A 574,776-nucleotide genomic window follows, 5' to 3' on the forward strand; every position below is an offset into this window, starting at 1 on the left:
GCACTGGAAGCAGCCTGGAGGGGCACAGATGAGAGAACAAGGAGCAATACTGCAGCCCGAAGCCCAAAGTGTGGTGCCCAGAAGCTGGTTGTCACCAGGGTGAAATGGTTATGCAAGCTGCGAGGTGTGCGTTTTGGGGTACAACCCCACAGTCTGCCCCCAAACCCTTCTATTCCCCCATCCCCAGAGGAACTAAGACTCACTGGTAAGGAGCCTCCTTGCTCAGAAAACCCCGCTTTTTGTGTTGGAAGGCGGAGGTGCCCCTCCATACTTTGGTGATGATCTCCCTGGCTCACTGTGTGATGTATACTCTTAATATTTGGAAATGATCCCAAGCACTCAGAAGACTTCTAAGTAACTCCAAACTGAGCACTGCTTACTAGCAGTTCTTTGCCCTCCAAGGCACAGTTATCATCAGGACGTTCTTATAGGGACCACGGTATTGACTGTAGTTTATTTCACACAAAGGGCTGCTGCTCAGCTTTCCCAGCACAAATGCCATTTGCCCTGACTCAGCCGAGAGCTGTGTCTGCCCACAGACCTCCAGGTCACGACTGCACAGAGGTGACCAACCCTTGGACACGTCCACAAGCACCGAGCCCTTCTCAAAGCCTGGCTTTGGGGTGTGAGTGGAGGCACCGTCCTGCCTGACCCAGCAGAGTCTTAAATTGGATTAAAAATCTATTTGCTGAACTGCCTTGCTTTCCGACTTCTGTGCTGCACCTGAAAACCTTTCCTTTTGAAAGCAAACACAGGCTCTCCCCAGGGGCTGCCTGGGGAAGTCTTTCCACTATAAACATTACCTACCAGTAGTGGAGTCAGCCCCAGGCAAGCCAAAATTCCTTCTCCGACCAAAGAACACTTTCCAATCAAACCAGACATTATTTTTTCCATTAATGAGTGTTGATACCTACTGGAAAACTCCGCAAAGAAATCTACTCCAAAGTAATTCTTCTGATACAACATCTACATTTTACGAGTTTCTTTTGTTTTTCTCTTCTTTTTTTTTTTTTTTTTTCTTCTGAATTTATTTTATTTTCCTGTGCCGTATCGAACACACAATTTTTGCTGCTCAGGAATGCATCTGTTCCTGCAATCTGGGCTTTAGCTGAAATCAGAGGTCCAAATCCGAATGTGCCTCCACAGAAGCAAGTGGAGTTTTCCCACATTTTCCCCGGTGTGCTGGAGAGAAAAAATAGATCTTCATCTTCTGTTCGATGCATCAGAAAGACAGACACCCCCTCTCACTCCCCCCCAAACCCCGCCATGATGTATATACCCTGGATGCCACAATTTCAGCTGTGGGGTAGGCTGTAGGAAAAGATGTCCTCTGAGATTCTGCAGCGCTCGCTTCCCAAAAAGGGCTACGAGTAGAGGAATGGGGAAAAATGTGGGGAGAACCATGGCAGGAGGGCGGCTGCCTGTCCAGAGCATGCGATGCAGGGCGTTCCACAAGCCAATGCCTGCTTCTTGATGACCCACGTACGGTGCAGAATGGTCTTCCCATGTCCCTCAAAGCACAGACATTGCACCCAACCCCCTCTCCTCCCAGTGTCCCCCTGGTGTCACCCATGGGGCACACGGACAGATCCCCCCATATGTTGGGGCATAAAGGATGTCCCCAGAGCACAGGGAGCAAAACTGGGGGTCCTTGCTCTGTGTGGGAATCTGGGGAGCTCACAGGGAAGGGGGCAGAGGAACTTGAACAAAGCACGGTGCAGTGGGACTGGGGATCCTCCCCAAATCCCCGTATTTGTGGGGTGCTCCCCAACCCTGCGGCACAGTGAGTACCTCCCGGGGCAGGGGTGGGGGGTGGTCGCGAGTTATCTTTTATTCGAGGTGCTTTCCCAAGATTTTAGTTAAGTGTAACATAAAACTGTGAAAGTTTAGCAGGGGAAAAGCTTTCCTCCCACTGACCTGGCCGGCCAATCAGAAGGGAGCCCCGCACCTCCCTCACTTCTGACAACTATTTAGCAACTGAGCTCAGCTAAAGTTTCCAAAAAGTTAGAATAACTTCCTCTCTCCAAGACCTCAATTTTTTGCACAACTCCGTCCTTGAAATAAGAGCCCTTCAAGCAACCTGGAAAACGTTTGGTCAGCAAAAAAAAAAAAAAAATCCTCCTGTTTTTCCAAAGGATCTGTCTCAGGAATTTAAAGCACATTTAAGACACACACACTCACATAACATAAGGAGGGGGGGAAAGGCTCTTCCCCTCCCCTTCTTGCAGAAAGCATGGAAGAAAGCTCCAGTTCTCCTGTTTCCCCTGTGGATAGCTTGGGGACCAGTGAAGAGGAGCTGGAAAGGCAGCCAAAGAGATTTGGCAGGAAGAGAAGATACAGTAAGAAGTCCAGCGAAGATGGCAGCCCCAACCCAGGGAAGAGGGGAAAAAAGTCCAGTCCCAGCTCCCAGTCTTATGAAGAACTGCAGAGCCAGAGGATCCTGGCCAATGTCAGAGAGAGGCAGAGGACTCAGTCGCTCAACGAAGCTTTTGCCGCCCTGAGGAAAATCATCCCCACGTTGCCCTCTGACAAACTCAGTAAAATCCAGACCCTCAAGCTCGCGGCGCGGTATATAGACTTCCTCTACCAGGTGCTACAGAGCGACGAGATGGACAGTAAGATGACGAGCTGCAGTTACGTGGCTCACGAGAGGCTGAGTTATGCCTTCTCAGTCTGGAGGATGGAGGGTGCGTGGTCCATGTCGGCCTCACACTAGCCACCGCCGGAGAGAGGCCAGCACAGCCGCCAAAGGGTAAGGAACCGCGGGGCCGGCAGGCGAGGGGATACCGGGATGGGAAACGTGAGGATGGAGGGGCCAAACCTGTGGGAATTTAAGAAGAGAAAAGTCCCGTGTGGGCAAACTATCAAATACACGGCAAGTTGTCGTTGGGAAAATCGTTTGTCTCGCTGCTCCGTGAGGATGGGGGGCAAGGAAAGGGGGAAGCATCGCTGCATGAGGTTTGCCGGAATGCGGCTGCTTTGGGGAAGGGTTGGAAGACAGGCTGACAAGGGGATCCGAACCAGCTGCTGCAGCACACCGAGGGCGGCTGCGCCCCAGGCACCCTGGGTTGGTTGCATCCTCCCCGCGTTGGGGGCACGAGGTGTTCCGCAGAACCCTGCTGGGGCTGGGCGACGAGTTCGTCTCGCTGCACCCCAGGTTGGGTTTTACTTAAGAGAAACGAGCTGCAGATGTCGGCTGCCCCCCGGGCCCCTTCCCCCTCCCTCAATAAAGGCAAACAAAGATAGAGGAGTCCTGGGGAAATTTTCATCTGGTTCAGTTTCCCTTCCTCAAAGTGCCGGTCAAACAGAGGTTGGTGTTGGGCTTTTGTTGGCTGGAGCGTAGTTTCTGATTTACTCTCGGAACTAAACTCTTCCTCATCGTTTTCCATGACGAGAAAACCGCTTCCTCTTTATGTCGCCTTTGTAATATTTGGGGAGGAATGAACAGAAAGGAAAGCAAAACCAAACAGCTCTTAATTACGCTCTCATCCCAAGCTAATTAAAGTGAGCAGCTCTGCGTTGTGTCAGCCGCTCCGCGCGGGGCCGACGCTGCCCAGGGCTCGGTACATAAAGCAGAGCTGCTATCCCACTCTGCCCAGCACACACTGCTTGCTGCTGCAGGATGCAGGCAGATCCAAAGGGAAATTTACCCCCTGCAACGTGGTGATGCAAAATACAATAATTTCACCCTTTGGAGAAGCAGCTCCTCGAAGACGGGAGGAAAGCTTTACCCTACCAGCCCACTGGGCAAGGTTTTCAAGGCAAACCCATTTTGTTTTAGAGGTGATCAGTGGCTGATTTAAAATCCTGACGCAGCCATGGGATGTTATTTGAAAAAGTGCTCAAGCAGGGCTTACGGGTGGTGCAAAAGGGTTGAAACCATTTTAAAAACCACTTCAAGCAGGCGCTTCCCTCGCGCCCCGACGCAGCCTGTGTTTTGGGGCTGTAATTAAAGTTCCTCCTCGCTCACATAGAGACCTCCAAAATGTCAGGCTGAAAATGAGTTGCTCTGCCCATCGCACATTTTGCCCTGCCTGTTGTTTGGCTTTGCTTAAGCAGGTAACGCTGCTGTCGTGGTTGTATTCCAAGTGTTTGTATTTTTGCATTGCTGTGCCCCGATTTCAGCTGCAAGAAGCCTAAGCCGAGTCACTTTTAAGAAGTGCAAGCTCTCTGTTTGTAAAACTGAGTGTCTTTTCCCATGCTAATCTGGCTAAAAGGGCTTCAGCAAATAGATTAACAAAACATACGCAAAACCCAGGCTCCTTGTCAAAAACAGATGTAAAATGTCCCGAACACATATTTCTTCAGCAGTTTAGATTGGCTGAATACTAAAGTGCTGTGATGGAACAATGCATTAATTCTGTTGTTTCCTAAACGATGTGCTGCCATTAGCCAATGGCTTTTTCTAAACCTATTATCTAATATATATCCATTCCCCTCCATCGTTCCATGCATTAGTGGCAAACCCTGCATTTTTCTACCCCCACTTCAGACTCCTTGTCAGTGGAAATGTTGTTAACAACGCTCCGACAAGGCGGGCTTTGTACGCAGATGCTCAGAGATTGTCCCTGCATAAAAGAAATGGGGAGAGACATTTCTGGGCTGCTTAAAAACCTACGATGTCAACCCAAACCCCACCACGGTTTTGCTTTTTTGGGGGTTGATTCACACTCGATGCCTTCCCCACTCCCACCTTGGTGGTGAGCAGTGGATTTTGCTCAGCACTTGGATGCTTGGGGGGGGGGTCATGGCCACCCCGAGCCCCCCAGCTCCCCGTGAGCCTTCCTCCCTGTGTCTGTGTACGCGTGCACACGCGTGCGGTTGAACTGTTGAAAACACTGTTGACAAATGGCCTGGTGTAGCGCGGTGCGGTGTCAAATTCTGTCCTCTATGGTGACAAAAAATTATGTCCGCCAGCATAAGAAGCCCTGATGAGATCTTCAAGAAATGCTTCAGAAAGCCGGGTGGCGTGGCATAGTCTGTTGCACGTGCCCATCCTGAGCAGAGGTATTTTTAGGGACAAAAGGGGATGGCAGAAAGTGTAAGAAATGACTGTCTGAGTTTGGGACCCGCTCCTGGGGACCGAAGAGTGTGGCATCCATTAGTGAGCCCCGTTCTATCATCCTCCATCTCGGTGGGTTTGAGAGATGTAGGAGAGGAAAGGCTCTGTCCTGGAAGAGGCGGTCATCCGGCTGTAAGGATCAGAGGAGATTTTTGATTAGAAAATCAGAGTCTTGGGAGCTGGTATAATGCCACCTGGCCACTGCCAGTGCCAGTAGGTCCGTGTTGCTCACTGCTGGGCCAGAAGAGGATTTTCTGCTTGCTGGCCCTAATTACAGGCAGCTCACTCCGGTAGTTCCAAGAGAAGCAGGCGCAGCTCTGTGCTTCAATCAGTGCATAGGCAGTGGGATGTTTCAGCAGATGTCCAAAGCTTGGGACTCGGTGAGCCTTCCTTCCCACCTCCCCTCCTCACTGCCAGCACCTGCGTCCCTTCCCTTGCAGCCAACTTCTCCTTTCCCCTTGGAAAGCCCGCAATGCTATAAACCACCAAAAAAAGAAAAAAAGAAAAGGAAAAAAAAAAATAGGAGAAAAGAAAGTAGGTTTCCCATTATTCCACTTGGTAGGAAACATCCAGTCGGATGTTGGGGAGCATCAGCAGAGTGCAGAGTGCACACACTTGTGGGTAAGGGGGCCCTGCCAGCAGCCCTCCCTTCTCCTCAGAGCCTGTGAGCACTTTGCCATCCCTGGGCTGACACTTGCAGCCACAACACCTTTGCCATCAGCCTGCTTTGGGGAATCCACGCATAGCACATGCCTGGTACTGGTGCTCTTGCAGATTTCCACTGCTGTTTATGAAATGTATAAAAGGCGAGCATCCTATTTCATTTCGTCCTTAAAGAAGCAAACAGATGTTATCTCTGCTGGCCTTGGGAACAAGCTCATTCTATGGTTTACGAGAGCAGGACAGTTAGCTGGGGGTGCTGTGACACTGGAACTAAGCCCTTTTTGTCCCAAAAGCCCTATTTTTTTTTTATAAGCATCCTTAGAAAATGTAAATATATTTCCTTGACGGGAAAGATTGTAAAGTTTGGTATTTACATTGATAGGTTTAAAGTGGTCTGGGTCTTTTTTTTTTTTTTTTTTTTTTTTTTATCTCAGTGCATTTAAAAGCTCAGCAAAATGCATTTTGGGTCTTCTGTTTACGTTCGTGTCATTTCTTGGGAAAGAATAAATCTGTCGGGCAGTGAACAGCAAACACACAGCAGTCAGCCAGAAAGCGCTCGAATTCAGAGCCCCAGGAAAGAGAGGATGTGAGGAAAATCCTCCATTGAGCAGACACGCGAAGGCAAACCAGCCACATAAATTAATTATTGATCATAAGGAGTTAGAAACAGGCGTAGCGGAGAGATGCGTTGGATTAAAACCGAAGGATTGCTACGAGGAGCAGTAAAGGCATATTTTAATTTAATCCACTTGAGCCGGTGCGGTGCTGTCTGTCTTATCAGGAGAGATGTGCCTTGAAGGGTCACTGAGGAAGCAGTAAAGGCACGCATTGCTACTAAGCGGTCCTCACGTGTCTCCAAATCAGTTGTCCTCACTCTGTGCAGAGTATCTCTGATGTTAAGAGCAGACAGAGCTTCATCATTAAAACAAAGGGGAAGGGACTGCAATGCTTTCCGAATGCTTTGCGTTCCCCTTTCAGTGTTTGCTGGGCTTGTTTCACAGTGAGAGGTAGTGGTAATGCATCAGACTTGCAGATCGCAGCAGCGATGAGACAGATCCTGTGGCCCCAGATTCAATCTCTTTCGGGGACGTTTCTTGTCACTTCTTCCTGCTAGCAGTGTAATTATTTTTATAGCTTCAGCCTGGGAAACATTTCCACGTCATTCAGTACATCTCCGAGCTTGAAATCTCCCGCATTTATGTCGTGCTGTGAAGCAGTAGGAATAGCCTGGTTGGGGAGCATGTTGGGGAGCACAGCCACAAAGCAGAGCACGGAGCGAGCTCTACACACAGCCAGGAAATTACTGCCGCCGCTCGGGGGGAGCACACAATTTGGGCACTGTTTTTCCAGTCTTTGCAGAAGATTAGGGGGGAAAAAGCTGATCCAAAACCTTTCTGTGCCATGAAAACCATGCTGGGCCAGGTTCTGAGCTGGCTCCGAGCAACCTTGGTGCTGTGCACAGCGGGCGATGCCACCAGACATCTCAGTGTCACTCCAAGGGGCCCTATGCACCAGCACTCATGGCTTAGTTCTTCGGCAGATCTGGAAGTGAGGAAAACCAGCAAGTCCTCCAGCTGGATGCCTGCACCATCATTCTAATTAATGATTAGTTCTTGAGAATTAAAACAGTAGAAATATTTGCTGGGGAAAAAAAGAAAAGAAAAAAAAAATTACCCTAGGCACCCCGGCATTTAATTAGATTTGTAGCTGTAGAAGATGACCACTCAGCAGCGACAAGTAATCATACACAAACAACAAATTAACTCAGCCAGCCAATAAATCACAGCATGGCAGCCCTTACCCCATCCTCGTCTCTGTAACCGCTTCCATGCTAGCTCAACCTGGATAAATTCTTATTCCAGTGCCTCTCTCACACAGCCCTGGCTTTGCTGGGCTCTGCCCAGTCTCCCAGTCACTGCTGGGTCACATTTTCACTGTAAGCAGTGGGTGCTGTGCTGGCTCTCTCTGAGATGTGCTTTCTTCTTGTGCTAAAGTGGGGCTTTCATTGCATGGAGACTGGTTAAAACAGGGAACTCTCAGTGATTTTTTTCCACAGTATGTCACCCTGAGCTGTCACATCATGGGAAGCAGCACCAGGTGAATGGGAGCACTCAGGAGGGTGCGAGTGGAACTCCTTCCCTGCAGGAAGGCAGTACCTCCTACACAGTCTCCTAATAGAAATATTAACAAGCGATGACTCTTGAAGTCCCACTGTTAAACCTGGGTTTCAAAGAGGTTTACAGCCATCGCATAATTTGGGATTACTTTTTGGCTTCTACACTTTGGCATCTTGGAATGCGCTCACATTTTGTTCAGGAAGGCAGCAGCGAGGCAGACCCTGTCCTGCACTGCTTGCAAAGCCATCAGACATCGAAAAGAAAACAACCCCTTTGCAGAATGCCATAGGGTGAGCTGGAAGTGAGCGACCGTCCCTCCTCTCCCTCCCCTTTCCTTCTCCTCCCATCTTCTTCTCCTTTCCATCTTTTAACCACAGCTTGGAAAACAGAAAAAGAGGTGAAAAAAGAGACAGATGTCGGCTGGTTCAGCATGATATATACTTGCTGGAAGAGATCCAGTAAGCCTGTGCTAGCTTTAATTGAATTCCTAATAAGATAGTTTTGCTTTGTTAACTGTCACCCGCAAGAAGCAGCTTTGCCATTTCCTTTAGGAAGATACCAGACACGCCAAGTGCGGGCTTTAGAACATACAAATTAGTTCTGGGTTGAATTCAGCATCAAAAAAAAAAAAAAAAAAAAAAACCACAGGAAGTAATTTATGTGATTATACCTTTGGTTTAAGCTGTGTGGGCTGCCTTAAAAATCACACTTTGGTGCTCAAGCTTAAATAAAGCTCAGAATTCAGGGGGTGGGAGGGAAAGGGGGGAGGTGGTTGTGCAAGAAGCAGGATTCACTGTGGGTCAGGGTTCCCCGGCATCCCTGCTGCCCAGCGTAGCCATTTTCTGCACCTGGCTTGTTTTCTCCCATGCTGATTAGCTCCTTAATCAAATTAATCCAGCAGCAGGATCTGCATCAACCACAAGCACACGCATAGGAGACTGAAGATCAGAAAATGGTAGGAATGCTATTGAAAAGCAAAGGGCCAACTCAAGAGAGTATTGCCACTTCTTGCCAAGGCGCTTGGAGATGCTATGGGAAGAGCAGACATCCTCCGCAACGGCTCCCGACTGAATGCAATCATCGTTGCAACAAAAAACAAAGTATTCATACAATACGTTCATGCATATTTTGACACACTAGATAACAGGAGCATTCTGCCGAGTCCATTTTGCTATCTGTCATTGGGAGTGTGATGCATCAGGCACGAGCCTGCGATCTCCGCGCTCATCCCACTCGGTGGGGTTTTCTGTGCTGAACAAGCAGATGTTTTGCGAGAGGATTTTCATCCTTCACCACTAGAAGGGTTGTCTATTAAGTGCCTGATACTACCAGCACTAAATAACCTCTTTTATATTGTTTATATCCGAAACATTCATTGCTGGAGCACAGCTGAGCATTTGCTTTCTAACCACCTTCCCCATAGAGAAGACACAGGATCATCCCTAAGTTTTGGGGGATAGAGGTGGCTCGGAGCAGCTGGTTTGGAGCCTCAAGAGAAAAGATGCTCAGGATGATCCTATCTAGTGTTCCCCTTGGAAATGCTAAACACAACATTTCTTGTAATAATTTAACACGTGTGCACACTGTGCTGTTTCCCAGCACCATAACTTCACCCATTTGTGTGAGTCGGCTGCGGTGCGTTTGCTCCCCGGCGCAGTTTGACCTTAATCTGTCGTTTAGATGCTGCCATATGACTTCTCACACACACTTTAGCAACACTTGGCTGTTTTGTTTTGTTTTGTTTTAAATAAAAAGCCTCTTTTTTAGAGAGCACGCCCCCTGGAATTACTCTTAGGTTGCACTGACCACTTTGCCCATCAGCTCTTATGTATTTTGGGCACGGTCTTAAAATTATACGCATGGTTAAATGTTTCAGAATGAGGGGTTTTTGGCTGTTTCTCCCATTCCACACCACAGGTTCAGACTGAGGAGACACCCAGAGTCCTTCTCAGGAGCACCTCCACACAACCCTGCCCGCAGTCATCTGGGTCCAGAAGGCATCAGAGGGGGCTGAGAGGCAGATGAGGCTGCCCCCTCTGATTTCCATTTTCTTAGGAAACAGAAAATTAACCAAAAGAAAAGAAAGAAAAAAAAAAAAGAAAAGAAAGAAAAACGATATTTGGCAGCGAGCAGAGGGGTAAGGATCGCTGCCAAGGCCTGGACAGCTGTACCTTCTTCCCTAGCAAGTTGTGCGATCAGCGCGGGCTGTGCTGAAAGCCAAGAGGAGTTACCATAGCTGCCACATTGCATTGCACTGATCCTCCCTTTGGGAGACACCTTAAAGAAACAAACCCACCCTAACAGCTACGCGAGCGCGAGCGCTTCGCCGTGCATCAGAGGAAAACTATGGGTGACCTCTCAGGCGTGCTGCTTTGTTTTCTTCTCTTTTTTCCTTCCCCCAAAACCCAGCATCCAAGGGCGAGTGTCTGCTCCAAAGCAATGGGACAGGGGAGGAGGAGAGACGCTTATGCCAAACCTTTTCCGCTTTCTGCTCATGCACAAAAACTCCGCGTGGCTGCAGCAGTGCTCCCTCACCAGGGCCGTCTTGATGGCTCAAAATAACCCAGGAAATGGAGCAAAAACCCAGAGGGTCCCACCCTGTGCTGCATGGCTCTGTGTTTGGGAGCAGGTGCCCCAGCACAGGTTCTTAGCTGGTGGCTTTGATGCGTTACAAATGTTGAAGTGTTTCCTGGACGGGGTGTTGAAGTTAATGTGATGGAAGGGGACTTGGGAGAGGACACAGAGCATCGTTGTGGGTGAAACCTCTGCACCACTGTAATGTAATGGAGCACTCTCAGATTTCTTTTCAAACAGAAACAAAAAGTTGTTCTTTCTTCAGGGCAAAAGCAAGAGACCTATTTCAAGGTATCCCTGCTCTATCCATTCACAACGTAGCGTTTCAGATTTTTAGGTCATGGTCAAACAACATCCTGGCTTCCAAAGCTGCCTTTCACAGGAGCCTGCCACGTGTGCTTTTGCTGCCTTTAAAAACACATTTTCCTTGAAAACATCTCCAGGATCTGTGCCCAGAGCCCTACCCACACCATGCCATGCCAAGCATCCTCCCTACTGCGTTGGGAGCGGGCAGAGGGACACAGGGTATCCAATTGGTTACACAAATTCGGTGATGCACAAGGAGACCAACCAGCTACCTGCTGCATAGGCAGCAGCTTCCCAGGCTCAGAGGGGTGTGTGATAGCACAGGTGAACAGCACAGCCCCCCCCGGTCCCTTGCTGGCTCAGCATCTGCTGGCACTAGAGGGCAGGATGCACTGCATGAAAGAGCAAGGTAGACCACAGATTGCATTCCAAGGGCACACCTAACAGAGCAAACCAGAGGCATCCTCACTGTGCAAAGCAATGAGGACACTCTGCAGCAGGCATCAGTGCAGTCCTATAGGTTGTTTAGCTCAGGGTCAGGGAACCAAATGGCACCAGAGGCTGTTTGCTGCTTTCCCAGCCGTGCAACTCGGGTTTTGCCTTGCAAGGGGATGCTCTGAGCAGTGTTTGCTGACACTGCATAGAAACTTCTGTTCAAAGGCATTTGGTGGATCAGCGCAGCAGGCACAGACAAGCTGTGCTGCAAATGCTGTAGCTCACACTCTTGGAAGTAACATTTTTGTTGTGTACCAACCAGCTAGCACTCAGGCTCCTTAATGCACTCTTCCTATATAGAAAATCTGCATTTCTGTTGGTATTGTTAAAAAATTCTTTATTTCCATAGCGCCGGTGTGTTTTTCTATGTACGTTATAAAATCTGAACCATCCTCTCATCTCAATAGGAGATTTAAGACCAGCTCCAGACAAAACAACTATGGGTGTACTCCAGTTCTTTATTATAGATATCCGCATCAATAAATAACCAATATTTTGAAAGATCACTCTGGACTGGCTCTGCTATGCAATATTTCCTTTAGTGAAAAACTGTAGCATGCTAGACGTTGCATTTTGTGGTCTGATGCCTCCAGAGCCCTGCAACTGAAGGTTGTGCCTATGCTCAGCTGCAGGTAGAGGGGGTGTCCTACAAGACAGTAGATTATAGAGATGCAAGAGGGTGAAGGAGCCCTCTCACCCATCTGCTCTGGCTCTAGCCCATTTTGTGATGCAGCTTTTGGTGTGAGCTGTGCACATCTGTGCCCTAAGGCTCTGGTCATCAAGGGTGCCAGTCGAACCTACTCTTGGTTCAGATACAATTTGCCTGTGTAATTTTTGTTAATGCTTGATGCCTGCATTTCTCCCTCTGCAAAGCAATGCTAATACTTTTAGTGCCTCTGTTGCCTGCCAGCCTTGTAACCCCACCCTACAAGACAGGAGCTCTGCATGCAGTGCGTAGGCAGGGAAGGGACCTGCACAAAGCAACACTCTGGTTCCATTGGGGCCAAGCCCTGGGTTCAGCACTGCTGCCCACCCCATGCCCCCAGCAGCCCGTCCTCCTCTCTGCATGGATTATCCATCCGCTCCCGTGTATTTTTAGGTGCTTTTTTGCATCCCAGGGGGACCCAACTGCTGCCAAATGGAAAATGGCTCTGCACTGGGGCCGTTCTGAGAAGCCTATCTACAGCAATTTGTATGCATTTCACAGCTCCTCGCTCAGAGATCTAAATTGCAGATGTGCTCCTCAGATTCAGAAAGGGACAAAACGGAAGTAAAGAGGTTAAGCAGTGCTGTGAGTCACTCCAATACGCGACCTACTGTTGATTTAGAAACCTACCTCAGCAGTAAATACAGAACAAAGTTCTCCAAAATGTTTAACCTTTTGCATTGTGGCCAGCCAGACAAATAAACGAGAACAAAAATACCCTCACCAGAGTCAGAAAAGCAACAATCTCTGGTGGGGTTAATAGCAAAAAGAAAGCGACCTGAATGAGTGACCTACAGATGGGGGGGGGGGAAAGAAAGAGGAGCAGACACAGAAGGCAGAGAGACATGCATTACTGAGCTGATAATGAAGAACACAGTGCATGAAGCTGTGCTGCTCCCTGGGAATGGTTCCAGGCCACAGAGAGCAGCGGACACAAGCAGCCGTGTCCCAAATGAGCATAAGGAGACTGCTGGGCTTGGGGTTTAGGGCACAACAGGGAACAAAAGAAAAGGAAATACACTCCAAACTATGCTTCTGCTGAAGACAGTCATAAAACTTGAGTCCAAGAGGCAAGGGCACCCACTCTGTAGGGGAGAGCAGTTCGCACCTGCAGCTGCATGGACTCAAATGAGGAACATCCAGTACAGTCTCAAATTATCTGCCCACTGGCAGTTTAGTTGTTTCTTTCCGGGGGTCTGGAAGCCTAGGTTGAATGTAAAACATGTCTGAGGTGTGTAATTCAGGAAAAAAGCTTGCTGCATAATTGCAAACAGGCGTAGCATGCAGGCTGACCCACCTACCAGAGAATTAGCTGCAGAGCAGAGGTCTGACTGTGCATGCAGGATGTGTGCATTGGTGTCGACGAAGCTCTGCAGAGGGCTGTGTGTTCATTGAGGTGCCCTTACCTCAGCTATGGGAAGCCCTGCAAAAATACCGAAGCTGAACCATGCAAACCCCTGCAATCTTGCTGAATGTCTCTATTTCTGCCTTCAAAGCACAGGGTGTATCAGCGGAAGGAGAGCGTTCCCTGGGATTTGAGGCACTGAGTGGGAGTTTAGAGAAAGGCCAGCATCTGCTGATCTCAGGGTACCATCAGGAGAATTCTACACAAAGATATTGAGGAGTTCATTTGGGCCAAAGCCATCCTGAGGACTCAGTTAAAGCAGAATTGCTGCAAAGCCCATGCAGAGTCACCAGGGGAACTAAGAGGGCTTTATAGTCCCAACGGTTGCAGCGATCTAAATGAAAACTGATGAGCAAGCATTTGTAGCATAAATCAGACTTTCCTGAAATACTGAGATGTGCTGTAAGTCAGAGGATGCTGCGCTGCGGTTTGCAAATCACCTAAGAATGGGTGGAAATGGAGATGCATTCAAAAAGGACATTTTGGTCAGCAGGGGACTTCAAGAAAATGCCAATAAAGAGAAGCTAAGGTTTGATTTGGTAACAAGCAAGAGAGGTTTCTGGTACAGTAAGAAAAGCAGGTTGCATACCAGATGTTATTGAGCCAGGAGCGTTCCTAAATTGTGGGCATTTTCAGAGATGCATTTCTGTACCCTCCCTTCCCTATCTTTTTCCTTTTCTACCTTTTGATGTAGATCCTTAGACACTGGTATTTGTCTCACAAAAACTTGTGAGATTCTCTTTCTTGCTGCAGCCCTTCTGCATGCAATGAATGATCTCAGGAAATGCAATGAGATCTCAAATGCAATGAGATCTCAGGAAAGACCTTCACCTTTTTGCAGTGTAACCAGAACAGTTGACAGTGGTGGTGGGATGGGAGCCATTCCCAGGGCATTAGGTTCCAGTGAGCTGTTGTCAGCCTCCTCTGAAGTGGGACCCACCACACACAAGGGGGAGGATTTCATGCTGGTTTTGGGAGGGAGGATCATTAGGAAGTGCTATCAGTGAGGTTACAGAGAGCTGCTGGAGCCTGTGTGCTCACATATCTGTTGCTGGTATTGAAGCTAAACACCAGCAGCCCAAAACTGGGTAAAGGAACAACACGAAGCAAAGCTGGGGGAACGTGAAATGAGAATGGGGCTCATCTCCTCTGCTCTCATCTTGGCCACAGCAAGTGATGGAGCAAGGAGAGCCGACGGAGCAGCAGGGCAGGAGGAGCCTGGGAGGCCATGAGCAGAGGAAGCAGGGGGCCCTGGGGACCAAGAATGAGCCGAGAGGAAAAAAGAGCAGCTTGGATTGGGCTGTGTCACAGAGGGAGGCTGACACTGAGCAGACAGCAAGATAACATGAAGAGCCTGCTCCCAGAGCAGATTGCTGCCTTGCTCCGAAGGCTGTGGTGTCTTGTCAGCAAAGGAAAGGACTATCATGGCCAAATACGAGCTGGAGCATGAAAAAATTATTTCATCCTCACTGTGTGCAGGTGCCCACTCCACAACAGAGCACCCAATAGAACTCGGCCATCAGATTGCCACTATCACTTTCCTCTGGCCTGTTATTAGAGAAGTAACACGTTCTGATGGACAGACTGGAACTGGAAGGTGAGGTGAAGAAGTGTAGGGCCTCTCCAGAGTTGATGTTTTTTGTTTGAAGAGCACTGCTCACCCTAAGTTCACGCCTGAGATTCTTGATATTTAATAGTTTTTTCAATCCCTTTGAAAAGCTTCTTTAATGTGCAAGACCAAGATGAAGAGGGATTAAGCAACATTTGCATGTTCTTAAGTGTGCAACTGGAAGTCCAGGAAAAGTCACAAGCTGGTGCAAAGCAGACCCTGTGTATGTTCTGTTACTGCAGCATCCCCAGGCCATCTCCACAGCCATCAACCACCACTTTCTTGCACCTGCAACCAAAGAAGACTGCCCACCAGAATAGCTCCCTGTAGTAGGAGGCTCCTTGCCCAAGGAGGCTGTGGATGCCCCATCCCTGGAGGCATTCAAGGTCAGGCTGGATGTGGCTCTGGGCAGCCTGGTCTGATGGTTGACGACCCTGCACATAGCAGGGGGTTGTAAATAGATGAGCATTGTGGTCGTTTTCAACCCAGGCCATTCTGTGATTCTATGATTCTATGAATACTGGAATGCTTTATTGCCTGAACACAAACCTTTGCTCCACATGGGCATGGTAGCATAATTACTCCTGCCCTAGAGAGAGGAACCTAGTACATGGAGATGCTATAGACCAGAAGCACCACCCAAGTACTTCTAGCCTTTTCCCAGATCATCTGAGAGCAAAGCTGCATAATCTACCACCTTTACTGCAGTGAGCAAGCAATCCTCTGGTGCCTAGGCCAGATCATAGCTCCCTTTCCTGGAAAGGCAGCCCACAAGCATCCCCCTTGGCTCTCTCATGCCTAGGAGCAATCCTCAGCCAACAAGACAGCTTACCTGGGCCTCAACCCCACTTTGGTCTCCTAGAAGTGGGATTGTGCTGATTATATCAGAGGTGATCCCCTGGTCACTCAGGGAGTCCCCAAAGCTGAGTGCATGCATGTATTCTCCCCAGACAAATACAGACCACCAGTTGCTACAGTCACAGTCTAGCTCGTGTAACCAGGCACAGCTCCAGTGAAAGCAATAAAGCCAACTCCTCCTTTGGTTAATAAATGCAAGTGGTTCAAGTGGAGAAACCTGACAGCCCCATCTCCTGGACTTAAGCACATCCCACGGCCAGAAACAAAGAAGACAAGTGAAGTGATTGGAGCAGGGAGATACACTGTTGGAAAGAAAAGCAAAGGCAGCAATTCTGTATAGTGCCTGGTTTTGCTGTGATAGTGCTCATTTCAGCTAGTTTTCTTATCTCAGCAGTACCCATTTTGGGGGCAACATGCAAACACGTGAAGAGGAGTATCTTCCTTCACATCCATCAGGATGCTTTTCCAGCACTCCAATGGAACGACTGAGGAGTGTTTGCTAAAGAGGGACCAAGGGGGGGGGGAGGAAGGGAGAAGGAAAGGAAGAAGAAGGTATTTAATAACTCCCAAATCATTTTTAAAAAATCATTAGCTATTATTTCAGCTGTGTGACCTCCTGAAGGGACTTTCTAGAGGGCCAGATTATGCAGTCAACTAAAAATATAAATAAGTAAAGAGAGGGCAGAGATCACTTTGCTCAGCCAATTTGTGTGGGATGTCAGGTTAAGCTTCCTGTAGGGTGCATGCATGCGCTTCCTGGACACGAGTGTGGCCCAACAGCTCCCCTAATCTGAGGACACCTCCCCAGTCAGTAGATATGGCACAAGTAATGAGTTTTTATTTCTGCAGCGCTGGTTTCCAAATACGTCTTGCTAGTCCTGCAGGAAATGGAGCACATCACATTGCTGCAAGATTTCCAGCTGCAGTTCAAGCTGGCTATGGTTTCAGATGCTAGTTCTCAGCCAGGCATGCTTCTCTGGGTAAATGTCTTTATTCTTCCCCACTGAAGCATTCGGTGTGGGTAGGGGAAACTTTTGAACTCCTTCCCATTCTATTTATGGTTATACCAAGGGTCCTGCTGAACACACAGACCTCTGTGATGTCCTTATGGCTGCACTCCACCATAGCTGCAAAAAGCATCTCTAACACATGAGAAGTGCAGAGGAGTGAAGTTACTACAAACACCTTGTGCTCCTCCACATCTACAGTATCACAGATGTGTAGGAGCATGCCTATACATTTCTGTACATACAGATTGACCATTGTTTCCTCATACCATCCCTGCATACAGCCTGATTTCTCACTTCTGCTGCTGGACTGAATGTGCAGCCTGCCCCACCCTTCACAAACCAATCTGTACAAAGCTAAAGGAAACATTTTCCTGCACTGAAAACACAAGCTGCGTGTAAAACTTGATTGTATAGAGTGGAAAAGCTGTTCAGCACCAGTTGCAAACGCAGGCAAGTCAGATGAGAAACATGTGAGCAGCATTTTCAGGGAAAGTCCCTGATTTAGGAGAGAACAGGCTTAGCTCAGGTCTGCATGCCCTAGAACTCACAGTCTGCACATCCTAGGGCAGCTTGTGAAATACAGAGAGGAACAACATTGCCAAAGTCAAAGCACAAAGCCTTTGTTTTGAACAGATGCAGAGAGCTCCTCTCCCTCCCCCAGAAAGGAGACTGCATCAGTACCACTGTAATATGGGTTATTAGCTCAGTAGGAAACTAGCAGGGTTCAGATTCAAAGGCTCAGACATGTCCAGCTTGCAGCTGGCAAACCTAAACAAGACCAGCCAGCTGGCGTTGAGCTGAGTCATCCACACAGCAATTTGGTAGAAAATGTTGACTTAACCCATTCATATAATTACCCAAATCCAAAAACCCTGGCAAGTAGAGTCAAGGAAATGTACATCTGCCTTCTGCACAACGACAGACTGGAAAAGATCGTGTAAACCAATTTTCCAGGGCTTTTTATAGACTTCTGTGTTCGTGTTACGTACAATTCAAATTCTTGGTAGTCATTTGTTAGGCTGCTCTGATTCAGCAAAGCACATGACACATCCTCAGTGCATGTGCTAAATCCCACTGAAGTCATGGGGGCTAGAGGCACTCGGTTAGAAATCAGGCATGTGATTGAATGCTTTACTAAATGAAGGCAAGCTAAGGACAAGCTGGCTTTCTTTTTTTTTTTTTTTTCTTTTTTTCTTTTTTAACAGTCAAATTGCTTCTTAAGCAGAGAGGTTTCCTCTCTGCATGTTTCTTCCTCCAGAAGTTTGAATTGTTGGAGTGAGAATGTTTGATCGCCTTCTTAAAAAAGCAGTAGGTGAACGATTAGCTTCTTGTTTCTCCTCTCCAAGCCAGAAAGTTTAGATGTGTGGTGGAAAACTCTAAAGAGAGTTTTAAAGTGTCTGCAGGATAGTTTATCTATGCAAACTTGAAACAGCAACATAGAAAGCTGGTAGATGGCAATGAGAATATGCCACCTTTGGTGTTCACTCCCAGCTCACTGATATGTGAGCCTTGAGAAGAGGCTGGCAAGAAGGAAGGGTAGAAGAAAGGAGATGTCAGGCTTGCTTATAAACACCAAGGAGAAAGAAGAGTGACATCTGGGGAAAAGGTTGAAGAATGAGCTCTAGAGGGCTGGTTTTAAGCTTTGACAGTGACAGAGGTGATGGAAAGGGTTCTACATGCAGCAAATGCTGTAAGAACTGATGTAGTAGTGATGCACAACAGATGAGGGCTCTTGCCAGGCTTACGAGCGTGTTAATGTAGCTGCTGGATCCCTGAAGGCAGCAAGAAATAGCCTCTGGCACTAGCAAATCATGAGTGCAAAGCAAGCTGTGCTCTACCAGGACATGCATTCAAAGTCATGACAGTCATTCCCCAAGCATGGGGACAGCCATTTATGGGGTGTCCATAAGAGAGTGTAGCTGACTTGTTCTGCAGTGGGGCTTCTGCCCTGATGGTGGCATTCAGTGAGCTCTGCTCACCCTCACCTTGCACGTGACCTGATGGCTGCCTGAGGCACGTCATGGTTAGCATCACTGCTGGAGTGCCTCATTCGATGTCAAGAACTTTTTACCACGGCAGGATTGTTTGGTATATAAAGTGCAACTCCCTCTGCATGAGGGCAACACCCAGTAACCCCACATATTTTAAAGAGTTGGACTATTCTTGCCATAAAAAAAGATCAGAGTGGCTTTATTGACTGCAGTGGAGTTAAACTGGTTTATTCCAAGTGAGAATTTGGCCCCTTGACTTCAATGAAGCTGCGCTGATTAATCCCAGATGGAGACCTGGCCTGGTACAATCCCGTCCAAAAATCCTGGCAGATTAGTAACACACACACACACTGAATCACCACCGTTACTCAGAGTCTGGGTGGTTATCAAAAACCTGCACCTGCTGCAGTGGGAAACACTGCAACTGTGATTGCTGACTTCAGGGACCAGGGTGTGGTGAGCGAGGGCACATTCTTCAAACACTGCCTCATGCAAGGGAGGAGATGCCAAAGCAGCACGCTTTCCTCTGCAAATATTTGGGAATGTGGTCTGGGATGTAAGTTCTGGCTCTGATAAAACCCAGGTATAGTGGCAGGGAGCTTGCTGGGCAAGGAGATGGGGAAATCCTGCTCCTCCACACTGCGGGTTTTCTGTGATGCTCTGTAAAGATCCTCAGTGTAAAAAATGAGAATGAAATCCCCTCAGCTTCAGGGAATCTGTCCTAGCATCAGATTGAAGCGCCAGTTGTGAATGCAGCTCCAGGCAGCAAAGGAGAGATTTTGCTGCGCTCCAGATCCCCACTTCAAATGCAAAAAAAAATCCACCCAAAAAAGCACATCTTTCTGCAGTAATCATCCCTAAGTTTCCCTCAGGGTAGGCAGCTTTGCTTCCTGGCGTTCCAGGAACAAGTGCTGTCCTAATGAGAAATGGATCCACTGAAAACCAAAAGGACTTTCACAGCAACATGCATACATTCCCATACTGACACGTGTGTGTGGCTATAGGGAGACACTGAAGCTGTGCCTCATGTTACAGAGTGAAGAAACACCAAAATAAACCTCTTCAAAGACAGATACTGATGATTTTTTTTTGTCTCAGGTGGTAGAAACACAGGGTGAGCAATAAGTAACCCACCTTTCCAGCATATTACCCATGCACATGTTACCCATGGCTAAAGGATGACAATATCCCTTCCCATCTGGAAGGAGGTGCCCCTCATTCGCTCTGAGACAATGTCACATAGGTCAAGGTGACAAAAGAGGGCTCAGCATCGCGTGCAGAGAAGGCACGGCATCACAGTCAGGAAGAAGAAATGCCTAAGCTTGCAGTTTGCTCGCTCCAGCTCTGCCTTCCAAGCGTTTCTGAAGTCAGGCATCTGGAACGTGATGTAATCTGAAGATTGATCAGCAACAGCACACGAACAGCTGTGCACATCTGGCATACAGGTGTTTCAGCTGCTATTTGTCAGGAACTGTATCAAATATTAAAAAGCATCTCGAGTTCATAAGGAAATCTTACCTGTCCTGCAGATTGTTCACAGAAGCGCGCAGAATGCCATTGATTTTATGCAAACTCTTTCTGCATTTTAGTGGGTGGCCCAAGTTTTTATTTTTTGTATTTAATAAGGAGTTCGAACCAGAGATGTTCCTGTGAAGCGGGGTTTTCACTGTTGTTAATACCGCTGGCATTAAGCCACCAGTGGAATTAGTTGAGTTAGTTGTAATGGATAGCTGCTGTCATCCACTTGCTGATTTACTCTTAGGAGGCCACGTTGTTAAGTACTCATACATGGCCTCTGTGCTGCACTGATGAATAAAAAGCAGCCAGCAGTACCCTTTCTCCTTGCCTACCTATAGGTATATACCTGAAAGGCTTGCTCCAGTGTCCCTGAGCCACAAAGACATTTCCTCCTCCCCACGGAGATGCTGCCACTGAGGAAGTTTGCAGACTGCAGCGGAATACACGCTGCACACAGGAAAGAGGTGGAGAGCAGGGAAGGTGCTGGCTGAGCCCCGAAAGAGCTCCCTTGGAAGAAGAATAAAGCTGCAGATGTATATATTTATTCTTGGAGTAGGTGTTTTTCCTAGAATTTCTGTTATTTTGGCAGGAGTGGAGAGGGGAGGAGAAAATGCTTCCCTTTGTCCAATATTCTTTGCTTTTCCAAAATGGGATGGAGGCAGGAGGTGTTTTTACAGCCCATGTTGAGTAGAGAGGGAGCAGAGACATTCACTCTGACCACCAGCACTGTCAGAGCACGTTGCATATCATGCTGCATGCAACCCAAGCCGCCCATAGCCACAGCTCTACATATTTCCAAAAGCAAGGAGGACCTTGCAACTACTGATATTTTCCACCTGGATATTCTCAACCAGCCTACCAGAACACAATATATTTTACTTTGCATACAGCTTAGCACATATATGTGGTCAGTCATCATAGCTGAGCCAATAAATGTAACAACAGGTCGTGCAGCTGTGCCCTAAAGCATACTAAGCCCTAGTTTGCAAGCTGGATAGGATAGGCAACACAGGAGTCTGTTGCTGTGAGCATCTCAATAGAAACGTATGGCTCATGCCTGACCACTTCACCTTCCTTATCTGATTTCTGTGCAGTGTATTCCCATTGCTTCAGCACTGATCTGGCTGGCCCAAGCATGCAGTAGGTGTGTGTTTCAGGCAGGGAGAACCAAATGCCTGCCTGGATCCGCTTATGGGCTGGCAGTTGAAACCCATATTGATAGGGGATGACTCGAGGCTGGAGAATCAGAGAGGCTCATAAGGCAGAGGGAACAACAAAAAAAAACTGCACTCATCTGCACAAGCTTCATCAGCTTCAAAGCCATTGTTTAAGGACACGTGTGCATCTATGCTACCTCCCTCCCCATCCCTACTTGTTTGAGTGGAGCTGCCCAAGAAGAAAATCTCATTTCCTGCCTTCTCCCTCTCCCTGTTCCTCTCTCTATTCCACACCTTTCTGATGCAAAGCCAGGCTTGTCTCTGAGTGCCCACAGGGAGGGGAGCAGAGAGGAGCCAGGGAAGCAGCGTGGACACAGGCTTTGCTGCAGCATCCTTCAGGACGGCTGGAGGTGGCCCCTGGCTATCCCTTGCCCCTTGCACCACGGGCCTTTGTGTGAGTCAGGAGATGCTGGTGGTGTCCCCAAGCGCTCGCTCTTCAGAGCCACCCACGAGGCAGCTGGGCAGAGCTGAGGACAGAGCTTACACGGTCCTTTCAAAATTTCGAAACAGCTCTGCTTTTTCCTGCTCCAACTGCTCATTAACAGCTTCCGGCTTTTGGCAATTTCTAGCAGCGCTTTCAGTGATGTACTGCCAAGATTTTAACAAGGGGCTCCCACAAACCTACCTCCTCCTCCAGCTGCGACGAACCCCACTGCCCCGGAGAGGCCAAGGCTTGGACTGTGGAGGAGTGCAGGGCTGGGGGAACTGTTCCTTTGGGGGACTCTTTCCTGTTTAAAGCTTTTATTTTTTTTTTCTGGCAAGGGAGGGATGCAGCACCTTGGAGCAAACACACTGACTGCCAGGAGGTTGCTGCAGAAAGGCAGGACATAATGCAGAAACGCTGAGAGCCCCAGCAGCAAAACACTTTATTGCAGAGCCCTCACTTGTCCTCCCTGTTGAGAGGCCAGCCCCAAGCAATGGGTTTTATCTGAGCTAAAAAAAAAAAAAAAAAAAAAAAAAATCAGCCACTGGCCAAAATGCTGAAGATGTGCCTTTCTCTAAGTGCTCTGAGACCCCAATGGGAAAGATTTTTCTGCTGGAAGTGGTTGAATGCCTGAATTTGTGTGATTTTAAGTGGTAAAGATAGAGTGTACTTAAGTGATAAATGGAAGGGAAGTTTAACAGGAGCTAAGGGAACTTTGAGATCAGAGTATGCAGAGGTGTTATGCTTGTTTGTGAGAGATGGAAATGTTTCTTTTACCCCAGAGAGCTCAGCCTAGCAGCAGTGCACCTGAACACAGAAAAACAGGAAATCTCACTTTAAGGAAGAACTAGGTGCAAGAAGGATAACTGCATGATGGACACCAAAACTATGGGGCATTCAAAAGACAGCCAATTGACTGCTGATGTAACACATTAATAGATAAACCTATAGCTTACACATTAATACACAAGTATTAAATGCCGCTTGTTCTAGTAAAAACTACAGCATGAACTTCACTAGATCTGTGCAAACCAATGGTATCTTGTTAGCTATTAAAGTATTCTCTGTATTTTGTTCAACTCTTTTTTCCTCTTCATCTAATTGAAACTATTCCTCAAACTAGAAAGACAAACACTTTGCAGCACTGTAAAACTGGACTTGGTGTTGGCAGCTCTACAGGGACCACAAGCCCTGGTGTAGATAATGCCTATTGAGGTAGGTAACCACAGGTACAAAAGAGCCATTCTGCAGGAGAGTAAGGAAAAAAAAGAATTAATGAAGGTTATTTAGGAGGGTTGGGGGGCCCAGGGTTGTGGGCTTGCTTTTTGGTGTTGCATCTTCAGTATCTTTCACCATGAACAGCGAGGTGTGAGCAAGCCTTCGGCTTTTCTTAGCAGCGGACAGGCTGGGCTGGTGAGACAGAAGCAGCCTTGGGGAGAGGAGGATGGAAAGGATTAAATCTCCTTCCAGACAGGCCGTATGTTTGCTTTTTCCACCTCCCTGTCAAACAGTTAGTCACACTCCTGATACCAAACCAGGGAGCTGCGGGACGCAGGGAGGATATTTTCTCTTGGACCAGCCATGGGCAGACAAATCCTGCAAGGTCTGGAAAGTCTGGGGTAAATTAGATTAGAGGCTTTCCTCTAGACATTGATAGGCTCTTGAGGTGGGGGTACATTTGGAGAGAGCAAGGGGGGCCCTGCGGCTTGGGAATGAACAACTGCGAAGGATGTGTTTTTAAATGGTTTCCCAGCTGTAAGATGCACATAATTGTGGCTTTCCTTCATCTGGGAGACTTCAAGAGCGGATGGTTGATAAGAGTTCATACCAGCAAAGGCAGAAAAACACAAGCCAAGGTATCTGGTTTCAGTCTGTCCGTACCCGCAGCATTAGATCTGATTTTGTCCTTCTCCCCTCACTGCATGTACACAATTATCTGAATTCCTTTCTCCACTGCTTCCTCTCCTCTGAAGTCTTGCAGGCTGGCCCTTGTGCCTTTTCTCTGAGGGCTGTACTTGCATGCTGCATTAAAGACAGCCATGCAATTGGTCTCTCTCCATTCAGGGTCAACTTTTGCCACCATAGTGCTGCATCTACAAGGACCCCTACAAGGACCCATGCTCCCTGGAGGGCAGAGAGCCACCAGGGCGATGGGAACTTATCCTCCCATCCCCATCTTCTAGTCTTTTTCTGATGGGAAACAGCCTGTCTAATGACCCAACTGCTCAAAAGTGCCATTCCTTTGTGCCTTAGTTTACCCTTTGTTCCTATATTCTGCTATTTGCCTCCAGCTGTGCTCAGAAAGAAGGCCCCAAACCCTTGTACTGCAAATGGAGCATCTCAAGGACTAGTACACCATTTTGGGATGGTTTCCTGGACAACTCTGTGGGCAGTAAAGTAGATATGCTTGAGGACACAGCCTAAACATTGCTTTTCCACCTCAAACAGTTGTCTCATTCTCCACACCCAGCAGCCCTGCGGTCGAGTTGAAGAGGGACCATTCCTGACATTATTCTATGGACAAGTTGGCCTCCCAAAATAAGACTCTCAATCCTTCTGAGATTGCCACATGCTATTTCTCCCCCACAAAGGGCAACACACAATTGCCTGCTCACAAAGTCTCGACTCTGCTGTGATATTTTTCCTGAAAGGTTGCATTTTTGAACCATCTAAATGACAAAAAATGTTTAAAATGTAAACTACTGTCTACTTTGTCTCTGGAGGCTGCTCTGTAAGATGATTGGAGAATATCCCTTTGGTATCTAATGATGTGAGGCATAGGTTTGTGTAGATCCTTTCTTTCTTAGACTTTATACAACAATACTAGTTTGCATATAAACTGTGCATAAATATGGACACTATATGTACAGATATGGGTTTCCAAGCTCTACACAGACTCATGAACACACCTCAAGAACTGAAGAATTCAGTTTAAAAATCCAGCGTGCTTTGATTTTGGTTTTAGCCCATTTCATCCAAGTTACACATAAAATGTCAGCATGGAAATTGCATAGATGAAAATCCTTTTCATAATTGCCTTTGAAAATTCTTCTGATGTCCCTCAAGCCAGCTGTCAGCACCATCAGAACAGCATCTCGTGGTATGGGGTCCCCCTTTACAAAGTTAGGGAACAAACCAAAACCCCCCAGGACTCTCTTTCCAGTCCAGAGGACATAGGTCTGCTGCATATGGTCTTCAGCAGTCAACAGTGGTTAAAACTGTTCTTAGGAATCCTCTGTTTCACCTAGGAGTGACCGTGATGGACAAGATGCACAGGGGAAGGGCTCACTTCAGTGGTGCATGGGCCTTGAGTAACAGGGGTTTGAGCTGGTTACAGGCTTTTCTCCCCTACTTTCACCCTACACAACAGGAAATCAGAGCAGTTTTCATCTGCAAACCACTGCTTGCAGTTCCTTTCCAGCTTTCCTAATCTGCAGGAGTAATAGCAACAAAGAGACAGCTATGTGTTTTGCCTCATCCTGAGAGCATCAGATAACCTGGTTTGCCTGCATATGTCCCAGTGTACTGGCCACGAGGCTCCTGGCAGGCAGCACCTTGCCTCCACTTTAACACCTCTCTCCTGCAAGTTTAACAAATATACAATAAAATCTAAGCCAAAAAATAAAAAAAAAACAAAAAAACCATTCCTTCTGCCTCAGATCCGCTTCATGTGGCACACAAAGACAGTCACACTGTGTGTTTCCTCCAGGTGGGACACTGCTTTGCAAACTGGGTGTATAATCAAAGAATACATTGATGCTATAATTAAGAAATATACAAGAAAGTTAGACTAAACAGGTAATCACATTAAAGACAAATGGTTGGAAAGCTTACCCCTGTCCTGGGCTCACTGAGAAGACTCCAAGAGGAGCAATCTCTAAAAGAGATCCTTCCCCAGTGCTAGTCAGCTCTTAAATGGGGTCTAGGTCCCATTGCCTTCACCTGTGCTCCCAGGGCTGACTCATTGCTCACCTCAGGTGGTCAGAGGTTCAGGATTTAGCAGTTCCCACACACTGGGCAATAGATATGCTGCTTGCTAGCCTCTCACCCATCACCAGCACAGCACTCATGAGGAAGCTCTTAGCATTTTGGAGCACAGCTATTTTCCACTTTCCCTTTGCTGTGAAACAGCTGGGCTATTTTTTTGCCTAGTCTCCAGACAACAAAAACAACAAGAAGAATCACCTTCAGGCATGGAAAAGTTTCAGTTCAAGAAGCACAAGCTTCAGAAAGATATGAAACAGATAAAAAACAGGAGGCTGGAAGGCAAGGCTTACAGACCTGACCATGCTTATGTCACTGATGTTTGCAGTATGCTTTCTTGAAGCTATTATTCCCAAGACAGCTAGAAGTGGTGGCCCATAGTTCACAAAGCCCAGGGATGAGCAAGGTTAAGGGTTAGGATGGGTGTTTGAGATCAGCCTTACTGCACTTGGTGATGGCAATCCCTGCTAGGTTAGGTGATTGCTGTGTCCCCAGCAGGACCCTCCTGGGTATCTCAGACCTCTGCACTTCAAGCTGCCATGCAGGCTTTAATAGCTGTTTTTATGGCCAGAAGTAGTCCAAATTTAGGTTTTCCAGCCTGAAAGTCAAGGCATTGAGATCTGTCTACCCCTCCAGCCCAATTTCTGCAGCAGCTTGCTTTGGCATTTCAAAAATTCAAATCAGCTCATGCTGACCTTTTCTCTCCAAAGGCACGGGCATGGACATGTGCATCCCACATCATGATTTGCATTGTTTGCTGTTGTTCTCCCCATACCCTGTGTCCCTACGGGGCAATGCACACAGTGCTTCTGTAGTGGGTGGGCAAACTGGGACCATGAAATAGTGCAACAACCCATCCAGCCACATTTATTTGTTTTGAAAAATTATTAAGGGCAGCTGCTACTTAGTGCTGATCTTCTAGAGCAAGAGCATCTCCTTTTGTGCTGTAACCAAGCAGTGTTTGAACCCAGTGGTAGTACTTCTCCCGAATAATTTGGCTACATCATATTTTCCCTTCTCTTTATGAATATACAGAGAGTCTCCAACCCTGAAAATTCACACCTGGGTAACAATGACTGGAGAGGTCACTGTCTCAAATGCTTGCCCAGTCTTGCTCAGGTGTTATCTCCAGGCAATCCAGGAGAGGATTTCTTCTTCCCCATTCACCCCACGACATCTTACTGCCAACAGAAGATGGAAAGAAGAAGGAATACATCACCCAGGGGGAAGGGGGCCCTGCAGCCTTTCCTTGGGCAGGTGAACAGGGTTTTGTTGTAGGTTTCCCTATATTTATCTCTTCCATTAACTTTCATGTTGGGAGGATGAGTTTTGAGATTATGGGGAACTCCATCAGGGTTTGTTTGGGCTTGTTCAACATTTGCTTCCTTGGCACATGTTCTATGGAGGAAGACTGGAGATTTCTTTTGTCACTTGTATCCAGCATCACTGCATGCTTTCCTCATGCCCTACCTCATGACTGCAGGCAGCCCTCTTGCTCACCAGTCACCTAGCAGAAAAATCACTTCCTGCTCTAAACCACCAGAGTCTGTCAGAAAACAAACTTTCAAGTTAACATCCCATTAAAAATGAATGATCTGAGGATGCTTGAAGTGCAGGCATACTCTGGGCAAGGAGACTTCAAAGGAGGCAAAAACACAGCAGTGGAGGCTGTGCTGAATAGGCATTGCATCTGGGACACCACATAACCTGGTTAGTCAAGACTTGTGCAGCTGCATGCAGGGCCAGTTCGATGTGTGCCTGCTGATGTAACTTGTAAGAAACCCACAACTGCAATTCAAGCCCTATTCAGCAGCAAAGGATGCTCAGTCAGGAGCTGCATCCCCTCCAGAGGCAGCAACACCGACCCAGGGGCACAGGCAATATATGCCTTGCACCAGCACACTAAACAGTGCTGAGGTCTCAGCTTTGACCCATGTTGCTTTTCACTTTCCTGAGATGAAGAACGGGGAATGAAATAGTCTATAAACTTCTCAATGACTGCCAAAACCAGTACCAGGTGGTGCAGGACAAGCAGCTGGCATTTCCTGCATCATGCCACTATTTGTGCCTCTCATCTGCCTCTTGCTGCCCACTCCCAGCATGGCTAGAAGCACAAAGAGAGGAATAGGGCATACATGGCCCCAGGCTGGGCTGGGACCTTCCTGGTGGAGTTTTGGCTGGCTGAAAGTAACATGGAAAGAGAGAAGGCAGGTCCTGGGTGCAGAGCCATTTTTGGCATTTCCAACTTTAAAACCAGCTCAAAAATCATCCTTTTGATATGTATATATTTATGTACACAAATACTTAGAAGTTTTTTTCAGTGATTTCCTATTGCTTTTGCATTCTTGGCTGTGTTATGGAAATGATTTCAGTCCCTTGTAATCAAACCCAGCCCTAATGCTCTGTAATTGAAGACCTCGGGGACCTGTAGCAAAAATTTCCTCCAGCCAAGGCCCTGTTCATGCTACCTTACATCAAGCCTGCAGCTCTCAGCTGCTGTGGTTTCCATCCTGTATTCCTGAGCTGGGGAATGGTTTAAAGGAAATTTAAAAAAAGAGCAGCAAGTCCTCAGTTGACTGAATGGCAGCCTGTGTCATAACAAAAACTGCACTGGGTCTGCAGTGCACAACAGCTATATTTTGTGTTATATGCTGTGGGATAACTGAATTCTTGGAAATTATATTCAGCAGAGGGCTTCATTGTGTACCATCAGTCCAGACACTGTAACCATGCATAGCTGTTGTGTAATGTTATGCCCTTCAGCTGAAGGATCACAAGCTGCTTTATGAGCACTAGTTAATTCCAACCCACATGCCCACGTGTGAGAGAAGTGGGGATGTACAGCAATTACCCATTCAAAGAAACCAAGGCACATGAAGAGAGAGCAATTACATAGGCAAACTGAGTAAGCTGGGATTAAAACTGGGCTCCGCTAGGTCCAGCTCCCCTAACTCACCATCTTAGTGCCATGCCAGGAAGAAAATCTGCCCCATCCCCATGAAATCTGCTTTGGGAGGCCAGAGCCAGTTGATGGGTACACACAAGGCACTGCCTAGGAGGAGACATGACTCATCTCACTGCTTCTCTACCTGCCATGAATGTTTCCACTCACCCCACCACCAATGCAAGTCCCTCACACTGCAAGTGGATGACCACCCCCCTCCCGTTACCATTCCCATGCTTTCAAACTTGCTTGATCACCTGGTCTTGTGTTTCCCATCATGGGGTCCATGAAGCATTAGTGAGATGTAAGACTTCAGAAAGGGACTCACACATACAAACCCAAATCCAAAACACAAACACACACAAGATGGGGGGGACAGCAAAATAAACAAAGGAACAGGCTGCATTTGACTTGTTACTTGCTTGTGAAAGTGTCCCACAGTAGCACTGCCACATGAGATAGCATGCTATTTTTTTTTTCTAGGCCTAGTCCTGGGATTAAAAAGAAAACAATACGGCCTGTGCTCCTGTCCTTCAGCTGGGTCCACTACAACACCAGATAGCACTTGGCTTGTGTAATGCTACAATGGGATGATAATAGCAGCATGGCAAAATCTTTGGCTACAGCAAACGAGAATGAGCCCAAATACAGCAGCAACAGAAACGAAGGAAAAGAACTGTTTACCTTTGGAAGGCCTCAGATACACAGGGATGTCCAACAATAGATGCTCTCACCTCTACTGCCAACCCTTAAATGAAGGCTGGGAAGGGGTGGATCCTGGCTCCATCCCTTCTGGTCACTCAGGTGCACTGCATGCAGCTGAGCTCCCCTGGGTTGGCCCAGCCTTCCCACCAGGTGCTCAATCACTGCTTCAGGCTGTGACTTAGCATTTGCCACTACAGCTTGTTTGACCCACTCCTATATATCTCAAGTGTTGGAGATTACGCTGTACAGAAGATAAGAGATGGCCTGCTGCTTGGTCTGATCTGCTAACTTTCCACTGCAGAAAAAATAACCCAAAACAACAGCAATGGGAGTGTTGCTCACAAGAGACATGTGGGCTGTGAGTTTCTTTTGGCATTGGCTGTACAGGAATATGTGATCGTGTCCATTCTGTGAATCAGAGCCAAAGGAGACAAGGTGTCCTCCTCCTCCCTTTGTTTTATATCTCTTTCAGAGCCCCTGCATGCCCTCTAGCTGGGGCTGCAGCAGTGAGAGCATTATGAAGGGGCTGGTCTGCCATCCACAGGACATGCACACATGCAAACCACTGCTGCTCACACACCCCAAGCAGTTCAGCTTTCCTAAGTGGTCCTGGAAAGCCTGTCAAGTCTTGAGCTCGGCTGGAGAATGTGGTTGTAATTAGATAATTAATAATTTTGAGAAGGAAAGGAGAGGAAATAAGCTAAATGAAAGCTTTCCTTAGTGAGGAAATAATTATATCTTTTTGATATATGAGCTGAGGAGGCTTTCTGGAGGCAGCGCCAGCAGCTTGCATGAAGAGCCATCCCTCCCCCAGGTTAGATGTTCCATGGGCACAGGCTTTGTCCCACCAGCCTGCAAACGAGCAGCAGCAGGTTGCTGCAGACCACAGCCAGCCCTGAAGGCAATGGGGCTCTGTGACATGCAGCTGCAGCTTGCCACATCTCTGAGAGCAGAGCAGAGCAGTGATAGTAGGTCACTAGGAGCCATGTGGATAAGGGGCTGAGCATCACAGCCCGTGGGGCTGGAGGAGCTGCTGTAAGGTTTTCCACAGAAGCATTTCTCCCGCCTATGGGTTTAGCAGACTGCATACTCATGCATGATAACCAGAAGCTAAAGGAATTGTTAGGTTTATGTTGACTTCTTTCTTTCTGTGGATGTTTCTGGCTCTTACATAAGTGTGTTACCCCAGGATGGAAAGAAAACACATTTGCTTCCAGCCTGGCCCGTCTGATTTTGCAGGAGGAGCTGAGAGTCACCATGGGTGGGATTGCTGAAGCATGCCTCGGGTGGAAGCACAGTGCTAAATGCAGCAACAATTGGAAGCAGCACTCGTGCTGAGCATTCAGTCTCTCTGTTTTGCTTGTCTGAGAGGCCACGAGGGCTATTCCTGGTGCACTGGATCTGCTGACAGATTAACCATGTGCCCTACACTGCCTGCACCAGGCCTGCGTTAGGGTTCTTCAGAAGCACTTCTTTGATTTGCAAAGGAAAAGAACTTAAGCAGCAATGTGCATCTCACATCCTGTATTCAATGCATTTATTTTCCCTTCTTTCCTCCCCCCCCTCTCTCTCTAGACTGTCCGGTGTCTGAGACTGAAGTGGAATTGGGATGTATCCAAGTTTGTAGCTTCTGAAACCTTAACAACCTCAAGTAAACTGGTCCAAAGACCCTTCTTGACCTCCCTCACTCTGAACTCTTGCAGAGCACTTAGACTGAGCAGGAGCCAGCACCAAAGCTATGGGTCTGAACCTTCGCACCATCTCTCCAAGTGACTGATCACAGAGAAGCGAGAAGCAACATTCCTGACTGTTCATCTGTTCATCGTTGGGTTTTGTCTGTGTGTCTGTCTGGGTGTTGGTTTTTTTTTTCCCTTTCTTCTTTGCTGAAAAAAAAAAAAAAAAATCTTAATTCAGGAACACATTTATGAGAAATCTTTGGGTTTGGATTTTACTTCCCCTTAGCTGCATTCTTTTTGTGTGTGCGTCTATTTTTTAAAGCTCAAAACCTGATTTCTTGTACAGTAATGTCAAAACTGGACCAAGGCTCTCAGAAAAAGGAAAAAAAAAAAAAAAAAAAAGAAAAAAAAACAGAAAAAAAAAAAAAAAAAAAAGGAATTAAAAAGGCCACAAGTCCCCCAGCTCCCTGCATGATTTGTTTCAAGTACAGCCTGGACTACAGACTGCCTTCCACACTCTACTGCCTCTTCCTTATTGCTCCATGATTTGCTACCACTCCTGATCCCCCCCCCCCTTTTTTTTTTTTTCATTTTCTGTTCCAGTGTATATGTTGCTTATTTGTTTTATTTATTGAGATATTTTTAACGAGCTAAGAGACTGCAATGTCGCTGTGTATACTGCTTCTCTTGCCAGTAAAAATAAAGATGTCATGCAGCTACTGAGGGTATTTGATTTATGTTCTGACTGCACAGCTCCGAGCAGAAGCCGAGGAGCTGAGCCACTTCCTTGCACCCCACCAATGTTTCAGCACTCACCAGTTCAGCTAATGTCCATTTTCCAGGTAGCAGGCAATGGGCACAGCATGCATCCTGCAACCCCTGGTGCACGGCAGCTGTGGGAGGGGCTCACGCTTTGACACACTTTGCTTGTTGCAAACTGCACCTTTTCAAATAAAACTTTCAGCCCTTCCACAGAACTCTTGGCAATAGATGAGTTGTGGATGCTCCATCCCTGGAGGTGTTCAAGGCCGAGCTGGATGGAGCCCTGGTCAACCCACTGTAGTGTGTGATCTGCTGGTTGGTAACCTTGCCTGTGGCAGGGATTGGAACTAGATGATCTCTGAGGTCCTTTCCAACCCAAGCTATTCCATGATTCTTTGAATTTTATGTAGATGCAGTTCAGCTGCTCAGCCTTGGAACTCCTATTCATTTATGGATTGCATACTGTGTCCAGAAGAGATTCATAATGTGCAAAATATCACAGTTGCACCACAACGGTGGCCACCTGGGATTGCTGCTCTGCTCCTCCTTCCCCCTCACCTTCCACCCTGGGACCACCAATGGGCTCTGCTGGTGCTCATCAGCCTTCATTTTCTGTCTCCCAGAGCCCTGTAAGACTCTTGGGCATACACATGCTGAAGTGACATCTCAGTCTGAGTATTTTGTCCCAGCAGAGCCAAAAGTGCCATTTAAGAAGGTGAATTTAGCAGATGTCATCTGACATTGCATGTCATACAGCAAGCAGTATTTTTTCCTGTGGGTATGTGTTAGTTTTTTGCATTTTTGTGCATCTTTAGTGATGCTGCAAATTGTGCCAAGCTTATTTCACCACAAGGTGAAGCACCATCAAAGTACATCTCGCTTCAGCCCCATTCAGTTTGTCAGAAGAATCTGTTGTGCTGCTTTGCTTTCCCAAGACATGATCAAACCAGGAGAGAGCTGGCAGGTCAAACCTGCTAATCACAGAGCCATAGAATCATTAAGATTAGAAAAGACCTCTAAGATCTCCAGGTCCAACTGTCAGCCCATCACCACCATGCCCACTAACCATGTCCCTAAGCCACTGCCAAGCCACAGATGAGATGTATGCAACCACAGCAGTGCCACTGTGGTTGCCATGTGCCTTCCTTAATGCTTACCAAGGATCAGGGCTGCTGAATTTTGTCCTCCAACATCATGCATGCAAGGACATGTAATGGCAGACCAAAGCATTTGCACTCTCTCTTCACCACTGCACTAGCAGACAATGCTAGGTGAATACTGACAGTAAATGCTCACAAGCACCAGTTGGTTCCCCCTTCAGTGAATTCTGGAGTTAACCAAGATTTCTGCAGCTGAACGACCATGGAGAGGTAAATGTGGAGCCCAGAAATAAATTCAGGGTACTAGGATACAGTATTTTTATTTTTAGGCAGAAAAAAAAGTAGCTATGTAAACTTGTTCTCCCAGGTAACTAGTGGTAAGTTGAGAGGTAATGGCCTTAACTTGCACAAGGGGAGGTTGAGATTGAACATCAGGAAAAATTTCATCTCCAAATGAGGGGTGAAGCATTAGAATGCAATACCCAGGGAAGTGGTGGAGTCCTTTCCCACTGGGTCTTGAGTCAAGATCATAGACTCATACAATCACAGAATCATTAAGGTTGGAAAAGACCTCTAAGATCATCTAGTTCAACCACCAACCCATCTCTACCATGCCCACTGACCACATCCCTCAGTGCCACATCTCCACATTTCTTGAAAACCTCCAGGGATGGTGACTCCACCACGTCCCTGTGCAGCCTGTGCCACTGCACTGCCACTCCTTCTCAGCAGTTTCTCCTAATATCCAACCTCAGCCTCCCCTGGAGATGTGGCACTTAAGGACATGGTTTGGTGGGCATGGTGGTGATGGACAATTGAACTAGATGAACTGGGAGGTCTTTCCCAATATAAATGATTCTATGATTCTTGTCAGGCAAAAAAACAACAGTGCTGTGAGGCTCAGATGAGAGGTTTCAGCACCAAGATATCAAGCTAATTTGAGAGCTGTGAACTCTCTGAATATTGCATTTCAACAAGGAGACATTTGAATTGATGGATAAAGAGACAGAAGTTTCAATCAACTGCTGAAAAGATGAGTTCTCTTTTACAAGCTGCAGCCCATAATCAGCACTGTGGGGCTGTTAGGATGCAGCCAAAGACAAGGTAAAATCCAGATCCTAAAACTGCAGCAGTGTTGTCATGTACAGCACATGAAGACTTATTTAGTTTTTGTTTTGTTTTGTTGTTTGTTTTTTAATATGTAGCAGCTTTTTCAATAGGGCATACCACTCCTCACTGAATTTGTCCTTCACAATCCCATCCATCCCTGAAATCCCATGACTCTGGGAGAGACTGAGGGCAGGGACAGACTCTCCTGTGCAAAAAGGAATGAAACCACAACCCCTGAGGCACCAGGTTCAACCACTCAGAACAGATACTCAAAACAGGGACTCCTCCAAACCTACAGGGCCTGGCTGAATTTGGCACACATGAGGTCCTGATGCAACCAGTGTGGGTCTTTAACTCAGTACCAGATCAGCTAAGAGTTGCCAAAGCTCCCATTTGCAAAAGGGAAAAAGTTTTCATCTGCCATTCACAGCCATTTTACAGCTAGAGCTCCAGGCCAAATGAACAACAACAACAATAAACAAAACAAACAACCCAAAACAAATCCAAGCTCAAAGTTCCCCCTTGGGATCCCTCCTCTCCATGGCCTCCCCCCAGGCCACCTATTTTCAGGCAGCTGCTGACAGCAAGGAGGAGCCAGGGAGGGAAAAGAGCTGGCAATTCTTCCCAGGGATAGTTTGCAAACTTGGGAGTCCTTGCTTGGCTGAGACCACCCAGGCACCATCTATGGGATGAGAATTCAACTCCCCTTAAAGGACGATGGCTTCAAGAGGTAGTCAGTCTGTGATGGTTAGCACCATCTTGGCAGAGACTTCAGCTAGAGCAACACACACCAGAACTGAGAGAAGAGAGAGCCCATGAGGTTTCAGAGGCATCCATATGAAGCCAAGTGTAAGATCAGGATACAAATGTGCTTCTATTCACTTCTGCGAAAGAAAAGAAGGGCTGCTTTGAAGCACAGCAACAGGGCCTTTTTTGGGGTTAAACGAAGATAAAACTTGGATGCAGAAATCACAAGAAATGTGAAGTGCCTGAGAACTTTGCCAGAACTAATACTGCATGTCACCAAGGAGAAACTCGCTGTCTTCCCACTGGGACTTGGCAATGCCTTCTACAGGCACTGAAACTCGCTTTCTAACTTCTGAGAAGCCACACTGCATCCCTGATTAAGAGAAAAACTGAAGTCATCCTCAAGACCTTCAATCCTCAATCTGTGTGCACGCACTGCAATCAAATATTTACCCCAGTGAGACCTGCCCAGCTCATCTCCATCATCCAAACATCTGACCTTCAGAAGATACTCTTCAACCCCCAGGTGGCACAGGCAGGCTGTTGTCCCTTTGGCAGTTTTCATCGACCACATGGAAATGCAGAGGCCACCATGATGCTGATAGTGGTGTGTCCCCATGGGAGAGCATCGTTATTAATGTAGCCCAGCCAGGTATGGGGAGCAATGCATCACAATTGGTCAGCCCATCTTCAAGGCCAGGTTATACAGGGCCCTGGGCAGGCTGATCTGGTGGGGGGCAACCAGCCCAGGGTTGGGGTGGTCTTTAAGGTCCCTTCCAACCCAAGCCATTCTGTGGTTCCATGATTCTATGATTCCATGATCCCTATTCAGTAAAACTCATATTGCAGTATAGACATGATTGGGAGGAAGAAATCCCTCCCTTGGGGAACTTCTTCATCTTCTTCAGGCAGAAAAACCCTTCTAGAAGCTGCTTCTGCATGCATCAGATGGACTGCTGGAAACCATGAAAGGCAAAAGGAGAGGTCAAGCACGGAAGAGGACCTTCTCATAAAACCCATTTCTTCACTTTCATCCTTTAGACATGCTGTCTTCACAATGTGCTGAAATATCATGAGGTTTTGGAGGTGACTTTTAACACTTCCTCCCACTTCTAGCACCAAATCAGTAACCATAGCTGCTCTCCTAAACCCCAATGAGAAGCAAGCACCACCCGCTACCAGCATTTCATCCATGTTTTAATGCAATAACTCAAGCTGATGTAGAGTTTTCAGCTGTATCTTGATGCTTTTTGTGGTTTCGATGCCATTCCACTTGCCTTTGTAGTCTCAAAATTTGTTTTGAGCATGGTGAAGTGCACTCAGCCCTTTTATGATTTCCTGTCTTGTTGCAGAGTCTTGCACTGAGAGACTTTAGTTGCCTCCTAAATCTTTTTCCAGAACTCTCCTGTCACTTTAAATATTGGCCAGCATTTTGTTAGCTTCAAGACTTTGAAACAATATCAAAGTAAACCTCAAAGGAAAAAAAAAAAAAAAAGCAGTAAAGGGTAAGGTTGGAGCTTAATTCATATTTAAATAAAGATCTTTCACTTCAGCTTGGGTTACTGTGTAAAACAACTGGGAGCAAACGGATCTTTTAAAGTCCTTATTCCCCTGTGGGTCTATGGGTCTATTTTAAAATGAGTGGAGTTAGCCTACCAGGCAGGGCAATGAAATTGCCTTCCCATGAAAAATTCTCTGACACTGGGAAGAAAAAGTCTGAGCTTCTCCAGAACCAAGATGGACTTTTTCCTCCCTCCCCTCCTGAACCGCGGTCCCAAAGGACATATTTAAGTTGTGCTCTCTCCCTGCAGGCAGACAGGAACACTGTCAAAGCTTTTGCAGAAGGAAAGGAAGCGCTAACAATTTATTTGCAAGTAAATATGGAGCTTTAATAGCTTCCTTTTTGTTGTTGTTGTTCTGTTGTTGTTTTGTTTTTAAGTAAACCACATTTTTATGAAATGAGACCGGGAGATTGGCCTTGCCACCCCTACCAAAATGCTTTTAGGATAGTAGGGGAGCTGGAAATTGATTTCCTACAAACATCAGCACCTGACAGGAATTTTTACAAGGCCATAAAGGCAGATTTGCAAGCTGAGTGCCCAGCACAGCCAAGCATACAAACTCCCCTTGACTTTACCTGGCGATCTTTGATATTTGCCTTTAAGCTGCACATCCTGCTGCTGCACAGAGAAAAAGTGGTGATGCATTTAGCCTTCCACATACCCTCTGCCTTTATTCCTTAATTCCTATTCAATCCCAGGGAACAGTGGGCGTGAGGGACCGCTTTTGCTAACGCCAGCAGCTCCAGATCTGCCAAAACCCGAAACAAAGCTTGTGAGAAAAATATTTCGGCAGGAAGCATTTGCTGAAACTTGATTCATTTCTTTAAGATAAGTCATATTTCCTACGGCCGACGCTTACCGAAGGGTTAGCCTCCCTCACCCATACTTCAGCCTGGATGATGAATGGGGCTGAAGCACGTGCTTCCAGTTGAGCCTCTGGGATGCTGGCATGCCCACTCAGAGCTCCAAGGCTTGGTGCACCGGTGCAAACTTGCTCTCACGTCAAGGCAGTTTGAAGCTGGGAACTTTGTGGCTTTGCTCTGCTTTTCAGCTTGTTGCCTGAGACACCCCAGCAGGTCATGGGGTGCAAGGGCCTCCCCCCCCCCCCCTTTGCTCACCACCTCTTCAAGCAGCATTGTTTTCAGGCATGGCCTGACAGCCCTGCCTCATTCAGCGTGGCTTTTTCACCAGCTAGTACAAACAATGGGCTCTGTGGGTCATTTGCAGTTCATCACGTCTTTTGAGTTGTCCGGGTAGTTATTTGAAAAACCATTCCTGCTTAGCACATGGCCGCAAGATATATAATGATATTTCCTAATATCCCTTATTTCAAAAACCTCTTTCAATAGCAGCCTGCCAGACTGCAGCTTTCTTTCCCAAATTAGTGATCTGGTGGAAACTCAGCAGGAACTGGGCGACAACCCAACTGGCACAGCCTTGAAGATGTGCGAGGCAGTGGCTTGCAGCACGCCATGGGAGATGGGGACACACACGCCATGGTCCCCCAGCCCACCTGGCTCTCACACCACGACACAACTTTAGCACCTGCATGGCCCATTTTGGACCTTGGCTGCTCATCTTCTGAGATCAGCTTTCTCAGCTGGCAGGAGGAGCTGGCTGAGTTCCCTTCTGTTCTTCCCTGCTCTGGGCTCTCAGCAGAGGCTGTGTGGGACTCTCTCTCCCAGTGGTGCCTATCAGGATAGCAAGTCCTGGTGGGGTGATGGACCCAAAACACTGGGCAGGGAGCACCACAGGTACGACCCTTCTCACTGGTGAGGCTCTCACTAGAGCTGTAGAGCCTATTTATTGAGTTGGCCGCACATCCACTGCATCCAGGCACAAGCCTGAGTCATGGCCCACCCCAGCCATTCTTCAGTCACAACCTTAAGGTCTATACAACTGTTAGAAAATGACCTAAAAATTGGCAACATGTGTGATGAAGGGTTTAGAGAGCAAGACATGAGAGCAATCACCTGTCCTGCTGTACCCACATCCAGGTATCCCCACAAGCCATTACCCAGCAGTGATGGGTTTGCATCAAGCCATCTGCACCCAGTGCTGGTTGGCCACATCTGGCCATTGTGCTGCTGTCCCAATGCAGCTCTGGGCACACTGCCACAGCTGGGAACATGCGGTGGCCAAAAGAACCAACGTGACCCACTTGCATCAGGGTCTGGTCTTGTGCTTTGGTGACCTGCTGTTGCAATGGGGCATCCTTGTCTCATCAGCTGCCCTTTATCCACAGCCTCCTCTGATCCCCTGGGCTAACACAGCCTGGTGCCCATCCGTCACTTCACAGGGTAGAGGCAGCAGCCCCAGGATCCGGGAGGGCTGAGCCTTTCCTCCGTATCCATCTGATCAGGTGCTGGATGAGCACTGCCTTCCTCAGCCACAAGAAAAGGAACTGTGCAAGAACTGTGCAAGAGGAAGAACAGGGTTAGCACGCAGTGCAGAAGGGAAGGGAAGCAAAGACATGCCTGTTTTTATAGACAGCACATGTCTATACACATCATTGAGGAGAGGGACAGGCATTTGCCTCAGATCCATTTTCCATATATCGAGTGCTGCTTTCAGGTTAGACTTTCATTCACACTAAGCTCATTGCTCTTTTACATTGGGACTTCAGCAATGCCCTTGCAAAACTATGATTTTAAACCGCTCATTAAAATCAAAGTAAATCCTGTTTGTTTGTTTTTTTTTTCTTTTTTTTTTTTTCTAAGTTTTTATTTATTTTTCAGAGAGAAAATATCAAATGCCAACAGTTTTGTTGCAAACACCACAGGATCAATGCTTTCCCACTACAGCACTGAGAAGGTATCATATGCTATTAAAAACTGTTCTTTCCTGCCATTCATGGGCTAAGCAAGAAATCCCTAAAATGTCTTCCAGAGCTGCAGAGCTCTCACTCCTCACACCTGAGATCACCAAGAGTGAAATCCTTAGCAGATATGTCCCTGCCCTACCCTCCAGCTTGCAGTGCAGGAGTTTCTGTCCCACACAAGGCAATACTCAGGGCAGGGACTTGGGGAATCCAGCCTCAGTGCAACATCACATAATGGGAACAGCTACTTGTGGTATGGCTCTGCTGGGCTGTAATCAGATCTCACCCCAGTGAACCTCACGCTGTGACATGTTTATACGACCAGGCCCTTTCTCCTTCATTAGTATTGGGGTCAGAAGGAGCCAAAGGTCAGGTTTGAAGCCAGTGGTTTCACTTCTAAACAAAACCATTGCCTTTCTCTACCTTCCTCCTCAAAGAGCTCGGCTCATAAATTTTCATTTAGTACCCCTGAGTGGACTTTTTGCCTTCACATTCCCTTTAACAAGAGGGATATTTCACTCCTCCAAAGCAGAGGGCAGCTCCTTATTACTCCATGTCCCAAGCTATTTGGGGATCTGGCTATTTCTCAGCATCCTGCCCCATGCTTCCACTTACAGAGTACCAGTCAGCATTGCTGGAGGAACGAAGGTGGCAGAGATGTGACACATGGCCCCAGGCCAGCCTTGTAACCTCATGGCCCTCTCTTGCCTGATCAGCAATCCTGCTGCCTGGCTTTAATGGATCTGCCACCGATATTCCCACAGCATCAGCCCCCTGCTTGACACCCTCGGGCCTGGAATGTGCAAAACCAAACCCCAGCAAAACCTACCGCTGTCAGAAATGATCGTGCTTGCTTCACTTTGAAGAGAAAACAGGGGAAAAGCAGAACATGCAGCTGACTTTCAGGTTTGCTACTTGCAGTCATCCCCAAACTCCAGCTAAAGCACAGGTCAAATCGAACCCCCACGTGCTGAGTTCCTCCTTGGGAAATGGCACATCCAGAAGAGGAATAGGGGAAGTTTTCCCTCTGCTGCTGTGAACATCCTTGAGTCTCCCAAAGCATTCAGCCTTCCTACTGCTTTACAAGGATCCCAGCCTCTCTTACTGCATATTTTCAACCATCCCAGCAGAGACGTTTTACGGTGCTCGCTTTTCTAACTGTGTCCTTCCTATTGCAAGGGAAGCTGGATCTGGGGTGAAGAGACCCCCACGGCACCACCCTTGCCAGGACATGGAGCAGTGTTGGAAGAACCAAGGAGATATACTCCAGGCCAAGAAAAACCTGCTGCCCGGACTGCTTCTCCTCACCGCTCCTAGCAGCCACATTAAAACAAATCAACAGAGGGTGATTTCTGAGCCATAGGGTTGTTATCCTCTGAAGTCCCCTGATAGCTTCAAGCAAAGAGCACACGTCTTTCTGCATCAGCCCAGCCAGGGAGCAGATTGCTGTGGATGACTGCTCAGCAGTTCTGCAGTTCCTGCGGAGCCCAAGATTTTTAACTATGCCCTGGTAAGACGTAATCAATGTGAATATTTGCCCGCTGCAACACGTGATGAATTTGCTAATGGTGTTACTTGTAGCTCCCCCTCAACCAGGAATGAATGTGTGCAACTACCAACAAGTGGAAGCAGAGGGAGTGATACCCAGCTCAGCTGGCTCTGCTTTTCCACCCCTTTGGCCTTTGTTCTGCTCAGGGCTGTTGAGGGGACTCTCCTGACTTGCCTATCTTCATCTCCCCAGCCTAGCTCAGCATGGAGGATAGTGCCTGCAGGTTAGTGCCACCGTGTGGATGCAGCTGCAGCAAGAAGTGGGAGGAAGGACACAGAAAAGAATAAATTTTGTATTGTCCAAGTTAGGGTCTCAGCCTATTTCTCTCCTCATGATATTGATGGGCTTAAGGGGGACCATGCTGCTCCCTCCAGCAGGTTGAATAAATATAATAACAGCAAAAGCATATGTCACCTGCACCTTATCTACCCTGCAACATCTCCAGGTGCTGACAGCAGGTCTTCAGAGGGAATTCTCCCATGTGATGCTCTAATAAAAGCAACAGCAGTTGAGATTAAAATCTCTGCTATGCTCAGAAGTCTCAGAAGCCAAAATGAAGCACCGTGGCTTCACTCAAGCCTTTGTGTTTGGAAATGGGGCTGGAGTCCACAGATGAATGTATCAGCCCCTCCAGGATCTTCAGGACTGTCTGGTCTAATGGCACAAACTTACTCGTGAACCTGAAGGAAAATCAAGCTGTGGATTTTGGCTAATGGCACAGGGTGGGTTCTTTGCTCTGAGCTTGCATCCTGTCCTGGAAGTCACACAGTCCCCAGACTCCAACTCTCTTGCAAAACTGAAAAGCAATCTGAGCCTGGATAAAAATAAAGGGTCCATGGGGCCCTGCCACTCTGGGGTCAACTGATGCAGTGGACGTGCAATCGAGCTCCTTCATGTAATCTCTCCTCTGCCTTTTACAGGCTGAATCTGAAACAGAGCCAAATGACGAGCGAGGGGATAACGAATCATGAGGCTGGGGTTTCCTTTGTACAGTCAAAATTCCAAGCCAAGTCCCGCTGGCTGGGACATTCCTGTTATCTTTCGGAATAGAGTGCTGAACTCCAATGGGCTCCTTCCAAAACCCCATCCGCTGTGATGAAGAGAAACGTGCCCCATCTCCTTCCTGGATGAGAAGGGGGATGAACCTGGTTCTCACAGGGAGGGGGAGGAAGGCTGCTAAGGCCCTTTCCAGGCGCTGCTCAGCCTCCCTCTCCTCAGAGGAGGCAGCCATGTCTCCGTGCCGACCTTGCACCTCCCACACACACGCTACGCCTGTCCACCCTTATCATGTTTTTGGCTTCCCGCGAGTTCATGCTGCCAAGGCCTTTGCAAAGCCCTTGTAGCAGTGTGACTTCCCACTCACAGACACTGCCAGGATGGTTCTGGGAGAGCTCTAGATCTTGGACCAGGAAGAGTTGGCCACCAGGGGCCTCTTTGGACATGGTGTGAGGGACACGCAGGTGGCCAGCACTCAGCCCCAGCACATGGATATCCCACGTTTGCATGGTGCTGGTGGTCACAAGTTGGACCACCAGCCTGTGGGTGCAAGTGGGAGCGTATCTGTTGATCAGAGCACACCGGGGTGTGTGGCATCCATCCTGAACTGGTGCTTTGTTTCAGCTGGATTTCACAGCGTGTGGATGACTGCATCCAAGATTCATTAATGACCCAACCCCATGTTGCTGTTTCGTATTAAATTGTTCCCTATGCTATGTGTTGTTATTTGGGAAATGTACGAATTTTTCCCATATGTCTTTGACCTATAAAATGAACATCCCTCAAAACTGAAAGGTTATTGCCAACGACGACGTGTTTTCATTTCTCATCTTTAAGCACATTTCAAGGTTTGCCAAAACTTTTTAGGAGGTTGAAATTGAAGGCCTCAACTCAGGAAAGCACTTCAAACATGTGCCAAATAGGAGTTACGCGCACACTTGCATCTCAGTACAAGCTATGGGCCTGTGCTGAACTATTTTCCCAAATGGGTGCCAAAAAAATCTTCCTCTTCATTAACTCCTAGATTCGCAAATTCAGTTCCCAGCTTCACTGACAGTCACCTACAGGTGAAATTTGGCTTGCAGATGTAGAGCTCCCAGATTACAGCTAGAAGATTCTGGGATTGCTGGCTGGAGCTTGGGGAGGCCATAAAAAGCCAGATTCAGTGGAGCTGGGTGATAGTTTTCTAATGGATATTTAAAAGAAAAGCAGTTTGCAGTGCTTTAGCTGAGTGGTTGGTTTTAACAACAAAATTTGGCAAATAAAGTCAGCAAACTTCAAGCCTTTCTAAACTAAAGCTCTGAAAGGATTTTGGTTACTATTTTTTTTTTTAATTTTACAATACAGAGCATGCAGTGTCCAAGCAAGGTATTTAATTTCAGGCTTACATATCATGCATGACCAAAGCTTATACCTTTTTCTCTTTGGTTGGCCAGAAATTTCCATTTCCTTTTTCAATTCTCCCCAAATCAGTATTTTAACATTTTGAAATTTCACGATCCAGCAAGCCAGCTGTTCTCATATATTTTTACGTATTTATCTTGAGAACTGTAAGCAGAGGTGGGTAAATGAAGACAGAATGCAACAATCCCACACTCCTAGGAAAGGGAAATTTCATGTTTGTCTTTAAGAACTTGCAAGTCACCTGGGAGGAGTTCAAACGATGGCATAGATGGGTATCAAAGGACAAGGGAATCTCTACCCCACTTCCAGGAAGGAAACATTTCTTAGTTTCAAGGAAAGTACTGGATGGAAATCAGCCCACTGTGAGCTCTCAGCTTTCCTACCTGTACTTCTAGAGCCTGATGGTGAACCTCTCACAGAGTGCCTTTTATCCGAGCAGCACGACTCTCGGCATGAAATAAAACACACATTCTGTTTCAACACATTTCTAACATAGTCACTGCCTTAACTCAGAGAGTGCAGTTCTTACAGATGAGGAGTGGGTGATTGGAGCTTCCCTAGCAGCTTTCTGCCTTTTCAAGGTGAGGTCCAAGCCCAAGACAGCAGACAACCATAGTAAGTAATGTTTTGCCTGACCTCTCCAGCTGTAGTGAGCAGGGAGAGAAGAGTGGTTGCTTAAGGTCTATTCATGACTTTCTCCACTGTTAGGAAAGGTCACCAGTGTGTGGTGTCATCTCGCCCACCAAGACCAGCCCAAGAACATGGCTGCAAGATTGGATTAAAGGATGGACCACTTCTGAGCCCATTATCAGCAGGCTGAGGAGTGGACTTCTCAGTCAACACTCACTGCCAGTGCTTTGGAGAAAGTCTTGACCATGCACAAAGCTTACATCAGCAGAGCAATGGAGCTCTTCCACCCATATGACTATTATAGAACAAGATGTCTGAAAAGGACAAAAATCCCAAATCACAGCATTTTTTTGATCCGTAAAAAGTTCAGTCACTCCTGAAATCAATTAGAAATGAAGAGGCTTTAATGAGGATTTGAAAGAAGTGGTAGGGCGGGTCGCTTGTTTTTAGTCCTATTGTCAAATGGCAATATTGTTCTCATATTTAAGATGTCAAAAGCCTGTGAAGCAAACAAACAAAGCCCAAAGCACTGACTTCCCAATGCCCGACCTTAGTGAGATGTTCGTGGACACAAGGAAATGGGCTGCAACAATTGCAAAAAACCAAACTGCCGTGAGAAGGACATTGCTAAAGTTAAGGGGAAAAGAGGTTATAAGCATTTGTGGGAAACAATGCTGAAAGGGAAGGAGAAAGGAGAAAGAAAAAAAGAGGAAAGAGTAGAGTGAGAGAGGACTGGGGTTAGGGGCTGTGTCAGTCAGGAGGGATTTGGCCGGATGATGGTTTTACTGCATTTAAATGTGTAAGATACACTTTGATTAATTCTTGTAGACTACACCAAAGTCATACTTGCAACTCCCAGTGCACTAATTATGGAGAAGAGGCGGACAGTGACTCATGTTGGAAACTACCCAACTTCCAAAGGGAAAAAAAAAATAAAAGAAAAGAGAGAGGAATCTCAGGCAACCAAGACTGTCCCTAGATCTGTGTGCAGTGCTGGGAGAAAGGTCAGGGCTCATGTGGCCATCGGGAAGGAGCTCAGGATGTTCCCAAGGAGGGCTGGCATGGCAGCCACCAAGGACAGGGACGATCAAAGGGACAATGTGGAGAGACTGGGGCTCTCGAGGCTCCATTTGTCAGCCCTTTGTAGTTTCCTTCTGTGTCATACATAAGAAATGGGTGATCTGGATAGGTGCATGGACATTAGACATTGGGACTTGCTTCGGTGGCTGAAATGTGCAAGCATGTGTGGTGAGCACAATTGGGGCTACTTCAGTCCAACCCCATTTCTACTTGTGCTACAGTCTCCTTGTTTGCATGTCTGATTCCCACGGGCACAAAGACTGGTAGCTGAAGAAAGACAGGCAATGGTGAGGCTTTCAGCCTCCCTTCTTGCTTTGTCCTTTCTCCCAGAGCAATGAAACAAGACCACCATGTCCTTGTTGGAGGCTGAGAGGTTCTGACCTGGTCTGGATAAGCAGAAATTTCAAGGACTGGTCTAAAAGGTTACCAATGGGAAAAAAAAGCCACAGACCCCATGTTAAGACCTAGACTGTCCATTCAGATCCTGAATGGCGGGGAGATCCCTCCCTTCTGTTCGTGTGATGGTTGTATCTATAGGCACACACACAGAGATGTTTGCTTAGCAGTGATTTCCATTAACTAAAACATCTCTCTGGGTGACAGGGGAGAAAATAAGGGGGGTAGTGGCCTGATATTTATTATCCCATCTCAGCTCCATTCTCATCCACTCATTTTTAAGTCTGAGCAGTTGACAGCATCTGAGGGATAAAATAGAAGGCAAAGTCTTGGTTTTCAAAAACAAGAAAGGAAGCTGCAGGTTGTGACTCCCCACATCCACTCTGCTGGCTCACAGCTGAGAGTGCAGCTCAGCAATGCTGCGTGTGAGTGCATCCCTCTCGGACAAATCAGGTACCCCACTCCTGGCCTTCAGATGGTATTAATGATGAAATGAGGTATCAGTGAGCCATGTGCTCTTCCACATCTCCTGGACACTACCACAGCCCCACTTGGCTTCATAACCGATTTCCTCTTGTGTGTTCTCCTGGGAACCATGGACATCAGAGCACTGGGGAGAGCACCAGACAGGCCAGGCTCAGGCTAACTGCAGTGCATAATACATCACAGAATTCACATGAGGATTTCCCCATCGCCCACAACATCAGTACAGTGCTGAAGGAGGCAGCAAATGGAGGAGCCATGTGGGCCATCGTGCCTGTTCTCCAGAGAAGAGTGGCATGGTGCTGGCTTTCCAGTTAGATACCACAGTACTATCAACCCCTGCAAAGATCCAGCTGAGCTTTCCTAATTGCCATAGTAGGGAAAGGGTTACTAAGGAGTTATGGGAGACCAGCTCTACCTCCCTATGTCTCCTACCTGGTCTGGTCACACCTAATAGCATCCACAGAACACAGGCATGGGCCAGAGGTCACCACAACAACCCTACAAACAGCTGCTGACACTCATAGGGCATGGTCATATCCAGTTCAACGCTGGCTGGAAGTCACAGTCTGCAGGTCATAGCCCCTCTAGGCTCTTGGAGATACTCTTTGCTCTGCCTCCCTTTTCCCTGCCCAATCCTGGCTTCCCTCCTTGCTATTGCAGCTGTGGTGCAGTGCTGATGAGACAGAACTACATCCAGTCTCAGTCATTTCCCAGCAATTAGTTTGAGTTACCAGAGCAAGGACACCAATGTTTTCTTTGGTGGCTGTTGAGTCAGGTTTGACTCAACCACAAGTATGCTGGACTGAGCTCTGAGCAACCTGGCCTAGCAGTAGGTGTCCCCATTGATTGCAGGGCAGTTGAACTAGATGACCTTTAATGATCCCTTCCAACTCAAACAATTCTATGATTCTATGCTTGTGAATACAGGAGACTCTGGTACGTGTGAGTACTGAGACTTTTGCTCTGAGTGGGAGACCATGCCCTGCTCCCCATGGCATTTCTTTAGCTCCCAGAACACCTTGTTGCAAGAGAGAACACAGGAGCCCATGACTTCATTGTCTGACCCAAACTCTATTAACACTGTCATTGTACATAGAATCCTAGAATCCTAGAATCACCAAGGTTGAAGAAGACCTCCAAGATCATCCAGCCCAACCATCCATCTGTCACAAATATTTCCCACTAAACCATGTCCCTCAGTTCAGCATCTAAACTTGTCTTGAACACCTCCAGGGGCTGTGACTCCACCACCTCCCAGGACAGCCAGTTCCAGTGCTGATCACACTTTTGGAGAAGACTTCCTAATGTTCAATCTGAAAAGAGCTTGCATTCATTCCCTTGTCTTCCTCCTCTCTTCTGGTTCCTTTGGAGCCTAGGTTGTTGCTTCCCACATTCCTGGCCTGAAGTCAGCACAACAGGATTGTGCTCCCAGCTGGGTGCTCTTGTGCTAAATCCATGGAGGACCTTCAAAACTATATCTGCAAACTGGGCATAAGGAAAGCAACTTATGAAGATACATTTGATGGCCCTGACGCGGTCAAATTCTCAGCAGGGATGAGAGACTTAATTCTACGGCAAGCTCTCTCTCATTTGTATGGTACTTTGGTTTCTATATTAATTCCCCTGGTGGGCTCAGAAGCGGTAGTCCAGCAGGCTGCCCAGTTAGTGGCCGACCTAGGAGGAACAGAACGCTGGACATTCAGACATTAGAAGAAGCCGAGGTCCTGCCAGTGACTAAAGCCAAAATGCTGGTTACTTGAGCTCCTCAATCAGGACCCATAAGGGTTTCCCAAAAACAAATGTTTAATGACTTAATTCGGACTGGGGTCCAATTTGCTAAGACTGACTGCCAGCCCAACCATGTCCTTCTCCAGCTCTGGAGACAACTAAAGGACAATAAAAAAATTCAGAATTACCCTAAGAAACCAAGCGTAAGGGTTATACCAACAATATAATAATAATACCAACAATGACATGGAACCTAGAAGATTTCATAAGAAAAAAAAGCCACCTCAGGTGTCTCGGGCCACAATGCCTGAGCCACCGGAAGCAAAAGAACTGGACATAGCTCAATTCATGGTGTGACAAGGGATGCTAGTCCTCCTAGGGCCTCCAGATGGGATCGGAGGCCCTATGTAGAGTTAACGATTTATTGGTCCCCCAAAAAATTCAAGAGTTATGGCATTAGTGGACACTGGAGCAGAAACATCAATTATCTACGGAGATCCGACCAAATTTGATGGAGACAGAGTGACGATTGGTGGCTCTGGGGGACAGACTATTCCTGTCACCCAAACTTGGTTGAAACTGGGTGTTGGGCATCTCCCACCCCAGGAGTATAAGGTGTCTATTGCCCCAGTCCAGGAGTACATCTTGGGCATAGATATTCTATGGGGTCAGGCTCTCCAGACAACTGTGGGAGAGTTCAGACTTCGACAGAGATGTACCAGTAACCGGGTGGAGCAGGCAATATTAAGAAGCCATGCAAAACATGGGCCTATTTGCCTGCCGAAACCATGCCGGATTACTAATTTAAGGCAGTATAGACTCCTGGATGGGCAGGGTGAAATATCGAAAACAATGCAGAAATTAGAAAAAGTGGGCATTATAGACCTGCACACAGCCCATATAATTCCCCCACATGGCCAGTGCGAAAATTGGATGGCACATGGAGAATGACAGTGGATTACAGGGAATTAAATAAGGTCACGCCGCCTATTCATGCGGCCATACCCAATATTGCCTCCCTAATGCACACATTGAGTAGGGAGATAAAAACCTATCATTGTGTTCTAGATTGAGCAAATGCATTCTTCTGTATCCCAATTGCTGAGGAATCACAAGATCAGTTTGCGTTTACGTGGGGAGGCAGGCAGTGGACCTTTCAGGTACTGCATTCACCAACGTATTGTCACAATCTAGTGGCATCTGACCTGGCTGATTGGAAAAACCCTGATGGCATTAACCTATATCATTATATTGATGATCTCCTGCTGACATCCAACTCACTGGAGGTAGTAGGGCAGGCAGATTCATTAACTGCCTATTACAACAGAGGGGATGGGCTATAAATCCCCCAAAGGTGCAAGGTCCGGGCCTGTCTGTAAAATTCCTGGGGGTGGTTTGGTCAGGAAAGACCAAAGTACTACCCAGTGCTGTCATAGATAAGGTTCAGGCATTCCCAGTCCCTACAGCATCAAAGAAGCTGCAAGAGTTTCTAGGTATACTGGGTTACTGGCGTTCCTTTATACCTCACCTAGTGCAGCTGCTAAGGCCACTGTACAGACTCACAAAAAAGGGGCAGCTATGGGACTGGGGGAAAACAGAACAGATGCTTTCCAACAGGCAAAACTGGCAGTTAAACAAGCCCAAGCATTGGGTATATTTGATCATACCCTCCCAGCCGAGTTGGATGTTCACATCATTCAAGACAGCTTTGGTTGGGGCCTTTGGCAACGCCAGAGTTCTGTTCGGACCCCCATTGGTTTCTGGTCTCAGGTCTGGCATGGAGCAGAAGAAAGATACAGTATGATTGAAAAACAGTTATTGGCTGCCTATTTGACATTACAGGCAGTAGAGCCAGTAACTCAAACGGCTGAAGTCTTAGTTAAGACCACTCTGCGGATTCAGGGGTGGGTGAAAGATCTGACCCACCTTCCTAAGACAGGGGTGGCCCAAGCACAAACAGTGGCACGATGGGTCGCCTACCTCAGCCAGAGGAGTAGTTTGTCTTCATTGCCCTTGAAAGAAGAACTTCAGAAGATCCTAGGCCCAGTGATGTATCACAGTGATGCACCAAAAGAAACACTGGTCGCTCCACCTGAGAAGAGCCCCGTTCAGGAGGGGAAATATCCTATCCCCAAAGATGCCTGGTACACATATGGGTCCAGCAAGGGCAACCCGAGCAAGTGGAGAGCGATAGCATACCATCCTTCCACTGAGACAATCTGGTTTGACAAGGGGGATGGTCAGAGCAGCCAATGGGCAGAACTGCGAGCCGTGTGGATGATTATAGTCAAGGAACCTGCTGATGGTATTCTGAATATCTGTACAGACAGTTGGGCTGTGTACCGGGGGCTCACTCTTTGGATTGCACAGTGGGCCACCCAGGAATGGACTATCCACGCCCAGCCAATCTCGGGCAAGGACACGTGGTTAGACATGGAATACGGTCAAACACAGGACTATATGTGTCTGCCATGTTTCTGGTCATCAGCCCCTACATCACCGGGAAACAATGAAGCCGACATGCTGGCCTGAGTTCGATGGATTGAGAATTCACCATCTGAGAACATCACCCGTTGGTTACATCAGAAGCTACGGCATGCGGGACAAAAGACAATGTGGGCAGCTGCTAAAGCATGGGGGCTGCCCGTACAGCTACCTGACATCGTCCAGGCATGCCAGGATTGCGACGCTTGCTCTGAGACCGAGATCCTTACCCAAAACGACAGCCCATCTTGCTAGAGGACACAATCCTCTCCAGCGATGGCAGGTCGATTACATTGGGCTCCTTCCTTGGTCTGAGGGGGTGAGATATGCTCTGACCTGCGTCGACACTGCAAGTGGGCACTGCAGGCTTATCCAGTACCGAAAGCAACCAGGCATATACCATCAAGGCACTGACTAAACTGATGTCTGCCTATGGGACACCTCAAGTCATTGAGAGTGACCAAGGGACTCATTTTAGTGGTGCAACGATACAGTGCTGGGCAGAAGAAAACAACATCGAATGGCGATTCCACCTGCCATATAATCCAACGGGGGCAGGCCTCATTGAACGTTATAACAGCGTTCTTAAGGCTGCCCTGAAGACAGACTCCCAGTCCCTGCAGGGGTGGACGAAAAGACTGTATGAAACCTTGTGGGACCTGAATGAAAGATCCCAAAACGGCAGACATAGTGCCCTGAGAATGCTGCAGACAATGTGGGCCACCCCGCTTAGGATCCAAATTACGGGCACTGATCATCAGGTAAGACCCCAGATTGGTAATGAAAATAATCTTCTGCTCCCTGCCCCTGAGAATTTAGATCCAGGCACCCATAGGATAAAATGGCCTTGGAAGGTGCAGGTAGGACCCAAGTGGTGTGGCCTACTTGCACCTTGGGGGAGATTGTTGGAGGTGGGAGGCTCAGTCGTTCCTCCAGTAATAGGTACATGGCCTACTGACACTGTGGTCAACACTCCGATCTTCATTGCTAAAGGGACCCCCATCATGTCCCTATGGCAGATCAGGACAACATGCATCGCGATGAAATTGTATAAGCGTCACGGCATATCATTCATTAATTATACACACAAGCTTTGAGGAACCACTGGAAAGCAGGAGCAGGACCTCTCACTGAGCTCTGCCCCTGTTCCCCCCTAGCTGCATCCCTGCTCACTGACTCCACCACAGAGGATGGCTTTTATTGGCAGGCACACAAGGAAGCAGAGAGCTCTGCAGCTGAGTAGTTGGTTGCTTGACTTCATCACTAGCAAACTGTTCAATATTTTGCTCATTTGCGTGTATGTACAGTTATCCCTTGGGTCACCGAAACAATTCATTGCGCTCTGAAGAGTGCCAGCCATTCAGCTTGGTTGTGGGAGCTCAAAGCAGCCTCCCCCCAGAAATACTCCATATATCTTCTCAAGGTGATGGGGTGGGGCTCTGGTGTATTCAGAGTTTCCCCTTTTATCTCTCACAGCTCTGGACTCCATCAGCCCCGTGATATCACTTCCTTGGCACGGCTGCTGCCGGCTTTATTTTTGCTAGTTTTAATCCTGTAAACACTCACAAGGAATCACAGCGAGCCCTTGGGGAAATACTTTTTCCTCCTCCCCTCCAGAAGAGCTGCCCATTCATCAGAGCTCACTGAGAGGAAGAGGAGGGACAGGAGGCTGAAGGCAAAGCAGTTGGGGAAGGACCGCGCTGCGGTTCCTCCTGGTATGATGGAGCAGCGAGGACAATCTTGACAGCTATGGAAAATAAACAAGTCCAAAGACAAAGGAGCCAGCTGGGTTCTCTGCCAGCCGGATGGTTTCTAATCTTTTATTTTCTCTGGTTGTTGATGCATTTATTGAAAAGGCTTTTCCTTGATGTGCCAGAAGCATTGCGAAGCTCAGGACAGCCAACACCCAGCTGGGGCCATCCCTCACCCGGCAGTGCTGTGCTGGTTACTTAAGAAAACAAGGCTGACAGGATGGAGATTAGGAACAATTTCTTCTCAGGAAGGGGAGTAAAGCACTGGCACAGCCACCCAGGGAACGGTGGGGTCACTGGAGGTGTTCCAAAACCATGGGGATGTGGCACTAAGGGATGTGGGCAGTGGGCACGGTGGGGTTGGTTGGGGTTGGATTTGGGGGATCTGAGAGGTCTTTTCCAACTGGAATGATGACTCTAGGACAGAGGGAAGGAAAAGAGCCTCTAAGCACCTTAAAGATTTTGGTACAAACAAACCTCCCAGAGCACTCTGGGAGCTGGGATGATTAACATTCCTTAACAAGGAAGGCAGAGGAGGGCCAAAGCAGCACCCTCCTGCGAGTCCCACCTTCCCATGTCATCCCCTGTTGCCATCTGGCAGATTTATTGGACCCAGTAACGTTGCTCCCACTGATACAATGAGGAATTGCAGGCAGGGCTGTATTTCCTCTTGAATGTTGCTTCCATGCCAGAAAAGTTCAGGTCTGGGTCAGATTTTTACATAAATTCATCCATATAAAAATACATACATATATATATATATATATATGCATACACACAAATGTATCTTTCTTTCTTCTTTCCAACTGATTTCTACTTTTCCCCATCTAAGGACTCATTCATCCTCACCTTCCCATGAAACCTCATTGGTTTCAGCAGTAAGAGGTGTCCAAGCCCCAAAAGTTATTCATAGGTGAATTTTGTTAGGAGTATAGGCTCCTAGCACTGCAATTTCTCTATTAATTAGAGGTCTGAAGGCAGCCTGGTGGTGTTGATAATGCTTCTCATGGCTAAAGTCTTTGGGATAATAATTTGGGTCACATCCTTAGGGGAATGCATCACCCCCACTGACTAAGGATTTCTGTTTGTCTTTCATTTGATCCTGGGGCTCAGGGAAATTTTCAGTCATAGTGCTCACAGGTTTTCTGTTGCTCAGAATTAACTACACCTGCCTGGTGGAGGGATGCAGGCTTTACCCAGAGGACTTTCCCAACTGAGAGCCTGTTGTCTGGGCACAATAGGTTTAAATCTGTGTTTCTTCAGCCTCTCTCTTTAGATCTCAAAAAGAAGCACATGGCAGTGACTTCCCATGCATGGCTCTTATTGTCTCACTTTCCCGTGTCCCATCTTACATAAATCCTTTCCTGCTGGTATAATTTAACCCACCCTGCTTATTCCTTCTTACCAGCATTAAACAAGAGGTGATTTTAACACATCTCAGTGTTGTTTCCTGTGACAGGGAGGTGACTCGTGTTCCCTGTGGCTGGAAGGCCTGATGGAGTCAGGACAGAGGGACATTACCTGCATCCCCATTCCCCAACCAGAGATCCCCTGTTCGACTTGATGATCCTTATGGGTCCCTTCCAACTCAGGATGTTCTACAATTCTACGTTCCATCTGCTGCTGGAGACCCCAACCTCCCCCCGCCGATCTGAACAGGGTGAGCACCTTCTTCTTCCTCACAGAACAGGAGATGGAATCAAAGACAGGAGTTCCTGGCTGATTCCTCCTCCAACTCGTGCTGTCCATATTTTCATGAACACGTTCTTGACCGCGGAAACCTGGATCACACCGCCAGGAGGGGAAGGAAAGGACTTGCTGTACTTGGGACACTCCAGCTCCATTGTGAGGAGAGAGTTCTTGTTAAATACGAGGCTGTTCCCTTGAAAGAGCAGCAGGAGCCTTTGCCTCTCCAAACACCATCCCAGACCAAGTCACACACCTCCTCACCGAAGCCTGGCTCTAAGCTGCCTTTTCCCACAATTTCAGAGCTTTACAGTCAGCGTTCCTTATTTTCCATGTCATTAATCTCCACGGGCCTCAGTTCCAAGCAGGCTGGAGGCCAGGTCCTGCCAGACGGATTTCAAGTGAAATCCAAGTTGTCTGGAAAAAAAAAAAAAAAAAAAAAAAAAAATCAACTAAAAATGTGAAAAGCACGTGAACCATCAGCTGCTGCCCAGCAGGGCCAGGGGGAGGCTGCCCAAGCACACAGATGGCTTTAGAGGCAATCAGTGGACCTCTTCTCATTTCACTTGACTTTTCCAGCAAGCAACCAACCACCAACCAACCAAATACTGGTTGGGTTAACATATTTTCATTATTTTGCCTGGGGGAAAAAAAAAAAAAAAAAAAAAAAGACTGGGAGAATATTTTTAAGTTTCTCAATAAAGATTTTCTTGCTTTGAGAACTTCCATGGAGCGTTGCAAGCCAATACATTTTTCAGAGCATATTTTCACAGTGATTTCTTTCTCATCTCCTCCTTTTGGCCTTCGTCTGAGCTGCTCTGCCATGAAGCTCCAGTTCCCCAAGGTCCAAGAGCTGAGGAAGAGGCAGACAAGAATTCTTTCAGATGGGGAAACACAGAAAACCAGTCCTGCAGTGGGATAAGGGGAAAGGAGAAAACTCTCTTTCCCGGACATCTCTAAGAAGTGTCTCACTAAAACCAACACCACAAGCAATTCTGACCCTCACCTCTTGTTCCACAGATGACTCAGAGCTTGCCATCTTTTGGGCATCTGCCATAAATCTGGGATTCTAGGCAAGAAGTTCACCTGCTTCTGGGAGGTCTTTTGTTCTCAGGGACTTCTTTCTGCCACCTCCACCCTAACAAGATGGGCACTCGGGGTTTTGGAGTGGGATTTGTTCAGCCTCTCCATTGACTCTTGAACTCATGCCAGTGCCACTGGGATGCCCCTCTGGCAGGGCTGGCTCCTCGCAGTGCTGTGCGGGCACCTGCTGCCCGCCCTGCATTAGAACTGGGGAAGCAAGCTGCTCTGGATTCTACAATATAATCACAGCTCAGTGTTTTCAGGCTAGTGGGAGGCTGCGAGCCACGAATCTCCGTGGCTGCATGTTATATTTCTCCCTGCAGAAACAACTGCTGACATGGTTCAGCTAGAGGAGTTTCATGGCGCTGCACCAGGAATAAATTGCTAAAAAGAGCAGCAGCACCAGCGTGCTGAGCAGGGATCCTTCAGAACAGGAGCTTTGGCACACTGTGGTGTGATCCATCCTGCCAGCCCTTGGAGCAAGGCTGGGATGCACTTTGGAGGAATCCTAATGGACTCTGCAGACACTTTGCTGCACTGCTGCATTGCTCTTCCTCCCCCCCCGACGTCCTCCCAAGCCCCTTCAAAACAGAGTTTGGAAGCAGCCTGTGATGCTTAAGTCCTTAAGCCCTGCCTTTCTCAACTCATAAAGGGAACCAAAAGGAATTGTTTTGAAATAACAGTGCAAATCAAATTACCCGTCACAGATAAGGGGGAGAGAGGTGAAATATGAAAAGGCTTTAGATGAAAGAAGAATTAGCCTGCAACCCACAAGGAATAACTCAATTCAAGTCTCATTTTCAGCACCCCCAGAATCTGGCGCACCAGAGGTCCCTAATGAAGCCCAGCAGATAAACCTGGCCAAGGCAATTTGTTACAGCACTGAACACAGAGCCATTTCACCAACCACATGCTAAGCATCAACCGTCGCATAAAATGGGAAAAGTATATCAACCTATTAGAAGCCATCATCAATCAGTGCAGAGGAAACCAAACCGCCCTTGTTGGGTTCCAGCCATGGGAAGCCACGCTGTGGTTTGTGCTCACAGACATCCAGCAGCCTTGTGAGCATCCTCCCATGCTGCATCCCCAAGGCGTGGGGTTGGGGACCTGCAGATGTGCCAAACGGAACCTGGGACAGAAAGGGATGGAGCCTGGAAGGCTTCTCCTTTTGGCTGCAGCAATATTAGCCCAGGACTCCTCAGACCTGGCAGGATTACTGGTGGGCTTGGGATGCACCAAGCCCTTTTGGGCAGGGGGACCCTCCTCAGCGCTGGGACCCACCTGGTTTGTAAGCAGCCTCCAGATCCACACGGATTCCTGCTGAGCCTACTGACGGGCAGCTGCTAAGCTGAGCTGGCTGAGTTATTCACGGGGATTGGGAGGATTGCAGAAATTGCTCTGTGCAGTGGGGAAGGAGGGATTTTGTTTTTCTTCTCCATCAAACTAAAACACGTAATTGAAGAGTGAAATTTGGAAAGCTTTCTCAAGGACTCCAGATATTTAATCCGCTTTAAAACACGGGAATTGCTCCCCGTTCTCTGCCTTATTTAATGGGAAACAGGTCTCTTGCTCCCGCAGCCCTTCTGTAACTGCTGACCGTTTGATAATTCTGCCTTGACACAAAGACAAATGCACTGTGCTGTCTGTACATGCATCCCCAGATCCTCCCAAATAAAATAAAAGGTTATTTTTCCTTTAACATATATTGAATTTGCAGATTCTAAACCTTTCCTTTCATGAACAGCAACTTAGCAGAATGGAGACCACAAGGAGCAGAAATTGTGGCTTGAGCACATGCTCTCCTTGCACATATGGAGGATGCCTAGGCAGTGTGCCATCACCCCCAGGTGGCTTCCCAGATTTCTACACAGAGCCATGGAGCCATTTAGGGCGGAGATGTTCTTTAAGATCAGGAAGTCCAACTATCAAATTGACATACCAAGTCCCATTGTTAAACCATGGTCCTTGGTGCCACGCATCTCTCAAATACATCAAAGACTCCCATCACCTCTCTGAGCAGCCCCTTCCAATCCCTGACCACTCTTTCCACGAAGAAAGTCTAACATCCAACCTAAACCTCCCCAGTGCAACTTGAGGCCATTTTTTTCACATCCCATTTCCTGTCACCTGTGAAAAGAGACTCCTCGCCTATCCTTATAACCAAACAGAAATCCCACAGTCAAACCCAGCAAGTTCTTCTGGACTTTCTTCTTCCCTGCTGAAACTTTTCATTAGCACAGCCTGGGAGAGACTTTATTTGCACAGCCACGAAATATGAGTATATTCTTAGCAGGAACTGTTTGTGCAAAGTTTGCTGTTGTAAAACAGGGCAGACAGTGGCTTCCCCACAGCCTATGGAGATTTCCCTTTTATCTCTCACTCAGTTATTAGAACATGTCTAGTGGCTGGCAACCCAGCTTGCAGTGGCGGGTTGGAACCTGATGATCCTTGAGGGGACCTTCGTTTAAAGCACAGTCTTGACTTGTCGCTCAGAGTGAGCAACAGCCTCTTCCTCCTTTAAAGACAATCAGGTACCACTGGTCCCAAAAGGAAGCCCTGTCACAGGCTGTCCTCCAAAACTCCCAACCCGGCCCTTTTAAACATGCTCCCTTCACCATCCCAGGTTGTTGGGTCTCAAGCCCATCACTCAGCAGTGGGTGTTTACTAGAGCCCAAAATGCACATCTGGCTTTGCAGAACGAGACCTGGGGCTTCTTAAAACATTAACAGCTTCTGATGAGCATGCTGCACCCATACTGAAGATGTGAAGAGTGAGCATGCTTCACTCTGCCAACTCCAGCCCTCAGCCCAGGGCCAGATCGCCCCATGGTAGGAATCTGCACCTCCTGAGGCCCTTCCCACCTCACTGTGAACTCTGGAACACTATTCTGATGGCAGATGGCATCAGGCTTGTTCTGCAGCAGTTCACGTATGATGGATCTCTGCACTCTGCAGATGTAAATGAGCCTCAGCTCAAGCAGGAGCCCCAGGGACTTGTTTTCTCCATCCAGGAGAATGAAAATCATCCCAACAAGTATGAAGTGTATAGTCTGAAGTGCAGCTTGCCTTGAAGTCAGATGATGCTTCTGCTGATGGATGGGGAAACATGACTTTGGATAGTTCAGAGAACTCCAGACACAAGAAGAAAAATACAGAGGCTAAAAGAAAGAAAAAAGGGTGAGTCTGCTGAACACACTGAGATCCTCAGCCCTGCTCCTGGGGAAACCTATGGAGAGTCATAACATGGCTTGGGTTGGAAGGGACCTCAAGGATCATCAAGCTCCAACCCCCCTGCTACATGCATCCAGGTCCTCTAAGACAGGATCCTCTTGTGAGTGGAGCCAGTAGCATTCCCAAAAGCCAGCCCTCGTCAGCTCCTCTCTCCCAAGGGACGACACACCTGTGGTTTCATATGCAGTCAGTGAGTGAATGGCACGCGCCATGATCCTGAAAATGTGCTGTGGGACTGCATGGATGCATTGCAGCTTTCACAGAGATCTTTTTTTTTCTTCTTATAGACTCTGCAGGCAGATGGCTGGGAACAGAAAGGAGACTGGGCAGAAGCTCCAGCAATTCTCTTTCCATGGATATCATGCTATACACCTGGATATGGGCGGATCAAACATCACAGAATGGCTTGGGTTAAAGGGTGCCTTAAAGCCCATCAATTTCCAACCCCCCTGCTGTGGGCTGGCTGCCCAGGGCCCCATCCAACCTGGCCCTGAGCACCTCCAAGGATGGGGCACTGGCTCTCTGGGCAGCCTGTTATGATGTCAAATATGACATGAACCCGAAAGCACCAGATGAAAAAAAAAGATCAGGCACAGAAACAAAGGTGTTACTATAATTAACTTTTTCTTTTTATTTACACCACAAGAATAACAAGTTGTCATAATGTGGTACAAAATACTGGACTCCTAATAAAGTTGAAATTGAAGTCGGTACTGTCAGAGAAAGACACCATTGGCCAGTTTAAAAAAAAAAAAAACAACAACAAAACAAAACAAAAAAAAAAAGAGAAACCAACAACAACAACAACAAAAAAAAAAACCCCACAAAACCAAAAAGAGAGAAAAGAAAAAAAGAAAAAAAAAGAATAACAAGCAAAAACAAGAGTGAGAAAAATATTCCAACTCCATCAAGTAAAACAAAGGACCATCAGAAAATTTAGCACAAAGAATGCTACCATCACTTAAAGAAGGGTCCATACAATAAGAGTGAAATTGTGTCTAAATTACAGCGTAAACCGGTAGCTGCTACCAATGGTGACGTCATACTGAGCATGTATAGGTATAAAGTAGAATATAATATAGTTACAACTTTTTGATACTACATATCTGTAATAAGCTCTTGGGTGAATAATGTTTCAACCCCTCCCCCCACTTTTATATATATATTATATATATAAGTTTGTCATCCTCATAAATTGGAAAATAGCGCCTCCACTATGGAGCACAGAAAAGTGTTAATTTATTTTCTTTCAATAGGATACTTTTTTTCATCAATATCAAAGACAAAGTGAAGATGAGCTGAGAACGAGCTCAACTTCGTGACAATGAAGAAACATGATTTTCCTTTCGATGTAAAGTCTTGTTTTAAACCACAGTGTTGCACAGTACACGACTGCTTAAAGTGAAACCTAGCAAGACATCATGTAAAAGTAATTGTAAAAAAAAGTTAACACAGCTGTGCTGCAGAGTTAACTCTTTAAAGTCCTCGTCATTCATCACCTCAGAATTAATGACTACGTGTGTTGACAAAGGGTTGCATCCAACCTCCCCACCCAAGCCAAGAAATCAAAATAAAATACCCAACCAAATTAAAAAAAGAAAAAAGAAAATAATAATGACACAGGCAGTTAACTTTGTGTTTCTGCGTAGCTTCCCTAAAAACACTGTTTCCACATAAATACAATAAACTCTATTATTGGTAAGTCACAAGTGCTAGATAAACGTCTTTTTCTTCTTCTTAAAATGAGAAATGTTTAAGTAGTCCTTTTTCATTTAACTCTTTCTTAACAACAAAAAGCACGATTTCTTAAGTTCAGTAAGACGTGAAAAACGTTTCCCACTCTCCTTCCTTTGCGTGTGTGTGTGTGTTTGTGTGTGTGTGTGTGGGTGTGACAAAAAAACGTCCCAACCTCAGTCTCCGCAAATGCCACGAGAGGAAAAAACCAACAACAAGAAGAACAACAAAAAAAAACCAACAAAAGAAGGAAAAACAAAACAAAACAAAACCAAAAAACCAACGCAACTTTTTTTTTTTTTCTTTCTTTCTTTCTTTCTTCCTTTTCTTTTTTTTAATTTTTTTTTTTTTTTTTTTTTTAAATTTTTTCCCCCCGTTTTCAAAGCTGCCAAGTTTGGCGTGCAAAATCTGTATACAATATAAAGACATGCCAACCTTACAGACCATGCAACCTCAAAGTGTAGGAAACTTAAAAAAATATATTCATATATATTTATATATATATTTATATATATCAATGCCCATAAAAGACCTGGGCCCAAAAAGTTTACAAAAGGAAGAATGGAATGAATACATGACTGAGACTAATAAAAAAGGAATGTTCCGTATCGAAAGTAAAAAACAAATGGTTACTCGTGTACTGCCAGCCATGCCGGCGGGGCCGTGCTGTGACACCGGCACCCGAAAGGAAGAAGCTGTCGGCTCAAAAAGGGAAAAATGCCTCAAAACAAGGGCTCCTCCTCCGCTGTGCTGGCCTGGGCCATGGGCACAGCTTGGAAGCGGATCCACGTGGGCTGGGATGGGGAGGAGACGAGCTCCGGAGCCTCGGGAAGCCCTTCTCTCCTTGGGCAGGCTCAGAGAAATGATGGCAAGAAACGAACGTGGCATCCTGAAAGCCACGGGAGGCTGGTTTTGTAAGAAACCAGCCCGGCACGGCCGGCTCTCAGGAGCTCAAAAAGGTTTGCCCCAACAGAGAGTGGAAATACAAAACCGCCAGGAAGATCTGACAACAGAAATGCTCATGTAAACGTGGTCGCTGCCCACAGCTCAGAAACGGCCAAAGGAAAATGGAAAGTCAAGTCACCAGATCCTGCGGCCAGGTTGACTTTAGATCACAGCAGCAAAGTGGTCATTGGAAAAAAACGGCGTCTGTGGGCACAACCGTGCGTCCACACGGGAAGGCTGCGTGCAGAACGCGCCCAGGATGGTCCTAGTGACCAAAGCTATTCGTGACTTAGAAACGTACTTGGGTCTGCAAAACTCAAATACAGTAGTGTCTGGTTTTTCAACTGCATTATAAACTGAGAAACAAAAAAACAAAAGCCTCTTGCATTTGCTCACACGTATGGTATGCTTCAAATTCCTTCCACAAGCGAGTCTTGAATGGAATGAAAACAGCCCCTTCAAGAACTGGAAAAGAAGTTACGAGAAATGACCCCGTTGGTTCTCCTAAGAACAGAATAAAAGAAAAATCTAGCCTTGGTTGTTCAGACGAGGGATCTGTGCTATCCTACGCTGCTGCAAGAAGGTACACACTCGCCAATCTGGTCTCCTCTGAGCTGCTCGCCTCTTCCTTGAGCCAGGGATGAGGGGCTGCTCCTGGGGCCGCGTTCCAGCTCGGCTTGGAGAAATCTCTCAGGAAACAGTTCTTCAGGCAGCTCGAGTTGCAACTTCTTCAGAAAGAAGAGGAGAGGGGAAGAGTACGTGGGGTGTGCGTGCGTGCGTGTCTGTGTGTCTGCGTGTCCGTGTGCGTGAGAGAGAAGATGCCAGCTGTCCCACGAGTGTCTGACAAGCTTTCTGTATGATAGCTACTTAAAGCCGCGTGGAATCCTCGCTGCAATCCACATGGAGGATAAATACGTCACCCATTGTAATACTACTATGTTGAAGGTAAGAAAACTCCTTATTTTCTTTACAGAGCTACTATAACAGAACTGAGGAAATATACAGTCGGCGGTATTATACAAAAGAGCTCATTGCATTCCCTCCTCCTCGATAAACGCACGCTTTCCAAAAATAAACTCTGACGATCTGCAACAATTCCTTACGCCTGCAGAAAGCTGCTCACTGTACAAAAGACTTAAAGGGGGTGGTGTGGGGGGGGGGGGGGGAGGAGGGAGGAAAGAAAGAAAAAGAAAGAAAATAATGTACAAGCAAGAAAAAAATGGGAGGAGAAAGGTTTGGACACTATTGCCATTCGGAAACAAAACCTGCCAAATAGAAAACAAATGTCAGATTCACACAAACAAGGCTTCTGTAGGGTTTTGTGAAATATCGATATAAAAATCAACAGCAAATTCATAGTCTTTGCTATAAAAAACTCATTCTTTTTTTTTTTTTCTCTTTTTTTTTTTTTTTTTTAGAAAAGGATCATAACTAAAAACCTTAAATTAAAATACAAATGTTTAGGGTAGTTGCCCAGTGGCTAACGTGTTGGCAATCTGAAAACTTTCCAACCTGTCGTCTGAAAGTCCTCAAGTTTCAACCTGGATCCTTTTCCAAAAGCACCTCAAACATTCCAATTCACAAATCTGTCCCTAGGGAACTTTCAATGGCTACTGTTATAGTATGCATTTATTACATATATTTTTCTATAAATGCATTATAAATATTTTATCAATAATTCATAGGAATCCGGTTTCTAAGCTTGGAATACATTTGGAATATACATTATACACATATATATATTTATACCTAACAATTTAAGCAATATCTCATGCTAGTTGCTTTTAATAAAAAGCATTCCAGTCTTAAACCTGCATTTGTGTCTAATACATGCTTCAACAACCAAATTGATAAGTTCAATTACTAGATAATGTAGAAGAGAGAAAACGTTTGAAAATTTGATTTTAAAAATGGTTGAATTTCAAAGACCCAACAGTATTTGCCACTTTCTTGGCAACTACCTTAATTTTTTCTTTTTTTTTTTTTTTTGAAACAGCAATGAAAGAAAACAAAACAAATCCAAACTTGTAGACAGTTTTTGGAGACGCTCTGTTCAGCTGATGCCTGCTTCCCACCATCATGCCAGCACAAGCCAAAGTCTTCCTTCCTGATGGCAGTTCTTGGCTTTCCAACCAGAGGAAAAATATTCACGAACTGCTGTGTTTTCTTTTTTTGTGTGTTTTTTGTTTTTTTTTGTTTTGTTTTGTTTTTTTTGTTTTTTACTTAAGGCATTGTTCCTCAAACTTCAAAAATCCAGCTGCACCATATCCATCAATTAAAAAAAAAGGCACAAACTCATCTTCAGATGGCTTTGGAGACAATAAAGCCGACTCCATCTGGGCTACCGTTTCCTTTTTTTGTGTTTCCCCCCTCTCTTTCCCTTTCCTTTAGATGTAAGACCAGTCCTCTTTCCCTGTCCCTCCCCATTAAAAATACACCATCTCACATTGTTCTGGTTTCGACAAGAGTGTCGTTGACTCACAGGCAGGCAAGAGCCATTTAAAAAATCCAAGAAATGAAACTACAAGATGGGTCACAAGTGGTTCAAGCGGAGATTGCTGAATTGTGGGTAATCAAATTGTAAGCACCAGTTTCACGTTAAGGTTTGTTTCTTTTATTTTCACGTGTGTGTTGTTGAATCTTTGACTTTTTGGCAACTCTGCCAAAGACTTCACGGGCGTCGTTCCCCTTTCCACTCCCGGTGAGGACCAGAGGAAGATTGCCCAGCGTTGTCAGTCCTTTACTGCTCTTCACCAGCATTTTTCATTTTCAGCAAATATATACTGTAGACGCATATAGATATGGAGAGATTTTTCGGTTGCTTTGCTTTACACCTGGTTGTCCTTCTGTATTCTGGAAAAAACCATGACAGGACGCAGGAGTAACAAGAGAAAGCTTCTTGGCAGAGCTTCAAGACGAAGACAAACAAACAGGAGAACTCCAGCTCGAAGATGAATGCTACAGGGGAGGTTCCTCTTCCATGGGTTCATCATCGGGTCTGAACAATTTCACAGCCAGGCAGGGAGGGAAGAGGGAGGAGAGAAAAGATGGTTCAGCATGAGAGCCGGATAATTCGTAGCACTAAATCTCACACCTTATGTTCCTATTACCTTCCCTGTAGGGTAATTTTGCTCAGCTGGCTCACCTAGAATTAAAACTTGCCTCCAAAAAGGCTTTTTTCAGACAACGTGTTTTCACTTGTGCAACTTCAAAATTTTTGCAGCAAAATTTATTTCCTCTCATGGTCCAAAAACACATTCTGCTCTGACTGGAGCAGAGGAATCAGGCACAACACTAAGGTAACATCTGGGGCTCGTGCAAGTGAACTTCTCTTGCAGCCCAGGTCTTTAGAGAATGCATGAAAGGAAGGAGATGGGTGAATGCATGTGCAATGGGTAAAAGGCGAAGATTAACCCAGTAAGCTGCCCCCATGGCCACCTGTGATGACAAAAGCAACTCACCGCTTCTCAGCTGGCTTCACGCCTACCGACAGAGATGCCATGGCTGTCACTGTCTCAGCCTCTTCGTTCTCACACTTCTGTGCCTCAACCAGGGAATAGCCCACTGTGGAGGCATAGCGCTGGAGTGAATGCCAATACTTGCCTGGGGAGAGGTGAGAAAAACAGCAGTTAGGGCACCTGCATCAGGATGGGTCAAGTAACCTGTTCAAAGAATCACAGAATACATGGGTTGGGAGGGACCTTAATGGGATCACCCAGTTCCTCCTGCTGTGGGCAGGGCTGCCATTCACTAGGTCAGGCTGCTTACAGCTCCACCCCACCAACCTTCCTATGCCCAGTAATAGACAGTTGAGAACTGACTGGGGAGGACACACCAGGCTTATGCAAAACACAGTCTTAAGCCATACTTGCTGTCACTTCCAGGCCTGCCTTGAAGCCCCTACATGTGGAGGGTACTTCTGGGTGCACAAGCCAAGGGAAACCCCTTGGAGCCTTCCAGGCTGGGGGAAGTGGTGAGATGGGTTCCTCTCTCCTGCTCACAGCTCTCTGTCACGAGCTCTGATATAGCAGGAGATCACTGCTGACCCTTATGGTCAAGTAGGCTGCTGTGAGAGAGGCTGCTCTGTTCTCTATGTAGAAAAATCCAATCTGCTTTCTACACAATATCAAAAGCAACATCCAAGAACTGCCAAAACTCCTATTCTTGCCACATATGAATAAATGGTGCTGCAATTCTGCTGTGTCTTGAAGATCTACATTTTGAATAAATGTTTGTCTTGTTTTGTTATGTAAGTAAGCATACAATTAGCAGGACATATTTCAGCAGAAAACTGTGCAGCAGGACAACCAAGGTATTACCTGTCTACAAGGGATAAAATCCTTGTTCATAAAAAAGAACTAAAAGTGGAGGAGGGAGGCTAAAGTAACAGATTTCCACAGCTGGAATCACACAGGAAGAATGGAGACGTAACAGCTCTCCTGGGCTAAGAGATGTTTTGTAGGGGAAAACATGCTTTAATAAAGCATCTACAAAAATGAACCAGTTCTCTCCCCCAAAGAAAACTAGGATGTCAAATCAGGGCTGAATCACTGGCTTGCAATGAAAGAAGCTCTTCTCCTTTGGCTATGGAAGAAAGGTGACCTGATGGACTTACTTAAAACCCCTCTTCTGACTTGCTTTGCTCAGTTTAATGGAAAAAAAAGAATAAAAGTCACTAGTTGACTCAAGGTGTCACATCGCTGCTGAGCATTTGAGTCAGCAGAGTGGCTGCTGGAAATGGAATTGAGATTTCTAAAGCTACCGGGCATTTCTGAGGGGGGGAAATCATTTGGCCTTTTTTAAGCTCTACTTTATTCCTATAAAGAGGAGACTAGCCTCCCTCCAGTTCTATACCACAAGTGTTTGAAGTGGGAAGATGTCAAGACCTAGCACAGTGGGATTCCCATGTTATTCAGACTCTTTTCACTCCATTCCTCAAGAATATCCCCAGGAAACCTTTAACCACAGTGATTTTAATCTCAACTAAATAAACCCACAATATTAGCAGCTTCATGCAATGTTCTTTCATCCCCATCCACTCTTCACTAATGAATGCAACAATGCATGATGAGACTCGTGTTAGTCAGAGATACTTGAACTGCTTCTGAAGATATAAGCACCCACGCTGAAGTGTAGGACAGTCTGTCCTCTACAATGATTTTAAAGGTTTTACTGCACTGGCTTTAATACTAATTCCCCCACTGAGACCAGAACAACCTGCTCAATGACCAGGGTGCCTCCCAGCTTGCTCCACCTTCCTGAACACGAACTTCTGCACTTAACAGCTTCAACTTGTGCCAGCCAAGCAGCAGGCTCTGCAGACAAGAGCACTGATACAGTCCTCTCTCAAGAGCCAAACCACCTTCCTGAATTGACTTTTCCCTGTGCACCACTCAATAAATTACTGCGTGTACAGTAAGACCAGTTGGTGGCTGCCTAAATCCAGTCCAGAATGCAGTGACGATCCACAAAGTAGGGTGAGGGTATGCAGTGGTCTGAGGTTGAACACGGAGCTGCCAGGACGATGAAGAATTGGAATGTGCACCCTTGCAGGACAGCCCAGCAGGGAACCAGCTCTGTGAATGGGCTATACTCACTGTGTATCTCAATTACTTTCTCCATTGAATGCACCGCATTAGCGTTTGCTCTCTGCTGGAGAACCTTTTCTGGAAGAGGGTCGAGCTGGAGAGGGAGAGGAAGAATGAAGAAATGTTATCTCAAGCTACAGACCAGGCATTAAGCATGATTTAGCAAACAGCTCTGCCACATCAAGCTTCTACCCCATTCCCCTGATTCCTATTATCTGCCTTTAGTTAAATATCCAAAACAGACAGACTTCCTTAGACAGACTTTCTAAGTGCTCCTGCGATATTCCATGCAGCCTCCCCTGCTCCAACACTCCTCCACAAGCACAAAATGCCACAGCCCTGGATGGAGACTGTTTGCCATGAGCAGAAAAATAAGGCAAGTGCTGCTGTCTGTTTACACACCATGTAAGACTAGGGCTCCGGACTGCCTTGTGCAAATTTTTCACTATTAATAGTGTGAAAGGAAAATAAAAGCAACTGAAAAATACAACAATGACCACACTTCTTTCTTTCCTCTGAAGAAATAAAAGGGGAAGCTTTTTAATTCCTCTGCATTTACTGACTCAGAGAAAACAGCCGGTTTTCTCACTTGGGGTGGCTTCTCTCACTTTAAGAGGACTGTCTTCTGAAAGGCTGACCTGTCCTTTCTGCCCTTCAGGAAATTATTAAACCTTGTGTTGTTGGTATGATGCCTGCCTCAATTCCCATTGGCCAAGAAGCAACAAAAAAAAGCCCCAACAACAGAGCTATTACTAGACATTTTTTTCTCTAAATTGCTGAAGAATATCCTAAGATACACCCATGTGGCTCCTGCCATCCTTTGCAAAGAGCAGCAGCATTTTAACACTGTGCAGGCATGGCTCTAACAGCAGGCAGGAGCTGGGGCTTCCTCCCTCCGCAGGAAAGAAGCCAGATCTGCAGTCCGGATATATCAATTTATATTAAAAAGAAGAGAATATAAATAATTGAAAATTTTAAAAAGGATCTTCCAAAGGAAGGAGACTGGGTGATGTTGTGTAGAGCACCAATTTTCAATGGCGTAGCAGAGATGTCTGCTTGGTAGGTGAGGATGTCCAGCAGGGCAGCTCCATTTGGCTCACATACGTGGCTGATGGCTGGAGCTCTAGACATCTCACAACTCAGTACTCAAGAAAAACATTTTGGCTGAGTTGATTTTCTCCAAACCCTTTTCTCTTTTTTCCCTTTTTTTTTTTTCCTCCCCACAAAGAACACACATTCATCACAAAGCTGGATATCCAAAACAAGAAACGCTCGCAGATGTTGACTGTGTCTGAAAATATGCACCAGTGCTCATCCGAGGGTCCTCCTCAACAAAGAAGCAGTCACAGTTTAATAGTTAATAAAAACTGTGGCAAAGTTTAACTGCAACTTCTGACCAAAGCCAAGACAAGCTCCAGCCAAGAGATCTGCTCTAGAGACCAGATGGCAGCCATTTGATAGGTGCTCCATCAGGACTAGAAACTGCTCCGCTCCAGATTTAATAATTAAGGACTGCACTTCTAATAAATTCTTTACTCTAAAAATAATTCTGGCCAAGGCTAGCTTCTGTATGACATTAAGTGAAGGCGAACGTTATTCCTGGACAAATCTTTAGTAAGAGCTTCCCAGTGCCTTTCGGTTAACGCTGACATAAAGCACACAACACCAGGCAGCTTAGCCGTGTGCTATTTCACAGATGAATCATTTCCACCGTGCAGTACTCCTCCTGAAACAACGCTCACAGACAACAGCCTCACTCATCGCTCACTCGGAAAAGGAAGAAAATACCTCTGGGCATTAGGCAACGTTTTTAAACAACTGCTTATTATCACCTCCCTGTTCATTCAGGACGTCCAGAGTCTGACACTGGACACATCTCTGCTGCTCGTGCATGAAAAATGGCACAGTCTTTGCAGTGCTGTGAGTGCTGCTGAGCACATCTTGCAGCTCCAGCAGCTCCCATTGCACAGGCACTGCTTGGGGCACCGCTTCCTAACCGGCATAATTACCTCTAAGTGATCCTCCCTGCATTCAGCTGCAATCATGCCAGTATGGAACAACTGAATTTGTAACCAAAGCAACTCAAAACATCCTCAAGCCACCTCGCACAGCTCTAACTCATTTCACATTCAAATAATCTGCTGCAAAGCTCGAGCTCCGCTTTAATTTCCTGGGCAGTTGGGAACTGCCTCTGCATAACGCTTTTCCAAAGCGGGAGTTTTGATCTCTGCCGGTGAAGGCAGACGCTGTGTGGACTGGCACTGCTCCCCTCATTTCCTACCATTTCCTCACGTAACACAACCAGCTCTCTGCAGCAAGCACACTTCCCCGCACCCGTCGCCGGCCGCAGCTGGCTGTCCATGTGCACGCATGCAGAGCTGCCTAGCACACTGTATATCAAACCCCATCAAAGGGCCGCGGGACAAAGCAACAGCAGTTCCCTCCAACTTTCTTGCATTAAAAAGGCTTTATAAAAGACCTTGATAAAACGAGTGTTTCCTGCTTTTTGATGTGCGGGTAAGGGAACGTTATCGTGATATCTGCGCAGCCTTACAGCCCACCTAGGAAAAGTGAGAATAGCTCCATCTTTAAATATTTAAAAGCGCTTTATAGATGTCCCGATGCAGTGATTAAAAAAACAAAGATTTTTTTTTTTTTTTTTTACCTTTAAGGATCAATATTCACCCTGCTAAATGGAAACACTCAGCCAGCTGACAACAGCCAAGCTATTGTGAATGCTAAGATCTCCCCAGAGCTATGTGCTCCCAAACACATTTGTGGCTCGGATCAAGCACTCCTTTATTGCACGCAGATCCTCACCCCACATTGCAGCCACCCGCCCGCACCACAGTGCTACATTAAGTGAGAGGAATGACATCTTTCACATGTTATTTCCTCAGTCTCTCCTTCAAAGCGCATCCTGCCATTAGAGCTGGCTGCGTCCTTGTTTGTGTGGAGCTGATGGGGTCATCTGTGCTGACAACAGTGCCACTGCTGCCAGATGAAGAGAACTCTGCTCTTCCTCTGCTTGCTGGCTCCTGAGTTTTCGTCTGTCCCAAGGGTTGGTGTGCTGGACAGGTTACCTATGTTGAGTGTCTTATCAGAGCTGTCTGGCCAAGCGCAAGGAATGGATACTCTCTGGATGGTTGGAGATGGGATGCCGGATGACTGAAGCAGATGCTTTTTATGAATCCCAGCTGTTTCACTGATGATGTATTAGACTGGTTGGTGAGGTTTCTTCAGGCACTGTCATCCTTCACAAAGAGTTTGGATACTGAGAGACAAAGCACTCCTTCAAAAGGCTGGCAGTCAGGGAACACAGGCAATCTGTACCTCCTTGCTCCAGCTTCCCAGACCAGAGGAAGGCCACCATCAGTCCCTGCAGTCAGTTGCCACCACAGGCAGAATGACAGCTGAAATTCTGCTTAGTTTCTCTTCTCTGTGCTACTTACTGCACCTTCCTATGCTGACCACAGGGCTTCCATCAGCTCCTGCACTGGGGCTTCTTCAGCAAAGGGAGCCTGGCTGTGCTCTCCACGGCAGGTGAAAGCTTTGGGAGGAACCTCCTCCCTTCACTGACAGCCTTGCAGAACAGACAAATGCCTTCAGAGGTCTGTTCTGTACGAGGTCACCTCAGCAGTCTCTTCGTGTCCATCTACTGCAGCCTTCTGAAACTTGCCCATTAGCACAGGATACTGGAGGCAAACTAAAAAGGCAGCCTAAAAAAAATTTAAACACACTAGCCAAGCCACCTCCGACTTCAAGTCTGAATGGATTCTCCAACACAAAGCTGAACTTCTTAGGCATACGAAGCCAAAGCCTTGTTCTGCTGTTATGTGTGTCATCAACCCTCAACAATTGCTTTGAGCAGATCCAGAGTCCCAACCATACCAGGACAACTGCAGCAGGTAACAAAAAGGGGCTGTGTCCATGGCTCCAGCTTGTGTTTCTCTGAGAAGAGTACAATTTTCCTAGGTAGAAAATCAATGCAAGGCACTTCTGCAGTCTACTGTACCAGCCCAAGACTCAGCCACTGGGATGACTGTGGTTGTCCTTCGTGTGAAAAACGTGTACAAAAAAGAAAGAGGCCTGACCCAAACAAATAATTTGTTCAAACTCATAACCCACAAATTATAAATATGCTTCTTGAACAGAAGTATATGCAGAGGTAGAGACACAGCAGATGCACACGGTTCCCAATCTGAGCTTTTACTGTTGGCAGCTGACTGCTGTACTTGCTGCAGTATTTCTGTAGTGGATGAGCCTGAACACCTTGAGCCCAAAACATGTCAAATGCCACCACTGGGAACCTTTCAATTACCAGTGATGCTGGAAGAAATGGTGCCAGCTACAGTAGATGCTAAAGCCTGGCTGCATCAAGGGGATGACTGAGAAAAGTCTGAATCATTTTTTCTTTAATCCCACCACAGAAAGAAGAGGCAGAGAAGCCAAAGAATCTGCCTCTGTAGGAAAATATCCCAACATTTCCAGAAACCAGAAACTAGACTTCCTTTGTGTACTTCTCTGCCTTTTTCTTATCTTGCAATCAAACACCCCGGCTTTTCCAGCCAACTTCTATAAGAGTTCTTTCAAAACAGCAATGAGCAGAAGGTAGGAAATAAAACGTTGAGGAAAAAAATAGAAAAGAAAGCAGCATCAAGCATGCTGCGCAACGGAGCAGATATACTGGCAGGGGGACTGCAAAGAGAGGGGAAGGTGTGGACAATAACTTCAGAAGTAAATGAAACTAATCAGTGACTTTCTTAGGAGCACAGTGCAAACCACTTGGATTAAGGTGCGGCACATTCCCTGTTTTGGAGAACGAGAAGCCCACATCTGATGGCACAACTGGAAATTCGGCAGGACGAGGGGGCAGAGGCTGTGGCACCTGGAACGTGCCCCCAGGCACGTGCCACCAGGAGGCCACGGCAGGATTTTTCGTTTCTCTGTACCTCGTTTCCCAGCAAAGCAGAAACACATGCTTCTGAGGCATCGCAAATGGCAGTCAGGTCGTGGCCTCCTTCGAGGGCCAGGACGACGCGGCCTCCGGCCAGGCCCATCAGCTGCTTCGTCAGGTACCCAAAGCCTGCGAGGGGAAAAGAGGAAATGCGAGAGAAGGGCAGAGGTTGTTGCTGGAATCAGGCTCCTGGCGAAGGATCAAAGAGTTATAAAAAGGAATTACATCATATTAAAAAACCACAAGGGATCTGAGCGGACTAAACGCATAATATAAGCCAGGTTTGATTTTCATACGCTCGTTTCAGAATTCCAGCCACGCTTCCCTGCTGGAGCGGTGCGGGATGGATCCACAACCCCTGGGCCGCAGCAAGCATCTCGCTGGAGGTTATCCCAGGCACTGAGGGGCAACGCAGCCCCCCAGCAGCCCCCCAGCAGGCCCCAGGCTCGGGGTGGTGGCAGAGGCCAGGCAGGGAAGGGGAGGAGGAGGACGGAAGGAGGCTGCCTTCGCCCTGCTGTGCGAGAGAAGGAAAAGGCAAAGTCAGAGAAGTTGTGCAGAAGGCATGGGGGGGAGGAGGGCAAGGGGAACTGGTGAAATTGCTGCCGGTGCTCTCGGTTCTGATCACGGCACTGCGGAGCCGCAGAGATATTTGACAACCGGTCTTTGACAGACGTTTCTTCCCGTATATAATATGCTGTAAAAATTCCTGAGGCACCGGGACTTTGATCATATGACACACAATACATTTCTGCCCTTTAAACAAAACAGAACCAAGCTGTGAGGATTTAAAAAACATGTCCTCAAACCAACCCTCCCCCTCAAAAGCAAAAAATAAAAAAATCCAAACGAAAGGGATTTTTTTTCTGCTCTTCATCCATGCTCCCTGCTTTTGTTTTGCAGTGTCTTAGAACTCCTATAAGTGCCTTTGCAAATCAGCAAATTAACAGTGAGATAGAAGATGCACAGCTGTAACGTGCCTATAACATGGTACCCAGCCTTGTGTTTTGGGAGAGTAGCAAAGCATGGGAAATACAACACGCAGGTAAACAAGATCTTTTCATTACAAAGTGTTTCTGGATATCATAAATAAGTTCTCTTGTAAATCTATTCCACTTTATTCTTGTATAAAGTTTATAGGCTCAGCTACCTTACGAAGGTCTGAAGTTCACTGTGCAGAGTAAGTTTCCTGACTGGAACAAACTCTTAAAGAATATCTTTCTGCTTTTGCAAGAAAAACTTGGTTGATCCAAATCATACGGCATCATATAAACCCAGAAGTGCAGAAAAAGGCCAGCCCAGAGCTGAGTGCTTCTCCTATGCAATGCAAAACATGCAAAATGGGCTGATTTAATTGTTACAAGGACAAAGAAAAAATATTTGTAAAAAAAATTTCATAAGGAACCATGGAGAAAGAAATGGATTCATTCTAGCTCTCAGAGCAGGGAATTACCTCTTTACATATGACACTGCCTCCCTTCTGCAATTTTGCATTAAAACAACTATAATTTTTTCAAATGCAGCAGCAGTCTTTTGCATGGATGACATTTGGTCACTGGAAAGTCAAATATGCAATGCTCCAAGACAACAAAGGCTTCAGGCAGACTAAAATAGTAACAAAGCAAATGAAAATGCCAACAGAAAATCCAAAAAGTTTGCTATTGAAATGGAAGGTTCGAACCTAGATCCTCACAGGCTAAAACCTGGAAATATTATAGGAAGCTCATCCTGGAAGTAATGCCTCCTGTTTATTTTCATGGAAACCACAACAACATTATTTGAGGAAATTCTCAGTTATGAAACACTCTTTCAACAGTCACCACTGTTTGCTGATTTGCATGGATGACCTGATTGAGATGTTCCTCACTTCATGACAGCTGTGCACGGCCATCCAGAACGTGGCCCATCTCTCACGTCACAGTCACCACCCAAAGCCTCACATCCACTGTTTGGTTTCCATTAATGTTCAGTAAGTGTCCATGAATGTCAACGGGTGCCATTTTTTCCACGTAGAGGAATTGAATGACACACATTTGCTTCACCCAGATTTCCGTGTCAGACACCAGTCTGTCACAATGCCCCTCTGCTAACATCTGTCATACAGCAACAAAGTGTAATGGAATACTGGTGAGAAGGTTTGACTTCTACTGCCATACCAACACCCGACACTGGTGACGTCCTGGGCCAACATCATAGAATAGGAGGCACTACTTTCGGAGCAACCCTTGCACGTTAATCCCCAGGACAACAAAAATTCACACCGATTTCAGTATTTGCTGTTTTCTAATCCACAAACTTACATTTTGCAGAGAGATTATATCCTCCCAGAGGCGTAGGATGGCCTTCCACCGCGTCAAAACCAGATGACACCAGCACAACATCTGGGGCAAACTCATTGGCAATGGGCATTACGACCGTCCTGCAACAGAAACGAACCATGGCAGACATGTTATTTTGGATCTTGGACAAACGAAGGAACGCTTAACTGATCTTGAACGAGCCCCTTAGAAAGCCTCATGTTGCTTTTCCACAATAGTTTTCCCTTTTTCTTAGATGCTGCACTTCTCATTGCTCACAAGGAAAGGTTGGGACCTCAAGATGCATGCGAGCACTGCTCTGCCTGCTGCCTCGTGCAGCTGTGGAGGGCACTGCCAGGCTTGGGGCTACAAACTTGCTGCTCGACCAGCCCAACAAGGAACAAAAAAACCAGCAGGCAGCACTGAATGGTTATCACAGGCATTGCACAGCTGCAAGGGACAAAAGAAGCTCAACGTGCAAATTATTCCACCTAACTCCAGTCCCCCATCCTCTGATATTTTGTTCTCTAAAACGAGACAGAATTGCTTAGCATCTGCAAACTACTGCTTGTTAGGACCAGTACTTCAGTGAGACAAGAGGTCCAGCTTCTCAGCAAAATGCATTTTCACTCTGGTCTCTCTCTTCAATCTACCAAATTTCTGTTCAAAATCCACGTGAGGTTGCTAACATTCCATTTCCCACATCAAGATGCCAACTAAGCAAAAAGGAAAAGTTCAGAAGAGAACAAGAATTGCTTCTTCACCTAATAGCTCCAGCACAAACGCAGCAGAACTGAAATTACAGCAGTGAAAAACGTCAAAGCAACAGAGCTTCTGAATAAACATGAGAGAGACGCACACAATCTTTTCTGGCAAGGTTAACATTCCGAAACACAGACTTATATACCAGAATGCATCTCTGTAAGCACGACAACTGCACCTTTATTGATGAGAGCTTGACAGAATACTCTGAAAACAAGGTTCTGTTTGCCCCAACGCCAATCTGAGCTCACGCCATTTCACCCTCTGCAGAACATAGTTTTAACAGAGCTTTAGCATCTCCCATGCAATGAGCTACTTGCCGTGTTAATCAAACCCAGCAAGTCATCTCCAATGCAGAGCAGAGCCCTGGTGTGGGCAGGGACACTGGTACCCAGCATACCATGTACCATCCCAGGTCTGGTGGACGTGCTGAGGCAGTATGTGCAGTCCCAAAAAACCCTTCAAGCTTTCATTTTTGTCATCTTCCTGGTTGCCACTCTCCATGCACAGAAACACAGAAATCTGTGCCATCTACAAAAATAAAACAATTCTCTGCTGGTGGTTACAAGTTGCAGAGCTTTTTGGGCAGCATTCACCCTCTCTGTGCTGAGAAAGTTTTTAATTCTGACAGAGTCTGGAAGAGGAATTTTAGTTTTTTCCTCCAATGGCTCGACTGCCATATACTTCTGTCCTCAGGGAGATTATTATGTAAGGAAGACAAAATAGTGCATTTTTCTGCTGATGGCTTTACAGTCGACAAAGCACGCTTAGTGGAACCCACAGACATCTTAAGTGGAAACCACCTCCCTGACAAAGGACTAAAGCAGCACTTTTGTAGCAAGTGCACGTGGCAAAGGGCTTTTTTTTTTTTTTTCTTCCTTTTTTTCCCTGAGCTTTGAAGTACTGCTGAGCTATTTAATTTATAACCGTAGCAGAACTGCTAAAATCATCAGATTTTTTTCCAAAGCTATGGAAATGCCGTGAGAGATGCTACAACCTCAGCTGCCATAACACCATTGGTGGAGCAAACCCAACCCAAAGCCTAAACCCAAACCCGAGCTGTGGAGCTGCATGGGCTGTCAGCACCCAGCCAGCACTGTGCTGTGAGGTGATGGCATCTTTTTGGCTGTGGCACAGCTCTCTATGCCCAGTGCACCTGAGGGAGATGCAGGGCATGATGCTCAGCTGTGAGCAGGTCAGATGCCTTCTAGCAGCACAGGCACCACACAGGCAGTGCCTGAAACCTGCAAAGATTTCAGGAGAGAAAAAGCTCTGCTTGCTGTTTGGAAGTAAATCACATTGGTGATAGTTAGAAGCAGCCACACTGCAGAGGAAAATGCCCTTTTTGCTCAGATCCATCACAGTAAAGCTAAGTCCCCAAGGGAAAACAGCTATTGAACTTCAAACAAGCCTATTTTTTTTGTCCTGATGACCATACTATAAAAAAAATCCACAGATTGGAGTTACTACCAAGGTAAGCAAGGTGAGCAGTTTTCTCCAGGACTTTTAGCTAAGGTGGCTGCAAAGTCATTCATTCAAGAATGAAACATTTCATAACACTGAATCTTCCCTTCAAGCCACACTGATTGGTTTTAAAGTATGAGGGTCAAACATTTAAATTTCCTATATTTTGGAAGATTTTTTTGCTTGTGGAACGTAAATGAAATCCTTTCATTAGACTCTGAATGTGGCTAAGCTGCATAGCTGTGCATTAACAATAACTAATACCGATGGCTGCAAACAGCAAAAACTGCTGATAATGTTCTGCAAACACTTCAGGGGGAAAAAAACACAATTTTCCATCATTTTCCAGAAGACTGAATAATGCTTAGTCTACTACTGGCCAATTCACCAGTCAAATGCTTAATAAATGACAGGCAGATTAAGCAGTTCTACAGAAGATTTCTCCAATGCTCTCTTCCCACTGCTGGCCATACAACACCAGGTACCAACCCCTGCTCAGGGGCTGCTGGGGATGAAACAGGCATCAGAGAGCATGAAATCTACAAGACAGAAGCAACAATTTGAGGCAAAACAGCACCAGGTTCCCCCTCCCAATTTGTTGCTTCTGGGATGTTTTATGGATAGAACCCCTCCAACCTCACCAACTCAGCTCCCAGACTTGCTCAAGGAGGGACTTCTCAGCCCTGGTTTTGCTTTTGCTCTGGGTGTCTGAAATAAAACCAATGTGAAAGCAAGCCCCACACAGAATTATAATGGTGTGAGAGACCAGTGTCGGAGTAGGTAAAATTAAGATGAAAAGACACTTTTCTAGAATTATAAGGGAAAGGTAGGGTGGTGACACACTGGAACAGGTTGCCCAAGGAGGCTGTGGATGCCCCATCCCTGCAGGCATTCAAGGCCAGGCTGGATGTGGCTCTGGGCAGCCTGGTCTGCTGGTTGGTGACCCTGCACATAGCAGGGGGGTTGAAACTAGATGATCATTGTGGTCCTTTTCAACCCAGGCCATTCTATGATTCTATGATTCTATGATCATGTTTAGAGAAAAGCTCCTGCATGTAAGACGAATTGATCTCACTAGTAACTGCTGTTCTCGTGCAATAAGGAGCTAGGCACAGCCTTCGTGTTGCTTCACCAGCTCTCCCAGTGGGGTCTGCACACTATGCTTTTATACAGCCCTTGAAAATGCCACGGGAATTCATAGGAGCAACCACTGTTTCTTGTACAACAAGTCAGGGAACAAAAAACTCCAGTAAAAAATAAAAAAAAAAAAGAGTTTTACAACCGTTTGTTTCTATAACTACGGAATAACAGCAATGAATACGTTTTGATGAGTTAGGGACTTTTTAAATTATATACCCTGCATTTTACGCGTTAGACTTTAATACATTTTCTGCATAATCTGTGAGATCTGTATTGCCCGCATACTTTGGTGGTGACTTCAGCCGTGGAACGTTTGCGCAGTAAATGGTCAGCTAAATTATAACGTAATGCTGCCGAGGGCTGCAGTTAGGACAGTGTGGAGGAGTGCCAAGCTCACAGACAGCTCCCCAATCCCTTCCATGGGCCACTCGGGTACCCCACCCTGCTTCCCCCCCATGCACAGCAGCTGGGATTTCACCCCGACCTTCTGCAGTGATTTGGGAGCTCTGAAGACAACGTGCAGCAAAATGCAAGGCACGGCCGCTCTCTGCTTCAGTGATAAGTTTCATTGGGAGTTATTCATTCATCAGAAGAATAATTCGTGAAGACAATTATCTTGGTTATTATTTCATTAGAGAGCTTGCTTTTATTCAATCCATACACCAGCTTATCCCAAAACAGAAGAATAAATAGAAAGCGTGACACTGGCTTTTTCTTAATGTTTTTACATAGAAAGATGGCTTTCCTCCCTAAAAGTGAACAAGCATGTGAAGGGTTAAGGCTTAAAAAAAAAAAAAGAGAAAAAGTATATCAGTATCTTTGCCTAGCTCAAAGGATTTCCACTGATTCCTCTGCAGACTTCAAAGCCTCACAGTTTGGCATTTGGACTGGTTTGAATTAAAGCTCAGTTCTCCACTGTGAGTTTCCAAGTTCATGGTGAAAATGCCTGCTGCTTCTGGAGTTCATTATGGCCAATTTTCTTATCTTTTCTTCATCTTAGGTTTGATCCCCAGCAAATGCAACGTGGCATTCGATGGGGTGGAATAACAAGGTGCTGCCTTGAAGGCATGCATTGTCTCAAGGGGCTAGCGCAAGAAAAGAAGAAAAAAAGGATATATGACCCATTCCCTTCACTTTCTAACTCTCAGGGGACTATAAATTGCAAACTTCAAAGCATTATTTTACATTAAAATCAATAGAAAGATTCAGGAAAAAAATGTTTTTCAGAGAAGCTGGTTAAGATTTGAAAAGGTCACTTGATAATGTATTATCATGACCGATCTTGGCAGAAGATTAAAAAAGCTTCCAATCTAACTTATTGACTGAAGGTGTGCACATGAGGCAGGCTACGGGAGGTGCTACCTATGAGGATGAGTCACAAAGCACTTCGTTTCCCAGAACCCAAAAATAAGGGCTGGGATTAGGTACAAAATCTGCTTCTCACATAACTGCAGTCTCTGGGCAAAAAGACACCAGCATCTATTAAGGAATGGCTGGCAAAGGTCTTGCGCTGCAGACTGCTCTGAACAATTTTCCAGGAGCCTTGAAACTCAATTAATATTTAATAGCAAGTATGTCACTCAGTTGCCAGCTACAGGTTCTCTTTATAATGCAGATATCAGTCTTGTTGACTGCTGGGATAAACAGACTTCCACTTTGGAAGAAAGTGCTGCTTTCCTGTACCAGGAATAAAACATCAAGACAAATGAGAGTTATTTGACTAGATGTTATTTTAAATTGTATACATTCTTTGAAGGCTTTTTAATGGCATGCTGGAGGGTAAAAGCTCTTTTTGCTCAATATAACGCAATATGAACACAGGCACAGCAAAGGACAGAAATAACGCTCCCAGATTTCACACATGCACTGCTATCCCAGGAAGGCAATATTCCATCTGGCTATTGCCAGAAATTTGCATCTCATGTTTTGGCAATCATGTGTCCCCCTGAATTTATGCAGGGTGTTTGCCAGAAGTGCACTAAATCTGGTCTGAGGACAGAAAACCACTTCAACTGGTAATTGTTAAAAAGGATGCAAGCTGGGGAGGCACGAGGCATGTGGGGGGACAGGGGGTGAGCAGGGCAGTCTCAAGAAAAAATGAAGCCCATGTATCCGCAGGTCAGGGAATTACATTCCTTCTCCTGGAAAGAGTATCAGAAAAGAAAATGTAGTCTCACACAGGACTCTATTCATTACTCTTCTGCTTACCTCTCCACCCAGAAAAACTGTCATTTTATTGTGTTATTCCACTGCTTCCATAGTTCATCTTAATACCTTCCTTTTCCCATTCTCTGTGGGTCTGGGAAGCAAATGCATCACATCCCAGGCTTGCAGCAAGGCCCCAAAACACCAATGTTGTACAATCACCCCATCAGAGCGTTTTGGCCCATTGCTGCCCGGAGCTTTGCTTCACACACCTCTTCTGATGATATTGACATGAGGAAGAAAATAAGGGTCAGATAAACAATTCCCTGCTATCCCCAAGTATCACGTGTGAGTATGACAGTAAGAGCAGTGGGACACAAACAACTAGATCAAGAAACAGCTCCATGCCCTGCTCCATTTGCAGACTCAAACAATGCCAGTTTTCTGGAGCATACTTGAATATGCTTGTACAACCCAACATCATGATTTACATCTGGCATTGCTCTTACTGCTCGTCAAGGAAGACATCCCAGCAACACATTAATTTAACTCCACAGCTTTGCTTACCTCCATTCAGTGAGCATAACACTTATTTGGTAGAAAACCATTAAAACATGCCCACTTCCCTTTGATAGGAATCCTCAGGAGTGAGGTAGGGTGGTAGTCACAAGCAGAGCTCATGTAAGGGAGGCAATGCATGCCAGCATGCCTAGAAGTCATGCACCATCATGTATATCACAGTAATGATGCCTTAAGCCCTGGCACAGCTGCACCCTGAAGTTCCAACTCATGGTAACTCATGAAAATTATTTGGGGTTCCCTTCCCAATCCAAGTGTATTTATGCACAGATACATTCATCCCAAAGATTTTTAGCAACAACAAAAAAGCTCATTCATATCAGTAGACTTTATATAACAGTACATCAGTCAGTGCTAAGCAGTGAGTCCGTCAATCCCCCAATGTCACAGACCCACTTCTTGTGGCTAGAAATATCCTCTTTGCTTAATTCAGCTTTATTCCATGTGGCACTGCAACTAGATGAAAATCCAGAACTCCTTAACTCGTGATTAACTTCACGACTGCACAAGATAAATGAAACCCAATTTAGGTGAAAAATATGATTGCAAGAGCAAAATTTCAATATTACCTGAAAGCAGTTAAGTATTCTGTGTCTCCCATCGGTGGATCAAGGCCACCAGTGAAGGCCATGTTAACATTGAACCCAACTCCTGCTCCTGTGCCAACCTGAAAATGGGAAACGGTTCTCTTAATTATACATGTAGAAACAGCAAACTCTGGCAACACCTTTCTGCTGCATCATGATTCTTCCAGTTGAATAAGGATTTTGATCCAATAGCTGGGTGCTAGCTAAGTTAATTTTTCCTTCTAGAGTGACACAGTCCCCAAAGCAAGGATGAAAACAGAGCTCCTCCATGCTCACAAATGTCTGATGCTTGTGGGAGCTGCAGGCAGGCTGCTCACCCAAAAAACACCTCATCATTAAGTGGATCCTTTTCCTCTTTGCATTACATGTAGTTTCTTCCCTTAATTTGTTTTCAGTTTTATTTAGAAGTATACCTTTGTGTCTTATTATAGTTGTAACTAGGGAATAAAACAATCCAATTTTAATCAGAGCGAGCTCCCCCTCTGCTGGGGAAAAATATGATTCACAGACATTTCCACTGCTAGAGGGACACGAGTGCTAAATGCAGCTGCATCCCCATCCTTGCCCCTACTGCAAACGTGCCTCTCCTTCCATCCACTCCAAATAACGGAGGAAGGTGAGAAGTTAAAAGTAAACCAGAGCCTTCTAGTACCCCATTCACCAGGAAGCAAGGTCATGCTTCCCTTCATCTGGAATCCTAAAAGCCTGTGCTCGGTGCCTACGTTGGGTGGGACCTTGCAGATGTCCCCTTGCAGTGCTGCTGCCAGCTCAGCACAGGGCTCTGCTCTCCTATGCACCACAGTTTTGTTTAGGTCTCAGCATGTGAAAGAAACCTAACAATTAATGGTGTTATACAATACGCAGCCAGGTAGTTCAGCTAGATAAAGCTGCAGAAGTAGGTCTCAGAGCTTTGTGCATTCTGAGGCAGAAATCAAGTGCCTGCTGCAAAGAGCTGCTGTGTATTCACTATACAGTAGTGCACAAGCAGAGTCATGAAGGAACTATCTCACTACATTTCAGTTTCTTTAGAAATCTAAATGGAAACATCAATGCTTGCTGGATGGGAAAACATAAAATGGGAATTCTAGGAGTTTTAAGATGTAATCTAAAATGCCTCAGAGAACACAGAACTACGCATTTGATAGAATTTAACTCTGATAAATCACACATGAAGGATGATAATGGAACATTCCTTAGGCACGACCCATTTTCAGTTTAAATTCATAACAAAACTACAGCTCAAATGAACATACTGTACCTTACAGGCCAGGGAAGGTTTTATCGACTACATACTTCAAACTGTGATTGTTCCTATGCCTCCTATTTGCAGCATGCTACATTTCAGCCTGGAGGGTGAGGAAGGATGTGATGGATGTAGTAGCATCTGTCTGGAGAAGAAAGGGCTGCCACCTTTGCTTGCCCAGCCCTTCTGCAGCAGTGTCTGAGAAACCACCAAGAACTGGTGGACTTGGCCCAGCAGCACTGGTGGCAGCTGGAGATTAGCACTGGTGTCTGCTGGGCCAGGAGGAGGAGCAGACGGGTGTGAGGGTTGTGCCAGGAAAGCTGACCACTGCGCTGGTGGCACAGCCACGGACCAATCTATTCCTCACACCCACATCCTACATCCATTAAGGGAAAGGCAGGAAAAGTACGCAAAGTCCTGTTCTTTGGAGACGAAAGCACTGTCTGGGACAGCTGGCAAAGGGCTCTGGAACAGGTTGTCCCATCGGGACTGGGCAGCCTGACTGCATTCACTCCTTTCAGCTTGTTTGCCAGAGTGAGTGCTCTCCTGCCAGCTTCCATGATGCCCGCAGCTGTGAGGACTTGGACAAGAACACACCGAGCCCACAAATGCGGGCAATGCACTACTAATCAGACACTAACAAGCAGAAGGGGGAAAGCAGTGACAGAAGCTGCCCTCTAGACCCAACTGAGGCAGACGGCCCCAGAATTTTTGGGGGCACCTGAACTGTAACCCTGAGAAGGTCCTGTTGGACGTGGGAGGCTGCAATGCAGATCCATGCTCTTACCTCATCAGGAGCACCACTGCCTGGAAAGAAGTTCCCATCATCATAGCGATGTAGTGAAATATAAAGAACATTAGGATCATTGTAGAAAGCTTGCTGAGTACCGTTCCCATGGTGCACATCCTTTGGGGACAGAGATTGCATTATATGAGGGAGGTTCGTGTCTCATTCTAAATGGAGACTAAAAGCATCAACCTGGGATTCGGAGGGGTTTCCTCTGGTGTTGAGCTTCATTTTCTGTGCTTCTCTGAGCTAACTGAAGCAGTTCATTGCAAAAGAGTAATCTGCTTTGCACAGCCAGTTTGTCTACACTTCTCATTTAACACACAAGATAAATGGGAGTAAGCACAATCGCAAGCACTTACCTGAGAACAGGATCAATGTAGTTGTGTTTAGAGAATCACATTCATAACTAATCCTGAGGAAGGTTGGGCATGGATAGGCTGTATTAGTTGCCCCATATTTGCACCTTTAATCAATCAACAGGGTGACCACTGGCACAAGTACCCTGCGAAACTGTCAGGTCTAGCTCAGTGATGTTAAGGGACACAAACCCATTGCCAAGAACCTCTCCTGCAGTTCTGCTTGGTGCAGAAACGCAGTCCGTAGCAGGATGGGTTTGCAAAACACTCCTTCCTCTGACATTAAAAATAGTTGGTGAGGAAAAGGATGCCCATCCAGTAAGGCAAAAAGACAAATACATCCATTTTAACCTGTGGGTCTTGCCCACAGGAGGTTTGTTGCAATCTACTCAAAACTCTTGGCTGATGCCCAGGGACTCAGATGTCTTCACAGCCAAGAAAAAACAATAAAATGTATCCACCACATTTTTAAATCTACATGTCACCATAGCAAAATCCCAAGCAAGATCTCAGAACATTTCACTGTCCTAATCCAACCTGGAGAACACTTCTGACTGCCTGCCCACATGCACAGAGACTGGCCTGGCCCAGAAGCACTACACTGAAACCAAGAGTAAAGCTGTGCTGGACAGCCCATCCCTCTCAGAAACCAGCCCTCACACCTCAGAAAGAAAGCTGGGATGGATCCTAGCAGTTGAGACCAAAAAGCTTACAAAAAAAAAAACCAACCAAAACAGCACAGATTGCAGTTACCTCTCCTTGAGACTGTGTTATGGACTTGTTTTAGAAAGCAACCACTTATTAATTACAATTCTGTTCGGAAAACTATGGACTCTTTAATAAGCTTTTTGTTTTGTTTTTGTTTTAACTAAAACCTTTTTTTAAAAAGTACCAACCAAACAAATTTTGGCTTACAGACCACAGACAACATTTTTTCACTGACTTACAGAGCCTGGGTTGGCCTCACGTGAAACCCAAAGAAAACCCCATGAAAAATTTCCACCTGCTCTCCTGATGGTTTACTCACCCAGTCCACTATGAGGATTTTGCTAACATTCAGTCTTTGCTGGAGCAGCTTGGCTGCAATTGCCACGGAGTTAAAATAGCAGAAGCCCCTGGAGGTGATGAGAAGGAAGAGAAAAGAGGAAAAGGAGAGGTGTTAGATATAAGTCTCCTTGGTCCCAGTGCATCTATCATCTGAGACATAACACAGTAGGAAGAAATTTCTTCTGCTTTCACTCTGCTTTCCTCCCTGGAAGATGTATGTGTGCTCAATGAGAAACACAAAATAGCCACGCAGCAGCACGTGCCTTGTGATCTGCCAGGAAATGCTTTCCTAAACCCACTGCAGTGAGATGCTGCTGGGGGCCAGCTGCCCACAGGTAACCCTCAGATCCCCAGTGCTCACATGTAAGAGATGGGGCCAGGGAGGACAAGGCAAGGACAGAACCAAGGCCTGGAGTGCTGAGATGCCATCAGCTGGAAGAGAGGAGATACGCTCACGGAGCTCAGAACTTTATAGTGAAGCACAGAAACTCCACGCACGAAAGTTCAGCACAGTACACAAGTTCAGCACAATTCAAGCATGGGACCCTACAGAATGCATGGGATATCTGGTGAAAACCCTAATACAAACCCTGCTGTTTAAAACACACGTCAGCTGCCTGACTTAACTTTGGCTTTGTGAAGCCTTCCTGCTCTGCCCCTTTCCTCAGTCAGTGTTGTGACCTCAGGACACAGCTATGCTTGCTACACTGCTATTAATGGTATTCTTACCTTCCTCACACTGTGTGAGCCATTAACATTGAGCTTAAAACAACTCACAGGAGTAAATAAAGGCAGCAGCGTTATTCCAAGGCCTGATTGTAATGTCAGTTTGTGCTAAGAACTACCCACCCAAAAGCACAAAGAAGGAATTTGCCCTCTTCATGGGAATTACTGAGAGCTTTGAATATGACACCGTTTTGCACAGAAATTCTGCAACAGTAAACTAACAAACAGCCTTTTTCAGGCTGTAGATCACACAACAGACAAACACTGAAGCAAGATCACAAAGCACGTATGCATACTTACATGGGTGTGCTTTCTTCTGCATGGTGACCTGGAGGTCGAACAACAGCAAATCCATTCTACACACGAAAATAAGAAAAGGAAGAAATGAGACAGATAGGAAGGTTCATCTCACAAGGATGGATGCATGCAGCCAGGAGCACTAATTGTGCCTTGCAATTATGTAGTTGTCCTCAATGGTTCCTGCACAGCAGCAGATGATGTACTCCCTTGTTCTGGAGGGGAAGATATCCACATGAATTTTAGGGAAACTGGCTGGTATAGCATTTCCTTCCACTCAGGAAAAAAAAATAAATTCTGCATGAGGTCACTGAGCTGACTGGCCCAGCTGAAGCCAGCAGCAAGACCCTCAGATAACATTGGAACAGGGATTTTGCTTGCTGTTCTGGTTTCTTTCTTCCTTTTAATCAGCACGTAAGAACATTCACCAGGAGTCTGCTGTTCACTTGCTGATATCCTCAAAGATTTTTATGACCAAAGCCAGATGGTGCCATTAAAATGAAGCTTGCTGGATCTCCTGCACAACACAGTCATGATCTGAGCCCTGCTGTTCCCATACACGGCCCTTTTCAAAGCAAAGTGTTGCTTACTGTCATACCAACCTTCAGTTCTCCTGTGGCCACTTTGAAAACAAGCTCAATGACGCAGCCCACAGCCAGGCGAGCAGCACCAGATGAGTGAACTTCATTCCAGATCGTGTCACTGTCGACCTAAGTGAGACACACAGGAACCATGGTTAGCAACAGTGAGGACAGCCAGGAAACAGAGACTCATGTCTGATACGGAGTTACTTGAACGTATTAAATGTGGGAACTGGCAGAACTGATCTCAGCAACACCAAGGCTAGGATCACCGTCACCTAAAGGTAACAGCACCAACGAAGGATACTCATGAGATGCTTTAGGGCCAGTGCATTAACAAGAGGAGGAAATTCAGCACCATATTTTGCAGGTGTCTCCTACCAGCACTTCTACCACCACAACAGTGTTTCCCCTCGACTGCTGGAGGAAACAGAGTTCAGATGAAAAAAGTGGTTTACAAAAGCATTCAATAATCTTGTTAATTAAAGCACCACAAGAGGGATACTTAATAATGAACTTTTTAACGCCCAGGCTTGTCAGTTGGGTAAGGTTATGCTGACACCAACTTCTCTCGTCCCATCAAAGCTAACAGCAGATCTTCAGAATCTAAGAGCTGATTACAGGCATTTACTTCAGCGCTGAATATCTGACAGCACCAGCATCCTCTACAGTTCCCCCCAGAAGATGTGCCAGCAGGCCAAAGGCACGGCATCCTTCAGGCATTCTCCGTGCAGTTATGCTACAAGATCCTGCCCTAACTGAAACCAAAAGCAGAGAGGGCTGGCTTTTACCACATTCACCCCACCAACTGCACAAAGATGGGATGGGTTTGAAGACAGATGCTGAGATGCCTGTGTAGCTTTTGCTGTCATCCAGCTGGAGGCTGCGGGGGGACAAACGGCACAGGGCCTGGATCTCTTCCCCAGCAGCCTGGCCTGTTTGCAGGATGTGATGAGAGCAGAGCTTGTTTTCTTCCTGCCAGCCCCAGCCCTTGTGAAATTCACACTGCTGGGACTATCCCATGTCAGGAAAGCTCTGCTGTACAGTCCTCCTATCCATCACAGGATAAATGCAGCATTTCTCAATGTGAAGGATCACCAGCTATTTTTCACATATTGCTCCGCGTTGAGAGCGTTTATGGAAACAATGGAGAAGGAGAATAGGAGAAATGGATTATTTGCTTTGTCTGGCAGCCAACCTGCTTACTGAGTTGCGAGGAGATACAAGTCACCCCACACAACACTGAGCCACCTCCTTCAGGGCTGTGCTGAAGGCAGTGGAAATCATTCCAGGCCCATTACTGGGGATGCTTTCTGGCACCATTTGCTCCTAGGACAGTTCTGAAGTTACAGTTAGCCAGTAAAAGTGCCAGGGCTCCCCTGAGTTAACAGGGGACAGAAGTACAACGGGTTTGAGCTCTATACAACACTGCTAGGAGTCATGAGCATGCCTGCAGAAGATGTTGTCTGCAGGTGGCAAACACACCTAACTAAGCAACTGAGAATACCAGTTTGACTTTTGCAAAGCAAATTACAGCCTCAGTGCCGGCAGTGTTAATTTCAGTTCTTGGTATCTTGGGGAAGGACGAGGCTGGTAGGACTCTGCTGCCTCACTGCTACCGTGGAAGGGCCACTCTGTGCTGGTTCCATTTTCCTCAATTCGAGGGATACAGCTATGCCATGCAGCCTGGAATGGGCAAATATAACCCATCTGTCTTAGTCTTGAAAGAAAATGCTGCAGGACAGCAATAGAAAGAGGTGTCCTCTCCCTCTTTCCCCTCCAAGTACCAGGTCCCTCACTTGAATGCACAATTTTGCACATTTATTCACCATAAAGTCAGCAAGGAAACAAATAGCTAAAAGCAGAACTCGTACATGACCGGTGCACAGCTTTACATAAGGACCCTCAGATCTCCATTTGTGCCAGCCTTCCCATAAAGCACACCAAAGCCACCAGTGCCCGAGCCAAACACTGCTAAGTTCAGGCAGTACTGCCTGCAGAAACCAGGCTTGTGTTGGCAGCACTCCAACAGGAGTGAGGAGGGCAAGACAGGTTTTAAAGAGATGATTATTGCAGAAATTAAGCACTTAGGAAAAGCATTCTGCCTGCAGCATAGAAGCCAGTCTCTGCCATGCCCAGCTACCCAGTGGGAGAAGGACTGGATCCAGAGAGCCAAGCTTGGCACTGCTTTGTCCCACGCATCTCCACGATAAGGATTTAACACCCAGCCACCTTCCCAGAGAGGATGTCTGGAGACTGCCGGGCCCTAATCCAAGGCAGCACTTCATCACGTTACACTGGAAGTGTCTGAACGGTCCCACTGAAGTCATCAGCACTCTGCAGCAGAGGGGCGTAGGCTCTGCCACGCTGGAAAATCTTATTAATGTGGCCCTGAGCTGAGCTGCACTCCGGCTCTAAAGCTGCTGCTGTTCAGTGCTCGGGCTGCTGTTGACCCCTCCATCATTCCTGAATTCTGAAGTTCATTACAGGGAGATGCTATTTGGCTTTCCCCATCGACGAGCCCTTTGATGTAGCTGCCATCACAGGAGTTGTTGCTGGGACAGCACATCAAGCCTTACCATCTGGAAGGACTTTACAGAGGGAGGAAGCACATTTCTTGCCTTTTGTTGATCTAAGAGTGTGTATTTCTCTTTTTCTCTCCCAAACTGGAGGATTCAACTGCGTCAGAGATACCAAGTCTTCCACATCTGCTGGATGAGGAGTGGATAAGCACGCTTGTTAGCTTGAGAGTAATATCAAAGCCAGAGGGGCTGCTGATTCTGCTTCACGGACTCTCAGGAGAGCTGAGGATCTTCGGACGTGGGAAGAGGGAATTCAGCTCCTGGGACCTGCTGCAGGCTCTAAAGCCTTCACAGCATGCACAATTATTAGAAAATGATGAGGGAAGGTCAGTTTGATGGAGGCTTTGTTTTAAGAGGAATGTCTAAGATGTTTCTGAGCAAAACATGAAAGAACTTTTCCTTCCTTATAAATATGAAATCTTTAAAAATACACACGACGAGCTTCCGACTCACACTGTGCACTAAATTACGTACTGCTAGGCAGCTATTTAAAAAAAAAAAGAGGAGGATCTTAAAAAAAAGTTCCATTAGAACAAGGAAAACAGAGTGACGGACAGGGGCAAGGGACTGCAAAGCGGAGAGAAACAAAGGAGTTCTGCTCTCCTCTCATCACAGCTCATCCTCACATTCAGGAGTCATCAGCACTCAGCATTCACCCAGCCAGGGAGCTGTCTTTACCTTCTCACGTCTCCTAAAGCTCTGGTTAAGTCACTGCTCATTTATTTTTTCTTCTAAGACTCACTATTAAGTTTCTTCTCATTTCCATTTCATAGAATATGGATTTTTTTGGTCTCTGCTCTGCAAGAATGTACTTTGCTGCACGCTGTACACCTGCATGGGTAAAGATTTTTTTACACCCCAAACAAGACCCTGCAATCAAAAATAGGAGAACAAACTCTGGAAGAGATCAAAACCAGTAATAATCGCTAGATTATGGATTCTCAAAGCCTTTAGCTAAATTTTCTTCTCATTATCCCAGATTATCTAACACTCTGTGCATGTAAGCCATAGCTTAAGAAAAGTGTGTGTGCTGCGGAGAAGCGAAGGTAACGGCACTAAATGGAAATACTGCTCTTGCAGATGTTGCTGAAGATCAGTGGGAATAAATGACTGTTGTTTAAATCAGAGCTCACATCTGTTGATATAAGTGGCTCTGTGGTTTCTTCCTTCTCTGCTAGGATCGGGACATGTGCAGGTGGGGAGGTTTGTTAGTGTCAGCCATGACGATGTGAGGGCTTCCTCCTATTAAACAAACCGATGATGAAAAGAACCAAGAGTTTCCAACCACAGGGGAACAAACCTTCCTCGTTGATCTTGCAAAGCTGTGACTTCATTTTAGAAGGGAGATCAAAAGGTGTTAGGTGGTGAACTGATCTGCCCTAAACCTTTTCCTGCTCCTTCAAAAAATTCCTGTTGTAACACTTGTGCTAGCACAAAGACCTCACGAAAATTCACAGCTTCCCTCATCGTTCAAAGCAGAACAAAAAAGGCTGATGTATCTGCTGGCCCCAGAGCACCTGAAAGGCCTGAGCAAGGTTCTGAGCAGCACCACAGCAGCCTAACCCTAACCCACAGCCCTGATGAGGAGATGAGAAGGCAAAGCAACAGTGCCATGTCACTGGGGCACAGCCACTGGAGGTGTAACAGCTTTGGGGGGCTTTCCCACCCCCCCCCCATCATTGTTTCACATCACCTTTCAGGCCCATTTATTCTTTTAACTTACACGACAACCCTGTCTGCAGAAAAAGGACTTGACTTCAAGCTTTCCATCCCATAAATACCATCTGACACCCCCAGCTCCTCTCCTGAATTACAAGAAACAGCAATCACTCAGCTTTCACCCACTCCAGGCCAGGCCTCCCTCATGCCCTCAGGCATTATTTTGCACCCAGCAACACTGCATTTTGTGCACTACCTTACTATTTAGCTTTGTGCTCTCGTGACACCGATATCCCCTGCAGTCAGCTTTTGTCTTCGTGACCCTGAATAAATTCCATCCCATCACCAGCATGTGCTTACAGACCAATCCTTTGCTTTGCAGCATTTCAGAGAACGTGTTGGACTCATTCTGACTGCTGCTCTCTACCTTCTAATCAGTGATGTATCCAAAAGAGGATTGCTCCCAACTTATTCTATGGTAGCCTGATTTTTCAAAACCTTTCTTTTTTTCTTTATGGATCATGTTAGCCCCCTGGCAAGCATTTGCCAGAACAGTATTGAGTGTTCTGGATCTAATCCTCCTTACGAAGCAGTCAGCCAGCTGGAAAGCTGTCTACTGCCTTGGTGAACCATGAATTATTCACTAGGCTGCACTTATTAAGTGACAGAGTCAGAGAAAACTACCCTTCTGCTGAAATAAATCCCTTCTCCTTCAGCTCTGGGCTACAAACCAGATGTCCCACAGGTGCTCAGATCATCCCGTGCTCCTGATGCTCCCTTACCAGTAAAACCAGTGCAGAGCCATTGGAGCTCACACCAACTTCTGTCACCGCCAGGGTTGCCTCCCCACAACCTCCTCAGTTTGTAAGTTAAAGACAAAAGTAAGACTGCTGATTGTCCAGAAGCAAGTCATGTTCTGCCAACCTGGTGTTCCTGAACAAAGGAGAGTCTAAATACAGCTCTGATGCTCCTTGTCCACCAAAGGAGCCATACGGTCACCTTGCAGCCTGCCAACAGCAGCAGGACCCCCAAGCATTCTTGCTAAATCAATTTGAAATTATTCAATTATACCATAACAAGCACTCGATCTCTCAGCATTCTTCACATGCTGGAACTTCTCAGGCTTGCATCATACTTCCTCTCTCACCGAAATTCTTCACAACTGATACTTTACCCTGGGCTCTGATGTTTTTAAATCTTTTTATTTCTTCAGAAAATATTGTACGTGTCTCAAAAACGTCTCGTCATCCTCTTTGATGCAGAAAATAACTTGTTTTTCATCTGCTACCGAGAGGCGTGCTCTGTGGCCCAACTAAAATCCCACTGTAGAGCTCCTTCCAACGTTTTCCCATAGCAAATCAAACCAAGAGCAACTTGTCTGACAGAACTGGCATGCTAACAAAGAGTACAGTTTTCCCTCTATTTCTTCAATAGACACGCAACGTTGCTAAGCCAGCTTTCTTGACAGATCTCACACTTTGAAGGACAGCAGAAAACAGGACTGAAAGGAGCTTGTGCGATCGGTGTGCAGATCTCCTACCCCCAAAGGAGGGGGGAAGCACTTCAACCCACCCAGGTGTGTAATGCTCAATATGTTACAGCCCATCACTGCGTGCCGTGGCCTCATTTTCCCCACAGATGCATAGCTGCAGTGTATATACTGATCAGAAATGCAGCCCAAAAGCAGCGAGGAATCTGTTCTCCTGCAAGTAGAAGCACACAAAGAGCCCGTGCTGCCTTCCAATGGAACTGGGGGGAAAAAAAAAACAAGCAAAACAACCAGAATGCATTTTTTTTTTTTTTTTCCCATGAAAAATCTGACAAGCACGTTGTTGATGACTGGTAAATTACCAGTTCCACAAAGCTCTTCCTCCAAAACATGAAAGCATCGGTCGGGATGACTGAAATGCTGCAGAAAAGTGGAAAACTGTTTTATTTCATATTTAAGGCTGAGTGGAGACCAGCGAGCAGCAAATATTATCTTTATCAGCAGCCTATCAGGAATACCAGCGCCGTGGTGCTTCCTGCCCTGATTCAGGATTTAATGCAAGACTTCTGGGACCGCGTTAGGCTCAGGCACTGTCTCTACTTGTTACCATTCAGTCTTCATTTGCAAATGATAATTTTTTGCTTTGAATGGCATGCCTGACTGCAGGGCAGGGTAAATCCAAACCTTTTAAACTCCAGCCAAAAATTTGTCATGAATTAGGAGGCTGCAGCATATTTACAATACAAAATAAAATATCTCTACGAGTGCTCAGTTGTGGCGGTATGAATAAACGCCGATTATTCTTTTTTTTTTTTTTTTCTTTTTGACGGGATAATTTTCAAAGCAGTGATTTTGCAAAGACTCAGGAAGAAAACAATTTTGTTTCATTTCCATAACAGAATCCAGACCTCCAAATTCAACCTCACGAGCTACAATTATGCATAAGAACTACGACTGTGAATTTTCAAACACAGCGCCTTTTATTGTCTCTTCTCATTCTTTTCCCTTCCTGCTCTATGAGGGTTTCTCTACTGTCACCCTGCACAGAAAGTCTGAGCTGAAAGGAAAACTTTCAAGATTTCAGGCTCCAAACAACAAACCCAAACCTTCAGCACAAGGCACTGGAATGATATTCCTTCTTTTCAGTCTTCAGGGAATAAATGTCTTTTTTTGTTTGTTTGTTTCTTTTCAAACTGTATGAAATCTTGACAGATGAAAACTGATGTTCAGCTGCTCTGTGATGGATGGACGGGTATTTCAGTCACTTTCAGAATTCAGCCTCAAAAAAATGAAAGATGCCAAATACCAATGACTGCAATTTTACCCTTTGTAATCTGTGAGGTTTTTCATTCCAGGACAATAACACAGATGCAAAGAACTCACTATTTACTGAAACTTCCCAACTTTTGTCCTTCAGTATCACTGTTTTATTAATAAATCTTCCACCTGCCCTGTGAGACAGGCAGCTCTGAAGCACAAACACCAAAGATGAAACACTGACGCAGCACAAGCAGCACATCTTGCTTTCTGTGTGGTTGCAGTGCACTTTTGGATTTGAAGGTTGCTTTAAAATTCAGTAACCTCTTAGACATTAAGCATCACTGCCTGGGAAATGAAGTTTCTTGTCCCCAAAGCCAGAGAGAAACATGCCTATGAATGTCACCCACGCTTTTGGTGCTCCAAATAGTTTCAAATCATCACACTGCTTTTGAAGAAAGGCACGTGAGGCTGTCACTGCAAACCCACACCCCAGGCAGACCCTGTTTATGGAGAACATCTGGTAGCAATTACCCACTTGATGGAATGCAAAGCATCGATTTTTGTTACCAATGGGACTCAGAGAACAAACAGGACATTATTTACACATTAAAGAGAGTACTCACCCCGACACCACCACAAGGAAGCCTGACAAACATCGACGTTAGAGAACCTGTAGGAAAAAAAACATACATATCCAGTAAGTCAGAGAGTCAAAGTTCACCAGATTGCGGTCCAATTTTATGGCAATGCTGAAATCTTTCTGAACACAGTCACAGATCACAGTTTTCTTGCAATTTTCAGAAGACACGCAGCCAACCCTGCTATATTACAACATGCACATAAACAATATACACACTTGGACGTGTTCAAAAGCCTCTCTGACATAAAAGCCTTCTATAAATCACCCATTTTTATGCAACAGTTCTGCACTGTTCCACATTTCAGGCAATCATGCTGACTATAAATGATTGAGATGCTACCAATGACTGCTCAGCATGTCTGAGGTGAACATTTTAACCACTTTCAACTGAAAGAGGATGGAAATCATGAAAACCCTCTAATTATCAGTCATCTGCACAGGCACTAGAAGACTTTTGAGTCTTCATAAAAGACAGACAGACAAAAAATAAACCGGTGGCAAGCAAATAAAACATGTTTTTAACTGAAAGAGCAAAACCAATGTTAATAATTCGGGAAAAATGAAGAAAGCCATCTGCAGAAATAATTCTGTAACTATAATGAGTCTAACATCACTTCCTCAGCTTGTGTTGCAGCAATATTATCCATTGAAAATGTTGCATATTTATAAACCATGCACTGAAAACTCTCATGTCTACTGCTACCCTTTGTGCATGACTTGTATACGTATCTACACACAACAGGCAAGTAGGGAGAAGAAAATATGCACGTGCCAGCACCATAAAAGATCTGCAGTACAGTGCCAGAGATTCATTTGCCTGTTACCTCTTTAAAACTAATGGAAGCTAATAGTCAGACACATATGCTGCCCTTTGACTGGGAGTGGAGTTGGTGCATCTGCATTATCAATCCGAGCACATAGCGAGACTCTCTCTGTGATTAGATCCACATGAAAACTCTTAGCTCATCCTGCTTTAGACCTCCTGTCACATCTTTCACTGTTAATCCACCTATTATTTCAATATTTATCTTCTTAACAACAATTTATGATTGCTATCCACAAATTAAAAGCAGTCTTATTTGCCTGCATTTAAGCTTGTTCAACAGGTTCCAAAGCTCCACAGCGTCAAGTGATAAATGGATTCATATTCTTTATCTTGAGACTTTCAATGGCTATAGCAACCTTTCCAGGGGTAGAGTTGTGCAGCCTGCCACCTTCAAACCCTTCTGATATAACACAGCAAAGATCCCCGTAATGCCCAAAGGGGGGTCAGCCTCTTCTCCCATATGACTGGTGACAGAAGAAGAGGTAAGAGCCTTGAGGTACCAGGGAAGGTACAGGTTGTATATTAGGAAAAATTTCTTCTCAGAAAGAGTGGTGAGGTATTGGAACAACTTGCCCAAGGAGGTGGTGGAGTCATCATCCCTCCAGAACCATGGAGATGTGGTGCTTGAGGGAGGTGGTCAGTGGGCATAGTGGGGATGGGTTGGCACTGGACCAGATGACTGTAGATGTCTTTCCTAACCTGAATGATTCTATGATTCTAACTCTATGGAAGTGATCTTCATTATCAGTGGTGGCTGCTGGTAAAGAAGGGCACTTTTTGAGGAAGGAGTGAGACTAACAACTGCAGGACTATTCTGCTGGATACCTTCTAGGAGATCCCTGTCTTTTTTAAACTGAGTAGCCCAGAACTGGATGCACTAGTCTAAATGTGGCCTCACTGTGGAAGAGCAGAGGGGAGGATCACCTCCCTTGACCTGCTGGCCATGCTCTTTAATACACGCCAGGATACCATTGGCCTTTTTGGCCACAAGGTTACATTGCTGGCTCATGGCAAACCTGCTGCCCACCAGGACCCCTAGGTCCTTTCTCACAGAGCTCCTCTCCACCAGGTCATCCCTTAACCTGTAGCAATGCATGTGCTTATTCCAGGTGCAATACTCTATATTTGCCCTTGTTAAACCCCATCAGATTCCCTCCTGCCCAACCGTCCAGTATGTCTAAGTCTTGTTGAATGGTAGCACAGCCTTCAGATGTGTCAGCCACTCCTCTCAGCAAACTTGCTGAGAGTGGTCTCCATCCCTTCAACCAGGTTGCTGATGAAGATGCTGAACAAGACTGGACTGACCCCTGGGGAACAGCACTTGTTAGAGGCCTTTGATCAGGCCTTGTGCTGCTGCTGATCACCCTCTAAGCTCTGCCAGACAGCCAGTTCTCAATTCACCTCACTGTCCACTCATTTATCCCACATTTTCTAAGTTTCATAACAAGGATGCTGTGGGAGATGGTCTCAAACACCTTGCTGAAGTCAAGATACACAACACCCACTGCTCTCCATGCATCTATCCAGCCAGTGACGACATCAATAGAAAGCTATCAGGTTGGTCAAGCATGATTTCTCCTTGGTGAATCTATGTTGACTGCTCCTGATAACCTTCTTCTCTTCCAATTGCTTGGAGATGGTGTCCAGAACAAGTTGTTCCATCACCTTTCCAGGGATGAAGGTGAGGCTGACTGGCTTGTAGTTTACCGGATGCTACTTCTTGCCCTTTTTAAAGATTGGAGTGACAATGCCTAACCTCCAGTCTTCAGGCACCTCTCCCATTTGCCAGGACCTTCCAAAGATGAAAGAAGAAAGTAGTTCAGCAGTCATTTTCCCTAGTCTTCCTTTTACTGTTGACATACTTAAACTTTTCTTTTTACCTTTTACCTTCTTTGCAAGGTTTAATTCCAAGAGGGCTTTATCCTTCTTTGTTGCATCCCGACAGGATTTGACAACATTTCTATATTCTTCCCAGGTGTGCAGGCCCTTTCTCCACATTTCACGGACCTTCTTCTTTCCTTTCAGTTTATCCACCACTTCCTTGTTTATCCACACAGGCCTCTTTGCCACCTTTCCCCAATTTCTTACTCTTAGGGATGCTTGGAAGAAGTGGTGTTTAAGTGCTAACCAGCTGTGATGGGCTTCATACCTTCTAACACTCTAGCCCATGGGGGCTACCTCCAAGTTAAGTCTTTGAAGTCAAGGTTGGCTCTCCTGAAGTTCAGGATAGCAATTCTACTTATGCTTTACCTCTTTCAAACAAGATCTTAAACTCCACCATCATGTAATAGCTGCATCCCAAGCTTCCCTTAGCCATCACACCCCTGACCAGCCTTCTACACTCCTCCTCATCAGCTCTTGCACCACCTGCACCAAAAAGTTATCAACATGCTGCAGGAAACCACCTGCACTCTGTGTGCCTGCCTGTGTTGCTTATCAAACAAGTATCAGGATAGCTGATGTATCCCATGAGAACTAGTGCCAGGAACCATGAGGCTACTTCCAGCTGTTTGTAGAAGGCCTCATCCATTTCCTCCTCCTGACTAGGTGGCCTGCAGTACACACCCACAACAGCATCACCTATGTTAGCCTGTCACTTAATTCTTACCCTCATGCTCTGCCCTTGATCATCATTCCCTCTGAGTGAAGTTTGATACATTCCAGTTGCACTCTCACATAAAGAGCAACTCCATCACCTTGTCTTGCCAAACTGCCTTTCCTAAAGAGGACACAGCAATCCATGACAGCACTGCAGTCAAGTGAGCTGTCCCACCATGTCTTCGTGATCACAGTGAGATCACGGCCCTGAGACACATCACAGATCTCACAGTTCTTCCTGTTTATTTCCAGCGCTGCATGCACTGGTACACAGAGGTACTTCAGGGAAGCAGGTATCTCTTGAGGGATGAAAGAAGGTTTAAACCCTACTGGTGATGTTATCACAAGATCCAACTGGACAACTGAAAGCTTTTCTCCACAGTTACTAAAAAGACAGCATTATCAGGCCCCTCTCTGTCAAAAGTAACTCCAGCCCCTTCCCCCATCAGATCTAGTCCAAAGCTCTGGTAATCAATCCAGCCAGTTTGCACTTCTGCCCCATCTGCTCAGTTGCATTCTGTCTGACACCCACATACCTGGTCTCTCCAAGACCTGCCCAAGATCACAGCACCCAAAATCTTGATCCCAGCTCCATTCCTCCAGCCAGTAATTTTCCTGATCTATTCTCCTTCTTCCTTCCAGGACCCAGCCACCAGCTGGGAGGACAGAGGAGGATACTACTTGTCCTCCTGATCCCTTTAGCATCTTTCCAAGGGATGCAAAGCCCCTTTAATATTCTGTGTTTTCCTCGTTGCAGCCTCCCCTGACCCTACTTGAATGACAACAAGCAGACAGTAGTCATCTTGTTTTATCAGATGTAGTAGAGTCTTCTTACCATCACATGTCCCCAGAAGACAGCAAGTCTCTTTGAAGAGGTTATCTGGCAACAAACGGAGGCCTCAGTGCCTCCCAGCAAGGAGTCCCCAGCTACTAAGACTTTGCCATTTTTTGGTGGTACAAATTTTAATATGATTCTTTGGTTGGACCTGTACTACATGCTTACTGCATCATGGGCTCTGTTTGGTATCTAGGCATTCTTTTGTTTTCAGCCCCACAGCCTCATATCTGTTGCTCAGGAGACTGTATGTAGGAGGAAGACATCTCCTTCTGCTCCAAGCAATCCTTGTTTTCATCTTTCAGCTTCACAAGTTCTTCCTTCTAGACTGAGATTTCTCATGCTTGAACAGAGGAAGTTACCCCATCACAGTCATATATATGTCAAGATACTCAGGTCTTCCAAGCTAACATGAGCCTCATGCGAAGCTTTGGTCTCAGACTTCAAACCTGCCATACATTTAGCCCACAGATGTATTTAAAAGAACCCCACAAAGCTGTTATGTACATTTAAAAGCCTTTTAAACTTTCAAAAAGAGAGCATAGCTAAAGGGAATGCTTACAGGCTTGTTCATCTCTGTGCACAGATACAGATACCGAGGCTTTTTGGGGGGGGGGTTCCCAACACATCAGAAGCTGTGTTCTCTGCTCCAGCCCAGAAGCCAACAAGTTAGGAAACTGTACTGGTTTTCAAGACAGAATTGCTCTGCTGTGAGCTCAGCTAAGCACTATCAAAAATCCCTTGCAACTAACAATCTCAATGAACTTTCTATGTCTTCAAGCCTCAAAACTAATAGAAAAGCTGCTGGGCAATGCTGGGCCATGGCTGAAGCTTCAGCTGCAATCCCAGCCAAACTCTGGTCTCACTCACAAATAGGTTATTCTTGGAATGATTTATCAGAGTACAGCCCCTTGACAACTTAATGTTCTTTGCAAATTACACATACGCATGCAACTCTTTGTACTGGAATGCCCTCAGGTGTTAGAACTATTTTTATTCACTAGAGGAAACTTAATTTCTAGAGATATTTTAAAACGTGCAACTGAAAGACATGTGGGGTGCACAGCACACATACTGAAGTACTCAAGGGTAGAGTTTATCCTCCTGCAGGTTCTCTAAACAGGTTTGTTTCAGTCAAAATGTGGGAATAACAATAAACTTTCTTTCCACAAATACACCTGTGGAACTACTGATATAGGTTGTGCCAAGAGTTGAATGCAAATGACAAAGTATTTTGAGAGGACGTGACATTTGAATGAGAAGGAAACAGTTATAGTGTTACCCCAGTCCACTCTAAAAACGTATATATATCTTGCAAGGGGTATCAAATGCCTGACTTTAAGCTGCTTCTGAAGGAGTGAGTGTAGGGTGATTCACTGCTTCTCCCAGCCCCACACAGGGTATCAACCCCATCTCATCCAGGTTGGTGAAGCCAACAGTGCTGAAGGACTGCCTGCATCCCACCATGAGGAATTCATGGGGACAGGTCATCATCTTCAGCTCTGCATCATCACTACAGATCAGTGAAGTGAGATCAGTCAGAATGAAGGTGGTGCATGTGCAAATGAGGAGCCCTCCTAGATTTACAGGGGAGATTTACACCCTGTTTCTCTGGATTAATGGATATGCCTTATGAAAAGCAAGAATTTTACACAACCAAAGATATAACATCATAAATTTCTTAAACTGTATATACTAATTGTGCTATCATTCAGCCAGAGATGTCTATTTCTCATTTCTCTGCGTTTTAAAGAGATGGCAACTTAGCTATAAATACAGCACTAATTACATGTTTAAACAAGTGGCTAATAGCTTTCCTCTTTGGGGATCTAATGTACATACTGAGTATGTTGCAAAAATCTTTCCAGTTCTTTTGCTATGACTACTGCAATGTGCAGGTCATCAAGTTAATCCTCTTTTTATATCATTCAAAGTGAAGCTAATCCCAAAATAAACATTGTTAACTTCTAGATTCCATAACTGTCTTTTTGCTGATCCCCATAGCAGAACTTCACAAACTGCCCCTCCAGCTTATTACCTCCTGCTGTGAAGAGGAAAAAACAAAGGGTAAAGAAGATGCTCCATGATGGTAAGGTGCCAAAATCAATGTGAACTGGTTGCTCTGGTTGGAAATGGCTATCTGAACAACCATCCTCTAGATAGTCTGCAAGGAAATAGTCTACAGAAGCAGCCCAGTTTCAGAAAGATCCAGTTCCCAGTGAAAGGAATAAACAATCTTGTCCAAAATTAAACAAATGTAGGACTTTCAATAAGAGGCCCCTGCATCTTTCTTGTGGATTATCCATACAGTCCTGACATCTATTTGTTGATGCCTGTGCAGCTGGTTTGTGCTGCAGATCCAGGTCCTCAGCAGGGTATTCTGGTTATTAGCAGGCAAGGAGCACAGAGCAGACTGTGCAAAGATATAATAGACTCTAAATTATCTTTTCTCTTCAGAGAGGTTGGTTTTAGGTTGGTTTTAGATTTTGAGGGCATTCATTCAAGGAAGCTGTAGCTAGCTAGGGTTTAGGGATTGCCCAAAGAAAGGAAGATGTATAACTCAAGACAATGCTGACAGTAGTGGGGGAAGAATCATCTTGGGAACTGCCTACAGCTGGGGCTGGTGGGAGCACCAAGTGCTCACCTTTCACACCAGCAGGACTAAGGGATTGCCAGAACTGGGGCAGTGGGCAGTAGTGTGAATGCAGGGGGTCAGGAAGGGAAGCACACCCCACGGTGAACAATACCTAGAAGTTTCTTGCTGTCCAGTTTCTGTCTGTTCAGAGGGTTTGTGCCGTACAGCAGTGTATGAGCTTCCGAGTGAACTGTCTGCAGCTCTTCTAGAGTTGCTTTTCTTCCACGAATGCACTGAAAGAGGAAAGAAAACGAACGATGAGATCACTGGTTTAATGCTCAGCTCTCATTGCTGAGTACAAATATTTTTTCTTTCTGTAACTTAGCAAGTCATAAAGACAACGACCAAAAAATCTAACACTGGTTCTCACATGAAAAAATCTTCCTAGGACAGATTTTGGTTTAAGCCCAAAAATGCTGGTGAAGATATGAGCTTGACATAAAAAGTCATCTTTGGATTTTTTATTTCTTTATTTTAAAAATATTTACCAGAGAGCACTTGCTGAACTACACAGGGACTGCTAACTACTGATTATTCAGGATTTCAGTTATAAACCATTATGAAATGATTTACTGATGAAAAAAACTGCAAAACTTTTATTGATGTCAACAGAATCCAACTTCACTCTAAATTTAACAAACTAAGGTCTTTACAACTCTTTTCATAGAGTTCCAGTATATCTTTCAGGTCAGACGGAGCCACAGGCAACTGGATCTAGTGGGTGGTAACCCTGCTATAACTGGATGGGCTATAAGGTCCTTTCCAAACCAAGCCATTCTGGGATCTTTGAGGCTTTCCTTTTGTTTCTATTGCCCATTTGTGATATAACATGCTTGTCAGCTTGCCAGAATGTGCTGGGTAGTGCAAGCTGGCCTCTCGCAAGGAGCAAGCACTCTCTGGCAGGCAGATGCTGCCTGGAGGATATCAGGTATTCCAGAGAAGGCAACCAACTCCTGACAGTGGAAAAAACATCTTGTCTTTTGCACTGGGAACTTGCAACTGCCTCCAAAACGGTGGCAAGGGAAATATGCACAGAGTTGCTGAGGCTTGAGGTAATGCAAGAGGTGGGGAAGGAGTTACTTTGAAATAGGGATGGCTTTGCTTCAGAAACTTGCATGCACTCATCTCTCCAGAAAAAAAAAATAGAGTTACTTTATACTTTTTTTTTTTTTCTATGCAATAGTAAAAGATAAGTAGTTGGCAATAAGCATGCTGGAAGCTCTGAAAGCCTCTTGTGGAGATCTCAGGGTCACTCTCATGCAAACATGTCCCTCATCACATAGTGTGCCCTGCAGTCTGTGCAGGAATTCATGTATGCACACGAATGCCCATGCACCAGCCCCTCCATGTACCCAGCACAGTCTGCAAAATAAACTTTAGGGAACTGCATCTCAAAATTTCAGCAGAAGCCCTCATCACGTGTTTCAAAGCATGCAGGAAATCCCTTTGTAAAATCGTTTGAGCCATAAGGCAGCAGAAATCAAAGCACTGCAGGAGTGCTCGTGCGCTCTGGCTCTCGTAATTTTGGCATCTCTGCTCTCCAGTTCCTCTTTCATTTTCTCCGTGCTCTGCTCCACCACCTAGCATTTCCTGGGGTTAATGATGAGGCAAAAATACACCATCCCATTAAAGAGGCAATAATCACAAAAATGCTAGACCCAGAAGGGATGGAAATATCTGGCAAATCCCCCCTGAGCTTTCATCCTGTCTTCCTTTTTTGTTCATGGTAAGCCTCTCTCAGTTACCCTTAGAGGCTTTTACAGCTTCCCTTTTGCCCATATGCCAATTCTTTCCCTTTGAACGAGACGTACTGACCCATTTTCGGCTGCTACATTTAGTGGACAGACAGAAATAGTTTGTTGTATTTCTTGGCATCCCGTGGATGCACGGGAACAGCCACCCACTGCAATAAGGCGCCAGCTCCTCTGTGGATGCTCCTGGTTAACAGAGGTGGCCCTACAAGCCCATCCAAGGTCTGTGCTCAACATCAGGGTGTGGGGACCTCCCTGCCTCATGGCAGCATGAATGGAATGGGATATGAGAGAGAATGGAGAAATTTCTTTTGTGCTTCCAGTGAAATGCATGCAAGGAAACAGCTAATACTTGCTTGTTTCAGTAAGGAGTAACTGACTGCAAAGAACTGTGCCTGAGATGCTTTTGCACCATTCTTATTTCCCAGCTCACACACCAAAATCTTTATCCTCAGTTCTAATGCAAAGATACCCAGAAAATGAACTCAATCCCCACCCAGACTAAAGAAGGAACAAAACATTCCTCGGATGTGGATGACGGGTTTCCAAACCTATCACAGCATGTTACTCAGTGTGCTGTCCATGCTCCAAATTTGAGCAGTTCTTCACTTCAAGAGTTCTTAACCTCTTAAATCACGATGCTTGGTCAGTCCTGAGACTTTGCAGTGCTTAGGATGAGAAGAAATGGTCTCAAGTTTTGCCAGAAGAGTTTTCAATTGGATATTCACGGAGTCAGGGCTCAGGCATTGGAAAGGGCTGCCCAGGGAAATGGTGGAGCTCCCATCCCTGTTTAAGAGATGTGTAGGTGTGGTGCTTAGGGACATGGGTTAGTGGTGGACTTAGCATTTGGGAATGGCTGGACTTGTGATCTTAAGGGTCTTTCCCAACCTAAAAGATTCTATGATTCTATCCATCTTCTCACTCTGTATTACCCCCTTATAGTCTAAGGCACTTCCTGGCTGTCAGAACCACGCTTTACAACTCAGGAGGTGGCTTTTTAACCCTAACTTGACATTCTCAACATCTCTCACGCTGCTCGATACACTTCCTTCTTTTTCTTCATAGCCAGTTTTCCCTCATTTCAAACCACGAAATGCTAGGTTTGCATTTTATCCACCCTTTCACCCCATGATGTTTCAATACGAGAGGACATGAAACTTGAGAAACAGCGAACCAGATCTCATCCCACCTACACCCCTCCCTCTGTGCCACACAGAGCCATGAAACGGCAACAAAGCTTTTTTTTTCCCCAGGCACCAGCACCACCTCAGTGCTTTGCAATGAGAAATTTCTGGTCCACAGCTGATGCCCAGCAGTTCTGCGGTGTCGGAGCAGCGACCGATCGTGCCTTCAAGCCAAACACAAGCACCATGCATTGTCAGGAACTCTGCGTGCATCTCCGCTCCAGCAGATGGCTCAGCCCAAGCTCTATTTTTCACGTCTGTCCTCAGCAGCTCCAATTAACCCGAGGGCTTCAGCCAGCAGTGCTCGTACTCTGAACAGCACAGGATTGCTGCCAAGATGTGCCTGGAGACAGACTCTGACTCAGGAACTAATTCTTCTCAATCCTGGTCGAGCAGTCCAAGGGTTTGATTATATCCAAAACACACAACAAAACCTATTGATTTCCTGATGAAGGCTGGGAGGATTATGCTATACAACAATTGTGGGTTCTCGTTTGGGGGAGAGCCTATTTTATTGCGATTGCTTCAATTAGGATAATTGTTGCTTTTAAATTCTGAACATATACCAAAGCAGTTGCCATGTTTTATAAAGCTAACTTAATTAAACAAGTTATGCTCTAAAACCACAGATGTCGTTAAGCTCAGACAACTGCTTTCATTCCAAAGGGTCATCTTGAAACTCATGCAAACCTGTTGGACTTTTACCTATCACACTGCAAATCTGCTGCACATCTTCCCCTCAGCTGGATGTCAAATGATTTTTTGACAACTTCAGCAAATACGTATCTGTTTCACTGCTGAAAAATGAGGGGAGTGGGTGGGCGGGAAGCGCTGTGCTTTTTCTGTTCTAAAAATATTCATGCCCCTTCTGGATCCCTTCTATTGCCTGCAAGAGAAATGACAGGAACTCGGCGCTTGGCAGGTTGTGCAGGAGCCCCTGGGTTGCTTGATGAAAATGGGCTTTTGCATTTCTGAAATTTCAAAGCGTGCATTTTTTTTGCATGCACAACAAAATATTTATCTGAGAGTCCTTTCCTGGCACGAGGCTTGTGCACAACAGAACCACCAAAAAAAAATTTCCAGGAGACAGACACAGAGAATTGTTTGAGCTGGCATGAAAAAACAGAGCACGCAGTTGTGTGGGGACCAAGTGTTGAACTGCTTCTGGAAGAGAAATGGGGGTCCTGATGGAGCTGCATGATCAATACACAGTATATAGGATTATCTGCTATGCAGGGTGCAGGTTTTAATCCATTTCTATCAAATACTTGCTGCTAACAGAATCAAACTATACCCACAACCAGACCACAGCAAAGGGCTGCTGAGGAAGCAAGAGGCAACACAAAAATAAGGAAACTTCAAATTTCAAACTGTCCTTTTACAGACACGAGTTGTAATAAGTGGATTAACCAAATAATCACAAACAATTTTCACATCAGGCCCTTGGGCTTACTTAACTGGCTCATAACGTCTGCGGCACAAGACCTGCAACAGTGAATATAAAATGAGTGCACACAGAAGTGCCACCAATACCAGCTAAAATATAACATAGAATAAAAGAGGAGCTGAGGGAAAAAAGGCATGTACACACCTGGCAAACTGCTGACTGCCATAACCCTGGTGTTGCTGTTGACTGGCTGCAGTTGCCACAGACCTAATACTAGGACAGGGGATGACGAAATGGCTTTGCAACATGGAAATGAATTACTTTGGTCAAGGACAACAGAAGGTGAATGAGTGTCTGCAGCTGCAGGAAAAACCCTATCAAATACGGAACACTGAAGCAAGGAGGGAGGGAGGAGATGGAGAGAGAGGGAAAGGCTGTGACCACAAAACCTGGATAGAGAAGAAAAGTTGGATGTGGGTAGGAGCAGGAGTAGGGTACAGTAGATGTAAAGGAACAGGGAAGCTAATGAGAGAAAAACAGGACTGGGTATCCAGAAAGGGCAGGTCAGATCAGCAGAGAAGGAAACACGGGATTGCAGGTAGGAAGCTAGCATTACATATCTAATGCTTTCAGAAAAAGGAAGAGTCAAGATGAAGCTGAATTTCACCAGGTCATGAGGGAAACACAGGTAGAAAGCAGGTGAACATCAAATCCAGCTCCTACTGCAAAACCAACCTGAAGTAACTTTAGGAAAACAACAGTTGCTTGGGATGAAGAATTTCACACATTACAGAACTGTAGGAGACAAGGCAACTACCATAGTGTGAATTAAGTAACACTTCTAACCAGAGGAGCTAGACAGCAGTGAGGTGCTTATTTTGTCAGACACCATAATCCCAGAATTCAATTACATGGGTCTCCACAGACTGAAACAGTTCTGAAGTTCTTCCTTACTCTGCTGAGGGATAAATATGCTTATGACAGGGGAGCTTTACCTAATGGCAATGCTGCCACCACGTGGATGTCTTTCCTGACTGCTCAGAAAATCCTTCTAGACGGATGCTGACATAACTCATATTTACAGCGTGATTCAAACCCCTCAGATGCTCAGAGAACTGATGAACAAACACTAGGGTTAATTTATCATCATTACTACTAGCTATGAATAATAATTACTAAACACTAGTCTTTTTATCTTAGCAACTTTCACATAGTTTGCTTTGCTCTTAAAACATGCGCATCCAATGAAATTAATTTAACCACTCTTGAAGGAACAAGATTTAGTTGCATCCACCTACCCTCATTCTTTTCACAGTGCTTTCACTGTAGGCTGATCATTAATTATCAGAGAATATTTATAAAGTTAATAAACCTCTGAGAAATAAACTTTCCACAGCTCCTGTTATGATTGGAGCGATATCAAATGACATGGTCACTTCATGTCGTGCTCTCATAGTTGGCCATTTCAAAATCTAACAGTTGATAAGGATTTCCAGGTTACAGGGAATAGGGCTGAAAATTACAGGAGAAGCTTCAATGCAAACTCTACAGCTCACATCGGGCAAGAGCCTTCTCCAGCATCTCACAAAATTTTAACAGTCACTGCAATGCAATGAAATCAGACTGCTAGAAAAGCACTCCTGACAAGCAAACACACAAGCATTTACAGTTATCTAGGTGTTAAATTTAAGCCACATATGGCCAAACATTGCCAACAGCTGGAGCTATAAAACGATAAAGCTGGAATGCAGTATAAAGTTTGCACATCCAGGTAGCAATCAGCAGTCCAAGCTGCAGGTTTGGTACACACACACTGCTTTCCAAACCAGAACCTGGCCCCAAAAGCTGCTTGTAATCCACCAGTGCAATCCACCATGCAAACCAGATGCTCTCTCCCCCAGGCCCACCACCCTGCCCCCTTGCTGTGCTTGTTTTACCTCACACTTGCCACGGAGACCTGTCTCCTGCAGCCTGGACCAGATGCTCTGGATCCTCCCCGCATGCTCCGGGTGGCTGTTTGTGTTTCCACAGGTACATTGATGTTTCAGCATCAAGGTGTCATAGACAAGGCCTGCAGCAGAAGTTACAAAATTACTCTAATTGAACGAAACTATTTTGCCAGATATATGGAAGAAAAAAAATTATTTTTTTCCCTTTTTGTCTACAGCACTTTGCAACTCAAACTCAACTGAATACTTATGTCTCACCAGGAGCCACAGAGCTCTAAGAAATGACAGTCCAAGGTGCCAAGAAAGGAGATGGGCAGCTGCTTTGAAACAGAACCAAACCTGCAGCGATCCCCTCCTTTAGAAATCTCAGCAGATACAGAAAAGAGTCACCATCATCACTTCAGGCCGAGGTTATGAGAGTGACAGAAGGAGGTGACAAATGACAGTGCTGGTATGAGTGCAGTGCGCCAGAGCTGGAACACGATTTAGAAGGGGGCTGACTTACAACTTTGATAATTGCTGCTAAAATGACTCTAGGGCTTGGGATTAAAAACAAGAAGGAATAAGTCATTAGCAGGCACTATGTTTTATAACACAGTGTGTGCTGAAGTCTTCGCTTCAACATTATTTGACAACACGCTAATTAAGACTATTAGAACGCACTTGGGAATAATTATTCAGCACGATATGAAGGTATTTAGCTAAATCCCCTTGCATTGCAACTATTTATGGCATGACAGCAGCGTAGGAGACTGCTTCGTGCTCTGGAGCTGCCCGGGTGCAGTTTTGGAACAGGAGCTGCAATTTCACTGCCAGTGTTTCACAAAACAAAGCCAGCAGTTCCTCCCTAGCTACGCACTCCTGGTGACACAACATTTTTCTTCCCTTATGCAAAAGGGACACAGTGAAATGTTTCAGTCTACCCCTTCCTTCAGCCAGGCATTGATCCTCCTAAATCCCACTGGAGCGTGCCTCTGCTGGACCTAGCAGCACCAAGGCAGCTTGCAAGGGCTACCTGAGCCAGCCTCAGGTGAGCAGCTGAAGTACTGATAAACAGCACAATCTGCAGCTGCAAGGAGTTCAAAGAGGCCTCTGAGTACACACAGGGCATGAAACCCCAGCTTGCAGGCCTGACCGGAGCTGAAATTGCACCTTCTGACTGAGTGCAGGCATGTTCTGCCACTGCAAAACTTGGCCTTCTCCTTCCAGACAAAATCTGGCACTGACTCTCAGCTATTGTGCCTCAGGGAAGGTACCTGGCAGCCCCTTGCTTGGCTGTAGGTGAGCGCAAAGGAAAAAAAAGCAACACAACCCATTCAGTTCTAGGAAGGGAACGGAGTGCTGGTGAATTGATGGGCTCTGGGTTAGCCAAAGTTCAGTTAAATAAGATTGTGCTGCAGTGCTCTGTAAAGGGCTCCCCTGTTTGATTCATCATCAAATGCCATCAGGAGCTGTTGGGCAAAGCCAAGCACTGCAATGCCATCCGAGGAGAAAGCGAAAACCAACAGTAAGGCTAACTGTCCTTAAAACCCCTCCAGTTTTATTTAGACCAGTGTGAGGTCTGTAACTGCTCGTTTTTCCTCTGAGGTTAATTAATGAAGTCATCTTCAGGGGATGTCAGGCACTTTGACAAAGTATTTGCTATCCAAAAGGTCTCCATATAGGCCTCTTCCAAGATCACGTGAGGCTGCACTGGGTTTGGGTAAAGTGCTGATACTAAACAAAGGAAAGCAGTTCTGGCTTCCAGGCACATCTACAGGGACTTCAACTGCACGTTACACATTTAAAGCAAAAGAATGCAAGTGTATATATTAAACATATATATTCAGACACAATGAACCTTGAGATTAAGCAAAAAGATGCATGAGTAGCAAGCAATTCCCTGCTGACTCGCCTGTGTACACCCCTGACTCAGAGCAGGACCATCCTGCTTTTGGGGTCAGGTTGGCAACTTCTCGAGGCACTGCCATGTGCATTGCATCCCCTTGCCAGAGACAGGCTGTGCTGCAGCACAGTAGGAATACACACGATTCTTGCCAGTGCTCAGTTACTGGTAAATGACAGAACAGCAAGTCCAACTGGAATCCTGCACTGGAGATGTTCTTGCTGGCACTGCTCAAAGCAACTTTCTACAGAGCAAGCAAACGTGGGGATTTACTCACAGCTTGAAAGCTTTAAAGTCAGCTGTTCAGAACTGTTTAGAAAAAATATTGTCATGTGTAATCAAGAGTTTCTACTAATAATGACTAGTTGGAAAAGCAATTAAAAAATACCAAAGCAAATCATCCCAGCAGTGAGGACAGCATACATAGAAGCCTGCAAGCAAATACAAAAAGACAGAACAAGTGAGGTGTCCTGGGGATGGCCAACGAGAAGGGCAAGAGGAAAGCATGCTGCGTGGAGAACTGGTGAGAGAGTGCACCAGGAATTCACTCATAAATTGAGAAAGTATAATACAGCAATATGCAGAATTAGAAGCTGGAAAGGACAATCCATCCTGCAGCTAAGCCTGAGGCTAGTTCAGTATCACACCCTTAGAATCTGAGGAAGAATCAAGCATTTCCAAGCAGTTGTGAGTAGTTTTTAAGCAGTCTTTTGTTTGCTTTTTGGGCTCCCAGACTATTGTTCTGGCAAATCTTTTTGCTTCTTGGGAACTGGTCACAACTTGACAGTGAATTATACTGACTGCACTGCACACATGGAGAGGGGGTCCAACACTATTTAAACATTGAGTATGAGAATCTGTGTTGCAAGTTGTGCTTCTTTTTAAAGGTGTTTTTCCCTATTTCCTAAACTTTGAATTGTAACTCCTGTAATACCATCAGGATGTAACCCAGCTATGCAAGCAAAGCAACGTCTGGCCAGATCAGCAGCTTCTGTCTTGTTCCCTGTTTTGTGCCTGTGTAGCACTGGCAGGGCAGAATGCAACACAGATCAAACCAGTGATAAAAACAAAGGAAAGTTCAGATTTTTGCACTGATCTTACCCTCTTTTGTCACTCACAGCAGAGCTGTGAGTGGCCTCCCAGGTTTTTCTGGAGAAGCCTGGTGTCAGCTCAGAACCAGGCAGAGGCATTTAGCAGCTCACCTTACTTGGTGCCACCCAGGAGGGCCACAAATATTGAGAAGAGCAAACACAAGTACTCGTGGGCTTGATCCCCAGCACCTCTTCACCCACATCTGCAAATGCCAGAAAGCTGCAGGTGTGTTTAAAATGCATGTGTACATCTAAAATGGATTTTACTAACTGAGCCTGTTAAATACTAGATAGAAAGAGGAGTTAAAGGAAAAGGTTTTGGAAAATGTGGTGGTAGGATGCTTACTTGTCCCTGTTTTCTGAAGTTAATGGGAACTGCAGCACTACAGCAGGGTTTATATAGTTTGGATGAGCTATAAAGTTTCTCCAAAGATTCACTGATAAGAGCAGTTAGCCACCTCTCAGTGAAGAGAAGGGAACTGTTCCAAGTTGCTTATTGTGGCTGCGGACACTCAGATGAAGACATATGCACAAAGGAAATCTTGATAATTCAAGCTTAAAATATTTAATTACATTGGCCATTATGAGTTAAAGTAAATGATGTTGGAAGCAATACTCTTTCTGACATGACAATCATTTTTAAAGGTCAGCACTACACTACAACCAACTCGCCTTTCCTGGCAGAACAAACATATGATTTGAGGTTCAGATAATTATATCACTCTGCATAGGAGAGAATAAATGCCTTCATCAGAAAAAAAAAAACAACTTTAAAGCAGAACATCAGAATAATTTGTGGCACTGTTTTTAGAGGAGATCAGAGACTGGATAATTGGAGCTATGCAAATTAATGGCCTAACCTGAGAAGCCCTATTGAAGTGTGTAGAACAGTGCATAAAGAAGTACTCATTAAAGTCAGGGGGCTACGCATGCTAGTGAGGGCAAGTTCAACAACTAACTTTCTTTCATATTCTGCTATGAAGGAAAATTTAATGCCATGCTTCAGGATACAAAATGAACTGCCTGAAGAAGTCAGGGAGGGCACTGTTTTCACTTTCATGTGCAGTAACACACATGATGTTTGAGTAGTAAGTACATCGTGTTGCTGTTTTTCTTTACCTTTGAAGTCTCAGGTACTAGACACTGACAGAGACAGGAAAACGAATTATACATAAAGAACAGAATCACAAGCTATCTGGTCCTACTTCTGCCCAGAGAAAGCGTTAGCCCCTTCTGTACAGTATTCTGAATGCAAAAGTGATGAACTATCCCTTTGTTTGTTGGACAATAACTGATCTGTAGGAGCCACATTCGTGTCTAGAGTAATCATGCTGGCTTCATTAGGGCCACTGAAAGAGGTCCGTTTTTCCACCCCTCTCATCAAATGATCACAAGAATTCAAATCTTAACTTCTCCGAAATCCAAAGCACATATTTGTGTTAGAATCAATCTCCAAAGCAGCCACTTATCAAACAGATGAGTCCGCCTAGTGAAAAAGAAGCCTGATGCTCTTCGGCATCGCCTGCTTTGAAAAATCCCCAAGGGTTTCATTTCCTGCCTTTCAAAGAAAAATTCAATCCCAGCGATTAAGCTTTAGTATCCACCTCCAAAAACACAATCACTGATAGACTACAGGCTGCTTCAGAAAAACAGAACCAGCCTTAGTGTAGTGCACACATGCTCAACATTTGAGATAGCTGCCTTTCCTTTCTGTGCCTGCATGCTCAGAGTAGTAGGCTCTTTTTTCCTGCCACTGTAAGCAAATAGTGCTGGTTAACTAAACAAGTCCTTCGCCTGGGTAAGAATGCATGTGGGGAATACAGTAACTCTGCTTGTCTGAAATATCTCTCCCTGGGAATTAAAAAGGGAAGGAAACAAGAGATTTCCAGCCTGAGTGTGGAGAGGGCTTCAAATTTACTAGTGCCAGCAAATGCCAAGAATCACCTTCTCTCTTGGCAGCAGTTAATTGTGTTTTTCCCTCTTCCATCCATCTACTGTAAATGAAGAGATGTGCATGAGATGCAAGGCAGTGGAAAAATCAAGCCCTTGGAGTCTGGACATGGGTAAATGCCATAAAAAGGAAGTTTAACAGTGAAATACACTGTCATTGCACTGGTTTAAATACATGTACAACACTATATAAAAGCAATGCAGGTTTTTTTTTTTACCTTTTACTGTAGGCTGTTTTTTGTAACCTTTCCTACAAGGAACACAAATCATAACACTCTACCAGTGTCCTTCCAATGCAGCATCGTTCTCCAGACCTGCATTCTTACTGTCACATTCTTACATAATTCTAATGAAATTCAGAAGCATGTATCTCAGTGAAACATACATCCTCTGCTAGGAAATGTTACTCTATATTCAGTCTTGTGCACGATTGACAAGGCAACTTAAGTACTGGAGGAGGAGAAGGGAAGAGAGAGAAGAATGAATAATCTCTTACATTAGGGCCATGCTTCCATTTGTTTTCAAAGCAGCAAGGTTTGGGACTAAGAGTGTTAGATGTTCAAGTTTCATTTGGTTTGACTGTGAGCTGGAGGATTACCCTTCTTTACACTCTTGGCAAAAGCCAAAAGCTAGAATAATCTTGGTGCTGTAACTGACTACACTGGAAACGTAGTTTTGCTAAAATTCAAAGTTTAAATATTAGCAGCAGATGGAGACTTGAAAGGCTGATTTTCAAAAATTAGATACTACCTGGACTTTTAGAGAGCTGATTGCACATGCTTCCCACCCAGCAATTAGCAGCTACAGAACAAAGTCAGCTTTAATGCATCACTATCACTATACCATCAGTATCTAATTCACAGTGCTGATTTTAATGATGAAAAAAAAAAAAAAGAGTGGGTGAAATAAGATTAAATGGATAAATCATGAGTTGCCCTTGCTGCAGCATTTTTTTTTTTCCTTTCCTCAGGGCATATATCACATGGCAAAATGTTCATTCAGAAAATAAGAGCTTGACATCTTGGGAAGAAGGCAGAACCTTCAAAATAAGGTTGCCTAATTACCAAATGTGGGCCCTGACAAGCTGCACATAATTCACTTTTATCTGTAATGAATAGACAAAAAAGATTTTGATGGAAAAAAGGCACTCGTAAGCCCTCCCTGATTTAGGAAGAATAGTTATTCTTGACCTTAAGTCTTTGTGGGGAGACTAACATCTTTTTTAACATCTTTTTTCGTGAGACAAATACAGAACTGCACTCATAATTTTTGTTTTGAGATGAAGACTGAACAGGTATGAAAACGCTCTTCCCTCTGTTTCTCCACACTGACATCTTGGAATGATCAACTCACCTCGCTTTTCCTAACCCACAGGCAACTGACTCCCAGGCAGAGTGCTGTGGAAGGAAGGTTAGTCTGGCACAAAGCCCAAACTGGATAATTTACAGCATGAGATTATGCAGGGACTGGAGAAGGTGCAGAAAATACAGCCGACAGATACTGCATTTGGCATGCTGTCCTTTTTCAATAACATTGCCACTCTCCTCCTCGCACCTAAATCAGCCTTGTCACAGTGTATGACTTGTCCTTTTTTTTTTTTTTTTTTTGGAGATACATAATTAAAGTACCATGCTATGTTTCTATTGATTTTTGCAGACTATTTTCCGTCTGGATTACAGGGTGTCTGTCCCTCAAAGGAATGCAAAAGCAGGACAACAGGGCATAGGATGACCAATCACATTCTCATAGACAACAGGATATTACGGAGCCCACAGCCAGCTGAAACTCAGCCCTTGGACAGACAGCTTTGCATGGACACAGGGCAAAAAAACCCAATGTGAAGCAGAACAGCTACCACAGCCCCACTGATTGGTTTCCAGTGCTCTCCAACATTACCTGTAGTGAACCTTGGCTTAGTGGGTGGCTCCTGTACAGACATAGGGAAGGTGGCTGAGGCGGGTGAGGATTGTGCACGGGACAGGGGCCGATGGCCTCCAAAGGAGACTGGCATGCCAGCTGCCTCCAGCGATGCCTGGTAGTTTCTCAGCTGGTGAATGCGCTGCTGCTCCAACAGGAGGGCTTGCTGTGGGGAAAAGAAGCAGGTAGCTACTGAAGGTAGCCTCACGAAAGGTCCAGCATCAGCAGCACGTCACATCACGTTCATTTATTTATTCTTACTAGAGAAATGAAGCCTACACGTGATTGCATAAATCTAGGAAATTGCTCTGCACAAGCATGGTTGGCAATGGCATCAACCCCTCAAGGCAGCACCGTTATGAAGACAGTGCTTCTCAATTTGGGACTGGAGATGTCTCTGAGCTACAGGCAGTGACATATGGGGCCCACAAGCCGGCCCCGCAGTGCCAGGGAAACAGCAGCAAGTAGCTCAATGCAAACATCTACGCAGAGCAAGCAATTTGCACCTGATTCAGACATTACAACAGCAAGCCTGGCACCAGTCTGCCTTCCCTAGCCAAGGGTTGTGGATTTACTCTGAGAGCTACACCCTGGCAGTGCTTCAGCAATCTGTTCCTGGCTGCAGGGGCTGTGCAGGGGTTCATGAGGCTCAAAGTACAGTCAGGCACTAAGGGCAGCAAAGACAAGCTGAGCACTTCAGGTCCCTCCAGAGAATTGTAACTTTCTCACTCATTACTTCTACCACAGACAGTGTTTTCTGGGAGACTGCCACATAATTGGGAGGTAATGCTATGCTACATGGCTACTGGATTTAATGCTTCTAATCCCAAGCCTCTGGTCTTTCCCATCAAAAGGGAGCGCACCTGTGATCTCTGGGATTTGCAGTGCCAAAGAAGGAATCCCCTCCAAAAAAAACCACTTTGACACTCCAACCCTTATCCAGCCCTTCTCTGCAGTTGTCAATCTGTTTTAGAACGTTAGAATTATAAAACAAAATCCTCTGCTAGGATCCCTCGCGTGAGCAAGTTCTCTGCTAGAATTTAGTGCTCAAAAAATGAGTAGTCACAAAAATCACAGTGACCATTTGGGACTTGGCTAATACAAGGATTTACTTGGTAAAACAATTCCTCTGCTTTCTTGCAAGGCTTTTTCCCATCACCCTCACAAACACCAAGTCTTGTCCTCTCTGCAGGCTGCATGCAGCTATGCTTAGGGATGTATCTGCAAGCACAAGCCAAGTATGTCCAGTTAGTTTAGTACTAACCTTCCCATTCTCTACACAAAAGGGAAGCTTGATGTGATGATTACAATCTGCCATTGAAAAGCTGGGAAAATCTTAAGCTATTTTTTAGGAATTTGGGTCAGTTGTATCAGTAACTAACAGATTTCTGACACCTACTCCTAGCAGCTGTATGTATCTGTGAGGTGAGGGCTGGTTATCTCCTTGACTTTCATCCACAGTAGCATACAGGGATTCAACCTGTCACTCCAGATGCTGCTAAACAACTCAACCCCAGGAGCCCCCAGCGCATTCTGAGCTCACCTGGCGGAAGAGCAGCTCCTGCTCAGCCTGCCTCTGCCCAGATTCCAGCTCCTGCTGTGGCTCAGCTTCCTCCTCATCGCTCTCGATGGGTTCTTGCTTCACCTGCACCATATTGGCCAGCCCTGGGACTTCCTTTTGGCTTGACACTCTGTCACTGTATGGCTCCTCCAAAAGGGCTTGGTGTTCTCGAAGCTCTTCTTCTGTCTCCTCTGGGTGGCTTTCATGCTGGCGAGCTGGCTCGTTGGGTTTTGATATTATCTGCAAACATCCGGGAGGTTAATTGATAGTAAAATGTAACTCACTGCAGGTCAAGTTTACTGTGTTCTCCTGAAAGAGTCAGCTTCGTGAAAAGAGAAATCGTGAACTATAGCTCTTATAAACAAGGTCTGAAACAACAGAGCAACAGAAAGGTCAGTTTAGTCTCAACATTAAGTGCCATCAAAGAAATATTACGTCCTAAGTAATGAAGGCCCCTTAGTTTGCACTTGATTTTCCTCCTAGAGCAATCAGAACCTCTTATGCCTACTCATCTATGGATGCTAGTTGAATTCACAAATAGTGTAGCAACCATCAACACGTCCAGCAATTAAAATCCTGATAAATTAAGAGAGACAAGTGCTCTCAGAGGGCTTCTGCTTCACTGTTTGTTCAACTTCTTCTGGAATCATCCCAGGAATTTTATCAAAAATTACCACAAATTATTGTAAATAACTGTGAGAATTTTCCCTGAAGACTCCTCCAAAACTTATGCTCTTTTGTAGTTAGTTAAGAGGAAACTGAGGACAGTAAACTTACAGCATCTTTACAGAAACCAAGTGCAAGAAGAGCATCATTCTAATCAGACCTTCCTAACAAGAGGCAGTGAGCTTCTCCAGATGTGCCCGCTAAAACAAAGGGAACAATCTAATTTTCACTGTAATTCAACAAGCCCAAACGTTTTGCAAATAGATCAGTGAGGTAAAATTCTCAGCACCTGGTCTCAAACTGCTTATGATTTTTATTTGGAGCAAAAATGTATGTGCACTATTTTTAAACCCAGCAGAGGTAAATAGATTAATGTCCTTTCTTTTAAAGAGTTTAGACTGTACCCGTTTCACAAGCTTATAAAAAAAAATGCTGAACTTTGAAAGCTGTCAGGGCAGAGCTTTAATAGGGATTAGGTCATTGGTATGAAAAGCAATATTGATTTTAAATCTAATAAAGCTAAATCAAAACACGGTTATTGAACACATGCAGGAGTGACTACTTAAAAGTAACTCATTCTTTGAAGACCATTGACTCAAATCTGAAACTAAGCCTTTTTCCCTAAATGTAAGAAGAGAAGCTCTGCCACGTAACTTCAGCAAATCTATTCAAAGAAGATTTAGGCATAAAAAGGCCATATTAAGGATTAATTGCCTGAAAGTATCACACCAAGGACAGCAACAAACTGTTCATAACTACAGCAGAGGGTGTCACAGAAATGGGGTTCAAAACTTCCTTTATCATCAGAGCACTGTAAGGATGAGGATGCAGGGCTAGAGCTTTCTAGCACTTGCAGATTGCTGAGTTTTGTCTATCTCAGCTCCTGAAAGAAGCATAAGATGCAGAAGGGCCTTATCTTGCTTAGCATAAAGCAAAACCTGTGGGGTTCATCTGATCCCCAATGCATATGGTGGGTACAGTCCATCCGTCCTAGTTACAAAGAGCCAATAATCTTGTACTGGTCAGTGACTGGTTGAATGGCTGCTGTTGGCAAGAGTGAGTTTCCATAACCACAGGGTCCTCTCTGAGAGTCAACAGCTGCTTGGAACAGATAGAAGCCACCTACCTACCTAGATAGAGCTTTCTCAATGGGCTAGCCAGCCTGGTAGTCAGCTTAACCTAAAAAAGCCAGGGCAGAGCGATTCTTCAACAAGCATCTAAGACAGCTGTGGACATTGTAGCCAAGCCAAGGGCACAAAGTGGTACGAGAAAATATGAAACAGCAATCCACAAAATAGCTGAAGTGGCACCCATTTGTGTACAGGCATGTGATAAAGGAGGTGGCTGCACTACAGCCTGGTGGGGAAAGCCCTCAGGTCTGTCCTGGGGAATTTGCATACTTGACTCTGAAATGCCTCTGTACATGAAGATCACACAGGAAGATCTGAATTGCGTGTGCAGTTATAGGGCCATGAGCTGCCCTGGAGCATGGAGGTTTGGTGGAATAACTCAAATGACTGGAGTGCTGTTATGGAGGGATGTTGGTCATTTAGGGAGGACAAGTTGGGATGTAGGGAAAAGGCTCTTTACACTGAGAAAAAAGCAGGAATGCACGGAATTCTGCATCTTGGTATGGGTCTGGAGTTAGAGATCAGCAGGCAGACCAAGATGGGTGCTTATGTAATGGGTAGGCTGCTACAGACTTCCTGATCAGACAGAAGTAGGTGAGGGTTACTTTGAAGTGCTGGTGGAATGTGACACCATGGTGGAATTCGAGACCCAAAGAGTAGAAAGCATGGTAAAGAGCAGGACTATAGCCATGGATTTCAGAAGAACAGACTTTAGCTTCTTCAAATATCTGCTTGGAATAGCCCCATGGCTATAGCACAGGTAGCAGAAGGCCAGCATGGATGAGCAGAGATCTCCTACCTGAGCTTGACACAAATGGGCAGTATAAAAGGGGTGCAAGTAGGACAAGTGACCCACAAGAAGAGTGTTGACATATGATCTTGCAGGGATGATGCTAGGAAACCCAAAGTTGACCTGGAATTGAATCTGGCAAGAGATACGATGGAAAACAGACAAAAAGATCAGGGAAAATGTGGGACCACTGCCAAAGAGGGACCTGGTTACATGGACATGGGCACAAAACTCAATGCCTTCTTCACCACTAAGATTGGCTTTCAGGTATCACATGCTCCTGAGTCCAGTGGGGAAGTTAGGAGCAAAGAAGCCAGTGGATGAAGACCAGGTTTAGGCATTATTTAAACTAAACATACCTAGGCCTATCAGGCCTGGGGTGCTTCAGTCACACATGACAGAACAAGAAGCACTGGGCAGAAATTAAAGCATACAAATTGAACATTATATAACTCTTTTTTTTTTTTTTTTTTTTTTTGCTGTGAGTGTGGTCATACACTGGAACAGATTGCCCAAAAAAGTTGTGGAGGTCTCCATCCTTGGAGATACTGCAAACCCAGTTGGATGTGGTCTTGGGCAAGCTGCTCTGACTGACCCTGTTTGGAGCAGACGATCCCAAGAGGAGCCTGCAAATCTAAATTATTCTGTGATAACTTCCTGAGGATTTTTGTGGGTTCTTCCCCACAGAGCCTTCATCTCTCCAGTTTCGTGACTATTTACACACACATACCTGCACAGCTAAACCACGTTAAGCTAAAGGTAGTTCTTCATCAGTTTTCTTTAAGCTTACTGAGGCCTGATGAATATAATCTGCCTTAAAGGTAATTTAATCACCATAAATCACCACTGACTTTTTTCTGCTTGGATCACAGCTCTCAGGCTTTGAACTTGATACCTTTTCAACTTATGAACTATGCAAGGTGAGTGAAATGCTGGTAAAATAACTCACAATGTCATTGTCAAGTTAATGGAAATGAGAAGCAGCGTAATTCCCTAGAAGTTTAAAATTATTCAAATTCCATTAAGACATAGTAATTTAATGAAAAGCACATTGTAAAATGCTACAATGCAGGCTGAAAGATCAAGTGGTCCATGACAAGGTCATTTCAAACATTCTGTTTGCTGTCCTGATATAAACTGAGTCTGTCGGTATGTCACTTGTTCCAGCTGCTGCAACCCAATTCTTCTGCAAAGAAAGTACTGCTATGAACAAATTTCACATAATTCACAATGCTGCACACCTCAGGCCCATAAAATGACTAAAAATGACTTGAAAATCCTCCTTTTTTTTCTAATTCTATGGACACATGCTCAAAACCAAGATGTCAATTGAAGAAAAGCTGTGGTAATCTAAGTGCAGGGGAATGAATATAAAGTTAAGAGAGCATTTTAAATGGTCACAAACGTATCTTAAATAGTAAACAATTACGCAGTGAACCATAAACAACCCTCTCCCTTACTTAGCTCTTCTATATCCTTTTGCAATGAGGTTATTCTCCTATTTTTAAACACTGTCACCCCTGGCAATGACACACTGCCACCATAAAACACAGTGAAAGGCACTGCCGCTCTGGTCTTAGACAACTATTTCAGCACAGAAGTAACAACTCAACTCAATTCACAAGCATTAGTAAGAATCAGGCATCAGATGGCCACATTTCTTATCTTCCTAGAAAGATAAAAAGAAAAAAAACAATATAGCAACTTGAGGTCCCAATACAAGGAAATTCACAGAATTATTCATTTTTCCATGGAATGCTTCATATAGAAAAATTTTTAAAAAGAGGATCTGTTCTTTGTTAGTAAAATTTCAGTTGGCACGTGTTGTATCTACTACATACTTCTGTATCTACTGCTTCTCGTTATCTTTTCTGATGCTAAAAGGCAGATGAAGAGCTCCTTGGGAAGTAGATGCAGAGATGAAGTATTTCAGTGAGGCTCTATGGATTTCCTTTTGGAAATCTCTGATTAAACTGTGCACCTCTGAATCTGTCTCCTAGAAGACAATCAGTTACAGAAGACATTTCTGGTCCTACACAAATAGAAGGCTCTTTCAGAAATGAAAGGCTGACAGAGCAGGGCATGACTGTAGGTAAAACTTGAAAATCTCAAGATCTCTTCCAATTTCTGAGTGCAACAAAGGAACCTGGCGTGACTCCGTTGTTTCTCCTCATTGTAGTTACTGAAAAACATAGAATAACTGAGAATTGCTGACAGGTCTGCTTTCAAAAACCAGATTAGCGACAGTTTTTTTGGAACACAGCATACCTGCTGAAGGGAATACATCCTTCAGAATACTCATGGCTGCTGGACAGACCGGCGTGTAAAGGACATGGGTTGGGGGCTGAAAGCACCACACACAGCTTTGAACTTCAGGATAAACTGTCACAGTTCCATACAACTCATTCAGGGTTATCTACAGGTAGAATGAGCTCAAAGAGATCATGCTTGACAACGTGCCAAAAGCCCATTCCACTCTGCTAGATAAGTAGAGTGGGCCAACTTTGCATAGATAGGAAGATGTTGAAAGGCAGATCAGACAACATTACTGCTGAGAACAAGCCCGTTTCTGTGCTTGGAATGGCAGAGCATATCCAGTGGGATGGAGCAGCCTCCCTGTTTGGGTAATGGGGCCAAACAATGGATGTTACCAGTTGGGACCCCACTCTCCTTCACTGCTAACATCAATCATGCAGAGGAAGAGAGAAGAGGAAACCTCCCTTTCCTTCCTCTGCAGATGAAAGAGGACACTCAGGGAAGAAAGAACAACTCTGGAGAGGCAGCTTTGGTAAAAATGAGAAAAGAGAGAAGATGTGGTGACAATAAGGGCTCAGCTCATAAGCATCCTAAGCAAAAAAAAATGTCGCTCGAATTAAGGATATAGCTAGGAATTGAAAATTGAGAAGCACTGGAGTGACTACTGGCCGGGATGCTCAAGGAAAAGGGAAGGACCAGCAGGGAGGCACAAAGCATCTTGAGAGGAGCAGGCACATGGACAAGATTTTGGAGGAGAAAATTGAGGGCTTGAATGAACCACTCAGAAATGGTAACACAAGCCCTCCTCTTTTGGCTATCAAGGTTGACTCTTATCACTCAAGGCATTCCCTTGAAGAATGGGAAAGTCTAGTTTTTTATTTTCATAGGCTAAAGAGAAGAGATGGTATGGAACAATGGGGAGAGGCAGCACTGGGCACAGGCGACGATGCAGGCAGCTGGCACAATGTTCTGCAGCAGCTGAAGACAAGAAAAATTTCTTTATTTCCTTTTTTTTTTACCCCCTCAAGTGATGAGACAGCAAGAACACTAACGGCTGGAAGCAGCCCACCTGCTGGAAGGACCACCAGCCTGCTCACCTCTGCCTAGGCAAGAGTTGCAACAAGCAACTGAGCTGCAACAAGCCAAAGAACAGGGACTGTCTGGGAGGAGAACAGGAAGGGAAGCAAGAAAAAAAATGCTTTGGCAACAGCAGAAGCTGGTTTTTTTCTTCCCTCTCCCAAATAATTGGAATTATGGACTTGATTATATCAGGTGTGTTGAGCTTTGCAACAACAACACACAGAGCAATGGCTCCTGGCAAAACCCCTTAATAGCATGTATGCAGCAACAGGCACATTTCTTGAAGAAGATGAAAACTCCTTGTTACTTTATCCATCAGCCTGAAAGTAAAGAGAAGAGAGTGCAGGGGGAAATTGTTTGAGTGGTAAGTGAGTAAGGACTACTCCTAAGCAGGTTTTCCTTAGACTTTCAATGGATAACAGCCCCAGCTGAATGTTGTGCAATACAATCTACAGCATATTTTTCCAATCGTACAAATTGAACATTATATATTAAAAAGCACTCCAGAAGTCACTTGAGGCTAAACAGCCAATGTGTTCCAAAAAAGAAAAAATCAGGAAATAGCAAGGTTAAATTCTAGGTGTTAGTAAAACTGTATCCACCCAATGCTGCTGCACTACAGACAAGTCAAGGCACTGTAGTCTGGCATACATACCTGTGCCATATATATGCCACAGCTGGAGAAACACTGCTCTTTCCAGTGTGTTACAAACGGGGTTTACCCAGGAGAACCACAATTTGACCACAGAAGCTCTGTGTTAATCTGCTTAACAGCACAATTCAGGACTAAAAGGGAGATTATCTGATCTATGAAAGCTTCGTGAATTATACATTCAGTGGAGTGATGCCAAAAGACTCATCTTCACTACAGAAAGGTAAGAAGTTGAGTCTTCTGGCACAGGATATATGGAAATCTCACTTGCATATTTCTCTTCAGAAAGGGGATGGCTGCTTCAAGAACCATCATGCTGCAAAGCTATTCTTTTAACTCAAAACACCCAGAGAACACTATCCTGCTTCTCCAGGCTCCAGAAGGCTGGCATGACAAAAATACCCCCTGATGCCAACCTCCAATGACACAGAGATCTGCAAGCAACACACTGCTTCTCTCTCACACATAAGAAAGACTAAAATTGTGTCTTAAAAGAGACTGAGGCCTGCAGAGAAATGATTGTTACAGAAGGTGAAATGCTGCCAGGACTGGCGTATATATATTTATTTCACAGCAAAACAACAATTCCTCACCCCCAGCAAAGCTCCTCCGACCATGAAAAAGCCTCACAAATATTCCCAATGAACGTTTGAATGTTAAACATGCAAAAAAAGGTGGGAAACACAGGCGTGCGTTGCTAGTGCAATTTAAGGTCATTTCTCCAATGCACCTGTGTTAATGTATAGCTTTTTTTATTTTTTTTTCAGGCTTGTTTAGTATTTACTGTTCCAGGGCTCATGCCTCATTCAGATCAAAGGTTGCACAGAGCTCAGTTAACAAGGAGTGATCCAGTATCTCATCCAGAATCTTCTTTACTGAACCAACCCCTGGCTCTGAAGAAGGGACTGTTGAACTTTTGTATGGATTGGGGGCATGATCATCCCTGCAAATGTTACTGCACCCAAACTCACAGCAACTCGACTGAGGGAAAGGAGAGGAGCTGCTCCATGCCACTCAACAAGCAGCTCAGGCAGAGCACAGGGCTGGGCAGCATCAGAGAAAGCCAGTTTTGCAGCCCTTTATCCCTTGTTGCTCCTTGTCTGCCCTCTGCTTGTCTCCATTTTTAAGGGAACGGTGTTTTTGGGGGGCTGTGTGTGCTTTATTTTCCCTCCTCAAAGCAAACACAAACATCACCACCAGGTGACAATACAAACACTGGGTGTGCAGCCCTCATATTCCCCCATTTGTCAAATGTCAGGTTGCAGCTCCATAGCCTCAAGCACCAAGGCTTTAAGGCAGAATCCCCTAGGTGATTATTCTTACTCTTATTATCAGGGAGCAAAAACTACCTGTTTTTCCTTAGCTGCCCCTTTGGAAACAAGACTTGTCTGAGCTAAAATCTAATCCGATCTAGATATTAAACAGGGAAAGTGTAAGGCCAAAATCTTTAAAAATCACAAGCAATTGAAAACAGTCTCACGTTATTTACAGGAACTATAACCCAAACCCGAACAGACAGCGCTGTCAGTTCTGCTAATAATTAAAAGGCAGCAATCTATTACATTATTTTTAGTTGTGCCCTCACGCTCCTGCACACAAGGGTCTTAAAATATCCGTGTGTCTGGGAAAAGTCTTCTTCCGTGTCAGCACTTGGATGCTGTCCCACGGGATAAATTTGCCACACGCATACAGAGCGAGCACCGAAACGCTGTTAACTCCTTGCTTCTATAAATCAAACACACGGAAACTGCCTGTGTGATGGGTTTAACTGCACTCCCCCCGTAGATGTGCTGCATCCCCAGGTTAACAAAGCTGAAATTCAGGCTCCTCCAACGGCACGCTCTGCAGCTTCTGGGAGGTCCGAGTGAAAGGCTGCATGAGCTGGGGAGGTACGTCACAGCGAGCCTTTGGGCACTTCCAAGTGCTGGCAATGGAAATGCTGCAAAACTAAAACAAACAAACCACTGAAATGGACTTCCTAACAAAGAAACCCTACCCAGCGCCCCGAGACCCAACGTCTGCTGCACGGAGTGTGTCGGGGGGGAGGGAAGGGAAACTTCTCTGGCCACAGCAGCTCCCAGCAGCCTGGTGTGTGGGGCCAAGCCGAGCCAGGGCTGGCACATGCACTGCATGATGGCCACCATCCAGAAGTACACGACTGACGTCAGCAGCTTGTGTAATCATCCTGCCTTCGCTCCAGTCCATAAACAGCACTTCGGGGGGCAGGAGGGGGGGGCTTTATTTAAATTGTTGCTTTCTTCTCACTGGAAACTTGTTTTCTGCTGTTTTTTTTTCACCCGGCTCTCTGTAGTTCTGTTTTCTCGTACGACAGAACAGTGGAAATGTTTGAAGAAATCTCCACCATAAATTAAACTGCAGCAACCCCAAAAAGGTGTATGCCTGCTGTCTGACTCGTCTCCCTGAGCCCGAAGCCTATCTGTGGGCTTGTGTTGTAAAGAAAGCCACGACTGGAAATGAACCAGCACCAATAAAAGAGCCAGAAAAATATCGCACTGCTTATGAAGTATTTCCCCCTTCCCTCACAGCTTTTTTACACTGCAAGTCTATCAACAGACTGTGTCTTCTGACAATATCTCAGCTGGGACCAGCTCCATCCGTATCACTGGTGATCAGATCTCACCCTCAGAAAACAAGCTTTACCTCCTGGGCTAAAACACCAGGACAGATGTTGTCTTTTTTACATGCACGCCCGAGCAATCACCCTAGAGCAGCTCTGTTTGAGATTTATCCATAACATCGGGATGCCCAAGCTGCAAAACCTGCACGTTGGCAAAGTGTTCTGCAGTGTTCACCTGATGTTGCCTAAGTGATGTACAGAAAGCGAGATATTAAACGTAGAGCTTTCGTTCTTCAAAGTTAATTTTTGAATCACTTCTAATTAATCTTCAAAACAATCTCTGCAGGATGTGCAGCAATACAGCCCTCGTTTTCAGGAGAAGAAATGGATAGAAACCTGTCATGTTTTACACAGGGACAGAGTTAAGAGGATCTAAACTGGAGATGGGAACAGCTTCTCTCTTTCCAAAGGTAATCTCATTGAAAAACACCTCAGTACGTCTGGAAGTCTTCCCTTTCAGTTATTTTCTAATTTTGTCATGTCTGAAATCTCTCATTTTTTCTCTCAAATTCATATTACCGCTCCTTCTCCTGTTCACACCAAACGTACACACAACAGTTATTTCTCCCATATTACCTGACAGCTTTTTAAGTTCTCTGCTGCAAAACTGACAAAGATCTAGATGTGGATGAACAGCAACAATGACAGCTTTAAAAAGTATTACTGCAAAGTTTGAATCGTACTGCTTCCCACTGCTTGCAAGAGAGGTATCGATCCTCACTGCAATGATGCATGCCCCCATCCTTGTTGATGTATTTCTCCAAATCATGAAAAAGAGGCTCAAGGATGAAAGCCAATCGGTTATGGAGTCAGACACCACATACATTACAACACAAGAAACCATCAAAGCGTTGGCTACTGCTGGAGTCGATGCCACATGAGGAGAGAGCCTTTAAAAGTGTTGTGCCTACCTTGTTGATGTGCAGTTGTTGTTGCTGGAATTGCTGTTTGTGTTTCTCCAAGAACTGCTGGTGCTGCTGCTGGATCACTAACTGCTGGAGGGCTTGGGCGTTCTGGGGAAGGGGAGCAGACTGCGTGCGCCCCAGTGGGCGATGCTGCCGGAGTTTGTGTATTGAAGGGGAGACCCGTTCTCCACCAACCAGAGACTGTGCGTGGAGGGGCAGTCCTGAAAGATACCAGTCTGAAGATAATATGGAGGAAAAAACAGCAGAGAAGAAAAAAAGGAAGAAGAAAGGAAGGGAGAAAACGGCTGTTGAGTAACACTGATGGTGACAACAACATATAACGTTAAAACCAGCCACCTCACCATTTACAGCTGAAGTATCCTTAAAAGAGAACAGATAACCATTAATGACCACTGGATGGAATAACACTTTTAAATTCTTTGCTTGCCTGTTTACTCATAGACCCTAGACAATATTTCATTCTTAAATTCAGCAATATCTTACGGACCCTTCTATCATTCAGTGGATGACATCAATTAGATGCACAGTGATGGCTCTGAGGAGAAGCTGAAGTCTAACAACTTGCCTTGGTAAAGCAAGTCATCCCAGCTTCTTTTCTAGGACAGCACCAACCTTTGCTGCTGCCCTGCAGCACGCAGCAGCTCTGCCTTAGGGGATGCTCTCAGACGTGCTGAAGGATGATGGCTGATGATGGAGCTGGTTCTCTCTCTAGATCATGTAGGGAATTCCTTGGTGGTGCTATAACTGCTCTGTAGAAGTGACTAAGGATGAAGACATTCATGTGATAAACTGCTGACCATGATTGCTTTGGAGAAACATGAATGCATTTCAGGAATTTGAGAGCCAAGAGATATCATTATTTCTTTAGAGATAATTTAGAGGATAAAGCGTTAAAAAGATTTCCATCCCTGTCCTGTATATTGATGCTAGTAACTCAACTAAAACACAAAGCTGTTTTTTGGGATGTCATGGGTTACTCATATGCCCTGGGCAATTTGGATGACTACCATGTGAAACCTATCTGAGCTCTTGTAAGGGCATATCTGCAGGAACTGTCTTCTTTTTTTCTTGGTAAGCCAGTTCTTGCTCTGCTCTCTTAAGACATACCTTTACATGCTTCTTAGAAAGCTGGGATGTGAAGACACACCCGACACAAAACCAAACCCAAGGGTGGAGTTGCTGAGGGTAAGCCTTTGCAAGCTATACTTTGGGAAAGAAAGTCATAACTAGTGTGAATGGTCACCTCCCTAACGTGGATAAGACTGCACGTAGTTTTGGGAAAAAAAGTACCTCATTGTATACAACAGTCAAAACTGCTCAAATAGTAACGTTGAGACCTGGTTCTAGGCTTGGGGAAGTTCAAAAAAAGAGCAAAGCTGCAGCCAGCTGAATGAAGCAGTTCAGAAACACCTGCAAGCTTCTGGCCCAGGACAACGCCTCCTTGTCCCGTTAATTTACAGAACTGCCCTACATGGAGGAAACCAATTAATTTAGAGGCCTCTTTTCTTGGGCCAGTTTGCCCTTTACTTTTCTGAAGAGATTTGTTTAAAAGAGTATCTCATTTTATAACCATGTGTGTGCGTATGTATACATACATACATAAATATACATGCGTGTGAACATATGAATCGTTTGAAAGGACGTGGTCCATCTTCCTTACAGCAATGTCCAAGTTAGACAGTTGAGGAAGGGATCTTACATGACTGTACAGGACATCTTGGAAGACTACTTGTCTCCAAGTGAATGACCAAAGTCCTCCTGCGAAGATTTCGAAGGAAGACACATTGCTCCTGCTCAGTAAATACATGTCAGTGTGACAGACATGATCCAGAGTAGTCTGGTGCAGGAGCAATGCCAGGTCTGCTCTAGTGGGGGACACAATTGTACTGCCTAGATTCTATTACCACTTTCTACTCAAGGTGAATCACTTACCGTGCTCCAGCTAAAATCCAGACATTAGATTTGCAAAACCAGTACCGAGCTCATAAGATCAGCACACCACTGTCCAGCAGAGACTCTTAGCTCCCCCAAATCCCCACGTCTAACTGCATGAAGCCAGCATGCTGTGTGCTGGATAATTTTGCAGTAGTCAGGAGACTATCTCCACAGCTAAAGGCTACCAACAGAATACTAATAACTCCACTTTGCTTCCAGGGAAGCTGTAAGTACTAACTGTAGTCTGGCAGCCAGTCCACTTAGGGCTTTGGAGACCACGTGTTAGCTTGCTCTGTTTCAGTTGCTGCATCTGGAGCGTGTGCTTCTTGTTGCTGCTCTGCTGTATAGTGAACATTTCTCCTTGGTGTCAGTTTGTTACAAGTTGTACTTGCTCTAAAAACACCACACACTGCAGGTGGACTAGAAGGAATACACGTAATACACTGTAAACAGATGGAAGCTTTGAGAGAGGTGGAATAGGAAACAGAACAGCACTCCCTATGAGCTCTTTAATGCAAATACCTGTACAAATGGGGAAAAGTTTTGGTGATATGATAAGAGAAGAAGTCTTTTGCAATGACTCTTCATCAGCAGTCCTCTGTCAAAGAACAACTGGTGAAGAGACACGTCATGACTCTGGGCACAACATCACACCATAACAACTATGACGGAATGCAATAGAAAACTACATTAAGGCTCAGGGAACCTGCACGCACCACTCTCACAGCTCTGAGGGTGCTGCTTTAACACCACACTTTTGTGTCTCAGATTCTCCACATGTACATGCTTATAAGCTTATCACAACCCCATGTATATTCTGGGAATTCAAATTTAAAACCAGACACGGTTCAAACGCAGTGCTGTAATGTTTCAGCAATCAACATCTCCAAATGATTTCAGAGAACCACAGAATCCTTTGTCTGGGAAGGGACCTTCATAGCCCACCCAGCCCCCACCCCTGCTGTGGGCAGGGACACCTTCAAGCAGACCAGGCTGCCCAAAGCCCCATCCACCCTGGCCCTGAGCACTGCCACAGATGGGGCAGCCACAGCTTTTCTGGGCATTCTCTGCCAGGGCCTCACCACCCAAGAAATTTTCCATTCGAAATGGAATGAAAAAAATAAAAATCAACACGTCTGTAACTTAAGCAGAAAATCCTTTGTCCCAGTACTACACACTGTCAAACAGAAATGTGTCCTACTGGGAAATATTGCTTTGAATCAATCCTATTTATAGAAATACGCCTTCCCACAGGTACTTAATTCTGAAAACATGACACAGGGAGTGATTCAAAGCAATTAACATACTGCAAATGTAACATATACAAACAAATACAATCTGTTTGAACGCAGTTGGTTTTGCCACGTTTTTGCCATTTGTAATAATGATAAAAAGCCAGTATTTTAATCTGTGATTTTGCAAATGCGTGCTTCGTTAGACATGGAACAGAAACCATCAGTGATAAACAGGAAGGGTAATCACAAGACACAGCAATTTTGTTGCCTCTTCACAGTGGCTAGAACTGGAACAACATTGTTCAAGTTGTTACATGCATAAGAAAAGCAGAAATAGCAAGTTAATGCTATTTAATTTCATTTTGCCAAACTGACAAGGCATCTTCCTCCTGCCTCTGGATGGTGTGGCTACTCTAGCTGGAAATGTATTCATTGTATACATCGGAGAGCCTACAAATTTGTAAGTTAAACCAACAAAACACACAGATAATGTTCAAGACCCTGCATGTCAGGCTCTGCACATTATCCACCACGTGCTCACCTGTGACTAAGGGGGTTTGTGCAGTTGGCTGTTCCAGTAAGACCATGTGCTGCAGAAGAGGGTTGTGTGCGGTTCCCCCATCTCTTTCCAACGTTGTAGTGCTCAAGTAGGGAGTGAGGTGGGTGCCAGGAAATAAAGAGATCCGCTGCTGCAAGGCTGGGATAGCAAGTCTCTCAGCATCCTGCTGCGCTGATCCTCCCTGCAAACACCCAGGCGACGTCAGGGTGGGTTAAGGGAGAAATCAAGCACCAATTTGAAGCCTGCATTCCCCATCACTTACGCTGGAAGGGCCAGTTGCAGGCAGTCCTAGTGTGATGTTGGGCAAAGAAGGAGATGTGTAGAGTGGAAGCTGTGTTACAGAGCCTTCACGATTCACCAGTCGGTGAGCCAGGCTGGTCTGCAAACAAAATGAAGAACACTGTTCCAGTGAGACTGCACCACCGATGGGAGGGAGGATGCTGCACAGTGGCTGTGAGGGCCCATCAGGAGAGTACAAAGCAGGAAATTTCACTTCTGACACTGAGAATACTGAAAGAGAGAGCTTCAGATCCAGCCTTACTTCTCTTTCTATAGAGTGCTTGCCCTTCTAAAGCTACAACAGATTACTGTAACAATCAGACAGGCATTACTCTGGTGGTTGTTCTCTTTAGCAAATCACAGACAATTTGTTCTATTTACCAGTGTGCTTTAGCTTAAGTCAGACTTCAAAATTTCATCAAAGAGCCTTTTTATGTTGCTATTCCCCGATTTTCAGGATGAAATGTGAGATTTACTGAATTACCTTGCGGCCATTTAAAGCAGGAACACTAAAGTAAAAATACCTAATTACAAAATGAGATTGATTTGAAATACTTGGTAGAAAGCCCATTATAAAAATTACATTATTTTAAACTGCCTGATTTTTCTATTAGGAAACAAGTGTTCTGTTCACTTAAATCAACTACAGTAAAACTTACATAAACAGCTTAAATCAAACAGCCTTTAGATTTCAGGAAGATTTTCTATGGAATTTCTATCGTTTTAACTCAGTTGCTGCTGTGGAAAAAAAAGTACTAATGATTAATCTAGTATGTTACAATGACATACATTATTCCCATAGCATAAGAGATCTGGATAACGGATTTATACATTTCAGACCTAAATAGCTATGTGAGGAAATGGGACTTGGCAGGTTACTTCCTTGATTGCAAGACTGGGCCAGCTCTGGGTAACAAAAACCTGCTTTTCTCCTCAAAAGGTGAAACGTGGTGAGTAACATCACTGCAGCAACCACCAGAGGGGAAAAAAGAGCACTAAAATAAGAAAAAGTATTGAAAAACAAGTAATGCACAGCAACCTTCAGCAGCAATCCTGCCTCCTTGGTTCTGGTGGGCCAGTTGATATCTCTCCCAGGAGAGCCCAACTTTGTGAGCTGGGCTTAGAGGTGCCCATGCAGGAAGAGCAAACCTTCCCATGACTGCATGAGTCACCTTTATGTGATGCTGGGCTGGGCTTGCAGATGCAATCTTTGCTGTGCCACAAACCTGCAGCCCCTTGTCCCAGTGTCCAACCAGGTCTGAATTCCATCCAGCAAAGCTGCTTAACTTTCATACGATACTGTGCGAAATTTCATCTGTAGAGTGAATTTTTTATTTCCCTTTGTCTTACTGTGCCTTCATTAATGTCAGTCAAGCTTATGGGAAATATATTAAAGAGTAAATCTGCTTTTAAGATCTTGGTTACAAATTTGCTGCCACAAAGGAGGAAATTGGAAAAGAGCATTTTGCTGTTGAATGGTACCTGCTAAGGGCGTATGATTGTGCATACCCACACACTTATTTTTTCGAGTAATTCTGAACACTACTGGCAATTTGCCTTTAATTTAAATAACACAAAATGTTAGCACGCCACATTGAGAGCAAGATAGTTATTGCCAGCAGAGTAATGAAATATTTTACTGATACCGTAAACGAAATAAACCAACATCCATTTTCTCTTTGAACAATCGATAAAGTGTAGTTGTGCCTCAAACCATCTCCTGGGGATTTGTTTTAGAAACAAGGATGAGAAAAACAGCAGCTTGACACTATAAGGATAAGATATTTAGCAGCATTATCATCACTTTAAATATACAAATCCCATCTCTGGATTGTACACAAACAATGTTAGAATTGCACAGAAGAGAGCAATTTCAGCATGCACAATTTTCCCCTGTAATCGAGTACTTTTTATAGGCTCCTACCAGCTACAATGGCAATGAATATCACGTACCTTTCCAAGGCAAAAAAAAGCCTTCAGACTTAAAAAACATTATTTAAAAATAGGCATTGTCTTTTTCAAAGGAAGCAGAGAGCTCAAGTCTTTCTATTTGGAAGGCAAGCACTTGAACTTGTAATGAAGTCCCAATACCACATTCCAGCATACCTGGAATGGCTCAAGAGGTGACCTAGCAAACTAACAAGCAGAGGGACACATTTCTCACTTAAAATTAGAAAATATAGGTAAGCATAGAACAGAAAGTTGCCAACACTAATTTTTCAGAGGCATTTCAATAAATATTCTACACAAAAGTGGGAACATAATGCAAGCCTGGTCGACTGGTATCAAATAAATCTTATTCTCCTAGGCTGTTGGGGAATATTTCTTACACCAAAGAGGATTTGAAAGAAACCAAAACCCTGCCACATCCAGTTTTTCCCAAATAAACCTCTCCAGGCAAAGGGATCAGCTAGTTTCACACAACACAAAACGCAGAGCCATTTTCCCCCAGACTGATGCAAGGAACTAGGACGTTTAGCTAAGCCATTCAAGTATGCCTGAAATGCTGGGAGAACAATTTGTGCGATGGGTTATCGACGTCCTGTTTGCCATCACACAGTGATTTATACTTTATTCTGTTCTACGATGGCAGTGATCCAATACACTTTATGTAGTCCTGGATAGCTTTAACATTAAAACTGCACAATCGTTTTTAAGCTATATATTCATTATTTAAAAAAAAAGAAAAGAGGAAAAGGTGAAAACACTCCATTCATTCTCTTCAGAGAGATTAACAACTACATTTTCTTCCTGCTTTTTGTATAAGAAGATGGTACATGACATGTTGTTCTTTTTAAAATGTTAGCTCAAGGTGCTTCCTTCCTCCCATGCAGCGGTATTGATGTGAATTAGCCACTGCAATACAGCTGCAAAAAGAGGTGAAGGGAAGGTGGTGGCCTTTGATGCTCAGAGGCTTGCAGTTTGCTAAGTATAGATAAGATTGACAGCTCCTGCATCAGCAAAGCTGGTAGATGAGCACTCATCCTCCTGGAGCTAACAGCTACATAACTAGAAAGTGCCTGCAGTTCAGCCAGCCTTCAGCTTCACAAACCTAACCAATAACCAATAACCCCTCTCATAACATCTTTTCTCAGATCTGCTCCAAATTACTAAATGGAATGCATCTAAAAAAAACACATTTCTTCAGAACAGCACCAGTTTCCAGGGCCAAGCTAAGACTAACTTAGACTGCTCAGCCTTCACAATACTTGACTTAATCCTTTAAGATCCACAGCAGAGTGGATGAAGACAAGTTTTGGGTAAGTCAGCAGGGGAGAATATAGAGTGGGATGCATATTCCCTACGTAAAATCATAGAATCAGGTTGGAAAAGATCTTAAAGACCATCAAATCCAACCATGACCTAACCACGTTACCCTAACTCTAACAACCCTCCTCTAAATCACGTCCCTGAGCACCACATCCAGGGATGGTGACTCAACCGCCTCCCCACTACATAAGGAATAAAAGGAAAATTTGTAAGACAGATGCTATATTCATTAGGGAGAACAACTGAGGGCAAGCTGCATAAAAAGAAATGCCCCAATGACATGACACAACCACCCTGGTTCTCTAAGGCTTGTAGCGAGGGACAGTTAACACGGCCTACACCCCATAATATGCCTTTAGGAAAAGGTGGGCTTCAGTAACACCAAACACAGTGCTGTGTTGAATCCAGCCCTTCTACCCAGCCCAACACCCTGCCCTGACAGCCACAGCAGGTGCCTCAAGTGAAGGTGGGAGCCTATGGCATTGCAAACCTCAGCACATGTATCTGGCAACACGCTTTCAACCCTAAATGGGGAGGAAAAAGTTCAATCTGTTTAATCCAGTTCTGTTTTGGCCATACTCATAGTAACCTCCTGTGAGCAAGATCACCCTATATACAATGTATGAGAACAGATGCCCGATACATTAAAACCCTTGTGCTTGACCAGGAAATGCTCTTCGTGTTTTACCTTGTCAAATCACTCTATTTTTACTCTCCACTCAGAATAAAACCAGCACAAGTTACCACAAGCAGCTCCTGAGCTGGTTCAAACTGGATTTAATAAACAGGTAATGCATCCTGTCAGCCCAGCCTGAGAGGTAATTCCCCAAGTCTGCTCCAAGTCATGATCTGGGGTTTGCAGCGTTCCACACACCCTGTCTGTGTGCCCCAACACCTAAACCCCTGTGCGATCTGATTAGAAACCCAAGTGCTAAAACCCAGAGAAAGGAAAGGCTCTGTACCTCTGCTTGAATACTGGTGACTGATCCTGTAATTCCGTTCTCAGCGCTGATGTTATTGGAGCTGTTGTTTGGAGAGCTGGGACCAGATCCAGGAGCACTGTTGCACGCCGAGTCTAAAACACATCCAAAACCAACTTTCAGCATGACAAGCAATCTCTGAGATGATATTCAGGCAGATAACAATCCTCCAAGTTTTGTTTTGGAGGAAGGCAACCCTCCTCCCCATCTCCTCCTTTAAATTTTCACAGGGCTCTTAAAACACTGATACGCACTTTCAAACGGCCTCTCCAAGCACCTACTCACCTTATTTATGTATTCTCCTCATGGGGATTTCTCTTTAAAAGAGTATTCATGACCTTAAACACAATTGGAAGATGATAAAAGACACGGAAAGCTTGCAGAGGCCGAACAGCAGTTATGTGGGATTGTTCTGCATCATTTTTCCAGAACGTTTCTTTAAACCTCATCAGCCTCCAAGTCCTACCCCAACTCCGTGTCACCACGAATTGTGCTGGATTTTGCTCTTGCCTCAAAGGGAACCATTTCAGTATGGACGTTTCACAAAAAGCCAGGTGAAACTCCACTGGATTCAAGAGAGACTAAACCCACTTCAAGACACTGCCTTCTTTTTTGGCAAGTCTTCTCCACTCTGAGAGCAAACCACTTTCTCACTGGAAGACCTAAAGCAAAATTAATGCCTCCGGATAGTTCTGTTATCACCAGGACTGGCAGAAAATCCTCTCACCTCGCTATGTTTAATCAACACACTCCCTGTGAACTCGCCAGCCAGAACCACAGAGATGGCCAGCTTGAAATCAAAGCCTCCCCATTAATTATGTAGAACTAACAACAAACAAAACCAGAAGATGGAATTGCAACAGCCAGAAAACTTCCCTCCTCACGTCTCTCAACCTGTGCAAGGCACAGCTTCCAGTGTTTCTCTTTTTTTTTTTTTTTTTGAAAGTAAATAACATTAAAACATTTTTTTTTTTTTTTCCTGAGCTTTCCTCCACCCTCGGGCACAGGATTTGCCCAACATCAGAAGAATCTCCCAGCAGCTGCAAGGGTTCAGGCTGCAGCAGTCTCATAACTGCTCTAGGATGCCCCAGAAGAAATAAAAGCCAACTGTTACAACTCGGAGGATTTCTTAACTACTTGTAGAGGCATTATTCTACATATTGCTATTTTGATCACTGCAAGGACCTCCATCAAATCATCAGAGATGTCTGGTTGGCTTTTTTTTCTCTCTTTGCTTTTAGCAGGCTAAGAGCTTAGCAATGAGTAACACCAAATTGAGCACCTGACATTGAACTTCTCTATGAAAAAACATTCTGACTGCATGCAGAACAGTCTTTTGGTGGGGTTTTTTTGGTACCATGTCACTACCAACAATATAGTAGATTTCATGTATACTACCTAGAAGTAGAAAAACTACTACATTCAAACTTTGACTCTATGAAGATGTATTCTCCAAAGATTAAAAGTGATTTCTTACCCTTGCAGAGGGACTGTTAGAAGTTATGTTACACTCAGAAGTCTGCTCTTACCATAATTGCTCCAACAGACATTCAAACCCTCATCTGTGCACCCAGAGCCAGCACCAAGCACAGCTCTGCTCCTGCTCAGCTTTGCTCAGATATTTCTCCAGGCAGACTCCAGGCTGCCTTCCAGAACCAGGTCTGTGCCCAGAGAGAAGCAGGAGCTTCCACTGCTATCTCTGAGGGCATTATTTGGATCACACAGTCAGACACTGGGGCCTGATTTATCCTAAAAGCTACGTGACATATAACAAGATAGAAGGAGAGAGGTAAATTCACTTTTCAGATCTGATATAAATTATACATAGCTCTTGAAACCCATTTCCTTTCCAAGCTGAGAGGTGCTGACACAGAGCAGCACACAGCTGCCCCAGGACCTCCTGAAACCTAAAGAGAGCTCACTCTGAGTTTGGGTGAGTCATGATAGAGTGTCTCAAAACCTAGATGAAAGAAAAAGCAGTCAGATAGTGGTACTTACACACAGGCATCCCTAGATGGTGCTAAGAATTAACTTTATGGTGATCTATCCAAACCAGTTCACTCAGAGCCCTCCTTACAAATTTCACTCTCAGAAGAATACTATTTTTCAACAAGGAACTGTAAATATGTAGTCAAAAATACCAGCTACATATATACTAAATAAAAAAGCCTTAAATGTTTTAAAACTGGAACATAATTACTTAAGGAAAAATGGCAATCTTCCCAAAGCCAGAAACATCCCAAGGTTGTAAAACATTTACTGCTGGACAAAGACAGCTATGAGTTATGGCCTCCCCATGTATAGTAGGAGAATCACCTTTGAGAAATTTTATTTCTCAACCACCAGTTGCTGAAGATCAGAGAAATGCTCAGGAAAAAAACAGCAGTCCTGTGGCACATCTGTATCTGTCTACATATCTTAAAGGTAGCTCAAAAAAAAGTCATTGTGCTGGCAATGCTGTCTCTGTAGATGGGTACCTGAGGACTTGTGTTGCTGGCACACACCTGCATCACCCACTAGTGAACTATTATAGAATCACAGAATGGTTTGGGTTGGAAGGGACCCCAAAGCCCATCCTGCCACAACCCCTGCTATGGGCAGGGACACCTCCCACTGACCCATAGCCTCATCCAGCCTGGCCTTGAGCACTGCCAGGGATGGGGCACCCATAGCTTCTCTGGACAGCTGCACCAGGGCCTCACCACCTTCACTGTGAAGAATTTCTTCCTAATATCTAATCTAAATCTTCCCTCCTTTCACTTAGAACCATCACCCCTTGCCCTGTCGCTATACTCTTCTCCAACATTAAGACCCACACGAGATCCGGACTGCAAAATCAGCCAGATTCAAGAACTGCTTTTGGAAAGGGCCACCTTCAGTGAGTTTGCAGCTTTTGCTGTTGGCCCAACACACCTGTGACATCCAGCGGGCGCTTCTTCAGAGCGGTGACCACCGGGCCATCCTTCCTGCGCAACAGGGGGCTGCTCCGTCGTTCAGCCACTTTTTGCTTTAGTCTGGATCGTAATTTCAGGTTGGGTTCAGACGCTGAACAAAAGGAGGAAAAGCAAACAGTGTTTTAGTCAGTATTATTTCAGTAGCTGTGTTACTCAGTGCAAAAGCTGGGTTACAGTTCAGCATCGGCAGAGCCTAAACAAAAATAGTTATTTCGTACTGTGTATCTGGAGCGATGACTTCTAAATATAATGAATGGCTTCCCGCCTATGCAGTATCTGAATTCACTGATAATGAAAGTCAATACTGTTTTAATTAAAAATAATAACCATCCTGCAGCATTGTCTCTCCAGCGCCTTACAATCTGCTGTGAACTCATTTGGACCAGACCAGAGAGCATCAATTCACCTCCCCCATTTCCTGCTACTGCTCAACTTTCTCCCAGGCCAGAGGTGGAACCTAACTTAACGAGATCTAAAAATCAACACAGGGATAGGTGGGACAGCTGAGATGTTGCTGCTTGGTCAGCAGGTAGCAACACTGTGGGGCTGGGAGGCTGCCTGCCATGGCTTGGTGCAATGGGCAGCCCCACACCCTTGGAATCATCAGACCGTGATGTGAGCTGGCCCTGGGAGGGACACCTGGAGAGATGGAGGGGAGAAAACACAAATCAAATCCCACAACAAAAAACACAAACATTTTCTCACTGGGTTAGCTCCCCAGAGCACCTCACACTGGGATGCAATGAGCACTGGAGAAAAAGGGCATGGGAGCGTGGCCAGTGGCAAAGCCAAGGGCAGGGAGGAGGAGGTTTATTTATTTGGGGAGATACTTGATTACATCATTTCGGCCACAGAGTTACACCGTATCTAGAAAACACATCAAATACTTTGAAAATTCAGGGCTGCCCAGAGTGGGTGTGCATCTGTTTGCTGAGACCACAGTCTGACTTGCTTTGTGTACATCATGCAGCTGAAATATCCTCTGAAATAAATACTTCTGTACCCAAATCCTGGGATTTCATTTCTCTAAAAGTCAAAGCAGAACTGCTGGGATCCCCTAATACCTCTGGGCTAATGGCAGCTGGCAACACCAAGCACCTTTGTACTGCGCAGCTTATCAGGTTCTTACGAAGGTAATGAAGCCTTAAGTCAAGATTCCTCCTGCGAGATGATTTTCTCTGTAAACTTTGCAATCTCTGGAGCATATACAAAATATCTGCTGTGGTGCTCGAGGGCTCCTGACAGTTATGAGATTTGTGAACTGGCCCAATCTTTTCCATTCCTCAATCTCTTAACAACTCGGCGGCTTAATCCCTTTGAACCAGCAAATCCTGTGCTCTTGCCATTAACTACCAACGCACTCGGCTCCCTGCACTGGGAGGCCAATAATCTGCATTTCTTTAGAAGACTTAAAATGGGGTTTACAAACTGATTTGAATTAACTAAGTCTGGCTGCGGCTGTATTTCCCTACAATTGGCTTTGACCACCAGGTCATGTAAAAGATCAAGACCAACCGTGTTAATTGCAGGGCTCAAAAATCAGAAGCTGATGAATTCAAGATCAAATGCTTTAAGTTAAGCCATCAAAACAGTTCTTTGATGAAACTTTGGGAAGGGGAAAAAAAGAGCTTTTCATGACTGTTTGGGACAGAAAAATGCCAGTAAGAGATAAAGGAAGCACTAAAAAAAAAGTGTCGCTCATCAAGATGATGCTTAAAATGCAATATGAAGTGCATTAGCAAAGGAGAGAATCATCTTACAGGACATTTGCATATAAAATGGCAGGGGGCTGAATGCAAATCTGTCATTTGCTTGGAGGACAAAATTAGAGGAGTGGACTAGATAAAGTACAAGTGAGTGCTCTGACTAGTTCCTGTATGAAATTCTCTTCAAAGCTGAAGTTGGCCTTAATATTTTTAAAGTTGCCTTTGGACACGAGGGAGTTCAGTATCTCAGGCTACATGCTTTAAAGCTGTTGCAGGTATCAGTGATTAGTAACCATCGAGATGCTACTATCAAGATCTTAAAGAATAAATGGGAATGTGTCACAGCTAGATGCTGATCCATTCCATTTTAGACACATCTGCACTGCCAGCTAGTAAATGAAATATAAGCCCGTGCCACAGCTGTTGCAAGGATCTATCTTCTGACAAAGAAAAACATGACAATATAAACTGTACTTTGGTGTAAATTTCATTCACACACGATTTATATCGCGCATGGCATTCATCTGACGTATGTCTTCTGCTGGGAACAGATGAGTAATTGTATGATTCTCAAGCACAGAGAATGAATGGATTGGAAACACCTTAAAAGATGTCTGGAAGGAGAGATGTGGGGGTCGCAGTTTACCTAGCACTACCAGATATGCCCCCTGCATACAGCCACAACAGAAAATCCAGCCGTGCAGAAGGAAGGGAACAAACATACAGCATTACAAACCTAGGAGAGAGAAGTTATGGCATGTGATAATTTGCCAGACAGAAGTATTTTGGGGTTGAAGTATCCTGTGTACTCCTGCTTTGCTCCCCCAGATGGAGGATCAAATTCTGAAACACAAAATGTCTACTTAAAAACCACGCTTGTTTAGTAACACTCCCTGCCTTTGTTCCGTGATAGAACTCTGAGTTTTTCTCCCAAATATAATCCCAAATCTAACATGTCATCGAGACCTCAGAAAGCATAATCCCTACATGCCTTTAATTGGGTGTTATACAACCCAAAGCGGGGGAATTAAGACTCAGCACCAGCAGTGCAGAACAGCCTCTGGTTCAAAGAATGCACCTCTACCACATTTCATAACTAAAGAGTAAGTTTTCAAGAGGCTTTTCCAAAACTCAGAACAGTAATTTCAGCTTATTCACGTGGCTTCTGAACTACTCCAGTTTTTAAACCAAAGAGAGTTGTCCTTCAGAAGTATAAATTCTGAATTTAGGTGACATGAATTTGAGCAATTCTATGATTCTATGCTATTGTTTGTTAGGGTGGTATGCTTATGCTGCGGTTGGACTTGATGATCTTTAAGGTCTTTTCCAACCTGAGCAATTCTATGACACACAACTATCAATACCAGTTCAGTAAATTCAATTTTCAATAACCCCAGTTCCACTGAACACCTCTTGAGGCTCATCCTTCAGGCTTCACATCCAAAGAGTTGCTCCCAGTGACTGCTAACTAGTGCAACATGGAGAACTGTCAATTGAAACCCAAAACATACTGGTCTTTTGCTGCTTAAGGTGGTGAAGTATTTTAAACAAACGTTGTGAACTTATTAAAAAATCAGTTTGATTCCTGTTTAGCAAAGAAATGAAGCACAGGGCCAAGTCTGAGTCAGCTTCAGAGAAGCCAGTGGGATTTCTTAAGCAGTGACATACTTAATTTGGCCCATAATAGGGGTTTATTCAAAGAATATTTTGTTTTTCTCTGAGTAAATTAATAACTAGAACACAGGCCAAAAGCTTCCTCAGTTTTCACAGACTCAAACCCAAGTTACCCCTCTTTTACTTCATTTACTGCAGCAGGACTCATGTAATCCAATTCTCCAACATTTATGTCACTCTCATTGTTTTCTTCCTGGAACTGCATCCACTAAGCTGCTGAACTAATCTGACATTAAGTCTATGCAAGTTAAAAACACAAAATCCTGGGCAGAGTTTGCCCTGTTCCCATTACACATCTATGAAAAAAGCAAACAATGCACCGTGAAAACTCTAATTCCAGTCCTCGCATATCTTAATTTTGGGGGCTGGGGATTGAGAAAGACTATTCTTTTTTTTGTTGTTTTAAACCACATTCCAAGCCACAGCAGTCAGGCAAAGGCCAACACAATTACCTTGTCACTTTTCTAGAGTCCTGGTTACTCCATGGCTAAACAAAGGAGAGGAACACAAAACCTGTCTGAAGCAGGCCTTTTGCACAACACGGAACCTTAATGAAGACAAAAGATCTTTTGTTTAGGAAGGAGGGACCACAGGTTGTGCAATTTAGTGTCTGCCTCTTCTCCCCAAAAATACCGGATCCTCTGCCTCAACTGGTCCTGGTTAAAGCTGGCAATGGCAGAATTCACCAATGGCTGAACAAAAGGCTTTAACAGCCACAGGATTGTTCCACCACCATCCCTCTGGACCACAAGGGTGCTCACATTCTTGATTTCCAATCCCTGCAGACATTGGTATAGAGGAGAAGAATCTGATCCTTGACAAACATACCCGGAGGAGAGAGGTACCACAGGGCACAAACAGCAGCAGCAAATTCCTGAACTAGAAAGGAAAATGGGAACAAGAAGACCTGGATATTCTGCAGAAACAAACTCAATTTTTTGTGTGCTAGGTACCATGCTAGAGAGCATGACCTGAAAGAGTCCATCCTGGAATACTGATGCATTAGAAGGGCTAGATACATTTGCAGAGTTTTCTCTTTTGTGTTGCCACAAGCACTGTTTAAGAGCTTTGTGGGCAGGCTATTTTGTATATTTGTGGCAGGTTGTGTCCTTAACATGAAAACTTATTGAAGGCTAATACTTGGCATTTCTTCATGCTGAAGCTTAGTAGTCTCAGCATACAAGCAGTACAAAGGAAGCTTCATGAAGCTGAGCACACAATGTTCACACTTTTTACAGCTTCACTATCACTTGCCTGACTATGGAACCATGCAGAAAGGCACCGTCACAGAGTGCTGCAAAGGTTTCCACTGTGAATAGACAAAACTGGACTAGAAAAACAAACACATGGAAATGCCAGATCTTGTCTCTGTCTTCCCCTTTCTAAGTCTACATAAAGACAGCAACTTTGCAGCGTTCAAAGCATTATCTGGAAGGAAAGATAAGAGATGTGGAAGGGCATAAGGAAGTGAAAGAAGAAAGAAAATGAAATCCAGCATATGAGTTTCCCCAGTAAGGTGTTTAAAACAGCACTGAGCTCTGCAGGAGGGAAGGAGACAAACATGGAATTTCCATACAGACCCAAAAAGCTGCAGTGCTTGTTCAGAAAGGGCCCCGACTGACTCAGCACAAGGGCAGAGAGCAGCTCCAAGCAGCAGAGATCACAGTGGAGCTAAAACCTGGTTGTTTTAGCAGAGCTCCTGAGCAAGAAAAGGGGGTGGCTTCAAAACAAACCTCAGCACTGCGCAGGAGCCCAGGCAGCACACCTCACAGCTGAATTCTATTATGCCAGTGCGACCCTCAGAAGAGATGGAAGGAATAAAGAAGAGCATTTGCTGGTCCTCCAGCTGCACTTTGGTTTGTTCTGTTCTCCGAAATGTCAACGGTCTGATCTGCAGAACTGTTCTGTAGCATTACAGCAATAAGTGATTTTTTTCGTCATTAAGTTATTTTTTGGATTTGGACTGATGTTCTCCATTTGGAGCAGAGCACGCTGTCTATGACAAGATAGAAGCCTTCACACAGCAGAGCATGGCCAGGGAGGCAGGACCCCCAACCACGCCGGCAGGGAGGACAGGGTGGGTGGAGAGCAACACTGCTTTTCAGTTTGAGCGATGCTCCACACTGTATAAAGCTCAAAGATTTCTCTAAATTACACTCCCACTACACACCAGGATTTCAGCCTACTCTATTTTCCTCTAAACAATCTTTGTCACAAAACAAACCACTCAGAACGTTCCAAAATCAGAACTCACAGAGGTATTGTGCCTTTCTTGACAAACACAGTATTTTAATTATGGACTTACATTTTGCCCTTTATTGTTTCTAAGTACAGGCTCAGAACAATTTCACCTGCTTAGCTGCAAACACCACTCCAACAACCCCGTGCGTCAGCAACACTGCAAGGAAACCAACAGCATCACAGAACCACACAATGTCAGGGTTGGAAGGACCTTAAGCCCATCCAGTTCAACCCCTGCCAAGGGCAGAGTTGCCACCCACTGAATTAGGCTACCCAGGGTGGGATGCTGGATGCCTTCCTCCTTCATACTCCTTACCAGCATCCATCTTGATCCAGCAGCACAACACCTAACTCCCTTTTAGGGAGTGGTTGCTGGGATCAGCATGGGTGATGCATTTCTCAGATTCCCTCTGTGGCATCTCCCAGAAGCTGCTGAAGGACAAGAAAACAAGCAGCCATTGTGGCCCTCCACCCGTGCTACCCACGGGGAAGTCTAAGGAGCAGCTCCCTATTTGCTGCCTTGCTTTGCTCCTGGAAAGAAGTCACTGCAGCAAAGAGGTGCACAAGCTGAGTCAACACCTGACAATGCTGAGCCACAAATTTCTCCTTGGAGAAGAGTGGGCTGTGAAGGTTAAAGACAGCCTGCTTTTACCATAAGCCCCAAGACACAGTACTTGACTTAGAACCAGTTCTCCCTTGTCTGTCAAGAGACACTGCTGGGGAACTGAGTTGTTGTGCAGGATCCCTGTTTTTTTTCTGAATAGTAGCTGAAAAAGGGGCCTGTGACACTTCCCCGTTGTCGTTTCTCCCCAAGTACACACCACACACATGCACATGCTCATTTACTACCTGGCCAGGAAACTGAGAGACAGATATTTGCCAAAGATGTCTTTGTAAGCTCCCAGTCTGGCATTACATTCAGACTGGCTTTGGAAATAGTGGAAATTCACACCCTGCGACGCTACTCCATGGTTCTGCAGTGCAAACACACTTGGGACCACAGGAATCCCTTGCCTCTCTAAGGTCTCCATGCTCATCCTGATCATCACCGCACCAAAGCAGCCAGCAGTCAGGCTGGAAGCAAAGCAGAAAGCAAGAGCCAGAGCCTTGGATTCTCCACAGAACGGGGACAGTGGCTGCAGGGTCTGAGCCAAGCACACCAAGCAGCAGTCCCTTACTCCTTATCAAACAGCAGAAGCAAAACCACGGTGAGACCGAAGCCTGCCTCACAGCCTGCCTGGATGATTCCTGCGGATGCAGGCACATTCATGCTTACAGTTTTGCAGAGCATCTTTTATAAGCTCGTTGAAGAAATGGTTTTTTTCCCCACTTTGGTGTCAGGTTTAAATATAGATCCACAGACAGGGAGATGTTTCCAGTTCATGCATCCCAGAGAGCTGAATGCATGTTGGCCAGGCAAGTCTAGCAGGTGCTGTGCTTGGCAAAACCACTGATTTCAGTGACAGCTAATTGAAATGCTGTGGCTTCCATTAGAAATCCTGATTAGCTGTCAAGTCCCAAAGAATGTGAGGAATCCTCGCCCCTTTGCAAGAGCCAGAAGGAAAGCTAGTGTCTGATAGAACATGGCCAAACCCTGCATGGCATGTTAAAAAACAAGCAAAGAAAAAACCGCACGCAAGCAAAAGAAAAATCATGTCAACAAGTTAAACAATGCTCTTCAGTCTTTCATGAATCCTTGTGATGTAGGTCATTCCAGCTTTCTAATTAATAGCATGTCAAGATCGTGCATACAGCAAAGGAAGCATGCATATACGTAGTTAAGGAAACTACACAAATGGGGAAATAAGAAATCCTTGTCTTAAGTTATTTAAAGCAAAAGGAGAAAAGCATGAATGGCATCAGCCAAACTATTCTTAGTTCGGTTAAGGAGGGGAAAGCCACAAAGGGTTCAGCTAGAGAGAACTCAGTGAAACACACCCTGCAGCCAGGCTAAATGCAAGTTCAGGCCTCTGGTAACTGCACCAGCCAGAGCCTGGCAGCAACAACCTCATGCAGAACCTGAACAGCCAAGAAAGCGGGACATAATTTGGTAAAACAAACCAGAGGGGGTGGGATTTCAGGTGGCAGGATGCATTAGGAGCATGCTGCAAGTGTCTGCTGTTTCACATGCTGATTGTTTCCAAGCACTCTTAGGACACTGCTCATGCACACATGTACTTCTACTCAAGAGAGCGTGGCCAGCTGATCACGTCTCTTATGCAACATTCACACTTGAGTGTTCCACTACCAAGCGATCCCCAGGGGTGCACAGAGGGCTGCTATACATCACTCCACGTCCCAATGCTTTAAGTAATCGGAGCGAAGAAGGGTAGCACTTTTAAACCCACTGCAATTACAGGTTCATTCTTTCTGAACAATTTCTCAACATGCAGAACATGCTGCCAACTCCAGAAATGTACCCGAGCAGAAATCACTGCTCCAAGTGCCTTCCTGCAGCGTCCCGAGTCCCCCCGTCCCTAACAATGACACTGGATTGATGCCAGCCCTGCTAATCACAACTGTGCTGTGATGGACTCTGTTATTTGAACTGCAAATATTTAATCTAATTTAATAAAATTGGACTACATGATATGGCGGTTTTAAATTACAAATACAAAGCCAGAGTTTTGACTGGTGCCAAAAATCTGAAAAGCTCACTTGTAATAAAGAACTTTATTTAGGATGGGCTCCAGCCTTCCCTGCCTTTTGTTTACACCAGGCTGTTCAGGAGTCCAAGCAACTTAACATTCTTGGCAGTGGGGTTTCTGCAGGATATCACTGTGTTAGAGTCTGAACTGCTGTTACATTGAAAAGAAAATAAAAGAAAACAACAAAAAAGGTCTCCGCTGAACCTTGCAAGGGAACTTGCATGCACTGCATACAAATCCCCAGAAGATTAATGCCAGTGCCCACAGAGAATAAGCATCGGTGTTCTGGAAAAACAAAATCAGCTAACTATCCTCCTATTTTAAAACAACAATGATTTTTAATAATGCCATTAGATACGTTTATCTTCTTTAATTCAGTCTGTCTGACAGCAGTTTTATCAGCCAGAGGCTTAATCAGAACTCAGTCTAGGAAACAACAGGAGTATGTTCAGATACTCTTTTCTTCTGCAGAAATCCACTGTTACGGCATTTGCAGTGAGAAGGATGATCTACCTTCAAATTAAAACTGGCAAGAAATGGCCCTAAAGAGAGAGAGGTTTTTGATAAAAGACCATTTCTGCCATGGGGTTGCTAACATGAACTCCCCCAAAGTGGAGGTTCTGGTTTCAAAAGAGCAGAAAGGTCTTTGGATTTGTGCTGTCCACAAGCCCTGTGCAATAGATATGATGGCAAGGGACACTTCCTTGTGAGGACATGCTGTGAATTTCCAGAGGAGACCGACAGCCTTCAGCAGAGAAGAAGTAAATGGCATCAGTGGATGCTAGCAGCCCAGGACCGGTCTTCCTTCTTCCAGGCAGATGTGTATGCAAAGCACATCTTTGTGTGCTGACAGCTCCAGAACTGAAGGAAATCTGCTTTGAGGGCAGCCCTCCAGCAGCACTCATCTCCTCCATGCAAGGACAAGTCCTGAGGCCCAGACAGCGTCACTTTGGCTGTCTCTAACACTGACTAGGCAGCAGCAGATGCTGCACCTAACGCAGTGTTTGGCTTGTCATTATCTAGAAATGGAGATTAGAAGATGCCCTACACTTCAGCAAATTCTGTTTCCCTCTCTGCCTTTGGAGTCCTGCAGAAAGGGCCTGCTTTCTTGTTGTCACTTACCCTGAAGGCACAGGGTGTGTAAAGGAAGAGCCCTCACCCTGGGAAGGACTTCCCCATCTTAAGTTGATTCTTGTGCAGTTGTTGTGTCTGGTACCTGCCACCCAGCCCAGCATGCCTAGTGACTGGGAAAACCATCTACTGAGTGGCAGCCAGGAATTCATCCACAGATCCACCCAGCAGGACAGGTACTATGGTGTGGAAGCAGTTCATAAAATGCCTTCAAAGGCACAGACCTGGGAGGCAGGAGGCACAGGGCAGCAGCAGTGTACAAGCGTTATGTTTTTCTGGTCAGATGACAAAAGAAGAAAAAAAAAAAAACAAATAGAATAATCCACCTTCACATCAATTTACAGAGATAATGAGAATCATGATGAGGACACATAAGACCCACTTGACTTTCAACTATTAGGAGAAGAAATGTTGTGAGAATATCTATGCCTCTCCTAGAAGGAAATGGAGGTGCAGCCAGCTCCTGGAAACTGATTTAGGACAGCCAATTTGACCAAAGGCTGTAGTAAATCCACAGAAAGGTCTGGTTAACATACCACCACCATTCCTGACCACAACGATCACAAAAGCCAGTGCTCATCCCAGTACATTTAAAGGTCCACAAAACACACCTGAGAAACAGCTAGAAGCACCTGTAGGCCACGCAAAGCTCAGTCAAGACAGGATTTTCCTATTCTGAAGCAATTTTCAACATGCACCACCATCTGCATCATCCATGCAAGCAGCAGAGCTCCCCAGATTGGGGTGAGCTTGTTGCAGCTTGGCTCCTTCCTGAAGAGAGCTGGCTGCTGAGGATCACAAGCCTGCAAGGTTAGAAGCTGAGGCTGTGTTGGCCAAGGCATGTGATATCGAGCTGAGGACCACAGCCAAACAAAACAAACTGGTTTACATAATATATAGCTGAGAAATAACTGACTTGCTTAGCCACCATGCAGAGAGAAACCTAACTGAGAAATAACTGTCTAGGTGTGAACCAAAACCTTTGCAGGAAGTCCCTACACTTTGACTGGCAGAAACGTTTTTATTTATTTAAAGTATAAACTTGTATATAAAATGCAAATCCCAGAAGAAATGAACTTTTCTTGGTACTTTTCTCACTCAGCAAAACATACTTTGACTTCAGACATGCAGATCTCTGTATTAGTTTTGACTTTGTGAAAACATCTCACAAGCTTTGACACACAACGAAGCTGTCTTCTGCATGTAGCTCTGCAAACCTGCACAACCAAAGCCTCCCTCTAACACTGCTTGCTCAGTGACAGCTGGAAGGGGGAGAGGAGAGTGGGGTGGTGTGAGCGCTTCTTAAATAAATTGCTCCATGAAATACAGCTTTTTGGCAACATACTCTTCTTCTTTTTTTTTTTTTTTCCTTTTGGAAATGTAAGGACCAAGTGTCACTGCAAAGACAGCAGGTAACATAGAAAATCAATGGGAGCATTACCTGTTTTTCTGAGTGGGAAGTCATCTTTGGAATCGTACATCCCCAGGACAGGGTGATTGTAGGTGCCGGATACGCCACTTTGAGGTGGGGAGCTCTGGTCCAGGGAGCTGTGCTGTGTCTTCCTGCATGGTCAGGGAGAGAAAGAGAAGGGAGAAACTTAACACAAGTGCAGCACAAAGGGAGAGAGTTCAGCTTCACCTTCTCTGCTCCACTGTGAGCAATGAAAAGGAAAATCTTTTGGGACCAGCTTTCTCATTCTAGGTACTAGAAAGAGATTAAAAGATCATCTGAAGGCTAATATACAGGGAGGACACTAAACATATGCTTAATTTTCAGTACTGGAATGACCCTGCTGAGGAAGGCTCCACATATTTAGGTATTTAACCACAGTTTTAAGCACATACTTGAGCTAGGTTTCAATAAGTTCTATCTGTAAAGCTAAGCACAGGTCTCGCTGCTTCCCTCAACTACAGCATGAACAAACAATTCCCCTTCACTGCATAAAACCCTGAGAGAAAGCCTAAGGATGAAATCAAACCGAAGGATGAGCACATGAAGGGCCACATGTTTAGGCAGGCCAACAGCAGCTTTGCTGCTGCACTGCGCCCTGACCCCAGCACTTAGCTTGTATCTGGCCAAAGCACTCAGCACCCTCCAAGGTTAACTTCTGCAGGCTGGTGATTTATAGCTGTGTTTGAGCAGGCTGCTGGAAGGAAAGCACATGCTATTTGCTAAGGATATTAAATAATAAGAGAGTCTTCTAAACCTCCTACCTATGTGTGTTGGCTGCATCTTCCCTACTTAATGCCTCGTGTCCAGCTCTGCCATGAACCCCAGTTGCTAAAGACTTCTGGAAACCTCCACATTTCCATGTTAGCAGAGCAGCTACATCATTGATTGAGCAATACAGGAGGCAACCATACAGCTGTCAAGCAATCTCAGCTTTTAACTCAAGTAAACAGAACCTAAACCTTGTTTTACTTCTTCAAATGATTGAACAATACAGGACAAGTACTTAGCTGAGAGACGCAAAGAGCTGAAATTCTACCCTGCTTAACAATCAGGCATTCACAGAGATTTTGAGTAAAATATTCTGCTCTAAAAGGCTCTTTAAGGAACAAAAATGAGCCATTCCCAATTTGAAAATTACTCTCCAGTCCACGGGATTCCTCGAGCAGTACGTTTTGAAGCTCAAGTCAGGAGGAGGCTGTTGGGTGAGACGCGGCACAGCGATTCTAGTTCTACCCTTCAAGAAAACAGCAGAAAAACACATCGTGCTTTCTAAACGATTGCTACAAACACTTCTGAAAAGTTTGTTCAGTGTCTATATAGAGTCTCGTACCAGCAGTTCTCACCAAGCAGCATGATTCACTGCGTTCTCCTAATCCTCCCCCCTTTATATCCCAGACTTCTCTACACACAGGCTGAATAATTGTGTGTTCTCACACTGCTGCATTTCACATGAGCGTTCACGCACACATCTACACATGTCCTCTGTCACACTGGCAGCAGTAAACGCCCATATGCAGCACAGTTTAATCATCACCTGAAATAAAAACAGAACCACGTTGAAAAATATTTGAATCCCTCCTGAAAACAGACGTCGCTTTCTCTGCCCAGATCTGCTCATACCATAGGAAGGCTGCACAGAGAGATGTTTCACAAACAGGAAGCCCAGGCTAGGCAAGCCAAGAGCCCCTCAAACCCACCATGGCACACAATCGCATTTTTCTCTTGCCTATACAAGCAATACAATTTTTTTCTTTCCTTTTTTTTTTTTTAATCATGACTTAAGCTGAACAATCACGTACATTGAAGCTATTTTCATCACTTTGTTAGGGAATGTGCAGGAACTCAAAGGGCCTGTTTAGATGTGCTCTGGAGCTGCTGAATGACAGACATTTCACTCTGCAAACATGAATACATTGCATTGCTTGAGGACTAGGATCCAACACCCTACACTGCTTAGAGCAAAATGCACTGGTCTGCATGCCCGTTCAGGAATTTCAGAGGTCCTGAAAGAGGTGAAATTGTATACTAAATCGAGTTTGCAGGCATTCCTGGAAGCACATACCTTCACATAACACATTCTCTGTTCTTTGGGCTGCGAGGTCCATCAAAAGCCCGTGCACACAGCAAAGCATGTGTGACACTTCCAACATATTCATGCCATGTAAACTGAATACATATTCGAACGTGTATCTGTGTTGGAATGTTTTGTGCACAGAGAACAACAACTTCTACGTTGTTATTCATGTACATATAACATGTACGTTGGCATAATTTAACGTGTAATTATTTCTCCCTATCTCCTTAGCATGCAAATACTCAGTTCAACTCCCTTTCACGATGGTTACTGTGTTGAATGGCTACTTCCCAAGAGCACTTCTGAAAACTCCCAAGGGAAATAACAGCCCTGTTTGCTGGGCCCGAGGTGCTCCATCTTTGCTCCTGGTAAGTCGCTCTTATTTACGTTAAGTGTCTTCAAGAGCAGGACCTCCTGCAAGGAGGGCTGCCCAGCAGATTCAGAATCCACAGGAGGGCCAGCCTGACAATGGGATTCAAAAGAACCACTTCTTTTGTTGCCTGTCATTAACATAATCTGAAAATTATAGTCCACCACACAATCCTAAACAATTGCATTTAGACTGGAGCTGCATATATTAGAGAGTATACAAAAATGGCTTGAATACCATGGAGTCAAATACTGAGCAGGATCTCCGTGAAAGCCTTTGAGAGATAATATGGAGCAGCTGAAGGAGCTGGGGTTGTTCAGTATGGAGAAGAGGAGGCTCAAGGGGAACCTCATTGCTCTACAACTGCCTGAAAGGAGGTTGTGGTGAGGTGGGGGTTGGCCTCTTCTCCCGGATGACAGCAATAGGATGAGAGGTGATGGTCTCACATTGCACCAGGGGAGGTTTAGATTTGTTATTAGAAACAATTTCTTCCCAGAGCAGTGCTGCAGTGGCACAGCTGCCCACGGAGTGCTGGGTTCACTGTCCCTAAAGGTGTTCCAGACCTGTGGGGATGTGGCACTGAGGGATGTGGGCAGTGGGCAAAGTGGGGTGGGTTGGGGTTGGACTCGGGGATCTGAGAGGTCTTTTCCAACCTGAATGATTCTGTAATTCTATGATTACCTAGTTCTTTCCTTTAGTAGATCTTTTGGACCATGAGTACATTTGGCAAGACCTCTGCAGCTAGCTGCTTTCCATCTCAAGGTTTGACCTGCACTTCTGCCTACAACAGTGTCCTTTAATACTGCTGATTAATTAGAATATATTCACTGATTATAGACAAAAGACAGTGCTGAGTGAAGCTCAAGCCCATACAAGATACAGAAGGCAAATCATCCACAAATCTTAGTGGACAATAACAGCTATTTCACATGCAAAGAGCACATATTTCATGTCAAAGCCACTGACGCAGAACTGTTGTGGTGTTCAAGACCCTTAAGAGAACTGCTGTTTACAAGTAATGCTTTTAAATTTTTTAAAGGAAACTGCAAACCTTAATAATACCAAAGGAAGTGCTTAAAAGCAGGCGTGTCATTTAAGAGACTATTTCAGCATCTGTTACCATTTAATTGGTTTGCCTGCTCACAGTAGGAGCATCAAATCTATCTTCTGCAAGCCCTGTTTGCGTGTGTCAAATCCAACCACCACCCAATTAAATCATGGTACAAGTATGTGCGTAAATATCCCTGTAACTGAATTGGTAACCTATGAGATGATATACAAATAAATAGCAATACATAATTAATTTAAAGGTTTTCTTTCTCTTTTTTGTGTGTGTTTTTTTTTTTTCTTTTTCTTTTAAATTTAAATTTAAATAGAAGAGAAACAAACAAAAAAATCTTCAGCTCGTGCCTTAACAACCAAAGGGCTGCACTTAGAACTCCCTTCTGCAGTTGCACGGCCATGCTGCCCTCCTCAAAGGCTGGGCAAAATGAGCTCCCATCTGCCTGCAACTCATCACTGAAGCATGCCCTTGGAAAGATTTGTGAGGCCTCTGAGGCTCCTTCTTCCCTCCCCATGTCTTGTGTTGGAAACCAAACCTTGCTACTGAACAGATGGAGGGGATATGAGGGAATGGTAAGCCCCTAAGAAAGGGGCTTAGCCTGTCGTGCAACAGTCAGCATGCTGGCTCTACCTGTTGCATCCCTGAGGCACCACAAGAAAGGGATGTTCAGATGAAAACGCACCAGATTAATAACAAAAAATCCTAAAGATAATGAACTCCAAAGAAGGTATCCTTGTTCAGAAGGGTCTCAGCATTTGCTCAAAGTGAGGAAAGAAGTCTGAAACCCAAAGCACAGCTGGGCTCAGTAAGTTACTGCACCAAAGCTGTCCCTGCAGCGTACCCCATTCACTGACCTGGACTCAGCCGAGCGCTGGCGTCTTGGTGAAAAGGCAGTTAATTCTAAACTGTAAAATATAAGGCATGCAGACCGCTCCCAAACTTCTTTTTTCCCTTTTAATGACAGATCACAGATCATAGAATGGCCTGGGTTGAAAAGGAGCACAATGCTCATCCAGTTCCAACCCCCTGCTGTGTGCAGGGTCACCAACCAGCAGACCAGGCTGCCCAGAGCCACATCCAGCCTGGCCTTGAATGCCTGCAGGGATGGGGCATCCACAGCCTTCTCTTCTAACAGATTAAATTCATCTATGATGACAATTCTAGGTGAGGTTTCTCCAAGGCAAAAGGAGCAAAGATTTTGGAAGAAGGCATTTATTTACTGGCCTTAATTCTAATATAATTTCTGCATTAAAAGTTAGGTACTTAAAACAAATAAATTAAAAAAATAAAAAAGAGCACAATGCCACAATGCCTTCAAATGCTTCCAAAATCCCCAAAATTCTTTGTGAGTCTCAAGAAAGAATAGTGGAAAATCAGTTATTTAAAAATGTATATTTATGTTGTCATGATTTAAATTCATTTTTTCCTATTTCTTCTACTATCTTTCACACCACCTTAGCAGGCCTTAAACATTACCTCTGCACACCCTACCCACATTTCACCACTTTAACCAACGTCACAGCCACACAATTTTCAAATCTCAGATGAGATTTTCACAGATGTATTAGAATTGCTCAATCTCCCCCTGGCAGAATAACGTTAGAATCTTCTGCCAACTACACTTCAGCATTTCTGTTCTGGCTCATAGCTGGGATATCTTTCCAATTTAATTTCAGCCTAGTTTCTTGCATTTGGAACCATCAGCTGACAATGACCTCATCAACCCTACATAAATGCTTATTGCTGAAGACTGAAAATAATATCAGATTCTCAACTTGAAAACAATTTTCACCGCAAAATTTTCTCGGATTTTCTCATTCAAAATTTCATCAATGTTACTGTCAATAAAACAACATTCCAAACACATTATTATTATTTTTTTTTCATATAGATATTTTTATAATGTTTTAGTAGTGAATGTTTTCAAATTACATCAAATTTCCAAATTTTCTTGATAAAGAAGTGGATTTCTAGAACTGGAACTTATACCTCATTTCTAATGCCACCCATGGCTCTTTGGTGCATTAGAGGTAATTGAAGAAATCACTCTTTGCTTCTATGTCATTAGAAGAACACCTGCTATCTTCTCACTTCACATGACACTTGGATTTTCTAGGATATCCACAGCAGAGCATTTTCAGTAGAAAACGTAGATATCAGCAGAATTACAGACAGGGTGCACTTCGTGTTTTCAGCAGTTTACAGGGAAACAAAACTTCCAGCTTTGAGAGACTGAGATGAGCAGCAGGCAATAAAAGCAATGCTAGCTCAACTATCCTGAGTTGCAGTTCACTAAGCATAAAACCTAATTTCCTGAAAGTTCATGTTTTATAATCCTTATCTGGATCAAACCCTGGTGCAAAACTAAAGAACGTATAAAGGCAAATCTTGACAGCAGGCTCCCTTAGTTTAAATAATCACGGATTCAAGATGTCAGTAGAAACCACTGCTCACAAAAAGACAGTGATACCACTGAAGACAGGAAAAACATTCACTTTGAAACCCTTTAAAAATGCTTTTCGCTATGTCACTCATCAAATTCGAACTCTAGTTCTATCAGTGTTATGGTTGATCAGTAAATACATCAGGACTATTCCCCAAGCTGCAGCAATTGTGAGAAAAGGTGGCACAGGCTGAATCATACAGATAAGCCCAGCACCACTTACCCATACCAGAAGCGAGGGTCACTGGAAATGCAGTGGTTGAGATTCCGGTGTGCCAAAGCTTTCTTCTTATTTAAAACAAATTCTTGTAATTTCATCTTTACTTCTGTGCTTGCCACTGCACCTGACAAGTCAAGAACAAAAATTCAAGATATTTAATCAACTGACTTTGGACAAAAGCTGTAGCAAATAAAAAATACATACTTTAAGAATGAAAATTTCTAAAAGGATTCAGAATTAAACGCTCGATTTTTCAGTCCAATAGAGGAGCTTCTGTTTCAAAGAGAAGAACAAAGTGCCTCCAGTAAGCAGCTCTCTTTTTTCACCCCTTCAGCTTTGCATATAATCGCAGCGGATGTTTGAAAGCGGAGATCTAATCAGAGATTTATCATTTTACTACAAAAGATCTCTGAAGAGGATTTTTACACTTGCATAAAAGTTAACTTAGAATAAAGCGCTGTACGAGGTATTGCAGCTTTCTTTTAATCAAAGGTATTTAAGAAAAAGGGTCTTGTGTACACTCAAGTTTTTAAATGTCACATCTGCAAGCAGAAGGGGAACGAGACGAATGTCTCATATGTAGATGCTGCCTTGAAAAAGCTTGTAAATAAGGACTTCTTTGTTCAGAAGTATCTGTGTACAATAAGACATACATAATATTCCAATTCACTTACAAGTGTGCAATCTATTTCTTCAAATAGAAAATCTAACATTTCAAGAAAAAAAGTCAGTAATTTCGTAGCGTAGACTTAAAATGTCAACTGTATAATTTCTGATCATTATTTCCTCCACAATAGAGACCAGTCTGTTTTACTGTGGTGATGGATTAAAATTATCATTCAGTTGACAGAACAGATTCGCAGGCAGAGTTCCTGATGGAGTAATGCATAGAAAGTTTGGCAAGCAGAACATGTGGAAAATTATGGTTCATCTACACCACCGCGTAAACCAAGAATTCCAAAAGGAAAATAACTGGGCTACAAGTAAATGAAAAGGCCAGGAAAATCGTCTGCTCTGCTGGCATACCTAAAATACGACAGGGTGATCTTTTGTCTCCTGGATCCTACACAACAACACGGTGCCATTTGACAGGCTGGGGAAACAATTTTATTTTTTTTAATATCTCCACAAGAGAAGGAAACTGCAATAATTCTATAAAGCACTGCCTGAAAATGTAATATTGCTCAACCACTGAAGCAGAGTTGAAAAGCTTGAAAATTCACTTTTTTGGAGGCCTGCATTCCTCACTAGTTCTACAAAATGTAGGTTTGGCATGCACCCCAGTGGGAAGTTCAACTGAGGAGCTGGAGATAAATTCCTATGAGTTTGTGAGCAACATGGCTAGACCAGAATAGGTGACAAATTCACACATAAAGGCCTTATCTCTCCAAAGTGTCATCTTTGATCTATTAGCATCTTAAAAATACTCAAACATGGTTGTGTTCTACTGGTTTTAGATAAATCTGACATTATTTAGAGGATTTGAAGCCAAACGTTGTTGGATTGTGAGGTTTCCAAAAGCTTCCTTGGCACATCTTCCTCCTAAACTAGCAGCTGAAGGGCCTCACATATGCTAACAGGATAAAAACGTGGAGATCTTCTCTACCCTGAGCAATGCTGGAGCTGTGGACAAAGATGTCATGTTGAGCAGACCATCGTTCAGCTCCTGATCCTTGAGTCGAAAGATGAGAGGAAAAATCTTACTCATTTTTAATGTATCTTATATGTAGTGATAGGATACAGGCAGAACTACTTGGCAATACCCAGTGGAGACATTCAAGAAGAGGAAGCAAAAGGAAAAAAGCACAAGGTGGCACATAGATAGTGGTGTGTCAGCATGCAGGGAATAGGCAACGAGGGCAAGAGCAGAAGTCAGATGCCAAATGCCCACGTGTATGGAATAAATCCACAGGCGGGAAGCCAGAAGAGACAGACCACAGGAGGGTAATATGGAATGAAAGAACACAGGTTAAACGCTGTCCCAGAATCGAACTATAACTGTATGTAGGATAAAGCATGGGTGGTGGTAAGAGAATAAAGGTCAGAAGCAGGAGCGAGCTCCCCCACGAAGGAAGGGGTTGCACAGTGCAAGAAGAGAGGAGCAGAACAAATGGAAACTAACAAAAAAAAGCCCTTAATGATAGTGTAGGTTGATCACAGCCTGCCAGCTTGTAGGAGAAAGCTCCAGCCTGAGGCTGTCTGAGCAGAAAGGCATGGAATGGTCCCTGCCCAGGAGGAGGGAGACAGGAAGACAGATTTGGTCTGTCTGGAAACACTGATGCACACAGCTGGTTCTAGGTTCAGTCATAGCAGTGGAAAGACAGGACAACTGACTATCACTCCTTATCCCGCCCAAAAAGCACCTTTAGTCTCATACAGACTTTCCTTCTTCTCTTAGAAGTCATGCTTTGATCATATGCTTTGTGATAACAGACACCAGTTCATAAGGCACAGCTCGAGGATCCTGAGATGAGAAAGCAAAGAACTAATATTGTGTTAAGCTAACTCTATTTGTGATTTGCCTTCTAAAAAGTACAAAACAATGTCTTTTGGCTTACAGTGATGGAGGAAGGATGGAGAATAAACTACATTCTTCAACTATCACATACTGTTCATATTTCAGATTTGGACAATGTTAACTATTACTTTGTAAAATTTTCTGATGTGAGAAGGATAAATACTCTTAAGAGCTAAGCTTCTATAGCAATTATATGCTGTAGTACTTCTTAAATAAAAGTATTTTAAAAATAAAACTGTAGCCACGGATTCTCAACTTAGCACCCTCAAGTTCTGCTCTTTCCTCTACACCTATGCTTCAACCAAAAGGTTGCTTCAGATGCTTCAGATTCAGGTGCTCAGGCAGTCAGGAGCCTTTGTTTATTGCAAACTATCATTAATGAGAATAGCCAGATGTCAATTTTGCAGAGGGATCCATTGAAACACTGATACGCTATAAGCAGTTGATGAGAATAGCAGGATGAAGTGGAAGGACTTACAGATCTCACTCAGTTCAGATTGATTGTTTTTATTTGGGAAAACAGCCCAGTTCAACTGCTTCTTTTAAGGAAATTCTGATCCTTTGGTTTCTCTCCTACAGCTTAAACACAGAAAACCCAAACAAAACCCAACACAGACGTTGGACCTCCTGTGAACTGCTTTGCTGAGACACTGGGGCAGGTCTGCAAGTTCCCTCACTTGAATGCAGGTTAAACAAAAGTCTGTTCTCACATGATGCACACAGAGGGAATGAGGAATTCAACCTGCAGAAAATATTTGCAGCCTCCTACACCCCAGCTTCTTCCTGCTGGAAAAGTTGTTCTTAGAGCTTTATCTCATTTCTAGTCCCCAAACAGCATGTCTTCTGCTGGTACCCTTAGCCCTCTCTGCTGCTTCCATCACAGGCTTCCTTATCTCACAAGGAATGGAGACCTAATGAGTTGATACGACTCCGCAAGGTATTTTTCCTCCCATTCACTTCTAAAAGAAAACTGAACAAGTAACCAAAGTGTCTTTGATAAGGGGATTTGTGAGGCCATAATCATGTTACTGAATCTTATGAAGTGCATAATAACACATGGGGAAGCCAACCACAGTCTGTACCTCATGAAAGAAGTGCTTCTGAATGAAAACACTTTAAAGCTAAAAACTGAGAACTCGCCTACAACTTAAAAGGGTGAAATTAAGAAAAGAAAAAGAAAAGCAGTGTGCATCTGGTGTATTTTATGGTTTTAATATTCTGCCTCCATTAGGAAAGCTGCCAAAAATACTTCAGAAAATGTTAAATCAAATAAAGAGACGATACGCTTCCTTTTGAAAAATGCTAAAAAGGCATTTAGAAAGACAAAAATGAAGATAAAGCATAGAAATAAATTCCTCTTTTACCCTCAATACCTCCAAAACGTTTACATAAGCTGCCGTGCAGAGAAGCTCTGTAGAAAGGCTATCAGGGAGGTTTCTTCAGCTTTATGAAGCTGCTTTATGGCTTCCATCCATCTACTCTACCTGTCATCACTGAACCAAGTGAGCTTTTGCTACTTACTCTCCTTTCCTTTCTCCTTGTTTTTCAGCTGTTGAAGTTTCTGCTCCCGGTGCTGCTTCTCCAGCTCCTGCTCCTGCCGGTGCTGCTCCAGCTTCCTCTGGTGCTCCAGTAGCTCCTGCTGATGCTTCATTGCCAGCATCTCCTGCTGCTGCTGCGGGGAAGGGACGAGAGAAAAGCAGCAAATTAACACAGTCAGACCTCCTGGTGCTAGAGCAGAACTTCTCATCAGTTGACACTAATCATGTTTAAACCATAGAAAGAAAAATGGCTGCATTTTCCTTCTGGAATGAAGCACTTCCAGGCACTTTGTGCAGCTCCATTTTCTAATTCAGGGCAGTACTTAATGCTGCCCTGGCAAAACCTGTGGATCTTGTCCTAACACAGCAGAAACCACTGCACAGCTTTGCTGGACAAGTCTCTGACCCTGAGAGTTGGATTGTTTTGTTTTTTTTTCCCTGCTATTTCACTTGGGTTTTTGTTTTCCCCCCATCGCAAAACTCCATTATGACATCTTACATGCACTCTTGCTGAAGGAATATGAGCTCATGTTCAGGTGCTGGAACCAAAGTATGCTACCATCAACACTGCCTCTGCAAAACCAGTTCCACTGCACATATGTTTTTCAGAATAAACCTTAATTACACAACTTTACTGGTTTCTCCAAAGGTCCTTCTCTATCAGTGAACAGAGAGGAGTTCCCATGGACCAACTCATCTACTGCAGCCTTTTAATTTCATCACATGCTGGTCACCTCCTGTCTGCTGTGCAGACCTCACACCCGAGATAAATGTGTCCTCGAGGAAAGGATCACCACCCATTTCTAAGCTTAATTATAGAGAATTCCTTCCTTAGAAAAGCATCTTTCAATAGCCTCTAACGAAAGGTACACCCCAGCCCTTCCAACATCCATGCAAGAAGTAGAGATGGGCTGCTTAATTAAGGACAAAATTTGCAAAGCTTTCATCAAATGGGGTGTTCAGGAGCTGAAACGCCAAAGGCTGCTTTACCACCGTGATTCTTCACAAGGCCTTCACACAGCCAGCAGTGAGCAACATGGGTAACTGGGATCAGGCACTTGTTTGTTTGTTTTTAACTAAGAAAAATTGATTTTGATAAGGGTTTTTGGCAGCTTGCCTTCTTGTATAAGATAAGGACGGTCATCATAGCATTTGGTGAGGAATCATAAAATCATTCTGGTTGGAAAAGACTTCTCAGATCTTCTCACATCCAACCCCAAACCACCCCACCATGCCCACTGACCATGTCCCTCAGTGCCACATCTCCACGGCTCTTGAGCACCTGCAGGTACATCACCTCCCTGAGCAGCTGTGCCGCTGCCTCATCGCTCTTTCTGAGAAGAAATTGCTCCTAACATCCAATCCGACAAGGGGCAGTTAGGAAGTTTCCAAATGACTCCTTCCCTAAAACTGCATGGTAACCCTCCAAGCCTATAATGAGCTCCACTGCCACCAAGGCAGCTGCTCAGGATCCCCATCCAGCCCCGCAGTCTCCACTCAGGTCCCCAGATCCCACCACCTAATGGACGTATGCACACACCAACCTGCTGGGACACATGGAGTGATCCACCCCAGCCCCAAGCATCCCTCGTGGGGCTGTTTTATCAGTGGACTGGAGGTGGTGTGCAAGGCTGTGGGGCCTTGGGGCCTGTCAGTGATACCTGTCAGTGATCAGAGAACACCCTGTGCCCTGACAGTGGGCCAGCAGCGAGCTGTGCTGAGAAAAGCAGGTGACAAATGACAAGTCTCAGCAGCTCTCAGCTTGGCAAGGTGTGAATCGTTCTCCATAGGGCTCGCAAACGGTGCTTCCCCCTAAAAAACCTCAAGTTCCACTGAAAATCGCTTTATTCTTAAGAAAAAGCTGACACTAAGATACTACCATCTTATCCTAAGAGAGATCACTGCTATTCCTCTGCCACTTCCCAGTTTCATCTGCACCCCTCCCAGCAAGACAGGCACTGAAGTCAAATCCCCAGGCTGCTCCAATTACCCTTCAACTCCCCAGGGATGCAGGCACCCCTGTCACCTCGCACTCGCCCGCACTCTTTACGTTGGCAGCTTATAAATTAGCAAATTGATCTGAAGCTGGCAACGTTAGCATTCAAAACCTGGAATGCTGCATACGCTCTGGCCATCGCTGAGATTCTCTGAGCCTGGGCTTAATGGGTGTCTGTGCTCCGATGCCACCCATAGTGCCAGGGAACCTGCTCCCCCCAAGCGTGTGTGGCTCACTCCATCCTTTCTCAAGCCCTGACAGCGTATGTGCATGTGTATGCAAGACTTCTACACCCAAAACACTGATTTTTTTCCTTCTCTTTCACATTTTCTATTTATGATTTGACAGCCATTTCTCATTTTAACTTGCGGTATTGTGCATTTGTACTATCAAGTGTTTCAACCGTGGCTGCGCTGTACATAAAATTATACAATTCTATATAAAGATGCAAAAAAATAATGCAAGTGGTACTGTACAATCTGCTGGGCTATCTGCTGGAAGCTCCGGATCGAGGAGTCCCTGCTGCTGCTGGCTCCAGGCAGCCAGACTGTTGTACAACAGCGAGCCTGAGCTAGCACAACTTGCAGTGACTGCACTATGCTTTCCTCCCTAATGCTATTGTATTCTAAGGAAACAACAAAAAATCTGACTCTGAAAACCTACAGAAAAAAAAAAAAAACAACAACGACACATGTTAAAAAAAAAAATAATGCAGAAAACAAGTTATTTTTGTTTTATAATTAAGCAGCAGCTTCCACTAACACATCTCCATTTGGAAAAAGAGTATCTTTTCAGACTTCCAACAAGTCCACCACATGGTGGGCTTTTATAACCTAGCCACAGAAAGTATGCAAATGAACAATATTTAATGCACAATATGTTAAAACAGGTTTTGTTATTTTTATGAAATCAGGAGCCTTTTCTCTCCATCTGCAGTCTCCAAGGCTCTGCATGCTATGCTTCCCGCAATGGTTTACATACATTATGATGCTTTAGGAGGAACTGTGCTTTCATTGACATCTGTAGTGAAATGTAAATGAAAAAAACAATGCGTATCTGGATGGCTCATGGAAAGAGATGCTCACTGAGAGGTGGCTCTGATAAAAATTATTAATGACTGTGTCCGATCTGGCTCACGAGCCACACGCTGCAATTGGTCTCTCTTGCTGGTAAATGAAATCAATGCCATCCCTGCAAGGCTTGCGTGCTAATTGCACGTAGTTGAAGTGGTGTGCTTTTCTGAACTGCAATGAAATCTAAATATCTGTGAAACACAAAGTGATACACCAAGGGAAATCCCTTGCATTGACCAATAATTCAGCTCCCAACTTGAGAAGCATGGCGAGTGACAAATACACACACTGTATTAGTGAGCACAGCTCAGAACATCTGAATAAGGTGCTTTTGCCAAAATAAATATTTGTAAATATTTATAAACTATAGGGATTCCTGCATATGTTTAATGTCACTGCTTCCACTATTTATGAAAACTGCACAAATGTTCAACTGTACCTGTAGTTGGTGTTTCTGGTGCTCCTTGAGCATATATTAATATTAATAAATGTAATAGGGAACACGCAGAGCATTTCCAGCTATTTATCAATTTTCCACTGGCCGTATGGGCTCAGCAGTGTGGTGGATTTTGCCATCACATTCCATAATTGTCTTCAGTTCTCAGGCACATCTATCTGGAACACGAACTAACACCATATCTGCACGCACTTTGTAGACTTTCTCTGCACAGAGAAACTTCTTTTCAAGTTATGTGGAGTAAAATGGTTTTCTTCAGCAATGACAAGAAAACTGGCAAGGTAGTGCCACGAAACCTTCCAGCAGCCTTAGCCCAAAAGAAAGCCAGTGTCCTCCTGGAAAGAGGGTGGTACTGACACCAAAGATCCCATTTACTGGAAAGAAGGAGGATGTGTTTCACAAAGATGTGCTGCATTAAGGCTTCCATAAGCACTCCTTCATTTGCTAGATGAGCAGAAGAATGCAAATCCTTCCTGCATCCCCCAATCTGCTGCAGACACCACCTTATTCTTCCCCCAGAAGCCAGACACGGCTCTCTGCCCACATTCTGCTCCTTCCTTCCCATACAACGGCTGCTTTAAAGGTCCTTCTGTCACTCACTTGACACACCATGGTAAAGCTGTTCAAAATCTGCAAAGCAGGAGAGGTTTTGAAGCTTCGATTATAGCTCCTTTATCTTTATAGTACATATTTCAAACGCTTTACCTTACAGCAATTAGTGGAAGGCAACATAAAACTACCTGTAACCAGACAGCTCACCCTTACACATAACCCTCACACATGCAAGTCTGGGTGAGCAACAGCTGGCACACTTACTGCTGGTAAAAGTTTGCTGTGATCCAAAGCAGCTTTGTTTTGCATCTATCTCCTAACTGCAACCTCAACCTGACATCACCTATGGAAGGTGCTATAACATGCACAGCAGGACATCACACTAAAGACTTCTGCTCCTCTTTGAATTTGACATTTCTAGCTCCTTCCAGAGCAAAGCAGTTAAGCAGAAGCACAGATGAAAGGGTAGTCTGGCCCCATGGGCCAGCATACCTACTTGCACAGGTGGAGATCAGTGACAAATGGTGTCTCTCAAGCCTGTCTTGTGACCAGTCCTGCTCAGTATCTTTATCAGTGATAAACAGTAAGACTGAATGCACCCTCAGCAAGTTTGTGGATGATGCCATGCTGAGTGGTGCAGCTGACAAAACAGGAGGAAGGGATGCCATCCAAAGAGACGTGGAAAGACTTGAGACATGGGCCTGTGTGAACCTCACAGGGCCAAGCACAAAATGTTGTCTCTGGGTCAAGGCAATCCCAAACACCAGAACAGACTGTGTGATGATGGGAGTAGCCCTGTGGAGAAGGACTCGGGGGTTCTGGTGGAATAAAAGCTTGACACAAGCCAACAGTGTGCACTTGCAGCCCAGAAAACCAACAGTATGCTGGGCTGCATCAACTGAAGAATGGCAGTAGGACAAGGGAGGTGACTGTCCCCTCCTGCTTTGCCTTTGTGAGGCCTCCTCTGGAGTACTGCATCCAGGTCTGGGGTCCCCAGCACGAGATAAGGAGCTGTTGGAGCAGGACTTCTTGCAGGAAATCTCAGAGGCTGTGTACAACAGCTTCAGCTGCTGCCCATTATAACCCCTGAACAACAAGCTGTTCAGTGATAGAGACAACAGCCTCAAAGAAGTCACAAGGATGTACAAGTAAAATACATGCTTCAAAACTGACAACACTGGACATTACCAAAAGCCATCTTCTCAGCACTTGCTGAACGTGCAGCTTAAAAGCAGAGGCACGACCCAGGAAATACTTTGAGAGGCTTCACAGGATTGCGCTCTCACCTCTCAGGCAATGAGGCTGGGTTTTGGAGCAAAGATGTTTTTAAGGTAAATCATATGCCACTGGTTTTGGCAAATTCTATAGTCTGTGAGAGGTTAATTCATATATTCAGAAGGATCTGGAGCTCGGATTGTATAAAATTTAAGGAAAATTGTAGGTGATAATCAAGGAAGCACCAGCTGAAAAATATATACATCAAATCACCAAAAAAAAAAAAACCACAGTGTATGAGCGGACGGCATATTCTGATATACTCTGGAAGAACCTCTATTCTATGGGGTCATTTTAAACAAATTTCAAAGCTAGCCATTCCTTTGGCTGAATTCTCCACTTCGTGTTCTCCCCATCCTGTTTACTGCCGTCTCGGGCTATTGCTCCTGTTTCAGGATTCTCTCTCTTGGCTCCATCGCAACGGGTTTTAATTCCAAGGACAAAGCCAGTCAGGCTTTATGGAAGATACCTTCTGGAATACTGGAGACAAGTCAGAATTAATTGGTTATACTGGGGAAGAGTTGTGGTTTTGAGCAGGAGCCAAGTAGCAAGAGCTCCTAGACACAAACATCTGAAAATACAGCTCAGGCAAACAAATGCCTATCACCTCTTTTCTTGGACATATCTGAATGTATATTCAGCCTGCCCCCTTCCAGCTATCAGACAGGCTGACAGCAGGCAGTCCTGTGCCAGAATTTGCTGCAGCCAGCCTCTGCGCTGTGCAGGAAAACAATCCTTCCCTGCTGACAGCTTCCTGGGCAAGAGATGGGTCTGAGGTAGACATATCCAACTGAGACTGTCTGGTCTTCAAGTTTATGAGGCTCAGACGTCTTCAGGAAGGGGAATGATGCCTAAGTTTCCTTACTGCCAGACCTAGGTGAAATGATCCCACGTTATTAGTTTAGCAGTTCATACATGGATATATACTTCTGTATCTCCATTTCTTTCACACCTACGACTGCTCACCATTCCTAAAAGGCAGAAAGTTTGTGCAGTAAGTTCAACTGCTGTCCTCTGCATATCCAGAACTGACCATGATGGCAATAAGGACTCTTGGTAAACTGGAGCCGTGCAATTCCCTGGAATAGATATGAACCTCAGATGTTTAAGGCCACATGAGATTTTGTCATGCCCTCACTGACGTCAGTCCCCAGAAGAAAAATTCTGTCTTTTCAAAACTGCTTCAGGGTGCAGGGAATGGAGGAGCTGGAATGGAAATCTGATGCAAAAATCCGTATCAGGAGTGGAGATGTTGGCCAAAGATCCTGTAATGGGAACATCTAGAAAAATCACCATCAGATTTTGGTCAGTTCAGTGAAGGAAATATGAACGGTGGAAAGAAGATGGCTGCACCACTGATTCACCACTCTTGGTCATCTGTATAACAGAACAGGAACAGAGCAGCTGAACCAGTAAGCTGGCAGGCACAAGAGGAGGGGAGGGAAACCTCACCAGAGCATTTCTGCCAGCCTTCAACACCTGCAAAGCACCTGTGCAAAGTGAAATGAGACAGGGAAGTGCCTTCCACTCCCGAACACAAAGGGACTGGAGGGCAGCAAGACGTGCTCAGTTCCATCTTTGGCATTCTCACTGTTAGTAGTCCAACTGCTGCCACAAAGCATCAGCCACCACGTGTGTGTCTGGGATTTCTGGTTCAGCTCCTTTGTCAGAGTTTTAATGCCCTGAGATGAGGTGAAGCAGACCACCTTTTGTTCCTGTGCCTGAAAGGGGACAGTGACAGCCCACATGCCTGCTGTGCCTGCAGGAAGGCTACTGACTGAAAGAGAGTGGCCAACATCATTCAATGCTGATGCTAGCAGAGCAGAAGCATCGTGTTTAAAGGTAGCATGGCACCAACTGAAATACCAAACATCTATCATTTTTACACATCATCACCAGTTCAACAGGAAACATAAACATGGAGATTAAGCCTAAAACATTGTTCATACTGTGCGTAGACAAGTGAGGTTATTCACTGCATGATTTACATTTTAAGCACAACGTCACCCTCATGTACACCAGCTGAATCTTGCTGAGACCATATACAGTAACAGGAATTCTCAGTTTATGAATGTTAATTTAATCAGTGATAGTATATATTAACAGGTCACTATTTCTGATATTTTAACAGGATTTGCTTGGGTGTTTCTCTGCTCCTGCCTTGATTCTCAACGTATTCCCTTAAACCTTATACCGATCTAATTTTATCTAGTTCAAAAATAATATAAAGTTGAAGCTGAAAATTTAAGTGTGAACTGGAAATGTGCTTTTTTTTTTTTTTCCTGCTGTTTATTTTGAAATTCTAAATTGAATAGAAACCATAAGGCTTTAAGCTTTAAAAAAATACCAGTGTGCCCCACTCACATTATGCCAGGAGACAAATTCATGCTATGAAAAGAACACATTTAACCACTTCAAAAGTTGCTTGGATTCCTCTGAAAAAAATGACTAAGTGCTATCAAGTAAGCAAGATCTTGTTATTTGTGAGCCAGTGAACCCTGACATTTCTCTCATTTACATCAGTCAGGCTTTCAGAATATCCAAGAGCCAGCCCAATTTAAGACTCCATGGAAAGACTCCACGTTCTGATAGAAAGCTGGGAACCTTGAAACAAAGGACACAGGTGATGGTGCAAGGAGGGCACGGCTTGCTCCACAGCCAATGCCATAGACAATGGCACAGGGTTCTACAGGATGAAAGCCACCAAGTCCACCTGCTGGAGTGAGATCTGTGATTCCCATTCTGCTCCTTCCACCCTGCAAACAGGGTCCATCTCAGGAGGAGCCAAATGAAAACATGCTCCCTTAGCTACTTAATCTTCTAAGACCATCTGTAAGGACTACTGCAGACAGTCCTCCTGGCTGAGCAATCCAGCCTCAGTCCAGAAACCACTGATGCTTCCCAGAATTCTCTAAGAACCCAGCATTACACACACCTCCGCGTGCAGATTTGCCCCTCACTGTTCTTGGAAAAGATCTTGCCTTTGAGCATGAGGAAAGTCACCCCCAGCCTTCAAAGGGAGCAAATGCTCTGATCTTACAAAAGCTTTCCCCGGGGCTACTGCCATCAGAAGTTAAGTTTTGCAGGATCCAGGTTTAAGACTTTCAGGCCACAGAGTCAGCTACATGTACCAGAAGAACAAGAGAAGGTCACTGACAAAGAAGAGAAAACCATCTAGAAATAGCAAGAGAACAGTGTGCAATGAATTCAAGTCGTAACAAGGCACAAAATGTTCAGTCTGTTTTTACCACTGCCTGTACCCAGCTGCAGTTCTCTAAGATGAATAATCCTATCATATCAGAACACAGAGGCAGACACCTGGTATCTCCGGGCTTTTTAAGTTTCTCTTGAAAGCGGTGCAGACTGCAAGGAGTGGGTGCTCTGCAGAACAGTCACAAAGTGGAGCTGAGGGAGTCTGGCTACATGGAGGCAGATCAGATCCAACAAGCAGCTCAGCAGCACAACAGAAGGGGCAGCAGCAGGGCAGGACAGGGCTCTGGTCAAGGCTTCAAGGTGTTTCTTCAGCATCCCCAGCCCGCTGCACAGGGAAGGAAGCAGCCAGCAAAGACGTGGGATGAAAACAGATGACATCAAGCGTGTCAGCAGGTTTTTAACAGTACTTTTTCCTGTTTGGAAAGTAAGAAACAACTCATCTCAAAGAGGCCACCAAGAAGAGACTGGGCAACACAAGGGCCAAAAGCAGTCACACTATCAGCTAATGTCACTGCAATCCTGTGAGCAAACCAACCGATGCAAGGGCAGCTGTCACCAAATGAAAGCAAAGAGCAGCTTCTCACTTCAACATCAACGTGATACAAACTCCAGATATCTTTGGAAAGAAATTCCATTTTATTGGAATTTCAGATTCCCTGGAAGACTTCTACCCTCAAACAAAAGTAAGGAATGGCTGGAGAGCTCCTCCCCATGTCTCTGAATAATCAACTCAGGTACTGCCAGCATAGATTTGTTATCTCCCCTCCATCAGCCCAGAAGTCGTGCTAATGGAAAACACATCATTTGAAAACAGCAAAAACAAATCCATCTCCCTGTGTTTTATCTGAATGTTGCTATATATAAAGCCAATGTCTGAAAACATTCCACATATTTTTATTTATTGGCACGAGGCCACTCAGCAGCACAAGCATTCTGCTGAAAGTATGAAATTTCTGTGTTAATAAAAAAAATCAAAACAATTCCAGCATCACTCCTTGGTGAACGCTGTTACAGAGCTCCCTCCTATGCACAGTGCTGTCACTTCTTATGCATGAACCCACAATGTCTCTGAACACCCTATACATGCACTTCTCTGCCCTATACACACACAAACAGCACAGTGCTCTAATATGCACTCTAATACTTTGTTACCTGATGCCAGAAAAAAAATGAGGAGTCGCATGGCAGAATTAACACCACTGCCTGCCTCCAGGTTAAGATTTGAGTTTCACAAGGAACTGTGAGCCTTAGCTGCTTGCCTGCAGCCGTCCCATCTCCATCAGCACACTTTGCAGCCTGCTGCCATGTGCTAACGCTGATGTGCGTCAGCATCCTGAAAAATTTTCCAGCTCTGGCTATAAAACAGCCAGAGCTCCTCCGAGCCCTGCTCCAACCTCGAGCAGTGCAAAGGCAGAGATGAGCTGCATCACCCACCAGGCATCTCACTGATCTGTGGAGCTCACGCTGCCCCAGATGCCTCCAGCACTGCCAAAGCACACGTCCTGCCCCTCTTCGATCGTCTAGCTCCAGCCCTTGACCAAAAGGCAAATGGAAAAGCTTTTGGTAACTTCCAGCTGATCTTGGCTGGGAATCAGTGACTCAGAAAGGAAAATATTCCCTGCCGGTGGCTTCACAATCAAAGGTCAGGCCGAGCTCACGCTGGAACCTGCAGAGAGCCTTTCCACAGTCTCACCGGCAACAGCCTGGGCGCCGGGTTCCTTGTTCCATCCTTGTTTTTATTTCAGAAGGCAGATTGGAAGGCTATAAGCACTGCTGCACATCTGGAGAGGCACGCCTCCGTGGAAAATCTGCTTCACCAAAGGTGAGCGGCCGTGCTGGAGCCGAGCTCCTGTCCATCCCTCCAGCCAGCCGCTGCAGCCCCGGCTCCCATCTTGCTCCGCTTTCAGATGTCAAGTTGCAGCAATTTACAAAGCCGCACTGTAGTTGTGAAAGACAGTTTTCTGTATTTCCATATGGTGTGAAGTCTTCAGAAGGCTCAGCTAATTTTCCCTAAACAAGTCAGACTTTTCTCATTCCTCCCTGTGCGCCACGATCCCGCTCCCTCAACACGTCGAGCTGCAGCTACGTTCCATTATAGCCTTTCCTTCCACAAACATCATTTTGCTCTCAGCCTGCTCCTCCAGATTGCACCATCTTCCGGAATGTGCCCCCTTTTGCATGAAAACCATTTTTTCCCAAACACTATTTCTACTCCAATGCGAGCAGCTGAGTATCTGTGATAGCAGGGACTGATGGGGGGACAGGGGACAGTGGTCACCCGCCTGCTCCTGCTCTAGATCAGACAATTAAAGCTGGGCTGCTGGAATAAAACCAACTTCTGGAAAATACCAAAACTTCAGATTAAGTTATCTACTGGAATAGAAATGCAGAAAAACATGCCAGCATTTCTCAAGCCAAATTTAATTGACTTAAAAAGAATTTAAGATGTTTCTTATAGTACTGCTTTGGCTGGGACGGAGGGAGGGAGAGATACTGCCCCACTCCCTGAGCCTTCTCTTGAATCAGAAGTTTCTCTGCTCAGACCAACAACATGGTATTAAAAAGAAAGAAAACAAACACAAACCACAACTGCAACTGTATTAGCTGAGAGTTTAACACGTTCAACAAAGAAGAGCTTTAAAATCTCAACGCTGCTTGCTGTAACTCGAAAATGCTAAACAGAAATTCCACCTCCTCTGGATACAAGAGCTGCTGAAGAAATGAATCAAAACCATTCTTATCTTCACCTCTATACCCTGGTGTGTGACAATCTTCAGAGCAGACGCCCAGCCAGTGCATTCCTGTTGAAAAAACTATTCAACATCTACAAGTGAAAGAGTGCAAAGGTATTTAATCCGAACACCTTGCCAAATGGGAGGCCCAATGCAGTATTTGCTCTGTGTATGCAGCTGCACCCAGAGGCTGCCCCACCATACCAAAATATACACCTACAATCTAGGAACTGTAGGCATGAAGTTTCAGAAACAGGCACAAGACAGGGTAAAGCACATAAAGCCCTGCCTTCACTCTCGTTGGTTAAAATGCTGGATGCTAGGCAGCAATGAGAAAAGCCAAATTAATACATTCTAAATAGCATTGTCAAGATATGCAAAACACAGGAAGGTGCAGTACTCTCCTCTCTTTGTGGAAATAGCCTACAACAAAGCAATTTCAGAATTCAACAGCATGAATAACAAAGGTCCTGACCATTTCCAAGGAAACCAATGTCAGAGAGAAAGTCAAAGAACTGCCATTTTGTTTGATACGACTGTAAGGTTTGAACTTTTATGTTTTTATTTTAATGTTTTGATCTGTTTCAATACATTTTGAGGTTGTTCTGACATTGAAAGTTCTAGCTAATCTGCAGGAGCCACTATTATTTTTTTTGAAAGCATGCAAGCTTGCAAGGTATGCAATTACCTTGCAGTAGCTGCTGAAAGGTTGCTTTCTGCATCAAAAAAAAAAACCCAACATCTGGAGGGAAGCTGAAAACATCTAACAACTAAAAGTGATGCTGCAGAAAGGCACACTGCAAGTCCACTCTAGTTGCCAGTCTTAACATGCAATCTTAACAGAAATCGGGCAAGCTCAGGCTCTCCTGCAGTCTTCAGGCAGGCTACACGTCTGCCAGAAGAGGAAACTGGGAATATAAATTTATTAATGGGAGTGATAGACACCTTCATTGCAATGCTGTAAACTACTCAGGCTACAAAACAACATTTTCAGTTGAAGAATCTCATAACTATATCACTCAGTCTGAATTATTCCTGCATACTGAACAGTTTGCTTTGGAGACAAGAGACTAATGAAATTCTTAATCTCATCAGTGACAACATAAACCAATCATCTAATTCTGAGTGTCAGGGATTTGCTGTTTCCTTCTCACAGTTAATCTAAAGACTCAGCGTTGGAGTGAACAGAAAAGATCATGAGCTGCATCCCTGCCTTGTGTTTCTGTTAAGAATACAATGGATCAGAACTGCTCTGCAACAATTCTTTAGACCTACCATCTTCACGTGTGCCAGCATTTATGTCCTAATGACCTTAGGTGTGCCGTGCACTCCCAAGGCAGCAAATCAACAGCAAAGAGGAGGATAAAAGCAGTGGGAAGTTCTCTTGACTCAATGTAGAGTCAGTCCTCCCCTTGCATGCTTGGAGCAGTGCAGTATGTATGCACCATTTTCCAAAAGCACATGAATTCCTCCATAAAAAAGCTTTCCATCTTCATTCAGAGCCGCTTCTATACCATATTTCACATTTCAACCCCTTATGCTCAGATTTTTATTTCTTTCCTTTAATATTCTCTCCCCTCCCATGTTGTTTTTCATGAGCCATAAAGCAGCTGAACAGATCTGAGTTCAGACTTCAAATATGTGGTTGTAAGTTTAATTTCTCCAGACAAACTAACAGATTCCCTGCACTTACAGCCACTGCACCAAGTGCAGTTGTCAGCCTCTGAAACTCAGTAACCAAAAAACTGGTGAATCTAGCATCCAAATGCTGACTGATGATCACAGACACAAGAAGTCTGCTCTCACAAAAAACTTACATTCCTAATTACTCACTGCTTGGTTCGGGGTTTGTTTTCTTTGTGAGATACTGTGGGATTGATTTATTTAATTATAACTTGCCATTTCATTTTAAGAGAAATTCTGGGCAAGATGACACACTTGCTACAGGAGATGGCCTTATAGGTCATCATCCTTTTTCGTACGGGATTACTTCATTTCTATTTTAAGTTTTTATCCAGCCAGCCTTATAGACTAGAGGAAGACCTTCATTACTTAATGGTCTAGATATACCATGAGAACTGGCTTCTTAAAATTTGATCTTGATTTTCTTCTAATGCAGACTTTTACCCAAATCAGCTTACATAGAGGCACACATGTACACACACACAACTATACACACACCCACACACATCTCTGCATACGAACATGTGCACATGCATGTATATCAGTGTATATACACATGCATCTCCCCACACCTTTGTCCCAAAGACAGCAGGTTACAGGCAGGACCCACTAAGGACAAAGGCATTTGCTGTTCATCAATCTACTTTCAAACAGCCACTATTCTTGCAAAGCCAGGCTAATAACTGTGCTTGAAAAGTCTGTAAATAATGCAACATTAACTTTTAATCCTATCTTCCCTACTCTGACATATACTTTATATTAAAATGAAAGTTATATAAGGTTGAATTGAGGTTGCTTTTTAATATTACATTAACACTATTTACCATGTGCCATGCTAATCCCCCTTTGAAAAGGGAGCCTATTAGCAATTCTGAAAGCTTATGTTACCATAGCAATAGTCTATCACTGTGAAATATTTATATAATGTCTAACATTTTCACTATGCAACAGCCATCTTCTGAACTGCACTTCCTACTTACCCCGTGTGTAAAAAGATTTCCTTCTCGTCCTGCACGATGGAGCCAGGTAAAGCACCCAGCCTGAGAGCTGAACTGGGAAAGCCTTGCGGCGTGCAGACCCCCAAATGTCATCTCCATCCCAAACCAGCAGCAGGGCTGCCTACCGCTTACCTTGATGTGCTCGTGCAGCTGGGCCTCGTGCTGCCTGGAGAGCTGCTCGTGCTGCCGCTGGAACTCAGCAATGAGGATCTGCCTCTGGATCTGCTGCTTCTGCTTCAGCGCCAGGAGCTCCTGCTGCAGCTGCTGCTCACGGAGCGTTGGCTCTGTCACGGGCATGGGGAACTGGTGGTCCAGGCGCAGATCCATCGGGACTGAGGTTGGGGCAACTTGCAAGGGCAGTGCTGTGCTCACATCAACTGCAGATGGAGAACACATGGGAGAGATGAGCGGTAAAAAAGCACTATGGGAGGCAGAGCTCAAGCAGTTTTTCTCCAGCCATCGTCTCCTATGAATACGTGCATTTTCTCAAAGCAAAGAACTTCAGTGAACTGCACGTGACCCTACTTGTTATCACTCCAAGCCTGTGTATTCAAACACACATCCCTATTGCACTCTTCTAGCATCACTTGAGATTAGATGGATAAATATTACTCTGGGACTTCACAGCAAAGATCCATCTTGTCTTACAGCTGATCAATTCATAGACTCTTACGGTCAGGAACATGAAGCTCTCAATAAAAATTACACAGAAAAATCACTACACACTGTATCCTTCATAACAGGTTTTTGAAAGGAGCTTGAACAAAAGCAAATGGGTAATGAAGGGCTCCTGTGACAGTCTAGAGTTAGCTGCTGCAACAACCAGAGAGGTGCAAATATTTGGGCACAGGGAAGTGCCTCAACGCGCCTCTAACTCAGACTCTGAGGGAGACAATGCTGAAACACAACCAAGAGACGGGCAAAGAATAGCAAATTTCCCTAGAAATTAAGCTCTTATTTCATTTTAAGCCTGACCAGGTAGTACTCCAGCCACCTCCCCAGGGAGGTGAGAAAAGCACACAGAGCGAGCAGCCCACATCCTTCCAACCACTGCACTCTGGGGCACCTGGACCCAGCTGCACACTGCCCAACAAAAACGAGGATGGTTGCTTTGCTGCATTACCTTTGCCGTGGAACACCACAGCACACAGCCAGATTTGGGCTGGGAGGAGCACGAGGTGCCCGCAATGAGACCCACAGGCACCTGCACTTTGCCCAGGGAAAGGAGCTCAGCTCATGCAGGGAGGAGGAGGCTGTTCTTGGGTGGAAATATTTTTCATAAAAGGGCACATTGCTGGAAGTGCTGCTGTTATTCACCGTGAGTTCTTCCCCATGTTTTCCTTCCTGCATCCCTCTCTCCAGGGCTGTCGCCCACAGGGCAGGCTGGCAGCACAGAGTGTGGGGCAGTGCCTGATGTGGCTCTGAAAAACCCAACCGAACCATCTGCATCTAAGCATTATGGCTGTCAGACTCTGAGTGTTACTAACATGAGGACCGAATGTTGTGACAGATGCTGAGTGGCTGCTCTTGGAATAGCAGCAATTTCATTTGGCAGCAAATATTGGGGACTTCATGCTTCAGCCCCATTTTCTGCAAGTGTGGCAGCTTCACAGCAAGGTTCAGACTCATCTCTAAAAGAAGATGGAACTGAATTAAACAACTCAGCTGGGCTTTACTCTACTTCAGCCCAACAAATCACAGAATGATAAACGGCCTGGGTTGCAAAGGAGCACAATGCTCATCCAGTTCCAACCCCCTGCTATGTGCAGGGTCGCCAACCACCAGACCAGGCTGCCCAGAGCCACATCCAGCCTGGCCTTGAATGCCTGCAAGGATGGGGCATCCACAGCCTCCTTGGGCAACCTGTTCCAGTGCATCACCAACCTCTGTGTGAAAAACTTCCTCCTAATATCCAATCTAAACCTCCCTGTCTCAGTTTAAAACCATTCCCCCTTGTCCTGTCACTGTCCACGCTCGTTGTGGACATTCCTCCTCCTGTATATACACTCCTTTCAAGTACTGAAGGCCACAGTGAGGTCTCCGCAGAGCCTTCTCTTCTCCAAGCTAAACAATCCCAGTTCCCTCAGCCTTTCCTCACAGGAGAGCTGCTCCAGCCCTCTGACCATCTCAGTGCCCTCCTCTGGACCTGCTCCAGGAGCTCCACGTCCCTCCTGTGCTGGGGGCCCCAGGCCTGGACGCAGCACTGCAGATGGGGCCTCACAAGAGCAGAGCAGAGGGGGACAATCACCTCCCTCTCCCTGCTGGCCACCCCTTTTTAACGCAGCCCAATCAAACCCCAAGTGATCAGAAAGCAAATCCTGATGTAACAAACACATGAACCCACAGCTTCCCCCGGCCTGCCTTCTTCCCTGTCCAAATGTGCACATTATACATATTTTTCCAGAGCTCCTGGACACACCAGAGTATGGTCTGATGCAACTCCATAGTCCCAGTGCGGGAGGAGAGCTCCAAGAATTTAATGCAGGAGGATCAAACGCAGCGATCGGGATGGCAAACCAGGCTCTCATATCTAGGAGCATGGGAGCTGGGAGCTCAAGCTGTGCCAGTAACAAATTGCCCCGCTCTACTCCACAACAAGAGCCCGAACCCGCAGAGAAAGGCAGCCAGTCTCCCAGGAAGATCCAACAAACCCTCCGTTTCCAGGAGCTGGAGCAGCATGCAGGCCTCCCAAGTGCCTGGCACTGCACACAGCTGGGGCACGGTGGCCACAGCTCCCATTCATCGCCCCGCAGAGCTGCGTCATCCCGGCCTCTTGCTATTTCGGTCTCAAGAAGCTCTTGGAAATGCCATGAGTTCCCAACAGAAGCTGCGAGCGCTTCTGACCTACGGGGCCCTCCCGAAAACAATAAAACCTTCTCTAGTTAATGAACGCATCATCAAAACAAAAAAAGCCTGTATTCTTATGAATATTTTATGGCAGACTAGAAAATTGCTTTTATAGGTTGTGCCTTGAGAACATATTAATACAATCAGATTCATGACGTTAGCAAAAGCACAAAGACTATATTCAGAGTTTTAATGAGAAATGCCAAACCCATGAATTACAAGACAAGATCTCAATTATGAATAATAAACTATCTCATGTTACCCTGCCTCTTCCTTCACTGTAAGAACACAAGGCAAAAAACAGGAGGAATTATTAGCATTATTATTATTTAACCTAGGCATGCAAGGATTTTTTTCCACAGTCCAGTTACCATTATTTTTACACCAAGTTGGAAACACTCTGATGCTTTTCCCTCCCCGCATAAATAAAACATGGCTATACATCAAAGGCCGCCTGCGTGCCGCACGTTAATTAAGACCTAAAGCATTGCAGCCCTCATCGATTGCAGGCACAGAGAGGCCTCGTGGCTGGGACTGTAAATTTGGCATCTCCCGGCTCTGCCCACACCATCTATCAGATCAACAGAGGACGGAATCTATCAGTTAAATGTATTTGCTTTAACAGACCGATCAGCTCAGTTTGCAAAGCAAGGGTCCATTTCCTACAGAAAACATCTGGCATTAAAATCATTCCACATCAAGGCTGCATATAAATACATTATCAGAGAGTCATACGTTGGGCTTGTCTGCAACAGAAAAATCACCTCTCTGCAAGCACCGGGCAGTTTGGAAGGGATTAGAAGAGGGAGATGCTATTTAGATATGTGCATGCATTATTTAAATAAGAACTACAGTAATAACTGTATTTTCTCCCTCTTCTCCGAAACAGCATTTTCTTGGAAGTCCTTGAAGGGCTGACAAAATAGAAGGATTCAATCCTGAAAGCACGCTAAGATGTATGATAAAAGAAAATTTCAGTACGAGAAGGACATGGGATATCTGAAACATTTAAATTCAAACCTCGTTTCAGTGTAACCTTTACTAAAGCTGAACTTTAAGAACGTTTTCAAAACTACTTCTTTAAAAACCGAAAGCTGTCGCCAGAAGGACTCTTTTCATTTCAATTTAAGCAGCACAGAAAGCTGCCTCCCCTCTATTTCAAACCAGCATCAGCTTCAAATAGAAAGTGCTCCCCGAGACCCCCCTCCCTCCAGCCCAGAAGTCCCCAGATCCACTGCTGGGGCTGCAAGGGGACAGAAAACGACAAAGAGGAGGGGAACCACAGACATACCACCAGATGCCCGTCCCAGCATGAGCTCAGCAGCCCAGACACACCAAACCCTGCTGGGCGAGCAACTGGGCTCCTATAGGAACCCACAGCTCCGTGTGGCTGTGACTGGACATCCCTGGCCAACACTTTCCAGACACCACTGACTCAGCTTCTCCCCCGTGCTTTATGTCCAACTAATGAGTTTGCTTTCTAATTACTGGTGTGCCAGTGTTGCCCTCTGGCCGGATTTTGCCAATAGCAGAGCGGCAGCCTCTCAGCAGCAGCCAACAAAAAACTGCAACAGCAGGAGTCTGTGCTGTGCAGCCTGATGGCTGGGGACAGATCTCCCCCCTAGCTTTATTTTCGGCTGCTTGCATGCAGGTTCCAAAGCCACGTAGTTAAATTTGCAGGGGAAGAAGGCATGCCACCAGGCTCAGGGCAGCAGCCCCAGGCAGGCGGCTGTGGCCGTCACCCTGTGATGGGGACACAGCTCTGCTTGCACAGCTCGGCTTCCCAAAATGTCACAACTTGCCGAAACACGGAGAGACAGTGAGATCAGGGCTATTAATAGCAACAAGCTGCTGCAGTATCTGCCTGCAGTGCCAGGATGAAAGCAGCATGCATGGTTTTGTGTACACCGTAAGGAAACGGCTGAGAGCACTGTGCAGCACTGTCAGAACGCCTGGAAGACGGAGCTGCTCTGAACCTACAGCATGCTGATTACTACGGAGTGCCTCGAAGATAAGCAGCATCTCTCCAGAAGAGAACAGTGGAAAAAAAAAAGGCCATGCATCACCACGTGAATTTGGGCCACTGTCTAGGCTCAATCTCAGCCTGATCCCTGAGCTCGGCCATGGCACACTGCAAGCATCTGAGGGAGATACAGGCTGCCATGATTCCTCCTCTCAGCCTCCTCTGCTCCACACTGAACAAACCAAGGGACCTCAGCCGCTCCTCAGACCTTGCCCTCAGACCCTTCCCCATCTCTGCAGCCCTCCTTTGGACCTTCTCTTACTGTGGCAGCCAACCTGCCCCCAGTGCTCGAGGTCACACCAGGCAGAGCAGAGCAACACCATTCCTTTCCTCACCTGGCTGGCAGGGCTGGGCCTGTTTAGAAACAAGAGCTTTAAAGGAAAAACGAAAACAACATTCCCCTAGTCCAATCAGGAGATGGAGCCATCCCCCAGAAGCATTCAGCTCAGCACACACCGTTATTTTTGCAGAACTGTGTGGGTGAATGCGAAAGCAGCCTGGATCCTTCCTCAGCACACAAGCTATGAGCAAACAGCAGTGAGATTTCCTACGAGCACCACACATGCTGCAGTTCAGCAAGGGCTGGAGTCATTCCCCACTATGAGAACATGTCATGCTGCATGAATGGGAACCGAAATTAATCATCCCATCAGCCACTGAAACACATCGTGAGGCACCACACCGTAGGCAACAGATGGAGTTTTAAATGTCACTCATTCATTCATGGCAAAGAAAGTTTCTTCTCATTACTACCAAGACCTGAAGTCATGATCAGGACACAGGGATTCTGGATTTCTAGAATCAACTTTTTTTTTTATCCTAATACCTTTACTTGCAGATTGCTCATTAACATGTATTAGCAACCTGTGAAAGATATGCAGGCATGTTTTATTCATGAATGTAAGGAAAATAACACTGTAAGACCTGACCACGTATCCCACCTTAGGCTTTAAACATTAGAAAGTATCTCTATACTAGAACAAGAAAAAGAAGTCACTAAATACGTCAACAACAGTCAGATATAACACTGTAGTGTTTTGCAACCTCAGAACAGCACATCACAGTTGGGGAAAATGCACTCTCTCAGCTAAATACCAGGATCCTACAGGCAGGATGCATTTCTAAGGGTCCCATCTGAAGGACCATGAAAGACTTGGGGACTTGAAGCACCCTGATCAGCTGAGTACCTTCTGAGCTACGTCCTTCTGCAGCAGGAAAGCCAAGCACTTCACAAATGAAACAGCACTGCAGAACGCACAGAATAGGAAATAAATTCTTAACGAGACACTGAAGATTTCATATCATAGCATCTGCAGGGAGGCCAAGCATCAACCCTTGATCAAGAGATGAGCCTGGGCTGGACAGAACGCTCCAGAGGGAGACATTTCCTGCACTGCCTCCTTTTCTCACTGTTCCAATCAATATCTGTAACAAATGAAGATGATGTCAGTTCTTTTACTGAAATTTTTAAAACTCGAAAGAGTAAGCTTGGAATGTATCCTCACTTTAAACTTCATATAACTGGGGCAAGTCCTTCCTCGCACAGTTCCCTCGTGCCACCCTTTTGTCCTGAGGGGAATAGCCAAGTGAAAGCCACCTGAGTCTCCATGGAGAAAGTGTCTAAATAAATAATAATTTAAAAGACGTTAAAAAGAAAAGAAAAAAAAAATCACGCTGCCCTTCTTCAAGGACATACCTTGGAACATAATTCTGCCTGCATCCTCATTTCAAGCATTATTCAACAAATGAACCTCTTTGATCCATCTGTCTGGCTGTTGGTTTCAGAAACTCCTCACTTTACCAGATATCTGACAGAAAAGGGAGATAACAAACCCACAACATTTCTCCAGTGCTTTTTCTAATCTTACCCTGACCGTTCTTGAAGGGAAAACAATACTTTAGAAAGGAGAACAGGGGAGATGGGAAAGGAAAAGGAATCAAGTCTCATCTTGAGATAATACATTAAAAACACCACCCAACTAGGCATGCACAGCAGAGCTTGAGAAACCTGGGCAACCTGATCTAGTGGGTGTCAACCCTGCTCACAGCAGTGGGGTTGGAAATGAATGATCTTGAAGGTCCCTTCCAATCCAAGCCATTCTATGATTCTATGACACACAGCAGAACTGAGGTTACACAGATGTCTGGACAACCTGACGAGCCAGCAAAGCAGTGACCCTACATCAGCAAGAACACAGCAGGTGAAGCAGCTACAGGGCATCACAGGAGTGCCAGGAGTCAGAGAGGACTTTAGGAGGACAGCACATGCTGCATCTCCTCCTCACTCTGTTGTTTCAAGGCTCTCCCACTGTAACCCCTGCTATGCAGACAGAGGGAGGGGATGCTGCTGCAAGATCACAGAATCATAGGATCTTCTCATTTGGAAGGGATCTTTACAGGCCATCTGGTCCAGCTCCCCTGCAATGAACAGGGACACCTACAGCTCCATCAGGTGCTCAGAGCCCCCTCCAGCCTGACCTTGGGTGTCTCCATGGACAGAGCATCCACCACCTCATGGGGCAAACTGTCCCAGTGCCTCACCACCTGCACTGTAAAGAACTTCTTCCTTATATCCCACCATCCACTGTTTTAGTATGAAACCATTTCCTCTTGTCCTCTCACCACACACCCTGCAAAAGAGTCCGTCCCCTTCCCTCTTATAGTTCCCCTTTAGATACTGAAATGCTGCTATCAGGTCTCCAGTAGATGCAACGAGAACTGAAATGGTCTGCCTGCAAGTTGGGATGGTGCCAGCTGGTGAAGAGCCAGGCCATTTGAACGAGTTGTGCGATAAAAGCAGCTCTTGCTCGGAGGAAATGCTGTCAGCTTCCCAAAGAGATGGAGAGAAGCTGGGAGATCAAAGACACCTATCTGTTGCTGGAGAAATGCTGGTCCTCTGCCAAAAGCTCACGGAGCACACACAGCCAGCCCGCCTTCCTGTGCCTGCTGCATCCACCAACTCACCAGGCAAGAGACTCACGATTGCCAAAAGGAGAAAAGCAGCAACACCAACAGTGCAGAGCACAGGGCTGGTTGCCACCCAGGGAACTGCACAACCTCCGAGATCAGCATGGTTGCTCTGTGAGAGCCAAGGCTTTAGCTAACAGCTCGAGATCTAATGCACTGATTTATCCAGAACGTTAAGCAAGAGTATGCAACTAAAAGAAAATGTAAAACGGAATTCTAAGGAATTTCCCTCCCCGTTACATGTATGTGCTGTAGTGTGCCAGAAAGATATATTCTGACTGTTTCAGGGCTGGTTATTATTATTAATAGGCTAGGTAGCTAATTTCTATCACCACTCAAGTGATAGTGACCCCCAGCTTTACAGCAAGCACTGAAACATGCCATGCAATCTCTTCAGTCGTGGAAAAGCAGCAAAAATAGCAGCTAAATCACAAGCTGTAAGAGGAAAGAGTTCAGCAGCTCTCACAGAATTTCATGGATTGCTGAAAGGCTGCAGTGTTTTCAGCAGTTTATTAGAAACCAAGATCCCGGCCCCACACAACCAGCATATGTTCAAGCAGGCAAATAGCCACAGCTTTCTGTATTGCTCTCTGGGGGCTTTTGTTCTCAAGCAATTCTAACACGCAGGTGCATAAGCTGTGTCAGGACCCAGGATGGTACTTTCAATCCATTCAGAACGAATAAAATAAACATATAGATATATGCTATTTTAAGAGAAGGTAAAATCCAGCTTTCTAGAAAAATTCAGACAGCACAAAACAGTCAAATTCTGGGACATAATGGAGAAATTATGCTGAAGCCCTTCCTCGTTTCCCCAAAATGAGCAAATGTTGTCTTTCAGCTCCTTAACACAAACACTTCGTAAAACTCTCACTTAAGATTTCTATTAAAAACTTTTTTAGGGAGAAAAGCACCAGATAAAGTGAGTGTATTTAAGCACAGCAGGCTGATAAAGGACAGAGTAATTACAAAACCCTTTTGTTAAGGAAACCCATCTGAACCAGCATGGACTAAAAGAAACAATCAGCCTTTCAGTTTTCAGTTCCCAAACCCTAAGAGCGGATGGCAGATTTCTCTTGCACCCCCCATCCTGGTAGTACTCCATGCATGACGAGTTTCCCAGCGTCACAGCAATGATTCTCACTCAAAGCAAGCTTTTTCTTGGCATTTATGTACAGCCTTCAAGCCACTGACATCAGCATGGCCTTTTAAAGATGGAACAACAATTCAGCAGTCATTCTGCTGAAAACATCCCCGCTCTGGGAAGACAAGAACATTATTTTCTTTACTGTATTACATAGGCACTTCTTCCCATGTCGAGAGCCAGAGTGACAGAGGGATGAATTTTAACACGAGAGCTTCAACAAAACAGAACCACAACAATGCAACAGTTGAGATTCAGATTCAGTTATAATTTCACAGAATTTTGAATTCTGTTCCTTCCAGCTTCTAGAATTAAAGTTGAATTTTATTAAAACATAGAAGTTGGGTGGTTGCCAACAGTATCTGTACGATGACAGTACGATGACTGCTGTCACTGCCCATCCATGCCATGCATGCAAGTCTTTAAGCAACCCGTTGCAATTAAAGAGTCTGAGACATTGAGAACAATGTTTGAATTTAGCAAAACACTGCTTTATATGAACGGTAGGTCAAGCACTTGAAATGCCCATTTCCTAGTTTTCCCAACACCGATGAAAGATAGAACACAAAATGTATCCTGCCTACCCCTCACCATTTCTCCTGCCATTCAGCTGCAGCTTACCTGCTGACTAATGTGTAAAAGCAAGTAAAAAGTAAGTACTTATTATAGGGCTCATAAAAATATAGTTTACACTAAAAAAAAAAAAAAATGCTCTGTCCCCTTCCTACATCTTCCTTCTGTTGGATGACTTAACTACAACTAAATGACCAGCACTCCCACCAGGCTCTGCAGTGGAGGGCAGTATTCTACTGTGATGCATACCATCAGTGAAACAAAACACACTTACTTAAAGGTTGGATGAAAGAGGACAGGCATCTAAATGAGGTCCCCCTTCTCCTATTCCTTCATTGTTTTTTCACCATTTTCTCCATGGCACCCATCAGTCTCAAAAACCTCGGTAGCGTGCATGGAAAAGTAGGAAGCTGGGCACCAGCTGGGCACAGAAGTGAAAGCCTCAACTTTCTTTCAACACCACTGTGAGAAACTTTTAACTGAGAAGCATTCGAGCCTAAGACAAATCATTCACAGCTGTCCAAAATCTGTGTTATATACCATCTACTATATTATCTTGTGGTTGGCAACCCTGCACATAGCAGGGGAGTTGAAACTAGATGATCATTGTGGTCTTTTTCAACCCAGGCCATTCTATGATTCTATGATCTACAGTCTGTTGACTACAGCCACCACAACACGTAAGCAAGATTTCCCTTACTGCTCCAATGAATGAGGCAGTACAGGTTTACATGGCATAAAAACACATCGGACACAATTGTAGATGGTGCAGAAATGAAAGAAACGTGGTCTTGATATATTAATTATAAATGTCATCACATCTAAACTGAATTTTGTCAAATTTTGTTCCATGAACCATTAAGTTAGGCAGGGAGGTTTGCTCAGTGTGCAGCTAAAGAGCTTCAAGTGGTAAAACCAAGGAGAAATAAAGCGAGTGGCTTAATGTCAGTGAATCCAACATTCTAACTCAGGAAATATTAAGAGTTTCTTCTACAAGAAGAAACGATGTTGTGAGAAACAAAGGTGAGAGACTTTATCTATAAAGAGATCTATATGTATCCTTACCCAAAATAAAATAACTGGAAATATATACAAAATAAACTGGAACACAGGGCAGGAGCCAGTAACAACCCTGGAGAGCTTCTCAGCAGGAGAGGAAGGCCAGCATAGGGAGGAGGAGGAGGATGCTTCCCATCACATCTCCTTGTTCTGAAGGTTTAGAACGGGATCGGTATCCCTTCTTCCCCCAGAGCACAGCAGAAAAGCAAAGGCTGGGTACGAGCTTCTCAGAGTCTGTCTGCAGACCCAGAATCTATTTTTACAGCACATTTCAATACCTGAAATGTGTGACAAAAATGGAACGTTCAGTTCTTCTATCCACTTCAACGTTTCTATACAAAAATTTGTTTCAAAGAAGGCAGCCAGTGCTAAGCAGGCAGATGATCACTACCAAACCACAGCTTCTTCTGATAAAATTCTTGTTTGATGCCGATACACAATTCATCTCTATTGATTGTTCTCTATAAATATTAGCTTATTTTTAGGTCACTTTAGGTAAGCACTATGTGTTCTGCAGCCTCATTCCTCCAGTCTGAAACTGTGTTTTTTAGGAAATGTTCGAAAGCCATTTGTGTTAAATCTTTTTTAATGCTTTTTATTTTTCTTCTGAGCAATACAAATCTGAAAAAATAAAGAAAGACAAAGCTGCTGAAGAGGCACAAATGACACTCCAGCAAGTGGCATCAGACTGTGCTTAGCTCTGGGGCAACTCACCATTGAGCACACTGCATGTATGAAAATGAGCTGCTTATCTCTCTTTAGAGCATCAACCTCAGAAAAGCAATTCTTGCTGACAAATCCTAAAAATAGACATAGGATAAAGGGAATTTTAATTATAAATAGTACTGATAAAAATGTACAGTTCCAGTAACTAGTTTTTAAAATGCGGGTTGAACTCAAGCAGCCACAGAGAAGACGACTGCAATGGCCAGAAGGCAGTAGAAGAAGTGGATAAATCCATGGAAACTGCAAAGCAATCAGGTTATAATGCGCAAGCAAGAGGGCTCTTGGGCAGCAGCAAAGGGCCTTTTAGTTGGAAGAAGCAAGTTTAGCTGAGGTCAAAGTAATTAGCAAGATGGAGACGCATAGCAACTACTGAGAGGAGTGGTAGATCTGCCCCCCTCACTTCACAACTCTGTCTTACCAGATGGAAATCCTTTGCAAAACATAAGGAACTGACCCAAATGTTTCTGGGTGGCATTTAGTTTTAAATATAGTGCAAAGCCAGGCAAGGTAGTCCAATGGCATCCTGTGTGATGGACTGCTTGTGTAAATTCAGAGCTGCAAGACGAATCCCAGACCACGCATCTCCTGCCATGCCAGAAGCTGTTGCTTGAAGGCCACACAAAGATCTTACACCCTGCAGCATGCCAAGGCTGCAGAAGTCCTTCTGCTTTGCTCTGCTCTCCCAGCTCCCAAAGAAGCTGGAATGGAGCTTCAGAAGCAACCTTTAGCAGAGAGGGAAGAAAAGAGTTATGCAAGAAGTTTATTAACTTCTTATTCTCTGATCGTCCTCTGTACCAGCACAATGGGAAAAAAAGAAAAGCATGCAATTCCATAATTTAACCAGACATAAGCTGTCACTACACAGGAGTACTCCAGTCTCTTCCTAGAAGCTGTTACTTCCCCTAGCACAGTACTGTCCTGAACTCAGAGCCTTAAGACTACAGATTAGTTCTCAGCATTTCCAAGAAGCCATTGTTACAAGTTTGGGTATGAAAAAACTTCTAGAAAGAGGGAGATTTCTGTGTTTGCCTATGTGTCAGACCACCCATCTTAACTACAAAGACAACAAGTAGAACTTAATGTACATTAAGTTTAATGTAAATGTTTCCATGCTGAAATAAAGCAGTCTTAAATCACTGCAAGTCTAATCCTCCCATGATTTAGCGTGCTTTAATTTGTATGTTTCCACTTCACAGCTGATTTGCCTCAAGCTTGCTTCACTCAAGGTAGCAGGCTTTCAGTAAAGAGCCCTCCTTTGGCAGGTATCGTGTGAGAGCACCGTCTCCACTGTGCTGATCTGAAGCCTTGCAAAAAGCCAAGGAGATTTGCTAAAGCCTTCACTGCTCATGCATAAGGTACTTGGGAATCCAGAAGCGATGCCTGAAAATGAGGGAGGGCTGGAGCAGAAGGAGCTGTAGTTCTCCAGCCTTTAATGGCAGAGGGGGTTGAGGTCCTGCCACCCACATCCTCTTTCAGCAAAAGCACAGTCCATCCCCAGCGGGCACTGTGAAACTGGGTTATTGAAATGACCAGAGAAATGGGTGCCACTCTGCAAGAGGAGGCAAAAACTAAACAAAACTGAATCGGTTTGGCAAGAACCAGGCTGGTAGGTAAAGAAAGCTGCTCTGACTAATCTGATCCAATGGATGATGTCCCTGCCACCGCAGGCATCTGTCTGACTAGATAGCCTTCAAGGGGCTCTTCCAACCCAAACCACTCTGTGATTCTCTAATTTCTAAGAATGTATATATGAAGTAATGTAAAGAAGCACTACTTGCTGATAGTATGTTATTTGGCAAGGAAGTTGGGCCCTATTTCACTTCCTTGTACAATCAACATTTTGTCAGAAAAGTCATCTCTGAAGCTTTAGGTGACATTACATTTGTCTGTACTGCATATTTCTGGAGAACAAGCCTGCTGTATTTGGTAGGTCACTTTGCTTTACCATCTGCCTTGATTTATGCTTAAGAAACATGTTGTTTCTGAAATCCCTGGTGCTGTACACAATTGCATCATGACAAAATCACTGCAGGCATAACAAGAAGCCATTCAATTTTGTGTCACCTCGATGTAAATACTCACGGCTAATGGAAAAAGCGGTACTACCAAAAGCTTGCACAAGAGGTATTCAGTGGTATTTGTCCTTCTGCCCACTCAGTCCCACACTGAGTGAGAGTGATTACTGGTTTCCCTGGAAAAGCCAGTGTGGGACAGCCTGAAGGACACGGCCAGTGCTGGGCATTGCTGATGGCACCACTCAATAGAAAGAGTCACAGGGAGATGCCTGTCCACCCCCACCTGCCATGCAACAACTGGAGCTCATCCACTCCTGCATCCATCCCTGGAAAGGCTCACAAGTGGGAAACAGGCAGATTAACAGTAGATTAAAATGAAATCACATTCAACATTTTCTTCCAAGAAAATAATTGCAAGGTTTCACAGGAAACCTTTCACAGGAAAGGTAACAGTATTTTTCATTAATCACGTTCTAAACTTCAATAAAGAAAGCTTTTAAAAGCTTAGCACCATGGTGTGCTGAAAGTATTGGCCCTGGGCTACAGACAAATACAGGTATCAGTGCTGCTCAACCTCAACTCAAAGTGACCATGCTTCTGCAGCCTGACAAATGCAGCAATTCAGAACACAGTTAATTCATCAGAGCATGGACACGAGAGCAAGAAGCCTGTGCAGTCATGTGGCACTACACAACAGGAAACTAAACCCATGGCAGGACAGATCCTTCATTGCCAGGTTCTTCCTCTCACTGTGATCTCAGATGCATGAAGAAGCTTTCCCAGCCATACTAGCAATGACAAAAATACAGCTACACAACCAGTGGGTCCTGTAGATGGAAGAAAAATATTCAGTGAGGTGTTGGAATTTATGCCCGATTTCTCCTTGCTTTGACCATAATCTCACATGTGACGCCAGTAGCAAATCCATCTGGCACATATAAAACTAAATATCTGCTGCTTGTGAAAATGATTGTCTTAAAATTAGCATACATGTTAAGATCTGGCTTACAAATAGCTTAAAGAACAAAAATTTCAGTGTAATTTAAAACCCTCCTCGCCTTTATCAAGGAAGTCTAAATCAGTTTAAACCTAAAGGAAAAAGGGAAGGTTCCAAAATTCAGGCACACTCTTAGCATAGCCCCCAGCTGCCCAAATTTGCTGCGACTTAGTTCATCTCACAAGAGGCAAACAGCTTCCTGACCACAACACTGAAGGACACCCACTACCTGATGAAGACCAACAGCACGACATTCATGACATTATAGCTCTCCTTTGCTCAATAGGATTGACTGTGGCAGGTAATGAGGCAGAGATAGTGCTGAATCCATTAAGGAGGCAGCAGATTTAAGAAGGGTTTAATCTTCATTATCATCTATGTTGGAGTTGGAAGTGTTCTCAATACTTGCAGACAGCTAGAGTCACCAAGTGATGCGCAACACGCTCTTTTAGACGTAAAGCAGTGTTTAGGTATAAAACAGCAGTTAATACTATAATTCAAGTGTGCAAAATAATACCAGTGTCATATAATGGGTACTTAGAAACAGAAATTTTCGTCGTACGCAGGAACCTGCTTTCTGGGATAAAGAGCAAAGAGCATTTCAAGCTGCACGCCAACTAAATATCAAACATGCTCTAGGAAAGCTTGAAGAAAATGAATAAAGTAGCTTTAAAGAGCTAGAGACTTAATATTGCTGATTTCTAAGCTGCATGTAATTCTTTTTGTCTGTCCCTTCGTGCACTTCACTCAAAAATAAGGTTTTTTTCTTGTGTTTATTTCCTGTGCTCTATCCTGACATCAGTGATGCTGACCGCATCAATAATTTCGTTAGCTCTTTTACACATGGCTACATCCCGCAATTGCAGCCCAAGTTCTTAGAAGAATACAAGGAAAAGCACACGTTGGTAAGCATGTGAGAAACAGCACAAGAGAGCTATTGCTTGGCAGAAGCATATGAGTATTTACGAGCTTCAGGAATTTGGTCTGATTCAATGATGTACAGAGACAAGTTGCCAAGTAACTGCATTTTCTGCTTCTCTCTTGGCGCGGCACTGCAGCAAGCCTTTTCAAACCTAGCAAACAGCATCAAAACTTCAAAGCTCCCCTCTCTGTGCAAGAAAACATGAAATGTTTCCTTTTTACAAGAACCCAATTTCCTTTTTACAAGAACCCAATTTCACAACAGAGTTTATCCAACAAATGATTTTCATTGAGTATGACTAAACCATCTTTTTTGACTCTGAAAATGCACAACTGGCATCTGTAAGTCAATGCTTTCAAGGGGAGGAGGGATGGTAAATCAGCACAGGGAGCATCTAAATCAAATCCGAACTCTCTTTTGTTGAAGGGGGAGAAGCAGTTACAGCCTTACATTTAGATGAGGGCAGTGTATCAGCGCAGTCTGCCTGCGCTTACCTGAAATGGTTTACAAGGCTGTTATCAGCATCCTGAGGGCCACAGCGGAGCAAAACACTGAGTGCAACACTTACAGGCAACACAACTATAAACAAGAAGAAATTCTGCTCTTAAGATGGCTGCAAAGAACCCAAACGGCTTAAAAGAAGAGGGCTGCCTTGGATGTAATATTTGAACGGTGTTTTGGAAAGATTTCAGAAAGGTGAGCTGAATTCCAGGATGCTTACGCAGTAGCTGTGCCATTTCACACCTTCGGTTGAGGATACACAGCCATCAAGGCAAAAAGAAATCCTCTTCAACTGAGCAGCTGGTGAAAGTGCATTGAAGACTATGCTCTAAGATGACTGTGGAGAGCTGCAAGGCTCTTACTTCAGATGGAGAGCAAGCACCACAGACTGTAGAACCATACACCACCCTAAGCTGGAAGGAACCTACAAGGACGATCAAGTCCAACTCCTGGCTCCACACAGCACCACCCCAAACCCTACATCTGAGAGCAGTGTCTAAACGTTCCGTGAACTCCAGCGGATTGTGGCCACGACCTGTTCCATGCCCACTGCTCTCTGGGGCAGAGCTTTTTCCTCACCCCCACCTGACCCTTCCCTGACACAGCCCCGTGCCGTTCCCTCAGGGTCTTGTTCTGATTCTCCCCTCAGCCTCCTCTGCTCTGGGCTGAACAAACCAAGGACCTCAGCCACTCCTCACACACGTTGCCCTCCAGATCCTTCACCATCTTTGCAGCCCTCCTTTGGATGCTCTCCAATAGCTCTGTGTCCTTCTCGTACTCTGGCACCCAACCTGTCCCAGTGCTCCAGGTGAGGCTGCACCAGGCAGAGCACAGCAGGACAACCCCTGTCCTCTCCCTGCTGGCAGTGCTGGGCCTGCTGCACCCCAAGGTATGGTTGGCCTCTTCACAGCCCTTCTGCCCATGGGGCACAGAGGACAGCTGATGATGGTGACGGCAGCTCCAACCTCAGCCTGTGAGCCAACACCATGGCCACTGCAAAAGCAGACCGAGCCCCACATTCAGGCTGCCTTTGCTGCTCCCTTATCTCCCCAGGACTTGCACAAGTCCTAGGGCTCTGGAAGGCTGCAGAGATGAGGGCGACGGATCTCTGTAGGCTCACGATCACTTCTCACAAACACTTCACGGCTTCACTGCCATCTGTGGGAGCAGCACTTGCAGGGAAGTAAGTCAGGCAGTTGCTTTCGAAAGGTTTTGTGCCCCTTTCAAAGCAGCGAAATCAGCCCTAAGCGCTGCTGCTGCTATAAAAAAAAGTGCAAAGACAGCACAAGAAAAGGATACAGCACAAGCAGTAACAGTGAAAAACGCAAACAGGAATCCATCAGGCACCCAAGCCAGGCATATTTTCTGCATCACAGAAGGTGCAAATCAATGGCGTGAACATTCTCTAACCAACATCCCCTGTGATGCTCTGGGAAGGCAGAAGAGCATCCCCAGACCTGCAGTACGTGGTCTGACACCAGAAGCCTTTACTAAGAGCAAACTTCCAAACCCTCTGCCACCATTGCTCAAAATACAAACCAACCTCTTTCCTAAGAGCGTCTATATATTGTGTCATCACTATAAATGTATACGTTAAAAAGGAAATCTGTGGGTTACTTTTTTCATTTTAAGATCCATGGGTATTGCTTCCATTCTGTTAGTGCATACAACCTTAATCTTTGTACTGAATGGTGAGACCCCCACCAGCTAGCTTCACGAACAAATAGTTTAAAGCACAGGGGATTAATCTGTGTCCCCAGAACATGATGAATAAGGAATTTTTGTGGCAGTTCTCCTAACTCTCTGTTACATTGAACAAGATGAAATTATACCCCTCCCCACCTCTTGCTCTGCCTCAGAACAAGAAAAAGCCAGCTACAGATGTTGTACATCTTTGGCTTCACATAAGGCTAGATGGAGTTTCTTGGCTGCCAGTGTCTTTCCGGCTATTTTATTTCCATCTCTTATCAGTATTTAGACATTGCCACATCATGTCTCAAGGCAGTAAAGCAATAGTTTAAACTGAAGCTAAAACCTTTCCCTATGCTTTCATCCCAGTTCTCTGCAATTTCAAGGATTATTTTATTACTTTTTTCTTTTTTTTTTTTTTTTGCCAACTATTAGTTTTTCATTTTAACTACCTCTTCCTCTCCCTTTAAAAAACAAACTCACCATCAAAAATAAGAAGCTCACTGCTGATAATCTTCATGCCTCATACATTGCAAGCTCACTTGCTCAGCCAAGAAGCTCTACAAACTGGGAACTGTAACTCTTTCCCTGAAGAGCACAGAATTTCAGAGCAGTGTCTGCACAGGAACATGTCTGAGTCGGGCATCATCCTCCCCTTCTGTTCCAAATGAAGACATGGCACAATTAACCACAGAACAGAAGACCCTGTCCTGTTGGAGAGCACATACTGTGACAGAAAATGCTCCTGCTGAGAGAAACACAAGCACTGCAATTACTGCTCAGCTCTCCCTTCTCATCCTACTTGCTTGAGTAGCACTTCATTTTTGAAGCACGCAGGAGAAACTCTTATCAAATGGGTCATCTAAGTACATAACAGGAGAAACAAGTATCGTAAAGTTATTCAGGTGCCTGTTTTTCCCTTATTCACTCTAATTGCACAGTCTAGCTCATACCACAGTTGGGAGAGAAAAAAAAAAAAACCTCCACAAACAGAGAAACGCAGTATGGGTTTGTTTGCCACCTCAACACTCATCTCTTAAAACACACTGGGTTTTAATATTGTCAGTTATAGAATCACAGAATACCCTGAGTTGGAATTAGTCAAAGGGAAGGAAGGAATAATTTGGGAAGGATAGAGGACAAAGATCTAGATTTTGTATGGCACTGCTTTAGGACATGACAGTCCGTCACACAGCAACCCAAACACGATATGCACTAAATCTTATGAGTTTTGTAGCCATATATACATAAATAGGTAGACAGACGTGTGTGCGTGTGCTTTTTCCCTTCCCTTTTTAACCCCACTTGCAGCTAGCCAGCACAACATACTTTCCACCAGGAAATAAACGGCAGTTTTTTAGCCTCTATGTACTACCTGAAGTAGAAAGACACAGGAGGAGCCATTCCCTCTGGAGCACCCAAAACATATCTTGTGTGGCTAAATACCCTAACACAGACACTTCAAACAGCAAGCAAACCCAAACTGTGCTATATATTTAGATTTCAGAGGATGCTGCTTAGTGCTTCTGTTGAGCTCCATGCCTCTGCTCCCACCTGGGAATGCCCCATGGCTACTAGCAGCAGCATGGCAAATCCTGTTCAGCTTGTGTAATGCCATCTTTCACTCTGAAATACAGTAATGAAGTCTGTTCAGAAATAATTTAAGAAAATTCATGCAAGTGACAGACGTACTCCTGAAGCAGTTTTTTTCCTTCCTGTATATTTAGAGGTAGGTAGCGCTTCCAGCTCAGGCTGCATCTCAGTCTGGGTAGGCAAATGTGCAACTGCTGAGCACAGAATCACAGAATCTTAAGGTTTGGAAGGGACCTCTGCCGCTTGTTTAAATTGAGCTCCTTTCTGAATAGCTGAAGGAATCAAATAAATACGCTCCCGGACCCCAGGACCGAGGTGTGCTACATTTGAGTGTGTCACTCTAGAGTGCTTCAGCACATTAGGTAAAAGGAATTACTGTCACTTTTATCAGCATAACTTCACTGCTCAGTTAAGTAAAATCCTTCGCCATCTAGCCCGTGCTGAGACAGATGGGGCAGGTCTAATACCATCTTAAGAAACTTTCAATTTGAATAAAAAGCATATCGGTTTCTTGGCTTACTGTCAGAAGAACATGAATTAGATCTGCTTGCTTTTTCCTGCCAGTGGATCACAAATATCTTCATAAACCTATTTCTGAATCCTCAGATCATTACCTTTCCCTAACAATGAAGAAAGAAATACCACTGATCATTACAGAACAATTCCAGAAATGGAAGAATAAAACCCTCAGGCTTGCCAGATCTGCCATCTTGTGAGTCCCAAAATGTCCCAAGTAAATGCCTGAGTGTCTAATGGGCACACAGCTAACAGCAGCGATCACTTGTTCACTTTGATACCAGACCTTGTGAGACAAAGTTGTGTCGTGTGATGACTACACACTGTTTCCTCCCAAAAGGAGATCTCTGCTCACAAGCCTAAAGCACTGCAATGCTTCCGTGTTCCCTGTTCCTGCAAGTCCTACAATATGGGCATGGCATTTGAAAGGGTCTGCTTTGCCCTCCTCTTCTTTTTAACCAGGAAAAGATGCCTTGCAAATGGAACAGTGGTCATAATTAGCCAAGTGCTAACAACGCTGCATCTACATTTCAGAGAGTTCATGTTACAATTCAGCCATCCTCCTCTGTATTACAGTAGGAACACAAAAGAAGCAACACATATTAAAATGAATTTAAAAAATAAAAAACAAAACAAACAACAGACTAAATAGATTTTAAAAATTATGACAGTGGCACACAGAATTCATAAAATCTACATAACATAAAATCTAGTGCATTCACCTTCAGGTGTGTTTAGCAACGACAGAAGGAAATAAGAACATTTATGACCACGAGGATTAAGGAATGTTATCTTTGTGACTGCACACCAAAATAAAAAGCAGCTCTGTGTTATAAATATTTATCGACAGTAAGGAGATCAGAGACATGAATATGCAGATAGGACTCATGACACTGAGCTGTCATGTGTTGTCTTGAACAGCATCAACTGATGTGCACACACGACGGACATCTACTCCTAATACTGCACAAACTACTGGACTGAGTTTTTGGGTACTGAACAGGCATTGGTTGCAAGAGGAGGTACACACACACATCCATGCTGACAGCAGGAACATCTCAGGGCCTCCATATCCACCTGGACATTATGGCAGACCAGCTCTACTGGCCTACACCAACCAAACGAGCAAGAGGGGAACCGCTTGCGAGCAACCAGGACTTCAACATTCCTGCTCTGCAATGTTTAGGGAGCGGTTTTTTGATGTGGGAAATGATTTCTGAAAGAAAATATATTATATGTATAAATATACACACATGAGCAACGAGGCAGATGCAGGATTGGGAGCTGCCCATTGCACCATATGCCTAAGGGAAGATGCCCACACCCCGGGGCTGGCCACAGCCCTGCCGACACCGCACGGGTAAGATAACACTTCTCTGGCCCTGAGGCTTATCTCAGCACAAGTTACGCTGCCTTCCCCATGCAGTAAGCTATAAATAGGACAGCTTATGAGAAACACAACAGAAGTAAATGCCAGTTCCTGCCAGTTGATTCAGGGCACAAGAATAAAATTCAGACTGCACCAACTGCATTTTACGTACAATTCATCAGTCATGAAATGCAAAGCTTTAGCCTCGTATGAAGTCAGTTGCCAAAAGAAGGTATGAGCACAATATTTTGTCCAGGTCTCCAAAATCCTCCATTTAAACGGCAGCAAGGCTACTGCTGTTTCAATTAAGGACGGCGACTATCAGGAGAAGCCCGACCAAAACGTTCCAAGTTCAAAGAAAGTACAAGAACAAAGAATTCAGACAGACAGTATTAAAAGAAGAAAAACACGCTGAAACGCAGGAAACCACTGCCACTTCTCTGAAGTGTTCTTTTGCCTCCACCATTTCAACTTTTTCCCATTTAAAACTCCCCTGGTGCTGATTTAACATTGAGAATACTCTAAACATCTTCCAGACATTGCTATGGCTTTCATCCTCAGACAAGGTTTTTTCAGTTCTTGTCACCGTTCTATTTTCCTTCATTTCCAACAGTTCAGAAGCCCAGATTATTTCCTGCAAATTCTTTTCACCTCCATCCAACTCAGTCACTCTCACAATACGTTATTTGCGCAATAGGAACTAATTGTGGATGCACATAAAAATACACCTGTGGAATGAATCGGTCAACATTTAACAGAACCTATGTTGTACTAAAGCAAAAGACTGTAAAAATAAACAAGTAAACAAAGAAAAATTCTTACGTTTACTGCACACAAGCCCTGATGCTAACAGTAGGCTTAACATGGAAAGATTGATTTTTTCAGAGAACCAACAAGTCAAGCTTCGGCTTCCTAAAGAGGACACAGACCAACAGCTGGTAAGACAGACTTGAGGTCAGGTGCCCAGACGATCACCCAGGACCAAATTAATTTTAATTCCCTTCTACCTGCTGCAGGTATTGAGCAGGTAACAGCTACAGCAAATCCCTAGGAAGACAGGCAGAGTCTGTTATTTTTGGGGAAGGAAAGCCAACTCACTTGCCAAAGGTCACCGAGCAAGCTGGCACCAAATGCAGAGCCTCTCATTCCAGAATAATGAACCTCTGGAACAAATCCTGGATATTTTAAGCCTTGTGAGGAGCTATCGCATTCCCTCAGAACGCCTGGATGCCTCTCCAATGCCATGAAGCACTGCTCACACAAACCCAGCATCTACGCAGGGGTTACAGACCAGGCCTCGAGGTGCTGGAGATGCAGTGCAAGGAGCCTTGCTATCTATGTCCATCTACTTCCAGGGTGGGGTTTGCAAGCACGAGGCTTGTATTTGCAGCAACCTGCGCATTTATTCCCCTTCTTGATGAAGATACATGCTTGCTGGCAATTTTTATGACTTTTTTGCAAAGCTGACATCTGCAGACAACCCACCCATGCTCCAGCTTACGGGCCTAAATCTCCCAACTCCTCTTCAAGTGTACAAGCCTTATTTCCCCCCGCTTTGGGCTCCATGCAGTGCCCTTCCAAAAACCCCTCTGAACACAGGACTCCACTCCTTAATCTGAGCTCCGGCCCCCAGACAGACAGACAGGTCACAATTCCGTCCAGACCAGAAGGTTGTGGCTGATACCCAAGCCACCTAGTTTCTCTCAAAAACATTCATTTCTTTATCTTAATGACAAAATAGCTGCCCTTCTGTTACTTTCTAGCTCTGCCCCATCTACCCACTGCACATCCCCCACCTCAGGATGGCCACTGCCATGAAGCCAGAATTCTGTTCAATCACCAATGCTGAGCAGGGTGCTGGCCTCTCTCTCCTAACACAGCTCAAAGAGTCAATCTAAACCAATCCCTCAGTAGCACAGCTGAAGGCAAGCTTTCAGCAAGGCTTGTGACGAGGCCTGGCTTCCCATGACGACTGCCGATGAGGAGCGGCCATTTTCTGGCTGCCCCTCTCATGGAAGGCAGGCCTAGCAGCTGTCTCTCTCTTCTAAAACATTACACAGGGGTTTGTGTGTTATACCTTTTTGGGACTGCCTTCTGTGATCTCTGAGCAGTGTTAAACATCCTGTGTCAAATTTTGTACATAACCATTTTCAGAAGAATACCTTATGGCTGAGGAGCAGCCTGATCGTTAGCCTGTGCAGACCAGCTGGAACAGAACTACAGCAGAAAATAACATGGCCTAACACTATTTTAATAAAACAAATCCCTAAGTATTCAAAGGACAGATATAAGCTGTTATTACACACAACCGATAAGTCCTTAAGATCTAAAGGTAGTTTTGGAACAGTAAAAAACAGTGCACAAATGCAGTTCCTCCCATTACTTTTATTGTTATTATTATTCCAAATACTCTATTTCAGCAGCTTAATCAAACTTTAGAAGAAATTGAGAAAATATTGCGTTCATTACTTTCATCCGAGAAACAATTTGCACACAGGATCCGCTCTATTATTGAAAATAAAAACCTTCCATTTGTCAGATACCTCCACAATTCAGGATCTTAAAGATCTTCATCATATCATTACAGCATGACTGCTTTTATGAACAGGACTACATGGGTTAAGGAGGGCAAAGTCTGACCTGACTGCACCCTTAAGTGCCACCTGGATACAACAGCATTGGAAGAACAATGTTAATGGTCAGTCCCTGAATTCTGTTAGAACTTCTAAACGAATTCACCTCACACAGTCTACTAGCAAGAACTGCAACAGGATAAAAAATACAGAGAAAAGTATCATTAAAAATGTGCAGTACGTTTATTCTGTATGATATTACAATTACAGCTCCAAGTCAGTGATTCCGAAGCTTTTTATTAGATCATAAAAACTTAAGACCAGCTTATAATGAAATCTCTAATCAAATACGAATGAATCATCCAATATGACACAATTTCTTGAATGAAAAACAGATGGAGAAGTAGTAACAATTGAGTGGTTTAAGTCACAAGATATTAGTTAAGCCAAAGGAGCAGATTTTTAATCATAAGCACTTGTTTTAAGTTAAAGGAGACACCGGCTGAAGGCAGACCTCAATTCAAGCCATTTAATTGGCAGATGACAACTCAGCATTAACTGTAAACTTAAATGAGACCAGTGCAGTGTGAATGAACGCATTCCTCTGCACGCGATGCAGAGAAAATTCTGATTTCACATTTGCTTGGTGACAAAGCCATGGTGTGACTGCAAGAAGATGGCAAGGAGGTAAGAGGACATTCCCACAGGTACTCTCAGAGAAGTTGGAGAGGAAGTGATTTTGGAGAACAAGGACACGGAAGGAGATCAATACTGGTGAGCTGGAGTGTTTGCACTGCAATCTCGCTCTCAAAAGACCCGATCTGTTGAAGGCAACGTCCCTTCTCTCATGGCCTGAACACTTCAGATGTCCACACGAAGTGAGGCCATTACAGATTGGCAGCAGTCTCGCATTAACTTGGCCCAATAGTGTTGCTGGGATTTTTCATTTTGAAGTAACTAGGTTACAATTTTTATTTGTTTACTTGGCAAACTCTACCTTCATCCAAATTATTTGGGGGTTTGGAGTGGATGTTTTGAGGCAGGGGTAGGAAAAAGCAGCGGAGAGTAAAGGTGTGTTCAATTAATTAACAGCAACTCTCCAGATCAGCATCTGGATGATTTTAAGCATCGTTGCAAAAGCCATTCACCTGATATTCCCTCCACTGCCCAACAACAAAACAGAGCCAAATACAGTCCTGAAAATCAATATATGCTGGGGAAGAGCTTCTAGGATTTTGATAAATGCATGTCAAAAGAGGTATTTCTAAAACCCCTGGAACGCACATGGCTGCTGGGCACAGACCTGACATCTATTTCCCCCATAGCAATAAACTATACCTAGTTAATTTTGGCATAAAGCACTCTAGGGAGCTCTGTAGCACAGAGCACACCAATAAAAAAAGAACTTGGATCAAAGTAAACACACTGCAAATGAAGCAGCTAATGGGCACAGCCACCTAGCAGGCACTGGGAGAGGCTGGTGGAAGAAGAGGATAAGGTAAATCAGGGCACTCCACAATCCTTAACAGCCTTCGAAGGGAAATACACAGGCTTGTCTTCCGTCCAGATGAAACAAAATGTCTGTTACGAGCCATAGGGCAACAGTGTCACCTGGAAAATGTGACGGAAGAAGTAGAGAACAAAAGGCTTCATCTTGATTTTCGAGCCTCTCCAGGGCTGCAGACCCAGACAGAACACACACAGACTGCGCTGCACACGCGGAAAACACGATGCAGCAAAGGCACTGAAAGATCACATCTGAAAAATGCAGAATTTTCCCCCAAGAAGTGCCTGATTCCGTGATCAACTTTCCATGAAATATTTATCGCTTTTCATTCACTGCACAGTACTGTTATTTTTAGAAGAGCCAGAGGCAATGGGAACAGATTACTGATTAACAATTCAAGTGAGCCTTTAAATGTCTGCTTGCATCTTGCCATCTCCTCCTTCGCTAAGAAGTCAAAAAGTTTAATATAAATTCTGTCGTGCACTCAAAGGCACTTCCCTCCCTTACCTGCTTTTATACGACAGCAGAGGCACAAAGCAGCCTTGCCCTTGGTGTTGGAAGTGAGAGAAGAAGTATTGTGAAAATAACGCTTGGTGAACATTCAGGGCCAAGCAAATCCAGGGAAATCTATAGTCAATTACTACAAACTTAAGCTTAACAAGATGAGGGAAGAATAAAGAAAAGCAGCATGTTGAGTCTTGTGATAAAGCAGACTTGCCTGCCAGTTACCTCTCATCAAAGAAAACACTGCAGTGTTCACACACTCAAGATTTAAGTGTTGCTTTCAGCTTTTAGAACAGGAACAAGCCATTAATTCATCCCACCTCCTCTGTTTAATAGCCGTTTCCTTGTGCTTAAGAAAGGATGTGACAAACATTTTTTTTTCCAAGAAAAAGCACAACAAAATAGAGGTTAAGAGTTCTGAGCTCCTTCCCACCACCCAAGTGCAGGGACCACGTTCTGGGCAAGCACTCAAGCACTCCAGCAAACCCAAAGCAGCAGGAAAAGTGGTTCAATCTCTTGGAGCTTCACATACACGACACTCACACCAGGGTGCTCACTGGAAAATCTGGAATTTGGCTGAAAGCATAACATGCTTTCCTTGCTGAACAGTGGATTACAAAGGTGAACTTCACTACTGCCTCCAGTTGGCAAAGAGTAATTGCCATCACAGAGGCTGCATTTTGCACTGCTAGCTTGGGGCAGCAAAAAACCTTGTATTTACTGCAACAGGTATTAACTCGGTTTTACAGAGCAACTACCAAGGTTCTAATCTACTTTAACCCACAGTTTCTTTGCTGTGGATGTCAGAGCATCTTAACGGTGAAAAAACTCACCCACCAGGTCTGACAAAAATAGCTGCAGCTAATAAATAAGCAAACAATAGGCTAACAAAAAGCTAATAAGCAAACAATGATTCAGTCTTAGCGTACTGTTTTGACATTTAAATGATTTCTCCAGAACTCCCTTTGCCCCCCTCACCAGACTCTGTGGAGAACAGACAAGGACATTTTTAACATTAAAGCACCGGCCTTTCAGAACGTGAGCTCCCCTCCTGCAGCACCACAAAACTGCACACCATCCCCATTCCGACACGTCCCGGTGTGAACAAGGAGGAACAAGCTCCTGTCTGCAGAAGCACGAGCCTGTCGGGAGCCCCAAATCCTGACTGACCAGCAGCAACCCGGACCTGCTTCAAAGCCCCACCGCGCCACGCCGGCTCGGTATCACTCTGAAGGAGCTTTTGAAGCAGACGTGCTATAGAAAGCAAGCAAATATCTGAAAATGCAGTGTAGTGAGAGGGCATTCTCTTCCTTTGAAGGGATAAATTAACAAAAGCACGCTATTCAGCTCTGTTAGGCCAAATGAACTACCACTCCTTCCTCGTCAGGGCTGGGATTAATCTTGGATTTCAAAAGCCTGTAAAATCGTGTAACAATATTAGTCCAGAGGCTCTCGCGGACCATTTGTTCTCAGATACATCAGCACTTTTTCAAATGAATGTGGAAGCGAGACTGGATAATGAGACCTGGGAAGAAGCAAAGGCTCTGGCTGCCCAGCACGGGGTTTGTGCTCATGGCAGCACCGGGCTCAGCGGAGCCCCAGGCCCACGTGGGACAAGCAAAGGCCTTGGGCAGGGCTGTGTGAACAGGAGATGGGGCTGCCTGCTCAACGCTGCCACTGGGACATCCCTGCTCATGATTATTGCTATTGCTTCTATCACAGCTTGACCCAGGATACCACAAACAGCCTTATAGAAGAAAAAAACGCCCATTCTAAGTAGTGAAGGTGTGCTTAAGGATGATCTGTTTATCAAATCTAGAGGATGGAGTCAACAGTCCATAAGCAATGTTTTTAAGAGGATTATCTACAACATATCCAGGTACTCGTACATTTGAGGTCTTTAAGACTGGCTCCCCAGATGTGCAGTAGGGAAAGACATTCTAAAAGCATGGAAGAAAAAGGGGACAAGAGAATTCTATCCCTCCCTCCTTCATATTGATCAGTTCCCTTAGCCACAGGCTGTGAACACTCACTGCTAAAAAAAAAAAAAAAAAAAGTACCCTAAAATCACAGAGTACTTAAAACCAACATTCCATCACTTGCTTCTGCAAGTGATCCACTGCCACTGGTCACAAACAGACAACGGCCACCTGTGTGCTCATGAACCTGGCTGCTGTCTCTCCTGCTGACCGTGGTGTCTGTACCTGTGCAGTCCCTGCTCTGAACCTCTGTGAATTCTGCAAGCAGAAGGTAAGGAAAGGAAACACAGCACCATCACCTAACAACTGATACCCTTTGCTACCCCAAGCCAAGTGTGCAGCAATATTGTGATGCTGTACAAAGAGAAAGCAGCTGGAACAGGTTGTTTATTATCAACAGCAGCTGATAATATTCCTGAGCGAGATATGGGTTGTAGGGAGTTTGCCTCGTTTTCCTCTTACAAGCAACTAAAATCCAGAAACACCAATTACAGACGATACGTTTCCGAAAAGGGAAAATGCATCTTCTCTCAAATTCGTCCGTACCTTTTTGTGGAAAGGAGAGAAAGCATCTCCATAAAGCCCCACCTTGCTGCTGACTGAACTCCATTCCACTCAACCCCATTAACTCCTGAAACAGATTCACAGAAATGCCCTAAACATTTCAATTCTATACTTGAGATGCTGCACGAGACAGAACAGAGTGTGCTTAGCACTTGGGTATTTTACATCCCTTGGCTACTTTTTTACAACAGAGCAGAACAGTGAACATGGATCAGACTTCTCCTTTGCTTGGTTTGTGGCAAAGAGAAAACATTTTGGTTTCCTATAAACTCACCACAATGATTTTATCTCAACTGTAAATGCAATACTGGGGATACAGGTTGCTCACCATCCTCTGCCACACAGCAGTGGGTTTATTCATCATGAGGGCTACAAATCAGTTGCTTTACCACAAGGGGATAAAGTTTGGAGGGGAATATCCCAGGACATGACTGAGCATTTTCTTTTTCCTTAAGCTGTTTTTCAACCCCATTATTTCAGCCATGCCTGAGACTTGGAGTAACACCCCACAAAACCAAATGCAACTTCCTTCTCCAAAGCAATACTTGGCATTTCTTTCCCTTTTCTTCTCTCAGACGGATCTGCATCAAACTTTCTATACGTAGTAATGACAAAAAACATAGAGGACAATGATTTGCTCACCATTATTCCATCAGTTCATTTAAAAAACTCATCAGGATACACAGGTATAGGCAGGCACCACACTTGAAAGCCAGCTGATAAGCCACTCGAAAGGTCAGTGGTATTTGTTTGCCATTACAAATTCCAAAATACCTTTCTGCTTTTTGTCAGGCTCTGCTCCCACATTTTAAAATTAAATTAAAAATATAAGATGCACATTTCTGGCTCACATACATGCTGCAAGGCTGAGAAGATTTCTTCAGCAAAACCCAAGTTCAGGATCCCAAGTGAAAAGTACCAGGGTGACCGCTGATCAGAGCTGATGCTGCTTCTTGTGTAAGGTCACTTTTTCATTTCCCTCCCTTCAGGAGTCTCTCCTGCCCTGCACCCACCACACAGCCAGCATGAGCTAAGCTTTCAAGCATGAGACAGAAGTTTCTGTGGCTCAAATGCTGCTGGAAGTCATCTAAGAGAGTCATTGCTGCCTGTCTCACATTATGCCCACTTCACACGAGCACAGCTCTCCATTGATGTCTAGCTGCTTATTTTTCAGTAAGCAGAGAACTGAACTATTGAAAATACTCAAAATGAAGTACAAAAGGTAAGAATTCTATGAATCCTGAAGAGTTCATAGCCCTTTAAACAACCTCCTAGCATCTGGGGAACACAGAGCACGTCGAACTCTAGCATCAGGTTACCCAAGCTGTTTAACCAGCAGCACCCTTTGTCCTGAAATACCTCTAAAGAAAATGTGAAACATTACAAGCAACAATGAAATCAATTCCAAAATAGAGTAGAAGGCTAAAAGTCATCACACATTTATAATACTGCCCATTGATCTATTTACTGACAGAAGTTAGGAATGCGATCCCTCTTGTGCTCTTAAGCAGTCTCAGAAAATTCCATCTAGCACACACAGATACGAAATGGGTAGGAAAATCTTTAAGCTGACCTGTGTTATCAAGGAAGACTTAAAATGAGAGTTTCTCTCAGGTTTAGGAAAATTTAACCTGCCTTACTTGACAGACAAGCTTTGGAGCACATGCAGCAAAAAGAGATTTCTCCAAATGCAAAGCCAAACCTTCATAACTGGTAACAATGGTCTCTACTCTTCCCCCAGCGCAATAGCTCAACCTCCTTAAAGGTTTCCTTTCCCAGAAATGCATTTAAGTCCACAAAAATCTAGGTTAGATTGCAGCCCATTTCCCTCCTCCTGATCTACTGAAGTTGTTTTGAATATACTTCATTTACATTTTCCCAACTTGCATTACCAGAAGCTCTTACATCTTCTGCAAGATCTCTTCCTTAATATAAAAGGACCTAAAGGGATTTTGGAAGGTAATCAAGAAGAGAAAGCTGGGGTTTGGGAAAATTTGAGCTCCTACCTGGATAGTAGATGATGCTTCATATATCAAATCATCCCTAGTATAAATATTTCTATCAGTACGCACCTGGAAACAAAACACTTTTGGAAGAGAGAAGGCAGAAGTACAAAAGAAAGCAAGAGATTGCTTTTCATAGCATTTCATGTATTTTGGATGCAAACAGTTGCTTTTGTTTTTTGAAGTGCTCTAACTGTAAGCTGTAAGATTTCTCTCCTCTGCCCCGCAAGAAGCAGCCAACCTCCAAGACCAGCTTTGGCTGCTTTGCTTGCTTCATACCAGAAGGACGAGACACAGGAGACAGTGCAGCAGGATCATTAGGACAGGGAAGGAAAGCAAATAGCCAGGAGATCAGCATGATACGCTTTGATCAGCCTGAGTTTGGCTCTGACTTTTTACTCATTTCAACACAAGGAGATTTTTCCTTAATAGAAACTCAGAAAACCTACTTTGGTTTGCAGTTCTTTTAAGCTGTGAAAACTCTCATAGGGTGCTGCATGGATCTGCTGCTCCCTTCTTTAGAAGGACAACCGAGCAGCTCTGTCAGGCCAGCCTCCCCTTAGCTCCCTGCCGAGGGCTGGGGCTGAGTTATTTAAGCCTCCCAAGACTGCTGTGCTCTGCTCTCCCTCCATTCCCAAACCCCACTTGCCCAGCCTGGGAAAGTAGATGTGTGCAAGTTCTGACACACTTTGTTCCAGCGTACTGCATTTGCATTCGGCTCATTCACTTGTAAGACAGATCTGCATAACATTTTACTGCATTCCCAGAATAGGAGCAACATTTAATAAAAGTTTCTTCTTACCAGAGCTGGGCATGTGGTTCACTCTAGGTGGATTCAACAGCTCTACTGGCTGGTCTCTGCCAGAAAGCCCATCTGGAAAGAGAAAAAACATCACAACAACTCTTTGGTTAGCTGAGCTATTTTAGACATTCCAAGCAGAAAATAATAATAATAATAATAAATCACTAAGCAATCAGCAGTGAGAATCAGAAACACGCAAGTAACACAAATCAACAGAAACAAGAACGTTAACAGGACAGCAGCTGCCCAACAACTGCTTACACTACAGCAGAAAATAAAAGACTCCCAAACCACTCTCAGGTTTTCCCGGTCTTTAAATCCAACTGGTACTGCTCCCAACTCACAAAAACAGGCACGGCAGCTGATAAACCTTACCATACAATAGCTAAACAGCTACTCCTTCCTTCTTCAGGAGAACCGAGCAGAGTTAAGACAGAAACACATCCCTGGTGAAGCGAAGTTGAGGAATGGTTATAATATGCCAGGGAGATGCTAAGGAAAACTGGCAAATCACTGCAGGAGATTAAAATGCGCAGACATACATAACAAGTCCCATTTTGCATAAGTTTGGATTTCAGAAAGGCATTAAAAACATACTTTGTAAATGATATGCAGAAATCCATCGTGCTGAAGCAGTTCTCTATTTAAAATATTTCAAAGATTATATCTCGCATTCAAGTAGAGCTAAAACAGAAAAACATGATCCCTACTGCTGGAGACTGCCAGACCAGATTTTCTAGTCATCCACTCCCCTCCCCTCTGCCCCCCCAATAGGAGCTGAAGCATAAAAATGCTAAATTCAAGTAAGTGATGCTTCACTACAGTATGTTTCCAGTACTTCGGTTATGAATACTCCGTCTCAGATTGGTTTGTTCCACTGTAAATACCCACACCTTTGGCAGTTGTGTCTCACTTGATCTCCTCTAATGTGTTACCGTGCTGCAGCACAGATACCATCAGGCCAAACCCCGTCTGCAGACATCAAAGAAGCCACCCCATCTCTCAGTCAAAGCCAAGTTCAGTACTATGAAACGTTACGCTGTTGGTGGAATGTTAAAAAAGAAAACAACACAAGTCACACTTTGTTTTCTTCTCCCTGTTTGCACCAGTTTGAACTCCTGGACAGAAAGAGTGGCTGGGTCTTCTCCATCACTTGCATGGCTTTGCCTCCACTGCCAACACCCAAGCATCGGTGCTGCCCCAGGCAATAAGTAAATGAACCAAACTACCAAGCCATGCTGAGCTTTCCTTCCCAAGCAAGTAATTACTGTCCTGCAGATAAAACAGGTTGTTCCCATCACACATTATTTGCTTTTGGATTGTTACCATGAGACCAACAGCACAGCTGGGGCAGACAGCCCCGTGTCTACAAGCAGTGGGATGTGCATGGAGCAGACCCAAGTGACACAAGGCTTTATTTTGGTCTGTGGACTTGCTCCCACATTGCTGTGTGTGCTGAGTGTCACCAGAGCATCAGAGATCACCAACACGTGTGTTGGTGAGTGGGGATTTAAGAGCCGTGTCTGCTTTTAATTCTAAGAATCGAAGTATCTACATTTTCAATTAACTGAAAAACCCAAACCAAGAGTCTCTTCGATCTCTGCTGCAAAATGAATGATAATCACAGAAAAACACGAATGTTTTGCAGTCTAAATAATCGAACCAGGCAAGACAGAGGTTCTGTACTCTCTACACTGACTGACAAAGAAAGGCTCCATTTGTAAGGAGCAAATATTTGCACCAAGCACCTCTTCTCCTAGGCTACCGGTAATGATAAAAGAGGTTCAAGCAGGGTTTGAACATGCACACTTATTGAGGGGTGAGCTAGCTCACAGCCAGAGCATGCACCTGACCATCCTGACACAAGAAATAATGCACCACCAGCTCAGCTTCCTACAGCCACCTAGAGATCCTGCAAGAAGCAAAGGGTCCATTTCAAGAGAATGGGTGAACAGTTTGTTCAGAAAGTCAAAACAGCTCTGCATTTAATGAAGCATCCGATCTGCTATTACTGCTGTGCTGTTTTCTTCTTACCACCATTACCGAAGCCTCTCTCCTAAATCAGCTGCTACATAACTGACTCCTGTGTAAGAAGAAATGCATGATGTTTTATGCCAATACTTATGAGGAAGCAATAAGATAAAGATTGGTCTGGGTCTGCAAATGCCAAAATGAATACCATCGGTTTCTGTCACAAAAATAAAAGCTTTTCCCCCCACTCCCTCCTTCCCAAAGAATTCAGCTCCAACCCTCTAGAAGCTTCACCGTGCATTTCTAGAGACAGCTTTGGCAATTACAGAACTAAAAAAAAAAACAGACAGAAGATGCTAAAAATATCTGTGCCACACACACAGATCTCCAGTTTTGTCCTTGCTATTGCCTGGAGGGGATCACAGGGTGCTTCTGCAATGCTGAAAACCTGGGCAGGGATGGGAAGCAGCTTGTCTCACTGCTGCAGAAGGGCAGCAAAGAACATGCACAGAGGGCAAGCTGTGCAATCACTGCTCGGCACTTCTACCAGCCACAACCTAGCAGCTACACACAGTAGCACAAAGCAGATTACCTACGAAATACTTTCAATCTCTCTACTAGACAAGTGTTTCCTGAGATACTAAAAAGAGATGCCAAGAAAATGCAATCTTGAATGGGTTGTAGATGACTCCACCTAACAGGCAGCACCCCCAGGCAGAGCCAGCTGTCCCAGCCATGTGAGAGCCCTGCACCCTGCACACAAACCCCAGGCTGGCTGCACGCAGGAGATGCCAGAAGCGATGCTGCAGACCGTCCAGCCCAAAGCCAGGCAACAAGGAGATGTGCTGCAGCATCCAGCAGGTCTGCAAGGAGGCACACGTCTCACTGATGGCTCAGGTTAGATGAGATTTAGCACGGCTTCATTTTCAAAGGGGTAATTCTACTCACTAATTAATGAGATGAAGCTATTATTCATTGACGGGGACTTGAACATTTCATTTTTATCACAGCCCGTCCTGAAGCGTTCCAAAGAGTTACTTTAAAATATATCCAGGTCACTTTCTGAAGTAGCTGGGCTTGCAGGATTTAACCTCGTTGAAAAGAGCAAAACAAAGACAAGATGGCTACAGTACACACAGAATAACAGGGAGAAACCTGCATGGATAGAAGCCTCCAGAAAAGATGAAGAAGCCAAATGAACTAGAACAACATCCAAGGTGAAACCAGATTAGACAAGGGCAGGGAAGTGCAGCTTTATTCCTTCTCCCCACTAAAAGAAGGGCAGATGATGAACGAAACAGAAGGCTGAAGCACTCAGTTCACTTCCACCAGAAAACTGAATGCAGCCTTCCTATAATTAACTCTGATGAGCGAAAAAAATGCGGGGCAGAACTGGAAAAGGTTATTTAAATAGCTTTTCAAGTATTCAGATCTTTAGGCCTGATGCAAATCAGCCTGCTCTACTTGAACTCCCCAAGCTAAGTGATGAACAACCACCAGTTGTCTTTAAAGACCTCCCAGAGAACAGGGAAAGTCCTAAAGAGACACACAGGCAGATTCTGAGGGAAGGTGGGAAACAATTACAGTAAATAGGAGTTATTTCTGTCTTCCAGAAAGAAAGGAGGTGGCAGCACAGGGATTCGTGCAGCCAATGGATGGAGGTGAAGCTGAAGGCAATTACCCAGTGTTGTCAGTGTGTCAGCCCAGTAAAATGGTGGTTTTTAAAAGATGTTACTTTGTATTTTGGGGGATTTTACCCAGGATTCATAAAAAACTTTGAAAGGTTTCAATGGGCACATTATTAAAGAAGTCAGGTCTGCATGAATCACCCTAAAGCAAGCACAAATCTACTTAAAAAGCCCATTCAGTCATCATCTGCTTTTAGATGGATTATACCCAGCACGGTATGGTAGTTCACTATTTAATGACAATGCATTAAAGTTGCATTTAGATCTCAGACCTGACATCACACCACAGAGGTCACACTTGGGAGCACGGCAAGAAGAATTCGATGACAAGCTGGCGAACGGGTGCAAGGCTCGATCAGAAATGGGCAGATCCCTCCCACCTAAATAACAATAATGGTTAAACGCAGAATTACAGGATGAGCAATACCCGGCCAAGAAACAATACAACAAAAAAGAAGCTCTTTGCAAACTGAGAATCCACCGCTTGGCAGCGATGCAGAAGACACAAGTTCATTCCAGGATGCATTAGCAGGCACATATGCAAGACACGGGAGGTAATTACTCAGAGACGTGACAGCCTGCTCGGCAAAAGCACTGCCCTTGGTTTTAGAAGATGAATTGCAGGCAATCAAGGAGAAACCTCTGAGAAAACACTTGAGAAAAGTTGGCATCTAAGAGAATATCCCAACCACATCCTTTCAAGAGCGTGCATCCACATTTAAAATTCAGCTTCTGCTACGGTCTCTGCAGAGAGAAGGGATGTTTCTGGATCAATGACTCCTGAATTTATATTTGTCATCGAGCAAATAACTACCTTGCTCTCTTTACTGCTTTCTAGCAAAGCAGTTGTGAGCTTGTCTTACAAAGGAGAGGAAGAGACCCATTCCCCTTCTCCCCAGGCCCACAAGGATCCTGCTTTAAGGTACAACCAACAGACACTTGAATGCAGCAACACACAGAACTGCTTGAAGGCAGATGACCAGCCTCGTATCCATCCTTACCAAAGATGGAGACCGACCTTGTACATGACAGCAATAGGACAAGGGGGACCATTTTAAACTAAAAACTGCAGGTTTATGTTAGATGTTGGAAGAAATTCTTCACTCAGAGGGCGGTGAGATGATGGCACTGCTGCCCAGAGCTGTGGGTGCCCCATCCCTGGAGGTGCTCAGGGCCAGGCTGGATGGGGCCCTGGGCAGCCTGATCTGCGGGGACAACCAGCCTAAAGCAGGGGTTGAGACTGGGTGAGCTCTAAGGTCTCTTCCAACCCAACCTATGATTCTTTGATAAGAGCTCAGCATGCCTGACCAGCACCACATCCATAGCCTGTAAGAAGAGAAGCAGGGTGCTGGCAGGTCCCCCTCCATCTGCATGCCGCCCTGCAACTGCAGAGGGCTTACAGCCAGCCCCAGGCTGCGTTCCTGGCCGTGCTTCTCCTCTTTGCATGCGTTCAGTCCCAGCATGGAGCAGGCTGAGCACAGAGCTGCATTTGGGAGGGACACAACCCGAACTCAGTGCCTGCCGGTTCACCTAATGCGGTCCAGCCACTAATGCAGACCCTTGCCTGGGAGACTTGGTTTTAATTCAGCCCTAAAGCAAGCTTAAAAATAAAAATTAAATCAAAATTCCGCTTTCACAGCCTGCATACAGCCTCCTCAGCACCAACTGTCACACTCGGCAGAGCTGACCCTTTGCACAGCGCTTGCTCTCCCAACCACAGCGCTGTACACAACCTGCAAGCAGTATTCATCTGCATTGCCTCTTGGGGGTGGGGTTCTGCTCAGAGACATTGCTCTCGTGCTAAAAACAGGTATGTGCTAACCTCATAGCCTTGGGATACCAGGTGACAAAAACAGAACGGCTTCGGAATCAAAGTCTGCCCCCGACCATTAGGCACAGCCCGCTAAAACATCCTGACTTGCATATTAACAGCTGTGGTGTATAACAACAAGTTAAAATATTAGTAATGAGAACAGTAATTATCATGGATGTATTATTTATTTGTCTACTCATTCGGAATTTACAGAGAAAAAAAAAAATCTTCAACATTTACAAGAAAGCAATTAAGGCAGCAAATGGATTATTTCTCTTTAAACCTATGAGAAAATGCTCAGCGCATATTTCCTCTCTAATTTGTCTGCACTCAAGAATCTATTTTTGGACGTCTCCCTAGACTGTATTGTAGCACCACATGTACTGTAATGGCATTTTAATTAGCCCAGAGAGCTGGAAGATGCACTGTGCATCCGAAAGAGAAGCAGCCTAACAAAATGAGAGCATCCTTCTCTTCCTTTCTTTGAGATTTACAGCAGCTATCAAGTAGAAATACCAATTATGGTTTCAATTGGAATTGACTGCAACTACTATAAAAATCCACTGCATTGCAACAGCATATAGAATTGAACAAAAATAAACGTAGTATTTAAGCACTGTTTACTCATACTTTAAGGGTGGATGGTAAAAATAAAATGCTGCAGATACCTACAGGAAGAACAAGGGATTAGAGCAGAAGAGACAATAAAAGTATTTTAGAGTTGGGCTCTAAATATGCATGGCCTGCAAGCATAATGAAGCAGCTACCCACAGAGATGAAAGCCAATCCAGTCCTGTTTATGTAGGGTTGGATTTGTTTTATTCTTATTTTTATTAGCTCTAATGCTCAGGGTGAGCCACCTTCCACTGCCAGTGGCACAGCACAGAAACACCATCAGCAAGTCTTGTATGGAGTCTTGTTTCCGCTGCTTCCCTATGCAGAACCCAGCAAGGAGAAACCCAGATTTCCCTACGGTTAATCATAAGGTAGAAGCAGCATTCAAATAGCTAGCATGAAAAGCAACCTTGAATTGACTGCCATGAAGCTTTCCTAGAAGCCAAACAGCGAAGATGTGAAGCAACCTGAGGTCCTCGAGGTGTCTACAGACCACTGCAGATGTGTCCATACACTACTTGCCAAGCGCCAGATAGAAGTTCTGTGATCTACTAAGTGCCACTGCTTACTTCAGTGCCTTGCTGTGAGATATTCTTATTTCATCTTGTTTTTCATTCCATTCTTCCGTATCAATTTTCAAAACCAACTGATGAACAGGAATCAACCCATTCTGGACAAGCTGGAGCATGCACCTGCACGAGAAGCAAAGCAGCATCCTACAGCCCGACTACTCACTGCGTGCACACTGGCAGGCTGAGCGATCGCTCGGTCATACAGGTAGCCAGGCAAGATGGAAAACCAAGCATGGAAAGCTTACCTGCTCCTGTTTGACACCAAGCATTTACCCAGCCAACGCAGCCTACCCTAAGTCGCACTAAGCACCGCTTACAGCATTTGTTTCTTCACAAACACCCTTCTGATTCCCAGTGCGTGAGCGGCTCAGCTTCCCTGTGACACTCAGCACCTCCTGCACGTGGTCAGCCCAAACACCCGCCGGCTCTGCTCTTGAGTTACAGGCAGAAGAGCTTGCTATTATATTTCATACACATAGCTGTAGCCCAGCACGCGATACCAGGAAAGCGCGGCATCAGATTCAGCTCTATTTTTGGCTTATCTTACCCAACCATTTCCCATAGGCTCTCTTCTGCAGCCATCCATCCAATGCTCCCACCTGCCTGTGCTGTCGTAGAGCTCCAGAAGGACAGGAGCTCAGGATTTCCATGGGGAATGAAACTGGGATGTAGCTGTGCCCACGTCCTCAAGGTGGAGGCTGCCAGATCCCGCTGGTGCCTGACACTGATGGCTCAGACAAAGTGCTGTGTGCAGAGCCAACCTGGTACCTTGGCACAGCATCTCCCTGTTATCCCAGCCCAACCTGATGGGAGGTCAGCTACTGTCAGCTGCAGACATCAGGAAAACTGCCCCAAGATGCCCGTTCCTGAATACACCATGCTGGTAGTACCTGCCGGCTTCGGACAATCCATCCGTAACAACTTAGTGCCAATTAATGTTCAGATTTCTAAGATTTGCAATTCAGATATTTTTAAATCCCAGAAAAATGAAGAAGAAAAAAGAAAAGACTACCATTTCAAAGTATCTAAAAGTAGATTTTACTTTCACAGACTGGGTGGAACAGCAGTATCCCTGCTTGCAGTGAAGGAGCTGAGACTACACTGTTTATTACTATAAATATATGCCTAGATATTTTCCCTGGCACGAAGCGCTTTGATTATGCAGGCAAGAGATTCATCAGCCCTTACGGATAGCTCCATCCCTCCTGCTTTTACCCTGCCAGTGAGCACGCACTGCTGGCAGGAGGGGAGGAGGGTGCAATCTGCCGCCATCTGCAGGGGGCTGCCATCTGAAGAGGTGACTGTCCTCAAGAAATTAGCATAGTCCAAGTACTGAGCTTAAATATGGAACAGAAGTTCAGCCAAGCGTTTCTTTCGCGGGCCGTTCTGCAAAGCTTTCCCTGTTAACTGTATGGTGACTTCTTCTTAAGTTTTAATGCAGATTTGTTACCGAAAGGGAGCAAAAACTTTCCATTCTAGCTAGATACAGGAAGATGAAGCCAATATTCCAACAGGAGATCCCCACTGCCAACGCAAGGTGCTTAATGTGCTGAGACAGATGCCACAAGCTCCAGCACAGCAGAAAAGCAGAACCCGTGCAGCAGGAGAGGTGCTGCTGGCTCCCAGCCATCTCACAATCACCGACTATTCAGAGCATAACAATTCACGTTTGATAGCTACGAATTCACAGATATAATGCCTCCTCTATCACAACTAATGTTTAAGCAGGTTTTAAAAAATGATCGGCGACACAAAAGTGAAGAGAGAGGGAAAAAAAAAAAAACACCTTGAAATTATCACCAATTCTCAGCAGAGGGAAACCTATGAAGCACTTACAAAGGCAGAAGGGAAGGCTGAACAACCAGCTTCAATTTCCCTTCTCACCAGGTGAATAAACCGTCAGGAAGAAATCCAGCTGAAGGACAGCCTGGTTCTTCCATAGGTTCCAATGGGGCTCCAGCTCCAATCCACATGCTCCCATCCCAGCCCTGAAAGAAAGCTTGCACCAAACTGACTGCTCTGACACCTGCCTTAAACACTGAGTGCTTGCAAAACTCATAAGCCATGACAGAATTGTTTGCAACTGCAGCTTTGTATTCAGAAGCCTCCCAAAACAAGCTGCAAAACCAGGAAGAGTGAGATGTACTGCAAAGCTCAGCTCACCCTCTTAACTCTTTCTTTCATTCCTGCCTTGGCCAGCATAAATTTGCTACCTGAAGAAGTAAACTAACGAGTTGTATTGCATTCACTGTCTTCAAGCTGATAAGCTGCTAGTGGGGAAAAAAGTTTTGTCTCTTTAAAGAGGGAATGGATGGTATTCTACTTGCACAAAGCAGCACGGGCTTTTTTCCTTCTTCCAGCCCACACCACACAGGACTTGTCCATGAAACTATTTCCATGGCAATCTGTATCCAAAGGCTCTGAGCATTTCCAGCAGTAAAGGGAAGCAATAATAATTCCTCAGCAACCCATGACACCAGAGCTTTCAGCAAGCAGATGAACCTGGGGAAAATTCCTGGATGGAGCAGAGGGCAGGGAGAAAGGAGGCAAAGGAAACTGATGGTCCCTGGACACTAGCAATGGGATCTTGCTAGCAGCTAACCAGATGCTCCCCCGCCTCACAAGCTGCAGCTCCTTGGGTGCATGGCAGAACTGGAAAGAGCAGAGGAAAAAAAGGAGAATTCTTCACTGAGGAAAATAAGTACAAAGACATGGAAACAGATCCGTCAGCAAACAGAGGACTTGGGTTTGATGGAGCTGCAGGGTCCCCAGCAGCTGTCAGCGTGCCCAGCAATCAGAGAGCTTGCAGCCTTGTGCTCCACCAAGCCTTTCTTGGTGAAAAAACAGAAGCAAAAACACCTGTAAAGACATCTCCCAGCCCAGGTAAAAGCATCCCTCAGGGGTCTGAGAAAGCTTCCAGCCAAAGGCACGGAGGCACAAGCAGTAAGCCTAGGGTAGCTGGACTGGATGCATCTCCTGCCTAGGGAGCAGCTATTTCAGAAGCTTGAGGAACCCCGAGAGGTTGCACAGCTCCTGGGCTGTGTTACAGAGAGCAGCACCATTTGTTTGACCCAATTCCTGCTGGTTTCACAACACATCCAGCTGGCACAACTCAGGAACAGCCCTCACCAGTAAGCAATCCTTTTGGTCAAACGTTTTAAGGACCAGAGCCGAGCCAAGCATGCTTATCAGCAGCATGAACCGTAGGCAGGTTGAAGATGCATGCAGAAAAAAATGTTAGCATTTTAAAATGCAATCCCTCCTCTTAAAAGACAAGACAAGAGACAAGTTTTGTTTGCTTGCTCCACTCATAATTCCAAGAGGCGTGCATAAAAATTTAAGAAACTGGTGCATAAAGTTTAGATAACTCCTTCTGCTCACTCCTGTGGAAGACCAAAGCAGCACCTACCAGACATGCTCCAGCATGAAGACTTGTGGCACCATGAGCATGTAAAGTAACAGCCCAGGTAGAAGGAGCAACCACTAATCACTGGGTTTTTAATTGCTAAGAACAGAACTAAATGACACACTTCCCCCTGCCACTGTGTACAGCTCCGGGATTAGGGTTTTGGATGCCAGTGATTGAGATATCCTGAATCCAGCCCAGGGACTGCTCTGACACAAGCACTGCAGTGAAGGAGCCGCTGGCCATTTTTCATGCTATATTCCAAATCTGCTCTAAAAATAAACAAACCAACCCAAGGAAAGCACCAAGGAAGAGAGCTTATCTTTAACAGAAGGTAAGGATGCAGCAATCAGAGCCACTCAACAGCAAACTCTCACTTTAAAATACCCAAACGAGGCTGTTTTTGTGGAAATGAACGTCCTAGAGCCAGGAAGACCTGTGCTTTGTGCAGAGAACTGGATGGAGATAGAGAAAACCAATTAGATGTGTAACAATGTGTCTGTACTCACATGAGAGGAGGACTGCAAAGGACACTCGATGGATGCTGTCACCATAATGCTGACAGCAAGGACAAGCCTTTCATTTATTGCCAGAAAGGCAAAAATCCCATCAAAACCATTAATGCACCTTTTGGACTGCATGAATTTCAGTACTGTCTCAACAATGGAAGAGACACTCCCAGAGTGTCTTATACTTTCTTTTACTGCACTAATCACCAGCACGTGTGCTCCCCCAGCCTGATAACGGGCCCCAAAGCCAGCTGAAGTGGCACAAGATCTCAGCACAGAGAGTTTCTGTAGGACGCAAATAGCAGCATGCTGCTTCATGTTTTTACATTGCATTTTTAGCAGCTCTGATCTTCGCCTATAATGGTACCGATGGCCTAATCCTGCATGCCTCCAGCTCTGACTTACTGCCAAGTTCAGGCTCTTCTGCTGCCGTGATCCCTTCTGCTCTCCACATTCTTCACAGGAAACACTGCTCCTCTCACTCCACTGAGATGGGATGTTGCAGTAAATTCACATCAGCAGGACACTGGGACACAGGTGAGCATTTGGGTAAACAGTGGGCATTTGCACTGAACTAAATAGAGTAACATGAGAAAAGCAATTTTTGAAGCAGAAATTTCAAACCCTGGATCTGTTCAGGAGCAAGCCCAGATTTCAAGCCAAGTAGAATAGAATGGAATAGTTTCAGTTGGAAGGGACCCTTAAAGGCCATCTGGTCCAACTCCCCTGCAATGAACAGGGACACCTACCTCAATCAGGTTGCCCATACAACCTGGACTTGAATATCTCCAAGGATGGGGCATCCAACACTTCTCTGTGCAACCTGCCCCACTGCTTCAATGCCTGTGCTGTAAAAAACTTTTTCTTTATATCCAATCTAAATCTCTCCTCTGCGATGGGATGATTTCCCCTCATCCTATCACAACAGACCCTGCTGTGACAAGAGACAGCCTTTCCTCGTAGGAGAGGTGTTCCAATCCTGGGAGCATTTTTGTGGTTCTTTTCTGGATGAGCTCTAACAGCTCCGCAACTCTCCTGTACTGAGGACTCCACACGTGGAAGCAGTACTCAGTATTGGGTTGGTGTCAACCCAAAGCACCAAGCTTTGTATAAGTTCAGAATGAACTCAGGCTCTTGGTAGCAGGGCTGCAAAGGTGATCCTTCCTCCTCCAGCCTACATGCTCCAGTTGCTCATTGCTGTAGTCAGCTGGAGGTGTGCAATCACAGGGGAACATGAAGCTAAAGGAACATCACCTCCAGCTGACTACAGCGATGAGCAACCAGAGGATTCACCCACGCTGGCATCGTGTATTGACTTCTAGAATGGCTTCATGGAAGCTCAGGATTATTCCTTCCTATATGGACTCAACTGAGCCAACAGCTCAGGCTACAGAGGTGTAGCCACGCTCTGCTCAACATATAGCTCAGTGTCATTCCCTGTTCCAAAGGGACTACCGAGAGCTGCAGAATGGGTTCCCCCACATGGGAAAACCATTAGACATACTAAGTCTCCATTCCCTACCTGACCAGCACAGGCTCCACTTCCAGCCCAACAGCACACGTGACATTAGGCTCACCTGCCTGATGATGTTCAATGGCTTCAAAATAAGGGAAAGGAGTGCTAACTTGAACAGCAAAATGTGCCAAGAGAAATTCACAACACCTATATTCTGTGCCAGATTTTCCGTGATAAACAGGACAAAATAAATATAAGAGCATATTAACAAGTATTACTCGGTCGTTCCTTTTGTGCCCATAAGCTTTTACTTGCAACATGAAATCTCACAGAGGACTAAAAATCAAGAGCAGCAAACAACCCTACAGATTGCATCTGTGTAAATGCCACCAGCACCTGCATGAGCATAGTGCTCAAGGTCTGTCCAGAGACTGTGCTAATGACATAGTAAGAAAACTCAGGAGACTGTTAACATCAAGGTGAAGTCCAAAATCCACGGGGATTCTTTTGAACACAGAACCAGGTGGCTGCATGATGAAATGTTCTCCGTGTATTACAAAAGAAAAAACATGTTTTCTTTAAAAAATAGATCACAGAATGCTCAGGTTGGAAGAGACTCTACAGACCATGCAGTTCCAAGCCCTCTACCGTAGGCTGGTTGCCACTCACCAGATCAGGCTCCCACCTAACCTGACCCTGAATGCTTCCTTCAGGGATGGGTGCACCCACAGCGTCTCCGGGCAGCCTGTGCCAGGGCCTGGACCTGGATAGGTCTACAAATGTTACAGAAATGGAATATGAGCTGTGTGCTTGGGTATCTGATCTCCTTCTCAACTGAAGACACTACTGCCAGGACTCACCTTCAGAAGCAGAGAAATTACGAGAGAAATGGAGCAAAACCTACTGGAACCAACCCAAACTTCATGCAAAAGAATGCACTGAAAGTCCAGAAGAGCAGACACAACAGCCTGCGTGCCAGGCAAGGACTCGCTAGGTTGTCCCAGGGGCCTTTACAGCCCTCCTGCCATTCCCTCCAGGATGCTGCCTTAAAGGTAAATGAAAAATGAAAGACAACAATAAGAAGCTAGTTCCAAAAATGAAATTAATGTTAAGTTTCAAAACAGAATTACCCATATGATCATGGCACATTACTGATGTTTTGGTTTAAAAACTCACTGCACACTTCAGTAGAACCCAATGCTGACTGATGGCACTGATAGTACCAGGCTCTGGGCTGCACAAGCCGGCCAAGCAGAGTCCAGCAAGCAGCTTGCACGGAACCTGAGAGCTGCTAGAGGAAAGGCAGGCCCACTATTGGAGCTATGGGGAATTAACAAACACAGGCCCCACCGCAAGCAGGAAATTCAAAGCCACAGCTAAATAAAGCAAAGACTGAGAGTTGCAAGCAATGCAATAAGGCTGCTTGTCAAAACAACTATGCCAAGAAGTTTCATCATTCTTAGTAATCAGAAAGTATCTGAAAATCAAGGCTTCAGCAAATGGGGGTGTGGGGAAACCCAAGCCAACTGCTCACCGTGCTGCTGAACAAGGTGAGCATGGCCACGCAATGCTCTGCTCCTGGAGCTGCTGGGCTGTGGTCCCATGGACCAGGCACTGTGTGGTGCAGGCAATGCCATCAGGAGCTGTGCCACAGCCTCACAGGCAGCAGAACGGCCCAGGGGTGATTTCACATTTCGGAAAGGCACAGAACAGATTCAGGGCTGCTCGGCTAAGGAGGAAAGCTTGTTATTTAAGGTCTATAGGTATAGCACATCAATACCCCATGTGGCTGCTGCTCCCCTGCTGGAGGGGCTGGGCTGTCCCTATGCTTGCTGGAGGACAGGAGCTGCTGGCTTCTGCCTGCCTGGGGCATCTGCTGCCAGCGCAGTGCTCACCTCTTTGGTTTCTCAAAGCAGTGCATGTGGTTATCCTGAACATGTAATCCCATCTTGTAATAGTTAAAGAACAAGAACCAAGCCCCAGCTGCAAGCTCTGCACCAACGCTCAAAGCATCTGACACAGCCAACAGGAACAGCCCTCAACGTGCCGCTTATCCTGCCAATGGGATCCCAACAGCAAAGCAAACAGAAGCAAAGAACAGCCCCAGCTCCTACAGTTCCTTCCCCTCCCCAGCTGTGGATCTGGCCTTTCTATTCGCCCTCAGTTCAGAAATCCCTGAGTAACGCTGGAGAAGTCCTCGCTGCTTTACCTCCAATCACTCCTCAGTACCCAAGGCATGTACATGAAGAGCTTTCTCTGAACATATTGTTCTCAATCTACAGTTTAAAATCCATCCATGCCACTGCGCTGTTGTCATCCCGTATCCCCGTCTCCAGCACATTGGGGATTGACCTTTTCAGATTCACATTTACAACGTGCAGCAGCTCTGCAAGCTCTGTTACAGAGAAAAATGAACCGAGAGGAATTTCTGGAATGGTGACTGGACTGCTGCTGTTTCCTAGGGCAAAACACACACTGTTTGCATTGCAGTTTGCTAATAGCCCAGTAAACAAGGGAGAAGTGAATGAAAAAAAGCAACCTCACTGGCTGGAATCTTCTGAAAGATGGAAAACAGATCTCCACGTCCACCCACACAAAATGAAGATGCTTCAGTAGTCGGTGTTAGGGGGTACTGCAAACAGCTCACCGAATTAAGAATGAAAATAGTAATAAGACCATCAATTGTAATTCATATATAAAAAAAAAAAAAAACAGTACACACAAGGCACCTGGTAGGATACTTCTCATACTGCTTTTCTTTTGTTCTGCAGATGCCATATTTATTTAGCAGGCACGTCTGGTTGTACTAAAACATTGACTCCCCCCCCCCAGCACAGGACTTGTGGGCACAGCCCTACTGACTTTACCTGCACAGGACTGCAGAACCAGATTCCCAGCTCCATTTCCAGGTACGGTCACCCTTTTTACATGCACCATCCTTACCCTTGGGCTCGGCTACCCAAAGCATCACCCAAACCAGGTCTGCTTGATCCTAAAGCACTCACATCCAAAAACGCTACTAAGAACACGAAATAGAATTTATGGCATGACAGACTTCTCTCGTTAGGGGGAGAAATCCTCTTGGCCAGTAATCTTACTAATTGACTGCTAAAGCTTTTTTAATATCCTTTAGTCTTTAGCACATTGATTACTGCAAATAAAGGGTATGACGAGGAGGAGATGGGGATATGTTAACAGAGGTGGGTTAAGCAGCATCCCCAAGCATCTTCCCACACATCCCCATACCCAGACACACCACTTCTCTTGGAGTTTTAGCATCCTGCAAAGCACGGGGTTCCTTTCTAACACCCACCCAATTTCTTCTCATACCCCAAAAGTTCTCCAACATCTCATTACCAGCATTATACCTGGCACAATACACGTAGAGCACCTTTGTACAAAATCAGAAATACTCGCCTGTGTTTTCAGCAATTATTCCTAAACTACTGAAACGCAGTCTGTTCATCTCGTCTCCATCAATAAAACCTATTGACCAGTGTCAGGCACAAAAATCCTGCAAAAAGGTAAAGAGAAAGAAAAGAAATTGATAGCTGACTGCAGAGGAGACAGCTCAGTGCCTTAACAGGGCTGAGTACTGGGAAGAACTTTGGAACGTGAGACAAGGAAGACTCCGAGAAAGGTATCAAGAAATGGGAAACGAGCCAGAGCCAGCTAGAAACACACCCTGACAGTGCTGCTTGGGGCTGCCAGCTTGCTCACTATCAGCATTTCTCTGGTGGCATCCCCACACTCAGCCTAGGCCACCGCAGACTTAAACCCACAGAGGTGGTGTTTGAATCATGGAAACATTGAATTGTTCGAGTCGAAAGGAACCTTTGAATGCCCAACTCCCCTGCAATGCACAGGGACACCCACAGCTCCATCGGGTGCTCAGAGCCCATCCAGCCTGACCTTGGGTCTCTCCACCTCTCTGCACAACCTGTGCCAGTGGAAGAGTTAAAAACCAGCCACAAAAAATACACGTTCATTTTCTTTCTAACCAAAGAAGCATCTCGTGTTGCAATGTACACGGTCTGGAACAAAGCTGTTTGCCCTCGCATGGGATCCTTGAGCTCCAAAGGAAAGCAGCTCCATGCAAAGCAGTGCTCAGTTTGAGGGCTGAGATTTCAAGAAGCCAGCGTTCTATTCAAGCGTCCTGAGCCCATTATCTACCAGAATATCATGCATCAGCCCCACGTGCCAAGCAGCTCCTAATGAATGAGGCTCGTCAGGCGATGTAGTAAATGTGAGTAAGGTTGCAAAGTGCAGGGGTTTAAGTCACAGCTCCTCCACAGCAGGCAATGAACTCATGCAAGGAGCTGGGAGGCAGGAGAATTTAGAAAGTCGGGCTGCAGTTAAACCCTGACGTATGATTCATTGTCAGTCTTTAAGAGAATGCCTGCAATTAAGCCGTGTTAATGATTAAAGCAGACTAAAAAAGCACACAGCTCCATTATTTTGGATGTTATTCCCAGGCTGTGAGGCAATCACCTTGCTTATCAATGCTGGAAAGTGAGTGGTTTGCTCCAGTACTATTCCCTTTGAAGACAAGCGCTTTACCTGAGTTAGGAGACAAACAGAGAAGCAAAGACACGCACAAATAAAGCGTGCATGGCACAGCAGCAACCCCCAAAGCCAAAAGCGTCACGTGTGACTCTATCAGGGCTCATTTGGTCTGCAGTTTGCACAGACATGCAAACACATACAGAAGATGAGGGGAAACACTGCATAGTGGGTTTGTTCTCAGCCTGTGGGGTGAAAGGCTCCTTCTGGTGGAGCTCTGCTGCTCCATGAGTGCATCCAGCAAGCTCCTGCCGTCCTGGAAGACACCAGGACCATTGTAAATGCCTTACAATATGGTGGCTTTTTTAACTCACGGAGCGCTATTATCTGTCCTCAAAAGGAGATGCTATATATATGAGAAAGAAGGACTTTGAACGCACAGTTTGGAAACACACAGATCAATCAAACAGGCTCTTGTTTACCTGCTGGGGGGCATTTCCCCTTTTAAGGAGGCACAGCACTCATCTGGTGCTGCAGCACCGCAGCTCAGCCTTCCATAGGCATAACCAGTCTCCGCCAGGCACACAGCACCATGCACTCACTACAAAAAACATTCCAACCCAGAATGAGAGCAATCCCACTGCAAACCCTTTTCATTACAGGGTTGTCAAAGGTCCCCGCAGATCAGGCTGCCCAGGGCCCCATCCAGCCTGGCCTTGAGCACCTCCAGGGATGGGGCACCCACAGCTCTGGGCAGCAGTGCCAGCTCCTCACTGCCCTCTGAGTGAAGAATCCATAGGGACATGAAATATCTCAGGACTCAGAGTTGGAAGGACAACAGCTTCTATGCCACCAGCACGTAAAAGCTACGTAGTTATCTCATAAAACCTAACTTCACCAGTAAAACGCCATAAAACAGGTGGCACTGCCTGATGGATTTTGTGTTAACTTCATATTGACAGGTCTGAGCCCAGGAGTGCTATTTACGAAGAGTTTAAAATAAAACAACACATACCACAGAAGATCCTTTCATTGCTCAAACAGTGCCGAGCCACCCAAGCACTCAGAAAGGTGGGGAAGCAGAGAGAAAACATCCCAAAAATCTTCAAACTGCAGCTAGAGAATAACAATATCCTGGAGGATTTAATAATTTCCACTGAACTCAAGCGAACAGAAAGATTAACTTGAATTTCCACTGAATTACAACCAAAAGCTTTCCTTTGGTTCAGGATGGAAATATTTCCCCTCCTACTTTCTCGGCTTGCTTCAGATACAGCTCCAAATGGAGACGAGGCACAAAGGTGCCAAAACTTGAGCACGGATTGACTGACTGCATCATCTCCCCTTTGCATTTGGCCCTTGCTGGGGCCAATCCCTCCCTCGTGCTGCTGGACTTGTGGGCCGGATCACAACCCACTCCATCAGCAAGCAGCTGCTGGGTAAGACCTGCATTCTTCAACATTTCAAAGCTTCTGTGGGTATAAGAAATTTGGAGATAGGCCGTCAAGCTGGTCACATGCAGCCTTATAAAAACAAGCCTGCGCTATGCTGTTTTTGTCAGTTTTCCCTTTTCCAAGTCCAAGAACAGCCTCGGCTTCTTCAAAGCCTTTTGCAGCACCTCCACTTTAACTCACTCATTAGCCTTAAGTGCAGCCATTTGCTAATTTCGAAATGCAGTTGTTCATAAATCAAAGTTCAAAAGGTGCTTAAAAACAATTCAGTCACTGCAGCTGATGACCGTTGATCTTTTCAGCCCTGGAAATACCCTCCTAATGGCAGCATCATCCTAGGCACCTTACCAAGTGCTCCCTGGTTTGGAGCAGTGTGCTTGGGCTTTATCAGAGGCAAGGACAGGTGGCCAAGTGTCAGTGAGAGCACTGATGAGAGCGCTGTGACCAACCACACGGTTGCTGGGCATCCACAACATCCTGCATGAGAACTCAGAAGGGACCCAAAGAGGGACTGTCTCAGCCAGATTGATAGGAAAGGGCATTTCCAACGTCCAGCTGAAAGGAATCCATGGTCAAACAAGTGCCTCCCACCCACGTGATGCCTGATTGTGGCACCTTCCCAAAGAGCTCCTGAGCCCCACCTGGGTCTAACACTGTAATCTATCCACACGGTTCTTATACAAAAGCTCTGCTATACAGAAGCTTTGTCTGCATGTGGTTATCTGTCATAAAATGATGACCAAGAAGATTTCCTCTTAAAGTTCTGCTATTTTAGCATAGCAAAACAGGAAGTTTTCACTTAAAAACCTCAAGTAAAGAAAGATACGGTTCACACACACACCCCAAACACCTCCTCCCATGTACCTTCCATCAAATAAAACCAATAGTGCGGCCAGCAGGACGACAGAAGTCATCGTACCCTTGTAGATGGCACTGATAAGGCCACGCACTGAGCACCACATTCAGTTTTGGGCTGCTCACTGCACAACGGACATCACTCCTTCTGTCTCTATTCACAGAATACAAAGAGAAAATAAACAAACCAACTGGTTTCACAGTCGTATAACCCACCAGCATCAGTAAATGCGTGGAACAGCCCTCTGCCACCACCATGATCAATTCTTTGGCCCATGTTCAAGTCCACCAGCGTAAGAACACTGAGGAGGGATGGGGGTGGCCATTGCTTAAGAAAAATATGACAACGGTTAGGAACGGGAGAACGCTCTGCAAAGTTTAAGACTGTTTCCTCCCTGCCTTCAAGTAATTGCAGAGATGCTAACAACTGCTACGCCGTAAATACATGATGTAATGAACTGAGAAAGCAGGTTGAAAGTAAAAGCATTTAGAAGTGTTCGGATTTTTTTTTTTTTAATGTTTGTGGGTTGTTGGTTTGTTTGGGGTTTTTTGTTTTTTGTTGTGTTTTTTTTTGGTTGTTTTGTTTTGTTTCAGGGCGGAGGTTGGAGTTGGTTAAAATAAACTGCTTACTGGCAGCTCTCAGCATTTGCTAATTACATCTTATCAGTCATCTTCTTTCCCTCTACAGGCAGCCAATGCCATCCCCAAGCCCAAAGGAAGAGGCAGGCAGGTCCCGGTGTTTATCTCCATAGGGAGGCACCAAGGCTGTCCAAAAACAGGACAGTTAAAACCAGCTAAAAGTCCATATTTACAAGTCCAGATGAGTCAAACGCAGAGAAAAAACACCGCATGCTCTCTAGTGTTTGATCAACATTTGTTGATTTATTTAAAAAGTTGGGTAGAGTATGAGTAATTAATAGACTGCCATACGCCCATATGCTGCATCTGCTACAGCAATTTATTCCTATAGTTATTTTATTACTTTCTTCGGGAACTGAATGAGATCAGGATCAGCATTCTGACACTGGGAAATTAGCTCTTTTCCGTGGCTGTCAGAGGGAAAGCGGGAATTAATCCCCTAATTTCATTCTGAAAAACAGCGAGAACAAGTCCAGTGAAGAAAAAAATATTGTCTCTCCATTTGTAAGAGGGGAAAGAAAAGTGTTTGGAAGAGCAGTGGCCTTATTATGCTGGCAAGCTTACAGCCCATGAGATCAATGTTTTGATGAGCACAAGGACCGGTGCCAGAGGGGGACGGGAAGGAGGAGAAAAGACTTCAATGAGCTGCAAGCACGGGGAGAGCAAGAGGTCTGAGGATGAATTGGGTCGGGTGGGTTGAGGAAGCAGGGAAGCAGAATGCACTTATAGGGGATGATCAGAGCCAGCGAGGCGGACCTCACACGTGGATTCGAAAGGCTGGGAGAAAATGGCTGCTCCCATCTGCAAGGGCAGAAACGATAGCAGGGGGTTAAGCCAAGGAAGAGAACTGACACTTCACGAAACAAGACAGCGCAGACCTCGGCGTGTCTAACTTGGAAGGCGTACCTTCATCAAGGGGGCTGCAAAGGGAGCAAACAAAACTTGGTGTATTTCTGGGATCAGCTTGCTAACTGCTAGAGAGATCTCTAGCAGGGCACGGCAGCACTCCTAAGTGAAGGGCAGAGGAAACTTCTGCATCCAGTGACTGTTGTTTTTTCTAGCCTCTCTGCAAAAGGGTTCCTGCACATCAGCAACACCGAGTTGTCTCCCACCCCATGGCTGAGTTTGTTGTACAGATTTATTTCTGGGCTCGCAAATTGCTTCAAGGTGGGAGCTCTGCTCCGGCGCTGACATCGCCTGGCTCACAGTCCTGCTGCAGTCCCAGTTTCTAGGTCAGGAAGCACAGATTCACTGCCTAAAAGTAGAGAGAGAATTCTAGAAGAAAGGACTCCCATGTTTGGAGATGCGGAAAGGTGATTCTAACAGGCTTAGCTTCATTGAAGCCCTTCTGATCTTACAAACAAACTACTGAATGTAAAGACAAGCCTATATCCTTTTAGAGAAAACACTGAAGAGTGACCTCAGGGGAAAGAAACAAAACCAAAGAAACAACCACCGCACACAGCAAAACCTGGGTACATAAGTCTCTCCAATTTAAGCCCAAACTGACAAAGAGTTCAGAGATAACCCAGCACACCAGCAGGAGAGAATGGCAGCTCTCCATCTCCCACCACAGCCACAGCTCTGTCCCCAGAGCCTGAGCACCCACCGCTGAGCCTCCATTCCAAAGAATCTGCTCGAAGCCATCGCTCACACACTCGCCTGGGTCTTGTGATCCCAAGAGCGAACAAAGCTTCTCTTAAATGTGGTTTGATTGACGCAAATCAAGAGCTGAGCGGGTGATTCATAGTTGTCAGACCGTAACGCTCGCATAAAAACAGCATGTGGACAAACTTGCTGATGCACTCAAATGCTCAGCACGTACCGTGAGAGGCAGAGCCCAACACAGACCTCTCCATAACGTCATTTTTAGTCCCCCAAGTCCCCTCTAGGACACGATTTGGATTTTCCTAGGTAACAGAAAGCATCATAATAAATCTCCAAGCATAGCGTGTGCAAGAGCCATTTTGCTGCGCTTCCCTGCAGCTTGGCAGGGAATATTAATGCACTGAACAGAGCGAAGGCATAATCCAAGCAGAGCTCAGGGATGGCCCGTAACCACACCCCAGTTGGACACAGTCGCCGCAGTGCCAGCCATGCATTCTGACCTTTCTATTCCCGGTTGCAGGCTACTCCCTTTTTCCTTTATGGTAGATATTTTTGCTTCCTTCTCCTTTTCCCTTCCTCCACGTGAATACACAGGATAGGGTCATAAGGAAGATCGAGGGAACTACAGGAGCATCAGCCTGAGCTGGGTGCCAGGGATGGTCACAGAGCAGATCGTCTTGAATGCAATCACATGGCACGTATGAGACAACCAGGGGATCAGGCCCAGCCAGCATGGGTTCATGAAAGGCAGGTCCTGCCTGACCAACCTCATCTCCTCCTATGATCGAGTGACCAGCCTGGTGGAGGAGGGAAGAGCATGCAACAGCAGTCAGCCTTTAAATGAGGTCTAAGAGAGGTGCAGTCAGGCTCCATCCTTTCTGGTCACAAAGCTGAACTGCCTTCACCTGTGCTCCCAGGGCTGGACTGTCCTTTCCCCAGGTGCTCAATCAGTGCTTCGGGCTGTGACTCAACAGCTCCCATACAATGGCACTGCAGTCTGACACCTCCATTAGCACAGCTGGGACCAGCCTAAAGAAGCCTTCCCACCCACACAGGAACCAACAGATCTACTCACCAAGATGGAAATAGGGAGAGGGGAGCAGAAACGCAGAAGAAAATTTGTCAGAAAGACAAACATCACAAAAGAGTGAATTACAGCACATTTAGCAGCGCAACACCGAAGTGGCCAGCCCTCCTCAGTTTCTGGTTTAGTCATCACTTAAAAACAAACGCAACCTAAAGCACAAAACCCTAATGAAATTAGCTGATGAAGCACAGCAGCACGTCGCTGGAAAGGAAATTAAGAAGCTAATCGTGCTGTTTCTCGGTATAAACACACGCGGTCCCACGTTGGCTTTAAGCACTCTGTCAAACGCACAGCCACCGGAGCTGAACAGCCTCGAGGCTCCAGGTATTACAGCTGCTAGAACAAGGGGTGCCTAAAAACCTTCTGGCAGCTCGTGCGTTTCCAGTGACCCCTCAGTAAGCATGGCTGCAGGTAAAGAGGTGCTGTGGAAGAACAGTGCTGGAGCAAGCCACTTCCCCAGGGTTCCCACAGCCTCAGAACTGGTAGCTTTAAGGTTAGGGCCTCCCATCTATGCTCACACGAAAGTCCCCTTTCTTTGCTTTTTAGTAAGTAATCTGAGTGATTGCAAGATTTTATGGTTGTTTTCTTTTTGTTTGTTTTCAGAGTAGCACTGAGTTCCCATTTGCTAGGAGCAGACCGCTGAGCGCCCATGCAGCCACAGCAGGATTTGTGTCCTGTTACACTGCTGCCCAAGAACCTGGCAGGCTGCGCCTTCAGCTGTGCTCTCCAAACAACAGATTGCCTCTTGTTGCGCTGGCCAAGGGAAGAGAGGAAGGGATTTTCAGCAGGATGCTACCAGCAGCTGTCTGCGAGTGTCAGCAGCTGGAAGCCAAAGCGAGCTCTCTTCAAATAGAGGAGAGGGCAGCAGCAGCACGCCGCGTGAGGCAGGACAAGGTGACAGACAGGAACACATCAGTGCTTCCCAATATGGTCCCTGCAGGACGGTTCTATAGCTCCTGGGGCCAGGGCTTAAGAAAACATCAGTGTGACTAATATATTTAGGAAGTCCAGAAACTGAAGCTTGTGTTGTTTTTGGCTTGGTGCAGCAAATCGGCTTTAATGACGACCTACAGTCAGCTCCAGAAACTTGCTTTCTTCTCCACTGACATCCATGACAAGAGTTTATTAGCGGGGCTAAAATTAAAAACAAAGCATTTTTCCCTGCTGTGGGGCACGTGTAAGCATCTATTGACATCCTGTAAACGAGACCAAAAAACACTATTTCAAAGCAATTCCATCACCTCCTTGTGTGTCACTTCTCCCTGATATTGCACAGTGGAAGTTTTATGCTTCATACATCCATCACCATGGATTTTTTCACGATCAGGATTAACTACTGTGGAAAATAACTGCCATAGGAGGATGTACTGTTTTATTTATATGACATACATATAATATATATATACATATTTATACATATATACACATATATATACATATATATTATATATTATAATATCTATAATAAATAATAATTATATATATATAATATAATGTTATTATATGTTATTATTATATAATTTACTTATAAATAATGACTTATAGCTTAGGATAACAGCAAGAACACATTGAAAGCAGTACTGCTGGGCATCCCCAGTCTGAAACACAACTTAGACACAACATCACCCCCAATGGCATTCAATCCAAGTGGTTATTATCACACCATTTGTTTTCTCCTTTGTCCAGCGGCTCTTTAAAAGACTTTTCAGAGGCTTGGTGGTAGCTTGGGCTCCCTCTGAGGAACCAGAGTATATTGAGGACCCCCAGCACCATAGCAGAGCAGCTGCTAACTGACACAGAACTGATATAGAAACAACACGATGCAGTCTGAGATTAATCCTCCTGAATTTGAGCTGTTCTTGAAGGCTCACAGCAGAGCTGTATAACACAGCTGAAGAACACCATGTCTTCCAGTCCTCCCAGCACAGCCTTCCAGACAGGACCAGCATCCCAGCACTCCAATCAGGAGAGCACTTCTATGCACACTACAGCAGGCTCCAAAAGCACCATTCACAACCCAAAACAGCTTGCAATTAGTAAACAGATTACGGTAACAAGTTGACAAGTGGGAAAAAGAGCTGCCCTGTTTATTTCAAAAAGGTTTCATTTCTAGCAGAGCTTTTCCTGTTTTTAAGTACTGTACAGTAATAATCTACCTTCTTCTCTAAGGACCTCCCCCTTTTTCCAATCTCAACTGTTAAATAAAATAAAATGAAAAGGCAGCAAACTACAGCACGTGGAGAATAATGTGGTTGGAGGTTTTATTGTTTGGAACGACCTGAGTAGCTCTTAGAGCTTCACTGCTTGTGAATAATGGAGACATTTGCAACCCAAAGTCACCAAACAGAGTGCTACGTAACTGTGAGAGGTACGTTCAGAGGGCAGGTCTTTTTTAGGGTGTTCACTCCTTGAATTTCCTATATTAGTGCTAGGAATTAGCAAGAACACATTGAGCAGAACGAGGGGCATCCAGAGCCACGTGAGAACGGCAGATAAGGTGATAGATGGAAGAGACACAGCAACAAACCGTGCTTATACCTCAGGAAGAACTTCCCATCCATAGCTACAAACAACCAAATCCAAAGCAGAAGCATGTTGTTTCAGAAATGTAAAGCACGATTGGTGTTGGAGTGCCTTCAAGGATTTTGAAAGAAAGGAATCAAAAACCTGCAACAGGTTGTTCGATCTCCTTTCTCTGATGTTAGAGAACCTCGACTTTCCATGGGAGAAATAATAAATAACAGCCGCAGCAAGGAAGCTTGTTTTCCCTAAATCCCCAGACTCCTACTGGGAAGGGAAGAATGCAGGCAATCGAACCTGCAGCACAGACCTCCCTGGACTTCCCAATCCAATGGAAATGCTCACCTAAGAGTTCCCCAAATCCCAATTACGGGAAATAAAGCATTCCCCTTTACTGGAAGTGAGCGCACACAGAGGCCTTGACACAGATGCCAGTATCTTCATCTGGCTGTAAAAGCTCACAGTGTGACCGAGGAAAAAGAAAGCCCTGCCGTCTGTGTAATGAGTTACCAGGCTATGCAGAAAAATAGGGTGAAGCAATAAGAAATCAGGGATGGCCATCAATGCCGCGGCTCAAGGCTGCGATACCTCAATTCCTCTTTGCTCCTCGCAGCTGGAACTCCTCGTACTAGTTTATTTTTTGCATACCTGTCAACAAATTCATCTGATATAAGCTCGTTAAGTGACTGCCATGTCTATATATGACTCTGGATCTGACCTCAAGCATGCTTTTGACACGTGCAGCTTCAGTCGTGCTATGTCACCAGCTCTGAGTAACACGGAATGGTGAGAGTTTTCTAGATGCACGAGGAACCAGCAGCTACAGGAATCCCCTGGGAGCTCTGGCTGATGGGTATTTGAGAAATAAAGATGATCTATCTGGCAATTAAGGGAAGGAAAGGGAAGGAGGTGTTATTTAAGAAGTGAATGCGAGCAACGAGACCTGTGCCACTGTGGGAACCACTCTCCCTTCAAGGATCAGCTCCCAGCCCGTGCCCACACTTGCAGAGCACAGAGGCAGTCACTTGGGTTGTTTCCCCTGCAATGCTGCTGTTTGCAGCCATGCACAGCCCAAGGTGCAGCAGCACCACACATGTAAATGATTTGTTTTCGCCATCGCTGATCTATAGAGCATGGATTACATAAACAGTTGTTTCTTGCTCATCTCCACTCCCCCAGCATCTCCCCTGATAGAAACGTGCTTGTCAATACAGCAGCTGCCATCAGGCAGCAGAGCTGTTAGCAGCTGCAAGGTCTGTGGCTTGGAACTCTAGGTGAGCTTTGCGAAGATGTGCAGAAATACAGCTGTGAGGCTGTCACAGGCAGCTGCATCCAGGAGAGCAGTAATCTCTTCCCACACTGTTCTCCTGCAGCTTAAACAGAGCACAAAGCCAGTTCTCCCACTTTCAGTTGCTGGAAATCCCAGTTTGAAAATATCTGCACTGCTCTTCTGGAATTTTTAGAGCAAACTTCTATCTAGATCCCACTTTCCAAAAAGGCAGTCCTGCTTCTCTTAAAGCCATTACCTGTGTATCAACAGAGTGTTATTTTCTGCGTGTACCCTTACCTTTCTGCATCTCTGCATAGAGGACACAGCTACAACATGCCCTGGAAGCAGGCACAGCGCAGTGCATACAAAGCTGCACACCTCTCTCTTCTCGGTGCTGTAGGGCTGGATCATCCCGCTCTGCAGGGCTGGCAACCGCTCTGCCTCAGCAGCCTTGTACAGAAGCAACCCCAAATGTCAAGAGAAGCGGTTCATTTGTTTAAAGCAGCAAAAAAATTCCCATTGGCAGTGAGGAGAGGAACCGCTGCCGGAGACAGAGCGTGCTGGTGATGGCTGGGAGCTCCAGGAATAGCCGCGCACGGGCAGAGATCAGTGGGTGAGGTGGTCAAAGGTACGTGACAAACAGCTCAGCGTGCTGAGGGCTCGTGTTCACTGCTGGAACACCTACGGCTGACACCAGTCCTCCAGCGAGAAGAAATGCTGAGAGATGTGCTTCCTTCTCCACCCCCTTAGCGGGGAGCAAAACCTTTCTGCGCCTGTCTATCTCACCAGGCTCGACACGGAGCTCTCCGCTGCAGCTGCCCTCCAAGAAGGAGCTCCCACTCCTCAGTCTGGGGGCATCTCCTCTAGCACACACAGGCCTCAGCTGCTGCTGCTCCCCAGTGATGGTATCACAGCAAACAAGGGCTAGAAACCTGCTCTAGGCAGGCAGAGATGCAACAAGTGAGCTGTTAAACACATGTTTGAGTGCCGCCTTCTATGTGGCATCAGCAAGTGCACGCCTTGTGTTTTTTGAGTCAATCAGGCTATCAGAGAAGGACCCAATGGCTGCATTTTAACTTTCTGGTGCAAGGAGAGTCCCCTGCATGCAGATTTCTCATTCCTCCATTTTAAAATTTAATTACAGCTTGAAGAAGAGAACGTGGTTAGCATATATTCAGAGCTCAGGGCTCTGAAACTCGCTTTCATCCACAGATAGAAGCCATTGGGAAAAAAAAGAAAGAAAGCAAATCTTTGTTTTCCCATCAGTGATTTACCCAGCTTAATTTTGCTAGTTGTGCATTGCAAAATCGATGCTTACCTAAAGAGCAGCCTGTTGAGCAATATGCTCTACAGCTCTGTTGTAACCGAAGCCGAGCTGGACAATGCACTCAGGAATACCTTCTGCCTGCTCCTCCCCTCAGGTTCTGCTCCGTTCCACCACCAGGACAACTCCACTCGGCTTTGCAGGAAGGCAAGCACAGAGCACAGCCATCGCAGAGCAGAGGGGATCACAACAAACACAGCAACTCTGGACAGCAACTTTCAGCTCTGCTTTTAGCAGTTTAATTCTCTACTTTCCAGAGCAGGATTTCCAGTCTTTAACCAGGAGTATTCATTCAGTGCTAAGCACACACACAGCTGCCCATCCTGTGCCACCCTTTGCATAGCTCAGACCTTCCTCTCAGGGTCTACACGTTTCTCATCAGAACATTTGCTTTAAAACCCAGATCTCAAGTAACCAGCCAGCATTAAACCAGCAGGCCTGCTCAGAATCACAGAATGGCCTGGGTTGAAAAGGACCACAGTGATCATCCATTTCCAACCCCCTGCTATGTGCAGAGTCACCAACCAGCAGACCAGGCTGCCCAGAGCCACATCCAGCCTGGCCTTGAATGCCTGCAGGGATGGGGCATCCACAGCCTCCTTGGGCAACCTGTTTTTGAAGAAGAACTTGTACTTAAAGAGCATTATCTGAACATCAATTCATGTAAGGAGGAAGAGGAATAAAAGAGCCATACACCAACTAAAGACATTACAAACACTTTCCTGCAGCCTCAGAGCCACTTGTCCCATCACAGCCCACATCTGCACAACGCATGGCCAGCAGGTACTTTATTCCCCTTTGCATGTTGCCCTAGCTTATAATAAACAAAATATTTGTGTAATGGAGCCATTCTGTTGAATCAGTGCCATCCCTGCATACAGCACCAAGGGCAAAGAGCACACAGACACAAGGTGCCTGCTTCCCCTTGGAAGATGCACGTAAGTATGTGCAGATATTTAACAGCAGCAGAGTTGCTATTTTTCATGAAAGCCCCATTAGCCAATGATGCTGCTTCAATGCACACAGCCTGTTCTATTCCTCCTCCAAGTACGCGCTCCACGGAGCTCCCATTGCTCACGGAGCTCAGCAGCAGGGAGAACAGCTTGCTCTGGTGTTGGAAGGCACTCTTTGCATCCATCACAGCTAGGAGGTGCCTCCCCCACTCCCTTCCCAACGTGCTGAAAGGTTCATTTATTCAGGAACCGACTACAGCGGTTCTCCAGCTTACCTGGGAAGGCTTCCCATTCACCACAGGCGAGCGGAGTTCTCAAGACATGAATGTCTGTTTTATGAACATCTGCACTCCATGAATGCTCAGAGTAAGATGTGTATAAATGCAAGGATTGTGCACATGGCAATGCATTATATCTTCAAGAAAAGAAACATTAGATGCAAGATGGCAGAAAAGCTGAAAGCAGCACCGGTCGGAGATCTAGTCATGTTGTCTTCTAATACAGCCAGTCCCTTCCTTTGGCATTGCCACCCACCTCTCTCCAGTGCACTCCTTCAGCACAAATCAGAGAACGTCCCACAAGGTAAAACAGTTCCCAGCTTAAAGATGGAGGGTATGGGTACCACGGATCCCTAAAAGCCAGCCAGAACTCATGGTTCCAGCATCTTCAGCTTCCCCACTGTAAGTCTGCACAGAACCCCCAAACCAACATCCCATGGACTACCTCACAACTTTCATTGAGATTCAGGCGAAACAGTGGAAATCTAGATTTTTGGGGAGAAGGGAAAGAAGGAATGAAGGCAACACCTCTCCTCCGGACAGCCAACACAGGTCAGCAGCTCTTCCAAGCTCTACTTTTCCAGGGTGAGATCACAGAACTTCAGAAAACAGCAGCTGCCTTTGGGCTGATGTGAAATGATCTGCTGGACTCTGTGCCATGCTTCAGATCACACAGCAAATGCAAAATGCATAGCCATAGCAGCAAGCCTACAGTGATTCAGGAATCTACCCTCACCTATTACAAAAAATTCACAGATACACAAAGGATCAGCAGTGGAGAAAATGGACGCTTTACTCAGGCTTCCTTCATTATTATTTTGGTGTCAGTGACAAATTAAAAGTCAATACAAAGATGCCAAGTGCACCTTCATAATCATCAAGCAACTCCAAGACTCACCACCGCAGGTACCTGTTGCCTGCTTACAGTACAGCTCAAATCCATAAGCAAGGGACATATACGCAAGCCCAAATAATGCCAATGCCTTTTCATTATGCTTACAGTTAAGTTTCTCCAATCTGCAGATGAAAATCCCAGTATTCAGGCCTGCGAAGCCCTCATCCTCTGCTGGGTGCATTAGACAAAGCTGCATCCCTGGAGAACTGGCCCAGCTCTGAGAGAGCAATGTGTCAGCAGCTCTGCAAAGCACTGAAGCCATGCTTACAACATGTAATGGCTCTCTAGCTAAAAGTTCTGGGTGAAGTGTGTGGTAGTGGGGTAAACTGAGCATGAGAACAGTACCTGGAATACAATCCTCTGGCACCAGCTGTTTGTTTAATCAGGTATTGGAATAGCAGAAGCTTTAACACTTCTAGCAGAAGCTGAAACTTTCCCGTAGATGCTGACTTCAGTAGAAGACCAGTATTGAGGTTGAAAAATAGTCAAGTTGCAAGGTGAACTTTCTTCAACTTGTTTGATCCAAGTACTTGCAATTTGCCTGAAAACAGAATTTTATTGTTGGGTGTTTCAGTGTGAGAGTTTTTCTGCTGTTTAGACCCAAGCAGGTTGTTTAAGGACCATCTCAGAACCCCTCGTACCCAGGAGCTTGCTCCTCAACACAGTCCCAGTAGATTTCAGGCTCCACCTGGACATGAACCCATCCAGCATTCTGCTTAACTTGCACTGGAACTTCAGCTGTGCTATGTTCCGTATGATTAAGAGATCATAAAACATCTTTGCAAGGCAGTAGCCTACCAGCAGTGTTGCATTTCAGCTCAACACCGTGAGGTGGCTTCTTTCTTATAGCCTTATGATTTTAAAGCATCTTTATTTAGAGACCATAGGATGATGTCTTGCAGCTGCAGAGTTGACCAGGTAAAGCACTTCAGCATTTAAAGACTGTCAAGCCGATTTTATGAAGCAGCATCATTTTCACAGTAGCCTCAATATCTCTTCTCCATGAGCTACTTCTGCTTGCATGAGTGCACACAGAAAAAAAAAACTAGTAAGTAAAAAAATCAAGGCAGAAACTGAGCTGAATTTCTCTTGCTTCCAATGGCAAACAATTTGAGTTCTCACATCTTTCTAGAACAACAACAAAAAAAAAAGCTAGAAGGTTTCTAGCTTTGCTAGAAGGATCGTGTACTGAGCTCATCAGTGAGGTTCTTCTACGCTGCTCAGAAAGTAAATTCATTGCATGAGAAAGGACCATCCAAAGGATCATCTGCATCTGCTCACGTCTCAGGAGTCTACCAACCTCCTTCTCCTCTCCTCATCCTTTGGTCGAAACTATTTCCAAAGGGATCCGAGTACCAGCAAGCTGCCTTTCTAATCAAAGAATAGTAAGAATGGAAGAACCAAGCAGCACCATCCATTTAGTCTGAAGTGCACACACACCTGGCCCCAGACTGCTGCAGTATTCACAGACCAATCCTTTATTCCATCTGCTACGTCGACCAACAGCAGCAAGACCTTTGCTTTCTGAATGACTGGAAAAAGAGATGGGGTTTTACTTCCATAGCAATGCCATCCCAATGGTACCATCCTCAGCAGCTGCAGCACCTCATTCAGGAAAGGCTAATTCCTGCTCTCAGTGCTACTCCATGCCACTGCAGCTTACATCCAAAGCCTGAGAACTGTACCCAGCTCTGACTGGGATTTGCACTGAAAGGTGGAGAAGCAACCCACTTTCTGCCCTTTGATTTCAGTTTCTTGAAACATAGATACCATCCAGAACCAGCTTTAGGAAAACCCCATGCTCCAGCAATCTTTTATAAGGGATCCTCCCTGATATCCCTTTTACAGGGATACTCCCTGATTTTACAAGGAGTGCTTACAGAAAACTGCTTAGCTATCTCTGCTGCTGTCACAGAAGTGGGGGGCTGGGGGAACCATAAGCATTACTCTGAGAAGATGGAAGAGGCTCTGAGATGCTCCAGCAGTTGAACACCCAAGTGATATTTGCCATATGAAGGAGCTTCCCAATAATTCAAACTAGAAATCAGAACAAATGACAGCAGCTACTCTAAATACAACCTGAACAGGTAAATGGTTGACAAATACATTTTGATGCTACGCTCAAAACCACGCTCATCTGACACCACTCCCAGCTTTTAGGTGTATCTCACCTATTTTCTGCTGGTTCTACCATATCCATTTATTAATGAAGGCATGTATTTATGGCCAGTGCAGGCTCATGCCTCACTTTACACCTCTCCAAGCTCAGCAGCACTCTACCTGCCTGCTTCTCCTCCCAGCTGGTGCCCAGCATCCTTGCGACAGCATCAACACATGAAAAAAATCACACATGAAAGAATCCAGCAGTAGGAGAGAGAGCCAAGCTTTGTGAACACTAAGGGCAAGGCCACCGTTTGAGCCGAGATGTTCCCCACCATCCTCACAACGGACAGAAATATTCCCACTTGTGTAAATACGGCCTTAGTCAACAGCACGACAAATCCGTACACAGATAAATGTCACACGCTGACGTCAGTGCCAGAACAACCTAATCAAAGTACACTCGTGTATTTTTAAACCCTGAAGTGGTTTTTCTTTAAAGCAAACTAAACAAAAAAAGTCACTGAAACAAGTCTTTCGAAAACCTCTTAATAAAAGAATTCTACGTAATGATGCAACAGGGCTGAAGTCTTTAATTCCCTCTGGTTCTACAGACATAAAAGTGGAGCTGTACCCAGCCCTGAAACTAACTGTTCCATCTGATGTGTCACTGCACTAGAAAGCAGAAGATAAGGATTTGGGAAAGCGTTACACATCAGATTGGCACTCGCATTTGTATTGGAAATTTACCCAGACAGGTTAAAAATAACACGGCGAACGTTCGCAGCCATTCTGAAGGTCGCTCTGCACAGAAGAGCTGCTTTTATAGTACGAGCTCCTGGCTGCACGTGACCACCTACTGCTCGTATTTTGGAGCGGAGTGCTTTCTGGGGACAATCAGGTTCCCTTGGCTGAGAACGAAGGTCACAGAGTGTGGTCATAACCAACACGGCAGAGCCGCAGCTCAGAAATCAAGTCCAGCAGCCACTGGATTGACTTGTTTTCTTTTGAAACGCTCCTCCTTGTAAATCCCTGCTAACTTATGTTGGAAAGAAAAAAGGTCATTTCTCTCAGGCCAGCGCGGTCACGACACGTTTCTATGGTTTTAAGGTCGCTTGTGCAGTGCTTGATTTCAGTGCACAGCAAGAAAAAGCACTGGCACAGATGAGGCAGGAGAGATGCCCAGTCTTGTGCCCGTACCCAGCAGAGCAGCAGCATCCTGCCCAGCACATGGTGCCCAGAGGCAGCACTTGGAATGGCCCCTCCATCCATCCGCCAGGATGCTGGGGACAACAGGAAGCCACTGGCCAAAGAAGTGGAGAGAAAAGATGGCAGATTAATATCGCAAGGTTGAATCTAAATAATCGGATCAGATTCATATTACAGGAGGAAATATTTTTTTCCCCATCTTCATCCCACACAGTGCCCCTTCTTGATGCTCAGCACGCTCCTACGTGATACACTCAGTACAGGTTGAAGCTCCAGTGTGCATTTCCATGCAGTACTGGGACTGAAGTGAAGCTACATCATAGCTCCCTCACTCCTTAGCAAGCCAGGCACAGCACTCATCACCAAGGCTCACTGATTGCTGCTTCACGTGGTACCAGTCTCACCTTCCAAACATCATTTGCCACCATCCAGCAACATGCAGAGTGCCAGCCTTCTGCCCAGAAAAGGAAGAAAACCCATCCTGCATCTGGTTTTGCAGAACTGGGAAGACTCCACTCTTTTGTTCCCAAGGGCAGCTCATTACAGGAATGGGCAGAAGTCATTAGTTGGTCTTAGCAGAGATTTCAGCAGTAATCATACGTAATGAACTCCTTTCCAGGTGCTCTTGTCCACTTTCCATCTCATCCTTGAGAGAAGCGGGGAGGATTGGATGCTATTTGTAGAGACTGGCAGTAAGAGTTCACATTGATCTCATATCCTTCTGCTTTGCTGCGTTTAAAAAGAAGAAACTTGCTGTTTAAAAGAAGCAAGAATCTTTAATTCACTGCCAGCACTTCCCTCAGCTGGAACAAGCAACTGATTTAAGAGTCTCTTAAAGTTATCTGTGGAACACAGATAAATGAAGATAGAAGCTTCATGAAAGATTTCTGACTTATTATTCATTACAGAGAGACAGAAAATAAAGGCCTGCTTGCACTGAAGGTACGCTAAGCGGCAGCCACCCAGTAAAAAGCTGTCAATGCAAAATAAAAAGATTTTTACTTGCAGGGACATGAAAGCTTCATCCATAACAAACTCCACAGCTGTCGGTGGAACAGAGCACTGAGAGGAACCGTAAATCAGCAGCATCAATCCCAGCCTGCAGGAAGCAGCCAGAACGCCCAATGCACACACGAGATCTGCACTTCCAGCCTCCACCTCCAACCTCCCCATGCACCAACTCCAGCAGCAGAGCAGGGCTGCTGTCCCCCGAGCTTAACCAGGCAGAGCAAGAGAGAAGGGAAGAGAATAAATCTTCAGCAACAACAGCAACAGGGAGGTTAAAAAAACAAGAGGGGAAAACAGATGAATTCAATTCAGCTCACACTCTGTGAGATCTTACATGTGCCTCAACTTGTGAAGGTGCATATGAAGATAGGTGCCAAGGGATCACCTTATTTAATGCAAAACAGCAGAGAGAAACCTCCCGGATAAACCATGGGAGGAAGAATTCATTTCCCCAAAAGCAAGGATCAGTGATGATCTATCCATTTTCCCTTCTATCCCCTGGTCTCACGGTGAATTTGAGACAGCGTGCTTCCATCTGCTCTCCTCCTAGATGCCTCCTCAGCTCAAGAATCCATGGCAAGGTCGGCACCAAACCTGTTTGGGCAGGATTTTCTTACAAAGTTTAATCAGCCATGATAAATAAAGCAGCTTCGTTTTGAATGCTAAATTTAGAGTAAGCCTGCAACTTGACCATACAACCTACACAGCTGGACACAGAGGTGGTGTCCTTGGACTGAGCAGTTCCACCCAGCTCGTCCTGAGTCAGAAATACCCCAGCCAGCAGAGCTGGAGCAGCACACAGCCCTTAATTACATGAAAGAACATCAGTGCAGAATAACAAAGTCTTTAAGCAAGAATCACACAGAGAGCTCTCAAGTCCCCTGCAGCACTTTCCCAGTCCCCCAACAAATAAAACTCCACGTTCAGGGGGGAAAGCATATCGAGTGCATTTACTGTAATACCGGCGGATGAAAAATCGTAATTGCTCTGCCTTGACATCTGGTTTCTATTTTGCTGCCATTATATCAGATTACATAACAAACAGATGATGCACTAGATTCACCGAGTTCTTCTGCAAGTCTTGTGTGGATTTGGTGTTTACATTCTTGCTCACAAAAATGTCAGCGACGGCACACATGCACACACACAGCCGTGTCTGAAGCAGGCAGAGGCACCGAAGGCAAAGAGAAGTTTCCAAAGGCAAAAGTAAGCCTGATTTGGGAAGGAGGGACGGGTGTTTAAATCCATATATAAAAGATCCCATCTCACAATTCAGTTCGGAAAGGTTAATCTGCATGTAACAGCCCTCACAGTTGTGCAGACAAACGTTTATAGGAATATGCCGCAAGGAACACACAAGTTTACACCCAGGTAATTTGCTTACATAACTGTTTCACAAGTTTAATGATGCAAACGAATTCCACTTTGCCCCATCATGTTACTATTAACTACCAAAAAAGCATCTCTGCACCACGTGCATCACCTCCTTCTCTTATTTTTGGTCTGCAAAGCTTTAGAGATAGATAGATAGAGATACTATGTGTGCACACAGCCATCTACCAACATAAATACATGCAGAGTATTTTTTCCCCTAACTGGTGCTTCTAAGTAATTTCTGCTGTCATGGTGATTCATGGTCTTAAGGACATACAGTAAATACGTAACCTTCAAAATCAGACATGTATTTGCTGACCTTAGGCACATGGTAAACCTTCTGAGTCAACAGCACATCCTCCCTCCGCATCAATTCAGGCAGCCATGCAGCAGCTATTCTGCAGCTGATTCAGCTGAATGCAGGTGATTCTCACACGCCAGTGATGTTTCAGCCTTACTTCATGACACAAAACGTGCAGTGTGCTGCATCAGAAGAGATGAGATTTCTTCCCAGAACGTTCTTGCATGTGCTTCCTTTAGGCCAGCACCGAAAGATGCAACAAAACACTTGCATTCTAGCGTACTGCATTTCAGATACAGGACATGATAATGGAATTACAGAGTTACAGTTACATATGCTACCACCTCTAACGCTTCCAAATCATGCACTCATATGTGATTTTATTCCCACAGTTATAGAAGCATAGAATGGTTTGCTTTGGAAGGGACCTTTAGGATCATCTAGTTCCAACCCCCTCTATAGGCAGGGACACCTCCCTCTGGACCAGGTTGCTCACAGCCTGACCCCAAATGCCTCCAGGGAGGGGGCACCCTGGGCAATCTGTTCACCCTCACAGCAAAGATAGAATGAATTCTCCCCTCAAACACAACATAGAGGAATGAAAACCCTCCGGGCTGCAGCGTTCCATAGCTTGAGCTGACCCACAGGGACCGGCAGCCTGCGCTCCCCTGCAGGATGCTTTTCTCTGGAGCAATCCTGACTCATTCACAAATCCCACATTCACAGAAAATCACATCCACTATACGTGTTCTCCACAGTCACAACGTGTAGCAAGTGACACCAACTGCAAATCGCCTCCAGCCTTCATGCTGAACACATAATTCAACCATTTCACCTTTTTTAAGGTGCATTTTTTGCATACGTCCATTCTCAGGCAGAGCATTTGGGCCATCAAAAGCTAATGACAAGAATTGCTCTGTATTTCACTTGGGTTTCCCGTTTTGCTTCCCAGGTCCTAAAAGCAGGACGCTGAACAAAAGAAATGGTCAGCCCATGTACCAACAAGCTGTACGATGGGACTGGCAGCTTCACTGAAGGCCAACTCCAGCTGAGACATCATGATTTCTGACATCCACCAGGGCTCCCTGCTGATGGGACCTCTCAGAGCAGGAGGTTCGTGGTGTTTAAGTCAGAGCCAAATATGAAAATAATAAAAGCATTCACAGATATCAACCTAATCTTTTCCGATTTTCAAAGGTCAAGTAATTGGCTTTTCCCCTCATCTAAATCTTGCACAAATCTGCACGTATTTACATTACATGGTGTGCAGATGCCACCAGAAATGCTGTAAGTATCAGTCATGGCAGGAAAATACACAAAAGAGTAAGACTGCAGTTGTTAGGAAGTCTATCCCTAGCAGGTACCTGCTGCTGGCACTGGGAAACGTAGCAGGAAAAAGGATATTCTGCAGATGAAAGAAACACTTCTGGCCATGTCTTAACAGGTCCATCATTAAGCATCAAGTAATTAAGAGTATTAATTTCACAACAAGACAAGCAAACTCTACATCAAGGTCACACTGCACGCCTAAGACAATTGAGGTGCAATAGCTTTACTACAGATAGAAGCAATTATGGTGGTTGGCTGTGTAGCCCAAGGTCAGCCTGCCTGCTCAGTAGTCAGGCAACATCGTAATTGGGGTAAAAACATTTTATTGGGACTACAAAAATAAAAAGGATCAACCAGTTCTCACCACAGCATGTCAGTGAGGAGAGCTGCATCTGTGCCAGCCATTTCTGACTGCAAAGCCCAGAATGGAGGCAGCTTTTGCTGCTGTGCAACATTCACGCTCCACACTCTGAGGGGAAGTCACTGCACTGCACGAGGGTGACCATCTGACAGCCAAAGGAAAGCCAGCTTCACAGAGCATGGGGATGAACCCACAGCACTCCTCCTCCAAGGAAACCCCCACTGCAAACACGAACTCAGTGCAGCACCTCAAGTCCATCCCGATGGGATGCTTCCAGCTGGGGAAGGAGCTCAAAGCAGCAGATTCTTCCTTAAGCATCTCCTCAGCTGAGAAGGGGAAAGCTGACAGCAAAGGAATCCTCCCCAAAAGCTCAGCACACGGCCATCTCTGTACCAAGAGCCCCAGCAGGCTGAGAACAGAGCAGAGAGCTCCGCAGGGAGAGCGAGGGATGCATGAAATGAAGGCTGTCTCCTTCATGGTGTTTTGATTTAAAGTGAGGAAAGGGGCTGCGTGGCTGCGGCTCTCTCAGAGGCCAGAACAAAAACAGTGTTTCTTCAGCGCTGAGATTTTAAGTGCTTATTCATTCCTCCTTGTCATCTGTAAGCAAACTACTCCTCCATTCATTACAGACTGGCAGAATGCAAAGGCGTAGCGCACAAGTCTTTGCTTTTACTATTATAAATGATGCTATTTTTGCCTGTAAGCCTCCAGCATCACAAATCACACATCCTTCACACACATCACCCCAGCTCCCTCTGCTCAGCTATTGTCTCCTGGAGCTGTGGGTGTTTTCCTCCCATCGCTCTACCTGGGGTGAGTTGTGGCAGTCTGCACGGAGCCACGTGCTCATCTATAGGGCAGTGCAATTAGCAAAGGGCTCCTGCAACCCACCAAGCACTGCTGCTTCGGGGCTACTGTCCAGTCTGTGCTCAGCCCAGAGCTTTCCCCCTTGGCATCACCTCCTAGCAGAGGACACAGTGCCACCACCATTCATCGTCAGACACACGAAGCGAGCCTCGGCACACGCTGCATTTTCTGCCCTCTCATCTGTTCCCACCAGCAGTAAGTTTTCAGTTCTGCTCAAATGCCAGACAAAACATCTTCAAGCTGCCAGCGTGCTCTCTGCTGGCACAGCCAAGGGCACTCTGCAAAGGTCAGCAGTTTGAAAAAATCTGTGCAGCGTATCAGAAAGCCTTCTGAGCATGCGATGCTTGGAATGAGAGACTGATCCATAATTAGATGTTTCAGGGTTTGTTATCCTGGAAAGAGGTCTGCAGTGGCATTTGATGAGTCCAAGATCGGGAAGGAAAAAAAAAACCTGCACGGCAGTTTGTTTTCTCAGCATCTAAAAAAGGATTAAGCCAAAACCAAAACACGGAGAAGCAGCACTGATGCACGCTGCAGGCTCTCACCAGCAGGGCTGCCTGCTTTACAGCCTCACAGCTCTCCTGCCCCTGAACACATTGGCACCGTGAGGCAGAAGAACCATGTCAGTCATTCTCTTACTAAGAGAAAAGCAGCAGCTGGCAGCAGGGCTGTCCCTGAGCAAGTCCAGGAGGCTGCTGGCTTCCATTTGGCAGAAACACCCCAGGCAGGATGTGTACCTTGCAGCACCTCTATGCACAAGGCTATCTTCCACCCAGTTACTCAGCAGAATTAACAACTCGGAAGTGGCAGAGCAATAAATAAAGGCTATCTGAGCTGATAAATCACCTAAAATTTACCAATATAAAAAACATATTAACTGACCAGGATGCTAACAACAACTAACAAGTGTGACAAAAGCAGTCAAGCTAGTAGACACGATGAAAATGCATGGAGGAACATAGAAAAATAGAGTGAAAAAGCAAATGCTGAGCATTATGCCTCCTTCAAAATAAAAGCCAGTTACAATCTCACAGACAACAGTTTATAAACACTACACATGCCTTTTTTTGTGCGAAGTACTTCCACTTTAAGATGTTTGAAAAACAGACCTTACTGTTCACAAGGAACAGGCTCACATTCCATTTTCTTCTTGTAAGAGGAAAAAAAGCTTCTAGCACAGCAAGAGTTATCTTTCAGCACAACTGCATCTTAGCCTTTTCCTTGCTAAAGCCACCTATGCAAATGCATCTCTACCTACTCCACGTATCATTTCCTTCTGCATAAAGGCATGCACTTTCAGTAAAGATCTGCAGCCTTTGGGCACTCAGCACTCAAGGCCATGTTCCTCTGGTTCACCTGCTCCTGGCTGCTGAAGGTTGCTGCAGCCTTCACAGGGCAGCAAGGCGGACGGGGGCTGCCTGCAAGTGCAAGCAGCCACTCTAGCTTTGGCACCAACGCACAGAGCCAGCTCCTTGCTAACCAGCTGGTATGCAGTGGCTGCCCTGTGAACGTATCCAGTTTCAACTTGCTCATCCAACCTGTCTTATCAAGACTGACGCTTGCCTAGATGACATCTGGCTGGCCAAAACCAAAAATCTACTAAAATGCTGCTAAAAGCATCCTGCTACACTCTCGACATGAGGGGATGCCACCTCAGGTGGTATCGGTGCTCCAAGAATGAGCACCAGTGCAGCTGGTCCTGCAGCAGCCACTCAGGAGCAGCAACACGTGAGACATCATCTCTTGGGAATTTAGGCACGAATGAAGTCAGAGAGAAAACTCAGGACATGATAACCAGCACATTTCCTATTCCAAAGGTGATGCAAAAAGCTCCTAGAGCAAGCAGTCTTTGTCAGGAAGGGAAACAACCAACCTAACTCTCACATTCAACTCCAGCTCTTCCGTGATCAGTTTCCAAGCGGAAAAAATAATTAAAAAAAAAAAAAAAAAAGGCAAAGCAGACCTAGAAAGCACTCACAGCTTTACTCAGCACCTAGGAAGTCTGTGCTCTCCTCATTATGAAGTGCCCAGCTTTGCTTACCACGCTCACAACACCATATTGATGTTCAGTTCGCTTCCAGGCATGCCAGACACCTGAAACAGGGAAGGTGAGCAGATGTTCGATGAGCCAGGTCAAGCATCAGGCTCCCACGCCTTCCTTGTCAAATTGACAAGCACAGCCCAGAGCCAAACACAGCCCTAAGGAACAGACTCACCAGTCCAGAATGGAGGAGCCTGGCCAGAGACAAGCAGCCAGACCACAGCACGAAGCGTGCCAGCTAACAGGAGCTGATCTGCACCCACTGGGAATCATACAATCATTCCAGTTGAAAAAGACCTCTCAGATCCCCAAGTCCAACCCCAACCCCCACCCCACCATGCCCACTGCCCGCATCCCTCAGTGCCACATCCCCATGGTTATGGAACACCCCCAGGGATGGTGACCCCAGCACTCCTGGGCAGCTGTGCCACTGCAGCACCACTCTTTCTGGGAAGAAATTGTTCCTGATGTCCAACCCAAAGCTGGTATTTTAACCAAAAACAAGGCTCCACACACACAGAGACACACACACACACACACACACACAGAATCCTTGGCAAGTTAAAGATTTAGCAACCAAAGTAGAGTTAAGATAGATACACACACAAAAATATATGCACACATGAATACACATAACCCTCCATTCCTGAGCCAACTCAAAACAGCCTTGTTGCTGTCTAACAGCATCGTACACTCCTGAGCAGCCACTTTCTGCCAAGATTCTCCAATTCAGGCTCACTAGAACTGCACAGAAGCACAACCAACACCCAGCTGACTTTACAATGAGGGAATGGCAAGCACATACCATCTGCACATCAGTACAGGTAAGGACAAGCTGCTGCTAAGCCAGCCCCAGCACCCCAGTACCCACAGGCTCATCCTGTACTATTGTCACTGTGTGGCTTAGAATCATAGAATGGCTTGGGTTGGAAGGGGCCTCAAGGATTACTAAGCTCCAAACCCCATGCTGCATGCAGGGCCACCAACCTCCAGATCTAATACCAGCCCAGGCTGTCCAGGGCCCCATCCAACCTGGCCTTGAACACCTCCAGCGATGGACGGGGCATCCACAGCCTCTCTGGGCAGCTGTTCCTGCACCTCACCACTCTCATAGTGAAGAACTTCTCCCTGATATCCAAAATCCTAAATCTTCCCTCCCTCAACTTCAAACCATTTCCCCTTGTCCTGCCGTTATCAACCTTTGTAAAGAATTGACTCCCCTCCTGTTTGTAGGCTCCCTTCAGGTACTGGAAGGCTGCAACGAGGTCACCCTGCTTCTCCAGCACCATGAGGCACATCCAAGGTGTAGGAACAAAATGACAGCATACTGAAAAAATATCATTTCCATTCTCAAAGCTCAAGGTGTAACAAGAAAAAGAGGAAAACCATTCTCTGCACAGATTATGCATTAAACTTGACCAAAACACATAAATACTCTTGTGAATGTCAGCTTACAGCTAAAGAGGGGAGGAAGAAGAGAAAGAGGAGGCATCTGCCCCAAAACGTGGCACAAGATGAAGGATCTCATACCAAAGAAATACAGAGCTTGTCAAATCCTTGCTTCAGGCTGAGAACAAGCCACACTCTCCTTTCTCTCAAGGAAAGTGAACTCTAAGTGGGCAGCTTTCTCATCAAACAGACACGGACTATCACTGTGAGTACTCACTAACAGAGCTCACACTGAGACCTGCCCTTCCAGGCTGATGCATGCCTGCAGCACGCTGACATATGCATCAGGATCAACAGCTTGTTATTTTAAAGGACAGAAACAACTACTCAGAAAGTTCAATAGCACACCGCTTGCTAGCAGCCGGTCTCTCCAGATTGGTGAAATAACATCTACGGCTTTGATGCAGAAGTGGCATTTCTAAGAATTTCCCTCCACCCCCACCACCAGCAGGTTTTGTTTTTATTTAGATACAGATTCAGGGAATGAGGGGGGGGGGGAAATAAATACATTAAAATTTAAGAACATTCTTGATATTTCTCTGCCATTTGTGCCAGAGTCTGCACAAATACATTGGTCTCCTGGGTGCCAAACCTACCAACAGGGTGGCTTTGGACCATTGGTAAGTGAGCCAGCAGAAGGAAGAAGCTTCCAGAAAGACTGGAGAATACCTCGCTCAGAAAAAATAAATAAAAGGCTTTGTATTGCTCTTTCCAACAGAAAAGCAACCAGAGAAGGAGCACTAGTTTCACCATTCGGTTGTACTTAAAACAAGCAGATAAACAAAACAAGCAAACAATAGCAGCGCCTGGAGTACTTGAAATATGTTGTCATCCTTGTGGTAAAATTCCGATCTTCGTGCTCCCAGCTAATAAACAAACACAGTCTTGACAATTCCTGAAAATTAAGCTCTACCTCCTCTTTTGAAGCTGCAAAGTTATTCACCAGATCCCCTCCCATCCATTTCCCGAAGCACTCAGCACCTGATGTGCACACTGAGAGCTGTTCCAGCTAACGGCCTTGCAGAAAGTTTCTCTCATCTGATTGCTAGAACCCTCTAAAGATTAAGTAACTGTTACCCAATTACTTTGAGCAATTATCCCCAAAACATCCCGTTCTCCTGTGTAATAGCATCCACGTTCGCCTTGACAAAAGCAAGCAGTGCACACACATTTTGCTGATAACTAACTAATGCTTTTCTTTTGTAAGGTAGTTTTAAAACTATGTATTTAATATAAACTACTACAACTTTAGGAACTAAAGAAAAGAGCAGAGAGGAGAGAGGGGCCCAGCTCATAACCTGACATGCAGCAGCTCTGCTCTCCCAGCAGGAAGAATACATCCCGCAGCACTTCTGGACCTGACCGCTCTGCAGCTGCAATGTTAGCAACCTCTGGCCTACTTTTGGGCACATTAGAGTCCAACTGTATTTACGCTGACAGAGACAAGCAAAGGTTGTGACGACTTACTGACGCAAGAGCTATTTGGTGCTCCGTGCCAAAAATTAATCAGTGGAGAAGGAGGAACTCTCCTTAAGCACCCAGTTAGAAAGCGATTTGGTGAACTGCTTACAAAACAAGCTGAGGTCTTGCATGACAAACACTGAGAGAAGCCAGGACACTGCAGCTCCAGTTTAATACAGAACCCACCGGCCAGAGGGAAATGTCGTGCATGCTCTTGTCATGTAAAAAATAGTGGTTTTGATCCTTCAGCAGTACAAACCGGTGCTATGTTTGTTTCGATCGCATCTCAAATACATTCTGGGTGATGATCATTACAGGATACCGACCCTGCAAGACAGCGGCTGGTCCTATTGGCTGCAACTCTGGGTGCTGAGAAAGAAAACAAAGACAGAGTCCAACCATCCATTTGAAACAGCTACTGCACAAAGACAGATTTTAAAGGAAAAAATGTCAGACTCGAGGAGGAGCATCACCCCTACCTGCCAAGAAGCCTTCACGATAAACCTGTCAGGAGCTACCAGCCTGCAGAACAGGCCTTCCACCTGCTGGAAAGAAAAAACATCTAATGCTAATCAGATCCTTGCTGTCAGCAGGGAACAGATTTCCTAAACCCTCCTCCTCTGTTTGTTAAGCTGTAAGGACTGCATGCCTTCTCCCAGCAAAGGCTGCATGAGATCAAGGACACCTTGCTCAGAATAAAGTGCTCAGAAGTTTCGCACTTTCTCCCAAAGTGACAAGTCAAAGAGTCAAGGCTTGGATGGACTACAAGAGCCTGGTCTGTATGTGCCAGGCTTTCTACTGTTCTGGGTTGTTTTTTGACCAGCAAAGAGAAGGAATATCAGCTTGGTCTAGTTCAGGCTTTTATCTCTCTCCACAAGAGCAGCTCAAGCATTTTATAGAACAGGAACGTGCTACTGTGGGGGAAAAAGTTTTAAAATAAGATGCTTCTTTTTATATCCACTGTAAAACTAAGGTTACAGTTAAAGAAGGGAAACCAGTCTGTTAAACTAGAAAGCACAAGTTTTAAACACTGAAACAGAATAAAAATCCATCTCAATGGATCATCTTTATGCTTTTCTAGCTTAAGTGCATCTTAACATTACTGAGCTGCGAGGTTTCTCTGCTTGAAGAATTTCCTATTGATCAAAATAACAGAACCAACTTTGGAGTAGTTTAATAATAATAAATCCACGGTCCTTGGCTCAGCAAGTAAGGCAACTGAGTGTGGCAGCAGCCGTGGCAGGCTGGGCAGCACCCAAGCTGGCTAGCTGGATGTTACTGTGACTCCATCCACAAATAACTGCATTGATCCCAGCCTATCGACCAGAAGGTGAAACCTGAGAGCAAAGAGTCATTACACAGTAGTTCATGGACAGCAACGCCTTAAAAAAAAAAATCTAAAAAAAAAAAAAAGCAATCAACATACACAATTCAGTGAGTGCAGTGCCCAGAGAGCCATACAGCCCCCAGGCCCCGTTAGCTCACAAAACCCAACGGGGTTACATGACTCCAGCAGCAGCCTATTGGGACAAGATGGGTACCTGAAGCCAAGGCTAGCGGGTCAAAGCGCACTGGCTACACCTCACTCCTATTACAATTTTCCCTGTAAAGCTATTTATGTGGTTTGGCAACATAACAGCTACAAACAGAATGAGTACATAGATTCTTGAATAGTGAAAGGGTCAGGATTGATTTTTTTTTTTCTTTTTTAAAATGATTTCTTTGAATTCATCTGTCATTCCTCCAACATCCTGATCCCAGCCCTACCACAGAGTGCAGCTGCAGCACAGCCAGATTTTCCACAAGTTCTCTCCACTGCAAACAACTGCATCTTGCCCATGCTTACGAGTTCCTAGAGAAGGATTAGGTGGCACTGGCAAAATCCTACTTGCTCATACATCCAGATGCTGCCACTTTGCTCCTCATCCAGCAAAAGGGTGCAGACACCATCAATGTTTGGCCATACAAGCTCTGAAGCAGTGCCCATGCCCACCACTCGCTCTGGTGGGATTCATCATGGCACCCCTCACACATGAAGGCCCAAGCGTTCTATTCCCTGCAAATGCCAAAGCAGCCTCCAAAAAGTAACCCAACAGATGACAGAAGAAAGACTGAGAAATTCAAACTTACCACTCTCAATCCCCACTTCTAAAAAGATCCCAAGCAGCATATTAAAGCTGTTCATGGAACCATAGAATGGCTTCGGTTGGAAGAGATCTCAAGGATTACTAAGCTCCAACCCTCTGCTGCATGCAGGGCCACCAACCTCCAGATCTGATACTAAACCAGGCTGTCCAGGGTCCCATCCAACCTGGACTTTAACACCTCCAGGGACGGGGCACCCACAGCCTCTCTGGGCTGCCTGTTCTCCCTGTCTGCCAGATCCTTACAAGTAGAGGTGATCAGGATCCTGGTCTCCTCAGACTTTTGCATGATCACTCTTGTAGAATGCACAGGGACCCCAGAATTCAGGCTCACAGGACTGTTCTGATGTGGCTTTTACAAAAGTAAACAGGCCAGATGCAAACACAAGAAACCTTCAGCCTTGGCTACAGGTTCCCTGTCAAAGCCAGTGCTGCTGGGTCATTGGGAAGACTGTTGATGCACGCTCACCACAGAGCAAAGAACCCCATATGTGCTTCTGTAACACCCAAGAAATGAATTGCCACCAATAGCACGGTCAGGCTTAGCTGCCCATGGGACACTGGCCAAGAGGCAGGCAGTGCAAGGCCTTCCCAGGCAGGAGGCCGTGCTGTGCCACCCCTCCATCAAGGCAATGGCAGCCAAGCTGGCCTCTGCTCCCTCCTGCACCTCAGCACCTCCTTGGGGCACAGAAATAGCTTAGTAGTAGCCTATAAAAACAGGCTTAACAGCCAAATTTATCCACCTGATTACATTAACTAACTAACTAACATTCCCAATTACTGTCCTCATACATGGGTTCTCACTGTGGGCTGCAGAGGCACAGGTGACAAGTCAGAGACCATGGCTGTGGTATGAGGTTCATAAACAGCAACATTTACCTTCCAGTGTATTTTAGGGCAAGTAAGAGCACAGCAGGTGAAGCATCCAATTTCCCCAGCAACTCGTACAACAGTTATTTGGCTAACTAATAAAACAATTTTTTGTTGTGTGATTTTTTTTTTTTTAAACAGATCCCCTAATATACTGAATTTTAGCGTTCTTGGGGGAATAATTAATTGCATATACCATTTCTCACTGATTACGATGCTAAAGATATTAGCAGAGATCCACTTGTCTGTTCTCTTCTTGCACAGTCACTACAGCCATAGCCCCTGCTCAGCCAGTACACCCATGGACAAGAAGGAAAGAAAAGCAACCACTGAAGTTCAAGGAAAAAAAATTAAAAAATTTAAAAGCCACAAACAGAAGAGATAACAGAAGCCCTTCTTGAGACACAGCCTAAACAGATACAAGCAGAGGGCACAGGGATACTCATGAAATACTGCAGTCTAGGGTGAAAGAGAGACTTGTCAAGACTCTACTGAAGAATTGGAGAATCAACTCATCCACTCATCCAGATTCTCTGAATCTGATACTCCCTGTTCAATCACTCTTGTCTATAAAGTCAGTCTCGGTAGATACAAGAGATACAAAACAAGAAGAACAAATCCTAAAAACTACAGTAAAAGCAGCATCAGTGCAATTTTTTTCTCCATCCTTCTCTCTCCCAACCAATATAAAAACCTTCTGAAAGAAGAAAAAAAATCTTGGTCAAAGCTTTTGACCAAGAGCTCTCACAAAGCAACGTTTTCTTTTCAAGTGGAGGCAAACAATGCCTACCAAAGCCCAGGTAATCAGATGGCCAAATTCCTAGTCTTAAAGGAGAAGAAATGCCACGTATGGCTCACATTCATCTGAAAATAAGTGGATCTTCTGCCTCTGCTCTTGAATCAGTCAGAGTTAGAGGAATGACTGAAGCACTCCTTCGAGATCAGCGCTGTCCTAATTGATCTGACCACAGCAAAGCAAACAAGCCTCATCGATGCAAGAGCCTGGCACTTAAGAAGGCAAGCTGAATAATTTAAAATAAATACTGAGAATATACTCCTTAGAGTCTAGTAACAAATTTAACTTAGGGGAAGCACACATGAGAAGATACGGGTCAAACTAAAGTTGACCAGAGGTGAATACCCAAAACGCAGTAAGAATATGGAAAAAGGTCTTTTTACTTTCCTAGTAAGATACAAGGGCCCAAGGACTATCTTAAGCATTATCATCCGACTTCAAAAGTGCAACCTTTTTTTCCTACCCTTTTCCTATCCCACATCTCATCAAAATAATCCGGTTATCTCCCTCTCACCATAAGTACCTGCTTCTCATCTTTATACTGTAGGATACATCACAGGCTAAAAAAACTACTTTAGAATTCTTCAAAAGCCTGCTTTAAAGTGCAAGAACTGCATTTAAAGAAAAAATAGAAGCAAGAGGAACGTACTTAGCAGGGACGCTGACCTAGAAGGAACTTCAACTTGAACCTCAAGTTGAAGCACAGAACAATTTTTCTCTTTTGAGGGTACAATAAAAACCTTACACAGAAAGTCTCCGCTATTTGATGCTCCAGAAAGTAAAAACTTCACAGGTTCCATGGCAGCAGGCTTAACTTGCATTGTCCTCACAATGATACTGTTCCTGTTAGAGGAAATGCAGGACGTGCTCAGCTCACACATCTGTAGGAATCTGAACGCAGGTGGAATATGCATTCAGTCATATGTCAAAGAAAGAAAGGTAAACACACAGTCTTGGTCTTGCAAAGGTGTTCAGCTCTTTTAACCAAAGCTTTTTTGCATAGGCTGGTATCACCTTCCTGAAGAGAACCATCTCTGCAGATCAAGCACACATTGTTTGGATCACAGAACTGGTGAGCTCTAACAGAACTCCTATCACTGTCCTTGTGAACTCCCATCATTCTGCAGCCATCACAGCGACTAAATGATCAACACAGCTGTTGCTTCACCATTTGATGAAATACAGATCTTTCTCCGAGTCACATTACATATGACAGTGTACCACACCGCTTTTCACATGAATGACAACCAAACCCAGAGAGACACATTCTAAGGATCATGAAGCAGCCATCTCTTATGCATAATGAGAAGTCTAATCTTCCACTGGTATGCCTTTCAAATTTTCTTCCAGAGCTGACAACTTTACTGTAACAGGAGATTTTGCAGAACACCTCCTACCTCCACTCACTGTCAAAATAACATGCAGTCCTCAAAGCAACTTCCCCATATGTTGCAGTTTAAGATAGCTGCCAAAGCTTTTCCTTGGGCTGATAGAATATCTACAGCATAGCCACTACAATTAGCCCCTTCCAAAAAGCAACCGAGGGCACTCAACCCAGGCAACAGGAAGATTCCCTTAGCACACGCTTCCTCAATAATGCATTTAGAGAAGAAAAAGCTGACAAGTAGAAAAACAAGAAGAGGCTTCAAGATGCCAGCTTTGACCAAGAATGACAAAAAGCTCTCCAACAAACGCAGGGAAAAAAGTTGGTAATAAGTCTGAACGGCGGACATCTTCAAAGCAAGGTTCTCAGTGTTTCTTCTACTTATCACCCTCGTGGCTGCCATACAGTTTATTTTATCCCACGTGGAACAGAAGCAGCAGTGACTACTTCTTACTGGCAGATCTTGCTGCTGAGTTTATTTCTCAGCCGACCCCCATGCCTGGGAGGAGTTCCTCGTGACAACAGGTTCAAGACAAGCAATGCTTGCTCTTCCCATTGAGTTCCTGCTCCTCTGCTGGTCCTGCCCACCAGCTGAATGCTTCCATCCAACCAGCTTCCCACACTCAGCAGTGGGGAAAGTAGGCATACTAGAAATCCCTGTTTTTTTTTCACGTGGAGAAAAGACAGGATGTGAGATAATGGTTGTGCCCGTACTCACTAGTGTTCTACTTGTAAATAGAAGCACGGATGCCCAACCTAAAATAACTCAGCTGTAGCAAAGTGGAGCACCAGACAAGAAGGGGCAAGCACAGATATGCCATATCCAAATCATCTTCCAGACAACAGCCACCAAGGATCAGCCGTGCCCAAGCTGTGCTGAAGGAGGACTGGAATTTACTCGCATGCTCTTTATGTTTATTGAAAGAATGCTCTTGTCCCCAGATAACTTACAGAAGCAGACTGATTACTGCCAGAAAGTAGGTCAGTGTCATTTAAAGCCAGTTTGAAATGCATCTCCACAGAAACTTCTTAATCTTTAAAAAGAGAATGCATAAAATATTTATTTTATGGTGCAAAATGTTTGAAAGACTAACAGGGAAAGCTCTTATGTATAGTGCATGAAATGGCTTTCCATGCCTCATTAAGCCATGGAATGTGAAAGGAGAGTGGCTTCTTACACTTGGCAGATAAAATGCCACACAAAAGTACTTCTCAGTCTAGCAAAATCACAGCACATGACTTGCTAACTCATTTTTCTTGTGTTCTGTGATCATGAAGCTTTTCTGCTTTGTCTGGTATCTCCTCTCAGCTTTAATGATTGTGCTGCAGATTTTTCCATACTAGATAGGCAACTCATTCTTAAATTTCAATATTCCTAATTATCAAACATTCAGCACTTCAAGATGTAAATAACATTTGCATCCCCGCAAGAGCAGCTCTGAAGGAGGAATACAGCATTTGCATTCAGACTAATTCCTGTAAGATAACATTTCATAAACAAAACGCTTCACTGAGCATGGAGATTTCCAGTTTTTACAAAGGAGAGTGAACTTTAAACAAATACAAATCAGTTGAGTGATTAACTTTAAGCATTCAGGTTTCTTTAAACTGATCTCTATGTATAACCAGTATCAGTAGAACAATCTTTACTGATTAAAGAATGACATTACAGCGAAACTTAAGCCACTGAAAATTAAGTGAGAGAGGCAGAAGGTGACAGCCAAAAATCATTTCAGGTCAATGGGAGGAAATTAAAAAAAGCCCACATCCATCCTTTGCCCGGGCAGACTTGGTTGTGCACAAGTGGTACCAGCACTAAAGGTTACATAAGGTAAACCTAAATTGTGGTCAACACAGCAAGTTAAGAAGTGAAACTAAACGTGCTTGTCCGTGCATCCCAAACTTCGTCATAATCCTAAATGTTATCTTAATTCCACTAATTTTCTTAATTATGCTTCGCAGCATCTTGATATTTCATAGCACAATTTCAGCATTTTTTGCAGCTTTGTTTCAGCACTCAAGCAGCAACTCCTCTGCCAAAGGGCACCCAATGCCTCTGCACTTTGTGGTGATGGGCTCCACATATCTTCCTCCTCCTGCCTCCCCCCAGCCTTCAACTGCAGCCCTGTCCCCTCCCCCTGCCCCCAGCCTGCCCAGCAGTTCCACCCAAAATGATTCACATTCCTGCCCATGCAACCACAGAGCTTACCAGTACCTGCAGGGAGCTGGATGGTGGTTCATCAGGAGCGGCTGGTGCTTGTGGAAAAGAGGGACCCCAGCAGCAGACTGCTGCTCCCCCTGCTCCTTAAGTTCCTAGGAGCTGATTATCCCAACCCGGAGCTCAAGGTAAGAACTGCAAAGAGCCTCCAGGCCAGAAATCAGAAATAAAAGGTCATGGTCTTTACTCTAACAGCTAGGGCTTAACACAGCCTGGAACATCCACTGGAAGCAGTGTGGAAGAACTGGAAGAAGTGAATCTTGAGGATTCACTTCCACTAGGAGGGGACACCATTTCTCCTACACAGATTCTTATTCTTTTAGCAAAGTTACTCCAAAATATATCAAAAGGAATGGCAACGACTGGGGAAGAGAAGTCATTTTCCTTAGACTACCTAATTGCCCAGATCTTTTTTGCCTCGTTCAGCAAGAAGCCTTCAGTACGCAGCTTTTCCCACAAGACAGCTTTGCAGAGTGAAGGGAAAAAAAAAAGCAAAAAAAAACCCAAGAAAACACTTTCATTCAGCTACACTGCAACAATTTTATGGTGCTGCTCCTAAAAAATCTCATTTGTGATAGGTTTGGAGAAGATTAGAGAAGAAAGCTCATATCCACTGAAGCAAAATTTAATAGGCTTTTGAGTTAAAGCAGAGCATTCCCTTAAACAACGCACATCATTAGTAATAATTACCTGTAGCTGCATAATCAAAATAGCTATCACAACTGACGTGAGAACTCCAGATGTCATCTTTGGCCATGTTTGGATATTGTTTCTACTAAATGTTATAAAACTGACTCTCAAAGAGAAACAGGCAGTAAGAACACCAGGGTGTGAGCTCGAGGTAAAAACCCACCACAACACACTCTAGAATATCAACCCAGCACTTGGAGATACAGTCACACAACGCCAACATCTAAAACACCATAATGTAAAAATACTGTCAAATCACTACCTGTGCTTTTATTATTTTTTTTAAGGTGAAAAACTTGCAAAAATTAAGCGATCTCCTGCAAAACAGCTGACGACAGGAGTCCTTCACTTCAAGGGTTACTGCCAATATGAAATTTCCTCCCAAACACTGAGGATTCACAGCTTCAGCTCTCACCGAGCCAACGCATACCTCACTCCAGGCTCCTCTGTGTGACAGTGGGCCAAGAAGTTTAGGTAGCTCAGGAGAAGGCATATGTACCCACAACCAGCCAGTTGAGCTGCTGCTTCCCTGGGTTTGAGGCAACCAGCTATTCCAGCAAAAATCACACATAAACATGTCTGTTGCAGAAGTCTTAAATTGATTTTTAGCACCACAAAAAACTCCTCTTGCATGGGAAGCTGCTGCCTTCTGTCCTTGGCACTTCTTCTAGGACTCTCTCACAGATCTTGGGCACCAAACGAGGGCAAGGTAAAAAAGGGATGAGCTCGCATTCGGATTAAAGGAGAACAAGACAAATCAGCCCTCAGAGCCAGAAGAACAGCCCAGCTATGAAGGACATCTCTCTTTCCAGAACACTGGGACGGATGCTGCTCATCATTAGGTTTATTTGCTGGTTCTTAACACAGCTGTGTGCTCCATCTATCTGACTACTGTGCAGGAAAATGGAGAAGGCCATTAGCTCCTTGGTGTCTCATACAGAAACACAGACTGGCCTGGGTTGCAAAGGACCACAGTGCTCATCCAGTTCCAACCCCTTGCTATGTGCAGGTTGCCAACCAGCAGACCAGGCTGCCCAGAGCCACATCCAGCCTGGCCTTGAATGCCTGCAGGGATGGGGCATCCACAGCCTCCTCCTTGGGCAACCTGTTCCAATAAGAACCATCCACACACTCGAAAAACAGACCTCTAGAAAAGCACTCTTGCAAAAACTGTATCAAAGCTGAATACCTACATGCAGAACACTACTCATACATATTTAATTTCCCCACTCCCTGTAACACCAGGAAGATGTCTGAAAATCTAACAGACTGCTACATTACAGAATTATAAAACAGGTATTATGCAAGGTTCAGATTTTCAGCCATGCTGCTTCTAACCTCCAGCATCCCAGTCTGCTGCAACATTTCTCGCTCCCAGCCTCAGAAGCCACTAATGGACTGCTATTAATCATCCTGAAGCACGTATAAAATCCTTCCCCTACAAACACATGGTTCCTTAAATCTAAGGAGACGCTGACTTAACTTTAGTCTTATTTGGCTGTTAACCCAAAACCGATTAAATGGAAGTCACAAAAGCAACCTGTCAAAAGCATAATTAAACAAGCAGTTTCATGTGCCTCACCACTGCTGGATTACCTTTCTGTGGTCACTATTCCTAACCAAGAATTGAAACAATCAGCAGACATACTGGAACACAAATGAAAACTCTTCTTCCAAGCTCACAAACCTGAAAGCCTAACAGTAGCTTACCTGACACTCACTAAATACAAACATTTGACAAGACTTTAAGCTCAAAAGCAGGTAACTGAGCATCTATCTACAGAGCCTCCTGGCAGACAGAAATGCACAATTTTGTAGCCACGAATCATGTCTTAAGTTACAAAACACATTAGGGATAATCCCCCAGCCAGCACCAAGATGGATTAATGAACTCTTGTTCCCACAAAACTCTGTTTTTGTACTAAAAAGTACTTCAAATTTAAAAGAGGTTTCTTCTTAAACATCAACTAACACTCACTAGCAGAACTGTGACTGCTCCCTGTAGGAATACCATGTAACACTAAGACTTATCAGTGCAGTTTTGGCAGAATTAACCATCAGGTTAACATCTCAGCAAACACCCAGACCTTTCAGTGCGTTCAGTTGCATATAACACAACAATCAGAAACCTAAAAGAGGCAGAAATTCCTCGTGGCTGATAAGAGCAATGCAACTTTCCATCTTTGCACGATCTCAATCATCAAGAAAGAAGCAGAGACTGGATTATTACTCTGACAAAGCAGCAAAAAGCAAAGAATACAACACAAAGCCTTCTCATTCCACATAAACTATTATGCAGTTCAAATACAGCACGTTTTTGGCCAAGCCCAGTGATATCTGGCTCTTGTTTCTAAATTCCAAGGGGTTTTGTCCTTACCTGGATGGCTTTGGGAGCTCATTGCTGGTAACGTCAAGTCCTTTGGAGAAGGGATTTGAGAGGGATCAGTTTCCACACAAGTAACAGTAGCTCTAAAGAGCTCCAATGCTTCAACGATACATAGAAACTGAACGTGGGGATTAAATTATGGCCACCTTATAAAATCCAGGGCAAAGTGACATGCTGAGTTGCACACAAAGTAATCCAATGTGGTGGCAGAGTATCTTCTAACGGTTTTCAAACTGGGAACCTGCAATAGAAAGATGTCTGCATTAGAAAATTAAGAATTACAACTATTTTAATTATGCATTATACTTTTTTTCCCCCCAGGGGAAGAGATTAAGTGAGGATATCATTTTAGGCATTGGAAGTTGCAGAAAGAATAACTTTCACAGCTATGGGTGTAATCTTAAATAACCATGGAAATGCAAATATTTAACCTTGTAAAAACAAACCAAAAAACTTTTCAGCTACACATTCAAGCCTTAAAAACCTAAACTTGCATGTTCATTCTGATCCTTCAACAATACCATATGAAGCCACTTCAGTCCAACAGCTTCCATATTTTAAGAGCCATATGTATGAGTGGTAACTGTACTTCACGCATCTGTTCCCCAAAGAAGTCTAAAGAAAAACTTCTTGGTGCCAAGAAGTGGTCTTGGAGCAGGAAGGAAAAAAGCCCACACAATCCATTTCACACCCACTCCGTGCAAGCTTCCAGCAGTTTACTGAGAAGCAACATCATACCGCCAAGGAAAAATCCACTGCTCTCCATTGTTTTTAAGCTGCATATTAAAGAAAGAAGAGAGCAAAACACCAAGTTAGCTCACCTAACGTACCCTTACACACCCCAAAAATAATCCAAACAGAGACCTGCCACTGATACGTGCTATCAGGTAGAGCTACTGAAGCAGACAGAATGACTTGCCTCCTTTACACAAAGCATCACACAGCACAGATTATTGCCCTCCTTTGCACTGAGAGCATCATCAGCACTCAGGGCCTCAGCAGAAAACTTGCAGACCCTGAGGACACCGTGTTAGAAGACAACAGTCCAGAGGAAACAGACTCACAGCTGCCCTCACAGCTTCGCAAGCAAGAGCAGTTTACACCCTGCACCCCGTAACCCAGCTCACACTGCAAGCCAGGCTGGCACAAACCAGCCAGCCCACCTCCATTAAACCAGCTGATGCTGCTGAAAGCAAAGCAGGCAGCACTCACCCCAAGCTGCTCCAGCAGCAGATCTGAGGGTGTGGTAGCCTTCAGCAAAGGCAGCAATATTCCCTGGGCGGAGGACAATTATGATATTAACTACTACTGCTGCTTGCACAATGAGCATCTGCCCACAATTTATCTTTGCCCATTGCATTCCAAACAGTCCCATTTATTCTTGGAAGAGCTCTTACCATGCTCAACCTTACTCTCCCTCCTGTCATTAGATACTGGTGTTCCCTCTCAGTAGGGCAGCAAGGTTTGAGACTCAAATACCACCGCAGCCACTTCTGTTGGGCTCTGCTTTATGATGGAACTTCCTTGGTTTGCAGAACAATGCAAAGCACATGCTGTTTCAGAACAACAAAACAAAAAAAGAAAACCCCAAACCTTTCACTGTCTGTTTCTCTCTACCACGAGTTTTTCAGCATTACAGCTCTCCAAGCTGCCCTGCCTATCTTGCATTTTCAGAGACCTGGAATGCTCTCTTACGTTACACATTAAATTAAGAGAAAATTACTTAAGTGTCATTTCTAATCCCTACAGGTCTCTGCCATCTCAAGTGTTCAAGATCTTCCAGTTCCATTAATTTCCACATCCTGTTGAAGACTCAGGTCAGCTTGGACCAGACATTAGCAAATATTAATATCATTCATTTCCAATAAAAATAGCAGGTAATGTTATGGCACAAGCAATCTCAGCTGCAGATAAAAATTCAGAACAGAGCGAACAGATTCTGGAACACACAAGTTCCATACTAAAGAGGGCATTCTTCAGTGTCAGAGTGATGGAGCTCTGGACCTGGCTGCCCTGAGGGCTTGTGGATTCTCCTTTATTCAAGACCCATCTGGACACCCACCTGTACAACCTGCTGTAGGGAGCCTGCTTTGGCAGGGGGGTTGGGCTAGGTGATCTCTAGAGGTCCCTCCCAACCCCTACTGTTCTGTCATCCCCTTCTGCCCATTTACATGATGTAAAATGACTAACAAACAATGAAAATATATATTTTTTCCCTTTTCTTGAAGAAATTTGACTGACACAGCAGCAGCAAATCCATATAACAGCACCTCTGGTTTACCCGTACCCAATTCTTCCCCCAAAGGTCTATCTAAATTCAGTTATGTATAAAAGAGATCCTCAACATTAAACTTCTGAATGTTTGAGGCTACTACTGCCTGGGGAAAGCAAAGACAACAGAAGAACCACACTCAGATTTAGTTCAGTTATACATTTGTTACTACCTTTAAAGAATTCCTACATCTCTTATACAGGAGTGACTAAATTACAAGCACAGCAGCCCTCCCCAGGACATGCACAGCAGCCATTTCATGACTTATCTCACCACCAGCTTCTTGTTTTCAGTTACCACTTGAACTGATCTCAGTGCAGTCCAACAAGAGGTTCCTACAGCAGCCAAGAGCTGTTTTCAGGGTCCTACCTGTGACAGTTCTTCCGTAAATTTGCCATTTCACCACCAACTTACAAAGCACTTCTCAAAAGTGGAGAAGCAAAATGTTGCCTTCTCCTATGCATCAGATATTTTGAAGCCTACATGGCTTTTCCAAGAAGGCTCTCTCATAGAAGGAAAGAAAAAAAATCCACAAAAAAAGAATAAACAAACACAGGGGTTGTTTTATTTCTATGCCACTGCCTTCCAAGACAAGGACCACCACCACCTTGGCTATAACACCTGGAGCTGCTCAAAGCCAGGCTGGATGGGGCTTTGAGCAACCTGCTCTAGTGGGAGGTGTCCCTGCCTATAGCAGGGGGTTGGAAGTGGATGACCTTAAATGTGCCTTCCAACCCAAATATGCCTTCTGTGATTCTCTAAGAAGGAGGGATTCAGCCCACACTGCTCACAGGCTCTCTCTCCCAAGCCCCACGGCCATAGGAAGGACTGGGTCAAAACCTGGGAGAGCTGCTTTGGCAGCCCACCTGGGGATGAGTGGGTATTTGTTTACAGCAGCATGATCCTTGGCAGCTTCACAACTCACTGTTTTGGCCAGACAGGCACCCGCAGCCCCCACTCCTGCAGCGCAGGCTCCAAAGCTGCAGGGCTGCTCCAGCAGAGCCAGCGAAGGCTGGTTTTGCTTCAGCTGCACCCTTGTCACAGCCCTCAGGTAGCTGCTGATGCCTGCCTTATCAACTGATAAGGAACTTCTGTATCTGCAGTCACCATACGGTATGACACTGGGGGGCTGCAGCTGCTTGAGCCCTTCGCTTCCGAGTTGTTTTGGTGGCTCAACAAACCAGCATGCCTTATGACACAGCTTCCCTAGATGAAAGGCACTGATGTTAATTTCACTTCTTATCTTACTCATCTCATACCAGCAAGCTCAACACACAGCACACTTAGTGCTCAGCAGCACAGCGGGCAGGCCTTCCATTCTGCGTGTCAAGAAGGCACCTGCACAAAACACCTTCACGAGGATCCAGCTACTCCTTGTAATATCTAGAAAGAAAGCAAGAGCAAATTCACCAGCAGGCATCAATTCATCACATTTCCCAACAAACCACCTATACACCAGAATAATAACACATGTGAGACAGCCAAGAGAGAAGGCATTTGGCTCCGTACACAAAATCGTTTAACAGTTCTCAGTTTTAACAGTAAAAACTGTGCTTCTAACCCTGAGCAGTGCTTCCTTGCCTTCCTCCTTTCTAACTGCATGACCAGGTTGGATCCCCTGCCTCCAAAATCACACCCATGCAGACAGCACTCCACCACTCTGTTCTGCACTCCTTCCATGTACATCTCAACATGTTTTCCCCCACGCTGGCTATCTGGACACAATTAGGATACAGGACTGCATGTGAACCAGGAAGTCCAAGAAATCTGACTGTTTTCCAACATTATTTCCCTGCATTTTGCAGCTGCTGGAAGCTTTTTTTTTTAATTATTTAGTTAGTTAAAAACAATTAACAAGACTCCTGCTGTTCCACCATACAAATGTTTTGACAGTACAGATATTCATCTTCCTCTTCTCAGCCCATCTCAGATATGCCCATGCTAGTCAAACCTGCAGATGTGCAGTAACCAATAATTAAGATTACCATGGAGTCGTGTCTGCAAAGCTCTACTCTTCAGAGTTTAAATCACTATGGTATTTCAGCCAAGATCAAAATCTTGGCCTCAGGGTTAAGTACCAGGATTGTTTTAAGCCAAGTAAGTCCTTTTGCTGCAGGATACCCATATCTCAGTGACCTCGTTTCATCTGCAGCCCCTGTCAGACACATCCCATCAGCAACCTCAGACAGCAACACTACAGTGAGCTGACAAGATCACTTGAAAATCACAGTTAAACGAAATCTGTCTGCTGACTCAATGCATCCAAACATGCTGCAAGTCATATGCATACTACACAGCCCATTCTGCTTTGAAGTTCTATTCTGGATCCAATGAGCGCTGCTCTGCTTTTTAAGAGGACAAGCAAGTAATCTCAGAGAAGGTGACACCAGAAGGAATACAAGGCAAAAGCCTTCTGCCTGTTCATGCTTCTTTAGCATGCAGCAGCACTCCAGAACCTTGGAGGCTTGGTCTCCAAAAGCCATGGAAACACCTTCTTCCAAAAAGCATTAATTCATCTGTGTTTACATATGCAATGTGAGGCAGAAAACAAGATTTTCTTCAAAATCTACCAAGGTTTTACAATTCTTGCTCTGTAAACAAGCAAACAGTTTTAAGCTCAATCCCACATGCTCAGCTTGAGATGACAACAACCACAGCTTGATGCTTGCTTGGATTCCTGCTCATAACAAACAGCCTGCAAACGATCCAATGCTGCAGCATATATGAGCTTCATACAGGCTTCTGGATTTGATGAGGCAGCCCCTTAAAATAAAAGTGCTGCCTTCACTGTCCAGGGTTGTCTTTCAAAGATTGTCAATATAGGATCTGTATATGAAGAAAGGAGGAGACAAGGAAGAGAGAGCAGGCATACAGTGGTTTGAAACAATAATAATGATTTACATCTATTCACAGCAGAGGCAATGTGAAACAGCCTCCTGGGTTGACTCTTCTCTCTAGGGACCGTGCCTCCAGAGCCACCACTTTGCAAGGTGACAAAAATAGTGGTGGTAGTTCTCAGGACTCGTGCAACCCTTTGACAGCACCACTTCAACTCTTCTCCAGCAGAAGACAGCTGGAGAACTGAAGCTGTCCCAAGAGACCAGGATTCAGAAGCATCATCCAGCTCCAGAAGCATTTCTTATAGTTTCAACAATATCCAGAACAGAATTACCATCGAAAACATATTTGGAAGCCTCAAACAACACGAGACATCTTCTCAGTGTGTTTTAATTCTTTGAAGACTGTGTTTCTGTCTGAACAGATCCTGCAGGAGTAATAGCTTTTATTTTTTTATAACCAGACTGCACTGTAAGACACAGCATCCTCTCAATGCTCACTTGACACACACGTGTCAGCACACCATGACCGTAATAGAAACTAAAAGTAGAACATCAATTTGTATCCCAGTTCCTCCAAAATAAGAAATATTTTGTGAAAAACCAGACTTCCCTTTCCATTCCTAAGTACACAGTATAACCAGAAGTGTGACAAAAAAGGGGCAAAGTGGTGTGGCATAAATTCCACTTTGTAGACCTCAAGCCTTCAGCCTGGAGATCACTGAGGGGCATCACCATGACAGTATGCAGAAACATAATTAATAGAAGTAGTCACGTATCATCACAGAAGGTATTTCCATTCTTTTTCTAGGGAAGACTTCACGTGGACACCTAAGAGAGGAAAGTATCAGCATATACCAGCTGGCAAATTACAGCAAAGCATTACAGGCTCCTTCTTAGCAGTACTGAGAAACTCTGACTCAGGGTGCGAGGAGAAAGTTCTCACGAATTACAAAAGCAAACAGACAAACAGCAAGCACTTCTGCAGAAGACCACGAGACAAGTCAGTGCCTCACAGGGGGTGCTTCAGAGAACTGTCCTCTGGCAGACTGTATCAGCTAGCCAAAGCTGGTTCTCCAGTGAAAAGGCTGAAAGGAGAACATACTTGTGCAACTTCTTTTCCCTAGAATATGTGAGGAATGTTTGTTTCTTGCACCAATGCATGTTCTCTTCCTTCATCAAGAAAAGCCACACGCTCAGCTCTGCTTTGCCCCGCACTGACACGATGGAGGTCCGTCTTGCAAAATGCTTACTCCTTACAGCTGTCTGCATTGCAGTAAGATTACACATTAAATTACAAATTAGTTTCCAGAGAAGCAGTTAGTAGACATGCATTAAGTTAAAAATACCTGAGTGAACTGGCAGATGGAAGTACCTGCACGGCACTCTGTCATCCACTTGGAGGAAGAACAGAAAACCAGTCTGAGTACCTGAAGGATGGCTTTTAGACCCATTTAAGTAACAACTAAATGAAAAACCTAAGCTAATTCAGCTACTACAAATAACTTCTCACCAAAGGTACAAGAGGAGCCTGCCTGTCACCAAACCGGATAGTGGTGTGCCACGTCTGTGCTCAGCTTCTTGTCTCCATGCTTCCATACCAGCAAAACGAGAAGTACTTACCCGTAAGATCAAAAGCCCAGCACAACCATTTGAATGCACTAACCAGCTAAGAAACACAGAGCATTACCCACTACTTCAAGGAATTAAAACACTACGTTTGTTTAGCAAGTGTTGACATTTCAATGCCAGCCCTTACAAGTGCTATTCTCACATGACAGCCAAGAGTAGAACAAATATTGTGTTTCCGCCTCTCCCTTCAACTTCCACATTCAAGTGCACGCCGTGAGGATTTATTGCTTACATGCATGCACTACACATTTTAACTTTGTGACAGGTTCTGTATGGTGCAGCGCTAAGAAAGGGATTCAATATCTAACTATATTTGCTCTAAGTGTTAAATTATAGTATGTGTACGTTAAGACTACAAGAGTAACTGATACCTACCTCGTATTTATGCAGTTTCTTCAAGGAAGGTTATAATACATTGCTAGGTAGTTGCTTTTGGAGCAGTCCTGCTATTATTTTTAGACAGTGGCTTGTCAAGCAAGGCCTTGCAATACTAACAGTGCTGCACATGCACCGAAATCACCATCCAGTGCAAAAGGAAATGAACAGCAGCAACAAATAAGAAAGACTTCACTGACTGTGACCTCACTGAACCAATCCGTAGCTACTCAAGGGCAGCAAACATATGTATGTAGTTACATTATTCCTAACAAAGCCTCTCAAAAATAATTAAAACAACACATTTCTTACAGTTTCATAGTCGTTTACTTTTTATAAGAAGAAACACATAACTACAGATGTCCACGGCACACAGACTTCTGAAGGAAGGTTGTTTTTTCCAAAGCTTTCAGTTGTGCTTCAGCCAAGTCAGTTGCTCAAATGGATCTCCAGCAGTAGCCCTTGCACTTCAGTCATTTAACTCCAAAAGCCAAAGTACCAGAGCATGCTGAAAATACAGTGCAAGACACTGATACTACAGCAAAAGCGAATTTCAAAGTTAAATTAGCTGCCACTATTAAAGGCTGGCCCCAGCAGAAGCCTGCAAGTTAAACATGCCTTCCTCACTAATTTTTACACGCCAGGAGTTGGACTGGGTGACCCTTGTGGGTCCCTTCCAACTTGGGATGTTCTATAATCAAGCACATCACAAGCGGGTCTAAATTCTCTGACGCGTAACCCAAGTCTGGGAATGTCTCATCTTTAGGAGTCCTAGCAAATCTGTAAATATCACCTCATGTTCAGCCTGTGGGAGCTCCAAGTAAAAGTGGGCAATGGCTTGGATTCTCCCCCACCTCATTTTAAGCCAACGCAGGTCACAGAAGAGCAACAGTTTGAGAAATACAACCGACTGTGTGTAAAACCTGGGAATATGTAAATTTGCAGGATTACAGAACCTTCCCTGACTAGCAAGACTCTGGCAGAGGGTCTGAAAGAGCAGGATGCTTCTGAGCTCGATCCAGTTTCTCAGCAAGAGCAGCAAGAACAAGCAGTCTCACAGATGGATCCGCGTGGGAGGGAGAAAGGATAAAAGTCTGCCTCGAGAGCCTGCTCCAGCTGCCACTGAAGCCTCAGAGGAGTTGGTATAAATTGGGCAGCTACCTATAAAAATCTACTCTGTCTCAGCCATTTCTGAAGCCCTGTTCTTCCCTCATTCCATTTTTCTCCTCCATCCTAGTATTCCTGCACTTGAAGGAGCTCAAATCAGACAGCTCAACACAGCGTTTAACAGAAGGTAGATTAATACCAGCGTATTAAGGATAGCATTTGTCTTATTTCTCCACTCCTTTGTAGAGCACCCTGCACACCATTCAATAGCTACAATAATTCAGAAGCACAAGAAGCCAGAACTCTTTGGAAATACTGAAGCACCACACCACGAGCACCAGCTTCCTATCAATACCTGTGATCCAAACACCATCCTTCAACATCAGCATCGCCCTCATTTGTTCAAGTTTCAGCAGTGTTTCAAAACTGATCACTGCAACGCATTATAACACCTCAGCAGCACTGCTATCTCTCCACCCTGCTGACCAAACCAAGTGGACTCAGCCACCACTTTCCTGCAGCTTTCAAAACAAGTCCGAAATGCAATTTCTTACCTGCTTGCACAAGCATACATGTACAGCTTTCCTCTTTCCAAGCAGCACGATACAGCCAAAAAAAAAAGAATGCCACCACCTTGAAGCACCTCGTTTTGGAAAACCACTGAAAACCTTCAGCTTTCCAACTGCATTTTCACTCCAGCTTAGTTTTCTCAGCTGCTGAAAGCACACAAATCACAACTTTTTTACCTAAGATTATTTAAGCTTTCTTATATAGGTGGAGAAAAGCAGAGAGAAAAACATCAAACTTTACTGTTCTACTTCAGCTGTTACAGCCCACATCTGAACTTCATGTTCCTTCTGACAAGGAATCAAAATTACTGGTCACTAGCTGTGCCTAACCCATCTGGTCTACCAACAGAAAATAGCTAAGTACATGTGTCATCAATCACTGTTAATTACTTCATTAACTTGAAAAAATATCAATTTTTTTTTTTTAAAGAACAAACATTGTAATGCTAGTTTGAAGTAGCATTAAGTTCAACCAGAAACTTAACGAAGGCTGTTCAAGCACTCCATGCTCACGCTGCACAATGTTAACCAGTCAGCCCAGCTCACAGCACAGTGCTTGTAGCTGTACCCTGCGTGCTGGCTACAGCTCAACTCATTCAACAGCAGCATGTCCTCATCCACAAAAGCTAGAATTAACAAAGTTTTTTTGTGTTTTCTTGCTTCTTTCTTGCGGTGAAACATTTCTTCTAATTTCATTTCTTCTTACGTGCAAATACTAAAAGCAAAACACACTTCCCACTGCAAAGCAGTAACCCAGAAGCCTTCTGCATTTGGGGCACAGCTGGAAGACAATTTCTAATTGCAATTGCTCCTCCACTTCCGTAAGAGTTGGCACATCACTGAGTCTAATTACCCCATTCTTCCCAGTGCCAGATCTTGCTGCATGGCAGCTTTGCACTGTTGTGAGAAAGATGGATGAGAAGGTGGAAGCCTTCTGAACGGGCACCACGTCTCCCACATCCTCCATCTTCCATAAACTGACCTCAGCCCTATCCAACTTCTGGTGCTATTTTGCCATTTCTTCTTTTAATCTGCCTCTGTTTTCCTATGCAGTATGGCATGTAGCTGTACTGCATTACCTGCACACCTTTTCTCAATGCCAACATAGCATCACAGAATCACCAAGGTTGGAAAAGACCTACAAGATCATTCAGTTCAACCATCCACCCATCACCAATAGTTCTCACCCATCCCTCAACACAACATCCAAACATTCCTTGAACACATCCAGGATCAGTGACTCTGCCACCTCCCTGGGCAGCCCACTGCAGCATCTGACCACACTTTTGGAAAAGCAGTATTTCCTAACGTCCAACCCGAATCTCCCCTGGTGCAACTCGAGGCCATTCCCTCCAGTCCTATCTACACCCAGACTTTATATGATGAGCATAAAGGATATTGCACTGATCAAAACCTAGAACTTCGCCTTCAAAGTGCCTTCCTCCCACTCCAATGAACACAAGGTGCACTGTTCAGTCTCTGGCTTACCTGCCCAAGCTGCTGAGGCAACAAGAATTTAACTGCAGAACAGGAACTGCCCAACAGGCAGCAGTCACCATTAGAAGATAAAGCAGAGGTATATCCTCCTATGCACAGAAAATCCAGGCTTTTCCACCCATTTTGTTTTTAAATTACAAGTCAGGCTCTCTCAAACCACAAACATGCCCAGAATGGAAAGTTAATGCTATTACCAGACAAATGTTAACTTGCATGTTGAATAGGGTTAAATTGTAATAACAGAGAGCACTCTTTAATAAAAAATTGAATCTTCAGTCAAAAATTTCAAACTCATGGCTGACAACTATTATAGTACATGCAAGGAAGGAACAACTGGCACAAGAACTGGGACATACTTGGTGGACTGATGCAGTACCTGCCATAGGGTCTCTTTTTGGTGTATTTTAAAACGCTGTCAGCTGCCACTTGAGAAGACTTCAACTCCCTACCATCAAGGAAGGCTTAACTGCCCAGCTCAGATATGCAGGGATTCACATTTTGTCAAGTTTCTGTATCTATCCTATTTCATACAAGGTGCTGTAGATTACAACTCACATGGCTCTTTACACCTTTATACACTACATGACAATTTTCCCCTCTCTAAGACAGGCAAGGTATCAAGCGAAGCAATTTAAATGCTGTTTTGCCTCTCTTCAGTCTTCACTGTCAATTATTAGAGCATCATAGCCCAAACTTGAAGTCTCTTATTCAGACTCCTGGGATTTGGGTTTTCGCACCTTTGCACGCTTTTAGATATCCTCTCACAAGGACATGTTCAGTTTCAGCAAACACACCACCAGGAATTGGTTGGCTTTGATGAAGATGAAGACTCTGGATTTCAGTATTAACTGATAACATCGGACGCCACAAAGTAAATGTGCCTCTGTCACCTCAAGACATTCTGCACACACAGCACGCTCCAAGGCTGGAGCGAGGGGAAGGAGACTGCAGGAATTTATTTCTGAAATGGAATGGAGAGAAGAGATCAAGCAAAAAGAAGCAGAGGCTGCTGACAGATCTGCATGCACGCAAGCCAGTAAATATGCAAACAGACAGACTGAGAGTTCACGTGCTTTTGGTTTCTTGCAAACTACTTCAAGCCCACTAAAACATACTGCATAGAAGTGAGCTACACAACTCCAACAGGACGCTGTGCAGAACAGTTCACCTTGACCAAGGCAAGCTTACTTCTTGTTCAAAGGAATGCTGAGATATTTTCGGGGTAGAAAATTTGGCTCAACTCTGAATATCACAGTACTTAAGAATCACTTTGGACGTTTATCTTTTACTACTCTCATTTGGAAGTACACAAAGGACTCGACATTAAGCTGTAAAACACCCTGACAAAGCTGCCTCGGGAAAGAGCTTCTTGTCCAGAAGATGAAACAGTGAATTTTGCAAAAGATTTCAGAGAGAGGGGAAAATAAAGGCTGTATTGACTGCGCATCCCTGAAGACTGACCTTACAGAGCTGGTGCTGAAGCAGATGTGACTTGGTAGCAGATAACCCCAGAAGCACAGAGCTGTTTCCAAAAGGTGATACTAGGACAACCATCAGCTGCTCTTGAAGTTTTGAGAGGAAGAGACACCCAACAGATGCATTATATATTATTATATAGATATATATTCTATACCTATAGATACTAGAGCCAAAGAAAGCATTTATTTTCATTTTCACTTCATTTTATCTGCTTACTAGCTCTGAACCAGAGAGACAAGCTCAGGAGCTGCGTTTGCACGTAGCATGAGACATGCATCTTGTATTTTGTAATCCAGACAGTGCCGGGGAGCAAATACAGCTCTTCACTACCACAGTGGTAACAACGCTGCTTTGGTAACGAGCCTGTTTCCTAAGGGAGGAAAAAAGCATTCCAACTGGAATACCTGCTTGACAGCCCTTGGTCTCTTTTGGGACAAAGCGCAGGGGTATGTCGTCTACCTGGCAAGCATAGGGAGCACAGAAACTTCAGTAATTGTCAGTATCAAATAGTAAGCATATAGAAAAGCTTAAGTAAAAAAGAAGAACAGACCTTTTCCAAGCTAAGTCACCCGCATATGGCACAACAGATCAGAAACAACTACCCAGCAACATAAATCTCTGCAGAGAGATGAGAGCAGCCTACAGCTCCTCAAAAGCAGGAGCTTCAGCCAGCAGCGAGGCTTCACATCATCACCCATAAATCTCTGCAGAGCAGCAGTACACCGCAGGTAGCACTCAGCACAGTGCTGGAGCTCCAGCAGAAGGCTTAGGTGTGCTGTCAGCGAGGCTAAGTGAAAGCTGAAAGGTTTGTGAACACCTGCTCAAGGAGACAAAATCCACAGGGTGAGAAGTGCAAGGCACAAGCAACAGCCCAGTGCAGGACCACTACGCCTGCACCCATGCAATGCTCTAGAAGCAGATTCCCTGCTGCCAAGAAGGCACTCAGTGACACGGCCGGCTCCCATCCTCACTCAGCAGCCTCCTGCAGCTGCAGGAAGACGGTACCTTTTCCTATGTTTGCTTGATTTTCACACCCACACTCGTTGGCTGGTTACAACATATGCTCTGAACTCAGTTATCTGCATTCAGTGGATGCGATAATTTAGGTTTTCGCTGCCAGTGTTAAGAACAAGCCTCAGAGCTATACACTGAGGCCCTGGAATTTAAATATACGATAACACTGTAAATAAAAGGAAACAAATTCCTTAAGGAAAACCTTTTCGCATGCCAGATCAGTTCCCAGTAGTAACTGCTGTGCTTTGACAAGAGATAAATATTTACAGTCTAGAACAGAGAACACCTTGTGTTGCAATACTCGGAATGCAAGCCCCATTGGTACACTGTATACTTCAGTTATTTTGATGATTTTACTTTTTTTTTTTTTTTAAACAATCTAGAAGCACACACATTGCATCTGTGCTACCAAAATGACAGCCCAAATATAAGACATGCAGAGAAATTGTCAAAGATACCAAATCTGGAGCTGATTTTCACAAGAGACCTTGGCTCCCAAGTGGGTTTACATTATTCACAGCAAAAGTCTAAATTATCACCAATAATAATATGGCCTTAAGGTTTGATTTTTCTTAGAAGGGCAAAAAGATAGTGGGTATGAAGTCCACATTTAACTCTTTAGCCTGGGGTACACCACACTAGCAGTATTTCCAGAAGGGGGGACACACAAGCTCAGGCAATAGTTTGTCCAGCTTTTCAGCTTGCTTCTCAACATCTCATCTTGATCAGCTGCTTCCAGCAAAGGAAAGAATTAGGGGAATGTCATTCATTACGGCACTTGGGGGCTTTAAGAAGCACGGGGACAGACTCTTTATCAGGGTCTGTTGTAAAATGACGAGGGGAAATGGTTTCAAACTAGAAGAGAGAGGTTTAGATTGGATATAAGGAAGAAGCTTTTTTACAATGCAGGTGGTGAGGCACTGGCACAGGTTGCCCAGAGAGGCGATGGATGCCCTGTCCATGGAGACATTCAAGGCCAGGCTGGATGTGTATCTGAACACTTGATGGAGCTGTAGGTGTCCCTGTTCACTGCAGGGGAGTTGGACCAGATGGCCTTTAAGGGTCCCTTCCAAATGAAAAGATTCTATGAAAGTATACAACTGGATATCCTGCTGATGAGGAGGGACGATAAACTCCACGCAAAGAAGATGCTCTCATCTCTAGTGTTACATGGACACGTCTCAAGTTGCTTGGTTTTCCTGACATTTTAAATTAGGAAAACACCTAATTAAACATGAATGCTTTTTTCTTTTTTTTTTCTATGCTATCTATACAGTCCAAACTCCAATTTCAAACACGATCTACACAGATAAGAGTCCGGTTTAGCTGCAACACTACAGGATTTCATGCCTGCCGTCTAATACTCCTTACCCAACTGCTATTTGGGCTTCAGGGGCACAACCTTTGTGGTGTGGCAGCCTGGCTGCTGGTAGGCTTACAGAAGAGTTTGATGTCTATCTACGAGTCTCAGTTTCCTTACTTCTCCCCTTACAATGCAACTACCGCCTGGTGCAGAACTTTCCTGCCTTGACCCCACTCGTGCCGCAGTCAGCATTACTGTGTGATAACTATCTCCTCAATCAGTCGAGCATAAGTTTTCATTTGTTCCCCTGCTTTCAGCATCCCCGTACTTCAGTTTATTTTTAGAACAGCATTTTCACAGCAAAGACCAGAAGCGGCACACTTTCACTGCCAAACAGAATTCAGCTGAGACTTCTCATACTGTCACTAACTGGCAGAAGGATGCTTTAGCCTGATGGCCTCTGAAGACTGGTACTAGCTGAAGGTCTGCCATCCAAGAGAACTGCCCCAGGCACTGAGGAGGACTGGATTCTCCCTAAGGAACACCAGCTACCTTCAGGTTTGCCATCTCACGGGCCACACGCAAGCACCAGGTACCACCACCACCTACCTTTGTTTATAAGGCATAAACTAACACAGAGAGCACGAGGAAAAATAACAACCACGCACAGTCACAGAGGTGAACAAGACCACAACCTGTGTAAATCCACCTGAAAACACCACAGAGCGCTTATAAAGTTATGTAGTACAAGTCTTTCCTATTTGCAGTGGTTCACAGTCCATGAACAACACTTCAGCACACGAGGCAATCTTCCTGAAGGAATACTTGACGTGCTACACTTTGTTCTGTATCACGTTGATATGTACATAAGCCTTTTCTGTACGGATCCAGAAGCATCCAGCTCTTCTCATTACATCAGGGTTGATAACTCAGAACAAGAAAAAACTCAGATTGCCTTTTGCTGTTACACGATCCCATGCACCATTTCACTGCTTTATCAAAGCTTAAAGCATTTTTTTTTTCTAATGCTGTGACTTCACTCATAATTATGATTAAGCTCATCAAACACTTCATGCTTATGGCATGGGAACAGATGAAGCAGCAGCCTTCCTTCTCTCCAAGGATGAGGAAGAAGAGGGAAATGGAAGGATGGATAAGCACAACCCTCAAAGAAGCATTCACCACCTACCATGTGCAGCAGAATAAACTCCCTGCTGTTCACTTCTGAAGGATTAGGGAGAGAACCAGCCTCCCTTCCAGGCTGAGCATTTCTTTCAAACACATCTGCTGGTAGAGGCTGAAGAAGAAAAAATAAAATAAAATTTCTCCCAACCAAAGTATTACCATCGGATTCAAACAAAATCAGCCTAGGAGAAGGGACGAAGTGCACAAATTAATCTTCTCTATGGTTCCTGTTATTTTAGGAGATCCTTTTACATCAAATAGGTGAGGAAAAACTGAGACGCAAATGAGAGCCAACGTCTGCTCCAATCCATTGGAAGAATCAATTACCAGCAGGAAATCTCACACCAGGCTCAAATAAACCTGACTACACAAGGCCTTTCACTTCACCTTCCCTTTCTCTTCATCACAGACTGAAGACAAGACACCTTTCTGAGCATATTCAGTACTAACCACATCTGGCTCTCCCTATGTCACGGTGCCCATGAGCAGCAGTGGCATCAAATTTGCAAAGCTTCAGTTAGTCTGTGGCACCAATCACTGCCTACAGCAGGTTACAGAAATCTAAGGGTTTGTCAGCTAGCAGAAAACAGCATCAGCAGAGCAGGCTTTCTGCTTTGCATATGGGGAAAGAAAGAGCTATGCTTGTAGCCCAGCAGAGTCCTTGCTGGCATCGTAGGCAGTGCTTTAAAAGCTAACCCAGCCTGCTAGGAACTTCAACTTTACCTACAAATCCTCCCCTTAAGGCCTCCCTCGTCCAATAGCCTGTATTCCCCTCCCACTGGTCCCAGGGAAATGGACAGCCTTTAAGTCCTGACTCGTTTCCAGGCTGAGTTATCCCACCCAACACAAAGGCTGGTGTTCCAATTCTCCTCAGCCCACCTCCTCCCAGACAAGCCACAAACTAGATAAAAAAAATGTAACTTTAAATAACACTCCCTTCTCCAAAGCCTTGCTGGGAACAGCATACAACAGAATCCATTCATTGTTTCAGGCTTATGTTTCAGGACCTTTTCTAGGAGCAACCCAAACAAATGGAAACACCAGAAGTAACTGGAACATTCCTCTACAGAGCACACATAATGCGACTGTGTAAGCAATTTTAGTATAATTTAATGCAATAAAACTACGTTAACCTACTATAAACAACCCACTGAAAGCTGCAGGCCTCCCCTTTTGTTGAGGTGATACGAAACGGGAACGAAACAGGAAGAAAGGAGAACAGAGCAACGTGCTCATCTATCTTGAATCTTGAGCAGCAACCTGGAAGAACTGCTGATTCAGCATGAAACTCGAGGATACCAGCCTGGATGCAGCTGCGATGCTGCACCTTCCCTTTGCTGGCTGTAGGCACAGGACAAGGCACACCATAGCCTGCTCACCCACTGGGGACAGGCCCACCATTACAGCTAGCTCTCAGATTTAAGTTAATGCAAATTATATCTGCCAACTAATGCTATCTTGTGCGTTTGACAAACGCAATTTGATTTCACATAAAGCGAGTCATAGTACGCTAACGTTCACAGGATTTAACAGTAATTAAGTCTTGGTGACAGGCACATCATTAAAGCACTGTTTCTTTGGAAAATAAATCAATAAACTAAATTATTTCCTACACGTGAAACATCAAGATTCTTCGCTCCTCATAATAGATAAATGGAATTAAGATTAATCAGATGTCAGTGCTCACCGAGATGAAAGAACGAGTTGCTTTAAAAGGCCAATTAACGCAAAGCACAGCTACACCATCAGTGCCCAGATCTTAATCTCCTATACATTAACTTATCCTATACGACCACGTAAAGCAAACACTCACAATACACTACTTCATTCACTTTGGCAACCCTGCCTATGGCAGAGGGCTTGAAACTGTATTATCTTTAAGTTCCTTTCCAACCTAAGCCATTTTATGATTCAGCAGCTTACTGACTCATTATAAAACATACTGATACACACGTCCAGGAGAGGTCAAGGACAGCAGACAAGAGCCACCAAACGTCACCAGGCTGTACCTGCAGGGTCCCCAGTGTGCCACATCTCCTCCTGGGTTCCAGGACTGCAAAGCTTCATCAAACCCTATGAGCCTGCTTGAGCCACTGATGCCCCAAGGCAAGGCAGCATCCTTTCCTCAGCCCCCTGACAGGAGCTGACACATCACCTTCACCCTCAGCCTCCAGCTCCTCCCAGCAACCTTCTGGCTTACTGCTGGTCCTACAAGCTAAACAAATGGCCTCAAGTTGTGCCACAGGTTGGACGTTTGGAGAAGAAATTTTTCCTAAAGGGTGGTGAGGTGCAAAGGGGCTGCCCGAGGAGGCTGAGTCATCATCCCTAAAGGCGTCCAGAAACGTTTGGATGTTGTACTGAGGAACATGGTTTAGTGGGGAAATAGTGGCAGTGGGATGGCTGGACTGGATGATCTTGGAGGTCTTCTCCCACGACCACAACTCAGCACATATTCCTCCGCACGAATGGACAGCAGCATCAGGCAGATTTTTATCAAACTGAGATAAAATCCAGCAGAAAAAAAAAAAAACACGAAGGACAAGAATGAAGTTGATTAAAATGTGTCCAGTAATGAATGCCATGCAAAAAGATTCAAGTATTACAGAGGCAGGCCAAGCTGTAATTCCTTGCAAACGGAGAACCACAGGATGAACACGTTCCAGGAGATTTTACACTGTTCTAATTGCTCCTCTTTCCAACATCATTTTACAACTTCTGTGTGCTTTCTTCCTACTTCTCTGTCCCCACATGTGTTACCTATTTTTGCCCCTCTGAATTCTCTGAAATTTGCTGTCTTTATCCTTCAAGACAGCCAGAAATGCACGTCTACTTGTTCCCTCCCCTTCTCCCAGGCTTAAACTAAAGTCTTCCCAGTGAAGGAGCACTGCCCAAAATCTGCTTGCGATTCAGGCAGTCCTGGCAATGACAAGCAGCACTTCATGAATCATCTGTTATATATTGCCTTATCAACATGGTCCGCTGCACAAGAAAGTAAACCTGGCCCACTTCAGCTTCCTGCATAACATAATCAAAATGTGAGTGGCATTAATTACTACAGCAGTTCTAAGACCCCTCAAGCCAAGGTCTCGAACGCAGCAGATAAGAGACTGCTGTGAGACACAATGTAAGGCAAAATCATATTTTCGGTTTTGATTTTATTTTTTTTTTATCGTTGTTGTTGTTTGCAAGTCTGAAATCAGCAAGCTGAGGAGAACCAGGTTCCTTTCATCACTGTACAGCATTGGTGTGCTTAGACCTTGAGTACCTGTACATGGAAAGCATGGGTTGAGGGAAGCAGATGCAAAACTGAAGAGCAATCCTGAGTGAAGTGACAAGACGCATCCTGACAGCTTCTCTGTCCAATGACACACATTTAACAAAAGAAGCTCCAGGTATTCCAGCAGGAATCTGATAGAATATAAATCCAATGGTCGGCTTTGCAGGCTGGGTAGCAGGACTGAAAAAGGAAGGTAAAGAAAAGTGATGGGATGCCTAAAAACAAGCTACAGATAAGCTAGGAGAGCAAGAAGGAGACACCACCAAAGAGGCCAGCAGGAAGAGTCAAGAACACTTGGCAAATATGTAATGAAGATCATTATCACTATCCAAATAATACTTTCAATTAATATTTCTTTGTGGTCTTTATGCTTGGTAGTTTGGAACGGGCTGGCAGCAAATCCCATTCAGCAAATAAAACGTTCTGGTAACATGACCATGTGCACCAACCATAAACCAAACCGAGACAAGCGAGAAGAGTCCTAAGGGTTTGAAGAGTTGTGTTATATATACATTATTACACACATACACACACCAGTATTTCCAATAAATACAAATCCACGTATCACCAACCAGCACAACACAGCCATTTTATTAGCTGGAAAAGGACAGGAGACCAGAAGAGCCCATGATGAAGGACCCAGCTGGGTCCTGAACGTTCAGGTTGTCAGACCCTGCGGAGCATTGCTCAGCACACACTTGGCCACTTAACCCAGACAGCACATGCTGCACTCAAGCAAACTCAAGGACTCATTTACAGTGCTATTACAAAGGCATGGCACACAACAAGAGTTCCAGGAATGCAGCCCAAAGGTGCTGAAAAACAATGGCAGTGGGCTTTCAGCCCGGCATTCAGCCAAGCAAGAACACAAGCACCTCATGCTGTCAGCCTGCAGTCCTTGAGGTTAGGCTGTGCAACAGGTCCTAAAGGACATTCAGCATGCAAATTCCTTTTAGTATAAGTTATTTAGTAAGTGCACGGTGAGCTCTTAGCCATTCTCAGCTCTGGAAACAGAAAGATGACCTGGAGTATCTGATTCTTTCATATACTATATAGGCGGTGGAAACGTTCTTCCTCAGTGCTTTGTTTTATCTGGTTTGGGGTATGTTCATGCAATAGAAAGGCTGTAGCTGCCTCAGAACTGGAAACCCACAAATGATCACAGAGGGAAAGCTTCAGCCATTGCACCAAGCTTCCGATCCCAGAGGCGTCTTCAGATGGCTTTCAAGAAGTCTGCTCCAGGGAGCAGCAAGCCACTTCAAAGAGATTAGGAGGGCAATGTAATCAAAACCCACGAGCTCCTGCTCAACTTTACCTTTTATTTTCACTAAGCCCTTCTCCCTTCCCTTGCAGGTCACTGCATAGTTTAATGCTGCAGGCTGGAATCAGCTCCACCTCTCCAGCAGCCCATAGCCAGGCAGCTCCCATGCTTCCACCTCTTTTTGCTTAATTCTTTCTTCTGTTTTATTCTTTTTGCTCGTAAGCCAACACTAAGTGATAAATGAGACCACATCACATACATGGGGCATGGCACTGCCCCCAACCCCAGCTGTACAGCTCAGACCTGCCTACACATCACAGAACCATTAAGGTTGGAAAAGACTCCTAAGATCATCCAGTCCAACCTTGCACTAGCACCAATGATGCCCACTAAACCACAGCTAGCAACTCTATGTAAGCAGAGATGGCAAAGAAAGCCACAGAGCTGAATGGTTTTGCAGGTCACGGACACACACTTCTGAAAGGGCAGCTCTTGTGCAAAAGATGAAAGCTGCCATCCCGTGCTTCCATCCCATCTGCTAAAAGACAAATTCCTCAGGTCATTTTCCAAATGCATCTCTGGCCGTTCTAAAGCATCCTTGCTCCAAAACCAAACCCTGAAGCAAGCCTCCCCCTCCTCCCCCCCCCCCAAAAAAAATCAAGGACGGGAAGATAAATTTTCAAGATTTAAGATTTTTAGAAACATTTTTTCCCCCTCAATTCAGCCAACTGAGAGCACAGCTTAACGTCAGCGATGACACCTGTCAGGTGCACGTGCCATTCATGCACAGAGAGAAGCAGAGCATCCTGGAGAGCCGTGCCGCGCACGCTTCGCTTCGTACAGAAAATCTGCAGTGCTAAAAACTTACTCTTTCTAACTGGGTGGCATTTTACATTTCCAAATGTAATTGAGTGAGCACGTCGCCATGGTGACGGTAGGATTCTGCAATAACTTTGGTGCCTTGTAATTGCGGTATATTTGTATACAAGCAGCTGAGCTTTCTTAATTCAATGCCCTCTTAACTCTTTCTGAGAGGCTGCGGAGCGACAAAGGCAGCCTTTGGGCTGGAAACTCCACGAGGAAGGGCTGGAAACATCAGAGCAATCAGAACTCAAGGCAGAGGGAGGGGGGGGGGGGAAGAAAGGAGAAAAAAAGCAGCCTTGCCAAGAAGCAGATTATTATATAAACTTCAGAGCTCCCCAGCTTTTAGAAACATCGCTGTTATCAAAGCCTAATTCAGATAATTAACTTCAGGTAGCTTTTTGGCAGGGAACGCGGCCCCAGCTGGAAGCAGCCCGTGACAGCAGCACATCGCAGTGCTGTTAGCATGGCACGGAGCTGAGGACAAGCACGGGGCACCCATCCGACCCAGCACACCCACATCTCGCTTCAAGGGAGCGTTTTTGGGGCCGGAGAGCAACGAGCCGTGCTAGGAAATGGGCGTTTGAAGCGACGAGCCGGGTTGGTGCCAACCTTCGGAGGCGAGCAAGCAACAAAACCTTCCCCTATCATGCCCCAAACAATTACGCAAGTGCTTTGAATAAAAGGCCGGTTCAGCTCCCTCCGTAACGCCAAATACAGCCCTACCATAATGGCAAATAATCGCTCCGCAAACACGTTCCCCTGCTAAGAGGCCACGCCGCTCGGATAGCGCTGAGCATCGTTCTGACAAATTCCTGCAGCAAAACCCGCACCGGCGCTCGGCAGCACCTCCCTTACGCAGTGCCACGCGCGTTACAAGCCATTTTCTTTTTCTTTTTGCTTTTTAAGTTAGGAGCCCAACATCGCAGCGCAAACCTTATCCCCCCAACCTGGCAAAACAGCATTTTCGGGGACTTCCACCAAACCCGGGGCGGCGGGGCCGTGCGAGGCCGAGGAGGCGCCGGCCGGCGCCTCCTCGTCCCCGCACGGCCCCACCGCCCCCGGCCCATTCCGCCCCCGGCCCCGCCGCTCACCGCTGCCCGCATCGCTCCGCGCCGAGCCCCGCGCGGCTCCGAGGCGGCGCCGCTGCTGCCGGGGGTGGGAGGAGCCGCGGCCGCCCGCGAGGGGGCGTGGCCACGCGGGAGGCTCCGCCCCCTTGCCTCATTCACAAAAAAACGCCAGCGCCGCCGCCCGCCGCACCTCCCCACCGCCCGAAGGAGGGCGAGCCGAAGCCACGCCCCCACCGGGCTCGGCGTCCAATCGCGTGGCGCAGCGGCTCAAATCCACCCGCCAATACCACGAGGGCGAACGCGATTGGCGCGGGGAGCTGCCCGTCACCTCCCCCCTGCGGAACCCTCCGCGCCGCACGGCCGGAGCCCGGAGGAAAACAGCCGCGCGCCGTCGAAGCCTTAGGGAACCACGGGGAGGCCCGGGCCGGGATTAAAAGCCGGCGGGCAGAAACTCGCGCAGCCTTAAGACGCCGCGCGGCGGGCAGCGGGGCCCCGGTGCGGTCCGGCCCGGCGAGAGGCGCCGCGTACTGACCTGGGTGACGGCGGGAGGAGCGCGGAGCCGTGCGGCGAAGGCCCGGCGGCGGACACGGGCGGCGCGCGCGCCACCAACGGACTCAGCCCGTGACGGGATCCGCCATCTTGGAATTTTTAGATGGAGAGTCACGTGGTGCGACCATTTTTCCCGCCGGCCAATCAGGAAGCGCGGTTTATTTATAGCCGCGGCTCCCTCTTTTTTCTTCCCCCCCTCCCACTCCCCCCCTTCCCGCTCCGCCTCATCCCGGCTGGGCGCGCGGCGGGGGAAGGGAACCAATCGGACCCCGCCTCGGCTCTTAGCCCCGCCCCCCCGCACGTCGCCTAGGTGACGGCGCGGCGCGCGGACGGGCTGCGGCCGTTGGGCGCCGTCCGTTGTGTTGCCCCGTCCCACAGCCGAGCTGCGCCGCTTGAAACAGCGGCTGAATCACCGTGTGAGCAGCGAAACGGGCAGAGCCGCGGGCCGCCTGGCACCTGAGGAGAATTGCTAACAACTTTGTCCCTTCCTTCTTAATTCACAGCTGTATTCTAGCATACAATCACAGTTCTTCTTTCTCCTTTTTTTTTTAGACGTTTAACAATTACAAAGCCATCTGAAAATCATATTCATTTGACCCCTGTGGTTGCTTCTCTTTCCATGCCATGAAAACATCCCTGTTTCTTGGCGGAGGTCAGAATCAGGCTGATGGTTCCATCCGCACAATCATCCCATTAAGCTCAGCTTTCCTGCCTTACTTTACTTTTAAGAGACTAATTTGCGAGTGGCAACTTAAACGTTACATCTTCCAGTGCCGAAAGGGAGCCAACAGGAGGGGAGTCAGCTCTTCACAAGGGTTGATAACGGGAAATGGTTTTGATTTGAGGCAGGGCAGATTGAGGTTGGATGTCGGGAGAAGTTCTTCGCTATGAGAGTGGTGAGGTGCTGGAACAGCTGCCCAGAGAGGCTGTGGATGCCCCGTCCATCCCTGTGGCTGTTCACATTGGATGGAGCAGCCTGGTATTAGATCTGGAGCTTGGTGGCCCTGCATGCGGCAGGGGGTTGGAGATTCGTCATCCCTTCCAACCCAAGCCATCCTGTGATTCTGCATTTTGATTATTCTAAGCTTGAGCCTACAGGCAGCACAGCCTGCCTTGCAAAGGATCTGAAGTTTGGGGATATTCTTACTCCAGTCTGTGTCCTCACTGGCGTGAGGAGCAGCACCTCTGCATAAAGCTGAAGCCCGTTTTTGTCTCATTTTTACCATATACTGGCTTGTGGGCTTGTTTGTTTGTTGTTCTTTGGTCGGTGAGGTTTTAGGTTTCCTTCTACGGTCGTTCTGCTGTCTTTATTCAGGGCCAGTTTGTGTGCTCACGTGCAGGTATGTCTACATGTATAAATAAGCTTCTAAATTATTTTAAAGTGTCCAGAGACATGTGGGTACAAGTGCTTTAGGTCTAGAGGTTCACGAGTGCAGACGGTGCAGCCGACGAGGCAATATTTACATATACCAGAAGCTGCCCAGTTGATCTAATGAGCGGTGGCCATGGCAGGACCCATGTAAGGACAGCTGCATGGCTGCCTGCTTTCTCCTAAGGCTCCCCATTTCTTGGGCTGCTGTGAGGTGCTTTGCTCACCAACATGCTTACGGCCATCGCTTTGCCTAAGTGGTTCCTGCAGCATCCACAACCCCAAATGTGCCCTGGATGCTCTCCTGCAGCTGGGTCTGTCACCTCCAATGCCTTCTGCATGGCTGAAGGTGTTTTAAAAAGATGAAAGAAGAGAAAGAAAATTGCACCCTTAAAGTTGCCATGGAGTGTAAGTTTTATCTTCCGAATTTGATTGATGCTTTACTTGTGGTCGTGGGTGTGAATATGTGTGTCTATTAATATCCAGTCTAGGCTAACCTGTGCATAATGACAGAAAATTAAACCCTGCCATTGTTCCTATAAACTCGAATTCAGACATGAGCAAGAAAAAGTGTTCTTCCTATATGCTAAACCTGACTGTATATAGTATGGTCTGTTTTTACTGTAATTGCAGCTGAGAAGTTTACTTAAAAGCCATTTGAATTAAAATAAAAAATTGGGGAAAAAGAAAATTGGCAGAGCTAATTCATAAAGACTGAAATAAAATGCAATTACAGAGCTTCCCGCCTACCTCCACCTCATCTCTACCTGAACTCTACTTCTTGTTTGTCAAAAAGGTTCCATTTTTTGATGTTCTTAAGCAGGTAACATCCATCACAATGCTCCAGTTCATTTTCCTTCCCAGTCACGGCGATCTGGAAGAAGTAAAAGAGGGTCTCTCTGCTTTCCATCCTAATACTGCCACTTCCATCACCTCCTCAGCCGGAAAAAGAGCATCGAGTTAGGGAGAAAGCCAACAGGAGCTTCCTCTAGAGCTTTGCCACTGAAGAGCAACACCTACTCCAAGTGCCAATGCTGCAGTCAGGCCCAGACACAAGCGTCCATGTGGATTGCTTTCTCTCCTCCCTCCGGATCAGTTAGTTGCCATCATCGCTCTCCCTTGATATTTTTCTCCTGCCAGTCACCCTTCTTTGCCTTATCTCCCACTCCCATCTGCTCTGTGTCCTCCCTACATCATACTCATTTCATCCTTTCTGCCCTCAGGAAAAAAAAAAAAAAAAAAAAAATGAAAAAACAGCAACCACCAGATTTAAAACACAGCTGTAATTAAACAGAGAATGTTACATCCACGTTGCCCCCCCCCCCTGCATTTTCCTTCAGTTATACCTTTTCTATTCTTGTCCCGGTGAATTTTGATTCAGCTGGGATTCCTTCTATCTTTGCACATGACCACAGGCAGCAGAGATACTTCTCTCTTGCGGTGTTTTTTTCAATACGCTCTGAAATCTGTCTTCTGTGCATAGCAGTCCTGTCTGACTTAATGTGTGCTATAAAGGAGAACAAGGTGGTTCTCGTCCACTAAAGAGTCCCTGCTGAGGCTGAAGAAGTCTGTATTTGGCTGCAGAAGTTATTTTTCCAGCTTGTCTGCAGACCCAGCACTTCATCAAGTCTTCATCATTCAAGGACTAAAAAGCTTAAATTCTACAGCACTAGGGCCAGTCTCAGAGAAAAAAAAGTTATTGCTGTTGTCTTGGACAAAATCAAGTCCCTATCCCACACTTCAAGAAAATAGGTTGAAAATAAAGGTCACAATGCAAAATTTGTTCTTCAGGTTTATGCTTTTCAGAAAATCTTCAGGCATACATATACTCTGTCTCAAATTATGCTCTTTATTTCAGCGATACCAAAGACAGAACACGCAATGCTATGTTGCTGGATGGAAGAATGAGTGATAGGAGATTAGCCAGCCACACAACGGGCAGGGCTTGCTTTCTATGCTGCAGGTTTGGCAGAGGGAAAACACACCTGGAAATAGCTTTGCTGCAGCAGTGTGCAGCCTGGGTAGCAGAGGCAGCTGCTCCCTCCTTTGAGCTGCGACAAGGACAAGCCATGGTGCTGCTGTTGGGAAAGAAAAGACCAGGTAAAGAAGGCATAGAATCCGAAAACGTGCAGAAAAAGCTATGCAACAAAGGCTAATGAAGATAATGCTGGATATTTATAGCAGTCATTTTATCCTCAGCTTGATACACTTTGCAAATGTTTCCTTGCCAAAATTTGCTCCGAGTGCTTTTTGCTGAATTTTATAAATACATTTATTTGTTCAGCAAAAACATTGATTCTCTGAGCTGTGTTGTAGGAGATGGAGAAGGAATATGGTGCAGCCATTACAAACTGCTGTCCCTAAGATCTTACCTTAAGATATTATCCCTCCTGATCAGACTGATGAGCTAAGAGCAAATAAATCTCTTTTCCTTCCTCAATTGCCTTCAGTTGTCAATGTTAGTGGCATACTGAGGCTTGAATTTAGAAATACACAAGAAATAAGTCTGTACTTAAGATGAGATCTTTGTGAAATTGAGGCCAGGATAATTGTTGGATCATTTAGCTTATCAGTGTCTTTTTTTTTTTTTCTAATTCTTTCCATATATGTTATTGAATTCCTTGAATTTTCAACCTTGGCAGCTGCCGAGAGAAAAAAAATGTGTGTGTGTGTGTGTGTGTGTGTGTGTGTGCATGTGTGTGTTTCTCTACAGTGGGAGCCTTAGAGAAAATATTGATTCATTTTTCTGTCTCTTTCAACCAGAAAAAGAAAAGAAGCATCCTGCATGATACAGGATAAAAACAAACAAAAAAAAAAAAACAAAAAAAACCCAAACAATTAAAGTAGAAATAACTGTGAGGAAGAAAAAAAAAAAAAAAAGAAAAAGAAAACTACAAAAAGCAACAAGTTACTTTTTCAATAAAAATATATATGCAGTCTGGTCCCTGGGTGTTGGTTGTAAGTGAAGATATTGACTTGCAGCTGAATGACAAGTAGAATACTTCTCTACTGAAATATTGATAGTAGATTACACTAAACCACAAACTATCTCCATAAAGCCCATCATTTCTTATCCTAATGGTGTTTTCTTTCCCTTGGATGACTACTACATTCATGATACAATGTCTTTATTCTATCTGCGGGAAAAACTTTTTACCATACAGCTAAATTAACTTGTCAAAAGACTTCAAACTTCGGAAGCTTTTACAGCTCAATTCAAAGCTATTATTCAAGATTGAATGAGAAGGCTGTGGACTGTAAAAGCTGGCAAAAAATAAATTTCACAAGCATTCACAAGTTGAATGGAATACTTACTTTTGTTCAGGTTGTGTGTGTTTCATTGAGCTGTCTGAGAATGGCTGTATTTTGCCCATAAGCCCCTTGCTTTGCAGAGAAGGAATGCTTCTTACTGCTGCTCTTGGAGCTGTGACCCAGTGCTTGCTCTTTCACACACACTTGATTGTATTTCCTTTGGGCCAACCAAAGTAAGTGCCAACCAGCTCTCTAAAAATGTGGGGAGCACAAAAGAGAATGGATAGCTGCTAAATTGAGGCAGAGCAAGAAACAAACCTATATCTACACTTTTTTTTTAAAGTGAGATCCTAGACTTGCATCATCTCACAGTCAGTCACAGCTTTCTCATGCAAATACGAGTGCCTGGTTTCAGGAGCAGCAATTGCTTTTGAGGAGAAGCAACTTTCCTATTTCACAGGTAAGTAGCAGCTGGCAGAGCCTGCACTCACTGACTTCTTTTGCAGATCTGCTGCTACTCAGTTGCTTTGAGACAAACACAAGAAGGCAAGGTGGTACGTACAGAACCAGAGCTCTTGGTCCCGAGATGCCTATGGCAGAGGTTGCACAGAGTGACTCGACTCACAGGTCAGAAATGTATCTTGTGGCTAAAGCCTGCAGATCACTGCAGTTCACTTGGGCTCCACAACTCACCTTCCCTCAGTCAGAATTGAATCAGAGTCACTTTCCTGCTTTTTCTTCCTTCTCTCTCTTTTTTTTTTTTTCATCATTATTTTATTCCTTTTTTAGCATGCCTACTCAGAGCATTTTCAAGGGTTCAGAGCACTTACCCATGAACTGAAGGGTCAAGGATCACTTCTCTCTTCTACCTGGCAGAATCCTTAAATGCAGCTTCCATCTCCCCAAATGCTGGTGGTCACAGCAGCACAGGATAGCATCTCCTTGCTGCAAAGACAGACCACTAAGCAGAAGCACGATGCACAAGATGATAGAGCAGGCAAGAAGTTACATCCCTTAGCCGACAGGCTGTTGAGGAGAGTTAAAAAATACTTATTTTCTGGAACATCATTTGAGCGTAGACCAGTGTTGACAGGACCAGCAGCACAGCACCAAGATATCTCAGGGCTTTGCACTTCAGAAGCTGAGCTCTGGGGAGTACTTCATAGCTGCCTCCAAAATAGGATAGCAGTGTAGTGTAGTCTGGGGAAAGCATCTTTGATCTTAAGTTATTAATTGCAAGCTAATGAAACTACTGGATCTTGCCTTTTCCTCATTAGTGCCTTAGTCTTGCATCTGTAAAACAAAAATATTACTGTTTCACTACCTAAGAATAAGATGAGGATAAAAGGCTGTGACTTCTTATCCATTAGTGGGAGACCTGAAGATACAAATGAGGCAGTATAGCACCAAAAAATAACCACAACAAAATCCATCACCAGGCACTTCTGTCATTGCATAGAAGAATGAAATACTTAAGTGGTGGCAAACTAATAAAGTTCCTGACAATTTTTTTCTACTGTAGCTTTATTCCATTAAAAACAGCCATTCACACCATATCATGATTGTGCAAGATTACTAATCACAGACTCTATGCATTGACATCATTAGCTTTGTCCACTGCTGGGAGATTGCCATGGGCATTGGTACTGATAAGCACGCTGGAATCAAAGCCCCATAGGCCATGAGGTTTATTACATAGAAGACCAGAGCACACAGACACACAAATTAGAGCAGCACAGACTAAAGTAAATCATGTTTTATTGGACGTGGTACTTTTTGACCATGGTCCAAAAGAAAACATAGGTCTTGTTTAAGAAGTTGGGACTGAAAGGAGAACTGGTAGATGAAGTATGTGGGCAAAACTGCGTGCACCTTTCAGATTCCTAATTTCTCCTCCCTCTGTTTAGATTATCTAAATATTGTCCTATTTCACTGCACATAGGTCAAAGTTTGGGTTTGGGGTTTTTTTTATTTAGAATAAATTTTTATTTTTATTTATTTTATTTCCGGAATATATGTATCTATTATAAGGTTTGGGCAGCTGTATTTTGTACTTGGCGAAACCTCACTCACTTTTCCTTTCCTATGGCAAAACTAAAACCACAGCTAGTTTTGGATTTGAACTCACTAGGAAACACAGGAAGACCCCAGATTTTCTCTATCTACTTATAGGAGAGCAATCACAGTGGCATAGCACCATTTCAAATAGAACTCTCCTTGTGCATTCAGAAAAGACAGGGCAAGAGGAAGGGTAAAAAAGGAGGTATATATAAACTGAAGCATGAGCTGGGTGCACTCAGGAAGCCAAGTAGAGCATTAGAAAACAATACAGCAAGGAGAAAGGTTCATTCTTGCTGAATATAACTGGAGATATTCACATAAATCATCAGTTTTTGAAAGTTACAGCACTGAGCTCACGTCAGGAGGCAGTCAGTGGGTGTACAGATCTCATGCGGAACCAGAACATCCATGGATCGTTCCTCTAGCACTGGTTCAGTTCCTTTATGCAGAGACACAGAAGCATCTACAGAGGGCAAATGCTCAGGTCCTTTATCTCCTTTTTAACACCATTTTCTCACTGCATTTACCTTTCCTGTTGTATCTTAAAGACTTGCTAGTTGCAAGCATTTTCTCTGACTTCTTAAAGAGCGGCACAGCAAATCATGATGTATCAACATAAGTAGAGGTGTCCAGAACAGTGATAGTGAAATGGAATTGTGGAAAATAGTATCATGAAAGGAACATCTCCAAAGGCTGAAGAGTTATATCCTGGTTGTCTCTATTAGATAATTGGCTGTGAATTTTGAATCTTGCCCTCTCATTTGAAGATACGTTGTTTAATGGACAGCTAAGACATAAATAATCAGCCATTAATGTTAAAAATATCATTTAGAATCTGCTATGATGAGATCAGATGAATCAAAACCTTTCCAGCCCTAGAAATATCTGCATATGCTCATAAAACATGGACACAAAAGAAAGGTACTTCACTTTTCCAGGATCAGTAGGAAACATCAGTCTTGTAAAAGAACAGGATGTCTCTTCCAGGAAAAGGGGAAGAAAAAAGTCAAATTTCACATTTCGTAAAAGAACAGATGGAGGGAACCCAATGATTTAGAGGACTAGATTCAAGGAAAGGGCTGAGTGGGACATAGAAGAGACTAACCCAGAAAGGACAGAATGGGATGGAGACTAAAACTGACGAGCTGTTTCAAAAATCTGCAAGGCAATGGAGTCCAACCCAGAAAAGGAACGTAAGTAATTGAGATATAGATCAATAAAGCCTACATTGCATAATAAGCATCATATATTTTTTTCCTTTAAGAAAAGGAAGAGTTTACATTAGGTACTTCTTGAGAGAATGTTGCAATGGAATGCGTCTGTGCCTTTCCAGCAGTTTTGGTTTAGGCTGTTCACACTGAGATACAGCATCAAAGAGATGAGACTCACAGATCTTGATTCATCCTTATCAGGAGCTTCCTGCCTTGCTAGTAGATTGCTTGGTGCATATTAAAGGATCAGTTATGAACGCCCGTGGAAGCTTTCCAAACATCACACGTTAGCAGGCTGACATGGATAACTTCTAGGAAAGCTGCTGGTGTGGCTTGGAAATGAGTAGGATTAATTAAACAAGGCCTTCTACCTTGTACTCAATGAGGGGCAGGACATGTTCTGGCTCTTATATAGAGACTGCAATGCAAAATGTTGAGATCATTTGATAGGAAGTGTAATGGCCCGAAACTGGGCTGTGCTTCTATGTAAGCATGGAGGAGAGAGAGTGTTAGCATACAGCTCTTTGGTTTGATTTGGTTTGATTTGTTTGTGTGATCAAATGAACACGACACAGACTGTAGCCTGATAGCTCACTAGTGATAGGTTTGTAATTTTGGATGAGGTAAGTAGGTATGAAAGCGTTAGTGGAGGGTGGCAGGGGAAGAGGACAGGCCATGTGGTGGATGAGCTGTGCTGGTTAGCTTTATACTTCCTTCTGGACACTGCAAGCCCCAGCTGCTGGATTCCAAGACAAAAGCATGAGAATATCTTTGTCACCTTGGTTTTGGCAACCTTTTCAGGAAACATTATTTATTAAAGTACTAGTAACACTACAGATGCAAGGCTATTGATTCTGATCACATATTTAGAAGAATAGTTTCTTCTCATAGCTGTGGCTGATATAATCATTATCCTCTTCTCAATAGAGGCTATCAAGTGTTTCAGCCTTGCTGCTAGCACCCTGCAGTCAGCCAAGAGTAAAGTGGCTATCTTTGTCATGATAGAAGCAAAATAAGGGCTATCAAGGTCAGAAAAGAAAAAGAATTGCAATGACCAGGCTAGAGGAAGGAGTTGTGTCCTACACAGGTGCATGAATGTATTTTGGAGGTGATTGTGCTGCTGCAGGTCTATGCTCCTCCCATGCACACCTTGCCACAAGACTGAGGAAGGTGGATTCTTACATCATTGTGAAAGAAGTTCTCAGATCTCTATTTAAAGGCAAGTTCTGAGGAACATCACTCTGATTTGAGTACCTCTGTCACTGGCAGCTCGGCTCAGCAAGGGCCTGACTGACTACCATACAGCCTCTGAAGCCACAGTCCAAAACTCCAACCTTCGAGTTATTTTTAAAGGAGTGCTTTTGCTTTTCTGGGCTTGAGCCCAAAATCCCACTTGGAGTCACTCACATTCATGTCAGCAGAACAACATAGCCAAACATAAAGTTTTTTCTTTTTTTTTTCCTTTAATTAAACTATTTTTCTCTCAAGTCAAATGGAGCTTTATCCTCCCTCCAAACTAAGAATGGGCACAGCTGAGTGTTGCCAGTGAAATTCAAAGTCCACTAGAAATAGCTTTACACTTAGCAGAAACTATTGTCTTTTACAGAAATTTCCTTAACAAGGCAAATGTTAGAATTGAAATAGGGCAGGTTTCTGGAATACCAGCTGCAAGAGACATCTCTCATCTCTCCACCCGCATTTAGACTCTTAGAATTGCTCAGGTTGGAAAAGACCTCCAAGATCATCAGGCCCAACTGCAGCCTCACCTACTACCCTAACTCTAACAACCCACCGTTTAGAAGAAATGCATCTTTATTTTCCTACACCGGATTTAACTATTTGAGTTTTTGTCTTTTTATTTTAAGAGATAAACCAGAAATATACCCATTTACCACAACTGCTCACTTCGTTCCCGGGACCACAGCAAGCTTTCCTATCATGTTTCTGGCTGAGAAGCTTGGCTGACAGCTCTGCAGACAGCAGTACTCCAGTGTCATTCATAGACAAGCACCAGAAGAGCACTACTTACACACAGCCCATAACAGCAGTATCTGCCACTGCCTCACATGGGAGCTGGGCGCTTGACAGCATGTATGCTACAGTACCACTGGAGAATGGCAAAAGCCAGAGATGAAAAAACAGAGTGGAAGCTCATATCTACTGCTCATTAAGTGACTCGAGGTGATACTGGTGGGTTTTGTGCACGTGTCTACATGTGTTTTCTTCCTCAGCTCTAGCAGGGGATATTTTATTTGCTTGCCGAAGTTTTCACACGCTATATGTTGTTGCTGTTTTGTTTTGTTTCTTAAATTCCTCACCTATATATTTATTATAGACGGATATTATACCCTCGCAGTATAGAAACACTGCAAAGTGCTAGTTAAGTTCTCAGAGCTGACTGAATAATACCATAAATACAAGGGAACTGAAATGACAACAATAAAGAGAACTGTACTTTGAGCAATAAATATGAACTGTAGCTGTGCTTTGAATTTTATGCGTGCTCTAGCTAATAGGTATTCAGCTTGTGTGGGCCACTGACATTTAAATAAACACATGTGCAGTCCAAGGGGGTTGGCTGCGGAGCCTCTTGTCAATTGAATCCAGCCCTGGGAGTACAAATAGAGCAGTTCAGGACTGCAGAAATTCCACGCTGGGCCAGCCCTTAGCGGTATCACTCCTGAAACCATAAGAAATGGTCCATGGGGGAAACAGTCACAATGGGAATGAGGGGAGTGGTGAAAAACCCCAAAAACATTTGGCTTCAAAGAGATGCTGTAAATATTGCTAAGAAAAATGCCTGCCCTTGGCAGACTCGGGGAACGCTCAGCTTCTCTGGAACTGAGCTGGTCAGCCTAAGTAGTGTTACTGCAGCAGGACAAACGAATCACCTTCTCATCAAAACCTTTATTATTTTTCTTCGCATAGCAAGGCCACGTAACACTGATGCCAAGCCATTCCTGACATAAAAGGAACAGACACCTGGGTTATGGGACACAGAGGGACCTGGACACAACCACCTCCTGCAGCACACGTTTCTCTCTGCATACAAAGACAAATTTGATTATGGTAGAATAATTTTGATTGCATTTCTGGAAAAAGCAAGGACTGACACTTCTTTGTGTGCCCTAGCAAATTATTCTGTAGCTCTTAAAATCAAAAATAACTCGGCAGTATCTGAGCAGCTATGGGCTTGCTACTAATATGCAGCACCTCATTCCAAAATAGAAAGAGAAAAACATTCTCAGTGCCCTGAGCATTTGTTTGAAGCAGTGCATACAAGCTGCAGGTGATGCCATAAAAGTTCATGGGACTTCAAACATTTCCCATCTGCCAAGAAAAGCACAGTTTCACATCCAGATGATGCCTTGTCTCACCACCAGTGTGTACTGTCATAGGTGAGACATAGCCCAGGAATAAGATGGCATCGACTCCAGCACTGCCAGCCTCTGGAAAAGGGAAGTGGGCAGAAACAAACCTAAGAGGGAAATCAGTGAGCTACTTAAAGTCCAGATGTAACACTGGGCAAAGCGACAGAGGCTACGTAACAGCATTAAAGATGTAGGATGAAGAAAGCATGCTTCTGGTAGCAGGAATCACACCTTCTGGGGAATGCTCTGTAGGCATCAATGCACGTGTCAGTACGGGCAGTTTGGCTGATGCAGTGTGCTCTGGTTTCTCAAAAGCTCTCTCACCAGGGGCTCCAAGGAATTTAATCTCTCCTGGGATTAGAAGAGAGGTTCTCTCTTCTGTGAATTCAAAACTAGTAGAAAATACGAAGGGACAGGTAGGAATAAATGGTTATTTTTCAAAGAGGAGGGAATCCTAGTAGAATCCTGAATTAGTTTGGGCCGTGGCACGGGCTGTTTTCAGAGCCTAAATGGTCTGGAAAAAAGAATACTAAAAAAAAAATCTGCTGAGGCTGCTAAGAAAAAAATACTTAAAGTTGCAGGAATTAGTGCTGTCTATAAGGAGCTGCAGAAGGACTAAGGAGCATGGTAATAAAACAGATTATCTGGTAAATAACTAGCAGCACATAACCAAGCTGACCTCACTATAGGTTTTTCATTTTATATTATGCACTCAAGAAGGAGAACCCAAATCAACAAGAATGTTGGCTCTTTCCCAAGCAGCGAGCCAAGAGATGAACTGGGTGTGAGGAAATGGCACAAGAAGTCCTCCCCAAGAAGTCACAGCTTAAGCCTGTCCACTTCCTCTGCTACCTGAGAAGAAGTGACTTCTGGATCTCTGGGGCATTTCCCAGCACATCAGGAGGCACACGGTGGCAGTGGATGCACTGTCACTACTAGCTGAGTATGATGAACATCCTTCACCAGACAGCAGATGGAAAACCACGCAGAAGCAGTTTTTCCTGCACATCGTGAACTTTGCTGCCATAGATGGTTGCAGAGGCCTAAGCTTGCTCCAAAGGCAGTTAGCCAGAATAAAGGAAAGTAAGCTGAACATAAAGGTCTAGCAAATATAAAAACATAGAGAAAACCTCTAGTGCAGTGAGCTGCTAAACTACAACCTCCTGGGAGTGTTTGCTGGAGTTGGTGTAACTCCTGATTTTAGGCTCTTCCCTTTAAGCACCCCCTACCAGGCTGTGTCAGAGATGGTGCACAAGGCTTTGGTCTGCCTTAGTACAGCTGTTCTTGTGTTTCGCAGATTAACTTTGGATCCAGGCATAATTGGTACAGAAGAAAAACACTGAAAAATTCTGGGAGAGAATGTCTAGCATGCGTTCCTAATGGAGCCAACGCTTTCAAAACTAATGCTTTCATCTAAATATAGTTTCCAAAAAACCACTGAAGTCAATAGGGTTTAAGCATGGATATAACTTCTAAAGCAAGTTACTGGCATAGGAAGAAAGAATATTTGGAGCAAGGGGAATTTTTCCTAGACCAACCTTCTATGACAGGAGACAAAACCTAGAGTGAATTTTCCAGGCAAGAGGCTGGTCAGATCAAACAACCACAATAATTAAGCCTCCAGATTTAACAACTTCTCATCAGCAAAGTCATTTATGCTTTCTAAAGGAAATTAAAGATGAATTAACTGAACTACCAGTAAAGCTTGTGACCCATCATCTTAAGCTGCCATAACACCAAAGGACTAGGTATTGGTAAAATGAACCACTTTTCAAATATGAAGATCCAGGGAAGTGAAAACTATCAAGACTCACAGCTATGGACATATTGGTAGAAACCATTCTCTGTTTTTATGTTTACAAAAGGAAAAGACGTGGATAAGAATACATCCATGGAGAGTCAGCAAGGGAAAGTTCTGTCTCATCAAAATATGGCAGCATGGAGAAGGAGTTGGCAAACACATGGATAAGGTAGGCACAGTTGTCTTAATCTTCTTGGGTTTCTCAGAAGGTTTCCAGTGTGCTTCATCAATGGATGCTCTGACACCCTGCAGTAAGAGGGAAGATCCTTGCACAGATTAGAAAATAACAAAACCCAAGAAAGATCAGCAAGCAGAAGGTACAAAGCTAATGTGAGCTAAAGCAGGCAATCCAGAATTAACTTGGGTATTTCAGTATGTGATCACTCCTGCTTTCACAGGAAAAGAACAGGATAGCTGCTGTCTCTCTGCTGCCCACCATCACAGTGGTAGGGCCTCTTCCCTCACAGCTGCTGCACTTCCCCCGTTGCATTCATTGAAGCTCTGGCTCACCTTCCCTGTCAAGGAATGAGATCTCTGCTTTGGTTTGCAGCTCATTTGCTTTTTCTGTAGCAGTTTGATTTGTGGTTGCTAGCAATACCTTGGTGGCCGCTCTGCAGCATAGCAGAGGTTCCCCGCATCTCCATGAGCCTTGTTTGAACAATCTTATTATGCAGGTAGTGGGTTTGTTGGAAAGATATTCATACAGCCAAAGTGCTTTTGAAGCAGGCTGCAAATCCACAGTCTTCCACATTTTATTTTTAGCCAGTGTCCCAGGTGAGGCTTCTTTTGCAGAGGACTGCCACCAAGCAAACCCCATATAGAGGCAGCTGGAGGCAATGTTGAGGCTGATGGATACACCTGCCTGGGAAACTGCTCTGTTTAGGAAAGCAAGGCTGTGAGTTTAGGTGGTGGTGCACTCTTAACCCAGACTGGAGGTTGGAAAGCTGAAAGTATAACACACACACACACAAAAAAAGAAGTTGTGTTGGGGAGTGCAGGGCTCACTGGAAAAGGTGGATTCTCTTCTGCAAAATCACTGTGAGGAAGAAAGTGCTGTACTTATATGTACTTATCTACACTGAATGCAGCCCTGACTCTACTCATCCCCTCTCTTCTTTTTAAAACTAACCTGCAATAAGATACATGTATACAGAAACACATTCAGTGCTCACCGAGGCCAACAGAATAATTCCTGTTGATATCAACATATATTGGCTCAGCCCTTGGGAAAATCACATCACAAAGTCAACCACAGGGGTACCTGAACATACCTGAAGTCCCCAGCCTAATGCTCAGTGCAGCCAGCACATTCCCAGCAACCAGGGGGCTTGCAGTGCAGGATCCAGCCCAAATCCTGCAGCAACATCCACAACAGCAGGTTCCAAGTGTAAGAACAGTCAGAGGGCTGATATGTAAACACCTGCCTGAAGGCAACTGCATTGGAAGCACCAACTCATTTCGCACAGACTGCAGAATATTTACTATGATTTCCATTCCCCAGCAAGAGAGGCTCAGACGTCAGATTGATTGGGTGCAATGTAAGAAGCTTGACAGGCAGAAAGGATGCAGAGCAATCTGGAAAGCAATGGGAAACTGGGTTCCACAGAACAGCTTGTTATTTTTCAGTACAACCAAATGCAAGTCACTGCATGTAGGAACAAGAGGACGCGTTGCATTTTCAGGACAAGGGACTGCATTCATTGGGGACTGAGCAAGAGAGTCCCTGGCAAATAACCAGCTGCGTAAGAACCAGCAGGAAGGAGGAGGGAGAGTTCACTTCAGTGCCTGTATAAATACAGAGCAGAAAATCCGCAGAGAGCTTTGGCAAGACCATGGCTGGAGCAGTGCAGGAAGCACATCTGGAAAGCAGCGAGGCAGAAGGAGCAGCAGGTCTAGGCTGGAGCTTGGAAAACCAGCCCTGAAAGCCAGGGCTGAGACGACTCATTATGACCTTGTTGCTATTACTGAAACATGGTGGGACCGCTCCCATGACTGGAGTGCTGTGATAGATGGTTACAAGCTCTTTAGAAGGGATAGACGAGGAAAGAAGGGTGGTGGTGTGGCCATTTATATCAAAGACTGTTTTGATGTTGAAGAGCTTGGGGTTCGTAATGACAGAGCTGAGTGTCTATGGGTAAGGATCAGGGGGAAGGCCTGTAGTGGTGACATCTTGGTGGGGGTCTGCTATAGAGAGCCTAACCAGGATGAAGAGTTGGATGAAGCTTTCTATGAGCAGCTCGCGGATGTCACGCGATTGCCAGCACTTGTTCTCATGGGAGACTTCAACTTCCCTGACATACGTTGGAAGTATAATACAGCACAGAGGAAGCAATCCAGGTTTCTAGAGTGCGTGGAAGATAGCTTCCTTATGCAACTGGTAGGAGAGCCTACCAGGGGTGGTGCGCTGCTAGACCTGATCTTCGCTAACAGAGAAGGACTGGTGGGAGAAGTGAAGGTTGGGGACCGTCTTGGGCAGAGCGACCATGGAACTGTACAATTCTCTATTCTTGGGGGTGTCAAGAGAGTGACCAGCAAAACTACTTTCTTGAACTTCCAGAGGGCGGACTTTGATCTGTTCAGGACGCTTGTAGCACGGGTCCCTTGGGAGTCACTTCTTAAGGGTAAAGGGGTCCAGGAAGCCTGGATGCTCTTCAAGACAGAAATCTTAAAGGCGCAAGAACAGGCTGTCCCTGAGTGCCGTAAGGTGGTGTGGATCTGCCTGAGGGTAGGGAGGCCCTTCAGAGGGACTTAGATAAGCTGGATCTCTGGGCTGAGGTGAATGGGATGAGGTTCAACAAGGCCAAGTGCCAGGTCCTGCACTTTGGCCACAACAACCCCATGCAGCGCTATGGGCTTGGGGACGAGTGGCTGGGTGATTGTGAAGAAGAAATGGACCTGTGGGTGTTGGTTGATGCATGGCTGAACATGAGCCGACAGTGTGCCCAGGTGGCCAAGAGGGCCAACGGCATCCTGGCCTGCATTAGAAACAGTGCGGCCAGCAGGAGCAGGGAGGTAATCATCCCCTGTACTCAGCTCTGGTGAGGCCGCACCTCAAGTACTGTGTTCAGTTTTGGGCCCCTCACTGCAAGAAAGACATTGAGGCCCTGCAGCGTGTCCAGAGAAGGGCAACAAAACTGGTGAGGGGTCTGGAGCACAGGCCTTATGAGGAGCGGCTGAGGGAGCTGGGATTGTTCAGTCTGGAGAAGAGGAGGCTCAGGGGAGACCTCACTGCACTCTACAACTTCCTGAAGGGAGGCTGTGATGAGGAGGGGTTTGGCCTCTTCTCCCAGGCAACAAACAGGACCCGGGGAAATGGCCGCAAGTTGTATCAGAAGAGGTTTAGGTTAGACTTAAGGAAGAACTTTTTCTCTCAGAGAGTGGTCAGGCACTGGAATGGCTGCACAGGGAGGTGGTGGAGTCGCCATCTCTGGCAGTGTTCAAGAGGTGTCTGGACAAGGAGCTGCGAGATCTGGTTTAGTGCTTGTGGTAACAGTGGTAGTGTGAAGATGGTTGGACTAGATGATCTTATAGGTCGTTTCCAACCTTGTGATTCTATGATTCTACCTCATTTCTCAGGATGGAGAGGTGGTCTGACCAGACCATAGCAGTCCACGGTGAAAGAGCAGGAGGAAAGATTTCTAGCAAGAGAGGCCTGCTCAACTTGCACAGTAAGCCTCAAACTGTGGACAACCAGTGAAAGTGCTGATGTGTTAACAGCAAAAATAATTGGAACAACTCAGCCACACAGCAGAGTCCTCCCCAGCCACTGTCAGACAAGTGGGTAAGCCCAGAAGAGAAGCTTCTCCAGAAGTTAGGCTTGAGAGAGATCCCCCCAGGAAGCCTATTATTTGGGAACCTGCATCCTTTTAAGGCATTACTGCAACACCTTCATTTTTGAGCAAGATCAGATTTCCTTCTCTCAGATTTTCACACACTTGGCCATGTAATGTTCCCAAAGTGGCTATGTTATTTTCTTCCCATGTATTATTACTAGGCAATCTAATTTCTTCATTTGACTGTAGTTATCAGACAGTCGAATTTATTGCAGCTAGGGGAACATTTCCTTCAAGAGCTGAAGATAGCCAAATGCCCTAAAAGATCATTTTAATTCTTTGAGAAGCAGTTCTATGATATTATGATAATATCTGCCATATATTTTGGTGATCTACTGCTATGCCTTAGGTTCTGTGTTTAAACAGCTGACTTGTGATATGGAGCATTATGTAGATTTGTTTACATTCACCTGAGTTATTGCTAACAAGTAGCCTTTCTTAAGCACTGTAGGACTATATTTCTTTGTGATGGAAAGGTGGTGCAATTGGACTAGAACCAAAGCTGCAGCTCTGTACTTTCCCTGATGGACTGAGTGCTGTTATCAGGGAGACCTGTGATCCCTATGCACAACGAGACACCGCTGTGCCAAACACAAGATCCAAGAATTGACAAAAAAGGCTTCAGAGAACTGCCCTGTCCTGTCACCAATAAGGCAACTAATCAAATGCAATTCAGCTCAAAATGATTGGGTGCAATACTGCTTGTGGCCGTACAGGAAATTATGCTGAAGAGGAGGTGGAGAATTTGAGGGCAGGGAAACATTTTGTCTGTGACAGCGACAAAACCAAGGAGCTGCAAGAACTTGGATGAAGTGCTTGGTTTGGTGACAGAGGGATAAAATCTGTTCCAAGACCACACCTTGTATGAGTGGGACCAAGCACATAGCCTCGTCTATAGCTCTCTTCATCATGCTGCAAGCAGTGAGCGCCTGGGTGACCTCCTAACTCCAGTTCTATCTCTAGAAAACCTTCCACTGATCCACCAGCTCTGTGTCTGTTACAGGACCAGGGCCTGGGCTGTGAGGCCCAGAAGTACAAAGCAGCATCTTTGCTTCCCTCCAGTCCACAATTTCCAGCTTTTTTTGGATGAGCTCTCCCATGATCAGTTATTCCTTAGCTTTCCCACTGAAAGTGTAGTAGTCATCTCTTTCAGCTGGCCCTGCTGAGAAACAACCTTTCCCTAGCAAGGTAGTTATTAGAGAAAACTGGTGCTTGTCTGCTTTACCCCTTCCTAAGCCAACCTGCATGAGAGCTTGGCCACAGGAGTCCCCCATGCAGTCAGGCTCATTTTAAGAGGCTGATAAGAATAAGAGATAAATTAGAGGATGCTCGTGGGAGTGTCTCCTTGCAGCTCAGCCTGTATCCACTGGCCCTTACTACTTCTTTCCAGAGCCTCTGGCTAGAAACTCTTGTGCTCTTAATAGCAGAGCCTATGCCAGTTAACTCTTACAGCCCTCACATCTCTCTGCACATGCTGCCATGTACATGGGCGCTGTTGGTCAAGGCCCATGGAGCTCCCCAGCTCTTACTTAAACCTTTACTCCAAAATACATGCTCAGCAGCCAAATGATTTGTCTTTATTTCTTCTAAACAGCAGCCTCAGAGAGGATGGGAAGTATTTTTAGGGAAGGAAAACATTTCAGCAGAATGAGCTGGAAAGGGGAGGAAATGCAGGGGGTTCTAAACTGGCCAGCATAGGAAGACAAGGACACAAACTTGGGGTCCCAGCCAGATGGAAAACTCCCTCCCTTCACACCCTGAGTTTTCAGGCACCGATAGTTTTAATGTTCATTCTTTCTAGTTGCCAAAGCAGCAGTAAATCCTAATCCACAGATTCCACTGCCAGCATGAGAATCTTTTATTACCAGCTACCTGCTGAGAGTTGCCTGTGTTGATATTTTACTGACAGCAGAGCTCTTCATACCCTGCTATTATCTGAAACCACCTGGAAAAATAACACATCCAGAACGCCGCCGTGAAGACATCCTGAAGATGGTAGCTGCCATCAGTGATGCTGACATTTCAGGATGTAATCTAAGACATTATTCATGGTTAGATCATCTATGCAAGTCCAAAACAAACTCCGTTAATTGTATCACTGGAAGCCAGAGCAGCATCCAACAGGTAACAGTCTTTTTTTTTTTATGAAGAGAAAGAACGAACTGTATCTTTATGAGCACCCAGACTGCACACTACTGTTGTCTTTAATGTGCTCACAGTTTCTTACGCTCACTTCTCAGCTTGTTATATGAGCTGTAATCATACCTGCCTTGCAGTACTCCCATAAAATTGTCATATCCAAGTGCCAGTTGCTCTGGGCCTGATTTAAATTCTCTTCTGACACGCTGGGTAGTTTTTCCCAGTCCTAATAATGTCCTGAAACAGTTCCACTATTCCAGAGAGAAAAGCAAGCTGCATCACAGCTAGCAAGCAATTTTGCATTAGCTCAGAGTATAGGAAGGCTCAAGCCCTTTGTAAGACAGAGGCAAACGTAAGCTGAACCATACTGACAAGACAGTGTCACTGTTTCCCCCCCAACACACACTGTTTATAGTGCTTCCAAAATATTCAAACTTTCATTAATCCCTCCCTTCCCCACCTTGCCCCTTGCCATGAACAGAGATAAAAGAAACAGCTGGGCTGCCCCTGCCAAGAGCAATTTCACCTCCCAGCAGTGCCAGAAACGCTGTTGCCTGCATCCTGACATCAGCCATTTCAACAGCCTCAGGAGCAGGATTTGCACGGCCAGCAATAGAGAGAACTTGGCTTTTCATGCCTGCCACCAAAACAACGGCTATTTAAAAATATCCCTGGCAAGGGAATGGCAGAGAGCCATATACATCAAGCTACTTAAAATCTGCAGGGACTCAATGAGACATCAGAGCAGAGCAGCTTAACTTTTCAGACAGCAAAGAGGGTCATTGTTAGAGCTGCATGGGAAGAAAGGCACTTCCTTTTCAAAGGGGAGTCGGAAATCGGGTTTAGTTTCAAGGAGGGATTTTTTGGTCGGTTTGAGGTTTGGAGTTTTCTTTTTTTAACCTTCCCAGTGGAAGGGGAGGCAGCCAAGCTGCAGGGCCGGGCTGCCAGCCGGCACTGGGAGGAAAAGTGCCTTGCCCAGCAGCAGAGGACTCTGGAAACTAACGTTGGGGTAGTTCTATCTTCTGCCCTGTGGCCAGACAGAAGAAAAAAAAAAAAAAAAAGAAAAAGGTAGGCATTAATGTCAAACTGAGCCAGTGAAACATTTCAGCTTCAGCACAAGAGGATTTTTCCCCCAGTAGTATTGCCAGCTGCCTGGAGAGTTTCTCATGTCGGTTACGAGGAGCAAGCAGCACAGCAGAGATTGTCCCAGAAGCAGCCAGGTCTTCCAGGTTCTCTTCTCTGGAAAGCGTCAGCTTCTTTTTTCAGATCTATAAACTTGTGGGCTAAGAAAGCAGAACAAGAGCTAGCAAAGAGGCCGGCTGCCCAACACCAAGCGTTTCTACAAAAGGTCCCAAGTCTGAGCACAAAATAGCATACAGAACACAGAGCAGTAGAGGTATGGAAAACACATATCGCTGAGCCTGCCAAAGGGGAAAAAGAGGGAGGGATGCTATTGCCAGAATTACACCTGAATCAGCTAACTGTGGTAAGAACAGCAAGAGTGGTAGCCAGGACAGAGCAAGGCACAAGGGGTATTTCACTTTGCTTGGTGCCAAGAGTTAGGAATTGGATTAACAAGGTACAAAGCTGAAACTCTCACAGTTAATTTTGAATCTGCAGCAATTCCTTTAGAAATGTTGGCTTTCAGGAAGAATTGCTGTAAAGGGAGAAAGCTGTGGTCAGTGGGAATTTTAACTCTAGAGGAATGGCTCCAAATAGTCAGAACAGAGCTATCCATGGAAACCAGTTAAAGAGCAGCCACTCATGCATAAGCACTGAGGGTCAGGACACAGAGAGACTGGTGTGGGAGGCACAATCAACTCAGCTGAATGTCACGTCTGCAGTACTAGGAATTTGAACAAAGATGTCTGCAGCATAGCTCAGGCAGATATGAAGATGTTTCTTATACATGGCTTGCAGAACAACACGCAGCATCAGATGCTGTAATGCAATGGAAGGTGTAGCAGGGATAGCAGAACAGCAAGATCCCAGGCTACAGCAAATGAGAATTCGCACAAATGCAACAGCCACAGGCTCAGAAATAAAGGGAAAAGGCTGCTTACCTTCAGAAGGCCTCAGGTAGACAGGGTTCTCCACCAAAACACTTTTTACCTCTACTGCCCAGACTTAAGTGAGGTCTGGGAAGGGGTGGATCCTGGCTCCATCCCTTCTGGTCATCAGGTACATTGCATGCACCTGAGCTCCCCTGGGTTGGCCCTGCCTTCCCACCAGGTGCTCAATCACTGCTTCAAGCTCTGACTTAGCGTTGCCACTACAGGTGTGTTGTCAGCGTGTTCAGTTGCAGCCAGTGCTAGAAGTAGATGAACCTGAAAGCAGCTTTCACTTTGACAAAGGAAAGAGAAAAGACAAACTATATTAGCAACAAAGAATAAAACAACGTTGCACATGGACGCACAATCCTCCCTTGCAGCAGCTGCACACAGACAAGCTGGAAACCAGTCCAAAGACCACAAGAAATGAGGAACTATGAGGTTTAACACGAGCACAGATTATCAGTTCCCATGCTCCCAACTATGAATTTCTCTTCTGCTAAGAAGCTGACCAGAGAACATCAACGTGAAGCAGCACTGTGAAATGACAGCAGTGGATTTGTAGTGTGAAACAGTCACTCTGCATCCATACTATCCATGTTTTAGGGTTTTATTTTGGATAACTAGTCTGATCTTGCAACACAGATGCCCATTAATGGCAGCCAGGCATTACACCCCTGATCTGGCAGAACACATCACTTCACATGCATCCATTGTTAATGTGGTCTGTCTGTGCTATGTGGGAGCCCACAGCAGTGCGCTCAGCACAGATGTTTCAGCATCTGCTTTGTTCGTCTCTGAGATGCTGGCAGCATCAGGATAAGTAGGGGCTTGGAGAACGTGGGTCTGTTTTTGTGTCAGAAACTACTTGCTGAAGTCGAGTTTTCAGTTTCTAGGGGATGCAGCATTAATACAGGAAACAACATGTGTGCATTCACACAGCACGTGGAACTTTACCCAACTGTAAGTCTCCTGAAGGGTAGTGTTGTGTTACACCATACCTCTCTGTTTTCTCACTTGATTGATGGTACCTCAGCCTGGTCACCTGCTCGTGCTCTACCTCTTCAGGTCTGGAGCCCCGCGAATGTGAGAGGAGGACAAACAAGCTTGCAATTGATGTGTTTTGGCATTGCTCCATTTATTATTGATGCAGTGGGTAAACGATGGCCTATTGTCCATTTTCTTCATTGCAGAGTGTTAATATCAATTATTTAAAATAGTCTGAGGGATGAAATGTGGGGCATAAAAACACTTGCCCGTGAATGATGGGCACAGCTAGGATACAGCTACACCCAGGCTGTATCCTTAATGTGACAGCTCTGAAGGCTGGCGCTAACCGCTCAGACAAGCAGCAGCAGCCTCTGCATGCCATTCTCTGATTCTATGCCACTTCCTTCCCAGAGTAAGGCTGGGGGTGGATCTGCTGGAGAAGCACTCTCTGGGTGTGAGAAGCTGTAGGCAAAGCTTTCTGAGGGGAACTAGAGGTGGAACCTCAATGCTGGTCTCAAATCCTGCTGCACATCTTCCCCCAGAGCCACACACCACAGCACCGGGTCACGTGCAGATAGGCAAGGCCCAGCCAGAACAAGGGGAAAAAAGAAAAAAAATCTGACTCCAGCTCAGCCATTTCAAGTCATCTGTTAAGCCCAGGGAGCCCAGGTACCCAACAGCCACTTTGCTGCTTTGCTTGGCGTGCTGTCTTCATGCAGACAAGTGATGCCCAAATTCTGCTGTTGTCTCTGTGGTACAACAGGACCATATGCTTGCCTTCCTCAGGCACCCCTGTAACTTACACTCCAGCAGGAGAAGAGCCTTGAAGTGTGCTGCCTCTGGTCAAAGAAGCATAAGGTGAGGGCCACCGAAGCCAGGCTCTCAGTGGTCCCACAAGCTCCACGGCTCCAGGAAGGCCTGTGTGATGGAGATAGATATTTTAACAAGTTTCCTTAGCTCTATAGAAAACAGTTCTTAAAACTGCACTCCCGGAGCCCAGTTTTTCCTCCTTCTCTCCTCCACCCCCCCTCTTTTTGGGATGGCAGGCGAGGAGCGAGCGCTGGGTTTATTCATCCCCTCTCCACTGATCGCAGTGTGCGTCACCGGCTGCACAAGTGTGGGAGGTGCGAGCGTGCCTCACAGTCAAATCAGCAGCCTTTCAGCGTAATAACACCTCAGGGGATGCAGGCGCTCTTCCCCTTTTCAAAATAAAAACAGGAGAGGAAATGTTCCAATAATATAAACCAAAAAGAAGGAAGGGGGGGGGGGGGGGGGAGAGGGAACAGCCCACACAGCAGGAGGTGAGGGAAAAAGCAACGCTTGGAAATAAAAAAAAAAATGTAGTTTTCTTTCGCGTGAGCTATAAAGGATGGATGGAGGATAGCGAGAACCTGCATCAGGGATGCTGGGCCTCACAGGATAAGACCACAGATCTGCACCGGCCCTGTGACACGAGCATGAGCCACCAAAACACAAAGATCTGGGTGAGATGGTGCTTAACAACACAACCAAACCATTTTCCCAAAGTGGCCGTTTAAGCGGGCACATTTTGAGAACTCTCTTTGGTTGGAAGGCTCAGGACAGAGCCTAACCCTAACCTTAACCCTAATTGCCCCTTGCTCCATCACTCAGCAGCGATCCCAAAAATGCAAGTGCTCAGGGCCATAGGAGGAGGAAAATATTGGGTGGGGGACAGCAGGTGTCCAGGTCGAGGAGAGGGACCTGGCATCCGTAGGCACAGCAGCCACGTGCCAGCAGAACCCACGTTCCAGCAGGGAAAGATGATGTTTTTCTGAATGCGTCCCCATTTATAATGAGACATTACTCACAAGCTGGAGAATAAAATAGAATAATAGCATCTATCAGCGTTAGTCATGTTTTAAATACTTACCTTTCAGAGAAGCATGGGACTTGATAGGATAATCTTCCCATAGACACGTAGGAAGACCTCATTGAGGTACACAGCCCTGTTGGCAAATTACAGCTTGCTGCTCTCTGTGCTGCTTCTGCCATGGGGCTGAAAGCAGAGCGAGGGTTGCCTGCAGCTCCTGAGACAGAGGCTCAGAGCACAAGGTTTCTGGAGTTTTCTGAACCCTGAGTGCATAAATTCTTTTGGCTGGTGATGCCATACCTGATCGGTTTCAAAAGAGCTTTGTAATCCACTTTGTCTAGTGTTTTCGCCTCCAACATACTCAGTGGACACATTTCCTGGCCCAGATCAACCCCGCGTTCCTGGAAAAGAGCATACACTAATTTAGGAGGACAAACTCATTTTGCACATGTGGAACCAGCTCTCAAACTTCTGTGAGTGAGGAATACCACAGCCTCCCACAAGCTCTGTGCTTGGAATGCCTTACCAGAAGTGGCTGGGAATTCTGCAAGGAAGCAGATTAAGCTGGGAGAATGAAGTTTTGTCTCAAACCCCAAAATGCTGCACTAGAGCATCTGTTTTAATGATCTGCTGACAAAAAGCAGGAGCCCACTTGCTCTCAAAGCCCAGCTCTCCAGCATCCTATGTGGGGTCTGCACCAGGACTGCTTTGTTTTGTTTGAGAAAATTCACTGCAGGATTTTAGCTCTCTGAACAAGCGGTTGGCTTTTTTTTTTTTTTTTTCCTTTAAAACTCATGCTTGAGGGGTGGTAAAATCTGCCAAACAATCTGTATGCTTAAGGAGATGATGGAGAGGAAATTTGGCCCGCAGTCAGATGCTCTTAACCAATTTCAGCAGTGGTGAGACACAAGAGAGTAGCAATTTTGCTCAGCAGTGCAGTGATGTTTGCTGTAGACTCCTGCAGATCTGAGTAAAGCTTCTGTGATACATTAACCAAAGAGAAGGGAGGAGGTGGGAGAAGGGCTGGTGCCTCGTTCCTTGTCCCTGGACAGGCTCCAGGGAGCAAGCTGACCTGGAATAAGGGTGCTCTGTCTGGTGAAGATCACCTCGCTCTACGCCAATAGGATGGGAGATGGAAAGTCTTCCAACCCTGTTAGAAAATCTAGGCAGCCTTCAAGACCACTAAAGGTCACCAGTTGCTCTTGTCTGTGGGCTTCTCTTCCTGAAAAAATGGGTTGAGGAAAGGAAAAAGGGGAAGGGAAAGAGGCCCAGGAGGATGCTGCTCTTCACCCAGGCTCATGCAGTGAGGACCAATGCCCTCAGGCTGAGAGATGCTGTGCCCTATCAGTGATGTCTGTCATGCGTGACAGCCATCAGGCACCCTGCTCCTATGCAGGGCAACAGGTAGATCTGGGGCCTCTCCATGCCCAAGAGAGGGATTAGAACAACCCTCCCACCACAGGGCTACGCCATGCTGCCACAACATCAGCAGAAAAATCCAAAGTAACAGAAACGCTGTCCCTCATTTTGTTTTGAACCCAGAAATAGAACGAAATTAGGAAAAGAAGCAGAGGATTGACAAGAAGGAGTTCTTAACGGAAGTGACCCGCACTGCGGAGAGAAGGTGGGAGAGCAATGACTTCCCTTTTAAACTAAATTGGGGTGAAAAAAATAAAAAGAGTATTCTGCACGTTTTCAAGCATGAGACTCCCATACAAATGGTCCCCGCAATGTTTAAATCATTTGGGCTCCTTCCTTATGCTGTTTCTAAGTTTGAAGAATGCCTGCTGGGTATGATTAATATTCCTCCTCCTACACTTACCCGTTACTCCTGACAGCAAAAATTAAAAGAGGAGCTTCTCTTCATTCAACCCCAACCCACAGGAACGTGGCTACATGGAGAAAGTTGCTAATATAAAAGGGGAAGGTTTGTAGATTGGCTGAATTCACAGCCAGGAGAGGTGTAGCCCTCATTCAGCAGCCCTGATGGATGGGCGATCCCTTGCCTCCTCCCAGATGGATGCTGGGCATGAGCACTGCTCAGCAGGGCTGGGGGGAAATTCAGGTCCCTTTCTCGCTGCAGGGACACCCGTGGGATCGGAGCAGCCTCACTTGCTCCAGGCAGGGTTGCTATGGGCAATGCTGCTAGGAGCAGCCAACAAGGCAGAGTATAAAGAGCCATCCCAGAGCCTTCAAAACGCAGCTGCTTACTATGCTGCACGTGTTTTTCCCCTTGCCTTCCCTCTTTCTGCATGTTTCAGGTTAGCATTCACTAAAAATAAAATAAAGCTCTATCCTTAATCAAAGCACTGTTGGTAAAGGGGTTAATTCGTGTGTTTAAGCAGATGTTCAACAACATGGGGGAGTGGCAGCCCCATATAAATCATTATCCTGAGCACCTTGTTCCACATCAGCTGTGCCCTCCGTATATGTCCCTGCATGCAACATGCAATGGTGATGAGCCTAATATCTGCTGTTGGTATGTGGAATGAGAGCATGGAGTCCTGTGTCTCACTGCACGAAGGACAGCTGTGCAATGCATTTCCCCCTCCCACCTGCAATCAGGCTCCTCCAGAATAAATCCCAAAAGGCAGGGGAGCCACCAGAGTCTGGTCCACCCCATAAGAGAACAGCATTTCTTAGACTGAAAAACTTCTAAAGTCTTTCTGAGGCTGGGCAGCATTCTGAAGTAGGGGACTGAAGGTACCAAACATCTCTGAGATGCACAGCATGGACCTGCAAAGCAGGTTGTTGTGCTGTGCTGATAGCAGAACCCACAGAAGCCCACAACCAAGTACTACGTTCACCATCATGATTCTCACTGCAAGTGGACCAGCAGTTGGATCCAAGGGCAGCCTCATAGAATTATTCATGTGCTCTTTTTGTTTGGCCTGCAGGTTGTGTGAATGCGGGACAGAGCAAAGCAAACTTCAGTCCCTTGAAGCAGGCAGCTTCTGGCTGAGAGAAAGCTTGAAGTCACCCATGCTCATTGGCCTCTCATGGGCATTTGGAGACACCCTCTGTCCCAAACTCTGCACGGCCATGCCCTGACTTAGAGCCACCGAGGTCATTTTCACATCTTGACTTTGGAAGACATTTGGATGGATAGATAAAAATGCATTGCTCCTTCCAACAAACCACACCAAGCTGAGGGCTTGTTCTCACTGGGCTCAGCACTCTGATACCTCATCCCAGCTAGCCCCACTATGACCACATGGGCAGTTCTTTTTACCTGCAAGCAGTGAGCCCCAACCAAGCTTCGGCCATCCCCACGCAGATACTACCTCATCACTTTGCCCCACTTAGTTCTGGCCTTCCCTCCATCATCTCCTTGCAAAAAAAACCCAAAAAACCAAAAAAACATTGGAGTGGGGAAGCCAATTATTTCCCTCTTTCTTCACCATCAGCCTTGGCTGCAGCAGATCACTAAATACCAAGGGGCAGAGATCAGCTTTGATTCTGGAGCGCTTCAAGGGACGTTGTGCAGGAGACAGCTACACGATGCTAATGAGCTAGAGATTTCCTTAAGGAAAAAAAAAAAAAAAAAAAAAAGACAAGAATCATTTTAATTGCAACCCTTTCCCTTCCATTAGCCCCCTCCCTTGCTTAGAAGTGGGAACGAGTCATCAGGAATTGGAGGCAAACCTATGAAAACTGCTGCTTTCAGATGTTTCACTAACACCTGAGTGATGGGTGCTGGACCAGGGTAGCTGAAATCACAGTGCAAAAGGTTCAGAGTCTTTCTTCCTCCCTTCACATCCCAGGTAAAGCTGGGGAAGTGCTTTCAGACCCTTGAAAGTCTCTGTGCTCCATATCACTGGGCACAACCTCCCTCCAGAGTAAGGACAGAGCAAGGCTGGGCTGTGTGGGAGGAGAAGATCCAGCTCCATCACCATGACAATTGGGAACTCCAACATCATGGGTCCGCTGCCATCATGAAATTAATCACTGCACCTTCACGGGGTGGGTGCGGAGGGGGGAAGAAACAGCAAGCAGCCAGGAACAGCTACAATCCACTTTAATGAGGCTAAAGAGCAAAACGGAGTCAATTAAATCTGGTTCTGGTAGCATTGTCTAAGTATATAACAATTGTTATAAGCTAAAGCAAGACAAGTTGTTTGAACTTCGTGGGCAGGCTTTTTTTTTTTTTTCTCCTTCTTTTTTTTCAAAATTAGCTTTTCAGGATGCATTTCAAGTTTTTCCTCTGTTACTGCTAGGTTCAAAGGACATGCGGGACAGATTCAACTCAACAGTTTGTAAACAGCAGACGTGGGAGGGAGGGGGGCACTTAAGTTATTGGAATTGTTTTCATTCAAAAAATTTTGTAAATTAATTCCTCCCCCAACTGCTTGCTATAAACACCACATAGCCGTGTTCCTCCTCTTCAGATGGATCGTGCAGACAGATGTGCCTTCTGTTCTTTTGCAAACATCAAGGCTGCCTCGCTCACTGGGTAAATGTCAAGGTGCTAATTAGTTGTAACGGGAGTCAGGCGGGGACAAGTCACAGCAGCGGGAACACGATGGCAGAGGCTCAGCAGAAGGAATCACTGCTGGTTGGAAAGCAGCCCCTATGCAGCAGAACGGGCGGTACAACATCATGAGGACCAGGATTTGGGGGCTGGCAGCACGTGGGGCTAAATGTGGGGCTCCCCTTCCTGATGGGTGCTGGGGTTGTGGTGACAAGGGAGGACATTTCTGCTCCCCCCTTCATCACATTGTTGTATTTTAAGCCTTCAGTCTCTTTTGTTTAGACAGCGCCTGCTGGCTATTTAAATATGTAGTAACTGCAGTGTAACACCACAGTACTTACATGGGAAATACTGTTTCATGGCAAGTGAGCACTCCTTTCTTCATACCTTTGATGCTGGCCATGCAGCGAGTCCTTCTGGTTCCCACACGTGTGACTCGTGCAATCATTTTCCCAGCCTGTATTTGCCAAACTGTTACTGGGTGTTTACCTGGCGTGCCTCAAATTAATATTTAGGAAAGGAGAGAACAGAGAGCGGTACCAGAGAGGGATCTGTTGGAGAGGAGCAGCCCTGCACAGCATATCCATTAGCTGGCTTCTGCATTGGAGCTGCAGAGGAAGGATGGTAGTAGGCTGACAAATGGAGGAGGAGGTAGAAGAGATTTCTTCTGGTAGATTTGACACATGCTTCCAGGTGTCAAAATGGCACCTGGAGCCAAGGCATTTTGTTTCAGCAGCAATCAACTCCTTCGTTGCCTTCAAAAGGAAGGGAAAGCTGGCCTGCATCAGAAGCAGTGCAGCCAGCAGCACTGAGGAAGGCAGCGCTAAGGAAGGTCCCTTTTGTACATTGCTCTGGTGAGACCACACCTTGAGTGCTGTGCTCAGTGCCAGCAGGGAGGCTCTGATCTCTGCTACACAGGCTTGTTCTGTACCTGAGCAAACAATAATCAACCACAGCCATCATATGGGTGCCTCTACTCCAGGCATTAGAGGTGCAGGATTTCACTAGGAGGAAGCATCAGAGATCTTCTTTCCCAGACCAGTAGGAGTGAGAATTAAATGTTATTTCTCACTATTTATTGCTTCCCCTGCCTCTGTGAGCAGCTGTCTCCCAGCTCTTGCTCTCATTTGGAGCTTGCTGGAAGCATCCCTGGGTTGATCCTTCTGCTCCACAGCAAGCTGACTTCCCGGAGGACTCCCTTATGCACTTCCCTGTGAGAAACAAAGTACTGCCTCCTCTGCCAGTTCATAATCCTTCACTCAAACACACAGATTATTTAAGCATAAGCAGGGATTCCGTACCAGGTTTTGGAATGCAAGCAATTTGAGAGTATTAAATTCCACCCTTTTATCTTTAGCATGTTAAGTCCTAGCATCCAGCCATGCAGAAACAGAGCAGTGAATGACAAACAGTGGAGAAACAAACGCTCTTCCAGCCTGGAGATGAAGCACCACACCTTCCTCTGAGTGGGGAAATGCATGCATTGTAAGCTGAGGCTGCCCACCTCCTGAAAGCACCGTGGGGAACATCCAACATCCAGAGGCTCATGGCTGCATCTGCAGGGTTCATTTTGAGTTTGGCTCCTGGAGGAAGGCAAGAATTGCCCTTCCAGATCACAGTAAGCAACAACATACCTCCAGTGAGCACTGAAGGCAGCCTGGAGAAGAGCCTGCCAGAGGTGGTAAGATGGGACAAGCTGCAGCATCATGTCCATGATAAGATGCAGCTCCTGGCTTCTCTGCCAGCATGGCCATGGGCTCCCTCTGTGCCAGGGCATCACCCAAATGCTGTTTCTGTATCACTCCCCACCTCACACATTTTATGCCAAATTCCTCAAAGAAGACTCAGCTCCTTAATGCCAGAGAAACACCTCTGGCAGTGATGTTGTGCCACGCACTGAGCTCACATTTTCCTTCTCTTTGGCGTGCAGGCTTTTCCTAGGAGTCTCCTGAAAGCCAAATCTCTGCTGTGTTTGTCAGTCTGCTAAGACCAGAAGTCAAATAGCAGAGGGGTGGAAAGGCAGTTAGGCTGCGGTGGCTCCAGCTTCTCAACGGGAGAAGCCTCAGACACCACATGGGAGTGAAGGACATCCCGGATTGCTCTGCATCCTGAAATAAGGGATGCTCTCTACTGCTGCACCATGCTGGTGTCCCCATGCATGGAGATAGCTCCCCATGCTGCGGTGCTGGGAATGGGCACTGTGCAGCCCCAAAGTGCTGTGCCCTGCTGTCTTTGTGTACCCTGGCTGGGGGCAGACAGGGAGACGAAGCAGCTGTGCGAGCACACGGGAGCCAAAATAGTGAAGCTGCGTGGGAGTGAGCCCGGCTCTGACTCACCCACTGCTCTCAAATACCCTTTTCTCCAGAGGAAAGTGAGGTGGGAACCCATGGGAAATGTAAGCTGTCCCCTCAGTGAAATGACAACCCTGCTGATCATGGGGCTGTGAGGCTCATTTCAGAGCTGCTCTGCCTGAACACCATCCTCTTTACTCCCTGTGAAGTCCCTGTGTTTTTCTTCTAGGTAAGTTGTTATGTAACTGGGAACTCCTAGTTAAATATCCATTTCCACGTGCCATCAGTCCTTCTGTTTTTACCCTTCCTTCCTCCTTCGATTCTACCCAATTAGCCTGTCATAAATAAGCTGTATTTCTTCATCCAAAAGAGAGAGCATTTAATACTGACTCCATATTCACCACCTGTATTCTCTCTGGTTTTCTTTTTCCTGGCTACAACGGCTTTGCACCATGACTGCTCAGCTTGTTTACTGATCTGTGACTCTGGAAGTTGACACTGTGCTCAGAGAAACCTCCCTCCAGCACTTCTCTCCACCCATTACAGCTTGCTAACTTTGCCGGCCTCGCTTTTGGCACAGCGGTACAACAGCAATCCTGTAATACGGTCATTTTCACACAACTTCAAACCGAGCATCTTTATTAGCAGGTGCTAAATTGCTGCTCCAGCTGCTGAATGGTAACAATTAACTCAATTAACATCTAAACAGATGTAATTTTTGAGGAAACGAACAACATTAATAACCACCAAAAGGGAGAAAAGGCTGCAATTACAAACGTGGAGAAAATCATGCACGGCTACAGACAGGCATGTGCAGCTTCCAGTGTCCCCAGGAGAGCTGTTGAGCACGGCCCTTTCTCCAAGTGCTGGCAGTGCATGCGATCCATGGTGTGCGCTGTGCTTGCTGCTATGGATGGGGCTGTATCTGCAGAGGATGCAGCGTGGCTGCTCTCTATATTCATATCGAATGGGCATTCATAAGGAAAGCAGACATAAAGCTGTGAGTGGGTGCCACAGTGCCAGGCTGCTGTGCTGCTCCAGCTCCAGCCCAGTGACCTCTGTGTACCAGCAGTGACCTCCTGCCCGAGCTGCCTGCAGCACGCAGAGACATCTAATGGCAGAGGAACAACACTGCGAACGGCGCAGCTGAAAAACGCCTCATTGAAATGGGGGAAAACAGGGAAAAGAGGAATTTCCCACCTGCGTTATCACTGCACACCGAGCTCTTGGAAAGAAATGATTTGCAATCTGGAAATGAGCCTTGGCAGTCGGAGGAGATGGAGGTGGGCATTTCCCCAGGGAAAAGCAGGGAGTTGGGGCAATGCCACCACGCTGGGATGCCGGGAGGAAAAGCAAAACAGAAGGCTCATCCATGCTCCAGTCCCTAATTCAGCGCGTGTTTCCTGCTGACACCAATAACCCCACTCCCTGCTGCTTTTATTTTTATATCCACAGCTGCTCCCTGAAAGCTCCACTCTTCAAAGTGCCATTCGGGTGTGCTGGGGCTGCCACAAGGCAGCTCTCGCACTGAAGGCACAGCCCTGCTGCTCAGGAAGCCCAGCAGATAGCACGGGGAGAGGCAGGTGCTCCCTGGTAGCCCCATCCCATCCAGTTTCCCCATTGCTGGTGAGGGCTGAGGACATGATGGGCACGAGAGACGAGGTGATGGAGGGCTTCGACCTGGAACCCTCTGCTCTCAGAAGGATTCAGAATAATTCATTCTTCCCCACAAAGATGGTCCATTTTGACTAAACAGTGCCTTCCAAGGGGAAACGACAAAGCCAAACAAAAAAAGTTTGGGGCTAATTATTCACAAAGGAGCTAAATTGGTTCTGGTTCTCTCGTGACTTTCACTCTGCCTTTCTTTCAGCACAAATGCAATCTCTGGAGCCACTCGCTCTGTCACGGAGCTTGCATCACATGCAGCTGTTGATGATGCTTACCCACCACTCACTGCCTGTCCTCTCTTTTAATTTTTAATTTGCTGTAATTAAGAGGCCTACTGGAAACAAAGCAAACTTCAGGGATAAAAATCCTCACTGCACAGGGCCTGGCAGGCCAACGGCTTGCCTGCAAACTGCTCCGGGAAAGGAAACGAGAAGAGATTCAAAACCTCTCCTAATGCAAATAGGGGCATCCGTCTCCATTTCATCTTTATTTAGTCTCTCATTCAGCTTAAGTGTTACGCACAGCACTGCGATGGCCGTTTGCAAACACGCAGGCACAGGCTGCACGAATTTCCCTCCCAGTGATGCTGTGATGCTGGCACGGTGCCCTCAGCCCTCCCAGGCTCACGGGGCTGCAGCAGGTATTGGGATGCACAGTGGGGATGAATGCAGCTGCAGCTGAGAGCTGGCAGCCGGCTCTGCCCCGTGTCACGGCTGATACTGAGCAGGGTATGTGGGGATGCATCTACCTGTGGGGAAAGGGGAAAATAAATAAAGATCAGGAAGGCAGTCCTGATGATCTGTGAGATCTGTGTCAGAAGAAAGCATTTGTGATGATAATCATTTGCTCTCAGGTGGCACTTTGTGCAGAAGGACCTTGCAACTCACAGGTGTGCAGTTCTCCCCTCCCTAATACCCAATCTCTGGAAATGCAAACAGGGCAGACCGCAGCCTCTTTTCATGCAGATCATTGGAGCTGGTTAAAGGACTGTACGATCCTTTCGTGGACAAAAGGAAGGGAAGAATTTTAATTGCAAGGCTTCCTGGTGCACTGTGGCAGGAGCTGCTCCCACATCCTGGGGAGCTCTGCAGGACATTGACACTGCCTGCACCCTACAGCACATAGGGAGCTGGGGAGCACCGAGCCCTCTGCACAATGCTTGTCACCCTTTTGGGCTATCAGCCCCATAGAAAAGCCTTTCAAGTAGGGCAGGATCTGCACAACTTCCATGGCATTGCCAGTCTCCAAGTGCCTGCCTGTTGTTAGATGGGTTTATTCGTGTCAGTGTTTCTCTGTGCTGCGTGCAATATCTGGACAAAATAACCCCATCCCTCAGTGGGGTGTCTCCAGCACAGTGGTCTACACAAACAGTAACAAATCTCGGTGGCTTTTTCAAGCAAAAAATGAAAGTCATTCAGGATATGAGCCAATTCCCTTCTCTTTAGCACTCGGTCTCTACTCCAAAGCTTTTTGGAAACCCTTAACTGGTAGCTTTGAAGCATTTGGAAAAAAAAAAAAAAAATGGTTTCCCTTCTTCATTGATGTACTGTCTCTTTTTTCTGCCAAAACCCACACTTTTTTTGCCAAAATAAAAACCCACTAGTGTATGAAAGCAGAGCTCATCCTCCAGGGAAGGGAAAGAAAGCTAGCAAGTAAGATCTGACAGAAATAGAAAATCTTCCAGGAAATAATATCTTCAGCACTGTTTTTTTTTCTGCTTCATCATATTGCAGTCAGAAGAAATTCTACCAGGGTCCATCTGAGCCCAATTAAAGCCCTTGCTTTCTAATTTTCACAGACCCCTCCAGAAAATATGTCGCAAACAAAGGCTACAAAGACCTCGTGAGGACTGTGCTGCTCTTCACGCTTTCTGCAATCTGCTCACTGCCGTCCTCCTCATTGATCAGAGGCGGCAGATAGGCTCTCTCTATCTTCCTCTCCTTCCTCCCATGGCTGTGGCAAGGCTGGCTGTGAGCCCTGCGGTGTGGCTCGTGCCAGGTCTCACTTTGTTCCCATGAGAGCAGAGCTGGCCGTTGGACAGCTGTGTCTCTGTTGGTGAGGTTGTCAGGAAAGAGGTGGTGGAAGTTGGAATGGTTGGAATGGATGGTTGTAACCAGATAATCTTGAAGATCCTCCCAACTCCAGACACTCCACGATTCTGTGATTTTAAGTGACCCAATCTGGCTGGAATTTGTGGCCAGGAGAGCCGATGCATTAGGGGCATCCATCCCATCAGCTCTGCAGGGCAGAGCTTCCTGGGTACATTCCCCAGTCCCCTGGCACCCAACCACCATCACAGCAAACCTCAGGATCTCAGCCTTGGTTTCCAATTAACACGTCCCCAGAGAAACCCCCAAGTTTCAAACCTCTCCCTTAGCAAGGACAGCATAAAAACTAACAAGCCTGACTCAGAGACAATGCTGGTTTGATTTACAAGGTGCCAAGTGTGCAGCCACTGCTCAGCATTCGCAGAGCTGGGAGGGACACGTATCTCAGCCCTGTGCAAATCAGACTCCCCCTCTGGAAGATGCTCTTTGGGGAAAGCAGCTGTGGGTTGGGCCGTGAGCATCCTGCTAGAGCACGTGCCATCCTTTATGGGTCTGAGGGGAACATTTCTCATTATCTCTCCTTGCAATTTAATTAATCTGCGTTCAGTAATGAACCTTGAAATTTCAATTAAAAACATCATTACTAATCAGGACAGGATTCAAAACAGTCGAGGGGTTCTTGATAGCCTTACAGTAGGAGGAGGTTTGGGTTCAAACCAGGACTTCTGCGCACTGTGTGACTGATTTCTTTGTTTTGGATGTGGATCCACAACACTTCACACTCGTCTGTGTTTCTCCCCCCATCCTGCTCAACCCAAGAGAGATGCATTTTGTCAGCAGCACCGGAGATACAGCCTGAATTTCCTTCAGCTTTTGACAGAAAATAACAAGCCTCAAAAATAAATCTCCCCAAAAAAAGGGAAATCACCAAGACTGACAAAGGAACACCAGCTCTGCAGCCTGACCATGTTACTTCCGAGGCGGTTCCTAACAGAACCGAGGCACTTTTCTGCATATTTGCTGGCAATTAAAGCCTTGGGAAGGAGACGTGTGTATCATCAGTGCCTCGACATTGCTGAGCTGTTCTGCCTGGCAGCAAATAAGAGAAGCCACTGAAGGCAATTTCTGTCTCAGCAATGTCAGTATTCCCCGACCCAAAGAGGATATCCCTCCCCACCCCAGGGAAGAGCCTCTGGAGGCACTTTCTTGAGCAAAAACTTGGGCAGAAACTCAGGAGAGAATTATCTTGGAAATCCAGCACCAGTGAGCCATAGAGCAAAGTAGGAGTGGACAAAAGAGAAACCAGTCCAGCCTGCATTCTCCAAGTAGCCTTCAGCCTTTCAAAAAGAAAATAAGTACAATAATGCATACATTCAACAGAAGAGGATAAAACTGAGCTCTTATTGAGGTGTGCCAGTCCAGCGTCCTGGCAGTGCAGACTTCAGAGGGAAAATAGACAAGATTTTTATGTTTTATTTTATCCCACAACATTTAGACTGTAGTTTTCCAGCCTGGGCATCCAGGAATTACTGAGCAACACAGCACGTGTTTGTTATATAAATAAATTACAAGCAGTGTTTTTCAGAGCGGTCAGCACTTGCATTTGTGCATCTCTGCAGAGTTGCTCTGGGTCGGTCTCTGGAGCATTGCATGTGCATTATTTCCCAGATACACAATTGAAGGTTGATTGTAGCCTTTTGTAAAGGGCCGAGCAGATTAAATTATCCAGGAGCCAGGAGGTGTCTGTGTAATGATGCTTATTTTGTTTCCAGTGCTACACGAGACTGAAGATCTTGTCAACCACTAAACTGCCATGTAGACCCATAGGACTGGCTCGGAGCAGAGCTGAGGGCTCCAACAAACACACTCGAGATGCTTGGGCTGTTCCAAGGACACTTGATGTCCCCACGTTGGACAAGCAGCAGCTCCAGGCTACATGTGCACCTGTATCAAAATGCAAAACCTTTTTTGCATCCTAGTGACAAGAACACTGAGGTGAGGAGCATCTCTGGGAAATTGGGCAGGACCAGTTTAAGAAGGGCAATGACTACAGCTATGTTGCCAGGGGTGCCTGGCCCAGGCAAGGCATGGACGGTTGCACAGATGGAGCAAAGGGCCCTGCAGATAGTTTTGAACTGCAGAAGAAAGACTGAAGTCCATGTACAGCTCCATGAGGTGTGGTTGCTGGTACAAGCCCTGTCATCCCAACTGCCCTCTGGGGAAAATGAGATGACAAAGGGTAAATGAGGACTCTAGAAAACACTCTCTCCATTCACGTGCTGTTTCCAATGCTTAGCTGACCTTCAGCTGGGATAATTAGATTTCATCCATAGAGGCAAAATTTGCAGAATAAGTTATTAATCACAGATTGTTTGCCCAATATCAAGCAAGAAAGAAGTGAGCATTCACAAAGCCGGCAGCTCAGCAACATTCCCTCTGTCACACTACATGAGACGCAAGCACCAGATTCCACAGCTGGGGGACATGTGCCTGTCCTGGGTGCTCAGACACTACACCTCCAGCCTGGCACGGGGAGCATCCTGTGAAACCCTGGTGACAGAGCATCCCTCCGTCTTCAGCGTATCGCACGTGTGATGGGAAATGAGATGGTGCCTTGGCTTTGCAAAAGGACATGGGATCTCATCCCACCTCTCCAGCAATAGGCATTTCCCAAGCATCTTCCCTCAAAGCCCGTTATCCCCTCCTGCACCCATTGGGCATGGCCACAGAAGATGCTCAGCTCTATGCAAGGTGTTCTCACTCCAGTTTGTGGCTCATCTGTGCTGCCAGGCTCGCTCTAGAAGTTCCCAACCTCTCTGAGCCTGGGCGGGTGCAGGGCTCGGAGATGCTCTCTGGCACAGAGCGCTGGGGGTAATTCAGTGTGGGGCCCACACCCAGGATTATGGCTTTGAGAAAGGAGGAAACATGGGAGCTTGGCTCAGAGGAACACAATAATTACCTGAGCAGAAAACAGAGCCTTTTCTTTCCTGGTACAAAACATCTGATAAAAGCTTGAGACCAGCGATATTTATATTAGCAGATTTTACATCCTTCTTGTGTGTACTTGGACTGCAAGATACAAATCAAAGCAGGGGTTCATTCCAAGAACAGTTTATTTTTATCTGAGTTAAGTACGTGCTGGCAAACCAGATATTGGTATGCTGATTCTGTTGGTCTGGTGTGATTTATAATAGTTCCTATTGTTTTATATTGTGTTTCGCTCCAGAGTACTTAATTTCTCCAAGTTGTGGTTTTCTTTTTTTTTTTTTTTTTTTTTTGTTTTGCTTCATATAATGTATATTTTCTTATGGGTGGTTTTAGGTTTTAGTGGTCAGCTGCAGTGTCGTAACGCTTTAATGCAAAGGAAGAACATAAAACCATGAAAACTAATTCTAAATGGGCCCGCAGTCAAATGTATCTCTCTCTACACCCACCCACACGAGGTGCAGAGTAGAGCAGCATGAACAAAGTGCCACTCAATAATTCATAGCTTTCAGCCTTGGTAGCTCTTCACTTGAGCCTTTGGTTGGCTGACGTTGGGCACAGGCTGCCCTGGAGGGTGCTGTGACCAGCCATTGATGCTGCCAGCCTAAAATATTTGCTTTCCGTAGCAAAAAATCCCAAGGGGTGTATGGATTTAGCAGAGAGGAGGTCGTGGATCCTCCCTGGATCCCACATTGCTACTGCTGTGTTGGTGCCAACTTAGCCAGTACGGAGGAGAGGAGTTGCAAGTGACCTGTAGCCCTGTTTGCTGTCACTGTGTGCCATCCCCGTGAAGCATAACAGAGCCCTTGGTAATCTCCATAGGGATGGGTTTTTGGCAATTCTACAAGGACACCTGCTGTTAGTGCCATGCTGGCACACAGCCGGCAGGGCAGGATTCATGGTCAGGGCAAGAAAAGGAGAGCATGCCTGGCAAAGTGCTGTTCATCAGTGCCATGCCTGTGGCTGGTAATTAAAGAAGGGAGAGAGAGGGAGAGAAAAAAAAGAAAGGAAAAAATCAGCTTCTTCAAGATTTATGAGAATATAAACTCAGGAACTGAGATGTTCCTATCACCGCCTATGAGACCCAAGGGACAGCTTCGACTTAATGCAGAGTCGAATGCTCATCTCAGTTACGAATTCAGAAGGTGATCTGGAGAGCTTGGAGTGGAGACATACGAGTGCTTGAAGAGGAGCATGCAAGAGGCTCAGTGCTGCCAACATTGGTCCTTCTATCTTATTTCCACTGCAGTATTCAAAGCCTGTCCAGAACCTTGAGGGACAGGAAGAAGTCTGGGAAGGGGCAGGTGGGCAACAAGGATTGATGCTCACCTCCCCCCAAAGAAGCACAGGCACCTATTGCAGCAGCAACAAGGATGCAAAAGACCTGCTTAGGACCCAAGTCACCACAACCCTCCTTCTTGGTTCCCCCATGCAGGTGGAATTTGCAAACCACGTTTAAGGGGAAAGAAGAAAGACACATTCAAAGCACATATTACTACGCCCGTGTACAGATATTTTTTTCTTGATATGCCAGCTGTTGAAAGCAACATTGTCTGAAGCTATCTCCTTGATTTTCAAGACTCTTCCAGCTGCCACAAATGGGAAATTGTGTTGCTAGCTCAATGAGATATATGCCAGTTCCAACACAGTGGCTGAGAAAGGACAGTGGATACGCAGCAGTATCTCCACTGCCCATCCTTGGGTTTGGTCACTGGAAGAGCTGAAGGGATGCTGGCTCCACCAGAGAGAGGTGTTCTGTGATGGCTTCTGGACTCTGTCCCAGGGGCTGTGCATCCCTGTACCCTCACTTTAGTGACCTCTCTCTCAGGAAAGTTATGGGGATGTTTCATCCCCCCCAACTCCCTTAATTCTAGTGGCATCTGGTGAAATCATTCATGGGAGAGTTGAGATGGGTCGTGGCCCTGCTCCAGCAAGCAACTCTTAAGCCAAGTAGGGCAAGAAAAAGCATTGCTAAGGGCTTAACTTGGGGCACCTCAATGCTGTATCCAGCTGGACTCCACTGCAAGTAGGGGAGGCCCTAGTGGATTTTAATAAGGCTATTAAATACTTTAATAGATTTTAATAAAAATAAAGGTAAAATAAACATGCTTCCACCCAATAATAATAATGCAACAGCAAGTAGAGCTCTTGGGAGGAAGTTACTAAAAAACAAAAATGAAAACACCCAACCTGAAGATTTTTTATCCAGTCCAGAGCAGGATGGAGTGATGAGGAGCAGAAGTTTCTGTAAGCTGTTGCAGGCTTCCCGTAAGAGGTGGGGAAAGCAAGGAGAGCTTTGCAGTTTCAGGTTTCTAAACCTCCATGGGAAACCTGTCCGTTCCTCAGAGTGATCCCCAACTTCACTGATGGAACAGCCACATACATTCCAGTTAAGGTAATCTCCTTCCTTAATAATTCATGACCTGCTTTAAAGGAGAAATTGAAGCTCAGAGGAAATCTGAAGGCTGCTATATACACATTCTAATCAGCAGCATTGCTTAGGGCCTATCTTTATAAAAAAAATAGAAATAAAAATCGGAGTAAGCATTTTTATTAAACTAGATGGCCAAGTAAGAGCTCCTTCCAAGTGACAGAAATCACAGCTGGCTTATTTACACTCTTTATCTCTTTAAACCATATAATAAAGGCATTATCCTGAAAAGAAGAGAAAGATCTTAAGATAAAAGGAGTGCTACATGACAAATATACTTTCATCGGCCAGGCAAACAGGTGCCTCACTGAGAAGTTTGTTCTCAAGAAGTCGTCCCTCGACGAGATGATAAGACAGCCCAAGTGGCATGCTGCTCAGAGAAAGCACGATGGGGTGGCTGTAAAGTGGCAGAGCTTCATGGAGGTCCAGCAAACTACTTTACACCACTTTGGGGGCTAACCAACTCCTTACTGTTCTCATACATCATCTCATATTTTGCTGTGAAAAGAGTTTATTTAGCAATGCATGGTCTAGTGAGTCAAATGGTCAAACCATGCACACAAGACATTGCACAAAGAGCCATGATGCTGCCTGCAATCCTGCAGCATGTCATCTCATTTGATTGCAAGCATAACCATTTGTGGCCTAGGTAAGAGAAGCAAAGACATTGTCAATCTAAGCACAGAGCTCCACAGGAGTGAGTGACTCTGCTCTCTCTGAGCAGCATCATCTTAATTTAAGATGCACCCAAGGAAGCCTTGCCTGAGACAGCTACTAGGTAATCTGCAGCAAACCAGAGGTTAAATCACAACTCAGATCCTTTTCAAAAACCAGCGAGTTTTATTTGCTTAAAAACATGGGGATTCTCCATTGCCATGAATTTTACAAAGCCAATTTTGGATTTCGGCATCACTTCTATCCTCAGTGACACTTGGCTTCCAGTTGCTCAGGCTAATGGTACATTGGGTGAAGAAAGCATTTAGCTGCTCAGCTTGTGATTTACCTCCTCTGAATATCATCGAGCATCCTTTCTTCTGCTTGTCCACCCTCATCAATGAATGCCTCTCCTTCCATGTTAAGCATATACCTCTACAAACAAGATTCTTTCAATTTTCTCACTACATCGACCTATTTTCTTTTTTTTTCTTGATTTTACAAGGAATTCCATCTTTCAGCAAGGTTTTGTAACCCTTGATGAGCCTTGGCTGATTGCACGTCACTCCCAGAGATGATTCACGGGCAAGAGGCAAGCAGCTGACTGGGAAAAAAAGTCTTGTAGAATAGCTTCTAGGAATATCAGAAGCTGGTCTGAATATCCTGAAGATACAGACAAGGTCTAATATATTGCTGAGGCTCTAGAATCTGTCTTTCAGCAATTGGAAAGATCCCAGATGACTGTATACCATTCATAAGGTCTCACACCATGGCATGCGTGCAGCCTACAACCACTGCAGCCAGCTTTTGAAGTTCATGGGAACTCCCCTGGTACCTTTATAGGAGGTTTTCCCTATTAGGATCCATCTCCAGGAGTCACTGCCTGAAGACAAATGCTGTGCTCTTACAGATCTCCAAGGCTTCCAGTCTCCAAAGACCTTGATTCTTTTCTTCCAGTGATTCCAGTGCTGAAGCACTGCCTTGTGCCACCTGCATGGGATGGGCTACTTACACCAAAAGACTCAATGAACATCACAGAGTAGATGTGAGGCCCCGTCACATTCACAGCCATTTTGCTTTTCTTTCAAGAGGTACAGAATAATCTTGCAGTCAATTACTCCCACTTTAGGGAGTAATTGTGAACCGTCAGGTGTTTCAGACAGCATGAAAGATGCTCTTAAAATATTCTGAATGAGTGCTCCAGGCTGTTGCAAGCGAACACTTAACCCAAGGCATGGAAAAAATACATCCCTCTTTTCACTGAGGGAGTCAGTGGGCTGCATCTGTGAAGACGCAATACCTTATTCTGCAAGGTACTACAGCTGCAGCAGCAGTTTAGACTCAGGACAATGGATTGATGCAGCTGCAACCACATTTATTGGCACTGAAGAGTTCAAGCATGGCCTAAATCAGTCCAGTGATTCTCCTTTCGTCTAGAGAAAAGTCAGTAAAGGAACGAATAACCCAGAGGCATCTGGGGCCAGAGAAAAAAGCAGCAGAATTTGTGTAGCAATAGCTAAAAAAAATACATAAGATTGCTCTTTACTCTAGATTTCTGTTGCTGAATACAACGCTGAGTTCCTTTCTCAGGGAAGGGAAAGGATACACACAGAGCTTACACTGGACATACAAGGAGCAAGTGTAGCAGAACAAATGCATTGTTCAGCAGAAGATGAGCTTTTAGCTGGTTGGTTTAGTACCTACATTCGAAAAAAAAAAAAAAAAAAAAGCTGATAGGAGCCAACAGAGATTGTCAGTCAAGTTGTACCAACACTGCAAAACCAATTTGACCAGGACTGCAGCATGCACACTGACTACGTTCAGTTATCTCTCCCTTGAACCCCACTGCTCAAAGAGTCATAGAACAGTAGATCCATACAATCATAAAATCATAGAATCATAGCATGGTTTGGGTTGGGAGGGATCTCAGAGCCCATTCTGTCCCAACTCCCCTGCCATAGGCTGGTTGCCCCCACAAGCTCATGCTGCCCAGGGCCCCATCCAACCTGGCCCTGAATATCTCCAGGGATGGGGCACCTATAACTTATCTGGGAAGCCTGCTCCATCTGAACTGTACAGAAAATGTCCACTTTGAAATGTTTCATACTGTCACTTCAAGGAAAATGCAGAAGTGCCACAAGCAGCTCCTGCTCATGCCCAAATGATGCCCTTCAGCTCCATGGACACGTCTGCAGATAATCTGCCTCACCATCAGAAATCTCTGACTCCCATTCTGAGACACTACGAATAGCTGCACGTGCAATTAGCAGGTTTCAGGGCAATGTGCAGAACATCATAATCCACATAAGATCAATAGGATCATCTTCCCTGTCTGTAAAAGCAAAGGTCAGAGGGAGATCACAGAGGCAGGAGATACGACCCCTGGGATGAGCAGAGGCAGCAACTGGGGTCCCTCCTGCTTCCCAGGATGACCCTGATGGCCGTAGGAGGCTGGGGATGCAGAGCAGCATCTCCTGGCAGGGTGATTTGCCCCACTGCGTGGCAACACATGTTGATTAAAAATGCATGGTATCAACTGTGGCTGAGGTCCCCACCGCCATCTGTTTAATAATTAATCCATGCTGGCTGTTTGAGGGCATCGCCCGCTTTCCAGCTGGACGCTGACCCACAGCTGAAGTCACACAGCCCAGCAAGGAGTTTTCTCCTTTCTCAGCCCTGCAGCACTCCACCAGCAGCTGGGATGCTGCTTGCTGACCATTGCTACAGCCCCTGGTGCAGGCAGCCTGTGTGTGCACAGCACATCATCTTGCTCTGAGCTCACTGCTGGCCAGGGTGAGCAGTCTGGAAAGCAAGCAAGCACCCTGCTGGCTCAAGTTAACTTGTCATATGTATGCAAAGCAAAGCTTGATCATCAGCTGATGAAGTGCGCTGGGGTAGCAGCAGAACACTGATTCCCACAGGCCAGGTTATTTCTGCTGGATCTCTCAGATGGGCAGACCGTGTCTCACTTGGCTGTTGCTGATCCTAGGGTTAGGGAGATATATGGGGACAAACCATACATGCTGCTGGAGCAGCTCATCAGCACGGGAGGGACCAGGGGAGATCCTCTTCTGGAACCTCAACGCGACTCAGCTGGGGGGAAATGATCTTCACATCTCAGGCAGGAGCAGAAGGGAAGCACCTAGGCAGCTCATCAGCAGTGATTGCAGCGATCTACCTTTGGGGTGTATGCTGCTGTGCTCCAGGCTGGAGCTTCTTCCTACTATGCCTGGCAAGGATATCAGGTACAGAGGTGGAGGTAGCAGGGCTGAAAACACCTCCAGGACCCAGATGAAAGAGGATGGAGTTCAGCCCACGCTGAACTTGAGACCAGAGACATATGGACATTTGTCCTTTTACAGAAAGAAAATAAGTAGTGCTTTTTAAATATGATAAGTATTTCAGAAATGTCTTTTCTCCCTCCAAGGATGGTTCTTTTCACAGCCTTGCAAGCAGCAGATGAGCAATCCAGCACACTCCTGGGTTGTACCACCCCGAAGGCCATGGCACTTTGCAGCCATGTCACCTCCAAGAACTCCAAAGGCAGCTAATGTTTGTGCAAAGCTGGTTTTGACCAACAACCATCTCAGGGCCCCATTGATAAGGAACTCTCTATTTTTATGCTTCAATCACATCACATTCACCCTCCCCTTTCTAAACATCTAGTCTTCCTGCTATTTCTAATAAACCACTTTTCCTCCAAGTATCTCCATTCTTTCCTGGCAGAAATGCATAAACTTAATGACTAACGAGCAATTAATACATTAGAACGCTACAGTTGACTCTTCTTTACTTCGTAAATACAACAAAAGCACATTACCCATCCCCACTACAAATCCATGTTATTCTCTCTTTCACAGCTTCTTGATTTATTAATTTTTTTTAGGTGAAAAATACAAGCTGATCCTCATTTCTGACCTTGACATGCATGCCTTAATCAAGCTTTGCATGAGAGAAGTGACCCACAATCAGAGAGAACAGATGCTTATTCCCTGGCCATAAGAAATTATCAGGAGAGATTTGAGCCTTTGATACCACAAATAAATTGTCAAGCACCAAAAAAAGGATACAGAAATGCCTATGGAAAGCATAGCTTTCCATGACAGGGGCTTTTTTTTTTTTTTCCAGACAACAGCAAGGACTTACTGTTTGCTTTTATTAATTCACACACATTCCTGATGTTATGATTGAACACATCTACACTGAGAACATCAACAGCTGCTTTCCTCCAGATGCTGATGGGATGCTCTAACTGAACACAGGCCATTGGGATGGGGACGTGCATAGCTTTATGATAGGTGGGACTTTTGGACTGGAAAGTGGAAAATAAGGATCGCAGGCTTGGTTAGAACTTGACTGGGCATGGAAAGTCAACTGCAAACTTCCTAACACACTTGTGTTTCACTACGTGCTCTGTACTGTGAAGAGCAGCACGGCAGTAAACAGCAGTAATAACTGAAGTGGCCAGAGACACGTGCTTCATATCCTACAGCCAACTTACTCCACGAGATCTCTTGGCACTCCTGGTTTCCTTCCCAGCATTTCTATTCAGCATTCAAGCACTTTGGTGGAGAAGCTATGCCTTCATGGGATAACAGCCTCTCCAAACCGCTGGGATGCAGGGGAGGCACCTTCTTACACTGAAGTAACTCCAAAGCCAAAGTCTGGTATTGAAAAGCCTGTTAAGCAATCAACATCTGGAGACTGCTGGCACAATACTGTGGGTCAGATCCTCCGGAGGTAAGACTCATTTTTCCATTCTTATCATTAGCAATATCTGGATGAGGTCCTCACAAGCACATCCTCCCACAGATCCTGCACACGACAGGGTAGGCCTGGGCAAAGAGCTGCCTTTTCAGCATCACATCACAGTGTGTTCAGGGTTATCTGCACAACCACGTGCATTCATCTCGTATAAATGTACTGGGAGCTGAATTTGTGGGAACTCCAGCTTCTACCATAGACCTGCACCAGGAGGAAGCATCAGCAGACACTAACAGATGTTTTACTGACTAAAAATCACACAGTCCTCTCTAAGGATTGCATCTACAGGGGAAAGCATGAGCACTGAACGTTCCCCCTCATTAGTCTCCACCACAAAATCCCCCAGCACAGTTGGAAGATTTTCTCACTGTTGTATTTCACATGAAATTCCTCAATCATTCTGTGCCCCTTTCTCCTGTGATGCTATCCTTAAACACACCCCAAGCCAGACGACAGCTTTTGGAGCTTTCCATACTGCACATACCTGGGAAAGCCCTATCTGCTGCAGCTGATTCTGTTCCTGTTGCTACACATTCATCTGAAGGTTTGAAGTAGATTATATTTTCCTTTCCAGCCTGAGGCAAAACCATGTTGGCACACAGAGCAGGGGTAACACCTCTGACGGCCCCTTTCCTGCCTTGTTTTGAGAGCAGAGTAACCTACTGAGCAGAGTAACAATTGAGCAACTCGGTGCCCATTTGCTGAGGGATGATGCGATATTTCGGGTCATGGCTGCAATTTATATGGCTGAAAAAGAAAGAAAATTGGGCTGCACACGTCAGGTGCTCTGTTCCTGGATCCCAGGCTGGAAATGTTCCTGACAATGTAAGAGAAACACGACAACAGAAATGTAAGTACTCTGTTGATTACTGCATGGAGTTGGAAAATGTGAAAACGTGAAACTGTGGTTGCACTTTTTACCCTGGAAAAGTGCACAGGATGTGTGCTTACAGTGATAGATGCACATAGCTCTGCAATACAATGGTACAGCTTCACCAACAGCTCAAGAAACAACATCTCTGGTTATAACATTCAGCAGGCATTTTCCCTTGCAATGCGCTGCACAGGATATAAGAATCCAGTGGATTCACACACGCAGCAAAGCAAGACTTACCTGGCAGCACTGCCCAGGCACTTGGAGAAGCTCAGTGGAATGGCAGAAGTGTTTGGGAACTCCTTCGCTGACAACCTCAGAAAGGTGGGACCCTTGCCAGAGCTTCTTTCCTTCCTCTTGCCACATCTCAAAGGGCAACCTTTGTTTCTTTCCCTTGACAGAATCCAGATGGTGCAACCAGGAATTTCTGGCTGGCAGGACATGTTTGGAAATGCACTCAAAGAAAGCCACGAGCCTGCTGTAAAGTTTTCTTGAACACAGCTGCAGCCTCCTGATCCAGGTGCCAGCTATGGGCTTGACCTGCTGTGGCACTGCCTGTGGCTTGCTGCTGAACTCAGAGCCCAGCAGGGCTCTTGGGGCTTCTTTCCCCCAACCAAGGAGGAACCAAAGGGCTCTGACCCTAGACCAGCACACTGACCTTGCCAAAGGGTCACCAAGGGTTGCATGTTTTGTATGCATACAATTCAGCACACAACAAACAGCTGATATTTAAGTGCATCACAGCTCAGGAAGCAGGGTGATACACCAAACTTCAGTCAACACAAAGAGGTTGCTGTGTCTGGGCTGGGGATGTAGGGGCAAGAAGCAACCAGTCCATACTCAGGAGAGATGACCAGAGGAATGGGGAGAAGCAGAAAGAAATTGCTGGGTGGGATTTGATAATTATGGTAAAACTAATTCCACTCTCAACTAGACAATCTGTCCCCAGTATCATAGCAAAACAAGATGTTTAATCTCACCTGAGGCAATGAGAAAAGCTTGCTTTCTCATCCTAGAAATTGCCTACAACTCACTCAAGGCTGGAGCAATGACTCAACAAGCCAGAGAGGGGCGAGGGAGCAGAGGGAGGCAGGAAGATGTGGCTGTCCTACCCGGGGCTGGCTGGCAAGCTTGGAAAACTTACAAGGAGAGCAACCTGTGCCAACCTGAGAGTAAGTGTGCATCTCCAGCTTACACACTGCAGTTGTGCCACGGGCTTTGCTTGCCATGGCATGCCAACTCACTGCTGGCCCTGTGGGAAGATGAGCTCCAAAGCTCAGGGTGGGCATGAGATGCATCTCTTGCACAAACTTGAGTTTCATTCAGAACAGACTGATCACCTTCACAAGGAGCCATATCACACACTGCCTCAACACTGCCCTGTGTGCAGCTAGCGTAGCTTGTGCTGTCCATGTGCCAGGGTCAGAAGCACTTTGCAGAGATGGCAGGATGCCCTTCAGCTTTCTTGCCACAGATTCATTCTTCTGGTTCCATATAGGAATTTTCCATAATATTTTGATGCTTAATCAAAGAGTTGTTCATCTCCAAGCTGTACAGACAGCAAAATGTGACTCCAGCAGCTTGCAATGGCTTATTAAACCCAATGATCCTTAGAAGAGAATAGGAAGGAGGGGATGAAAAGAAACTCTGTCTTGCTGCATCATTAGGCTTGTTTTTCTGGGAGGGCGTGATGGCTGGTTGAGAGATTGGGCAGATTCCCTAGAGCATTCCTCACCCTTCCCTCCAACCTGATAAGAACAGCAGTTTGGCTGCAGACCTCACATACACAGGTGCCCCAAACCAACCCATAGACTGCTGACATGGCTACACTCCCCTGCTCATTCAGACTGCTGTGCATTGCTCTACAGCACCTTTCTACTGGGGACCCACAGGCACGTTTGAATACGTGGCAATCTGCAGACACCCATAGCTTGGCACTGCAAGATTATTGAGTCTGCTGCAGGGAATTCAGCTTTATCCACTGCAGATATTCAGGGACCGTGCAAATCTGAAGACTGTGGAGAAAACTAGATTGAGTTACAAGTTCCGCTGTAAGGATTCAATGGAGGGAAAGACTTTTCCAGCCTGTACTCCTCTCATTCATCCAGTGGGAAATGTGACCTCTGAAAGGAAAGCATGAATGTGTAATTGCTTCTATAGGGAAAAAAAAGTAGAAAAAAAACCAAACAGAACCATGTATTATCATGAGTGATCACTTCAAACTGTGGGTGTTCAGCACCTGGCAGCCTATTTTCTAAGGACACACAGCAGCACAAGGCAGGACTGGCTCTGGAGACAGTTGAAAAGAAGTGTCAGGACCAGGCTGCGCTGAAAAAGGAAAAAAGAGAAAGGAGAAAATGATGAAGAAGAATGGCAGGGCGTCTAACACTTTGCATCTAATGCCTCCACATGGCTGCAAGTGCCGTGGCAATTTGGCCCTGATAACACGGATGAAGAGACGTTGCTAACATATTGCTTCCTTGTCAAATGTCTCACTGGTTTTGCAGCCAAGTCTCCTGCCAGCAAGGCCACAGCAGCGCCTCTCCGTTACTTTCATATGCAAAGAGGTTTTTAACTCAATTGCCAATAAAATTCTAGTGGGTGGAGAGGAGGACATCTGCCTGTCTAGTCCTGTGCTTGCCAACATGGTTCTTTTATTCCTTCAGAAGCCACGAGCTCCTACTCGAGCTGGTATTTTGACAAGCATTTCTGTTTTCTTGACACAATGGGCAAAGTGGGCACAGATCTTGCATGCCACTTGTAATATGTCTTCTGTGCCATGATTTGCATCCTTTCTGGAGGATGCCTGGCACAGCGCTGCACAAAGCAGAACGAGCAGCTTGGACAGTGGGCTTAGTCTGACATGTAAATGTACTGCTTAATTATGTGCAATTGCGTTAGGAGAAATGTGAAGAGGACGCTTTGCAGGCTGTGATGGCTACAGGGCTCTGATGAGTTTTGCTGTGGGGAGGGGCGGGGGTAATGGAAGCAGCTTTGGAGAAGAGAGGGGAAAAAAAAAAAGGATGGAATGGTATCAAAGCAAATGAGTTTTCATCAGAACTGCACAAAATGGTGACAGCCATTTGTGTTAACTACCCAATGATATTCCTGGCTGCAGGAGACCCGAGGGTCCCAGCTGATAGAAGCTCCAGCCCCTCAGACACTTCCACAGAGGACGGGGGACTTACAGGGCATCTATACTTCTGGCACAGTCTCAAAGCCAGTTTTCAGACCCATCAGTAAAATTCCAGTTTAAAATGAAAGCAATCAAATAAACCCCAGTGGCAGCCTGGTCACCAGGAGTGGGATAGGTGAATTTCATCCCCTCGAGCTCCAGGCCAGACCACATCATCTCTTCCACCCCTGAATTTTGGTTTGCCTTCTTTCCTGAGGATGAGCCACTACCTTTGCAAACACACAATGTGTTTACACCTAAAATAAGAGGTCAAAAAGCCAGAGGGGCTACTCCAGAAAAGGTTTAGACACATCAGACTGTGATGATGATCAGAGCCAGAATATCTCAGGTATCACACAGGGCACAATCAGCTCTCCTCTATCCTCATCTTCCCCAGGCACTCTCTGCATGCCAACTATGCTGCCAAGCCTCATAAATTCCCCTCTCTGAGCACTGCTCAACAGAGGGATACTGAAACGTGGTCCAAACTGCATAATCCTGCAGCTGCCCAAGGGCACAGCAGCCAGCACTGCTCAGCCTTCACCCCCAAATATAGACTCCCTCTTCTTTCTGGGATAACCATAGAGTTAAAGGACAGCTAATTTCATGCCTTATAAACCAGCTTCACTTTAGCACAAGAAATAAAAAAGAATTTTCTTATCTCTCCGGGGAATGTCTTGAGACTCAAGCTGTACTGTTATCTGGGTTAGGTTGACATCTGAGAGGAGAAGATTACAATCTGAAATCTGAAATGGAAAGGGAGTTAGTCAATGTAATTTCCTATGTTCATAAATAAATGACCAAGAAGAGATACATGTCACTCTGCTTTTACTTACTGAGTTGAAGGTTCATCTTTAAAGCGAAAGATCAGGAGTTTATTGTCTTAATAAATACCTTGAGGCTCTAAATAAGGTACCTTGACCATCTTACCCTTCCGTAATTTGATTATCCAGTCTTTCCGGTTCTTAATTGATAATTAATTTGAATAACGTGCTAAGAATTGAATGATGGAAAAGAGAAGGAGAAACAGATGGTTGGTCTATGCAGTTAGAAAACATTTAATGGGAGAGAAAGGCTTTGCATTTTGAGCATAACAATATACTTTGTTCATCTCTAAGAAGGGAAAATGGCATATGCTGCATCTCATGTCCTCAAACTTCTGCAGTGCCAAAGGAAAGGACAGAAGACTTATTGAGGCTGTGCCATGTGAAGGTGGATAGTAAACGTACAAGGGTTAGACAGCCAGCAGATGTGAAGTCTAGCATAGCCTTCACTGCAGAAAAGAAAAAAAAAGGATCCAGGACACAGAAGTCGTTGGAAATCACATTGTTGTGGACAATCTTAAAGTGAAGCTTTTTTTTCAATGGACAGAGGGATGTGAAGCCACAACGCAAAGAGTTCCTTGGAATACAACTGTATATCTTACATTCTGATATGAATTCATTGCCTCTGACTACATTACAGAGAAGGTCCAACTTCAGGAAATAGAATAAAAAAATGCACTGGAACTATATAGTTTTTCCAAATGCCCCTGGTGAACTGTTCTTAAATAATCTTAAGCTTCTTAAAAGCTCACTGGCTGTCCCAGCATAGTATTGCCGTTGTAATGCTTTAATGTGATGGAAAACACAGCAGTGACAGCAGGGTAGCAGAGTCCTAGGCTGCAGCAAGCAAGGATAAGCGTAAGTGCTGCAGCCATGGAAGTAGAAACGAAGGAAAAGAGCTGCTTACCTTCAGAAGGCCTCAGATAGGCAGGAATCTCCAGAAAGAGATGCCTTCACCTCCCCTACCAACCCTTAAATGAGGTCTAGGAAGGGGTGGATCCTGGTTCCAGCCCTTCTGGTCACTCAGGTGCATTGCATGCAGCTGAGCTCCCCTGGATTGGCCCTGCCTTCCCACTGCTTCAGGCCATGACTTAGCATTGCCACTACAGTCATCTTCAACATTTCCACCAACTAATGGATCTTTGGGTAGAGACTGGTTACCAGAGTGCCTGAAGAAGGTATTTACTCAGGAGTTTTTTCCACTTCAAACCATCAGCTAATGCACCAGGCTACTGCTTGTGAACATTACGCTGGTGTTCCTCCTTCTACAGGGTATTTCAGGACTGAAATTGACCGTGTATTTTTCAAGCCATGGCTTCTCATTGCAGGGCTGTTTCTGGCCATTATGTGGCTAAGTCTCCTACAACAATGAGTTCCAAGTGAGCATTTTTCCTGGAATCAACACCCACATTTTTTGTAAAGGAAGGTACTCAGATGTATTTGTTTTTCTTCCAAGAACAGTCTATACTTACAGAGATAGGATAGAATAATAACTGAAGGTAATTCTGGCTATGACTCCAGGAGGGTAAGAGGAACAAATAAGCAATATATTTGCACCCGTGCACCCACAGATTTGAAAGACTTCACATGGAGCAGACCGACGCAATTACATCACTTGAAAAATTAATCAGACTCCTAAAAACACGGCTTTTTCTGTCCCTCGGTTGGTGCCATGCTGGTTCCAGACCTGAAAGAAATCACCATAGCACATGGATTTTTCAGTGCTGAAATCAACAGGAGCACATATAACTCTTGAAGATGCTGTTTGCTGTTTCCCACTTACCCCCACCTTTGCTGAGGCACTTGTGGGCATTGATAATAATGGGGATCACAGCTCTCTCTGCTCAGCACAAGCTGAGTGCTGTGTGTAGCAAGATGATGAATAATAACAACCACAACTGCAGCTGTGATACGACTACTCCTTGCAGTCTTCTTCCAGTGTTCCTAAGGAGACAGAGTGCCCAAGGTCAAACAACAAACATGATGCATTTTGATAGGGCCTACAAAAATGATTCCTTTCATTTCTTCCAGTTTTACAACCTCTGTGATGGAGTAAGGAACCAAAAAATGTGATTAAAGAGTATTCCAGAATATATAAGATGCAAATGGATTGCAACAGTTTTTAAACCAGTTAAAATTGCAGCCCAAACTACTTGGCAGAATTTCTCTAATAGTTATTCTTTTATTCATAGCAGCAATAAATAATAACAAAGCTAAACAGCTCCATGGCCCCCACACCTCTTGCATCTCCCTAGCTGCAGATCTCAAATATGAATAATAATTACAGCTTATCAAATCAGCCCATGATTAGAGACAACAGAAAGACATTTCATATTGTTAACTTCCTTGCACAAGAGGGAAAAAAAAATCAGGTCATAGGGGTATTAAAAATTTATATCATAGCATTTGACTTGACTCATCTCTTAAAAAGAAAAAAACCGAGCATGTATTATGTATTTAGGCAATTCCTTTTAAACCCTTTCTAGAATGAGCACGAGATAGGCCCATCACTCGATAGATGGATGGCTCTGTCTAGATGTACATATTTTATACTCACACACGTGCATACACTTAACGTGCACTCACACCTATATATAAAGATCATATCCGTAGAGAGAAAGGTGTAAATCTATTTATATCTCTTTGTTGAAGACAGATACAGAGCTGATGTTAACAAAATCTCTGCACAGATAGCATCTTACTTGAAGCTGGCAACCTCAGAAGAGGCACTTTTTTGCCAATTTTTGTAGCGTTGCAGCAACCTCAGCAGAGCTTGGTTCATAACACCCTTGCTCCTGTTTATATTTGGGGGCTGGTTTATTGAATCATAGAATCATGGAATGGCCTGGGTTGAAAAGGATCACAATGCTCATCTAGTTTCAACTAGACCCTCTGCTATGTGCAGGGTCACCAACCAGCAGACCAGGCTGCCCAGAGCCACATCCAGCCTGGCCTTGAATGCCTCCAGGGATGGGGCATCCACAACCTCCTTGGGTAACCTGTTCCATGTTTTTTGGTTTTGTTTTGTTCTCTTTGGTGATTTTTCTAGCTCCTTCATTCCTGCGCTGATGGCTGAAGCACAGGTGACTAGAATACATCAAGTCAAAAGAGAAGCTAAACCTTCAACTCACCACTCAGGAGATTAGCAGAGGAAATCAGCTGCTGCTTGAGTGGTTTTCAGGACCCACTTTGTGCCCTGTCGATCACTCCCACTGCTGGGGCTGCAAATTTGCAGCAGGAGTTCTTCCTGCAGAGGCAAAGCAGGGCACTCAACAAAGGGCCATTTGGTGCGTGCAGCCTGTATGTAAATATGAGCACTCCTCTGACAAGCAGATCATCCAGAGGGAAGAAAAGGCATTCGTTCTGCTCTGTGTCAAACCTGGGAATGCAGCCACTGCTCAGGATGGTCTGCATGGGGAGCACTGCAGGGATAGATTCCCCACGCACATCCCATGGTACTGGTTGTCCCATGGGTGTACAACAGCCAGGCTAGTTTAAGGGAAGGGAAAGTAATTTCAGCCCCCTGTCGCCCAACACTGCCCTGATCTTGGTACCCGCTGCTCTTGATAGAAGATGATGGATCTCTGGATGCCTCCTGGCTGCTTAGGGCTTTGCTTGTCATTTTCTTCCACCTCCTACTTATAAAATGCAACAAACATCCTCGTGGCGATCAGAAAAACCTTCCTACATCTTTCCATGTAAAACGTACTTCTGTAAGAGATGTGGTTCCGTGTCCAAGGTTGTCAGTGCATGTTTCCCAAAAGATGCTGGAAATCTGGGAAAGGCAAATCCTGCAGAGAGCTGCAGTGAGCACCTCTGTGTAAACACCCTGACATCAGCTCGCTGCTTTCAGGAGAGGTCAGCAGATTTACATGGATGCGTTAATAGGGCAGCCGCCAAAATCTCCTCTAAGATGTTTTGAAAGCTGTAAAAAAAAAAAAAAAGGCCCTCAAATATATATTTTTTTCAACATCTGCAGTCAATGAAAGGAGAGATGCAAATCTGCTGTCATTTGCATGCAAATTTTTTTACATCAAATCAGAGACAGAATGCACAATAAACACACTTTAAATTGAAATATTCCACATTCACTTCCTCCTACCCTTGCCTGCAGCTGGGATCCGATTTTCATGCACGGCTCCACACAGGTGACCATCCTCCAGTGGCTCTGAAGCCAGGAAGAGTGTGAGGAAGATGGAATTACAGAGGCAAAATAATTGCAACCAGCTCATGACTCAAAAACCAGCTGTCATGAAAGAGAGTAAAGATGAAGGTTCTTCAGAAATAAATGCTGTTAAAAGAGTTTGAATCTGTCTTAAACTCTGAAGTATCTTTATGATAGCTACTATTATTTTGATCAAGGGGAAAAATGATAATTAGTTACCCTGGAGTCCACACAATCAGAAATAATAGCAAATATCTCTGTAAGGCTTATTTGCTACAGACTTCAGACAGCTCATTTGATGCGCAACACCCCTGCAGGGGAGGCCAGAATTCACAGCACCAGTGCAGAGAAAGGCAAAGTATGTGCATTAAGGCTTAGGGTTTTGCTCAGGTCATGCTGAAAGTGCAACAGAGCTGCAAATCGAGCTATGTTCACTGTTATGTTTTTGTGTCCTATCTCCATCTCCATCTCCATCCCCATCTCCATCTCCATCCCCTTCCCTATACCCATCTCAATCTCCATCCCCATCCCCATCCCTGCACTTTTTCTTTCTTTTCCATATGGGACACAGTGATCCAACCAGACTCTCCATCTCCAGTCTCATGTACTGCCCTGACCCACTGCTGGGAACAACTGAGACTTCCCCAGGAAACACACAAAACCAGCAGAGACCATACTGCTAAATCAAGCATTCAAATTCCTGAGGCCGGTCTCCTTGCAAACCACTGCACTGCATGTTGCTCCTGGTACCTGGAGAGCAGATTAGCTCAGGCTTAGCCCTGCCAGGTCCTGGCTGGATGGTTCATGGCGTGGGAGCATTCAGCAGTCCCTGGGTCCGTCCACACCCTGCAACAGTTCAGCTGCTCACCCTCAGTGCAGACATGCCTCGCTCTGACTCACGAGCTATTAAAAGCCACATTTCCCCCCGTATCTCTCTACCTAAAGATACAGATAGGCACCCAGTGAGGGCTGTAAAAGTATTTAGGCTGGCTAGTTAGATCTCACTGGAAGTTAAACACCAAATTCACCTGCCTGTTAGAAATGAAATGCCTTTTGCAATCAAGCCCCAGGCATTTCTTGTGCAAACTGAAAACCTTGGGTCACTGAGACACAGGTCAGCAGAGCACAAGCTGTGTGCACTTCCCTGTCCTCACCTCTGCAGGTGGTAAGGACCTTGAGTCTGGGGAGCAAGGGAGCATGCAGCAAACACTGCACAGAGACCAGCATTACGGCGCACTGGGACACACGTTTTGGAGGCAAGTTCTCAACAACACCACAGGAGGGAAAAAATGGATGCTGAAAGAGCCACAGGTTTCTGCAAAATTACCTAAGAGGTAATGTCGATGGAAAGGACAGAAGGGTGGGATGCAATGTTATCTGCCCACAGTGGTGTTGGTATGCAGGCACACATACATACACGTGCCTGTGCTCTGCTGAAGGAGACAGAGCGTGCATGTGCTCTCTGAATGGCATTTCAAATGCAGAATCCCTTTGTTGCTGCATTTCTCCTTTCCTTTCCTTTTTTTTTTTTTTTTCCCCAAGAAATAAAAGAAACTATTTGAGATCACCTTATCGGGTAGGTGACAGGATAATTGGATATGCCTCAGTGTGGCTGACATGTCCACAGATACATAGAGGAATAGCATGAACATCTCAGCGACAGGCTCAAACTTAATAAGTGTTAGGGACAAATCTAATAACCGCTCTGCCGGTCTCAACAGCTCTTTAGCTGATAAAAGCACCACAGGCTCTTTCTCAGTGCCTTCACTGTTATTTAACCCTGAGAGAGCATAGGTTCTGCAGCAGCAAGCCCAGTGCTTCCCAGGTGGAAGGGAAGGGGCTGGGGTCACCTCGCTGCCCAGTTTGCCGGGGCTCTGCGGGTGCCTGGAGAACACCCATGCTCAGACGTGTCCTAACTCAGCAGCACATCTGCCTCAGGCCTCCTTGGCAAGCCCTGTTGGCCACCCCTGGAGAAGCCCAGATGTTGTCAGCTGCAGGATGGAGATCCAGCCAGCAAATATTTCCTCCCTAGTTTGTGATGGAGACAGCTGGTAGGAGGCTGTAGAGATATGGTCACCCTCAGACAGATAGAGACATGTAGCAAGCTTGCCTTGGATGAGCTGAGAAGGGCATCCATGACCTTACAGCCATATCCTGCAGGGAAGCTGCATGATTTCCCACGTGCTCTCAGGATTGATATTAGGAAAAATTTCTTCTCAGAAATTGTGGTAATGCAGGTCAGGTCCTCCCCGGGCAGCCTTGGTTCTGTGAGATGGAGCCAGCTCTGTCCCACGGAGGATGAGCCACCTCTGCAGCAAAGCACATCCACTGCTCAGTCCAGGCTGAGTCATGGCCAGCAGGAGTGGCTTGGCATGAGAAAAGAAGCTGAATGTGTGAAGACAGACGGATGGCCTCCCTCCCTCAATGGCTTCACTGAAAAAAAACCACTGCCCTTTTCCAAAAGTGCCTTGCAACCCAATTGCTGTTGTATCTGTTTATTAAAGAGAGGTTTGGGAAGGAAATAATGCATTTCTGAGGTTATCTCGGAGCACAGAGCAAGACGGCGGTCATTTTTCATCCCCATATTTACAGCAATCATATTAAGCACTGAGCAACACTTACATACAGTAACATGGTTATGGGATGGTGCACCTAATCAAATTAAGGGCTACGTTGTTCATCCACTCTTGCAGCAGGCAGGACATAGCACTTCTCCCTGGGGCTTTCAACACCCAACCTAAAGTCCCTCCAAACCTGACTGCAAGGTGTCCCCTGGCTGCCACCAGCTTTGTTTCAGGCATCTTCTTTCTTTGCTGCTTATTGGATCGTGGGGCTCTTTCCAAGTGGTGGTATTAAGGCCCACGTCCTTCTGCAGTTTGGATTTCCTAGCAGAGGTGAACTGAATTTTATTTGCTCACTGCTGTCTAAATCCTAGCCTGGGTCATGCAAGGCTCTCTGGAAGGGTTTGTGTTGTAACTCAACCACAGCCACAACTAGAGCTGGGCAGGAAAATTTCACTGGGAGAAGCCAGCAAGATAGCCAGCATCATAAAAACGCTAAGAATTTGGGATGCTTCTATCACAAAGTTTGTATTTCCCAGCACATCAAAAAACAGCTTTATCCAAGCAGAATAAATACATATTCCTGCTGCATCCCCATGCTGGGAGCCCACCAGCTTTCCTGCCCATGCACAGCCACCAGCAGCATCCCTGACTGGCTCCAACACAGAGCATTTCCAAGCTCACCCAACCACCTTCGATGAAAGGCTCAGTTTTCAGCACCCCCCCCCCCCAAAAATAAAGCCCAGCTATTCCCAGCTCTTCCATAGCCATTTTCAAGGTTCACACACTTAGCTGTTGAAGGCTGCAGACACATTTATTATCTTTTTGCAGTGCCATCTGGCATTTGTGTATCAGAAGAAGATTACATATATGTCAAACAGGGGGAAAAATATCTTTTCCTGTAACAGTTGTAGAAGCAGGGGGGGGAAGAAAAAAACATAAAAAAATTAAATCCTGGGGACCATATGGAAGGCTTTTTCTTCAGCAATCCATCTTGAGCAATTAGGAATTGTCAGAGCCAACGAGCAGAGCCTGTGTCTGCTGCGGGCGCTGGGCAGAAGCAAGGTGACAGGGTCAAGATACCTGGGACACTGCATGGCCTGACATCGCCGGGGGGCACGAAACCTTCCCCCAGCTCCCCAAAAGGGGAAGGGAAAAAAAAAAAAAAAAGAAGAGAGGGAACAAAACAGGACAGCTTGCAGCATGCTAAGTGAATCAGAGCAATGGCCTTTCTTTGCCTTTCAGGGTTTTATCATCGCACGTCTTGCGAAAGCAATAGGTGTGAACCCGCCGTGGAGCCTCGCCAGGTTTTCAGTGCTTGCTCTGTGCCTCCCTACGCTGGGGATAGTGGAAAATTACCAGCGTCTCCTCCCAGTGCTTCCATGCTTTGGCAGGGTGAGGGAGTCCACCTCTGGCATGGGGCGGAGACAGCACTGCAGGGGTGTCCTATGGAGCAGGTGAGCATGGCATGCTCACACTGCCCTCTTCTCAGCCCTATCTACCTACCCGCTTGATAAATATGCATGGTCACAGCTTCACCCAACGATTGCCAAAAGCATCCCCAGCAAGGGAGACATGCAACACGTGGGCATTTCCCTCCCACCCCCAGCTGCAGTAGCACCTTGCCCATAGGTGCCTTGGGATGGAGGTGTCAGCCCCTTTCCCCACCCTGCCCTAGCATCCCCCTGCCCAGCAGCCATGGCCCTGCCTGCACTGCCCCATGCCAACACCTGCAGTGCCATTTCTGTGCAGGGCCATGTGCCACTGCTCCTAGCAACCAGCAGGCCTGAATCACCATCAATGCTTCCTTAAGGCTTGACTCTATCACCCCAGGTTCTGGGGACGGACACGGGATGGAGGTCAAGGGGCAGATAGGAAGCTGAACACCTCCAGAGTGATTTAAAAGACTGGGAGTTTTAAGCTGAGGAGGAAGTACAGCGGTAGTTCATCATGAGAAAAAGTTAATGAATTAATTAACTGTCTAGTGAGGCACAGCCTGACAGCGAGAGACAGAAGACAGGTGAGATGGGGGTGTCAGAGGATGCCCAGGAGGATGCCCAGGAGACAGCTCAGGCTTCCCCACCTTCCTGATACGGTCCTTGGCACCAGCCTGACTCTAGGGGTGCTCCCGCTCTCTTCTCCTCATCCCTCTATAAAAGGCTCCCTCTTGGCTCTATGGGTTGGGGTGGGGATTGGGTAGGAGGTCTAACCCCCACACATCAGGGGAAATTCCTGGCCTGCAGGCTGTACAAAATGGGGAAAGCTGATGCTCCCATGCAGACACACTGGCACCACCACACTCCCGTCCGCTCACCTCGAGGTGCTTCAGGCAGCATGAAAAAATCAAGTCACCAAAGCAGCAAGTGCCTACATAAATACCGGTACAGCCATGCTGGAATTCATAACCTGCTTGCTTCCAGGCACTGAACTCCAGGCCTGTGAGTCTCTGCCCAGTGGTGCTGCCCATCCACAGAAGGAGTGAGGGACATAAAGAGGTGCGATGGGAGGCTGTCTGCAAGCATCCCTGCCTTTAATCTTGCTATCCATTACTGAAGTTTTTTTTCCTATTCTGAAAACTGGGGGGGAAAGTGTCTAGGCTCAAATGAAGCACTTTATTTTGCTAAAATGGGAGAATTTTGTCTCTGCCTCAGCATTACAATAATTTCCATTTCAGAAATTGGACATGATTTTGAAGTGAAAATTCAGACCATCCCATCCCCAAAGGCTAACAAGAGATGTTTCAACTTTTTTTTTCTTTTCTAGAGGAGATTTTTGCCTGAAATCAACACACTCCTGCAGCAAGCTTTACATCTAACAAGCAGCAACGTTTCACCAGCCAAACATCCCCGTGGATCTGCACCAGCCAGGCACTGGCATGCCATGTGCTCCATCCTTCCTCCGGGATATCGCCTGGCAATCCCACACGCGCCTCTCATTAGCACTTAATACACAGCAAGAGGAGATTATACCTATTTCTTCCAACCAAATTAATCTTCTAATGTTTGAAAATAAATTGCGGTAATATGTACCAGCAGGTGTTACCTCTTCAATGTTGTCTTGTTTATAGCCAGTCACAAGACAACATTCTCATAACATCAGAGGTAAGCAGATGGCACTTATTAATTTACATTGCAAATATACTGCTAATACGTACACTGAAAAGCCAGTTCTGCTGAATGCAGCTTTACCTGGCTCACGGCACACATCACAGCCCAAACTCCTTTGCTGAGACCAGAAAAGGTGCTGGAAGAATTCTGTCCCATTGGCTTTGCTCTTGCTGAAGGAAGACGATAACTGGTTTTCCCAGCCCCCTAAATAGTGTTCTTCCTTAATTATTATATTTTAGGATATGTTTTTGGGGGAAATAGATGCTATAGCCATGCTGGTGAACTGGGCAATATGCAACAGGGCACTGTGGCATGGAGCTGTGGGCTCAGCAGGCCCCCCTGGGGCATTATTCTGGAGCAGTGCTCAGAAAGTAAGGGAAACCAGAAAAACTGGGATGCTGTGCTATTCTTTTTTCTGCAAGGAGAGATTCTGTGTGTCAGATGCACACCTCCCATCCACCCAGGCAGCTTCCAGATGCAGCAAAGACCTCACATCCTTGAGACAAAGAGAAGAGTCTTCGTCCTTGGCAGCACTGTTTGCTGTCTCTGAGACACACGTGTCTATCGTTATAGCTCTGTACACACACACAGCCATGCAGATGCATGTAGATGCAGACATCTCAGCCTTCCTTAAGGTTTCTAAGGTGTTTAATTGCAGCAAGCTCCTGGCTCCTCCCATCTCCTTCCTGTGACTTCTCATGGAGGATCTGTGCCTCAGGAGCAACATGTGCAATTTTTTTTAATAGCAGCAGTAAAGGAACTACCCCAGGGGAGCAAAGTCTTTTTGCACCCCCTCGGAGGCCTGTTTCCACAGGTGTCAATCAGTGCCCCAGGCATCAAACCAGAGGAAATTACACCCAAAGTTATTAGAGGCAGCAAGACTCCAGGCTGCATGAACACAGCATATGTTCAAAAGTAAACAGATTGCATGAAACTTTTCTAACACTCCAAGGGGCCATCAGTGCCGAAATCACTGTTCCTGTGATGCGGAACTGACTGCAGGGAGAGGAACATGAGGTGGAAAGGAGCCGATGGCTCTGTGTGTTCCCCTTGCTGGTATCTGCTTTTGCAGCTCTGCTGGTGGCTCTGCTGAAGCATGTGCTGACCCACCATGCTGCAAGGAGAGATGCATGGGCGTGCAGTAGCTGAAGGATTTGCAAAGTGTAGAATCAGAATCACAGTATCGTTCTGGTTGGAAACGATTTCTAACATCACCAAGTCCAACTGTCAAGAGGGTGATGCAGTGGCACAGCTGCCCAAGGAGTGGTGGGGTCATCATCCCTAGGGGTGTTCATGAGCTGTGCAGATGTGGCACTGAGCAGTGGGCATGGTGGGGTGGGGGCTGGGGATTGGACAAGATAATCTTAGAGGCCTTTTCCAACCTTAATGATCTTATGATGCTATGGCAGCTCAAGGACATGCACCCAGTGCAAGCTCCCAGCTTGTCCAGCAATTTCTCTGAGTGTTGCCTAACGCAGGGGCTAGGCCTGAATTTGAGCTACCACAGACACAGACTCAGGGCTTTCACAAAATGGCAGCAAGGGCTCTGCCCTGCCTCGTGTGGCTCCAGCAGAACTATATTGGGAGATGCTGTAGGGCACACAGGAGTCGTGCCATGGGAAAGGAGCGGGTGCTGGGGGAAGGAGGCCTGGCAGCTGTCAGCTCAACCCAGTGGGGAGCAGCGCAAGACAATAGATGCCTCTGTTCCAAAAATAGCTGGCTATGTGAATGCTTTCCAAGGAGGAACCCAAATCTGCAGCGTGCACGAGGCAGGCAGCAGCATGTTGGATGCCAGAGGAGCCGGACAGGCACATCTCAGAAAGCCAAACAAACACACCGACAAATAGGCAACGTGGCAACCAGAGGCCTAAAGGAGCAGGTGGTGAAACTGCACATCTTGCTGAAAGATACGCTGGGCTTGGAAACTGGTCGTGCAAGGCTGGCAGGGCAGCCTGCTTCTTTGCAGAGCCAAAATGTATGGCTTTTCCCTGAGCAGGGCTGATCACCACTGCTACTCTGGTCATACCACAGCCACTGCAGCTGCTCTGCTCCTTCCAGTGGGTCACTGCAGTGCTTCCAAAGGGATGTGCCATGGTTTCGCCCCCATGAGTAAGCCTCTTCTCTCTTTCCCAGGCACAGCAAGAGAGGCAGAGCCAGATGGCGCCCAGCAAGGCTTGCCTAGCTTCTGGAGCTGTCATTTAACTTCCTTGAACTCTATGATACAGCATACTGAAAAGCTGCTTGGACGTGGTTCTGGGCAGCCAGCTTTAGGTGGCACTGCTTGAGTAGGGGGGTGGTGCAAGATGACCTCCAGAGATCTCTTCCAACCTCAACCTGTGAAGAGGAAGGAGCAGCAGAGAGAAGCTGCTGTGGGCTGACCACAACCTCCCATCCCCATCCCCACTGTGCTGCTTGGTGGGAAGGAGACAGAAGGGCTGGGAACAAAGGACCTGGCTCCAGCTCATCCCTGTAGTCCTGGGGACTTCCTGACAGTCCCCCCACTGGCCAGGCAGTTCAGAACAGTAAGAGTATTGCTTCTAACCCATGTCTCCAACGTCACTCATATTCATCAACTAATGTGATCTCAAGGGGGAAAAAAAAAATCAGGAGGCCTTGTTAATAAACACAAACTTGAGTTCATGTGCATTTCAAAAAAGCCTTCTGTTTCTCGAGCCTGCCTGGGATCCATCTTTGAGGTCTGCTCTTCAGGTAGAGGAAAAGAAGTGCTCTCACTTTCTCCTCCCTTCAAACAGAAATAGATCCACTGATGGAGGTAGGTTAGCAAATATTGCAAAGTTTAAGGGGAGTGTACAATCTTCTCTTCTTTGACACAACATGCAATCTTCATGTGTGGTGGGCCCTAAGGGTTGCATGCTAGCTCCAGAGGGGTCGAGGGACATCAAAAAGGGACCACCAGCAGAAAGGGGATGTGGGAAAAGGGCAAGTCTATAGGAAAAGATGATTCTGGTACTCAAGGAGCAGTGCAGACCATTACAGACACGCCATGAGGACATTGTGCAGCCCCACCAACTCCATGTGATAGTAGTGGGAACCAGCTATCACCCAGTGTTTGGCAGTGTGAAATCACAGCATGGCAAGTAGAATGTCGGGTCTCACTTGAAGTCAGGACACCCCAAGAGAGCACAGCTGTGGGAGATCCCTTCTGGTCATGGTTGCTAGGTTGTTCCAATAGGTTCTTGTAATTAATAAATCACTATGCTGGGTTGGTGCCTGCCATTTTGATCTGGGCTGTGATTATTTGCTTTTCACAATGGTAATGGGCAATGGTAGTGAGTAATGCCACAGTGCAGCTCAGGTGGGACCCCACTGTAAATGTTTGCTTGCTGCAGGATAGATTGAGATCTAGTTCCTTACCCTAAGTCAGCAGTCATATGAGCAGCATCACAGTGATGCAGATGTTCTGGCTCTTTACTAAGCTGTTCTTCAGTCTATTCAAAACCTAGGTGCAAAATGAAGGCACCTGAGCATCCTGACATAACATTATCCTCAGATGTTTTAAAATCCACACACCACTGGGTCTGAGCAACATGCCTCTGGCGAGGGGTGGATCTGCAGGACCCAAGTGATGGCAGAGCATCACCCACGTCTGCATAGTCTGCACTTGAGAGAGGAAATTCACCCAGGCTGCCAGCTCTGGGTGATAAGGCAATCTTCCTTCTTCTCTTATTATCAGTTGCTCCACCTCTGATATTTTGCACCCAAAAGCCTGCTCTCCCCAGCATTTCATATCCTGCTCTGCATTTTCCCCTGATTACACTGAGTCACATTGACGTCAACCAGGCAGAGAGGGGCATGCTAATGGGGCATCTTTCACAACCTGCCTGCCCTGGGGCACTCATTACATGCTGGGGCTGCAAGATACAGGTAACGGCACTGGGACTGATTGCAGGCAGTCCCCAGGGAACCCACACTGGTCTTTCCTCACAGAAAACATGCTGGGAACAAGGCTAGAAGGGGGCAGGCACTTTGGCTGGCATGCAGCAAGCTGTCTGCAGTAGTTATTTTTATGTGCAATGATGAACACAGCACCCATACGAGGGGAATCACTTCCAGAAGGTGAAAGAAGTTAGTTTACAGCTCAGGTTGTTGCACAATTCAAAGCCTGGCATGGCTTTTTTCATTTTTCACTTTGTATAGTCATGGTCAAAGGTGGTCACAGGAGGTGGATTCCAACAGAAAACTCCTGTGAGAGGCTGTGGTATGAGAGGCATGCAAAAAGCTGGAGGATAGGGATAGAGCTCTTCCCTCAGAGCTACAGGACAGACTCCTGCTCCCAGGCTCAGCAAGGTGCTTCCAGAACATGTCACCTGCACAGGACCCACACATCTATCCCAGGACTAAGGTCAGAGGTCTGACCACAAACGTCCAGCTTGAGTGATGCTTCTTGCTGATTCATCCTGAGGGTATCTGTTCTGAGCAGCAGACCCGTCAGGAGTTATCCCTGCAGGCCACAGCTGTATTGCAGCTCCAGGCAGGACTTTTTCCAGTTCCCTGTCGCTAGCATGCCTTCTGAAAAGAAAGCAAAAAATCACTAATAATAATTAAGAGCTCCCCAGCCCTGATTCCTTTGCCTGCATATCTGCTCCTTACTGGAAAACTTCTGCTGCTGGATTTCTCTTGCTTAAGAAGGCTTGTTTGCATATCTTCTGCCATGGCAATCTGATAAATGATAAATGCTGGCCTAGTTTGGGATTCAAAGATCCCACGTCTGGGGAAGAGGGCACAAATCTGAGCTTTACTTTGGGCCACAGCCTTAATTGTCAGACTATGATGTCTCCTTCCCACGTAATGGAAATCCATTTCTTGTCTTTGGGAAGTCTATTGTAGACAGAAGAGACTGTCATGGTTTGCACATGGGAAAGAATTACTATGAATTGCTTTTTAAAACATTTTTATTGATGTGCTCCCGGTCTCCTGTTTGCTGGTGGGTAATTAAGTCAATTAACAAGCATCTGTTTATTTATTTCCCTCATTTATGAATGTAAGCAGTTTGGGTAGCAGTTTGTAACAAGGGCCTGCTGTAGCTTGCCTGCTGATACATGAATATTCAGGCGATTGCTTGTCTCCATCCATGGCGACTTGCCTCCTCCGCCCCGGGAACTGGATGGAGCTCTGCACCCTGCACAAAATACCTGTCTCTGGTTCCTCCTGGTGCAAGAACCAGCAGCAGATCCTTGGAAACTCATCTCTGCATCTCTGAGCAGACCAGAGTCCCTTCCCACATGTTGGTCCTGACCTTCTGGTGTCCCCAACCTTACCTTTCGGAGGCCATGATCTTCTGGTGGAGGCTCTGGTGGCCCCTGAAGGCTCTGTCCAGAGCACAGTGGTGTCACAAGAGCACCCAGACTCTGCTTTCCCTTGGCTCCTTTGCAAAAAGAGCTTTGGCTCTCTATGCCCAGAGCCAAAGCTACAAACTCGGCAAGTGACATTCCTGCAAGGAAGAAATAACTTCTGGTGATGTCTTCAAAGAGTTGTTTAATCACAGGGAGACTAAGGAGGCCTAGGAGCAAGAGAAAAGGGATTAGCAGTATCTGGGAAGAGCATTCATCACAGCGAGCAGTTTGCAGGGGCACATCTGCTGCTGACTCCTCTCTTCCAGATGCACCGGTTTTATTGCCATGTCAGCAGGATGAATGTTTACTCCCTTCTAAAGCCGTCAGGCGACTCAGATGCTGAAACTGTGTAAAGCTAAGCATGCTTGTTTTATACAAGGGGGAAATGATGCTTTCAGATGAGAGAATTGCCAGAGAGAATTAGATTGGGCTGCATTTTCTGCTCCTGATGTGAGACATCATCAGCACCTCCAGAGGAGGCGGCAGGAAAGCCCACAGCCTGAACACGTGCTGGGAAGTGAGAAGACAGAAGTCCTGACAACCCACTCAGAATTCCCAGGGTTCAGTGATTGAATTAGTTTAAAGGGACAACAGGAACTCAGTGTAGTGTTATTTGGTTGCAGCATCCACCAGTTTGTTGGACTTCCCTCTCCTCTTCAAAGCTGATGCCCTCATGTTGGGGTTGTCAGCACCAAGTCTGGTGTGCAAACTAAGATGGAGCCCTTGCAGGTCAAAAAGGCACAGGCAACAGGGGTGAGGGAAGGAGGCAGACATGGACACGCCACCTGCAAGCACAGGGAGCTGCGGGTGCTGCACTGGGATGTGAGAGGTGTGTGGTGCTCTTCGGCCAAAGATCTCTCTGGGAAGGATCCATCCTTGGCTGGGAGACCCAACAAGATCAGCAATAGTGAGGACTTTGCTGGTCTGTGGGTTATCACCACTGCTTGAGATGTTTTCACCCACTGATGCCCTGGGGCTGCGCAAAGCACACCTCAGGGGGCTGAACACACCACTTCCCATTTTGGCTCTGGCCATGGTTTGCTGAGTTGCTGCTTTGCTGGTTGTTTGGAGCAGATGGCCTCATTAAACAAGAGCAAGTGCTGCCAGTGCCTGCCACTTGGATTAGCAGTGGGCTGTAAAGAGACACCCATCCATCTCCTCCCCATGCTCATTGCTGACTGCCTGCCCCCAGCTTCCCCTACAGCAGTGCCCAACCTGATGATGCCGCATTGCGTGTCAAGGTGAGGGGAAACAGCCTCCTTCCCATCACTGCTTTGCTGCCCTCCTTTCTGCAGGCCTCCTCCTTCCTCCCACTGTCTCTCCCCACTGCAACCGTAATGCTTTTATCTGCAAGCAAGCCAGGGTGCTGACAGGACTACAGCTGGCAGTGGAAGGCTGTATTGATTATTGCTTCATATTTAGGTGGATAACAATTGCCATTTCTGTCTTAAATTAATGTGGTGAGATCAGAGTCTTCAGCAATACTGGGCCCACCCACTACAGGAGCACCTCAAAACCTCTCAGCAAACCTTACTACATCTTGCCTTACTTGTCTCCCTTTTTCCTTTGGGGAGGTATGGGGAGGTGGCTCTTATGTCTGCATGACTTGTGACCATGCTGCATCATACTAACCTCACTGTGTGGACATCCCACAATCTGTGTAGAGGTCCCATCAACCTCATTTCATGAACATCCCACCATCACTCTCCAGGGATATCCCACCAGCCACACTGCATGGATGTCATACCAACTGCACTGCATGAAGATCCCACCAGCCATGCTGCATGGGGGTCCCACTGGAGCACAACGTGGTCCCCCAGCCAGCATCAGGCTCCATGGGCTGCCCAGGACTCAAGGATGGTGACAACAAATCTAGCCTGACCACGGGGAATGCTGACTTCAGCACTTGCCCCTCTTCAGGGCTGTTGCTGCTGCCAAACCCCGGGAATTGCAGGCTGACACTGGGTTTGGAGCACAGGAACATTCTTTGGCAAGAAAGACTGATGGAGACGTCCTGCCCTCCCTGGATAGCATCCCATATTGGGTGAGATTCGAATTAAAAGCTAATCATAAGCTGCTGCTTATCAGATTTTGATATTTGGCCTGTTCCAGTGTTTCATTCTACATGTGTATTTGGAGCGTAGAATGGGGGGACAAGGAGTTACCAACACAACAGTAGAGGAAATGAACTTCAGCATTAGGGCAAGTACAAACCTCTGGAATATGATGGAGGAGGGGAGTTTCTTCCTCCTGCTTTGCCCTCGGAGAAACCACACTCATAATTGTATTCTCTAACCCCTCATTTAATCCAAACCTTCATTTAATTCTTTTTAAAGACTCTGGAAGACACACATAGTGAATGAGTATTATTTTCCTGGGCAAATGAAATGGTACATGCTTCCCCAAGGAAATAATTTCTGTTCTGCACCTTTTCCTTAATCCCACACAATTCGAGAGGCAGCTGATTTATAGAGTTTGGAAGTTCTCCTTTTTCCCTCCACTGCTGCCAGAAATGAAATGGATGCTATGTTACTTTATGTGGGGTGGGGATGAGCTGTCTCAGCTGGTGCAGGGCTTGGTGCATTCAACATGGTCCTGTGCTCACTGAGCATAAAGCTTAATGCAAAGGCATGCCAGAGGCTTCAAAGACCAGCAGAGGATTCCTTGGTATTGCAAAGCGACTTCTGAACACAGGACATGCCAGGGATTGTCCATGCTTCTCAGTATTTGATGTTCCTAGCAGGACCCCCAGTTCTACCTTTGATTCTGGGGTCAATAGCACCAGATGCTGCAACATTGCGAAGGAGAAGCTTGGAGGTAAGGGAAGCTGGGAAGCTTGCTGTGCCCTAGGAGGGGAGAAGGGGGGCCTTATTCCTCACTGTGTGCATCCAGCCGACAGTCTTTAATGACTGTCTCTGGCAACTGGAGCTGAGCTATGCATCTGTGCTACCGCTTTGTCTGGCCTTTGGATCAGAAGACACAGTGAGAGGCATCGAAGGGCTCACAGGGATTAAAAGAATTATTATTCTTCCTTTTTCTTTTCACATGACAAGGTAGGAGGAAGACACAATGGCAGCATATCGTGACCGCTGAAAGGGGATCCGAATCTCAGGGAGGAGAAAGAAAAAGGTGAAGTGGGATGAATCCAGTAATTGGTGCACAGGAGGAGAAAAGACAAAGCGGAGCAGGCAGAGAGGTTACTCTGCAAATGTGGGTGTTTTCACAGCATTTTTGTAATGCAGCCCAAGCAGGGTCCCTCTCTGCAGTTGTTTTATTACCACTAATAATTACTTCTGTCTAATGCCTTTCCTCTTCCAAGACCTTTCTAGACATCACATGTTGCACATGGAGCCAACAAAGATGCTGCAAGCACTGGGGCTGGGTGGAGGAAGGGAAATGCTGTTCAAGTAAGACTCTGCTTAGTTAATCTTCCCAACATGATATCTGATGGCTCAATCCACCCTTCACTCAAACTGTGTGCCTGATGCACCGTGATTTTATTGTCTCCTTCCACAGGGCAGATAGGGGGCTGTGCATCCCCTGTGGCCGGTTGCTGGAACATCTTGTCCTTCCCAAAGGGAAGCTCTCCAGGGCTTGCACATGTTTGTGGCTCCTGCCCTGCGATGGTGTAAGAGCCCCACACAGGAGGATTTCACTGACAAAAGGACAGCTCTGGGCTCCTGTTCAATAGGGAGATGAAATAATCCTAATGGCATCATCTCACTTGGCCTTTCCTTTGCTCCAGCTGTTCCTGCTTCTCCTCCAGAGATGCAGCTGCCTTCAAGAGTCAGTGTATTTGAGAAGAGTTTTTGGCTTCTGTCCCCTCAGTGCCCCCCGCACTTTCTGTGGTGGTGGAGCTGCTCCTGAGCATGGTAACATGAGCAAGACAAAGGCTGTCTGTCTTGTGTGGCCACGTCTGGATTTCAGGGCAGGCTTTCCTGTTTGGACAAATGCACAGCTCGGGCTGAAATTCAAGAAGGTGAAAATCCGTGGGCCGCACATCCAAGAATATATCAAAGTGAAGGAATTGGGAGAAGCCATTTCCATGCAGTGCTGGGCACAGCCACTGGCCTCACATCCCTGTGCTGCCCGGGAGCAGGGAGATGTCAGCAACAGTGCAAGCCACGGTTTGCCTGGATTACCGTCCAGAAGTGATCAAACTGGGAACTTGGAGGGGCTTAAACTAAAAAAATACCCATATACCTAGCAGTACTGGAGGCACCAGCATGGTTAATTACAGTGTCTCCATGATTGGTAAGGTTTTGAACTGGTTGAAAGCAAGCAGGGCTGTGAGCCTACAGCAAAGTCAGCTTGCTGATTTCTGACCTCCCACCCACTGCTTTGGTTCAGGCATGAGTGCTGCTGAAATTGCTCCTGATTCAGGGAGGAGGGTGTAAACCTCAGCTGCAGCAGAGGTTGTGGGCAGATCTGGTTGCCATTCTTTCCTCATTCCTGCTCTGCAGGAAGGTCTCCCTGGTGGGCTTAGGTTTTCCTATCAGATTCATCAGCCACCCTGAGCCTTGCGCTGCTTCCATGTGTCCCAGGAGCCAAGTCCAGGAACAGGAGACTATTTTTTCCTTTCTACACCCTCATGCTGTAGACTTTCTCTCTGTTTTCTCAGTGCCCAGAAGCTCTCCCTCATGCAGAAGCTATGTGCTTTCTCCCTAAATCGACATCATCGACATTGATCTCAGTGAATTTCCCCAAATGGCACAAAAATATTCTACTGATAGGGCTGCTGAGGCAGGCCTGGTAAATGCACTGAGCACTGGTGTAGCACTGTAGCAGTGATGTTTGTTCAGCCTCCCTGCATGCTTGATGTGTCATTCCCAATTAGGGGCTGGCTTGACTGCAAGGGATCTTGAGCATGTTTCTAGAGGCATTGAGATGCCTGTCTATCCTCACTTCCACACTTGTAGGGGAGGAAGATCCTTCCCATCTCTGGCACACTGGCACATTGAAACGTGCCACTTCCACAGCACTTCCTCACACAAACTGCTGCACGCGGCCAAGGGGTGGATCAGCAAACATGCAAAGCAAAGCAATGCAAACAAAAAAAGAACCAAACCCACAGGACTGCTGCCCACTCCACGCTGCCTGGAGGGGAAGAAACACAATGGAGTAATTATAATAAGGCCATAAATCAATGGGGGGAAAGTGGGGAGCATAAACACCGACATGATCACGTAATGCTCAGGGAAGTGGACACATAAGCAGAGGCAGAAGTTTTAATAAATACACATTCCTGGGGAAGCTCAGCGTCTGGCACTGGCAGAGGATTTTCTGCAGAAAACAGACAGGCAGGGGACCGTGCACCATGGGGCAGGACAGCAAGGGCCCTGCTGGCAGCCTTTGCTGAGCTCCTTCTACCCTGTTACTTCCACCCTTAACCACATGTGCCTGCTCTTTCCACAAACCTGAGTTTTTCCTGCCCCATGGCAGTGGCTCTTCTTTTATCTCAGAGGCACAAGTGCAGTGTGTGAGGAATGAGAGAAATCACGCTCACCACGCCAGGCACTGTTCACAACTCAAGGGCATCCCCAAGAAGGAGCCCATAAATGTGCAAAAGGTGACCATCCCTGGAGGTGTTCAAGAAACGTGTAAATGTGACACTTTAGGGACAAGTGATAGTGGGCACGGAGGTGATGTCTTGCCAATTGAGCTGGATGGTATTAGAGGTCTTTTTCAACCTCAATGATTCTATCATCCTATGAAAGCACACCCCGTGGGGCATGACTTTCGCTTGACATTCTTTAGGTCCACTCACTCAGGACCACATTCAGCAAAGCTGTCTGTAAAATGTTTGCCAAAAACCTTCCTTTTGGCTTCAGGCTATATATTACAGGCAATAATGGCTGACAACATGTTCCCTGAAGGATGCAAGGAAGTTCTCATATTTGATATGGCAGCCTTTCCCGCTTTCATTATAGGCATTACAGTGCTTTCTCAGTGATGGCTTCATGTTTGTGCCATCAGCTAGAGGAATATGAACATGGGGGATCAGACTACAGATCAGCAGAGGGAAGAATGCTCACCAGTAGCAAAGCCAGCATCTAACTGCATCATACTGCCTCCAAAATCCTTGCCTCTTCAACCCCCCTGCCACTCAAATTTCCCTTGCATGGTTGGTGTAAGAGTCCGTGCTTGTAGTGTGCAAGAGGAAAGCCTTTCCCTGCCGTGTTCTGCTTGCATAGGCAACATTTCTCCTATTGAATTCAGAAAGGCAATAACATCCCTAGCAATAGACCCAATTCACAATAGCCCAGGGAAAAGATAAGAATCCAGGAGGTATGTTATTCCTGTTGAAGTCTTGGTCACAGTGACCTCTGTGGATTATTTAAACTGTTCTTTATTTGTTTGTTGTTCCATCTTCTTTTTAAAGAAAGTTCCACAGACCTTAAGCCCTGCTCTATATCTAGGTTGCCTTTTTCATTTAATGAGGCAAAGACAGTTTAATTTTAAGAAGATGTCTACCTCCTATGCGTAGAGCTATTGCTGCAACCATGTACAGATACCACCTGTACCAGAGCCTGTGGAATTGTGGAGACCCAACTGAAATGGGGAGGCAAAATGTCAACAGCAAAATGGTGCTGGCAGATCAAGAGCTCCCTTGTCCTCGTCCTACTCCAGGGAAAGGAGGAAAAGCTCTCTGGGGAGATCTATTGTGCCGTCATGAGCAAAGTGCTGGCTGCCATAATGGAGATGTAGGCCTCCATGAGGGAGGTGCAGCCGCCATGATGGAGATGTAGGCCTCCATGAGGGAGGTGCAGCCGCCATGATGGAGATGTAGGCCACCTCAGCCTCCTTTTCGCTGGGCTGAACAAACCAAGGGACCTCAGATGCTCCTCATTACATCTTGCCCTTCAGACCCTGCACCATCTTCATAGACCTCCTTCGGATGCTCTGCAAGAGCTTTACATCCTTCTGATATTGCGGTGCCCAAATCTGCACCTAGTGCTTGAGGCCAGGCCACACAGGGCAGAGCAGAGCAAAGCAGGACTCGCTTTCCCCAAAAGAGGCTTCTTCCTTCCTTCTTGCTCTTATAGAAAGCCCTGTTGGCAGCCCCAGCCTCTCCATGCGGGACGAGCCCTGCAGAGCACAGCCAGCACCAACCCGTGCAGCTGGGAGGCGCAGAGGAAGGGCAGGGGGTTGGGTTGGTAGTGGTGAGCATCCCAGAGAGTGGGAGAGAGGGCTCTCAAGCACTCCTACAGAGCTCCCCGTGGCTGTCCCTACACCATTTCTAATGCAAAGGTTTACTTGTGGAGCAGCAGGCACACACAGCATCGTTCAAAACCCCTCTGTGTAATTACAGATCCACAGTTTCTTCTGGGCTTCCACTTATTTAATCTTCCTGTCTCATCTGCATTTAATACCCCGAGCTCTGTCAGAGGGCAGAAACGCAGCCTTTACATCCAGAAGGACACGAGTTCCCTGCAACAGCTGCTATATTTAACCAAAAAAAAAAAAAAAATACACAGCGTTGTCATGGCAACCATGCTTTCTAAAAATAGAAGTGCCATATACAGCACAGCCCAGAGCACAGCAGAGCTCACGGAAGCCGCTCTAGCAGCACTCTGGGAAACGCAAGCAGACTTTTGTTCTTTGGGGGAATTGGTCTCGAGCATATCGCGCGAAATAACCCAACCCTTCGCTAATTAAAACCTCAGTTTACTGCAGAAGTTCCCCATCTCCTTCAACTCAGATACTGCTCCGTGCTCTCTGGAGGCTCTGCTCGGAGGGTGCAGTGCGGGGTGGGAATCTGGAGCAGCCGTGCAGCGATGCGCTGCGTGCTGGCCTGGGTGTGCGGCTGTCCCTGCTGGCACGGAGATGCACGCAGAGCAGGCCCTCCCAGTGGGAGCCCTCTCCTCTCTGAATTACTGACCCCATCAGCACAACATTGCTAGCAAAACATGCAGCGGGCACCCTCCAGTATAAGCCAGCCGAGCATCTCCCGAAATCTGATTAGCAAGGCTGAGTAGTCACAGCCTGCTTCTGAACAGCAGTTGTTTCCAATTGCAGCCTAAGTCTCCAGTCATCTCGGTAATTCTCCTTGACGTTTCTTGCTCCAAGTGGAAGGCTCACGCTGCCAGATTGCAGCCCCCCGCTGTTGTTTCTGTGCCCCGCTTCCCCACAGGAGGAGCAGCGGCGCGGTTGCTGCAGTGCCCTGGTTCAGCAATCCGTGCAGCACTGGGCTTCTAGGAATCCTCAAGCACGGCGGCTGAGTGCTGCATGCTTTCTGGATGATGCACAGCTCTGCTTGACTTCTGCACCATTCTTTAAAAGGAAGGCATTGGGTAGCAAGAAAGGACTCCTGAAGAGGAAAATACTTCACATTGTTGTACCAGTGTGCGTGAGCACCCATTTTTTTTCCCCCTGAAGAAAAAAAACACCTGGCCAGACCCAATGGAAACCTGAGTCAGCACAGTGCAATATTTTCCCTATTTCATGGCTGTCACCAGCAGCCCTGAAACAGCCCAAGGAATCCTTTAGTGTGCATTTGTGGGGCTACTTGCAACGGTTTGCAGTAGTGCCAACACTTCCTAAAACTCACTGCACACTCTGCCTCAGTTTTCTACCACTCTCGTGTTTCCTAGGTTCTTCCCTTTGACTACAACAATATTTGGAGTTTTCCCAATAACTTTCAAGGCAGCTAAATTTAGACATCTGTTTAGAGAAAGGGATTTGGTGTACCTTGTGTTCCCTGTGGATAAACTGGCTGAGAGGGATTATAGGACTCATACATACTGAAAAAAAAAATACATCTTGTCCCCAGAGGTGTCCAAGAGACGTGGAGATACAGCACCTGGGGACATGGTTTAGTGGGATGGTTTCACAGCTGGACTGGATCTTAGAGGTCTTTTCCAACCTTTATGATTCTACAGTTCTGTTCTATAATGGTGAAGTCTTACTGTGGGTTGATGTATCATTGAAGATACTGCTTGGCTTCAAACCGTGCTCACCCAATAGCCCAGCCTCCAGCTGCAGGCCCTCCTGGCAGCTCATTGTGCTGAGCAGAGATGCACCCACCAGCTCACACACTTACAGGTGCATGCTTCTGCAAGCACAGCTTATCAGGTGGGCACACAACGTTTAAGCATCTGGACCACAATGTGTGGACCTGAAGCTGAACCCTGGGGATTGATAACCAAAACCCTTGCTAAGACCTGGAGAACAATGGTCAAACCTGTACCTGCTGTCTTTGTGGCTGAAGATAAGGTCATTGCTTTCCCTGGGTGATTAAACACACATCAGGAGCATCACTTGCCTAGTTGGACAGCTTGCCAATGCCATGCCAGGTCCACAGGCCTTCTCTGCAGGCTTTCACACAAATTCATCACGCAAAACTAAAACCTTTGCTCTGCATCTATGAGCACCAGGTGTTACCAAATGCAGGAACCCACCCTTCCTGACAGCATACAGTGTGCGGAAGGCTGGTAAGCAGCAGGGATCTCTTGGTTCACTGCACCTCCAAGCCATGATGGACACCATCAGCACTGCCTCCCATTCAGCTCTTGGCAAGGGAGCCCAGCTCCATCAGCTGGGTCTCTGCCCGTGTTTGCACAGCACAAACAAAGCAGCAACATATTTTGTTACCCCAAAACCTGACAAGATGAAAACGTTTATGTGGGTCTCTAAATGGGTATGTGCCCAGAGTGAGCTACTGGGCACACTCCTCATGTACATGGTCATACCCAGCACAGTATGCTGCAGGGAGGTGCCTGGAGGCACTGTTCAGGAGCACCAGCACAGGCTCAGAGCAACCTTGCTCAAGGACTTCAGGTTTTGTTTGCCTCATCCTGCTTCATCCTGACCCAGTTCCTGACCAATCCTAACTCACTGCGAGCTCTCAGCAGAGGGTATATAAATAATGGATGTTTCTATGACTCCTCTCACCACCTGTGCTGTCCCATTATAATTTCTGCTCAGCATCTTTCTGCAGCCTCCCTGGGTCCCCAGGAGCCGAGCATGCTTGCCCTCCTGTATTTTATCTTAGCTCTGGCCTGCATTTAGTCCTTCCCTTCTTGCAATGGCCAATGTGGGCATGGATGGCATTGCTTCAGTTTGCAGGCTGGTAGACACACACTGGTGGTGGGATCAGCACGGCAGCAATACTTTCTTGCTACTGATGAGAGCTGTGAATTCCCTGGCACTTCTAGCGCATGAGTGAATCCAGGATGCATGTGTGGTGTTGAAAAGAAACACCAGAATTAGAAAAATGGAAAAAGGTGTGGATGAGATTTAAATTCCAGCGTGACAACAGGCAGTCCATCTCCTTGGGCTGGGCATGGATGTTCAGCATTGAGCCGGACCAGGTAGATCAAGTGGAGGATGCTTGCTGCTGGGTGCTTTTAAAGAAGAGCAGGGAGTTAAGTGCACAGATTCTGTTATTGCTAATGGTGTTTGTGTTCACAGCTCCCCAGGTGTTGCTTTAGAAACAGCCATGCCCTGGCTGTTAACCCAGTCTCGCCTGCTGCTTAGCTTTTGATACTCAGATACAAAATTGCATTTTGTTTGGATGTACAAAGCATGTCACGAAATGCTTGCCATGAGAGCTGCAGTTTGCCTCCTGCACTCCTGCCTTTTAGCTATTTGAAACAAAAAAAGAGATTGATCTACTGCACCTCAGGAAGGGTGGGCAAGCAGGCAGTGGTCTCACCTGCTGTCCTGGATGGTTCTCAACTGGTTGCACATGACACTCCATTGGCTAATAGCAGCAGCAGAAGTATCATGAACAAAGCTTAGCTTCTTAAGTTCCTTCAGTGCCCCATCTCATCAGTGCAGAGGTGAGCCATGCCTTCCTGCTGGTGTAGAAGGAATTTCTGAAGAGGACTTTTGTCAAAGAGAAAAGCCCTGGTTTCCCTGCTGCTGAGCACTGCATGATCCCCTTCAGGAACCTTTCCCTCCCTGGGGTCTTTCTCAAAAGAGATGAGCTGAAGATTTCATGAGGGCATCCTTCCCTCCCCAAGAGGCCTTCCATCACTTTGTGAGGATAGGTGAGATAGATGAGCCTTCCACAGACTGACCCAAGAAATGCTTGCTGTCGGGGTGGGTGTTTTCTCAGGGAAACCCAGCTAACAGAGGTATCCCAGCCTCAGCCTGCTGATGTCAACCACAGGTTTGCAATGACTGTCCTGTACAAGCCCATAAGGCTCCATCTTGCCAAACCAGGTATTTGGCTAACATGTGAACTGTGTGGCAATCGTGCTGAGAAGGTTGACTGCAAGAGAGATCGTGACAAGTGCTCAAGATTTGCAAAGATGAAGCAGAATAAACTCAGTCAGTTTCTTAATTCTCATGTAGACCTGAATGGATTCATCTCCACCTCTAGGATGTCTGGAGGAAACTCTGTTGGTTGTACAGTCTCAAAGAGACCAAGGAGACACATCCCAGCAGGACTGTGGCACCAGCACTTCCAGGGGGATGCAACTCACACTCAGAAATCTGAATCCCAGGATGTCCACCTACAAACAATCCTTGCCTTCCTCCTGATCTCATGCCACCAAGCTGGCTCATGGTTTTACCCTGTCCTTGCAAGACTCCATAGCCATGAGGTATGTGTTCCTCCACTCTCATCAGCTGACATTGGTGAGCACAGTTCATTCTGTTCTGGCTCTGTCTGGCCTCTAGCAACTTCCCTTCAGTGGGAAACTGCTGTCCTCCTGGAGGTCTGGGTGGCTTGAGTGCCAAAGGAGAGAAGTTATTGTAAACCAGAGACGCTTCCTTGTGCTTTGGCCAAGAGATGGTCCTGGCCAGCGCTGTCTGTGTTCTTATGATAAATCTGACTTGCTTTGTGCTTGGCAACATACCCTGTGCAATGAACACACTCACTTCTGGCAGGCAAAAATGAGATGAATTGCAGCAGGGCTTGCATTTCGTTAGGAAGCTATGGGGTGTCCATGTTACAAACCAGAGGACACACTGGTGCATCCAGCCTGCTGGAAATGATCTGACCTCTTCAATGACAGTGATCATCTGGGCACTCAGCATAACTGTCTCTTAAAGGAGGGTCCACTTACAGAGGCAACATGATCTGATAAAAATTTGTCCCATTTTCTTCTTTCCAAGAGTTACAGCTGAAGAAAAAAGAATGTGATTCATTACCAAGCCTTCCCATTGGCAGCAATGCTTTCTAAAATAGAAGCAGACATTTGCTTCTCCTTGTTCCTTGCTTTGCATGCACTTGTATTGCTAAGATGACTTTTCTTCAGGGGACATTAACACTTTCTAGGTCAGAAAAAAACGAGAAACACACTATGAACTCACTCAGTTTTCCCATCCATTCAGGTTGAACACTCTAAAACCAAATCAGGCTGATGTCAGGCAAGCAAACATAGAGCCAGGACTGAAACTCAGTATGACTTCTCCCTCTGATCAAAATCCCATACAACCACCCTGAGCTTTGCCTTGGATTTCATTTCTTTGCTCCAAGTTCAGCAGCATCTGTCTTCTGGAGGTGGGAATAGAGTAGCACAGCTATTCCAAAATAAGCAGTTCCACAACTGCTTTTCTGTAACAAGGAAGTGGTTTTCTCAGGGCAAACCATTTTCATTCTAGAGGAAAGTGTCGGTGGGAGGAATAGCCAGAGAAAACCTGGCTATGCTGCTTTTCTGGAGCTATCACCATCAGGTAGAAAGACCAATGAGTTTCCTCTCTGCAGTGTTTGTGGCCAAGCCAAGCTCTGCCACTCTGCCTTAGCACAATGGGAGATGTCAGAGTTGGGGTTCTCAATAAATACCCACAGCCAGGAGCAGCAGTGTGGGGAGAACTCTCTGTCTCCAAACCAAAAGGGCAGAGAAAACATGGAGCTGCTCCAGCAAGGGAGAAAGGCCTGTAATTAATGCAGTGGGAAAATTACACGTTTATATAGCCCCTCCAAACACAATAGCAGACATCCATTTCCTGCAGGGCCGTGGACACTTGCCAGCCTGCAAATAAATCACACAAGCACAAAGCCATAAAGGAGGAAAAGAAAGAGGAATTATCACATAGGATGCAGTAGCCTTTGTACCAGGAAAATAATCAGCGTCTCCATCAGACATCTATTGTTTATCAGTAATGTTCTCTAACACTCCAGCCATTGAAGCCTCAACAAGGAAGTGATGATCAAATTGAACGATGGAGGTCTCCTTGAGTTTTGCATGCTTCAAGCACACAACAGAGCGGTGGAGTGGGAGATGTACTGACCTTCCCAAGAGGCATTTGTGGGATCAAAATGAAGAAAAGCGAAAACACAACAAACCTGGTATTACATAAACTTTGGCACGAGAAAAATATGGAATAAAACCAAAGCTCCCCATTTTCCTGTAGGGAGAAGATGACTGGTATGCAGGAGTGGGGGCATGAAATGGTCTGGCAGCACGTCGACAGCAACTGCATCCATTGATGCTGGAGACAAAAAAAAAAAAAAAAAGAATAGGAACAGTTTTAGTGAGGACTTGCAATCCTACTCCTCTCCATTTCCCCTTCCCTCACCTTTCCCCATAAAGGTTTAATGACACAAACTCTAACCTCACAGCACTTTCAAGCCAGTGAAAGCCTCTCCATTGACTTTCAACTGCTGAAGCACTGGGATCATGACACCAGTTTTATGACTTTCCCTGTGGCTTATGAAGATGGACTTCATCAGAAACAGGAGAATGGAAGAGAAGGTCCATTAGCGGGTTTCTTAGCCTTGGGCTGTATCTGATGAATTGCAAGTGTGTGCTACACTTTCCAGAACTTATGTTGGCTACAGCTAGCAAACACATGAGCAATCCTGAGTGTTATTCTCCCTGCCTCTGCTTCATATACTGTAGGGTGAATGCTGCTGGCAAGACATGGAGATGTCCCTGGGGCTCTGGCCCCATCACACAGGTCTCTGTGCCAAGCCTTGGTACCCCTCCTCAGGATCCTTCACAGCACAGTGCCAATGAGCTTCCTCTGAGCTCCGGTGCAACAGCTGGACCTGCTTTTGTGCAAGCTTCGCTAGAGAATCCCCAGATGTTTTTCTGAAGCAAGCTTTAGGTTGAAATTCTTTAGGTGGCACCCAAATCTCTGTTGGTCACATGGAAGCTTCCCCATCACCTTTTTTCATGCTAGAGGAATATTCAAAAGTGATCTCTAGGACTGGGGTTGCTTTATCTCACTGAGCATCCTTATTTTGCTGCCTTGCCAGCAGAATTCCACCATGAACGCAGGCCCCATGATCAGACATGAAATTCCTACCCCAACCTGAGCTTGCCAGCACCAAACCTTCACACTTTCTGCTCTCAGTTTTCCATTTCTGGGAGACAAGGGAGAAACACAGCTGGTATTTAGCAGTGGCAGGGTATCGAGCAAGATGCTTCACCACACCTACAGCACTTAAGCTTTTCCATTCTTTCCTTGGACTGCTAAAAAACCTGAGGTTGTGTACGTTGACACACACACACACAAGCAAAACATTCATTTAGCAGAAAATTGTATTTCTCTCACTGATTACTGGCTGCCATTCAGGAAACGGGGAGAACAGCAGCCGTTAATGTCTGCCTGTTCTCCAGTGATTTGTGCGTTTGTGTTTTGAACAACATACATAATTCTGGCAAAGGCACATGTGCATTTCTTGGACAGAATAATAAATTATTAAATACAAAGCCCTTTATTTATGTGCTTCGGTGCTGAGAACTTACATGCAAAGCACTGAAGACATTCAAATTCTCGAGGTCCCCACCTCAGATCTTTCCGTATCTTATGAATGAAATGTCCAAACTGGTTTGGCTGCATGTATAGGGCACACATTTCAGGGATCACTAGGGCCTAAGGCAGGAATATTTGGATATTTGTGCAGCTCAAAGCTGTCTCGAGCCCATCGTGCAGCAGCCAGCAGTATTTGAGAGCAGTGACTCCAGCAGCAATATCCCCCAAACTGAGTACATAGCACGCTCCCTCTTGAGCTCATTATGACTAAGCAGCACACAGGAACCAATAAGCACATTCAGGATAAACACATCTGGAAGCGAGTCGCGAGCTACAAAGAAATGCTTATTAACACACTTTTCAGAGTGAAAATGGAGCAAAACTAAAATACGGCGACCACAATTTAAGGTTTTTGTTTTTCTGGAGGGGAAAAAAATAAGCCTTCTTCAAACCAGAGGATTCTAAAGAGCTTTGACATTTTCCAAACAACAAGCTGATTTTTTTGTTTGTTTGTTTTGTGTCTCCATTTTCTTTTAACCAATACTGTTCCTATTCAGGCTTTGGGCTTACAGAAGACTGTCATTTCCAAGCTGGAATGAGATGCTGAGATTTCCACAGCAGCCTTGCTGTTTCCTCCTCAATTTTGAGAGGTTTGGCAGGGCGCAGCTCACAATAGGGCACACTGGCCCTCAGGGTCACCTGCATGATCTTTTTGACAAGGTTGAGGTCTAAGATCCTGGCTTGGGAGCAAGGAGTGGGTCCAGCCCTTGCCTTATCTCATTCTCCTGTGACTGCTCCCATTTCCTCCCTCCTTCCTCCACCAGATCTCCATAGATTCAACCTTCCCTCCAGCTCCATGTGAAAAGGGAGATTTAATACCCCAAAACACCAAACCAAGCCCCATCTCACGTCTGTAAGTCTCCAGCCAAGTAGTGTGCAACACTCCTGAAGCGTTCTGCAGCCCACAGAACAGCGTGGATTCAGTTTAAAGGCTGTCGTTAAGGATGTAATATGATGTTCCAGAGTCATAAAGTGCTCAGTAGTTTAGGCAGCAGCTGTCAGAGCCTTGTTCAGCGTTGAAGGGGAGAACTTCAAGAAGGTGCAGCTCCAGAAAGGGGCAACAAGCTCACTGAAGACTAGAGAAGCTCAGATGGCAGTTGTAAACAGGTCATCCAGGGTATAAAATTCATGAAAGCAATACTCAAGATGGGTTCTGATCTGGATGGAAAGCAAGAAGTAGATGTGCAAACAAGAGCAAGCCAGGTTAGTCTGTCTGCACAGTAGCTTGGACTCGATGATCTTGAAGGCCTTTTCCAACATCAGTGACTTTATTATTCTATGTTGAGAATGTAGATGAGGAGTTTCAAAGTAGGATGGAGTCCATGAAAGACAAGCGTTGGCAGCAGCATATGCTGGGTGCTACAAACTGGATGCTTTTTCTTGTGAATGCCATGCCAAGGAAAGGGCACAAGAAAAAACAATATATTGAAGTCAGCAAATGCAGCATTCCCAGATATGGTGATTACCAAAGGCTCCCATGTGCACACATGGCAGGGGATGTGCGATGCTGCTCCTATCAGGGGTGTAGGCATAGACCAAACCACATTGAACTCTGCAGAGCCAGCAGACACAAGGGTAACATCAGCCTCATCTTTTCATCCAAATTGATCGTACCATGTAGTGGAGCTTGCTGCAGAAATCTCATTGAGCCAGCACTCACCAAGCTGGCCATGGAGAGCATGGCCACCAGCTAGTACACAGGCTGGGCGGTTGTGCAGCTACAGCACGCAGTACTGCCTGAGAAACATGCTCAGGTAATGAATGAGTAATAAATAAATGTACTGAATCAAAGCAAGGGTGAAGCCTGGACACGAGCATAAGTTACCCCAGGTCTAGGGTGGAGCCTGCAATGAAGACACCCACTATGCCACCCAGAGCCTCCCTCTCACTGAGAATCTGGCTTGCTCACACCTGGGTGAGGATTCCTAATACCACACACATCCCACATGGAACACTGCATTGCCCCAAGGACAAGCTGCTCTGGGAGGCTCAGGCTACAAGGAGGATTTCAGTCTTCAAGCCCAGGCTGAAGATGCAGCTGGAGATGAGCAGCCTGGCACACACATTTCTAGCATCGAACGACTAAAAGAGGGTCTTTTCCTTTTCACTTCCATGAAAAGGAAGAAAAAAACCTGCACAAAATTATTTCAGACTAATCCTAAAGTGAAAGTTTGTATTCTTTAGACAGGCTTCACAAACAAAGTCTTTGGCCTGAAATGTTTAATTTGACCTCCAATCTTTCGCCTTGCTTCTGGTTTCTGTGATATATTGAGGAAACGGGACAGTTTTAAAGCCAAACAATAGTTCAACTCAGGCATTTTTTTTTACAGCCTCCTGTAATTTATTTTTAATTTTTAAGTCACTATGCAAGCATCCAGATCATGAACCCTGACACAGTGATTCCAGCCAACAAAAGCTGCAGGACATTGTCCCATGCATGTAGACATCACTTCGTGCTGTGAAAGATCCAGGCCTGGAAGAGGAAATCCTTGTCACAGAGCAAAGTCTGCCTTTGGCCTCTGGTTTTGGTCTTCAGCAGCTCTCACACACCAAGAGGGTTTAAGCCTAGAGTTAGGATCTCCTGTGATGACCTAGGAGCTCTGGCTGGTTGAAGAAGAGGAACAAAGCCCTAACAGATCTCACTGAACCCCTGGTTTGAATGCTGATGGGATGGTCTGCAGACCAAAACAACAATCTGCTACACTCTGGATTTCTTTCTCTTCTTTTTTTTTGTCACAAAGCATTTAACATGGCATTTCAAGAAGTGCAGCGTTCACTCAGACAGATGGCTGTTTGTAACAGCTGCAGGTGTCTAAGTTTTAAGATCTGCTAGGGTCCAGGTAGAAACAACAGTTTACCTTCATGCCACGTGCTCAAGCTGTAAAACAACTGCTTCTAACGTGACTTATGAATCATAATATTAGTTGAACTGTGCTTTCCTTTGCTTTCCTGGTTTATCTGCTTGGGAATCAGATTATTGCCCCATAAAACAGTGCAAAGCTACAATTAAGCTGTAATTGATACATTAAAAGTAGGTATGGGATGCATATGGATAGTAACTGCTTGCATAGTGTACTCTGTAAAACTGGCTAACTCTGCTATACAGTGTGAGTGCCTTTGTTTTTGTCACTTTAGAATGACAAAAATCAAATCAGCAGAAAGCAAGATACACGAGGAAAAGCAACACAGAGATCTCCAGAAAACAACAGACAGCTCAGGCTGTTACTCCTCCTTCTGTCTGGGCCACGTCACTGGCCCCCTGGCTGCCCTGTCCCTCACAAAGCCACCAGAGCTGGAAACAGCAGAGCTAAAGATGTAAAGATGAGGCCTGAAGCGAACAGCGTGTCCAAATGCAAAGCACAAGTGCAGGATGTGCTTATGCTTCACCTGTATCTGGGACAATTGGAAGGCCCCTGGGTATCTCCTAGCCAGCTCTGAGTGCAGGTTGTGCATCACCTGCAGGCTCCTTAGAGTAGCATTGGTTCCAGCTGAGCATCTCATCATGAGATGGTGCACAAAATGAAAGATATAGATATAGATATAGGTGCAGATATAGGTGACCAGTTGGACAAGATGATCTTGGAGGTCTTTTCCCACCTTGGTGATCTCATGATTCCTATGATTATCTTTTACTTCTTCTCTGAGGCTGTTTCCAGTCTTGTAGCCCTGAACATCAGGGGCTTCTCTCCAAAGAGAAAATATTTTTCTGTTTCCATCAACATATTAAAGATACTGGTGGGCAACAGGAAGCAAAGGGCAAGGAGAGAGCAGGCTGCTTTCCCATATGTTTTGGGAGGGAATGTGAAACACAAGCACTGTGTGTATGCATTTGGATTGAACCAAGTCCTTTGCAGACATATATCAAATTGATTTGACTTGAAAGAAAAGCTGTTAGGACAAACTGAGTCACAACATCGTGCTGCTTTCTAGAAAAAGCCTTTGGTTATTTGATCCTCTTCTTTTGGAAGTTTCCTAACCATTGCATTTAGCTGCCCACCTTGAAATTTCAACCACTTTCAAAGGCACCTCAGGGGTCAAGGTGGATTTTGCAAGGCTGGCACCAAGCTTGTCTTGTCCTTTGGACACATCAGTAAGAAGTGAAGGCCCTCTTGCCCTGCAGTGCTGCTGGGAAGGTCATTTTCAGATGATAGCCCTGTTAGGTAGACACATGTCATGATGGCTGGAAGAAGAGTTGATAGAAGTAAAATGTGATCAACACTGATAGCAAGAGGACGCAGACATAGATATCTGTCAGGACCAGAGTCTGGTTTCAGCAGTTGCTGCTTGGTCTGAAATTGGCATCTTCTAGGTCTTATGGTCTTCACTTTCCAGAGAAGGTTTGCTGGAGAATGCTAAGCATTCACATCCTCTGCATTTTCCTTTCAGTGCCTTCCAGCATCTCAGACAGCAGCTCATCACTGCCTGTTACTTGTCCAACTTGTTATTACTGAGAAATAGCTGCATGACCACGGAGCATACATATGGCTGTAGCTCCAGCTGGCACTAACTCATTGTGCTTGGGTGCCTATTTAAGAATGCTTTAAAAAGGCCTTGGAGTCCACTATTCGTATCTTTGCTTGTACACTTCTGAAGATTGACACCTCCCTTCAAGCCTTCTGTGATTACCCTTAGCAAAACTATATAATTCTCCTCCTCCCATAGCAGATTCCTCACATATTTTGCAGGCCTCTGGGTTGTTGCATATGCTCACTGATAATGACCCAACAAGAAATCTGAAGTATGTTACAATAAGCAGAATTTGGGCACTGGAACTTTTAGCCAGTCTGACATATGGCTTTTGTGGGCAGAGGATTTCATTTGTTGTGTCTGAGACCATTGCTCTAAATACTTCCTACTCCTCTGGATTTTCCCAGACACTATATGATCCCAGAGGGTATTTTGTATTCCTTCCAATTCATCTCAACTGCAGTAGAGTCCGAAACTTGCATTGCCTTTTCCAGCACCTAATAAAGTCTCATGAGAACAACAGCTTTTTGTGTGCTGTTACTTTCTGTATCCAAAGGATACTCCTGAACTTTAACCTGACTTTCACTTTTGGCTGCCCTCCTAGGACTTTGATCCAAAAAACCCTCTCAACATGTTCCACTTGCTCAGCTGGGGAATTCAGCACTGCAGTATCTTGCATTGCAGATTATTTTTAGAGATGATCAAATCAAAACGGATAAAATAAGAAACAAGCTAGAGCTGACTGCAAAACACTGTGACTTACCAGCACTTGGTCTCATGGCCAGAGTTGAATTGCAAGAAGGAGGAAAACACATAACACAAGACCACAGTATCTACTGAACTAACAAGACTTCCATGAGCAAATCTGACTCGAAAAGAATATTAATGCCCCTAAGCTATCCTGGACAGCAAGAGCACACCTTTGTGTAGAAGAGGCCAAGGGTGCATCAACAGGCTTTGGTGACTCAGTGAGCAGTACAGTTAGTTTTAGGACTAAAAGCAGAGATCATCATAGGTCAACATAGTCATCCGCATGTCAAAATACCCAAATTAAATTCAGGTTTCTGTTCAAAGCAGATGTCATCCCTAGCTGTGAAAGACATCCTAAACGATGACAGCTAGCAGGACTGAAGAGGCATTGCAGAATTCCACTTAAGCCTTTTAATGATTATCTGATCTTTAGTGCGCTCAGCTGGGATGTCTAATCTCAGCGCTCATAATCTAGTACTTTATTGGAAGAAAAGGAATGGTAGAAAACAGTGACGCATGCCTCTCTGTGTCATATACCAAGACTTAAGGTGACTGTTTGTTGGAAAACTCCAGAAAACAGTACAGTAGAAATGTGAAGGACAAAACCTTTTTTCTTCACTGCTGTGAGGAAGCAGGCTTTGCTCCTAAGTGGTCAATATTACATGGGAAATGGAAAAAGGAACACAGCAGTGAGGGAAGAAACAGCTAGTCTAAACTGGCCCCTTAGAGACATTTACTTTTTAGAAGGGAATTTTCCCCCCTTCTTCTCAGGTTGATTATTGCCAACAGTGTTTTAGCCCATGCTGTGCCTGCTGACCTACCACATTTGGCCTACTTATACTAATTAAACTTTAATTAAGTTTATTAGGTGCTCATCTAACATCAAAAGTCAGTCAAAGGCTTTGCAAAGCGTTGGCTGAAGCCTTACTATGACTGGGCAGCTTGGGTTTAAATAACTTTGTGTATGTTTTTATACAGAGTGTATTTTAAAAGAATAATTTCTGTCTGGCTGTAGCCTTTCTTAAAGCCAACAACAGCTACGTCTACATATAATTCAAAACCAGTGTTATACAAGAGGCACCTCTTGGTGTAATAGAGACCCCAAGAGACAGACTTGTGTTTTAGAACACTGCTGTGAGTTCAGACCCCTCAGGTACCCAGGTCTCTTCTCCCAGACTATCAGCTGTGTCTCGTTACATTTCTATCTCTTTAAAAAGGCAAGGAAAGAGTTCTTTCCCAGTTCCATCCTGTCAGTGCAGAGTGGAGTCTGTACTTAGTGCATGGACAGCTGTTTTCCTGTCCACATATCCATGCAGAACCAAAGAATTTTAGAATTGTTTGAGTTGGAAGGGACCTTTTTGAAGGCCATCTGGTCCAACTCCCCTGCAGTGAACAGGGAAACCTACAAGTGAATCAGGTGCTCAGAGCCCATTCCATCCCAACTTTGGGTATCTCCAGGGATGGAGCATCCACCTTATCATTTCTATGTTTTCCATCACCTGACGCCATCCAAATCAAATTCCCTCACATCCTGGGAAATTTGCTGCCCTCACAAGATTCTGAACAGAAGGAGGCATTGGCAGAAGTTCCATGGGAGACCCGTGACCAGTGAATCCACCCCTCAACTTGTTATTCTTTAATTTCAATAGAATTAGCTTGAAAATAGCCCTCCCATCAAAATGAATACTGTCCTGTTGTCAGAGGACACTGACCATTGCCAGGAGTTGTTTAGATGTTGTATTAAGGGATATGGTTTATTGGGGAATTACTGATGGTAGTGGATGGTTGGACTGGATTGGATGGTTGGAGGTCTTTTCCCAACCTTGGGGATTTTATGATTCTAGGAGTCACAGAGGAACTTCCCTACCACAAAAACATGCTTCAAATACAGAACTCCTCAAAATTTTTGGAAAGGAGAAAATAAGCTTTTGGAACAAGATGAGTTTTCATCTTGGACAAAGATTTCCAGACATGCTGTGATAACCATGGCACAAGAAACTATGCAGATGATTTTCTGCATAAAAATGCAGGGGAAAAAAAATGATTAAAAGAAAAACTTTTAAAGCAAGCATCAACTTTAAAAAGGAGGTTTTGGAAAAGAATGTTTTGGCAACAAAACCGCTCAGCTTAGTGCTTGGCAGCCACCAAACATTTAGCTTTGAAAAATAAAAGTTTGTTCAGTGCCTGGGATTTATTTTTTTGTAATGAGGGATAACGCACTGATACTGTGAGAGGGGAGGGTCTGACAAACACCACACCAGTGCATTTGTGTGGACTTTTATTTAAGAAGATCCATAAATCTGAGACCAAGTCCAAACTCCCAGGAGTGCATGTAGCTACATGGGCTGAATGACAGATCAGCTAGCATTGGAAGGCGTTCAAATGGATGTTAGAGTCACGCAAAAAAACAATGTCTCTTGACATACTAAAAGTCAAGGGACTTACTTCCACATTTCTAGATCCACGCAATTAACAAAGGGGTTGTTTTTAATTAGGGCATGGGAGGATGGCGTGTTCTGATGCTTGTCGCTGCAGCCACAAGTCACCTAGCAGAGGCTGCAAAGCTTCTGGACTACAAGCAAAGCTGCACTGATGGAAGATGCCAACCCTAACCTTCCCCCATGTCACCTCATGGTGATGCATCCTCCAGCCAGAACTCAGCCATCTTTCTCTTTGGTTCCTATTCCTAGGTAATGCTGTTGTCTCCATTTCCTTTTTGCACACCACACAGCTGCTTGTCCCAAGGAACTCATGGATTCCTGCAGCACCACTGCCTTTGCAATGGAGATGGATGAGTCAGGGCCTCTTTTGGCTGCTTCATCTGGATGCTCTGAGACAGAGGAGCTCCAACTCTAAGAGAAAAATACCGCTTTGTAAACAAACTGAGATGATATTTATCACAAAACAGCCATTGTTCCAAACAGTAATCACCTATTTATTTTTTTTTCCAGTGTAACAAAAAGAAAAATGCTCATCATGAGTTTTCTGCGCACAAACACAGTTTCCTAATGAGACATTCTGTACATCAGTTAAACCAAACAATAGAAATTCTCTGTGCAGGAATGGAATGGGTGCATTTACTTCCTCCAGCAGAAGGGAAGGTTTGCATTCAGTGCTCCTAGTGATTCCATCCTATCCCTGGAGGTGCTCAGGGTCAGGCAGCCTGAGCTGGTGGGGGGAAAAACAGCCCATGGCAGAGGCTGGGGGCTGGGTGGGCTTCAAGAGCCTTTCCAACCCCACTCTGCTTTGATTTTGTGACTCTAGGATTCTCAAATTCTAGGATTCCTTTCCCTGCAAGGTATAGATCAATCTCCCTTCCCAAGGTGAGCGCTCCCCCTTATTGCTCTGCTTGCACTGACATTGATTTGCAGCCCTTCATGGAATACACGCTATAAATATAGATGCCAGTTTCCAAAATAGCCTTGCAGGGTTATGCTGTAAACAGTGCTGCTCCCTGATATTTCCTGCATCTATTTTAGTAGATGTGCATAACCCACAGTAAACCCCATTTTCTGGGTTCCTCTTTCTCAGCCTCCCCTTCCTCTCAGTGCACGGAGGCCGGAAGGGCTCCAAGCTAATTTGCTTGATGGCATGGGAAAAATCAGAGAGGTAACTAGAGAAACAGAACATTTGGCAAATGTGCATTGAACTTCTCACAACAAACCCATTAGTTCGTGAGGCCCATCTCTATGGCAACCAAACAGCAGAAAAACAAGACATTAACACCTAAATTTATTAGTGTGCAAGTGCCTAGCTATTATAATTCCAGGGGTATACTCCCCCTGCCCCCCACCTCACTTTGGTTCCTAATGAGGACAACTCAGTTCTAGTTCAAAAGCCAATGTAAACATCGGCACACAATTTACAGACAGCGTATCTAAGATTTCACATTTTTAATCACAGTTTGAAAAACAAAACAACAACAAGCTGTTCGTAGAGAGTTACTCGGTTTCCATTTTATTTTGCAAAATTGTTGAAGACTGGCAAGCCGTGGGGACAGAGGGAGAGATGCTATTCATCCTGCCCTGAAAGGTCTACAAAGACCTTCCTAAGAAGAAGGAGCAGTGTACATGTACTGCTTCTTCCCCAAGATTTCAAAGCAGCTTCTTTTTATTTTACGTGATCATTACATACTGCTCCCTGAGGAGGAAAGTGTAACACAAACAATACTGTGGTCATAGCACAGCACTGGGGTAAGGATGTCAATGTTTGACTATGTTCCCTCCAGAAGAACGCAAGGGAGGGTTGCAATAGGATGCTGGGAAGTGGGGATGGAGCACAGCATCGTGTTCTTTGGCAACAATGCTAATGTTTCCTGACATTTTTGGAGATCCAAGTGTGCCTGAGGGGCCTGAGTTAATTCCAGTGCCCTGAGGAGCTCAGATCAGACTGGGACAGCTTACAGAACACGAGGGGAAGTGATGGCAGTGGTTGGATCAAATGATCTTAGTGATTTTTTCCAACCTGAATGATTGAATGACTCTATGATTCTAAGACAGTGAGGTGTTAGTTCTCTATCTTTGGCAAGGCAATGTGAAGTAGGAACACAAAGGACACGTCTCAGCCCAACACAAGCACATCTGAAGTCACGTTGGCCATTCATGCCGCTCAGATACTTCAGGTTTAATTAGTATTCACTTAGTTGCTCTCAGAGATTAATGCAGTGCATGGGCATCCCTGCCTACGGTAGGGGTTTGGAATGACCTTTAAGATCTCTTCCAACCCAAGCCATTCTATAATTCTATGAAATTTGTGGACAACGATACGACTCAAACAGGTCTCATAGGTTGGTAAGGGCTACAAGTGATTCAACAGGCCTGACAGTGCTCCACGCATGTTAATAAGGATTGATAATGCTAAATCCTCTGTTGCTACAGTGGGAAGAGTAAAGAGAAGAACAGCACTGAACAGCACCTGAACTATTCTGACAGCAGCAAGTTGAAGACAGCCATGAAAAAATGCCCCAGGCTCCAGTGTAATGTCTCAAGGCATAAGTATGTGATTATGCTGGTTTACACAGCTAAGGAACCATTTGATTCCATGTACAAACACAATGGACCTGGAAGGCCTCTTCCAGGCTGTTCAGAACTTTTCCTGTTACATCTATAATGGGATGGAAAGTACATGATAACAGCAGGGTGGCAAAGCCTTCAGCTGCAGCAAATGAGAACAAGCACAAGTGCAGCAACCATAGAATTAAAAATGAAGGAAGAGGCCTTCAGAAGACCACAGGCAGGAATCTCCAGCAAGAGATGCCCTCACCTCCCCAGCCAACCCTTAAATGAGGTCTGGGAAGGGGTGGATCCTGGCTCCTGCCCTTCCAATCACTCAGGTGCATTGCATGCAGCTGAGCTCCCCTGGGTTGGCCCTTCCTTCCCACCAGGTGTTCAATCACTGCTTCGAGCTGTGACAGCATTTTCACTACACCATCAACATTGTTTCCACAAACACCTTGTTTGTGGGTTAATGCAGGATGTAGCCATTGTAGGGCAAATTTGAATGTAGTTTTTAGGCATTCTGTGTCTTTGCGCTAGAACAGCAAAGAAAACCCAGTCATAATGGCAATCAAACACTGGGATAGGATGCCTTAGAAGACCATGAAGTCCCCATGGAGATCTGTCAAGAGTTACTCAATTAAAAGTTTTCCTGCCCAGGGGTGACTCAGGACACCCAGAATAGCTGTTGCACCAAACGTGCTAAGATCTGTGCATTCACTTCTCATGCAGTGCTGCAACAGGTGAGGAGTCTCATGAAAAATAAGATTTTCCCCTTCCTACAGCAATAGGCACAATTTGACACAGTAGGTGTAAAATGTCAGATCTGTCTGATCAAAACCAGGGTAGATGGGCTATGCATTATCCTAAAGTTTTCAGCTCTTTCATAGAACTATAGAATGGTTTAGGTTGGTAGGGACCCTTAAGATCATCCAGTTCCAACTCCCTGCTAAAGGCAGGGACACGTCCCACTAGACCACATTGCTCAAAGCCCCATCCAGCCTGGCCTGGAATGCCTCCAGAGAGGAGATAGCAGATGCTGGCACGAAAAGGGAATGCCTTCCCTTCAGAGGACTGTGTGCAGACCATATAACCCAGTGCTACTTCCTAGTGCTGAAAGCAAATTGATTACAGGGAACAGATGAAAAACAATCAAACCAACCTTCTCCTCCAGCTTCACCCAAGTGGAGTCAATAGAGCATTTCTGAGCTTACACCAGTGAAACCATGAGTTAGTTTCAGCCTATCACTGTACAGAAGGTCTAACAGCAAATTGCCTGTCATCTAGTTTCAGACGTGATCAGAAAATGTATAACGTAGGGGTTGCAATACATTAACCACACTGCCATTAGCGGTGGAACAATCCATTACTAATATCACTCTATCCCCAGGCAGCACCTCCTCCTGAAAGCCCGTTGCCAGGATTTAAGCTGACCAGGGCCCTAATTTCCAGCCCCTTCAGGCAGGTTTCAAGAAAGCAAATTAACAGGTTGAAACCCTGACAATTTGCTTCTAAAGTAAGGTCACTGAGGATCCTGCAAGTCCCTAGCTAGCTGGCTGGCTAACAGCTGAAAGACTTTAGAAGAACGTTAGCGTCGGTGCCAAAAATGCCTGGGCTTGTTCCTGCAGCGAAACAGCTCGAGGAGAAGGATGCTGAGGGTAGCGTCAGCGTCAGAGCAGGCAGAGGGGTGGGTGGGTCAGAGCTGCTGCCATCTCGCTTCCTGCAGTATCATCACTGCCAGGAAGGGTAAAGCAGCGCTGGCAAGGAGGGGATGTGTCTCAACAGCAGAGCGAGGGCAAAGGCACGACTGGGAAATAGCTGCTCTGCAAAGTCTCTGTTGACCACTAATGAGAGCTCAAAAGGGTCCAGCAGGCAGGGCTGCAAAGTGGTTGTCCTGCTGCAGGCAGGGGACAGAGGCCAGCATCGCCCAATTCACATCACTTCTGTCTTGCTCTCTCCTCAAATACTCTTTGCCACCAAGAGAGTCTCTTGGAGAGTCTCTCCATCAGCTGAAGTCCTCTGACAATTGTTTTAAGCACACAGCAGCCATGCTGGCTTGAATGAACTTTCAGCACGTTCCCTACAAAAGATATAATTCCACCAATATGGCATGTTTGGCAGCATCGTGCTTACTTTTCCTCTATGGGAAAATCTTTTCCCACCCTGGTCTCTTTTTTCAGTCTCTTCAGAAGGAAATTCTTCTGTTTTTCTCCCATGAAATTATTCCTTCATAATAAATTTTAGCAGCTGAAGGAAAATCCATCGCCCAAAATTTCCTTATAAATCCAGTCCAAGAAAAGTTTGGGACTGACACAGAATATGAGTGGTAATGCACTGGCACAGGCTGCCCGGGGAGGTTGAGTCACTGTCGCTGAAGGTGTTCGAGAACCATGGGGATGTGGCGCTGAGGGACGTGGTCATGGGCATGCATGGTGAGGATGGGTTGACGGTTGGACTTGGTGATCTTAGAGGTCTTTTCCAACTGAAGTGATTCTATGATTGTAAGATGTCTATCTCAGAACCCTCTTTCATGGCTTTCTCCAGTCGTGTTTTGGATACTTTTCTAAATTCAGATCTGGAAGTCCCTGAGCTGCATCTTGGTGCCCTTTCCCTGGAGCCCCCAGGGGCTGGTCCATCACTCCTGCTTTATGGGAACACAAGCCAGCTTTGACTGTCCTTCTCAAATGCAGGGGCATTTCTGTCTCCTGCAGTTCATGTCACCATGCCACTGCTCTGGGGGAGAGAGACACTGACCTGCACGCAGATCTTGGATACGAGCTTTATTATACCCTCAGTCCACATAAGCATGCACATAGATGCAGATTGTGTAATAGCTTTGAAAAATCATCCAGGCCCTCCAGAGACTGTGCCATCTTGAATCCATTAGCTTTATTACGAATAAATGAATGAACGAAAGCCAATTTTTTTTCTGATCATGTGGCAAAGCCACACCTAACAGCATAGCGTGGCTCTGCAGATGACATTGCTTGAGCCGCTCAGGACCAGGAGGTGCCCAAGCCCAGAGCTGGAGGCTGCTCTTACTGAGGGCATTTATTTCAGTCCTGTTTGCATGCCCATGTAGATGGCTGCAGCCAGCCTAGCCCAGCCCTCCATCATCAGGCACGTGCCAACGCCATTCTGCTTGCACCAGCGCGAGGTCGCATTTCTTGGCAGAGAGCTCCTCTCCTTCTCCCCTCTCCCATCCCCCAAGCTCCTGGTAAAATATGAGAACAGCCTGCCACCTGCCATTTGCCTGGCCCGTTTCTCTCTGTCTGCCAAAAACCAGCAACGTGCCCCCAAATATAATTGGAAACACTGCACTGCACTGCAGGGGTCCCATTTCTGTTGCACGGAAGAGGCTTGACAAAAAGCCAATTTAATTTCTAGATTCCCCGGGCTGCATATAGCTGCTAAGTGGGGAGGTAAAAAAAGTCACTTTTATCAGGCCAATTCCTATTAGTAGATTCAGATCTTCTAACAAGCCATGCTGTAGGAATCAGCGAGCTGTCATTGCAAGCAGATTTAGGGCATTGTTTCTTGGAACTGGAGTTGTGTGGGAGGTCAGAAGCTAGAGGCCAGCATTCCCAAACTTCAGAGCAGAGAGCTGGGCACACGCAGCAGAGCTTGAGTGCTGTGTTCAGTGTCTGGCCCCTCACTACAAGACATCAAGACCCAGGAGTGTGACCGGAGAAGGGCAACAAAACTGTGAGGGGTCTGGAGCACAGGTCCTATGGGGAGCAGCTGAGGGAGCTGGGATTGTTCAGTGTGGAGACCTCCAGAAGTCAGCATGGGACACCATCTATTTTCCACAGGCCCAACTGAAATAACTCATATAAATGAATTACCAGGTCATCTTCAGCCCCAGAGGGTACTAGCAACCACTTCACAAATGATGTGCTATTAAAATAAATACCCCCTGCCATCCATCCCAAGCAGTTGTATTACCTCCTGCTTGACAAATGTCTTCAGCCAAACCAGCCATCCTCCAAAGTAGGCCTTGCCTACTTTACCCCTTGAATTCTACTTTCTAATTGACCTTAAAGACTGCTACAACACACCTGAATTACAGAATCATAGAATCACTGCAGTTGAAAAAAGACTCCTAAAATCATCTAGTCCAACTGTCAACCCATCACCACTGTGCCTGCTAACCCATGTCCCAACAATACTACATAACTCCCCATGTTGCTCTGAAGATGCAGAGTGGCAGACAGGTTTTCATAACACTGAGGACTGGGAGACCTTCGCTGAACATCAGGAGAACAAGGTGCCCAAATCTAGTCCCCAAAGTTTGGTAACTCAAGTGACAGACCACCATGAGAGGTTCAGAAAACCAAATCCAGAAGCCTCCATTGTCTCAAGAAGTTTTCATCACTGCATTTCTAGGCATCCTGTGGTCCGGTCTAGAACTGAAACAGCTCTCCTTTGCAGAGGGTATGGAAGGTACAGAGAATAATGGGTCTAAATCCATCCAACAGCAGCTGGATTCAAAACTGAGTCTGCAGCATCCAAGAGAGCAACGTTACCTTTGGGCACTAGCCAAAGATTCTCGTTTCACCCATCTGTCTGTTGAGACCATAATTGGGATGTGTGCTCTGAAAGCTCCTCTTTGGCCAGGTTCCTCAGGGATGCATAGGATCGCACAGATCAGCACACTGAAGTGTAACTAAGAGCTTTGTTGCACAGCACATGAGGCACTGTGAGATTTGGATGTCTCTGGAGCTAGGGCAGGATGCTATATTTAGAGCTTGGACTTGAATACTTCCATCCCTTTATGGATCTGGTGCACGAGACTCTGGCCTGTCTTAATTTCAGACTCAGATGGGAGAAATAAAAGGGAGCCCAGAAGAGACCCTAGATTCTCTCTCGTCAGGTTGCTTAGTTAATAGACTGTAATAGATTAGGAAATGAAAAAAAAAAAAGGGCTGCGTCTCATCTACCTTGAAGTTAGATTTTGTTTGTCTATATCAAGTATGCCATGAAATGATGGGATGATGACCCTGTGCTTCCAGAAAAAAAAAAAAAAAAGTTATCACAAAATCCACAGCTGCTCCACATTCGAAATAGGTGGTTTAAAACAAAATAAACCAATGCGTTTGCTCCAAGAAATATGCATTAGGCACTGGCAGCTTGCTTCTCTCATTCCTCCATCCCCAAGTACTTGAGCTGAAAGGAGAGGAAAGCCTTGAAGTAACATGTGAGTGAAACAGCCCTGGGAACAATAGCTGTTCTCCAGTTGACTCAAAAGCTGTTATTAAACTTGAGGTTCTTGTGCTATCGTGCACAGCTTGAGCAGAATACTCTGCATTCACCACCGTCATCACCAGGCTCTGATAATGCAAACGAGTCACATTTCCACCTACAAATTCCTGGAAGTTCATAGCCGAAAGAGCTGTGTGCCAATGTCTCGGTATGAGCAGGCTCAGCTGGATAGCATTATGGAAATCTCCCCTGCTAGAGCAAAATATCAACAGTCTAATCCTCGGATCAGAATGGACAGGCTCTTACTTGGAGCCAAGCATCACCACTGTTTTTTAAGTGGAACATTTCCCTGTGGTCTTCAGAGCGAGGTGCAGTCAATATGTGAAGCAACAAGAGTATGGCGTGCAAACCTGGTGCAAATGTTCAGCTCCAGGTGATGAAAAAGGTTGGGTCAAAAAAGGAAGAATCTAGAAGCTGCACAGTGGACTTGTTAAGTCGTCATAAACTGAAGCAGGTCTGGTGCTCACAAGCCCTTGGAGGAGTGGGTAGGCAGTCCAGCATTTCACCAGCACCACAGGAAGAAACAGACTCATTCAGTGAGCCACACGAAGATGGAACAAGGTGGGAAAATAAGCAGAAACCAGGGACAGTACCACTGCTCAAGGCAGATCATGAAAACAACAGACTGGGACCTGTTTGCAGATGTTAGAAGCCTCCAGAGAAGACGAAAAGAAGAACTAGGAAGGAAAACCAAGAGAAAAAGGGTTCGCTTAAAAGCAGCAGTTCATGACTATAAATACATCTGTGCTGTGTGCCTTGTTTATTTTCAATAAACCCAGCCACCTATCATTTCAGCCAGGCCTGTCATGACTATTCATTACTCAACTTTTGCCTGAAGGAGCACAAACCCAGGCCACAGAGCTGCCATCCCAGAAGCAGAGCAGAGCATCACTGGGAGGGCAGGAGGGGACATGGCCTTCTGCGTGCTCATCCTGCACTGCAAGCACAACACTTGCTGGCTTGTTCTCCAGAGGAAACGGCTTCAGTTCCAGATGGAGGGGCTAATATACAATCTGACAAAAGCGCTGTGCTTCTGAGACAACTGGGAAGTGCACACCAGGGACACACGAGGGCTTGTGGTCACACTGCTGGGCTACTCAGAGCTCCAGCACACTCTCTGCCTGACAGAGGAGCCCTGGTTGCAACAACATTCATATTTCATTGGTTTTCTTCCATTATTTTCAGGATGTGTCGCCTGTTGATGCATAGGGATGGGAAAAGCAGTCAGTAAGTAATGAAACAACCCACTCCAAAGGCTGAGGAAGCAGGCTGGGAATGGGAGCATGAGATGGGAACAGATGCTTGCAGGCACCATCCCACGGTGCTCATGGATTAGCAGCACAGTTCTTGGATGTGGCAAATGGGGTAAAGGAAGTGGAGAGCAGCTGTTGGCATCCAGCTCATCGCTCCTGTCCCTCCTGAAAATGGAAAGAGGAATTAAAAGATTTGTCCTGCACTGAGGAGGACCCTTTTTCTAGAAGCTGGCTTTGGAAAATAAGGCATCTCTGGACATCCATAATTGCAAGTGCAAAGGCTTGTTTTCTGCTCCCTCAGACTCTGAGCTGGCTTATGAGAAATAAGGAATGAATGTTTTCTGTAATTGGGTTTAAGATCTGAAGAAGCCTATGAAGCACCATCTTCAAATCTCGTCTTCATCAAGAGACACAGCCAGGAGGAATAAGTAGCCCAGTGTAGTTCCTAACAGAATACAGAGCAAAAACAGAGATGGGGAAAGATCTGAGCAGGAATAAATTACCGTGCTTAAAACCAGGTTTCTGACCATCAAGGATGGAAAAGTGGGAAAAGGAAGGCTTCAAAGACTGCAGATAGCCAGAGATTCACTTCCAGCCCAGCATGCTGCATCTCTCTGCATACATTGGGTTGTTACACTCATCACTGTCGGAGCAAGCAATGCATGCTTAGTATCTGCAGCTAATCTGTTTCTTGTAATAGCCAAATGGAAGCATTTAAGATTTATAATAAGAATGCAACTATCCATCAGCATTCCTGCACAATGACAAAGGGGAGGTCTCCCCTCCTCCCATTCTGTGGGTTCCCTCAGCACGAGGGATGTAGCCAGCTGGTTTAGAAACAGGCTGTTGACAGTGCTGCAGAGTGTGATGTGGGGTATTCTGAGTCAATTAAAAATGCATTAGCAGGAAGAGCACGAGCATGAGATAGTGATGCTCTGAATCCAGCTGTTTCAGCCTTCTTGCAGGACAAGGACCAGGCTGCATCACCTAAGAGCTCTGACAGGGCACAAACATGGAACTGGAAGTGCTGCTCTATTGGGGAAGATGCAAAGTCAGAAGAGGGCTTCAAGAGACAAGCTGGGAGCTACGTGTACCTCGTGGCAATCCGGATAGTTGGAACTGCAAGAGAACAGAGTGGAAGACATGGGAAAGAGGACAATGTATTGCACTGTGTTTTCAAAATAATTCCCTACAAGATCCCTCAAAGACTATTAAAGTAACTAAAATAAGGTCTTCACAAGATGGAAGAGAGAATGGAAAACAAAGTGTGAAAAAATAAGTAGTCTTTGCAACAGATACAGATCATCAACCAAGTACTGCTCTGCAGAGCAGTCTGAAGAAAGTGTGGGCAGAAAGGGGACAAAGAGAGAAAATATGCAGGACAGGAAGGGGTATGAAAGTGTCGTTTGATGCAGAGCCTAAGGAAAATAACAGGTGAAATCAGTAGCAGTATAGTCAAAGTAGTGCACCCAAGGAAAAAGTACCAAAAATACGCAAAAAATGGCTTCTGCCACATGTGGAAGATTTTGGACCATGGATGTCTTCTGAAGACACCAGGCCAGCGCTCCTAATAGATCCAAAAAGCAAGCAGATTGAGGACAGAACTGAGCGCAAAACAGCACAAGACATCTGTGTGTGATTTCATTACTCAATGAGATGCCTACATCCAGATTTCTACATTCAGTCAGAAGGGATATTCTAGGAAAAGAATGGTGAAGGATGGCCAGAAGTATTGTCCATCATCCAAATGGAGAGGGAACAGTCGGCCATTATCCCATACAGCCCGAGGGCTGAGGGACATACAGCAATAGTGTGAGTCAGAGGGTTTAGCACCACAAAAGGAAACATCTTTTTTTTTTGTCCAGCACACAGGAAAACAGCAGAACTCATTGCTGTAGGACTGGAACCAAGACTATAAGAAAGCTCGAAAAGAATTAGATCCACTTTGAGACAATAGACCTAACAATGGCTATTAAACACCAGTATACAATGGAAACTTCCAGGCCTGAACATCCCCCCAAATGCTGATGCTGGAAGTAGCCCATACATTCAATAGTCTAAGGTTTGTCTCTGCTCCTGCGGTGCTGAGCTTCAGGTGTTTATGGCCTTGATATGGCCACACAGGATAGTTTCGTATCAAACAGGCTGATGGTCTCTGCAGCAATCAAGCCCATCTCTTCAGTTTGTTCCCTTTTTTTAAACCATTTCTGAACATGCTGTCCCTTTTATCAAGGGAGGCTTGGAGATGTTCAAGACAAGGAAAAGCAAAATTCAGCAGTGCCACCTTCCTTTACAGTACTTGTGTTACAAAGCGGAAGAGTAATTCCAGTCTCCCTGCAGAGCTCAGAAACAGCAGGGACTGAACTTTGACCGTTTCATCTAAAAATCCCAAGCGTTCTTCCATGCCACGTTGTCCATTCGAGGGGGGAAGAGGTATGGGGGGCAGAGGCAGCAGGGCAGGAGCAGGTACAGCTGACTGGGAGTTCCCTTATTTGGAGCCATGAAGGCAGAAATCCCAGGAGCTCTCCTTATAATGGGGTAAAGCAGAACAAGACCTTCCTCTGGCATCTTGAGAAGGCTTGTTTCGCAGGAAGCCCTGCCAGGCTTTCTGCAATATTTCCTACAGCCAGGCCTGTCCCCTAACTTCCCCACCAAGGAACATTCTGTTCAAAGTCAGCTAATGACCCATTTATAAGTGCCTACAAAGTGATATTGGTTTATTTCTCCTCTTCTACCACTTGGCTGCCTCTGGTTTGCTGAGCTTGTCAGGGCTAATTACATCGATTTGTTCATGGAGGGAGTTTTTCCTCCCTGCATGTGTTTTCTGTTCTGAGCATAGCAGAGTTTCAACAGGTTTTTGATGCTGTTGTTGTTGTTGTTCTTGACAAGAGCTGCTGTTATGAAACGCATCCTCATGGCCCTGCCAAGACCCCAGCCAAGTGAGAACCAACTCCATTTGACGCAGGAGCAAATTGAGACCATTTGGTAGCTGGGGCACTGGACATTGCTCTCAGTCTGCAAGGGAGCTGGGAAAAGCACTGAGTTTCTCCTCCCTCCCCTTCTCTTTCAATACACTCATTTGTTCCTGCAGAAACAGCCTGTTTCTTTTCCAGTCTTCCCCTTTCCGTAATTTTATCCATATGCAGTGCAAGATGGACATGGAAAATTACCTGCCTGTTATTCTCAGCAGCCGCCTTCTGCTGGTGGGGTCAATAAATTAGGCTTGGGGGCACAAGCTGTCCCTGACACCCTTTGGCCAGGGGCAAAGCTGTTCAGATGACAGTGAAACCAGAGCAGCCCAAACCAAGACCGTTGGCCAGCCTGCCAACAGAGGGCTGAGACCCATTGCTGACCATGGAGCCAAACTGCAGGAGAGCACCATCTCTTCCAGCACACTGGAGGATTTGAGGTCTAGAGGAGCAAACTGCAGACCCCTACCAAGTGAGACCTTCTCCCCCATGGAGAGAGAGAGTGCTTCATCCTCGAGGGGGCCCACATCAAGATCACAGCTGTTGTGTGCACTCTGGGCAATAGTTTCTCTTCCCCACTCTGCTCCTCAACGTATCAGCTCATTTATCAGGGAAATGTGCCAGCGAGCCAAGGTGGTGGGAGAGCTGAACCACAGCTGTGCTCCCAGCAGCCCTCCACTCAGAGGGAATTGCAGTGCAACAACTCAGCAACAGCTTGGTGGGAATGAGATGAAATGGAACCATCTGCTCTTACATCCCTTGAACGCCAAGCCAACAAGCCCAGAGATTCCTCAGCAAGGTAAACATATCTGTCCACAGTCAAGGAGGTACACGTAACATTCTCACTGCCCAGCAGCATGGCATCCTGCAGGGTTCAGCAGACCCTATGATGCTTTCTTCACAGAAATGGGAATCAATGAATTGTTTAGGTTGGAGGGACTTCTGGGTTCATCTGGTCTAACCCCTGCTCAAGCAGCACTCCAGAGGTGGTCTCATCAGTGCTGAGTAAGGAGGAAAGATCCCCTCTTTCTACCTGCTGATTATGTTTTGCCTAATGCAGCCCAGGATACCTGGGCCATGTTCAACTTGGTGTCCACCAGGCTCCCAGGTCCTTTTCTGCAAACTCACTTTATATCTGGGTGCTCCCACCATGTCCTGGTGCTGGGGTTGCTCCTCCCCAGGTGCAGGACTCTCCTTTTCTCCTTATTGAACTTCATAATGTTCTATCAGCCCATGCCTCCATCCTGTTCAGGTGCCTGTGGATGGCTATGTGGCCCTCTGGCTTTTCAGCCACTCCTCCCAGGTCGGTGTCATCAGCAAACTTCAGGAGAGTGCACTCTACTCCATTCTCCAGATCATCCACGAAGATGTTACTGCACCCAGTATTAAGCCTTGGGGCACTTCACTCATTATTGGCCTCATAGCAGGCTTTGAACCACTGACCACTGCACTCTGGACCCAGCCATTCGTACAGTTTTTGATCCACCTCGCTGTCTGTCCATCCAGCCCACTCATCAACAACTTCTCTATGAGGATCTAATGAGGGCAGTGTCAAAGGCCTCAGTGAGGACCAGGGAGAGAATATGCACTGCTTTCTCCTCCTCCATCTGATTGGCCATTTTACTGTGGAAGCTTATCATCAGACATGACTTATAGAATCATAGAATCACCAAGGTTGGAAAAGACCTAAAAGATCATCCAGTCCAACCATTGACTTCTGTTCAGTGAAGCCTTACTGACTACTCCTGGTGATTTTCTTCTCCTTCATGTGCCTGGAAGTGATTTCCAAGATAAGCTGTTCCATCATCTTCCCAGGGATTGGGATAAAGCTGACCAGCCTGTAATTCTCTAGGTTTTCCTTCTTGCCCTTCCTGAAGATAGGAGGAACATTTGCTTTCCTCCAGTCTTCAAGCTCTCCTAGCATTTACCATAATTAATTAAAAATAGAGAGCGATCTCACAGTGACATCTGTGGCATCTTCTAGCTGCCTCAGTACTTGTGGGTGTCTGCCATCAGGCCCCATGGTCTTACAAATGTCCAGTTTGCTGACCTGAACCTCTTCTACCAAGGCTTCCCTATAAATTCCTAGATTCATTTCTGCCTAAAGGCTGCCCCAAACTAGAAACGGGCCAAAGGACCAGGCAGCTGGAGGCCATGGTTTAGAGCTGCACACCCATTACACAAATAGGGCAGCAAGTAAAATTTCCCTCCTTCAAGAGCCCAGCTATCTTTTCCATCAATGGGGATGGCCTCTTTTGTGACACACGCTGTCCCACCAGACCTGAAAAAGGAAAACCAAAGGACAGTAGGTGGGAGGTTGTACTGTTTAGCATTGACTCAGCCAAAGCACCAAGCAGCAGGGCCCACATTCAGCCCCATGCAAGCTGTGGGGAGCAGAGATAAGAGAGCATCTAGGCAGCATCTGCTGTTGTGCTGCTCTGGGAATCCCCTCTGCAGCAGGAGCCCTTGTAGCAAAGAGCAGTAATTATACACGAAACTCTCCAGTTCTAGTAAAACTCATTCTTACATCTTCAGAAGACTTGTGTATAACTTTTAACTGTTCCCAAGCCCTCCTTTTCTTTTCCCCCGTTACAAAATTGTTGGATAATTACAATAAATGTGCATGCGGGGGTTGGCTGCTATTATTTTTTTTTAAACCTCATAGTTAATTTTTTAATAGCAGCGGTGGCAGCTCTGGTGAGGGGCTGTGAGGCTGCTCTGCTCACCGCCCCAGGTATAGCAGCGTGGCTTCACCCTGCTGGAAGCCTCGGCAGCAGCCCACACAGGTCCTTCTTTCCACTCCTTTGCTAAAGAAAGGCTCTGCAATATTCCCTGCAATTAATCAAGGACTTTTCAGTGCAAACAGTTGTTCTGCATGGTGGAAGGGATAACTGCATCCCCACTTGCGTTGCTTCACCTCACCTAGAGAAGATGTGAGGGTAAAGGCCAGGCTGTAAATCATTTTCATGCATGCTAACACAGCTGCTGTTGCCAGAGAGGCTGGGGAGATCAGGAAGTCCATGTAGATGGTCTCCACCTAGGTCTCTTCCCAGAATAAATAGGTTCAGAAGAGAACAGGCTTGTGTCTCGTATCTCAGCTGGAATGCTGGAGGCCTTGGCTGCCCTTCCTGCTCAGTGGGCCGCCCCAAGGATGTTCATGCATGTCCTCTCATCGCCAGCCCTGCTGCCACTCCCTGCTGCCTTCCAAACTTGTGCTCGAGGGATGTGCTAAACTGAGACCCAACACACAGATCAGATCCCTCTGCAAAAAGGCATGGCGGGGGCAGGATATCCTTCTTGTCGCATTTCTAAACGAGGCCTTCCTCCCCAAACACGTGGCAAGCTTCTCTGAACTCTAACTGCAGCGTGGTCTCTGAGACCTGTTTTCAAACTGCCTCTGACCTTCGTCATGCTGCAGAAATGATTTGCCCAGGGAAGGAACTTCTGTGAGCTCCACTGAGATGCTCCGCAAATGCGAATGCAGGGAAGATGCACCACCTGCTACCTCTCTCCCTACAGCAGCACAGATCCAAGCATTTCTTGTGTGTTAGCAAGGAAACAAATAGAAACCAAATGGGAGATTCCTCTCAAATGGAGCCTAGGAATGTCCTCATACATCTATCTGTAACCAGTGCCCCATCTGGAAAGAGAAGAGTGAGAATGCATGCAAGACATTTCCTGGATCATTGACTGTATTTATTTCATCTGTCCCAAACCCATTTTGAAACTTCCCGCAGTAAAACCACATCACCTGAGCAGAGGCCTTTTACAGCTTACAAAAACCAACCAAGTTTAGTTGAGGACTGATAGGAAAGCTGCACAGGTTACGTGCTTTCAGAGTCTGACAGAGGACATGAAAAGAGAAGGTGAAACTGTGGAGGGGAAAAATTAAGAGGGAAGTGGGTGATAGGTGTATTATTGCACACTTAGCACTGATTAATGGCTGTCCTTGAAGTCAGACACACACCACCCTTCCTCTTCTGACTAGGGAAAGGGCATGGGTGAGCATCAGGCATGAACCAACCAACCTTGTCTCTGGCTCAAGCCCAAGGAAGGATTTTGGTCCTTGAGCGGTGGTGTCATGTAAGAAGGTCACAAGCCTCATACTTTGGGGTGAACATTTCCTCTTCCTTGCACTTGAAGTGCCTCGCAGGGACAGGCACAGGGTGCACCGAATAAGGCAGAACAGCCCGTGCCACGTAAATGCCTGAGCTCGAGGGTGCTTCCTTTTCTGGCAAGGTCCAGATTTGCCTGCTGTCTGCCTCCTGCCCTGGACAGGAGTGGCTCTCCCTAGGCTAACTGCTAGAAGGACATCAACTAACAGAGCCGCTCTGATTTCTTGTAGTCAGGATCCCAGCCCAGCTCATTTCAGTGGAAGTCTCATTAAGGAGGAGGTAGAGTGAAGTGACAAAGAAATCAAGCTTATCAAGGTCCAGCTAGGGATAGTCAGAGGAAATGCGGCAGCCAGAGTACATGCCAATATTATTAATGCCTTTTTTGTCTGTATCTCAGAGAGGGTTTATTTTGGCAGAGCAGAGTGTGTTAAAAAAATGTCCTTGTGGTATAGATTGCATAGTCCATCAGAAAGAGCCAAAGCTACTGGAACACAACAGCACTGGAGTGCTCCAACAGCTGACGGCAGAGCAGAATCCTCACCTGGCAGAAGTCCACCCAGCTTCAGCAAATCCAATGGCACTGCATCACTTTACACTCCGCAAGCATCTGGCCCCAATGTGTTGTTTGGTCTGTTCATTGTTTGTTTTTTTCTAACGTGTCCTTTGGGCTTCTCATGTTTCATCTACAACAAGGTGGCGTTTTGGATGCCTGAGGGATCCACAGATCCACCATATTGTCATCAAACTCTGCCAAGCACTGTAGTGGTTCAGCAGGTTGTGATGGGCTCTTCGGAAACCAAGCCTTCCTTTAATGTCAGGAAGGCTTTCTCTTCTCTAAGAAGAGACCAGGCAGCAAGCTCAAATGTAAGAAGTCTCAATTTACCTATGACTATTTGAGCAAGTTTTTTCTTCTCTCCCAGAACTTCTCCCACAAAAAAACACTGTTATAGAGGGCTAAGAAAAATGAGCCAAATAGGTTGGCTTGTGGTGCACAGTGACTCATCAATTAATCAAAAAAAAAATGACAGATTTACATAATTAGATAAATTTCAACCACACAAGTGCCTCTTGCATGCCAGGGAGAGTTTGCATGATGAGAGATGCGTGATGTCTTTCCCAGTGTCCAAAGACAGCAGATTGGAGACCATGGGCTATCAGTGGTGGTGTCCTAGAATCATGGAGTCGCTGAGGTTGGAACAGACCTCTAAGATCATCTAGTCCAACTGTCAATCCATCCCCATCACACCTACTGACCACATCCCTCAGAGCCACATCCCCACGGTTCTTGAACAGCTCTGGGGACAGTGACACCACCACTCCCATGGGCAGCCTGTGCCAATATTTCATCACTCTTTCTGAGAACAAATTTTTCTTTATGTCCAACCTGAACCTCCTCTGGTACAACTTAGAACCATCAGTTCTCATCCTATAACCATTAACTGGAAGCAGAGGACAATTCCCTTCAATTCACTACAGCCTCCTTTCAGGTCTGTCCCTTCTAGAGAGGTCAGGGTGATGGCCTCTAAAACAGATGGGAAAAATATGCAATGGATTCCTCTTTGTTTCTCACTGGCCTGTTCTAAAACTTGGCCCTTGTGTACTTCCATCCAGGTGGTAACCAGCATATTTCTTGGGGAGCTTATCAGAGGAATGACTGCCATAGTAGCACAGACAGATGGACACCTTTGTGAACCCATGGAAATGTGAGTACAGTAGCCTTCCCTCCCTGTGAGCTGGGATTACATGTGAGCACGGTGCACATTAGCACAGGGGTGAAGTGCCTTTGCCATGCTGTGGTTCACTCTTTCTGTGGCAGATGGGAACCTCTCCGCACAAACCACTTCCCTGGCAGGGCCAAACACATCCTTCACTTTGACTGCGGGAGGAGACACCAAGTCTGACCAAAAGCACTTCCTTACAGGATGCAAACAAAGCTTTAAAGAGAGTGAACCATCAAGAAAATGAAAAGGAATGGCCACTTCAGCAGTGCATCAGGCATGCTTGGCATGTGTCTCAAGCCACACACTGCTAAGACCATCTGGTGACAGCAGGTAGGCTAGTACATCCAAAACAGGCTTGCTCTGGCCAGTGGCATGTGACGAGAGCTTCGTGTCCCCGGAAGATAATGCAGGTGGTGAAGGCAGGCAGTACTGAATGCATCCTTCTCAGGCAGCTGCCATGGCTTTCATTGAATAAAAGTGAAAGCTCTCCTCACTTGGTATAACCATGGACCTGTTGCTTGGCCAACAGCAAGACCCACCCCGTGTCTTCAGATCTGCTGTTATTTGGTCCCTCTAGAGTTCCTCCCTTCCTCTGTTCAGCCTCACACAGCCACTGCCTTATGAGTCCTTCTCTTTGTCCCAGTGTGCCCAGCCACGAGAGAATCCAGTCTTGGCCAAGGACAGCTTTGGCCTCATGGCAGGTGCCTCTACATCCCGTGGTGAGGACGGCTCTGGTGGCATGCAGCCCTTTGCATTTTAGCCTTGTCGTGGCTCCATCAGCTCTGCCATCAGCAAGGTGCTGCCTGCAGCAATCCTCACAGGGGGCCGGGGAGCAGGGATTCCCCTTGCTGCATTTTCCACACACGCATCTGCATCCTGGGCTTCCTCACTTCAGCCCTGCAAGCAGGAAAGGAGCTGAAATTGTACCCGTCGCGTTGCTATTGGCCACTCCATCTTCTCTCCCCCTACTCTCCCTTCTGCCACCCCCACTTCATCTCACATTTTTCACATTTCTGGGGATTGTTTTTCACCTCGCAGTGCTTTCTGGAGCTTGCCCAATAGAAATAAATGCAGCCTGACCATCGCTGGTGGGGCACGGGGGGGGAGGTTACACTCTCAGTAAATTTAGCCTCTCACTGACAGATTTATCTCCCTTAATCAGAACCAAGTGTAGTTAGTGAGGTTTGTTTTTGTAGACTGAACTTCCCCAAAGTCAGTGCACACACACCTCCCCCTCCCTCCCCAATTACATAAATGCTTTTAGTTAAGAGCTAATTTCCTGGAGCGTGTGCCAATGCTCTCTCCAAGCAAACAAAACAAAGACGACACATTAAAAAAAAAAAACAGCACTTTGCATTGAGAGGAAAGTTTATGCTAATAAAAACCCAGGAACAAGAAGGTGTCAAAGGGCTCTTTTCCCCATTTCTCCTCCTTCATTTGTCCATGTAGGACAGAGCAGAGGCATTTCCAGCCCTCAAACACAGGGTGTCCTGATAGATGGTGTTGACAAAGGAGAATGGTTTTAAACTAAAGGAGGGGAGATTTAGATTGGATGTCAGGGAGAAGTTTTTCACTGAGAGGTGCTGGAATACACGGCCCAGAGAGGCTGTGGGTGCCCCATCTCTGGGGGTGTTTGAGGCCAGGTCAATGGCCCTGGGCAGCCTGCTCTAGTGGTTGGCATGGCAGGGGGGGTTGGAAATTGATGATCTTCGAGGTCCCTTCCATCCCAAGCCATTCCATGGTTCTATGAATCTACGCTGTTTGCCTGTCCTTTTGCAAAATCCCATTTCACCCAGTTGAGATATTTGCAGCCAGAAACCAAGACGTGCCTTTCATTAGGCAGGCAAGCCTGGCAGATGCACCAGGAGAACCGCACAGCTTCCCCATTTAAATCCAGGCTGTCTGCTCCTGTCCTTTCCTCATCCCACGCTCACACATTAGCACCACCCAACTGTCCCATCCCGTCACAGCTTGGATCAGCGGGGGGCTGATGGAGCCAGGGCTTGGTTCCACAGCCCTCCCCTGGGAACAGTTTGGAGGCTGTGTGGTGGGAGAGACTTGGTGGACATCCTCCTCCGTGGGCTCCTCCTCTACATCTGTCCACGATCTTGCTCTAACATTTCCCTTTCGTTTTAATCCCCGTTGTGCTATTAATTAAGAACATTTCCAACACGTGCCAGCCTGGAAAGAAATGTGCTGTAATGACCAATTTTCTTCTGTTTCAGTTTAAAAGATTGTTTTTACTGAGGTCCTAAAATGCACCCGAGCCCGTAAAGAACAGATTTGAAGAGAAAAAATTGGATTCGGTCTCCACTAAGGTTCAATAAACTCACATTAGGTTTCAGACAGGTGGATCACGCCAAGGGCAACCATGACTTCAGCCTCTCTTCATTTCTGTGTGTCATGCATGAGGAGCCTGGATAATGTGAGTGAGTCATGTTCCTTCTCTGTTTTCTTCAGGCTATTGCCAGATAGGAGGCTGACATTTATTTTAGGGAAAAAAAAAAAAAAATTAAAAAGAGAGAAACAGAGGGAAGCCCAAGCTATCTCTTGTCATGTTACAACAATCATCAAAATCTCCCATTGAATCTGTTCTAGAAATCATCACCGGTCCCACGCTCTGTAGCACTTTTGGCAGACCGGGGGGTTGATGTGGAAGGCAGAGCTGGAAATGAAGCAGTTACCACCATCTGTACTCTAATGTTTCTTGTGGCTACCGGACCAGGCCAGACATAAAGGCCAGAGCAGATGTCTTCAGACTCAGAGACACAGGGGAATGGGATGAAGAGCCATCATACAGTGTAGATGCAGCTACCTAGGTAGGGTCTTGGGCTCTGGGCTTTCCCTTTGTGCGTGCAGAGCAGACCTGCAGACACATCTTTCCTTCTCTCAGTCATGGGCACTGATTTTTTTCTGCCCAGACCCTGATGGTTCATCCTGGCTACCCCCCCCAGTCACCCAGCTTCCATCGTGGCAGAGAAATCGGTACTTCCAGCTTCTTCTCTTCCTAAATCGGCTAAGTAAGGTGTCTCAGATGAGTAATACAACCCAGGTGAGACACTTGAGGTGCAGTCCTGCTCAGCTGCCTGGTAATGCAGCCCTCCAGAGCCCACATTTTGGCTGCAGTCCCCAAGTGTGGTCGAAAGGCACACAGAGAGATGAGGAGGGATGCTGTGGGCTGCCTTCACTGAATGGGTCCACAAAGTGCAGCACGGGCCAGCTGAGCATGGCCTGTAATGGGACGAGGTGCTGCAGGCTGTGGCATCCAAAAGGACAGAATCTAATCGCAGCCCAGTTTGGATTTCACATATTAACGAGTCTGGGACAAAGGCTACCATTAGAAAAGCACTCTGCTCTGACCTGCTCAACCTGTGGAAAGGGTTGCTTGTGCCCTGTTAGCTTCTTCTCCCTGGCATGCTTTCCTTTCTGTCGGAACACAGGAAATTAAGAGGATCTGGGAGGATGAGACGAGGCGTTTAATAAACTGATTTCTTATAAATGATCCCATCTCTTGGTCTTCTCACTGCTGCCCCTGTCTCCGCAGCAACAAAGTGCAGGATGAACTTCAATAGCTCCATAGCACATAGCTTCTGCTGTTTGTCAGCTCCAGCTTCTGTGGGCAATCCCAAGCAGCTCCCTGTTCCCAGTCCTTAGTGGGAAGATTTGACCTTTGAAGGGTACAGTGGTGGGCTGTACTGAGATCCCCATGCCTCCCACTAGGCATGCAGCTTGCGGGACCACCTGCATCACCACGATGCTGCCCTCAGCCCACTGCTAGCATGGCATGGAGCTGTGTCAGGGGAGGGTCAGGTGGGTGTGGGGAAAAGGTTCTTCACCAGGGGGGTATGGGACAGGCTGCCCAGGGCAGTGAGCACGGCCCTGAGCTGCCAGAGCTCAAGGAGCTCTCAGACACAGGGTTTGGGTTTGGTGTGGGGCCAGGCACTGAACTTGATGATCCCTTCCAAAGCAGGTTATTCTGTGATTCTATCATTCTTTGCTTTCTATACTTTTAACACATCATTTTCTTACACTGCATGGCATTTAGAGGCAGAAGCCACCGGCTGTGCTCCAGCCCCAGCTGCCAGCTCCCACGGCCTGTGCAAACCTAGGTGGGGCTGTGCTTCCATTACAGTGCCATTAAGGCTTTCTTTTCCCACTGCTGCAATTAAGGATGAATTCTTCTGCTTCCTTTTGCGTTCAAAATGTTAGGTCTGGCCAAGAGAGTTGCTCAAGCATAGGCAGCTTAGCTGGGCAGAATAGGAGGTTACAGCAGCTGGGAGAAATGCAAAAGATGGGAGAAGAGGGGAGAGGTGCATTTACGTATGTTATGAATTAGCGAGGGCTGAGGTGGAGTCCCAATTCTGTGACATCTTTAATCCCGACTGGGCATCTTTCTATGGGAAACCGCTCCAGACCTCCCCGTTTCTCAGCCTAACAGCAGTTTTTCTCCTTGCCCTCTGCAGGCGAGCAGTAACTCCATCTGCATTCAGGACGGAGCAGCGGCACGTACCGCACTCGGCAGCGCACAGCAGGACGCAGCGCCTTGCTCCGGCCGGCGGCTGCTTGCGGGGGTGCAGCAGAGCAGAGACCCCCAGAGGGAGGGCTGTGCTCCGATCTCATTCCCCCCAGCGGGCAGCGGGCACGCGGGACTGTTTTTAACCTCGGTTTATTTTTGCGGTCTTCCCAACGTTGCGGAGAGCTCGGGGTGGCTGCGGCGCAGCGCCGTGATTCCACCTGCAGCCCCCAGCCTGGACGTGAAGTCCAGGTCCGTCCCCGTGCAGAAGTGTCACCTCTCCCACGGAACAGCCGTTTCCAGGGAATATCCCCTTCCCCACTCCCAAGCGAAGCGGCAGCTAATTAGGAGTGCTCTCGCATTGCATCGCCCGGTCCCGAGCTGTTAGCTAGCTGATGAGCTGCTAAACGCTTCTTTATTTTTTGCTGCTGTAAGAGATTAACCTACGGCTTCAGTGGCAGAGACCCCGCAGCAGAGGCTGCAGGAAGGGGGAGGGATGCAGAACTGCATCCGCACCGATGCCCACCCCGCTGCCGGCAGATGATGGACACAGAGCGTGGGGGTGGATACGGAGCTGTAACACCGGATCAGTGTTCTCGTGCGGAGGGGAAGAGGGAAAACGCAGCGCAAGGAAGGGACCCAGCTGATTTCCCCGCTGATAGAGAGCTGAGTCTTTGCAGACACTGCAGCATGCCCCGCAGAGGTGAGGCGTTGCAGGAGAGCTGGTTATGTTGCGGTTGGACTTTAAGGTCTTTTCCAGCCTGAGCAATTCTATGATTCTGTGATCACATCTGTGAGGCCACTGACAAAACATCACCAGGGTCCCATCCTGGGGCCATTCACACAATGACGGCAGGTCACCTTCCTACAAATACAAGGACATTGCTACCTCACCCTTCTGCTCTCTTGTCCTTCAAGGCAGCCCCTCTTAGAATCATAAAACCATTCCTGTTGGAAAAGATCTCTCAGATCCCCAAGTCCAATCCCAACCCACCCCACCATGCCCACTGCCCACATCCCTCAGTGCCACATCCCCACGATTATGGAACATCCCCAGGGATGGTGACCCCAGCACTCCTGGGCAGCTGTGCCACTGCAGCACTGCTTTTTCTAAGAAGAAATCTTTCCTAATGTCCAACCTGAACCTCTCCTGGCACAACTTAAGGCCATTCTCTCTCATCCTGCCACTCTCTGTTACCAGAGAGCAGAGGCCAACCCCCACCTTGTCACAACCTCCTTTCAGGGAGCTGTAGAGAGCAGTAAGGTCTCCCCTGAGCCTCCTCTGCTCCAGACAGGCTCCCATCTCTTCCAAATGGGACAGTCCTGAATTAAATGAAGAGCTCAGATGGCAGCACAACCACTACCCAAAGCACCCCGAGTGGGGAGCAAGCTGGGTTTGGGGTTATTCTTTCAGCCACCACTGATCTACAGGATGGTGCCTTGGCAGGCACACCAGGGAACTGGAAGATCCCCATTAGCTGATGTGTGGACATCATTCCAGGAAAGGCAATCCATTTATCAAAGTGCCTGCAGCTCCCCAGTTCAAGGCAGGTGAAGCACTAATAAATATCGAGCAAAGCAAGTGAATCAGACTCCAAAGTAGCTTAATAAATAAAAGGCTATTAAGAAAAAAAAAAGAAAAAAACAACCCACATGCAGGTGCTTGCCAACTTCTGCTCTGAGAGCTGGTGCTTTGCATTCCCACGTCAAAGGGTCAGCTCACTGGGAGAGCTGCTGGTCCTCATGCTGCAGGACCCAAATGGTGGCAGTTTCAAGCTGAGATGGGATGGAAGGTTGTTTGTTTTCTGGGTAAACACCTCCCCACCCTCACACCCATTCTGAGGATGCGATCTTGGCGTGCCCAGCTCCATCTAACCATGCCAACATCCAAAGGCCAAAGGTCCAACGCGTGCTGTAGGCTGCACAGATGTGGCCAATTGGGAAGTGCTGCCTCTCAAAGCAATGAGCTGCTATGGCAAGAAAAATGAGCTGCTAATTTACTGAAACACCCCGCAAAGTGAGTGCATTTGGACCCCTCCAGCCATCCTGGTTTCTTGCAGCAGTGAGGTGCCAGGGTGAGGGACACTGCTTTCTGAGCTCTGACCAACTGTAGGGGTTTTTTTAAGGCACTCAGAGAAATGTTTTGAGAAGACATTAAAGCCATGGCAGCTTTCTCCGGGGAACTATCAGGATGATTTTATTTGGCCAGAAGTCGGTAACAGGGTCAGGCTGTCAGCTTCTATTAAGATTTGGACGTGCGTCACGGAATGGGAAGCACTTGGCTATACTGCTTCTCATTAGATTGCCTTATGATGAACCTCTTCGTGAACTTACTCCACGTGGCTGAAGATCTGAAGGCTGTGATCCCCGGTGGGATGCTCACCATCACCCAGCTTAGTCCTGCCCCGCCCAATTCCTCCTCCCAGGGGGATGTAGCACTCACACCGAGGACGTTTGGGGCTGATGGCTCAGCATGAGGCTTCCTCTCTGCTTGCCTCTCTCCTGATTGCATTCCTTTAGCCACTGCCCGCCCCTCTGGGTGCCAGCTCCAGGCGCATCTGCTTCGCATCCTATCAGCAACGAGACCTTGGCATAAGAGCTTCCCATCTTCATTCGTTTTTAGGATCTCATAATTTATCACAGTCAATTAGGCTGCCCCTGGTTGAGGCATCCCAGACAAGCCAGCTGGAGGCCTCCTGCTCTCCCAGAGCAGATCCCCAGCACAGGGATCTAAAACAGGCAGAGGGAGTGGACCAGCCAAGAGCTGTGGGGCTGTGCACGAGGCGCCAGGCTGCACCGTGACCATTGGAGAGATGAAAATTCAAAGAAAACACAACAAAACGCCAAGAAGAATGAAGCTCCCTGAGGTGCTGAGTGGTTCCCCATGCCCCGGGGTTAGTGGCAGTCGGGGTGAACAACCCCTGCTTTGTGTGCAGTGGGTTGGCCCTGTGGGCAATAAGCAGCTGCACCCCAAATGGGGCGGTTGGGGCCGCGCTATCTCATCTGCAGCCACACACGGAGCTGCAGCCGCAGTCGGGAGCTGCTCCCTCCCTGACTACAAAAGGGCTGGGACCGCAGTTCAAAGTTCTCCCTGGTACACAAACCGGCTTTGAGGGTAATTTGCTTCAGCTCAAAAGCAGCTGAAGTTAATTACACGGCAGTGAAGCATCACACGTTAATATGACTTTACTCTCTCTGGCCGGGCTGCTGCCAAACGCCGCTCTGTTGGAGATTCGGACCTGGGAGTGTTCTGATCTCCAGATAACGTTTCCTTGGAACATAGGAGATATGGGATGCTCGGCTTGTACAGCCTGAGGGCCGGCCTTCCAGCTGGGGTGTTTGGAGCACCACACACCCACCTTTCAGCCCCTGCCCCACACCCAGGCATCTCCTCCACAGCTGCACAGGGCACCTCCAGGGGCGATGCTCCGTCTGGCCCACGAGCGATGCTGCCTGGGAAGTCCCCACCGCAGCCAGGCATGCCAGCACTTGGCCAGACAAGCTCTTAGCTTGCTCGATTCTTAAGCAAGATTGCTCAAGCAGCCTGGCCAGGGCACTGCAGGTGCCACCATCCCCTGCAGGCCTGGGGTAGTGTGCTGAGAAGGGCAGCACAGATTTCCAGTGCCTTTCCCATGCGCCAGGAGCCTCAGTACCACCAACCCATCCCAGTGCAGCCTGCAGTCCCCATCCTGAAGCCCCACACTCCCTGCCCTCACCCTCGGGTGCTGCATGCAGGAACAGGCTGCATTGCCACCTAATGGGACATGCTGGGAAAGCCCTCTGCATCCCACCGGGAAGCAGCAAGATGGGAATGCCAGAGGCTCTGCATGAGGCTCATGCAGTTGCCCTGCACTTTGTTTAGTATTTACTGGTCAGGATGTCCTCTGCACATAAAACCATGCGCAGGGAAATCAAAGGGGATGGGGAGGAGCTGAGTGGGGTTTTGTGTACTCACAGCTCTGCCAGGACCTAGGGGGAAGCAAACAGGGCTTTGTGAGAATCACTGTGGCTTTGGGTTGCCCCAGTGGCACAGATCCACTGCCCTTCAAATTCCTGGCCCCCTCTGCTCACCTCCTGGCCAGTGCTGCACAGCACAGTCTGAGCGGAGGGGAAGGCTGTGCCACGTTTTGGCCATGGTCCTACCTACACAGCATAGGCTAGAAGTCCAAAACATGTCTCCACCTGCACGTCTTGCTTCCACTTGTTCCAACAGTGACCCCAGCAGCAGGCTGCTCTCATTCTGAATGGAAGATGAAAACAATGTCTATTTATCAATGTTAATCTTCAAAGCATAACAGACCAGTAGAATTGCTACTGCAGCGAGCACTGCAGTTGGGATCAGGACTCTGCTCTGGGATAAGGAAACTCTGGAATAGGAAGTGGCAGCCAGGGCTTGCAGGAAGACAAAGCCATGAGGCCTCACACTGCTGTCATGAGCTCCGAGGACAACAGGAGTCTGAGTTTCACCCACATCCAACACAGAGAAGCAGCAAAGGGGTTCCTCCTCCAGATGCTCAGGGATCCCCTGTAAGCAGGCAGAAACCAGAATCTGAAGGCAGTCAATGAAGCCTCTGTTGTAACGACCAATCTCACCTGCTGGAATCCCTCTAGTTCCTGAACACCCTTCCTCCTAAGGAGGATAAAAATCAACCTCATCAATCCCAGGTGCTGGCAAACAGGCGTAGCTTTGAGGCCAACCATGCCATGGCTGGATGGACTGTGCCTACTTTTGGTCAATTTTTTGCAAGCATCAACTATGTCTATGCCATGAACAGAAAGCCCAGCCATCTCCAAAGGCACTTGGCTGCCACTGAGCTAATTCAGACAAAGCTTTCTCAAGATCTGGGTATTGTCTGTATCTGAAGCTCTGCAGGGCAGGGCGGAGAAGCCCAGCAGGAATCAAACAGTCGGGAGTGGTCCCATCAGATAGAAGCAGCTAGGCTGGGCTCCAGCAAAGGAATTACACAGCACCGGCAGGCAACACTTTTGTTTTGATCTCGCTGTGCATGTGTATTTGGCAAATAAAACTTAAAGCTGGGAACTGGAGCAGAACTGGCAGGTTTCATGCCATCCCACCGCCCGCACTGCTCCTGCAGTGACGCTATCTGATCAGCAGCTATGAAAGGAATGCTGTGTTCTTATCAAGGTTAAAAGGGTCAGATCAAATTAAGTGCGTCTTATGGAATGACTGCGAGGGTTAATAGTTTCCCTTTCTCAGAAAAGCTCCTTAGCACAGCGCCCAAGCTTCTTCCTCTAACACAATTGGGTATTTCCAATCCACAACACCAAACCTGGAGCACACTGCTCCTGGGGAGCCACGGCCCAAGCAAGCAAGATGGAGACATGGCACTTTCTTGCCAGTGCAGCAGGAAGGCCAGCTAGAGATGCAAAACTGCAGGGGAAACCAGACCCAAACCCCTTCATGATGGAAAAAAGGAATCAAGGGATGAGGGGTCAGGCTAAATCTGCTGCTCTAGGCTGCTATCAACAAGCACAGCCTTCACGGAGAACACAGTTTTGGATGCCCGACCTACCTTTCAACTGGTGTTGAATTAAAGGCTCATTTCACAAGTGAGCAAGATGAGCAGGACAACAGGAAGCAATATGGATGTGGAATGGGGTTCCCAGGGCCACGCACCCATGAGGAGCTTGTCCAAGATCACATGCAAGTGAACAGGAGCCAGGAACTTATGGAGGAAAGGCAACCTCTTTAACTAATCTTCAGACCTCCTTCTCCTCCAAGGTCTGCTTTAGTGTATATGGATCCTTCTGACGACTTTCATGAATAGACTTTCATGCTTGCAATAAACCTGAGTGCACACATTCCTGGAAAGCAGCTCGTCAAGGTATGGTGTGCAGTCCCACCTCCCCGTTGCTCCACTTGCTTCCATTAACTTTTGCACAAATGATTCATTTTGCCCAGTCTTTTGTAAACAGCATTCAAAGCCAGCTGGAATTGGTTGTGCGTCTAAATTACACTTGCTCAGCAAGCTCTTCAACAGAAGAGATTCACTGCAGTTTGTGCCTGTGGTGGGGGCACAGCAATGTGCATCCTCTGATTTAATTTCGGCAGCAAAGGCTCTTTGCTTTCCCAGAATTCCAGCAGCAGTTAACATCTAAACCTCACTGCGATTAAAATGTGAAAGTTACACCTTGAAGGAGGAAGTGGAAGAAGAAACTCATTGGATCTCTTAATTGTAGCCCTGGGCCAGATGTCATTGCTGAAGAATACGGTGTGGGTAGGGGCAGGTGAGGAATCAATAGCTCACGCTGAGCTGCAAAGCACGAGGGGCTCAGACACGTGCAGGTACCTTCAGCAGAGGCTGCCCTGGTTCTACTCTAGGCAGCTACAGCTGTCCCCAGCTGGCAAGGTGGCTAATAAAGGATGTGCTGGGAAAGCACAGACACTCATCCACCAACCACAGCAATGGCCAGAGGGGGTGGTTAGGAGACCAAATCTGAACTGCGGTAAGCCAAGCTGTTAGCGCAGGACAAGCGTTGGCATGAAAGCACTGAATCCTGAGGCCGAGAGGCAACCATCACAGCCTCACCCAAGCCTGCAGCGTACCAAGCCATCATTTTGGTGGCAGGACCTATTCCCACCTCCTCTTTCTTTCTTTTCACCCTCCTTGAGCAAGTGGGCAGTGAACCAAAGGTGGTGGATGTTGCTGGACTGATGCTGATGCTGGGAAACCCAGTGGCTCTGCCCATAACATGGGGTAGATGGCTCTAGATGAATAAACACCATTCCCGGTGAATCTGCCTTTGGAAAGTAGGCAGAATCAAGCATGGGACATGACAGGCAAGAGGCAAGCTTCCCCATGCTTTAATATAGGCAGTGGGAACTGGGGATAACAAGGCAGACTGCAGATAATATCACATATGTACCTACGCAGTAGTGTGAAGAGGACTTGAGTCATTTTATCTTTTCCAATCTAATAAAGAACTGGAGACAGTTTCATTTAACTGGCACAGAATAGTCTTAAAAACTCAAAGACTTTACAGTTGGTTTGCTAGGAGATTTTTTATTTGAAGTGTTGGAGTAGGAAGGAGGGAAGAGAAAAACACAGCTAACACTCCTTCCCACAGCAAGGGGAGGGAAAGTTATTTCCTTCACAGAATTAGTTTGTAAACGGTTTTACTTTTGAAGAAGGGTGAAAACTTGGATTAAAACCATGTCCCATATGTATTTTGTCATACCACACCGCTTGCCACATAATGCCAACACTGGATTAAACTCCTTCACATCCAAAGCTGAACTCGGGCCCACTGGAGCAGGCAGGGAAGGCTCTGATAAATGCCCTGCACCACATTGTGCCCTGCTACAGCAAAGTTCAACTCAACAGCTGTGCCAGCACCACACGCACAGCACAGAACGCCCTTCTAAGAGTTCTGACACTGCATCCACTGCCAAGTGAATTACAACACCTGGAAAACAGAGCAACACTGAGATGGAGGACACCTGTAAAAACAGAGCTGGACTCCTCCAAAGAGAATCTAAAGCCCCAGCAGATGTTCTTTTCATCTCCACACTCATTACTGGCTGCTGTGAGACACTTAAAGAAAAGCTAAGACACTGATTGCTCAGGATCTCATCCACAGGAACAGACACCAGTGGCTCAGGTTCTCAGGCACTGGACCACCAGGACACACCTTGCTGGGAAAGGCATGCAATGAGGAAGCACGTGGCCTTGCTGGAAAACAAAGAGGTCTAGAAGGTGAAAATGCACAAAGCCTCAAGCAAGGCAGGCTCTTCATTTCCACCACATCTGTGGTCAAGAGTGCCAAGGTACCAAGAAAGACACAAATCCTTACGAGCTGCTCTGTGAGGAGCAGGAGGCAGCAGCTGGCAGCACAATCCACGCTGAGCAGCTCGTGCTGCTGACCAGACCTCATGACCAGAGGACTTTAAGGGGCTGAGGATGACTGTTTCACACTCGCATACTTGGCACTGCATCCCAGCATCGCCCCCCTCTGAGGATCCACCAGCTGCATCAGCACAGGGTGGCACAGTGACAACAAAGGATCAGTCCTTTCACAATTGGAAACGCAACTGAAGTCATAAAACACGGAAAGAGAATTCAGAGAACAGTGAGAAGAGAGACTTTTGTACCCCACTGTTCGTTTATTTCAGCACCTAACTGATCCCCCAAGGCTCTCGTTAAAGGGCTCTTTCCATACTAGTTTTGATCCATGGGCTAGACCTGGTTGCTTAATTCAAAGGCACTGCCCTGAAGGCCAGAAGCCTGACAGCACTTCCATCCATCCGGTGACTGAAGTGCTCAGCCAGCCCCTTGCTGGAAACACAATTTCTGCAGACCAAATCTGGACAGCAATGCTTGAACCAATGCCGAGGTGCCTCATTTGTGTGACTAACTAATACCAAATGAATCATTTATTTAAAAAAGAAAGAACTTGGATTTTCAGGGACTTACAAATATAATAATTACTTCTGTCTTTTATATCCCACGAACATTTTGATCTATGGTTTCCATTCAAGGGAAGAAGCTATGAGAACAACTGCTGGCAATTATTTGCAGTTTTTGTTTGTTTTACTTTCGAGCACAGATATTTTGCTATTCGCATCAAGAAACTTTCTTCCTTCTCTCAAAAACTTTTCCCTGTGCTTTGTTGTTTTGATATTGATGCCTAGTAAGAGGCTTTCAGAACATGATGTGAGTGTATTATTTAAGCAGGTGCTCTCTTCTAATGAAGCAAATAAAACACCACACATGACAGAGCAAGAAATTAACTTTGTGAGAACCAGGAGGATACAGGTTTAATTTCTCTTCATTCAGGAAAACAACAATAATTCTGTATAATAGCATGCCACAGTCTTGATGAAGAAGTTCAGCACTGATCTTAAGTCTGCTCCTGTAATACGCTTTTCTATTACACATAGGCTATCAAGCATTCAAAGAGAAAGCACCCTGAATTCAGCAGGGAAGAACAAACCAGAATGAGGTGATTTGCATTTGCCTTCCAGGAGTCTATTCTCTTACGCTGTAGCTGGAAGATGATTTACCCAGCATTTCCTTTGTGCTACACTGAATTGATGCAGAGCAGGCACACTGAACTCAGCTTCTTCTCCACTCAAGTGCTGTGGTTGATCACCGTTAGGGCTCCCGAGCGAGGCAGATTTCATTTCAGCCAGATCCATTTGTCACCAACTTCAGCGTTGTAGCCCTTCTTATAATTGCGACCAGGAAGCTAGAGAAAACAGAAAGTTTAGTCAGGCATTTTGTTACTGTTTGCCAAAGTTTTTAGATTCTCCACAAAGTGACTGGTGTTATCTGCAAAAAGAAACGTGCCATTTTTTGCAAAATTAGGACTGGTGCTTGTAGAAAAATTAACTCCTTTAGAGAAAAATAGAGAATACACACTGAAAATGCTATTTCAATACCGTATATAAACACATTTACATATAAACTAAGCCAATACCTCACCAACAGAAAAGCACATTCCATCTGGATTCACCCACTTCTACTATCATATGCCATTCCTCATTTTAATTAGAGATGACCCCCTAATCTTGGTGCACGGTAGAAGAATGGTCTAAGTCAGTAGAATCTCATGCCAAAATAGACACACACTATTAAATGCGTAAGTTTCACGCATGAAATTCTGAGTTAATTGCTACATTTAAATTAAACTATTCAAATGAAATTGCATATTTAGCCTTCAAGAACTGAACTTAACTTCACTAAAGCAGAATGCAATCTCTGCCTGTCTCCACCAGCACAGCCAGACACCATACGTGCTGGAAAAACTGAGATTTCTCAACACCCCACCAACCCAAATTTCACAGGTACCCTGGGACCAAAGCAACAACCTTCACTTGCAACCTCTGAACCTCACTGACCTTCAAGCAGCAGCTCTTCCACACAGACCCTTCAGGTTTCTGGGAGCTGATTGCTGCAGACTTGCTGGTTAGCATGACTGACCCTTCTGTGTCACTGATTCCCAACCCAGAGCTCATGGAAACACTGATGCTGCAGTCTCATTACTTCTTCTCTGAAGTGTGTTACCCACTGCTATACACAAGATGCCATATTAGATAGGTGATGGTATTTAGTTAGAACGTGTAGAAACTGTGGGACCCAAGCTGGATATAAGTGGCATGGAATAAAGAGTCTTAGTTTCAGCTGGGATGGAATTGTTTCCTTCAGAGTGCCTGGGAAGATGCTGTATTTTGGTTTTAGGAGAAAAGCAACGTTGATTACACAGTGATATTCACAGTTGCCTGCTAAGCAGTGCTGTACAGAGCCAAGGCCATTTGCACTGAAGGGCCCATGAAGCTGGGAAGGAACAAAGTTAGTACAGCCGACGTAAAACTGGCCAAAAGGACATTCCATACCATATGACATCATGAAGAAGGAGTTCTGAATGGGTGGGAGTTCATCCCTCTCTGTTATGCTGCTCAGGGGCTAGCTGGGCATCGGTTGGGGGTGGTGAGCAATTGCTTGTGCATCACTTTTTAGATACATTTGTATAATTACCATTTTCCTTTTCTCTATCTTAGTCAAAGGTTTTCATCTCAACCCACGAGTTCTAGTTTTTCTACAATTTTTTTTCCTCTGATTCCCTCCCCCATCCCACTGTGAAGGGGGGAGCGAGTGAATGACTGCGTGGTGCTGAGCCATCAGCCAGGTTAAACTACAACAATGGCACTGGGCTGGGGACCCTCAGAATCAGCCGTCTTGTTGGATGGCACGTCAGGAATTATGGATGGTTTCACAGGTCTTTGGAGACACATTATGCAAGAGCTCAGGCCATGTAAACCAAGAAACATGTTGCAGAAGGAAAGGCTGAATGGGCTGGAGCACTGGGAGGGGGTATCAGATGTGCTAGGAAAGCTGGAGGGTCTGCATCCTCACCAGGGAGGGAAAGCAAGCTGCAATAGGGACAAGTCTAAATGGAGATGCATTAGGCCTAGCGCTGCCAGCCAGCCAAGGGAAAGGATTGTTCCACTCTGCTCTGCCTGGTATGTGGGGGTGAGGAGAAGGCTGTGCCCCAGAGGGCGCTGGGCACGGAGCAGCTCCCAGGGCACCCAGAGCTCAAGGAGTGTTGGGACACCAACCTCAGCCATAGGGGTTGGGTTTGGGAGGTGCTGCGTGGGGCTGGGGGTTGGACTGGGTGACCCTGGTGGGTCCCTTCCAATTCAGGATATTCCATGGTTCTATGACAGTAGCCCATACAGGTTCTTGGCATGCAGGAGTTCAAGGAGTAGCATCCAGGCCTAGAGGTGAGGAACAGCAGTTCTGGGTGTGGAAGGACATGGGAGACTTAAGAACACAGTCCATCCCTGGAGGCTCAGCTGGTCAGCTATCAGACACACCTGCAGTCAAAGCATGGCAGGGATTTGGCAGGAAGAGGATAGGCACAGCCCTGCAGACCATCCAAGGGCAGCATCACAAACTCAACTGCCAAGCCATTCTACCTTCAGCCTTAAAGATTTGAGGAAAGAGGCTGTTTAGGTAGCAGCCATTTTAAGAGATTACTAACACAGCATGCAGGACTGTGAGAGAGAGCCTGCCAATACAGCAAAACAGCACACGTGCTCCGTGCAGGCTAGGAGAGCGCAGGCTGCACCAGCAGGTCAGCAAAAGCATCTCTTAGCAACTCGCTTTGCTAAAGCAAGGCAAAATTTTAGAGTGGTTGCTGCCTGAATAAACGTGAACCAGGCTCTGTACCAACTAGATAAAACTAAGCCTCAGGATATCACAATGCCCAGCAACAGGATCAATACCTTATGTTGGGCAATTACTATAAAGTGAGTGATCCTACAGACCAAAGAGATGCAGGAATAATAATAAAAAATGAACAAAATAATAAGCAAAATAATGTAGCAGCCACACTCCTTACAATTAATTAAGCACAGATTGTCCACCCAGCTCCACACAAAACCTGGTTCCACACAGGACCCTTGGCATGTCCTTTCAAAGAAACTGGGCAAGTATCCTGCTTAAGAGAGCTGTTTTGATGAAATCTATGCTCAGGCCATGATAACAGCTACTTCATCCAAGCTGAAGCCTCTTTTGAGGAAGGCGGAGGGATCTTTTTTTTCTTTATTTATATTAGGGTCAGAACAGATTTCTTTCTACAGAGCATCAAGCTAACTGAAGACTTCTACTTCCTTCATAAGACATCCACCACCCTGCCCTGTCACAATCCATTACAAGTCATTCTTGATCAGTTTTTCTAGGGTATTTCATTCCAGCTTGTCTTTAATGTCTTGTCTAAACATCAGAAGAAACCATGCTGTCCTGTTAAGAGTTACTCCTGCTGAGCAAAGAGGAGATGTGAGATGGAAATAAATGATTACTATCCCTGCCCTACAAATTTACAGTTGTGAGTTAGGCAGGGCACTAAGACCTGCTGTGACCAGCCTGTGTCTATTAATTCTAGCACAAAAACATCTCTCCCTGGTCCTCTCTGGGCAGCACATAATTGGCCCTCTGATACCTAAGAGATTCCCAGATAACAAGATTATTAAAGCAACAGGAGCTCTCTGGGAACATACAGGTCTTTATAGTTCCATTCCTGGGGAAACCTCCCCTATTAAAACAACACAGTATCAATCCCAGCAGAATTCAAATTCATTGTCCAAAACAAATTCCACATGTGCCTTTGGTTAAAGACATGCAAAACATCAAAGCAATTTTTATAATAAGTATTCATCCATACTCCATCATTCACAGTGGGCCTTGGCAAAAGCAGCTGAGTTTCAGGGTATGTTAAGGGGCCTTCAAACAGCCAGAAAACAGCACATAAACAAATTTCATTTTACTTAGTAAGCAGAATCACATGAGTTTATGTTCTGTGCACTATCTATCTTAGGTGCAAGCAACAGAGATGACTTTTGAGGCAGAGCCCTTCAAAGCTCACATCTTTCAGAACTGTCCATAGTAAAGCTGCACAACTAGGTACAAGGCTGGTCTAACTCCACTGCAATGGGAGTTGTTCCTGTTCTTGTGGTGCTCTGCCTCGCCTCCGCTTCCTCCTAGAAGAAGCATTTGCTCCGATGAACAAGGAGCCTGTATTGACACAAAGGAAAAGCATCAGTGACCGTGCACAAAGTGGCTGAATGGACAGCTCAATATCAAGAGAAGGGAGAGATCCTATAGTACTCATCATCATCTCACCTCCCTGCTGCGCAGCCCCAACCCTCTCTGCAGCTTGCTGTATCATTCCACAAGCCCAGTCATCTCCCTCACCCAGTGAGAAGCTATGCACTCCTTTTGGCTGGCTTATTTTCAGTGACTCAATGAGTTCCTTCGGCCAAACGCATACCCGACAGCTGCAAAGAGAAGTGGTGGGAGGCAAACGTGGAGATGCAGGGAAGCTGTAGGATGTGCTCCTTTTGGGGCCAGCAATTGGCTGAGACTCCACCCTGGATCCTTAGCTTTGCGCCAGCTGAAGCTTCCAGCCTGCTGGCTGCTGAGCCAATACAAGGGCAGGGATGGGAACAAGCAGCCAGCACCAAAGCTGCCAGTAAGGTGATGGCTGGAAAAGAGGTGACTGAAGGGAGATGGGACACAGCTCCATGAAACTCACCAGTAGCTGTGAGAACAGAAAGAGGAGCTGAATATTTGACTGCTACTTCCAGTACAAGATACAGGTGCCAATAAACAAAGCTGATGGCTAGATGGATCCCTTGCTGAAGGACACTACATACACTAAAAATTCAGTCTCTCAATGGAAGAACAAGTGAATATTTGGAAGAGACTTTCATTTTCCATGACTCGAAATTAAGTGTAAGTTTCCCAGTTGAACTTGCAGGAATGCCACATCACTGTCACTGGCTGGCACGTTCACAGGACTGCTCCATGCTCTCTACCTTCAAATAAAACTTAAATAAGACTAAAGAAAAAGTACAACTTAATCAACGTGTTAATAACAGCAACAGTAGCGCATCTTATTATGCGTGACCTCTACCAAACATTTTCAAGGAAAGTAAAAGTAGCAGCGCTTAGGGTCAGACAAATCCCACCCAACCCTTTCCTGGCATCATCAGCTCACCTATAGAGCACACCAACAGGTCTGCTCAATACCAAGTGTCAGAATGCAGACACTAACAATCTTTCCTGCAAAGAGTAAGGAAAGCCATGTAGTTACCACTACCTGGGAGCAGATGTCCCTCCAGAGAGACCCAACAGCCTGAGGAGGTGAATGTCAGCTCCTGCAGAGACACTGCTGGATAACAGATCTTTTCACTGCAAGAAAATGCAGGAGACTGAGACTCAAGCTCTGGTCTGCTGTGATACACTGCAGAGCCTAGGGCTGGCAGCAGGGATTAGCTCAAGAAGTATGCTATAAAAACCACTATATGAAGAAAGGAACTAATGAAATAAGCTCTACCCAGCAAAGGTAGAGCCGGCTCAGAGGAATCAAACTGCTCAACTTTAAAAGAACATCAGTAAAAAGATGAAAACAAGATCATCTCATCAGTTAAATTAAGAACTCTGCCACAGAAGTGCCTGTCAAAGCTATAAACATGATGAAAAGCCCTATAAAGTGGTATATGCTGCAGAGTAGCAACAAACAGCTTTAGCCAGCTGTTTGCTATATGCTGCAGCCACAGCATATAAAATCATTTCAAACCAGACATGTACAGGTAGAGCTCTGGAGAGTTTTAACAGCCTGAAAAGGTCTACATCCATAAGCTTAGAATCTGTCTTCTTTTCCAACACTCCAGGAGCAAGAAAGAATCACCACTCTTCTCCCTTCTGCCCATAAACACGCATTCGTGAGGTGTATAGTTTGATTTCCAGAGGACTGGAAAAGACAGACATTTGCCTACAGCTTGGCTCTTACCATCCTTTCCTTAGTGCTGTGAGCAATTCACTATAGCCTGAGTGAGACAGCACTCAAAAGCTTTAGTGGACTGAGGTTAAAACAGACACAATTTAGTGAAATTGTTCGGTGGTTCTTACCCTTCATTCATTCATAAACAACCAAAAACCAACACATAACTCTCAAAAACAAAACAAAACAAAACAAAAACAAAAAACCACCATCAACCAAAAACAGAGAAATCACCAGAGATCCTATGAAAAGATAAGTGTCCATAAGGAAGACATGGCTTATTTCTTTAAAGCCAAAGCATTTTCACTTTAAACTACATAGCTGAGTGTCAGCAGGAATACAATCTGTAGAAAGGAATTTGTGACTTGCAATCTGAACAACTACAAACACCGTAAACAATCTAATGTATATCTCCAGCTTTGCTTTTGCAAGACAGCCAAGAATAAATAAGCAACAGGGCATGGCTAAATATTTTGCTGCAGTCATTTTCCAGTGTCAACTTGCAACAGTACTCCACACTGCGTGTACTCCACACTGGCAGAATACTTTGTTTTTCCTTAGGAAAGGGCATGTTAAGAACAGCAATTACTCACAGCATAGTGCAGAGTCCACTATGGTTGGAAAAAGCAACTAAATTCAAGTTACAGAGACTCAGCTAACTGTAGATTCATTTTTTTTAATCAGGCAGGCACAATGCAAAAGGCTCCTTACAACAGGACTGCCAACAGAACTCTGGTTGGAACTAGATGATCTTTAAGGTCCCATCCAACCCAAGCCATTCTGGGATTCTGTGGCCCTGAGTGAAAGCAGCTCTTTGATCACCATTTCTACACTAAAAACCCCTAGAGTGCTTCTCACTATAAAGGTGCTATCAGGAGAAAAGGAAGATGGCATACTAATCCTGCCCCCAACCAAATCCCACCGTCCCCAAACAGCTCAGCAACTCAAATTCACATAACTTCACGCTTTAAGACCCATGGAGATGTTACCCCAAGGAGCTGGAGCAATGCAAGGATGGGAGGAAGATCGAGAAACAGAGCCAAGCACCTTCTGTACATACATGCCAAAGCCATTTCCTGATTTAGAGCATGATATTCAGTATAAGAAGCCAAGATGAAACTGGCCGAAAGTGGCCGAAACTCCAAAGTTCCCTAGGAGATGCAGAAGAATGGAAGCAGTTCAGCTGAAACTTCTTCCTCCATTCCTCCCTCAACAAAATATCTTTTTTTTTCCCAGCTATTTTTTCATGTGCTGTTTTTGTTTGTTTGCTTTTAGTGCCTTAATAGAGGTTTACCTTGGAGACTGTGTTCCTATTATGTTATGGGACAGAAGGGTTTCAGAGGGTAAGGATGTGCTGCTCCCCAAAAAAGTGTTTCCTTTCACAGGACTCAATGTCAGAGTGCCAAGTTTAAAAGAGATTATTTTAATAACAGTGGGATGTTACTGCCTTTTTGATTTAGATAGGCACCCAGTGCATGTAAAGCAAAACCAAACAGAGATCTGACAGTCCCAAGGGGCTCAAAGTCCTCCTCCCCTCCATATTTGGGATGTTTATCTCTGCCTATTACCCATGCTATCTTTGAAGGTAAGCAGGGAAGAGAAGCTACGCAGTTCCAAAGCAGCAGAGGGGCCATTCAAACTTTTCACACTTCCCATGCACATTTAAGGTTGATAAGAACAGAGGAGGACCAGTGAGAAGGAAACAAAAGCAGATCATGTGCCTATTCCCACCCTTTCCCAAAAAACCTTCAGAAACAACTTTATTAACCTTCATTTTTAGTAGTTCCTCGGGTTCCTGTAGTCCTACAGCTATCTAGCTAGGCAACATCTTCCCTTATTTTAGAAATGGCTAAAAATATTTTTGCAGAGATAAAGCAGCAAAAATAAATTGAGCTTTTCCTAATTTATTGTGTGCCTGTTTTCATCCCCTCCTGAATCCAAATACAGATAGGGCTGGGCATTACAACTGTCAAACAACTCCATAAAAATAAGAAATGGAACAGGAGTCCTTAGTCCAAAAAAACAAAAAGTTTGGCAAGACAAGAAAAAAAAAAATGGCAGGAGAGGAAAAACAGAAGATTGTTACCATGGCATCCATCTTTGATATAATTACAAACATAGAAAGAAGGAGAAAGAAAAAAAAAAAGATAGAATATCTTAAACTCCTTAATTCTGCAAAGGCAAGACTACCATGGAAGCCAACTCTTGTTACCTAAGTAAACTGTGAAAAGCTACAGGATCCTGTAAAAAAAACAGAACCAAAACCATAATTTCTATGAAGTTCTACTTATTTACACAGAGCAGATTGTGTGTGTGTGTGTATGCATATGTAAAGTGACTAATTGCTGCAACAAGCCTGTGTAAAATCTGAGGCCAAAGGCCAAGGTGTGCACCACCCCACAAGAGTTATCTCCACAGTAAAGCTCACTGCACTGCTTTCACACAATATGGAGCTGCACTGACTAGACAAACACAATGAGAGATGTTAAGGGATGGATGGGATAGCTGAAGAAAAATCAATACTTTTGTCTCTGCTTTCCTCACACAGTGAGCACTGCGAGAGCACAAATTTTATCTCATGACAGAAAGGGACGTTGCACAGTTTGGTTTGGAAGAGAACAGGAATGATCAAGGCAAGAAATCACCGGATGGAAGCTGCAGGGATCCCCAGGATCAGCAAACAGGCAGTGCATGGTGGGGAAAAGCAGTATGTGGGTAAAGAGAGAGGAGCACAGGGTTCACCAATTCAGTACAGGAGCAAAAGGATGCCTCAGATGGAAAGATGACGACTAACACTGTTCTAAGCAAGCCTTATGCACATGCACTTGCTGGAGCTGGAACTCATATTGTGATAGAAAGCATCTTTGAAGGTAGTTCAAGAGTGTGGAATAAATTCTTCAAAGAATTCTTCATAAACTGCCTGCTCCAAGGGTAAGGCACACGTCCCTGACTTTCTTCCAGTTGTATCGCTCTGGCTAACAAAAGATAAAAAACATTTTGATAAAAGACTTGCTTTATTACAAAAGGAACTTCTAGGTGCATGGACCTGTCTTGTGGTAAGAGAGTTTATGTGCCCAAGCATTTGTTCATTTTCTTTAATATACACACCCACACATGCACTTAAAGAATCCCAGCAAGCTAGAAAGAGGATGCAATACTCCCACTGCACGTTCTTACCCCCTGGAGAGAGGATGGAAAAAACACAACAAAAACCCTAGAGTGTTGGATGCAAGCTGTGTTTTATAGCATTCTGCTGAAAATAGCCCTGTTCTCCTCCAGGATTTCTTAGATCACTCTTTAAAAACATCGGGGCAAGCCACTGGACAAATAGAGGAAAGTGACTGCACAAACCAGGGTTGAAGCAAGCGGGCTAATACACATGCCTTTAATTAGAAATAATGACATGAGAGGATCAGATATTAAATACTTAACTTTCCTGTTATAGCAAAAAATTCTCCGCTCCAATATGTAAGTGAACACCAGCAAGCCCTCGACTCCAAACTCTTGTCCATAAGCAGCAGCCTCATTAATTTATTTCATTGTCTTTTCAAATACAAAGTTTGGGTAAAAGAAATATTGATCACTTCCCTACAATCTGCAGTGGAACCATTATTTTCAAGTTCTGCAGCTTCGTTTTCAGAGGTAAAACCGTAGGTGACAGTCTGAATATGAAGCTCAGACAGCTGCACTTTTATGTAGACAGCAAAGAGCACGCACGTAAACAAATTCTCTTTTCACCATCCCTAGGAGATTCAAGCAGGACTTGCCAACACCATTTGGGAGCGTGAAGTACAGAAGTACATTATTTAAGTGCACTGATTCCATTCAACAGAATCAGTTGGTTTTGTCTCCTCTGCAAACACATCTGCCTCTGTGCTCCAGCTTCACACGGCGCACACGGAGTTTGGAGCACTATCTGTGGGACTGTGCATGGTTGGAAGAAAGTGCAGAGATACAGCAGTTGTGGAAAAATAAAAAAAAACATAGCATTCAAGCCTTTACTAGTCTGACAGTTCCTAAAATAATGTTGCTTCACTTAAGAATGAACATGCTTATCTCTGATCTACATACCCTGACTAAAAGGTTACTTTTCCTGTGCCAGAAAAGCATCTTTAGAAGTTTATGAATGCCTGAACAGAACGCCTGAGCCCTGCCAGATGACTCCACAGTAAGAGGAAGAGGCAGAAAGCCACCTCCTCACATATGAAGAGAACATTTACAGAAGAAATGAAGAGGATATACATAAAAAGCAATCTTATGGTGTTCAGAGCTGTATGCGGTTACCTCACGATTTTGAGGAAAGGAAAATGTACTCAATTCTCATTCCCTGAGAAGCGTTTCCTCCTCCTCCTCAGTTGCTTGTGACTAATTAATATTTTGAACAAAACCCAGCTTCTGCCTGGAGTTTGAAAATCCCTGAAAACCACTGTTATTAGGCAGCATGAACTGTGTGCATGCAGCTCTGAAAAGCACAGCAGTTAGTTGCCTATTTGTACAACCAGGGATGTATAGCTAGTTACAGGACTGCCGAGGAAGAAAAATCCCCTACACAAATCATTGTGTTTATCTGGTAAACATCATTACTCTAACTTTAAAAGCATGCATTTCCCACAAGGAAAAGTTCAAGTTCTGTAATTACACCATAATTAAGCCTCTATTTACAAGTCACGTGAGCCTAAAATCTTTATCTGTCTTCAAACGCAAGAGTGGTAGCAGAGATGCAACCATCTGTGCACAGACATGGGCAAGGCGAGGCTTTATGAGCTGAGATTCCCTCCCATCAGACCCAGCAAACTCGTAGCCAAGACTCGCGTCTACAGTTCATCTGCTTCTCCTGTCTGTGCTGCTTGGTGTCGTGCTGTATTACCTCTGAATGCAAGCAAGCAGAAACTCACAACTTGGTTTGCTAAGCAAAGTTGCAGGAAAAATGCAGCTCTTAGGTTTCAACGCAAATAATTGGATTCTCAGAACATTAAACAGCATGCAGGGCTGGCTCTGTGCTCGCCTTTCTAGTAGCTTAGGTGAATGCTCCACATCTCTTCTACTGTGCACATTCCCCCTGCCTGAGGGCTTACAAGAGTTTAAGTATCCAGAAGAGAGAAAAAAAAAAAAAATAGTAGTCGGTATTGTCTGGATTTAACAGAATGCTTTGTGAATCACACATGACTCCTCTTTCTCCAAATGACATTATCACTTTCCATAGTGCTTCCCTGAATCAGGGCCTAAAAGCATGCCTGCAGATGGGAGATTTTATTTTGGCAATGTTTTTTGCAATGAAAAGCTCAGGCTCCTGCTGTCAACTAACTGGCATCGAGCAGAGCAATCCAAAATCCCAGCTTTCTTCCCCAGGTATTCACATACCTACTCCTAAGCACCCCTCTGCTGCAAGGGAAGTGACTTTTCCCTGAAGGCAGCTATCTGAGGAGGCAGGACGTTCCCAGTTTCATGCCAACACAAAGAGGAACGTGCTGTTGTACAGCTGAAGGAAAAAAAAAAGCTTTCCTAAGTAGCCCCCCTGCTTTCCAGCACACAGCTCTGAGGTCCTAGCTGTGTGTCAGGCAGCCTCAGCAACTCCCAGCTCCTCTGCTAGGTGACATCTCAGCCAAAAAAGCCTATCATCTACGGGAAGAAAGGCACCATCAGCACAGATGGATGTTGCGTGCTGGCAACAAGGCATGCATTAGACCATTCTGAAGTACATGCTGCACACACACAGACATCTCTTGGAGTGAAGGACTTCACAAACTCTTAGACTGAGCCTGAAGTTTGGGATTCAAAACGTCACACTAAAAAGCACAAAACTGATAGCTCAGATGAACCACAGTAGCTAAAGCAGCTTTTTGCTGCTTTAACCCTTATGGTTAACCCCCCTTACAAGGTGGAAAGAATTCATCTCAAATGAGGCAGCACAGCATGAACACAGAGCCTCTCCACTGCACAATTAACTGAGGAGGAACAAATTCTGTTAACAGTTGTTTCAGAAGTCCCTATGAATATTCGAGAAGAAAACGCTGCTAGTTCAGTTTCCAAATGAGCCCACAGAACAGTTTTAATTCTATTAAGAGATTGTATACAAGCACAACCAGAAAAATGACAAAGTGCAAATCATGATTTGCATGGTTAGAAACAATTCATACAGATATTCCTTTCCTTTTGTGATTTCTAGGAAAATATACAAAAACCCAGCAACCACAGAAGATTTCAACACAACTTGAAAATGAACCATCACCTGCAACTTCTGTTTGTCCAATCATCATTACTTAATTGCCATCAGTGCCACAATTTCTCTGATGAGAATTCACAACACCTGGGCCTTCGGAGAATGCTGCGTGGTAGGGCAGGACCCCATGCCAGCTGAACAACAATAACCAATAAGACAAAGTGCTAAGTCAATTGGAAGCCATTGTCTGCAGAATCAGAAAGGCAAGCAGCTAATTAAAACATTGTGTGGGAGCCTGCATGAGGTGTATGAGAGTGCTGGGCCACAACAGGCTTTGGATTTGTGCCCGCTTACAGAAACAAACTATTTAAAGCAACAACAGTTTTGAGATCCAATGCAATGTTCCTACCTCCTCAGCCCACTTCAGAAAAACACCCCCTCCTCAAGGGTTTTATAAGCAGCCTTCTTTAGTCGCCATGGGTTTCCAATTTTCTTGTTTGACTCAAAGGATTATTTTAGATTTCAGAGGTCAGAGACTAATCAGGGCAGGAGAAACAAAGACAAAGGAAAACTACTTATCCTTTAGTCCACATCTAAAGATCAAAAAGGAAAATCAGCTTACGAAACAAACCATTTGTTTCATTATTTCTCTTATGTAGAAGCTAGACTTCAAGAAAGGTGGGGATCCAGGCAAAATCCAGAACTTGCTCTTTGAAATGTGCATCTGTGTACGTGAGATTAACACTCAGGCTGTGCACAGGACAGTGATGAATGCACTCACACTTTTGCAGGGACTGTTGTTTGGCTGTTGGACAAGTGCTCCCTTTCCAGGGTTACTTACCGATCGAAATTCGTAATAGATTTTATCATATTCAGCACCTCCAATTGTGATTTCTGGAATGAACCGAGGGATAGATACAGGATCCAGCACTCCATCTTTGTCCTGAACACTGAGGAGTAACAAGGAAAAGAAAAATATGGTTAGTCCAGATCCTACCAAGGAGAGAGCAACACCAGTTTTGAGTTTGACCAAATATTAAAGAACTGTTTTGCTGTTCAGTAGTTCTCTGACAGCTTTTCCCTCTTTTTTGTATATGATGTACACATAGCCCTGTCCCTCCTTGCCCCCAGCTTGTTTCTGCTCCAGCTTCTTCCTTTTCCAGTTCTTCCCCAAAGTTTCACCTTCCCAAGAGAGGCTTTGCCACTCCTGGGAACCTGCTCTTAAATGCCTCTTTTTGCCTTCATACCCGAACAAGGTAAAACTGCTGGTGCTACAAAATTCCACAAGCTATAGTAACTTCATTTAATTACCTTTCCTGTTCCATTTGCTTTCACAAATGAACCCTCACAAGGATTATGAGAAGATAGCACTTTTCTTTCAAAAGCTCTCATTTTAAAGGGCACTAGGACAAACAGATGGTTTGGAAGCAGGCAGTACCCCCAGCATCCCACCTTGGAGCAATCAGGGGAAGTTTGCTGCAGCAGCTGGTAGGACAGCTTAGTGACAAAGAATGCAAACTGTAGGATCCCCCAAAAATCTACAGCACCCAGAGCCACAACTTCCAAAAATTCCAAATTTTAAGTGTCTGAGAAACTGCTAGAAAGCCACCTTCTGCATACTGCTATTAATTTGCAGATCAACAGTGCCACCTATGTGCATCTGGGGAAAAACACATCTGCTGTCCTTTAGAGCGGGCAATGACCAAGTTCTGAATTTGAGAGTTATTCAAATAATTGTGTTGTCAGTCTCTGGTAAACTGCATTTCCTGACAGGCACAAATGAAACATATGCCCCGAGGTGACGTGAAACTAACTGCCCTCTAGCATTTTTTCCTCTAAATTGCAAAGTTTAGGATCTTACCTCACAGTTTAAAATAGTAAATCAGACTGCTAATACATACTGACACTGTGAACTATTCTGCTGCAGACTAGTCAGTAAGGAAATGCAGGAATTCAGTAAGAGATGAAGAGAAAAAAAGGATAAATGCCCATTTACTGGGCCAACAACAAACTATTCTTGCACCTACACAAATATTAAGTCAAGTATTTTCCAACTGTCTGGGCAAACAAAAGCAGAAGCATCTCATATTTATTCTGAAGCCTGTGGAATGACACACTGTGACCATAAGCACTCTGGAGATCTGTGGCTCTGCACTGTAAGACACAAAAAGTCAAATGGCAAATCTGGTGAGGTTCACGTTGCATTTAAGTCGTCCCTTTGCACAGTGCAGATGTCGAACTGCACCTACCAGGGACAGCTTTCTGACAAAAACAAGCAGCAGGAGCATCCAGCTGAAGAAGAAAACCAAAGCTGACAAACCCCATGGCATTCAACAGGCTGAAAACGAGGAGGAAGAGCCTTTGTTTGCTTCCTCGCTAGTCCAAAGAAAGCTGTTTCATGACGTGTGAGCACTGGCCCTCCCACGCTCCCCTCCAATCCTTTCCACTCCAGGAGATCTTGGATAACTGAGGATGGAAAAGCTTGCCCAGAGCTGCAAGCCGATTATGGTTTTATTTTAGAGTCCTGGTATATTTAGAGTAGAGCACCTTTGCACCAGCTATGTCTCAGGCCCATAGCTAACTAAACAAAAAAGAACAGATAGCAGCCCTTCAGCTATCAACTCTTCACTCCTTAGGAACAGTCCACCCTCCTGCCATGCCTGAGATCAGTACTGATGTCATGCACTTTCACTGCGCAGAGCGCACAGACAAGTAGCAAAGAGGACACTGAGCTAAGAATTGAAGAGTACTATTTGCAGGCAGTGTTTAAATACCTTTCTCAGCTCAGCCTTATCAGCACATCCTGTGGAATACCCACTTATTTACTGGTGAATAAACATTTCCATGCCTTCTCCCCACACAAATGTCCTACAGAAATAGGAGAGTCAGCATCCTGCCAAACACCAGCAGATGTTCTGGACCTGACAAGCCTGTAGGAGAATGCAGATAAAGTCTGTCCAGGCATATGTAAAATATAATTTGACACAGGAACAAAGCAAGTGAACCAGCCTGCAGCTAATCTATTCCTTCAGGAACCTCAGCCAAATGGGAATTGTCCTTTACAATTACCAGGCACAATTTATTTTAGTTGGTGACCTAGACAGAAAAGCTGCTGCTCTTACCAATGCTTTGCTCTTGGTACAGCTGCTTCCAAAGGAAATGCTGTACAACAGAAAATAAATGCAAACCGAATGCTGCCAAAGATGGCTTCTCCAGGTTCATCTCTGCTTTATACCTTCAGAAATACTTTGGCATACTAAATAAAAGCACCACCCAAAGACACCTGCCACAACAACGACTGTAACCACAAAACCACATTTGCTTGCCAGAACTAATTCACTGCTCAGCAGGAAGCATTTACAGGCACCTATTAAGTTCCCTGAGCTTTCTCTCTCCCCCAGTACAAAAGCACCACTATTTATTGTTGTCAGGCACTTAACCGTATCTTCTCAAAGCATAATGCAGTAACACACAGCTACCAGAGTGCACTTTTCCTACTCATAAGGTTATATGACATTGCAGCTGTCACCGTGAGCATGCAAGTGACTGGAACACCAGATTTCAGCTCACCATTACGATGGTCCAGAATCCTATTAGCTAGAGTTCTTCCCATGGCTACACTGGAATCACATGCACAGCTAAGCTATAGCAAAGGGTAGCTCTGATCTCCAGAAGCCTCTACGTACACCTACTTTGCACATCCTGTGGCACTGAGGAACCAGGATGCATACAACCCTGCCTCTTTTCCAAGCAGGAAGTTCTGTTTCCTTTAAAGGCAGCTCACAATAAGGACACACACATTTTTCAGGCCACTGGCAGAACCCTGATGGCACACAAGTATCAAGTGATGGCAAGTGACACAAGACTCAGTATTAGAAAACCATACCTTGTACCTAAAAGGCTTAAAGCCAGCAACAAAAAACATCCCAAGCTAAGTTCTCTGCTTATGCCTGGAAATTGAGAAATGGCAGATGGATGCTAGTGGGAAAGAAAAAAGGCTCTCCTGAACACACCTTGACATCAGCTTCAAATCTGAGACACAGTAACTGCTTGGGGATAACTCGAGCGAGCGGGTGGCATTCCTTCCTCTGCTCTTCATGCCTATATTATCCCAGCCAGGGCTCCTCACCTTCCACTGCAGTGGGTAGGGCACAGCACGTGGGAGTGAGCCAGCAGGTGCATGGTGTGCTCACAGCTTTGCCCATGCTTGTGAGAGCACGGGAAAGGAGAAGCACTCCTGACTCATGCCACAGGCACACAGGCTGGGTGGGAGAGATGGCCAGAGGGGTACCTGCATCCAACTCCAACTGCACTGACCTCCTCTGCTGATGCTCTCACCCAGCAGGCACACAGGACAGCAACAGGTTGTCTCCCTTTGCACCGTGTCTTTCCCTTGGTGCCATTTTCTCCTTGCCCACTCACTCCAGACCTTCACAATGGCAGGGCAATGAGTCGCAGACCTGCTTCAGACCAACAGACTCATAGTCCAGGCAGTGCCAGCATGCAGTGCCAGCATGCCATGCCTGAAGTGAACCGCAGCCACTCCCTGGTGAACAACAGGCACACACAATCACTGCCAGGAAAGAAAAAAAAAGAGCTTTCCAAGAAAAGCAGGTCTGCAAGAGGTGAGAAGGTGCAATAAGAATGTTTCCAACCTACAAGAAAGCTGCTGCAAAGGAGAAACGACAAAGAAGAGTTGTTCCAGTGGAAACATAAAGGACAAAAGGTGCTAAGGAAGCAGGTCCCAGCAGTGCCAAAAGTTCTATGATGGATGGTTTATGAGATTTTTTGGGTCTCCGTGACAGAGGATTATAAAAACACCTCTTAAAATCACTTCAGGTACTCCTATTTGATATCAGATGGATGTTATTCAGAATGGATGTGCCTTTCCTTTGCTAAAGGTGTGAAACAGCTGAAGAGTTACTTTCCCTCATTTGTTCCCTTCTTTGCAAGATGTCATTTCGTCAGAGCAAAACAAACAGAAAAGAAACTGAAGCCCAGCTGTGGGGTCTGCAACAGCCTGAAGTACTTAAAGGAACATTAACACAACTTAAGAATTACCAATTACTGCTTGTACAAGATCCTTCAGTAACAACTTCAAAATACATTTCTGTTGTAATGCCAAACACAATACCAGGCAATTTACTACACAGGTTATGTAGCACACCAATCGTAATTAATGAACTAAATGGAACATATGACAGTGACAAATTATTTCCTGGCTAGATTGTTTATGGATGAAAATTGATCCCTTTTCATCAAGATAAAAGAAATGTTGATACCTACCCCTTTTTAATGAAAGTAATGGTGGCTGAAGATTTAGTCATTAAAAATATGTTCTGCTAGAACAAACTCTGAAGGAGCTACAGTAATGTAACAGATCTAACTGGGGACTTGTAAGCAGGACAAGTGAAATGCTGTGTTTTGCTTACCTACTGGCAAATTAACACAGGTGACACTACACCACCTACAGCTCCTTGTTTCAAAACATTACTTATTCCAAAACATTATTTATTTTGCAATGCACACAAGCAGTCAGACAATTTTGTCAGGACAGGCACAGATAAAAACAGACTTAAGACAGTGCAGCAGCAACATGGGAAACCCCTGGTACGTTCCCAAAAGCCAGCAGAATGATTTCTGTTCCTCTGACTCAGAGGCTGGAAGGGAGGAGAGAAATGGAAAGCATTCTCTGGGAGAACCCTCCAGCTTACACACAAACACACACACATGTTCTTAACCTTTTAGCAAGACATGCCTCAATCCCACGATCACACTGCTCCCTATTAGGGCAAGGGAGAGAGGACTTGAGGGCAAGGCAGGGAGATAAAAGATGTGTTTTGCAACTGACTTATATGGGTGCGGCTCCCTAGTCTGATTAGCTTGCTTTCTATTTGCATTACCAAAGAAGTAAGAGGCTCTGATGGGGGTTTCCATATGCCAGGGCCTATACATGTGCAATGGAAAAGCCATCCTCACAATACCCATCAATTCCCCTTTGTCCAGATGTGTCAAGCAAGAGCTGAAGGTGGGAGAGGTGAAAGCATCCCTGCAGCAGAGAACACAGAGCAGCAGAGCCAAACCCTTGCTGCAGCCTAACAGGAACACGAGAGGGCAGCAGGTGCTGGTATGTGTGCTCCGTAGCCCATCTGAAGTGCACAGCACCATTAAAGCTTTCTTCCATCAGGAGGAATTAATATGGGTAATATGGGCACAGGGCATCTGAAAGTCTGTGCAAGGTTCTTTCAGGTTCTTTCTTACTTGGTGTACATTTTTACAAGAAGTTGGAAGCTGCTCACCATTTCCTGGACAGTTCTGCTTCCACCAAACCTCTGAACACAAAACCACTATCTTGCCAGTGTTATTCTGAAGGCAAGTGGAAGCAGTAAAACTCAAACCATATTAACATTTAAATTAGCAGTTTGTTGCATTGTGAGAGCTCAGTAACATAGCCACACGCTGCCAACAGAAGGAGTGATTTCTTATTATCTGCAATGACAAGTCTTGTAAAGGAAACCCTCTCATCATCGCCCGGGGTTCAATGAAAAATTAACTCCTCAGCAATGCTATTTATTCTTTTCCACAGTTACAAAGCGCAATTTTCATACAATATCTTAATACAGCACTCTTTGTATGCTTTCTTTTAACTCCCTCCTACACTCCACAATTAACAATAATCCTTTCTTAATACCTGTACCAGTGCGAAGCTATAGGAAAAACAGTAACTTAAAAGTATTTTCTCCTTTCAAAGGAAATCTGATTTCCATAGCTTCATGGGATGTAAGCCACCAGATATATATTTTAATTACTACATACAGAAAACTGTGCTGAAATGCTGAAAGGGCACTCAAATCCTGACTTGTTTCTCTTAGATGCCACTCAAAGCTGCTCTTCTGTGATCTACCTTCAACCTTTGATAGAAGAGCCAGATAAAAGGCACAACAGCATTGCTGATATTAGGAGACAATTGAAGTAACAGCACAAACGAGTAAAAGAGATTTACAGGATTCTTTTTCACAGAATAAATCATTTTAACTTACTGTTCCAGTGCCTGTATCACAATCAAGTCTGAAATTCTAAGCACAAGAAGAAGAGTGGGCCATGCTGCTGGCACCCAGGTGGGAGCAGCTCTGCAGGAATGGGCATGGTGGGCACCAAGCTGTACAGGGGCCAGCAGAGTGCCCTCGAAGAAGACTGATTGTGTCCTGAGTGCACTGAGCTAAGTATTGGCAGCAGGACAGGGGAGGGGACCCTTCCCTCCTGCTCTGCCACACCTGGAGTGCTGTGTTCAGTTCTGCCCACCAGGACAAGAGAGACCTGGGCAGACTGGAGAGAGTCCAGCCAAGATGTGGAAATACAGAGGTTATGGGGTCTCCTCCTTGGAGACCTCCAAAAGCCCCCTACTGTGGGTATCCCTGCTGGAACAGAAGTCGTGCCAGAGTGACCCAGAGGTCCCTTCTGTAATTCTATGAAATTCAGAGAAAAGTCTTCAATTATATACTTCTTTAAAACCCTGCATTTCCACCAACCTGTAAGAGAGAACCTGAAACTAACATGACTGTATAATTGTTAAGCTTTGTTTTAAAAATGCAGCAACTATACTGAACTTGCTACCCCATACACACAGTCTGATGTTATTCTGTAAAATGAGAAGCTTATCTCACTTCAATCAAGGCTAAATCTATTAATACTCTTCCAAGTGTACATTTTTTTTTAATGTGTGATTATCCAGAGAACATTTTGTTCACTGACATGACTTAAGAGTGGCAGTCCTAATGCTTCATCTGCAATGCATGTAGACTCACTTACTTACATGCATGTCAATGATTTGATTCATATCCCTTCAGGTTTGGAGGGCTAGCTCTCTCCTCAACATTGCTCTGTGGACACATGCAACCTTACCAGTAGCACTCCACAACTAAACTGGAACAGAGATCATAATGGAGTACTTGCAAAGAGTTACTTTAATCAAATTTGACTTTATTTCAGCAAGAAGCTTTCCACTGTCTGATTTTGATTTCTTCACATCCAATTAAACAGACATCTTTAAGAAAAAAAAAAACAAAACACTACCCTTGAACTGCTACATGTTACAATTTTACTTGTTATCTATACAGAACAAAGGAAAAAAACTGCAAATTAAGATTAAAGCTCTGATTTAGGATTATTTTCTGGGAGTCAGACAGAAAGAGCACAAAAGCACTTATCGTCCACAGAGTCTTCCAAGTTTGGTTCCTTTTTACCCTACAGCCAGCTTCTTGACTGCTGTGAAAATACTCAAAAGCAGACAGCTGAAAAATTACTTTTAGAAAAACACTCTAAACACAGCCAATCTAAACAGCACCACACCTAAATCTCACTACAAGGTTGCCCTGTCAACAAGCTCTGATGAAGAATACCATGATGCCAGAGCAGCAGAGACACCACCACATCAACTGCATAAATGCTGTTTTAAAACTGCATGCCTGTCTGTATGCACTGCTTAATCAGGAACTGAAGTGCTTGCAAGATACATTCTCAATAGTAAGAATCACAGGTCACAATACTTGGGAAATGCCTGGAGAAACTGGCTGCTTGTGGCCTGGACAGATGTCCTGATTGCCAGGTAAAGAACTATCCAGATGGCCAGGCCCAAAAAGATGCTGCCAGCAGAGTTAAGTGCAGTTTGGTAGTCGGTCATAATTAGCGTTCCTTCATCAATGATACAGATGATGGAATCAAGTGAACCCTCAATAAGTTTGAAGAAGACACCAAGCTGCAAGAGCATCGATCTGCTTGAGGGCAGGAGGGATCTGCAGAGTGATGTGCATAGGCTGTTTAATCAGCTGAGTACAACTGCATGGCAGCCAACAAAGCTAAATGCTGGGTGCTGCACATGGGTCACAACAACCCCTTGCAACAGCATCAGCCTGGAAAGACTGGCTGGAAAGTAGCCCAGCAGAAAAGAACCTGAGGGTACTGAGTCACCTGAATGAGCCAGCAGCACAGCCAGGTGGCCAAGAAGGCCAACAGCATCAGCAAACAGCAGCACTGGGGAAAAGAGAAGCCTGGAGAAGAAAAGGTTGCAAGGCGACCTTCCAGTATCTAAAATGGAGCTACTGAAAGAAGGACAGATTCTTTAGCAGGGTCTGTGGCAACAGGACAAGAGGAAATGGTTTCAATGGTTTCAAGCTCAAAGAGGGTAGACCTAGGTTAGATATAAGGAAAAAATCTTTTATAGCGAGGGTGGCGAGGCACTGGAACAGGTTGCCTAGTGATCTGGATGATGACCTGTCCCTGGAGACTTTCAAGGTGAGGCTGGATCAGTCCCAGGTTGCCCAGGGACATCTAGCTCTGATGCCCCTGTGCAGTGCAGGGAAGTTGGTCTAGATGGCCTTCAGAGGTTCCTTCCAACTCTAAGGATTCTATGATTGTCCCCCTGTACACAGCACTGGTGAGACAACACCTTGAATACTGTGCTCTGTTTTAGGCCTCTTGTTACAAGGAGGATATTGAGATTCAGAAAAGAGCAACACACCTGGGAAGAGACTAGAAAACAAAACACGAGGAGCAGCTGAGGGAACTAGGATTGTTCAGACTGGAAAAAAGGAGGCTGAGGGAAGATCTCATTGCACTACAACTACCTGAAAGCCAGTTAAGTGAGGTGGCTGGCTGTTTCTTCAGGAGACCAGTGACAGGACACAAGGAAATGGCCTCAAGTTGCACCGTGAGAGGTTTAGATTGGATATCAGGAAGAATTTCTTCAGTGAAAGGGTGGTCACACACTGGAAGGGGCTGCCCAGAGAGGTGATGGAGTCCCCCTCCCTGGAGGCATTTAAGAGACACGTGGCCGTGGCCTGAGGGATATGGTTTAGTGGTAGACTTGACGTTGTTAAGTAATGGCTGGATATGATCTTGAAGGTCTTTTCCAACCTAAATGTTCTATGATTCTTGTACTTCATTAATAGAAAGGGATGTTTGTCTGAAGTCTCTCCTCCAACTGGTCAGCAGCAACAGAACTCCGCACGCATTTTACAACAGCAACAGTATTAAAAAAGTCTACTGTCACTGCTGACTTGACAAAAAACGAAGCACAGTGCAAATATACCTTAAAAAAGGTCAAGGCTTTAACAATTCCCAGAAATCCAGTGCTAAACAATACTGGAAAACATCATACTTACAAAAGTCTCAAATGATGAAAAGAAACATCATCTTGTTCCAGCCATGGGCCCTTGTCAAATTTCAAGTACTCAATGTCTTCAATTACCTGAAATCAGAGGAAAAAATTACATTAACAGGTGGTCTGATGAGAATGTCAAAGCAGCCCCCTCCAGACAATGAAATCACTGAAATTTACTCTTATCTCATGCAGTAAAAAGGTCTCCCTGCTAAAACTGTATTAACAACATAGACATTTTAAGCTAACATATGACCCCGAGTCACATTTCTGGAGGTAGCAGCCCTGCTGTAAGCACTGCACAGACACACAGTGGCCAGGACTATAGTTCCTGCTGGCCTAAGCCTAGGCTGGGATTAAGTAGACTGGAGAGGTGTTATGTTTCCAAGTTCTTACACCATCTAGACATCTAGACTTTCTTCTTCAACCTTCAGTTGAGACTGAAAGGGAAAAAACACAAGCTCACTCCAAAGGCAAATCAAAGGGAGAATGAAAAGGAGTCTAAATTTAACCCTTTCTGTTGCAAGTAAAATCATTATGCTTTGTGCTGCACAGGAAGGCTGTTTTCTTTAAAAAGGCGAAGTAGTCTACTGACTGAGAAAAGCTGAAGTGCAATGAAACTGTTCCTTGATGTTGCTGGGCACGGTTCACAGGACAGAAATGGGGGCACACTCCAGGCTGGAATAGGGTGGCTCTTGAATTAGCAGAAGTCCAAAGATTCTGGATTTGATCAGACCTGAAAACCTATCCATGCTCACACGCATCCAGAGCAGAAAGGGAGGGCAAAAGTCTCCATTTCACACCAAGAACCATTCAAACAAGTAACACCTCAGCAAATCACCCTGCTAGCATCACCAGAACTTCCAATCCCATATTTGAGCTTCATTTACAATCTTGTTCCATCAGAAAACAGATCTTTGCTGGTCCATTGGGCAATTGTTTAACACAAGCCTGAGGTTATCACACATGACCTACTTGCTACAAAAGAAACTCAAACCAGTGTCAGGACGATGCACTTAAGATAAAACCTCAGAGCAACTTGGAGAAGAATAGACCACGGCAACTCCTACCACTTCACAGATGCCTCTTGTGGAAGGAAAGGATAAAGCTATTGAGGTCAGGACTGAAATCCTCATGACATACTGTTGATCCACTGACAACAAAGCAAACAGATGCCAGTAATAAGATGATAAAATAATCAGAAAAGAAAAGCTTTTATTCTTTACTGCATGTTAAATCCATAGTAACCTATTCCCTGCAATCACAGTGAACACTAAATCTCTTTTATTACCACCTGAAGGGTAATAAAAACACACTACTACAAAGGAGTCCCAACTAAAAAGGTCCACTCTGGCAGTATTACATTTTTATGGCAAGAAGTAGCAGCTTAGAGATTGGAGTAACTGAACCATCATTTAACTGAAGCCTTTATATTTGCTAAAGACTAAATTAGCTGATTAAAGACTTGAAAAATATGGTTAATGTGACAGCATCAAAGTATATTTAAAATTGCAAGCAAGATGCTGTTCAACCATTTTTTATCTTTTACAAATAATTAAGTTCTTAAGTGAGATATCATAGCTAAGAGCATGGGAAACCTTATATTAAATAAAGCAGATGACAAATTCACCTGTTGACAGAAAAAAAAATGTTTCAGGCCTCCAAAACACTGCAGAAAGCTGCACCACAGACATCTAGATGAATTTTCAAAATTATACTTGGAAACTGCTTGTTCTTACCAAACTGCTTGACACAGTAGGATTATCATTTTTACAAATGAAAAAGATGAATGTTGTTAGTTCAAATGTCCATTACTCTTAATTTAGAAGTTAAACTTCCAACATATTTCCCATTAGATATGCAAAAGCAATTACTTCCCTATTCCACAGCAGAGCTTTGCAGACTTCCCACTATGGCTAATGACAGGACTAATAATGGAGCTGCCAACAAAAAGGGCTCAGACCACGTCGAGGGGAAAAAAGAAATTAATACCCAAATTAGTTTTGCACACTTATTAACACATCAGAAATCTTCACCAGCAGCTCATTAATAATGCTATCAGCCCTCCTCCTCCGACCAGGCCAGAAGAACAGCTTTTTAATTCACAAGGAATGCATCAGCACCTCCTGGGAATTAGTAGCAAATAAATGATTTAGGCCTGACTAAGCAGCACAACCCATAACAATGGCCAGGAGAGATCAGGTCTTAATATACCACAGAGCTTGGTAGGATTTAGAAAAAAACGGTTTTCAATAATGAGACTCCTTTCCATAATCTTTGCAATTAAGCCAATACAAACAGCTTACAATTTCTAAGCTGGTTTTCACGGTGATCTGGTGAGTTCTGTTGTTAGAAGAACTCCAGCGAGAGCAGAAGGTAATGCAGTTATGGGACAAAGGATGATCTGTCAGCCAAATCAGGTTTCTCTTTAAGCAAAATGCAGGGTGCAAGGAGCAATGCAGGATCCAACCCCAGGAACTCTTGCAGGAAAACTTCATGCCATCTAGCTTGGAATCCTTGCAATTCCACACTGGCAAAGGACGTGGCACCGAGCTGGTCTGCCAGCAGCCTGCCACCTAGATAATTTCCTCCAGTTTACATGAGGTGGGGTCACTGAATAAAATCAATACATAATACAAAACACTGTTTACAAGTACGGAGGAATTGGAACCGTTCCAGTCCTGCTTGTAAGTTATAACCCTTCTAGATCCACTTTTTTTTTTTTTAAAAAAAAGGGGGAAATAAAACAGAAATCTTTCTTTTTTTAATTTAAAAAGCCAACTTTTTACTGTTCTTTTCTCATGTAAATGTAGTTTGAAATACCCTAACCAAGTTCATTTGAGCACTTACAAATCCTTTAATTGTTATAACCGATCTTAATTACAATATCAAGCTCCAGCTGATCTTTTTAAAAGACACTTCAGAAATAGAAGTTCTTTTTAAGTTGCACATGTTTTCTATAAGCAATTCAAAAACTATTGAACTATAAAGTCATACAAAATTAAGTTCCCAAATTGCACAGTACAGAATCTGTAGCTGGAAGCTGGCTAACAGTTAAACATCACTCTCTATTAGCAGGATATAGCTGCCTACACACAAAAGCCCTTTAAGCAAAAAGCAATTCCCTTCTGTTATCCCTTATTTCCAAATATCCCTTATTTCACTTCAAAGGTAAACTGAATCCAAACATAACGGAGTAAATGTTATTCTTTCAAATGGAAAAAAAATCCTAGTTTCTGTAACTAATATCTAACAATGAGAATATGGTACCAGCTTGTACTTGGACTTCAAGAATCCATCCTCTACTCCAGATTTGTCCAACAAAATTAAGAAAAGGATCATCAGTGTGCACTCTTGTTACGCCCAGCAATGACACAAATTTGCTGAGCTTCATAGACTTGACTTGAGCAATAAGAGCTTTAGACAGACTTTAAGCTCTGATTTGCAGGATTAAAATAAAACCTCTAGCAATGGCTTTTCTAGGAAGTCTAGTCAGAAAACAAATGGCTTTATTCTGACCACTTCAAACACGTTCAGGAAGAACGGAAGGAAACAAACTCTCATTTCTTCCAACAAACACCTCCACCACTCCTTCAAGCACAGCTCTCAACTCTTATTATTCTTTCTGATATCCTGAAAAGCCAACAATGATAGCTCAAATATTCTTATCCACATGCTGACCTCTTCTTTTTTATTCATTTCACCCTTTTCCTGTCTAATTTCGTCCCTCAAGAAATAATTTAAAAATTTCAGGACTAAGGAAAAATAGGAACATTTAGTCTCTTCAATCATTTTCTCTTCCTGAAAGCAATGCAGAAGGAATTACATCAGAATTGTCCACACAGGTGGCTATCTGCATAAGTAAAGTTGAATCTCACAAAGGCAAAGAAAGGCCTTTGGTATTTAAAAATTATAAAGAGATTCCATTTTCAGAAACTTCCCTTTTTGCAATACTCTAAAAACAGCTATTTGATATGACTAATGGAACTTTAAGAATTTTAGGGACTGGGAAGCCCATACCAATATTTTCAACTTTACAAAACCTTTACGCATGGAAACACAAGGCTATTAGGTGAATGCTACTGTAATGCACACTGCACAAGTAGAATCTACTCTGCACTTCTAAAGTCAGCCCTAGAGAGTAAAGTTTACTGCAGGATTCAACTGCACTAAATCACTGACTCCAACTGCATGTACTACACTCACAGAGCCAAGAGATTTTCCATCCGCTTGCTCATAGGATTAAGCTTTGCCATCTGGCTCAAGGAGAAAAAATGCAAGTCATAACAATAACATTATGCTTCTTTGTGAAAAAAAAAGTAATGCTGGCACTGTACATGCTCCAGCATGGGTGGTTATGAGTATCAGAGCACTACCAACTGAACAGAGTGACAGCAGAGCCCCTTTGACAGAAGTCAAGCCTAACTTGCTCTTGTCTATGGACCTAACAAAAAGCCTCTCTTACTACTCCTCACTTCACAGCTGTAGCCTGGCCACAGCAGCATAACATACTTGTTGCCCTATGGGAGCTATCACTCCCAACCATTACCAGTTCTCTCTGAAAACTTGAAAACACACAATTCAGGATCTCCAAGTTTCACTGCTGCTGTGGAGAGTCTTCCACAGCTGTGGTGGGCTGATCCCAGCTGGCAGCTAAGCCCCCACCCAGCTGCTTGCTGCTCTGCAGTGGGAGGTGGGGAATTAGAAGGACAAAAGCAAGAACAGCTACTAAGTCAAGACAAAGACAGTTTAATAAACAAAAAGGAAGAGAAAAAGCAAAAACAAACAAGCAGTGATGCAGAGGCAATCACTCACCAGCTCACAATAGCAGATGGATGCCCAGTTAGTCCTCAAGCAAAGGTCACTTTGGAACTCCCACCATGCAGTGTGATGTTACATGGTATGGAATACCCCTTTGGTCAGTTTGGGTCAGCTGTCACAGCTAGAATGAAAGATGACTTCCATCCCAGCTGGACCAGTACATCCATAAGTGAGGAATGCAGTAGTATGTTACCTCCTTCAATGCTTCAGAATGTTCAAATATGCTCAGCACGGGTACAAGCTGTCAGATACCTCCCTCACTGCAAATACCAAGGTTGGCAGTAACAATCTTAATTAAAGCTTGCAGGAGGGGTCAAGGACAACAGAAAGGCCTTCTTCAAATACACTGCAGATAAAACTAACACTAGAGGCAACGTAGGCCCACTGATGAATGAGGTGGGTGCCCTGGTGACAGAAGATACAGAGAAGGCAGAGTTACTAAATGCCTTCTTTGCCTCTGTCTATACTGCTATAAGCTGTCCTGAGGAGCCCCACACCCCCGAGGTCCCAGAGAAAGTCAGGATAAAGGAAGAGTTTGCCTCGGTTGATAAGGACTGTGTTAAGAACCAGTTAAGCAATCTGGACATCCATAAGTCCATGGGACCTGATGGAATGCACCTGTGGGTACTGAGGGAGCTGGTGGAAGACTGTAAGACCACTCTCCAAGATCTTTGCTAAGTTGAGAGCCTTACTGCTACTCCAGAGTGCAAATGATCTCTGAGGGATTCGCTTCCATCCCAGACAATGAAACACAACAACTACAAATCTGTACAGAATTACATAAAGGCTACCACCGTTTTCAGAAGGGATTGCAGCTACAGAGGTAAAGTTCAAAAGAAGAAAGAGGTTTCTATTATCCCACTATTACTTTCCAGAAGCAAGAACATTTGCTGAAATAAGGCAAATGTTAATGTGTCACTCAGTACACTTTGAAGAAGGTGGTACAGTACACACATCACATGCTAGTCAATACAGATGAATAACCCAGGATTACAAGCTTTGCAACAGCTCTGATTATCAAGTTGTTTGCAATAAACCAATAATGATCAGCTCTGAGAAAACAACAGCTATTTTACTGCAAAGGAACCTGTGCACCAATCTGGATCATAAGAAGCTGCTTAGTGGCAAACGCCAACAGGAATAGACATTATACTGGTAGGAAGAATCTCAGCTGCCTGCTGGGTGTGACTTACTTCTTGGTTAATGCCTTTTGTTCCCAAATTAAGCTATAAGGAACCTTACCTATCCCACCAGCCACAATGCTTCAAAGAGGGATACTAACCAAAGAACCAAATACTGTGCAGCCCAGAGACCTCGGAAATGCTGTTTCCACTGCCTCAGGATTTGTTTGGAAAATTAGTCCAGATGTGGAAACACCTGGCATAAGTTAAATGAGCCAAAAGATTCTTTTGAAGAAAAAAAATTAGCAGTAATCATAGAGTGGAATTTGCTTGCTCAGGCAGACAGGTATACTGGCAAAAGGGACGGGGGGAAAGATACACACCCTCCTGACAAAAATACAATCACTCATAGCATAGTCCCAGCCCAGAACACTGACAGAGCAGCAAGCACTAATTGCGTTAAGTAGCTAATTAAGTTTATTATCTAGGATAAGGGGTTTTCTTCATGTTTCTGTTTTGGAAGCAGCAAACTCTTTACCTTCTCCACATCCTCTGCCTCACTTGCTGTGTATTGCAGAATTTCACTGGTCTCACTGCAATGGAAAAAAGAAAAAAAAAAAAGTTGAGCTCACAGGACAACTGCTTTTAACATCTTCTCACCTCTACACCAGAATGAAGCAAAAATTACATTCAAAAGCACAAAAACAGAACCAAAATCTTTTTCTATTTTTTCCAGAGCCTGCAATAGATCTGTTGGATTTCCAAATTGTTTCTTTCCAGACATAAAATTGTCCAAACGACCTGTAGAACGTCTACAGTTTTAGTTCAATAAGAAAAATAGAAATATCCCACCTATGAATTTGTTTCCATTTCACTGATGTTACCACTGGCACAATTGCCCAATTTACTTGACAACATAAAACTATTTAACCCAAAGCTTCAGCAGACCTTCCATTTTACGTGTATATTAACACTCGTGGGTAAGTCTTAAGAAAATACTGCATTCATTTGTCATTATTACTAAGTCTGAGCTAAATGAACCAATGCAACAGAGGCAGCAGGATCTCTGTGTAGAACAAAGAACATATAAAGTAGGCAACATGCTGTTTTCTTAAGTGTACAGCATCCTTCATGGAAAAGTCACTTCTAAGTTTAATCAGAGTCAAGGCAGGCCATGTAAACAATGCTGCTGGAAGCAAGAGTGCTAACAAAATAAAAAGTTGCAGCAGTTCAAGCTGGTTTCTCACCTGCATTATCATCTTTCAGCCAAAACAGCTCTGGCTAACAAAAACTAGTTTCTTTATGAAGTGTCCCTTATTCACTGTCAGCCATTCAACTGGTGCTCCCAATAGTGGACTGCTTAAAGAGGGTTTTTTTCCCAACGTGGGGGGAAAAAAAAGCAAAAACCTCACACAACTCCTCAGTCACAAAAAGAACACAAATGGTTTGCTTTAAAGGGAGCTGCTGCAGGCCTTGAACACACACCTTCAGTTTCAACTGTCACAAATCAGAAGGGAGGCCAGGCCTCAGCCTTACGCTGGCAGCTGCATTAGCAATGCAGATTGAATCACTTGATACTCTGCATGTTATCAGGGCTTTCATTATGTGAAAACAGCTGCTCAGTGGAAGCACTATTGGATATGAAAGATAGCATCAGTGATCTGAGACACTGGACCAGAAAAGAAAGTCAAACAAAAGACAAAAGCTGTCTGTTCATAGTCACCAAGAACCTGCCACATAGCACCCAGCTCACAAATGAATTTAAAAAATTATATATATGTAGATAGATGGACATAGATATATACAGACATATATAAAGACATTCTCAGGCATATCAGACTAGAAAGGAAGCACAAATTTTATTATCACCAAGTATTTACTCTAAGACTCAAATATCAGGAATCCAGTATTACTTAGTTTGTTACAGTCTGTAACAGCCAGGCAAGATCATCATTTGGTGCACTACTGAGCAAGCCAGCAAGCTAACAGTTAAAGGCAGTTGAAGCCTGTGTGCATCTATGCAATATGCAAGTCATCAGTGAGGTCCAGAGACAGGCACAGCTGAAGTTTCACATGTTCAGTTCTCCTCCCACCAAGGGGACAGAGACATCTCTCTTCAGGCCTGAGCATGCAGATCGATGTGACAAGCCATTGTGAGCCTGGGCACTGATGAGGATGCCAAGTAGAGGGTGTTTGCTTAACAAGTGTACTGACCACATCCAGACAAAGGGGAAAGAGTTGAAATCACAGCAGGACCAGTTAGGCTGGGTTTAGCCTTGCTGAACAACTGTTTTTCTGAGGCTAGATTTGATTCAAAGAATAAGCAGCATTTTCCTCCTTGCAAGTAAATTCAAACCAATTCTGCCCTCAGGGGGATGACAGTCCCATCATTTCCTACCCTTCCTCCCTGCCACTTTCTTCTGGCAGCTGTTGATCTGTGTAGGATGCACTCAGAGGCAGCTAACCATACACTGCACCAACAGCTTCTGTCCCTGTATGAATGACAAGCTCAATATTAAGTTATCCACTTCAATTGCTGATAGCACAATTATACTGATTTACCATGGAGCTGAAGCAAGCAAGCAACAGTATTCCTGAAGATCTCTGACTTAAATAAATTAAACTCAGTAATCAATTTCATGAACAAAACAAGTCTTGCATGAGTAGACTGTTTTGATGTAAAGCAGACCTGACTCTGCAACCTTTAACAGCTTTTTTTCCTGAAAGTAATTTTCTCAGAGGAGCAAAACTGCTCACGCTCACATGTTTTTATATTTTTAAGACAATTTGATTTTTGATAGAGCTATTTCTTAAGAACAGGGACAGCTGACAAGCTATTACAGTCACAGTTCACACATTTTCACTTCCCAGCCAGAGAAAGCCTGGGAAGTTCAAAGACAAGCACTTCAGCCTGCAAAGGCAGGTATCAGTGCACTGCTTAGCAGCATCAACAAAGTCCTCTGAATCCTCTCCTGGCCATAATGTGTCTGCCTCACAAAGCAGAGAAACTGAACTAGAAGGGGAAAGAGAAAACCTTACCCCCCCAAAAAAAAAACCCCAAAAAAACCTCTCTCCTTCTGTATCACCATCAAGAAATTAGCCAAAGCTATGACAACTGAAAAGAACTCTTAGGGGAGGAAATATCCCAAGTGTGGCATATGACAGATCCAGGTTCATTAGCTCCACTAACAAAATCCAGTGAATTTACTACTGTACAACATTCCTCCCACCTGCTCCTAAAAACATTTCACTTTTAATACTCCAACACTGTAGTGGTGACATCAAGCTTCTAAGATGCAGGAAATAACAATGCACAAGTATACAAAGACATCATACCATGGATACAACACCATATAAGTAGGGCATCATTGTAGCACATAGCAGAAAGAGGATTATCTCACATGATGTGGTTTTATTTGCTTCTATTTGCAGAGATTTTAGGATCATTACACATTTTTTTACTCAAAGACTCAGTGGACAGAGCAATTTGGTTTGCTAACCTCATTTCTGGTAAGAAGGTTTTCTTATAAGCATCCTCAATGTTCTGGAGATACGAAGCAGACACCTTTTTCTCATAAGGCTAAAAACAGACAGAAAACAGAAGAATAACATTATAAAGTGTATTTTCTTTTCCCCATCAGCGCAGAAGCCTAAGCAGAAGTTGGTCCTACACCATCTATCAAGAGTTCACTCCGTATTAGCAGTTATTCAGTGAACCATACTTGAGTTTCAAGAGTTAAGTCATATAGAGCATCTAGAGTTTCTTAAACATCAAGAGTACCCCAAGGAATGAGTCACAGAGCGTAGTAATCACTGCTTTACACCCGCTATCTCCATGGTTTTAATCATTAGACATGAGCAAGATTCTTCTGATGTGATAGTGAACCTAGTAAATAGAGGAAAAGAGAGGGGCAAAGGAATGATGTAAAAGCAAAACAAAAAGCTTTCTTAAAATTTATTTCAGTTTATGGAAATTCTCATTTTTCCAGAGTTTGCATGAACCAAACAATAGTCTCAAAACTTAAATTTTATCAGCCCTTGATAAGTTATCTACTTGCATAATAAAGGAAATTATATATTATCATCTAAAAGAAAGGAGAGGATCATCCGAGTCTGCCTTTCCAGCAAGAGGGCCAATGTTAACCTATTTCTCTAGTTTCAGACAGTTGCATGGACAACCATTTTCTTCTCTATCTTCTGTTGGGATTTACAGGATATCCTACCAGCTGTTAGACAGTTCACATCTCCTACACATCTTACCTTAATGACACGTTTGTAAAATAACTGGAATTTCTTTCATTTAGCATGTCTTCCTTCAATTCAATCCTAAAATCAAGACATGATTCCTGCCACTAATCAAATAGGAAACACACATCCAAGATGCCCACTGCATTGGAAGGTGCTGCATCTCTGCCAGCTGGGTCCACTGGAAGGCTTTGCTTTTTCCAGTGCTCTGCAATAACTGTACTCAATACCAATCACAAACACTCCATCCACCAGGAACCCAAAGTTCCATCTCCAAACAGGCCCTACAATGCCCAGCAGTGCCACTGCCCTAGGGAAGTTCTGTTACACCAGCAATTCCTGCCACAATGTCTTGAAAGTGCCACTGACCTTTCTGCTCATAGGGGCAAAGAACACACAGGTTCCCTCAATACATTAAGTTTCTATTTCTGTAACTGAAGCTGCTAAAACAAAGAAATCTACAGTTCTCCCACACAAGAGTGCCTTGTTTGTTAAAGAGTAGAGACGCGTTTAGTCAGCATCCAAACTGCTGGAGGGCAGGAAAGGGGCCACTTGAGCAGCAGGCAAAGCCATTGAGGCCACACAGATCACAAAGCAGCAAAGGCAGCCTTCCACTTTACAGCTCTGAAGTCACTTCCCCTTGACAATGATCAGCATCCCTCTTAAATGGGCAGGAAACAAAACACTACTGACTTAAACCCAGCATACCAACACACACTTGCTTCAAGAAGCAGACATCACCAAGCATTTAAGGGACCTGAGAATGGTTTTTGTAATAAATCAAAGCTTTCTTTTAATATATCAGGCTTTCCACAGCTACATACTTCCCTGAATACAATTTCCTACAGCCTTTGAATAAGGTATAAGGTAAACATCATTCAACCCTCATAATGGATCTGAGAACAGTTACAAGCATGTGTCCAAACACCAGAGGAGGTTAAGGAAAAAATCCAAACCAAACATCATATTTAATCATTACACAAAAACCTCCTACCATTCTTCTGATAAAAGATAATTTCAATAACCCAGTAATGTAATACGGTGATGAGTGAGAGGTAAATTTTAAGAGGTAATGCTATAGAACTGAAGTTACTTTTATTTTCAACAGCAAGATCTATTCAATGCCATGAATTCAAAAAGCAGCTTGAAAGATGCTTGACGATGGGAGTGACAACAGTTCCAGAGGATTTGGAAAATAAACTGTCAAAGATCAACAATACATGAAATCGCCTATCAAACCTCAGATCACATGGAAGTTGCACTAGTGACAAGAATCAACTGTACTCCTTCACAGGTCGCCATAAGACTGGCCAGAAAGCTCAGTGGTTTTTCTATCTCATGAAAGATGTATAAAAGCTAGCTTAAAGTTTTGCTGTGTTAACATCAAAGCTCCAAGCTTTCATAACTGCCCTTGTTTCAGGGAACTAACTGAATTTGCAGGTCATCCCTACATGAACTGACACGCAATTAATGTTAACACAGGTCTGAAAGAGCAGCCATCTGGGGAAGCTGGAGAAGGGGCTTCTAGCACTCAGGAAGCACAGATCTCAGATCAAGAGCACACTACCTGAATGCAGCTCCCGAAACTGCAGCTAGAAAGGCTAACTTTTAAGAGCCAGGATTACCTCTCCTTTCTCTTGAAGCCTCTTCTGCACATCTGGGACAGGTACATCTAAATAAATGACCAAGTGAGGTGGCAGGAATTCAGAAATGCCGATCTCTTTAATCTCATTGTAGTGATCAACACCTGCATTAAAAAAACAAAGAAAACACAAAAGCTAAAGCCAATAGAATTTAATCCAAATGAGGAACAAGTGCAAAGGAACAGCATGAGAATTATAACCCATAATTTCTTGAGTGTTTTTCTTCTGTTTGCTAAACACATTCTATTTCCAAATAAATCAAATCCCCTACTATTTTATGTGCAGTTTCCTCTTCATGGTAGATATACCAAGCTTAAGGGCAGGCTTTTCCACAAAGAGGATTCAGGACAACCAGATTCTTCTACGAGATCAACATCTTAAAGCATTCTTTGGGTAACAGTTTGGTGATTAGGAACCTGTAGAGGTTCAGGGTAAGCATTTATTCAATATTTAGGTGGCAATAATAGCACAGGTTCCATTTAACCTAGCTGAAGTGTGAGCTTCTCTCAACAAAGCTCATTGGCTCAGCTAAAAACAGCACCAGGTTGTTTCCAACACAAAGAGCCTGTGAAAAAAATTTAAAGCCTACCATTCCCATCATTAAAGCCTATCATTCCCATTCCCACAGTAAAAAGCTGTCAATAACATTAAGGATTTTGGTGCAACTGGTTATTTGTTGATTAGATTTTATGTTAAATTGTAGATTACTGGGCTTTGCTTGCAAATTAATAGGACAAAATTCATTATAACCAGCCCTCAAACTCATTCAGCAAAAAGCTGCAATTTACAGCATGTGTTTAAAAAACAAAACAAAACAACATATCCTAAATCTAAACCAAAATGGACAAGAAGCACAAGAGAAACAAAGGAATGAGAACCTTTACCTCAGGAAAATGCCAGATTTGCTATGAAATGGCAGAAATAAGAGCTTCAATTGCGTTTTACTTAGGGGTCAGATGAAGATTCAGCTTTATTAGTATTTTCTACACTTCAGACTTGCATGTATTTGCCCAAGTTCAGCATCCAAAACTGAAGCTAGAAAATTCCTGTGGTTGGAAGGAATATCTGCAGATCAGTTGGTTCATTCACTCTACTCAGAGCAGGACCAATGAGAGCAGGTGGCTCAGGACTGCATCTCCACTTTGATTCTGAGCATCTCCAAGCATGAAGCTGCCATAGCCTTCCTGCACAATCTGCTCCAGGATTTGACTACCTTCACAATAGAAAAGGTTTCTACAGATGTTTAACTTGAATTTCTTGTAACCCATTTGTGCTGCTTGCCTTTTGTTCTCTTGCTAAATACCACTGAGAAAAAACTGGTTCCTCCTCCCCCATCAGCTATTTACACTCATCCCCTCAGAACCTTCTCCAGGCAAAAATGAAAACATCCCAGCTCTCAGCCTTTCCGTATGTCAGACATTCTAGCCTCTTAATGACCTTCTTCACACCCTTTTTCTGGACTACTCCAGCAATTCCATGTCTATCTTCAACTGGGAGCTTAGAATTGGTCACAAAACTCCAGATGCGGTCATCACTGCCTGTGAGCAGCTGACAACACTCTTCATGCAGCATCCAGAATGCTGGTAGCCTTTTGTTCCACAAAGGCATACTGCTTGTTCATGCTGGTGTGCATCAAAAACTTCAGGTCCTCCTCCACAAAACTACATCCTAGACATTTGGCTCCAGTCAAGATAAACAACATCCAGCGCTCTTCTCTCATCCACTGAGCTAGCTTGACGCATGGAGCTGACTATCAGGTAATTAAGCACAATTTCTCCTTCATAAAACTATAACAACTATTTGCAATCACCTTTACATCCTTAATATGTTTAAAAATGGCTTCCAGGAGGAACTGCTTCATTACCTTCTTAAAGATCAAGCTGAGGCTGAGTGGTCTGTAATCTTGCATCCTCCTCCTTACACTTCTTGCAGGCATTCTTCAAAATTCAAAAGGTAACTGGCAATCTAAGGCAAGCAAGCCAAATCCCAATAATCCATGATTTACCTGATATCTAATGCTGCAAGATCAAGGTCTGCCTGAAGGATATCTCATAGAAAATTCACAGAAAAAATATCACATAAAATCTCACATAGAAAACTCATCTTCATAAGCATGCTCACACACTTATCAACGAAGGCTGTCTCTAGCTGACAAGACACAAGTAAGCAATACTCAGAATATACAAGTAGAACTGAGGCCTTGAAGAAAGATTAGGAAGTCTCACAGATTGAGATTGGTCTTCAATGAAAGAAAGACCAAGGTGCCAAATACTCCATGAACAAAAGCAAATATTTAAAGTAGTCAGTCTTTCCAGCAGGCTTTTTTTTTTTTTTTAAACTCTGGCTGAGATTATGATAAAATAACTTCCCTTTTTCGTGCAAGTAACTTACATCGTTTGTGGATATAGCCCTGTTTAAACATTGCATCCAAAAATACAAAGTCACTGTAGGGAGAGCGCTCCATCACCACACCTTGACCTGCAATTGAAAGTATATTCCAGTCAGATTGGGCTCAGACAGACCCCTGACAGCAGCATTCAAATTTACAGACAGTGATGTTCTTGCAGACAATTTTCTGAAAGCTCGCCTAAGAGATTTTAAATAAAACAAAAGAATTTTCTGTTCACACAAACATAGATGTGCATGCTAAATATGCCTGTCTAATCCATATATACTCATACTGTGCCTAGCACTACAGCAAGTAAGGATTACTATATTTAAGCAGCACATTTACTTTTGTGTTTGAGATGCTTTCTGGTACTCACACTTCATTATTTTTTGGAAAACACTTCTGTTAAAGCACAAGCAACAGGTAAAATCAGTGTTGACTGAAAATGCTTTTCGCACCAGAATAACTCAGAAATTGTTATAATCACCAACACAAAGAAGTACTTAGTGAAATCAAAATGACAGAACAAAAGATGTCATCAGGAAATATGCCTAGGGAGTTTTAAAAAGGCTACAGAACTCTCAGCTGTGTTGGTATGTTTAAAATGTTTTTGACATGGATCAATCATTTAAAACTAATGAAACTGCTAAATAGTATGCAATTCCTTCATTAGAAACAATACAAGACACTGTCCCAACAAAATGTGCAAGGTATTTTTCTAAATGGGTTATACAACCACACTCACTAAAAGGGTCTTAATTTCAAAACACAGATTCCAGCAAAACACTTAAAAACACGTGAAGGACAGAATTTTCACTCAAGTTAACATAGAAATGAAATGTATTCAGTGTGAAATCTAACCTGTGGTGAGCAAATGCTCCAATGCATCAGAGTACTGTAAAACACGGTTACCAAACAGCCAAGCTTGCAGCCTGTAAGAGTGTCCATCAGGGCATTTTGGATCATTGTAAAATCTCTCTAGGTTACAGAAGCCATTAAACCTCTCATCCATCAGCACCTCGTCTTCTGCGACCCTGTCTTGATAATGGATATCCGCTTCTGGGAAATATTTCATTCCTGACAAAAAAGGCAGAAACTCAAAAGAGAACACCAATCAAAATAGTAACTTGTATTTGTTTATAATTAGCGTCTCCTATTCTCATTTATGTATGAAGGTCTACTCTAAATAACATCTGAAGACAGCACACAAAGCCATCTGGCCTGTCACCTCACAGAAAGCTGATGAAACACAGTTATTAAGTTTTATTGCTCCAGCTCTATGATGTGAGTTGAGCATTTGTTTTAAGCAGAACTTTTATCACACCAGTTCTCCATTAACATCGATGCTCTGAGCACATCACAGAGACCACCACCCAAAAACCTCTTAAGGTGCTTAGTGACTTCATGACAATCGGAAGCTCTAAATGGACATTAGTGGAATCAAAATGTCATTTACAATGACCTGACAACATTCCTGTCACCTCAAGTCTCACCAGCACTTTAGTCTACCTCTATCTATACTCCATTAATATTAACTGTGACACTACCTAATAATTCGCTAGCCAAGAGTTGATGTTTTGGTTAACTTCTTTCATTCAGGAATCACAATGACACTGTTAAATTCCAGTAAATATTGAAATCATAGACTCGTAGAATCAACAAGTTTGGAAAAGATCTCTGAGATCATTCAGTGCAACCATCAACCTACTGCCAACATTCCCACAATAAGTCACATCCCTCAGTACAACATCTAAACATTTCTTGAGTACCTCTACAGACAGTGACTCAGTCACCTCCCTGGGCAGCTGGTTCCAGTGCTTGACTATTCTTTCAGAAAAGAAATTGTTCCTAACATTCAATCTGAATTTCCCCCCGTGCAACTTGAGGCTGTCACCTCTGCCCTATCATTAGTTATACGAGAGAGGAGGCTGACAGCCTCCTTTCAAAGGGAGCTGCAGAGAGCAATAAGGCCTCCCCTGAACTTCCTCTACTCCAGACTGGACAACGCCAATTCCCTCAGCTGCTCCCTATAAGACCTCATTGACCTTTTCAGGACGTGCACTAGGGCCTCAATGTCTTTCTTGCAGTGAGGGGCCCAACACTGAACACAGAACTCAAGGTGCAGCCTCACCAGAGCTGAGTACAGAAGTACAGTCACCTCCCACTCCTGCTGGCTGCACCATTTCTGACACAAGCCAGGATGCCATTGGCCCTCTTAGCCACCTGGGTACACTGCTGGCTCACGCTCAGCCTCCTGCTCACCAACACCCTCAGGTCCATTTCTTCCACACAGTCTTCCAGCCACTCTGCCACACTGTAGAGAAAATAAAGCCATAGCTAAAAAGCCATACCTAATTTATCTGCAATTTGCTGTGCCAGCTTGCCCTTCCCGGACGACAGGTTGCCATCCACTGTGAAGATTTTACTGTATTCGCCAAATTTTTTAGAGGCTCTCTCTCCCAGCATGTAAGCCAGCCAGCCATACTGCAAAGGGCGTTGGGAGCTGATGTGAACGCTTGCCTGGAAGACAACACAGCAGTACGATTAAAAGCTGACAGCGCTCTTAAGCCGTATTTTTCACAGACGCGCATCTCACACAGGGGTCACGCAGCAAGTTCGGTGCTGAAGGTCACCTCCCCCTCCCTTCTCCCGTTTCCTCCGCCCCTCCGACGCCCTGCCGTCCCCGGGTTCCCGCTCACCGCCGGCAGGACGGCGCTCCGCAGGCGGCCGCGGACAGCAGAGCTGACGGCGGCGGCGGCGGCCAGGCCCAGGCGGGTCCGCCACAAGGACATGGCGGCGCCGACGGAGCTGGAGCTGCGGGCGCTCGGTGATGACGTCACGGCGGGGCGGGAAGCGCGGGCTGCGCGGCCGTGTGGTGGCTGTGAGGGGAGCGTTGGTTGGGGTGCTGTGTGGGCTTGCGTTGTGAGCCTGGGGAGAAAACCCAAAGTCCGTGTGTCCTTCCCCGTGTGAAGACCCGCTGCTGCAAGAGAAATATTAAAAATTAAAATGTTTTGTTACTTGTATCTTAGTTATACTGTGTATGTATTACAAGGGTTGTCCCCCTGCCTCCTGCTTTATTACGCTGGCCCACACATCAGCGGTGGGTGGTGGTGGTATGGCAGTAGGTTGAACCTTCCCAGGTTGAACCTTCCCACCCGTGTGCCATTCCATGTGTGACAGATGGCAGCAGAGGAGCACTGACACAATGGCATCTGACACGGAAGTGTGGATGAAGCAAAGGGGTGGAACTGAATTCCTCCCCGTGGCAAAAAATGGCACGCGCTGACATTCATCGCCGATTGCTGAACGTTTGTGGAGATCAAAGAGTGAACAAGGCCAGGTTGGATGGGGCCCTGGGCAACCTGGTCTAGTATTAAATGTGGAGGTTGGTGGCCCTGCATGTGGCAGGGGGGTTGCAGATTCATCATCTTTGAGGTCCCTTCCAACCCGGGCCATTCTGTGATTCTGTGTGATTCTGTGATGTGAGCATGTGAGGTGGCAACAGCAACAGTGGGTCACCTCTGCTGGTTTAGGTTTTTATGAGCGTGGCATGCAGGTTCTTGTTCATTGCTAATGGTGAAACGTGCTGTGGGGTCTCTCCTGAGAACCCCCACCTTGCCGTGTGACAGTGACAAGGAGTGGGCAGAAATGCTTCAGCCACGTACAACAGACCCATGAGGATGGGAGCAGATAGGAGAAAGGAGCAAAACAGCTTAGGCACCATCATCTTCCCACTCCCTGTTCAGTATGCAGGCACCTCCTCAGCCACCAAACTTGTAGCCAGCAACCACCAAGCCCTCGGTGAGCCTGTTCCTAAGAAATTCTGTTGCTGAGGGACACCATGTGCCAGGAGGCTGGAACAGGGGCTACAGGAGGAGAGGGGATATCTGCAGGTTGGATATTAGGAAAAATTAGTCCTCCAAAAAAAAGGCTGGGCACTGGAATGGGCTGCCCAGGGAAGTGATAGAGTCACCATCCCTGGAGGTGTTCAAGAAACATGGAGATGTGGCCCTTAGGGACATAGTTTAGTGGGTGTGAAGGGGATGGGTTGATGGCTGGACTAGATGATCTTAGAGGTCTTTTCCAACCTGAATGATGCTATGATTCAGCAGTACACAGGGTGGGAGAAAAAACCCCTCGGATACCACCTCCCTAGTGCTGCTGGAAATTCAGCTGATGCCCACACGGCGAGCACAATGTCCCTTCTTATCTTGGAGGTTTTGCTGATCCTTGCCACCAGATGGGGCTGGGTAGTTCTGAAGGAGAGCTACTTCTCTGCCAGCTGCCTTGCATTCCTTCCTTCAACATACGGTTGCAGGACATCACTCGGGTTGTTTTTGGTCTGCACTCCATCGATGCCAATTCTTCAGCTTTGGTTCCCATCCCAGATCCCCACCCAGCATCTTACTGACTCCATGTGCCCATGCTGTGTCCCTGCCATGGCTCTGTGACACCCTGACATAGCCTGATGGTGACCCAAAGCACTTCAGAAGAGACCTCTCTTTGGGGTTGTAGGAAGTTCTCGATCTGAGATCAAGAGTAGTATATCTTTCTAGTACAGCACAACAGCCAGCATCTCTCTTCTCACACATCACACATTCTCAGCCTAGTGTCTGTGGGACAGAGAGAATGGTACAAATCCACAAACATTCATTTCTTCCCATTGCTTCAACAGAGTCACACTGCTGAGTTTCATAGCTGGCCACTGGTGAAGTCCTGGACCCAGAGAAGTCTACAACAACCTCTTCTGAGCAAGCAGTAGATCTCCAGGTGAGCTGATTGTCCAATGGGAGCAGTTTTATAGCAGAGAGATTAGTGTCTTCTGCCTGGGCTGCCACCTCTTTTGATATCTACACTGCTGCCCAAGTTCCTGCTCATGCAATCTGCGTGCATTTGTCTGGCATCTGAAAGCTTCTTTGTGTACAACTGATACACAGAGCAATCCAAAGTAGCTGAACAGGAAGAAAACAGCTGTTAGCAGAATGGTTTTACCTTCTGTTAGTACAGATCAAGGCACTTGATTCAGGGTAGGACATTCAGCCCTGGACAACTGCTGGTGACTTTTCAACCTGCAAAAGAGAAGGCTCCTGGGAGACTGGATAGCAGCCTTTCAGTGTCCAAAGGGGGGCTACAAGAAATAAGGGGACAGATTCTTTAACAGGGTCTGTTGTAACAGAACAAGGGGAGATGGTTTTGAACTGAAAAGGGAAGAGATTTAGATTGGATGTAAGGGAGAAATTGCCCAGAAAGCTGGCAAATGTCCCATCCCTGGAGACATCCACGGTCAGGCTGGACAGGACTCTGAACAGCTTGATCTAGCTGTAAATTTCCCTGTTCTTTGCAGGGGAGTTGGACCAGATGACCTTTAAAGGTCCCTCCCAACTCAAATGACTCTAGGGGCTTGCTGGAGTGGCGGTACATGGACTTCCTAATTATTTTATAATCTGTGGCCCACACTGCCTTCCTCATCTTTGCTGCTGTGGTTTAGCTAATACCTGTTGCCTAGTTTTTAAAAGATTGCATAACAGAAAACAAAACAACACTCAGCACTTGGCAAAGAAATGAAAGATAAAAAGAAATTAGCTTCCAAAGGCTAATTCAGATAGGGCTGTCCAGAGTGGCTGTTTCAGGACAGTTCGGCATTATGTTAACACTTCACGACCTGGGAGATTTTCTCTGGTCCCATCCTATTGAACTGGGCAAACACTGTCAGAGAGGTCACCCTCTCCCTTTCCCTACTTGATCCAGGTTAGAAAATTAGAAGGAAATAGCATTTCTAGACTAAAAAATACCAATATCATATGCACTTCTTCTGGGCATTTTGCTCCTGGTTTTAGGCTTGAAAAACGAGAGATGTGCCCAGTTTCACCTGCAGTAGGTGTAGAGGGGTCACTTGGGTGTTTTTCCTCAGGGGAAAGCAGGCAGAAGGTAGAGGACAGTAACACAGAGTTGCTTTGGAAAGGCACTGAGGCTTGTAAAAGCTAGGGAGAAGTCTGGGAGAAGAGCATCACAGCAAAGCAAGGCTGAAGGAGTTTGGCTGAACAAGGGCCCATATGTGGGCTAAGCTGGAACTTTGTCTGCTGATGTGTTTGGCTTTCTGTCCTTAACATTTCTGTCTGTAACATACTGGCAAATCCTTCCGGCAAGAGAGTAGGAACATCTACAGAGGCTGTGAGAACCCCAGCAAACAAGTGGGGCTGCAGGGCTGCCAGGATGCTGGGGAGTGACCAGGACATTGTAAGGGACAAACTTTGTAAGGAACATACCTGGGCAATGTCGGGAGAGGTGGTGATAGATTGATGGTTGGCCTCAATGATCTTAGAGGTCTTTTCCATCCTTCATGATTCTACGATTCTATTATATCTTGTCTCTTCTTTTTCTCCTGCTATCCACTATGTGCATATCACCACTACTAAAGGAGACCTCAGGGTGTTTGAGCCATGGGGTAGGGTGAGAGACATGCCAGGGTATGTGAGGGACAAGTTCAGGCAATGCTCGGGGTGATGACTCAGTCACTCCTGGAAGAGCCCAGAACAGTGCCTGAGGGTCATTAAGCCACAGAAGGGTCCTGCTGTCACCATTTTGGTTTGGTTGGTGTCTGGTGCCTCAAACAGTCCTGGACTGGAGCCAACTACATTTCAAACAGGGGCTGGGGAGAGCATCCCTTCCTCTTTTCTTTTGGTATTATACATAGGGGCTGAGACCAGGACTGGTGATCTATCTACCTCCATTCATTTATCTTTCTCTTTTCCTTTCTTTTTCTCTTGAAGTTGTTAAGTATTGCAAAGCTTACTTGAATTTCCCATAACATAATTGTGGGAGAGCCAACACATACAGTATAACTGTTTTGTAGAAATCCCCTGTTAAAATTCCTATTTTATTTCCTCTTATGTACGAACCCCGAGTGTCACATCATCTTAATTTGACCAGAGATGTAACCAACTGCCATCCTGTATTCCTCTGTACATGCATGAGAATAGGAAAGCTGTTCCCACATTGCCCGCAGGTCACACTCGCTGTTTGGTGACAGTGTTTGGCGATGGCAGGAGCTCCTTGTCCTGGGGAGGAAGGCAGGAGGATGGGAAGGGTTCAAAAGGGTCTCACAGGACGGAGCAATCAAATAGCACGTGCTGCTCAGGGTAACTTTCCGCTTAGACTTTCATCTCTGCCAGTGGCTGCATGTCTCCTCCACACTGAAACACTCTGAAGTGTGACTTTGAAATGCCTCCAGCCCCACGTTGTCCAGCTGCCATGGTGGGCATGGTGGGCATGGGCTTCCGTGGTGGGATGGGCTGACTGTTGGACCTGACGGTCTAGAAGGTCTTTTCCAACTTTAAAAATTCTGTGACTCTATGGTTCTATGGTTCTACTACAACTACAACCCCTCTCCACCAGCTGGTAAGAGAGTGGGGTGGTCGCAGGAGGGACACGGCGGCCAAGAAGCGGGGACAGTCTTGCCAGGTGCCCGGGCAGGGCCACGGAGGGGCGGCTCGGGGCCGGGGCCGCCCCGCTTCACTCCCGTTTAAACTCCTCCTCCGGGCGCAGCCGGCGGTGCTCGGTGCTGCCGGCGGGATGTACGCCGGAAGGAAGAGAAAGAAGCCGGTGCCCAGGAGGTGGGTGCGGAGGGAGACCCTGCCCGCGGGGCTGGGGGGTGGGCGTGCGCTCGCTGCGGGACGAGCCCTGGGAAGCGGACAGGGCTGCTCTGCGTCCTGCTTAGCGTTAATTGCTGCTGGTGCTGGCTGGGGTCTGAGCTGCTGGGTAAAGTAAAACGTCAGCCAGCCCGCGCTGTTTCTGGAGGCAGCTGGGGATGCTCGGCTGTGCTTGGCTGCAGGTGCGGCGGTCCCTATTCACCGAAGTTCCCCAGCCCTCAGAAACTCAGACGCGGGGCTCCCTCACGGTCCGACTCTGTTTCCCAACTTTAGTGCCCCATTCCTCCCAGCTTGCTGCAGTCGTACCGGCCTGAGATCGGCAGGCACACGGGAGGCTCAGGTGCCTGCTTCTGCGGTCTGCGGGGAGGAGGGATGAGCTGAGCCCGAGCCTGGGATGGAGGAAGGAGTGTTTCTTCACAATCCGCCTGGATGTGGTGCAGGGCACCCTCAGTACCTGCCAGCCTGCAGAAGTGCCACACTTCGGCTGGATTCCTCATCCAAAGGGCAGCTGGGGAGGCAGCACTGCAGCCTTTGCCCTGCTCACAGCCCAGTGCTCCACGTGTCCTTGCTCCCCCTGGCCAATGCAGGGTCTGTAGCTTTTTTCTCAGCAGCTTCATCATTTCTGGCACCATTTCTGCATCAGAAGACTGAAAGCAGGTCCTGCTTGTGGGATGCAGACCCTTCCAAGACGCATTTTCCTCACTGCTTGTGCAGGCACGGAACTGCCAGTGCTCAGTGTGTTGCCCCCGAGACCCCACACAATGCCTGGGAGGTGTGCATGGAGCCTGTCCTAGGGACAGGGAATCTCAGCAGGTTTGGCAAGACACAGGGACCTGTCCAGCCCAAACCCTGCTGTTTCTGCCTTCAGGGGATGCATGGTTTCCCCACGGTGCTCACCTGTGCAGGTTCTCTGGTGGCTAGTAACATGGTTGTGCTCATGTCTGTGCCTTTCCCATGCAAAGTGGGTGTGATGGAGGCTGTCAGTTTTCCTGCTGGCTTGCACTTTGAAGCTTTATAACTGCATAGAGAGTGAAGAGCACCCAGAAGACATTTCTCTCTGGCAGGATGAGGATGGTTTGGAGATCCAGTGCTGCAGGGCATGGTGTTGGCCTACATGAATGGGCCAGTGTAATTCTGCAGCCCTCCTGCCCTTTCCTTGCAGTGCTTTGGTGATGGCCATACACCCCACATATGCAAGTGCCATTGGTGCTCCTGAGCTGTCCAGGAGACCCTGCTATGTCTCTGTGTATTTCCCCTTCCAAAAAGGGCAGCACTGCCTGCTTGGCTCCCTTTTCCTTTCTATGGAGCATACCTGTGTAGCGGGTGTGCAGATATCCTATATATATTTTATAAAATATATATATATTTTATAAAATATATATATATGACTTTCCTCAGATATCTTTAAAGAAAAGGATATCTGAGGAAAGTCAGAATTACTTAATTCACCTCGTATTCTGTTGGGTGTTTGTTGTTGTTTTTTTCCTTGATGCTCTAATTGAAAACTATTTCATTTTATCTTCCCTGATGACTGCAGTTTCAGAAGGGTTTGTTAAGCCAGTGGCTAACGGTGTGCATCAAAGCATCAGTGCCAGTGTTCTGCTTGGCTTGTGTAAATAAGTTTGGTGATGAGTTATACCTCATTTCTCTAGAAACAAGGTCTGTCCATCCTGATTCTCATCTTACAAAACAGCCCGACTGAGGTTTTCTGGAGAAATTTTCCATCCATGTTTAGACCCATCAGTAGCTCTCCGTAATGAAAATTCAATAGGCACCTCGTTGTGTTTCATTTAGTACTCATTTCCCCTCTTGTCACACATGTGAGCAGTCCTGCCAGATGGGATTTGAGAGCAGTATTAGAGGGGAGAGCTTAAACTGCTTCTAACTACTGGCAGATCCTGTTATCTGAAGCTGCTTTGTGGAGGTAGAGTTTGTGGTTACACAGATTACATCAAAACAATACAGAGTGCATGTTAGGAGATGCAATTTAACCAAATACAGAGTGGGGTGTGGGTCCCTCATGAAATCTAAACTGTTTTTCTTCAAGCTGAAAAATTGGAAACCAAAGGAGACAAGGTGACATTCCAGATTCATGTAAGTCATTAGCTAAACCTCTAACCACTGTGGCTGGGACTTCAGTGGTGGTGAGTGTGTAATAACTGCAGCTGATGAGATTGGCTCTCCAAGCCAGCTTGTAACAGACAAGAGCTGCTCTCACAGAACCTGCAAGCTCAGAGTTTGTCCCAGAACCTAAGTCTGGCATCAGATGTTTAGTTTGGAAGTGCCCATATGAAAGGATTAGAGATCATAAGCTTGGAAAGGCTGTTTTCTAAGCGCTGTGCCCTAAACCACCTTATGTGGTATCTCTTCATTCAAGTACTGCTATTGATTTTCATGTGTGCTTTCCCTTTGTATCATCAGTTAACAAGTAAAGGAGTGGATTCAGGCTCAGCACTCAGACTCTTCTTTATGAGTTAGGAAAAGAAGTCTGGTTGTGGAGCTTCCTTCTGCTTAAGATGATAAATGTGATTGCAGGAGGACAACTTAGAGGAAACTAAGAAAAATTCAAATACATCTTTTTGGACCTTCTTACTTTTCATTCTTACTATCTGTAAGTCTGCTCACTGCCAGTGTCTGGCCAAGTGCTGATCAGTCCCTGGGCAGTCCCTGAGAAGCTCAGCTAGCACTTGCCATGCTGAGGAGCTTATGTGAGCATGTGGAGTGGGCCAGGGAAGGGGCCTGCCATGTGGGATGGGTACAGGATTAGGAGTTAGAGGAAGGAGCAAGGGTAGGCAGAGTGGAGTGTGGGTGGAAGAGTCTAACCGGACCAAAAGATGCTCTCATGAGACCCCCAAGAGATGTTCTGATGGCTTGTAGGTCTCCACTTAGTGTCCCTTTCCCTGCCAAGGCTTGGTAATGGGAGTAAGGCTGTAGTATTCTGCTGACACGTTAAGGTTCTCCATGTTCCTACTGGAGGACATCAACCAGGGGCTGCATGGAGTGTCCAGCTGGCATGGCCACGTTGTCTCCAGCCTCATGGCTTTGTTGGGGCTTGCTTTTACTGTCTCATGGCCTTACCTTGGTCTGCCAGTGTTTTACTGAGGGGCTGCAGTAACATCAGCTCTGGGGTTGGGAAGAGCCTGTTGGACACACGTAATCAAACTGTGCTTTGCCTTTTCCAGCCCCAAACCACCACCTCCTGAGGGGGTGAAGTCCAACCCCTCCAAGAGGCATCGAGATCGACTCAATGAGGAACTGAACAAGCTGACTGGCTTACTGCCCTTCCCTGAAGATGTATGCACCAGGTTTGATAAAGTCTCCACTCTGCGACTGACGGTAGGATACCTGAAGGTGAAGAATTACCTTATGGGTAAGTGTCTTGTGTCAGGGTTGAGAGGAGTGAGAAAGCACCTGGGCTCAATCCCTGCTGCACTGTTCACATCGCATCCTGAAGTGATGATTGCTTTGGGGTGGAGAGTTATATCTCCTGAAGACAGGATCATGATTGTGATATCAAACCTTTGAATGTTAATCTTAGAATCACAGAGTGGCTTGAGTTGGAAGGGACCTCAAGGATCATCGAGTTTCATCCCCCTGCCACAGGCAGGGCCACCAACCTTCAGATCTGGTACTAGACCTGGTTGCCCAGGGTCCCATCCAACCTAGCCTTGAACACCTCCAGGGGTGGAGTATCCACAGCCTTTCTGGGCAGCTGTTCCAGCACCTCACCACTCTCTCTGTAAAGAGCTTCCCCCTGACATTCAATCTAAACCTTCCCTCCTTGAGCTTAAAACCATTCCCCCTTGTCTTGTCACTGTCTACCCTTGTAAAAAGTTGGTCTCCCTCCTGTTTATAATCCTCTTTTAAATACTGCATCGATGTTGCATCTTTAGCTGTTGACCAAAGATAATCTGGAAAACTGGGAAGAAAAGTGCCACGTCTCCTAAAATGTGTAGGCAATGGTTGCTGGGAGATATGATCACAGGACATCAATCCCTCAAATCTTCCAGAGAAGACACTTTTTGTTCCTTCTGGAAAGAATCCTCTTCATTTTTGACTGCTGAACATCCAGATCTAAACCTCTTCAGTGAGTTACAGGTCCCTGAAAAGAAACAACCTTGGGAAAGTGAGGACAACTTGGGCACCAGGAATGTTCAGAAAGGACATTGGAGGAGCCCACACAGGATGTGGATGGGGGAAAGGGGATACCCATGTGAAAATTTTCAAAAATTCCTTTACATCATGGGGATCTGTGGGCTGCTGCATCTCTTCTGGTCAGGCATAGGTAGGAAATGCAATGCAGGGCTGTTCTGTTTGTCACCCTGACGCCCTGTGGATGGAAGGTTAAGCAAAGTTGATCCTAAGGCACGTGTTCACTTTGGCATCCTGTTAGCTCATTTCTTCCCTGTTCTTTCTGGGGTTCATGTGTACATTGGTGGCTTACTGCTGTTTGCCTCCCTGGCACAGCTAGGCTCGGCTGTGGTGGATCCCCTAGGCCTGATATGAGCATTTCTGCGAAATGGGGCATGATGCCTCATAACGAGGGACCCTCGTCTGATTTTACAGAGTGGAACATTGAGCTGATATGCCTGGAAGACCAGTCTCCTTACATTTGCCCCTCTGAAGCCCTGTGTAGCTCCCTTCCTCCTGCTCACTGCTCTCCTACAGCAGCTATTGCCTTCTGGATTTTCAGCAGTAGCTGATGTATCTAAGATAGTTACTGCTGATGAAAAGTCCTGTGCTGAGGGGTCCCAGATATTCCTGCAGACTTTGCCTTCACTGTGAATGAACTCAGCCTTGGGGAGCAAAGGCTGCCTTGTACTTGCCGTGCACTGCTTCCTTTCTTCTGGTATCATGGGGTGCTCAGTGTTTCCTTACTGCTTTCCCATAGATTAACTGCTTTTAGGAGGCTGAACTTATTAGGAGGCATCTTGCCACACAAAGAGAGTATGTTGCACTGGCTGCATGTGCACAGTGGAGTACTTGCTGTGTGTGTAGTACTGTATGTGCTTTGGGTACTGTTGTGCTCCTCAGAAGCCATTCTGGACTGAAAGCAAGCCTTGCTAAATGTCTTCCTCTGTCTTCTTTTTGGGGAACAAATCTGGGAAATAGGATTCAGCTCCCCTGGTGGTTAGGTCCTTGCTGACATGCAGCCTAAGGCCATGCTACTGCTGTCCAAGATGATGGTGGTGGCATAACATCAACCTGCTTTGCTTGGCTGATGTTCAGAGGAGGACAGCTGTCCCTCTGTACCAGCACCATGGGGCTCTGCAGCAGGTAGGAAGTGAAACAGCCATATAGAGCCTGGCTGGCAGGCTTGTCTCCACATGTTCATGAGTCACCTCCCTGCCGGTGGGACATGAACTTCAGACTGCAACACAAATAAAGCCAGAAAGGCTGCTGGGGATTGCTTTCATAACTTGTTTACAAGGGCAGGTAAATACTGTAGAGCAGTGCTCATCCTGCAGCTGGGGGATGGAGAGGGGACAGGGACAGGCACGTGGTTCTTCATCAGTGCCTTGTGCTCTGTGGGACAGGTGATGGACCCCAACTGTGCTCTTTCAGGGAAGATGAAGGCAGAGCACACTGAGGACAGAAAGCCACCAGCATTCTTCTACACTTCAAAACTCTTCCTAAGTCATCTTTCCTCTACGACAAATAAACTCAATTCTCCTGGCTTCTGCCCCACGCCTGGTCTCTAACCTGTCCCTTGGGGCTCTCCCTGTGCCCTTCCAAGAAGGGATGCACATCACCATGAGGGGACCCCATGCCAAGCACCACACTTCAGCTGGGTCTCTGCCTTTGAGCAGGAGTGCATCCCACTGTGCACTCTCAGCATGCATTTTCCCACAGTGAGAGATGCTTTAGAAAAGCAATCATCATTGTGTATATTCACATTCAGCTTGAAACTCATCCTTGTAATGGAGAGCCCTTCTGCCAGCCCAATTACTTCCATTTGGGCACTGCGCCCTTGATTTATTTCCCCTCCCTTGCTTTGCCCATGTCTGCCTTGAAACTAATCTTGTTTGACTTCAAATCATTCCACTGATTCATTGAGATCAACATCAGTTCTGGCCCTGTCTGCTGAAGCCATGTGTCATCAAGGAGTCATGGCAGCCTCCCTATAGTTAATCATATCAGGCGTTGTGGGGGAAGACAACAAAACCATTCCTATTGCCCTCTCTGGTTCAGTTTTGCTGCTGGATGTGTTCCATTTCATGCAGCCTTCCCTCCTGCAGGGGCAGCAGGAGAGCGTGGCATCCCCTGGCGAGCATCTCCATCCCTTGCTGTCCCCTTCAGCACCCAGCCAGGCGTTCTATTTTGTGTCATATTAATGGAGCTCCTCTTTCCAAATGTTTGTAGTGAGTCCAGGCACTTGCCCCTTCTCCTAGGCGAAAGGTTTGTGTAGTGTGTGTGGAGCCAAAGTACGTGGTTATAACCGGTTTGGCAGGGAGGCGGGGTGCTGGCAGTCCTGGCTGTGTGCCCACGCAGGCTGTGTCATAGGTTAGAAGTAAAAATCCCACTGCTAGAGGTGGTTCTTGCAAGAAATGCAGTATGTACCAGAAAATCCATCTGAGTCTGAGATCCCTGCACAGACTTGAAGCCAAAGCAGCAGATATTCAGCGCTTTGGAGCAGGAGTTTGCATGTGAAAGCAGGTATGAACAGATATGAGGAATGGGCTCATGCTCACTATCTAATCTCTCTCTGCTACTTTTTGCTTTGTCATATTTCACATGCAGCCTCTTCACAGAATCATAAAGCTGTTTGAGTTGGAAGGGACCTTTAAAGGTCATCTAGTTCAAGATCAAGTTGCTCAGAGTTTGGTCCACCCCACCTTGAGGTCGTTCAAGGTCAGTGACACTACTCACTCATGACTGCAATAAGCACACATTCATGGAAAGCATAGTCTTGCCTGAGATCCCAAATCTTATGCATTTCAGAGCTTCTGGGTCTGGCTTTTTGGTGCTGGTGGTGTATTTCTTCACCTTTTTATTTTCAGTTCAAATGTTTAGAGAGAAACTGGTGAGAGATGGATGGAACAATCCCCTTGTCCTCCTCTACCTGCATGCATTCATTGGCCATATTTCTTCTTGTCATCCTGATACAGCTTTTTTTTGGTTTGGAAACTTTCTCAGGAAGACCCTGCAGAGGTGACAGCTCTTCATCTGATTTCTTCTTGGTGTTGATGGAGGGAACCCATATACTTTGCTCCCCAGATGGAGAGGGGCAAAATGACCTGAAGAGCCTGCAACACCTGCTTGAATTAGTAGGGAAGCCTTCCTGAAGACTGGCTTCTGCTGAGCTGGTCAGGCTTTGTGTGAGTGTTCAGAAACATGCTTTGGCCATGACAGTTTTGCATGTCCAGCACGAGGATGCAAGTAGCATCCAGCAGCTGTGCCTTGTAAAGTCACATCCCTGGCCTCTGTCCTACTGCAGCTCATGGACTAAGCTTGTCTAACTGAAGCTCTTCATCAGAGCAGCTTGTTCCATTCTTAAACCAGTGAGACCTGCTGCCTGGACATTTGAAGCAGGAAAACCAGTGCATTTACCAGCACACTCATGAAAATGCATGTGGCAGTTGTGACATTGCCCCAAATCACCGTAAATCATCTGCCCTGCAAAGTGCCATAAACAAGCAGAAAAGAATGTTTCAGAAATGTTTCATAAGACCTCTTTTAAGCCTGACAGAAATGGTACTGACATATATAGATGGGCTGAAAGCTTGGCAAGGATGGCTAATGTTTTCTGACAAGCTCTGCAGCTTCTGTCTAGTAAATGATTGATCTGTGCCCTCTTCGGGGTTGACTACAGTTCATGGAAGAAGTGACCATTTCCTGGTGTTCCCACCAGGTTATATCTTGGTCCAAGCACAGCTGTCATTTTGAGGGAGCAAGCCTAGATGCCCTTTTACATGTTGGATTTAGAGCTGGGTTTGTTGTACAGATTTTTGTGCCAATTGTAAATGTTTGCATCATGACTTGTGTAAGATTGCATTATCTGCTGGACAAAGCAAGCCAGGTGCATGCTTTGCATGTTAAGTGCATGCAAGCTCAGTGACCTAGAGGTGAGTTTCGCTCTGTGTCAGAGCTCTGCATACCCAGCCAGCATGCTTAGTATGGGCTGGGGTGCCACCTCCTGCTGGTGTATGCCCATTCATATAATCAAACTCAAAGCAGAAAAGGAATAAATGACCAAAATTTCTGGGAAATGATTTTCCAAACCTCTGGCATCACCGTGGCTTTTCTGTTCTTAACTGGTACAAAGATTGCATGTCCCTCCTGAGGTATCCCTGCATTATTCCTACATGACATTGCTTTTGGCTCATCCTTGTCTTCCCTGGGACATGAGGAAGAGGTGATCAGCGTGCACAGCAAGAGGACAGCCAAGGTGAGTGCATCAGAGCAGACAGGTAGATGCTTCTGAGTCCTCTCCTGCACTGGAGAAGGGTCACTGTTACCAGGATTTCTGTGTAGGATCCTGGTCAGTTAAAGCAAGCAGCACGATTGCAGCTGGAAGCTCACAGGGATTTCATTTCTGAAAGTTGAAAGAAACAGTGGGTTTTTTGTTGTTGTTTTGTTTTGTTTTTTTACTTGAACTTCGTTCTGATCCATGGTGCTGTCTGGAAATCAGATGTTATTGCAGGGTAATAACTCTCTGGACTGACTTTGCTTTGAATCTGCTTTGCTTTTTTTACCCCTGTAGGTGCAAAAGAGCCATGGAAGCCTTGCCTGCAGCCTTCCCCAGGCTAGCCTAGCCCAGCTCCCAGCTTGGATTCAATGGGCCACGTCCCCACGTGGTGCATGCCAAGTGCCAGCATGACAGTAAACTGCTTGCTCCATGCATCTGGGGCAAGTAAGAACCTGTAAGAGTGGAACAGTCCTGTATTCGCTCTTCTCCTGAATACCAGGAGACTCCCATTGTTAGAGCCTGCTGTGAGTAGCAGGAAAGCTTGAGTCCTTCCCTAGGTTATATAGGAAGAACATGGCAGGGTTCAGGACTTGATCTCTTCTATGCTTTGTTCATTGTATCCAGCCTTTGAGTGCTGGTGGGTAGCAAGGTCAACTCTGGTGCTATTGAAATCTGCCTACGAGGATTTATTTCAATGAATAAGCTAGATTGTGCTTTACTATCATAGTCTGTGACGTGGTTTTAAGCACAGAGGTGTTTTAGCAGTAGGAGCAACTGAAGTTCTACCTCTGGGAGACAACTTGATGACAGCCCACATTTCACTTAGGAGGATGGCTTTGTTCTGAACAGCTCTGTGATGCCAACGCTGCTCTACATCTGGGAACTCTTCTCAGGTGCTGTGAGAACAAAGTGACCCACTGTCCAATTTTTCATTTACTTCTCTCTACAGCTGGCCCATTCTGGCTTCTTAGCAGCCTCTTAAACCATCAAAAGAGAAAGTCACTTAAAGTCACTTTTATTACTTCTATAAAAGATAGATGAACCTCACCGCATTTCTGTCCACAAACAGCAATTTGCAGTGGTTGCTACTTGGACTTGGATCCAACTGTCTCCTGGATAAATATGGAGGGACTTCACCGATCCTCATCTTTCTGAGAGTATGCCAAAGGAGGAAAGCTTGGCTCTGTGTTTGCAGTGCTGCTGGATGCTCTGGACTCCTGATGTGAGGGACCTCCACTTGCTGCAAACACTGAGACGTCAAAGCTTGGATGGATTTGCCTAGTGCTGAGTGGCTTGGAAAGCCTCCAGCTAGCTGGAGATTTGTGCTGGGGTTCATTTTCTAGAGTTCATGTATCAAAAGAAGCAGATGCTGAGGATTGTGGAGAAACATCTTGGAGTAATTACTGATGTGGCAAAGTTCTGGCTGTGCTAAAGACAAGAGCAGCCAAAACAAAACAAAAACAAAACCCAGAGCTTAAAATGTTCTGCCAGGTGGAGAGGACATGCTCAGGGTGTGTGCTGCTATACCATTGTCCCAGGTTAAAGTCATGTAGGTGGCAGCATCTGCAGTAGAGATCCCTCTCCAAGTACAGGACCATGCTCTGGAGCTCATAAAACCAATGGCCAATAGTAGGATACTTCTCTGTGACCCATTGGCCCACACACAGCCTGCTGTCAGCCTGGGGAAGGTTAGCTGCCCTTTGCAGACAAGCAATTGAGCACCAGCAGGTGCTGGTGTAAAAATGCATCCACTGGAACAGGCTCCCTGGGGGCTGTGGATTCTCTTTCTCTGGAGATATTCAAGACCCTTAAGTGTGCAGCTTGCTGTAGGGGGCTTGCTTTGCAGGGGAGTTGAACTCAGTGATCTCTGGAGGTCCCTTCCAGACCCTTCAATTCTCTGATTCTGTGATCCCTTGAGGATGAGCTGGGCAGTATGGTTCTGTCATCAGAGGGAGCTGATGCCCCACACTGGAACACCATTAATCTGACAGAGGGTTGCAGGATGAGTTCTCCTATGTCCACGTTTCCCACCAGCAGTATGGGATGCTCACTGTCCCTGCACTGTGCAGTTAGGAGGGATAGATGCAAGGCCCTGTCTGTGCTGGGGACTTACTCTGCTAGAGCAGAGGGTTGGCCTAGGAGATCTCAGGAGGTCTCTTCTAACCTCTGCTGTTGTCTGACTCTGTAACACTCTGCTGTGGGGCACCATTGCAGCCAGCATTAAATCAGCTTTTCTATTCACCTCCTTATTGTTATTCCCACAGCCCTGAGTTGCAGGCATCTAGTCTTGAAGTAACTAATTCAATGAAAGAAGTCAAGTTTGTGGGCAAGGTCCTGCAGGATCATACAGTAGCACTTGCAGTAGCAGGTTGGAGGGGTTGGCGTGGGCTCCCTCAGGGCTTTGTGCACTGTTTGGGAGAGTACTGGGTGACTTCTTGCAAGTTTCTGATCTGTGGGTTTGGCATTTACCTGCAGAAGGATGTTTTACTTGGATGATGTGTACTTGCTCTGCTTGGCACTGTGCAGTGGTTGAACAATGGAGGAGAAAGTTGGTGCTAATTTGTTGGGTTTGGGATTGGGTCCAAGAGGAAAACAGTTGCAAGCAGCATGGTGTTATTGGAAGAGCTGGGAGCTCCTGGTTTTATGGTACCAAACATCTCCAGAATCTGTTCAAAGGGGAATTTTTGCTGTAGGTAAAGTCTCTCATCTCTGACTGGGGTAACTCAACCTATGGGAGCAGGACTGACCCCAGGATCTTTTACTGATAATATTTTTTTCCCATTGACAAAGCTATGCCAGTTGCCAGGGATGTGTTAGCTGTTGTGGTCACACTGCTGTAATTTGTTTCAGTAATACAATGAGCAAAGGTGAAGAGTTTTGATTGCTTTGCTCCTTCTCATTCTTGAGGCCTTTTTCCACACGCAAAGCTTAGAAACTTCCTGTTGAAGGCAAGGATCACCAACCCAGCAGAATGCTATTGGGGATGTATGTGCAGTTCACAGGAACCAGTATCTGCTGTATCTGGCTGTATTTCCTCCCCTCTTCTTTAACACTGCCCACCAAAAGCCTCTTTCCTAGTTCAGTGAAGTCATGAATGGTCCCTGAATTACTTCAGCAAGTGCCTGGGATTTGTGTAGTAACTGCAGATCACTTGTGTGTCATGCTATCTCCTGTCTTACATTAATTGCTGGTTTTCCTGGAAATCTTTGCTATGTGATTCACCAGGGTGCTGAGATTTTCTGGCATGAGCCTTAAAAACTAACAAAAGCTTATTTTATGCTCATTTTTGAGTGGACATGGAAGCAGGCTATCTAGTAAAGGAAAGGAAGAAAGGGAAAAAAGAATCAGCGGTGACTTCTGTGCTCCCATGCTGGGCTTGGGGGATATGCAAGGGAATGAAGTATAGCAAAGAGCTAAAACCACTTCTTTTAAATGGTTTTCAGGCAGGCTTGGGGTTTCTTTTAATGGGATGAACCCTTTGATCTCAACTGTTTCTTGTGGGAGTCTCAATGTTGTGCTATAATGTGTGTCTTGAACTGGGGGTGACTTACCCAATGCACAGCTCTCCCTGTCAGCTCTGTCACCCAGCCATGCTTTGCAGCTGCAGGATGGCAGGGGGCTGGAAGCCATCAGCTTGTGTCATCAGTGAGCAGAGCCAGGCAGCACGTGCAGTAGGAGCACTGCCTTTTGTGGGGCCAGTTGTCTCTGATGGGAATGGATTTATGTGCTGGTGAAATCCCCCAGGAGGTAAAATGTCTTGAGCAGATGTTTCACAAGTGCTCCCTCTCTCTCATGGGGTTACCCTTGGTGCAAATGGGGTGTTTTTTCTGCTCTTTGATTAAAAGGATTTGTTTCCCTTCCAAATTAAAATGATTGAAAATAGTCACTGTATCCCTTGATTGTTGTATAGGCCTGGAGTTCTCTGTGTGGCTGTTCTCAGGCATCTCTTGTGGGATTACTTTTAGCCCCTGTAGTTCTTGGCAGTTCGAGCATGAATGAGTTTGGAAATTTTCCTGGAGGGGCAAAAGCCATAGGGATGCTTTGATCCAGGTGCAGGTGCTTGGGGAAAGCTATGGAGAACCTGGGGAAACGAAGTAGTCAGTTATGACATGTTAAGAGGGTCATCACTTGGAAGTGGGCAGGCTCTTCCCCTACAGAAACTCTCCAGATTCTCTGGACCACTGAGGAATGGTTGTGGTTCCTGAGGACAGCCTCAGTCCAGCAGCAAAGTCCTCTGCAGTCCCAAGACCTAACCAAAAGTATCAGACTGATGGAAATAGACAGCTCAGTAGCAGCTCCTGGGGCCTGCCACTTGCTCTCTGTACCCAAGCCAGGCCATCCTAACATGCCCCATAGGAGGCAGAGTCAGCAGTTTTCCAGCACGACTGTGCAGAAATGAACCATTCTGTCACTGAGAATGTAGGGGGAAGTGTGCATCTCCAAGGAGAAATCAAAACACCCCTTGAGAAGATGGATACTGTGCTGCTAGTGGAGAGGGGAGGGTGAAATCATTTTGCTGGGAACAATAAAATGAGCAAGCAAGTGTTTTGTGTTGGATGCTCCTCCCTCTGGCTTGCTGCAGCTCTCCATGCTGGTTCTGCTGGTGGACACTAGGAAAAAGCTGGGGACCATGTGCATCCTCTCCACCCCTTGGGAGCTTTGTTTTGGAAGAACTTGGTTTCTTTTTGAATTCTCCTGCCAGCCTGCCCCAGTTCAATGCTTCAGAGGGGAGTCAGCGCTTCAAAAGAATTAAAATAAATTAAAAAAAAAAAAAAGTTTTGCTTTGAAACTATTCTACTCCATCATGTGCAAATTGAAGCCATACCAATGGTACAATGGGCTTTGGATGTTTTTCCTTGTGGATCACTTGGCAATCATAAGAGAAGCTCTCTGTTTGGTTTGCCTTTGTCCTGATTTGTAAGGATGCTGACTTTTTGAAAGCCTTTGCAAAATGGGATTGTGATCCCCCACAGCCTGGTGGGGGCTTCTGTCTCATGGGCTGCCTTGCACCTGTTTTTTGAAACACCTTTAGATGTTGAACCTTTTCTTTCTAAACCCTTCCCAGAGGGCTCGCATCCCTTGTCCAGGCTGATCAACCTCTTGCTTGTGTGGGAAGTATCTGTACAGATGGCTTTCCCCTGCAGGAAAAAATATGAGCTTACACATGAGGAAAGCCTCAGATTAGTTGAGTTGTTAGAACACCTGCCTTCAGAGTTGTTCTCTGGTTGGAAGTAGAGTTTGGGCTTGTGCTGCCAAGTGTTATTTCAAGGATAAGACCCCAGTGGAGGAAAGAGCACACTGGGGATGTCCCCAGGCCTTGCTGCTGTTTCCAGAACAACCAGTTCTCTGTGTGTCCTGTGAGACGAGGCCTGAGGGCAGGGCAGGGGTCTTCCCATCAGCTGCACCCATGGGTGTTGCTTTGAAGGCTTTGATCAAGGAAGCATGAAGCATCCTGTGAATCAGCATGGGAAGCTCACAGCCACAGGTTCATCAGTCCTGAAGGCAGGAGGGCCTTTCTCCACTGCAGTGCTCACAGCACTGGGGCAGCTTGAAGCTAAGAATGGGGTAGCACTTGGCTCACAGAGGTGAGCTCCAACTCTACCAGGTCCTAGCCTAAAGATTTCTTACTGTGGTGATGGTATTTCCCAACCTGACACACTCTACTCCCCTGTTTGTTGTTCCTGACTCAGACCTGGGCAGAAGTGAGATTTCCCAGAAATGGGACTGAGCGGGGAAGACGCCGTCTTAGAGGAAGTTCTGAGCAAGTGAGGATGTCTTTGTAAAGGGGCTCTGCTCCAGCTCCCACCCACTATGAACTTCTTTCTCTTTCCTCTGAGCTGCCTGCACATGCATGATGCACCCATTCACAAGCAGCACTGAGATGGAGGGGAGGAGGAAGAGGTGGAGAAAGAGGCTCCCGGTTTGCCCCTCCACACTGATTTCTTGCTGCCTTACTTGCAGCTGTAGGTACGGATGTTGGCAACTGCATGCTGAATCAGCCCAGAGCCCCAGGATGGAATGGACAAACACATCTGCAGGTCAACAGGGAGCCATTTCCAGAGGGGGACCTGCTGCTCCAGGTACTGTGCCCTAGTTTGGTCATTTGGGGTTGTCCATTAGCTCCTGCCAGACACAGTGTCTGGTTCCTGCCCATCAGACTGCACCAGAAGCTATGGGATGTATGGTCCCAGCTGTAGAGCAAGAGGAGACCCTTACTTGCCAGAAGGTGCTTCACTGTGATCTCTGCATCCTGAGAAGGCATCGAGCACCTCAGGATGGGCACTAGTGGCACTGCCTGGCTCATTTTCTCTTATCCTATATTACAGTTTGCTATGGCTTAGCTTACGATGTGGCAGGTACCGATGTGCAAGCTTGTCCATTCTGCCCAGAAGACTGCAGGAGCATCATACTGCAGTGTAGGGAATGTCCCAATGAATTTCCAGGGTGGTGCATTCCTTATGCTCCAGTGGATGCCAAGAGGAGACAGAAGATAGCTGTATGATAACACGTCCACTAGGAATTGGTTTCCCTACATGAACTCCCTGTCGTGAGTTCACAGCTGTCTGGAATGGAAGAAATCCAGGCTCAGTCTGAAAGTTGAGAGGAAAATGAAGGAAGATGGATCTGGGAAGCTATTGTGGACAACATCAATGGACAGTGCAAGTTTGCCTTATGAAAAGGCCAGTGTATGTCTAGTGAAACAGCCCTCGCTAAGTGTCAGAGAACAAAGAGACAGTGATTCACCTGGCCAGAATGCTGCTAGCTCAGACTGTGATTTGTGAATGCAAGCCAGAAGGAAATGGCTCAGAAAAGTTCCTTAGAAAGGCTGGTTGCTGAATAAACACTTAGGCATCTCAACTGAAAATATGATGCTCCTTGTGGATGCAGGGCAAGTCTGCAGAAGGCATTTGATCTTTGTGGCTTTAATCATGATACCATAACATCCTGTGCCTGTGCTTTTTGCATCTTGTGTTCTCTTCTCCCATCTTTGGTGACTGGACTAGATGATCTTAGTGGTCTTTTCCAACATTAATACCTCTATGATTCTTCATCTCAGATGTCTGCAAGTATGATAGTCACAGATGAATTGGAGGAATAACACAATAGCCAGAAGGGAGCCAGCAATTGCCCAAGTCTCTCTATGAGGCTTCTCCCAAGTGCTTTTGTTTGAGCCAGGCCACATGATGGCTGGCAATTTGTTGAGCTATCAGAGCATTGGCAGCTCTGGATGATTGAAGGCATCTGGATAGCATGTGGGGTGTTAATGGAATCAAAATTCTACAGCTGAGCTGCCCATTTTTTTCCTTAAAAAGTATTTTATTCATACAGTTTAATTTGCCAAAAGCTTTGACTCAGGGCTCCTTGGTGGGGGCTGCAGCACATGAAAGGAAGGGACCAGTCTCATTGCCTGCTGGATGTGTATCAATCAAAATGCTTAAACTAACAGGATTTAAAACAATCCAAGATAATTAAAATAATTTTGATTTTTCTGTCCTCTTCTTCCATTGACCAGCTGGTTCTGGAATATCCCATCCATCACAGTGCACCTAGGATGAGCTGCAGGGTGGACCATGATTCATCCATCCCTGCTAGTTGGTGTTAGTAGCTGGTCAACCTGTGCTCTGCTTTGTTTGTTGTCATACCAAGAAATCATACTTCTACCACTGTAGCAACTTAAAGTTGCCCTGAATTGCACATTCAGGGGTAGAGGGAATTACCCAGGCACACTGGGAACCTGCCAGCTCACTGAAGGTTGCACTCATGTCAGGACTACAAGGTTGGGGGAAAGTACTTTTGAGCCTCAACATTCTTCGTAGAGGTTCATAAATTGTGCGTGGTTCTGTGATTTGTTTTTCTGACCTCCAAGGATGTGACACAAATGACTACAAAGGTCGTTTTTAAGCAAGTAGCTACTGGTTGGATATGTATTTAACTGCAGGCCATGTATATGCAATTGTAGAGTGGAAGGCAAAAAGTGAAGCTGGCAGTTAGTGTGAGCACAAAGATGTTTTATGGAGTTGATTTTTGGTTTCATTTCCTGCATGTAAAGTCTTGTCTTCTGTCATCTGCAACATAGGCCGGAACAGAGGAATTTTTGCAGATTGGTGTCTCATAGTGGCACTTCAATGCCAGGATGTGTTTAGAGGCCTTTAAAAGTATGGAGACTCCTGAGACATTAGTTAGAAACAAGATTAAAATCAAATGGGAAAGGATTGTGGTCCTGAGTAACCAGAAGCTGATTAAAATGGGATGGTGTTAGCTCCTCGAAGACATGTCAGTTTGCATGTCTAGGACATGGGGGATGCCATGTCAGACATTGCAAATACAGTGCCAGGGCCTCGTCTGGGCTTTGACTTTCCAGATATAGTCACCTCTGTACTTTCAAAGTACAAAGTGGGTGCTATTTTCAGGTGCTTTATGATATTTGAACAATAACAGCAGCTGAATTTGGTCTTTATTTCGTGTACTTCTTAGCTGATGCCTCTTAATACAGTAGTTGCCCTGCCTGTATGTGAACACAGATGATGTTTTACAAAACGCAATGGTTTACCAAAATGCCTAGGCTACCTCTGATCATTGCTCATGCTGACCGTGAGACCTCCCCACTAATTAACACCAACACTTTAAGATAGTCCAGCCAGCCAGCTGCTAAACTGAAGCTAGGGAGAGTAACTCTGGGCTCAATTTATACTTTCAGGCACTCAATGGGTTTGTCATCACTGTGTCTGAAGACGGCTACATCTTCTATATCTCCCCTACTGTGCAGAACTATCTCGGCTTTCGTCAGGTGGGTGCTGTTTTTCCCTGAGTGTGCACACATGGATGCAGCACAGGCCTGGGAAGGAGATGCTGGCAGCCAATGTCAGTGCTTTACCTCTCCCAGCCCAGTTTGGTCACTTCTGATGGATGTTTTCAAATGAGTTGTGTTCTTCAGGGGTTGTGAAAGCCAACAAACGTGCTTGTGAGCTTGTGTAGTCACAGATGCAAACTGAGCAATGGTAGGCCTTACATCCTTTCCTCTTTGTGAGAGGGGTGTGAGCTTTTCATCCTGTGGTGTCGTGCTGATGGGCACGTCTGCCTTCACTGAGAGGGTGGGAGGGGTTATCACAGCAGTGACCATCACCAGTGCCCTGAGTTTATGTGAGGTGCCATAGAAAAAGGAGGTCTCTTTCCCTATTCACCCCATTATCTCTGATTCCTCTAAAGCTCAGAGGACCAAGTCAACAGGAACACGATGAGGCTCAGTTTGTTGTAGACAAAGCTGTGAGGTGGGCAGTGCTGGTTCTTGGTTCAACAGCAGACTGTTTTCCTCTCTTTGTTCTCTTTGCACCCTTTCCCAGCTCACTGTAGGAGGATCCTCATGTGCAGGTGGCCCAAGTCAAACCAGCTGTCTGAGTCAGGGAGTGGTCTTCTCCTCCTGTACGTCTGGCTAAGTGGGAAGTTCTGCTCTGGCACATTTCTGAGGACAGGGACATGGCAGAGGATGGCCTGAGCTGCCTGTGTGCTCAGCAGGGCCACGACTGTGCAGGACCAGGCTGAGAAAGGCTGCTCCAAGACATGGCTATAAAAGAAGGGGTGTGTGTTGGGAGGTAGAAGGTGTGAAGACTTGCTGGTGTTTCCTAGGAAGATGGTTTGCACCAGAATACTGATTCCCACAGGTTTAGTCAAATGTTAGTTTCTGTTCAGGACAAGGATGGGTATTTCTAATGTGATGAAAAGAATTGAGGCAGCAACACTTCCAGGTTGCACCAAACATGTGTGTGGTAACAGTAGATACCTTCCAGTGGGATTTCTCCTGGTAGCAGTGTGTTTCAGGTCACTAATATTCTCCCAGAATATACCCACTAGTTGTAATTGCACCTGGGACAACTAATAGTGCAGCTGCCCAGGCTCACTCCACCCTCTTGGCACACCTTTGGTACCTGTGGCATGCTCTATGTGTGTTTTCTCACACAATAGGAAGTTGTAGGTTTTGCAGTGCTCTGTTTACAAAAGTATTTTTCAGACCTCACCACTTTTCTGTTGTTCTCTAAACTTAAACCTCTCTCTGCTGCCTCATCAGTTGGAAAACGTGCCATTGCTTTAGGATAGAATAGAAAGTCTGTGTGTGGGTTGTGGATCGGTGGCACATTCTAAGACAGAACCTGTTTGATCCCTGACATTCCTAGTGGAGGTTTATCTGGTACATCTCCATGCTGTGCTCAAAACCCTTTCTTCCCATTTCTTTATCCCCAATAACTGTACTTTTACCACCTGCAAAGAAAAGCTAGGGGTCAGTACCTGTTAGGTGCTACCTGCTCTCCACGTTGTGTCATTCCAGTCAGATCTCATCTACCAGAACATCTACAAGCTGATCCACGAGGACGACAGAGCTGCTTTCCACTGCCAGCTGCACAATGGTGAGTGCTGGGCTGGGAAGTGTGGACTCAGCCTTAGTCACTCCCAGAGAGGTCCAGCCCCCACCTCAGGACCTGCTGTCCATCCATGGGAACCACTTTGACCAGCAGGTGTGTGGTTTCCTTCAGCTCTGCAGTGTCCTAGCAGGTCTGTAAGGTGTGGCTTCATTTTCCACTTGTTTTTTCCAGCCATTCCTGATGGATGCAGTGCTGCAGAAAGCCCCAATCACCAGTGCCCTGAGCGCTCTGGCTGCATGGAGAGGAACTTCACCTGCCGCCTGCGCTGCTTGTTGGATAACTCCCTGGGATTTCTGGTAATGCCAGGACACCTCTAAGCACTAAGCATCACCCCTGGATACATTGCTGTGTGCCTGTGTTCATTCATGTCCCATGCAGATGTGAGCTGGGGCAGTCTGTTTTCCAGCTCCTATTTCCTCACCTTGCCTGCCTTGTTTTCTCATCCCTTGCAAGACCTTGAATTTCCAAGGACGCTTGAAACTTCTTCTTGGGCAGCAGAAGAGGGCATCAGACACGTCCCTGGGGCTTCTTCCACTCGCTCTCTTTGCCATCGTGACTCCCCTTCAGCCTGTCTCCATCCTGGAGCTTCAGACCAAGATGCTGTTCTTCCAGTCAAAGCACAAGCTGGACTTTACTCCCATTGCCTGTGATTCCTGGTATGGCATCTCCCGCTTTCATCATGGCAAAACCCGTGGCCACAAGTGCAGAACAGAAAGCCAGAGTGCCACAGAGTGCCCATGCCTTGTGCTCTGCCCTCAGGGGGGAGGTCATCCTGGGCTACACAGAGGAGGAGCTGTGCAGTAGAGGGTCCGGGTACCAGTTTGTGCACGCAGCCGACATGATATACTGTGCAGAGAGCCATGTGAGAGGTGAGTGCTGAGGGAGGGACACTGGGGCTGTGGCAAGTCTGTGGGGTGGCAGCAGTGCAGTCCTGGCCGTGCTCCCCTGTCTTTCTGAGGTCTGCAGGAGCTGTGATGAAGTTTTCCTGCTTAACACCTGCACAGGAAGCTGGTAAAGTGCCATCCTGTGCACGGACACCCTGACATGCAGCACTGTGTGCTGGCTGCAGTTTTTGCTTCTGTGGCCTGGGCACAACTTGCCCACGCCCCTGTGGTGCTCAGCTGAGTCTCTGTGCCACCTCTCTTTTCTCCCTGCCCCAGTGATAAAGACAGGGAAGAGTGAGATGACAGTCTTCCGAGTGCTGACCAAGAGGGGCACCTGGGTGTGGTTGCAGGCCAATGCCTGGCTGGTGTATAAAGGGGGTGAGCCTGACTGCATCATCACCCAGCAGCGAGTCCTGTCGTGAGTATGGCTGGGTTTCCAGCTGCGTCCCCTCACCCAAGGTCTTGGGCAAGTCTCTGAGCTCCCATCTTGCTGCTTGGAGGCTGGTCCTGCCTGGCCTGGAGAATATACTCATCATGTTTCCCTCTCTTTTTCTTCCACTCTGAAGAAATGAAGAAGGGGAGGAACATTTGCGAAAGCGAAACCTTCAGCTGCCTTTCAGCACTGCCACGGGGGAAGCAATCATATATGGGAAAAACTCCAATTTCCTAGGCTCCTTTCAGGCTAAGGAGGAATTTCAGACAAAGACAGACTCCCATACAAAGCAGCATGCTATAGATCCCAACTCTATTCTGGGGGCCACAATGGAGCAGGATGCATCCATCTATCTCTCCCACACTGATGTCCCTCAGTTCACCTTGCCAGATCTCAATGCTGAGCCTGATGGACCAAGCCAAGATGGAAAAGCTGGTCATGACAGCAGCTCCCTCCTGGTGGCTATTGAAACCCTCATTGAGAGGAGTGAGGTGGATGGAAACATATCCCAGAGCCTCAGCATGGACAGTACAGAGCTACAGCAGTGGGAGGATGCTCTGCTTAGCTTGTTCATGGAGGACCTGCCATCTGAGGATTTTGGTGAGAGGCTGAGCAGTGAGTTGCCCTCTTGCATGGAGCAGATGCTGTTCAGGGAGCATGATGGAAAGAGCACAGAGTCCTTGCATTGCAGTGAGGAAGGCTGTTATGTGGCTCAATTCCAGCACTCAGGATTTAATCCAGAAGCTCCACAGGCATTTCAAGCCCCACAGCAGCCCCAGGCAGCTGGTACACAAGGCCAGGATGTTGTGCTCTCTCTGGACTCTATTATATCAGAGGGCAGCTCTGCTCCAGCAGAACAGCAGATCCTGATTAACCCAGCCAGTCTGGAGGAGGGGATGCTTCTGGATGCCTTGGGCTCCAGCAGCAAGCCCTGTGCTGCAGATCAGTTGGCCAACTCAGGACTGGAGTTTCAAGCAGGACTTCCCACCTCTATTCCCATAGACACCATCATTCCTGATTGCCAGAGCCAGTCTGAGTGCACTCTGATGGGCTTGAGCTGCCCATCTCCCTTGGACTCTAGCATTCTAGTGTCTCATGATGTCCCAGTATGGGCAAACCTGGGCAGCACTTTGGGTCAGAGCACTTCCCCGGGAGATTGCCCACTGGATGCTTGGATGGCAGCTCCAAAACAGCTGGGAGCAACAGGAACATCCTTGGAATCACAAACCGCACTGACCAGCAGCTCCCAGAGCTGGGGGAGCTTCCCCAGAGAGCCCCATTGCAATGGGGAGCAGATGCTGCTCAGCAAGGATGCGTGGCCCCAACCTCAGGGACTTGTGCTAGGGGTCAATGTGGGCCCTGGTACGCATCAGACAGACAACATCATGCTGCATCCCTGTGAGTACAGAACGAGCCAGGATGTCTTCAGGCATGGGAACTCCTTTCTTGGGGATGCCATTAAAATACCTACAAGTGCTTTACCTTGCACAATCCACCCTGGAACACTGACAGGATTGAGTTCGAGTTGCTCAGCATCTCCCTTTGCAGAGGTGGGAGCAAGGACATCCTCCTGTGAGCCGGGTGCTGTCTTTCCACTATCTTCCTTGGCAGGCAGGCAGCCCCTCTGTGCATGCAATGTCCAGTGAAGGTGTGTGGTGGGGACTGCAGGACCTGTGGGCCAGTGGGTGGCATCTTTGGAGAGACAGTGGGGTAAGGTAGCTGCAGCTGTGTGTGCACAGTGACTGAGCCCTGGGTAGGAAAGAGATGCTTCAAACCACAGAGACAGCTCCTTGACCTGGTTTTGTCCCTACCTTTACCCACGCCATCAGATGGAGGATGGTGTGTTTTTGCCAAAGCAATGAGAAAGGCATCAAGGGAAGTAGTGCCTGCCATCTGCCATTTATTTCTGAGACAGAGCTCCAAGAGCCCCGCATCTATCCACACCCCAGCAGATCCAGGATGCCCTGTGGCCTGGGCAAGTCATCAGCACTGGGTGGGATGGGGCTGAGCTGTGGGGCGCAGGCAGCAGAATGATGCCGGACCCTTCTGCAGCAGCCTGGAGAAGCACCTGATGAGAGCCTTATACATTGACCAGCCCCAAACCTTGCAGTGCTCTGCCACTGGGGGCTGCAGCAGACCCCTGCTGCTCTCTTGAGATGTTGCTTACATCTCAACTGTGTGTGTTACGTATGTGCATCCGTGGATTGTTTTCGTGGCAGTGTCTTGTTTTCCACTTTGTGATTTCTTTGTATGTCGTTCGCCAGTGTCAGGGCAGAAGAAAAGATGGGCTGCAACTCACTCGCTGCACTTTGTTGTGTATTAAAAGGTGGTTTGTATTAAAAAGTGGTGTGATTGTTTGTTTGATCAGGCTCTGGGCAACCTGGTCTAGTATTAAATGGGGAGGTTGGTGGCCCTGCCTGTGGCGGGGGTGTTGCTCCAACCCAGGGGGTCCCTTCCAACCCAGGCTATTCTGTGATTCTGTGACCTCAAACAGCATCTGTCCATTTACCTCTCAGCTGAGAAAGTACATGTGGAAGCTGCTCAGTGTTTCTCTGGGCTGAGGCTGGAGGAGGAGGGTCCTAGCCCATCCCCTGCATTTTCCATACAGAACTACAGACTAGTTTGGGTTGGCAGGGACCCTGAAATCCACCCAGCCCAACAGACAGCCCGAAGCTCCATCCAGCCTGACCATGAGCACTGCCAGGGAAGGGGCATCCACAGCTTATCAGGGCAGCCTCTGCCACGTCCTCACCTACCTCATACTAAAGAATTTTTTCCTTCTATCCAATCTGAACCCATCTTTCCCGTAGCTCCTTCAGGTGCAGAAGAGCCACGGCGAGCTCTGCCCGCAGCCTTCCCCAGGCTGACCGAGCCCAGCTCCCAACTTCATTCCACGCACACACACCGTACCCACGCTACCGCCCGACCCCGGAGCCCATCTCCTCCCCACCCGCAGCGTCCCCGCGTCCCTCCCTCCCTCTTTCCCTCCCGGCCGGAGGCGGAGCCGCTCCTGCGGGGGTCTCTCCGGGCTGCTCCGCGCTGCCCCGCTCCTCTCCTGCGGCTGCCGCCGGCTCTCGCTGAGCCATGTATGCGGGGCGCAAGCGGAGGAAGCCGGCGGCCCGAGCGTGAGTGCAGAGCGGGGTCAGCGATGGAAACGGGACTGGGAGCGGCATCGGGGATGGGAGCGGGGCTGGGACGGGAGCGGGGTCAGGGTGAGAGACAGGATCGGGACTGGGAGGGGGATCAGGGATGGGAGCGGGGCCAGGAGCGGGATCAGGGATGGGAGCGGGGCTGGTTTCGGGACGAGGGATGGATGGTGCCGGTTCCGTGCCGGCTCCACCGTAACGCGTGGCGGTGGCTGCGCCCCGCAGGCTGCACGCTGCGGACAGCGGACGCTCCAACCCTTCCAAGCGGCACCGGGAGCGGCTGAACCGAGAGCTGGAGCGGCTGGCCTCGCTGCTGCCCTTTCCCGAGGAGGTGGCGGCCGGTCTGGACAAGCTGTCCATCCTGCGGCTCAGCGCCGCTTTCCTCCGCGCTAAGAGCTTCTTCCGCGGTGAGTGCCCGCAGCGGCTCGGGGCGAAGCGGGCTTCGGACGCGGAGGAATCAGAGCGATGTGCGGTGATGAAGTTGATTCTGTTTGTGGGTTGCGCTGAAGTAGAAAACTGACGCTTGGGCTGGAGGGCACGGCTGAGAGGCGGCACTGTGAGAGCGGCTTTTCCCGTTATGACGGACCTGAGAAAGCCTCGGTGTTTGACAATGAATAATTACCGCAGCGTGGTTAGAGTTTATTTGGGAGCCTTTTAGAACACACCACATTAAATACCTTTTTGCGTTCCTCTGCTGTAGTTAATAGCCCGTAGGAGGAGTGTTCGGGCAGCCCTGCATTATCCTGGCCAAACAGCAGCAGCTATCTGTGACCTCACAAGCAATTTTTTTCCAACTCCAAATCTCTGAATGAATGGAAAGTCTTTTTTTTTTTTTTTTTCTTTTTTTCTTTTTTTCCCATTCTCTTTTGAGCACGGTGGAACTGGCAGGCGGATGGAATGAAAAATTAATGGCCTGAGAGAGCAGTTGTTTGCTTGGCAGCTCCGGGTCGATTTGTTTGTTTGACCGTATCGCCCACAGCCTCCCTTCTGCTTTGCCCCGCTAAGGAGCCATGCTAGGACAGCCCATACTGCTCCATACTGCCCACATCCACTTCCACAGTGTGGAGCCTCAGACCCATCGTGGTGATGCTGGGGGCTGTGGGAGCACCGCTGCTCTCGCAGGGGTAGTGGTGTGTGGTGCAGTGCAGGCTCGCAGTGAAACATGAATCATTTAAAGGCTTGTAGGATTTATAGACCGAAAGGGTGGTTGGTGCTTCCTTAGAACAGTTCTGAAATGGCCGCTCTTGTTGTGAAGCACGGTGGCAGAGGTTGGGGTGTGTGGGGTTCTCCTCCTGTGTGGTGTGATGGGGCTGGGATGCTGCGGTGCTGTGCTGGAGAAGGGAAGCAGGGCTGACCCTGGGGCCGTGATGCTCCTGCCCTGAGCAGCATCCCAGTGCTCTGCCTGCAGTCCGACATCCCTGCAGCATTGGTAACTTTGGTGAGCATAGTGAGAAACTGGGAAATCCCCTGCTTTGAGCTTCTCTCTTTCTTTGTTTGCCTTTGTCATTCCATACGGTTTGATTTCATCTTCCCAGCAGCTGAGCCACGAGGGTGCCTGCAGCAATGGGACCGGCTGCCCTGCTTTAAGCTAGGTCACAGCATTTCAGATGTGAGAGGGGAAACCTCCATCCTTTTCGATGCAAATAGTGCCTGTGGATCCAGCTGAAGCTCTTCTGCTGCTTAAAAAATAAATAAATAAAACTCCTGATTTAAGCAGTTTATCTAACAGGAGCTCTGAGCAAACCAACCTACAAAATTGGGTGATTTCAGAGCGTCTTCAGTCCCTTTTGATGTGAATGCAGAGAGATGCCACTGTAAGAAGCCATGTGAGATGAAGCTCACCTTAGAGCAGCCTGCAGTGCCCCTCTTCAAAATACACAGCCTATTCCCTCCTCGACTTCTACTGTTTAGTTTTCTGCTGGTTTACTGATAGCAGGCAGCCTGTCCCACAGGTGGATCAATCAGTGAACCAGCAGGTTTCTGCCAGCTGCCATTTCTCCAGCCCCCTTCTTAAATAATTCACTGCAAGCCAGGAACGCTGTCATCTCCAGGCTGTTGTTTCTCCCAGCCTATTTGAAAATCAATTACTTTTAATTTTATTTGAGTATCTTGATCTTTACAACACGCTGCGCTCATCCCTTCAGATCCACATCCTGTTGCCAGGAATCACACCTGGGGCTTTGTGAACTCGCATGGTGTTTCCAGAGATGCAGACCCTTGGGAAAAGCCATCCAGCCCATTCCTGCTTCATCCCACATCCCATCCAGGCAATACTGCACTAAACCCAGCATCGCTGGCCAGGCCCAGGAGGGTGGGATGGAGCTGCAGTTGGCTGCTACCATCACATGCCAGACCCCAGCTTCACCTCGAGGACACCCGAGGGCCAGCACATGATGTGTCAGCTTAGCCTGGCGGTGCCTGGCTCCCCTAATCCCTCCCCACGGGCCCAGCTCCCAAGGAGCCAAGCCCTGGGTGCAGGCAGGTGGCCCACATCAACCCCTGGGACAAGAGGTTTGTCCTGGAGGGGGCACTGGGAGGGTCTGCAAAGCTGCCCTTGGAAGTAGCAGGAAGCACAGCTTTCCCTCTGCGTGTCACAATCAGGATGAAGGGAGTCTTTACCCTCTTTGTTGTAATGCTTAGGATCAACCAGCATGAACAGTCTTCCAGCACTTCAGCTGTGGGCCACGTTACCAAGCCTGAAATGATGCTTCATTGTTTCCTGGAGCTTAGAGAACCTATGGGGTGAGTCAGAAGGGACCCCAAAGCCCAACCGTACAATGGGATGGGTCAGAAGGAACCGAAAGCCCTCCCATACAATGGGGTGGGACAGAAAGGACCCCAAAGCCTACCCAGCCTGGCCTTGAGCACTGCCATGGATAGGACATCCACAGCTCCTCTGGGCAGCCTGTGCCAGCACTCTGAGTAAAGAATTTCTTATATATCTACTCCAAACCTGCCCTCTTTCACTTTAAAGCCATTGCCCCTTGTCCTGCCACTGTGTGTGTGCCAAGGATTGTCATTAAAATTACTTGAAGGACTGTGATTTATCAGCATTACAAGGATTAGAAGAGCTGCAAAAAGAAGTGACAGCCTGACACATCACTGTCCTCTTTGTCCTTGTTTAAACCTGTGCACGTGCTCTTCCTTTGAGACCCGTGTGCCTTCAGTGGTGCAACAGGGATGTGTAGATGAGGCCTCCTTGCTTTTAGATGTGCAATTAGATCTTTTAGCAGGACATTCATTATTCACCACGCCTGGTCACAGAACTTGCTGTCTCTGCACCGTTCAGACAAGGAATAAATAATTAATCTATTTAATGAAATTTGTGCCAGTGGGGATCTGTGGTGGGTATTATAAGTAAAACTGTTCTATCCATTAAGAATAAGCGTGGCTTTTTGCCTTGTTTAAGTGATGCCAGCCGGGAGGGTGGGCATGAACTGTTGCTGCTCTTGAAGAGCCATGAGGTGGTTGAGTTCTCTTCTGCTTCTCCTGTATCGACCCCAGGGCTGGGTTTGGGACTGAGTCTTCTTGTTTTTAAACTGTGACTTGTTCCCACTCGAAGGTTTTGCCTGCATGGAAGAAAGGGAAGGGGGCTGGGATATATCCTCTCAAAAATGTTAATACCAGCTTGCTGGTGCAGAGATTTCTCAGGTCTGCAAAGCCCCTGCAGGTTCAGGAGTTCACCAGTGAGGTGTCCCTACAGCCTCCCATGAGTCATTTCCCCAGGCTGAGCATGCAGGAGGACCCCCAGCCCTCCCTCCTGTGCCCAAGGACCACTGCTTTCAGGTGGCAATCTGTTCTCACCCTGCTCGGGAGGCTGATGTGCAGTGTCCTGGCCAAGAGCAGAACATCTCTGGGGCTCTGGGGATGGTCTGGAAGGTCAGGAAAACCCTGATGGGGAATGCAGGATGGTGGCTGGGTTCAGTGGCAGGTGTTGGTACAGAGGACGATGTACCATCTTCTGATTTTAACTGATTTTAATTTGGCCCCATAGCTTAGGAGCAAGACAGATGCCAGTAGTGAAGTCTATATTTAGGCAGTGTTTGTGATTCAAGACCATTACATGCAAGTTTTCTTTCTGCTGGCAAATATGAAACCATTAAACCAGACCTCAGCAACCCTTGACTCGCTCTTTTATCCACCAGGTTTATATTTGTCTTGCACCTCCAGCATAGCCATCTGGAAGCTGCCAGAGGAGGACAGAAGACCTTCAATAATTTATAGCCCCTGCATTTTACTCACAGAGATGAGAAGAGTCGATCCATTCTCCTTGCTGGGAGTTTCTACTGTGCCTGCAATGCCCAGCTTGTTCAGGCTGCCAAGGAGAGCTGGCATAGCATGGTGCCAAGGACTCCTTGCAAGGAGTGGACAGAAGCATTGAACCCACTGGGACAAAGGACCTCCGTGACCATTACTAAATGCTGAGGGAACTCCTAACTGATGAGTTCACTAAACATGTGGATTTTTTTTGCAGGATGGAGTGCGGGATCTCATAGTTATTCCATGATCACAGAATCACAGAATGGCCCGGGTTGGAGGGGACCTCAAGGATGATGAATCTCCAACCCTCTGCTACATGCAGGGCCACCAGCCTCCACATTTAACACCAGACCAGGCTGCCCAGGGCCCCATCCAACCTGGCCTTGAACACCTCTATGGATGGAGCATCCACAGCCTCTCTGGGCAGCTGTTCTAGCAGTGATGCCTACTTGTTTGATGATCTCTGGCTTTAACTGCTCTTTGCTTTGGGTTTGTTAAAGATATGGAAATGAAAAGGGGAAAAAGAGGATAAAAGAGGAATTCTGGAGTTACGGAAAGGCAGGGGAAATGTCTTTGTTCTGGCTGCTCCTGGTGGTGACTTGGATGTGTTGCTGCATCACTGATGTCCTTTCACTGTGCTTTGCTGCAGTTGCTCTGAAGAACCACGGTGCTGAAGGAGCAGAGAGGGATGGAGACCATGAGAGCAGCCCAGCTCTGGGCACTGCAGCAGTACCAGAGGGCGAGCTGCTCCTGCAGGTCAGTGGTTCTTTCTGGCCACCTCTCCCTGGCAAATGCCTTCAAGAACTTTTTCCTTGGGTCCTCTTTCCTTTGAGATTTGCCCAAAGAACAGGCTGTTCTGTTCTCAGTTGCTGGACATTTTGGTAATATTGTAATGGAGGGAGGACGCTGTCTGCTGTCCCACTGGTGTAGCTGCTGGTCAGTACAGTGGTTATAAGACTTACTGGAGTAATTTCACTCACAGTGGTGGTGTTTGAGCAGAGGTTTTACAACTCTTTGGATCTCTGGGGCAGAAAAGGAGTGTTGCTTCTCCTTTTTTTTTTTTCCTGTCCTTCACGGAGAAAGTTGTGGATGGCCATTATGCTCAGATGAGAGGATGCACATGTCTTTATACGTGGGGTACATCGTAGCATCCCAGGAGCTATTTGAGAGGCTTCTGCTTGGAGGCACTGGGAGGTGACTGACCCCCTGTCCCCAAGTCAGGCACTGTGAATAGGAAGGGGTCACGCTCCAGTGCCACGAGGTCCCACGAGGACACAGTCCCCCTGTTCCTCTCCACCTGGTTCCCAGCCTGGCAGTCATCTGGCTCCTATCCAGAAGCTCACTCAGCAGTAATTATAATTACTGTCCTGCCTGATTGCTGCGGAGCCAGGATCTTGGTGTCTGGGGAGAGAAATGCTAAAGCCAAGCTGGTTAAACCTCGAGGGTTTTCCACTGTCAAAGCACAGAGCTGCGCTCAGCAGGGTTGATGCTCTGCTCATCAGGCTCCTCCTCAGGTCAGATGCTGTCTTTGTAGAGGCACCAAGCAGGTGTGAACAGCTCCATGTTAGCCTCATCCAGGGATGAGGGATGTAGCTGGGCTCTAGGACTGAGAACTGGGTGCAGCATCCTTCGGTGTGCAGCCATGTAGGTTCATACTGCCTCCAATCTGCCTTTCTCCAGCACCACTGAGGAATGACAGGGTGCTGCCAGACCTTGCTCACCAGCACCATGAGGAGGCCATGCCTCCGGGGCTGCTCAAAGGGTTAAAAAGCGTTTGGCAGCACTAATTAACCTCTGCAGCAGATTCCCACACACTGAGGTCAACCCAGTAAATAGAGAGAGCATTTGTGCCTGGGATAAAGGGAAGGAGAGGGGGGAGAAACACGGACCTGGACAATGAAATGGGAATTGGCAGCAACAATAGCCAGACTTGGCTGAGACAACGCGCTAGACTCTAATTGATCCTGATGTCTGTGGATGGCCAAGTGGGGGAAGTGGGACGGGGCTGGCTGCCCTGCCTGCAGCCAGGTTTTGGGATCCAGGAGGTCCTGGTGTCCTTAGGGACAGGTGGCTGGGTGATGGTATCAGCTCTGTGAGAGCACTCTGACTTCTGGATGCTAAAGCCATCCGGGATAGCAACTGCACGGTCAAAAAAATTGTGAGGCAGCTTCTCTGCACCTTGTGATCCTCACAGATCTCCAGGGGCAAGGAACACTGGCCCTGATCCCTCCTCCTGCCAGCCCCGAGGCTGCTGTCTCAGAGAGAACACCCAAATTACCACCCAAATGTGTTAAGCTGGTAGGAATGAGCCCTTCCTGGGGAGGACAGAGGCTCTGAGCAGCTCGGCCTGGGAATGCAGTGTTCCCTTGCATGTTGGTTTTGCAGTCCTGCAGCTCCAGGAGAGGACAGAAGGGCCACTGAACTGTGAAGTATGCATAAATAAATAAATATTTAAAAATACAAATGAACTTTGGCATTAACAACGCCAACGTTTGGTCCTGCTGCTGTCATGCAGTACAGCCAAGGGGTGATTCCAGGTAGGCAGAGTAGGCAGAGCCCGTGTGGGCATAGCATGGTCCTTGGCACCTGGGGAACGTGGGAGGGATGTGAAAGCAGCAGACACTGCCAGCACACTGGGATACGCAGCGTGTTTGTTCCTCACTGCACATCCTCTGTCTGCATTCCCCCAGCTGCCAGGATCCTCCCTGGTCTGTAGGAAGAATGGGAACTATGCAGGCAGAGCCACAGGTCAAATTTAATGCAATCAATGTGAAATGACACTTTGGTTCCCTGCTGTCAGGGAATCAAATCCTTTTCCACCAGGATTCCAGAATGGATGGGGGTTCCTTAATGTATCTGGTTTCATTCTGCAAGTCGTTCTGAGATTTGTACTTGCTCTTGGCATAGGATGTGGATAAATGTCTAGATCTGAATCTGAGCTGCTGGGACACATGATGTGGGTAGAACTCAGCTGCTGACCTGCTCTCTCTCCTAGGCACTCAATGGCTTCGTGCTGGTGGTGACATCAGAAGGGCTGATCTTCTACTCCTCACACACCATCCAGGACTACCTGGGATTTCATCAGGTTCGTGGAATACCCCTGAATTGCAGTGATGGGTTTGCAGGGTGGGTTTTTCCTTGGCGGTGGAGAGTAGCCCTGAGGTTCCCTGCAGGGAGAGAGACCGGTGGGTTTGCAGGGCCATGTGGGGGCTTCACATAGAGGGAAGAAGGCAAGGAGAAGTCTGTGGCTGCTGGGTGGCCTGGCCCTGCTACCACGACCACATCTCTTCTTTCTGCAGGCTCAAAAATCATCCCAGAGGGAGCAGGAGTGAGACCTACAATAGGGGAAGCCTTTTACCCTCCCTATGGGTTCAGTGGCTTGGGAATTTGAGATGTGCTCCTGCTGTACCGAGCTCAAAGCAGAGGGAGTGAAGTGTCTAAAAAGTGCCGTGCTTTTTGTGCCCCAACCCAGTCCAACATCAGCTCTGGTGGGGAGTGTTCAACCCCATTCAGCTAAAGGCCTAGCTGAGCACAGGGGAGATGTGGTGGGATATGGCCAACAGCAGGGGCTGGGGCAGGCCACGTAGCTCACTCAGTTTGTTTTTTTCTCTAGACAGATGTTATGCACCAGAGCATCTTCAAGCTGATCCACACTGAGGACCACCAGGAATTCAGGCGCAACCTCCACTGGGCTCTCAGCCCACCCCAAACTCCTGAGGGTGAGCCCTCTCCTGAAGGTACGTGTAGGCACGAGATGCTCCGTTCCAGCTGCGTGGAGTTTGCATCCTTGTGGCCACACAAAGCGTAGCTTCTGCTGATATGTTCCACAGAAGCTGTGGTCCATGATGCTGCCCTTGCTGGGGACCACCACCCTTTGCTGAGGACTGGGACCACCAGCCTTTAGCTGCTCCCTCAACCCCTCTCTCCTATAGGGAGGAAGAGTCTCAGCTTTCCTGCTGTTGCTTACAAGCCTGACCAACTGCCTTTGGAAAACTCTTCCTTTCTGGAAAGGAGCTTTGTGTGCAGGTTTCGCTGCCTCCTGGATAATTCCTCTGGGTTCCTGGTGAGTGCAGGTCTGTGCTGCAGGCTCTGTATCAGGCTCATGCTAAGGGGCCCATGCCGCTGATGGAGCGTGAAAGTTAACATTGAAAAGGTTGAAACTCTTTTCTGCCTGCCTCAAGAAGTGGATTTTTCTTTCTTTTTTTTTTTTTTTTTTTTTGTGTGTGTGTGTGTGTGTGTGTTTGAGTTTGGTCTGCACCTCTTCCTGTGGATTTTATTCCTGTCCTCTCAGTGGCACTGAACCTTGAATAGATGTTCTGATTGTCCATCTCTAATAAGCAATGATTCTGGGTGTGGTTGAGGTGTAGCTCACGTAGAACAAAGAGCCTATGCATGATGTGATGCACTGATGCAACTGCAGCACATGCTTGGTCTTGCAGCTGCTGTACAGCATGGCTCTGGGTTATCAGTGATGAGCTGCTGCTGTGGGGAGACCAGCATAGCATTCTTTTAAACTTCCCTCTGCACCCACCAGGGAACAAGGAGGCCACAAGGAGCAATGATCCTGGACCTGTGGTGTTACCCTGGCCTGGGCTGTGTCAGACAGTGTGTGACACTGGCCTTATCTTCTCTTTCTAGGCTTTAAACCTTCAAGGCAGGCTGAGATTCCTTCATGGGCAGAACAAAAGGTCTGAAGATGGGTCTGCGCTGCCCCCGCAGCTTGCTCTTTTTGCTATCTCCACCCCCCTGCAGCCCCCATCCATCCTGGAGATCAGAACCAAGAACATGATCTTCAGGACAAAGCACAAGCTGGACTTCACTCCTTTGGCATGTGATGCCAAGTAGGTAGCAGAGCTGATCTGTGGGGTGATGCTGTATGCCTCCACTGTGCTGGTTCGTGCTGAGCCTGGGTGATGTCCCACCTGCACCTGCCACTGAGCTGGGTTCTTTGCATCAACTTGCATTCTCCTGTAGGGGGAAGATTGTTTTGGGCTACACCGAGGCAGAGCTGCGGATGTGTGGCACCGGCTACCAGTTCATCCATGCTGCTGACATGCTCTACTGTGCTGAGAACCACATCAGAAGTAAGAGTCCTTTTCCCTGTTCCCTTTATGCTCACATCTGAGGCCAAAGCTCCCTTGGTAGCTGTGTTGAGCCGGGCAGCTCTTTGTCCATAAGACGCTTTGCTTTATGCCTTGCTGCGATGCTCTTTGTAGTGAGTAGGGAGGTGCATCTAGCCAGGGAGGTGTGTTCCCTGCACGTGCAGCCAGCCAGGGCATCCTTCTGCTGTGACTCTACCTGCTTATCCCTGCTGGCAACAGCAGCATTGCTTGAGGCAGCCCTGCCCCAGGTGATGTGATGATGGGCACCAGCATCTGTGCTTCCTCCCGGCAGTGATGAAGACAGGGGAGAGCGGCCTGACGGTCTTCCGCCTGCTGACAAAGGACAAGCACTGGAAGTGGGTGCAGGCCAACGCACGGCTTGTCTACAAGAACAGCAAGCCTGAGTACATCATCGTCACGCAGAGACCCCTTGTGTGAGTGCATTTCTTTGTACATAAGCACTCCTGTGTATGCACGAATCGGTGCACGTGGGCTGGTTGTAGCAAGGGGGCCTGGGATGACACAAATTGCAATTCTGCATTGCAGAAGCAGTTTACAGCAGGTGCTTGCACACATACAAACAACAGTCTCCTCTTCCTCCCCTGCAGAGATGAAGAAGGAGGAGAGCACCTTCGGAAACGATCCATGCATCTTCCCTTCACCTTTGCTACAGGAGAAGCACTCTTATACCAAAGTGCTTTCCCTCTCCCAGGCTTCTGTGATGCTTTCCAGAGCAAAGGGAAAATCAGCAAGTCCAAGAAGACCTCACACAGCAATGGAGGATGCTCCCAGAAGGACAGCATTGCCCCTGGTTCTCTGCTGAGTGCTGTACTGCAGCAGGACAAGGCAGCATATGCCCCCCAGCCAGCTCCTTCACCCAACCACACCTTCAGCAGCAGTTTCTTGGCCCACCTTGAGGACACGTCGTCACTGGGTGCAGGACAGGCCTGGAGCACAAGCACTGCTCCAGTTTCCTCAAGGAAGAACAGCCTCAAAGAGGAGAGGGTGGATTTGCAGCAGGAGGACCCTCTCTTGGCCACCTTGAACTCACTAACAATTAACAGTGACGAGAGCTGCTCCAACAACGAGCTCTTCAGTGCACTGGAGAGCCTGGGGCTGAACGCTGAAGACCTGGAGCTCCTGCTTCTGGATGAGAAAATGGTGATGGTCAACACAGACCCTGATCACACTCTGTCCCTGAGCGACTTCCTCACCAACAATGAGATCCTCTCCTACATCCACACCACGCTGGGGAACAAGTACAAGGAAGACCTGCAGGCTTGTCCCCTGCCAGGCACGACCTCGAGCTCAGCGGGATGCTCTGCTGCATACCAGGCCCACGCAGAGGACAAGGACTTGCAGCACCCATCCCAGCAAACACAGCAGCCTGGCACTGTCCCAGGCCAAGCTGCTGCTCTGCTGTGGGAGCACCCTCTCTATGATGCGCCGGCACAGCAGCCCCCACTGCCATCGAAGCCGATGGAGGCCGAGCTGCCTGCAGGCCTGCAGAGCAGAGCAGCTGGGGAGGAGGGCCTGCTCCGCTTCCTCCAGCTCTCTCAGGTCACTCCGTGGACCGTAGCTCCCAGCTCACACCTGGGAGCCCCGCTGGAGGCCCAGCAGCTGGAGAGTGACTTCCCAGCTGTGCATCCCACCCAAGAGGACGTTCTCCAGACCTTTTCCCTGCCCAGCCCGGGCCGAGGGCGTGGGGCAGCACCAAGCCAGCCAAAACACAAAGCTGGCCGGCGCTTGCTGATGAACAGGTTGTGTGCCCACCATCATCCCTCTGCTCCACGCTTCCTCCCCAGCAGCAGCAGCAGCCCCTGGCAGGACTACGTCTCCCCTCTCCTGACGTCCTCAGCTCAGCCCGATTTCTATGGCACCAGCCAAGACTTGACCTCCCAGCATCAGGACTACTTGGGTGCAGTGCCTGGGCCTGCCATGCCAGCACCAGGCTCTAATCTGAATGGATTATGCAGCACGGACGCTGCAGACAGTGAGAGGTCCCAGGAGGAGACGGTTCCATGCTCTGGGCTTTTCCCATCTTCCTCATACCAGCTCATTCCTGAGATGCATCCAAGCTCTATTCCCTCCATGTACCCTTTCCTGAGCTCATCTGCAGAGCACTTTGGAAGCACTGGCAGTGTGCTGGAGGCTCCAGCAAACTCCTATGGATTGTACACCTCCATACTGAGCCAGGAGAGCAGCCACAAGGTGAAGGTTTCTCTTTGCTCTTGAGCTCGGTATTTTCTGTGCTGGGATTTCCTGGGGGGGCCTTAGCACAGGGAAGGTATGCCCTACCTGTTCAGTAGGCAGGATTCACCTTGCTCTGCCAGTGTGTGGTCAGAAAGAAGGACTTCAGGGGCTTTTCTTTGCACCAAGCATTGCAGAATGGAAGGTCAGAATGTGGATTTTTCCCTTTAGACCTTGGCTGTCTGTGGGTATGGTTTCCATGTGCTTTGTTTAGTTGTCCTTTCTATAGGCATATTCCAGCCATGCGATGTTAAGCTTTGATGGGTGGCCCATATGAGATGAAGATCTGCTGTCCTGTTTTACAAGTACAGAGAGTGTTGTCTAAATGCTTCTCAAACTCTATCAGTTTTGCTGCCATGACCATGCCCTGTATCAAATGCAGAGCAGGAGCCTGTAATTTACAGATATGGTTAATGAGTAGGGCTGCAATACATGGTTAACTCTGCAAAGGCTGATTATGAAGTCAGTGGGTGAAAATTGGTGTTTATTGGGGAGTGTGGATGTACGTGCACTGCTTTCAACCTCCTGTCAATGAATTGGAGGGCCAATGAGAGGTGAGCTGGGGAAAGGTGTGCAACATGTACTGGGATTGCTGCTGAGCCCCTGCACCTCCAGGGGAAGCAATGCAGGAACTTTCCCTCCCAGCAGCTTTCTCTGGACACCCAGCCTATCAGTGTCATTAAAACCCTACAAAATACCTCACCACTCTCTTTCCTCTCTCTTCTCCTAGCCTGACAGCAGCTGTGTTTTGCCTGGCTCTCACACGGGACTCCCTACAGATGTGCCAAAGGGTAGCCCTGCTCCCCCCTGCAAGCTGCATCCCCATGCAGAAGTGCTGCCGGATCACCCCCACGCTTTCAGTGGTGACTTCTATCTCTAGGAGAACAAGATCAGACTGGGCAAAGTGGGACTATTCACTGGAGAAGGGGCTGCCCTCCAGCTGCAGACAACAGACCTTCCCCCTGCCACGTGTGTCCTGTCTTCGCTTTTGGTGATTTGGCTTGGTTGGTTTTTGTGTTTTATCAATTTTACACCAATCTGCCTTTGCAGAGGCTGCACGTGCACATACCTGGAGGTGTCCCTGGTTTGGGCAGGGAAGTGACAGCCATGGCATGGCAGTTTTCTCCAGGACATGGTGAGGAAGGTCAGCTGGCCGGTGTAGCACTGTCCTTATCTTGCATCATCTGCGAGCTGTGTCATTTTGGTCATTTGGAGCACTTCCAATTTTGGAGCACCCTGCTCCCTTGCTGTCTCCCATCCCAGCTTCCTTGCTCCTATTTCCCCACTGGGAACTCTGCTCGTATTGTCTGTGTACCTTAATGAGAGTCAAATTTGAAATGTTCTGGCTTTAAGTGGCATTCAGAGACTAGCTGTTGCTCTAGAAAGAGAAAAATTTGCTCTCCAACAGCGACCAGGTGGCTGAGTTGGAAGATGTGATGTTCATGTGACAAATCCTCAGGGAGTGTGTGCTCTCCTCTACACCAGCCTTTGCAGTTCAGCCATGAACCAAGTGCATTTCTGGTGCAGATTGCTGGGCTTCTGGAAATCCAGGCTGCTTCTGTGGCTCTCGCTTGGCTACCATGGTTCAGTTCTCCCTGACAGCATCAGGCTGGCTGGGTCTGACCCTCTCTGCCTGCTCTTTCTCAAGTATTGGGAGCAGGATGGCAGATAAGCCATACCTTGTATCTGTGCCTAAAAAGATCACAGGTAAATAGTGGAGCTGTCTAATCTAAGGAGACTTCAGATTTAGTGTACAAAAAAATAAAAAAAATAAAAAAGTTTTCAGTAAGATAAATAAAATAGTGTAATGATTCTTAATTTTACGTATGGTATGGTGATATTTTCCCACCGAGTAGAAATGCAGCCTATACATATGTATAGAGCATGAGTTGACAGGTATATTTTTATGCCACTCCAGGGGAGAGAAAAAAAATCTCTTTGTTTCCCAAAGCACTGAAGTAGCATCTGTGGAATGGGACAAACATTTGTAAGATCAGAAATATGACGACCCTTTAAGAAACCTGACAAAGCATCATCCCTCCTCTTACACGTCCAGCTTTGGTTTTGTGTTAACTTTCAATACTTTATCTTTAAAATAAATGGTTTTGGACCTCAGCCTTTGGCATCTCTCTTGCTGGTTGTGTGTCTGTCTCAAGAAGCACGACTGCTTTTGTATTAAAGTCAGAAACAATTTTGAAGTGGACTTCAAAACTCAATGGAGAAGGGTGAGCACGTGGTTTTGGACTTGCAGTGTGTGGGACCAGGGCCTGTGACTTGGCCATGCCATCAAGTTGTGCACTGCTGGATGTTGTCCCACGAGGTGTTTCTGCAAGGTCTGCTAAGCAAAAGCCATCATCTCTGCAGCAGGAGGTGCCCTGCAGCCCCTCTGCTCCCCACCACAAGCTCTCCAGGGAGGCTGGCACATCCATAATTCATTCCCAGCCTCACGCCAGCTGCTGTTTGTCTCCTTGGCCTTATAACACCTATTTGCAATGCACCGGGCCAGCCCTGGGACCCCAGCTGGAGCTGTGCCAAAGGAGAAGATGCTGTCTGGTATCTGAGCATCCCCAGCCTGCCCTGAGCTGTAGAAAGGAGCATCGGGTGGGTGAGCTTTTCTTGGTGGGGTGCTTTCACCCTGAAAAGCTGATGAGGATGCTTGTGGGCTTGGATCTGTCTGGAGAAGGGGAAGATGAGCCGTAGTGACTCATGGCTCCAGATCTCCTCAAGTTTTCAACTGGCCCTGCTCTATCTGTACCATGGGACTGAAGGTCCTGCTGAAAGTCCAGTTTAATGTTTCTAACTGCAGGCAGGAAAGGAGGAAAACAAAGGAGATTTTCCCTCTGCCTCCTCATTTCTCCTCCCTTCTGCCTCCTCCCTTCTCCTCCTGCCGCAGAAAATGCAGCAAGAGGAGCCCACTGCCACATGCAGCCCCTGGTCCCGTGGTGATATTCCCATATCCCATGGTGGCATCATGGATGCTGGGAGCAGGTGTCTCCCCAGAGCACTGGGCAATAAGGTAAACATTTCTATAAAAGTGAGCTTGGTGTTTGCCCACACATCTACATGCACATCCATTATACATGGGGGTGTGGGCAGTAGAGCAGAAAGCTTTCTTACGGTTTGCACATTAAATAGAGATGAAGGCTGGTGTGGGAACGCACCATTCATCATGCCTGGTCCTCCCTGCTGCCTTTTTATTTTTATTACTTATTTTATTATTTCTGGATATAGGAAAGTTCAATTTGGATGGGCTGAAAGCTTTCATGCTCTTTATGATAATTGTGCGTGCCACTAAAATAATCTGCCAGCTAATGAGAAATGTTTCTATAGGAAATGTTTTCAGATCCCCCAGTTAATTATTTCAGACTGAGACGTACTTGAATTTTCTTGATGGATTTTAGAAATCAAGCTACAGACAAAACACCACACTGTGTTTACCCCTCACTGAAACGTTTTAGGAATATGAATAGGAACCTCTGCAAAAAGAGGCTTTTCCTCCTTTCCAGTGGCAGGAGAGGGTTTATCAATCTGACCCTGGGGCTCATCGATTAGATGCTGTCCTTCAGGTATTTACTTGCAGCTAATTTGGGACTTGTTCTCCCAAGAAGTCTGTATGCTCACCAGCAGTAGAACTGAATGCTGTTCTTCCCAGTGCTGACAGAAAAGGGAGCCTGGTGTGATGGGCAGCCTCTGGGGCTCTCCAGCAGCACCCACAGAGAGGAGGAGGAGGAGGGCAGCAGGCTGCGCTCAGCACTCTTTCCCTGGAGAATTTTGCAGTGAAAGTGGCTTGGAAGAAAGGGGGAAAGGAAGCCAAGCAAGGCCAGCTGGGAAAAGAAAGGGGCAGTCATTGTGTGTGCTGGCTGTGCACCTCTGGAGGTAATTTAGCATCACTAAAGCAACGCAGGTGAAGGGCATTTGGTGACTTTCTGCTTGCTTTTGGCTCATGTCCTAGAATTCCACAGGAAAGGTGCTCAGATCTGAGATCTTCTGCGTGCATCAGCAGTGATGGCTGCTCCTTTGGTGGTATCTCTGTTCTGTCATTAGGTCTGGAGTTAATTACAAACCTCTAGCGGGGCTTCATGTTTGCAGATTGTACCTACTGAGCTACCTAGCTACTTTCCTGAAGCACAGTTTGGTGGTAGGATCAAGCTGTTTTCTCACTGTGTTCCTTAAGCAACAAGACCAGCTTCAATCAGCTGCAGTGGCCCTGATCCTGCAGGGACTTGGATCTTTACACCTCTTGTCCTGTTGCAGTTGGATCATGCTTTGATTTAGTGGGTTCTCAGAGCTGGGTCAGGAATTCTTGCTGGTATTTGGCTTTCTTCTTTGTTTCCAGAATGAAAAAAACCCAACACTCGGCTGTTATGTTGTTGTTTTGGTTTTTTTTTTTTCTGAGAGAAAAGATGGGAAGAAATTAGATCAAAGCAATCTTAGCTTTTCTAGCCAAGTTGCTTAGGCAAGTCTTTACATCCCTTGAAATACATTAAGCGTGGCTCCAGGGGCTATTGTGGAGACTCAGCACTGTAAAAATGCAGATTTCAGGGAAAGCCTTATGCATTGTGACAATTTAAAGTATCCCTGAAGGGCGTTCACTCAGGCAGAAGCACATTTTATTTGAAGCAAATTAGGAAGGAGACAGGAGAACAATTTTATTTTATTTTATTTCTGCTGGAGATGGACATTGGATCAATTAAGCAGAGCAGAGGCCATAGAGCAGCTCAATTTGCAAAAGGGCAAAACACAGAGGAGGTGGCTGCATCCTGCCTGGCTCCCAGGCCATCCTTCTCCTCTCTGGCAGATGGAGTGGAGGAAAGAGGCTGCAGAATACCAGGATGCTGTGGTTTGGGGCATCCTGACATGCACACGGAGATTTGCTGACTGAAGTGTGGTGAGGGCACCCATCCGTGGGCATTGGGGCATCCCCTTGGCTCTGCTCTTCCTCTTGGGGATCCTGGTTCTCTGGGCTGCAGAGCCCAGGAGCTGTGCATGTATGGGTGACAGGAATGCTGCTGCTCAACCAGGGGCAGCTTGAGCTGACCAAATGCACTGGAAATGCATTTATGTATTTATGAATAAAGATATCCATTTATGCTATTCTAAGGACATGGTTCTAGCATGCAGTAGTTCATCCTGTAGTGTCTGTGTGTAAATATATGTATTTATTATCTTTGTCTGTACCTACCCAGAAATATGCAACAGCTGAGTTTTTCCTGTTTAAATACAGCTTTATGAATTCTTTGGATGTGAATACCAGCAAAAGAAGTTGTTCTTCCCTTGATAGAGACCATTCCTTGGTGGCATACCTGTTAGAACTATCAATGTAATTCTTATTTATTTAATCTCACTTTTACATCTGTGCTTAGAATTTTCCACAGCATGGTCTGAGAACTGGAAATCTAGGTCAGAAGTCCAACTGGACCTCATAGCCCGCTCCACCTGAGTGTCAAAAGCCCAGATTTTGGAATTTAATGGGATACACAGGCCTGCCAGAAGGTGGAACCTCCAGTAATGTGGAATAATGGCTCTGCTGCCATTACTGGTTGCGTTTGGTCAGGACAGTTTAAAATCAGCAATAGATGAATCTAGCACTAATTGCAAGAGCAAGCATAGAGAAGGCACTGATTGCTGCTGGGCATTCAATAGTGGTGAAACAAAAAGGGTGGTGGTGAGGGAGTATAGAAGCACAACCTGCTGGGGCTCATACTATCCCATGAGAAGGCCACTGGAAGCCTGGGACACATTAAAAAGAGCTTGGCCAGCAGGTCAAAGGAGGTTATTCTCACCCTCTCATCTGCCCTGGTGAGGACACAGAGGCTGGCCAGGAGGTTTAGAAAAGGGGATGTTGCTATACAGGAGACCACACAGCTAACAGCTCCACAGAGGCTGCAGCTCATCCCAGAGTGCAATCATCCAGTGCAGGATGCTCCAGCTATCAAGTTCCTGGTCTGGCCAGGGATGTGCCAGAACAGGATACTGTGAGGAGTCTCCTCTTTGTACCCATATTACACACCTCTCTGTGCGATGCCTCTGGCTCATTTCTGCCCAAGAACCACAACCATGAGGACATGCTGGCCAACAGCAATGAGCTTCCTCATTACCAGCTCCTCTGCAGTCTAAGAGATAATGAAGTGGGTCAAAATGATGCAATATATGCATGAGATTCAACCTTTGCCTGCTGATGGTAGGGCCCAGCTTTGCAGAGTTGAGTGGGAAGGGAGAGAAAGCCACACAGCTTGGAAAAGAGAGATGAAGCTGTAATAGAGCTGCAGCCCACCAGTGAAACGAACACAGCAAATATTTGTCCTAATGAAACACGTTTATTGCCTTGCAAAACATGTATCTGGAACATTGTCCTGGGCACCCTGCTTTGGGACCTGCTCAAGCAGAGGGTTAGACCAGCAGCCTCTGGTCCTTCCAACCTCATCCATTCTGTGATTCTGTGAAAGAGAAGGTAGATGCATCCTGAGCAGAGCCAAATGGACACTCACAGTCTCTTTTCCTTACTTGTTTAACAAGGAGCATTCTTATTTATAACGCTTTTCTCTCAATGTCTTCTAGATCCATTATTTTCCCTATGAGCTGAATGAAATGCTTTGCCTCTGGGCTCTTCCAGGTCACAAAACAGCCATCTTCCAGGGGTCGTAGTCAAACATCCAGAGCTAGATGCCAGACACTTGGCTAGGTCTTAAAATCTCACCAAAGGTGTGAGCCCTATCTAGCCATCTGTTAGAAAGTAGCCACATCCTTCCTGCTGTTTCTCTGGAAGAGCCTTGAATGTTTTGACAGGTCTGTGAATAAAACATGGTGTTCCATGAGGCATGGGAGCTATCAGTGAAAGGCCTCATATGGGAAATATGCCTCTCCTGTGCTCACCCTGCAAGGGCTGCAGGAGGCAGTGCATCCCCTGGTGCTGTCAGCCTGGATGGAGTAAAGTCACAGGGACAGACCTGTGGCCGTGGCCAGGGCACTGTGCTGGCCCTGCATGCAAGCTGATGGGTTCTGGAGCCTGGTCCCCCAGGAGCAGCAGCCACTGTGCAGGATAGGGAGCCAAGCATCCTGCTGGGGTCTCCTTGGCAGATGCCCTGGCTGCCTCGAGCGCTGGCTCCTCAAGGGCTGCAGAGCTTTCAGCTGCCTCTCAGCCCTGGGTCCAGCTCTGGGGACCCTCTGTCCTGCTACCCCTGCAGCACCAGCTATGTGAGTTGGTCCTTGACCCACAGCTCTGCCCCATGCACTGAATCCACTGGCAGTGCATTTTCCAGCTGCTTCCAACCATGTGCAGGCAAATGACCTGAGTCTTGCCAAGGTATGATGGACACACGCCTTGTCTCTGTGCAGTGGATGCCACCTGCAATCTCTGCTGCTCTGCGGGCCACTCTAGTAACATCCATAGTTGCTGCCAAGTCCCTGAGAAAGATGCAGCTGAGGAACCAGGCAGAGATATGGCAGACACAGAATGCCAGTGGGTGCCTATAGGACAGTTGCCCCCTCCGGTGGCTCCATCCCAAAGTCATTCCGAGTGTCCTCAGGTCTGCTCCATCACCATCCCAATAGACACAGAGCAAACCCACACCAGCCCTGCTCCTCCACACGCAGCCTCAGGTCAGCCCCGTTCCCCTCTGAGCAAACTCGATGCAGCTCTGTACCCCATTGCAGGAACACCTACCACGCTTCCTTCCTCGTGTGCTGTCACAGTTTTGCCCGTCCTTGGCTGACATGCTCCTCACAGGGCTGCTTTCCCCTGCCAGGAGCCAGTGTGTGCGTCTGCCACACGATGGCAAGCCAAGACTGTGCAACAGCACCAGAAGCAGGGCTGGAGCAGCAGGGCGGGGAGGGAAAGGCACAGGCACAGCTGGGAGATGAGTGGCTGGGGAGCAGCTGTGCAGGAGGAACCTGGGGATGCTGGTGACAGCAGCTCAGAGCAGCGTGCCTTGGTAACCACGAAGATGAACTGTATCTTGGGGTGCATCTGCATCAGCACAGCTAGATGGTCAAAAGAGGGGATTCTCCCACTGTATTTAGTCTTGCTTTGAATATTATGTGCAGTTCTGGGCTAAACAACATAAAAAGGATGTTAAGCTGCTGAATGGGTCGGGTGCTCTGGTAAGTAGGACGCTGAGAATGCTGAGTTACTGAATGCCTTCTTTATTTTACTGGTCTTCAGGAACCCTAGAGCCTGCAGGTAAAGGAGTAGGAGAAAAGAAGATTACCAGAAGTAGTCAACATGGATTTACCAAGGGAAAATCATGCTTGACCTATCTGGTCACCATCTACCATGTCATGACTGGCTAAGTATATGGGGAGAGAGGAATGGATGTTGTATACCTTGACTTCAGCAAGCCTTTTGACACTGTCTCCTACTATCCTCATAGTTAAGCTGCCAAGTTCCTGAGAAAGATGCAGCTGAGGAACCTGGCAGAGACATGGCAGACACAGAATGCCAGTGGGTGCCTTAAGACAGATGAGCCCCCATTGGACAAGGGCTGACTGGCTGTCAGCTGCTTTCACACACATCTCATTGCAGAATATATCCTGGTTCCTGGCCCTTTCTCCAGCTCCCAGCTGCAGGAGTAATGCCACTGAAGGGTGACCTAGGCCACTCCAGCTCCCTGGGGTGGCACTGTCCCCACTGGGAGGAGGCCACAGTGTCCGTCACACCTCCTGCCCAATAAATGTGTGGCCAGCTGGCCACCATCCAGAGTCGCATCCGTAAGCATCATCAGAGATCAGGCCACAGCATGTGGCCCGGGCTGAGCTGGAGGAGCACATTGCCCATGGATGGGGTGATCCCCAGTAAGGCTGTGCATGGCTATCAAGACCCATGGGTGTCCTCAGGACTCCAACAGTTCAAACAGCCAAGTTTGAGCAGGGGGCTCGGGTCACCCTCTGTGCCAGAAGGAATCAGCTTTGGATGGAGCTACTCATCAGGATGGGCTTGAGGGAGCTGCATGGTGATGGTGCCCATTCCCACTTGTGATCATGGCTGATGACCCACAGCCATCCCATGAACACAGAATCAGCGAATGGCCAGGTTGGAAGGGACCTCAAGGATGATGAATCTCCAACCCCCCTGCCACATTCAATACCAAACCAGGCTGCCCAGGGCCCCATCCAACCTGGCCTTGAACACCTCCAGGGATGGACAAGGCATCCACAGCTTCTCTGGGCAGCTGTTCCAGCACCTCACCATTCTCATAGCAAAGAACTTCCCCATGAGTTTGTGGCTGTTTGATGTGGTCAATCTCCAGGCTCAGGGAGGACCTGGTACCATGTCTGCAGAGACACTCACTCCATCAGAGCCCTGAGCAGCTCCAACACTTGCTGTCTTGGCTTCAGTCAAATCCCGAGTGCATTTGAGTCACCAAGCCTTGGGTGGCCAAGGATGCTGGGCTTCCAAGAGCCCCTTTCAAAGGGCCACATCCCATTAAGATGCTCTTTTGCTTTCACAGCAGATGGGCAGGAGAAGAAATCCAACTTTCCTACGATGAATCATCAGAGGAATGATGCAGATGATTGTCAGCTGTTCAGCTGTTGCTGGGGTGATGTGCCAAAAAGCCAGCTTCAGGGGTTGAGAGCCAGGCAGGACTGGCTGTGCTTTCACTAGGGACAAGGTGTGTCACTAGGGACAGGGAAGTCATGAACCCAGAACACAATGTGGATAAGCAGCCTCACGCTCCTCCAGCATGCTCCTACAGGGGAGGGAGTTGCAGGTACTGAGCAAAGCAGTTTCAGCTACAGCTGGTTTTGCCATGCAGGGGATGGTTTGTTACCTGTGCCTGGAGGGCACACGCCTGCAGCTTGCCAGACTTGGATGTTCTCCACAGGGTGGAGCCAGGGTGGATGGCTGTCAGCAGGTGGAGGGAGGTATCCCGCAGAGCATGGCCACCGTTTGGTGCTTACCACACTTCAGAGAGGTCTATGACAAGGTTCCAAAAGCTCTTGAGAACCCAAGGTGAAATGTGTGCCCGTGAGGACACCTGTGCAGCTGCCTCTCCATGCAGCAAGGGCTAGGAATGGGCTTTTCTTGGAAAGCATAACATCTTGCCTGAGCACAAGAAGCCAGGAGATGGAGTTTTGAGAAGCCTCTTCAAACTCAAGCAGCCTCAAGAGAAAACCAATTACAGGACCAGGAATCCCTCAGCCCCATTTAGTCTGCACATTGGAGAGGCCCACAGCCCACCAGCCAGCAGTGGCACACATGGCTTGAGAGAGGGCAGGGGAGCCCCTTCTTCCATGTCCCCACTGCCCACAAGGGCATAGCAAGCCTTCAGAGGCCAAGCCTGCACCTTGTTTCTCTGCTAAGGAAAGGAGGGTTGTGGGGGGTTGGGGGCTGGTGGGGGAAGCAGAATTTGGCAGCTTACTCTCTTTGGAAAGGGTCCGGCTGCCTCAGGAGAAATTCCTGACATAGTTTTGTTGTAAAGAAAGTGCTGACCTGTTCAGGGGTGTTTGCTGAGCAAGTGAAGACGAGCCAGATGCAGTTTGCTCTTCTCTGGGGGTGGGCAGCAGTTCAGGCCCTTTGGGGAAGCGGTGCCCAGTGGCAGTTGTTTGCATGCCATCAGTAACTGCAGTGGGATGCCCTGATGCTCGCTGCCATTGCTGCTACCACTCCATGGTGTAGTGAGGAAGTGTGACCTGTGGGTCGCTGTGTCCTGGCTGCTTGGCATCTTTTGGGATGCACAGGATAAAGAAGGTAAGGATAAAACCTTTTAAGGCAATAAATGGCGTCATTCCTCCAGAAGTGGTCTGGGAACGGCCAGGGGAAGATGCCCTTCCAAACCAGCTCCCACACAGCACATGGGACATAGCTCTGGGACAGCTGGGAAACCACTTGGTTTTAATTTTGTGGTAAGGAAGAGCAGGCAGAAGAAATCCATCATGTGGCTATTCAATATCAAGGCGAGAGGCAGTGTAAGAATATGTGTCAAAAAAAGAAAAAGAAAGAGGCCCATCCCAGATTTCCCAACAGTGTGGTCCAGAAAGCCAGAGGCTTCCACGCTGCCAAGGGGCTGAAGGAAAATGCTATATTGAGAGCCGCAGTGCAATATGTACCAAAGAGCAAATAGGGCCATGAAGACCTCACGCAGCAGCTGGGAAAGAACAGGGAGCACAGAGCCAGGGTTGGTACTGGAGAGCAGAAGGTTCATCAAAGGGAAAGCAAACTGGGAAAAACAAAGCCGGTCACATACAAGAGGGAGAGCAAAGTTATGGGCAGGCTGGAGGAGCACCACCAGCAGCACCCACTGGGCCAGAAAGGGACGGGAAATGCTGATGGTCAGTAGGAGTGTGGCCAGGGTGGTCCCACAGCACCAGCCATCACGAGATGCTCCGTGGGGAGTGAGGCATTTCCTCTTCCCAGGGAGGAAACGGCTCCTATTTTGAGTCTTGCTGGAGCAAAGATTTCAATTTCTTTTTTTTTTTTTTTTAATCTTTGAGGCTGAGTTGATCATTTCGGGGGAGATGCCACATATATTCTGGAAGGCACAAAGACAGCAGCACTGCCAGGACCCCAGGTTGTGGGGCTATCTGCTCTGCACAGAAGGAAAACGTAGCAAAACGTAGTTTTGCTCCCAGCAAAGGGGCTGTGCACACCATACACTGTCTCCAGCTCTCTGCTGGCTGCTCTGCCAGCCACTGCTGTGCACTGTGACCCATATGTCCTCCCACCGCATGCCACTGTGCTAACAGCAGCTTGTTAGCATCAAGTTCAGCAAGCCAACAGTGCTGCTCATTGGGCATCTCCCAAACTGCAGCATGGGCTCAGTGCTGTCGCCGTGCCAGAGCCTGCTCCCTCCTGCCAATCTCATCTTGCATGGCCCCATGTTCAAGGCTCTCTCCCTGCTCAATCAAGCACCTGTCTGTCAATGCAGGAAGTGAGAGGAACATGCTCTTGTGTTAAAAATAAACTGCTTTTAAATAGGTCTCTGGAATGGCTGGGAAAGGGTAGCAGGTCTGAGGCTGGGTTGTGGTTTCTGAGGTAGAAGAGACCTGTTCACTGGCTGGCTGGCTGTGCATTTCCCTTCTCTCTAGCCAGGCCTGCAGGTCCTATCCACCTCCACATCCCGTCCCAGCAGCAAGCTCCAGGCATGCACCACAGGGACAGAAATACCTGCTTGGGTCTGCTCCCAGCCTTCATCTGACGATGGTGTCACGGGACGTGGTGCTGACATCTCTGCATCCCACCAACTCTAGGGGCATGTGGCCCTCCACCTTTCCCCTTCCTGCCCCATTGCCCCTCACCTGAACCCTCTCCAGTATGCTCTTTCCCATCCAACGGCTCCATGTCCCAAATCCTCGTAGGGGCTCCTCTGTGGGCTGCCCCCAGCTGCATGGCACCTCTTGAAGACAGGGGACCAGACCCATATGTTGTACTAGGATGTGCTTGCACCAAGGCTTCACACAGCCGTGAAACTCTGCCCTCCCCAGCTCCCTCTGGCATCACACAGGCACGGCAGGAAGGCAGACAAGTGCCATTTCCCACACCCAGCTGAGAGGCGGAGAGACCTAAGGGCGAGCCACATGGATGAGGCATGCAAGAAGCATCTGCCTCGGCCCAGTTCCCATGAAATGCTTTTCTGTGTGCTTCAGCTGATGTGTGCACAAGTATTGGTTTCCCCGTTGAGTGGATGACTCACGGAGGAGCTGGAAGGAAGGGGTGAGGCAGTGGGACACGCACTGGGTGCCCATGCCTGGAGGCAGCCACATTGAGTGCAGCGGGCACTGCCCCACAGCAGGGCGCAGAGGGGACGCATGGCTGGACCCTTCTGACACTGCATGGGGATCTCCTCCCCTGGGATTCCTTGCCCCGTCCTCCTCCTCCTTCTATGTAGCATGAGCCCTGCTCAATGTGAGCCATGCTGATCGCATGGCTTTGGTTCACAGCTCTGCTGAGCCACAGCCATCAGCACTATCCTGCCTCTCCGCACCAACAGGAAGGGTGTGGGAAGGCTCCTGATGCTCCCTCTCCCCAGGATCAGCTCACCCCCACGCACATGGAAGGGTAACATGCTCCCTGCTCAGCCAAGCTCTTGCGTTTGCCAGATTTTCTCTGATGGAATATCTGGGTTTCCAATTATCCCCACTCCCTGTCTCAGCTCCTTGGGTTCAACCCAAACACCCACCTTCATGGCTCTGCGTGTTTCAGCTCTGGAAGTTGGGATGCCTTTTGCAGACAGGGCTGATACCTTGTCTGTTACTGGATGCTCGCCGCTCAGACTGCCCCATGGAGAACAACCCAGGAAACCCACACAGGTACAGGCCCCAGGGTGCCTATGGAGGAGTTTATGACCCCTGCTTCTTCCCATGGGAAGAATGCAAAGCCTCAGCAGGGTTCACTGTGGTGGATATTCCTGAGCTGCTTCATCCTCAGGCTGCAACCCAGCACCGGGGATTGAACCCCAACAAACAGCACAGGAAAAGGCTGCAGGTGGGCGCAGGCAGGACATCCTGCCACTCGTGGTGTTCTGCTCTTTTTGCAATGCTTCAGCCTTTGTTTTCTTGCACAGCCGCTTGCCAAATTTTGCGCTTTGCCTCCTTGCTCCTCATTGCCCGACAGCCCCTGCTGCTCCCCAGCCTCCAAACACAGCCCCCCAGGAGGAGCCTGGCGGCACCAGGACCAGGACACCCGCCTGCTCCCACCACACAGGCTGCGTTGCACAGCAGCACTGCTCAAGCAGCCGGCTCTCAGCAGTGCTGGCAGCCACGGTTCACGGGGTCTGCAGGCGCCAGCACACGGGCCGTGGCTGCTGGGGACATTGGCAGCCTGGGACACACTGCCACTGTGCAGGAGGGGGAGGCGGAGGCAGGCCAAGCGTGTCGGAGCACTGCTGGAGACATCGGCATTTCCAAACCCCCCTTCTCCACTGAAAGGAGGGGGAAACAGCCTCGTCATCCTGCAGGGTTGCCAGGGTGACACTTGTTGGCTGCTGTGCTATCCCAGCCGCAGAGCTGCTGAGGGCGGTGCGCCGGGATCCAGCACAGCCCCTCTTTCCAGACGATGGCACTGGGGTGCCCATGCAGAGGCCACCCAGAGGCACGGGGTGCGAGGGGACAGCGGGGTCCTGGAGGAGCCGTGTGGAGAAAAGAAATGCCAAAACTTGGCTGGAGACTGAAGCCTGCGGGGCAGGAGGGCCTTTGGGCTGGGGCACCACCGCCATGCGAGTGCTGCTGGTTTCCATTTGGTCGGCTTTTGAAAGAGCTGCCTCCCTGGCAGCTTCCCCCCTGGTGGGCAGCGCTTGTTTGCTTGGGAAAAGATGAACCTCATTATCTGTCCTCTGCGGCTCTCCAACTTGAAAGCGCAGCAGGAGGACGTTTTATGGTGGGAAACTTCCCTGGTGGCAGCCAGGATGGTGCGAGGAGGGCTGTGCGGGGGGGACAGTGACCTACTGGCAGCATGGGGAGGGAGGAAGGCAGCCAAAGGGTGATGGTGGGCTTCAGCCTATCCCAGTCGCTCAAATCAGTTGCTGTTCTCAAGGTTTTCCGAGCACCATCCATGCCCAATGCCTCCCCAAAAGCCCCAAAGCCCCATGCACAATGGCAGCCTGGGGGTTGAACTCAGGGCTGCCACGTGTTGCTTTTGCACAGCTCAGGTACAGCGCAGTGCAGCCTCCACCTGGCAGAAAGGCATCCAGGCTGGAAAGGGGAAAGGTAAGAGCCCTGGCCACGCGGGATCACCCAAACAAAAGGCAGCTAAGACCCTTGCCCCCGTTGTGGGTTTGTGCCTTGTGTGTTATTCCACCTAGCTCAGACACCGCCTTTGCCATCAGTGAATCAGTCCTGGATCCCCTGGAAATTTCCAGGCTAGCGTTCCTGAAGCACGCTGCCGCAGGGCACCAAAATGCCGCACAGGACAAGGCGAGGTGTGGCACTTCTTTTTTTTTTCTTTTTTCTTTTTTTGTGCGGGGCTGCAGAGAGAAGAAACAGGGGCACCGGAACACGTCGAGGATGCTCGGGGACAACCGAGCCGCACCCCCTCCGCTCAGCGCGGCCCTCGCAGCCCGGTACCGGGGGCTGGAGGCGGGCTGAGCCCTCCACGGCTCCGCCCTACCCCGCTCCGCCTCCCCCCGGGCCGGGCCGAGCCGAGCCGAGCCGCGAAGTGCCGCGCGGAGCCGCGCATAGCCGGCAGCGGCGGGCACCATGCGCCCGGGGTGAGCGGCGGGGCCGGGGGAGCGGGGCCGGCGACGGGGTCGAGGCTGACAGCGTGCTCTGTGCTTCTTTCTCCTCCCGCAGGTGTGCCCCGCGGAGGCTGCTGCTGCTCGGGCTCTTTGTGCTGCTGCTGCGCACCGCCTCCTCCCAGGAGCCCGGTAACGTGTGCGGGGCGAGAGGGGAGGGATGGGGGTCAGGGACCGTGCCCGTGGGGTGCTCTGCGAGCGCGGCCGCCCGTGTGAAACGGTTGGGTGGAGGGGTGGGTAGATGAAGCTGCGTTCCCGTGCGCCCCATCCGCTGCTCCGTCCGATGGGCGAGCGGCCGGAGAGAGCGACGCGTGGCCGTGGGGCAGGCGTTCCCCAGGAGTAGGATTCAGTGATTCTGATGGGCCCTTTCCGTCTCGGGAATTTCGTGATTCTGTGGTTCCGTGCCCCAGAGCAACCGTGTGCCGGAGGTGCGCAATCCGCGGGTCCCCGCTGTGGCAGCGCTGGGAGACGCGCGGTGCCCCAACGTGCCGTGCGGGATTCCTCTGCCCTATGGGGGAACGGCTGCTCTGCCCCGCGGGCTGCGCACGCCCTCGGAGACGCAGAATGAGGCTCGGTTTTCCAAGCCTTCCCTCCCCACGAGGCACGAGCCGGTACAATACGCTCGGGGAGGCTTGGCTTGCACCCGCAGGCTGTTTGCGGAGCGCCCAAGCGCTGCGAGCGCTGACCCACGACGGGTGAGGGCGGCTTTCTGTGTCCCACACGGAGCGCTCCCACCTCTCCGCAGGTCGGGAGGTTCGGCTGCTGCCCCTCCTTCATCCCGCCGCCAGCTTGGGTGTTTGTGGGAGGCTGCTCGGGTACGGGAGTCAACAGGTGCTGGGCTGTGAAATCTGTGGATTATTTACTGGAGCGAGGCTTTATGCCATCTAGGTACAGCTCTCGGCTCAGCTGTGCTGCAGGCACTGTGTGCAGCCAGCAGGAGGGATGCCTGGCACTGCTGGAGCCCATCCGGGAGCATGGGGAGAGGTTTATCCAGGCGCCCCAGACTGGGCTCGTGACACTGCTGTCTGGGCCATGGGTCCCCAGGGACCTCAGCAACAAAGACGTCTCCAGAGGGAGAAAATTATTCCCATGCAAAATCCCGAATTGACTATTTTAGGTCTCTGGAGAGTGTCCAGCACAGCCAAGCTTCAGGGCTGGGCACTGCTCTAAGAGTGGTTATTTGGAGCAGAAATGGCTCCTCGTGTCCTTCCCACTTTGGCTCCAGTTGACAGAGCTGTACCTGACCCAGGGCTGTGTCCCCACTGCCCTCAGGGTCCCCCCACTTTGTCCAGATAGGCACAGCAGCAGGGCTGGTGGGGAAGTGCCCGTCTCGTCCCACTGACTTGGCCAGCTCCCAGTGCAGGCTGCAAATCGGGTTTTAAAGAATTTGAACATGTCTCAGTGTGGCTTTTTTTTTTTTTTTTTTTCCTTTTTTGTTCCCCTTGGTTCAATGTCCAAGGACTGCAGGGCCTGTTCTGCCAGCCCTTCTTTGTGATGGGCTCCTCGGGAATGTTTGCTCTGAAGGCCGTCCTGGCAAGGAGATAACCTTTCTGTTTATCTGCATTTCTTGCAAATTTGGGGGCTGAGCTGCCTGGAGCTGGGCTTTTTTTTTCCCCTGGAGATCCCTCAGAGTGGCATTGAGCAGGAGTTCGGGGCAGGGATGCTGCTGGGATGCCACTGCGTGTCCCATCCTGAGAACACAGAGAAATTGGGGCAGTGTTGCAAGCTGCAGTATGTTGGGTTTCTCTTCATTATTGTTGGAGCTGTGATGGAGGAGCTTCCATCCCATTTTTGAAGCTCCTATCCCTGAAGGTGCTTTCGGCAGCCTGATCTGGTGGAGGACAACCAGCCCTCAGCATGGGATTGGAACTGGGTGGGCTTTAGGTCTGTTCCAACGTAACCATTCTGTGATTCTTTGCTGGGCCAGAACACTGAGGTCAAGCTGGTGGTGGTAGGAAGCAGAGAACACCTGGACAGCCGTGATGTCTCTTGTGCTGCTGAATGCAGCAGGTGCCAGAATGACATGCTGCTGGCAGCTCATGCTCTGTATATTTCCGTCCTCGCTGGCTCGTTGGCCTCCATGGCTCGGGTGCCTTGCGAGCACGAGCCCTCAGAGATGAAGCAGGTGCCGTGCGAAGAGATTTATGGCCTGTGACATAACTGCTTTGGCACAGGCTTGTGGGGATTTCTGACAGGTGGATCTGTGCTTTTGCAAATATTATTTTAGGAATTTCTCCTGACGAGGAGAAGGGCTGGGTGAGGAGTGTGCCGCAGGTGGCACCAGCAGGTGCTGCTTTAGGTTAGGAAGAGCTCCACGTTGAGTATCCCAAGTGCTGCCTGTGAGCAGAAGTGCCTCGGCATTGCCCAGCTGCCGGCTGGCCAGGGACAAGGACCACGTGTCCCTCATGTCACCACCCAGCCCCTGCTCAGGCTGCTGTCAGAGCTCTGCAGAGTGGCTGCCAGCCTTCATGACCCCGCAGTGCCTTCTGCTTTGGGGCTGGAAACTCAGTGTAAAAAGAGATGAGTAGTGCTGCACTCCCAGGCTGCGCTTGTCTTCCCTTCCCTTTCAGCAAGTGACCTGATCTTGACTTTCTCCGTGGTCTTGCGGCTCTGGGCTGGACTCAATCCATCTGCAGCATCCTGCAGCCCTGCTGGATCTCAGATATCTGCAGGGATCCAAGAGCTGAGCCCTCTTGGATGCATGGGGCCATGGCACACGCCCTTGGCACAGTGGCTGCTGGCATGAGCACTGCCAAGCCCCGGGGCAGTGCTGTTTGTGCCCTGGAGAGCAGCCCCTCTTTGGCAACTCTTGTTATTTATTTTGGTCTGCAGCTGCAAGAACCTCTCCTTACACTGTTTATTTCGTTACGATGTAGGCGCTGCTGGAATAGTGAGCCTGGACACTTGGAGAGGACAGGCACTCAGGGGAAAAGGGCTATTGCCAGGCACTAAAGCAACAAACAAAAACCAAAAGTAGGCACCTAGTGCTGGAAACAGTCCTCTTCTGTGGTATGCTCAGGATGATGCTCTGAGCCCCTACACGGTGGCCCGACCAAGCACGTCGCATCTTGTCCAAAAGCCGAGAGCTTCCCCAGTACAGAATGAGTTCTGGCATAAGCCACTGAGTTCAAAGTACTGTAGGAGACATCTAGGATTAAGCATCGGATGCGAATCAGCAGCCCAGAGGTATGGGATTAATAAAGCATTTTAATGATCTTCCAAAGTATCTGGTGGCATGTGAGGAAGATGCCCTTCCAAGAGCATCCCTTGGCTGCAGGCAGCCCTCGGGCAGCAGGGGGCAAGCCCAGCTCTGCCCTGCACCCCTTTGGTCTGTGGGGTGCTGGCTGTGCGGATGTAGGAAGGTGTGTGGTAGCATTGCATTTTTTTGGCTCTCAGCATAGGACTTGATTGACCCACAGTGTTTCTTGCCAGAATGTAATTGAATCAGGGAGCTAAGTGGGATTAGGAACTGGTTTGGACATTTACGCGGTTATTGGGAGCTTTCGGAGCTGCGTCCGCGTGGGCTGGGAGCACGGGGGGAAATGTCAGAGCAGGGGAGTCTGGGAGAGGACTGAGGGCAGCAATGGGGCTCTCAGTGAACAACATCTGCTCTGTGACATCCCGTTTGCACTTAAAAAGGTTGCTCTGGTGGAATTTTTATTGCTTTTTTTGGCATCGCATCCCGGCCCCTTTTAGATGGAAATTTGTCACTGGTGACTTTTATTGTATTTTTGTTATATTCCCAAGCTCAATTTGCTGGTTTCTTCCTCCCAGAGCCTGGGACTGGAAGATGGGGCTGCTCCCCTGGCCCTGTCACTAGGCTGTGGGAGGGGAGGAAGCAGCAGAGCACCTGAGGGCAGCCACAGCAATCTCCCATCATCATTCTGTCTGCCAGCCCAGATGACCTTGAAGCTGTCTCCAGTTTTACAATCCATAAGCGAGCCACCTGCCTCCCCTCCAGTAAACACTGCAGTTAAACAGATTATTTTTTTTTCCACCTCCCTCATTAGGCTGTAACTTAATTGAGTCGGGGATTGTTGACTTTTGGATAAGGGGCACCTTTCTGATAACCCCAGATAAGGAGCTGACAGGCATCCCTGGCACAGGGCGCAGTGGCTCTGGAGACCTATTGGGAGGCAGCAGGGATGGATGGGTGCTCTGGGGGAGCCCAGGTCCCACCAGGGGGACCATCCACTGCTCCCTCCTTGGGCACAGCAGCAGAAGGGAAAATGCACTGCTGGCTTTGGATTTCACCCTGGGCATTTGGAGGAGAAAAGCCCCACTGTGCGCCATCTCAAGCCCACGGAGGGGTATCAGCCGTGGGCTACAGCACTGCCACCCCCATGAGATAAGCTCAAAGGTGCCATTGTCAGCCTGGTGTGACAATGTAACCAGAGGCTGCAGGAGGAGGATGGGATCTGCACAGACTCCTGGAGGAGGTTCCCAAGCAGGGCACCATGCGATAAGATGGTGCTGTGTAGCGAATTCCTGCATCTCTGGTTATGGAGATGACAGAAAGGAGCCGAGGCACTGTTCTCTGCAGCTCTCTGCCTTCCCAGAGAGAGTGGGTTGTTTCCCTCTCAGATGCCCGTCCAGCACCTGGCGTCACCAGGAGGAAAATGGCCCTAATCCCTGCTGGCTCACCACAGCTCCATGGTTCTGGTCCTTTGGTGGAGCCAAAGGACATGAGGTAGTGGCCTCAAGTTGCATTGGGGAGGTTCAGATTGGATATTAGGAAGAATTGAATCTCAGAAAGAGTGTTAATGCATTGGCACAGCTGTGCAAATGGTGGTTGAGTCCCGGTCCCTGGAGGTGTCCAAGAACTGTGGAGGTGTGGCACTGAGGGATGTGGTCAGTCAGCATGGTTGGTTGGAGTCGATGATCTCAGTGGTCTTTTCCAACCTTTATGTTTCTATGATTCTATTTCAGAATAGAAATGTATCCCCAAAATGCACTTTCGTGGGTTGAAGGAGGGTTATTTCTGAGCTGGTTTCTCTGCAGAAGTTAAAGTGGTTCTCTCATTCTTGGACAAGAACGTAGCTGTGCTGGCAGGAAGGCCGTGCTGCAAGTGGGCTTAGTGGGGATGACTGGAGTAGGTGATCTTAGAGGTCTTTTAACATGAATCATTTTACGAGTCTATGACTCTATGCTCTGCACCTGCAGCAGCTGGCTGGCAGCGGGGAGCCTTATTTCCCTCTGCACTGGGACCAGAGCCATCCTCCTGGGGACCTTCTGGCCACCCTGCCACACGTGGTGACCGTTCTGCAGGACTCAGTGGCCACCAGCTCCTCTGGCAGCCGGCCATGGGAAGCAGAGCTCCATCCCCTATTCGCTGCCTGGGCTCAACCTAAAGAGTTAACATACATGTTTGCAAGGGGCCCTGCAGCCTCCAGCCCCCAGAGGCAGCGCTGGAGGTAATAATCTTCTTTCAGCTCTTTTTTTTTTTTTTTTCCCTTTCCCCTGCTAATTGCGCTGACATATCCCTTCCATGAAAGGCCCTTTTGTCACCGGTTGCTGGGCAGGCCCACACCTAGCAGTGGGCTTCAGGTAGCTCGCTTGGCACAGCAGCATCCCTCTGCCCTGCTCCCACTGCTGGGGGCTGCACAAAGCCCCCTTTTTCCTTTCCTCTAAGGAAAGTGCCAGGGGCCCAATTCTTGCCCCGGTGCTACCTAGAGGGAGAGGTCACTCAGTCTAGACACTAATCCGCCCCTGTATTTCTGCTGCCTCGAGTGTCCTAGCAACAGGGCTTGGAAGCAGCGGACAGAGGATGTTTGCTGCATGGTGGGGCAGCCAGCAGGGTCTGTCCAAGTACCCTACAGCTGGGGACAGACTGACACCTGAGCCTCAAGGCTGGCCAAGTGTGGCCATCCATTCTGAGGAATTCCCATCTCCGGGCAGCTAAACAGAATGAGATGAAGCTTTGTGCTCAGGTCCCTCTGCCACACTGATTATCGACCAATAACAATGTCCCTTTGCAATCTGCTCTGTGCTCCCTTTCCTTCCCCGTGGCCCCCTTCTGTGCTTTCTCCTGCCTTGTGTTCCCCCGGCCTTTGTCCTGCTGCCTGTTCCCATTGCTTGCACCACATCCCAGCACCACCACTACGGTGTGTTTGGCTCTGTGCCTGCAGCACTGGGTGCTCCCACTGCTGGGCTGGATGCTTAGCAGGCACGCTGCATCTTGCATGGAGTCCCGCAGCCAGTTCCTGCATACGTCAAATTTTCTGCTGGTGTTTTGTTTTTTTCCTTCCTCTTTTTTTATTTTTCTTCCCTCCTCTTTCTCTTTTCAGTTCTAGCAGCACTAAGCTCTCACTGGGGAATTGCTAATTCAGTGCCCTTTGTCTGCTGCCCAGCAGCAGCCAGGAGGGGAAGTTTGGGATTTGCTGAGGGGGGTGGGTTTGGGATTTGCTTAGAAGTTTGGGATTTGCTTGCTCCACGTGGAGTACCTCATCCTGCCCTGCTAGGAGCAGCCACGTGGCTGTGGGCATGAGGGATGCTGTGGTGCTGAAGGTGGGTTTGTGGAGTCTTCAGAGTGGTTTATTTGCTTACGGATGCTTTCCTTGGGGAAAAAAAACCAACAACCATAAACTCAGAAAATAAAACAAAAAACGCTAAAACAGTGGAAAAAAACCAGTGAAATGCAGTGGTGATGCTGCAAGGGATGGGGGGGGGGGGGGGGAGGAACGTTGCCGTGCTGATTTATGGGGCTTTTTTCACAGGTCACTGCTAGCATTTGTGGAGTTGGCCTTGCTGCAGGAAAAACTGGTTTTCAGCATTCCCATTAGGAAGAAACTTGAGTGGTTGTATAATTAAAATGCAGAAGAAAGAATCCCGGAGCAGCTGCTTGTGGTGCTTGGGGCGCGCAGCCGCCTCCCGCATTTGCCCTCTGCTTGCTCCTTGCTGGAGTTCACAATGGGAAAATGCCACATCCCTCTGCTTGCCTTATTGCTGCTCTCCCCTCCTTGCTCCCTGCAAAGTCAAGCCCTGCAAACAGACTTTTAAAGCAGCGTGGCATGGGATGCAAAGGGGCATCTGTCCTACGCTGGGGTGCAGTGGTGATGGTGCTGTGGATACCCCTGGCTGTGCTGGGACATGTTTTGGGATGAGGGGAAGGCGGTCCCCCAGCGCCATGCCCAGCCTGCAGGATGTCAGCCCCACACAGGGAAAATTGCCAGTTGTCAGCTGGACAATGGTGGCATTGTAGGGACAGAGCGGGGCAAAAGGGCCCCGGCTCCAGTGTAATGTTACTTTTCTATTTACGTTGCCATAGTCAGTGCTGAGAAATGGCCCTATTCTCTCTAATCCCCCACTCCAGGCATGCCTGCTGGTTTGTGGTGCGGGGCTTTTTTGTGTTTTTAACCCTTTCCATGCATAAAGGCTCGTGGTGATGTACTTGCAGGAGTGCTATGCTGGAGCAACCGCCAGCAAATTAGACCCCTTGGATGCCATTCATCCTTATGTCTGTAAATGTTAGTTGACATCCTCAGCAATTTCAATTAAGACCCTCTTGTAAGGCAGCAACCTGACTGGCATCACATTGCCACGAGACAGACGGATTTCAAGGCACTGAGCCCCGCGGTGCGTGTGGCAGGGCAGGTTCAAGGGCAGGGTGATGCTGCTGAAGGCTGCTCCCAGCATCTCGCCGCAGTACAGGAGCTGTGCCAGGGCATGGTGTGGAGTGTGGTGACCCTGCACTGGGCTGGCAGCCCGGATGGGACAGGGATGTGCTGCTGAGGCAGGATGTCACAGCTTGGTGGGAACTTGTGAAAGATTGAGGAAAAGATGCCAAAGCCAACAGCACAGAAGGGGTGTTGTACAAGGAGTGCAGAGAGGTGGAAGGGCATAGAGCCTTGTTAGGAGTGCCCTGAGGCTCGAGGCACACAAAGCCCTGAGTGTCAGGGTGTCAGTGTGGACACCAAGGGCGATTGAAAAGTGGTCTCTAGGTCAGGAAAAGCCCTCCCCATATCTTCTTTTTCCTCCAGTTGCCTGGCAGAGCAGTGTTCCCCACCACCTGGCTGCAAGGGGATGCCTAGTGTTCTTTGCTGCAGGGTGAGATCTGGGTGCAGATATCCCAGGCAGGGTGTGCACGGTGCCCTTTGAGTGCCCTTCAGGTGCTGTGTGCTGGAGATGCACTTGCAGGAGACTCAGACTCTGTTTCCTTCTCATAATGCTGGAAGGCTTTATCTGAGCCCTGGCCAGCCCCTACCCAGGCAGATCTTTCTCTGCAGCTTAGCATTGTTCTTTGCATGAACAGCATCAAGTTGGCTCCCAAGCCCCCGCTTTCTGCAGAGCTCCTGTGCCCTGTATTTGCAGGTAAAGAGATGTCTGGAAACAGCACCTGGCTGCCCTGTCCACAGCAGAGCTGGGAACCAACACCCTCCCATCACCCCCATGCTCCCGGCACCTCCCTGGGGGCTGCAGGAATTCCAGGAATGCAACTGTGATTTGGAAATTCCTGGGGGGATAGGGCAGAGGATCGCCCAATGCTGTGTGCTCCCACTCAGAGGAGGAAGTGTGCCAGTGGTGGTAAAGTGTGGCACACCAGTACCAGGATGGAGGTGGCCTAGAGTGGGCTCTGCGCCTTTCCCCCCTCCAGGGAGCGCTTAGTCTGCAGGGTGATGCATTGCCATGGGGGCAGGAACGGGGCACATTCCTTCCCTCGCCTCTCGCTGCCTTATCTCCTGGCTGTCGGGCGGCCCCACAGTGATGGGAAGCAGAGCTGGTGCCCCCCGGCCTGCCCCCCGCCTGCGGACAAAGCCGGCTGTGCGGGATGTGCTGAGAAAAAGGGAGCTGCCAGCATCTTGCTGCCCTCCCATTGGGCTGGGTAATGAGTTACGAGGTCAACGCATGGTGCCTTTGCTGAGACCTGACCCGTCCTGTGCTGCTCCCGGAGGAAGCAGCTCGGTGGTATTTTTAGTCTTGCCAGGGAGGATGGAGAGGAGATTGTTTGCTTGGTGTCAGCTCTGCTGTGCCTGCTGCCATAGTCTGCATATTTCCCATGAGGACTGACAAAGATACTTCCTCAGTGAGTACCCCCAGTGCCCTGGTGGGCATCAGTGACCCCATGGCCAGGTTTGCAATGGGGACACGTGGGCCAGGCTTAGGGCACTTCAGTTCCAATGCTCACTGAAGGTGTGTGGGAGCCCTGAGTTGGGTGTATCCCATTGCAGTGGTGCACCCAGGCTGTTTGTTATCCCCTGGATGATTTGATCGCTCCCCCAGGCAGTCGTGACATTTTAATGGTTTATCTTATCGAGGAATTCGCTGGGAGGAAGTTTCTGTCTCTCCATGAGTAAATGTTTAGGAACGCTGCCGCGGTCCCGGGGTCTCGGCGGTGCTGTGAGGCTGCGGGTTGCATCCTCCCTGAGCCACCACCTGCATCACCAGCCTCAGTAGCTGCTGGCACACACGATACCCTGCAACCATGCAGCGTCCCTTTCCCCTGCATAAAGCACTGCCCTTTGTGAGGATTCTGCCCCGTCCCTGGAGGTATTCAAGGCCAGATTGGATGGGGCCCTGGGCAGTCTGGTCTAGCATTAGGTGGAATGGTTGGTGGCCCTGCGTGTGGCAGGGGGGTTGGAGATTCATGATCCTTGAGGTCCCTTCCAACCCTGGCAATTCTGTGATTCTGTGATTCTGTGATTTGGAAGGCTGGGCTCACGTACGTTGCATTTATGGACTGAATTTGTGTTTGGTGTTGTTCCAAAGATGGTGCGGGGTCCCTGGAATAGGGACGGTGTGCAGCGCTGGGATATCTGTGTCCCTGTCCTGGGTGCAGCTGCTCAGCCAGGCGCCTGTCCCGCTGTCTGTCCCGCTGTCTGTCCCGCTGGCTGCATGGGAGGTCAGCGGGATGTAGCAATATCCTTAGGCCTCTTACGCATGCGTCCTGATGAGTGCCTTTTAACTGTTGTTTGTGCTTTCGGATAGGAAGAGATTAAAATCCCAAACATCGATAGGTTTTAAAGATACCATCTGCCTCTGACAGTTGCTGGATCTTTTTCTGCTCAGTGCTTGAATGCTCCGCCTGCAGCCTCTCTGCTGGCCTAGTGCTGAGGTTTCGTCACTTCCCCAGCAGCTCTCATGCAGGACAACGCGCACAGACAGGGCAGCACCTTTGTGTGCCTCTATTTCACACCAAGGAGCTGCATATCCAGACCTGCTGTGTGCAGTGCTTTATCAGTGGGCAGCTGGCCCTACTGTTTGGCAGCAATGATTTTTAGCAACAGAAAACTCCCACAGCTCACTGCAGTCTCTCTTTGCTCCACGTCTGGGAGGCTCTGAGGTCCTGATTCCCATGCTGCTGGGAGCTTGCTGGGCTGTGGGCATGGGATGAGAGTCTTCCTTCCAGGGATGTGTCAGGGAGCTTGGGCTGCTGGTGGGCAGCAATGCTCTCAAATGTTTGCTCCGCTGCATTTTGTGCCTTTTGGAGCTGGGTGCTTTCTCATGCATCGCAGTAGGAGCAGCCTTCTGATGTTACAGGGCTTTGCTTTCTGCTAGCAAATGATGGAGCTGTGCTTTGGAAAGACTGTGGGCCGCGGTGTGTTCTCATGGGATGTCTTTTGCATCTCTGGGCTGAGCCACGTAGGGGATGGTGGAGGCACAGGGATGCCCTGGCAGCAGAACACACTCCCTTAGTACACCAAATCCTTTTCCCATTGAGAAAAGAGGCCTGGGGGGTTGTTGCCTGAGCACCTGCACTGAGGCATTCCTAACACAAATTTGGTGTGTGCAGCAGGGAGGAAGGTGACTCCTCATCCTCCCCTAGGAGCAATCTGAAATGTCCTTCTGGTAGTCCAATGGGTTGTGCTGCTATGGGACAATCTGCGGGGCTTCCTGTGCAGGGTTGGGGGCAGAGGGTGGAGGGTGGAATCAGCTGTGCTGAAGGGGCTGGGGGTATCTTGAGCAGGAGCCAAAAGCAAGAGAGGAGGCAAGGAACTGCAGGTGATGGAGGAATCAGGTTGCTCACCCTGTCTGGGCTTGCTCAGCTAAGTATGTTCAAGGGTTCCTGGCCTGGAAAGGAGAGGTCCTTGGTGGGCCAGTGACACCTAGAGACCATTGGGGTCTTGCCCTGCCCCAGCTGAGCACTCAGGTCCTGCAGTTGGAGCTGTGCTGGGTGCTATGTCCCAGTGCAGTGCCCGTGGGCACAGTAGCATCCCTTAGGGCCCCTCTGTGACCTCTACTCTGTGCAGTGCTTGGGCCTGGAGCTCCCTCTGCTGTCTGTCTGTCCATCCATCTGTTCATGCTGCTCGCCGAGCTCTGGGTGGGGAGCCCTCAAGAATGAGCAGTGTGACCCCACAGGGACTAGCTAGTAGTCCCCAGCAGCCAGCTAGGTCCGTGGGATGGGCCTTCCTGAGCGAAGCTTGTCCCCTTGGTCCCACCATCCATCCCCCAAACTCTTCCTGCTGAGAGCTCAAAGCACCACACTGGGAGGCACTATGAGCCAGCCCCACGTGTGCAGTGCTGGCACAGCACAAGCAAATATTTCCCTGGTCAGGTCTCCTGTCACAACACCATGCTCTTCCCACTGCTCTGGGGAGCAAGCAGCCAGCTTGCTGGAAACCCTTTGGCTCGGCGCCCTGCTCAAATGTGGTTATTTGTTAACCACGAGTGTGGAATATAGGTCTCAAACCAGGGCTCTCTAGGTTTTCTTTTCCTTGCACCCCATGCATGGTGCACTCGTGATCTCTGCTTGCACTGCGTCTGCGCGTTCAGCCTGCCCTGCTCCTTGGAATGCTCCTGATGGAGGCAAGGCAGCTTGCTGGGGCTTGTGGTGCTCCCACCCAGCGTTCTGCATCTCTTTGGGGGAGAAGCCGTGGGAAATGGCGCCTGCGTCCCCCTGTCCAGGGTACATTCCTCTGCCCTGCCTGCACCCCATCAACAGCCCCTTTGTGGCAAAAATGAATCTCTCCATTGTCAGGGTGCCTAAAAGGGCCATTTCTCTGCATTGCTCAGCGCGGATACTGGGGCTTTTCCTGCCCCCTCCCCCCCACTTCCCTGGGCCCCTGCAAGGATTGCTGAGCCTGGGTTTCCACCCATCCTTCCCATGGGCAGCATGACTGACAGCCCCCAGCCCTGACTCACCAGCGTGAGAAAGGGATTTGGGCTCTGTCCAGGAACAGCTTTGCTGTCCGTCTGTCCATCTGGACAGCCAGGAATGAGGCTGTCATGATGGTGCCCTGCTTTTGGACCTGTTGGGGCTTTGTGTCCAGGACCTGTGGTCAGAGCTTCCCTATGTCCTGAGTTTGGTGCAAAAAACAAGTCCCCTTTGTGTCACTTCTGAAGTGATGCATGTGCTGAGGGAGGCGTGTGTAATTAGTGGACAAGGGAAATGGCTTTCAACTAAAATAGGGGAGGTTTAGATGTTAGGAAGAAGAAATTCTTCACTCAGAGGGCGGTGAGATGATGGCACTGCTGCCCAGAGCTGTGCGTGCCCCATCTCTGGAGGTGCTCAAGGCCAGGCTGGATGGGGCCCTGGGCAGCCTGAGCTCGTGGGGCAGCCAGTCTGTGGAACGAGGGTTGGAAATGGATGGGCTCTGTGATCCCTTCCAGCCTAAGCCATGCTGTGATTCTGTGGTTCTGCGATCACCCAAGACGTGTCCTCCGAACGCTCACGTGGGGCGGAGCGGCCTTGAGAAGCAGCACGGAGCCCTGTTGGGACATGATGGGGCAGGCTGACAGTAGCTGCAAAGAGCTGCTGAGCGGGGGGTGCGCGTGGAAACCCGACCATAAAGGCAAAAAATGCATGACATTGGGTGTAGGCTGTGCTGTGTCAGGGGAAAGCTGTTCCACAAAGCACTCGTGAAACAACATCAGCTTTGGGCAGGCATATTAGCGTGGCATTATTCCTGTGCCAGCCACCATTTTAGTGGGAAAATTCGCACAAATCGCACCAAAAAGCAGCGTGGGAAGCAGTGCATGGAGCTAATAGACATCTGAGCATTAGTTTCACAGTTTTCCCGGCTACTAGAGCCTTGCCAAAAGGCTGTTTTAAAACGATCGCAAGCCTCATTGACCCTGTTTTGTTCCTGTCTAATTTCTTTACAAATTGGAACAGCGGGAGAACCAGGAGGACACTGTGGGGCTGTGGACATGGTGAAGGGTCTGAGGGTGAGATGTGTGAGGAGTGGCTGACATCCCTTGGTTTGTTTGTTTAGCCTGGAGAAGAGGAGGCTGAGGTGGTGGCCTGCAGCTCCTCACAGGGAGTGGAAGGGCAATGCTGAGTTCTGCTCTCCGGTGACAATGACAGGGCCTGAGGGAATGGCACAGAGCTGTGTGAGGTGGGGTGAGGAGAAAGCTGTTCCCCAGAGGGCACGGAGCAGCTCCCAGAGCTCAGGGAGCATTGGGACACCAACCTCAGCCACAGGGGTTGGGTTTGGGAGATGCTGCGTGGGGCTGGGGGTCAGACTGGGTGACCCTGGTGGGTCCCTTCCAACTTCTATGGTTCTCCTGGTCAACGTGAGGGGACATGGTGACATTGAGGACGTGGGCTGTCCCTGTGTGGCTCCAGCGCTGTGCTGCTTGCTGCAGGCTTTCGCAACCAGCTCCAGCAGAACTGCAGCTCCGGGCTGCTGTTACTCACACGCCCTGGCTTGGAGGCATGCTGGCGCGTGGTGCTGGGGCCCCGTCTGTGCTCCTCCGGCTCACTGTCTGCTGGCCCCACTCGCTCACCATCCTACTGCAGCACCTGGGGGTTCTGGCCTTGAAACCGAGCAAGGAAAGGGTCTTGAAAGCACTTGCTGCTCTGGGGACTGGTTGATTTCTCGGCCAGCAGAAATCTTGGAAGTGTTTTCTGGGTCATTTTCCTTTTCCTTCCTTTGGGGCAGAAGGAGTTAAGGCAGGAGCAGCAGCAGCTGGCTAGTGTGGGCCAGGAGCCCAGGGAGCTTGCACCGCTGGCTCTGGTCCTGGGCACTGAGGGGCTCGAGCGGGTCGTGGCCCGGCTGTGTGCCCCTCGGGGGCCGTGCCTGCTGCGAGGAGGCTGGGAGAGGAGGGCTGGCGGCCGGCGGCGGGGCCACTCCTCCCAGCACTCCGGTTTGAAGGCTGGGCGCTGGGGAGGAGAGAGCGATGCGAGCGCTGCAGGCGCCTCGCCGGGGCCGAGCTCCTGCCTCTGCCCCTGAGCCCCTCCGTTTGCGAAGCCGGGGGGCTCGCTTTCCCCTCCCCATGGCTCTGCACCACCTGGGGCTTTGGCTGCTGCTGGCTTCCTGCTGCTTCTCCTCCACTGACGCGCAGCTCCTTGACTGGATTTGGGGCAGCCCGAAAACCACGGGGACCCCCGTGGCGCCCAGCACTGCAGAGATTTCACCCACCCTGAGCACACCTCTGAGCTCAGCAGCAGCAGGGGATGTGGCCACCACACAGCGGCACTGGCAGCCCAGCACGGCAGCACCTACAGGACAGGAGAACACTGAGAGCATGGATGGCACCAAGCAGGGGGACGGGAGCACCGCGGGGATCACGGTGCCGACCAGCACCGCATGGACCGCCGCTCCCCCTCGCAGTTCACCACCCACCCGCAGCCCCACCGAGACTCCGCGGCCCCTGGGAACGGGGAACCCCAATACGACGGAGCTGCCCCGGCAGCAGGAGGGGACAGGGGGTTCCCCGCAGAGGCCAGCAGCCGCCCGTCCAGGTAGAGCTCCTTTCCCTTTCCCATCAGGTGACAGTGCCCACCGCCCCACGGCACAGCGACACGGAGCATCACCCACGCCACGTGCTGCAGACCGTGCTGGGACACGGGGCTGGGGACCCTGGGCCATCCCCCGGCTGTCCCCCGCCACTCCCAGTGCTGCAACACCGGGTGATGGGGACCCGAAGCGCAGCACCAACGGCGAGGGGCTGGCACTGCTTGGTGTCAGTGGGAACCAGAGCCCTTCTGCGCCCAAACTGAGGGCAGTGAGCGGTGCGGATTCTCCTCCTGCTGGTCCTCCCGAGTTCGATTTACTAACCTCCACCCTGCGAGTCGTTGGCGCGGGGCTTGCTCCCTCCTTCCCCAGACTGCTGCCAGCAGGTGGGCGCTGCCTGCCCCTCCCAGCCCACCTGCCCTTCTGCTCCGTTCTGGGCACCAACCATGTCAGATTGCCGAATTATCTCAGCCATGGCAGCGAGGTGGAAATTCGGGCTGCTTTGCATGAGTGGGAGGGGCTGCTTGAGTCTCGTTGCCACCGCTTCTTGGAGTGGTTCCTCTGCTTGCTCCTGGTCCCTGGGTGTAGTGCCTCGGTCCCCGTAACCCCCCCGCCATGCCAGGGCTTCTGTGAGGCCGTCAGAGACCTGTGCTGGATGCATTCGGCTGGTGGGCATCTGCCTCTGCCCTGTGACTCTCTCCCCAAGGAGGACGGAGGGTATTCTTGTGTCTTTGTTAATGTGTCCGCAGGTAATGTGGCTGGTGACCCTTGTTCATGTCTTCCTTCTGCATGTCTCACCAGCTAAAGCCTTCCAGAGCTCCAAGGGATGCTACTGCCTCGTCTCTGTGGGAGACCCCTGGCCAAAAGCCTCTCTGCCCTGCCTCAGTTTTTGGGTTGGCTCCTTCTGCAAAGAGGAGCGTCCTTGTCCCATCCTCAGGTTGTCCCCACTGGTGCGGGATGTGGAGCTCACCATGGGGGCTTCAAGGTGACCCCAGGCTGCAGCTGGAGGGAGCCACAGGGCATCGCTCCCCAGCATGGGGCCAGGGCTGTGACCTCACATACGCACACCCACATGTCTGCTGCCCTGCCTTGGGGTTAATGATTTACCCACAGCTAATGTTTGATCCCCCTACTCAGAAAGCAGGAGAGGTGCTTGGTGCTCAACTATTGCCATGAAGTGCTTTTGAGCCCTGTGTGACTTAGGCAGCAGCTAAGGCCTCCTTGGCGGGGTGAGGAGCCAAGGGTGGCAGCTTGGGGACAGAAACACCCCCAGGAACAGGGGATGAAAGCCTGAATGGGAACTCCTACTGCTGCCCCTTGCAGCTCCATTGAATGGGGCTGTGTTCTCATGCTGGACCCTGTGCCCTCAGGTGACGTGGAGCAGACGAGTCTGGGGGACAAGGAAGGCGCAAATGGCCTTGTTGGCCCCCTGGTCTGTCAAAGCAGCTCTCTGTGGGATGCGACGGGAAGGGGGAGAGGCGGGGATGCAGAGCAGCCTTGAGCATCTCTGGAGCTCTTCCAAGGGCAGCGGGAGCCAAAGCTCGGTCACTGTGGCCCCAGGCATCCCTGTGTGATTCCGTGCCAGCGCCACCTGGAACTGCGATGGTGTCCATGGGAGAACTGCGTGGCCAGCTCTGGGGGTTCTGGCAGTCCTCCACTGAAATCCATGGGCTGCCCAGAAGTCTCTCTGGGACAGCTTAGGGTTGGGATGAAGCCATGGCTGGGGGATTCCCCTGCTGCCCGCTGCACATGATCAGGAATATCGGCGAGGCGGGAGTCCCGCTGCGGGGGTGAGCGCACAATGTCGCATTGTAGTTGACGGCACTGGGATGTGAGTGCCGTGCTGCTGGCAGATTGACCATCCCCACCCCGCAGATGGGATCTGGATGTGTCTGTGGCCATCGTGGGCTTGCTCGCGTGTTGCAAGGTGCGAGCCTGTTTTCTTTGGGAAGCTTCCTTGTATCGTCACCCAACTCCTGCTCTGAGCCAGGGCGCAAGTGGTGTGTTTGGAGAGAAAGGGGGAACCCAGAGATGGTTGAAATACCAAGGGAAGCAGGACTGCGAATTGCATTGCTAACAAAAGCCTCTTTCAGCCTTTCTCCCCCCTCCTCAAGCCTCAAGGCAGAGAACGGGCTATCTGCATGAAGAATTGCAGAGATGGCTCCTACACCCCTGTCTGCATGGACCCCTGCCTGCATGGACCCCTGGGAGGAAGCTCTGATTTCCTCTTAGCATAAAGCTTTTCTGAATTTGGCTTCCTCCAAGCCAAGATAAGCACTATGCATGCTTCCCAGTGGTGTCTCTTGAGGTCAGGGCTGCTGCACAGAGGAGCAGCTGGCGCAGCACTGCATGGCATGGCTCAGTACAATGGGAGCTGCTTTGCCTTATGCCTGCATGTGCCATCATGTGTGGGGCAACTCGTGGTTGGCTGCCATCCACAGAACTGAGGTTGGCAGAGAGAAATATCCCCCTGCCTCTAGAATGAGGCATTTCTGATGTCCCTCCGGCAGGACCAGCCCTGGCTTGGCAGCCACAGGAGCTTGGGGTGCTCTGTGTGCTCAGATGCCCCCCTGCTTTGGAATAGAAACCCAGGTATTTGTCTCTTCCTACCATTACAAAGGACATATTTCCCTCCCAGACTGGGCTAGGCTGGGCTGGGCTGATTTTTTTTTTTTTTAAATATATATTTGGTTTTCTTTTTTAAGTACTCTGGAGGAAAATGCCTTGCTTCAGAGCAGGGTGGGGGTTCCCAGGCTCCTGCACACCCCAATACACCCAATATACCTGGCTTGTGTCCGGCAGCAGGGAGGGGGGCACTGGATTGTTTCAGCTCCTCATAGAGGCTCTTTGTGCCCTCCTGACTGGCAGCAAGGAGCCCAATCCCATGCTGCAGTCCTTGGCTGTTTTGGGGACCCCAGAATGTGAACATGCAGCTGGGAGCGGCTGTTGGATATCTTCTTGCTCCTGGGAGATCTGGAGTTAAAAATCACCGACTCACAGCACGCTTGCTTACTCGCTCGCATCAAGTTGGCACCGGCCCGAATGGTTGACATAGGAGAGGAGGAATCCAGCGCCCATTGTGTGGGCGATGAGGATGTGCGTGCTGCCAAAACAACAGGAGTTTGCATCCAGAGGGCTGGCTCACACGGCCAGATGTTCAGCTGTGCCTGGTAGGAGAGACCGTCCTGACCAGAACTCCCTGAAGTGCCTTGAGAAAATGAGCTGGGGCAGGAGAGGAGCTCGAAATTGAGATCATCTGGGAAGCCGGCAGGGTGCATGTCAGTCCCAGCCGCTTTCCCAGGCGGTGCAAGGAAAGGGCTGGGCTGGTTCCCAGCCGTGGTGACCCTATGGGGACAGGGTGATGCAAGGCTGGTCACAACTTTGGAGCAGGCGTGAGTGTGCAGCGAGGGCACAACACACAGCTGCACCTGTGAGATATCTCATTTTATTCGAGCTCTGGTATGCCACACCACTCTAACTGGAGAGCCAGCAGCAGGGATTGGGATGCGTTTGGGGAGCTGCATCCTCGTTCTGCAGCTTGAGGAACACTGCTGCCTCATCTGGCTTGTGGCCCTGCTCCGCAGCACCCACTCTGTTCCAATGCATATCCTGGCCCTTGAGTATGGTACTGTTCCATTATGTGGATGTGCTTACCTGTACCCTAGCGCCTTTTGACCAGGAGAAAGGTTGTCCATCCAGATCCAGCAGAGCAGCAGCCCACTGGAGACTTGAGACCTCTCTTGCCGTGTGTAAAAATTCCTCTTGTTTTCTGGAGAAGGGCCCTCCTTCCCTCTGGGAAGCTGCATCTGTCCAGGCAGTGGGGTTGGGAGCAGGGTTAGCTGCAGGGAAAAGCATTGAAATGTTCCTCTTGGGATGGTGAGTGTTGGGGTCACATCCACAAGATGAGAAAATGAAGTAGCTATTAATTGGCGCAGGCTCAAAATAGCCTGAAAGCTCACTGCTTGGTTCCCTCGTGGCTGGATGGGTCTTTTAGGTTCAGCAGCTGCAATGTGAAGCAGAGCCCCCAGCTGCCTAATGTCCCCAGACTGTGGAGCAGCATCACTGGGGAGTGGTGGGTGGCCCTGGGCAGTGTCCCCAAAGGCACTGGAGCAGAGGGACCTGCTGAAGTTGCGTGTCCTTGCTGTGCTGTTTGTCACCATTCCCTCTCCCTCCTCTTTGCAGAGAACCTGAGCAGTGAGGTCAGCCTCCTGGAGCTGATTGGAGACCCGCCACCAGAGGGGATCGTCAAAATCTACGGCCACGAGAACAGACCTGGCTATGTCTTTGGACCCAATGCCAACACAGGCCAGGTGGCCCGGTACCACCTGCCCAGCCCCTTCTACCGAGACTTTTCTCTCCTCTTTCACATCCAGCCCACCACCCCGCGGGCCGGCGTGCTCTTTGCCATCACAGACTCCACGCAGAGCATCATCTACGTGGGTGTTAAGCTCTCAGACCTGCAGATGGGCAAGCAGCAGATCATCTTCTACTATACTGAGCCAGGCTCACAGAGCTCCTATGCGGCTGCCACCTTCACCGTGCCCACCTTGCTCAACCAATGGACAAACTTTGCTATCAGCGTGGAGGAGGACGAAGTCATCCTCTACCTGGACTGTGAGGAGCATGAGCGGGTCCGCTTTGAGCGCTCTCCAGATGAGATGGAACTGGAAGAAGGTGCCGGGCTCTTTGTTGGTCAGGCTGGAGGGGCTGACCCAGATAAATACCAGGTAATGCCTTGGTCATCCCAACCAGCAGCATCTGAGGAGGAGAGAGGCTGTAGGGATGTGTCACCAGCCCGTTGGTTCAAAGAGATTGAACTGACCTCTTTGGCAAGACAAACCAGAGGACATTCTCTGTATGCATCACCTAGGCAAGAGGGATTGGCTTAAGGTGCCATCATGTTATGTCCTTGGGCATCCCCAAAGCAAAGGGGGTGATGTGGTAGCGCTGTAACATCCACCATGACCCCCATTTCAGCAAATGCTCTTTTTGAGCCTCCTCTTACTAAAAATACCCTTCTCCTTTGGTGCCTGCTAACTGGGCTGGTGAACTGTCTCTCTTAGCTGGAAAAAATGTCCAGGCTGGAACATATCTTTCTTGGGCCTTATCTACAGGAAGACGGATGAGAGCTGGGAGGGAAGGTGATAGCTCAGTCCGTGGCTTGAGAATGGTTCATGTGTTAGATAAGATTTACTGAAAGTGTGGGGAAAATGCAGCTGACATGGAAATCCCCCACTGTGAAGTTTCACTGCTCTGTGAAGTTTCATTTGGGTTGTGTGCACTGCCCAACACTGGGACAGTGCTTCTACCAAGAAGCTTTGCAGAGTGCATTTGTGAAATTAAACGTTGCCTTGGCACGTGAGCAGAGCTGTTAAACCATGTAGAGCAGGAGGCTGCAGAAGGCTCCCCAGAAGGTGTTAATGATTGATGCACTGTGGACCAGTGGTTGAGGAGGCTCTAAAAGGTCTCAAGGGCAACCTCTTTCTTTGATCTTGCTGGGGTGGCAAGCCACAGCCATGGAGGAAATCCTCCCCAGGAGGTTTGGTGGAGATTTGGCTGGCAGATGCAGGAAAAAACAGCCTGGAGCAAAGCATAGACGCTTTTGCCTTCCTAGCAAGTAATGTTTGTGCCTTGCAGAGAAGGCTGTGAGCAAGCTCTTGCAGGATGGCCCTCCTGTTGTCCGCCCCCAGTTCTCCTGCAGGGAATAAGCAGGCATCAGGGAAGGGGAGGCTGAGTCCTTGCAGCTCCCCAGGTTCTGCCCAGCAGGCTCAGCATCTGCCCGGCATCTGACTGCCTCATGACCCAGCCCATGCTATTTGCAGTCGACAAGGCTGATTAAATCCTGGCCTCCAGACAAGCAGCAGAGCCAGCCATTGGCAGGCAGCATTTACCATAGAATATCCTGCATTGGAAGGGACCCATAAGGATCAGCTCCTAGGGTGTGCTGGATATTGGTGGTACAGAGCTGAGCATCCCCCAGGAGATGGGCTGGAGAAGCTCAGAGCCCATGTGGGTGGCATTTCCTTGGGGGGTGGTTGTAGTTCTATATATTTTTATGTACAGATAGACAGCTAACAGCCAACCTGGCTGCACTGCAGCTGCCTCTCATTCTTGTTTTCTCAAACCCCTCGTGTTTCCTGAGCGCGCTGTGCTTTCAAGCAAGCTGAAATGTTGTTTTAGGTGTCCTGCCCAACGACAAGGCATCTTTCCTCTTCCAGCCCTCCTCCCTGCTGGGATCAGAGCATGGCCATGTCCTGTCCTGGCAGCGAGGAGCTGGGCTTTGCCGGGTGGTGCAGTGCCCTCCTAGCAGGTAGCTCTGCTGTGAGCCTCTTCCTGAGGTGGCCTACTTAGGAAAGAATTTGTGGAGGTTTGTTGTATAAATAAGCATTCTGAATGCGCACAGCGCTTGCAAAACCCAAATAAATGGTAAGGAAGTGGGGATTAGGCTAAGAAATACAAAATCGGAGCTTTCCAGCAGCAGGCTGGAGCTGGCAGGTGTCCCTTGCTGGGAAGTGGTGAAGAAGAGAGGCCAGTTGGGATGGGGAATGCTCTGGCAAGGGGGAAATGAAGAGCACATCCTGAAGACTTGCAGTAAAAGCCTTGCTGTCTGGCTGCCCAAAGCCCTTCTGCAGCCTCTTGGTGACAGAGCAGGCAGATGGCTTTTTTGCTAAGGCTCAGCATCTGGCAGCGCAGGGCTGGTGTGATCCACCTCCGTTCTGGGGATGTGGTGGCAGGGCAGGAAGGACCTGGTGTGCATCCGTCCCCAGTGACACGATGTCTTGCAGGGTGTGATTGCTGACCTGAGGCTGAGAGGGGATCCGCGGGCGGCCGAGTACCATTGCGAGGAGGAGGATGACACCGAGGTGAGCACAGAGCAGATGCAGCCTGGGGGGGCTCCTCCTCAGCTCCTGGGCTGAACCACTCTGTCTCTCCCCGGCTGAGTGCAGGCATCTGGAGATTTCGGCAGCGGGGCAGAGGACAGGCACCGTCCCTCGGGGAAGGATAAGGTGAGTTGGCATTGCGCTCAGTGGTAATACACAGACTGGGGGAACTCAAAGTCAGTGTCCCCTTGTCACTGGCACAGGGCATCCCAGGGCTGCTGGATGCTGTCCCTGTCACCTCCCCGCCTGTGGTGGATGGCAGTGAGACAAGGAGCAGTGTGGGATCCCCCCAGCAGGCAGAAAGGACCAGAGTGGAGGAGAGGCTGCAGGTCTCCACAGGAGGTAATGGCAGCTGTCCCCTTCCCATCGTGCCACCACACTAGTGGTGCTGGTCCCTGGCACAACTGGGTCCATCTGCCATACCTGCAGGCACAGGCCCCAAAGGTGAAAAAGGGGAGAAAGGTGAACGTGGCCTGAAGGGGGACTCGGGGACCAGTGGCATCTTGGGCCCAGGCACTGCCAAGGGCGAGAAGGTAAGCAAGGGGCTTTCAGAGCTGCCTCTCCCACCAGTCTGCAGCAGTGTGTCCACGTTTGACGCTCATCTGTCTCCATTTCTGTTCCACAGGGGGAGAAAGGTGAATTGGGCATCAAGGTGAGCACTGCTGGAGAGCTGGGCAGGGCTGTAGGGCCAAGCTGTGTCCATGTTGGCCACAAACCCTGGGGTGCAAAGAAGTCACGCCACTGGGCACGGTCAGATGCTTTCCTGTCTCCTCCACAGGGCAGCGCTGGATTTGGCTACCCTGGCTCCAAGGGCCAGAAAGGTGAGCCTGGAGAGCCTGGCCCCCCTGGCCCTCTCTCACGGCATACTGATGGCATGTCACTGGAGCAAGTCACTGGCCCCCCTGGCCCCACTGGCCCCCCAGGGAAGGATGGGGCCCCTGGCAGGGATGGCGAACCTGTGAGTCAAGCCCCCCTCTTGTGCTCCCCATTTTCCCCCTGTGCTCCACTTATCTCCCTCCTTTGCCATCCCTAGGGTGATCCTGGCGAGGACGGCAAACCTGTAAGTGGGAAGGGTTGCGGGATACTGCACAGGACAGCTGCTCTGTGCCCCACCACCCACTGATGCCTATTCCCCTGCTCCCCTTTACAGGGTGAGATGGGGCCCCAAGGGTTCCCAGGGACACCAGGAGAGTCTGGGCAGAAGGGAGAGAAGGTGAGTAAGCATGCTGGTGGCCATGCTGGTGGCCATACCAATGACTGTGGCCACAGTGGAGCAGGCAACTAGCCTGTGCTTGTGAACCATGATCTCTTCTCCATCCCACAGGGTGACCCCGGTGTGGGACCAAGGGGCCCCCCGGGGCCACCAGGTCCCCCTGGACCTCCAGGACCCTCCTCCAAGCAGGACGGGCTGGTAGGTACCCCTGGAACCTGGGAGGCTGTAGAACATTGCATGGAGACACCGTGGGACAGCATCCTTGTGCCATCAGGCACCTCAGCCCTGATATTTCATCTGTGCTTCTTCCCTAGACATTCATCGACATGGAGGGCTCCGGGTTCGGTGGTGACCTGGAGACCCTGCGGGTGAGTGCAAGACCCCTTCTCTGCAAGGAGTGAGGGATGCACTGGGCCATTGTCCCCTTCTTCTTTTGTAGGGACCACGAGGGCCACCTGGTCCCCCAGGTCCCCCAGGCGTGCCTGGCTTGCCAGGGGAGCCAGGAAGGTTTGGGATGAACAGCACAGACCTGCCAGGACCACCAGGGCTGCCAGGCAGAGATGGAACCCCTGGGCCCCCGGGTCCAGAGGTAAGTGCTGAGTGACCAAGAGGACCATCCCAGGGCTGTCCCATAGTGGTGGCAGCTCTGTACCCACTGAAGCCACATGCACTGAAGGTGCCTCCTGGGCATCTTGCAGGGTCCTCTAGGTCCTCCTGGAAAAGATGGGATGCCTGGACCGCCAGGGCCCAAAGGAGAGCGGGTGAGCATCCCTTGTTCCACGCACCCAGAATGTCTCTGCTCTCTCCTGAGGCAGCTGGTGCTTGATCCCCCTGGAGCATCGCTGGAGGCCTCAGCTCCATTGGCCCCCAGCTCACTCCTCTTAACAACTTCTTCTTCCTCCTCCTCTCCAGGGTGATGTGGGCGAGCTTGGTCTCCCTGGAGCACCAGGACCCAAGGTAAGGTTCTCTGGGGTGCTGCACTGGAGGTAAATCTTGTGCCACATGGAGAGGGGACTGCTGGAACTCTTGGTTCCCTGGCTCAGGGGTGCATGGGGCTGCTACCCACGCAGTATTGTGGGTCAGTAAGATGTCCCCAAGCCTGGAGCACAAAGGGAGGGGTGAACTACCCACAAGGGAAATGTTTTTCTGCCTTTAAACATGAGAATACCCTTTAAAGGAGCCAGTGGGCACGTGTATCTGCTTGGAAACACACTGTCTTCTTGCACATCTTTCTTCTCTCTGTCTCCACTCCTCCTCTAACCAGAGCAAACCACCTCCTCTCCCCTCCTGCCTGCTCCGGCTTCTTTCTTTCCCTGCCTCTGGGAGAGGCAAGAGGTAACAGCATGCAGATGGCATGTCTGGAACCGCATGCTTGTCCTTTCCCTTCCTATGGGGTGAGGCTGCCCCTTGCCCACCACAGCCCCAGAGCTGAGCTGGGGGCAGGAGCTTCAAGCTGGGGCCAGAGCTTCGTGAATTGATATTCCCAGGTGTTATGAGCACTGAGGGCATAGGTGGGGTGTGAGATGGAGGGTGCACCACTTAGACACCCATAAAAAAATGTGGGATGCATGCGAGTGTCCCCCTTTGGTGCAAAGTTCACTCCCGTGTCATGAAACAGAAAAAAAGGGCAGCATGAAAAAGAAAAAAAAGAGAAAAAGAAGTATTTATGATTGTAGAAGAGCCTCTGGTGGCCACCATGCACATTGCACAGTGACCTGGGGCATTGTGCTATGTAGGGATGGCTCTGCACATCCCATCCACTTTGTTCTTTTCCCTTTGCAGGGCAACAAGGGAGAAGCAGGACCAGTAGGTCCCCCAGGAGAGACTGGCTTGGCTGGCCTTCCCGGGCCAGTTGGACCCCGAGGGCAGCCAGGGCCCCCAGGGCCCCCAGGTCCACCAGGGCCAGGGTACGACGCTGGATTTGTAAGTGCTGGGAGCTTTCATGGGGATGATGGCAGTGCTTGCAGGGTGAGGGGGATAGGCACAGCTCAGCCCCTTCTCTTGCCACAGGGTGACATGGAGGGCTCTGGACTGCCACTCGCCACCGGCTCCCCTGGACCACGTGGCCCCAGTGGACCACAGGTAGCTTCTGTTGCACTCCATCCCTCCCTCCTGCCCTCATCTGGTGTGTACCATGTGGCTCCTGTGTGCTCATGTTCCTTCGTCTTTGTGGCTTCCACAGGGTGTGCCAGGACTACCAGGGATCAAGGGTGAGGTGGGCAGCCTCGGGCAGCCTGGCCCTCCAGGCCCAAAGGTAGGAGTGGGATGCTGGGAGGGATGGGATGGTGAGACATGTCTCACACCAGTGCTGTGCCTGTGCCTCACACCATCCTGATGCTCTTACAGGGGGATGCTGGTGTGCCTGGTGTGGATGGCCGCCCTGGCTTGGAGGGCTTCCCTGGACCACAGGTAGGAGCCACAGCCCCATGCCTGCCCCAAACCCTGCTCCTTGCTCCAGACACGGATGCTGTGTCCCCATCAGTTCATGGGCACCTCCATGCTTCCCACCTTATAGGACCAGGGCCTTCCTTATGCTCAACCCATGCTTCCATTCCCTTGCAGGGTCCGAAAGGCAACCGTGGCAGCCCTGGTGAGAAGGTGGGTGTGGGCTGGGCAGTGCTGTGATGTGAGTGGGGCTCCTTGGTGGCATCTGGGTCTGACAACTTGTGTCCTGCAGGGTGAACGAGGCCAAGATGGCGTGGGGCTGCCAGGCCCCCCTGGCCCACCGGGTCCCCCCGGACAGGTCATCTACATCTCAAGTGAGGATGTAAGTAATGGCTTCTGGCTCTGTCGGGTTGGTGCCCAAGTACTGTGCTATTCCCATGCTGGGGGGAGATGAAGCTGGAGGGAAAAGGGCCTGTCCTGCTCCTGTTACATGGAAAAAACAGGGGACCTCTGCGGTAGCTCTGTCTGTGCTGCAGGCTGGCCTCCAGAGCAAAGATTCCATTAAAAAAAAATGTTTTGACTGTTCTTCCAGAGGCCTTTGTCAGCTCTGCCGGGCCCAGAGGTAGGTACCTCCCCATGGCACATACCTCCCCTATCCATACCTCGGCAGTGCTTGTGAACAGCCACCTCTTTGCTCACTGTGTGCTCTTCCTGCAGGGCAGACCAGGACATGCTGGTTTCCCGGTGAGTGTCGGGGTGCCAGCAGTGGGGAGCAGTGGGGCAGCCTCTGGGTACCAGCTGGGTAGCTGATGTGGGCTCTGCTCCTCTGTATAGGGCCCAGTGGGACCGAAGGGGGATCCAGGATCACCAGGCATCCAAGGTGCACCAGGGATGAAGGTAACAGCTTCTGGTCCCTCATTCTTCTGGCTGGTGCCAGCCCTACGACACTGGGTGTGTGTTCCATTTGTATGCCTCTTGCAGGGAGAGAAGGGAGAGCCCGGCGTCATCATCAGCCCAGATGGGACCATTGTTGCTGCCAACATGAAAGGACAGAAGGTGAGTGTACCGTGCTGGAGCACGGTGCTGCTGGTGGTGCTGCCATCCTGATGCTGATGACATTTCCCTGTCTGACATTTCCACAGGGGGAGCCTGGGCTGCCAGGACCAATGGGTCCATCCGTAAGTCAGCATCGCTACTCTCCTTGTGCCCGTGGAGGGATGGGGCTTCTCCATCACTGAACGTTCCTGTCCTCTCTCTTCTCCCTCCAGGGCCCCCATGGACGAGCAGGGATGAAGGGAGAAATTGGCTTTCCAGGCAGGCCTGTAAGACCCATTCTTGGTTTGTTTCCATCCCTTCCTCTGTCTCTGGGCCACTGCCTCCTTCTTGGTGCTTCCCCAGCATGCCCACCTGACCCCAAACCATTGTGTCCGCACGGGATGGTGGAAATGGAAGCAATGCTGGGGAGGGAACGCAAGGGCAGGAACACCAGCACTGTCCTTTGTACATGGAGACAGGAGTGAGGCTGATGTTGTGCTGCTCCTCTTCAGGGACGTCCTGGCATGAATGGGCTGAAGGGCGAGAAGGGCGACCCAGTGGACATCAGTGGTATGCTGAGCTTGCGGGTGAGTGCAGCTGCATGGAAAGGAGAACAGGGGACCAAAGGGTCCTGCATCCTTTGGCACAGGGCCCAGTCCTCTATGGGAACCTATTGCACTGTCCAGGACCCTGATGCATCTTCTCTCCTCCTCCAGGGTCTTCCTGGCCCCCCAGGTCCCCCCGGCCCTCCCGGGCCACCTGGCAGTGTGGTCTATGGCAGTAACAATGTGAGTAGTGCTGCAGTCCTCTCGGTGCTTAGTGGGGTTGGAGAGGGCACCCCAGTGCTATCTGCCAGAGCTGGCACATGGGCTGGCACCAGCAGCTGCTTTCTGTGTGTCCCTGCAGGGCTTCAGCGATGCCAGCCGTCCCGCCTTCCCAGGTAAGGGGAGTTTTGCACCCTGGCACCTCCTGGCAGCCTGGGGACCTCAACCAAGGGTGCCTCTGTTGGAGTGGTGGCTGTGGGGCTGCATCTCTGAGATGGTATCACCCATGTGCTCCCCACAGGTTTCCACCAGTTTCCAGGTCAGAAGGGAGAGAAAGGAGATGTGGGTGCCCCTGGGCCCCCAGGTGAGTGGCACATCCCTATGGACAGAGAGATGAGTGACAAGTGGTGGGTGCCCTGTTCACACTCTCTCTCTCTTCTCTCCCCAGGCCAGTTCCCCTATGACCTGAGCCGGTTCAGTGCCAGCCTGCGGGTAAGCTTTGCCTCGTGAGGATGTCCTCAGTACCTTGCCTGGTGCCATGTGGGGCTGTGGGGTGCACCCAACTGCTTGTCCTAAGGGCACACTGTCCCACAGGGTGACAAGGGAGAGGCAGGTCCCAAAGGAGAGAAGGGCGAGCCAGGTGGTTCCACACTCTATGGCCCCAGTGTCACTGGGCCACCAGGGCCCCAGGGCTACCCAGGTCCACCGGTGAGTACTGCACACCCTGCTGTGAGTACCCTGCACCCTGATGGTGGGTACCCCATCATACAGGGGGCAGCAATGCTCTGGGTGCTGGGGCTGTGCCTTTGTTTCAGGGATGCTCTTTCACACTATCCAGGGTCCCAAAGGGGACAGCATTGTTGGGCCACCGGGGCCTCCTGGACCACAGGGACCCCCTGGCATTGGCTACGAAGGGCGGCAAGGCCCCCCAGGCCCTCCCGGCCCCCCTGGGCCACCCTCTTTCCCAGGTCCCCACAGACAAGGTGAGTTCCAGCCCTGTGTCTCTGCCTGCTCTCCGACATAGGACATCACTCACCATCTCACTCTCTTTCCACCCAGCAATCAGCATCCCCGGCCCCCCTGGACCACCAGGCCCCCCTGGGCCACCAGGCACCAGTGGGACATCTCTGGGGGTGAGTTGGGGCAGGAATGGGTTGAAGGTGTCACCATGTCCCCACACCGAGGCTAAGCCCTGTCTCTGTGTGCCTGCAGCTGCGTGCCATGCCCACGTACCAGGCGATGCTGAGTGCTGCACACGAGCTGCCTGAGGGAGGACTCATCTTCCTGACCGACCGGCAGGAGCTCTACGTCCGCCTTCGTGGGGGCTTCCGCAGAGTTCTGGTGAGTGGGGACAGGTGGCACTAGGCTGCTCCAGTTGGGGTTTGACACCATCCTTCTGGAGATGCTCTTGGGGAGGGAAGAGCAGCTCTGCTCTCACACACCGTGTCCTTGCAGCTGGAGGAGCACACCCTGGTCCCTAGCTCTGCACTGGTGAGTCCCATCCCTGTCCCGTCCATGCCCTCTGCGCAGATTTGGGCAGCCCTGAGAGCTCTCTCCCTTTTGCCTCAGGATAATGAGGTATACGACAAGCTGCCCAGCATTCACTACGGAGGGGCCCAGCAACCTGTGCACCCCCTGCGCAACCACAACCCCCCGCCCACTGCCCGGCCCTGGCGTGGGGATGAGGTGGTGGCCAACCAGCACCGCCTGCCCCAGCCACCTCTGCTGCAGCAGCATGAGCTCCTCAACAGCTATTACATCCACCGCTGGCCGGATCCAGCCCCCGTGGCTGCCCATGTGCATCAGGACTTCCAGCCTGCTGTGAGTGATGCCAGTCTGTGCCCTGGGTAGGGAGATGATGTGGGGTATGGCGTGTCCCAAACATTGCTCATCTCCTTTGCAGCTGCACCTGGTGGCCCTGAACACCCCACTGAGTGGTGGCATGCGTGGCATTCGTGGCGCTGACTTCCAGTGCTTCCAGCAAGCCCGGCAGGTCGGGCTGGCCGGCACCTTCCGTGCCTTCCTCTCCTCCCGCCTGCAGGACCTGTACAGCATCGTGCGCAGGGCCGACCGCACCTCTGTGCCCATCGTCAACCTCCGGGTATGGCCCCAGCCCCTTCCTCCATGTGGCACCCAGAGCTGCCATCAGACTGCTTGGCAGGAACGGTGACTGCAGAGCATCTCCTACTTGGGGCTGCTGGGAGCCACAAGTCAGAGTTCTGGAGCTCCAGAACTCTTGGGGTGGGCTGACACCCATTTCTGCCCCCAGGACGAGGTGCTTTTCAGTAATTGGGAGGCCCTCTTCACCGGCAGCGAGGCGCCGCTGCGGGCTGGAGCCCGCATCCTCTCCTTTGATGGCCGGGACGTCCTGCAGGACTCGGCATGGTGAGTGCAGGGCTGCTGTGCCTGCCAGGTTGCAGGATGTGGCTGTTGCAGGCAGAGAGGGGACAGGGTTGGAATGGGCACACTGAGTACCTCGCACTGCATCCTGTGCTGACCATCCCTGAGCATCGGGTATGGCATACTGCATCCTGCCCCGGCCATCCCTGCAGGGAGGGTGGCTGGGGACTGGATCCCATCACAGCAGCCTCACATCCCTCTGTCTTTCAGGCCACAGAAGAGCATCTGGCACGGTTCGGATGCCAAGGGCCGTCGCCTGCCCGAGAGCTACTGTGAGGCGTGGCGGACGGACGAGCGTGGAACCAGCGGGCAGGCTTCCTCACTGAGCTCAGGCAAGCTCCTGGAGCAGTCAGCCAGCAGCTGTCAGCATGCCTTTGTCGTCCTCTGCATTGAGAACAGCTTCATGACTGCCGCCAAAAAATGACCCTGCTCTCTGAGCACTGCACACCTCCTTGGGGAGGTTCTGCTCCCCGCCACGCTCCTGCCTTCACCCCACTGGGTTTCTTCTCCCCCAGACCTAAAGCCAAAGAGTATCGCCATTGCCACTGCTCTGGCCTGGAGGGGGCTCACCCCTATCCTTGAGGATCAGGGCAGCTGTGGGCTGGCTGCCTTCTTCCTCCTGTACCTCTGGTTCCACTTCTTTTCTAACCCCTTGTGTTTAACCACTTCAGCCATACCCTTGTGTCAGCCACCCGCTCCTCCTCCCTGCTCAAATACTCACCAGGGAGGTTGGGTGGGGAAGGATGCTCCGCAGAGAGGTTTTGGAGATGCTATGCAGAGTCACCTGCTGGAAAGCCCTGCTCTGTCCTGGCCAGGAGCTCAAGGCCAGCCCCAAATCCACATTGCAAGGGCTGTGGCATCTCCAGCCCACCCAAGGAGGACCCCAGCTGTCCCCTCCTAGTTGAGGGACCGTCCCGTGTGGTGGTGATGGGGTTCCGCAGTGCCCTGCTCCTCTGCAGTCTCCGTCCTCCCCAGGTAAGACCCATCCCACCCAGCCCTGCACCTCCTCTCCATCACCCATCCCTCACCGGGCACAAGGTGAGCCCTGGGGTCTGGTCCCCATATCCGCCCCAAAGCCCTGCTCCATTTCTGCCTACCCCTGTATAGGGTCAGGCTCCCAGCCCTCTGTGAGCTCCCTGCCCCAGGTGCTTTCAGCACAGCTCAGTGGGGACTGAGGGGGTGCACAGGGCAGTGGGGCAGCCCCACAGCTGGGGCAGGAGTGGGGTGGCCCGGCATACCCTTGGCATGTGTTTACGTGCGTTTGCGTGTGTGTGCATGTTGACCACATGTGGTACCTAGGCCAGACACCGCCAGCACCTGCTGGGCCACTGCTATTGTGCCCCGGGGGCCACGGTGGAGCAAAGACATTTGCATTGGTGTGGGCATATCCAAGGTGCTAAAGAAAAAAAAAAAAAAAAAAGAAGAAAAGGAAAAAAAAAAAGATAAATCTGTAACTAGCTTTTTATTATTTTATGGAAATTATTACCATAAAAGCTGTGCGAGTCACACGGCCTCTATTTCTTACAGTCTACTGTATTTTGTGTAATTAATGCAATTTAAAGCCTGTGGATCTTTATATTTTTTGTCATTTGTGTCCCATAAACCATTTTCTAAAGGCACTGAATAAAAAAACGTTATTCTCTTGTAGCCTGGCTCCGCACAGCTCTGCAGGACAACGGGGCTACCCCTTGTGTGGTACCCTTTGGTGCTGCGACAGGCATCCTGCCTCTGCTGGGGAATGTTTGGGCCCCAAGTAGGGGGTGGAAGATGACCTTCGGGGCTGGGTGCTAGCTGTGTACTGCCAGCATCTTGCTGGTCACGGGGCAGCCGGGGCAGAAAGCTCAGCACTGTCAGAAAGATGGAAGCATGTGCTGGCGGTGACGCTGGTTGGTTGAGCCATGACCAAGGTTGACTGAGCCATGCCAAAGGAGCTTGTCCATCCTGCCATCCTGTCTCGCTGGGTGCTGGCACTCAGGCTTGCACGGTAGCTGCCTCAGGGCTCTTCTCCTGCACTTGCCCCTCAATGGGGATCAGCTCTGGTGGCTGCGCACGGCGGCTGTGCCGGATGACCACCACCACAGCCATCAGCAGGTAGATCAGTGCCAGCAGTGAAAAGTAGCCAAAGTAGATGTAGAACTGCAAGAGAGTAGTTCTGCAGCCAGCCCTGTGCCACTACGGGAACCCACCCTCCTTGGTGCTCCCCAGCCCCGTCCTACCTGGGGATGCACAGAGAGACCCAAGCCCCTCTTGTCAGCCACAATGATGGTGATGACGGTCTTCAGCACGGTGCCGAAGAATGTGTTGACCCCGAAGACGAGGGCACAGAGCTCTTTGGATAAGGAGGTAGCTATCTGGAAACTGAGAGATGAGAAGGGGGGTGAGCACCAGCCCCATCAGCACCCCACACAAACACCCCAAAGCCCTCCCAATGAGGAGTTGGAGTACCACGCACATGGCGATGGGAACCAGAAACTGGTAGGAGCCACGGAAGAGGACATAGGCTGTGTAGCAGAGCCAGATGTTTGCAGTGGTGTTCATGAGTAGCAGCAGCCCCGCCTGTATGGCTGTCACCACTCCAATCACCAGCGCCGACCACAGTGCCCAGCGGATCTTCAAGTAACCGGCTGCGAAGGAGGCGATGGCTCCTGTGCAGGGGGACACAGGGAACACCATCAACACTTCACCATCACAGCATGCTGCTCCACCGTGTGCTCAAAGCCTACTGACACCCTGCATAAAACATCGTGAAGACCCCGTCCCCAGGGCACGGCAATGGGGATGAGGATGTCCCACTCACGTACCCAGCAGCGTGGAGGCGGCATCCACCCCACCGTTGTACACCCGCCGGTTGTCCCTGGCCGGGTAGATGTCGTCCCAAAGGATCTGCACGTAGTACAGCACCAGGTAGTAGCCAGCTGAATTGAAGATCCACCAGAAGGACCAGAGCTGGAGCCGGGACTGCTTGGCCAATGCGCACACCTCCCGCAGCATGCGGCACAGCACGGCTTGGCGCCAGCCCCCCGTCACCTTCCCACTGTCCGTCTTGTCCCCACCGTCCGTCTTGTCCCCACTGTCCGTCTTGTCCCCACCGGTCATCTTATCCAGCTCAGTGGGTGCAGCACCACTGAAGGCCGCCTCGGTCCTGTTGAAGAAGAGGCTGCGCTTGGGCCGCTCCAGGAAGAGGGTGAGGAGCAGGCCGAAGGTGACGAAGCCCAACGAGACGTAGTTGAGGGTGAGGAAGGAGACGCTGCTGAGCGTGATGCAGAGCTGTCCCAGCACCGAGCTGGTGAAGACGCCCAGGAGGACGGAGGAGCGGGAGTAGCTGGCCATGCGCTGGTAGCGGGACGGGGCGACGAGGGAGAAGATGTAGGAGGAGTAGGCGATGCGTGCGGCCATGGTGACACCGTAGAAAAACTCCATCAGCTGCATGGCCAAAACGGAGGTGCCCAGCACCAGCAGAAGCCAGATGGAGATGTGGCTCAGGCTCTGCAGCACCAGCACCGGTTTGTAGCGCAGGTAGTCCGTCAGCAGGAAGATGGGCACCAGCACCGCCAAGTAGGAGTACGTCAGCACCGGTGTGATCTCGTTAGTCACCTACCATGTGTGGGGGAAGGCTGAGTGCTGTGTGACCGGCCCGGGGAGGAATTCGGCCCTGCATGCTCAGCCCAGCTGAGCCCTGACCCCCTCCTGTGCTGGGAACGCGGCGTTCCCATGGAGGCTGGGAGCGGGGTCAGCAGTGCTTAGCAGGGGGGATCCTGCCTAACCCTCTCACTGCCGGCAGCCCCAGCCATGCACCCCTACCTCCCCCGTCCCCAGTAGCACAAAGCAAGCTCATCTTTCCATCCCACCAAGAACCCCCTGCACCCCGACAGCAGCTTCCAGGAATATGGGGGATAGCAGTACCCAACCTATGTTCCCTGGTGCTGGCACCCATGCTGGGAGGCGCACAGCTCAAGCCCTGGTGCCAGTGGCTGAAAGGAATGCGCCGAGGCGGGGATACACACGTCTCACCTCCACCCTCGTGAAGTTCTTGTCAGGTCCCAGCAAGTAGGGTGTGATGAAGCTCTCCCCAGGCCGGATCTGCGTCATGAAGCCATAGAAGCACAGGTAGAAGACTTGCAGCTTCCAGCGCTGCTCCGGCGCCGTCTCCGCGGGCGGCTTCTTGCCCTCGTCCTGTTGGGGCATGGCGGCAGTGCTGCGCTGGGACAGGGGCTCACGCCTGGGCACCGTCATCTACGCGGGTGCCGCTGTGCCGGGCTGCTGTGCTTTGGCTGCCGCTGCTCCCCAGTGCATCGCTGCTGCAGCTTCTGGGGGAGAGAGCAGCGTTTGGCACGGCATCAAACTCCTCCGTAACAGCAACACAAATAAACCACTAACTTCTCTCCCCAGGAGATGTTCTTGCAACAATGTGAGCCCACGGAGATCAAAAAGAGCTTTATTTTGCCGAAGGGGGCCCTACGTTTCGGGCGGTGTTTTCAAAGCATGCCTCAAGATCCTATGGATGCACTGCAGTGGGGCTGTCCATCCCCCCACCCACCGCACTGCCACCTGTTTAAAAGGCAGGGGAATTTTGACCCCTCCCCAAAGCAATGTTGCCCTGTGGGTGCATTTTCATAGGGGCTCGGCCACAGGGATTTTAGAGGACCCAAAGATAATCACCCAAAGCTGTGCTGGAGTGTTACACTCAAGCAGCAGCAGCCAGGGAGAGGAGAGAAGCACCCTGAACTGTCACGAGGTTCACGGTCTGCTGGAGGATTAATGTCCAAATCCCTGAACTTGGCACCGGGAGGCCTGATTAGCAGTCATGGGATGGGATGGGGAAGGCAGAGACCCCTGATGAGTGCTCAGGCTTTCAGAAAGCACTTCCAGGAGCTGCTTTTCTGCCTATACTGTCATGTATTAGGGCTCATCCTGTTTACTATCTTTATTGGCGGTCTGGACAAGGAGATTGAGCGCACCGTCAGTAAATTTGTAGATGACATCAAGTTGTTGGGAAGTGTCAATCTGCGTGAGGGTAGGAAGGCCCTACAGAGGGATCTGGACAGGCTGGATCACCGGGCCAATGGAATGAGCTGCTACAAGACCGAGTGTCAGGTCCTGCATTGTGGTCACAGCAATCCCATGCAGTGCTACAGGAGTAGGGTCTGGAGCACAAGTCTTACGGGGAGCAGCTGAGGGAACTGGGATTGTTCAGTGTGGAGAAGAGGAGGCTTAGGGGAGAACTCATCATTCTCTACAACTGCCTGAAAGGAGGCTGTGGTGTGAGGAGGGGGCTGGCCTCTTCTCACAGGTAACAGCGATAGAGCAAGAGGGAATGGCCTTAAGCTGGGCCAGGAAAGATTCAAGCTGGACAGTAGGAAACATTTCTTTTTAGAAGGTGCGGTGAGGCATTGGAACAGGCTGTCCAGGGAGTCACGATCTCTGGATGCATTCAAGAAACACAGAGATGTGGCACCAAGGAACACGGTGGAATGAGTCGGTGGTTGGACTAGCATGATCTTAGTGGTCTCCAGCTGTAATGATTCTATGATTGTATGACTACATCCCCCATGCAGAATTCCCTTTGCTCCATTTCATGCAACCCCACAGCCACCAATGTCCACATTCCCGAAGTTCCCTATCCCCGCCTGCATCTATCTTCCCAGACATCAGGCTCTTGGATGCCGTTCTCCCCTTCCAGTTGACATTTCAAAGCCATACGAGGGAGAGCACGTGCAAAACAGAGAAAGAAAAGGGGTCTGCAGCTCACCGGAGGAATGAAGCTCCCTCCCTTCCTCACTCTCGCAGTGAACGCCCCATTGCCCCACTGTCCTCCCAGCACTCCTTCCTACCCGGCAGCGCTCACCAAGCTCCACGTTTGCGCAGGAATCCGTGCCACCGGGACCAAGGTCTACAAATCCCGTGACCCGCTCAGCGCACGGCTCCTCGGCGCCGTTCCTAAGCCCTGTCCCCAAATAACCGCAAGTTCACGGCCAGCGCCGGCCCGCGCGGACTCGTCCCCACGGAGGGGTCCTGCCATCGGGTTGTCAAACGGCCGCCCTATGGAAAGCCTTATGGGATGCAAAGGGCTTTGGTGCAGGGCTCCCCTGAGACGCAGGCACGCGTGAGGGCAGCACGGCGGTTGTGACCTTGAGGAAGGGCCGCGGGCGGCCAAGAGGCGGCACAGCACCCGTAGAGCCCGGCCCGCTTGCGGGGATGCCCGTTCCACGGCGGGGACAAGAGCTTCGGAGGCTGTGGTGCGAAGCGGCCCAGCCGGCAGGGAGGGGGGGATGCACGACCGACTGGAGTAACCACCCCACAAACTACCCCCAAAAATACACCGCCTGAGGGGCATCTCTCAGCCTCTCATCTCCGGAGCCGAGGAACGCGCGCCTCCAGCGCCAGGTCTGGGATGCACGTGGGAGAGGAGTGAAGCGCGGGGTGCCCAGATCCCCGCACGCCGCGTCCCTTGCATCCTCGGCACCGCGGCTCCCTGCATCCCAGTGCCCCCCCTGGTGCCCGGCCGTACCTGCGCGGGGGCGGGCATAGGGACCCGGGCGGCCCCGCTGCACCCGAAGCAGGACGAAGACGAAGAGGAGAAGAACGAAAGTGGGGGGGGGGGGGGAGGGAAGAGCCGGGGAGACCCGGGAAATGTAGTCTCATCCCATGTGCGCGGGGGCAAGAAGACTACAGCCCCCACAGTGCTGCGGGAGGAAGGAAGAGGAGGAGACAGAGCAAGAGGAGGAGGAGGAGGAAGGACGCGCTGCCCGGTAGGGCCAGCCCCAGCCGTGTCCTTTCGTCGGCGTGCAGCCCCTTAGAGCTCTGCCTGCGGATCCTCCCGGCGTCCACGCCGAGCCTTCTGAGCTGCGCACCTCTCCGGGCTCCCAGGGGCCCGTCCGCAGGTGCCGGTGGTTCCTCGCTTTGTGCCACCGAACCGCAGCAGCGCAGAGTCCCGCCGCGTAGAGATGTATGTCCCCGCTGCTGTCCCGGCCCCCCCCCGGTGCACTCCAGGGGCGACGGGGGCACTTTCCGGCGTCCCGGCGGGGATACCCATAACGTTATAAATAACGCAGAAAGCCACAAACGGGCATTAATCCCAATGCTCCGCCCCATCCCCCTGCCCGCAGCGTGGGCCGGGCTGCGCGCGTCCACCTCCGCCCCCAGCAGTCACTGTGCCAGAAGCAATGCGACCCGACAGCCCTCGGCTGCTCCAATTAAATATTCATAGCCCCGCGCCCGCCTGGCGGAGGCCCCAACCCGGGGCTTTCTGCTCCCCAGCGCCTCACAGCGCGCAGCCCCGGCGGGCAGAACTCTGTTTCCCCCGCTGTAGGGGCGTCCCATCAATCACCACAAGCCTGCATTTATTTTGTTTCTGTATTTTTCCTCCTTATCTCAGACAAACAATCGGAGCCTGAAGGTGTTGTTCGGGTGCGGGACACAGCGGGTGGATGCAGCCTGGTGCGCACAGGCTTCGCCGGGGGATGCTCGTTTTGTCCCCATTCCATTCAATGATGAGAGGCCCGGCGGGATCGTTGCTTATTTATAGGGGTCAGGACCCTCCCTTACGTCCTGTAGCATCTCGGTGCGCACTCGGGGCGATGCCGGGTGCTGCTTGCACCCGCTGGGACCCACAGAAGCACCTCCCGGCCCCACACCCCAGCAGCTGCGTCTCGGTGCCACCGCGCTGCCACCGCCCGCCCCAAAGGTCCTTCCCGCTTGGGACGGCGCACCCCAAATCGTACCGCCGGACTGTGGCAGGGGTCAGCCCCTCCCCAAAACCCAAGGGCTGTCACCCCGTGGTGCCGCCGGTGGCGGTCCCCAGGTGCTGCGGGCGGCAGCGGGAGGATGAGGGTGAGGATGAGGATGGGGTGGGCTCAGCTCGGCGGGGTGGGCAGGGCCTGCGGGGCCGGGCAGGACGCACAGCTCCGGCTGCCGCCGCCTCGGAGCCAGCCCCGCCGCGCCCTGCCGCCTCCCCCTCCGCCCCCGGCCTCCCCTCCCCGCTCTGCCCCTCTCCTCCCTCCCCGACCCCCTGCCCCTGCCCCGTCCTTCCGCGCTTCTCCAGAGCCCGTCCGTCCGTCCGTCCATCAGAGGCAGGTAGGATTTTTCTTTCCCGGGACTTCGTTCTCTTTGGGAGGGTCCGAGCGCGTTCCCCCCGGCGAGGCAGGGCGGGAGGGAGAGGCAGCCCCCAGAGCTGCTCCAGCCCTGCTGTGCCTCTCCCGGGGCTGTGCCACCTTCTGCACTGCTGGGAATTTCGTGTCCCTGTTCCCATCCCGGGATGGGATCCCATCCCTGCTTGGATGGTGACAGCGAGACCCGAAGCTCTGCCCCTGTGTCCCCATCCCCAAGCTGCACGAGTGGGAGCAGCTCAGGCCCTGAGATGAGCAATGGCAGGGATGTGGCATGGGTGGGTGAGCCCTGGGCACTGCCTTTGGGGTGCGAGCCCTTGTGAGGTCCTGCATGTGCCGTGTGCCAGATCACTGGTGGTGTCTGAGCCCTTTATCTCTGGCCCTCCTAGCACCCACCAAGCAAACTCATGGCTGCACCCACAGCCAGGTGAATGTCCCCCCATCCTCAGTGACTGCAGGCGAGGGAGGCCCTGGTACTTTGGAGCCCGTGTCTCCAAGCATTCAGGCATCCTGCTTCCTCCCAAGGCTGCAGCACTGCGGAGCATCCCCACCCTAGCACGGATGCTGCATGGCCCCCCGGGAATGGTGCAGAGCGCTGCGTTGTGGTGCATCCCCTCTGGCTCTGGGTTGGGCAGGGGTCCCCTAGGGCGTGGGCAGCAGCACCCCATGCAGAGCTGTGCCTGGCTGTAGCCCTAGGGATGGGAGGTGAGGAACGCTCCCAGAATCTCATCCACGCTTTCTAGGATTGTTTCCATTGCAGCCTTTGGGCGGATGCTATGGGAAATCCCATTTCCAACCTGTTTTTATACTGTGAAGGTACAGCTTTGCTGCATGATGCAGAGCAGTCCCTAGCAGGTGCCAAAACAGGTGCCAAAACCTATGCCACTGGAGTGGGTTGGAAGATGCTAGGCTTTCAGGGCTGTGTCAGGGGCCTCCAGCCTAGGTCTGTCTGGTGGCTGTGCATGGGGATTCCAGGTTGTGTCTCTGGGCTGTGCAAAGGATGTGGGAGAGTATGGGCACATTTTGGAGCTGAAATGTGCTCCCACCAGCACAGTAGCTGTGCCCTCAGTGCTGCAGCACCACTGTGTCCTGCAGGGAGCTACGGGTGGGGAACGACGGAGCTTTCTCCTCCCTTCCATCCCCTCACAGGGATTCCCACGGCCATCTATGTGGCCACAAATGGATGCTCTCATCCCTCTTTTATCATGGAAAACTGCTCCTTTAAGTAGCCAGGTGTGTGTGTCACCTCCCCAGGGCGGCAGTGTCCTTACCCCGGTCCCCACCACACCATAGCCACATGGCCAGTATACGGGTAGCCCCGGTGGCCAGTCAAGCTGGCGGTGACAGCATCCCGGAGTTGTCACCTCCCTGGAAGAGGTTAAGCCTTCGAGCTGGGTTCTGGTGTCTTGCTGATGGCTGTTTTGCGTCTGGATGCGGCTTCTGGATGAAGGCTTTTATGCCTTGGCTGGGTTTCAGAGGCAGAGGCTGGAGGATGACTCACACTCTCCAGCCGCCAAGGAGCAAACCTGCGGTGCTGACTTCCATCAGCGCAAGGTGGCGGCTTCCTGAAAACATACACGCCTGCTGCATTTCGGGGTGCAGCGCCCATCCCTCCTGCAGATGGGAGGGATTCATCCCTCGGGAATGACGGCGGGGGATCCACGCGGGGATCTGGAGGCGAAGCTCTGACTCTCCACCCATCTGTCCGCAGGGCACCAGCTGCTCCCAGCTGTGCCGCAGACCTCCCCGTGCCACCAGATGTGCCACCGCACCGTGCCGTGCCGGGGCCCGTCACTGGGGGGAAGCAGGGAGCACTTGGGGAGGCCGATGGGAGCTGCTCCGTGCCTGTCCCGGTGACACTGGTGATGTCTTAATGGGAAGCGGATTGATTGATGGCAAAGTCCCCGTCGCTGCACTGCTGGGCTTGAGCCCGGACGGCTTTAAAGTATTGCAGAATCAACCCAGCCCGTTGTGCTCTCCAAATGGCCAAGGTGAGAACTTTGAGAAGTGGCAGAAGAATTAATTGGATGAAGAATGAATGTGAAAAGTTTCTGGAAGGATTTGTAGAAGGATTTGAAGAATACCCGTGGTGGCACGGAGCACAAAGGGCTGACTCTGCTGGAGAAGAAAACAGACTGAGATTTCAGAAAGGGGGGAAGGACCGAAGCGCTACTCTGTCCCTAATTACCGGAAAGGGACGGATAAGCTTCGGCTCAGGCGCAGCGAGGCTGCTCGGCGGTGCGGGGTTGCCACCTAGTGCTGCCGCTGGCTGCAGCAGGGCTGACATCTGTCTGGGTGATGGGCTGAGATAACATGGGAGCTGCCCACGTTACCTGCATCTCTGCAGCATGGAGGAGATGTGTTCTAAACCGAAATTTGCCTCTTTTTTTATGTGTTTCTGGGACAATTGCTCTCATTCAGCTTCATGCCAGCATTCCTGTGCTCAGGATTTGGTTGGACTCGATGGTCTTAGAGGTCTTTTCCAACCTAAATGATTCTGCGATTCCATGAATCCATGTGGATGTCCATTCCTGGAGGCATTCAAGGCCAGGCTGGATGTGGCTCTGGACAACCTGGTCTGGTGGTTTGTTACCCTGCACGTAGCAGGGGAATTGAAACTAGATGAGCACTGTGGTCCTTTTCATCCCAGGCCATTCTGTGATTCCATGAATTGCCACAAAGCTTTGAGTTTTCAGTGTGAAATGATTCCAACTGGACCAAGCCTAGCATCACCCTGCTCAGAGCAGGGCTCAGAGACCTCCAGAGGTGCTCACAGCCCAAATCACCCCATGACACTGTCCTTTGTCCAAACACAGGAACAATTCACTGCTTCAAGGCATGAAGGCAACATTCTGGGGAGCGGTAGGGAGGAGAACCCAGAACATGACTGGAACAAAGGCATTCCCTGAGAAGGTGCTATTCCATGGGACCACAGTGTTTGGTGACTGCTGCACGCAGCACACCTTGAGTCAGGCAGACAGCTTGGGAAGCCACAGTGCCAACGCCAAGCAGGCACACCGCTGACATTTCTGACATCTGTTAGCTCTGGAGAAGATGCGGATGTTTTGGATGCTTTGTGGCTCTGGGGGCAGGCTGCACCTCTGAGGCAGGGTGGGAGGAGCAGTGTGACAAATGTCCCAGCCAAGCTATGATGGAGATGGTTTCTTCTCCCATACTCGATGCTGGGATCATTCCTCTCCCCTGAGCCAGAGCAAATCAGGTTAGTGAGGGATATGAAGCACAGATTTGGTGGCAGTGGTCCTCACAGGGTGACCCATAGCTCATCTCCAGCCCCATCCCTCTCCCATGGTATTTCACTACGTGTGGGCTCAGCACTAGAAGTCTGGCTCCCAAACAAGCAGCAGCAGCAGAAAGGATGGAAGGCAGAAGCACCACGAGGGATCTGAATTTGCTTTCGGTTCACATTTCTCTGAAAAACACTGCTGGCCTGAGGAGGGAGGAGGAAGTGAAACATCGAGCAGCCCCCTTGCCAACTGCTTTGTCCTCTAAGAGATTAGTTCCCTTCCCTGGCTTATGGGGATTTGTGGCTGCTCCATCTGCTCCAGCCCAGTGGGGCTGTCGGTGCTGGGGAGAGGCCTGGTGGCTGTCCCCACACCAGGGTTTGCCCCATGGCTGCAAGCAGGCACTTTGCTGCTGCAACTCCAACAGTGGGAGCACAATGGCGTCATGGGGTGCTTTACAAAGAACATGGCCAGCAGGTCAAGGGAAGTGATCCTCCCCCTCTGCTCTGCCCTGGTGAGGCTACATTTAGAACACTGTGTCCAGTTCTGGACTTCCCAGTTCAAGGCAGGCAGAGAACAGCTGGAGAGTCCAGTGGTGGGCCACAAAGATGGTGGGGGCCTGGAGCAGCTCCTGGATGAGGACAGGCTGTGGGAGCTGGGGCTGTCCAGCCTGGAGAAGGCTGCCCAAAGAGGCTGTGGAGTCGTCTTCTCCAGAGATATCTAAAATATGGATGCTTCCTGTGTGACCTGCCTTAGAGAAGTTGCTTTAGCAGGTCTTTGGAGTGGGGGATCTCCAGAGGTCTCTCCCAGCCCCTATGACTGCGATTCTGTCACAGTGTGGCTCCAGGGACATTGCTCCCAGCCTGACCTCGTGTGCAGCCTTGCGTGATTTTTTGCACATTGTGGCTTTTATATTTTATTTTTTCTCCCCCGAGATTTCCAGTAGAGCTCTGCATTTTACATTTTTGTTAGCCCTGAGGATGCACGTGGCTGCTGGGGGGTCTCAGGGAGGTAGTTGCCAGATAAAACCCCCTCAGCTTTGGAGGAACTAATGGGCGGTGGGGAGGAAAGCATCCTCTGCATGAGGGCAAGAAACGGGCTTGGTAGGCGGACCCACAGTGCCTGGCAGGGCTCTGGGGGTAAATTGAGAGTTGTCTGGCTCATAAGTGCTTTTAGAGCTCTTGTTTCTGGAGGTGAAGGCTCTCCCCTCTCCCGCTCCATCACTCCCATCTCATCACCAGGCACTGGTGAAGGTGGTGGATAAGCACAGAGGCTGGAGGTAAACTGGAGGAGAGCTTGTGACAAGTGGGCTCGCTGGATTTATAGAGACTGACTGAACTGGGTTTGTGGAAGTGTCGGGGGGGGTGACGGGTGCTGCCGGGGCTGTACCATCCCACTCCCACGTGCTGCAGCACTGATGCGCTGCGAGGGGATGCAGGACATGGGAGCGCAGAGCAGGCCAGCACACCGCTGCTCCTGGCACCTCTCCCCATGCCAGTGCATTTCAGCAGGTGCAGGGCTGTACTGGTTGTGAGGATGCACCCAGCGGGGCCGTGCTTGGGAAGCAGTGGTTTCACTTCCCACTCGGTAGTGAAGCAGAACATTTCAAAGAAGGGAGCTCCAGGTGATGAGACGTGCCACCCCACCCATTTCCCAGCTGCTGTCCCCCCACTTTGCACCCTGTCCCCCACCCTTCCACCCGGAGCACAGACGGAGGCCGCCAGGTGTCAGCTAGGAAGCTTTCTACCTTCCCCTCATCTTCCCAAATGGACAATGTCTCTGCTCATTAGGCACCTGCCCAGGGGGCAGATGTCAGCTCAGCTCACGTAGCTCATGGCTTTTCTCAGCTCATCGCTGCCGCGGCTCTGACGGCTCCGGAGCGCTCAGTTCCCATCACATCAGGCGGCGGCTGCCTCCCTGCCCGCCCTGCCTGCCCCGCAGCCAAGACACTCACCTTCCTCCCGCACCCCCACCTCCTCTCCTGAGAAGCAGGGCTCCCAAGGAGGCTTCATTAAGGGCTGGATAATAATGGGCATCATTGGCACGCATGCGCTCACGTCTTAGTTCCTCGCTGGGCAGCGCCTGGGAGGAGAAGCCATCTCTGCAGCCTGCCAGCTGAGGCTAATGCGTCCCGACAGCTTGTTCACTGGGACATTAAAATCATTGCCTCTGTCTGTGTAAAACACACAGAGAGTCAGATGATGGGAACACAGGTCAGGGGAGGATCGTTCTCTCCCTTTTGCAATCAGCAGTGCCACTGGGAAGCCAAGCAGCAGAACCCAGTGGATCCCCCCAGTGCTGCTGTGTCCCATCCTATGCAGCTCCTCACAGACACACAGTAGGACCAGCCTTCTGTGGGAATGCATTGCAGCTCAGTTGTTAGAGAGAGCACTGCAACCCTGTTAGAGCACTCCCTGCCAGCTACACACTGCCTTTTTTTCAAGGTCTTCAGTTTCCCTGGGATCTGCAGCAAAGCATGAGCCTCCCTTAGACCCCACGCACAAAACACAAACTGAACAAGCAGCAGGAAAAGTGCAAAGTGCTCACAGGTGAGGAGAAGCTAACATGAAGCAGCTTAATTGGCTGATTTTGCTCAGGGCACCCGTGCAGGCAGCTTGTGTTAGTCTTTAAATAGTGGTACTTGCTTTTGTGAGCTTGCAGTTGGCAGAAGAGATAGGCTGGGTGCTGGAGTCATGGTCATGGTCATGGTCATAGTCATATTTGGGGCTGTGCCTTAGGACAATATGCAGAGGAGATGCTTCTGCATTTCAAGCCCTGATTAGGTGAGAAACAGGGAGACTCTAGGCTAGATCCCTGAAAATCTCTTTTTGTCTGAGCAAGCTTCTTTTTTTGTAAAAGGTTCCCTACGTGTGCTGACGGGTGAGCCAGAAGTAGCCCACCCATGGCTGAGCAGAGTGGCAGGGCAGTGTGTGAGCTAGTGTGTTCTGTATGCCATGAGGCTGGTGGGGGGTGGTGGCACATAGCAATGGCCAAGGTCTTCAGCACATAAGTGGCATCGAGCAAGGAAATGGTGCTGCCAAGCTGGTGTTGATTGCATCCTCAAGATGCTTTCATGTGGGAGCAATAGGTGTGCTTTGCTGGGATCTGGCAAGAAAACATCACAAATTCCCTGATGTCTTCCTCATTTCACCATCGAGTTTTTCACTGGAGAGAATCAACCAGGAAAGGGAAAAATGATTAATTTGTTTGTATTGCTGGAGCAGGCACTTCAGAGGCTTCAGCCAACCTGGAGAGAGGATCTGGGAGGTGATGGTGAAGATCTACAAGCAGGCAAAAAATCACTTGTCTGTAAGCAGCCTTTTAATACGACCGCTGACTTGCACTGTCCACAGATGAGCCAGATCCTGCCGTGGCTGGCTGCTTGTTGTGCTTGGCAGCCTGTTAGCGTATGGGCAGAAGGGCTGTGATGCATGTAACAAGAAGCAGAGCTTCTGGAAGATGGGCTAATATTTGATTTAGAAATCTGCTGACAAGGTCATTAGTGATGCATTTCCTGGATGCTCAGGCTTGGGATAAGCTCAAAACTGGGATCTGAAGGACAAATAAAGCTTTCTTTTTTTGTGAATTCTCAGCAATCTTTCTCCCTAAAATGCTTAAAAGAGCCTTCCAACATGTGCCATAAATACTTACTGGGGAAACATGCAAGACCTAAGAAGCAATATTCTCAGAAGCAGGCTCCTCTCCACCCATCTGCATTGCAAAGTGTTCCTTGCAGCCCTTTTTCCTTCCAGGGTCTGAGTCCTTCAGCTCACGTGTGTTTTGGTGAACTGGAGCTGTGCTTGGGGGTGGTGTTGGGCAGTGGGGAAACCCGTCAGCATGCTGCTCACAGCCTGCTGGCTCTGTCCAGAACTTCACCTTTCTGCACCAAAACGTCAGCTGGTCGGGTGCTGACATCTTGCAGAAAAACAGCTGTGGTTTGGGGTTTGTAAAAGGGTATGGACTTGTAACCAAGAGTGAATGCCTGGGAACTGGGGATTTGACCTACATGGGAGTTTGACATGCAGCAGCATCTGAGCTTCATTGGTGTTTTTTTTTGTTGTTGTTGTTTTTTTTCTTCTCAGTGGTGACCAGCAAAACAAACACCTGCCAAGGACCCCCTGCTTGAGGCTGTTTTATTCCTGGTGCCAGGAGGATGCTCCAGTGGGTGCCCAGAGTGCCCGGGTGTCACGCTCTCTTCCAGGTCTCCCCCTGCTGCCTGTGCTGCTGACCCCAGCCCTCTGCCCCTGGCCCTCAAAGGTGAGTCTCACCCCACTAATGCTGCTTGCAGGGCTTTGCTTGTATTTTCCATCCTTTCCTTTGTTTTGGTGGTTTATTTAGACCGTTTTTTCCCCCATCTTCTGGAAGCCCATAGGAAAAGGATGCTACCATCTTTTGACAGTGGGATTTAAAACCGATTGTACTTCCAGTTGGCCTTGGAGGATGGGGGTGCTGTCCAGGGACCGATCTGGATATTGGGGTGAAAAACCAACATTCATTGTGGGAACGATCTGGCACGGGTGCAGTCTCTACTTACAAGCAGGAGCTGCCCCAGTGTGTTTGGAGCTGTGATAGCAGGAACCACAGCTCACCCATCCCGCTGCTTGAAGAGTATTTTGGGCAATGGGGAGGTTTTCCTGCCCTCTGGCACTCAGCTTATTAACTGCTCCGGCTGCTTGATTGATTGTATTGACGGGTAATGCATGCCCCAGTTAACTTATTGGGAGCAGCAACAAAAATAAAGCAATAAAAATAACCCTGTGCCCATGTCACCAAAATGTGTAGGAATGCTGCCGTTGCTGAAGCAGGGCCATGACCCCCACCAGGCAGATCACAGCCCTGCCCCTCTGTCCCACCCTTCTGATGGCAATGTTGGTGGCTGCTGGGGCAGAACCTCCCCAAATCTGAGTCTGGAGGAAAGTGTGCCTGTAAACAACCTGATAGCAATGCTCCCAGGTGTCATTGTGGTGTAACCCTTAGCTCAGCCTTGTGAAGAAAGAGGAAGGGGAAATGACCCAAAGCATGCTCTATTTCTCAATGAAGTTGGCTTTCCCCAGTGTTTCAAAGCAACCACAGCAGACCATCTCTCCAGCAAAGGCTCAGCTCTGCCAGCAGGGACCCCCAATATGAAAGGGAACGTGGGGCTTACAGGGACCCTTCCACCTCCAACAAGGGAACTGGGGCTGAGGGATGTTGGGAAAGACCGGGAACCAACCTTCAGCCCTGTACCCAGCTCTGCAGGCTCCTGCTCTGCGCTCAGCATGCTCCTCCCTGGTGGACCCCGGCCCTCTGAGGAATCGCTCTGGAGCTCGAGGCCAGCCTACAGGGAGAGGTAAGGCAAGCTTGGTCCCTCTCCAGCTCCCACCGCCTCTGCCTCTGTCACACTTGGTCACCCACCTTCTGCTGCGATGGTCACAGGAGTCCTGTAAAACCAGCAAAAGAGCGAAGCTGGGAAGAGCAGAGATGGGGTCGTGTTCATCAGCCTCTCTGCTTTTGTTACTAAAATAGATCTGCTGTGGCCTGAGGCTGTCGTGCTGTCCCAGGCATTGACTATCGCATAATGGAAGGCAGGGCAACATTTTCCATTAGTGAGGAGGAGGATGTGCAACTCTTGATGAGAAGATGGCCCTGTAAAGCAGGAATGTTAGAGTGACTGGCAGACCCATCTCTCTCCCTTCCTGCTCAAACAATTCTATGGTTCTATGGGGCTGGACCAAGGTCACGGTGCCGCAGTTGGTACACATCTCCTGGGGTGTCTGCTGTCATGGGCTGCAGCTGTGTGTGCTGCACGCAGCCTCTTGCGAGCACATCCATCTGTAGTGGGATTGGGGAGGGGAGGCGTCAGAGCTCGCAGGCCATATGCTCAGGGAAGGATGCGCTCTGGGGAGGAAGGCTCTGCTGGCAGACCAGTGGGTCTCAGGGAAGGGCTCCCCACGGCCATCTCAGAGGAAAACCAGGGCATGTCCTTGCTGGGGGACTGTGTATCTGACCCAGGACCACAACCCCAAACTGTCCCCTCACAAGCTCTCGTGACCCCGCTCTGTCTGGCATGCGTGTTTTATCCCCTGGCTTAAGCGAAGACATTTTTCTGCAATAAGCAGTTATTAAAGCACCAATGGAAGAACACTGTGACATCTCGCAGCTCCCACCTCCTCCGGGCAGGTCTCCAGCTTGCTTCCTCTGCCTTCCCACGCTCCCTGACAGAAGTGCCATCCCGTCTCTCAGGGCTGTATCCCTGCTTTCTGCTGTGTCCCCAGGCAGGACAGGAGCTTGGTGCCCAGCCCTGTGCATTTACAGCTCCTGGCCCTAAAGGCAAGGCATGCTTGCTTTTAAACACTGACCCTTCTTCATGGCTGCATCCTGGACATCTTGCCCCATGGCACCCATTGGAACACCAGGTTAGAGCTGGGGGATGTTTGTCCGTGTAACTTTGAGCATGCCTGCCAACGTCCTTCCTCCATCCTTTACATACAGAGGTGATCCTGTGGATGCCTGTGCTATAGCAAAGCAGTGTGTACAGAGGGAAACTTGAAAAAGGACTTCTGGGGGGTTCAGTTAGCCCTGGGAAATGGCTGCTGTTCCATCTTGCACCTAGGCAGTTTTAGCTCCAGGGCAGGTAAGGTGCTTGCGTTGCATGTCTGTGCTGGCACAAGGCTGACCAACAGCTAACGATTTCCCAGTTTGACCCTTCTGCTTAATCTGAACTTGAAGGTGAACAGGAGGAGCTAACGGCATCGATCCGGGCTGCGGCTGATCAGCGCCGTGCCCCTCTCCTGCTGCTTTTTCCCTGCCTCCCCTTCACGCCTTTCAAAAGCCATCCGTCAGAGCAGGCTGGCGTGGCACCGTGCAGCTGACCTTGCTGAGGGACAGGGGGACAGCATGCAGGAGCCTGCTCTGCCCACGTCGCTGGGCATAAGGCTATGGGGTGCCTGATGCTAAGAGGGGCAATGCCCGCGTCTTGCTCCATTGAGGAATAAAACAAAACCTGAGCATGGCTTGGAAACCTTGAACTTGCTGTTGCTGATACATAGAAACCTCTTTTTTTTTTTTTTTTTTTGTCTTCCCTCAGCATCTTCCTTGCTTTAGCCATGGATTTCCTGCAGCTGAAAACAACAAACCATTTTAATCTACGTATTGCTTGTTCTGATCTTTTAATCCAGCTTGCTTTCTATCGGCGGAGAAGCCTAAAATCATTTCTCTGCCTGCCCCCTATTATATAATTATTCGGCAGATTACTCAGGGGCCAGATGTGGCTGGGCACTGCTGTGAAGGGTTGAGGGGCTGCAGAGGAGCATTGCAGGACTGCTCCCAGGAGGGAAAGTGTTGAGCTGGCTGCACTGTGCTGAGTCCTTTGCGTTCCAGCACGCAACGGCAAGCAAGGTTATCCCTCAGCTCATGTTTGTTGAAAGAAAATGCCTCAGAGTCCAGTTGGAGAAGTGTGGCCTCCAACTTGGGGAGGATCTCGCTACACCACAGAAGTGCATTTTATGGCTGTATTTCTGTCTCTGATCTCACTGTGGTGTTATCCACGTCTTGGGAAGGAATGAGACATATGGATGGTGCTGCCCGTGCAGAACTGCCTGACATCCCTGTGTAGAGCATTGGGTGGGGGACAGCCTGGGTGAAGGACCAGCAGCTGGGGGGAATATCGTCGTGACACTGAGATGACATGGCTTCATCTCCAATGCCCTGATCTCAGCCAGCTTTCAAGGAGCCTTAGATGTTAACCTTAGCTAATGAAGTCTGGAGCCCTTGGGTAATGGAGTGGTTTGGGAGAGCTGCCTTGCAGAAGCAACATCGCTAAAACTGATGCCAGAGGAGGATTTGCCCTAGGGCTTCTATTTGTAGGGATGATGAAAAGGTGTATCATCAGCATAGGATGGCGTAGCTGAGGGGCTGGTGTTGCCAGCAAATGCAGCTGCTGACTGGTTTATACTATGGGCCCATAGGAAGCACAACAGGATGTCTCCAGGAATTGCTTTTCTACTCCTCAGAAGGAGCGTTTCGACTCCATTGGGCTGGTACAGAAGAGCTCTATTTTCCTTAAACACAAGGAATCCAAAACCTAGAAGCAAAGTGAACTTTTTTCCAGTCACCCAGAATTAAGGAGAAAGTTCTGTCAGCTACTTCAGAGCTCACATTCCCTTTGGAGCCTGGACAAGCAAGGCCACCAGGACTGGCTGTTGAGGGGAGAAAGCCAGGAGATGCTTAACCCAAGAACCACAGCTGGCTTGGATGTGGTTGGGATGTTTCTTTGGGTTGAGCAGGTGTTTATGGAGGTGACTTTGACATGTTCTTTGAGCCTGGCTTAGCCACGCAGTTTTGGGAACAGATGGTGCCCAACTTGGAGCATGCTGCTCTCCATCTAAAGACACCAGACATCTTGGTCCTTCTTCCAAAACAGCTGTTTCAGCTGCCCCTCTGCCTCCAAGGCAGGAGATCTGTTGGCTCTTGGAGTGGCTGGTTGATAGGAGGGCACTGGAGGATGTGAATGGCCGCGGAGGGGTCCAAAGCTGTGTGGGGACATGAGATGCTCTTTGTTTGTCCATGCAGTGCTTACAATGCATTCTTTTCCTCGGAGGCTTATAGGGTGTACCAGTTGAGATCTGGGGTTCACAGTCAGTGTTCCAGCCGGGTCCCTCCATCACTGCTGCTTGCTGCAAGCTGACTGTTCTAACTCAGCCGGCGCCAGCAGCTAGATGTGTGCTGCTGAACACGCTCCTCCCTCCTGCAGGCTCCATCCCTGGCTGATACCCTGGCCAAATGGCTCTAAATTTCCCCACGTACAGAGCCCCAGCACTCATTTCATAGCAGAGCTCTTTCCCCTTCATGTTGATAGCATTGGCTGGTTTGTTCTCATCGCCTCGAGGCAACCCGATTTGCTCAGTGGCCTTTAAAAAAAATGATGGGAAAAGAAAAAAAAAAATCAGAGCCCACTGAAATGACAAAAACATCAGTGGTGGGTGCATCCCCCTTTACAGCAAACCAAGGGATTTGGGAGAAAATAGGTCACGTGCTCTCTGTCCCATGCCACGTGGTTGCCATCCCAGGGCCAATGAGGTTTGGAGCCCTCCGCGCTGTACAGCAAAAGATCACTGGGATTTTTTTCCCCATAGCATTTTTCATCCTTTCCAAACGTGAAAAGAGTGGCCATCTGCACAGACCCCGTCACGCGAAATCGGCACGAAAGCGGCTCTTTGGGGAAGGTAAGGAGATTTAAAAGATTGTGTTGGTGGAAGACCACCTGCCGCGTGCAACTTCTCCTACAGATGAAAATTGATGAGGTGCTACGAGATATGGTTTAGTAGCTTAGTGGTGGTGATAGGAGGATGGTTGGACTAGACAATCTTGTAGGTCCTTTCCAACCTTGTTTAGTGAGGAGTTGGGAAGTGAGTCGAATACGGGGCTCCAGTGGGGGCTAAAAGAGCTCTGAGCATTTAAGAGCCTTCCCAAGTGCATGTCTTGAGTAGAGAAAATAGGAGTCTGTGTTGGACAGAGGTGGGATTGTGGGAGCAATAGGTAGTCAGCTCCAGTGAACGGCTGCTCCTCCAACTATCTGGTCTTGCAGAATTGCCATTCTTTGCTGTAGTGTGGATTTTATGAAAATAAAGAGGAACTTTAGCTGCACGTTGTAGCTAATGCTACAACCACCGGGTTGGGAAGCGCCCATCTCTGCATTAGCTGGGATATCCATCTGCCATGGATTTGTGTGAGGTACGGCGCGAGCTGCGGGCAGTGCTGCTGGTGAATGCGTGGGGACAGCCAGAATCTCAGCAACCCAAAGAAACGGCTAGAATAACATCGATGCTCATCACACCTGGGTCTGTCCGTGCAACAGAAGCCCCGAGCCTATTTGATTTGATTTCTGCATTTTGGTTACATTTCCATTAATTTTTGCTCTCGCGCTGAGGAAATGGGCAGAAATTTGATTTGAGGAGGAGAATGCCTTTTATAATGGCTCCCTTCTATTCTTTGGGTAACTGATTTCCCCATGGTCGCTACATTTTCTGATGCCGTTGCTTTATTTTTTTTTCCGGTGGCAATTTATTTGGTTGAAACATTTCTTTGTGAGTATAAAAGTGAGTTATTAGTTTCAGAGGTTAGGGAAGGCTGAAATGCTGTTGAAATCAATCCCGAAATATCACATCCTTATTATAAAGGGAAAGTATTTTCAGATATGTTTGTCTTGTAATTTGAGTTTTCTGGGATAATGTCATTTTAATGCGAATCATATTAGAGAAATCCATCTTATTACTGGGGAGTCACGTCTGGCTCAAAATAAACCAAATGGATGAAGGGCAATGTGTTTAGGTTTCCATAAAATGATTGACCTTTGTTTTGGCAGATGCAAAGGCAGATGCTGTAGCTTGCATTTTGATACAGAATCCAACCCCTGGAAAGTCGTGGTTTTGTATTGTATTCAGGCTTTCATCTTCAATTCCAAAATAATTCAGTCGTATTTTTGAAACTCTTAATCTCACTTCTTTCCCTCTCTCTTAAGGATTAATTTGTGCAAACATTTTTAGTATTTCCAGACATAAAGGCACATTTTGACGTCTTTCCTCTAGGGTAATAAACATCGGAGATGTTCTTTTAATCTAGTTGAATTTAAGGACATTTCCTTCTGAAGAAAGCACACTGTTTGGGGGAGGGAGGGGGAATACTGTCCAGGATGAAAGAGGAAAAAAAAAAAAAAAAGTAGTTTTGGGGAGTGGGGTTTGCTGCAAGGAAGGGGATTAGGTACCATGTCTGCGGGTCTCCCAGTGCACGAGAATGAGCCCCAGCCCAACACCAGCCGTGTGGGGAGCACTGCCCATCCCTGCAACATGCTCTAATGCTTCTTGCTCATTGCACCCATCCTGGTGCTGTGGCTGTGCACGCACACACATCTGTCTTCTTTTATTTTATTCAGGCTTTGCTATGTGAGTAAATGGTGTCGGGGCACCAGACCTGCTCCTCTGGGGCCAGATCTGGGGACGGGGGTGGTCACAGCACCCTCCCCACAGCTCTGGTCCCGTGCTCAGCACACGTACAGGTTTCCTGCTCGGTGTGCTTGGCTGAGTGTTTGGACCCGAGGTTATAGAGGACCTACCACAGGGAGAAGGAGAGAGGAAAGCACGGCTCTCCTTGATCGTAATCGAGGCTGAGGTTTAGCTGAAGTGAAAACAGATCAGGAGTGACAGTTTTGGAGCCTGCTGTCAGGGTCTGAGCATGGCGCGGCGGCGATCCACCCCCAGCCGCCCAGGGCCACCCTCCTCCTCTTCTTCCTCCTCCTCCTCCTCACCGGTGAGCATGGGACAGGGTCACGCTGCCTGCCTCCATCCATGGCACATCTCATGCCTGGGGTTGGTGGCACAGCCACTGATGTTGTCACATGCCACCCCTGCCTGCATTCCCAGAGGCCAGGGTATCTCTGGCCAAGGTGATTGACGTGGGTTTGGGTTTGCTGAGAGCCAGTGCCATAGAGGAGCTCTAGGTCCAGCCCCACGGTCAAAATAACTCACGCCTTGCCTGTCTTGACCTTCTGTGTCCTGTCTGCCCTTGCCTGCTCCAGGTCAGTCTGTCTGTCCACCAGTGCCTGGACAGACCCCTCCAGGGCAGCCGTCGTGCAGCAAGCCTCATCCCTATTTCCAGGGATTAAGAAGAGAAATGGGGCTGGGATGAGATGAGGCAGGAGATTGCTGCGCTCGCAGGATGAAGGGATTTGTTGGCTGCCCCCAGATCAGGAGATTGAAAATGGAGGGAAATTATTGAGATGATGCTGCCTGGGATTAAAGCCAGTCTGGCCAGAGGCGGTCTCCTTCAGAGGGGGGTGGTGGATGGGCTGCAGGACGCCTGCTGCTCTGCAAGCATTTTCATCTGCTGCAGAAGACGCAGTGGAAGCGGTGGAAGTCCATCCTCAGGACTCCGGGATGCCTGGAATTGTGTGGTGTGGTGGACTGAGGTGGGGAGAAGGGGACAGGAATGGGAGGCTACCTTCTTGGTGACTCCTTGTCCAGCAGGACGAAAGTGCCCCTTGTGTTCTGCTGGGAACCCCAGAGGTGCTCTCCTCTCAGCCATCCCCGCAGGCAGAAGGTTGCCGGGAGCGTGCTTGGAGCTCTTTACAGAGCTGTGCCCTCTGGTCTCCTAGCTGCAGGAGGACAAGCTGTGTGTCCTCCGAGGGCTGCAGAGCCCCACGTGGCCTCTCCTCCTTGGCGAGCACTCGTCATGGACCTCCGGCCATGAATGTCCTCTTTTGAGTGTCCTTTGGCCTTCCCCTGAAAAACGGCATGTAAGAGATGTGTCCCAATAGCATTGCAGGGCATGTATGCTTAGTGTTGGTGATGAATGTCCTTTATATCATCTACAGAGCAGTGTGATCTGATGTCAGGCCCAAGGTAGTACAAGGTCCCTGTGAGATGTGTGTGGGACCCTCTGGGATGGGTGAGCTGGGTGGACCACCAGGCAGCCTAGTCTCAACATCTTCTCACTCAGTTTCTTTAGCCAGGGAGAAGCAAGGCTAAATTGGATGCATCCCTGCAGCATGGCTGACCCTGGGCACAGCACATGGTTGTCCTGCTGTGAGGAAGCTGTGTTCCAGCACCCAGCCCAGCTCTCCCTTGCTGCAATTAAGACCCTGCGTAATGCCCCGTCTCCTCCAGCCTCCTCATTCCTGCAGACCTTGGTTCCTCTGGCCCTTCCTTCTGTCTCTGCGGATCCACGGTTGCTCTCTGCTGGCTGGATCTCCCATGAAGACCCATCTCATTATTCTTGGCTTTCTTTTGCAGATCCTGAGCTTGTACATTGAGTTATTCCTCCCAGCCCTTTTTGGGTGGATGAGGAGCCCTTCTCCCATCCCTTAACCACGCAGAACAACATTCAGTACTTTCCCTTCCTGAGTCATATCTTTTTTTCCTTGCCTTTGCCAAGCTCTCTTTGGGTTCTTGCCGTGCTCTCAGCTAAACTGGCTCCCCTAAGCTGCCTTTTCACTTGGCACTTTAACAGGAGAGCCTCTAACACCTGCTCTTTGAGCACTGAGAGTGTTTCCCACCCATCTCCAAACAGTTTCCTTTACTCCAGGCTTCCCTGGCTCTTTCAGAAAAATGTCACATAGGAAGATATTAGCAACCATGTTCCTACCACCTCTGTACTACCTGTTAGGGCTTTCCCCTCTCTGCACAAGCTCACCCTGGGGCTGCAGATGCCTGCAGAAATGCTTGGCTCCCCTTGTGCTGTGTGAGGTACTCTGTTCTCCAGCAGCTTGGTCCAGCCATCCTCTGCAGTGCTGGGTCTCATGACACATCCAAGATGCAGATATGGAGCAAAACACTGAAGCTCTTGGCTTCTAAATCTTAGCAGTGCAAAACAGCATCGTTTCAGCTAATTAATTAAAGCCAATGGTGTTAATGGCAGCAATGGTTACTTGCGCATCTGTGCCGAATGGAGAATAGCAAATGGTTGGCCCAACCCAGCTCCTCATCAGCACCTCTTCCTGCTTCCCAGAATCTCCAAAGGGCTGGTTTGAGCATGGAGGGACAGCTGGTATTTCAGAAAAAATCTTCAATGTTGCTTTAATTATTTTAATTTTCTGGCAGAGTAAAATCTGTGGCTGAGGAGACAGCTACCTTCCTTACCCAAGGAGATGGTGCTTTCTCAGCACAAGGTGTCTTAAGCCCACCCAGCACTTGTTGAAGGCTTACAGACATCTGCAGATGTGCAGTTGCTCTTGGTGACTGAGCAGCAGTAAGCCCAACAGAGTAGTGCAAAGAGCATCAGCGCTCATAGGAAATGAGCTGAAATCTCCCGTGTACCTAAACAGTTTAACCTTCACCGAAAGGACTTTTTTATTGGCAAGTTGTTCCAAAAGTAGCTGACAGGGTGAATTGGAAGTGACTAAACTCAAGCGTGTTGTCTCCACCCCCAGCCTTCCAGAAGCAGCTTTCATTCAATACAAAACAAATTCAGTGCAGACCTATTGCTATATCAAGCAGGGTTTTTTGACCTTGTGAAAGATGGAGTTGGAGGTTTGTGCTTTTTTGTGATAGGGACTCACAGCTTTCTCCATCTGGGACAGGCCTCTGCTGTGATGCTGCATTTCTTGGTTTGCCAGTCAGGTCAGAAATCCCACTGAAATCCCTGAAATTTAAAGTAAGGACTACAAAAGCGAGGTGAAAATGGCTAGGGGAGTTTTCCACATTGTGTAGAGCTCCTCTTCTATTTTCTTCTCAAAAGCTGGAAGAGAGAGGTGTTTAAGAGCCAAGCTTTGCTCAGCAGTACCACTGAAAACACCAGAATTTAAGGTGTGTTCAACAGAAGGGAACCCAAAAGCAGGATGCACACAGCCTGATACTAACCTTAAACAAATCTGTGTGGTGGCTGGTTGATGTGCTGTGTAAATAAGAATCCCAGGAAAGCAGTGGGGAATTTCCTGAGGGGGAGAGCAGTTTTAGCACAGCTTTGTCTGGTCTGAGGGCAGAGATGTTGGCCAATACCAATACCTAGAGCCAGTGTTCTGTATGGAAGGCCACCCAGTGTGAACAAGCAGCCTTGCTCTCTGGAGGGCAAAGGACCTGGGGAGCAATCCATGCTTGGAGGGGATAGGAAGCAATTGTTTAGGAAATGGAGAAAAGCTTTCAAGAATTCCATCTAGCAGAGACATTGGGGGCAGGACCAGGTGGTAAAAGACAATCAGAGTTGCTGAGGATGCAGCAGAGGCTGATTGTGATGATGGCCCTGGCTCTGAGTTTGTGGTCATGGGAGCTGGAAGAAGGGGCAGAGCAGGGGGTCCAAAGCAGGAACAATTGCATCTCTGCAATAGTAGTTGGGGTAGCTGGCATAAAAGTGAGGGAGGCTGGAAGAATCCCATGGTGCACAAGAGCAGATGGGAAGGCAGGCTACAGTTGCTCTTCAGCAGCCAGTGGGTGACACTGTGGGCCACGAGCAGAGACATCACCTGGAGGAGAACAGGGGAATGGGAGCAGGTGACCAAGAATGAAACATCTGGAAGGCAAGAGCAGGGAGATGTACTGATGTTACATCTGCAGTGATGCTTGGAAAGACCAAGGGCTGATGAGAAGTGAGGATACCCTGGATGATGTACCAAGCTAGAGTGGAGGTATCTTTTTTTTTCTATTAGTTTTCTAACATGTTTTCAGTGGAGCTGGAGGAGACATTAATCAAAATGACTCCTCTGTTTGTGGAAGCCAGCAGCAGCTGCAAATGCAGCTTTATTGCAAAACAATGTTAGGCATCACGCATTTGGACTTCCGTGCTACTGTCCTCTCATGGCTTCATCTTCTGACCGGTAGTTGATGCATTTCCTTTTAGACCCTGACTTTTAGTGAGTACCAGACTTTGGTTTTCTGCCACAGCAATTTTTATCCTTTCTCCTTCCATCCGCAGCCTGATCTGGCCAGACTGCATTGTCGTCATAATCCTGAGCTCACTGCGGCACGCTGCCCCCAGCCGCTAAAATGTGATGCTGAAAATCACTGGATTAGGTCTTAATGGCAGGATCAAACCACAAGGAGATGAGTGGGGAGAAAGCTTAAGCAAGTGGGCAGGCAGATCTTGGGAAAGTGTATAACGTCAGAAAAATGGCTTCTTTCCTAGGCTGTCTTCTGCCCTCTTCATTAAGGACATGGCTTTCAGTCGCCAAGGTTCAGAAAAAAACTGGCCCAGGATTTTGGAAGTGGGTATCGAGAGGTCAGAGGTGCTTAAATATTTCCTCCCTCATTGCTTAAAAATGTACACTTAGAGTTATGGACTTTTTGGCCGAGGTGTTAGTCTCAAACATGAAACTCAGCCAATGCATTAGAAATATGGCCCTTGCTGTGGCATATTGTGGTGTGCTGAAGGATGCTGGAGCTTTGCGGTCGGAATCCTGCAGGTGGGATTCCTGAAGCTCCAAAGAGCCCGTGATTTGTGTTGAACGCTTTTCAGATCAGCATTGCCTTTGAGCAACCACCGAGGTGCTCCAGAGCAGGATCTTTGGGTGGTGCCTGGGTAGGTGGCACATGCTCCTCGTGCAGAGCCCTGGCTGGTCCCAGTGCTTTGCCTACATGGACCTGCAAGAGCTCTTCCCTTAAGGGCTCCAAGGCTTTGGATTGAACAAACCTACCAAGAAGGAGTGGTTTTCTGAAGGCCATGCAATGGGTGACGAGGCTGACGGAGACTTTCTTTGAGTTTTACTTGGCAGTGCCCGTGAACTTTCCATCCAAGCCCTTCTTGGAGGGGGAACGTTGTGCCTCTGGGATGTTTTTGCATCAAGTTGTTTTCTCTGATTGTTTTCGGACAGCTTGAAGAAAACATTGCTGTCCCCCAAAATAAATACCTAGTCAGTGCCATGAAACTTGATCTCTGTAACACTGAGGAGAATATTCCATGACGGAATCTGGAGAAGAAACTCTACCTTATGCATCTGACTTCTGGCAGTGCATGGTCCCAGAGGTACCAGGGTGACTTCAGTTCAGATAACCTAAGCATATTTTCTGCCTGCTCTAGCTTTCTTGTCTGGCTTGGAAGGCAGGTTTGAGAATAGGCTTGAAAAATTGTGTCTGCTGAGGGCAAGAGTGCTCTTGCTCAACTGCGACTTCCACAGATGTCTGGGAAATAACTGAGAACCAGAATACTGCTGCAAAGAAGGAGCACCGGAAGGAAAACACCCACAAAACCCTAAAGATGAGAAGGAGAGGAGTGCTTGGGACTGTGTGCCCTAACGGGAGCAGGGACCCCTCAGCCTCAAAGGGTGGGATGTCAGGTCTGCAGGCAGCAGTGATGCTAGCGATGGATCTCTCTGGTAGCAGATGCCCTGGTTCTTGCTTGCAGAGGGGCTGCAGGCAGCTCTGGCTGGAGCCATGCCCAGTAAGTGCCAGCAGATGCATAGGAGAAAGAAGAGGAGGGCTGGTACAGCACGGGCGGGAGGTGAGGGTGTTTCTGCTGGGAAGCAGCTGAGACAAAGAAACAAAGTGTTTTGGGGGAAAACGGAGCCATTTGGAGCTTTTTATTTTATTTTATTATTTTATTTTATTTTATTTTATTTTTTTATCTTGGTGTGTGAAATGGCATTTTGGTGAAAAGCAAAGTGCTCTGAGCCACTGCCTGGCTGTGGTGGCATTTGGGTGCCCTTCAGGAAGACATTTCAGGGCAAACATACCATGAGCTGGGTGACTGTGGTGGCAGGAGCCAGCCATGCTCCCCCATGGGGACATCAGCTCGGTGGAACCCACTGCTAAAATGGAGGTTTGGAAACCAGGTTAGAGAATGAAGGCCAGCTCAGCGCTCAGCCTCCCTCCCCATGCTTACATTCCATCTCCTGTGAGGGAGCCAGGACGTGAAAATGATCACAGTCTTAAAAGGACTAAATTAAATTAAATTAATACACGGTGTTAATAATCAGATTTCATTCAATCTTAAGTGCATCTCGATGTTTGCAATGTGAATTGGCTGGCACAAAGGCGAGAGCACCAACTTAGGCAATCTGTCCAACCACCAACAAACTGGTGTGGGAAAAAAAATCAGAGAACGTCTGGGGAGGGGCAGGAGTCCTCCCTCTGTTCTGGGTTTCCATTTTCCTTTCTTTTCTCTACTTGGTCACTGGTGCACGAGCTGTTTTGCAGTCAGTGGGTATTTCTGATGGATTAAGAACATTTCCTGGAATTTACTAGATTTGTTTTCAAAACCAAAGGAGAGGTGAAGAGCTGGGTTGTTCTATGTATCAATGATGCCTTCTGCAAGCACTCTTTCAAAAGGCAGGTGGATTCAAAAGCTGTGTTTTCTCTGCAGTCAGGTCATCCTTTAGAAAAACATTTTGGGACAGATCAGCGTTGGGTGCCATGTTCCCAACCCTGCAGGTTGGAGTGCTGCTCTGCTCCTTTGCATGCAGTATCCCAGGCATTGCAGTTCTCACTTGGTTTGCAGTGTACCTTCCATTTTGGGTCCAAACTTGGCTCTTCCATCTCGTGGTGCTGCATCTTTGACTTCTGCAGGGCTGCACCAGCTCCGTGCTGGATTGGAGCTGGGCACTTTGCTTTATCCGTCAGGCTGGATGTAATGATGTCCTCGGGGCTTCTGAAGGGAAGGACAAAGAAGCAATTCTGAAGATGCTGTGAGCTAGGCAGAGCTCGCTTGCCCTGTGAGGAGATGGATCCTAGAGCATGGGGTCTCTCTTTGGGCTGAGGACACTCTGAAATGCTCAAAATGGTGTTCGGAGTGAGATTTTTTCTCAACACTTTGTCTGTGAAGAATGAACAATGTTGGAGGGGGGGTTCACAGACAGAGTAAATGCCTCTGATCCATTGTTCTCGTAGTTTCCACCGCATTTATGAACTCCCATATAAAAGACTTACCTTTCACTAGTATGATTAAGAAAAGGCCAATGTAGCTTTCCTGCTTGCTGGAGCATGAAGCGTGTTTAATTTAATAATGCTGATAGATCTTAAAGCCAGGAGCATTTGGCTAACACATGACCCACTTTTTCAATCAATTGGAAACATTTACATAACGGCCAGCTTCAGGGTCTCCCATGTGAGGGATAGGGAGCACAGGGCTGTGGTAGGTGGCTGCAATACAGGGCATTTGGTGAGAGCACCGTGGTGGATTTCATGCATCCTTGGTGGGAAAGCCATGGCCCACCTCCCTGGGGCTGCCAGCCCCTGCTTGGCGCAGCACAGCCAACGTGTCAGCTCTCCCAGAGCTGCTCGGTTTGTGACAGCCCCGTCTCCATTCAGCTGTGCTCTTGTGGGAAAGCATCATCTCCCTGCTCACCGCATGGCTTTTGTCCATTTTGAGCTCTGTGGGAGCCTACTGGAAGAGGATGCTTTCACTCAAGCCCAACTCGCGGCCATTTGTGCACTGCTACACATTTATACATCCCAGCTGCTTTTTTTTGCTTCAAAGTAATAACTGAGCACTAGGTTTACCTCCCATTTTTTGGTCACAGACACCACTGTATGAGCACAGAAAAACAGCAGATGCTTGTGACAGAAAAAATCTCCCATCTGATGTGTACCGAGGGATTAAAGAACATGGAGGAGAATTGCTGCAGATCTCCTGGCATTGCGCACAGGAGGATGCTGGCATCATCCCTGAGACAGGACTGGTCTCCCCATGCAGTAGGCTGCAGAGACATTCGGTGTGCCCCCTCCTTGCACAGAGATGCTATTAAGGAGACACTGGGAAAAAAAAAAAAACAACAGGATTTGTTTCCCTACCTACTGCAATTTGTCTTCCTGCCTCGAAAATACTGGTAGCATTTTTACCTCTAGAGGGCAGAGGAGGAATGGAAGGGACTGTGTCAGCGTCTGGAAGATGGGCAGAGGTTTCATGAAATATGTACAGCTGGAAATGACGTGCGTTCATCAGACACAGCACCTGGCTTACAGATTAAAATCCAGAAGTGCAGTGATCAGAACACCAGCTCAGCCCTTCCTGCTCCTCGCTCTTGGAGTCTGATGGATATTTCCACTTACAGAAGAGCCGGCTTTTCCAAAACCCACAGCTCCAGATTTTCTGAGTGTTCATTCATGCTCAGAATGGTGAATTTTGGTTTGCCAGATGCATGCCCTGGGTATTTTGAAGTCCAAGCTCTGCAATCAGTCTTTGACCAGAGGGTTCCACCAACTCCCTGCTCCCTTGTCACAGAATCGTAGCATCATAGCATCACTTGAATTAGAAGGGACCTTTGAAGGTCATCTAGTCCAGCTCCCCTGCAATTAACAGGAACAGATAGATGTACTGACGGTGGGGTGGCAGAGGTAGGGGTGGTGAATCCATGAGGAGGGATCAGGAATGCCAACTCACCCCAGGGATGCCCATCCTTGCCCCTCTGTCCCCAGGTGATACGGCTGTGCCGCTGCCTCCTCTTGTGCCAGGGCTCCTCCCACTGGTCTCCCATCCCTGGTAGGAAATGGAGTCAAAGGTCTCCGAAGGCGGCCTGAACGTCACCCTCACCATCCGGCTGCTGATGCACGGCAAGGTAAAGGCTCCTGGCAGGGCTACACCCCTCTCCCTTTCCTGCTTGGGTTATATTCATGTCTTGGCAACATCATTTATTCTGTGGCGTTTTCTTTTTTTTTTTTTTGTTAGGAAGTCGGAAGCATCATTGGAAAGGTAAGCACATATTTTAGATTCACTAAATAAGGTTAAGGAATGTGATGCAAACTAGCTTAAATTCTTGCCCCATAGGCCACAGGGCACCATTTAGCTCACACAGAAAGCTTCACGAGGTGCATCTGCTCCATGATTAAGTCCTGGCTATTTGTGGTGGTGAAGATCTGCAGCATTAACACCTTATTCTTTAAATAAATGCTTGCAGTTTATTTATACATCAACTTTTCAGGCCTGGAAGGAGTCACAGTTTTGTATCTCATGATATTAGAGTTCTCCACAGATACTAGAGCAGAAACCATCCTTCACAACCACTCCAAAGGGCCATCTTTTTTGATCGTCTAGACTGTTCATGAGCTTTTCCATGAGGTTTTCCTCCAAACAGGAAATCTAGAAAGGGAGGTGTAAGTTACAGTTATGCTATTTGGTCAGTATCAGTCCTTACAGACGTGGGAGCAGGGGTGAGTTTGGATCATCAGCTCTTCAACTCACCCATCGTGTAGGTGTCAGGGCCAGGTGTCACAGAGCTCCCCGAAGTTTTGGCCATGTGCTGCAGTGTGTTAGAGAGATGCATGTTTGGGAAGGTTGTTTTGTCTTGAGTTTTTACAATGGCCCGTGTTTCTGCTTCTTATTTCAGAAAGGAGAGACTGTGAAGAAGATGCGTGAAGAGGTGAGCAACTCTGGTCCATGAAGTGATTTGGAAGAGAGGGATGAGGAGTGGGAAGGGCTGGCACCTCTCCTCCCAGCAGCACACAGAGCATGACCAGAGCTGTCCCAATGGCTCACTGCTCTGTGAGATACTGTGTTTACTGGGAATTTTCCAGAGACAACAGCTTCCTACTTCTGACACAGTGAAATAAGATTGCTCATGAGATGAGAGAGTTTGCCCACGGTCTTTGTACATTTAGCTGCCAAAGAGCTACCAGATCACTAAGCAGAGCTCTTCACACGCAGTGATGCCACAGGCCACTCTTGCCCTGAAAGCACAGGTTCACATTGCAGTAAAATATCCAAGTCAGGCCCTTGGAAATCCTTTTTGGGGGCTCAGGGCGAGTCAGGATTGGAAGTACCGTGGGGCAAGGGTGGGAGTTTTTAAGATTAGATGGGATGTCTTCACGTGGTGACCAGGGAACAATTTGCAGTGTGCTCCCGGGGCACTCTGAGTTTCTGCTCTTGGGTGCTGAGGATCCAGCTCAGGAAAAGGGTTGTGCTGCATCCGGTGGCTGTGGCTGCCCCAGGAATGCCTTTCTCTTTGCAGAGCGGGGCGAGAATCAACATCTCGGAGGGAAACTGCCCTGAGCGGATTGTGACCATCACTGGCCCCACCGATGCCATCTTCAAGGCTTTTGCTATGATCGCCTACAAATTTGAGGAGGTGAGAAATGTGACCCCTTTCCCCTGAGAGGGTGGAGTGCGAGGGTTTGCATGCCACCCTTGTAGCCCACTGTTGGGTCCAGCAATACATCTGAATGCCTTCAACCCATGCATGCATGGTTGGACTCGCTCACCTGGTACACAACCTCGGCACAAAGCCTTCCCAGTTGCTTCAGACATCTCTCTACGGGCAAGAGCTGAGCCTAGCCTGGGTCTGGAAGATGCGATCCCTCCTTGCTGGCTCTGGGCATTTGGGTTGGGGTTGTGTGGCAGACGTCTGGGTTGGGGAACAAGGGCTGATGCGTTGTCTTCTTCCTTCCCCAGGACATAACCAACTCAATGAGCAACAGCACTGCCACCAGTAAACCTCCAGTGACGCTGCGACTGGTCGTACCAGCTAGCCAGTGTGGCTCGCTGATTGGCAAGGGAGGCTCCAAGATCAAGGAAATCAGGGAGGTAAATCACACTTTTTTTTTTTTGTGGGTAACTGCAGCTCCTCAGAGCTGATCTGCATCCTTGGAAAGGGGGATGCTCGTGAGCTGGCACTGTGCGTCAAGGCAATTCCCAGGACGGTCTCTGCTGATGCAGGAGTGGTGTCACGGGTTTTGTCCCATGGGACTTGCTATGTCCTCCCTAGGATGGGGCTGCAGCTCTCTGAGGGCACGTGGCACTGGAGCTGAAGCTGGATGAAGGGAAGAGGGCTTCTGCATTGAGATTCCTCCTTCTCTCTCTTTCTGTCTCCAGTCCACAGGTGCTCAGGTTCAAGTGGCAGGGGACATGCTGCCCAACTCCACGGAGCGGGCGGTGACAATCTCGGGGACACCCGACGCAATTATCCAGTGTGTCAAACAGATCTGTGTGGTGATGCTGGAGGTACAGTCTGTAACAAAGGGGGTAAAGTATATAGGACAAAACCTGCCCGGCATCACAACAGCACTGAGAGCTGTGGATCATGTCCTTGTCACTGTTCACCACGCGTTAGTGGACCACTCTCATTTCCTGGTACCTTCGTGTGAAACCCACCCAAATGTGTTTTCCCCCCACTGTGTTTGTGTTATTTCTAGTTTGCCAAACTGGAAACCGCTTGGGTGCCTGAAAGGAGAAGGTTTGTGTCACAACACCAGGAGGTTTCAGGAGAGGGGTGCTGGGAGGAGGCAGCCAGTGCATCTGCTGTGCTGGGACAGCTGAGAGGGTGCCAAGGGAAGGGAGTGGTGGGCATGAACCCAAGCCCAAACTCCAGTGAGGTGGAGGAGGAGAGGTGGTGAGGAAGGCGGGTGCAGAGCAGGAGCCATGGCATGCATGAACGTGTGGCAAGGGTACAGTTTTCTGGGAGAAGTTATTCACAAAGTCCTCTGCTTTGGAGCAATGCTGCCATGCCAACAGCTTATTGCTGGAGCTGACTGCAACTACATGCTCCACCTCCATGCTTACTACCTTGGAGAAGCTCAAGAAGGAACCCATTGCTGTCACAACACAGTGACATCCCCGCTCCTGGTGCCTCCCAGAGCCAAAGGCACAGACACGCTGCTCTGCTGGGTGGCCTTAATGCCAGTGTTTCTTTAGAGCAGGGAGAAACGTTTCAGAATTGCATAATAGCTGAGGTTGACAGGATCTTTGGGTCCATCTGGCCCATCCCCTGCTCCAGCAGGGACACCCAGAGCAGGGTGCCCAGCACCATGTCCAGGAGGCTTCTGGAGGTCACCAAGGAAGAGACCCCACAACATCTAAATACTTGTGCCAGGGCTCAGTGTCACCTGCATAACACAGAAGTGCTGCTCGATAGTCAGAAGGAGCTTCCTGTGCTCCAGTTTGTGTCCAGTGCCTCTTGTTTTGGCACTGGGATGTTTGCTGCTGCAAGAGCTCCAGAAGAGGACGCCAAGATGTGGTTGAGATGAAGCAACACCAGCCATAAGCAACTTCAGTTTGCCAGCAGAATGACTAGAGAGGAAAGGCCGTGAACCTCGATGCCAACCACTGCTGGTGCTCACTTGGACACGCTGTGCTGTTAAAGGAGCACGGATTTAGCCACGCAGTGGCTTCAGGTCGTGCTCTGTACTGTGGCAGAGATGGGTTCGAGGTGATGTTCACTGTGTGTTATAAATCTTGCTGTTCTCACTGACCAAAACACAGGGTTGATATTCCTCTGTATTGCTCAGCAGCGGGAAAGAGGAAAAAAAAAACCAACAACCAACAAACACATTAATATTCTTGCAGTCATAGATCTGGAAAGTCCCCCAGCTTTAACAGTTTACAGAGCTGCTCCTTGTAGCTTTTATGTCTTCAGTTATCTTGCCACAGAAATTCTTATTCATCCCCTCCAAGATCTGTAATGTGATGAAAGAAAAAGCAGGTTTGTGGTTATGCATGCAGTGCTTTGATCACACGGCTTTCCTAGAGACTTTTACTAAGCAAGGAGATTTGAATATGCCATGTGGCTACAGACAGACGTGTAGAAGAATGTAGAGGAAAATGGTGGAATTTTCTACAAGATAATGTAATTTATGTTGGCTATCCTTACATATTAGCAGCAACTGAACCATTTCACCTCTGGCGGACTCAGAAGGCTTTCATCTGAAATCTCTCATGATCCAAAGGAATCTCCCAAATCTCAGCTCCTCTGCTGCTGGCACCTGCCTGGCTGCTCCAACAGACAGCTTCCACTGTGCAGCTTGGGGGTGAGATCTGCAGAAATGCTCACCTTATTGTCTGAGAGGGCTTGCCAAGCCTTGTGCAAATGGAGCTGCCATGGCCAAAGCAGTGGATGAGGCATGGGAGGCCTCAGTGACAGCGACAGCACTTTGCCTGGGTGCTGAGAAACCAAGCCTCAGAGGTGCCGCTGTGCCCATGGTGAAGATATGATGCAAGGAGAGCTGCTGTGTGAGGATGCACACATGGGCTTGGCATCACGTTCCTCCCCACCTCCCTGCACCTTGAAGGCCCCTATGGAGTGCCTTGAGAAGGATCTTGCAGCCCAGCATCAGCCTGGTCTAGGGGACAGAATGTGTATAGAGCGGAGCCAAGGTGGGGAAGCTTGACAGGTGTTCCGAGGTGCTGTGCATTGGCAGGGGAACTCCTGAGGGTGTCCTCCTTGTCCACTAAATGCCCATTTTCCCCATGTCTTCCTGTCCAGAGATGCTGTCTGCCCGGAGCGGGTGCTGCTGGCCGTGGCCCCGGAGGCTGCGCTCACCCCGCAGCACAGCACGGGTTGGAAGCCCGTGCTCCGTCGGGTGCTTTCTAATGCTCTTTTTGCTGCTGTTTCAGGAAAGCTGTTCTAATGTTCTCTCTCCCTTTCCTTGTCCCTTTTCCTAGTCCCCACCAAAAGGTGCCACCATTCCCTACCGCCCAAAGCCCGCCTCCACCCCTGTCATTTTTGCAGGTGGTCAGGTAAGAGCCGACCCGCTTGCAGCCTCCACTGCCAACCTCAGCCTTTTACTGCAGCACCAGCCGCTGCCCGTTAGTGCACTCAGGTTTCTTGCCTTCTGACTTGCATGGTGTCATCCCATCCGTGTCGCGCCGCAGCAGCCAGACCAAAAGCTCCTTGCAGAACTGCTGGGGACAGGGGCAGGGATGGGGCAACAGAGAGCGTGGTGCCTAGCAGTGCCCTTAGGATGGAGCTGGGGACAGCACAGAGGCTGTTCTGTATTGGATGAGTCTATCTATCCACTTAAAATGCTGATTTTGCTCATAGTCACACCTCTAGGAGTCCTGGCTCAAAAATCAGCTTGATTTTTTATCCGTTTTTGCTGATAGATATGCAAGGGGCCATGCACGTGTGAATATTTCCTATTTTCTGGCATTACCAATCTAATTAAAAGGAACTTTGCACGTTGCAAATTGGTATCAGGTGGGCCAGGCTCCTTCTAGGCTGATCAGGACTGGGCTGTTCCTCTGCTCCGTGGGAGGGTCAATCCCTGCCGCCAGGAGGGAACTCCTGCTGCAGGAATAAGCCTCACCTGTATCCATGAGACAGCCTATGTCATGTCACGCCATGGCAATGCAAGGCTAAATCAAGCCTTGCAGCGACTTCTGGCAGCTCTTAGAGGTGACAGCAGACTTCTGTGTGCAGAATAGCCATGTATGCAACACATGCCTTAAGTCTGTGTGATGCATATGTTCACAGTTGTGCCTCTCAGTTAAACTAACGAGCAGTTGATTTCCGTAAAGCATGGCAGGAATGAGCACGAAGCCTGGAGAGCACCGTCAGGTTGGCCCACAACCTGACATGAATCACCTGGTGCCACCTCCTGCACCATGTAAGCTGTCTCATGCTCTCCCACTCCATAACAAAATAGCAGAACAGAAGCCTAAAACACAGGCTGTCAGGCAGCGTGCTGACTTAGCACCTTGTGGTCACTGCCAGCATCAGGGCAAGGGTTTTGTGCAGCCTGAGCAACCATCCTGGAAAGGAGCTTTGGGTCCAGCTGCCTGGCGAGCAGTACTTCTCAAAAGGGAGAGTAAGGGGCAGCACGCTCCTGCTGCAGGGATGCTGCAGGATGCAGTGGGCAGCAGAGCTCATCCCCACCTGCCCCAGTGAGCCTCTCAGCCCTGGCAGCTCCTTGTGGGCCAGGCTGGAGTGAGAGGCTCAGTCTGCATCCCCCCAGTTCACCTCCCTGCCTTTCATTTTGCTGCTTCCAATTAGCGTCTCAAATCAAAAGCCAAAAGCCGAATCAAGCTGCCAGGAAATGCCAAGTTCTCCCTGGCATTAAAGGCCTCATTATTTGTGGAGGATGCAGCACATGTTCAGGAGGTGTTCCTTTTTTTTTTTCTTCTTTTTTTCCTGGCCATCTTTACTCTCCCTTTATCAAGTGCTATCCATCTCTTAGAGCGTTTCTTTCAGAATCATCTGAATAATGTGGCAACTAGCGAGATACATCTTGCTAGCTGGTTGAATCCAAAACGTTGGGCACTCTGGTGGCTCTCAGCCCACAGTGGTGCTTATCTTCGGGTTATTTACAAAAGAGGAGGGATTACTACAAGTGATGGTAATAACAGCAAACTCTTTAGCCAACATCTGCATGGGTTTGCCTGTTGTAAGCCCCGGGACGTGTGGCAGCAGCCTCGCTGCGTTGCTGCAGCATAGTGCTGGGATGGATGGGAGGTTTGGAGCGGGCTGGGAGCTGTGCACCCTAAAGGATGGCACGGCCTTGCCTGCATTAGGATGCACGTTTAGGCACAGAGGGTGGTGGCGATGCCGTCGTGCACCCCTTGCACAGAGCTCTGGCTGCTGAGCACCTTTGCACAGTGAAGCCCATTGCAGCCTTGCCTCCCCCTTCATACAGCCCTGGGACGTTTGAAGAGCTGTGTTCTTCTTTGGGAAGAGCCAAAACAATCTCTCTAGGCTGGGAGGGGCTCCCTGCAGCCCCAAACCCAGCAAAGCCCAGGGCTGGCAGGGCTTCACCACCTCCTGCCTCCTCTAACAGCCTCTGTTTTTCCTTTGCAGGCCTACACAATTCAGGGACAATACGCCATTCCACACCCGGATGTGAGTTTTACTCTTGTTTTTCTTATACCCTGTTATGTCACCTGCATGCTACTGTTAGATGACGGAATATTAATATTAGACAATAATATTAATAGCATATTCTCAAAGTAACTGGCCACGTGTAGTCTCTGTAATACCTTGAGTAGCCTTTTAACCTGTGAACACACACTTTATTAATTCTGAGGACTTGGCCTGATGCTAAATTGTGCTATCCCTTCATGGTGAGACCAACCAGATCACGCATTTTGTGCCTCAAAATGATCAAAATGAGCAAAGGGAGGGGAAAAAAAGGAACTTATCTTCTATTTCCCCCTTATCCTAGAACACTGGTCATCCGATGGCTTGCCAAGATGTCTGGGTGGGATGGGAGAAGCAAGAGCTTTGTCAGTGTGTGGTTTCCTGTTTGAAGCAGGGTCGTGTCTCTTCCGTGGGATCCTCATCCAGGTGATGAGGGATGGGAATGTGTTTTGCTCGTGCTGAAGTCCCCCCTGCTCATGGCTTATTCTGATACACAACCCAGGATGGGTGTGGGACCTGCAGTGCATATGCTGGGGGACACATAGGGAAGGGGTGCTTTTATAAGACGCTGCTCTTGTGGCGCAGCTCTGTTGGTTTGATGTGGCTCAGGGCTTCTCCTGCCCATTGGGCAAGTTGGATGTTGAGTCATTGCCATACTTCTTCTCCAGGCCACTGTGAGTGCACATTGCCCACGGCCCCACTGGGGACAGCCTGGTTCTGTGCTTGTTCTGCAGGCTGGGCTGTGTCTGTAGGAGCAGTGACTTCCCCTGCTTGTAGCAGAGGAGCACGGATATCACTCAGTTTTGCCATACTTTGAAGAGCTCGCTGCAATGCTGATCAGAAATATTCTGAATTGTGTGCCTTTCACTTCAGCTCCCAAAGCAGAAGAGAAACACGGCTGCGTGTTGCAGTGGGTAGATCACCGTGTTCTTGTCCCAGTTTTCCTTTGCAAACCGTGGAAGCGAGTCGTGTTTTCCTTGTTACTATTCCCCTCTGTATGACAGGAATAAAATGCAGCATAGCACATGCGATGCTTTGGAAGGATTTAAGCTTTCATCAGCAGTGGCAAAGCAGTGTCTGATCCTTGCTGCTGTGCTCTGCCCAGCTCCATCCAGATTTGTGCAAATGCAGATTTGCTGAGACCTGGAAAAAAAGCCGTGTGTGCGAGAGCTGTGCTTGCCACCCCTCCCTCCCTCAGCCCTCTTGTGAGGATCTGTCATTTTAAATACTGCTCCATAAAGAAACCCATGCTGAAGATAGTTTGGGGGCATTGCCCTCATTCTTGCAGGTCGCTGTGTTTAGCAGACCCCTCCTGCAGACCCGTGACAGCGTTTCAAACACCAAAGCTGAAATGCAAGCTCCTGCCCCGGTTTTTCTCCCTCTGGCAAAACCTACACAGATCCCTGGGAGCTTTGTCTCCTGGAGGGCTTCAGCATTGCCTGGGGTTGCTAAGAACCAGCATCAGGACTATTTCTGATTGTTTGGAGAGCACCATCGTTCCTCAGTTAAGCAGCAGTGAGTGTGATGGAGTGTGGGTAGTGATGGAGATCCCCTCCTGCTCCCCACTAAAGCCGATCTGCCCACCTCCATCCCCCCCTCATTTTGTTTGGTTTTAATTTGGAACGGTGACACAGAGCACAAAATGTATTCCCAACAAAATTCTCGCCTCCTGACGGGGCTCCAAAAGGTCCCCATCACAACAAGGGATGCGAGGATCTGAACTACTGCTGGCCATGGCTGAAGCCCATCTTTCCCTGTGCTGGCCATGGGGTCATACTCACACTGCCCATGTTCCAGGTGGCACTAGGAGCCACACGGGCTGTCCATCTCACGGAGACATTTCCTACCTGAAGGCAGCACCACCTGGTGCTGGGGAGGTGGTTATAACCAGAGGAGCCACACATGGGCAGGTGCCCTTCTGCTGGCAGCCAGCAGCGAGCAGCATGCTGCAGACCTGGCAGGGGCTGGAGGTGCTTTGCACGAGGCCATGCTGCTGCCTTTGCAGCTCATCACACACAGTGGCTGCGTGCTCGTGACAAAAAGCCAGGACATCTGATGGGCTGAGAACGGGCTTCTAGCTAGTATTGTACTTCAGACCCTGGCCAAGCAGTTCTGCAAAAGATTTGGGCTTTATTGCATCTTACCCAGGCCAAGTCCTTCTGTTAATGCTGGTTTCGCCATGTCTCAACATGGCTTCCAATTTTTTGTTAGTTTTTTTTTTTTTGGTTGGTTTTTCTTTTTTTTTTGGTTTAGGTTTCTTTTGGTTTGTTTTCTTTCTCCATTATAAGTTCGTTCTTGCTTTTTGGTGTGACTTGTTGTACTCTATGACAATAACCTTCTTAGCTCTAATGTCCCTCCTACCCCTCAGCAGTTGACCAAGCTCCACCAGTTGGCTATGCAGCAAACCCCCTTTACTCCCCTTGGACAGACCACCCCCGCTTTCCCTGGTACGTACCCACACGCCCTTTCTAGATATCCTTCTCTTCTTACCTGTAGAGTTTCTCTGTCTTTCAAAAATCACTGTATCTAACAGAAACAAATAGGAGAAGTGAAGCTGAGGTCGCAGTACCCACGGGGAGAGGCTGGTAGGGAGGTCAGGTAGAAATCTGGGGGACGTGGCAGTGGATAACCATGCATGCCCGCTCTGCTCCCAGCCTTGCTGGCTTTCTGAGCAGAAGGATGAGCTCCTGCACCACCCTTCCCAGCCAGCATCCCCTGCCATGCACCCATTGCAGCGGGCAGGATGTCCCTGCATCCCGCAGCACCAGCCAGAGATGCTGCCCTGCGGGATGCGGCTGGGACAGCAGCGGGGAACGCAATGGGAAGGCACTGCGGTGCAGGGTGCTGGTGTGGCTCACCAGCCTGGGCTGCAAAAACGCTGCTAAAGGCTTCACAGAGAGCTAGGAAGCAGATATAGAGAGCGCAGGGGATGGCAATGATGAAAGCTCAGTGGTCGAGGTGCTGGATGGAAATGCCTTTTCTGACCGTATGTTCATCATATTTTGAGCTTCCTAGATGAAGTGACATTGCTTATCTCCTCGAAGGCAAAAGCATTAAATCTGTTTCTTCTTTGCTCTTCAGGAGAAAAGCTGCCCTTACATTCCTCCGAAGAAGCTCAAAATCTGATGGGCCAATCATCAGGTAAAACACAAAGCTACAGGGAAATCAGTAGGCGGCTGCTGAAATATATTTCTGAAGTAGGACTGTGCCACTGTTGTGCTCCTGGATAAATTGTCTTGTTTGTGGAGAAGAGAGCATGTTTCCTGGTGGGCAGTATCGTGCCCCCCATCCCCTCTGTGCAGCATGTCCAAAGGGAAGTACCTGCAGTTTGTTACCTGTTTTTGATGTTTGTGTGTAATGGCCACCTATCTAATGGAAAGGCGCTAGCGTCACCACCGTTATTCTTCTGTTTAATCTTGCACAACTTCATCCAGAAAGCATAGAAAAATACTTGTGGGAATAGCAATAACATGAAATTTTAGCTGTCTCTCAAGTCACTCAGGGATAGCTGCGTTTTTAATGGACCCTGAAGAGCCAAATCACAGCCATCTTGGAGAAATTTCCATTTCAGATGTCCCTGGCAGTTGCAAGGCCATGTGCTGAATGTGCTTTCATACCCTGCTGTTGCTCAGGGAAATCACCCCAAGACCTCCCGGACATGCTGGGGCGCGCTTCCTGCCTGCCTTGAAAGCATCTGGGAACATCACTCAATCACAGACCATGGAAAGAGACCCAACCAGGTGGTAGCAAAAATAAATGTCGTAATATTGCTCCACGAATCCTTGTCCTCCACACACCCTTCTTTGCCCTTTGCCGTTGCCTGTGGCACTGATCCTGCCCTCGCCAAGGATAGGAGTGGCCCATTCCTGGAGATGCTCAAGACCAGGCTGGATGGGCCTTTTGGCAGCCTGCTCTATGGGAGGATGTTGGAATCCTCAACCAGGAGACAGGAGTTGGGCTCAATTATCCTTATGGGTCCCTTCCAACTCGTGATATTCTGTGGTTTTGTGATTCTATGAGACAAGATGTCCCTGACCATGGCAAGGGTTTGGAGCTGGGTGGGCTTTAAGGTCCCTTCCAACCCAGCCTACGATTCTCTGATTCTGTGTCTCCTTGTGTTGCATCCATGGCGACTGCATGTGTGTATCAGAGGGGAAGGAGCTTGTGTGCCAAAATAAGTAATCTCCAGGCTGTAACAACAGCCGTCATGACGCAGAGGGTGATGCAATGCCCCAAAGCCCATCTGGGAGAGAATGTGGAGGGCTGGGATGGCACGTGGGAGGAGAAGCACATGCATGAAGGGCATTTAGCATCTGTGGACCCGTCCGCCCTGCTCCTGCTCTCAGTGGTCCAAGGGACGTGGCCGTGGCTCTTCATGGACACCTTGCAGTGACGGCGCCATGCCCAGACAGGTGTGGGTTCAATACTGAGGCTACTGTTGCCAGACAGACAGATGGGAGCCCTTCTTCTGTGGCACAGAGGGAAGTGCAGACCAGCAAAACGCAGTCATGGCTGGCAGTAGGTGCTCAATGCTCTCGAGGCAATGGCGCATTGCCATGCAGATGCCCCTCTGGTTTTTGTGACCAGGGCTTCAGTGCTGTTGCAGCATCGTGTCACAGCAGTGTGGCAGTGCCAATCTTCTGCTGCTCTTTTTCTCCAACCCCCTTAATTCTGCTCTTTGCTGTGATGCAGGCCCTGCAGCCTTTTGGACTCTTGTGCACTGTGTTAAAAGCCTTCCCTGGTTGTTTATATGTTGTATAGATTACTGTAACTCCCTATTACTTACCAGTCAGCTTCTGTCCCATGGATTAATATGTCCCTACATCAGCTGTGAGATGATTGACCTGTGAGAAATGCAGGCTCCCACCTGGTTGCAAGCACCCATGCAGCTGCACACACAGGTTGCTCTCCTGGCTCCCTTTGCCACTGCAAAGGTGAGCATCTGTCCTGTCTCAAGAGAAGCTGGGAGGGAGCACTGTGCTGTGCTCACTCCTTGCTGCAGGCAGCACATTTCCAAGTAGTTTTGCAGGGAAGCAGGCTCTCCATTTATGTGCTGTTTGCCTTACCCTAATAGGGTCCATTGGCCTTGACTCCAGGCAGCGTGTACATCTTCAATTCAGCACTTTGTCTGCTGAGCTGCTTTCCTAAGCAAGCTGTGCTCAGGGAGGGCTGGAGGGCGTTTGGACAGCTCTCCTCCAGGGCTGGGTTTTTCTGTTGCTGTGCAGAGAAGCATTGCATGGGAAGGGGCTTATCCCACCTATGAGGGCTCCTCTGCAGTGATACCGCAGCCCTGTGCTATGCACACCTTCTTGGAGCCAGCCCTATTGGGGGACAGAAGGTCAAGTGGCACAGGAGAAGGTGGCACCCCGCTCAGATGAGGCAGGTAGAACCGTCTTCCTCCTCCTTGTACCGGAGTGTGTGATCCCCTTCCTCTCCCAGCCCCTGAGCAGGACGCAGCCTTTGCAATGTCGACTGCTGCGGGGAAGTACTGGCGACCCGCTGCACTGCTGCTGCGAGCTGTAACCATTTTCCCTTGCATATGCCCAGGTCTGGATGCCAGTCCCCCGGCCAGTACTCATGAACTCACCATTCCCAATGATGTAAGTACCGTGGCGCTTCCTCCACCTGTGCGTGTGTGTGTATGTCCACATATATATATATATGTATATATATATACATATATATGTAAATTGCAGATGTACAGCCTTGTTACATGCGTTTAGAGATGCCCCTTCACTGTCTTCACTCATACCTTGTGCACAGCTCCGCAGTCTGGTTGTCTGGGGTCATGGAGCACCTCCTGGGCTCTCCTCTGTTGGTAGCTTTCCTAGGGAGAATCCTCCTCCGTGCTCCGCTTTTCCTTCCCAAGTGAACTTAGTGCTCACGAAAAAGGCCCAGCTGACAGCATAGGGAAGGGCAGGGAGCTCTCAAGCCCCAGTGTAATTCTTAATATACTGTTGGCAGATCTGAGAAGTTTCGGACCTGTCCTTCTGAAAGACAGTGCATTGTGTTTGGGTACTGGCAGCAGTCAGCGTTTGGGTCTTACAGGTGGAGGCACTGTGGTGAAGTGGATATTGTACTCAGATGTTGGTCAGAAGGAGGTTGGAGTTGCGGTGGTCCCAGAGAGATGCAAAGAGGCTGCTTGGGATGCTCAGATGGGAGGAGGTGAGATGGAGAGCCCAGGCGGGCAGCACCTGGACCTGTGGTCTCGCTTGCTTCTGGACTAGTTGCCATGGGATGAAAACCAGCTTGTGCTCAGTGGAAAGTGGAGAAATGATGTCATGACTTGGTCCCCACCACCATCACCTACCAGCCCATCATTCTCAGAGGTTTCTGGATGGGGTCTGGAGGCTGTTTGCTTTTCTTCTTCCTGTTTAACAGGCTTTTGTCATCCTAGTGAGGAAGCCCGGGGGAGCCCAGCGCTGGCAGTATTGGTAGTATTGGGTGACCCCTGAAAAGGGGCCTTTCCTTCCTTTTAGCATGTGGAGCAACCTGCCACGGGACACAGGACCACTGGGAGCACTTGCTAAAAGCCTGGCTAACATCAGGGCTGTGTGGTGTTGGCTGTTACCACCTGTATCTCCTTCCCATCCGCTGGAAGTGCCTCCCGTTGCTTTGATGGCTCTGAAATTCCTGCTGTTACCTTTCCTGAAACTGGCTATCTCAGAGTGAAGCACCCACTGGCAGGTTTGGGCAGTTCAGAGCAGACCACAGTTGAAAGGGAATCTTGGGATGAAATCCAGCTTGTCACTCCCATGACTGTCAGAAGCTTGAACACTATGCAAGAGAAGCTTAGATTCTGCTGGAAGTCTCTCTGAATAGGTCTGCCTCTTCATGGTCCCCCAGCAGGTTCACAGCTGCACGTACGTCTGTTTGCTGAAGCACCTCAAGGCTCTCTGAGCTATTTCTGAAGACCTGGATGGGCAAATGTTGGGCTGAATATCACACAGCAGCCCTGGAGACAGCAGATCTTTCCAGTTCTGTGATGGGTGTATGTTCAGATCCCTTAGCCTTTGCTGCAGGCAGTGATGAGATGGACATGGCTGGAGATAGCTCTTGCTTTGGGGAGCTAAGAACCCGTCACCATGGGCTGACAATGAAGCTTTCTTTAGGACTTACAGAAGGAAATCTTTTGGAACAGCATGGTGCACGACAGCATCGTTACTCAGGAAAACTGCAGGACATTTCTCTGCTCTTCCTAACCCTCTTCTTTTGCTGGGAGCTCTGGTGTCCTTGCTGAGAGAGCTGCAATGAAGGCATCCACCCAGAACAAGCCATCTGACAGCAGGACCAGCAAGCATTTGGAGCAGTGATTGTCTCCCTTTGTACAGCCAGTGACAAAAGTCCAGCAGCTGATGAGAACATCCCACAGATCTCCTGGGTATAACCGTGGAAGGGCATTCAAATGCTGATGGCCAGACGGGATGGGCTGGATATCGGGAAAAGGTTCTTCACCAGAAGGTGATCAGGCACATCTCCCCATCGAAGTGGTCATGATGCTGAACTTGCGGGACTTCAAGAAGCATCTGGAGAATGTTCTCAGACGTATGGTCTGATTTTGGGTGGTGCTGTGCGGAGCCAGGAGTTGGACTCAATGATCCTTGTAAGTCCCTTCCAACTCAGGAAGTTCTGGGATTCTTTGACACTCAGCGACACCTCGTGCCTGTGTTGGAAAAGCTGCACACCTTCATTGTGCCTTACCCAGCTATGGTGGTGCCTGAGGGACCCGTGGTTTGGTGCACAAATACTTGAGAGCAAGGATGAAGACACCCTCAGGACCTCTGAGAAAATTCACGCTTCTTTATGGCTCTAAGGAAAACTAATTATTTTTGAAAGAGCGTGGAAGACATTTTCCAGTAGAATTCTTCTGTCCTGCAGCATCCTTGTAGGGCAGTGAGGGGGATGCCAAGAGTGCAGAGGTCAGGATGAGTGAGCGATGCTAGCAGCGAGTGGCTGGGGGACGCCTGGGGCCGGTCTGATCCCAAGAGCCCTGTGCCCATGTTCAGGTTGGGTCTCCTCGTTTCGTGAGCACTGAGGTCACGGTGTCTCCAGGCAGGGCAAGGAAGGCTCCGGCCGCGCGGTCGTGCTCGCGTCCTCAAGCTGCGCTGCTTCACGCCATCCCCCCGCGCTTTCTTTCTAGCTAATAGGCTGCATAATCGGACGCCAAGGGACCAAAATCAATGAAATTCGGCAGATGTCTGGAGCACAGATCAAAATCGCCAACGCTACGGAAGGGTCATCGGAGCGCCAAATCACCATCACAGGAACCCCCGCCAACATCAGCCTCGCTCAGTACCTCATCAACGCCAGGTGAGACCCGGTGGCGGGACGGCTGCCACCCTCACTCCAGGAGGGTTTTGCTTGTAGCAGGGCAAAATCGCCGTCTTCCCCCGCCGAGGAGGTAGCGCTGGGGCAGGGCACGGAGATGGATCTGGTCTGGTGGAGGGAAGGCGTAATTTGGGACCTTGCTGTGAAACCAGCCCGCTCTCGCTACCTCCTCGGAGCCTCTCCCACGTGCTTCCAGGCCTCCACCAATGCTTTCCTCCATCGAATGAAGTCAACCAAGCAGTCGAATAAACAGCAGACATGGGAATGGCCTGATCGCTTCCTTTCCATCTCCCGGCAGTGCAGCACGGCAGGGCCGGGGATGCTGCAAGTTGGGCTGCGCGCGGGGCTGCCGGCCATGGAGCCATCAGGGCGGCTGGGTGGGCCAGGTGGGCAGGTGGCCCATGAGCAGGGGGGCATCTGGCTGGCTTCGTGCTGTCTCTCAAGGCCATCCATCTGTCTGTCCATCTGTCCACGCTGTTGCTGGCAAGAAGAAGGGCTGAGGGCAGGGGAGTGCTGGCAAGGTGTGCGCAGGCTGTACCCCTCCTTGCACCCACCCCACCTCTGCCCTGACCTGCAGCAGGCTCCGTCACCCCCTCCTCCCCGCTGCCCAGTCCCACGGCACCTCCCCACTGCCTCCTGAAGAAGGAGAGAAAAGAAAACAGAGCGGCTCTGTCATTGGAAAGGGCTGTCCAAGCCATGGCTCATGCCATGGCAAAAGCAGAGATGGAGGGTGACCTGGTTGAGGGGAAGGATGGGATGCAGCTTGGCCTCTCCCTCAGTTTATAAAGGCAGAGCAAATGAAGGAACCGAGGGAGTTGTAGGTGACAGGCCAATGGGACAAGGACGCTGGGACTGATGCTTGCACCTGGTAGGAAGGACTTTGATAGAAGCCATGTGCTGGGACATCTCCTGCCAGCACCTGTTGTGCATGGCACTTCTGCTAGGGGCATTCAGTGAGGGTCTTCAGCATCTGTGCTTGAGCATCCTGAACTGCCCATAGTGTTCCACGTGCTCTGGCCACCAGACGTCGGACTGGTGACCTTCTGCCATAAGCTGTGACATCTCCACAATCTGTGAACCTCCTGAGCACCACCTAAGGAACCCACCGAGGCACCAAGCAGTGGGAAAGAATTATCCCTTACCCCCTAGTTCAGGATAGGGAAAGGGTGATTGGAGAGAGTGGACTTGTCTGCACAACACTGAGCCCGCGGGCGCCTCACCAGGCATCCCATGGGCCGTAAGCAGGAGAGACAGTGCTGCCCCACAGGATCTGTGTTTTCTTTTCTACTCCGTTGATTAAGCGCTTGTTTTTGTCTCCCCCGCCCCTCTCTCTGCCCCTGTCTATTCTAGGCTGACGTCTGAGGTCACTGGAATGGGCGCACTCTAATTTCCACCCACCATCCTCCACTCCGCACCACCCGACCCTCTCCAGCCAAGGGCACTCCACCCAGCCTGTACAACCTATACATTTACCGTCTTCCCCTTACCTCCACAGATACTCTTTTCTTTACTAACAGATATATATATATATATAAATACACATGCATATGCACCCACTGGAACGTTTCTTTATGACCTCCTTACTGTGCTCCTGAGATCGCTCCTGAACTCTTTGGTTATGGTCCTTGTTTTCAGCGTATGGTGTAATTACTTCATCTTCTTTCCAGGGGGGTCAGGGAGAGGGGGTTTCACTGGTGTGACTCAAGAAGACGCCGGGTCTCTAGTGACAGTCTAGTGTAGCTACTTAAATGTTTGCGTTGACGCTGGCTGTTCTTGCTGTAGCCTATGGCCCCGTGACACCACCCAGAGCTGTGCTCGCTGCCCTCCCCGTGGTCTCCCCAGTGCTCCCCCTGCGTTTGCTTCACCCCCTGGCCTCCCCTTGCCGCCTCATGCCCCTACCCCAAGGATAAGGTGTAGTTTTTCACCCCTGTGTTGTTTTGGAAGCAGAATGTGTGGGAGCCAAGCCTACGTGCATGCATGGGTTCACGCACAGATGTCTCTCTTTGCAACATGGCAGGGTCCAGACAAGCCATTTTTAATATTCGAGGAAGGGAATCTCACTCTCTCTCACACACAAACACACATACACAAAATTCCCTTTTTATAACGAGCAACTGGATGCAGGAAGAATTCAGCTGTACAGGATTCACACCCCCAGGGGCAAATGAAAGCACTCTTTGACAATCCCCACAAGCAACCTTTGGACAATAGCTCAGGAAGATCTGTGAGCCAGCTGTGTTTGTCAGTGTTTGTGTTCAATAAATGTCTGTGCAGCTCTGCTACCAACAGGCTTTGACTGTTCTTCTCCTGGGCCACCCCACTGTTCCCAGTGCCATCCTTCCCTCTGCATCCTTCTCCATCCAGCAGCTCAGAGGGAAGGTGGGGGGTGTGTACAAAACCTTTCCGTTATGGTTATTTTGTTTATGAAAAGTCCCAGTGGTTGATGCACTTCCTGAGTGATCCTAGGCTTTCTTTTTCGCCAGGGAGGGTACTTGGCTTGCACAGTGTTTGGTTTTCCAAACCAAATTATGCTTATCCATATGGTTATGCTCATGGTTATGATTATGATGATGGTTATGGTAATGGTAGGAAAAGAAATATCTCACTACCCTCTTGTCTGGACAGATCCGCTATGTCTGTGCCCCAAGCCCTTCCCCTGCCTTCTGCTTCCAGGCTTTACATCTCTCTAATGCCACTCAAAAGTGGAAACAAATATATTTTCCATCAGTCGATCTCCTCCTGTGCAAAACGTGTGTCACCCGTTTTCCCCATATTGCAACCACTGCAATACATTTCTGCACTGTGACACATGGGAAATATATTGCTTCTCCTGACAAGCCCCAGGGCTGGATGCCTTATCCCTCTCCCCATCCTGCAGAGCCTCCCCTGGGCAGGGCGGGGGGCACAGGCAGCAGCATGGCAGATGCTCCTGGACAGGAGGACGCAGGTGCTTTGGGCACAGCTAACGGGGTCAGATGGAGCCTCTGTGTCTGTGCAGATGCCAGAACTGTGGTCAGTGCTGTCACTAAGGTGCTGTCCTCAAGGATGGATGCTTTGCCCAGGGACCAGTGGTTCCTGCAGACCGAGGCTGTTCTGGATCCACACTCAACCCCATGTGAACCCATGGGTGACGTCCTCTGCCTGGACCATCCCCACCAGGAGTCCTGATCCGCCAGTTCCATCAGAATTCTGCTTTTTTGCTTTGATACAGGCTGCTGTTTTGTTTTAGCTATCCGGAGACGACCAACAACGGAGAAAGCTGTCAGAGCAGCTCTGGCTGGGAAATGCTGTGCTCCTGCTAATGAAGCTGGGGATTTTCTCAAAAACTGGGAGTACGGAAAATAACAAATCCAGGCTGAGGTCTTTCAAAGCTTATTCTGCTGCTCAGGGACCCATCTTCAAAGGAAAGGGGTGCAGCCTTTTCTCCTACACATTCAGGCTTCAGCAAGTATGGCGATGGAGCTGAGCCCTCACCAGGCTATTTTGCAAAGAGAAGCAACAACAACAAATCAAAAAAAAACTAATGTTAATGGGAATCTAGCTGCTTGTCCATTGTTATCTGGGCTTGAGCAAGGCCTGGAGATAAAGCTGATTAAACAACAGTTGCAGTATCTGCTGGGAACATGTTGATGACAGCAGTGATAGCAACAAAACCATAAGGAATGCATTAAACTCTTTCACTTCCTTGGTGCAACTCAAATGAAGATGGCATGAAGATTGTCTGTTTTCTTTGGAGGAAGTCACAGTGTTTCACTTTACTTGTGAGATGTCCTAGTTGTACGTTTAATAGGAACTCAGAGCGCTGCAGCATTGCACCCACAGCCATGTCAGTGGGAGAAACATATGCACATCTTTTATACTGATGTGAATACTCAGGATGATGTGAATGTCACAGTTAATTAACGGAAGAGCTTTAATGCATTGCTTGTCTCTCTCAAAGCAAGGCGTTTTATCCAGACAGAATGATTCAACATTTTTGGAAGTATCTGGATCAGTGAAACTCTTTGGGAATGTATTGTTTTGTGGGAAACTGGGATTTTGGCAGGACAGAATTGGTGCAACGCCTCATCCTGCTCCAGACCCCAGAGTGCAGTGGGGCTGCAGACCAAATTCAGCCCCTAGGATGGTTCATATCCATCCCAAGCCATGCTCCCAAAGTTGAGTGCTGGGAGTATTGCCCTGTGCATTTTTCTAGATTTTATTTGCAAAAGGTTTTTTTGGCAAAAAAAACACAAACATAAACAGTTGAAAAAGTAGATTGTTTCCCCTAAGGGAAAGTGACTTTCACTAGGGAGGCTCTTTAAATTGAAATTATTCTCGTTTAATTGTAATTCAGATGTTGCTTTTTTTTTTTTTTTTTTTTTCTTGTATCGATGCTAGTCACTTTTAATTATGCTAATTTCAAGCTTGTGGCCAATTAGAAAGGGTAATTTTCCCCGCAGAGGCAGGGTTTCCAGCGGAAAGCTCTCGCTCCCACTGCGGTCACTAGATGTCCCTCTTGCCCCGCGAACCCCGCTCCAGCCTCAAGGCTTGACCTGGCCTCTCTCTGAACGATGTGCATTGTCTGACACTCCCTCCACTCAAGCACACATCCGTCCGTCCGTCCGTCCGTCCGTCCATCCATCCATCCATCCATTCACCTGTCCAACCGAGCATCTATCTATTCATCCATCTACCCGTCCACCTATCCATCCATCCACTCATTCATCCATCCACCTATCCATCCATCCACCCGCCTACCTACCCACCCATTCATCCACCCACCCACCCATCTATCCATCCATCCACCTGTCCATCCAAGCATCCACCTGTCCATCCATCCATCCACCAATTCATCCATCCATCCATCCATCCATCCCTCCATCCATCCATCCACCCACCTACCTATTCATCCACCCACCTACCTATTCATCCACCCACTCACCTATCCATCCACCCACCCACCCATCCACCCACCCATCAGTTTGTCCATCCATCCATTCCATGTACTGTAATCTTTTTTGTACCTTAATGGAAAAGCACAAAGTTTGTAAAAACCCAAGATATAGACAATATTTTGATGTTTCAAAGGGTAATGATGTCACACTAAAAAAATGATAGGCTTATATTAGATATCAGAAAATGCTCCCTGTGAGGGTGGTGAGGCCCTGGCACAGCTGCTCAGAGAAGCTGTGGATGCCCCATCCTTCACAGTGCTCAAGGCCAGGTTGGATGGAACTTTGGACAGCCAACTCTGGGAAGCGTCTCTGCCCATGGCAGGGGTTGGGGCTGGATGGGTTTCAGTGTCTTTTCCAACCCAGTCTGTGATTCTGTGATTCTGTGGTTCTGTGGTTCAGTGGTTCTGTGGTTCTGTGATTCTATGTGCATGCTCCCATCCCCAGCCCCTTCCCACGTGGGGATGTTGGCTCCTCATGCTATGCTATAGGGAAGGACATGTGAGAAGCGTGTGTTGATGGCCAGCAGTATTTCCTGCAGTGGTAATCAGTGCAGCTGCCCAGCAGGAGACCAGCACCATGTCCCAGTGCAGGATTGGTCCCACCAACACTAGGACCTTCATGAAGACCCCCTGGTCTGTTGGGGCACATGTGTGGCCAGGCTGGCACCAGTTCTGGGTCTGCTGGTCTCAGGTCCTACCACACTCTCTTCTTACACCACTTGCACCAAGGGAAGAGGCTCCCAGCACGCAGCCCCAGGCTGCAGCTGGCCTGACAAAGCAGATTTGATCTTGCTGGCCTGGCGTTTCGCAACAGAAGGACATTTTCCAGAGAAAGTCCCCAGTGGCCCCAGACCCCTCCAGTGGCAGCTGGCGCCGGCACAGAGCTCGAATGGAAGGACGTGCAGGAAGGTCAGGGTCTGAGTCCAATTTCCCTGCTCCCATGTTCAATTGCAAAGATCTGCCGAGAGGGTTATTTTTGCTACAAAAAGAAAAAAAAAGAAAGAAAGAAAGAAAGAAAGAAAAGAAAAGAAAAAGAAAAAAATGCAGCTGTGGATCTTAATCCACTGTGCTGCGCACGGAGCCCCGAGGCCTCCATCCAAAGGGTAACGTGGCAGTGACTTTGAGGAAGTACTGAATGTACCAGATGTGTGGCTCCTCCAGTGCCAGATGTGCGCCTCCCCCGCCCCAGCCCTGCGCCGAGGAACAAGCGGTGCCGAATCACCCTGAAAGCATCCCGCAGACTAAACCTCGCCAAGCGTGAAACCGGAGCGGCTCTGGATTCCCACAGCCATGTTCATGTGGTTCTGAGCAGGGATGTCCCTTCCCAGAACACGCACTGGCGCCTGATCCGCACGCAGGGAGCTGGGTGACATGGGGTGAGCCGTGCCCTGTGCCCAGCCTCAGCCTGCTACTGATGTGCAAGGCGCATGCTGCTTCTATAAGGAGCTGCTTTGATTCCGAAAGGGAATGCTGGGCTGTGCGTGCTTGAAATGCTCCCCGAGCACTGCATTCTGCCTCCCTGCAGGCAGCGTCTCAACAGCAATGTTTGCTTCTGGAAGAGATCCTTTGTCGGAATTCATGTGTGTCTGCAGCAGAGAGCAGGCCAGGACCAGGAAAGGGGATTTATGCTGCTTGGTTCTGGAGCTTGGTTGCATTCTGCCCCTCTCAATGAGCCCTGGGGTGCCCTGGGGTGGTGCAGCCATCACGGTACAGAGAGCTGGGCTGGGAGGGTGGAGCAGCATCACCCTGAACCCAGGGTTGCAGCCGCTGCTGGCATCAATCCAGGATGGCAATCCAACAGGATTTTCCCAGGCAAAGGGAAGTGGGGCAGCTCCAAGAGGAAAAATTTGCCCCAAATTTTTCCCTCAGTGGGTTGTTTGAAGTGGTCCTTCTGGGAAGAGTTGTTCTGGGGGGGAGAAGAAACAGACAGCCAGATGCTGTTCCTGCTGTAGGCAGTGCTGTGTCCTTCTGGAGATGTCTGCATGTGCAGCTCAGCACACAGCTCTGCTCCTGCCTCCCACATGGGAGTGCTGTGTTGTAAAAAGGCAGTTAAAAAGGCAGCACTTAGAAACTGAAAATCTTGAGAAACTGAAAAACTTGAGAAACTGAAAACCCTGCTTAAAACCAGTTTCCAGTTACACACAAATGTTGCTTCTTCTCTTGCCTTGAGTAGATTTCTATTATCTGTATGAAGTGCTATGATCTCAAGGTGTGCAGGATGGCGCGGCACATCTCCAAACACAACTGGAGCAGTGCAGGCTGTGCCACACTGAGCACAAAACCTATCCCCTTGTGCCTCCGCTCACCATTTACCAGCCCAAACAACATGTGACAAACGATGCAAAAGATGTGCTGTGGACAGCAGGGAGGTGCTCTACATGGGGACAGTGCCACACTTTCATTGGTAGGGGTGGGCAGGGTACATGGATGGTAGGTTCTGAAACCAGGGGAGAGCAGCCCCAGTGGGCAAGGCGGTGCAGAGAGGTGTATGCTAGTGCCATACTCCATGGTGCTGAGCACAGGTGGGTGATGTCAGCACGGTGCTGGGGATGTTGGGGCATCCTGCAGGGCCCTGTGACCGTGCAGCACTTGTGGGGTGTTTCTGGGAGGAGGAGTAGATGCCAGCCTGGGGCCTGACCATCTCCTTTGGTTGGCCTCCAGCTTTCCAGATCCAGAGCCCCACGGGAGGACCTTCCCTGCGTGACCAGCTGCAGCAGCTCGCACCCACGGTGCCCACGGTGCCCCAGCGCTACCTGCTTCTGCCATCAGCCTCACTTCTCCACCCCTTGGCCTCCTGCTGCTTTATAATGTATTCTGTGGCTTTTATGTGCAAATGCAATAAAGCTCTCGCTGATTGTGGTCCCGGGTGGTTGCTTACGAAAAGGAATGCCGTGGGGCAGCAGGATTCCCCGCAGCCAATGGAAGGGTTAAGGTGAAGCTCATCCCACGCATCAGCTGGAAAAAGCTGCTCAGTGCGCTGGCTGTGCTCAGCATCAGGAAACAATCACGCGCAGCAGCCGGGCTTCCAGGAGGGGAAGGGGAGCGGGGCGGGGGGAGAACCCTGAAGCAAATCCAGACCCCTCCCAAAAAGCAGCAAAGGCCAGGATTCATTACCCGCCGGGAGACGTGTTTATAGCAAATGTGAGTCACCGCCGGGGCCGGGCTGTTGGGATGGGTGCGTGCTGGCCATCCGGCCCCGCACAATGGCAGCTCTCAGACCGGCTGCCCCACGCCACGCTCCAGCAGCTTGGAGCAGCCCCAGTGTTATTTCAGGGCATGCCTTTTGCCCAAACCGTTTCGTTTCTCATTGGAGAAGCACTGCCTTGAGAGCTGCCGCTCCCTGCTGTGCTGCCTGCCAACCCTGTGTCCCCTTGGAGAGGGGAATACTACCCTATGGGGAGCAGAAATGGGGCTCTGTGCCCAACCGGCCCCTGACACACAGGCAGGAGAGCCAGGAGAGCCCATCTAGACCTTGTCCTGATTGGGAAGTGAAGGAAAGGGAACCCTTTTCAACATTTTCTCGTGCCCCATCTTCCATGCCAGC

General features: G+C 47.3%; 8 protein-coding genes, 3 long non-coding RNA genes and 1 pseudogene across 32 annotated transcripts; 5 read left to right on the plus strand and 7 right to left on the minus strand.

Annotated features, from left to right (window-relative positions):
• The first annotated feature begins 1,990 nt into the window (after window positions 1-1,990).
• On the plus strand, window positions 1,991-33,392 carry TWIST2 (twist family bHLH transcription factor 2). Of its 3 annotated transcripts, none has more exons than XM_031604505.2 (2): window positions 1,991-2,752; window positions 31,292-33,392. In XM_031604505.2, the coding sequence occupies exon 1, from the start codon at window positions 2,234-2,236 to the stop codon at window positions 2,714-2,716; it is 483 nt and encodes a 160-aa protein (XP_031460365.1). In that variant the 5' UTR covers window positions 1,991-2,233; the 3' UTR covers window positions 2,717-2,752; window positions 31,292-33,392. The 3 variants fall into 3 exon arrangements, with proteins under 3 accessions (XP_031460365.1, XP_031460364.1, XP_090000676.1); XM_031604504.2 differs by having other exon boundaries at window positions 31,164-31,662; XM_090144550.1 differs by lacking the exon at window positions 31,292-33,392 and adding an exon at window positions 8,741-31,157.
• A 24,831-nt stretch (window positions 33,393-58,223) lies between these two features.
• Window positions 58,224-59,880, minus strand: LOC116235988 (uncharacterized; annotated as a pseudogene).
• A 49-nt stretch (window positions 59,881-59,929) lies between these two features.
• Window positions 59,930-277,438, minus strand: HDAC4 (histone deacetylase 4). 11 transcript variants are annotated; one of them, XM_031604499.2, is made up of 28 exons: window positions 277,260-277,438; window positions 255,135-255,229; window positions 254,980-255,019; window positions 201,588-201,659; window positions 170,847-171,091; window positions 156,719-156,869; window positions 152,683-152,803; window positions 146,498-146,619; window positions 135,616-135,747; window positions 132,685-132,797; window positions 128,436-128,552; window positions 128,156-128,354; window positions 124,430-124,659; window positions 114,289-114,546; window positions 112,725-112,911; window positions 105,891-106,024; window positions 99,744-99,864; window positions 92,721-92,767; window positions 85,129-85,236; window positions 84,530-84,585; window positions 83,484-83,571; window positions 82,098-82,217; window positions 80,050-80,147; window positions 73,394-73,512; window positions 71,092-71,225; window positions 66,149-66,233; window positions 64,013-64,154; window positions 59,930-63,549 (listed from the first exon to the last, which is right to left on the minus strand). In XM_031604499.2, the coding sequence occupies exons 2-28, from the start codon at window positions 255,159-255,161 to the stop codon at window positions 63,510-63,512; spliced, it is 3,306 nt and encodes a 1,101-aa protein (XP_031460359.1). In that variant the 5' UTR covers window positions 255,162-255,229; window positions 277,260-277,438; the 3' UTR covers window positions 59,930-63,509. The 11 variants fall into 11 exon arrangements, with proteins under 11 accessions (XP_031460359.1, XP_090000682.1, XP_090000683.1 ...); XM_090144556.1 differs by lacking the exon at window positions 277,260-277,438 and adding an exon at window positions 276,752-276,844; XM_090144557.1 differs by lacking the exon at window positions 277,260-277,438 and adding an exon at window positions 270,263-270,394.
• A 259-nt stretch (window positions 277,439-277,697) lies between these two features.
• Window positions 277,698-283,852, minus strand: LOC149917338 (uncharacterized). Its single transcript, XR_016468501.1, has 3 exons — window positions 282,728-283,852; window positions 281,961-282,149; window positions 277,698-280,723 (listed from the first exon to the last, which is right to left on the minus strand). It is a non-coding gene; the product is annotated as an uncharacterized LOC149917338 (long non-coding RNA).
• A 13,074-nt stretch (window positions 283,853-296,926) lies between these two features.
• Window positions 296,927-300,181, minus strand: LOC149917339 (uncharacterized). The gene is made up of 2 exons (XR_016468052.1): window positions 298,377-300,181; window positions 296,927-297,596 (listed from the first exon to the last, which is right to left on the minus strand). It is a non-coding gene; the product is annotated as an uncharacterized LOC149917339 (long non-coding RNA).
• Window positions 300,182-328,948: 28,767 nt separating this feature from the next.
• On the minus strand, window positions 328,949-330,158 carry LOC149917340 (uncharacterized). The gene is made up of 3 exons (XR_016468053.1): window positions 330,073-330,158; window positions 329,154-329,314; window positions 328,949-329,057 (listed from the first exon to the last, which is right to left on the minus strand). It is a non-coding gene; the product is annotated as an uncharacterized LOC149917340 (long non-coding RNA).
• Window positions 330,159-396,064: 65,906 nt separating this feature from the next.
• Window positions 396,065-435,517, minus strand: NDUFA10 (NADH:ubiquinone oxidoreductase subunit A10). Of its 2 annotated transcripts, XM_090144563.1 has the most exons (11): window positions 435,359-435,517; window positions 435,011-435,179; window positions 433,521-433,736; window positions 432,662-432,748; window positions 430,253-430,374; window positions 427,883-427,962; window positions 424,921-424,975; window positions 418,445-418,530; window positions 409,126-409,234; window positions 408,354-408,478; window positions 396,065-396,526 (listed from the first exon to the last, which is right to left on the minus strand). In XM_090144563.1, the coding sequence occupies exons 1-10, from the start codon at window positions 435,449-435,451 to the stop codon at window positions 408,395-408,397; spliced, it is 1,101 nt and encodes a 366-aa protein (XP_090000689.1). In that variant the 5' UTR covers window positions 435,452-435,517; the 3' UTR covers window positions 396,065-396,526; window positions 408,354-408,394. The 2 variants fall into 2 exon arrangements, with proteins under 2 accessions (XP_090000689.1, XP_031460358.1); XM_031604498.2 differs by lacking the exon at window positions 408,354-408,478.
• Window positions 435,518-440,041: 4,524 nt separating this feature from the next.
• Window positions 440,042-462,775, plus strand: LOC116235975 (uncharacterized). The gene is given in 11 exon segments (XM_090144562.1): window positions 440,042-440,272; window positions 443,491-443,678; window positions 454,680-454,798; window positions 457,417-457,506; window positions 459,040-459,118; window positions 459,305-459,429; window positions 459,587-459,789; window positions 459,893-460,002; window positions 460,294-460,435; window positions 460,584-462,091; window positions 462,094-462,775. Coding segments are annotated over 11 exon segments (2,676 nt in total). The 5' UTR covers window positions 440,042-440,231; the 3' UTR covers window positions 462,165-462,775.
• A 718-nt stretch (window positions 462,776-463,493) lies between these two features.
• On the plus strand, window positions 463,494-477,310 carry LOC116235974 (aryl hydrocarbon receptor-like). Its single transcript, XM_090144565.1, has 11 exons — window positions 463,494-463,575; window positions 463,822-464,003; window positions 468,506-468,612; window positions 470,852-470,941; window positions 471,470-471,593; window positions 471,789-471,919; window positions 472,495-472,697; window positions 472,831-472,940; window positions 473,251-473,392; window positions 473,567-475,169; window positions 475,939-477,310. Exons 1-11 carry the CDS (start codon window positions 463,535-463,537, stop codon window positions 476,086-476,088), a joined length of 2,883 nt encoding a protein of 960 aa, XP_090000691.1. The 5' UTR covers window positions 463,494-463,534; the 3' UTR covers window positions 476,089-477,310.
• Window positions 477,311-490,257: 12,947 nt separating this feature from the next.
• Window positions 490,258-521,312, plus strand: COL18A1 (collagen type XVIII alpha 1 chain). 2 transcript variants are annotated; one of them, XM_031604493.2, is made up of 42 exons: window positions 490,258-490,348; window positions 490,431-490,504; window positions 509,170-509,714; window positions 511,773-511,850; window positions 511,935-511,994; window positions 512,072-512,210; window positions 512,298-512,401; window positions 512,494-512,520; window positions 512,647-512,826; window positions 512,902-512,928; window positions 513,019-513,081; window positions 513,193-513,279; window positions 513,396-513,449; window positions 513,521-513,670; window positions 513,780-513,842; window positions 513,994-514,038; window positions 514,864-515,004; window positions 515,092-515,163; window positions 515,264-515,335; window positions 515,428-515,490; window positions 515,644-515,679; window positions 515,759-515,848; window positions 516,059-516,088; window positions 516,184-516,210; window positions 516,301-516,363; window positions 516,448-516,522; window positions 516,609-516,644; window positions 516,735-516,788; window positions 517,014-517,088; window positions 517,218-517,289; window positions 517,408-517,441; window positions 517,567-517,629; window positions 517,714-517,757; window positions 517,860-517,973; window positions 518,104-518,248; window positions 518,325-518,398; window positions 518,478-518,606; window positions 518,721-518,756; window positions 518,835-519,086; window positions 519,169-519,366; window positions 519,535-519,650; window positions 519,876-521,312. In XM_031604493.2, exons 1-42 carry the CDS (start codon window positions 490,338-490,340, stop codon window positions 520,087-520,089), a joined length of 4,032 nt encoding a protein of 1,343 aa, XP_031460353.2. In that variant the 5' UTR covers window positions 490,258-490,337; the 3' UTR covers window positions 520,090-521,312. The 2 variants fall into 2 exon arrangements, with proteins under 2 accessions (XP_031460353.2, XP_031460352.2); XM_031604492.2 differs by lacking the exons at window positions 490,258-490,348; window positions 490,431-490,504 and adding an exon at window positions 504,407-504,995.
• Window positions 521,227-526,266, minus strand: SLC19A1 (solute carrier family 19 member 1). Of its 3 annotated transcripts, XM_090144566.1 has the most exons (7): window positions 526,174-526,188; window positions 525,511-525,609; window positions 523,677-523,972; window positions 522,467-523,259; window positions 522,118-522,310; window positions 521,882-522,023; window positions 521,227-521,801 (listed from the first exon to the last, which is right to left on the minus strand). In XM_090144566.1, exons 3-7 carry the CDS (start codon window positions 523,896-523,898, stop codon window positions 521,637-521,639), a joined length of 1,515 nt encoding a protein of 504 aa, XP_090000692.1. In that variant the 5' UTR covers window positions 523,899-523,972; window positions 525,511-525,609; window positions 526,174-526,188; the 3' UTR covers window positions 521,227-521,636. The 3 variants fall into 3 exon arrangements, with proteins under 3 accessions (XP_090000692.1, XP_031460355.2, XP_090000693.1); XM_031604495.2 differs by lacking the exon at window positions 525,511-525,609 and having other exon boundaries at window positions 526,174-526,266; XM_090144567.1 differs by lacking the exon at window positions 525,511-525,609 and having other exon boundaries at window positions 523,677-523,969; window positions 526,174-526,258.
• Window positions 526,267-527,639: 1,373 nt separating this feature from the next.
• Window positions 527,640-574,023, plus strand: PCBP3 (poly(rC) binding protein 3). 6 transcript variants are annotated; one of them, XM_090144568.1, is made up of 17 exons: window positions 527,640-527,738; window positions 535,095-535,269; window positions 536,243-536,341; window positions 540,126-540,215; window positions 550,824-550,963; window positions 551,074-551,097; window positions 551,732-551,764; window positions 552,353-552,469; window positions 552,793-552,924; window positions 553,213-553,341; window positions 555,778-555,921; window positions 557,909-557,950; window positions 560,337-560,415; window positions 561,050-561,109; window positions 563,516-563,568; window positions 566,109-566,278; window positions 573,894-574,023. In XM_090144568.1, exons 5-17 carry the CDS (start codon window positions 550,895-550,897, stop codon window positions 573,934-573,936), a joined length of 1,095 nt encoding a protein of 364 aa, XP_090000694.1. In that variant the 5' UTR covers window positions 527,640-527,738; window positions 535,095-535,269; window positions 536,243-536,341; window positions 540,126-540,215; window positions 550,824-550,894; the 3' UTR covers window positions 573,937-574,023. The 6 variants fall into 6 exon arrangements, with proteins under 6 accessions (XP_090000694.1, XP_090000695.1, XP_090000696.1 ...); XM_090144569.1 differs by lacking the exons at window positions 527,640-527,738; window positions 573,894-574,023 and adding exons at window positions 527,804-534,321; window positions 567,647-568,565 and having other exon boundaries at window positions 555,778-555,852; XM_090144570.1 differs by lacking the exons at window positions 527,640-527,738; window positions 573,894-574,023 and adding exons at window positions 527,804-534,321; window positions 567,647-568,565 and having other exon boundaries at window positions 555,778-555,852; window positions 560,340-560,415.
• Window positions 574,024-574,776: the final 753 nt, after the last annotated feature.

The sequence above is a fragment of the Phasianus colchicus genome, chromosome 7 (genome assembly GCF_987193195.1).
Source record: "Phasianus colchicus chromosome 7, bPhaCol1.hap1.1, whole genome shotgun sequence".
NCBI lineage: Eukaryota > Metazoa > Chordata > Aves > Galliformes > Phasianidae > Phasianus > Phasianus colchicus.

Bases quoted from the DNA above. Each gene is read 5' to 3' on its own strand.
- SLC19A1 (XM_031604495.2), bottom strand. From the start codon at position 523,898: ATGACGGTGCCCAGGCGTGAGCCCCTGTCCCAGCGCAGCACTGCCGCC. The intron at 523,260-523,676 runs GTGAGACGTGTG...CACACATGGTAG, and splicing joins AGAACTTCACGAGGGTGGAG to GTGACTAACGAGATCACACC. The intron at 522,024-522,117 runs GTGCGTGGTACT...CTCATCTCTCAG, and splicing joins TTTCTGGTTCCCATCGCCAT to TTTCCAGATAGCTACCTCCT.
- HDAC4 (XM_031604499.2), bottom strand. From the start codon at position 255,161: ATGTCACTTTGCCCTGGATTTTATAAG. The intron at 201,660-254,979 runs GTAAGGACAAAA...TTCTCTTTCCAG, and splicing joins GAGCTCCCAAAGCCATCCAG to ATGGGCTTTCTGGCAGAGAC. The intron at 128,553-132,684 runs GTACAGAGCCTT...TTTTGTTTGCAG, and splicing joins TCACCAGTATTCAAGCAGAG to ACCAGCCTGGCTCACCGACT.
- COL18A1 (XM_031604492.2), top strand. From the start codon at position 504,431: ATGCGAGCGCTGCAGGCGCCTCGCCGGGGCCGAGCTCCTGCCTCTGCC. The intron at 515,164-515,263 runs GTAGCTTCTGTT...TGGCTTCCACAG, and splicing joins GTGGCCCCAGTGGACCACAG to GGTGTGCCAGGACTACCAGG. The intron at 516,089-516,183 runs GTAGGTACCTCC...CTCTTCCTGCAG, and splicing joins CAGCTCTGCCGGGCCCAGAG to GGCAGACCAGGACATGCTGG.
- LOC116235974 (XM_090144565.1), top strand. From the start codon at position 463,535: ATGTATGCGGGGCGCAAGCGGAGGAAGCCGGCGGCCCGAGC. The intron at 471,594-471,788 runs GTACGTGTAGGC...TCTCTCCTATAG, and splicing joins GGGTGAGCCCTCTCCTGAAG to GGAGGAAGAGTCTCAGCTTT. The intron at 471,920-472,494 runs GTGAGTGCAGGT...TTCTCTTTCTAG, and splicing joins ATAATTCCTCTGGGTTCCTG to GCTTTAAACCTTCAAGGCAG.
- TWIST2 (XM_031604505.2), top strand. From the start codon at position 2,234: ATGGAAGAAAGCTCCAGTTCTCCTGTTTCCCCTGTGGATAGCTTGGGG.
- PCBP3 (XM_090144568.1), top strand. From the start codon at position 550,895: ATGGAGTCAAAGGTCTCCGAAGGCGGCCTGAACGTCACCCTCACCATC. The intron at 557,951-560,336 runs GTGAGTTTTACT...CCTACCCCTCAG, and splicing joins ACGCCATTCCACACCCGGAT to CAGTTGACCAAGCTCCACCA. The intron at 563,569-566,108 runs GTAAGTACCGTG...CTTTCTTTCTAG, and splicing joins AACTCACCATTCCCAATGAT to CTAATAGGCTGCATAATCGG.
- NDUFA10 (XM_090144563.1), bottom strand. From the start codon at position 435,451: ATGTCCTTGTGGCGGACCCGCCTGGGCCTGGCCGCCGCCGCCGCCGTC. The intron at 435,180-435,358 runs GTGAGCGGGAAC...GTTGTCTTCCAG, and splicing joins GGAGCGCCGTCCTGCCGGCG to GCAAGCGTTCACATCAGCTC. The intron at 432,749-433,520 runs GTTAGATTTCAC...TTTCAATTGCAG, and splicing joins GGAGCATTTGCTCACCACAG to GTCAAGGTGTGGTGATGGAG.